Below are 451,637 nucleotides of genomic sequence, written 5' to 3'. Positions count from 1 at the left end.
CTGCTGCCATAAGACTGGAGAGCCTGGCAAAGTGTAGAGACATGTTTCTGGCTCAGCTGCCAGCAGCTACACTGTGGGAGTCTCATTAAGGAGCAGTATTTTAACACGGGCACTGGCCAAAGGTAGTTTTGACCATATTACACTTGTCCCCAGGGCTCCAGCAGTGTAAGCTCTGAGATTTGAGTCTGCTGGGTCCCATCCTGCCCTGACAAGGGTCCCCACAGTTGTGCTTGGGGCCTGGGGTGCCCCAGTGCGTGCAGGGACAGCATCCTGTCTCCTGTCTGCCCTGTGACACAGAATGGCTGAACTGCAGATGACAGCAGTGCTGCCTCATGGGCAGGTCAGGATCCCACCCGTAGGAGACGTGGCCATGGCACAGGTTCAATTTATTTGGCTGCTAAAGTTCAGATCCTATGTTGGAAACACAGTATGCGGCATCAGAGCTGTCTCCATCACTCAAGTTGCATGTGGCAGCACAAGGATGAGTTGTGATAGCTTTGTGCCCTGCCCTGCTTGGAGAAGGGCTGGTGTCCAGGCTGGACTGCGGACATCTCCGAGGCAGCATGGGGCCAGCCTGCAGTAAACACAAAATTTCTTCATCTGTTGTGAGACCTGACAGCCCCGGGCTGGTCCCATCTCATATTTCATGAGCTCAGTTTTGAGCATAATCCAAGAGCAAAGGGAAAAGGTGGCAGCACTTCGCCAGGACGAGGCAGCTGGAGCCAGGATACATGTTCCCCTTCACCATCTTTCATCTGAGTTTAGGGGAGCTCCATGGGCATGGCCACGGGCCAGCCAGATGTGGTCGATGCTGTGGGACTGTGACCCCTCTGAGATGGAGCCCTGTGTCCCAGAGACACCTCCAGGCCCGGGTCTGTGCTGCGTGCTGCTCATCCTCCCTTCTCACCACATCCCCCAAGCCTGCAGGGACCCAGCGGCACCAGCTGAACCCCTCCCTATTCCTCAGGTCACAGACAAACTACAGGAGATGCTCACCACCAGCTGCTCTCTGAAAACCACCATCGAGGCCTTCCAGGAAGAGCTGCAGCTCCTGAAGGACAATTTCCAGAAGGTGCTTGCATGGAGCTGGGCTGGTGCTGGAGGGCTCTCAGCAGAGGGGTTGTGACAGGGACGAGATGTGGGTCTCGGGCTCCTTCCCACCCCATGGTGGAACTGGGTGATGTGGGATCTGCCCAGGGGTTGTGGATAGACCCCTTGCCCACAGCCACAGAGCCCCACCGTGGCCTGGGCTGGGCGCTGCTGATCCCTGCCTATCACTGCTGATACTGATCCCCACCATTCCCAATCCCTGCGGATACCGGGCCCTCCGATGTCCTTGTTTATCAGGCTGGTCTGGAGGAGCTGCAAGAGCGGGCGGCACAGCAGGACAAGCACAGCAACCTCCTGCAGAACATCCTGGGCCAAATGGTGAGTGGGGAGAGCCCTGGCAGAGGGGCTAGGAGTGGGTGTCCACGGCACCGGTGCTCAGAGGCACTCAGCACCCAGCCCCTGCAACTGCCCTTCAGGCTTGGGGACAGAATGGCACTGGGGATTCTGGCAGGGTTTGGTGTCACTGTCCCCAACCCAGGGGCTCCCAGGGCTCTCCTCCTGCACCAGGGCTGATTTCTCTTCTGGTCACAGGCAGAGGTGCGGCGGGAGCTGGGCAACTTCCCTTGGCAGGCTGGTGTGCTGTGCTCGCTCTGCAGGGTGCCCACTGGCGAGGTTTGTGCGCGCTCCCGGCTGCCAGGCTCTTTTGCTGGGGGCCATCCCTTCGGCTCTGGCACAGCACAGGGCTCTTCTTCCCTAAAACCTCAGGGCTGTTCCATTTCAGCTTTCCAGCCAGGAGCTCAGCCCTGAGGCCCCCCAGGAGCCAGCCCAGGAGGCACCGTGCAGGCTGAGCTGGCTGCCGGAGCGGCACGTGGCCATGGAGACCTGCATCAGCTGCCACGAGAACCAGCTCCAGCAGCGTGGTGAGCACTGATGTCCCCATGACATGTCAGGTCACTGTGCTGGGTTGTTCCACTGCGTTCTTGCCAGGACCAGTGCATGGTGGTGCCACACTCAGCCATCCCGGCTGGGTCCCCAAGCTGCTGCAGCCTCCTTGTCCGTCTGCCTTGCTCCCAGACACACTGGCACGGATGCTGTGGACGTGGCTGCTGCCCACGGGTGCCCTGGTGCGGGCCATGCCTGGGGGCTGACAGCAGGGCTGGGGCATCTCCCCAGCCATAAAGCCACCCGGGCTAGGGACAGTGCTGCGCTGATGGCCTGCAGGAGCCAGTGCTGCCTGGAGCAAAGCTTTGGTGTCTGTTTTCAGCAGATTTGGGGACCCTGAAGGATGTGGCCATCCAACTGGAGAAGGTGCAAGGCGAAGTAAAGCACCTGCAGGACAAAGGAGAGAAGGTGCCAAGATGCCCAGACCTCAGGGTTGCCGCCCCGTGGCCTGGGGTCTGCAGCCCATCACCCTGCTCGCCAGGACTGCTCTGGCGTCATCTGCAAGACTACTTCACTGCCTCGTGTGGGTGCCTGCCATGTGCCTTACCTGGGGCCACATTTTGTCCTCCCTAGGGGCCAGATTTTGGCAGGGAGGTGCTGAGCCAGGTGGGGCAGCTGCAGGAGCAATGTACGAGACTCCAAGAGGCTGCAGAGCGGCTGTGGGCTGACGCCGAGGACACCCAGGTGAGCGTGGTCCCGGGCTCAGCTGAGGAGCCACTCATGCCGTGGTTTGTGTCCGATCCAGGCTGGAGGCGGCGTGCCAGGATTTTGCAGCCATGCCGTCCTGGCAGAGCTGGGGCCAAGCAGTGGCTCCGAGGGAGACGCAGGGGGAGGCGGATGGCCTCAGGCACGTGGTGGCAATCCCTGGCAGTGGGCTTCACCCGCAAGTGGGGGGCTGCATACGATGGTGGTGGAGCACCCGGCCATGAGCAAGGCAGCCCAGAGCACTAGGCAGGCACTAGGGCAAGGCAGACGAGGCGCTGCTAGAGCAGGGCATGAGCGTTGTGCGTAGGGGAACCCCAAGAGGCACAGCATGGGCAGGCAGGGCCGGGGGGCTGGCTGGCACTGTGCCCCTCAGAAAGCAGACGAGGCCGTGCTGGAGACCAAAGTGAGCCAGGACGAGTTGCAACGCGCCATGGCCCAGCTGAGCGAGATGATGCAGGACCTGCTGCAGAGGATGTCCCTGCACGGCCAGGCCAGGCGTAAAGCCCTGGAGCTCGTCAGTGAGATGGACTCCGAGGTAGCGGTGTCACCTGGGGAGGGTGGTGGTGACGGAGACATGCACCAGCCCAGGGGGCAGTTCCCCCTGGTACCCGCTGCACCAGGAGGGTGAGCCCTCAATCTGCCAATGCCCAGAGTCCCTGTGCCAGGGCTGGGCATGACCCAGGATGTCCCCAACATCCCTCAGGGGCAGCAGTGTCCCCTGAAATGGGCCTGGTGTCCCACTGGGCCCCTCTGCCCTCCCTGCACGGGTTCTGTGCAGTGCTGGCTCCCCTGCAGGCACAGTGGGAGCAGGCTTGGAGGCTCAGCAAGCAGTGCCACTGCCAGGGGCCCTGCTTCGATACCAGCAGTCCCGCCGGCCTCAAGAGGTGAGGGCTGCTGGGTCCCATCCTGTCCCGTCACATCCCGTTCTATCCTATTCCGCCCCGTCCCATCCCATCTCCCTCCACCCTGTCCTTTCTGCCCCCGGTCCGTGCTGTCCCTGCACCTCCAACCCCGTCCCATCCTGCCCTGCCCATCCCATCCAGATCCTCATTGTCCCACCCTGCCCGTGGGGTGCTGGCCACCCTGGGGACCTTGCGGGGTCGCTGCGTGGTGGCAGGGCACTCAGCAGCCACCTGTGTTGCAGGCACCACTTCCACCCAGTGAAGTGCATCTCCTGCGACAGACCCCTGGCCGTGGCCCCAAGGCCGTGAGTATTGTGCAGCCCCCCTGTCGGACCCCCCCCCCCCCACGCTGCACCCGCACTGGAGACCGCTGCCCGCCTCTGCCTTCCTGCCCTCATCCACAGGCACTTGGTGACAGTCCGGAAGGCCAGCCTGCACCTCCAGTCTCATCCAGCCAGCGCCGGTGGCACCAACCGCATGGCACAGCAGCTGCCGGGGAGGTGAGGCCTGCGAGGTGACACGCGTCCCCTCCCCTGCCGCTGGGGTCCCTCGCCCTGGGCAGGAGCGCTAACAGCAGTGCTCCCTTCCCAGGGAGAACAAAGGGAGCAACCAGGCCAGCCGGGGCCCCGTGAGTCCCACCAGGCCACTGTCCGCCTCCAGCTCCCTCACCACCGCCTGTCCCTTCGGAGCCCCTGCAGATTTCACCTGCCAGAACGTGAGCCCCCATCCCCGCGTGCCCCCCGCGCGCTGGAAACCGGCCGAGCCCAGCCGGGGTGGGCACAGCCTCGGGCACCTCTGATGGCATCGGCTGCTCCTCCCTCTAGGGTCAAGTGGATCTTTTGGGCATCGACGGGGTCATCTACAAGGGCAGGCTGAGCTCGCAGGCTGCCAACGGGAACATCGCCCTGGGCAGGGACTTCCCAGGTAGGGGAGCAGTCCTGGGGCACCACGTTAGCTCTGGCCCGAGCCAGCACATCCTGATGGGGTGCCTGGGGTGGCTCGGTTGCCAGCGCTGCCCACGTGGCCCAGCCTCACATCCCCCCTGCAACGGCATCTCTGCTTCTCACCCTGAAGGAACAAAGTCCCCCCAGCCCCCTGCCCAGCACGCTGCGGAGAAAACGTGTCGCACCCCCAAGTATGGCAGCCACTACGTGTCCCCGTACTCGTGTGAGTGCCTGTCCTGGGCGTCCTGCACACTGCCGGCCCCACCGCCTGGGCTCACCCTGCTCCGTGCGCTCCCCGGGTGCCACCGGGGGTGTTGTGCCCCGTGCAAGGCTGTTTGTCTCCCTGCATTGCAGGTGCTGCCATGCGGACGAGGACTGTCTCCTCGGGGGGCCGGTGGCAGGCCGCTGCAGGTGGCAGGACAGCCGGCGTCTGAGCTGCCCGGGGGGGCTGTGAAATGGCGTGGGGGTGCAGGAAGGGGCAGGAGCCTCGGGGGATCAGGGGGGTGGGAGCCATGCTGCCCCGGCTTCTCCCTCCCCCTCGCAGCTGCGTAACACCACAGGCCATAAAGATTTGCTCTGCTCTGCTGCCTGCCCCGCGTGGTCCCTGGGCTCGCTGGGGCACACGGGGTGTCCTGGGGGAGTCAGCGACCAGAGCCTGTCCCCCCCCAGATCCCTGTCGGGGTGTGCAGCCTGGCCATGGTACCAGGGACAGCAGGGCACAACCGCACCGGTGCCGGAGTCCCTCCTGTGGTGCCGAGGGGAGCACGCGTCCGTCCCTGTGCTGCAGGAGCTGGCAGGACGGCTGCACGGCTCCCGGAGGCCGCGAGAGCAGCGCCGGGGCTTGGGCAGTGCAGGTGGTTCCTGCCCCGCTGCAGCCCCAGCCGGGCTTTGTGCCCCTCGTGAGGTCAGCTCCCCAGGCTTCTGGGCTGGGCCGAGGCCTTGTAAGCTCCCGGACCAGTTCAGGTCTGGGGTCTGGCCCTGGATTTTCCAGTCCCGCGGCTCTCGGTGGGTCTGGGACAGTCACAGGCAGGCTCCCCGCCCCGCCACCCGCATCTCCGTGGGGCTCCACCCGAGGCTGGGGAGGGATCCCAGATCCCTTCTCCGTGCCTCCCTTCAGCGGGCTCTGCACCGCGCACCCCCGGCCTCGCAGACCGTCCCCTCCGCCAGCAGGACTCCACGCCGGCCCCAACGTGCCCCGGCCACAGAGCTCAGGGCCCCAGCTCACCCTGGGTGCCACCAGCTCGGCGGGGCAGGACCCAGTCCCGCAGCCCCAGCACAACCCCACACGGGGAGGCTCAGGAGGGCGAACATCCAGCTCCAGCCCTTGCTGCCCAGCCTCTGCTACCTCCCCGCCAGGAGGCAGGGGAGAGGCAGCCCAGGTGAAACCACCGCTTGTACAAGTTACTTCAGCAACGCAAATGAAAGATCAAAATTAATTATTGACTGGTGAGCACGGGGAGGCAGGGGCACGGCCGCACAGCGGGAAGGCTCAGCAGGGGTGGCACCCTCACGGGGACCTGTAAGAGGGGGTCGAGAGGCCAAGGAAATGATCAGAGCTGGAGCACCTCTCCTATGAAGGAAAGCTGAAAGAGCTGGGGGCATTCAGCCTGGAGAAGGCTCTGGGGAGACCTTACTGGGCCCTTTTAATAAATAAAGGGGGCTTGTAAGAAAGATGAAGACTTTTTTACCAGGGCCATGTAGTGGCAGGACAAGGGACGGTAGCTTTAAACTAAAATAGGGTAGATTTGGGTTAGATACTAGGAAGAAATTCTTCACTCAGACGGTGGTGAGGCCCAGGCTGCCCAGAGGAGCTGTGGGTGCCCCATCCCGGGCAGTGCGCAAGGCCAGGCTGGGTGGGATTTGGGCAACCTGGGCTGGGGGCCGTGTCCCTGCAACCCCCTGTGCCCCAGCCGGCCTTCCCCACGTCCCACCGCTGCTGCGAACGAAGCAAAGACACCGGGTTCAAAGCAGAAGAGCGTGTATTGCAAGCGGCTGCGGCGTGTCCGGAGAGACTTCCAGCCGCCAGGAGAAAAGAACAGAGGGGTTAAAAATGATCCCAGTCTCTAGGGTTACACATTGTCATGCAAACAGCCCCGGGGCAAACCCCATCCCAGGAGGGCGAGGGGACGGGCGCCCGGCTCACCAGCGCTCCGGCCTCCCCCCAGCCCCGCTCACCCGCTGGCGCTGGCGCAGCGCGTGCGGGAGCAGCCCTTGCTCTCCTCCTCCTCACGAAAAAACAAGCGGTGCGGGGCGTCCACCCCCCACCAGGACGAGTGGGGCCGAGGGAGGGGGGACACAGGCACGGTCCATCCTGCGCAGCGGGGCGGCACAGCTGGCGCGGGGACCGTGAAGGGGTCTCCTCCGTAAGTGTCACTCGCATGCAAACTCCAGTGTCCCGAGAGAGGAGGGGGTCGCACCCTCCCTGAGAGCCCGACCACGGCGTGGTCCCAGGCAGAGGCTGGCACCGGCCTCGCGTCCCACGCAGCCTCCCGCTGTCCCTGGGGAGCTCTGTTCAGCTCTAGGACAAGTAAAAACTACTTCAAACCAAACCCATGCAAGGCAGCTATTCGCTCGTGTGTCTCTGTGGCTGCCAGACGCTCTGGCAGCAGAGTTCCTCTCCTCTTCGGGGAGGGGGAAAAAAATATATATATATTTATACGCAGGGGTCCCCGCCATGTTCGCTCTCCGCTGCGGCCTCATCTCTCTGCCTCCATGGTCACGTTGGCCTTCTGTTCTGCCGTGGCCTGCTGCGAGACGGCGGCAGGCCAGCCCGCGGGCTGCACCGGCGGGGCCGGAGTCCACATGCTCTGCTGCTGGCCGGGCGGGGAGGCCGCGGGCCAGGCGGGGTTGAAGGCCCCGTGCTGGGGCAGCGGCGGGGCCGGGGGCGGCGGGGAGGTCGCCATGGAGGCCACGGGGCTGCTGCTGTTGAAGCTCTCGGAAGCCTTGAGGCGGGAGAACATGGTGAGGGCGTCGGGGAAGTTGGGCGGCGTGGCCGGCGTGTTGGCGGGAGTGCACATCTGCGGGAAGGAGACAGGGGGGTCAGCGGGGCCGGGGCCGCCCGCGGGCACAGCGCCAGCCCCGCGGGGGAGGCAGGCGGCTCGTCCCCGGCTTGGGGTCTCCATCGTTTGCCTCCCGCCGAGGCCCGGCGCAACGCCCCTCAACGCCGCAGCGCACGGAGCCCCCACACCCGCAGCCAAGCCCCGGCTCAGGGAAGGACACGGGGGGACCTGTGGGACCTCGCCGCACGGCCCAGCCCCTTGCCTGGGGTGCTGGGGATGCCGCGAGGCAGGCGGGGACCGGGCGGCCTTCCCAACGATGCCCCGCACCCCTGCCCTTCCGCGCACGGCCACGCAGCAGCTGCTGGTACGGGCTGCGCAGCGGCTCCCTTGCTTTGCCAGCTCCGCCTGGGTGCTTCCTGCAGGCAGCGGTTATTTAAGGCCCCGAAGATTAATCCTGTGGTGAGAGCTCCTGTCAGAGGGCCTGGGTAGGACCCCGCTGCACCTGCTCCTTCTGCCCCACGACCCACCGGTGCCACCAGGGGCCTGCAGCTTTCTGGCTCTTGGAGCCTGGGTGCACCCCGGCCACAGCAGGCGTTTGCTCTGCACGCTTACTGCACGCTCCAAATCCCCAATTGTCCTGGAGAGTCAAACAAGGCCACGGCAGCCAGCAAATCCCTAAGACACATCTGCCCGGGCAGATTACGGGCTGCTGAAGCACGGGAGTTAAAGGAGCAGAGCCTGGGGACCGCGGGGAGAGCTGAGGCGGGCAGCAGCCACGTGTCTGCACGCTCCTGTGCACGCACACCCCACGTGCGAAGCAGTGGCTGGAGAGGTGGGAGAGCACTTACCATCTGATGGTGGTGGCTGTAGGGGATATTTGTTTCTTGAAAAAAAGCACTGAGAGCAGTCTGAAAGAAACAAAACACAAAAAAAAAAAAGGAAGACGTTACCAGCAGCACGCAAGCGCAGCACCCTACCTTATCCCTGCATGCAACAGCAGGGCTTCGCGTGGCCGCGGCGGGGGCAGCCGCCTGCCTCCAGCTCGCTCCCCGCTGTGGAGGGCGTTCGCGTGGTGCCAGAGCCAAACTGCCCAGCGCAGGGCCTGGCCCAGCGCCTCGCATCCGTTACCCGTTTTGGCCACCTCCTAGCAGAGCTGGGACAACATCCAAAAGCGGCCCTGAGGGGCTGGGCCGTGCACGCCACGGAGCCAGCAGGAGGAACAGCCCCGGTGCCCGGGGTGTGCAGCGGAGGGCACGCCCCGCGCAGCTGCCCCCGCGGCCCCCAGCAGCGAGCCGCGCTTGCCGCCTGCTTTCACCGAGCCAGGCGGTGAGCGCGCGTACCCGGAGCGCTGCCGCGCCCACGGCTGGAGAAGCGGCCGCTTTGGGAGCGGACCCCAGCAGGCGTTTCACAACTCGGCGATGCTCTGCAACTGCCGTGGGCAGGGAGGGGAGGGAAGCCGAATCCAAACCCAGCAGGGGAAGCAGCGCGGCAGCTGGCGAGACGCGTGCCCTGAACGGGACGGGGCCACGGGCACAGCGCTGCAACGGGCAGCGAGCGAGACCGTGCCCGCCGCATACAGCGGGGCACGTCGAGTTCAGCTGCAGGCTGGGTATGGTTGTGACTGACATCGTTTTGGTTTGCTTCCAGTTCAGACCAGTAATAATCTGGTAAATGTCATACGCCCGTGGCATGTGACGGGCCAAGGAGGGCTGCACGGAGGGAGTGCCGGGCGCAGGCTGGCGAGGAGGGCGAGCCAGAGGCAGGTTTGAGGGCTGGGAGGGGACAGCGGCAGCTTTGGGGGCACACGGGACTGGGCTGATGTAGGAGCAGCGAAGACGAAGCTGCCCCACGTTCCGTGCTAGGTTTTAGTTGAATTGGGGCTAAAAAACGGTGCTTTGATTCGGCGGCAGATTAAACGCAACAGAAACGTTAGGGCAGCGGGCTGGGTTCGGCTCCGGGCTAAGACGAAGCCCCCATCATCGGCTCACCCCTCCCCAGCCCCCGAGGTCCCAGAGCTCGGGTGCGAGGCACGGGGCTGCAGCCAGGTGCTGCCGCAGCACCAAGCCCTTGCTCCCTCCTGCCAGCCGGCGGCGGGGTTACCCGAGCCGCTCGGCACCCGAGAGGCAGAGGCGCGTTGCGCCAAACCCGGTGCAGCGGCTGCGGCCCGAGCACCGCAGCCACGCGTGAACGCACTCCTCCTCCCGGCGCCCGCAGCCGCACGCTCGGGGACGAGCGCTCACAGGTCAGCTCAGCTCACCGACCTGACGGAGGCAAAGCTGCGGGCGAGCCAGCCAGCGCGGGGTTTGTGGTTTCCTCCTGGCTGAACTGGCGGCAGGAGCAGGCGGCAGCCAGCAGCGTTACCTGGTTGTTGCGTCCCGTGACCAAAACGCAACGCTTTGGACCTCGGTGGGGGAAGCAATTGCTGCTGGGGAGCGCGGTCGCTCCCAAAGCACGGAGGGCACGCGTAGCGGCCGGGCTGCTGAGGCGATTCCCCGCTACGGCTGCGTCCCTCACGGGGCAGGCTGCGACCTCAGCAAGCGTCCCAGCACCCGGGGCAGGACCTGCCGGGAGGGTCTGCGGCTCTGGAGATCAGCCCCAGCCCCGCACCACCTTTGTCCCGGGTGAGGTCCCACGTCTCTGCCCTCAGACGCTCTCTCTCAGCCAGGAGGGAACGTGACAAGAAAGGGGGAAAACAGCGAACGGGAAGCACGTGCAGAGGTGTGGGCACAGCCAAACGCCGTAAGCCCATTAGATCTGCTCCGTGCTCCTGCTCTCCCAGTGGCCTTGTATCTGGGACCGTGCCATCAGCGGGCGGGGGCACGGAAGGTCCCCGCTGGCCCCCCCGTGCCACCCCCCCCCATCCCCACCAACCCCAGGATGAAAGCTGCCGTCTGAGCAGAGGGCGCACGCCACGGCCACGGCCCCCCTGCCCCAAACACCGCGCTCTCCCCGCCTCAGCCTGCCTACTTCCAGGAGCAGCAGAAGCAGCTCCTCTGCCCACCCTGACGCCCGCCGCTCCGGGCCTTGTGTGCCCCCCAGCCGCAGGGGATGGCTGTCCCCGGGGTCCCAGCACCCGCACACCCACGGGGGCACCGGGTGCCACGGCCATCGCTGGCTGGGCCGTGAGGCCCCACGCTGATCGCAGCGTTTCTCTGCTCGCCGGAGTGCCAGGAGGCGGCGGCGGCGATGGGGGCCCCCTGCCCTTCAGCCACAAAGGAAGGGGAAGGAGCTTGCTAGAGCATAAAGACATCAGAAGAGAAAGTGGAAATCCCAACCAGAGCCACAGCGAGCAGAGCCAGGCACCTGCTCCTCCCCTTGCTCCCCTTGCACAACCTCACCACCCTGAGCAGAGGCACCACGCTCTGCAGCAGCAAAAAGGCACGAATCAAGCTTTTTTTTTTTTTTTTTTAAAGCAGCTGACGTCTTCTTATTCTTCCCAAGCAGCCCCAGGGGCAACCAGTGCGTCAGAAAGCCAATTAATACTCTTCCACCTGAGAAAGGAGCCTGGTGCACAGCTCAGCCCCGAGCTCAGGCTCCGCAAACACTTCGCTGCTGGGGTCTAGCCGCGGTGGATGCCTGCTGCCCTTCCCGGTGCCTCCCCCAGCAGGGGCACCTGTGTCCCCCCAGGGCCCTGGTGCCAGCCCTCGCCCGCAGACACCCCAAGTTGCCTCCTTGAGCTCCCCCCGACCGGCAGCACTCCCCCGGCCGCCCCTGCCGGTCCCTGGGAGCACGGTGGTGCTGGCAGAGCCGCGAGGTCCGCCAAGCGCAGCGCGAGGAGCCCCAGCTTCCCTGCGAGACGGGAGTGAAGTCACAGCAAGCGGAAGGGGCGACCCACGTGTTACCCACGAGCTGCTGCCCGTGCCCTGAGGACAGAGGAGCATTCCTGCAAAATAAACGGCTTCCTTGTCAGGGCCCTGGACGCGGTACGGGCTTGGACCAGCTCCCGCTGCAGCAAAGGCAGCTGTACGTACCCCCAGAGCAGCTCCTCGCCCGCCCCGCTCACACGCGCTGTCCTGGGCCGTGTTTCGTCCCCCCCAGACAAAGCGCAGGGCCAGCAGGACACCACGCAGCCAAATCTCTCCGCAGCACCCTCCCCCAGCAGTCACAGCAGCCCTCAGGGGATTGGGAACGGGGCAGCCTGAAGGTTCGCTGCCGACCCAGAGGCTCCACCAGCAGGTCGGGCTCACCGCAGAGCCAAACGTGTCTGACTGGGGGGCCGCAGGCCTCCGCCGGCTCCCCACGGAGGCCATCACCCCACGGCCTCCCTCTCCCTCCTGCACCCCTGCGCAAAAGCAGCGAGCGGGGCCGGAGCAGGCAGGTGCTGCTCCAAGCACTGGCAAAGGGAGCCGGGGCAGCAGCCCGCGGGCACCAGTGGGCTCACACCGTGCCCCTGGAGGAGCGCTTTGAAAGCGAGGAAACCCTGACTGAAGGCAGCGGAAATTAGCGCTGAACTTGCCTGAACTCCACCAATTTATTCTCGCCGCAGATCCGGGCCAGCCAGCAAAGGGGCACCACGCTGGAATAACAAAAGCCTCAGCACATCACATCCGAGAGGTGAGAGCACTCTGGAGCCGGGAGCCGGCACCTCCCCGGCGTGGCTCCCCGAGAAGAAGGCATGCCCAGCGGCCATTTTGCAAAGGGAATTATCTGACCGTTGCACCAAAAGCGAGTGGGAACACGGTAATGGCTCATCGCAGCGCGTTTGTTTACAGCCCAGCTTCCTCTGAGTCATGTGAGCGCCAAACCGGCAGGAGACGGCTGTTTGTACTTGTGCAACTCGCCCAACGGTGGCAAAGTTCCGCGGAGAGCCGTTGCGAGGAAAAGTAACTTCTGTCACCCGCCACCACCCCGCCTCCCGTCCGCGCAGGGCTGGCGGGAGCTGAGCCCACGGCCCCAGAGGGCCTCCGCCGCCGCCGCACCGTGTTGGTAAACAAAGCCCGGGGCACGGCACGCACGCAGCGGGCCCGCCGCCCTCGCCGGGGGACGCGTCGCCGAGCGGCGGGCACGGCGGGCGACGACGCCTGCTCGGGCGAGGAGCGCGCGGGCGGTGTGCGGGGCCACGCTCGGGCCGGCTTCGAGGGCTGGCGGCCGGCGGAGCGTGGGGAACGCCGCACCCGGGCACGCGGGCGGCGCGGCGATGCGGCGCCCGCTCCACCCGACGGCCGTCCCGTCGCCCGGCGGCCCCGGTACCGGCTGCGGGGCCCGCTGGCGGCGCGTGCGCTGGGGCCTGGGTGCGGGCGGGTGGGAGCCGCAGCCCCCGCTCCCCGCGCCGCACCACAGCGCGGAGCCCTCGCGCACAGAGGCGCCCCGGGCCTCGCGTCCGCGGGCTGGCGGCGCGAGGTGGGGGGGGGGGGGGGGGGGGGGGGGGGGAGCCCCGGGCACGGGGAGCAGCCGCGGCCGCGCTCCCGGCGCCTCGCTAAACCCCGGCTCGCCCCGGGGGCTGCCGGCGGCGGGGGGTGCCCGGCCCCGGCCCCGACCGGGAGCGCGGCGGGGGGGGGCCCCGGGACACGTCCCCCCCCCCCCCCCCTCCACGCGCGGGGCCCGTCCCGTCCCGTCCCGTCCCGCCCCGTCCCCCCCGTGCCCGGGGCGCGGCCGCCTCACCTCGAACTGCCAGTGCGCCGCCTGCAGCAGCTGCTTGGCCTGGTCGGCGGCGCAGCCGGCCGCCAGCACGAACTGGTTGATCATCACCTGGTGCTTGAGCTCGTCCATGGCCCCCCCCCCCCGCCTTCTTCTTCTTCTTCTTCTTCTTCTTCCCTTCCTCCTCCTCCGCCTCCTCCTCCCGCCGCCCTCACGGCGCCGCCACCATCGCGCAGCCGGCGCGGCTCACGCCAATGTTTACTGGGCACTGGACTCACGGCGCCCGGCCAGCCCCGCGGGGCGGGAGCGGAGGCCGCCGCCGGGGGCTGCTGGGACTTGTAGTTCTACCCCCCCTCTCCGCCGCCGCGCTGCCCCCCCGCGCCGCCGCCGCCCGGACTACAAGCTCCCGGCAGCCCCCGCTTTGTTTGCAGGAGCCGGCGGGCGCTTGAGTGACGCGGCGCGGCGGCCAACCGCCGCCCCGCGGTGCGGTAGTACCTGACCATATATGGTCAACAACTCCGCTGCCCCCAATGAGCGGGCGGCGGGGGCGGGCCCGGCTCGGGGGCGGGGGGTGATGGCGGGGGAGGGGGCGCGGTGGGGGGGGGGGGGGGGGCGCGGTGTTTACAGGCGGCCGCGTGCCGCTTCCTGCTGACGTGCGGCAACGGCCGCGCGCGCGCGCACGGCGGGCCCGCCCCCTGGGGGGGCTGGGGGGGGGCGGGGGGGAGCCGGTCCCTGACGGGCGAGGGCCGAGGCCTGGTCCTGGGTGGGCGCCTGAGGCCGTGGTCTGTGGTGGTGGCAGCGAGATAAAATGCCAAATAAAAGTCAAATATCCCTCGTGAAATGCCAAATAAAAGGAAAAAAAACCCTTCATGAAACGCCTCTAACCAAACGTCGCTGATACAAGACGCCTCACGCGCCTGTGGGTCTGCCCCGTAACGTGGCAGCGTGTGAGGGGAATGTTCTGGAAGGAGCCGGGGGCTCCAGGACGAGGGGCTGCTCCCTCCCGGCGCCCGTGTCCCTGCCCGCGTCGCAGCCCGGCTGTGTCTGTGCGGGGCCTGCGGAGGGGCGGCCGCTCGGTCTGAAAAGGCCGAGGAAAACCCCCAGAGGAAAGGGGCAGGAGGGGGTCTGCAGCCAGCGGGGTGTAAATGCAGATCTCCCGGGGGGTTACTTTAACCAGAGAACACCAGACGTTCTTGGAAATCTTGCAGTTCGATTCTCAAAGGGGGAAGGGTTGGCCCCGGCCTGGCAGCGCTTTCGGGGAGGGTTGCAAGGCCTTTGGAGCAGGGCAGTGTTTAAAGAGGCAAAGTTCATGGGCTTGCCACTCCTCCTGGTCAGGAGTAACCCAGGGTAGTCTCCAGGGCTCCCGAGCCGTGTTGTTTTACAAGCACCCGAAAAACAAAGTGACAGCACCAGGGAGGGGGCAACCGAGACAAAGCAGTTTGCTTTGCTGGGCAATAAACCCCTGCACAGCCGGACTTTGGATGAGCTGCTGGTGAGTGGCAGGTTTGCAGGCAGACGTACTTCCTCCTTTCTGCGGGCGTGCTTCTCGCTGCCGCCCTGGCAGGCGCTTCCGAGGAGACTTCCGAAGGGAGTTGGCTGGAGAAATGTGTGTGGCAGGGGAAGCCGAGTGCCCTCCTTCCTTCCTCGCAGGGCTGAAGCTCCCTGGAGTTGTGCTCCCCAGGTCATGCTCTGGTAACTGAAGTCCCGCTTCAGAACACCTTTCCACCCCCGTTTTTTGGGGAGAAGCGGTGCACTGGATGCCAGCCAGGTCTGGGACACGGCGACGTAACTTGGTGGCACCGAGCGTGTTGGCAGAGAGTCCCGAGAGCAGCTTCACCCTGCTCCTCCTCGGCTTGGCATCGCTGCACACACAATGGCACCTGGGGCCTCAGGCTGCCCTGTACCTTGTGGCGGTGCTTTGGGGATGTCAGGGAGGGCCTCCTGGCCTCTCTCCCTGCCTCTACATCCACAGCACAGCAGGGGGAATAGAGGCTCAGGGAGCCTGGAGGTGACAAGGTCAACCCCATGCCACAGCTGTGGCTGCAGCACAGCCCCGAGAGCCGTGGAGAGGGTGGCAAAAGTGGCACCCGGGAGGCTCCGAGCAGCCCAGGGCCTACGTTCCTCTGCTGCCCGATGAGCCCAATGTTCCTGGAGCTGGCCACTGCCCCGCTGCTGCTCCATCCCCAGCGCAGCCATGCGGGACGGGGCTGGGGGAGCAGCCAGGTCCCCACTGTGCTGCCGGCAGCCGCTGCGGCCCCGAGCCGCTCGCTTTCCCTCCCCCATGCCTCCGGCAGTGGGACGGAGGCCGGCGGTGGTGCAACATCCTGCCTTTGTGCGAGCCAGCACTGGGCCGTGGCCAGCTTCTTTGGGGCTGACGGTGTGGCCCGGGGCCCCGCTGCTCATGTTGGCCACCCCCTCCATGGCTGCTCCCGTCCCTAAAACCACTTAGGGGCCGTCCTGATGGCTTCAGGACACTGGGGAACACAGCAGGCAGCGCCAGTGCTGCGGCAGAACCAGGCTGAGCCCTGGTGCTGTATGTGCACGGGGATGAACTGCTGTGGGGACGGGGCAGCATTTGGTGCTGTCTCACGGTGTCCCCCTGGACAAACTGTCTGGCACGCAGGTAGATAAATACACGATGCGATGGGCAGACAGCTGGCCCACGGGTTGGGCTCGAAGGGCTGTGGTAAATGGGGTGATGGCAGGCTGGCGGCCAGTCACTGGGGGGTTCCACTGGGCTCCATCGTAGGGCCTGTTCTCTTCAGGTGTTTGTAAATGACTGCACACAGGACTTGAACACACTCTGAGGAGGGCTGAAGGTGACACTGAATTAGGAGGAGCTGTAGACTGCCTCAAGGGTGGAGAGGTCTTGCAGAGAGGCCTTGATGAATTAAGAGGGCTGGGCAGTCACCAACTGCATGAAGTTTGACAAGAACAAGTGCTGGATTCGGCATCTGGAACAGCACATCACCATGCACGCTCCCTGTGCATCCCCGGGCAGGGTGCGTCCTCGTGCAGGGTGTATCTCTGTGCACGCTCCCCGTGCACGCCTCCTGATCAGGCTGAATCCCTGTGCACACTCCCCATGCATCCCATGGCGGGGTGCGTCCCTTTGCACGCTCCGTGCACATCCTCATGCAGGATGCATCGCCGTGCACAGTGCATCCCTATACACACTCCCCATGCATCCCCGTGCAGAGTGCATCCCTGTGCAGGATGTATCTCTGTGCGTGCTCGCCACGCAGGTTACATCCCCGTGTAAGGGTGCATCCACACGCACAGTGCATTCCTGTCCGTGCTCCCATGCATCCCCAGGCAGGGTGCATGCGCCTGTGCAGGGTGTATCTCCATGCATGCTCCCCGTGCGTCCCTGTGCAGGGTGCATCCCCACACATCCCCGTGCAGGGTGCATCCCCGTGCAGGGTGCATCCCCACACATCCCCGTGCAGGGTGCATCCCCGTGCAGGGTGCATCCCCACACATCCCCGTGCAGGGTGCATCCCCACACGTCCCTGTGCAGGGTGCATCCCCGTGCAGGGTGCATCCCCGTGCAGGGTGCATCCCCACACATCCCCGTGCAGGGTGCATCCCCACGCATCCCCTTACAAGATGCATTCCGTGCAGAGTGCATCCCCACACATCCCCGTGCAGGGTGCATCCCCACGCATCCCCTTACAAGATGCATTCCGTGCAGGGTGCATCCCCACACATCCCCGTGCAGGGTGCATCCCCACGCATCCCCTTACAAGATGCATTCCGTGCAGAGTGCATCCCCACACATCCCCGTGCAGGGTGCATCCCGTGCAGGGTGCAGCCCCACGCAGGCAGAATCTCCGTGCATCCCCTTACGGGGTGCAACCCCTTGCAGGGCGCATCCCCTTACAAGGTGCATCCTGTGCAGGGTGCAGCCTCACGCATCCCCTTACAGGGCGCATCCCCGTGCGTCCCCTTACGGGATCCATCTCCTTGCAGGGCGCAGCCCCACGCAGGGAGAATTCCCGTGCATCCCCGTGCAGGGCGCAGCCCCTTACGAGACGCATCCCCGGGCACGGCGCCCCCCGCGCCCCCCGCGCCCCTCCCGCGCCCCGCGGAGCCCCGCCCCCTGCCCGCGCAGCGCCCGGCGCGGTGCCTGCCGGGAGCTGTAGGCGCGGCGGGGAGGACTCGCTCTCCCGGCGTGCCCCGCGCCGCCGCGGGTCGGGGTCGGGGTCGGGGTCGGGGTACGGGTGCGCGTGCGGGCCGCTCCCCGCCGCCGCGCCGCTCCGCGCCCCCGGCCGGCCCCGCCGCCGCCATGGGCTCCCTGCTCAGCCGGCGCATCGCGGGCGTGGAGGACATCGACATCCAGGCCAACTCGGCCTACCGCTACCCGCCCAAGTCCGGTGAGCGTCGCGGCCGCGGGGACGGGGCCTCCGCGGCGCCTGGGGGCGGCCCGGGCCCCTCGGAGCTCCCCCGGTAACCCCCCCCCCCCCCCCGGCACCCCCCCGGTACCCGCGGCCCCCTGGGGCTGTGGCGCCGTGGGGGGCGGCGGGGGACGCGGGGCGCCGACCCCTCCGCACCGCCTCAGCTCCGGCCAGGGGCAGCGGCCGGCGCCCGGCAGCCGCTCGCAGCCGTGGGCTTCCCGAGGGAGGAGTTCAGCGGGGCTGGGGTGGCAGCAGCAGGTTGGGGTGGCAGCACCTACACTGGGGTGCCAGCAGCAGGTTGGGGTGCCAGCAGGAGGTTGGGGTGCCAGCAGTGAGGTTGGGGTGCCAGCAGCGAGGTTGGGGTGCCAGCTGTGAGGTTGGGGTGCCAGCAGTGACTTTGGGGTGCCAGCAGGAGGTTGGGGTGCCAGCAGCAGGTTGGGGTGCCAGCAGGAGGTTGGGGTGCCAGCTGTGAGGTTGGGGTGCCAGCAGGAGGTTGGGGTGCCAGCAGCAGGTTGGGGTGCCAGCAGGAGGTTGGGGTGCCAGCTGTGAGGTTGGGGTGCCAGCAGCAGGTTGGGGTGCCAGCAGGAGGTTGGGGTGCCAGCTGTGAGGTTGGGGTGCCAGCAGGAGGTTGGGGTGCCAGCAGCAGGTTGGGGTGCCAGCAGGAGGTTGGGGTGCTAGCTGTGAGGTTGGGGTGCCAGCAGGAGGTTGGGGTGCCAGCAGTGACTTTGGGGTGCCAGCAGGAGGTTGGGGTGCCAGCTGTGAGGTTGGGGTGCCAGCAGGAGGTTGGGGTGCCAGCAGCAGGTTGGGGTGCCAGCAGGAGGTTGGGGTGCCAGCTGTGAGGTTGGGGTGCCAGCAGGAGGTTGGGGTGCCAGCAGCAGGTTGGGGTGCCAGCAGTGACTTTGGGGTGCCAGCAGGAGGTTGGGGTGCCAGCAGGAGGTTGGGGTGCCAGCAGCAGGTTGGGGTGCCAGCAGGAGGTTGGGGTGCCAGCTGTGAGGTTGGGGTGCCAGCAGCAGGTTGGGGTGCCAGCAGGAGGTTGGGGTGCCAGCTGTGAGGTTGGGGTGCCAGCAGCGAGGTTGGGGTGCCAGCTGTGAGGTTGGGGTGCCAGCAGTGACTTTGGGGTGCCAGCAGGAGGTTGGGGTGCCAGCAGGAGGTTGGGGTGCCAGCTGTGAGGTTGGGGTGCCATCAGCAGGTTGGGGTGCCAGCAGCAGGTTGGGGTGCCAGCTGTGAGGTTGGGGTGCCAGCAGCAGGTTGGGGTGCCAGCAGCAGGTTGGGGTGCCAGCTGTGAGGTTGGGGTGCCAGCTGTGAGATTGGGGTGCCAGCACTGACTTTGGGGTGCCAGCACCTACACTGGGGTGGCAGCACCTACACTGGGGTGCCAGCTGTGAGGTTGGGGTGCCAGCAGGAGGTTGGGGTGCCAGCAGGAGGTTGGGGTGCCAGCTGTGAGGTTGGGGTGCCAGCAGGAGGTTGGGGTGCCAGCAGGAGGTTGGGGTGCCAGCTGTGAGGTTGGGGTGCCAGCAGCAGGTTGGGGTGCCAGCTGTGAGGTTGGGGTGCCAGCTGTGAGGTTGGGGTGCCAGCAGCAGGTTGGGGTGCCAGCACCTACACTGGGGTGCCAGCTGTGAGATTGGGGTGCCAGCACTGACTTTGGGGTGCCAGCACCTACACTGGGGTGCCAGCAGCGAGGCTGGGGTGCCAGCTGTGACTTTGGGGTGGCAGCAGTGAGGTTGGGGTGCCAGCTGTGAGGTTGGGGTGCCAGCAGGAGATTGGGGTGCCAGCTGTGAGGTTGGGGTGCCAGCAGGAGGTTGGGGTGCCAGCAGTGACTTTGGGGTGCCAGCTGTGACACTGGGGTGCCAGCACTGACGTTGGGGTGCCAGCAGCAGCGCTCCGGGGAGGTGAGGGTGAGCCCGTGACTCACCTCGTCTCTGGCCCGGCTTGGCTTGTTTAAAGGGCTTTCCTTATCCTTCCCACGAAGGAAGCTCAGGTGCTCTTTTCTCCTACGACGGCCGCTCGCCCACCAGTGCCCGTGCTTCTGTTCTGCGGCAGGCTCTCCAGGCAGGCTCAGAGAGCCGCCGAGCGCCAGCCCGAGCTCCCTCCCTCCCTCTCGGGCAGGTGCGGCGTAGCCTCGCTCAGAGGCTCGCGTGCTGCCTGCGCTTTATGGCTGTGAAATCGCCGGGGCCGTGCGATGGAGGGAGCCGGGTTCCCCCTTTCCGTTGGGAGGAGGTGGAAGATCTTCTCGAGCAGAGTCCCGACATCCTCGTGCCTTGCCTTGTCGCAGGTTTGCACGCTGGGAAAGGCCCCGGAGCTGTCTGCTGGGCTCTCTTGTGTCGTGGGCCCTGCTAGCGAGTTCCTTACGCGTAGAGCTTGCACCTGACTTCTGTTGACACTTGGAAAGGATTTTAGATACAGACTGGATTAATTATTGCTACCACATACGATGAACATTAAACTGCTTCTTTGACATCCTCATCCTGTTGTTTCTTTACTGTTGTGATTACCCGGGCGAGGATTTAACGGCGTGTTGCGTTTTAGCAGTGTCTCTGTAGGTGCCAACCAGGGCAGTCGGGTCCGCTCTGCGTGTTCACGTGCACCCAGGAGGGGTCTGTTGTCCTCCGTGCTGTCAAAAAGCGTTCCATGCGCGGCACCTCCCTTGTAAAACCAAACAGCTATTGCTTTAGTTGATTGAAAAAAAATATATATTTCCTTTAAAGGCAATCAGGTGCTTGTTAGTCGTGGCTGAGCTTTCTATTGCACTTGCTTGTGCACGTCCTAAAAGCCTGCTGGCTTTAGGCTGGACCTTTCTCTTTGCTTTCTTCAGGTTTGTCTGACAAAGGTTCTGTTGACTTCAGGAAGGGAGAAGGGCTGTTGGAGCTCGAGGTCGCTCCCTGCAGAAGAACAGGTCCTGAACGCTGCTAGGCTGGAGGGTGAAAGAAGGTCCCTGGCAGAACGGGGAGGGTTGCGCTGGTGGCAGCTCCTTCCCTTGTTTTGCTCTGGAGCGTGCCGAGAAGGGCGCTGCCCCTCCGGTCCTGCGGTCCTCAGGGGGTTTGACTTGGGCCTGGAAGATCGGCCGTGACTGGCACGGGACGCGGCGGCCTGGCGTGAGCGGTGTGCTTAGATTTATTTCATGAAGCTCGCCGGAAGCCGCACAACAAGTTCTTGGGTGAAGGATTGCTAACGTGACCGTGTCGCTGCGAGCCCTGTGCTGCTGCTGCCTGCCGTACTGGAAGGAGCCCGTGTCTCCATCAGGTGGGTGACGCGTTTCGGTGTGCGCCGAGGTGTTCGCCTGACGGCCCGGCGCTCCCCGGGCTGCTCAGACCTTACCCGTGAGGATGCGGAGAGGGCAGGGAGCGCTGCCCGAGCTTACTCGTCTGCTGGCGGCGTGTGCGGCGCCGAGGCCTCTGTGCCGCCTCCTGCGTCCTTTCCCTCTGAATCCAAACTGCTCTGGGCCGTCAGCGGGCGCCCGGGCGAGCTGCTGCGGCTCTGCTCGGCTGCCGTCCGTGGTCGGGATTGCTTTGGAGGACGCCGGTTCGCATTCTGGAGCCATAAAGCCCCGTTGCGCAGGTGGAAAAGAACCCAAGCACAAAGCGTAGGTATCCCGGCCGTAATTTAAGCAGTCCGAGAAGGAAGGCGCTGCTTTGGCAGGCTGCACCCAGCGATGGCACCTTGTTGAGTCACAGCCAGTCGCAAACGCGGTGGCGGACGGTCGCTGCTCTGTTGACTCTTGGTGTGGTCACGACTGGGCCGGTCGTGCTCTGGGGTTGTGGAATCTGCCTCGGTCCTTAGGAGCCAAAGTCACTCAGGAGGCGCCGGCAGGTCGTCCAGCAGCCGTGCCGCAACCGGTACGCGGGGCGGTAGTTGGGAATCCGCCTCAGAAAATGCCCTGCCTGTTCCTCCGAGGTTCTGGGTGCGGATCGCCTGCACTGCCCCTCCTGCAGCACGGGGAGACGGGGCCACTGAAACGCCGCGAGGCGATACCCCTTCCCTTCTTTAATCACGGGAGCCTTTTAACCTTCCTGGCTCGCTTTATGGAGACGGTGAGCGTTGCAGATGCCTGCCCGGTCGGACGGGAGTTGGAGAAGGGCCCATTTGCAGAGAAGAATTCCTGCCTCCGTGAAGCGGGCTAAAAAAGGGTAATCACAAGGAACAGTTCCCAGTCCTCGCTCTGCTTCTGTGCTTGAAGCAGTAAAACGACCCGTGGTGTTGCGTGCAGCCTCGGTGCACGGTGCCCCCAGCGCTTTAGCAACCAGCGAGCGGTGCACCAGCGTTTCCTGCAGCTCCTTCGTCAGCTTGGCTCTCGTTCCAGCAAGCTCATCTGCAGCGCGGAGCGGGTGCACGTGCCCTGGAGCTGGCTTCCCTCCTCTGGAGTAGCCTCTCGCAAGAAAGCTGCAGAGCGTGGCCTTTGGGAGCAAAGAGGAGCCGGGTTGGAGCTCCCTGAAACCCAGCTGGTTTGTCGTTTGGGCGCTGCGCTTTGACGAGAGAAAGAGCCATCGTAAATAAGAGCACCCGAGCTGTACCCGGTCCACCGCCTTGCTCCCAGCTCACGAGCCGCGCGTGCTGTGACAAGGTGGGACAGAAATACCTTCCTCTCGTTCCTCGCCCGCTCTGCAGGACGCAGCACCGCGGCTGCCGCCCTTCCTCCCGCGGCCCTTCTGCCCAGACTTGATCCCACCCCGCTGGCTGCCCCCTCCTTCCTCGCGGCGCCTTCTCCCCAGCTCCTCGCGGGCACCCGACTGGAGGGCTTACGGCCCAAAAGCGGTGACTTCTGTGGCTTTTTTTATTTTTATTTTTTTCCCCTGGATTGCATTCAACCCAGCTCGGTGCCACGCTCCGGGGAGGTTGCCGTGCGCTGGCTGTCGGTGGCCCCGCGGGGCCGTGCCGGGAGGGCGAGGGGGTTCTTCCAGGCACCGCTTTGGACTGCGCCCAGCGCCTGCCTCGTGTGCGGTGCAGGTGTGCCTGGCTGGGAGCTCGGAAAGGAGCCCACCTCTTTCGCCTCCCCAATGACCCTAATAATGGTAGGGAGCCTAAGCTGTCATCGACTTGCTCTCTTTTCTTGACCGTGCTGCCATGCAGCCCTCGTGTCGATGGGGCTACAGATTTACCGTAGGCGGAAGCAGGGGTTTTGCTCTGGCTGCCATTCCCACGGCACGGAGGCCGCAGGGGTGCAGCAGCACCGGAGTGGGACTCGGGGTGAGAGGCTGGCTCCTTTACGAGAGTAAAAGCCCGCCTGCACGCTGGACTCGGTGGTAAGCAGCGTGTTCGGTGTGGTGCCTTGGAGGAGCCTTGGTTCCAGTTTTGTTTGCATGAGACAAATTATTGAGCCAGACGTGGCCATTCTGGATGTTCCAGTAGTTTTTTTTATTATTTTTTTCCCTTTTCCCCAGACACCGTCAAGTTTTCCCCTGCAGCAGCATCTCTTGCGTCTACCACTTGTACTTTACCTACCTTAGCAGTGTCCCCCGTTCTTGTTCTTTTACCTAACGTTCTCCTGTGTTTTGTGCCAATCTACTCTGGGGAAGTAAAGTTGAGGGCAGAGTTTAAGTTAAAGGAAGGGCACCGTTTTTTCTTTGCTCTGTCTTTCATTTCTCGTTCCAGCTGGTGGGATCCTTTCCTCGTATGCACGTCACTGTTTTTTCCTGGTGGATTTCTGGTTTTAGTGGTTCTGTGCAGGGTTAATCCAAAGATTTTTTTTCCTTTTTTTTTTTTTTCCTTTTTTTTCCTTTTTTTTTTTTTTTCTCCTGCCAAAGAGAGCGGTGCTGAGCTTCCCCCTTGGGTCTGTAGTTACGGAGCTCTGTGTAAAGCTGGTTTTGCATAAGGCAGGCCAGGGGTGTCGTGCAGACTGGGGGACGCGTGGGAACGGGGTTCTAGAGGCAGCGTGGTCTGGATAAAAGCCTGAAGCGGTGTTTGCAGTGGAGTTGGAAGCAGAACCCCGAGACGCAGCTGCAGCAGGATTTTAATGCGTTCTTACAGACGTTACGAATTCTGTCAGTCGTGTGCCAGGTGTGTGGAAGCAAGGCGTCCTGGTGACCAGATTTGCATGGAAGAAAGAAGAAACCTCATTTTTTCCTTCCCGAAGTTTTCTTGAGGTTTCTCTGTCCTTGCAGTCGTTGGTGTGATACTTACACAAGTGCTTTCCCAAAGCGTTTCGTCTCCAGCTTGGGCAAAGTCTCAGCTGCTGGTGACAGTAGGTGAGAGCGAAGGCCGCGGTGGCAGCGCGCTGGCTCTGGCCGCCGGCATTTCGGATGGAAAGACCAAGCGAGGGACATGAATTCACGTTCTGCTCGCGATGCCGTGCGTGCGTTAATGTCAGCGTCCTCCCTCACGCCTTGACCATGCTGGTTACGCATCGCGGCATTGGTCCGGCCCCAGGAGAGAGCCTGGCTCCCTTTTCACCCGAAGGTGCTGGAAAGACTGCTTGGGATGGTGTCTCAAAGCAGCCGTCTTCCCGAAGGCGCTGGGTCTGCGGCCGTGAGCAGCCCTCCGTCCTCCGGCTGCGGGACGCGGAAGTGCCCCGTGGAAAAGCCCTGCCCTGAGTTTGTGGTGTGGAGAGCGCAGCGAATGCCGTGACACGATGGTACGGCGTCCCTGGAGCCTGGGGACAGCCGTGTGCCAACACAAACATGGAAGGTATGGGAATAACCCCACAAAGTCTCGTTCGCCGAGTACCAAATGTGTCCACGCGTGAGGAGTGAGCTGACTCCGATCCCTGATTGTCAGCTGCTGCGATTCTGAGACATCCTGCACGAGCGTTGTCTTCACGGTTAATCAGATGAGATGCTCCAAAACACAATCCTACTTGACCCACGTAAAATGTGAAATTAATTCCTAACCCCCAGCATTCGTCACGCTTTTCTGAACCGTAGTCTAAGCATAAACCACCGCGGTGTATCTTGGGTCGAGCTAGCTGTGCTAGGAGACTGCCTGCAGGTTGGATTATTTTTAATTTGTTGCTTCTGGGAGGGTTGGGAAAAGGTTGTCTGTCACTTGGAGCGCCTACGTTTCCTTACATGGATTCTAGGTAGATTCTGGACCTATGCTGAGGTCGGTTGCTGTATCTGGAAAGAGCGATGTGCTTTTATAATGCAGACATCTGGCTGCTCGTCAGCTGAGCTCAGCAGCAGGGAGCACTCATCGTTAAAGCACTGCCATCTGTGCAGAGTAAGAAAAGACTTTCTCGAGGCATAAAGGAAAAAAGCCTTAATGGAAAAAACAGAACCATTCATGAAAGCCCTTCCATTTCGGAGTAAATTATGCTTGCTCCTAGCTAAAGGGATTGCAAATCCTTCTGTAATGCCTCCATAACCATTCAGAGGATCAGCTGCTGCTTCTGTGACTCGTTTTAAAACAAATTTTATGCTGTCTGTGCGTTGCACCTAGGGAAGTGAGTGCAAGTTTGGCTCAATCCTTAACGCTCCCCCCCAAAACAAACAAACAAACAAACAAAAAAACCCTTCGGGGAAAATGGCTTGGATGGAACCTCTTCGTGCTCTGCTGATACTGACCCCTCTGAAAATGTAACTCCAGAAAGTTGACACTTAAGTGTTTTCCCAAAGTCTGTCTGGAAGAAAGCTGTATCTGGAAGATGTGCTCCCGTGTATCCGAATGGCTTTGGTGTGACTTTGCAGGTAATCCTGTGCTCCAGAGTTAATTTGCAAAGCTAATTAGTTAATTCTGTGCTCCAGAATCCCAGTGGCCTTTGCACGCTCGTCTCCTGAAATTTGTACCGTAGTGCTTAAAGGTAAACGGCACGAACCTGTGGTGAAGCTTTCAGAGCTGAGGTTTGGTTTCGTCAGTCCCAGGGCTTCTCTCTTCCAGACGTCCGTGTTCTGCATTTAGAGCTACCTGTGTTTAGTCAAATTCAGCAGCTAGGCACGTTGCCTCTAGCAGGCACAGGAGAGGGTTTGTGCGGCTCTAGCCCTGGGAGATGCCCAGCAGGAGCTCCTCTGGCTGTGCAGGAGAGAGCCGGAGGGAGCCCCTTCCTTCCCTGAGCAGGCTGCTGCTCCTTGGGGGACTGGGAAAACGGGGAAGGATTCACCAGGACTGAGAAGTTTTGGGAAGAGCTGTCTGTGTTCTGGAGACAGGTTGAGCAGAATGCTCTCTGTGTAATCATTTATTCTAGGGTGATTTTTTTCTGCTTCTGCTGTTGGCAGTGGCCTTGAGTAGTACAGGGAAGGGGAGATCTAGCAAGTGTTCTCGTGTCGTGTGCTCTGTTATACTTGTGCATTGAAAACGGCACAGAGCAGCTGTTCTCCAGGAAGCATTCATTTAGATTTTTTTCATAGAATATCCCGAGTTGGAAGGGGCCCATGCGGATCATAAAGTCCAAGTCCTTCTGTTCCCTGGTGTTTATTATTATTTTATTTTTTTCTAGGAAACTACTTTGCAAGTCACTTCTTTATGGGAGGCGAGAAGTTTGACACCCCTCACCCCGAGGGCTACCTTTTTGGCGAGAACATGGATCTAAACTTCCTTGGGAACAGACCCGTTCAGGCAAGTTCCTATATTCTGTCTATGTTACACTTTTCTGCTCAGAAGTCTCTTCTTCAGATTTCCCAGTTGGAACATGGAGGTATTTTGGGGCTCGCAGATATCTTACGAGACTGGAGAAAGCTGCCTGCTCCAGCGCCTGGCTTGTTCTTTTGTGGGAGCAGGCAACAGCACTGTCGTGAGGGACAGGTAGAGATTTTATGCAAGGGTCATGCTTTAGGTTTCTCTTGCATCTCAGAACTGCTTAAAAACAGCCAAAAGGTGACAGAGTAGGAGCCATTTGGAGGTTTTCTGAGTACCGGAGAGGAAAGGGAAAAGAGCTGCTTGCTTTGCCAGCTGTTTTCCTAGATGTTTCTGCAGCTTCAAAACGTGAAAAAGAAAAAAATGATGTAATGGCTCTCATCTTCACAAAAGCTGTGAATATGAGTTAATTCATGCTCGTAGAGCTCAGAGGGAGTTTAGTATCATCCTGCTTTACAGCTGGGGGAAACTGAGGCAGGATGACTTGATGGTTTGAATTTGCACCGGGGAGGAGCACGTTCTCCTTTCTGAGTTATCCGAGGGCTGTGCCCTCGGTCTTCTCATCTTCTCAAGACCGTGGTTATTTCAGGGGGCTCCGCAGGGGAGGACAAGTGAGAATGCAGAGAGCCCCTGTTTAAGCAGGAAGTGCAGATGAGCAGCAGAATTAGGAAGGAGGGACTTTACATGGAAATTCTTCTGGGCGTAACAGTGCTATGCAGGCTTGGGGATGCTCGCCAAATATCCTGTGCTGTCTGCGTGCAGGACCCGTGCAGGACAGCGATTAAAAGCTGACCACTTTTCCTTTGCTCTGTGACTTCCAGTGAAGGCAGAAGACACAACTATTAATTAAATATCCCGTGTGCCTGTGGCTGTAGGGACTAACCTTGGCGTCTCAGAGCTAAATTATCTGCATGTCTCAGCCTGGGCTTCCTTGCAGACATCCTCGCACTGAATTTCGTCATTTCTTCAGAGGGGAGTGGGTGAGAATACTATTAACACAGTGGGACGTTTGCCAAATAGGCTTAAGAGAGGGAGGCTGTCGTGGTATATAGTTTGCCTGTGGAAAGTTAATGCCCTTTGGCAGCTCTGATTAATCTTCAAGAGAAAACACTCGAACATGCAGCAGCAAAACTACTTTGTGGAACTGGGCCAATTTCTCTTTTTTTGAATAACTGAGGTCTTGACTGCTCTGCTTACAGCAGTGCCACTGACCACAGTGTTGAGCAGTCAGGTCACGAAGAAAGTGAAAGCCAACCCTGTCAATTCTCTGCTGCTTGTGGCTGTGCCACAGGATCTTCTGTGGCATTCTCATGTTGGTCAGGAACCAGCACGTTTCCTTTCAGGCTCTGTTTCTCGTCCCACCGATACGTTTTTGAGACCTGAGCGGACAGTGCTGAAGGGATGTGTCCTGGAGCTGCCCCAAAGCTCAGCAGGAGCAGCATTTGTCTGCCTCTTCAGCAGATTCCTCATTTCTAAGGAGACAGGTGTATCGGCGGTCCCCGGTGCTTCTCCTCCACATCAGCCACACAGTTCTGCACTGCTGCGGGGCCCTGGGAGCTCTGTGGTCGAGAGACCACAACCCTCGTGCGGCTGCTGGTTACGTCCAGAGTAACCTCCAGCCTGAAAGCCCGTCCCGGAGCTCTGTCTTTGTGTCGTGCTGTTGCTCTGAGGTGGAGTGTGCCTGCATTTCCAGTCTGAGCACCTGCCAGACCTGGCAGCTGGGTGAGCGCGCGTTTCTGCCTCAGAGCGCCCCGAGCAGGCGGGAGGTGCAGCTGTGAGGGTGGTGGTCCCCTGCAGCACGCAGCTCTCCTCGCGCTCCTCCGTGGGGGTTCGGTGACCAGCGTGGAGAATTCCAGTCCGAAGCCGTGTCCTCCTGTATTTAAAGGACAATCTGTGAGAGAAGGTCTCTTGACTGTGAAAGAGACTGAGACCCCCCTATTCCTGTCTCTCTTTTTTTTTTTTTTTTCTTTTTTCCCCCCTGGAACATTTGCCTCATTGTTTCAGAATAAAAGAGTTCTCCCTGGTAATCCAGAGCTTCTGCATGCTGATTAGCAGCCACATCGCTGTTTGCGTGCTGTAACACACGTGAAAGCTGCATTTCTTCTGCTCGAGCTGGAGGTCATTTCTTTAGCGGAAATAAAAGCTAAATAAAAGCTTGTGAGAGCGAGGCTTTCTAGACTGCAAACTCAGAGTGCAGAAAAAGAGCTTGTGAAAGCGCCCCTACGTACTCCTGGTTTGAACTACTGCTGGGCCAGGGCACAATTTTCACTCTGAAACAGGCTTTATTTATCCGTAAATATAATTCTCTATTACAGTTCCTTGTGGCTGCTGCTGTACTGAGCACACTTAAAGGTGTTTCTTGATTGGGGTGAATTATTTGTCAGGTAGCATGCTGCTGCCTTCAATTGTACAATAATAAGACAATTATTTGCATTTTTATTTCAGTTTCCCTATGTAACTCCAGCTCCACATGAGCCTGTGAAGACACTGAGAAGTTTGGTGAATATCCGCAAAGACTCTCTCCGTCTTGTGAGGTACTGTTCTTGCCTGAACTCTTGGTTTCATTCAACCCAGCGATTGGTATCCGGGGCTAAACTGCATTTGATAAGGTTTTGAACAAATAGCTGAATCCCAAATCTTTGTTTCATCAGAGCTTTCATGTAGTTCACGTGCTCCTTATCCCTGGACTTCAGTAATCTGTATTTCTAGCGAGAGCCAGTGTCTGGTCTCTGTCTACAGGAGAAACTAGAGTGGTAAACAAAACCTTGGTTTTTGCCTGGAATCATTAGCACAAATGGAAGATATTAGTCAGGTCAAGAAACCTTGCAGACAGATTCCTTTCTGCATTGTTGTGCAAGCCAGAAAGTAGTTGTTTCTGGTGCAAGTCACTGGCTGGGAAGACTGATTGGTCTTGAGTGAAACTTCCTCAGGTTTCTTCTGCTGCCAAGCTAAAGTTTGGTCCTAGTGTTATGTACTTGTTTAAATGGCTTGTGTCCCATTAGCAGGGGAAGGAGGTCTGGGTAATCTTGGAGATCTGTTACCTTTCACTGCTTAACACTGAGATGTAAAGCAGCACTAGCAAAAATGTGAGTTCTGGGTTAAGTGCAATGGTTAACACAGCCCTTGGGCTGCCCGCTTCCAAACATATGGCTGCGGAACAGGGGCCCAGCACACAGTGCTTCGTTTTGGTCAGAGCGGCCGGGCAGGTGGCCAGCCAAAGCATTTCTCAAAGGTCCTCGAGTCGCTCTGAATTCTGTGTTACGGGCGCGGGGCTGGAGTACTGGCAGGGGGCCAGCTTCAGCTCTCAGCCAAGGTGATTCTGAGAGCATGGCATAACATGAGTAATTCGAGTTGTAACAACGCAAAACATGAGCTTGTTTTTATCTTTTTTTTTTTAAATACCAGTGGTTTCAAAACTGATTGAACAGGAAAAGAAGGGAGAGTGTCTGAAGAAGTAACCACTGATGAACTGCTCCGAATGCTGTCCAGCTTTTTCAGCTAAAGGGTGGGAAGTACTTCTCTAGACAAAAGTCTCCCTTTCCTCCCAGGACTTGCTGTGGAAAGGGCGTTTCGTTCTCCTTTCAAACGTCCGCATACACAGCACAACATCTGTTGGAAGCCGAGGGAAAAGTGGCTTTTTTTTCAAAGGGAGAGGGCTTGCTGTGAATGGAGGAGTTGGGCGGGTGTAGTACATGCAGTTCTGTCGCTTTGCTTTCTGTGATTTCACGTCCTGTCCTCCCAAGCAGAGCTGCAGCTCCTGGGCTGTTCGGAATGTAATGTCCAGGCACCTTGAGAGTGTCTTTGCACTGACAGGGTTTGCATCCCTGTAATTCCCAGTACTGTCGATTCTTTCTCAGCCTCATGGGCTCTCACAGGCTCTTGTGCTGCTGTGTTACTGCTGACGACAGCACCACCACCATTATTCTATTTCATTTTATAACAATGTAGACCCAGAATGGGATTTTAATTGCCAGTCCGCAAGGGCACATTCTGTCTTGTGCTTTTCCAGTAATGTGGACTGGAGACTTTTCCTTTCTCCCTCCGGACATGTAAAGACACTTTGTGCTCTCTCCATCTTGATTTATAGGCAAACAGTGGTTAAACCTTGGAGATTCTTTCCAGAAGCAGTTAAATTTTCACCTCCTTCCCCAAATAAAGTAATGTTGAGCTGAGGGTTTAGGTACCAGGTAGATTTTGATGGTTTATCAAGCCATTTGGTCCTTGCAAACCATTAGGTTCTGCTTGTGTTTAACCGAAAATCCGTTGATCACGTCTGAACAGGGTGTTGATCCTTAATTTGGAGTACAGAGCTTTGTGGAGGAACATGAGGAAATTTTCACCCTGGCTTTCTGCCCTGCTCTGACCAGACAAAATCCTGAGCCTTGCCAAATCCTGAATATTTAAAACAGCTTTGGAGAGAAGCAAAAATCCTGTGGATATTGGTGTTGAAGTTCTGAGTCTTTGATGCCTCGTGTGAGTGCTTAACTTCCAGCAGGATGAGGCTCTGGGAGCCTCAGAGGAGGGTAGCACGAGTTTTGCTGTTAACCACTGGCAGTAAAAGATAGTCTCGTGTCTGTCTTGTGCCCCTCTTGGTCCTGGCTTGAAGGCTGTCGTTCAGAGCCGAAGTACCTGATGGGCTGGTCCAGGCTCACCAAAGTGGAGGCACTTCCAGTTGCAGGAGGAAGGCCAGCTCACGAGGCAGTGTGTTTCCCGGAGCAGTTGCATCCCGACTTGCGCTCTTCTTCAGTGTGGTCTTTGGACTTGGAGTAGGTCATCATGGCACAACAATGTGAATGCTCGCAGAGACGTCAGCCAGTTCATTTGGTGATTGCCCTGATACTGATGTAATCCATTTATGCACATATCTCATGCTAAGTCGCACAGTACTTAACATTTATACTGCGTGTCTACCAAGTTGTTGGTCAAACTTTTTAATGTTGAAGTCCTTGTTAGGTGGCTGACATTCTCCTTGACCACCAGCACCAGGCACGAATGATGGGAAGATGTGTATGCAACCTTACCGTGGCTGTCGCTGTTCAGACGTGTGCTTTGCCCCTTGCTCCGGTGATGCTGCTCCAGGCAGACAGGGCTCTGGCTCTACTGCTTTGCAGCAGATGCAGCCTACAGCAGACTTCTCACCAGGTACTCGGTTACAGTCAGCACTCAGGGGTTATCCAGGGCACCAGATCTGTTCTAGTCTAGGTTTCACCCATTTTCTCCTTGAAAGTGTGGGAGAATGTTCTGAATGCTGGCAAGAAGGTGCAGAGGTGAAGCTGGGAGCAGGAGAGTGGTCTGAGGATCTGTATGCTCTTTATGATTTCCCTGAGAAGACAAAACAGCCAATGGTTTTACTATTGACATGTTGCTTTTGTGGGACCTGCCCTCCCCCAGGTCTCCTGCCTTGTTATTTGAGGCTGTCCTGGGTATTTAGACCTGTCGTTCATCTGTAACTTATGCCTTCCTACCGATGTGTGCGATGAGAAAAGGTCTATGAGCTAACTGTCATCAGTGGCTGCCTGCAACAGTTGCTGGTTCTCCCCTACCCTACTTCTGGAGATCTGCTCCTCTTGCCCTTTGCTGCCTGCCTTGGATCAGAGGAGGGCAGTGGAGAAAGAGGTAATTTGCAGCTTGTGCTGCTGCTTTCTCTGGACGCGCGCAACGCTCGTGGCTGGTTTGTTGCCTTCTGTCTTCTTGGGTTGATCCAGCTCAAAATGTTGAAGCTGCACTCTGTGTTTCCTATGAAAACCTGCACTGCTGGCTAGAGTGTTTCTTGTGTACATCCTTGAAGTGCCACGATTTTATTCTCTGAATGCTGCTTGCTTCCGTGAGAATAACCTTATTCTATAACTGGCTGTTTTATCTTGGCTGCTGCAGATGTTTAGACTACCAGTTCTTGGGTTTTGTCTTTTTTTTTATACTAGCATGTTGGCTATATTCCAGCTTGATTTACTGTTCTGACCTAGGTGAATGTCTGGCAAAAGTCTTATTTTGAGCTCTCCAGCCCCTTCAGAGAGGAATGCAAGTGTATGCCCTAGTGATACTGATTCATTGAGGTCACGTTGTTACAAGTGTTTACGTAAGGCATTTGATTATATGGCTCTTAAACTTTATTTTGCACCTTCTGTATTAATTTGCTGGAGCTGAACATTTCATTCTTGTTCAGCACATTAAGTAAAATTCATGCTGGAACCCTCTTAATTAGGCAGCGGTTATTACATCTCAGTGAACTTGGTAAATACGGATTCCCTTGACAATTTTTGGATTGAATTATGGAGGTATGCCTAGCCCATTTCTGGCTATTTTCATCAGTGCAGCATGTTTGTGGAGGCTCTTTAATGAAGGGAGAGGCTGACTGATACTGTGAAGTCAGGGATGGTGCCAAGCTTCTTCTGAGTAGTTCAGCTGCCTGGCTTTGACCCAGGCATCCTGGCAGTGAAGCTGCCACCGATGGACAGTGGGACTGGGCAACAAAGCAGTATTGTTGTACGCTCCTCAAAGCCAACCTGCTGCGTTCACCATTCCTGCACAGCACACGAACTAACTGTGGTACCTGAAGTTGTAGGGTTACGGTGGGATTTGAACTTACATTTAAGAATCTGCTTCTGCTCTGCCAGTGAATCACATCCTCCCCCTGTCACGCAGTGCTCAGGGGCGGGGAGCTCTCCACGTGGTACGTTGCGTTTGCTGCGTGTTCCAGGACCTGTTGGTCTCCCTGGCCGTTGGCATGCCATAGCTCACTGCTCATCCGGTGCCGTACCTCGCTGCCCTGGAGCCTGTGTGCTTCATACCACCTGTTTTACTGGGGCAGGGAGAAGGAGTAATCTGTGGTGGTGATCAGCCGTCGCACAGTAGGATCCAGCTGTCCAGTAGCCCAAATCCAAGTTATGACTCCTCTTATGTTTATCGAAATACCGTGTAAACTAATTTTTGAATTTGGTTATCATGCATCTGTTTTGCAGCCGGATGTTTAATTTTTATTTATATAATAAACGTATGTAAGCTTCAGTCATGAATGTTTCTTCTCCTAACGGCTGATGTTCAGTAGGCCACCTTGGCTCTTTCCATGGCTGTAAGACTGGGTAAGATCCCTCAACATCATCTCTGCATAATTCACTTTGGACAAATAACTTAATACCTGTCATAATAACTTTGGACAAATCTCGGAAGAAGTCTCCTCAGAGGAAAGAATGGAAATCTCTTGGGCACTGTAGAAGCCCATGATGTCTTGCCTGCCCAGGACACCTAGATTGGAGTACTTTTGTCCTGATTTTCAGAGTGAACTTCGTCACTAATGAATGCCTTATGTTTTAATCCTCTGGCGTTGTCTTTCAGGTATAAGGATGATGTTGACAGTCCTACTGAGGAGAATGGGAAGCAGAAAGTCCTGTACAGCCTGGAGTTCACGTTCGATGCGGATGCCCGTGTTGCCATCACAATCTACTGCCAGGCTACGGAGGAGTTTGTCGGTGGCATGGCAGTGTAAGTCCTGGGCTTGTGGGCATGTGGAGGGGCACAGGAGCTCTTGGGTGATAAGCATGTCTAACATCTCTTGTTAATCACCATTGAGACAAGGCTGCCACAGGTGAAATCTCAGTTTTGTTTTGTATATTCTGATAGCTATGAATATTGCTTTCACTTCCTTCCCCCACATAGCCAATTTTCTCTCTTGTTCCCTTTTTGGTTCGTCTTTTGGGTGTGGGGAAACCATTCTGTGTGCAACAAAGGTGAGGAACTCATGGCTGTATGCTTTGTAAGCAAGATGATTTATGAAATTAAACAAACAAACATCGTTTCCCCTCAAATGCTACCTGTTTTTTCCACATCACCCAGGTCACTGGATTTTTGTGTTCCCTGTGATGGGAGCATCTGGGCCACCAAAGAGAAGTTCTATCTGACATTTACATAGCAAGTCTGTGTGGAATTGAGGCCCACCTAAAGCCCCTTCTGGGGTGAATGACCACCTCAAAACAGGCTATTGAGAGATGGCTGTTAGGAGGATTTACTGCCCAGAAACCCTGTCTGTATGGTACAGACAGGTAGGTACAGACTGTTTTGGGTAGCTGTAAAAAGAACGGTCCAAATGTGGTCAATGGAGTCTTCCCCATATATTTCATTCTAGTAATGCATATGTACAAATTTTCCAGCCTTTTTATCTAAATCACCACATTTAAACCATTCCAATCAACACTGTATCCAGTAAGACTACAAAGTTTCCCCTCTGTATTAAGGGTTAAGGTGGCTGAAACTTACTCTTCCTTATGTGTGGTAGGTATCCTTGAGCTGCTGGTACATTATTGCAGGCTTCCAATAACCATAGGACAAAAGAATTCTTCTTGTTCTATGGGTAAAGGAAGATTCAGGCTGCAGAAGCTCTTGGCTTCTAGTAGAGGCTTTTGGCTGATCAGCAGCTCTGTGCACGCAGCGCTGACGGCTTCTGCAGTTGTGCTCTTGATTTGGGGGTAAGGTCAAGTTTTATTTAAGTGATTTTCAGAGGTTTCAGCAGGGAGATATGTATGAAAACCGTAAAATGGCTTGTGTGCTTTATGCAGAGTATAAACAGCCCACTAATGATCAATGAGAGAGGTAGTTTTAGAAGTGAGACAAGCCCAATGCTCCCATCCAGATGTGCATTCCTCCGAACTGGAGGATATCCTGATCGAAGATTTTTGTTTAGGCCCCTCTCTTTCGTTGAAGCCTGTGGCTGCCTTTATTTTGGGGAAGGTAGTGAATTAGCTCTTTCTAAGTGCTTGAAAAATATCTCTCACCAAACTCAGAAAACCTTTTCTGTTTAGATCCAGGTTTTCCTGAGCAGAGCTGAATGCAGCATCAGCATAATGCATGGGTGCCTTAGAAATCCTGATAAAGTTTCCATGTTCTGTCTCTTAGGTCCTTAGGTTTCCTGTGAATTTAGTGCTAGTGAAGTGTTGGAATGGCAGCCTTGGAGATTGAAGTCCTCTTTTCCTAATACAGGTACAACGTGGACAGGCGACCAGTTTCCCTTGTGCTGCCCTGCAGAGCATTCCTTGTGCTTTGAAATAAGAAGGAAACCATCTATGGGCTAGTGGGGAGAGCTGAGGGCCTCTGTGGCCAGGGTGGATGTATTTATGTTGTCAAACTTCAGGCATGGCTGAAGTGATCTAAAACAAGCCTTGCTGATTTATTTCAATCTTGTTTTGCATTCTCATTTGTTAGTTTATCCCAAATGAAAATTTGCTTGCCACTGATCAGTAACAATGAAACATTTGCATTTACAGCTCAGTGTAAGCTTCAGATCAAACTTTGTACTATATTTTATGAAGACTGTAAGTCTAGAAAGAATATGCATATAGTTTTGAATTTATTCTTTCAGACTCTTTGTTTTACATTTTCTTGTGTTATAATGCTATTCTAAAAGAAAAATGTGGTTTTTAGTTTTGTTTTTTAACCAAGCTGTGCTTGGGTGGGAAGTACAAGTTTATCACCCAAGACCAGCACTTCACCATTCTTGTTGGTTTAACTGCTCTGCATTGGACTTTCAAAAGGCTATTAAGACAAGTTTTGCCTTTAATAATAGCTGTAATAATTCCATTAAGCTATTATGGTATAGAACTAATTGTTTCTGGACTGTGTTTTCACTTCTGTAACTAGTAGCTCTCTCCTCTCAGAACTCGATCGGTTGATTGGAGGTGGAAAACACAGTTTCTGGTTCACTTAAGAATGTGTTTTACTGAAATTTCATACCATGCACTAAGCTAGTGGCTGCCCCCAGTTCTGTTGTCTGTTCTTTAAAGCTTATGCAGCTAACATACCTAATTGCTTTTTAAATTTAATTCCTGGATGGAGTTTCTGAAAGTTAACATAACTGTCAACTTCAGAGAAAAATATTTTTGAAAATACAAAGTTTCTAATCCACCCTGTCCATGGTTCACCAAAAGATGGATCTCAGATGATGGAGGAGAAGCCTTTGTTCATGAACCCTGCCTACCTCTGCACAAAACCAGGATCTGTGGTCGGACGTCGTTCCTTGCTAACTAAACGGGGCTGACGATACTGAGCTGCCCTGTTAGGGTGGGAGCAGTCCCCAGTGCACAAAACCTTTATGTTGAAAGTCAAAGCACTTGGATTCCGCTCTTGCTTCCACTGCCGGCCTTTTATTTAATAAGCTATACTTTAATTTCCCCATAGTATAGGAGTAATGAACTGGCTGTTTCTGCTCTGGAGTTCTTGGATGATAAATGTTACATAAGAATGGGGCGTGGGGGGCTGCACCAGAAGCCAGTGAACTTTTTGGAAGGCATGATCCTGATTTCATGCAGATGTGTAGGTAATAAGGGCTGGGGGAAGTGAGGTACAAAGACTTTATAAGCTGCTTTAATTCAGCCCAGGCAATTTTTCCATGTGGAGGTGGCTCATGAAGCATGTCTTGGGGCTAGTGCAGCTGCCCGAAGTAGGCATCTCTGCTTCTCTGGATTTGCTGGCTGCTAGTAAAAAAAAAAAAACAAAACCTTTTGAAGCTCTGATTTCAGCTTTGCAAAGCAATTCTGAAAGGGCAGTGCTATAATTACTTTGATTTATTATTTTCAAGTTCTAGTGGAAAAAAAAAATCAGGCTGCATTCTTAGAGCTCTAAGTGCATTTTTAGTGCATTAACGGGAATGCAGCTTCCCCCTGTGTGGGGTGGTAGTTTTCCCTTTTTCTCCTTTTCTTTTGGTGCTAACACCTACATTTAAGGAACAAGCATGTGCGAAAGCTGCACTGTGTATAAATTCTAAACTTTATTGCTGTGTCCAGTGCTTGTGAAGAAGACTCTCTTTAAAACAAAACACTTTTTTTTTTTCCACTTTCCTGAATTGATGCTAGTTCCTAAAATGGGAGAAACTTTCTGGACGGTTGTCTAAAGCAGAAATTTCCTCCTAGTCCCTGGCCTGCAGCATGGCTCCTTAGAAGTGCTAAACAAGTTATTCTTGCTTCTCTGCTGGAAGAACTGCTGAACCTGATAGCATCCCGGATCCTGATAGCATCAGCGCTCCTGCTCCTGTGAAACTCCTGCTGGGAACGTTGTTGTGTTCATGCAACTTGGCGTGGGAGGAGGGCTGGGAGGGGAGGTGGCTCTCGGTGAGCAGGGGCACTGCTTGTTGACGAGCCTCTGCTCATCTTGGAGCCGTGGCACCTGCATTGCCTGTGTTTTGTAGGCCTACCTTTATGATTAGCTAGCTGTGACCAGAGGGAAGTGTTTCCGCAGTCCAGGAAGCTTCCTCCTAGAATTGCTTGGGCTCCGTTTAAAAGCTGCTGGCTTTCTCAGGATGGGCCTGTGCTGCCTGTACTGACCTGTCTCAAAGAGCATTCAGCAGACTCTCCCAGAGATGCGTTCAGCTACGCTGTTTCCCAGCCAAGATCTTGGTAACATGTAGCTCCCAACCACTGTCCTCTTGTCCTGAACCGCTGAACTCTGAATTTCACAGGGAGCTGAATTGTCACCACTGCGGGGCCATAGTTGAACAGTAAAGTGTGGAGAAAGCATACACGTGGCTGTTCGTGGTTGTAAAGCTATCTACACCTCTGTGTAGACAATGTGTGGCCGTATTCCTGTGGAAAGATGTCCAGTACTTTCTGGTGCTAGGGGAGGTATCTGTAGAAGCCTCTTGGACAACATGGGAATTAGTTTAAATCTGGAAGGGACTGCTGCTTTGCCCATCTAAATGTCTTTGCCTAGTTAGGGTGAGCTCAAAGACTCTTTATATGAAAACACGTTAGTTCTCAGAGGACCAGTGGGTGCATGACCCAAAAGATAACAGAGACCAGATCTATCTGTGTCTGGAGCCTTTTTAATGGCAGGGAATTTGTGGTGATCTGCTTCTGAACAGCTCAAGACCCCTGTTATCCTTAGTTTTATTTATTTTTGTGGTTGTTTCCATTGTCTTTGGTTTGGGAAGTTGTCAGATTGGCCTGCTTTGCTTGTGTTTCCTATGGCAGTCCCGCCAACGTGCTTTAGCACAGAGTCTTCCCTGGGGATCCACCCTCATCTTTGGTTAGCGGTGGGTGTGCTCTTGGGGAGCTAGTCTGTAATCTGGCTGCCTCGGAGAGTGTGATGTTTCTCAGTTTGTCCTTTTCTTTGGCTTCAGCTTCCCTGCAGCTGGGTAGAAAGCAGAGAAGTGCTTGGCTGGGGACACCATGGTAACTGCTTGACTGCTCACCCATGAGGACAAGGCTCAGTGGCATTGAGGCAAAACAGTACCTGTCACCTTCAAAACCATCTTACAAACAAATTTCCTGTCAGAATCTGTGATGCTAACTGGGTTTTCTAGTCAAAGAGGCAGCTCTGCCCCTCTGGTGGAGGGGTTCAGCCATCTCACGCAAAAGACGTAATGGATTATTGCAGTGTTCCTGGACAAGAAGTTTGAGGAGACTTGAGGATGCTGCTGGCTCAGCTGGTGCCAGTAGCATGAAGGCCACTTGGCCAAGGTAGATCAAGGAGTGGGCTCTCACAAGGCGAGCCTTGAAATGGAGAAATAACTCCTGGGGGGAAGCAAATGGAGGAGACTAATGATGGCATTTGGGATGATGCAGTTCTGGAGACTTGTGGCCTGTGCTGCAGGGAGTGAGCTGGGCAGAGATGGGGTCCCTGGCAAGACGTTTGGCGGGAGAGAGGACCTGGGATGTCGAGTCAGAAGGATATTTTAGGGATGGGGGATTAGTGAATGATTGGGTTTGGTCTGCTTGGTGAACTCCGGGGCACAGGCTTTGGGCAGGCCAGAGGAGGTGTGCCTGCAGGAGCTAGGCAAAGGGTGACCAGGGTGGGCTAAAAGGTGTAAGAATCTCTGCCTTAGCGTATGGGAGGCATGAGCATGCAGGTGTGGAAGCTGTATATCAGCTACTTGCTAAGCCTGTAATTTCCCCCAGATAAATGAGAGGAGGCTCTATTGCATTGTCATTGCAGGGCTAACAGTACTTCTCAGCAGTTCCTAGGGAACAGTTGAAGGAATTCCAGATCTTAGCTTGCCTTTTCCTGCAGTGAATGATTCGTGTGTTCATACCCTCAGATTGGTTTTAGGAGACAGGTATGTTTTTTGGAGCAGGCTACAGAGGCATTCATATTCTTTTTGTATGTGCTTGCTGAACTCATCCTTTCCATTTCTGGCAGAAGCCCTGATGTGCACACTATTAGGCTGTTCCTGGGAGAGCCCCCAGGAATTTTCCAGCTGTAGGTATCCTGCTGACTAGCAGGAAGGATTGTGCAGTTGAAACATGACAGCAGTGGTTATTTCCCCAGGGGAAGAAGTCAAACCAGCCCTGTAGCTGGAAGCACTTAAAACAGCCAGCTCTGAAGACATGAACAATCCAGGCAGATCAGGAGCTGATGATAAATATGACGTGAGAGATCTGAGTTTTGCAGTCCATTCTTATGACAAAGAGTTTCCTCTTTGGGCAGAAAAGATACTCTTTTGTGTCCTAATAATGTTGCCAAACTCCGTTTCTTCATTATAAAGAGACAACGCAATGAAAACAGTCCAGTTTAGCTCTGTCAGTCCTTGCCCTTTTTTAGGACTGTGCTGTTTGTGTTGCTGATGCACAAATGGGTGTACTGGAATTTTTAAAATCCCATTTCCTTGTTTGTTTTACAATGCCTGCTACACATTACTAACATCCTACCACAGTCTTTAAAGCTGACAGTGGACATGACACTGCAATAGATTATGTATTTCGTTTGCGTGTAGAGATTTGAATAGTTGGTTCGCAAAATGAAATCCAAGTGAAATGTGTAGCTCAGCACATGGCTGTTTTCACTAAAGCTTGTGTAGGAGAGACAGCGGCACTCATATTCCTTTGGTTATTTAATAGCCTCTGTCTATTCAGGGCCTTTGAAAGGTGCTCTTGCTGTTTTTGGCTGGTGACTGTGGTGATTAATATGAATTCTTTGTGCAGAGAGATTTCTTCTGTGTGAAGAAATCAGAGGCAAGTGCTGTTTTCTGCTAGGCACAAGCTTTTACAGCCAAAGCCTGCTTTGATCCATGCAGACACCAGTCCCCAAGGGACTGTAGTGTACAAAGTTCACATGTTGGAAAGCTAAATTCTATAGATTTCATTGAACAGAGAAACCCTCTGTCTTTAATAAGAGTTCTGGCCTTTGTGCCTCTCTCTGTAGCTGTTGTGTAAGTACCAGCTTTGAAGCCTGGTTAGAGTCGTGAGTGCAGCTCTCCTTACAGTAAGCTCAGCAGCTGAAGCTGGATGTCTGCAGGTGCTGGAACAGGATGTGGATGGCGAGGTTTCAGTTGCACGGTAAGGTGTTTGTTTCCTCCCGGCCTGGAGTGGAAGTTTAATCCTGGGTGGAGCTGGGGAGGAGGAGAGAGCATGTGTGGCAGTGACTGTAGCACACCAGCTGAGCACCTGATTAACTTCCAAACTGCGTGGGAGCTCCTTTGGGCTGGATCTTGCCTAACTCTGACTGAGACCTGGGTCTATGTCCTTCTTACATTTTGTTAGTGTTTCTTTTATCAATAAAAAATCACTTTGCGTTATTCGGGACGCTTGTTCAACTTCCTTCTTCCCCAAAAGCTGACCTGTCAGATCCTGTCCCAAAACAGGAGATGTGCAGGTGGAAGAGAGAGGCGCCAATGTGCTTGTTCCACATCAGCTCCTGGCCCCTTTGAACATCAGCAGAACATGACTGGCTCCCTCCTCGTCACTTGTATGAGGACGTGGAGCCTGCCAGGCAGCCACAGCCTGCAGCAGTGGAAGAGCTGGTTCCTGAGTTCCTTCTAAAGCTCCTGTGCTGCTCCTCAGTAACTCCGGTTTGTCTTCACTTCTCTGCAAATTGCCAAGCAACATGCATAGCTGCGCTGAAGAAAGAGGACTGTTGTCTCGTTGAGAGGCTTGTCCAAGTGCAGGCTATCTCGCAGCTGTTAGTAATCAGAAATAGTACCTTGGGGCCATGGTGCTACTTGCATCCTGCTTTTCCTTGTATGCTTTCCTCTGAGGAAAGGGGACTGGACAGCGCTGTGCACGACTGAGGCAAGTTGGCCAGGGTCCTTGCTTGGTGCTTCTCGGTCCACAGTCCCAGCACGCTTGTAGCAGGAACCATCTTTTGACAGTCCAAGGCAGCCACAGCGCCAGGTGGAGCTGAGCGTGAAGAAGTGAAGAAGCCTGGGGGAGTTGGGGCTGGTGACCTGCTGAAAACTTCCCCGGGTGCCACTCTAGGGATGAGCGAGAGGGAGAAGCTCCCGGACGCGTTCTTTTTGCGCTTCCAGTGAGCCTGTGGCAACAGAGGCTTAGCTCAGCTCAGCAGGTTCCCAAGCACCAGCATGCCCCTGGTGGTTTGGGAGCTAATTAAGGTGCCCAGCAGCAAGCCTGGACTGAGTCTGGGGAGAAGCTGCTTGAGCCACAGGCTGAGCTTCTCCTTGCAGGCGGTGAGTGCTTCTCAGCTGATAGTGGAGGAGTGAGACTTAGGAAATAAATTAAAATTATTTCCCGTTCTTTCAAAATCCCTGTGCTGCAGCATCTCGTCTGCTGGTTCTGTTATATAGCTGGTTTGGGGGGCTGGAAGGGTTTGGAAGGGGGAGGAAGCAGTCAACATGAGGTGTAAGTTTTGCTCTGTGGGAGTAAAGATGTGTCAAAGAGTTTACAGAAGGAGGTGAGATGCATGAATCCTGAGGACAAAGCTGGGGGTTGCTGCTGCAGCCAGTCGTGTGGTACCTCGCATTGTTGGTGATTCTCACAGCTGTCAGCGGTATCCGAGCAAACAAACAGGTTTAAAAAAGTACGGACTGGGATTTCTGTTCGGAACTGATCTAATGGGACAAATCCCACTTCTTCATTGTTCTGAGCTGCCAGCGACCGCAAGGCGGTTTTGTTAGGTCTCCCTTCTGGACCGTGAGCTGTCCTGGTGCAGTCTGAAAAACTGCAGCCAGATGTTCTGATTTCAGCCCTTATGCAGGGAAAGGCAGTGCATTTCTTCTCTGGCATCCTTTATAATTAATACACGTTGCCTTTCTGTCACGTCTCCTTGGCTCTACAGAGCTTCTTCACTCTTGCTTGCTGTAAGCTCACAGCAGCAAAGGCAGGGGAGAGAAGACTTGTGAATACACCACTGGCTGCTGGTTGCAGGTCTCCAGGCATTCAGTCTGAGTGTTCAGATCCAAGGCTGACATGCTTTTTGGCAGTGTGGACCAGACAGTAAAAATTTCCAAGGCAGAAATCCCACTTGGTTCACTTGGGGAAGCTTCCTTGATATTTTTGTGATGCTCTTCAGCTCAGGAAATCTGTGTACCTGGGTTATGTCCTTTCTCAAGGACTTAGAGCAATGCGTGCCAGCAGAACATGAATTACAAATACTTTTTTTCAGCAGGCATGCTCTCTGTGGCAAGCAACATGAGTGATCTGGAGAGATGTCAGAGTTGGCATGTTCTTAGGTACTTTGAGAGCCTTTTAATCAGTATTTCTGAAGGGGCTGTGTCTTATCTCAGCAGCTCCTACATCTCTTGTGATCTGGTTTTCTGTTAAATATTTGGTGAGAACCTTATCTGACCCCATTTCTGCTAAGACTTCTGTGATTGTTCTCAGTAGGGACCCATTGCATGCTCTCAACTTGGAGGAGATTTCTGCCTGGTGCGGGAAACTGTCCAGATGAGAAGATACTAAAACATTCTTCATTGGCAGCCTAATGTGAGCTATGGGACTTTTTCCTAATACCTCCCTGAAGTGAAAAAGGCAGATGGGTGGATTTTCTCATTAGGTCGATCCTTTGTAGTTGTGGCGTGGACAAGCAGAGATCTCTGCTAGTATTGTTCTACCCCATTCTCCCTGGGCAGTGTTGCTTGTTTTCCTCAGATACACTGTTTTGGGCTTCTGGAGCTGTTAAGTGCAGGTCCTCCTGCCTTTGTGGCACTTGCCACGAGCATGTTTACGCCCTTTTCCCAGTGCTGCTGCAGAGCATGCCATCCAGGCCATTTCTGACCACTTGCTCCTCCTGTGCACTTCAGTTCCAGTACGTTCCTGACTTGCTGTCACCGTAGATAAGCCCTTTTTCCATCCCCTGCCTTCCCAGCTGCACAGGGAGAATTGTGCCTCTCTGCAGAGCTGGGAAGCTTTGAGAGAGCCACAAAAGGAGCCAGATACAGGCTTACTCTATTCATTGTGCTTGACAACTCAGTAAATAAAACTTCACTCAATCGCTCGCTCTGTAATTCACACATAAAAGATCTGTCGTTCTGATCTCTCCCACACTGTGCTTTAAATGCAAAGGATGGAGTGAGACCTCCTAGTAAAGCAGCACAATTTTAGTGCCGTTCAAAAGTCTTTGAGGGTAAGGTATTGTCATAAATAACAGCGCACCTACCTTGGCAGGAAGAACAGTGCACATGGTGATCCTGGTCTTCATCATGGCCTTTTAGAATTTAACATGGATCTTGTGACACTTGGTAAGCCTGGAAGACCATTGCCTCGTGGATCCTCAGAGGGTGCTGGAACTACACTAGCTTCCAGGGAAATGCAGCAGATCGTGACAGTGGGGAGCCTGGATTTTCCTCTTGGATATGAGAGGAATTAATAAGTATTCATCATCTACTGGTATTCAGGTTCTTATAACTTCAGCTGCCAAATGAATCTTAATCATTGTGCTTTAAATCTCTGGATTGGATGATGCTGGCCTGAGCCCTGGAGGGCAGCCAGCCACCCCTGGGGGCTCCTGCACTCTGACATCAGGTAGAGAGGCCCATAACTGGCAGGGGTATGGGTGCTGGGAGCCTGTCCCCCCAAGCCAAGCTGGGTGGATGTAGGAGTGGGGTTCCTTTGGCCTCTGCATCAGCTGGGTCCTGAGAATGTGCCTTGCCTTTCCATCCTGCTTGGGGAGGGGAGCGCAGTGGCTGGGGTGCTAAAAGTGCATTTAAAAAGCAACCAAGTATACCTTGCAGCCCCACAGCCATGTTACTGAGGAGGAGATTTAGGGAGGTTAAGTTCTGAAAGCAAGAGAGAAAACATGCATAAAATAGTTTTGGCAGGAAGCAGGGGCAGCTGCTGCTGCACCTTGTCCTCCAGCCACTGGTGACCATGGTTGTCTCCCCCATTACATTCTCTCTGCACATGCACTGATCCTGTTACATCATCCACGCTCTTGAGTGTAAACTTTCCGTAGCTTCTTTTGTAGTTTTGAGGCTCAGGTGTGTCTGCTGTGGTCATCTCTGCTGTCCTCCCGCTCGGTCTTTTCTTTAAGGCAGACGGTCTCAGGTGTGACGCTCAGCTCTGCAGCTCTTGGCTGACCGTGCACCTTGAGCTTCTCCTGTGGCTTTTGCTTCACCACCTCTGGTAGTGAGCTGCCCAGCTCTTGCTCCTTGCTTACAGAAACCAGGAGGTATTACCTCTGAGGCAGAAAAGCTTTGTATTGCTATCCTCTTCTGGTGTGCTGCACTCCTCTACAAAGTGTGGTTAGGCTGAAGCAACTCGGAGCTTGCCAACCTTTGCTTACATAGCTGGTGGTTAGTGAGCTGTGTCTGTATTTCAGAACAGCTGAACGTCCTCAAGAGTACAGAATCCTGTTTTACAAGCGAGGATTCTCTTTTCTTTGCCTTTGTGCATGCTCTGCTAACTGCTCTGCTCAACAGGGCTTCGTACTGAACAGGCCGCAGCAAAGCAATGCCTTGATTCCCCTCTGGTGTTGTCCTCTGTGATATCCCAGTCGAATTAAGGAAAAACTCAACATAGGATTCCTGGTTCTAATGCGACGCCCGTCCCTGTAGCCTGTCCGCGGGCTGACTGGTTGGTCCCAAACAGCGGCAGTCAGGTTTGAACAGTCAACAAGGCTTCAGGCTTGCAGCCGCCCAGCGATGTTTGCAGTGGCTGGAAGCCAGCACCCTCCCAGGCTCTCTTTATGAAGCTCTGTGTAGGAGGTAAGGGTTAGCGTGTAGAAGGGGGAACATCCTATCGTCCTGACCGGCTGGTAACGTCGTTCTTGTCGAGCTGGAGCTAGACCTGTCCGTCCGTGTGCTCGGGGAGGTCTGTTGTTTCTGCAGTGCAAGCCTGTTGGACGAGGGCTCTTCTGCTTTCTGTGCAGTTTGCCAACGTGCTCTGAACACACTGTTGGTAGGACAACAGCACAAAGGCTTTGGAGGTAAAACCAGCTTCAGATGTCCCCACCCCGCTTTGGAGTCCACTGCCTCCCCTCCTGTGCCAGAGCCAGCACTGTGAGAGGCTGTGCACCTCCAGCTCAGAAACCACCCGCCTGAAAGGGGCAAAAAATCCTGGTTTGCCACTGAAGCCCGTTGCGAGTCATGTGGCACGCAGTGACGGCCAGCGGGAAGTGAAATGTCTCCTGGGGCTGATGGTGCCGAGTGGGCTCTGTGTGCAGAAGGTGCTGGCTGGTAGCGGTGCTCCCCCTCTCAGAGGTGTTTGGCGTGTCAGTGCCGGGGCTTGAGACAGCGGGAGAGCTGTGACTCTTCCCTAGGTGGCACGGAGGACTGATGGGGGTCTCTCCAGTGGTGCTGGTCGCCGCGGGGCATCTCCGGGGAAGCACGTGAAGAATGTAAAGGGCTGGGGAGTCAGTCTGAGGGGACCTTGCCCACCAGGATGATCCCGTGCCAAGCAGTGTTTCTCACTGCAGACCTGTCCTGCAGAGGCATGGGAGAGCTTTTGGTGCCATGCTGTGTGTTGACGCTGTTTGATCACTCCTCGTTCTTCCTGGGTTTCCTGCAGAAAATAACTATGTGCTGGGTGGAAAGCCAGCATTGCCTCGGCTCTGGATTTAGTGAGCTAGCTTTTGCTAGGCTGCTGCACCCCACTACTCCTCTGACCCCCGGTGTTTCCAGGCAGGTCAGTATGGATCCAATCAGACCTTGCCTGTCCGCGCTGCTTTCCCTTCCCCATGCTCACCATCTTGCCTTTCCCTTCCCTTTTTGTATTCCCAATGAATGGCTGCCAGCCCCTGCCAGCTCTGCCTCTTAGAGCTGCCACTTTTGATTCCTGAAAGGCAGACAGGCGTGAATGAATGAGAGCCTAGCACAGAGCAATCACTTGTTACAGCAAGTTTTCTTTCCCCCATTTCTTCAGATACAGCACAAAGAATCCCTCTCTGCAGTCTGAGACGGTTCATTACAAGAGAGGGGTAAGCCAGCAATTCTCCCTGCCTTCCTTCAAGATTGATTTCTCGGACTGGAAGGATGATGAGGTAAGTCTTTTCTTAGTGCCCCCTTTTTTCCACAACTCTGTTGCCCCAAAAGCACTTGTCTCCATCTAGTATCTCTGAGATGTGGCTGAAATATTCACACTCGCAGCTGCTGTAGTGTGTTTTGTGGGTATGAGACAAACAGGGCCATGGGAAGAGCAGATACGAACACTGCCTGGGAACTTGGCAGGTAGGTGAGGCAAACAGGAAAGAAAAGAAACCAAAAGCAGCAATTTCTAATATCACTGATCAGCTGCCATCCCAACAGCTGGCGTAGGAGGGAGGCTGCAGAGATTGGCCCTGGAGCTGTTCCAAGAGGAACCTGCCGCTCTTCAGCCTTGTTCTCCCTGCCAGCCAAAGAGCTTATGGGAACAAATGTGCCCCTGTTCATTTGCTAAATATTTCCCAGTTACCTTGGGATAGAGTTGCTAGAAGCTCTGAAAAGGTCTGTCTTGATTTTTATTTATTTTTTGCTGCTCCTCTAGACCAGATTCTAGTCCCCAAGATGTGGTGCCTGCAAGACAATTCACTGGGGGGTGAGAAGAACTTCAGTAGTAAATTTATATAATTCATAAATCAGTACACATATATTAGGAGTGCATGACCAAAATTGTTTTACTGATGGGAGTGAAAAATCAAAATAGCTTGGAGACTGCTGTTCTAAGAGTCCTGTTCTGTTTAAGGGCTGTGTCCTGCATTATTAGCAAGCAGTACTGTGCTGCGGGGGGATATTCTCCCTTCCAGGGCAGATTCACCGGTGCATTAATACCGAATAATGGGATGCCTTCCTCCTTTTAGTTTAACCTATAACTGCAAACAGGCGAAGGCTTGTTTTTAATTAAGCTCTGTGGCTTTTGCTACATAGCAAGGTCTATGGAGTCCTGTTAATTTTGATATCTTTTCAAAATTCCAACCCAGACAGTAACTCTGCTTCTCGAGCCTCTAGGCTTTGGCCTAGGGGCTTCCCCTGCATGTTACACCGGGCAGGGAGGCCTTGGTTTTTGACCTGCTCTGTGCAGCATTGCCCTAAGACATTCCTGATGCAGAGGAGCTGGTCTGTAGCTACTGATAATGTATTTGTTCCTGCAGACCCCTCTCCTGGATCAAAACTGATACAATGCTCATTTCTGCTCCCAGGCCTGTATAAGGGCAATGAGTATGTGGACCCTGTTAGGAAACACTACCTATTAAAAAAAAAAAAAGTCATCTTCCATGTATTTTGAAAAGATTGAATAGCTATTGTCTTGAATTTACAGTTTTAACTAGAATCAGTCCCGTGCTTTAACAAATGCTGTGGTGGTTACCAAGAGCCTGCAGAGTCTGGTCTCCTGATGTCCTGGCTTCTCTGCCAATATATGATTTCACAAGTTCAGCCTACAAAAGCCTGGAAGAGCTGTTTTTCAACCCCTTCTGTCATCTGAGAGAGCTGAAAAGTAGGAGCTCAGATCCCTTTCTTCTTAAAGAAATTGAGAAACCTAATTTTCATTTTTGTTCCTGCCAGCAAGGTTTTAATTTGAGTACCAAAGTCGTGTCCCTTGGATAGCTTAGAGGGAGAGACGCTGTGGAAAAGTAAGCTTCTAGTCCCCTTTGCTTGATTCTACTGCATCCTCTGATCTTTGTCATTGGTTTTATGGGGGCTCTGGTTGTGGAGAAAATGTGGAACAAGCAGCGTGAATCAGAAGAGTTTCTTCTCCCATTTTGGCTGTGTTATTCTTTTTCCTCTTAAGTCCAGTAAAATGCTAAATCTTCCTAATTGTCCATTGAAATGCAGCACTTTTATCTGACAGCTGGCAGTGTTATCATTCAGCTGTGTATAATTACATGCTTCAGGTTGCTTTCCAACTTCATTGTTAGTGTTGTCAAAAATAATAAAGATTTCGTTCATATTTTTGCTCGATGTAGTGCTCACATATGATGTAGTTTTCGGCCGGCCAACAGAACGGAAAATAGTGTTACGTTGAGTTGTTATGTGGAAAAACTTTATAAAAACACAATTTACTTTGTTTTTGTAACGTATCGGTTTGCTTGCAAACTGTAGTCTAAGACTTGTGTTGACAGTTATTTTCAGGTCCCTAAAAATGATTGTGAGATGGACCCTTAAAGAGAGTGTCTGAGAATGGAAAAGTTTATATCATAAAGCAACCACAATTGGTTGCTTTACTCTGATGTGACTTTCCCTTCAAGCGGACAAAAAGTAGCTTTTGTCTTACAGTAATAAATCAGAGCACAAGGCAAAGCCATAAGCTTCTTGCAGCAGTGTTAATCAATTGTCCTTAGTGAATTTTATTTTTTCATTCTGGCATGCTATAATAGTTCCAAAATGCAAAATAGAAAATAGTGGCTCTATGAATCTCTTCTAACAAGTACTGAGAGGTTAAATGAGATCTTTATGTTCTCTGTGTTACTCTGCTTTTTTGGAAGGAGATTCTGGTAGTTTGAAGGAGGAAGAAAATTGTTATACAAAGAACAAAAATAAGTGTCCCTCAGGTTTGGAGACTAGCCGAGACAGCAAGGGTCAACCCATAAGGTCTTCCAGCACCCGCTCCGTTTGAAATTGGATATGCACGTTTGAACAGATATGTGCATGTACAAAGCTTCATAATGCAGCTAAGAGTTGTTTCTAGAACAGGCACGTGCAGGTTACATGTCTCTGGGCCACTCAGCTTCCGCAGCAGGTAGCTTACAGCTACTGACAGAAGAATGGTAACCTCGGGATTTCCTCTTCTCCCACACGTCCCATGGAAGGCTGGCAAGTTCTTGTAGTCCAAAGCCCGTGCGTGCAGCTCTTAGCAGAGGTGCAGCCACGCGGGTGATGAGCTACGGCACACTTGGTGGTGGATGCCAGGGTGTATCACGTCCCCGTGTACTGTCATCATTCACTTCAGGGTGAACGTTTAGATTGCAGTTCATTAGAGGAGGAACCATTTTCAGCAATACTAAGGCTTGCAGTGAGGGTTGCCTTGCATCACATCCAGTCTGGGTGCTCTGGGTTACCATTTGTGCCAGTGACCAAGATTATCCGAATAATTTATCTTTTTTGAGACTGGCTGGAGGAAATCGCACCACAATTAGTGCTAGGGCATGGGGAAGGAGCAGGAGGCTCTAAAGCACTACTTGAACGCTGCTGTGGTGCTTTGAACTGAGTCTCAGTTGTCACAGGGAAACTGAAAACAGACTACCCAGAGCACCATGGTGAAATGACATCTCTCTGGGCATGAGATAAGATGAGAAAACCAAGTCAGTAGTTAACAGAAAACACCAGAAATCCAGTTTCTGAGCCACTCCATTCCTGGCTTAGGACAGTGTTTGTAAGGTTGCATTTTTCTTGTGTTTATAAGATCACATGGAGCTTTTGAAGTGCTTAATGAAGTGCTTAATGAAGTGCAAGACAAAGGAAAAAATTGAGCCTCTTTTCCTTGCACTCAAGTGAGATCTTAAATTTTCACTCTCGTCCATCAGAAGGTCAAGGATCTGAATTTCATAACATGTCAAGAGATGGAGGTCAGTCTGATATTTCTTTAAAATTTGGTGTGAGCTTGACATTCTTTCTACATCTTCAAGAACTTCATGTAAGAGTGGTTTTTTTGTTTTTGTTTTTAGTGTAGAGAGCATAATGTGTACAGCTGTTCTATTTTGAGCAACTTGTCCAGCTACAAATCATACAGGAGATTTTAGGGTATATGAATTACTGAGAAAATTCAGACTGAGATCCTTTGCTTCGCTAGCCACTGTTGGCGTTTAGTTTCATCTCCCTAGTGGACTTCCTTCAAAAGCTGTTGTCTGAATTTTACATCTTCCTGCTCTGTCAGGAGTTCAGTGTGTTCCTTTGATACCAGGGATTGTAGGCCCATCAGAAAGGGTTACTTCATCAACAAATAATGGAGAAGTTTCTGAGCCGTAGTGTTTGCCGAAGTATTGCTTGCTGAAGTCTCGTCATCTCAGAGGCCCTGCTGGCACGGCCAGGACAGTAGTACAGCCTCACAGCCTTTGGTGGGAAAAGCCCCAGGCTTCTGCTGCACCAGGCTGCTGCTCTTGTAGGTCAGAGCCTGATATCCTGTAACTTCATTCCTTTGATGCTAACACTATTGCAAGTCTTCAGCCTGGTGTGAATTGTCTAAACTCATCTTGTTTCTTTTCCCTCAGCTGAACTTTGACTTGGACCGCGGTGTGTTTCCTGTGGTCATCCGAGCGGTGGTGGATGAAGGGGATGGTAAGCATGGCTTGTTCTCACTCAGTATTCTTCTGGCTCTCCTGCAGGTTACGTGACCCTTCAGGGAAGGCCTCAGTGAAAACATTTTACGAACAGCAAAGGTTTGGGTAGCTTTTCCAGAATAAAAATTCCTCTTAAATCTCACTTAATTAAAAGGGTCTGTCTAACCACAGACTCATACATAAAAACTTACTTTCAAAGAAAACTTCCATTTTTGACAGGAAAAATGGCCAGCTAGTTAGTGTTGGAGTAGTGTTTAGGAGACCTAGGGTTAGGTCCTAACTCTGCCACCATTGCCCAGCCCAAATTGGAACAAATGACTCCCTCTCTCTGAGTTTTACATTTGTAGAATTATAATGCAAGGATGGAGTTGGTCTCTTCTCCCCCTGTGAGGTTTAAGTTTTCTTTGTAAAAGCTCTAGCTAATTGTAGGGTTGGTGGGCCTTCTGGTAGGAAAGGTCAGAGAAAAAGAAAGGTCCTTAAAATCCTCAGGCCAGTGTTCAACCAAATACAGTTCAACAGTTTTAAATTCTCTCTTTTTTTTTTTTTTTTTCCAAAGGTAGCTGAACGGTTACAATAAAGGTGCATAACCTTTGATGGGAAATAATATTGCTGAAAACTTTTGAAGCACGCAGCCCTTTTAGAGAGGAGTGGCCAGTAAATGTTTAGATTGTTAATTACCTTGCACAATATTTTCCTTAGGGTATGCTTTTGGGCTCTGTGTGTTTGCACTCATTCTGAGCATTGGCAATGAAAGGAGCACAAGAAAGTCATATTTTCCCTAAAATTGGTGGCTGTTGTGGTCAGTAGGACCAACATTTCACTTCTGCTTTTGCAACTTTTTGTACAAAATTTAAGAAGAATGAGAAAGGGAAAAAAAACATTGTTGATGGTATTATTTATTGCAATTACTGTGCTCTGCTTCTTATGTGAAAGTGACCAGAAACGATCTGCATTATTTTACAGTCCTCTGAGAAAAGTGAGACAGAGCTGGATGAACCGATTTAAAGTGTGACTAACAAAGCATAGTGCAACATAAAAGAAATTACTTTTAAAATGCATCTATTTTTAGTGATTTCAGGCACTGCTAATAATGCTGACATACATAGGAATATATATACATATATATATATATATTTCTTGACCATAGATATAAAGCACCTTCCACTACTTATTGAGCTTTTGCCAACATATTTGTACTTTCTTATGGTGGGCAATTCTAGAAAGACCAAAAACAGAACAGGAGGCAGCATGGGAAGCATACATTTATGCACATACCATGTCTGCTCTAAGCCAGTAGTGTACTGTCATCTATTTTAATAACCTGGAAAGGCAAACTGCTTTTAAATCCTCTCCTGGAAAGAATATCAGCACAAAAATATGTGACGCTTGAGTGAGATAGGAGGAAATTGTTGTGTATTCTGGTTCTTTTTAAACTGGTGAGACTGGAACAAGCTGGCCTTATGTGTTTGGAGTACCTTGAAAATTACAGCCAGCCTGTAACTACTTGTGTTAAATAAATTTGAATGGCAAATTAAAACAGCAGTCAGCAAGATGTTGGTTTGGACTGAATTCTGACAGAAGATGTTTGCATTCCTTGAAGTTGAGCTTGTAATATTATCACTCGCCATTCCTGTCAGTGGAATTGCTCTCAATGAAAGGTACGGAAATCCTTGATGGAGGGAAGGTGCCGTGCAGCTCCAGCTGTATGCATTGCTTGAGTGAGCGGGATATGAAGGGAAGCATTATCTCTTATCTGTTCTTGGCTATTCAGACTGCAGTCAGGGTCCTGAATTTCATGTACTGAGTGAGCTAGAACAGACTAGCTCTTGGCTGGCAGGGAGGGAGCATGCAGCTGAATACCCAGCCTTAGCCCTCTTTTCTATGTGCCATTACGTTCCTGATTGCACCCTAATTGCTCTGACTGTTCCTGCAGTAAATTATCCAGCAAATCTGCAGGCTTGGACCCTTATCCCGTGTTCTGCTGTTTCCAAACACAGTCTCTGTGCCAGAATCCAGTGAATGGTTCCCCTTATTGCCTCTGCTGTTCTGGGGGCCCAAAAGAAGCTACGAAGCTCCCATCCCTTTTAGACATCACGAGTCATTTCCTTCAGCTGTTACCTTCCTGGCACAGAACTCATAGTAGCATGTGTACGCTCTTCTGCATGTGCTGAGCACAGATTCCCCTAGGCCTAGGTGGGGCAAGGTGGTGACATACCTTTCCCTCCTTCAGTGACTCCTCCAAGACCTTTGCCTCCCATTCCCATACAATGAGTCTGAATGTAGCTAGGCAAAATAGTCCGATCAGCTGGAGCTAAACAGAACTTCAGGGTTTTCAGCCAGAGAAGTTGGGATTGTGCCTTGGTTTCCCCTACTTGGCACCTGTGTTTCCTTGTGTTTTTGTCTGCAGAGGGTGCCACGATTGCAGTCCAGAAACCTCTGACAGCCTCTTCCGAATGCTGTTGTATTAAGAGGGAGGCCTCAAGGTTAGAAGAGGGAAGGCAGGATATATGTCACTGAGGAATAAATCAGATAACTGGACAGAGATGTTTTCCTGTCCAAAAATGATATGAGAAATAAAGGTTTTACAAGCATGTAGGATTAGATGGTAATAAAGTGGTATGTACCAGGGCTGGAAGGGCTGCCAGTTGCTGTTACACCAGATGGATTTATTCATCTCTGTGACATACTCAGGTAATTAAAAACAGGAATATGAGGGAGGAGCAGAACCCCACTGAGCTGTGTTTTACTTTCCCTTTCCACCCTCTGGAAACGAAGCGGTGTCGTTTGTAGCACCAGTATAACCAAGGCAGGTAGATGAAGGCCATGTCTTTGTAGGGCCCACCACAGTCCTGCTGGGTTTTGTTGTCACTCAGGACTGTGAGGTGAACCAAACTCAACTGGGTGAGGGGTGGGGGGGAGAGGCAGAACTGGACACGGCACTCCTGGTGTGGCCTCAGGAGTGCTGAGTAGAGGGGAAGGCCTCTCTTGGCCTTCTGGCGATACTTCACCTTGCAGCCAAGAACACCGTTAGTCGTCTCGGCAGCAAGGGCATGCGGCTGACGCATGTTCAGCTTGGTGTCCACCAGGACTCCCAGGGCCTTTTCTGTCAAGCTGCTTTCCAGCTGGTGTTCCTCCCCAGGTGCAGGACTCTGCACTTCTTGTGGAACTTGCTAAGATTTTTATCAGCCATTTCTCCAGCCTGCTGAAGTCCGCCTGGATGGCAGCGGGAGCCTTTGGTGACCCAGCCACTCTCAGTTTTGTGTTGTCTGCGAATTTACTGAGGGTGCACCCTACCCCATCATCGCAGTCATTAATGAAGATGTCAAAAGGACTGGATGCACTATTGACCCCTGGAGTACTCTGATAATTACTGGCCTCCAACTAGACTTTGTGCTACTGACCACTGCTCCCTGGGTCTGGCTGTTCAGCCGATTTTTGATCCACCTCACTGTCCGTCCAGCCCATACTTCAGCAGCTTCTCTCTGAGGGTCTTATGGGGAATAGTGTCAAAGGCCTTACTGACATCCAGGAAGATAATATCCACTGTTCTCCCCTCGTCCATCAGGCAGATCATTCGTTATAGAAGCTTATCAGGTTGCTTAGGCATGAATTCCCCTTGGTGAATCCGTGCTGACTGCTCCTGAGGCTTTTCTTCTCCTTCGTGTGCCTGGAAATAGTTTCCAGGATTAGTTGTTCCATCACCTTCCCAGGGATCATGGTGAGGCTGACCCATATGTAGTTCCCCAGGTCCTCCTCCTTTTAAACTGCTAGAGGAGATGAGGATGCAATAGGTGGCAGTTTAGTCCGTTTTAGTAAATAGACTAAAATTCAGCTCATGGTGGTGTCGTGCTTGTGTTGTTTTCAAGGCTTAACCAGGACTGTTTTCTCTTTGCAGTGGTGGTTGAGGTGACAGGTCACGCCCATGTTCTTCTGGCTGCATTTGAAAAGGTAAATGAGTTATTTTCCCTCTGTCCATGTAATTGTATACGTAAACCTTTCCATGGGTCATTAGTTTGTATTTATATACCACTTAGCACAATGGAGTCCTGGCCTGTGACTGGGGTTCCTGAGTGCTATTGCTTGCAGCAACTGCTGTGCAGCCTGTAATTACCATTTGTACCTGAGCTGGTCAGTCAGCTGATGGTAGCTGGTGTTTCCTGTGCGTGGGGAGAGGGTGTGCCTTGGTGTCTGTGATGTTTGAGAGTGGTGAGTGTTGACCAAGGCTGCTACCATGCAGTTTACCAGGGCCTTGTGATCAGTTTGCAAAACTGGATCTGCTGTGTCCAGAGCCTGTTGCACCATTGTTTGGCCTTAGTTTACAAGTAGGACCAAGCCCTTTTAAGGAGTTAGGTTACATCCTGCATAAAGACTTAGAACTTTACCACTTTTCAGTGGTGTGTTTATATGTAGCAGACGGCCACCTATACGGTGAGGCTAAGCACAGGCAGTGATAAATGTCTCTTCCCATGGTACCTGGACCATGCAAACAGTTAAAAGATCTATAACCACTCCATGTTGTCTCTGGGGTAATACTGCAGACATGTCCTGGGCAAGCGACACATATAATGACATCCTAAGATGAGGCAAGAGATGCTGGAGCAGAGTTGGGCATGTAGAGGGATGCAGCATCAATGCTGTGCTGGTAGGGACTCTACACTTCTAGGCTGGCATGTGGGCTGACTTCTCCTCGGTCTGCTTGGTTCCTGCCATGTCCAGGAGTAAGTTGCCAGGTCTTAATCCTGCTCCTCCTAGCTGGATAGTGTGGATGGTGACAAGCTGAGTCAGAAGGCCTGGGAAGCACAGTCAGTCCTCAGGAAGCCCTGTGGTTGGAAGATGCTCTGAGTGTTCCAGTCACTTTTTTTTGTTGGACTTAGTATGTGTTGAACTTACTCCAGACAATTAAGGATTTGTGAGAAATGAGATGGGCAGCTGCTGCACCCCTGGAACTAGGGCAGGGTTGTTGTTCTTTTAGTTGCCTCATCCAGCTGATACCGAATACTGAACACTCTGGAATCCCTCACTCATTGTTCAGCAGCACCTGGGAGAGGACGGCGTGGGCAGCAGGCACTGGCCAAGGCTGTAGAGTTTGGAGCCCTCTTGGTGGAACAGCACTGTAGACAGAGACCTCCTAGCCTTGCAAAAGGAATGGTCAGCCATTTCTGATGAAAGAAAAGCAGATGAGACTGCGAGCTTCCTGCATGTTGCAACCTGATTGTGAAGTATTCCATATGTGTTTACCTTCCCCATCTGTGAGACTCACCTGTGTTCCTATGGCTGCTTCCTTGAGAGATTTTTGGTTGTAGCTAGGTTCAGATTGTTCTGGATCTAGTAAAGCAAGTATAGTTTTTACTTACCAGGAGTGTGTCTAATTGTTGTTTTCCGCGTATCCAAACCTAGCGCTGTTGCAGTAAGCCAGCCCAGCCTCTGCGGTCAGGGAGCAGAGCTCTCCCTTGGACTTGGATTTTTCCCAGCTTCCCGTTCTAGCATCCCATGGCCAGCACTTGATAATCGTGCCTTACAGAAATATCCATCCCTGAGGCATCTTCCAGTGGAGCAAGTTTCGTCCCCACAGTCGTGAAAAATAGCACCTAGGCTGTGACTGGCATAAGTAGGTGCCACATTTACCTGTGCATGTTAAATATGCTGGAGATTGTTATAGCTGTTGTGATGTTTTCCAGTTCAGTAATGTTTTCAGTCCCAGAGAGCTGTAAACCCTGAGCAAGCAGTAATGCAGCTGGCTCTGGGGGAGGAAAATAGTGCCAATCCCTGCAGAGTGGTCTGGTGAGTATTGGGAATGTATTAATATGAGGGCAAAAGTGAAGCTTTGGAAACTTCTGACTGATGAGTTTGGAAAGTGGCTTGAACTGCTCCAGTTCTGCAAGAAGGATTTCAAGGATTATAGCTAATTTCCATGGATCATGCAGAGGCAAATGTCCCTTTGTGTTCAGAGAGCTGAACAAAGATACAACAAAATGGAACCAACTACAGCTGGTCAGGCCATTCCCTCAGTGCTGTCTTATGTTCAGTGTCCAGGTCTCAGCTCAAGGAATGAAACTGCTTCCATTCTTTTTCCAGTCTGTGTGCTGTGAGAGGGAGATGCTGTCCAGTGGGGCCAATTCTTGTGTCTGATCTTTCAGCTGAATGCTTAAAACAAGATCCAAATCTTTGTTTTTATTAAAGGTCAGAGGGCAAAGTGCTTGTTGAGTTCTTTCTCTTCGCTGCTTAATTAAAATGTATTCCCCATCCTTAGAATAATTGCAGCTTTTGAAGTATAGGTACATAAATCCAGAGGAGGTTCTTGCTAATAAGCACTGCTCCTGATTGCTAGAGCATTCTCAGAGAACTGATAGACCAGCAGACCTTGGTAACTTGCTATTCGTGTGCATCTTTAAGAGCAGAATAGTAACCCTGACACTGGCCTTGTAGGTCTCTCAAAGGCAGAAACTTGGCACTTGACACTTTGTGTTTGCCTGGAAAACGTGACTGTTTTGTCTTTTGGTGTAACGTTGTCGTCTCTTTCTTCTGAAACTAATTCAGCAAACAGATCCGTGTCTGCAACTGTTCACACCAGCAGGGCCTGCTGGAGTTTCCCCTGAACCTCCTTCCCTGCTCTCAGTATTCCGGGGGAAGAGTTAGTTTGACTGGGTTTATTTGGCCCATGTGGATGCTGGAGAAAATAGAAGTAGCACACCGCCTAACACCAGGTATATGCAGGATTGTTCCAGCTGTGCCTGCTGCCATCGAGCAAATGAAATGCCACAGGTGGTCACTGCATCTCTGAAGGTGGTGATGTGGAGCACTTGTTTTAGACTGCATCTAGTGGACAAGTCTTCTGCTCAGCCTCGTGCCACCCCCGGCTTTCTTGGGGCTCTGGCCTCAAGAATGGCTCTGATTCTGGATGTTATCTAGCGTGTTAACAAATATCTCCTGCCAAATGTCGCTGGACTTGTTGAAGAAGTGTTTGCACCCAGCTGAACTGCTTGCAACCTGAAAGCACCCGGTGTGCCAGTGGATTTTTGTGTATGCTCCAGCCCACTTCAGCCAGGTTTAACTTGAGCCAAGTCCATCTAGCTCCGCGCTGGACTGGACCAGGAGCACTCCGACATCCCATTCCACTGCCTGCTGGGAATGATTGCTAGTCAGGTTGTCCTGGTTAGACATATGTGCCACCCTTCCCTTAGCTAGCAGTCAATTTTGGTCGTGAGTCTGTCTTAATTTGTACACTTTGACTGTTTAATGCATTTCTTTTTTTTTTCCTCCTAGCATGTTGATGGCAGTTTCTCTGTGAAGCCATTAAAGCAGAAGCAGATCGTAAGTACCTGTTTCCTGTTCAGTAAAGACATTTACTGGTGTCCCACAGATACCCAGCTGTACCCAATGGGAAGCTTTGATGTTAGTTCACCAAGAGCCTGAGATCTCTGCTGGTTAGCTCTGATAACAGAAGCAAAGGCAGCGAGCTGCTGCTTAATGTTAGGTTAGATGTTGTGCAGCTGGGTGTGTTGGGGAACAAATACAGCAGCATGGGACTGGCTGAGCAATTGTGTGGGTCTCTTTGTCCTTCTCTGGGAGTCAGGCACTATGTGTAGATCCAGGCTTCCATATACGTTCCTGCCTTGCATGTGTTTGTTGCTTGAATACAGAACTGGCGGAGCCCCGCTAGATGTAGCACAGAACTGATATTTCCATCTCTGCATAGGTGCACATAAATTAGGTTTGCATAAGTGAGCTTAAGCGCTGTGTGCGTTAGTAATGTGAAGCACATCTGTTTTCCCACGCTGCCCGGTCACTTTAGGTTCTGTGTTTTGTGCTGTGGAAGGATATCTTTTACCCTGAGTCCTACCTGGAGGCAGAAAACTGCTAGATTTCCACATGCATGTATGTTAAGGTACTGGGGGATCTTGTGTACGTCTTCTCCCCGCACAAGCTTCCTTTTTGTGTCCATAGTATCTTTGGAGATGTCCCAAGGGACTGAGGCACACGTTATAAGGGGAAGGGCCGAAGGGAGACTGGCAAACAGGAGAATGTTAAGGGTTCCAGAGCCCTCTTTAGCCCAGCCCAGTATGGTGTGATGCACAGAAGCTGTGCAAAGCCTTATCAAGACTGTAATTGCATGCTGTCTTGCACAGAGGGAGATACATAAGCAACTGCAAACTGCTAAGATTGCTAAGAGTTTAAGCTTCTGAAAGGAAACTTAGCAGTGATTCTGCTGCAAGGATCAAATTGAAATGTCTTGGAGAAAGAAGAGAGAGAATGTAAAAGATAGGAGTGAGCTGGTCAAGTGTGTCTGGGAGACACCCTGATTCCTGAAAAACTCTTAAATAGCCTGACGGCTTCAGTATGCATCTTGTGTTTGTATGAAGGATAATGCTCTTCAGGTTAGGTCAGCTCAAGCTGATGTGAATCTGGTGCATGGCCTTAAGAGGCACGAATTAAGAGGCAGGAATTCAGCAGATCATGTTGTACTGAGAGCAGTGGGATCTCTGGTGGTCGCTCGTTCTCACAGAGCAGTGCTTTATTTAAAACTTGACTGAGGTGAGGGGACTTTCAGTACCTGACCAGCTTCCTCCCACCATTCCTGCGCCTGTTGGTAGTCATCCTTTTCATTGCTGGAGCTCTTGTCAGGCCTGAGAATTACTCACTAGATTTGTCTGGATTCTTCCCACGTCTTGTGATTACTTCCGTGTTGCTTGGAAACTTGGCTGTTGCCATCCTTGTGACCTCCGTCCTCACTGCAGTACACACACCATGCAGTGGCCTCCTTTTCATTGTTGTTCCTAAATATACAGTATGTGCGTTGTCATCCAGGAGGGATAATCACGGATAAGGTTAGATTCGTGCTTCATGCTGCAGAAATGCATTTTTGCATTGTCTGTTTCTCCTCCACTCCCCAAACTTTACACTCTGAAGCTCCTCATCTTCTCCAGCTTTACCTCCTCCAGGCGTACTTCGGTTCCTGGCTTTTTAGTGCTCCCTCCTCTTCCTCAGGCACTTCTACAGTACTTTGGACTACCCTGTTTTCAAGAACTAGCTCCCAGTATGGATGAACTGACAGACAGTCTTCCCTTTTGTTCTCTAAAAATCGTTTTGCTCTGACTTCTGGTCGCCTTTTTTGTTCCAGCATGTTATCTTGTCCGATGACTGTGTTAGGATGAACAGTCCCTTTCCTGATGCAGATGCAAACTGGCTGCCTCAAAGCAGCAGCTGCAAATGGCTTTCTGTCTGCAGGACCTGTCGTGCAAACTGCTTTCGGATAAAATTTCTAAGCTGTGTTGAAACTGGGTGCTTATGGAGTTGGTGTTTGGGGCAGAAGGTGCAAACTTCTTGCCCTTGACAGTTTATTATAGTTTGGAATAAACGTTGAGTACAGCAGGAAGTCGCATGGTTTGGTCTCCCTGGACTGGCCAGAACTGCACAAATCAGGGTCCCTGCAGCCAGTGCTGTGCTGCAGCCCCAGTGTGAGCTGCTCCGCTTGCTTGCTGTGGGGTGAGAGCCTCAAGGGTGTGGGGAGATGGGAGGGCAACGTGAAATGTATCAGAGGATGAGCTGTGGTTTTCAGTCAGCCACCGTCAGCAGTTACATGACTGTGGAAGACAAGCTGGAAGAACAGGGAGCTGGTTGGTTTTCCCTTGAGTCCACTCCAAAAAAAAAAAAAAAAAAAAAAGGATGGGGGGGGAAGCCTCAGGCTTCTATACAGAGAGGGTTTCTTTCTCTGAGAAGACAGATCTCCCTGTCGTGGGCCTTCAGGAGGGTGAATCGCTACTGCTTGCTAGAGGACACTTTTCATCCTTGACCTTTGGAGCTGGAAGTCAGCGATCCTTCAGGCCATCCACACGGGCTGCCCATGTGTTGCTGCTCTTTTACCCGGCTCTTGGGCTGTGCCCTGGAACTTGAGTCGCACTGAGGCATCTGTCCCAGGAAGGTGCCCGGTGAGGCCATCAGGACGGCACCCCCAGCCTTGCTGCAGGGTGCGTGCTGATGGGTGATCCCTTCACCCTTAGGTGTGTGCCGTGTTTCTGCTTTGTGTTCGACTTGAGCTGCTAATGAATGATGGCTAGGATTTCTCTTACCTGAATTAAATGGCCTTTCAGTACCAAGAAGGTTATTAAGTGTCTTGATGAGACACTTTCCGATGAACTCAGGGATGAGTCATTTGCTCGGAGATGTCCCAGGTCAGAAACGAGCCACCAAATGGTATCAGTTACTCGTGCATATACAAACTGTGTGCAGTAATTCACTGTCTGTCTCAGCAGTGCTGTGCAGTCACAGCCTGTCCTTCAGACTCGCTCGTGTCCAGTGAAAGCAATATTAGCCCTTGCTGTCCAAGCTTTATCCCAGCGCTGGTGGTGAGTTACTGGCTGCTCCAGCCCGATGTCTGTTCTGAGCCCTCTGCTCCTCAGCACTTAACTCGGCTTTGTTGCAGCGTAGTTCCTGGCTAGGTCCCACACGTGTTGTTGACAGTCAGAGATGGTTCCAGAAAGGAGCCCACAGAGCATGCAGAGGCAGGTTTGTAGTGGGAACATCCAGAAGAGCCATGCTTCTGAAGGGGGAGCTTGTGTGCTCTGCTGGAAAAGGCTGCCTAGCTCTGTGGAGCAGAGCAGCGTGATGCCAGCCGTACCTTTCTCACATTTTCTTCTGCTCAGAGACAAACACTGCATTCATGAGCTGACGAAAAGCAGCTTGTTTATCTTGCCTTTTTTTTTTTTAATGACAGTACTTACATGTCTGTGAGCTCTCTGAATCGGTGCTGCATTATCGTGCACACTAATGCCCCGTGTGCTCCATTCTCCATTTAGCACTCCGGACTTCCCAAATGGAGGACTGTCGTGCTGGAAGTGCTCTCTAGGGAAGTTCCCACCCTACCACAATATGGTTAGCTGACTCCTGCAGTGAAACAGTGTGTGCTTGTCTGTCTTTACTGGCAGAGCATGTATCCTTCCCACTCAGTGTTTGGTTGTGGGTACTTTTTTTTTTTCCTTGGCAGTTTGTAAAATTTAATGCTTATATGTTCTCTCTTATGGCTTTTAAAATAGAAGCAAGCTCTTGCTAGAAGAACACACAGTACCACTGAAACTAGTGTAGCATCTGCACCCATAAGAGCACAGAGCAGTGGTATGGAGTATATGTTGGGAGTAATCCATCTGTATAACGTTGTAAACGCTTCCCCATCACTGCTTTTCTTTTGCCTTCCCCTCCTTGCCATTGCCAGGATTCCCAGGTGCCTTGTGCATGCATTGATCTCTAAAGCTCTTTGGGAGCTGGAAGCAGCAGCTAATGAGCTTGACTGCTTTGATCTCTCAGCCAAGATCAGTTATAATGTATGTACCAACCTGTTTAAAAAAAAAAAGAAAAAAGAACAGGATTGAATACAAACAGATGGAATAGCAGAAAAACATGACCTGGATTTGGCCAGTGGCTCCCGTGTGCATCAGCTGAGGCTGTATATAGCAACAAGAAGCCTTTGGAAGGATGATGTGGTGCAGGATGCGTTGGAGAAGCGAGAAGGTGAAGGACTGCATTGTGCAATATCACCTACTCCTCCTTATTCACCCCTGTTTATTTTACTGCTTTAAAACCTATAGCTCTTACTACAAAGATCTCTGTTGCACTGCTCGTCCTTTTCTCACTGGGATGTGAGGTTCTCATGGGGTTTTTAGAGGCAAGCAGTAAAATGAATACAAAATCCTGCAGAGACTCTCGCCTCTCCCTTCCTGACATCTTTTGCTCTTTGAGCTGACCACTTCTGCACTCACTATCACTCATCATGGTCCTCTGAGGAGCCAGGATGCTGTAACAAGAATCTCTTTGAAATGTCGAGTTATAAAAGGACAGCTCCCACATAATTGTTCCCAAACTTCCTGGGTGAGTTGTGAGACACTGCAGAGGATTTTGCTCGGCAGTCCAACTGCTGACCTCATTGCCTTGCGATGCAGGCCTAGAACAGATTGTCTGTAAAAGCTGCACGCTGAGTTAAACAGGGAGACTCTGGAATTAGTTTGTTAAAGCTGCTGCATCCCAGCTCAGAGCATTTCGAAACCGGCAAGCAGGATGGATATAACTAGCTTCTGCCCCCATCTTGGCACGTGGTGTGTTCTGCGTCACTGGAAGCCCACTGCACAGCCATTGCTCTTCTGAGCACCTGGCTTGACAGAAAAGGGAGAGAGGGGCCGATTACACCCGGAAATGCCAAAAGCCCTGGGGGAATGGTGAGCCATTGAAACACGGCCATCAAAGCCATTGAAACCCAGTGGCTTGGCTTCACTGCGTGGTGTCAGCTGGACAGTTGCTGGAGCTGACAGGAAGGCATTTCCTTCCCTTATTCACTCCGTGTGTCAGCTGGGTACCTTGCAGCTGCTTCACCATGCTAACCGTTGCTGGGTTTTGTGAGGAGGAGCGCACCTTGCTCTGGGGAAGCTGTGCAGCAGCAAATCCTGTGAGACTTGGGGCTGTGAACAATTCCCACCTGTGCCTAGCATTGCTTTCTGCTGCCACGCTCCAATTTAGAGATGCCACCAAGGGCCTGGAGACAGCAATAAGTGACACTGCGCTAACTTAGTGCTGTCCCTCAGATGCTTCCCATGCTAAGGGAGACAGTTTGTCTGTCCTCAGGAGCTTGACCTTACGCTCGCAGGCAATGAAGAGGGCAGAGTAGTGCAACCATTGATGTGCCAGTAACGAACTGTTGGCACAGCACCAGAGTGGCGGTCATGCCTGGCCTCTCCTGAGCTTACAAAGCTGGGTGGAAATTCATCCTGGCTAAAGTTAAGCCGTGCTTCACAGAAAGAAGGGACTGTGGAAGACTGATTGCCTCTGGCTTATTTGAGCTTTGGGCATGTGTTCCCTCATGATCTCTGAGACAAGCAGAGTGTGTGTGTTTGAGATGATCTTGACGGTGTTTGAAGTGGCCAGTTGGGCTCTGAGCTCAGACCAGATGAGACAGGCACCACTTTGGAGCAGGGACAGACTCATTCTCCTAGCTATCCTTTGTGATGTTTGTTTCTATGAACGTTTTCCAGCAGCTCTAGGGGAGCTGGTTGCTGTGGGTGTGATGTGGACGTTTTGACTCAGGAAAGGAGGGAAGATGATCATGAAACAGCAGTGACAGAGTGGCTGGCACTCTAACTGGTGTCTTCTTCCCTAGGTTGACCGGGTGAGCTACCTGCTTCAGGAGATCTACGGCATCGAGAACAAAAACAACCAAGAGACCAAGGTAAAGGCACTCAGAAGGCTCCTGCTCCCTGAGGGGCCGGTTTCCAGCCTGCACCTCCTGCTTTCAAGCTTACGTACGAGTTTTGGCAGGGCAATATGAAGATGCTTCCCAAAATGCCCACCGAGTCTGTGGCATTACTGCAGGCGCTGGGAAGCCTAGGGATGGCAGGCTGTTATAAGGCACTGTTATAAGGCCTGAACTATCAATGGAGTCGTAGGCTCTTCAGGATATTCCCTGGGGTGGGCAATGCTGGGAAGAGGTGTTTCAGAGCCTGGAGGGGCAGTCCTGAGGCTGCTTTTGGTGCCCTGAGGCTGCTGGCCAGTCTAGGTGCTTCCCAGTTTCTGTTGCAGTGCAGGGAACTGAGCTGTGTAGGGCTTGCTTGCCCAGAGAGCAAGCTGGAGTCACCCACGGGAGGGAGCGCGGCATCACTAACGTCAAGGGATGCATACACAGATGCCTTAACCAAAAACACTGCCCATCTTGCTGCGTAGCCCCAGGCAGATTGTGTGACTGCTTTGTGCTTGCTTTAGCCTTATGTACAGCTGCCCTTCGCTGCCACCTGGGCTGCAGAACATACCACGCGCTGGCCTCAGACTGCTCTCATGTCTGTTAGTGTGTGATTTGCAAACAAAGGAGAAGCCAGACTTCCTCTCCAAGTAACGTGGTGTCCTGCCCAAAGCGTACTGTGATCTCTATTTGCCTGTGCCAACAGGTAGCACCTGCAGAGGCAGGAGGGAGAAGATTTATTTTGCAGCAGATCTTTTTAAGAGGATTGAAAGCTTCTGTTTAGGTCTTGTAGGGTCATGGGGTGAATCTCTTGATCCAGCCATCACACACGTGGCTTATCAGACAGGTGGCTTGGGACCGTTTCTATTCTTCCTGGTATACTTAGTGAACCATATGACCAGGAAAACAAAAAGCCTCCCCTCTCCACCTCCCACAGAGATGAGGAGTGCGTGTGATGGGACAGGCAGGCTTGCAGCCTTTTGCTGGCAGCCAGAAGGGCAGGTGTGGATGTGGCAGCGGCAGATGCTGTTTATGGCTGTTTACACCAAGGCTGCCCGTGGTGTGGCACGCATTAGCCATGGAGCACCAAAGGGGCCTCGTGAAGTGGTTCTGATGGGAACAGGTAAAAGTGGAGGGGGACCTGTGCTGGGTTACCAGTTTGTTGGGCCCTGGCGTAACTTTTGTGGCGTTGGTAGGGAGACTGGGGGATCTCAGGTGTCAGTGCTGAGCCCTAGTGGTAGGAGGGTGTGCTTCTCCTCCCAGAAGTAGCTCGCTGAGTGACTCCGATCCAAGTTATAGGGCTCTGAGTGATGGAAAAAGTAGCATGATGCAGGTTCACATTGAATGGGTTCACCGTGACCTTTTTGCCAGGTTAGCTGTGAGCAGATGAGCACCCCAGGCTGGTTCTCCTACAGCTACATCGAAGCTTGTGCCAGCACCAGGGACTGGGAAAGATGGCAGGAGGGCCATTCACTCGGTCAGAGGAGCTGTGGAACCTGCGCCAGGCACGGCTGGGGTGCGTCCTTCTGTCCAGACCTGGGACAGCCTGACCTGCTGCACTCAGCAGCCCCTCCTGGGAACCTGCTCTCCGTAGATGTGGGGCAGAAAGGCTCTGCTGCCAGGAGCCTGCTCCATGCAGACCCTTGGGTATTACCAGGCTGGCGGCAGGCAGGAGCTTGTTCTTGGTCCCCCTCAGCCGAGGGGGTCCCTACCCCAAAGGGGCTCCCCGCTGCTCTCAGCGTGGCTCTGGGAAGAGACAGCTATGCCGTGAATTGGCAGCACAGTGCCCTGCTCCCTGGCCGTTAGTGAGCTCAGAGCAGAGCCCTGAGAGGAAGGGGTGTCCGCAGCAGGGCTGCGTGGGCTGGCACTTGTTCTCCTGGAGAACCGCCTGCTGAGAGCTGAAGAAAGAGGATGCCAGCGCTCTCACGGAGTTTTGGGTGGGAAATGTCCCCAGGCTCCACAGTCCCTTGGCAGTTCAGCATGGCCCTTTCCATTCGCATGCCAAAGTCTTTCCTCTTATTGCAGCCTTCAGATGACGAGAACAGTGACAACAGCAACGAGTGCGTGGTTTGCCTGTCGGACCTCCGCGACACTCTCATTCTGCCCTGCAGACACCTCTGTCTGTGCAATTCCTGCGCTGACACCCTGCGCTACCAGGCCAACAACTGCCCCATCTGCAGGCTGCGTGAGTATGTGCCCAGGAAACAAGGGCGTCTTTCTGCCTTCCTCGCTTCCTGTTAGGTCAGTATGGGCTGCGAGGATGAGTATGTGTTTCATTTACCCTATCCCAAGGCTCAGCACGAAACGTGCTGCTGCTCAGACTGACATCTGGAGGTTCCTGGCACCTCCAGTTGAATAGGGAGGGAGGACATGGGAGAATAGCCCTTTGTCCAGTGCCTCCCTGGGCGTTTGCCCTCTCCTCTCCCTCTCTTCTGAAGGTGCAGGTGCTCTGAGCAGTGCCAGGTAGGTGGTGCTTGTGTTTTGGTGAGGAAGGTGGAAAATCTCCCAAAGGAGGGAACGTAGAATTTTATCCTGAGTGTATCTGGCCTAGACAGCATCCAGCCCCCCTGGAGGGCTCTCCAAGTAATTCGCATGATTTTTTTTTTTCCCTTTGACTACCTTATGTAATCTTCACCGCAGAGGCAGAGACGAGAGCACAGTCAGTTTGGAGTCGTTTGCTTTGTCCGCACCTGCTAAGCGAGGTGTCTGGCAGCACTGGCTCTGGTGCAGCTGAAACTGCAGCACTGGCTTGGTGCCATCCTGCTGCTGTTAACACGACTCCCTCAAGTTTTCTCTTAAAACAGACTGAAAACCCAGGTTGCTCTGCGTGGTGCTTCCCTGGCCCTGGGTTAGTCACCCACGGGGCTGGGGTCTCCAGTTCCCAAGGCGGATCTGAAAGTGGAGGTGGGCCAGCGTGTGGCTGCAGCGCTCCTCGCCATCTGGAGCGAGCTGGTGCGCTGCTGGTAGGTCTCGCTGACTGCAGGGAGTGAGGTGATCCTTCCTGCTGGGGCCAGCCACGGCAGGAGGGGAAGGTGGTACAGAGCAGTGGCTGAAAGCAAAAGCCAAGCAACGCCGCTGGAAATCTCAAAGTGCTTCTGGGCGTTAGACGCACCCGTCTCCAGACCTCTCCTCTTACTCTGCGTACTCCTGCTTTTCCCTTTTGCTTGGGGGTCAGCCTGATGGTTCCGCCTGCTTGCCGTGTGGGGGCCAGCAGGGTGGGTACTGAGTGCACAGCCCCGATTTTCTTCCCGCTCGAGGCTCTCAGGAGAGCTGGGAGGTTCTGCTTAAACCTGCATTGCTCAGCTCCCCAAAGATGGAAAAAGTGAAATATCCATTCTGACACTCAGGCAGCACTTGCTAAATTCCATGCCTTTTCACAAAGGCACAGAGACACAGGAGCCCTGAGAAAATGCCCGTGTCTTGGCTGGAATAGGTAGCTCATGCATTTTACCCTGTTCTTCATCTCTGAGGTATTTCATTGTTCCTTACTGAAACTTCTTAGGGAAAGAAAAAAGAGCCTAAGACAGATGTTTGGCCTGAGAAGTTAAGTCTAAACAGCGCAAACTTGGCAAAGATGCAGTAACTGAAAGCAAGATCTTATCAGAGGAAGTGCCAAACAGCCTTGACTATAAGTAGCACAACTTAAAACATGGAACAGCATTATCTCATCTGTATTCTGGGATGGATTAGGTTGTATTTGTTTGAAAAGTATCCCTGTGTCGGACTTCCTGGGAATCTGCATTTGGGGAGCGCAGATGCAGCAAGGATAGATTTGCACCTCTGTCCTCTGGCTTTAGGCCGATCTTGCGAGCGGCTGGGTGCAGCAAGAAATAGAGAAATGCCTGGGCTTTTCCTTATGCACAAGCAAGTCCTCACAGCTGCATCAGAACAGACGGCTGGCTCCTTCATACACCTTTGGCACAGAGGAACTAGCAATATTAAAGATCTGCAGATAGAAAATGGGCAGGGAGTGGAGATCAAAGCTGTTGTGGTGGGAGGGCCAAGGGATCACTGTGCTGGAGACAGGATTTTAGCCATCACCCTCTTGCTGTTGCGGAGTCTCTCACCAGCATAGCACTGGCCAGCGAGCAGCTGATAGCAGGCCTGATGCTGAGAGGACGTTCAGGGCCAGCTGGACCCCACGGCTGAGACTCGTGGGGTCTGAATGAGCCCAAAGTGCTTTTACATGAGGTCCCCCCCATTCTTTAGCTTGCGGCGTGTTGCCCGAGGCTGAGCACGGTCTTTCTTACCGTGCCGTACAGTATCGGGTGTGATTGTCCAGCAGCCAGACCACAGTGCTTGGCTTTCGCGTGGTCCCTGCTCCCCGCCAGCACCGGCAGCTCTCCCGCTGACGAGGAGCTGCAGCATGCGGCTGGTGTGGCCGTGCGTTCACCTGCCTGCTCTTCTCTCCCAGCCTTCCGCGCCCTGCTGCAGATCCGAGCTGTGAGGAAAAAGCCAGGGGCTCTGTCACCGGTGTCGTTCAGCCCTGTCCTGGCACAGAGCGTTGACCATGACGAGCACTCCGTAAGTAACTCCCTGCCCAGTACACAAAACCTGGGTGCTGGTCTCAGCCTGGGCAGGCAGCGTGCGCGTGCATAGGTTGCTTGGCCTGTTGGCCCTTCTGGTTCTGGAGAGCTGGGACCTTCCCTTCCTGGGTTAGTTATATGAAGGTACAGAAATTTGGCAGACTCAAGACACCTGGCTGGGCAAACGGGGGTGACAGTTTGACTCGCACGCACACCTGCGTGGCAGCACATTCTGATGAAGTCCCTTGGCACTGGGATTCCCGGCGCGGTAACAGAAAGGCTTCTCTGTGCCAGCCTCCCTCAGTGATCAGGGTCTGGCAAGCAGCTGAGTGAGCACGGGATGGAAAATGCAGTGCTGCTGGCCTCAGGGCCGAGTCACACGTCTCTGGGGTGCTGAGGGCAGAAGCTCATTGCCTGAGCAGTGCTATTGCACAGCTGGCTCTGTCGAGACACGAGGTTGGAGAGAGGAGAGGGAGATCTGCCACTAGATCATCTTACAGTCCTTAAGGGGAACAGAAGGGGATTGTCACAGAAGCAGCCTAGTTTTATCCATCTGTCCTCTTCAGCATTGGAGTCCTGCTGCCTAAAACCAGGGCTAAGAGATAGGGCAGGGGGAGAAACCACAAGGGTTGTTGTAAAGAAGAGCGTGGTGTTTAGCTAGAGGAAGGTGGGTGCTGTCACCTGGAGCGAGGTGAGGAAATACTGGGTGTCTCTGTGTTACTAACCTCAAGGAAAAAATACTTCAAAACATGATTTTCTCTTGGCAGTGTCTCTTTAAACCCCTTAAAGTGAACACTGTCTCCCTGCCCAGCAGGAAACCTAGAAGGGAAACAGTAAGTGGACTTGGTTGTACTTGTTTCCTATGGTGATTATTTGCCAGCAGTGTCACTAGCACGTGAAAGTGTTACACACACGAGGGCTTGCTAACACGCTGGGTTTGACTTGTGCCCCTGCACAGCCTGCAACACTCGAGTACTGTCTCCGTGTTAGCGATGAGATGCTCACACCCTGCACAGACGATCACTAACCTCCCTGGCTTGCGTGCAGAGGAATAAACAAGACAGAAGCAGCTCACCAGAGGGATCTGATGCTGACTCTCAGGGGCTGCCTCACACTCCGGAGCCTGGCTGCAGAAGGCATTTTCGTAGCTTTGTAGGGCTGTAGGCAAGCTGCTGTCCCCTTGCCTCATACAAGAGCTCCCTCTCACGTGTCTCATCCCTTGGCAGCTTGGTGTGGGCACTTCATTTTCTCACTGTGGTTTCTAGCCTGATGCTGGGATGTAGAGGTAGACAAATAGGCACAGCTGGACTTGGTTTCGCATCAGGAGCGCTGGCTGCTGTGGGCTGTTTGGCTTTTACAGAAACAAGAAGGATAAAGCTTGTTTTGTTGAGAACTCTCCAAGTTGGTGTGAGAGTTTGTATACAGAATGTCGTGCTGGGGACAGCGTAAATGGCCATTATGGGGGACTGGGAGCCCAGAAGTGGAAAGATGAGGGAGACCCCTACACCAGGCAGGGTCTGTTTGTCCCCTCTTTATGTACTCCCACTGAATGCAGCCAGTTGTCAACAGTATTAAGGAGGCTGCAGTCTTCCTCAGGTTGCTCAGACTGAGGAGGAATGTGGCTTGTTAGATCTGGGGAAAACCTAAGGCTTGGTCCAGATGATGGGGCTATGGCAAATTTGGAGCGGCCAGTACTGCTGCTGGAGCGATGGGGTCTAGGGTGGTGTGGTGGAAAGTGGCACAGGAGAGAGAACACAGCAGTGTCTCTCTGGACTGTTCGAAAGCTCAGTAATGTCAGCCAGGGTGTTGTAGTCAGTGGCTGAGATCGTCCTCCAGCCTCTGAGCTGTGCCACGTGGCCTGAGCTTTTGCTGATGTGAACCAAAGTGAGCAGCCTTTGAACCCTCAGACCTTGGTCTTCACAGGCAGAAGAAAGCATCCCAGACTTGAGCCAGGGGGTTTTGCCTCCCTGATCTCTCTGTGTACAAAATAGCACCTGTGAGCTGCTGTCTGGAAATGAAATGCCTCTGTGGGGATGGCTCTTGAACCTGTGTCCTGCAGGTGGCAGCAACTCTGAACGTACTCCTTGTTCAGCTGATTCGGTTTCTCACAATCCCCAGCTGTGGTCTTGGGCACAAGCTCATAAATATCACAGGGTTATTTTTGGGGGGATGTAGGTTGATGCATGGCCCCAGCTGCCACTCATTCTCTCCTTCCCCATCAGATCTGGCTCCTTCTGTGACCACAGGTGAGTCAGCTGAGCTCTCAACTCACCCCCAGACTAGTGGCTGTGTTGGAACAGGTTGCTGAGGAGGGCCATCCGCAGCCATGCGGTCAGGAGATCCAGCGCAGAAGCTACAGGAGCTCATGGCCAGGCAGTTCAGAGTTCAGCAGCATCACGTCAGCTTTGGTACAGCCCAGAACCACGTCCCTGAGGACGCAGGGACAGAACAGATTAAATTAATCTAAGCCTGGACTGCTGCAGTCTTGCCTCTTTGTTTGCGGTGGGCTGTGGGCTGCCCGCGGCCTGCTGGGTGGCGGCATGAACTCCATTTACCTGAGTCTGCAGGGCCTTAACGACGATAAGGATTTGGGGAGCTCCACTGACGGGCTGTGCAGTGCTGGGTTGCAGCTGGGCCTCCCCTTGGGGGGTCTCCAGCCTGGTGAGGGTTTCTTAACGTTCCCCTCTCTTTCTCACCCGCAGAGCTCTGACAACATCCCTCCGGGCTACGAGCCCATTTCCTTGCTGGAAGCTCTGAACGGCCTTCGCTCTGTTTCCCCCTCCATCCCGTCAGCTCCTCTGTATGAAGAAATCAACTACTCTGGCGTGGTGGATGGCATGCCCCCTGCAAGCCGGCCGCTTGTTGGGATGGACAGAGCCATGGAGAGCAGCCACCAAAAGGGCAAGCGGAGCAAGTCTCCAGATAGGTCAGCATGGGGACAGAGGGGTCCACTCTTCTTGCAAGCCCTGACAGCTTGTGGCCACGCGTACTGGGAGCTGAGAGAGGGCTCTGGCACTGGCTGGTCCTGTTGCTGGTGGCACTGCTACCTTGCAATGTCAGGAGGCCAGCAGGTGCTCACGGCAGTGAGAGAATTGGGGCGCCACCTCTGTGCTCAGCCTAAAGTCACCAGCTCGTGTCCCCTAAGGGTTGGCTTGGAGATGTCTTCCTTTCTAATGCAGTTGTTCCCTCAACTTGTGTTTGACATCGAAACCTTGCTGGATTTCAGCTTTCCATGGAGTTCCCCAGGACCAAAAGAATGGGGGGAGAAGTGCCCTGAATTTCAGAGGACAAAATTCTGAGCTGAGATCCTTCAGTCGTTGTCTGAGGCCTCCTCTGTTGGCTTTGTGGTGGAGGATGTAGGTGTGGATCCTGCGGAGTGCCCCTTGCAGGGCCGTACAGAAAGCTGAGTCAAATGGGGTCAGGCTGTGTTCGTTGTGGCGCTCGTCGCTACGCTCCAGCTGCTCGCTGCTTTTTGCCACCTCCTCATCACCAGCAGGTCACTGCCTGCTGAGAAGCCCGCCCCAGGGCTTGGCAGGACCCCAGGGGGCTGAAGTTTGCAGCCTCGTCCTGACTAGGGTGAAAGGGAGGTAAGGACGTGATCTTCACAGATTGTCATGAGGAGAAGGAAAAGAGGCTGGAAGAAAGGAACCACGACTGCCTCCGTGTCACTTTGGTAGGACCTGGAGTCAGAGCTGTTCTGGAAGTGCTGTCGTACGTCCCGTGGTGCATAAGGAGCCTGCTGGGCACTGTTTTGAAGTGAGGCCCGTGTCTGCTCTGGGATTTTCCATTCCAAACTTTCCCCTAGGAAGGGAGCCCTGTAGTGGAGCTGCAGCCCTGAAGGCGTGGAGCAGCAGTGGCCCTGGGCCCCTTGCCTTCCACGAGAAGGCAGGATCTGTGCTAGCTGCGCTGTTACCCTAGCGGAGCTCTGCACCGCGCGGGTCTGTCCCGGGAGCGCTGCTGTTCTTCTCTGCTGTTCGTAGCTGATTTTGAGAGCCGTGGTGAGCTGAGCTCAACAGCTTGAGCTCCTGCTCCTGCGTTGCCCTTACTGCTGGTGGGGGGTGTGCTGGGCAGGGGATGGGGCAGGGGTGGGGACAGCTTGAGCTGTCACCCCCGAACCTGCCAGGAGCACGGTGCTGGCAGCGCTGTGGCTCCTTGCAAGCGGCGTTTCTCTTGCTGCAGCACGCTGCGGTCTCCCTCGTCCCCGATCCACGAGGAGGATGAAGAGAAGCTCTCTGAGGACTCGGACTCACAGCCAGCGCTGGGCGGGGGCGAGCTGGTCCTGAGGGAGACCAGCTCCCCAGAAGTAAGTCTGAGCTCTTCTGGGCGCTGCTCTGAGCCAGAGCTGTCCCGTGGGGCTTCTGGGACACGAGGCGCCTCCTGAAGGGGCGTCACTTCCTCGGTGACAGGGTAAAGACAGGGGCATGAGCACAGGTAGCCCAGAGCCAACAGTCTGAGCCGCTTCCATTTACCTACAGGGCTCCCTGTCTAAGGACATAGCCTGTCCTAACGTGTCCTGGGAACCGGGAGGTGGGAGAGCCCCACTCAGCTGCAGACAGCGCGTGTTGGGGCTGACACTGGCCCAGCACCATCCTCGAGGAGCCCACCAGTGTTTAGGGCAGGGCTGGAAGCTGGGCTTTGTTCTTCCAGCATCCACGGGGCTCTTCCACTGCCATTGTAAAGCTGCCCATAGTGCTGCTGCGCCCCTTGCTCCTCCCTGACGTAAGTCCCTGGCCTCGAGTACAGCTCTGCAGAAAGCTAGAGGAGGAGACAAGTGCAGCGAAGGCCGAAGTAACTCGTGCTGTTCCTTCTTACAGAGCGTGGCAGGGGAGGAGATCGAGGAGGCCTTGTCCCTGCAGCAGGGTGAGTGTACACTCGGCCCTGGGGGCCATCAGGCCTTGTTTTGGTGTACAGCTTTGCCGTGTTGTGAAGGAGACGGCTAGGCGCTGGACATACAAGTTCAGAACCATCTGGCTCCTGAAATCCATCGCTCTGAGCTGCTGTGTTTCACCAGAGACAGCCAGCAGGGCTTCTCCTGGGAAGCGGGGGAGAAACGCCAACAGCTCTCCCCAGTTTATTTGCCAAGCATCTCTTCTTGCTCTAAGTTCTGCACAAGTAGCTGTGTTCAGTTCAGCAGAGCTGGGCTCCTCCGCTCCTCAGTGGCCCTGCTCCCGTGCTCAGGCCTTGCCCAGGGCTGGGGTGGGCGAGGCTTTGGGGCTGACAGGCAAAACCGCAGATCCTGGAGCCTGGCAGGGGTTCACCCCAGCTTGAAAGCCTGCAGCTGATGCCTCACGCACCTGCTGCCCACCCTATTCAGTGTCACGCTGCACGGCAGGGGAGCAGTGCCCGGCTACGGACCCAGCTTCTCCCAGCACAGTGCTGGCTACAGCTGCTCGTGCCACGGGCTCACGCTGCTGAAGGGGGAGGTGGCTGCACGCACCGCTGTGGTCCTGGTGAGGTCCTGGGTGCCTTTTGGGACATCAGCCTGCTTATGAAACACCGTGAGCTGGGCCAGTGTGACCAGCTGTGCCAAGCCCCCTTCCTCACACGGAGGGCAGCCTGTTCTGGAGCCCGTACTGATGGGCAGCGCTCTTGGCCGGTTCCAGGTAGCTGCCCTCCCTCTGTCGAAGACGTCCTGCAGGATGGCGGCTGTGGCGAGCACAGGAGCCTGACGCAGCCCGAGACCGACCCTCCGGTAGATGTCTACCTGCCAGGTAACGGCCGCGCTGCTGGGGGTGTGGGGGTGCTGCAGACCGGGGTGCGCTGCGCTTGCAGCTCCAGGCACTGAGGTGCCCGTGGGGGGGCTGTGGACTCGGTACCCGACCCCCTGGCACCTTCCCAGCTGGGCCGGCGTGCTGCAGGCTCGCGTCCTTTGGGGCCTGGATGTGACGCCCAGGGGACACAGGACCAGTGTGTGGGGTCCCGCTTCCTAGCAGCGTGCAGGGCCAGCTGCTGCCCTCGGGGAGCTGTGGTGCGGGGGGCTGACTAACACAGGGGTACCTCGCCCCCTTCTCTCTCTTCCTCCCTCACCCTTTTGTCTCTGTCCTGCCCCCTTTTCTCCTCTCCGGGCTGCAAGCTGCTCGCTGGCGCCGGGGGCCCGTTTTCACGACAGCGGCCTCCTGCGCCTCCGGGAGGGACGCTCCGCACCCAGCCAGGACAAGTGCGGCGTGGGGTGAGCCCCGGGCGCCCGGGCCCTGAGCTCCCCGCGCCTGCTTCCCGGCGCCCGGCGCGGCCCCGAAGCACGCCGCTGCCCTCAGCTCGACGGAGGGGAGCCGACCTGGCCAGAGCCTGAGCTGGGCCGGCGGCCGCAGGCCCGGCCCCGTGCCATGGGGCTACCGGGCGGGGGGGGGGGAGGGCCGCGGGGAGCCGGGCCGGGCCGGGGCGCCGCGCTGGGCCTCGCCCCCCGCCGTTGCAGCCCGCGTTCTCCCAGCACCGCGGGCCGCGCCGGGCACCTCTCTAACGCCTGCTTCCCTCTGTCTGCCTTCCTCCCTCCTGGCCTGGGCAGCACTGGGTCCCGACTCCTGCTCTATCGGTATAGAGGAGTAACCCGCCGGTACGTCTCCTCCCCCCTGCGCGGCGCCGCGGGGCGGGGCGGGGCCGCGGGACCCCCCCGGGCGGGCCGCCCCCTGCCCCGGACCCCCCCCCCCGGGGCTCCCCGCCGGGCTCCCGCTGCCTCCGGGGCGCCCCCCGGCCCCGGCCCCGGCACCGTCCCCGTCCCCTGCCTGCCCCGGGCCGGGTCCGGCCCTCGCCTTCCCCCCGCTGACCTCCCCCCTTCTCCCCCCTCAGGCTCGTCCGACTTCGCCCAGGCGCTCCCCGGCCGCGGCCCCGCGCAGCCCCTCCTGCAGGAGCCGACGCGGCTGCACCTGGAGGACGAGCGCAGCCGGCCCTGAGCGCCCCGCACCGGCACCGCCACCGGGACCCGAACGCCCCGGGCCGGGGGTGGGGGGGGGGGGGAGGGGGGGGGGCTCCGTGGCGGCGCGGGCGGGGCGGGAGCTGCCGGGCCCCGCGGCACGGAAATAAAAGGGCGGGCACCGGCCGCTGGCCTCGCTGCGGGCTGCGGGGGGCGGGGCTGCGGGAGAGGGGCGGGGCTGCGGGGGCGGGGCGACGGGGAGGGGCGGGGCTGCGGGAGGGGAGGGGCTACGGGGAGGGGCGGGGCTTGGGGAGGGGAGGGGCTACGGTGGGGCGGGGCCGAGGGGCGGGGCCCGGCTCAGACGGAGGCCCCGCCCTCCCGCGGGCGCCCCGCCCCCTTCTCTCCCGCCGTGCTCTTCGGCGGCCGCGCGCCCTCCTCCCCCCCCCCGCCGCGATCCCATTGGGGCCCGGGCGGCCGTTCCCTAATATGGCGCGCGCCGCGGGCCGCGCCGCGCCTCCCCATTGGCCGCCCGCCGGCGGGCGGCGGGGGGCGGGCGCGGCGATTGGCGGGCGCGCGGCGGCGCCCGGCGGCCGTTGGTCCGGCCGGCGGCGGGCCCCGCCCCTCGGCGCCGCGGCGGCCGCGCGTGCGCGGTGCGCGGCGGCGGGGCGGGCGGCGAGGCGATGGCGGCCATGGGCGCGATGGCGGCCCTGGGGGCGCTGCCGGCGGGCGCGGGGGCGCTGCCGCCGCTGCCGACGCTGGGGGTGCCGGGCGTGCCCGAGCTGAAGCCGCTGACGCGCTACGAGGCGATGCGGCTGGGCCCGGGCTGGAGCCACTCGTGCCACGCCATGCTGTACGCGCCCAACCCGGGCATGCTCTTCGGCCGCATCCCGCTGCGCTACGCCGTGCTGGTGAGCGGCGGGCGGGGGGCGCGGGGCCGGGGGCACCGGGATGGGGCCGGGGGCACCGGGATGGGGCCGGGGGCACCGGGATGGGGCGCGGGGGCACCGGGATGCGGGACGCGGCGGCGCGGGGCCGGGCCGGGCCCCCCGCCGGGCCCGCGGGCCCCGGGCTCGCCCCGGGGGCGCCGCTCGCGGTCCCGATGCGCCGGTGCCGGTAGGGCCGGGCCCCGAGGCCCCCCCCCAGCCCCGCCGGGCCCCCCCTAACCGCGCGGCTCTGTTGCAGATGCAGATGCGGTTTGACGGACTGCTGGGCTTCCCCGGGGGGTTCGTGGATCGCCGTTACTGGTCCCTGGAGGACGGTCTGAACCGGGTGCTGGGCTTGGGTTTGGGCTGCGTGCGCCTGACGGAGGCTGACTATCTGTGCTCGCACCTGACAGAGGGGCCACATCGCGTGGTGGCACACTTCTACGCCAGGCAGCTGACCCTGGAGGAGCTGCACACCATCGAGATCAGCGCCGTGCATTCCCGAGACCACGGGCTGGAGGTGGGGCGCGCAGGGAGGGGCGTGCGGGGCTCTGGGCGCCGGGGCCGGGGCACACAAAGCTCCCCGCAGGGCTACCCTCTGCGGCGGCCGAGCGGCGGAACGCACCGCACGTAGAGCTGCCGGCGGCGAGTGCCGTGCGCCGGGCACCGCCGCCTGGCGCCGCACGAGGAGGTCCGGCTGCTCGCCGGGCGGCGCGAGGGGCTCCGGCTCCTGCCGTCCCCGGCGGCCGCCCTCGTAGCAAGGAGCCCCGCTGAGCCGCTCGGCGCCAGGACCCCCCGGGCGAGGCCCGTCCCGCATCTGGCGGGCATCTCCCCCCGGGCTGAGTGACCCGGACCGGAATCGCTGCCCTCGGTGCGGTGATGGGTCGCTCTACCCTGAGTCCTCCCCGGGTGGCACGAGGGCGGCGCAGGAAGCCAGCCCCCTCCTGGGTGGCGCGGTCACCCCGGGGTAGAGCACAAGAGCGAGGGTCTCCCTGCGTGCCTGCCTGGCACGCGGCTGGCGTCAGCGGCCGTGGGAGCGGAGGCGGTTGGCCCCGGGTCGTGGCACGGTTGAGGAGGACGCGTGGGTGAGCGGTGGCATCCCCAGGCAGGGCAGAGCAGGGCGTGGACGGGAAAGAAGGGCCTCCCGGAGCAGCCTGGGCAGCAGGATCCCCCCGGGGGGCAAGAAGGGGAACGGGGCCAGGGCTGGGCAGCGTGGGCTGGGCTGGGAGAGCAGGGGGCTGGGGGTGCGGGGAATGGCAGCGCAGGGGCTCCAGCAGGGCTGGGCACAGGTGAAGGCAGGTGGTGGTGCTGGGGGATCTGCCACCGGGGCCGTGGGCTGGTGGGTCCTGGGGCGAGGGTGTGGGGCCGTGGGGGGGTCCCGCTCGCTCCCGCAGCGAGCAGAGGGCACCGCGGCCTCTGCTGAAACGCGCTCCGTGCTGTTGCAGGTGATGGGCATGGTTCGTGTCCCCCTCTACACCCAGAAGGACCGCATGGGTGGGCTGCCAAACTTCCTGGGCAACTCCTTTGTTGGAACTGCCAAATTCCAGCTGCTCTTTGCCCTGAAGATCTTGAACATGGTGCCGGAGGAGAAGCTGGCCGAGGCGGTGGCAGCCACGCAGAAGCCGAAGAAGCCGGCGATTGACCATGCAGCAGCGGCAACAGCTAAGGCAGCGAACGAGCTGGCGGGGCCTGCTAGAGCGGGCAACGAATTTCAAGATAGTGCCGAGAACCAGGCGGCTGCGCAGGCTGCGGCTGAGCTAGCGGAGCAGCCGGCGGCCGCGCCAGAGAGCCAGGCTGCGTTGGAGCAGCTGGCGGCTGCGCCCGTGGCCGAGGCCGTGGCGGCAGAGCAGCCGGTGCAGCCCAGGGCAGACGCTGCAGCAGAGCAGGCGGTGGCTGAGCCGATGGAGTGATGCTGCCGTGTTTGTGATTGATTAAAAGTGGGTGAGGAGACTAGAGACTTTCGTCTAACTTTCCAACCAGTCGCTGGCTGCAAATGCTGCCCACGTGATTCCACTGTCCAGCCAGGAGGGTTTGGATTTGTCTGAAGCAGGGGAAAGCTATGTATTTTTATGGCCATTAAACTCTAGCGAGCTTCCCAGATCAATCTGCACAGCCCCCTGCAGAGAGTTCATGTGCTTACGTGAAGGTGCTGAAGCCTTAGAATTATGCTTTGATTTCAGGGACACACTGCTGCATTCAGGTCCCAGTTTCATTTTTAAGGAACAAACCTTATTATTTCGAAATGCCCTTTGTTGACTTGGACATAGCTGTGTTTTGCAGTGGACACAGCTGAGGAACAAGGCTGCTGGCCGAGCACCTCTGCCAGTGGTGGAAGGGCTCCACTCGGCCAGCGGCAGCGACGCCGGGCTCCCGCTCGGAGTGCCAGTGTATGCAGCGACTTGCAGTGAATTCCCTCTGGGGCATGGGGACGTACTCGTGTGGGTTTCTATCTGGAGATCTGTGGGAGCAGGAAAGTGGAATAAATGGCTTTGCTGAACGCTTCGCAGTCGGGGACCGTTCTTGGCTGCCAGCGCAAAGCACCAGGGGGTTTCCGCACGGCCGCTGTGCTGCCGTCCCTGCAGGCGTCCTCGTGCCCGGAGAGCAGCCGGCAAAGCACCTAAGTCGGGTGCCCGGGGGGGCCTCGGCGCATGGGGCCAGGACAGCTCGTGGGGCAAAGGGGCTGCAGGACTTGGGGCAGCGCAGGGGGCTGCAGCTCCGTTCAGCTTTCGCTGTTAGGTTACTCCAAAATGGGCCGTGCACCAGGCTGAAGCCAGCTGCCCCACTTGGGGTGCCGAAGCGCCTCCGGGGCCCCGGCTGCGCACGTCACGAGCGTGGTGGGCGTTCGTCTGGGCTGCAGCCGGCCCTTGGGCAGCAGCAGGAACCCCGGGGGCACCGATGCTGCGGTGGCTGCGGGGCTGCAGCGCAAGGCCCCGCTGGCTGAGGCAGGGGCAGCCATTTCGGCCCAGCCCTGCTAACGCCCTCCACCCACCCCGCAGCCCCGTTGCAACACAGCAGGCGAGCAGGGCCGCGGCGCTGCGTGGTCCCGACCTGCGGAGCAGGATCTGCGCCGCAACCGCTGCTGAGTCAGCTCAGCCCTGGGTGAGAGCCGCGCTGCCCCAGGCAGGAGGGAGGCAGCTGCCTCCACCAGCAGCCGTTCCCCCGCCAGGCGGAGCAGGCAGAGGGGCTGCTGCGTCCTCCCAGGGCTGTGGTGGGAGCACCCGGCTTGCCCCAGGCCTGAGCTGTGCTCGAGCAGCCCTGGGGACGGTCCCAGCAGCACCCAGTAAGGCCCCGCTCGGGTGCTCACCAGCCCCGGGCCTGGCAGTGCCCCGCCGGAGGCGTCCCACAGCCCGGGTGAAGGGGGCGTGCGGTCACCTCGCCTCGGCAGAGCACAGGGTCAGGGGACGGGGCCTGAGCAGCCGAGGAGAGGCAGGCACCTGCATAAAGTGACAAACAACTCGCAAAAGAGGTTTGGTTTAATTGAAGACGTTTAGAGAGAGGCTGACAGTGGCAGCACGATGCTCTTCAATAAATAACGGGCTGTGAGGCGGGGATGTGACTGACACCTCAGGACAGGGTGACAGGGGAACAACAGACACAGACCAGTCACAGGTCCCCGGGGGATGTGCTCAAGGGCAGCAGAGGAGTGAGGGTGTGTGGGGGCAGGATACAATGGGGTGGGGGGGACGCCAGTCCCAGGCCCCCAGGAGCGATGCAGAGATTCGTTCTGGGACAGAGAAAGCGAGTGCCAAAGAGCCAGGAGCTTCAGTTGCTAAATAAACCCATACAAACCAATAGAAACGTTTAGGTAAATAAGAAAAAAAAAAAAAAAAAAAAAAAAAAAGAAAGTGGTGACCCAAATGAGGGTTCCAGGGTGCTTCGGGCCCCCCCCCCCCGCAGCGAGGGACTGTGGGGGCCCGTCCCCCCACTCCCCCGCCAACGGGAGGCGGACAGAGCAAGGAGCGGTGGCTGCGGTGGGGACAGTGGGGACGGCCAAAGCCCCCCCAGCCGGCGCCTCGGCAAAGCCAAGGCGGCGCCAGCTCCCCGCAGGCTCAGGGCTGGGGAACCCAGGCGAGGCACCCGCGGGGGCTGCGCCGTCTCGGAGCCCTGGCGCAAGGGGCTGGGGGCAGCAGCCTCCGCTGGGGCCCAGACCTAGGGCAAAGGGTGCTGGCGTGCGCTGGAGGGCTGCGTGCGGAGAGCCCGGCCCCCGGGACGTGGGGAGGGTGCCTGTGCTCCTGCCACCCACCCCCGTCAGCTGGGGACAGTGGGCACGGGGCCACAGGACCCTGCCAAGCGCACGGCCAGGGGCACACCGGGAGCCCCCTGCCCGCTGTGGTGCAGGAGCAGCTCAGGTGAGCTGGCGGCGGCGCAGCGGTGCCCCGTCCCGCGAAGCAGAGCCACCGCGCTGCGGGCTGTGCCGGGCTCGGTTCCTGCACCACTGCAGCACACACGGAACGGCCGCACGGCCCCCCAGGCCGTCACGTTGTGTGCCCCAGCTCTGGGGCAGCTCCCCTCCCTGCCGCAGCCAGAAGCCTCAGGAGAGGCACCACAGCTGAAGCCCCGAGCCCCAGCCCGGCTCGTCCTGCAGCTCCCTGCCCCAGTGCTCTTTCTACATTTTTTTTTTCCCTACGTATGCCACAAAATCAAGCCCCTCCAGCCCCGCACTGCCTGCTGCGTTTCACCCAGCGCAGCCTGACCTCACAGCGCTGCCTACATCGCTGAACTGAAGCGGAAGGAGGCGTACAGGTTGAGAGGGGCCTCAGGAGTGCATTGGCTCTACAGCCTCAGCGCAAGGCCACTGACAAGCTCAGAGCAGGGTCTCACTGCTGGAAGGGCCCCACAGACGGAGGTTCTCCACGCTGCACTGTCCTCACACCACCGTTCCTCTCCTACCGGCCTCTCATTGAGCCAAACCTAGTCTAGCCCCGGCAGAGCAACCAGCTCCTCCCCACAGCACAGCCTTCTACTTCCCCAAAATGCCGTAGTTGTGGGCCGTGGGGCCTGAAAAACGCTTCCTGCAGCCAGGGCTGGCAGGACAGCAGGCGAGCTGTGCCCAGCGGGGCTTTCTGTGTGGGGGCTTCGGGCTGAGGCAGAGCCCAGAGCAGCGCTGGCAGCAGCGCTCAGCGCTGAGCTGCTCCCGGCCTCCTCCAGGAACCACCTGCAGCAAGCTCCCCTCCTGCACCCTTTTACTATTTAACTCCTATCTTAGGGCGTTATGAACACCAAACTGCCTCTGTACACCATGTGGCCTGCAAGACCTTACCGCTTTCTCTCCTCCTAGGTCTAACACTGCCCCAGATCGCGGCTCAGCCCCACTCCCTGCCTGCACACTCGGACTGCTGCAGCTCACGCTGCCTTTGCTCAAGCCCCAGTTTCACAATTGGCATGCAAGAGGGGCGGGAGGAAGGCGGTGCTGAGCAGGGAAAGAGCCTCAGGCAGGGAAGGGGCGCAGGTACCCCTGCACCTCGGACACGGACACTGGCTCAGCTGCAGCGACTCCCCCCTTCAAAACCAAGCGCTCGCTCCCCATCCCTCCGAGGTGCAGGAAGGGGCCTGGCCCGGCTGCAGCACGCGGGAACCTCGGGGCTCTCCCCGCAGGCTGCAAGCTACGTGCTGGTGAGCCCAGAGCCTGCCTGGCCCGGCCACGGCGCGTCCGCAGCCAGGCCGCGAGGCCCCCACAGAGCCGCAGGGAGGGTGGCCGAGGGCACAGCCCCATGGCGATGCCCACAGAGCGCAGCCTCGAGCACGCCAGCAAGCAGCACTGGGGGCTTTTCTCCAGCAGAGAAGAGCTGTAGTGACCTGCGTGCAGCTCCCACACCCGCGGCCCTGCAGGAGCGCGCCCCAAGGCCAAGGGAGGATGCAGGCAGGGGAAGAGAGGGGCTCTGGCAGCAGCAGCGGCTCCCCAGCCCCAGGCCCCTCCTCTGCAAAGTTCCAACTCAGACAGAGGCAGAAAGATCTATACAGTATAATATATATTTCACTATGAAATAGCAATTTCAGTCCCTGCCTTCTACTTGATGCATCCTGAATTAGGTGCTTCTTTTTTACGTCACGCCAGAGGGCTGGGCTTGTTTCTCAAGCGAGGCACGTGCCCTCCCCGCAGTCCCTGCCAGGGGGCAGGAAGCAGGACCCAGAAGCTGCCGCCCAGCTCCTCACTTCCCCCTCCACCAGGGCAGAGTGCGGCTTCTGGCAGCAGGGGCCTGCCAGGGTGCTTACAGCTCATTTAGGTGGTTGCTCAGTGCAGATTCACTCCCCTCATTCACGCTGCCGTGTGTAGCCATGGCACGGAAGCAGCAACTGAACCCCTCCACGTCACGTATACGAGTACAAGCAAACCGTCCAGAGGAAGGGAAGTGGCAGGGGCAGTGCAACACGCACACGCACACCGGTGACGCAGAAGGCCCTCGGCACCGCCAGCTGCCTCGCACGAGAGCCAGGCCTGCCCAGGCAGCACTCGCAGACCCCAGCCCACGGGGGTAGGTCGGGGCTGCAGCCGGTTGAGTGCAAAGTCTGCCAAATCTTGGTCAATCTGTGGAATAAGGAGTCCTTTTCAGGGGGCTGGGTCACTGACCAAGAGCCATCATCTCTGGAATCAGTGCAGAGCCGGATGGTTCGGGAGGTGGAAGGAAGAACAATCCTACAGGGAGACAGAGAGGGCGTCTTAGGGAAACCAGTCGTTACAGGTCCCAAAGGGTACCAGAGAGCCACTGTTCTGCAGACATTTTGTCAGAAACGTGCAAATTGGCCACCAGTTATTGTGCTCAGACACTGTGTTGGGAAATAGTGAGGACTCGGTTGTTCTGCGTCTTTCAAGCTGGTCTAACAGAGCTGGGAAAAAGGCCAGAGACAGCAGGGACAAGTTGAATCTGCTGCAAGAGTCTGGGCTCAAGTAAACAAGATCAGAGTTCAAATTCCCTTCAAATGAAACCAGCACGAGTTCGGCTACCAGCTGGAGACCAGAGCGCAACGATGCCCGAGACACCTCACCCTGCAGCTCGCACAGCGGCTTCCTGCAGGGCTCTCGGCTGCCCCCCGACAGCGGCCGGGCACGTCGCTGCTGCGCTGGCAGAGAAGGGAGCTTCCCCTCGGGTACCTACCTTTGGTTTTTGTACATCTGCTGATCAAGTCACATCGTCCGGCTGTATTCAATGCCACTCTTGGCAGAAATGCCAGACCACGGCAGAAGGCTGCAGAGAAGGCTCTGGGCTTGTCGATATATCCTCTGGGGAATTGAGCACGGGCTCAGACTGGCTAGTGTTGATCCAATGTGCTGTAGGTAGTCAGTGGACATCAGTTAAGGACAGTGACTTTTATAATCTAACTTAAAAAATAACTTCCAACACTCTGTGGACTAGCACTTGCTCAAGAGACCCTACGACACAGCGAAGGCTGCTCTGCTCAGCTATTTAGACAGATCTGCTCCTCACGTTACTCGACTGCTCCTTTCTATCAAAAGCAGGCCTACCTCACACCATAAAAGAAGGCAATTTGGGAGTGCTGGCTCCAACTTGTGTGGAAATACTTCATCGAGGCAGCTGCCGTAGTTTCCTTTGCACTCCACAGCAAGTTACTGTGGGGGCTGCAATCCATCCACCTGCATTGAGAGATCTGGACTGTTTAGCTACACCTAGGAAAGGTCAAGTTTCTTTTCCATGATCCAGCAACCTGAAACAAATTCCCAAATTCAGTTTGAGAGCAGCCTGCTGAGACCCACAGGCCAGGCCAGAGACACAGGGGATCCTAAGCAACAGGAAGCAACACCACGGGCTTTTCTGCCACGCTGCTGGCCAAATCCTGCAGCGCACAAGCCAAAGCTTGCCTTGCACGTTGGCTTAACACGAGCATTTCTCCATCACGGGCAAACTTGCTCCAGCTTCAAATTCAATTTACCATGCTACACTGCCTCCTTGAACTGTTCCCAGAGGATCTGGGGAAGTCTAGGCACAAGTGGGTCACTGTCAAATCTGTCTAACGTTGCCTTCCTTCTGGCTTCAGGGAAATCAGTTCAATTAAGCTCACAACAGAGCAGGCACCAGTCCCCAGGTATAGCCAGGTCACGCTCTGCTAGATTGCCATTTTAACCCTAAAACATAGTTTGGTGTCTGCTTCGCATGCTTCACTGGTAATTAGGCTGAAGGTAAAGGATATAAGATTGTCCAGGGTGGATGTCCACCATTGATGTACAGAACGTAGGTGAAGCCATCTTTGAGGACCCCTCTTATGGAATAGTAATAGGGCAGATAGTGGTGCTGCTTAAAGTCTCTGTTTTCGTAGAAGTTTATTGCCGTGTTGTTAGTGGTAAGGACGTGCAGGTAGATGGCTTTGCAGTGATCTTGGGCAGTTGTTGATATATGGTCTTTTAAACTTTCAAGCAAGAGAGAACCTGTTGAGGGAAGGAACAGCAGAATTACACAGCGTAGCTGCTTGCTAAGGGTCAGCACAGGGCTTCAAAGCTCCCAGCTGAGACCCCGGGCACCCAGCAGCTGAGCAGCAATTGCTGCCCACACTTGAGGACCCCAGATCCCACTCATTCCCCAGAGCTTCACACGGGCATCGAACAGGACAGCACTCCATGGCTTTAACATGAACCTCACCTCAGCTATGAGCACGGTTTCGCAGAACAGGTTTATAAAGACAGAAACGCTTCTGATTCAATAACCACAAAGATAAGTCAGACGCAGAAACCTGCCGGTGATACTCATCCCCAGGCAAGCAGCTCTTGGCTTTGGGTAAGGCCAGTGAGTCATTTTCAGTGGTATCAGTCCCACCATGTTTATTTTAGAGCCATTTCAAACAGCAGAGTCAAAGCAGGACTTTACAAGCAGGTTACTGCGTTGTGTCTACTGAATTCAAATTAAAATAAAAGAATTGGTAGGATTTTAAGTCCCCTTCTTAGGAGAAGAGGTGAGGCACAGTCTCATTCAACCTGTCTTTGCCACAGCCACTAGCCAGCAGGGGAAAAGCAGAGGAGGGCGCAGAGGATATTCCAGCCACGGAAGACTAGCCCTGGAGGTTCATCCAGGCAGCCTCAGCATGGCCCAAAGGACCCACAGAACCTGCAGGGCTAACTTCCTCCATCAGGTGCAACAGAAATATCCTTTAGCTAATACAAGCGCACAGATGAGATTCACGGTGCTGTTTCACAACCCCCAGGGCACAGATGATTTTCGGCAGGGCCCACAGGATTTCGGAGCAGAAGTCAGCAGCACTGACCCTATGGTTACGTGAGACTTAGTAGGAATTTCTAACAGACAAGTACAAAAAGACACTTAGCGACCTCAACAGAACAGTTTGATTTTGTTATGAGATATGCCACTCATGACTCACAGTAACCCAACTGCCCTCTGGTTTAACAATAGCAGAGAACCAAAGTCTTCTAATGTCTGCCGGAGAAAATTCAGAGATTTAGTGCTTAAAAGTGTGCCTGGGCTGAAAAGCCTCCTGCATGAAAGACTGGAGCTTCAAACACAAGTAGAAAGACTCTTGCAAAGGGAAAGGTCTCACAAAAAGCAGCAGCAGGCAGCTTTTTTAGGTTGTTTTGCTACAGGTGCAAGTCCAAAGATCTTCAGAAAGCATAGCAACGTGCTATCTAGATTTAATGGATACGGGAAATGCTGATACTGAAAGGAGAAAATTCCAGCAATATGGAGCTGAAAAAAATAGGATTTGGAAACTGAAAGGGGACTCAAAACAGCCACAGTTTTACAGAACAGAAGACCCCCTTGCTAACTTTTGAACATTATTCTGTGTAAGCATTTTCTTCTTTGTACAGAAAATTTAGACAAAGTAGCATTTCAATTTAAGTTTTAAATGCAGCACTCCCACTGAAGTCTCTTCTAGTCACTTTTTAATGCATCATACCAGTTTGTACCTTTCTAAACATGAGTGGGGAACAAGGGAAGACTTGAGGAAAAGAAGCCGATACCTGTATCCACTGAAGAGACTGCAGATGTGCAACTGGGTCATCCTGCCAAACCTGGGCTACTTCCTTTTGCAGATCAAAGATGCAGATCACGCTTGAAATTGCACCAGAAGGGCACTTACTCGATGACAAAACACATCCTGCTCTAAACGGAGCTAGGCCCGCCCCTTCTGACTGCAGATTTCCAAATGGCTGCAGAATTGCTGTGTGTTGCAGCAGGCATTCAGAGCTGACCTTTATGTGCACTTGACAGACTAAATCAGGTCTGAGTTACACCCTTTTCCCAGTTCATCTTTCCCTAAACATCTATTTGTTTAAGTTGCAAGTTTAAAAGCAGCTACTTTTCTGCCTCAGGTGCCAGGCTTCTGATACCCATGGAAGAAAATCAGAAGCCAGGGAGTACACACCCCTTTTGTCCCTACCAGACAGGCTTCAAACCCTGCTCCTGGATGAATGACAAAGTGCGAGGACTGCTCAGCCCCAGCAGCTCTTCTCAAACTCTCGGTGCAGACAGCAGCAGGAGTGCAACTTTTTGGTGTGCTCAGCTGTCCCCTGGGAACGAGAGGGACTGCGCTCTTCAGAAGTATTTGTACATTGTGCTGCACTTACACCACTAAAAACTTCCCAGTGTACCTGCGCTACCAACACAAAGGGGATGTGAGAGCATCACCTTCTCGACTGCTGGGACGAGTCACAGACAAGCTTGTCTCAGGAGGTAATTGGAGTTAAACGGTGCAGCTCTTTAGTCATGCCCAGTAGTCACATGTGGCAAGTAGGACAGCAACAGAATCGTCACGTAGCAGCATCTTACCTATTCCATGTTTCCTGAACTCCTTCACCACACCAAGACTTAGGATGTAAGCAACTTGAGTGTCCACAGGAAAACTGGAAGCTAGGATGTCTCCATCCTGAGTAGAGATACGAAAAGTTATTTAGTAAGATACGTGGAGAGACAGAGGAGAAAGCAAGAGTCCTGCACTGGAACACCTGAAAACAAGGCTATAGCAGGCATTTCCCTTCACTGAAGAGTCCTAGCTGAAGCTTCTGGGAAAGGCGGTGGGGAGAAAAATGAAATGAGCATGGTCCTGTAGGTGGTATTCCTGCTTTCCTATCATCCTTCCAATTGCAGAGCACAAATCATCGTATTTCCTTACTACATGCGTTATGTCTCTAAGCCCATAAATACCTACACCCTTCACCAAAAGAAGGATTCAAATTGCCATTTTTGGAGTTACGCATCACTGTCTAGATCAATTCCCTGTCGTTTATCAGCAACAGTCTTTATTGCCTGCATTCTCACTCTGAGCTGTAGTGCCGTGAAGGACAAGAAACATGCTCCACAGTCCCAGTTGCGTGGAACAGCATCTGAACAAGCCCCTGGCTTTCAGTTTGGCTAGAACAAGAGCCTTTTGTCAGAGTTGCTGAAGACACAGTTTGACTTTGAGTAGCTCTGAGGTGAAGCCAGATAGCTAGAGTGAAGAGACCAGTGCCACTCAGCGCTCTTGGTTCCTACAAGTGTTACTGACTGTTCCGTTTAATCATGACACTGATGGCCTTTTAGAAGTTAGGCACTCTCTGCGTTGCCCCTGTTTTGTTTTTAAGCCACTCTCCCATGCTGTTCTCCCTACAATAACCTGGAGGGTCTTTGATCTCACTGTCTTCAGTGACCACCTCTTCTTCACCACTCTGACCATACTGTACCGTCTCTCCTGACCTCCAAACTGCCATCCCTGTAGCCTGAAATTCCTGCAGATTGGTCACCTCTGTTTTGTGTTCAAGACAGGGACAGCGAACAAAGGACACTCGCTGCTGCAGGAAGTCACAGCTCTCAGGAGTGACTCACTCAGTATGGCTAAGGAAGTTCATGCCTTGCATAAGAGAGGAGTAGGTTCGCTATCCCACGAGTGCACATACCTCAGCCACTAGCAATGACCAGGCACACTGAAAACAGGCTGGCAAAAGAATTATTAAAGTGGCTTTTAGTCTACGACTCCATTACCTGATCCCTCCTCACAGCACATCAGGCAGCAAGTTCCCCATCAGACCACAGCTGACCAGCCCCAGCAGGAACAGGCTTTCTGGTAACAGGCTGCTCAGCAGCCCATGTTCAAACACATCCCACCACCCATGCTTCATTAGCTGGAAATCAGCACGTTCTTGCTTTTTCACAATTAACTCACGACAGCTCCTGAGCAGAGGGGGGAAAAAATGCCCCAAACAGGCCCCATCCCAATTAACCACATCAAGAAGTGAGATATCTTGTACTGAAGCAGAGTCCCCCTACCTCTTTATGCACCTTTGTTCTGCTCTTGATCTCTGCTACTATCATTCCCACGATGGAGCCTCTGTATGTGGCTGCGAGGGAAAAAAACTTCTTGTTGGAAGTGATATCTCGGTACCATGAGTCAGGGTACCTGGGAAGGAAGAAAAAACGGGAACATTTGGAGAACAGATCCCACGAGAGCAGACAGTGCTACAGCCAGCATTGCACTTCACTTCAAACAGGCGGCAGCATCTTCAAGTGCCAGGCACTGGAACTGCAAGGCAATTTTACACAAGACTGAGGGAGGGAAGCTGAAAGGTCTGTCTTCTGCAGGGAAATATAGTCAAGTAGCTTTGGACTGACATATGGCTGAGCTCTTTCTATGCTACAAGCTTAACTTACTCCATAAAATCTGGGCCAGTACATTATCTACCTTTCCTGACTTAACTGTTGTATGGTACCATGAAACAAACTGCTGTTGTACCCCATTTGGTAGCATGCTTTTTTCCCCCCAGTTGCACCTAAGAAGCCATGGAGGTTGCTCGTGTAATGGTCTCCTGCCTTGCTAAGACAAACCTTCATTTTACATTCATTGCCCAGAGCCTTCGCTTCCATCATTAGAAAGTTATTTCTATATACAAGATTCACCCGCCCTCATCAAACAGTGTAAAGATCTTATTAATTCGATACACACAGAAAGAATATTGCATATTGGTACAAAAAAAAAGTCACACCACCAGCTCTGGTTACCCTTCTGTGCTACCAAAGGGAAGGTAGCATACGCTGATTTAGGTCCAAGAGAGAATTCAGCGTGCCTTGTGTTTAAAATAAATCCACAGATTCTAAACTCTAAAAATGCTTTTGGTGGTTTGCTGAATTGTACACAATCTTAATTATAACCTGCTAAAATCCTCTACAAACTTTCTTGAAGGTTAAAAAAAAATAAAATACTTTAGTTCTAAAGCTGTAGTTTCCCTGGACACTTTCAGCCAGAAAGCTATCACTGCCCTCCAGAAAAACTCCTCACTCGTGTGCTCGTGCAGAGATGAGTGCTTACCATTTAGGGGCCTGGGGAACTAACCTAGGACACCGAGATCAGCTTCAACCCCAATTAAGTCTTGGAAGCAGCTTGCATGCAGCTGCAGAAAGTGGCAGAGAGGAAAGGCAACAGTCAGAGGGGGAGAAGGCAGCAATGCTGCTTCCTTCAATGGCACTGTCAGCAGCTTCTCATCAGAAAGGTGCTTTGCAGAGCCTGTCTCTCACAAGGGCTTATGTTCACCTCAGCATCACCACTGCATCAGGTCTACTGTGGGCCAATCCAAACAATAAAAGATGAAAATGCAAGTGGGCTGGGTCCAGCGAAGCAGGAGACAACAGAGCGGGACAAAGCAGAGGACAACTCTCTTTTAGATCTACAGAAATGCCTAATATTAAATTGTTTATGCTCACAGAATATGTTTGATGAAAAATCTGTGAGGCCTTTGACACTTAGTTTTGCACAAGTTTCCTCTGTCCAGAGGTTTGGTCTCAACAAAAACCCGCTTCAGAGGGTGCAAATGGCCCAGTGAGCTGGGGACGGCTGAGCATGCCCTGCAGCACAGTGCTGCGGGAGAAAAGGGGACCCCAAGTACACAGGCAGGTACTGCCCGGTCTCCTCCCAGGACATGCAGAGACAGCCCCGTAGGAACAGGAGCTCCCTGTTGGTTTGGCTCACTCTGAGAACGCTCTGCTGGCACACACTCGAGAACACAACTTTATTCCACAAGCACGGGGACACTATTTCTTCCTGGAGGTATGATCCTTTCCCATGTCTTACACAGTCTTTCCCAAGAAGCTGATCCACCCCCTTAATTACAAAGCCCCCTTTTCTGCCAATGGCTGCATTTTGAACTTGCAGATGCTGTTAGGGCTCTAAATAGCTCCTTAACAAGGACACCACCACAGCACGGAGAAGAGTCAGGACGCGCTGCTCTCTTAGCAGCAGTCCAGATGGCTGCAGAGCCTTCAGCCTCAGCTCTGAGCTGGAGCGGTGCCGCTTCACACCACTTGTTTCCAGATCCCCGCCACCTCATACCCACAACCAGGAACGTACTCGATTGGGAACCAGTCACCACAGAGCTGTTTCACTGTGTCTATGTCATCGTGGCAGAGAAGACGCAGGTTTACGTCGGAAAGTGCAGTCGGAGGCACCTCCTCTGTCATTCACGCCTGCAAGAGAAGAAAGCACGTTAGGTTTGACAAAACAGCCTCTGACTCTCAGCTTCAGGCAAGCATCTGTGCAAAGGCAGCTCCCAGTACCAAGGGAGTTTTCTTCCGAGCAGAACAAGTTTAAAAGAGCTGAAGCGAACTGCGGCATCATCAGCTCGAGAAGCGACCGGGACCCCTGGTGCCGAGAGGCTGGGCGCAGCTCACAGCTCACTTCGTGTCCTGGCGCAGCCCGCCAGCACCGTGATGGTCACACGGGTGACAGCTGTGGTGACAAGCACTGATGCTGGTGCGAAGGAGCACGTAGCACAACAGAGACCAGAAGAGCAGAGACGGACGCTGCATTAAATGCAGCCAAGAGCATGCCAAGCGTGCCTTACAACGCATGGAGCTCTTCCAATCTCTGTGCGGGATCAACACTTTGTCAAAACAAAATTAAACAAAGAGCTTAAAAAGGAAGCACTACTAGAAGAATATCTGCAAAGTCCTCTTACACGACCCTCTGATCTCCACTTCATATGTAAGTAGGGCTTTTAGATTCTTTTTTACAAATGTCTTTTTTTTTTTTTTAAGCTTATGCTGGAGAAATGGGACGCAGTTTCCCCTCATTCCTATGCACTACAACTCCCCAGGTGCTGGCTTTGCGGCTCAGCAGAGCACATTTTAACACAGAAATCCCCAAAGCCCCCTCTCCTCCACCACAGTATAGCCACAGCCCTGCTAACCATGCACAGGACACTTCCAACGTCCTCAGACCTTTTTAAAAAGCTATCAGATGGGAAGAAGCAGGCTGTAAGTGGCTGTAAAAGCACGTACAGCATGAATGAAAATCAGAGCTTGAGAACACGCCTCAGGACAAAGCCCCCTGCCCGATTCCAAGCCAGCAGGGCCAGCAGAGGCAGGGCAGGGCACAACTCACTCCGCAGCCATCCACCTGCAGTTTTCTCACTCTCATTCCAGCCCTCCTAGTGCCAGGTCAAAGAACAGGCCAGGATGCAAAGAAAAATATACCCTGGGTTTAATCAGATTTCTTTTTCCTTTACTTTCTTCCTCAAATTTTAGGAGGTCCAAATCTTGGTTTTGAAACGCTGAGTTATAAGGAGAAAGCTGCGCACAGCAGCACGAGTGCATGCCCTGCTGCAGGAAGGGACGCTCAGCTCTCCGGTGCTCTTGCTTTGAAGCTCGGAGACTTGCGAAGGAACTGATTTCAGCACGCTCCTGCTGGGCTGGGTACGCCATTTGAGCAGCTTCATTTAAAAATCCCATCAGCTCCACAATACTGTAGGACAGGCCCCGGGCTGGGAAAAAGGAGGGAGGAGCGCGCAGGAGCACAGCAGCAGAGCAGCTCGGGCCATGGCGAGGCCCCCGGCCCCCTACGTCGCTCCGCTTGCGGGCACTCGGGTTTGCAACAGCAGCGCTCTTCTTGCTCGTAAATCTTCTAATCCCTGAGAAGTTTCAATGCTCCTATAAGTCAACGCCCTTTCTCAGTCAACCATTTAAAAATAGTCTCGGCATTGACAAACTGGAGATAAACAAACACCCGTGAGAGCGGCGTATTTTCGATACTGGGCAGAGAAGGCGGGCACCTAGGAGCACTGAGCAGCCGCTACAGGAGAGGCAGGGCCAGCACAGGACACGTTCTTGCAAGGATTAGTTCGTGTTTATCTAACGCTGTATTCTCCAAGAGCTAGGCGGGCATCGTGCATCATCCTGGAGCTGAAGCCAGCCTTTAAAATAAACGGACAAATCCAGGAGCACTCTGTTGAGCGGGGTAACTCCCCTCCCAGCACCAGGCGTGCGAGCACAGACTCGCTCCGTCCGCTTTGCATCACGCGACCAAATCTGGGTGCTCTTGCACATTTAAAGAAAACTTAAATGAAAGAAAATGTAGGGCCCCTGCCTGGCACCACGTGTTTCACAAATACCCAGGTGAACACTCAAGACCCAAGCCCTGTCCCTCCGCGCAGCCTCGTGGCTTGCTAGCGTCAGCAGAGCCCGGAGCAGCGCGGAGCAGCCCGGAGCCCAGAAGCAGAACCGACACAAACCCTTTTCCAGCCTCCCAAGTGTTCCAGCGTATTCTCAGGGTGGCGCCGATCTCTCAGCTTTACATCAAATGAGATTTGCTTTTCCCTGTCTACCCATTTAAAGCCAGATCTAAAAACGCCAAGCCGACCTGCTTCCAAAGGCTGCTTCACGAGGCGTGCACCACAGGCCCTGAGCCAAGCGGCCGCTCGGCACCCGCTCATTGCCCTGACGAACAGCTCGGCGCCCGCACTGTGCCGCTGCACCAAGCCAGCATCCCGCAGGTGCCGAGCCCCCACGAGCCTGCAGGAGGCACGGGGCATGCGCGAGGTCGGTAGGAAAGCAGCGGCCTCGGAGAACACAGCAGAAAGAGAAACTCCAATGTGCCACACACGCACAGGAGGGCACGGTGCCTTCCGGTTAAGTGCAGCGGAAAAGGCTTTGTAAGAGCCCACAGCCCCAGCCCCAGCCCCAGATCAGGCCTGTTTTGTTCAACTGTGCAAAAAAACAGCTTGTGAGACTCACACTTTAAGAATTGCCTTTCCAAGCTAGTTTTCTGGGTTAAGATACCTTCTCCTGTGGGCTGCACTGGCAGAGGCTAGGCGTTTAGAACAGCAGCCATACAGCACTGGAGCCAGCTCTGTTACGCTACGTGCTGTACCAGCACAGAGCTCTTCGGGGCAGAGAGGAGTAAATCCAGGGACTACTGTGGATTATTGCAGGGAGCACTGCGGAAACCTGCAGTTAACAGCTCACTAGAAACCTACTGCCAGGTCTTCTGCAGACACGGTGTCAGGAGGTGCTTTACGGGAGCACCGAGAGCCACCCACCTGTCTGTCTGCCTCGGGGAGGACGTAGGGCAGGAGCACAAAAAAAGCAGGTGTTTGAGATGGTGTTTTAGGCACGGCTTGATACCCACAGTGAGAATGAAAAGTTATCAAAAGGTTTAAGAAAATACAGGTACGAAGCACCGCCGAATAGGAAGCTTGAGGGGAAATGGGGAAGCAAGCTAGGGTGCCAATTTTGGGGCAGGCGAAGCGAGGCACAGCAGCAGTCATCATGGCCAAATACAACTGACAACTGATTTAAATGGCATGTTATCTTACAGGGAACGTTTGCTTGCAGAGACAAACAGTTCCTACAGGTTCACAGCACCACCTTACAGCAGTCCTACCGCTAAGACGTCCAGCGACCTACCGAAAGTTGCTGTAGGACTCCAAGGCCCTTCTGGCTATGGCACTCTGCAGCCGTGCAGCGCGTTAGCAGCGTTCAAGGATGACAGTTAACGGGAGCGACAAAGTGTGGGGAACAGGACACGCTGTCACCACTGAGATAATCAAAAACATTTATCCCATGAGGTTTTTCAGTCTTTTTCTAACCGCTACTATTTGGAAAGAAAAATTAATAAGTTCATTTAGAGATATAAAAAGTGTGAGCATCCAGGACTTCAAGGGGAGAGGAACCATTTGGACGGCACAAAGAGGCCACGAGCTAGCGGGCAGCTAATGTGGCCTGCAGCACAAGCAGGAAGGTCGGAAAGCTGAAGGTGGAAAGTGGAACATCATCACTGTCAGCACTCCACTGAAATAGGCTGAGCCACCCTGGGCAATGAGCCTGCCATCCACGAGGAAAAGCAAAGGCAATTTAGTGAAAACCACAGAATTTCACAGGACAAGGATTTTGTGGCAACCCGCTTTTGAATGTGAATTGGCCCACTTTTTGTGACCAGTCACTTTGGAATACACAGAGCCTTGTATCCTCACGCCAGCCATCTAAGAGGCAACTATTTGCCTCTAATTAAAGTGCCTAGTAAACTAAGATCCCACATGCATGAATGCAGAAAGAAACAACATATCCCATGAAGGTATCCACCATAAAAAGCACTTAACTACCACTGTATTTTCAAGAGCCCTTTGGTCACTCTGTCTTCAACAGTGATGGAACAGAACACACCCAGAAAAAACTACGCTGTTTTTAGCCAGAGAAAACAGTAGACCAGAAAAGGGGCCAAACTGCATATGCTCACTCAACATCCTTTCAAAAAGGCAAAATCAATCATATTTCAGGCACTTTCACATGTGCTTTACAACTAGTTTATAAGGTAATTACTGAAGCTGCCTACAGACCCGTAGCTCATTGGTACACGAGCTAGCAAGTTGGCACTTGGCAAAGATGAAACCAGCCACGACAGCACAGAGCAGCTAAGAGCAGTAGAGAGAAAGGTCACTCGCTCTCAGTGCTGGGAGAAAGGAGAGCAACCGGAATTAGAGACAGCAAATAATCAGAAATGCTTCTGCACTCCCCAGATTTGCAGCAAGTTGCGGAAGAAAACAAAGAGAAAGTTGTGAGATTAACCATGCACAAGCGGCCGTGACATGGGAGTGACACCACTTCGACTAACGACAGGGGAACTTCAAATCCTCGTGCATAAGGTGATTATCAGCTGTGACTGTTTCATAATCATTATTATTTTTTGGCCTTGTCTGAAGCACCTACTGTCTGTAATCACAAGCAGGCGACACGATCACTGCTCCTTCTGCAGCCGGCAGTCTCCGTGGGCTGCAGGCAGGATGCAGGCTAGGCGCCTTTGTCTCTTGGGAACACTTGAAGATAGGTTTGGTTTGCACGTAGCTCTCAAGAAACTGGAAAAGGTTGTAGTGGGTACCTGCAGGGAAGAAGAACACCTGCTTTAACAAATAAGAACTTAGATATTCACGAACTACTGCCCACATGGGAAAAACACTTAGACCAAGTCACACGAAGAGACAGCTGACGAGAAGGCTCTTTGTGGCTCTCGGGGCTACGAAGTTCAAGTTGTCCTTTGATGCAGTTTTGTAGCCACCTGTGGTTTAGCCCCTGCAAACCAAGTTCCACTGTAGTTTTCTGTAGCTGTCTAAAACTCTTTCCAAACGCCCAACCCCTCCGCGCCTGGGAGGGGGTGGTTGATTTCGGAAAACAGATGTGAGGATGGAACCGCACCCAACACTGCTGGGAAGAGTGCGAGAGCTGAATACGGAGCAGGTGAGACCAAAGATCCGAGCAATCTGCCAGCACACAAAATCTTTCAGCCCGCAGAGAAGTCTCAGGTTCTCTCGCCACACAGAAAAGCGAGGTTATAACGAAGCACCTGACAGCAAGGTAAGGCAGAAATTAACTCATGTAGCATGCCACTGTACATCTCCAGCACAACCATTATAGCTGCTACCAGAATTTATTTCCAAGTCTCTCCTTTCCTTTCTCCCATTAGGGAGAACTTGAGATCACAACGGCAGCACAATTAGAGCAGCAAAACACTTGAGTGAAAATAAAACCTCACCCACGTTTGCTGGCAACGTTCTGCCCTGAGAGCTGGCAGGATACGACTGTGCCAAGAGAAGCTCCACCTGTAAGTACCACTTCTAGAGTCAGCTTGGGTTTACAGGCCAGAGACATGCTGGAATTACGAAGAAAAAAAGCCAATATCAGCGTTAAAGATACCTCTAGGACTCGATGGACGTTAGAAGGGCCACGCAGAGGTTTAGAGGTAGCGTAAACCTGCTCACCACTGCTACACCAAGACTCTGAGTCCTGACCTCTGAGGCCATGCAGTGGCTGCTGCAAGGCAAAACGCACGCTTCGGCCGCACGCAGCTAATCGAAGGAGATCCGATCCATTTTTGGAAACCCGCAGCGAAATTACCTCGTTTCTTTTAATAGCTTTTTCTCGGGAGTCAGCCTGCTGTTCAGGTGACAGCCGCGGTCTGGGACTGCCACAGCTGGCACAATGCTCTGCCTCTCTGCCTCGCCCATCTGCCTCACCAGGACACCCTCTCCTGACGAGCTAAGGTTTTAGGGTTGTGAATGGATCGCGCTGTTAAACACTGGAGGCAGCTCCGGGGGCACCCCTTCCCAAAACAGGAAAGTTGGCAGCAAGCGGGATTCATAACTGAGCATCCAATTCCCTTTGCTACCTAAAAACTGCAGATATTGTTAATATACAAATGAATTTCAAGCAAACTACATTTAAAGTACAAAGGCTTTGGGCGCCTATAGCAGTCTTCTGCCTTACTTCATTGAATCAAACACAGCAAAACGTTACCTCTAAAGCCCAGATCTGAGAGAGCAATTTTGGCCTTATGTGCATTGGACAGCTGCAGAGGAAGCCGTCATATACTCAGTAATATTTGGCAGTAAGAGGAATAGGATGAACAGAAATTTTAAGTACGTTAAATAAATAAGCTGACTTAACATGCAATTTAGAATTACAGCAGAGCGTCACATCTAAACTTACTACTTAAAAACAATGTTGTACATACTCGGCATCGATAAGCCCTAGCTTTAATGAATTGAAGGTCAGCATTTCACACTTCTGCCCTAAAAGCAGCGGAGCCTTCAGCTTCCAGCAGCAGCCCCAGGGATGGGCAGGACCCTCGAGTTACCAGCGCTCACCCGGCGCACCGACGGGCGCGTGGGCACCGACCTATTTCTACCGCCAGTACTTCCACCTCCCACTGTGCAGGAGCAGGTCTCATTTCGAGTTTAGCTTAGAATCAGCGCTCCAAATTCAACAGGGTGTTCAAACGCAAGATAAAGCTTGATGCTTACTAGAATTTGGCAAAAAGCTGCTTAAATGCTTTTGAAAATCCCTCAAGCAGCTCCATGCCTTCAAAGCCTGGCCAAGCGATCCGACAAGTTAAGATTTCCCCTGTCCAGCACTACAGGACAAGTTTTAACACTGATTCTGCCTTGTGCATCCTGCAAACATAGGTTGGATTTGAGCAACGAACAACCTTAAGATGCCATTTTTGTGAATTTTTACTTGGACTTCCACTTCCATCCAGATAAGCTCATGAAAATCCCAAATAAAAAATCTACGCCGCAGACACGTGCGCAGTAGCGGACCAGAGCTGGGTTTCCCTGCCTGGAAAGGCAAGGGCTGGATTTCCTTGCCCTGGAGGTGCTGCCCCAGTAAGGGCAGCAAACCCTCGTTTGTGACCGCGTGGACAGTCCCCAGGTCCCAGCAATGAGACTTGGGAAACAGAACACAAAGTGTTTAATGACATCTGGCATCCTCCCTCGCTTGCAAACAAACAGGAGGTGGCAAAGCCTGGATGAAATTTTAAGAGCTACTCAAAACGCAGGGCAGGAGCACGTGAGCTGCACCAGACACGGGCTCGGCTCCTGGCAGTGGAGCATCACCGCGGGAGCTTGCGTGGCTCCGTCTCTCTGCCCCGCACCATCTGGCACGGGGGATTTGACTTCCATTAAACCATTCCATTTGAACCAGCCAAAGGTCTACTTCCCACAAAGAAGTAAAGATTTCCCTTCCGCATTTCATTTTAAGCTTGCTGCGTTTTTAGGTTACTGGTCTCGCAGGGAACGTTCCACACAGACACCCCTGTTATCGAGCTCCTTTTATTTAATGCAATGAAACTGCAACTGGATTGGAAGAGACGATGAGTTCATTACCAAGAACGTCAAAGAGGTGCTTCTAGGACTTAAGTCAACTTTAACAAAGCAAGAGGAACCGACATTTTAAAAACCTTCAAGTATTTGGTTTGATACCTAGCTCCTACTTCATCTGGTCATAGAATAAATAATAAAAAAAAAAAAAAGGTTGGAAGGCCCCTCTGGAGGGCAGCGGGCTCGATGCAGCCTGGGTCAGGTCGCCCAGCACCACGGGACGGCTCCTCTCGCCACGCGCAGAGGGCACCTGAGGACAGCCCTGCTCCCCTAGCACCTACAGGAGATGTGAGGTCCTGCAGAGACGCGAGGCTCTGTTAGGTCAGAGGTTGGACTCGGTGATCTTGGAGGTCTCTTCCAACCTAGATGATTCTGTGATTCTGAGGACGAGCAGGACACGCTGACGTGGCCGAAGCGCTACAGGAGGAGCCCCTGCAGATTTTTCAGGGGCTCTGCCTTCTAGCCGCAGTGAAGCGAGAGAATATAGGCGTGTGTGAATAAAAATGATTTTCAGCCTTGAAATTAATTCTCTGAGGCCTATGAACGCCTACCAATGCTACGTCTCTGATTAACCTACTAGACAAGGTGAGGAAAACGCTCCAGTGTGCCCACCACACGGATCTCTTCTGTTTCTGCTTTGGGAAGAGATCAAACGCGGCAGGAAGACGGTTCACTGCAGACATTCCTGCATCTGGCAGGAAAAAAAAAAAGCCCACAGCTGCGTGCCCCCTGAGCACACCCGTGCCTTCAAACTGAAAAGCCTGGGAATTAAACACGCTGCCTACCCTGCCACCGCCGCTTCTGCCGGGAACCCAGCGGGGGCATGCCCCCATCCAGTCGCCACTTGGTGCTCTCACCTCATTTACTTCACAGAGTGCTCCTGCTCCTTCCAGGAATCACCTTCAGGTCCGCTCAGGACGAGCAATGAGGGAGCCGCAGGAGATGTGGTTCTCCTTGCTTCCAGCACATTACGCAAACCGATGGAGCTCGGCGCTCACAGTCAAGTAGCACGGTGAAAACGTCACCTCTCTTGTATCCTTCACATCCTACGGGATTGCTCCCCAAAACTGCCAGCACTTCCCTAAATTAGCAGAAGCAAGCAAGGCTGTTTTAATGGGAAAACTAGGACAGAACCATGGATTTTATGCCTTGGTCTGAAAATAATATAATCAGCTGGCTGGAACAGGCTCTGATGCTGTGATAACGTCACGCCATGGAAGTCGGTGACTCCTTTCGATCCAGGTGTTACATTTTTCTTTAGTTTCTGCCAGAACCAAAAGCAGCGAGCCCGAAAGCTCTTCGCAGACACCTCGTGACTCAGCTGCACGCACCAGCTCAGGCCTTGGTGCTTCTCATTTATGCTCCTTCAGCGGCAACCTCCTCCTGTGCACAGAACTGATCTCAGCTAGCTTTCCCCGCAAAGTCCCCTAGGCTGTCATGCCTCAAACTCACGCCGTTAGCCCAGCACCCCGCACGCAGCCCCCGTCTGCCTCAGGAAACAACAAGCCGGCAAGAACGTCTTGTACAGAAAGCCGCAGTTATCTCAGCACCAGGGAGACCGGAGGGTAGCCTTGGTTTCAGAGAGGACAGCGTGGCAGCGAGCCCTCAGGCTCCCCGCAAAAACGAAGCGCTTCTGTCTCCCTGAGCTGGCCGGAGCAGCACGGGCAGGAGCGCCACCGGCGCCACCCAGCCAGCCCGGCCTCAGCACCGAAATCCTGCAGGCGTCATTTTAAGGAACGCATTTGCCCCCGGCTCTGCGCTTCACCTCCCGCTCTGCCCAGAGCGAGGCACACGCCACAGGACCCGGAGCCGAGCGCACAGGATCACCGTAACTACCAGCTGGCCTCCTGCCGAGAAGGACCCGAATTCGACACAGACTGCGGAAGGACATTAAGGGAGGAGAAGGCAACGTAGCGCTACCTGCGCAGCAAACAGCAGTTATTTGAAATGAGAGCACTTACTGTTAGCGAAATCCTTTTATACTCGTACCCCCGGTCCTCTGGGCTCCCGAGGGCTGCTCTGTCAGCCTTCCAGCAGAAGAAACACGAGGCTCCCGGTCGCGAGTCGCCTTCTGGACTGGCCCTTTACCCTACAGCTCTGGCTGTGTTACTGAAGCTGCAGATTTCACACGAGCCGGTGCCCACGTAACGCGTCTCTGAAGCACCCTGCAAAAGGCACAGCTTCCCGCTGCCCCAGATAGAGCCATTCCTCTGGGGACCAGCGAGCAAGAATCGCTAAGAGGGTTTTGCTGTTAAATCTCTCCTTGTTAAGACGCGGCAGAGAAAATCTGCTTTGTGACAGCGGCACTGCAGGGAGTTAAAACCGAAGGGTCACAACAGAAGCACGTTTGCAACAAGAAGCTCGCTAGAGGAGAGACCCAACACCTTGTCAATGCAGAGCACGGCACGGTTCCAACAGGCAGCTGCTCCTCCAGAAAACGAGGAACCCCAGGCAGCTCATCACACATGCAGGCCCGCTGCCATTTCCGGATTAGAATAAACAGCTCCACACAAAATGTACGTAGCGACTAAAAAAGCCAGAAAACCAGCCCAGCGTAGTGCAAACACTGGGAGAGGGAATTTCAAGCCTGCCTCCATTTCCCAGCCGCTGTCCTCGTTACCACGCTGCCGGTAGAACCCAGTCGCTCTGCCTACACCAGCACAGGAGACACTAGCAACTAACTTTGTAGGGGTTGAAAAAGATATTCCTTCCCTAGCTGGCAGACAAGCTCCCCCAGTTCGCTCTTCTCCACGATCTTGTACTCAAAAGCTGTGCCAGCGGGGCTGCTTTTCTCCTCCTTCCTCAGCGTTTTCCAGCGTGAGGTGTCCCCGTACGACTCCAAGCACCGCTGCTGCTGCTGGGAGCTGGCAGCACTCACAGGAGATGCTGGGGCAGCCGGCTGCTCTTACGCCCGCAGCAGTAAGTTTAAAACGCGAAATTCCAAACTGAATTAAAAGCTAAGGCTGGAAAACTGACCGGCTCCAGCTCTACCTCTCCGCTAGGAGGAAAGCGTGGGTGGGTGGGGGCAGGCGGCGCGAGACACGAAACTCTTTGCGACACCCGCGTGCAGCACCGACGCCGCAGGTCCGCAGCGAGCACAGGGCAGAGCGGAGCTGTGACGGCTTCAGGATGGGCTCCGCAAGCTGCTGCCAGGGAAGTTCCCCTGCCCCGCACCCGTACCCCGCCAGGTATCCGCACCCACGCTGTCAGCGAGGGCCAGCAGCCGCCCGCAGGGGTTTCGCCAGCTCCTGCCCGCTTCACGGTGCTGGCGGCAGCCGGGGCAGAGCGGCGAAAAGAGGAGGAGGAGGAGGAAGGCTCCTCGGCTCCCACACGGGCACCCCCCATAGCCCTATCGGACCGCGCTGGCCCAACACCACTAAAAGCTCCACGCAGAGAAAAGCCGCCCCCCGTGCACACAAAGATCATCCTTCCTGGGGAAGAAACAGCAGCAGACAGGGCCGAAGTACTCAAGGAAATAAATACACGTGGTGAGCTACAGGCTCGCTAAGCTCCCAGCTACAAAGGACCGGTTTCCTGATTTCCACCGGCAGCTCCCCCAGGGTTTCATGCCGTCCGAGGCCAGCCTCGGTACCAGGAGACGCGATGACACCCCTCCGGGCTAGGAAACCCCTCTGTTTTAAGAGGGCATTCACAGAACAGCAGTTTCCCTGCACCTTGCCCATTACCCAGACACGTTGGGGCGCCTGGCTGTAAACACACCCAGCAACCAGCTGAGAGGCAACAGCAGCAGCGGCTTCAAAGAGCGAAACGGTGCGGCAGGACAACGCTCCCTACGCTGCCGCACGTTCCTTTACTTGCTGCCAGGCACATAACGACTAATTAAAGCACCGAGACAAAACAGAGCTGCTCTTCTAACCTGCGCAGTTAAAACCACCTCCGTTAAAAGCCTGGTGCTGGGCATGACCCAGCGCTGCAGCGAGGAGCATGAGGCTGCCCCAGCGTCATCCTGCAAGCGAAGGCCTTCCATGCTCCAGTTACGGCACACCCTGAGAGTCACCAGCTCTTATTTATTATTATATTATTATTATTATTGGAATTGAAAATATCGTCGCTTCCTAGAAATCTCTTCGAGCTCATTCATACACCCAACTGGCTTATTCAAAAAAAAAGAAAAAAACCAACACTGAAATGAAACAACAACAACGAAGAAAACAAAACCCGTGCGCTGGCACGCCCAAAACGTTACCAGAAGCATTCCCCTTAAAAGCTTTTAAAGAAAAAAAGTCACGGGGGGGGGGTGAAAGGGAGAGTCTTCAGCACATTGAGAAAGGAAGTAAATCCAGCACGAATTCTTAACGAAAGGACGCTCCCAGCTATAAAACGTTCCCAGGTTCATAAAAACGAGACGGGGAGAACGGACGACCGGACACCCAGCACAGCCTGCCGGCGGTACTTTGGGACAGGGCACGGGTTCTCGGGGCAGGCAAACCCGAAGCTGCTCATAGCTGCGGGCAGCCCTCCCCGCGCCCCAAGCCCGACACGACGGCGGACCGGGTCTGTAGGCAGGCGGCCGAAGGGAATGCCGGCTGGAGACCGGCAACCGCTTCCAACACGCGCTGACGGCGGTGAGGGAAAAAGCCACGCTCAGGCAACCCCGAGTACCTCGGGTTGCTGCTCCGCAGCCAAACGCGATGCGGGCAGCGGTCGGGGGATAAGCGGAGGGCAAGACGCAGCGGGCGTCCGGCCCCAGCCGGCGCGGCCCTGCGCGGGGGTACGGACTTGAACGCCCCCGTGCAGCCGTCCGGAGGCAGCCAGGCCCTCGGCGCGTCGAGGCAGCTCTCGGGAGCTCAGCAGGCTCCCGGCGCCGGCTCCCCGGTCCCGGGCGCTGCCGCGGTGCGTCCAGGAGCCAGCTGCGGGGGCCGGGGGCGCGGGGCGGCGGGGGCCCGGCGGGAGGCCGCACCGCACGGCCCGGGGCCCGAACGTGCGGGCGGGCGGGCGGCTGCCGCCCTCCGGGCTGAGGCGCGCGGCGGCCCCCGGCTGGGCGCAGCGAGCCCCGGGCTGAGCCTGCGCCCGCACGAGGCGGCGGGGAGGGCCCTGCCCGGCCCCGGGAACCGAGCCCGGTGCCGCCCGGTGCCCCTGCGGGGGGAGGGAGAGGCCGGCCGGGTGCCAGCCGCGGGGCTGCGCGGCCCCGGGGGGGGTTTCGCCGGGCTCGGTGCCCCGGGGGGGGGGGAGGGGCTCGCTCGGGCCGAGCAGGGCGCGCCCGGGCCCGGGGAGCCGGGCGGGACAGAGCCCCGGGGCCCGCCGGCACCCGACCGGCCTCGGGCGCCGCGGGGCCGGCACCGAGCGGGTCCCGGCGGTTCCCCCTCCCCCGCCCCCCGGTCCCGTCGCGCTCACCTCGGGGGGGCGCGGGGCGCGCTGCGGGCGGGGCGGGGCGGGGCGGGGCGGGCGGCGCCGGGCGCTCAGCGCATGGCGGGCGGGCGGCGGCTGGGGCCGGGGCCGCGGCGGGCACCGACCGGCGGCCGCTTCTCTTCCGCGGGCACGGCGCAACAACGCGCGGCACCATTGGCTGCTGGCACCGCGTCACCGCGGCGGGCGCAGGCGCGGCACGGAGCGGGAGGCCCCGCGGGGACGGGACGGGACGGGGCCGCCCCGGGGCAGCGCCCCCCCCCCCCCCCCCCCGGCACCGAGGCACCCCCGGGAGCCCCTCGCCGCCCGGGCCGCTTCCTTCCCGTCCCCGCCCCGCCGCCCCCGAGCCCTCCGTTGTCGTCCCCGGGTGCCGGCTGCTCCCCGTCGAGCCCCACGCAGCGCGTCCCAGCCCTCGGCAGGCTGCGGGAGGCTTCCCGAGGCAGCACAGCCACCAGGGACCTGTATCCCCCCCCCCCAACCCCCCCCCAGCCGGTCGCACCCTCTGAGCACCATTGGAAAGAAAGCGACAGAATTACGGTACGCTCCTGCAGTCGTGTCCTTTAATAGGAAGCGCTGTTTGACCCTACCTCGCGCTTCCGAAGCAAACAAACGTCTGTGTTCCAAAAATATACGCTGGGCACGTACTCTGTGGCTATAGGTACAAACATTTACAAAGAAAGGGACGGGCTGGGAGTGGACTCGCTGGGAAATCGTATGGCTTTCCTTCCGGCCCTCTCGCACGCAGCGAGACCGGCTGGCCTCACCTGCGCCGGACGGCCAGGGGCTGCACTATCGGCAAGCGGAACAAGCGTGGTGATGACGTGAAACACTGCGGGTCAAAAAGGTTTCCACCCGCTCCAGTTTGTTGCCTTCTCCCACCCACTCTTTTCACCCAGGCCGTCTGCCTTTGTATCTGCATCCCGCGTTCAAAGCAACTGCAACCTACCCGTCTAGAGTCTGCTCTACTCCTGAGGGGCTGAGCCCGCACGCAGGCATCGCCCAGCTTTCGATCAAAGAGGAAAATGTGGTTCCCGAGACATCTGGTTTCCTCTGCGAGGCTTCCTCAAACTAAGGGAAACTGGTTACCTCCCGCAGCCGTGGCACCTAGCGAATAGGCCTGTACGGGAATGTCATTCCTGGTATGAACGTTTGCACGGGGTGAGCCGGGAGCGCCGGGTGAGCCGGGTGCGCAGGTAGCGCGGGGTGCGCGGCGTGCGCGGGATAGCCCAGAGGAGGAGTATGGATATGAGGGTAAAATCCTGGCGGCAGAGCACCGTGGGTTGGTTGCTGTACGGGACCTGAAATCACCAGCTGGAGCAGGCTGTGGAAGGAAATTCAGATAGTCGAGTTATTATCAGAAGGCTTTTGGAGAGGCTCTCCCCTGCCCACAAGGGCTCTGCAGACAATTCATCATCAACGTGCAGCACTGCTTGCAAGCAAGAGGACACTGGTTATACTCTTCACAGCTTCCAGCAGATGCTTTTCTCTTTTTTCTTCCCTTTTTAAATCTGGTTGCACTTTGCGGAGAGGTACTGCTCAGTGACTGACAGCTAGGAGGACTCCCTGGCAGGTCTGGCAGGACACAGGAAGCTCTGGGGCCATCTACCTCAAGGACCGATGCTCTGAGAGCTATCTGTCTGGGCACACAACAAACCTTCCAACCCCCCCGACTTCGACTTCCACCTTCCTTCCCAGGGCCAGGGCAGTATTTGCTGCTGGTCAGGATCCCGTGTGGAAAGCCCAGGTCTCCACGCACCTCGTGCCTCAGCAATGGCCCTGGCCGCTCACACTGGAGGAAGCGGAAGGAGTGGGAGTTCACCGTGCACACCATGTTTCTGATCATGCAGAAATTCAGGTTTTGAGACCTGGTGGTTTAAACCACTCTTCATTTGTGGCCATATCAACATTTCATACTTCTGCATTAGGAACTTGATCAAACCAGGTATTTAAAAACATAGAAACAAAAGCAGGAGCCACAGAGTGATGAAGATAAGTCTCCATTCTCAGGTAGGTGTCTGCTGAGTATTTTTCCCCTTTAAAGTCCCTTTATAAGCCACTACACATTCCTTTTTATGCTCATTTTTACTTTGTGACTATTCTTCATTCAAGTGGGCCTCACTTTCTGCTGAAGGTGTTTTATTAAAAAAAAAAAAACAAAAAACTGCTTCTATCAGAAATGAGATCTGTCGGTTTCTCTAAAGGCAACAAGGCTGCTTTTGAGTAACATTCCTTATTCTCTAACCCTCACGTGTTAACTGAACATGAAACATCAGGTTGGGAGCAGCTTCTCACAACACGGGCATCATCTGGCTTTCATGAGAGGAGATTCTACTTGTGAGCGTTTTCAGCTACTCCTAAGAAAAGATCCGAAACCAGCTAAGGGTTAAGAGGTGAGAAACAAAGTGCAGTTAAGCTTAGGCTCAGGTAAAATCAGTGCGGAGCTGGGGATGAGACAGGTTCCACACTGTAATTTCATTTTTCCTGTCTATTTGTTCTGACAGAGGCTGGGCAAGATCATCTGTACGGTTAGAATCACTGAAGTCTCGTCGAGGCGAGAGTCCAGCTTGCAAGGGAAAAATAAACCATGACCTTTATCCTCACTGAATAAAGTGTCTGAATAAAGGCCAACTTCCAGGAAGTAAACACAATTTTTTAGAGGAGATTTCGTCTCAACAGCCCTCAAGTATGCATCTTGGAATGTGTGTCAAAACAATCACAGCTAGAGAAAGATCTCTTACTTGTTATGCGGTAGCCTGGAGCACACAGTTCTCAAGTCATCTGAAAGAGAACACAAGACGTAACAATAAGGGTAAAGCAGCAATTAGAGCAATTTTCCCCTCCACTCTCCTTTCTAAGAAGGTCAGATTACTGAAAAGACTCCAGTGATCCACAGATCCAGAATCCCGTTCTCAAGCCAATAACCTTCCTAGAAGAGACGTTTCTCCATCTCACCAATCTTACCCCAATTTTTTGCTGGGATTACCTCAGCTTTTCGCACTTCACTATCCACCGTATGTTCTGCATTTAACCTACGCGACCACGTGGCAAACACAGCCTCGTTTCAAGGCAGACCAAGCATCAGTACAGGATGTGCAGCAGGCAAAGCGCAGCCCTGCCCAGCTCCGCACTCCCTAACTGCACCCGCTGCCGTTCCCAACACGGAGCTGCCGCCAAGGGAGAGGACAGGTCCCAGCTCCCTGCGCTTACAGCCACCGCTTCCTCTGCCCTGAGACACCCGAGATGCTGCAGGCCTCCCAACACAACGAAAGAGCTGACTATCAGCAAAACATCCAAGCGATCTAGCCACACAAACACAGGTCTATCAATAAGTAACTGAGTTAATGCGAGGTGTGACGCTGCTCAGTGAATATGGCATTTATGATGGCAAACGGATCGGGGCAAAGGCAAAACGCGTCAAAACGTACCCCCAAAACACTGAATTAACTGGTGTTTCGGCGGCAGCTTATACTGAATTACCTCACCTTCCACTTAGACAGTAAAAGCAAGCGCTCAGAAAGTGCCGAGTGGATCGCTAGGGAGCAGCAGAGCTGAAAATAGCCATTTACTCAGAAGACTCCACTTTTCTGCCTTTTCTTACTACACCCAACATTACTCTCCACAAGGCTAGGAAGAACAACACTGAGATGTGACACGACAGCACCGCTTCAGCCAGGGCCAAAGCCTCAGGCACCTGCTTTGGCAGGGCTGCTCTCCACGGCTGGGAGCCTGTGCTGAACGTCCGGGCTCTCAGGGATCTCTAGGCTCTCTCATTGCACCAAGGAGCCATCGCCTGTTTTCAACGCCGTTCCAAGAAAACGGTACGTCTGGGTGGCTCTGGGTTGTACTGAGGCACTTCCTTTTTTTTTTTTTTTTTCCAGTCTCCACAGGTCCTTCAGACAGAACTGTTGCTGGAAACAGGAAAGACAGATGAAAGCCACGCTAGGCTTCTTTAATAAGTTCAAGACAGACCATAATACAGTCTTATTACAGGACAACTGAAGGCCCAGAAGCTCCAGATAAAGTTTTTGGTTGCTTTTCTAATTTCTTGTCTAACGCATGTACCTCACGGTCTATCTATTTCATGGTCTCTCCTCCAGCAGGCAAACTCAGAGAAGACAAACTGAAAAGCAATTTAACGGTGCTTTTTAGATAGCGATAAGCAATTCCTGGCCCCAGACTGCTTAGGAGGAACACGGCTGTCCTGGAAAGCAACTTGAGGCAGACAGGAGCAAGCTCTGCTCACGCTCTCAGCTAGAGCAAGCAGCAGTCACAAACGCAGAGCCAACGCTCTGCCTCATCGCCCTGGTGCAGAAGCGACACTTGACAGACATTCGCGCAGCACTGCGGGGCTTGGCATCAGTCGAGGATTTCAGAGTGACCAGGCTTACACTGCTCTGCTGAACGCCTTTATCTAAACTAGACATTTCAGTCAGTCCCAGGCTTCCACCACAAGAAATGCTTTCAGTACTTTCTTCCTACCGTAAATAGTACGATATACACGTGACTCGACTCCCGGAGCCAGTGATGAGCTAGCCCGGACAGTTTTAACAAGCAGAAACGCAGACTGAGCACACCTAACAGTGCGCCTGGGCTTACGTATCATAACAGTTCTCTGCTGCCTCTGCTTTCAGGGCAGAACTCTGCCCCGGGCAGCCCAGCCCAGCGCTGCTGGAGGCCTGCACCACGCAAGGCAACTCGGAGCAGACTCCTCTGGCTCCTGGGCATCACCTTTCACGTTTCAAAGCCAGTTTGAAAAGCTGGCAGAAAAAGAAATTAAGCTTCTAGTGTGCACGCTGGGACAAGTGCCGTGGTCCCACATGACACATCTGCCCTCTGCTCCCCAGTGGCTGGTCCTGGAATTGTTTTCCAAGGCAGGGAGAGTTCAGGAGAGGATGCAAGGCCCTCGCAAACAGCCACGGCAGGCACCCGCAGATCAGGCCAGCTGGGAGCCACTGCAGCTCACAACCAGGTAACTGCTGTTACATCTGATGTACTGAGGATCAGAGCAGGCAACGCGACCTTTCTCTCTTTGTGTTCTGATACCAACTACACAGCTCACGCTCGTGTGGGGGCTCTGAACATGCTCAATTTGTCCTCAAGCCAGACACCCAGATTTAACCAGCATCCTGCACGCTAGGTAGAGGGTCAATTCTCCAGCTCTGCAAGGCAACAGACAGGTTAATTACATCAATTATTTTTTTTTTTACTTACTCCCCATCTTGTTATTCTTCTTAAACAATTTCCTGCACCGCGCTCGAACATTGTTTCCTGCAAGCAGCTAGCTGCTACTGCTGCTAAGAATGTGCTGATCTTGGCTCCCTCCACCCCAAAATTCCCTACCATGACCCCCACATGTTGAAAGAAAAGAATCCGACAGCAGGGTCTTTGGCAGCCCCCTCGACAACTTACCTCGAGTGCACAGGAGCGCTCCTGATGCCATGGCCACTTGCAAAGCCTGAGCCAGCCTGTCCAGGGCCAGTTCAATCTCTTTGGATGCATTGAGAGGATTGAGTTCATCAGACAGCCTGTTAATTTCCTCAACAAGCGGAACCACGTGATCAAAAGGTACCAGCCCCAGGCGCCCGTAGAGGTTCTTCTCTGTTAAGTGCCCCTGAAGCATCATAAGAACCTGCAGGACGGTCAGATGCAGTTTTGAATACAGCTGATGGCAATCTCCATCGTCCCCTTCAGTCGAGTCCTTGGCGATCTTGGTGGGGGGGTGTCCATTTGAGAGCGAGGCTTTCTGCTTCCTTTTATAAGCCAAGGGGGCCTTCACGCACCAACGGATCAGCCCAGTCAGCGGGGTGAGCTCTAAAAACCCTATTGGCAGGTTGGCTGCAATAGGAGTGTTTAGGAAGGTGATAAGGATCAAGCGGGGGTCTTCGAAGATCCAGGAAACAATCAGCTCGAGCAGTTCTGAGGGAGGGATGAGATCATCTGGAGACAGGAAAGATATTGCTTGGTAAGCACAGCCTTGCACTGAAGCACAGGACAGCACTCTTACTAATCTCTCCCACACACACTTCCTGCAGTGTCACAATTACAATTTCAGAACCTCCCCAAGTCTACTGTTTTGTGGGTTTTGGTTTTTTTTTTAAAGAACAAAAACAAAACACAAAGGAAGATGCTCTTTTGTCCCTGGGAGACACAACCACATTCCTGTCAACTTCAGCTTCTCCACCTATTTTGAAAACACCTCCAAATGCCAATGTTTAACCCCTTTCACAGCAAAGCTTTTTTTTTTTTTTTTTCCTTTTTCTCCCACCTGTCATCTGCTCACTCTCTTTCTAAACTTGGTCTCCATTCACCCCTCGCCACAGGAAGCACAATGGGAGAGAAGACAAGAAAAACTCCTTGGCACTTCCTTCTCACCCCAACCGTTCAACTAATTCCCTTTCTGACTTACCTAAACACGCTTGTCTCGTGGAAATACTTAAAACAACACTACCACACAATAGGTAAAGGATTTTAAGATTACATAGCTTCAACTGAGAAGCGAAAGGTGGTCACGAGTTGAAGCTCGATTACAGACAACAGAAACATTCACGGCGATTGCGCGTCACCCTGTCACAGCGGCAGGATGCTGGACCGAGTGATGTGCTCTCGGTGCAAGTTGACTCAGCACTGAACTATCTCATCAGGTCTCGGCTGAAAATGACTTATAGGACAAATCACTTGAACTACCCAATTACTAATAAGCCCCAGATACAGAATTGGTACTTCCTAGCTTCCGAGACTTCTGGATATCATACAGGCTGTTGTGCTGTTGGTGCAATCGAACCTTGTCACCATAACGTGGTGGAGACTGCCCAGTTACAGACTACTCTTTGAAAAATAAGCTTCCTTTTCTTTTATCACCTCAAATAAATAAAGGTAAAGAAAAAAAAAAAACATACTTCCTGTAACTATTTTCTTTCTGATAGGTCTTTTAAAGTTGGATGAGACTTCACGTGGCTGCATAAAATAAAATACTGAGGAATAACACACTGCAAGCTCTACCAAATACTCAAAAAAAAACAAGTCTAAGCCTGCACACCTCTCTTTCACTAATGCCAAGCTGTTTATCTGGAGAAGACTGAAAGATACCTCCTTTATCCACAACAAATAGTATTTGCTTTTTTTGGATGATACGTGATGTTGGCATTTAGCGTGTGGTTGTCCGTTAGCCTATCACAAGTTCTCTCTCTCACTGACTAAGCTAAATCAATCTTATTTTAGTCATATGAATGTTTCCAGTCTCTGAGCAACATCAACATGAGATGGGTGGTATCAATAGGTCAGGCACACACACGCTTGAAGAGCACTGGAAGCAGGCTGTCAATTCTGTTTCTTACCACTGCTCAACAGAAACCCTGCTCCAGCCTGCGAACGCCCAGAATCTGTGCCTTCCCCCTTTTTGGAAGGAACTAGGTTAACAGCCAGGCCCGAGCCTATCTGCTGGATAGCTGACGCAACGAGGAGGAAAAGCTGCCCGGGTGGGTCAGCCTTCGCTCCTAGCGCTGCTCAATCAGTGAGGTCCCCCTGTCCTCTGCCCTGTGCGGAGGAAGCTGCCCGTTGCGTCAGGCGTTACTTGGCTGCTTCCCTATCAGAGACTCTCCCTTCAGCCACCCAGTGGTCGCTTTGTTCTCACCCCAGTGACAGATGTCACATCCCCATCACACCCCTGAGCTGCTGCCGGCAGTAATTCTCTCCTAACAAGCGTCTTTAGAATTTAAGTCGTTAATTTGCTTGCAACAGTTAATCTGTGTTGCATTACACCACACCTCCTTGTAAGACAGCCTAGAAATATTTACCTGAAGAGAGGTCGTAGAGAGCTGTGACTGCCGTAATGAACTGGCAGCAGAAGCGAGGACTGGCACTGAAGATTTGTTTCAGCGTCTGGATGGACCCCGGCACCAAGTTGCAGTAGTCGTCCACCAAGGCTCGGGCTAGCCTCACGCAGTAGACGGCGGGGGTTCGCTGCGGGGATGAGAGCAGACCGTGAGGCACGGGAAGTCCCACAGAGCTGACTTTAAAGTCCACTTTGCCCAAACACTGTGCCCGCCCACGTCACCCAGCCACTTTGTTGTTTCCACGTTCGTGTTTCCACTTTCCCCAAAACGAAAGCGCTCTTGTGCTCTCGCTCTCTCTCTGCATATAAAAGAACCACTCACAGACAAGAATAATACTACTATTTCAAGATATTAAAATAGATGGTGATATTTCATGTTTACAATACCCATAATTTACAAATAAAACCTCTTATATCAACATTCTCACTCAGAAGAAGAACTTTTTACTAGCTCAGCAACAAAGTGCTGTAGTTCGACTACTTCAGCAGCAGAACAACTGGCTCAGTAACCTACCAGTTACGCCTGACATTTTTAACGTGGAAGATTCTGTGCAACCCTCATGTCACTTAAGAGCTGCATTCTTCAAAACAAACGAACAAACCCCTGTACCTGTCTCTGCTACCCAGGGCACATCCCCTCCTCCTTCACCAAGGCTCAACAGACGGGAAGAACAAAGACACCACAGAAGCAGTAACAGCCTCCCTTCCACCACCCTTCTCTCTCAGCACGGTCTTTCTGCTCTCCCCCTCTCTACAAACAGGCGACTTCTGCACCTCCCACGGGGGCAGCAGGAACAAAGAGGCGCTTCTGACGGTCTGCAGTGGGGAATTTCAGTAGGGAAGGAGGGGACATCCTTCACAGGGGCATAAGAGATCCCTGAGGTACTGCACCCACAGAAGACAGACACAGGCACTTCTGATACAAATCTCAAGAGCCAGATTCGCCTCTTTTGCCATGCCAGAACTTGCACGTTGGGCACAGCTTATCTCCCAAACTCCAGTCTGCTCCTTTATGCAATGTGACCGTGAGCTGCCATTGTCCTCTTCCCAGTGCTGGTCAAACCCTCCACTGACCCCTTCCGACTCGCTGGAGGGGAGGGGGATAAGTGCCAAAGAAAATCAACGCTTTCACTGACGGTAAAGAAAAAAAAAATTCTTTGGCCAGTGCAGCACATAAACAGGTCAGCAAAAGCTCTACCCTGTGCTGGAGCAAAGGAACGGACACGAGCACGGACGTGGTGTGAACGCAGCTGCAGCAGGCAGCTGTTACGTCAGCTAAAAGTGCCACGGATGAGCAGCTGACTGCAACCAGCTGCCACCAGCCATTAGGTGGCACGAAGCACACCCGCTACCCGTGGTGGCACACTCCCTCCTTCCTTCCCAGAGTCTGCCTTGCCCGCACAGGAACTGCACCTGCAGCCAGAAGGCAGCACATTCCAGAACAGGAACTCTGCACACGGCCACTGCCATGGACACCAGTTTCCCCAGTAAAGCCATCCTGTTGTCGTCCGCTTTGTTCCCTTGAGGGCTGAAGAGAGACGAGAAAATGAGCTGCCGAACCGAATCCTTGGTTTGCTCTTGGAAATAATTGCACATGATCTCGAGGAGCTGAAGTTCCTGGAGCGAGTTCAGTCTCTGAAAGAAAACAAAAGCAAAGACGCAAAATATACCGGGGCTCCTGGAGCACGGGGAGCTGCTTTGGTGGAAGGCAGGACGGCGGAGGCCGGGAGCTCCCCCCAGGCGCTACGCACTCACCGTCGCTGCCTCGCCTCGCACACCCCCGCGCTACCCGCACCGACCGGCCGCGGGCCGGCCCCAAGCACCCCCCCACGGGGCGGCCCGCCCTGAGCTGGGCCACCCCCGCCCGCACCCCCGGGGTGGAAACAACGTCCCGAGGGGCCTCGGCCGAGCCCCCCGCCCCCTCCCCGGCCCGGCCGGCTCCCCCGGCCCACCTTGGGCGGGACGCCGCGCTCCTTGGGGACCTGGAAGAGGAACTCCTCGAGGAGCTCGGCGGGGCCCTTGTCGACGAGGGGGGGCAGCGGCGCGCTCTGCAGCTGGCTGCTGAAGTAGATGTCGAGGTGGTACAGCACCTCCTTGGCGGCGCTCAGCGCGTCCCGCCGCAGCAGCGAGTGACGGATGTCGCTCATGGCGGCCGGTGCGGCCCGGCTCGGCCCGGCTCGGTGCGGCCTCCCTCGGCGCAGAGCGGGCGGGCGCTACGGCACCGCGCGGCGGCCAAAAGAGGCCGAACGCGGCCGCCCTCCGGTGGCTGGGGGTGGGGGGGCGGGAGGGGACTGCTGGCCCCGAGGAGGCCCCGGGTTGGGGGGGGGGTCGCGGAGGTCCCGGCTGCCGGCAGCGGGCACGGCCCCGTGGGAGGGCGGCCAGCTGCGGCTGGAGGCCGGGAGCGGGGCAAGGCCGCCGGGGAGGGCAGGGCCGAGGGGGCGGTGACAGCCCCGGAGCCGGCCGAGGGCCCCCCGCCTCCGCCAGGCGGGGCCGCCCCCGGGGACCTGTGCGGGACGGCGGCCGGGGGGGCGCGGTGCCTGCGGGCGGCCCGCGCCGTGCTGCCCCCCTCACGGTAACCCGGCACCTCCCGGCGCTGAGCGCGCACCCCGTGCCCTCAGGAGCGGAGCCGGTTCTGGCCCCTGGGGCCACCGCTGGGCCCCAGCACCCCGCCACCGGGACAGGGCCGGTGCTGCGGGGAGGGTTCGGGGACAGGGAGCCAGCAGCGGGCAGGTGCCGGAGGCGGGGAACGCTCTCGCCTCGCTCCCTCGCCTCGTTTATGGGGACTCCCAGCTCTGCTGTCCTCGCGTCCGATGGGCAAAGCTGCCCGCGGGGACGTGGGGCGGCCCAGAGCCGCTCCTGCTGCCCGCAGCCCCGCTGCGGGTAATGGATGGACTCGGCCATGGCCCGCATGCCCCAGGCCAGCTCATCGAAATGTCGGGCAAGGTGTGGTGTTAGTCAAATAAACGCATTTTCAGACAAACCCCGAAAGGCCGTGCCTGATGAGGTCTTTCTCCTCCAGCAGTAGCCGTGGCGAGAGCGGCCCCGTGCCCTCCACTTAAGAGTTGGCATTACCCATGCGGGGTTTATTTACACCTTCGAGATCTTTGTCAGCGTTTTTATTGATTCAGACCTATTCTTGGCCTTTCTCTGGACCTGTGGCTGGAGATAACGGTGCTGGCACCGACTGAAAGAGCTGTTTTTCTATTTTCCACTGAAGAGACCTTTGTTTCTGTGAAAAAATGCCATATAGAGCCTGAGGCCTTGCACACTTATTGGCTGGGCGACTCTTTGGCAAAGCGCATGTCCTCCCCATAAATGCAGGTGCAGCTCTTCCTTCCCTTTCCAGAGACCAAGGACTGCACCAAAGGTACGTCAGGCTCCCCCTTCCTCCCGGGCCCAAGGATCGCACCTCTGCGAAGTCACTTTCTGCAGCTCGGGTTATTTTTGCTGCGATGCTGATCCTCGGTGCAGTTCATGAGCACCACCCGAGCGTCTGCCTGTGCACGCGTACGGGCATCTGTGGGTGCCCGGGCATTGCCTGGGAGCCGATGGAGGCGGATGGGTCCCACGGGAGCTGGGAGGACTGGCAGGGGTTTGGGCTGTTGGTGGCACTGCCAAGTTGTAGCATCACCAGGAATTGTGGCATTACAAATTTTAGCATTTGCAGTTGTAGCAAGGATGGAAGTGGGCAAAGGGGAGCGCTTCTACTAGACCGGCTGCCCCAGCTGCGAAAACAAGCCTGGGGCGCCCTGAAGCTGGCTTTATTTCCTGGTCTTATCAGCAGACTCATTATCAGACACGGACACTGAGGGCCGCGCTGGTCCCAGCGGTGCTGGGTGCTTAGGGTGGGTGGGTTTGGCCAGGGTTCAGATCCCATCGTCTGGGCAGGATGTGGTAAAACATTACCCCGGGGGGCTCAGCGCCATGGGAAATGTTTCCCAAACGCCTTTCCCTGGGGATTGGAGCGGCCGTGGTGCCTCGGAGCGGGGTCCCATAGGGCTCAAGCCGGGGTGAAGATGGGGCAGTGGCAGTGCTTGGGGGCAGCAGCTGGCAGAGCAGTGTTGGGTGCGGGGGGACCCTTGCCCACCCCAGGGAAGAATGCTCCAGGTGTGGGAGGACATGTGCAGGGGTGCTGGGGGTGTCCAGCCCTTGCTCTGTCCCAGCACAGCTGCTGTGGGGTCTTTTGGGTCCCTGGCACAGACCTGGGAAGGGATGGGAGAGGCACAAGCCAAGGGACTTTGGTGTCCCCTCTCAGCGGGGTCACAGGGAGGCGGGGAAGCCCACGAACGCCTGTGTGATGGTGGCTGTGTCCATACACACCTCAGCGACCCAAAGAGGGAAGCAGCTCCCATGGGAGATGCCTCTGCCACAGAAAATAACCAGCAAAAGCCCTGCTCAGCACTGGTCCCTGGGCTCAGGTCTGCAGGGGGGCTCCAGTCGGGTCAGCAGCTCCTGTCCCCTCCCCGAATCCTTGTGTCCCCCCACTGCCACCTGCCCCGGGCCAGGAGAGGTGCCCAGGCTGAGCGCGGTGAGTGAGGAAGCCGCTGCTCTGAGTCACCTGGAGTGCCATTTGTTCCTTTGCCAGTGAATTACATGCTCAGGCTTCATGGGCAGGTGAGGGTCCCCCCAGGAGGCTGGGGAGCAGAGGGACAGGCAGGATGGGGCCCCGTGTGAGGCAGGGGCAAGGATTCAGCCGTCCGGTCGGCAGCTTGAGGCTGCAGCTGGATGGTTGGAAGGGGTCCTGGCGGTTCGCTGGAAAACGGATGCCTCCCAGTGAAACCAGTAGGGCCAGTGGGAATAGTCCAGCCACCCTCGTCTGTGCCAAATTCCCCTCCTGGTCAGGCAGGCTGAGCTCATCCCTGCCCCTCCGCACGCAGGATGGCGGCCTCGAAGCTGCTGCTGCCGCTGCTGGCTGCAGCTCTCCTGCTGCACGGGGCCACTGCGCTGAGGATCAGCGCGTTCAACATCAAGGCGTTTGGGGACAGCAAGATGTCCAACCAGACCATTGCAGATTTCATCGTCTCTGTGAGTGCCGGGGGGAGAGGAGCAGTCCTGGCCACGCTCCGGTCCCTGGGAAGCAGCTAGCCTGGGGCTGTCAGACACCGACTCTCCGTAGATATCTGTCCATGCAGGTGTCCATGCATGCATCTACCTGTGCCTCCACCTCCCTGTGCCTCCATCCACCCACCCATCTGTCCATGCACACACACCTCCACCCATTTTCCGTGCCTCCGTTCCCCAACACCCACCTGCTCTTCCCCCATCCCCGTCTCCAGCCCGGGCCGCCTCTGTTCTCGCTGGCCCAGCTGAGGACGAGCGCTGCCCGCTGCCGCCCAGGCTCCTCCGAGCAGCCCGTGTGGGTGCAGGGGGCAGCCAGGCGGGTGCTGGCGGACCCGGTGCCACCCCGCAGTCCCTCCAAGCCAGAGGGAGCTCCCTCCCCGCTCGCCTCCCCACTGGCGCCCCGGGAGCCATGGAAGCCCAGCCCAGGCACCCACGGGTGACCCCGTGAGGGGCTCCCAGCCACGGGCGAGCAGCTCTGAGCTTGTGCCCCCAGATCCTGTCGGAGTACGACATCACCGTGGTGCAGGAGGTGCGGGACGCCGACCTGAGTGCCGTCAGGAAGCTGATGACCCAGCTCAACAGGTGACCCCGAAGGTGCCGGGACAGAGCCTGGAGAGCCTCTCGCTGCGCTGGGGCCAGACAGAGCCCCGTGGGCACCGGCACACCGGGAGCCTCCTCACCCTCCCCATGTCTCGCTCCCAGTGCGTCGCCGTACCCCTACAGCTTTTTGGACAGCATCCCCCTGGGGCGGGGCAGCTACAAGGAGCAGTACGTCTATATCTACAGGTGAGGGCCAGCGGGAGGGGAGGAATGCCACCAGGGCCAGCTGCTGACCCCTCCAGCGGCTCCCAAGGGGAGGTGAGCACCTCTGGGTCCCCGCTGCGGCTGCCCGCTCTCTTCCCCCAGGTCAGACATCGTCTCCGTGCTGGGAAGCTACTACTACGATGACGGCTGCGAGCCCTGCGGGACCGATGTCTTCAGCAGGGAGCCCTTCATCGTGAAGTTCTCCTCGCCTACTACGCGTGAGCAGAGCTGGGCAGCCCCGGCACCGCTCCCCCCCGGCCCCTTTGGGGCTGCCTGCACCTGGCACAGGGGCTCCACTGGGCTCATTCATTGCTGTGGGGGCTTCTCCCACCCACGGGTGCCTCAGGGGCCTGGGTGCCTGCCCAGCACGGCAGGCACCGTGTGCTGCTTCCCACCATGTGCCACCTCCCACCGCATCCCATCTCCTGTCACCTCCTGTTGCCTGCCATCTCCCATCGCCTCTCATTTCCCACCTCGTGCCACTGCCTCCCCCGCAGCTCCGCGGGACACACTCCCACGCTCCCCTCTCTCTCCCACCCCCACCTCCTACCCGAAACCAAGGGAGCTTGGTAAAGGGACAGGAAAAAAGCTCAGGGGCTCTCCTGGCTCCGGGTGCTGACAGCTGCCTCTCCGGCAGAGCTGGAGGAGTTCGTGGCAGTGCCCCTGCACGCGGAGCCCAGCAGCGCGGCGGCCGAGATCGATGCGCTCGCCGACGTCTACACGGATGTCATCAACAAGTGGGCGACCAATGTAAGCCGCACCGGGGAGCCCGGCTCCCTCCCCAGGGCAACAAGGTGGGCTGGGACACGGCTCCGGGGCCTTGGCACGTCCCAGTGGCTGTCCTTGGATGGATGCATCCCGTGGGAGACCTCAGGCACCCATCAGAGCGGGTGCCACCCGGCGGTGTCTGGGCAGGGAGCTGGGATGCAGCTCCCGGGTGGCTCCGACGCCCTTCCTGGGGGCTTCCCCCCACACACTGCAGAGAGCCAGGTGGGTCTTGCTGCCCTGCGCAATTTTGGGCAGCCGTTGCTGCCCCATAATGGCCGTGCTGCAAGGACTTGGCTCCGGCCACACTGACCGCAGAGCCAAGGGACGTTTGTGACAACCTGGGGTGGGCAGGGCTCATCGCGGGCGCAGGATCTGTGCGCTGCGGGCACCGGGGCCACCAGTCCCTCCTGGGGCGGCCTCGGGTGGGCTCAGCGCGGCGCTGCCCCGCAGAACGTCCTCTTCCTGGGCGACTTCAACGCCGACTGCTCCTACGTGACCGAGGCACAGTGGCCCTCCATCCGCCTGCGCTCCCACGAATCCTGCGAGTGGCTCATCCCTGACAGCGCCGACACCACCGTCGGCAGCACCAACTGCGCCTACGACCGGTGGGTGCCGCGGCGGTGGGTGCGGGGGCTGCCGGGGGGGGTCCGACGGGTGCTGACCCCCACGGTGCCTCGGCAGCATCGTTGCCTGTGGCTCTGCGCTGCGCCAAGCTGTCGAACCCGGCTCCGCCACCGTCAACAACTTCCAGCAGACTTTCCACATCCAGAACAAGGATGTGAGTGAGGGGCTGGGGGAGGCCGGGGGGTGGCAGGGTCCTGCTGGGGGCCAGGGCACACAGCCTGCTCGCACCACAGATTTCACCCAGTGCCACGTTAATCCAGCCCACAAAGCCTCCGTGTCCCTCCTGTGAGCGTGTGCATGAAATTTGGGGATTGGAACAGAACATTTGGGCCCCGGCTGGCCATGACGATAATACCAGGTCTGGACAAGCAAAGCCACCTCTCTGCTTTCCCCCTGCACTCAGGCTTTGGCCGTCAGCGACCATTTCCCTGTGGAGGTGACACTGAAAGCCCGCTGAGATGTGCGTGGTGGTCACCAGGATGCCACGACACAGACGCGTGTCCCTCGCAGGAGTCCCTGCACTGCCAGGTTCCACGAAGCTTCCTGACTTCTCCATCTGCTGCACGCTGTCCCTGCAAGGAGCCAGCCTTCTGGGGTCTTGTGGCTGTGGGGTGCTTTCATTAAATATTTGCTGTTTTCAGCCTGTGCTGCTCTGGCTGGAGCTCGCTCAGACGGCAGCTGGGTACTGCGAGTGCCCTCTGTGCGCACCCCCATATCCACGCCGTCCTGTGTGTGTGTGTGTGTGTGTGCCGCCGTGCACACGCACTCCCACACGCCTGCTGCCTGATGCACACCCTCGTGTGCAAACCCTCTTGTGCACGCTCCTCCATGTGCAGTGCACACCACCCCGCGCACACGTGCACCCCGTGCACCCCCAGTCTCCTTCGCGCTGTCCCGTATGTGCGCACCTGTGTTCCCCCGGGCTGGAAGTGCCCGTGCCTGTGTCCCCACAAGTTCCTGTACACACATACATGTGTGCTCACGCAGCCTCCTGTGCAAACCTTCCCATCCTGGGTGCTGTGGGGCTGCCCCACACGTGTGCCTCCAGCCCCTCACATGGGTGAGTCCTTGCCCCTATCCCCTAGGGCTCATCTCCACGTTTCCACACCGAGTTTTGGGGGCACACCTCAGGGCATGAGGATGATTGGCAAAGCAACCCCAGCTGGAGCATGGCGATTGGGATGGTGGGTGCTTGGGGTGCTGAGCTGTTTCGCCCCCATCTCTCCAGCCCCCACCCCGAGCTTGGTGTCCCCCTGCAATGGGGCAGCCCCGGCATGGGGGGCTGCAGCCGGGAAGGTCCCCGGGACCTGGAGCCTCCCTGCTGCTGTCGAGAGCCGAGGAAATTTCCCTGCTGTGGGAAGAGCAGCTCCTGTCTGAGCAAGCAACAAAGCAGGGTGTCGGGAAGGGCCTGGGAGGATCCAGGCGGGATTCCTCCCCCTCGCTGAGTCGCGGGATGCCTCCAGCTCTTCTTCCAGCTCATGGGGCCGTATCCTGCTGGAGCCCGCAGGGCGTCTGATGGGCACCGGTGACGGTGGTGGGAGGTGGAGGATGTGAGTCAGCTCCCGGCGCAGTGGTGCGGTGCCTTCCTGGGGGTTTCGGTGCCTTCCCAGGGATTTTGGTGCTCCTGGCACAGAGCCACCTCGTCCCGTTCCACACAGGGAGGCACGGAGCTCTGCTCCTCGTGGTGGCGGCCGACCCGCGACGGAGCAACGAGCATTGGAACGGGCAGCGCGGTGCTGCAGCCCCTGCTCAACCCCGGGCGGGTGGATGCAGAGCTGTCCTGGGAGCACTGGCCCCATCCCCGCGGGACGCCCAGCCGAGGGGGATTGACCCAGCACCCGCGGGGGGAAGCCCTCTCGCCAGGCAGCAGTCACCGTGCGCGTGCTGCCGATGGGGAACAGGACGCAGGAAGCCCCTGGGCTGGGCACGAGGCCGCTCCCCTCCACCTGCGGGTGTGGGGGTCCCACCAGCTTGGTTTGCGCCTGGAGAGCCCCTGTGTGTCCCGGCAGCACCTGCGGTGGGGCGCCAGGCTCAGAGGAGGATGCTGGAAGAGAAGGAGGAAATGCTTCTCCCAAAGGAACTGGGCCACTCACTGCCCGCAGGGATGGTGGAAAGCCCGAGCTGAGCAATCCTACAGGAATTCGTGGATGCGTCTGAGGACACTGGACTCACCCATGACGGGTCGCGAGGATGCTGCCCCAGTGCTGTGTGCCGGAGCCCAACAAGCCCCGGCATGAGGAACTGTCACCTCCCTGGCCCCGGCTGCCGGCCACGCACCTGCCCCGCCACCAGCACCCCCCAAAGCCCGGCTTCCTCGGCTGGCCTGACGCAGCGTGCTGGTGGCGCAGGGGATACCAGCCCAGCACCAGCACCGGGGCTCGGTCCCAGCCATGTCGCAGCTTCCCCAGTGGGATGGGGTCAGCGCCACGTCTTGGGGCTGCTTGGGGTGGCTGATGGGGCAGGGGCTTGCAGCTGGCCCCTCGCACGGAGGCTCGCAGTGGCGCCGATGGCTTGACTGGCTTGACCCGAACAACCCCGCCATTTCCTCATGTCCCTTCTAATTACGTGTCTGAATCACCTGCATTAAAGCCATTACCCCCAGCCACCCGCCCTGCCGCTCGGCACGACGCTGGGGTGAGGAGCACTGCGAGCTGGGCACCCCCTGAGCACCCCCTGAGCTCCGCGTGCCCCCAGCCCCACTGCGCTGCCCCACCGCCGCCGCTCCCCCCGGGTGCCCTCCGCGGCGCTGAGCAGAGGTGCTGACGCCAGCCCCACCCTGCCGCTGTGCGGGTTTTGGTTTCCCAACGTGGGAAGGAGCCCAAACCTGTGCCAAAACACCCACGGGGGTGTCCGACTCATCCTGCTTTCCCAGCACCTCCGCTGGGAATAAAACAGCCCCCCTGCCGCCGGGAGGGCAGAGGTGCTGCGCGCTTGGCACGGTAAGGATGGAGCTGGGGCTTGGTGCCTCTTGCGGCCGTGGCGCGACGGGCTGGGAGCTGTGGCAGCCCGGAGGTGTGGGCAATCACTCATGGTTCAGCCATGGAACTGGAGGGACTGGGATGGCTGGAACTGGGATTTGATTCCTCGCTTTCCGAGACCGTCGAGTGGTGCAATTCCAGGGCAGAAAGCTCCCAGCTTTGGGGAGCACCAGGGAAAAGGGGATGAAGGGGGACCGTGGCCGCATTTGAGGATGCAGAACAGCAGAGCAGGGTCAAAAGGGGACTGTGAGCAAACTGAAGGATGCAAACCAGCCTGGGGTGCAGGTGGAGGGGGATGGAGCATGCAGTCAGAGCAGGACAGCCCCATGGGGAGCGGAGCCGGGAGCTGGCTGATCCAGGGCTCACGGGCGATGGGCAGAGGCGCTTCCCAGCTGATTCACCGCGGCAGGACAGGCTTCGTCTTCCTCTGGGACCGGCAACGCAGCAGACAGCCCGGGCTGGCTGCACGGGCTGCCCCAGGCAGCACAGCCAGATCCAGCTCTTCTGCCCCGGCCAAGCACAGCGAAGCGGTGGCAGTCCTCCGTGGGCTGTGGCATGGCACATAGGAAGGACCTAAATGGATTTCTTCACTTTATCCCCAAATATGACGCATATTTCCAAGCCCAGAGCAAACCCTGGCTCCCATTGCTACTTCCCTGCGGCTCAGCATCCCTCCCAGCAGGATGGGGACCATGGTGCTGACACTGTCCCTGCTGGCTGCGGCTCTCCTGTGCCCAGCCACCGCCACACTGCGCATCGGTGCCTTCAACATCCAGGCGTTTGGTGACAGCAAGATGTCTGATGAGGCCGTGGCGGACATCATCGTCAACGTGAGTACGGCTGGTGCTGCGTGGGGATGGGCTGTATGCATGGAGCCACAATACAGCTCCTGTGCCAGGGACATGGCCATGGCTGGACATCTTCCTGGTGCCAGGGATGTCCTGGCTTGGTGGAGGGTGATGTGGGTCATGTCAGGGACACCTTGTGTTCCCTCTGAGCCTCTATGGGGACATCTGCCTCGGCACCGAGGGACATGTGGGTCACCCCAGCGCTGCTGTGGGGGTCCCTGCTCATCATGCCAGTGCTGCCGTGGGGTCCCTGCTCACCACCCTAGCACCCCAAGCCATTGCCATCGCTCCTGTCCCCGCAGGTCCTGCACCGCTACGACATCGTGCTGGTGCAGGAGGTGCGCGACTCCGACCTCAGCGCCGTCACCGAGCTCATGGAGCAGCTCAACAGGTACGAGCAGGGCCGGGGCTGGAGCCACCCGGCAGCAAAATGCTGGCGTTAGGCAGGGAAAGCAAAGCTGCTTGAGCAATAAAAGGCAAACAAACAACAACAACAACAAAAAACATTGGAAGAGCGTTTGTTTTCAGAAAGGGGAATAAGAGAAAATGCTGGAGCTTTGTGAGATGAAACGGGGAGGAACAGCCTGGAGCTCGCTGGGCACTGTGCCGAAGCTTTGAGCAGCCGCTGTGAACGATCCAGCGGGAAAAGGGGTGCAAGTGGTGCAAAACCTTCGTGAAAGCTGAAATCACACCTGAATGCAGGAGATGGAAAGGAACTAAAACTCTGTCACATCGAGTCTGAAAAATGCAACAGGACAGGGCAAAGCCAAGGCTGGGGATGAAGACGCAGGGGCGAAGGGCACGTGGTGGGACCGTGGCTCTCCGGGGGCTCCGCGTGGCCAAACCTGACAAATCCATGGGGTGGCAGAGGGGGCTGTGCCATGGGCACAAAGCTGCAGGTAGCCCAGGCTGCCACGGGCATGCAGGGGACCCAGTTCTGGGCGACGGCCGGGCCGGGGTGGAGGCCCCTCCGCAGCTACGCCCGGCCCGCGCCCTCGCCCCTCAGTTCCCCCCTCCGGCATCACCACAAAGCCACCGTGGCAGCGAGGGTGACGCCGCGCCCTGCGGCAGCCAATTAACCTCGTTTAACTTGGATGCAAATGACTATGGGGAGCATCCCTGCAGAGCAATGGGGGACAGGGACCAGCCCCGTGTCCTGCCGGGGCGTGGGGAGGATGGCTGGGGTCACCACGCGGCGGTGGGGACAGCAGGTGGCTCGCGGTGCCGCCCGCGGCGAGGCTGCGGTGCCCCTGGGGCCAGCAGAGCCAGGGCCACCCCAGGGCTGTGCCAGCACCATGACAGCCACGTCACTGTCCGTCCTTTTCATCTCTGCAGCGTGTCCTCATCCCCGTATGACTACGAGATCAGTGGGCCCCTGGGACGGGAGAACTACAAGGAGATGTACCTCTTCATCTACAGGTAACGGGGTGGGCATGCTGCTGTCCCACCTCGGGTGCCGCGGAGGGGACGCAGGGGCCAGGATGGCCCCACGTCACCTGCTGGGGCTCAGGACACCAAAGCCACCATGGCAGGGCCAAGCCCCAGCGTCACCGTCCCCTCGGTCCCGCAGGACGGACGTCGTGTCGGTGGTGGACACCTACCAGTACGAGGACCCGCAGGACATCTTCAGCCGGGAGCCATTCATCCTGAGGGTCTCAGCGCCCCACACCAGTAAGTGGTGGGAAGGAGGGGGACGGTGCCAGCCCCTCTTGGGGGGGATGCACGGGGTGTCCATGGGGCTGTGGCCACGCGGGCTCATGTCCCTCTCCCCGCAGAGGCAGGGGAGTTTGTGATGGTGCCGCTGCACTCGGCCCCGCACGACGCTGCCGCCGAGATCGACGCGCTCTACGACGTCTACCTGGCTGTGGTCAACAAGTGGGGGACCGACGTGAGTACCCCTGGCAGCACTGGGCCCTGGGCACGGCGTGACCCACGCCGGGTCCCCGCTCCCAGATGAGCACGGTGGGCACGAGGGCGTTGGGGCCGGGGGCCCTGCCACAACGGGGCAAAGCCGGCTTCAGGGCTGGGACGGCCGGTTTTGGGGCAGAGGCAGCCCTGCCATCAGCCCCCGTGCCGCCCTTCCCGCAGAACATCGTGTTTCTGGGGGACTTCAACGCCGACTGCGCCTACGTCAAGCCGAGCGACTGGTCCTCCATCCGCCTGCGCACCAGCGACATCTTCAAGTGGCTGATCCCCGACAGCTCCGACACCACCGTGGGGAAGTCGGACTGTGCCTATGACAGGTCAGCACCACCACCGCGGTCCCCGGTGCCCCCCTGCCCATCTCCCCCCACCAGCAGGGGCAGGAGCGGCACCCACCGCGCGTTGCTCCCTTGCAGGATCGTGGTGTGCGGCGCCAAGCTGAAGAGGAGCATCGTGCCGAACTCGGCCACTGTTTACAATTTCCAGCGCGCTTTCCAGCTGGAGCAGGAGGAGGTGAGCAGGGATCACGAACTGGGGCTTAGGGTGTCTTTGCTGCACCCGGAGATGCCCGGGGCAGCAAAGCCAAGTTGCCCCAGGCAGCTCCGGGTGCAGCAAAGACATCCTGACACTGCGGGGCTGCCAGCATTTGTTCAGGATTAGGCAGCCCAGCTGCAGCAAGGTAGCTGCTGCATTTAAGTGTCAGCTCTAATGCGGGTTTAAAGCAGCCTCAGCAGCAGCCCAAGGTGGCTATGGCCATGGCACCTGTGTCCCTGCCCCGTGCCAGGCTGTGGGGACACCAGCAGACACACGCAGCCCCTCACATTAGGCACACTCCCCTCCTGGGGCACAGCAGCCACCCACACCCAGCTAACGTGGAGCCCTGGGTGCTGGGAGACCCACGGGTGGAAAAAAGAGGGGGAATTTGGGGTTATTGCCTGTCCCTGCGGTGAAGAGATGAGCGTTTTTGTGGCCTTTCACGGGCAGGAGCAGGCATGGCAGAGGCAGGACCTCGCGACTCCAGGGCTGGAGTTATCCTGTCCCCCGCCAGCAGGCAGAAGGGTCTCGCACAGCAGTGACAGCTGCCCCGCCGGCCCCACCAGCACCACGAGGGGTCAGGGCTCACCCAACCCTTGCATTACACCTCCCCGCCTCCCTCTCGCCCTCCTGCAGGCCCTGGCAGTCAGCGACCACTACCCGGTTGAGGTGAAGCTGATGGCTTGAGCTCCTCCTGCAGCCGCAGACCACGATCCAGCTCCAGCTCCCACGACCACCCCCACGAAGGCGCTCTGCAGCCCCATCCACGAGCCCTGCACGTGGGCTGCTCCCGAGTGCGGTCTGGAGAAGGGTGACAGCCAGCCCCTCGGGCTCCCGGCAGAGCCCCCCCAGTCCGCCAGGATCCAGGAAGCAAGCAGTGACTGCAGACAGGCTCAGGAATGAAGCACCCATCCCTACCTCATCAAAGACTTTATTGACAAATTCCATTTTCACAATTAGCTGTTGGACAGGAGGGAGGACATCCAAGGACCCGCAGGCTGAGGCTGCAGTGCTGTCAAGACTCTCCCTGTCTGTTCCTTGGGTGAGCTGAGCAAACAGCTCTCCTTGCTCTCAGGAAGGCAGCAGTGGTGTCAGGCACTCTATGGGGACTACCGGGAAGGGTTGGTTGGGGCAGCCACAGGAGCAGGCAGCACGTCACCAGGCGCTGACACTGCAGATGGCTTCAGCGTGCAAGTCTACACCTACTGCAGTGTTTTGGAGGGTCATGAAAGCTCCTGGGACCGAGCCCCAGCTGGCTGGCTCCTCAGCTCTTCTTCTTCTTCAGCATCTCCATGTACATGCGGAGGGACTTCTGGATGGACTCTTTTGAGATGAAGCTGATGAAGTTCTGAACGTCTTCTTCCCGGTGAGCTACCAGCCGGTCCAGCACTGCCTTCCTCATCATGGTCTTGGTGAGCTGACGGGCATGGTCTGTGGAGAGGAGAGTGAGGATGGGGGGCATGCACGGTCCCCACTGTTATCAACCACCTCTCGACCCCTGTCACCACGTGCTGGTACCTCCAAAGCAGAGGTCGCGCACACCGAAGGGCTGGTGGGCTCTTTAAACCAGCAGGGAAAGGTGTAAAAACCACCCACCATCTGGAAGCTGAACTGGATACATTCTCATACAATAAATTGTAAACTCTATCCCTTGGTGGGGAAATGACTGATCTACTGGGACAAATTACAGAACGAGTTGTGCACCCTCCTTCTCTTTGCGCCCTCTAGAGCCCAGCCCTCACCCAAATGCCCGTCGCTGGGCTCAGGATGGCAGTAACCGAACAAAATTCTGTTATCTGAAACTGCTCTGGCTCCAAGCTCTCCCAACCCAGACCCCTTTGACCTCTGGAAAGACATTCTGTTCATGCCAAACATGCCATACAAAAGCCAGCAGCATTGTCCCCACCAACTGCAGGCTCTGCGCTGTGATCCCTGCTCCAGCCTGCATAATTCAGCACGGATATGGGGATGCTGCTGGAGCAGCGCTGGTTGCTGGAACCAAGGCCTCAAGCACACATCTGCTCACGCCCTACATGCAACAATGCAGACACAAATCTATTGCACTGATGTTGCAAACATGCTCTCAGAGTGTGGCAACAGGAACTGTGAAACGCGGGTGAAACCCCACATACTGAGAACCCAAAATGGCTTTAGCACCTTCATGGGTATCTTCACCCAGACAAACTCGTTGGCTCTGACTTAAGGCTCTGAAGAAGGACCTGCACGGTGCCTCCTGGAAGCCACGAGAGAGCACAACAAAGACATGCTCCCCACTCTCAGGGGCTGAGGACCAGCTGGTTTCACTCTAACACCAAGACAGCAGGGCCAGAGAGATGTTTAGGGACCCTCCTCCAAAACCAGGACACTTAAGTGACAGTCCTGGGACCTGCCCATTTCTGCCCAGTTCCATTCAGATTTCTATAGAACGAACTGCCAAGGGTGATACGTAGCTGCACCTAACTGCAGCACTTCAGAGGTGGCATGCAATGGGATAAAACAAACCTAGCCGTGGCCTGTGGAGAGCCCTCTCCTGGCCCAGGAGCCATGGAGCAGCCCACACACGCACGTGATGTTTGCATTTGCTGTCTGTCCTAACGCCTCCAGCTCCACCTCAGCTAAGGGAGTACTAAGAGCTGATCCACACCGCTCCTCCAAAGGGCAGGCTGGCAGCCACCCAGGCACTCCCACCCACCCCAGCTCTGCAGGATTTTCCTCTCCCTCCAGCAGGGCAGGATTAGCTCATATGCTGGGTTAACACCTCCGCTGACAAACAAAGGGATCCAGTTTGAATCTGGAGCTCAGGCACCTCCGGATCAACTCAGCAGCGCTGGCAGAGTGAGCTGAGCTGGAGGCAAGTGCCTTGTGCACCCAGCACACCGTCCTGTGTGGCAAGCACATCCCTGATAGCCCAAGGCTGCTTGGACCACTTTGCTGAGCTTTCCTACCTCCCAGCCACTCACACCTCCAGTACCAACAGATACGTAGCTCCCAGGTACCAGCCTCAATGCCTCTCTCTCCTACACGGGTAAAATCCCTGCTTCTGCATTCGGTCATTGCCCAGGAGGCAGCAGCAGTCTGCAGGAGGTGCCTCCCTTACCGGGAAGAGCCAGCCACTGCTGCATAACAGCCATGGCCCTGTCCTTCAGCTTTTCCTCTGGCACCAGCTCGTCCACAAGGCCAATCCTGTGGGCCTCAGGTGCAGAGTGGAGGGAGCCCAGCTGGAGGGAACGTTCAGCAACTCGATGTCCCACAACGTTGACAAATGTGTCCTTAAACCTAGAAGAGATGGGAGGAAAAGCTTTTGCAGATACACACCCTGTACCCACAGAAAAGCATACTCCCAGACTGAGCGTGACCACGGAGATCTCCCAGCACTAGTTTTAGAGTTGACCGCGGAGTCAGGACTGAGATCCTTGCGGGTGGAGGCTGCAAACAGGACGTCAGAACGTTCCGCAGCCTGAAAACTTTTTGGATACATACAGGACAGGACAAAGAAATGAGGTACCGCAGCTGCGACTACCTTAACGCTCTGTTGGGAAGGACACACAGAACTACATCTCAGTGGCCAGTTACAGCTTATTAATAAACCCTGTGAACTCTTTTTGGAGACCTACTCATAACAATAGAAGTGAAAGACACTGGCCTACCAGAAGGGAGCCACAATGCCCAGCTGGGCTTCGTTCAGGCCAATGCTGAATTTGGGGTTCTCTGCCATGATTCTGTAGTCACACGTCAAGGCAATGAGACAGCCTCCGGCCGGACTGGATCCCTGACAAGGAGAAGGAAGGAGTGAGTCTAGGTCAGCCCTAGTGCTCTAGCTACAAATGTCCGCGTGTCCCCGTTTTCTCCAGAACAGGGAATACGTACAGTGACAGAGCTGCCGTGGCCAGAGCAGATGTTCCCCCCTCCCCAAGATTCCAACCACCTGATTTAAAGCAGCCACTAAAGAAGATTTCTGATATGCTTACAAGAGTTTTTTTTTTTTTTTTTTTTTTTTTTAAGTGCTCTCTGTTTCTTGCATTCCACAGCCTGGAAATCTAATTAACCGATCTGTTCCCATTGAGTTTCACTCTTTAGTTCACAGACTCCTGCAGAGAAAGCGCTACTTGCGCTTGCAAACCTTGCAGTGGAGATGTCTTATGGCATTTTCTTATGATTTTGTAACCCTCAATGCCACAGAAATGTTTCTGTGCAAGGGCTTTGTAACACCATCCATATATAAAACTTCCATTTCAGCCATGACTCAGTGATTGCTTAGCCCTGCACAGGATGCTTGTGGGATGCTGGTCAGAGACCCAGCCACCTTCAAAGACAGCCTACTGGCAGACACAGAACCACGAGCTGCCAAAGCAGCACTGCACTGAAAAATGGAAACAAGACAGCGTGTGGGTAACATGTCTGTGGAGCACTTCCCTGCTGGCCAAGAGCTGTGGCTGGAGAAGCACAAGCCAGTGAAAAAAGGACTAACGACGTATTCCACCACCCAGGGTCCAAAGCACCACTGCCCAGAGGGCCGAGGATAATTCTTTGCAGCGCTGCACAGCTCCCTCCCCATCTCCTCCCCTCCAGCTATCAAAGCGGCGCAACAGCCAAACAAACAACCCCGGGCAACTCCGACGAGTCTCATTTGTGAAAAAGCAGATGGTATGCACGTGACAGGCGTCCTTTGGACTCCTCCTGCCCTGACTGCTGGGCTTCTCTGGTACTCACCAGCCACGGATGCCCCCCTGGGCTTTAACACTGGCCTACAGCCCTCCTCCTGGCTCTCCAGCATGCAGGACAGGCTTCCAGATGAGTTCCTGGGGCCGGGAATGGCTCTTGCTGCAAAAAGCACTGCTGTGCCAAGGACATCTAGGTCCGAGCCCCCCAGACACGAGTGCTGTGCAAGCTCTCCAACGCCACCGACGCGCTGCTACACCTCCGCAGCACGCGCAGCTTACTCGGAGCCTGCGACATCGCCCGCTTCCATGCATTCCCACACCCCAGCGCACCAAACCTGCCGACACGTACTTTGCCCAGACATCCCAACGCTGCATTTGTTTCAGCACTGGCAAACCTGATTTTTTGGCTGTCCCTGCCCACACATCGCAAACAAGCCCAGCAAGCGACAGACCACGCGGGGCAGCTAGGAAGGCAGATCTAAAGGACTTGCATTGACTGCAGCGACTGTCACCATGTTGGAGCTGTACAGCCGGAGCCACATCTCCTGCACGGCCCTCCAGAACTCAGCATAGTGCTCTGTGCTCTTCCCACACATCTCGGTGATGTCCAGGCCAGACGAGAAGATTTTGGGGACAGCCTGAAATCAGGAAAATACGAACATTACCAAGATTAGCAGTGACCCTTTAACCTTCTAAAGCCTGGCAGTCTGTGGAAGGGGGATGCTCTGGCTAAACCTAGCAGGGCCTTTTGGGGTTCTGCAACAATCTCCCCAGTGCTCCTGTGGCCTGGATCATTACATCACCACGTCCTGCAGGGCTGGGATTCTTTGCTTGCACCAAGATTTTTCATCATCAAAGTCCCTGTGTGGGTCCAACAGCCACGCAGCACGAAACTTGCCCTGTCCCATTCCTGGGCATGACCTCGTACCAGCATCACATCTGAAAACACATTCTGGCTTCCCTAGCACCTTCTGGGCAGTTCAAGAGATCTCAAAGGATTCGTCACGTTTGCAGATAAGCAGGCTTGATTTTAATGCCAAACGACAATACTTTGTTGTTATTCTTGCAGTAGAAAAGGCCACAGAAGAAAGACCGTTGGCCTTTCAAGCATCCCTTGCCCCTGCTTCCAGAGCCAATTAAAGCTGCTTCCTGGTCCTCACACGCCAGACCAAACATGAGCAAGGGAAGGGCACCCATGCCTGCCAAGCTGCCCTGCAGCTTGCACTGCAATCGCAGGGCAACACGTACGGATGTGAGGATCACGCCCCGGCAGGCCCGGTCGTTCTCCAGCTTCTCCAAGCTTATGCAAAACTCGGTGAGGAAGTCCAGGCTGAGGCTGTTAACCGGAGGGCTCTTAAACTTCATCGTAGCTACACCTGTGCCATGGTAAACACAGAGACATCAGAAACCCCTTGCCACGGCAGCACGCACCACACATACACCTGTCTTGCCCAAGACAGGTGTTTCGTCTGCCTTCCTGTTTTCCCACTTTACCCAGATCGTACCTTTTCAAACTTCATTCTTCAAAAAGCCCCCAGAGCCCTGGGGCCAAGGGCAGGGCCTCTGCCTGTACCCGGATCTGCCCGCAAGCCCAGCTCAGCTGGCGTGAGCCCGCAGCCGTCCCCGCGGTGTTCGGTGGCCGTGCCACGCGTCCCAAGCCAGCCGCCTTCAGGGTGTCCCCACCGCGCCGCTCCCTCCTCCCCAGCTCAGCCAGATGAGGCCAGGCCACCGGCTTGTACCGTGCCCAGGGACTAGCAAGCCACCTTGGCCAGCGGCGTGGGGTGGACTCCGACCCCTCGTCCCTCCCGAGCAGCACGGCCCTGCCCCAAGGGCCCTTCACGAGCCCCCCGCCGAGTGCTCGCTGCCTGCTGCAGCTGCCTGCTGGGGACAGCACGAGGACAGGCCCAGCGGGCAGAGGCAGGCCCCGGGGCGCGCCAAGGAGGCGCGTTCCGTTCAGCGCGGGGGCACGGCCCTGTGACAGCTATTCCTGGCAGCCAGCACAAGAAACCCCCAGCAGCTGCTCGCTGCGGGAGCCCTGTGCTGCTCCATCGGGTCCCCAAAGCGGAGACGACACCGGGGGGACAACGCTCAGGCACGAGACCCCACGGCGGGCACCCCACGGCGTCACCCAGGGGCTGCGTGCTGCTCGCGGGGGGCTCCTGGCCACACCGAGCGCCCGCCACCCGTGACACCCCCATCCCCAACCCCACGGCCCGGTGCCGCCCGGTGCCACGAGCCGTACCTGCGCTCTCGTCCAGCTCCACCAGGACCCTGTTGTTGCTGAAGGCGCGGCGCTGGGCGGGCGGGGGGCCGGGGGGCCGCCGGGCGGCTCTGCCCCACGTCTGGCCGAAGGGCAGCATCCCTGGGGGCGGCGGGGGGGGGAGCTGAGGTGAGCGCGGCGGGGCTGCGCCCCACGGAGCTGCTGCGCGGGGGGGCGGCGGGCGGGGGGACGGGGACACCGAGAGGGGCGGCGGGGCGGCACCGCGGGGGGCACGGGGGGCACGGGGGTACGGGGGTACGGGGGGAGCGTGGGGGACACGGAGATAGGGGGGTGTGGGGGTACGGGGGGCGTGGGGGGCACGGGGAAACGGAGGACACGGGGGGCACGGAGACCCGGAGTGGGGACACCGCGACGCACAGAGGGGGGCGAAGGGGCCCCCCGGGGGGCTGTGGCGAAGCCCCCTCACCCCCGTCAGGGACCCGCCACCCGCGGGGCAGGCACCGCACCGCACCGCACCTGGCCTGGCCACGCAGCGGGCGAGGGCCGGCGCCGCCATTTCCTGCCGGAGGGTCAAGGAGACGCGGCGGGGCCTGGGGGCGGGCCCGCCCCCGCCGTTAAACCCCGCCCCCGCCGTTAAACCCCGCCCCCGCGTTAAACCACGCCCCCTGCCGTTAAGCCACGCCCCGTGCGTTAAGCCACGCCCATTGCTGTTGAGCCCCGCCCCCGCCGTTAATCCACGCCCCTGCCGTTAAGCCCCGCCCTCTGCCGTTAAGCCCCGCCCCCGCCGTTAAGCCACGCCCGCTGCCGTTAAGCCCCGCCCCCGCCGTTAAGCCTCGCCCACTGCCGTTAAGCCCCGCCCCCGCCGTTAAGCCCCGCCCCCGCCGTTAAGCCCCGCCCCACGCCGTACCGGCCGCCCCGCCCCGCCGGCAGCCCGTGGCCGGGCCAGGCGCAGCGCTGGGCTAACGGCGGGCTGGGCCCGGGGAGCGGTGGTGAGCGGCGTGACGGCCGGCCGGTGCCCGGGCCCCAGCGGTGTTCCCGGGGGTCGGTGCTGGGGCCCAGCCTCGTTAACGTCTTAACCGATGGTTTGGGTGAGGGGCTTGAGCGCGCCTCAGCAAGTTCGCAGACGACACCAAGCTGGGGGGAAGCGTCGATCTGCCAGAGGGTAGGGAGGCCCTGCAGAGGGACCTGGACAGGTTGGGTCGATGGGCAGAGGTCAGCGGGATGAGGCTCAACATGGCTCAGTGCTGGGTCCTGCGCTTTGGCCACAGCAACCCCATGCAGCGCTACAGGCTTGGGGCAGAGAGGCTCAAAAGCTGTGCAGAGGAAAAGGAGCTGGGGGTGTCGGTTGATGCTCGTGTGAACATGAGCCGGCAGTGTGCCCAGGTGGCCAAGAAGGCCAACGGCATCCTGGCTTGTATCAGGAATAGTGCAGCCTGCAGGACCAGGGAGGTGATCGTCCCCCTGTACTCAGCTCTGGTGAGGCCGCACCTCGAGTGCTGTGTTCAGCTTTGGGCCCCTCACTACAAGAAGGACATCGAGGCCCTGGAGTGTGTCCAGAGAAGGGCTACGAAGCTGGTGAAGGGCCTGGAACACAAGTCCTGTGAGGAGCGGCTCAGGGAGCTGGGGGTGTTTGGTCTGGAGAAGAGGAGGCTCAGGGGAGACCTTATTGCTCTCCGCAACTGCCTGAAAGGAAGGTGGGGGGAGCTGGGGGTCGGCCTCTTCTCACGGGCAACTAGTGAAAGGATTAGAGGGAACGGCCTCAAGTTGTGCCAGGGGAGGTTCAGGTTGGAAATGAGGAGACATTTCTGCTCAGAAAGAGCAGTCAGGCATTGGGACGGGTTGCCCAGGGAGGTGGGGGAGTCACCGTCCCTGGGGGCGTTTAAGGAAAGGTTGGACGTGGTGCTTAGGGACGTGGTTCAGTGGGTGACAGTGGTGGTAGGGGGGTGGTTGGACCAGATGATCTTGGAGGGCTTTCCCAACCTTAATGCCTCTGTGATTCTATGAGCATGATCTTGCGCCATCCTGCACCTTCCTGTCCTGTCCTGCACTGCCCCTCTCTGTCTTGCACCGCTCTGCTCTGTCCTGCACTGCCCTGCACCGTCCTGTTCTGTCCTCGACTGCCCCACTCTGTTCTGTCCTGCACTGCCCTGCCCTGCCGTGCCCTGCCCTGCTCACCCTGCGTGCCCTGCCGGCCCTGCACCGCTCTGATTCTCCCACCGGGACAGCCAGGCCGGGGCGGATGGCGGGGGCAGCTCCCGGGACTGGCCTCGGCGGCAGCTGGGCCACGCCAGCACCGCCTGTGAATCTCATCACGGCGGAGCCTGCCCCAGGGAGCAGTGCGGGGGCCAAGTCTGGGGCCGGCCGTGCCGTGTGGGCAGACGGCGTCCGGCAGCGGCATGGCGGGGACGGTGCTGCCCCTCTGCCTGCTCCTCGCTGCCGCCCTGCGGGGTGGCCTGCCCGAGGCACCGGGACCCGCAGCCCGCACTGGCCCCGTGCTCCAGCGGCTGCGGATGCTGGAGGAGCAGGTGGGTGCACGGGCTGGCCCGGGGGGGCTGCAGCATCGTGGGCCCCTGGGAGGGGTGCTCAGCAGGATGGACGTGGGTTCATCCAGCAGGGCGGCTGCTTCACCCTGCTCCGTTGCAGTTTCGCCGTTTCCAGGAGGTGACGCTGAGCCATCTCCAGAGCATCGCCAGGAACTACAACATCTCCTACAACATCGACAGACGGTTTCAGGTGCTGGCAGAGCAGGCGGAGGCGGCCGACGCAGCCCGGGCCGTCCTGGGTGCCGAGCTGGCCCGCCTGGCTGCTGCTGGCCGGCGGCTGCACCGCAGGGTGAAGTGGCTGGAGGGGACGGTGGGTGGCCTGACCCCCCGGCACCACCTGCTCACTCGCCCTGAGGCTGGTGCTGAGCCACACAGCCTGTGGGACACAGTCCGCAGCCAGCATGAGCCACGGGGCCCCGTGCCCCCCAGCACTGCCAGCCCTCGGCCCCTGAAGGTGAGGCAGCAGCTGTGGGAGGAAGGGCACCGGCTGCTGGTGGAGACTGGGACCATCGGGATGCCCATGGAGGACACGGAGCCCCTTCGTGACGCCCAGGCTGTCACAGCGGCGCTGTCTGCCACGGCCACGGGCCCCCAGGAGCAGCTGGGGACAGGTAGGTGCGGGCCCAGAGGGGTGGCTGCTTCCTGCTGCCGCCAGGCTTGGCTGGGGGAGTGTGTGGGCGGGGTGTTCAAGCCCCAGTGCTGGCAGGAGGCAGAGCTCTCTGCCCTTTAGTTCAATTTTAAAACGCAGGACTGCACTCAGATCCTGCAGTGGGAGTTAAAGAGGTTGCATGGCCCATGCCAGGGCACCAGGGACATTCATCCTTGCAGCCCTGGCTGAGCGCTGCTCTCCTTCCCCAGCCTGCGACGTGGGCCCAGTGCTGCTCTTCCCCAGCGCCTCTGCCAGCAACGCGGCTGTCCTGCGGCCAGGGCTGCGCGCGGGGCTGTGGGCGCTGTCGCTCTGCACCTGGGTGCTCACCCCGGCCCCCCGCCTCGGCACCGTCCTGTACTACGCCAGCGAGGACGGGGACAGCAAGCTGGCCGTGCACGGCCGGGACAGGGATCCTGGATCCGCGTGTTTTGTCATCGGGGACACAGCGTTTCGGGAGCTCCCAGTGACACCGCTCCTGGATGGCAAATGGCACCACCTCTGCCTCATCTGGTCCTCCGGCCGGGGCCAGTACCGCTTCTACGTGGACAGGAGGCTGCTGGCCGCCGGCTCTGGCTTCCAGCAGGGCTATGAAATTCCCGCTGGCAGCTCACTGGTGCTAGGCCAGCCGCAGGGCCACGTCAGAGTGGGATTTAGCCCCACGGGAGCCTTTGTGGGCCGGCTGGCCGGCTTGGCCCTCTGGAGCCGGGCTCTCATGCCCGGGGAGGTGGCCAGCATGGCAACTGGCCAGGGGCTGCCCCGCAGGCCCCTCCTGACTCTGGCCAATGCCTCCCTGCAGGGTGAGGTGCAGAGGGTGGCGTGCACCTGCCTCGAGCACTGCCCGTGACGAGCCCGGCAGCTCACTGGTGGCTCGTGGTGCCTGGCTGGTGCGAGCCACGTCCCCCTGGGTGCTGGGACACCAGGCAGCGGGCTGTCTCGTGGCCAGGCCGCCGCTGGTGGGCTGTTGTATCCCCTGGGAAGCTGCAGGCTGGTTTGAGGTGTTGGGGGCACCAGGCAGAGGTACCCCCGCACCCCTTCCCTCCCTGCTCGCTGCCTGCAGAGCTGCTGCCCCGGCCAGGGCATGCCACCAGCTCCAGGGCACGGTGCGTGCTGAGGCAGGGCACAGGAGCTGGGCAGCCAGGGTTCAGCGGGGAAGCGTAATCTGATTTTCCGGGCTGTGATGCGATTTTCACAGCAGTGATGCGGAGCCCCCGCGTCTGGTCACGGCGCTGTGCCTCCCCGTGGGGCTGAGCACCTGAAGGAGGCAGCTGAGCGCTCCCAGCACTGCTCTCACCCGGGGGGTGCCGAGGCTCTGAGGCGTGGGGCCGGGGGAGCAGGCGGCCACGCGGAGGCCTGCTCCTGCCTCCAGGAGCACGTAGAGCCCTCTCGTTTCTATTAAAACGCTGCAGGCAGAGAGGAAACCTCATTTATTTACGGTCTCGCCCTTGCCGGTACCGCTCGGTGACACTCGGAGCCCTGACGGGCACGGGGCCCGGAACAAGAGGGCGTGCGGCAGCGGGCAGGCAGCGGCACGGCGCGGCCCCAGGCGGTTTCACGCCCTGCGGCCTCCCCGCAGGCCGGCTGCCCCCACGGCCCCGCAGCCGCTCCCCGGCCGGCGGCTCGCGCTGGGCACGGCGCTGCGGGAGCGGGGAGCGGGGAGCGGGGCTCGGTCACCCGCTCGTGCTCGCCGCGTGCCCCCTGCCCAGCGGCTTTTGCCACTGAGTCAGGCGGCGGGGGCGGCACGGAAACACCCGTGACCGTGACCGGGAGCGAGCCGGGGGGGGTGGGCCCGGCAGCCGCCCGCTGCCCGCGAGGCCCCGGGGGTGGCGCCGGGCTCCGCGCTGCCCCCCCGGGCCCCCTCGTTGGGGGGGGGGGGGTAGGGGGGGGTGTCCCCCTGCTCCCACCGCCGCGGGGCCTCGGGCCCGACGGGACTACAACTCCCATGGTGCCGCGGGGCGCGGGGCCCGCAGCGCTCACGTGACGGCGGCGGCGGCGCGGGTCACATGACCGGCCGGTGAGGCAGGGGCCGGCGGAGCCGCGCCGCCGCCGCCGCGCATGGCCAACGTCGCCAAGAAGGTGTCGTGGTCCGGCCGCGACCCCCGCGACGAGGACGAGGAGGGGCCCGCGGGGGAGAGCACCCCGCTGCTCAACGGCACCGGGCCCGGGGCGCCGGGCGGCGCGCGGCAGGTGGGGCCGCGCTGCGCCGCTGGGGGCTCTGCGGGGCTCTGCGGGGGCCCGAAGCGGGCGGGGCCCGGGGCCGGCGCCGGGCGGGGGCCTCCAGCCCCGGGGAGAAGCCGGAGGGAGCCGAGGCCGGGCCCAAGGCGGCGGGGCTGCGGCTCCCGCGGGGCCGTTCCCCCCCCCCCCCCCCCCCCCCCCCCGGTTAGCTGGGCCCCCCCCACGTAACCGAGCCGTGGCTCGGAGCGCGCTGCGGGGCCGGGGTCGGGGCCGGCCGGGGTTGGGGCCGTCAGGGAGCGTCCCCCGCAGCGCCCCGCAGCAAGCGCTGGGGGGGGGCGGGCTGCCCGGGAGCCTCCAGCCCAGGTGGGAAGCCGGGCGCTGGCAGCCGTTAGCACGGGCGGCTCGTCTGGCGTGATCCTGCGCTGCCCTGCTCCTGGGCAAGTCAGAACAGCGGGCTAATTAGGCTAATTAGGCTAATTAGAGGGGAGCGCAGGGTTTGTCGGGCTGGAAGTTTCTGCTGCGGCTCTGCGGGCCGGGGGCCCGGCTGGCTGGGAGGAGCTGGGGCGCTTCTGCAGCTGTGCCGATCCGAAAGTAGAACCGGGGCCTGTGCAGCAGCTCCGGGTGTGTGCCCAGCACGTCTCGCCTTTAAAAATCGCGTGGTGAGCCGTGCGGGCCTAGAGCACGTTACAATAAGGCTTAACTACGTCCCTTGGCTGCAGGTCGGTTAGGACGGGGTTTTTGTGGGTGGCTCTGGAGAAATGTCCGAGCCCACGTTCAGCGGGGCCGGTCGGTGGTGCTGAGACACCTGGCCCCGCTGCTGTGCTTCGCTGTGGCTCTGGGCAGGACGGCAGGACAGACACCGCTGCTCCCTGGCAGTGGCTCTGGCACCGAGGCTGACCTGCAGCCCTGTATGCCCTGTGCCCTCAGTGCCCCGTACCCCGACGGAGTCCTCCGTGGCTCTGAACTGCTCCAAGCACAGCACGCCCCCGCCAGGAGCGGGACGCGGGAAGTGTCACCGTGTCCCTGTAGTTGTCCGTGGCCAACTAACGCCAGTAGGAGCGCAGCCACGTGCGATAACTCCGTGGCACCAGGCTGGGAGGCTGGAAACTGAAGACGGGACAGCTCCGGCAGAGGGTGGGAGCCATTCAGCCCCTGGGAGGTTTCACCTGGCGGCACGGTAGTGCAGCAGAGATGGCACCAGTGGAGTTTCTTCTCTTTCTCACGTGTTCGTTTAATGGAAATGAAAGTGATCTTAGTGACAAAAGGAAGCACAGGTCTTTAGTTCCGCAGCTGACTGCTGCGAGCAGTCGAGGGCGGGAGGTTAGGAAGGGCTGTTTGCCTGGACGAACGTGCCCGTGGTTACAGAGCGGGTGCCACAGGGAAGTGGCTGGAGTCCCTCTGTTTTGGGGCTTGCCAGCTGGCTGGGAAGGGGGCTGGGCATGGCTGTGGAGCCGCGTGAGCCTCCGTCCCCTCCTCGGGACCTCCCGGTGGCTTGGGTCTGTGACGGTGCGAGGGGCCGCCGGTACCTCTGGGCACCGCGTGTGCCGGGGCGCGTGGGGCGCCTTGCTCTCCCGTCCTCAAGTGGTGCGTAGCCTGTCGGCTCTCAGGCTGACAGGCGGGTGGACAATTTCAGTAACAGCAGCTCGTTTCCATTAGCTTAAGGTACTTTTTGAAAAAGATATTCCTTAGCCGCCCGTTGAGGATGCGCTCCGTATGTGCGGGGGGAGCCCGGGGGCGCCTTCTGCCCGCCGCGGGGCCTGCGGGTGGGCGGCCTCGTTCTCCCCTGGCGTCCTGTGGGCAGAGCCGCGCGGTTCGGGGCTGCTGCCTGCTCTGGGCTGGCTGCGTGGGTTCAAGCCCATCTCGACTGCGCTTACCCGGCAGAGGAGGGACCATGGGAAGGCCTGCAGCTCGTCTCGCAGCAGCCCCGAAAGGGCCCTGGGGGCTGGGAATCCTTTTCTTCCTTCCTGCTGCTTTTGCAGTTTGTTGTTGTGTGGGCTCCTGATGCGGTCCGCGCCCTGTGCTGCGCCTTATCTCACCGATAGCAGAAAGCCACGTGCGCCCGGCGTCGGTTAGCGAGGAGCAGGGGGGTGATAAGGAGCAGCCTGCGGGTGGGCGCCGGGCGCAGGCGATGCCCTGCAGGGAGCGACCTCGCCGGCTCCCCGCGGAGACGGGCAGCAGCCGAACGCTCCCTGTTTGCGGGTCTTCAGAGCAGAGTTTGTCAGGCCCTGAAAGGCTGCTGTGCGCACAGCCGGTGGTTGTCCTGCGGGGGTTTTAGATAGCCCCGGTGGGAGCTGGTCCGCTACACGCCAGCCGGGATTGCTGCGAGACGAAACGCCCTGGTGGCATGGCACGCAGCAGCGCCGCTTATCAGATCTGCAGAGCGCCGGCCGGTTTGCTTACGTGGGCTCCTGTGGCTTGTTGGGAGCCGCAGGGCCAAGCCCTGGCCGTGCTGCTGGGTCTCCTTGCACCCCGCGCCACTGCTGGGGTTCACCTTAAACTGCCGCTGCCTGGTCTCCGGGCTGGTCCTTCTGGGGCCTGAGCACAAGCTGGTGGCTGAGACCTTTCGTCATCTTTTTTTTCTCTTTTGGGACTGATGCCGAGTTTGCCCCCGCCCGTCGCAGAGCAGCGTAAGGGGGAAGGCAGCTCTGGAGGTCTCAGCCCCTGCCAGGAGCAGGTCCCTTAGGCTGGGCGGCTCAGCCCCGCATCCAGTCTCTAGACCCCAGTTTCGGTGTATCGCCACCCTTGGCGTGACAGGTTTTCCCTAAGCAGATATTCCCTTACTATAACTTGTTTGCTGCCTGATGACCTGTCGATGCAGAGCTTTGGGGAACGTCGGGCTCCATCTTCTCTGGAACCTCATTAGGTCGCTGGAGACAGCAACAAGATCTCCCTGAGCAGGCCAAGCCCTCGGCTTCTCCTCGTGTACCTTAGCGTGTGCCGCAGCCCCTGGCCATCTTGCTGGCTGCACTGGGCTCTCTCCTGCGTCTCGGTGCCTGCCTTGCCCCGTGCAGCCCGAGCTGGCCGCGGTGTCCCGGGACTCCCCCTCAGCCTGTCCCTTGGGCTCGCTGCAAAGCTGCCTTCTAGCCGCCGGGGTTGGTCCGTCCCAGGTGCAGGGTTCTGCATCCCCCTCTGTCGAACTTTGGGGGGGTTCCCGCAGCCTGTTGAGGTCCCTCTGAAGAGCAGCGCTGCCCTCCGGCATATCGACTGCTCTGTTACTAGAGACATTAAGCGGGTTTGGTCATGACCAGCAGTCCGTGTTGAGGCTCTGGTCACCTCCTTGCACAGCTCAAAACGAGTGAGGAATTACCTCTAGCGCCTAAACAGAACAGGTGCTGAGGGCTGGGTAACGCTGTCATTCGTCCCCTGCTGTCGGGGGCAGCTCTCGCAGGGGGCTTCCCCGGTGGGCTTGGGGCAGGAGAGCTGCCGGTCCGTCTGCAGCCGCTGGGCTTCAAGAACAGTGCGTGCCGATGTATGGAAATAGTTGCTCTGCAGTCACGCCAGCATCATACGTACCCGGGAGCCTGCGTGTGGAAAGCACTCAGGCTGGGGTCACGTTGTCCGTGCGCTGCGCGGTTCTTTGAACCGTGCACAAATAACTTGCTGTCTGTGCCCCTGGTCGTCTGAATCCCTCCCTGTCCCTTCTGTGGAAGGCGGGTGCTGATGGAGGGAGCCTTTTCCCATCCTCCTGGCATGTGATCCCCGTGCCGGCCGAGACGGAGCCAGCCCTCCGCTTCAGCAGCGACTCGGGCTGCACAAACGCCGGGTGGCTGCCAGGACTGGGGGGAGCGGGGCAGGGCTTCTCCGTGTCACGATGGAAAAATTGCTGCGGGATCTGCTGGAGGCCTGACCCCAGGCGTGAGCAGGGAACGTGACATGAGTGGTGGCTTCCAGCTCGGTTCCCTGTTCTCGTCCGGGGCGTGTGGCTTCTAACGGGAACCCTAAACCTGCGTGCCGCTTGAAGCCAGGTGGAGGGAGGCTCCTCTGAAAGGTCTCTGCTTTCACTCTGCTGGGACCTCTGTGCCACCAGAGCAGCTGGGCGCTGAAACAAGTAGCTTCTGCTTCTGGCTCTTGACTCCGTGGGTTCCCGTCTGCTCCTGTGCCTCCCCTGGAGAGGTGACAGCTTTGTGCGTGCCTGGCTCGTGGGACGAGTTTGAGAAGCAGGGGCAAAACCCAACTGCAGGTCAGGGAGTAAACAGGAGTTGGGAGCTGATGGAGAAGTGGGAAAATAGGTCAGGCAGCCGACACAAAGGGATATTCTTCATCTGCGGTGACGTGCACGGCTCCCGGCTGCTCTGGCCTGCGCGTTCCAGGCAGGATCGGGGGGGATTAAAGCAAGAGGGGCTTGGTCTGGGATCTGCCGGCTTGCTGGCCCCTGCAGAGAGGGACCGACGTGCTGGGAGCTCCCTGTTGCTTGCTATGGCTTGTCTGTTCCCCAGTCTGTCAGCAAGGCTGTTTGGGAGTAGGGCTGATGGAGGGATGAGGGCTTTGGGCTGTTCTTAGTGACCGTGCTGCTCGCACCCTTGTGCCCGTGCGTTTCCCGGCGGTGGGGGTGATGGTGGGGGTGATGGCAGCCTGCGTGCTTCTGGTGGGGCTCCTCGTGGCGCTGCCCAGCTGCGGGCTCAGCCACAGCCCTTGCCTGCGTTGGCCGGGAGATGAGAGTTGCCCAGAATAGTCCCCAGACTCCTGCGTTATGCAATTGTGCTGCTAGTGACAAGCCTGAGAAAGGAGAACCTGCCTTCCCGGAGGCGCTGGCAGCGGCCGCTCCTTCCTGGCATCGTCCTGGGCCCCGGCTGCAGAGCAACGCGCCGCTTCCTCCTGCGTGCGCGGCGCTGGGACCTGGGCACGCCGAGGGTTTGGGGGGAAACGAGCGCCTGGGAACTCCCCAGGGGAGCAGATGGCAGAGCAAAAACGTGCCATTAGCCACCTCCTAGTGCTGGCCTGGCTGAGGAGCAGCCGCAGCAGGCCCTTGTGCTTGTGACCGCAGAGCAGTATTTTTTTTTTTGGGGGGGGGGGGGGGGCAGTGCATGGGGACGGGGACGCTGCGCGTGGAGGCAGCAGCCCACCCAGCAGGCAGTTTTGGAGGGCAGGACCCAGCGGTCAGACTGCCTGCAGGCAGCCCCGCTCCTCCGGCGTGGGGGAGTCGTGTTCTGGGGATGCAGCTGGAAGGCGAGAAGTGACCGGCCTGCGTCTGTGCGTCTGGGCTGTGGGGCAGCCACCTCCCTGCCGCGTCCCCTGCGAGCAGCTCTTTGTGGGTGCTGCCCCTCGGGGGGCTCTGGCCGTGGGCAGCCAGGCGGAGGTCGGCGTGAGGTGGGAGAGCTGGGACTCGCTGAGCCGGTGGTCGTGGCGCGTTGGGGAACTGACGCGGTTTTCCCTTCTCTTTGCAGTTCACTCCTTCTTCCTTGCTGCGCACTGGCCAGCTGAGCAATGTGGATCTCAACGAGGACGTCCGTGAGCTGGTGAGTGGCACAGGAGGGGGATGTTGCTGAGCTCCCTGCTGCAAATAACCCGAGGGGATGCTCCCAGGTCAGCAGTGTCCGTAACGGGAGACCCCTGGCCGTCTTCCACTGGTGGCACCAAGTGCTGCTCCCTCCCTGAATCGTGCTTGCCACGTGAGGGCTCCTGCGTGGCCCTGCTGGAGAAGTGGGTGCTGCGGCAATGGAGGGGCATTTCCTGCGCTGGTACCCCTGGTGACGAGGTGGTCGTAGCATGACCCAGAGATCTGGCTGGGCTGAGCGATTTGGGGGAGGGGGGCAAGGGCACGGTACAAGTGCTGGCTGGAAGCACAAGTGCCCTTTTGTGTTGTTGTGGTTTAAAGGGCTCGTTGGAGCTCTGGAGCAAGCTCGGAAGCTGCTGAAGATGTATCAGTGTTCCAAGCTCAGGCTGGCTCGGTCTCCCTCCTTCCTTGTCCTTTCTCTGCTGGGCTCTGCCCTCCTGGTTTGTCTAGTTCTCTCCATTTCCATCCTACAGCCCTCAGTAGGCACCCAAAGGGGTGGTCGCTGGGGCTGGGCCGTGGCCAGCTCCCCGTGAGGCTTCCTCCTGGGCTGGGTGACCTGCGTGGCGCGAGGAAGCCCGCTGCTGCTCGGCCCCCGTGTCGCTGGTTGCCCTTGGCCAGAGAACGCCGTGGCTGCGCCGAGCGGCAGGTCCTGACTGCCAGCCAAGCCCAGAGCTCAGCACCAGCTCACAGCACCGGGCCAAGCAGCTCGGGCTGGGGGAGCAGCTGCCGGCGCCGGGCGCCCTGCGGGAGCCGTTGGTGACCCCCGTGCCAGCAGCCCCTGGCACGGCGTTGCCCTGCCCCGGGGTCTGTGGCCTTGCCTGGAACTGGACAAGAGCAAATGCAGAACCAAGTGGGGTGGGGAGGATTTCTTCCTTGTCATGTGAGCTCCTGCCCGGCTCAGGCCGCGGGCAAGAGAAGCAGCTTTGACTCAGCACACAGGCAAGGGAGGGGACCTGTGGTGTGACAGCAGCTGGGGAGAGATCTCAGCTGTGCTCCTTCCCAGGGACCGGGCTGGCAGCAGGTATCTTGTGGAAACTCAGGTTTCAACCACCCACCTGGAAAATCTCCTCCCCCCAGATTGTCCTGCCTCAGTTGTGGAGCTTCACAAAGTGCCAATGGGAAGAATTCTGTTAAAATATTTCTTACGGAATTCTTAGGTGGAAAGAAATGCGTCTTAATCCAGTGCTTTGGAGAAAAGGCTGGGCCAGCTTTGGCTGTAGCTGTAACTCAGGGCCAGGAAAAGGGCATGTGATGCTGGGGGGGCCTCCTGCAGCCTTGGTGAATGCTCTAAATCAGAGCCAGGAGAAGCTTGCGTGATTGAAGGCGTTTGTGAAACAGAACTTGATTTCTGCCCCAAACCGAAGGTCTGCTTGAAATAGCTCCTTGCTTTAGGCCAAAGGAATTTCCTGCCGAGGCGAAACGTTGCCTTCCGCTGGGAGCACGGGGACGCTGTGTTAAGACGTCAGGTCGGTGCCGGCTGTGCCAAACCTCCGTCTGCCTGCTCCTTGCTCCCCCTGCGTGGGGCTGCCCCTGGGCAGATGTCCTGCCTGGGACAGAGGAGGTGGCCAGGGGTTCAGACGCAAAACACTCTTTGAATCGGTTTAAATCTGCCGCATGCGCTGTCTGGTGGAAAGTCACCCCAGGTCCTGGCCTGCTGGGCAGCCTCACTCAGGCCTCTCCCGAGCAGTCGTGCAGTAAAAGCAGCCCCACAGCGGCGGGGTGGCGCGGGCGCTCGGTGTCAGCAGTTACCAGGCAGCCGGCGAAGAGAGCAGGTCCCTCCCCGGCGCTGCAGGAGCGCCCAGCCCAGCCCCACCGACCTGTGCGTTGTGTCCCGCAGGAGACGGAGCTCCCTCGGCCGTATCCCAATGAGATCCCCCACAATGAGAAGCTCCTGTCGCTCAAGTACGAGGTATGTGGGCCCCTGATCCTCCCTCATCTGCCCCGCGGGGAAGGAGCAGGGTCCAGGAAGGGAAGAGATGCAGCACTATGGGGCTGTGGAGGGCACGGGTGAGGGTCTGAGGCTGGCCCTCCCCTGGCATAGGCGTCTTCGCCTGCATTAGAATGATGGAATGGCTCAGGTTAGAAGGGACCTTACAGCTCATCCAGTTCCAACCCCCCTGCCGTGGGCAGGCACACCTCCCACCAGATCAGGTTGCTCAGGGCCCATCCAGCCTGGTCTTGAACACCTCCAGGGATGGGGCATCCACAGCTGCTCTGGGGAACCTGTGCCAGGGCCTCCCTGCCCTCTGAGTGAAGCGTTTCCTCCTAACCTCTAAATTGAATCTCCCCTCTTTCATTTTAAACCATCCCCCCTTGTCCTGTCATCGTCTGCCCGAGCAAAAAGTCGCACTCCATCTATTTTATAAGCCCCCTTTAAGCACTGAAAAGCTGCAATAAGGTCACCCCGCAGCCTTCTGTCCTTCAGGCTGAACAGCCCCGGCTCTCTCAGCCTTCCTTCATAGGAGAACTAAAGACACTAAACAGCATCTCCCTCTTCTGAACTAGAGCCTGGACTATGACAACAGTGAAAACCAGCTGTTCCTGGAGGAGGAAAGGAGGATTAACCACACGGTGAGTCTCGCCGCGACGTGGTTGCCCGCTGTTCCTGCAGGCTGGCACCACAGCTGAGCCAGCCCTGCTGAGAGGAGGCGCGGGGAAGCCATCGCCTGCTTCTGTGTGCTGGGGCTCAGAAGCAGCTTGAGCCACGGTGGGTTTACAGGCATCAACCAGCTTGTGGTGAGCAGTGAAAGCTTGGAGCAGGGCGGCCAGATCCACAGGAATCCAGCGTGGTGTAAGGGAGGGCTCAAGCAGGAGCTGGCCCGGGTACACGTGGTGGCATTGCTGGGATGGAAACGGAGCAGAGGGAGCATCTGTGTAGGGAAGGCCTTGTCCTGGGGGCTTTGGGAGTCAGTGCTGCAGCAGAAAACAACAGGAGAGTCTGCTGAGAGGCCTGATGGAGGCGGGCAAGCTGGAAAAACTCATTTTCTGTCCAGGGATCCCTTGGAGGGGCAAGGGCACTGAGGGATGGCTTGAAATAAGTCAGCTGTGGCTGGGCTTTGCAGTTCTGCGCCTGCCTGTGTCGATTCTCCCTGGCCAGCTCTCCGCAGCCTGCAGCTTAGGCCTGGATCAGGAAAGGTGGCCAGGTGGGCTGGAAGCCCCTCCTTGATGCTCTTGGGGGCTGACGGCTGTTTGTCTGTCCGTCAGGCCTTCCGGACGGTGGAGATCAAGCGCTGGGTCATCTGTGCCATGATCGGCATCCTTACCGGCCTCGTCGCCTGCTTCATCGACATCGTGGTGGAGAACCTGGCCGGGCTGAAGTACCGAGTGGTGAAGGACAGTATCCTCACACGGAGAGCCGTGGCCTCCTCCTGGTGGCCGTGAGAGGGGCAGAGGGCAGCGCTTCCTCCCAGGGCCTTGGTGGCATGGGTCCTGCTGCCCGTGGTGCTGAGCTGTGGTAATGGAGGAGGCTGTGCTATGTGCAGGACCTGCTGCGCCTGCCGCAGCTCAAGGAGCTCCCTGGCGACCCCTAATTGCGGTGGGAGGCATGTTACTGAGCTGGCACTGGCCTTTCCTTGATCCGCCGCCTCAGACATCGACAAGTTCACGGAGAAAGGGGGCCTGTCGTTCTCTCTGTTACTCTGGGCCACCCTGAACGCCAGCGTGGTGATGGTGGGCTCTGTTATCGTCGCTTTCATAGAGGTAAGGGTTTGGAGGCCACCTGCCTGGGGGTACTTCTGTAACATCAAATGCATTTCTGCTGAATTGGCTCTTGGAAGTGCAGTTCCGTGGTGCTGGCTGGGAATGGCTCCGTCTGTGTGGTAAGATTTCTCCTCAGGTGTCAGACCGTCAGGGCGCGCTGCCCTTCGTCTGCAGCCCCAGCAGCTTGGGGCAAAGGAGGTGGCAGAAAGGTGTGCTCCAGCCTCGGAAGCAGGCACAGCTCTTGCTCTCGTGTCAGTTCGTGCAAGCCTCGGGCCTGGCTCAGCCTCTTTGCTTTGTGTGTACGTGAGCGTCTGCAGTGAGCAGGCTGGTCGGGTGCCTCGGAGACACGAGAGGACAGGCCAGCAACTGGCTGCTGACCTCTGGGGGCAGGTTGTGGCTGAGAGGGGGGCGATGGCTCCCTGCGAGCCTCTCTGAATCATCAGCGTCTTCCTTGTTGCTTTGCCCTCGCTCCTGTAAAGCTCTCCCTGGCCACCAGGTGAGAGCCTCCTGCAGCACTGGGCCTCTTGCCATGGCGCCGTGTTGGGGAGGACCTCGTGTCCCACAAGAACCCGCCAGCGGCTCCTCCCTCAGGGGCTGCGTGTCTGTGGAGGTGCAGTGGGTGCAAGCCCACCTCCAGAGCCTGTCAGCAAGCTTTGGCCTTGTCTTTGAGCCTTCCCGAGGATATGTTGGTGTGCCCTGTGCTTTAGGGACAGGAATAAAGTGACCAATGTGGTCCCAGTCTCTGTCCTGTCCGTGGCAGCCACGAATACCTTCCCCATTCCCCACAGCCCGTGGCAGCCGGCAGTGGCATTCCCCAGATCAAATGCTATCTCAACGGCGTGAAGATCCCGCACGTCGTCCGCCTCAAGGTAAGCGGGAGCTTGTGGGATGAGCACCTTCCGCGCGTGCTGGGCTGGACCCAGCGAGTTGTGTCCTTGTGCCGTGGGGTGCTCCCTGCGTGTGCTGTGGCAGAGCCGCAGCCGGGCTCCCCGCGGCGCTGTGGAGCGCCCCCGCACCCTCGTGATGCGCTGTGCCTTTTGCTCTGTTTTGCAGACCCTGGTGATCAAAGTCTGCGGGGTCATCCTCTCGGTGGTCGGCGGCCTGGCCGTTGGGAAGGTGATGTGCACAGGGCTCTCTCGGACGCGCTGCAGGCGCGGTGTTACCCGCTGCGGTGCAGCCTGGCGCTGGGGACTGGCGCTGGTGGCCCCGCGGTGACTTCCCACTCTCACTCCCTGGTCTGCTGGCCAAGGTGACCGCGGCACGGCCGCTGGGGAGCAGCAGAGGGCATGCAGTGCCAGCCCCAGGATCTGTGGTGCCACCAAGAACGCATCTGTGTTCATCCCCAGGGGTGTGAGATGGGGGGACCTTGCTAGCCTGCCTGCTACGGCTGGGGGCAAGGAGGGCAGCCTCGGCAAGCCTCTGTCTCCTCTGCTGGAGCGGGAGCTGGTGGGAACCACTCAGTAGAATGAGAATCTGGGGGGAAACATAAAGGTCTGCATCTGCTAGAGGGAATTCTCCTGGGCTAGACTTGAAGAGGTGGAGCTGGTACAGGCAGAGCGTGTTGCTGGGTGCCGGTGTCCAGCTCCTTCAGGGCAGTGACCTGAGGAGAAGCAGGCAGCCTTCCCCAGCTTCCCTCAGCTCCAGGGGTTCTTCCTTCCCCTGCCTGACCCTGCTCTCCTGCCCGCAGGAAGGACCCATGATTCACTCCGGAGCGGTGATTGCTGCTGGCATCTCCCAGGGGAGATCCACGTCTTTGAAGCGAGACTTCAAGGTTGGTGCTCAGGGCTGCGGGGCTGTGCTGCAGGGGCTCTGGACATGTTCCCTGGCCATACCTATCAGACTTCCCCAGCCAGGAGATGTGTTGCGTAGCCCTGTGTGCGCTTCTGAGCTCCAGCAAAGGGCTTGTGCCTCCTTCCCTGCTGAGGCTTGGGGTCTGTCAAGCGATGGCCCCTGAAAAATGGCATTGTGAGCATTGAAAGGGAGGAGGGGGCAGAGCTCTGTGCCAGGAGCAGAGGAGCTTGGAGGGGCAGTGTTCCCTCTGTTCCCATCCCCATTGGGTGGAGGAGGAAAACTCTCCTTGCGCTGCCAGCATAAGGTGAGCAACATAAGTCTTACACAGCTTTCATATGAAAGTTGGCGTGATATGAATTTTGCTACGTGTTACCATGAAATGCAGAAAAAATCCTACATGCATGTTAATATTTTTCATTGTACCGTCACAGGAATAATTGTCCGTGAACGTGCTGGTCCTAAATTAATCTTCCGCAAGTTACTAGGATGCTAATGTTAGTTGCATGGCATCATCCATGCAGCTTGGAAATTAGGTTGGAAATTAGGAAAAATGCAGGCTGGAAATTAGGAGAAATTTCTGCTTAGAGTGGTCAGGCATTGGGACGGGTTGCCCAGGGGGGAGGTGGTGGAGTCACTGTCCCTGGGGGCGTTTAAGGAAAGGTTGGACGTGGTGCTTAGGGACATGGTTTAGTGGGTGATAGTGGTGGTAGAGGGGTGGTTGGACCAGATGATCTTGGAGGGCTTTCCCAACCTTAATGACTCTGTGATTCTGTGATCCACCAGCACCTCTCCCTGGTGAGCCAAGACCTGCCTGGTGCCAGAGCCCAGCCCCAGCCTGCCTCTGGGGTGCTGGAGCTCGGACTGCCTCAGGGAAGGTGTCTGGAGAGAGGGAGGGAGTTGTGGTCTCCAGCCCGCGCTGCTTGAATCCCATCCTGTGCCCCTGGGGGTGCCCGGAATGGGCTGTTCCTTGGGGTTGTGTTGGTGGCAAGAGGTCACATGCGGTGTTCCCCGTGTCTCCTCCTGAGCTCATGCCTTTGGCCAGCCCTGAACCTGCCTTCGCTTGGGTATTTCAGATCTTCGAGTACTTCCGCAGAGACACAGAAAAGAGGGACTTTGTCTCGGCTGGAGCTGCTGCTGGTGTCTCGGCTGCGTTTGGTGCCCCTGTGGGTACGTGTCTCGGTTCTGATGCTGAGCAGCGCCTGCATGCACGTCTTACCAGGAGGTTGCTCCTGCCTGCGCGGGGGCGGCTGCGGGGACCTAGGGCGCTGCAGGAGCCTGGGCCAGGAGAGCCCAGCCTTTACCTCCAGGCTCAAACACTTGCCTGGAAGCCCGGAGGGTAGGTGATGTGTGGTGGGAACGTGTGAGCAACTGAATCTGGTGTGCTGCCATCCTCTGCCAGCTCCAGGACTGAGAAGAAAAAAACAGCTGCACCGAAAGTGGTGCCCCAAACCTTCCCCAAAAGTGCCTGGCCTCCCTCCAAGCTGCCCTGCCCTGCCCTGCCCTGCAGGTCTTGGGAAGAGAGGAGGTGGTTATCTGTGTCTGATGCTAAATGTTGCCTCCCTGAGATGGGGAAGGATGGTGAAGGGGCTTTGCTGCAAGCAGTACGTCGTTGGTGGCTTGGTGGGCTTGGCTGGTCCCTTCCCCAGAGCCCGTCAGTTGTGGGCTGGGTGGGTTTGGCTGCCTCAGCTGGTGCTGCTGGGCAAGGGTCCCTGGTACGTGCCCGTTGTGAAGATGTTTGTCTGTCTTGCACTTGCAGGGGGCGTTCTCTTCAGCTTGGAGGAAGGGGCTTCCTTCTGGAACCAGTTCCTGACGTGGAGAATTGTAAGTGCTGGGAAGCAGAAGCAGTAACTCAAGAGCTGCCAGCTCCGGGTCTGTGTGCAGCCCCTGGCACTCTGGGATCCCTCCGTGCCCAGCAGCAGCTCCTGGGGTCCTGCCGCTGGGCCTCCAGGGGCCTGAGCCAATTGTGTCTGGAGCCTTCTCCACCGTCCTCTCCAGTGCTCTGGGAGCTGTGCCTCAGGGAGGCCTGTGACGCTGCTGTGGTGTTTGGGAAGGCCTGATCTGATTAACACAGGGTGTGCTGGCATTGTCTCCCCCCCCCCGCTGTGCCCTTGGGGCTGGGTGTCCCACAGCTGTGTGCTTCCTGCCATCCCTTGGCTGGGCGTCCAAGGGATCAGGGCATCTCAAATCCCTTTCTAGCCCCCAGGGGCTGAATTTGGGTCTGGCTGAGCAAGGTAGTGTTTTCTGAGGCTGCTGACCCCTTTTCCAAGGGAGCTGGCAGCAGAGAGGCAAGAGGAAGAGCAAGCTCGTGGTGTATGCTGCCCAGAGTGCTGCTGTGGGGAACGTGGCCGCTTGTCTCCAGCACACAGCGGGTGCCAAGTCCTAGCCAAGAGCTCGGGGTGTTTTGGGGTAGCACGGAGGGAGCAATGCTGGATGTGTCCAGCAGTGACTCTGGGCTGCATCTCCTTCTAGTTCTTTGCCTCCATGATCTCGACATTCACTCTGAACTCTGTCCTGAGCGTTTACCACGGCAATGCTTGGGATCTCTCCAGCCCCGGGCTCATCAATTTTGGCAGGTTTGATAACGAGGTATGGCACGGATACTCTTCTGCATAAGGCTCTGTTGGGGTGTTAGAAGCAGCATGGGGGGGTTGGGGACACCAGTATGTCTTCACACGTTGCCTGGGGACTGAGGCAGGCTCCGGGGTTTGGCTGGATCCCAGGCCCACCGATGCGAGCAGAAGGTGTTTCTGCAGCCACCGCTGGGTCCGGGTGCTGCGGGGTATGCAGGGGATGTCCTGGGGGAACTCCAAGAGCCACTCTGGCTCAGGCTTGTGCTGCCTGAGCAAATGGTGACTCACTGCAAAAGGGTCAGCAGATCTGAAACCCATCTCTTGTTTTTAGAAAATGGGATACACAATCCAGGAAATTCCTATCTTCATCTTTATGGGCGTGGTTGGTAAGAGAGTTCTGCTCTTTCAATTCGATTAGTCTGAATAATTCCCTCTGTTCTCTGTCTGGGCCTAAAAAGCTTCAGGATCCTGCTTCCTGGGGGAGTGGAAAATCCATTTGACTCTGGAGCAGAGGCTGCTCGTGGGGCTTATGGGGGTGAGAGCTGGACCCCGGGCCAGCCCTCACTCACTCCTGTAGCAAAGGCGAGCCCGTTTCATCTGCGTCCTGCAGTCACTCGTTGGGGTTGGTGTGTTGTGGCAGCCCAGTGCGCTCAAGCTGTGGTGCTTCAGCCACCCTTACCCCTCCGGAAAGGGGAAACAGAGCGCATCAGGCACTCCCCAGCGTGCTCACCCAGCTCTGCAGCTGCCCGGGTGTCTGTTTGCCTGTCCCTAGTGCCGGTGCTGTGACGCTGGTGCTGGGCTCCGCTTGGTTTCAGGGCCTGGCATCCTCCACGCTCTGTGGGGCTGCCCAAGCAGGGGCAGCATCTGTGTGTCCCGGGCAGCCGGTCACACTGGATGTGTTGTCGATGTCTCCCTGAGCTTCGCTGTTTCTCTCGCCTCTTGGGCGACCACCGGAGGGTGACATTTCCCTCTTCTGCGTTTGCAGGCGGGATCCTGGGGGCCCTGTTCAATGCCCTGAATTACTGGTTAACGATGTTCCGGATCAGGTAAGAGCTTGTAGGCGGTAAAGGTGACCGAAGTGGGTTGGCTGGCACCTTCTGTGCTCCCTGCAAGTGGTGTTCCTACCCAGAGCCAGGCTGTAACCTCATACCTAATGTGTAACGTGAGAAATGACAGCTGGAAGCCGGCGAACTAAGATGCCACGTGCCTCTTGCTGCCCACAGCCGAGGCTTTGACCCACAGCATCCTGCCTTTGCTCTGACCCTGCTGTGTTTCTCTTTAGTGACCTGAGGGCCCAGACGAGTGCAAATGCTGTACACACCTGACTGTTACGTGTTTCTGAGAGCAATCTGAGAGCTGCTTAACCCCGTGTGATGTGCCAAGTGGGTCGCAAGTGACCCTGCGCAGTCCAGGAGGGCAGAACAGGGGCTCGTGGGGGGGGCCTGCGGATGCCCTCGGGGCTGTCTTTTGAGAGCCAAATCCACGTGCTGCCCCGGGGCACAGCAGGACCCTCGCTTCACTGTGAGGAGGCAGCTCAAGAACCAGCTCTAGTTGGCTGGGGCCTGCAGCAGCTGCCCTCCTGTTCCTGGCGCAGCCCTCCGTTCCCTCCAGCCCGTGAGGCCTGCCTGCAGCCCACCGCCGGGCACCCCTGGGTGCTGCTGGGGCAGAGCTGGCCCCACCGCTCCGCTCCCCTCGCAGGTACATCCACCGGCCCTGCCTCCAGGTGATTGAGGCCATGCTGGTCGCAGCGGTGACGGCGGCTGTGGGGTTCGTCATGATTTACTGCTCTCGAGACTGCCAGCCCATCCAGGGGAGCACGGTGGCCTATCCCCTGCAGGTAGGAGGTGCTGGGGGGAGACCCTGAGCCTCGGCGGAGGCTGGGAGCTGAGCAGGGGAAAGAAATCCTGCTGGGCCTTGCTGGTTCCCCTGCAGTCAGTGCCTTCTGCTCCGGGTGGAGCTGGAGACCCTGGTGCAGCAAGCAGGGGATGGTTCTGCTGGCCGGCCTGACCCAAAGCTCTGGAAATAAAAGCAGCTGGCTGCTCTTTCATCCGAGTCCTGGCTTGGCAGGGACAGAGGCAAAGGCACCAGCCAGCAGGTTGTCACCAGCCAGATGGCAGTGGGGCCTGGCTGAAGCTGTGAAGTGGTGGTGTGGGCATGCGAGAAGCAGCGTGGTTGTTGGGGCCCTCTGCTCACATTTTGGGCGCTTTCCTTTGTGCTGCAAAGAAACGTGTAAAGCTGCCAGGCCAGAGATCCAGGGGAAGCATCTCTCTCGTTCTGACTTCGTTCCGTTCTCCTCCCGTATGGCAGCACCCCGCCCTCAGCTCAGCGGGGGTGCCCCACATCCCCAGCTCTGCCCTGGGCTCCTCCTCACCGTAATGCCCAGCTCGGAGATGTGAGCCCCGCTCATGCTGCAGCGTTACTTTGCGGGGGTCTCCGCAATCACCAACAGCAAACGAGCTGGGTAGAAGCGCTGCGGCGGCGGTGTCCTTGCAGCCTGCAGCTGTCTTCTCGCCAGCACGCAGCCGCTGCGCTCCGCAGCCAGCTGGAGCCCGGCAGCCTTTGCTGCCACAGGGCAGCCCACATCTGCCACTTCTAACTTGTTTTTTTTTTTCCCCTTTCCCTCCTTAGCTTTTCTGTGCTGATGGAGAGTACAACTCTATGGCCACTGCCTTCTTCAACACACCTGAGAAGAGTGTTGTCAACCTCTTCCATGACCCTCCAGGTCTGCCTGCCTAGCGAATGCTTCCTCAAATAAGAGCAGAGTGGGGCAGGGTTTGTGCTCGGTGGCTGATCCGTTCCCTCCTTGCTTGTGGGACGAGGCAGGGGGCGGTCAGCATGGCCCAGGAAGGCACGATGGGATCCTGCCGAGCCCTGTGCGGGGCAGCGGGGAGCGAGTGGCTGCGTTGTGGTGCGACAGCGAGGGGCTGTGCTGCTGGCGGCCAGCTGGATGCGCGGGAGGGGTGATGTGAGCCTGTGGGCATCCAAAAACCTGCTGCTGCTGCACCGCGGCTGAGGTTGGCCAAAAGCCTTTCGAGTGAGCTCGGGGAGAACAGGCCTGGCAGTGCCTGCTGTGTGCCGAGGCACCCAGCAGCTTGGCCAAAGGGCTGCGGTCTTGGGGCAGCTGGCGGACAAAGGCTTGGTTCTGTCTGTGTGTGTCTGCAAGCTGGCACCTCTGAGTGGCGTGGGAGCATGTCTGAGCCTTGCTTGTTCTCTGGAGACTGTCCTGGAAATACCCCGGGCTGTATCCTTACTTTTGCCCCTGAATGACTTTACCTTCTGGGCAGGTTGTGGAGGTGGATTTCTGGAGTTTGGATTTGCTCGAGAAGTTAAATTTGGCTTTCATATTCTAGTTCCCATTTCCCTCGGACCCCATGTGACGATAACGTGCTCTCTTCCCCCTGGGCCTGCTGCTCTGAGTTTTAGACCCTCGGTCTGGGGTGTGCAGCTCAGTACTTGGCACAGTGACGGGTGTCCCATGTCTCAGGGCTGCTTCCTGCAGCACTGGGCCCTTCCTGGTTCCGTGCTTCGGTCCATTGACCTCTCTGTAAAGGAGAGAGGTTGCAAAGTATGAATTCAAACTAGACCGAGCCTGCTCATCAGTCCTAAAAGTAGTACTAGGCTGAGTCCTGGGGACAACAGTGTCTCACTGTGCTGGGGGACAACATGAAGGCATGCCCTGCACCATGGGGGCTGCGTGACAGGGAGGGTGTTTGTAGAACCTGCTCTGCTGAGCTGATCCCAAAGCTGACTGTAGCACCTCCGTCCTGCTGACCTCGTCCTCCAATGTTGGCAGTTCCTTGGGACTTTGCAGAGTTCGTCATTTTTCCTTGCAGGAAGCTGAGAAATGCAGGGCTGAAAGGGGCTGGGTCATCGTGGGTCACGAGATGGAAGAGATGCGTGTGCTGGACTCAGTGGGATGGGAGGGCTTTGGATGGCACTGGCAGGGTGCTTGGCAGAGGTAGAAACAACCCAGAGAGCCAGATTGAAAGGCTTGTGCTGTCAGGGAGGATGCTGGGGGGGAAGTCTGGAGGAAGGTGCACCCGACAAGAGGGGTTTTGTCTGCTGGGAGCGAGTGTCAGGGGCTGCTGCTGTCTGTTCTCCCCTGGCTGCAGCCCCTTGCGGTGCCCTTTGGGCTGTGGAACCAGCACTGACTCTGTTTTCTCCCCACCCCAGGTTCCTACAACCCCATGACGCTGGGGATGTTCACCCTGATGTATTTCTTCCTGGCCTGCTGGACGTATGGCCTCACGGTGTCTGCGGGGGTCTTCATCCCTTCCCTGCTGATCGGCGCTGCCTGGGGGAGGCTGTTCGGCATCTCCCTGTCCTACTTGACCAAGGGCTCAGTGAGTGTTTGATGGGAAGGGGCACTGGGCGGGATGTGGCGCCCAGCTCTCCTCATCTTGCTGCTGGCCCAGCTGCATGCGCAGGCGGTGGGCGCAGAGCTGGCTGAGAGCCCGGCACGGCGGTCTGGAGAAGCGTGGAGCGCGTTGACTCCTCGCTTGATGTCTTCCTGGGCTGTGTCTCTGGGCTTTCTTCAGTCCCAACGGAACCCTGCCGACATCTGGGCTGTGCAGAAGTCCTCAGGCACTTCATGCTCCTTGGGAAGGGGGTTTTGGGGCCAGGGCACTGCTTGTTATCCGTGGATGACCTGGAGTCAGCAGCTGACTGAACCCTTTCTCTCTCAGATCTGGGCTGACCCTGGGAAGTACGCCCTGATGGGAGCTGCCGCACAGCTGGGTGAGTTGCCTCCCCCCTTTGGGACTTGGGGCCACCTCTGACTCGTGTCACAGTGAAGGTGGCAGGGCAAGAAATGGTCTTTGCTTCCCTGGTGCAGCTTTTTCCCCTAGCTGAAGCGAAGCCTGTGTGGTGTTGCTAAAATCCCAGCCTGGCTGTCAGCTCCCTAACAGCCCTGCCAAGTGCTGGGCTCGTCCAGGGCAGCGGCTGGCCCCGTGCGGCCCCGGGGCTGGAGGTGCTGCAGGGCTGAGGCCTGGCTTGGGTCTGGCAGCTCTGCGTTCCCCTGGCCCACCCCGGCCCCCCATGGATCGTGGCTCACTGGCACTTGGTGCCCTGTCTCCTGCCTGCAAAGCTGATGGAGGCGAGCAGCATCCCTGGGTGGGTCGGACATGCTGCCTGCCTCGTGGGGTGCCTGTGTGGGAATCCTGGGTTGCTGTTCAGAGACTGAGGGGCCTTGGATGCTCTCCCCTGCCCCCCTAAGTCCCTGCTCCTTTTGGGTGCTTCTTACAGGTGGGATAGTGCGGATGACACTGAGTCTCACGGTCATCATGATGGAGGCAACGGGCAATGTTACCTATGGCTTTCCCATCATGCTGGTGCTGATGACAGCGAAGATTGTGGGAGACTACTTCGTGGAGGTGAGGGCTGGCTGTGCTCACTGGGAGCCCAGGACTGGGCGAGAGGCTGTGGGTGAGGATTTGGGGTACTGCCAAGCCGGGGAAGCTGTAAGTGAGGACTGGGGGTGTTGCAGAGCCGGTGGACTCTCAGAGGGGAGCTGCTGCCTGGCTGCACCCCCTCAGCATCTCAGCAGGCCCCTCCTGACAGCTCGGCTCTCCTTGCAGGGGCTCTACGACATGCACATCCAGCTGCAGAGCGTGCCATTCTTGCACTGGGAGGCTCCGGTGACGTCCCACTCCCTCACGGCCAGGTAGGTGGGCTGGGGGACACCACCACGCAGCTGCAGCCCTCGGTCCGTGCTGTCGGCCCGAGTCGAGAAGGGTGGTGGTGACCTGCTTTGGTCACAGGTGCCTGATGGTCACCGGCACCATCAGTCCAGCCCCTTCCCCAGCAGGGTGAAGTGCCTCTCCATGGTTATGGGGAGCGAGGAGGTGTGTGCGTGGTGGGGTGAGTTCAGGGTGTGCTGCCACTGAATTGTTTCCCCCTGATTCTTCCCCGCAGGGAGGTCATGAGCACTCCCGTCACCTGTCTGCGGAGGATCGAGCGGGTGGGCACGGTTGTGGACATCCTCAGTGACACCTCCTCCAACCACAACGGCTTCCCCGTGGTGGAGAGCAACCCCAACACCACCCAGGTGGGCTGGGTGCCCCCCGGGGGGATGGGACAGCAGCAGCTCGCGAGGGGAGGTGTCCGGGCTCGGCTGTGCGAGGGCTGGCCGTGGCGTGGGACCCTCGTGCTCTCCTCCCCTCCCCAGCCTTGTTTTTACACACGATGCTCTGTTGCAGGTGGCAGGGCTGCGGGGTTTGATCCTGCGCTCCCAGCTCATCGTCCTGCTGAAGCACAAGGTGGGTGGTGCTGCACAGAGAGGCTGGCTGGGCTGCCCTGGGGCCCTGCTGCCCCGGCCCCACCGCTGCCTCGGGCCCTTTGGTACCTGCCCTGTAGGGAAGGGCTGGCAGAGCATCCCTGTCACCTCCCTTGGCTCTCCGTTTGATGGGGGCCGCCGTGCAGCCCGTGGGCACATTGGTGTGCCCAGCAGCCTGCTGTGCCTCACTGGGCTTGCAAACCACCCCTGTTATCAGAAGCAAGCTGCTTCTCCCTGGGTGCTCCCCCTACCTCATGCTCCTGTCCTCTTCCCTTCTTACCCTGCCTTGGTGCCCTGGTGTGGGCTGTGGGGCTGCAGTGCCCCAGTCAGCATCTTGGGACGGTCGCTGATGGTGTCTCTCTCCCCAAGGTTTTTGTGGAGAGGGCCAACCTGAGCCTGGTGCAGCGGCGGCTGAAGCTGAAGGATTTCCGGGACGCCTACCCCCGCTTCCCCCCCATCCAGTCAATCCACGTCTCCCAGGATGAGCGCGAGTGCATGATCGACCTGAGCGAGTTCATGAACCCCTCGCCCTACACCGTGCCTCAGGTAACATCCAGGGGCCCCTCTGCGCCCCAGTCTGTCAGGGAGCCAGCCGTGCTGGGGAACCAGAGCCAGCTGGGGCCTCTGTGACCCATGCGGCCCCGATCTGCCTTGCAGGAGGCGTCTCTGCCACGGGTGTTCAAGCTTTTCCGGGCCCTGGGCCTGCGGCACTTGGTGGTTGTGGACAATCGCAACGAGGTGAGTCCCCGGGGCTGCCAGGCACTCGCTGTGTGCGGGCAGACTGGGCTCTTTGGGATGCTGCTGTTGTCCCCAGGCTCAGCTCGCCAGCACGGGGCCTCATGCTGTCCCTTCCCGGCAGGTGGTGGGCATGGTCACCCGCAAGGATCTTGCCAGGTACCGGCTGGGGAAGGAAGGACTGGAGGAGCTCTCGCTGGCACAGACATGATGTGGGGCAGCGCTGCCCAGCGGGATCGCACGCTGGCCCCTCTGAGACTGGGACCCTCATTTGGTAGAGGCAGGGAGAGGACTGGGCTGGCTTGTGGAGGTATCGTGGTGCCTGGAGCACTGGCACAGCTGTTCTGCCCTGGCTCTCCCGTGTATCGCTGCCTCCCACCTCTGCCAGCTCCTCTCCTCCTCGCCCTTTCCTCTGCTTCCCTGAGGGATCAAAATATGCTGTTGGTTCTGTTAGCTCTTCGAGTAAGCTCACCGAGGGTTGTGTGAAGGCTGGAGCATGCCTGGGGAGCCAAAGTGCCCTGCTGAGCTGGGTACTGTCTCTCTGCCCTGGCCCCTGCCCTCTCTCTCTGCTACTGCCCTGGGCATTCCGGGACTGGGCACCTTGTCTGGGGCTGGGTCTGGCTCTGTGGGGAGGGGAGGTGGCAGGGCTCTCCCCTGCTCCCAGGGCCCTGTCCCCTCTCCCCATGCTGCTGCTGCCTGGGTCGGGCTGAGCCCTGTGTCTGTTACTTTGGCCAGAGGGGATCCCTGCCCTGCCCCACTGTGCAATAAAAGGGCTCCAACGGTTCAGCAGCTGCTGTCTCTTGCTCTTTCTTGGCTCCCTTGACTGCTGTGCCCCTAAGCCTATGAGGTGGGGGCACAGTGTGGCCCTTCCTTGTGGCTTGGAGGGGATAAGAAGGGGAGGGCGTCCCTCGGGTGGTGGTGGGCCTGGAACGTGACCCTAGTGTGTTCCCCTGTGCCTCCAGCCCTCCCCTCAGTCTCCTCAGTGCTGCTGCATCTCCCCTGCAGTGATACTGGGTCGAAAGTGACCCCAGCTGCCTTTCTGTACTTCCTGCACCTTGGTCCAGACCTTTGCAGCAGCCTGGGTCCTGCTAGCCTTGGGTGGTGTCCCCAAAACCAGCCACCAGATCCAGCCCCAGGGAGAGAGCCGAGCCTGCAGCTCCCTGGGTGGTGAGGAGTGCTCCAGCCCTCACAGTTCTTTGCCCTCTAAGCTCCAACTCCTTTATCTTCCTCTGCCCTCATTACCCTGGGTGCTGGCCTTGGCCCTGCTCTGTGCTGCACCCCGGGCCTGGTCCCTGCCCTGGGGTGTGAGTGCTCTGCACTGTGTTCTCCTGGAGGGGAGCCGGGCAGGGAGAACCTGGCATCTAGGGGCTTTCTACTGCGGGCTACTTCTGTGCTGAAATAAACCCTGTTTGTACTTTTACGTGGTGGCGCCTGGCTCTTGCTTCCCTCCTTCCCTGGCCCTGCTGCCTGGGCTCAGCGCAAGGCATTGGGCTCGGGGGAGCCCTCAGGAGCTGAGACCCTGGGGTTGGTGCTGGGGGGCACGAGCAGCGCTCCCCCTGCATGTGCCATGGGGTGGGGGGGGTGCTGTATGAGCGGGAGTGCTGGGAGCCAGAGGTCCCTGGCAGGCCTGGGCTGTTCAAGGTTGCCCCTTCCTGGGTGCTTTTCCCTTTCAAGCCTGACAAAGAGCCACCACAAAGACGGGGATGCCTCTGCCGGGCCCTGGTAACAGCGCCGGGCTCCGGCGGCAGCCAGGAGGCCACAGGGAAGGGCTGGCTGTGCCGGGGTGCGGCCCTGTCCTCCCGCCTGGGTCTGACACCCAGCAGTGCGGTGGTAGCAGGTCCCTGCTGCCTGGGCAGGCATCGGGTTCCCTGGATGGCAGCCGGGCACTTTATGAGGCCCTGTGCTGCCCTTTGCCCCAGCGCAGCTGAGATAAGGGGATGGGATCCACTGAGTTGGACCCGCAGAGCAAACATGGGCTGTTGGCTCCTCCAGCCACCGCGCTTCCCTCCTCCTGCTCCTGGAGGGCTGCAGAGCCCTTTGTCACCAGAGGCAGGGATGCCCCTGTTGCAGCGGCGGATGGCGAAGGACACCGTGCGCACTCGTGCCTAGCAGGAGTCGTTTATTCACTCGTCCCATCGCCAGCTCCAACCCAGTGGCTCCAGCTGCCCCAGCGCTGGCACCGGGGCTGCGGTTTGATCATTAACTGGGTGGCAAGCGGCAGGGCCAGGGCCCCCGGGCCGTGGTGGGGTCAGAGCCCGACAAAGGGCTCAGCATCCAGCCCCAGGCGGCCCGGCTCAGGAAGCAGCTCCCGCCCAGCGCCCGGCAGCTCCGGCCCCGGCTCCACCGTCCAGTTGGCCAGGAGGTCGCTGAAGTCGGGGGTGCCGGCGTGGAGGAGGCCGGCAGGGCCAGGGCCTGGCTCCCTCCAGAAGGAAGGTGGCAGCTTCCTCCTGTGCATGGGGGTGATGTGGCCGTATTTCCTCTCCAGCCGCTGCGTCTTGCCACCGGCCCCCCGGGGCGGCAGGCACCGGTGCACGCCGTACTCAAAGAGCTCGGCCAGCGGCCCCAGCCTGTGCGTGGCCCCGGGGCCGCCCCGTGCCATCACTGCTTCGGGCTGGGGCTGGCTGCCCTGTGCTGCACACGGCAGGCTGGCGGCGCCTGGCTCGCGGGCGGCGCACCGGGGCGAGCTGCAGTCCTCGGGTGTGCCGCGGCCGCCGGCAGGCTCCTCCTGGCCCCGCCGCCCAAAGTACCGCTGGATGTCACAGCTGATGAGCTCCGAAAACCGGAGGAGCCGCAGGGTGGTCTCAGCAGCGTTTGGGCCGGCCAGCTCCAGCCCGCTGCAGCTGGTGCTGTCCTCTGCTGCCTCCTCTTCATCTTCCTCTTCCTCCTCTTCGTCATCTTCCTCCTCCTCCTCCTCAGAGAGGTCGGGGAAGTCGGGTTCGGGGCGTGTGGGCAGCAGCAGGCCGTGTGGGAAGGGCGAGGGCAGCCGCAGCCCGGCCAGGGGCCGGATGACACCCGTGGCCATGTCAGCGCGCAGGGGCAGCCCGGGGCCTGGACTCACCCTGCGGGGCAGGGACGGCGGGGTGAGGGCGGCACGCACCCCGGGGTCTCCGCGTCCTGGTGCCCCACAGCAGCGCTCGGCCCTGAGGTGACAGCAGGGGGGTGCTGCGTGGTGCGGTGCCACGGCCAGCGTGGGGCAGCGGGGCCGCCGATCTATGGGATGGGGCAACTGAAAACATCCCCCTGAGCCCTGGGATGCATGGCAGCAGGGTTGTCACCGCTGATGCATAGGATGTGGGGAAGCACAGACATCCCCCTAAGCCACAGAGCAGGGTTTACGTCCGCCCCCCCCCCCCCAAAGGTGTGAGGCAGCAGGATGTTCCCTGTCGCCCCAGGGCACTGTGGAGGTGGATGAGGCCCTGGGAACAGCACCCTGCCGCCATGGGTTGCACACCTGGGATGCTGAGCCCCTTCCCTATGCAATGGTCCCACGGGATTCCCTGTGACAGGGCAAACCTCCCCGCACTGCCCTGGCTGCCTCTGACCACAGCTGGGTCTTGCTGAGCTGCACGAGGACCCCTCTGTATTCAGAGATCTGTTCCCCGGGGTCCCCAGCCCTGGCTCGCTGTGGGGCATTCTCAGCCACATGCGTGGGAGTGCCATCACCCAGCTCCAAAAGGCTCTCGGGGCAGCAGTGCCTCTGGGGACAAATCCCGATGCCGCCTGGCCAAGCCGGCCAAGCCTGGGACAGCATCACTGCTGTCCCCGTGCATCCCTCTGCACGCTGTCCCCTCCATGGGGCCTCCAGTCCCCTCCGTGGGGCCAGCGGGCAGGCAGCGTCGGGGCTCAGCTCCCGGGGCGCCGCACAGCGCAGCAGGGACGCTCGCCTCTGGGCTGTGGGGAGTGGGAGTGGGGCAGCCACACTGCCAGAGCCAGCCTGCCCCGGTGCCACCCGTGGCTGGAGAAATGCCCCGGTGCAGGAGGGCATCGCCCGGGGCTGTGGCTCCTCCGGTGCCTCAGCTCAGCTCGGCACTCACCTTGGTGCTGCTGCCTGGCCATGCATAGGCTCCCGCGCCGCTCCCCCTCGCTGTCCCTCCACCTGGGCCTGAAGTATTTATAGCGGAGCAGCGAGCTGACGGCTGGCAAATATTTGGTAGCTGTATTGTAATAGTAGACTCGGTAAACAGAGCTGGGGTTTGCTTTAGCACCCAGCAACGGGAGAGCGGCGCGGGGAGGGACGTGGGGACGGAAGGCAGGGCTCACCTTAATGGTTCACTAGCCAGGGGATTTTCAAGTGTTGTTCCTGTAGATTCACCTATTAAATCGGCAGCCCCAGCTGCCAAACTGCCTGCACACTTGTACCGAGGGCTCTTATCTCTCTGCTGATTGGAGGCGAAATCAAGCTTTGTCAAATAGGCGTAAAATTAAATTTCATGCTATTTTGACTCCTGGAGTAGGGATCTTCTGAAGAACACACTGCTTATCGAGCGATGCCTGTGCAAACAGGCACTGCGGCTGTGGCGGGCCAAACCTCCTGGCTGGAGCCTTTGCAGGGGTCCCGCGGTGCTGGGTGCTGCTCAGCCCCCCGCACAGCTCCGGGCCCCCTATCTCCAACCTTGTGCTCCCCTGCAGACCCCAAGGCGGTTGTGGGGCTCAGTTATGAGTCCCAGGGTGGGTTTTTGAATATTTTGAGGTGGCAGGACACGGCCCCAGCGGCATGGCTGGCGGGAGAGGCACTTGGGGGTGGAGTGGTGGGGCTGGGTGCCCCAAGGCGGGTGGCCCTTGTCAGTCAGTGCTGAGATGGGGACGTGCTTGTGGGAAGCAGCTGGGGCAGCCCCTGGGCAGGGACAGCACCCAGGATGGCAGCACTGTCACCGCAGACAGGGTGCTGGGATGCCCCATGCCTCCTGCGTGGCTGCGTTGGTCCGTGCAGGCTGTGAGCATGATAGAGGACCAGCTGGTGACAACAGAGCAGCTTGAGGTGGCTGTGGCCCAGCTGTGCCATTTCTGTTCTGGCACTGGGACGTGCTCTGGTGTGGCCATCTGGGGGGACACAGAGCACAGTCAGGGGACAGGGGACAGCTCTGGGACAAAGGATGGCCAGGGGACAAAGGACAGAGGGGGAACCTGGGTGGCTGGGGGTGCAGGTTGGGTGGGGACACAGGACGGTCAGGGGACACAGAACAACCCACGTGTGACAGCTGGAGGATACACAGGGGATGGCTGGCAGCCTGACACAGAGCCCAGCCCCCCAGCACCCTGCTGCAGCCCTTGCTGGGGGATCTCAGCGGGGTTGCAGATGCACTTTGGCTTTGGGGACAGCCAGCCCCTCCTCCAGAACTGTCCTGCCCTCTGTTCGTGGGGCTGATGGTGGCTCCCAGTCTGCTCCCACAGAGCTGTCCCTGTCCCCTGGGGCTGAGCTGTCCCCCAGCACTGAGACGGGCCCCCCAGCCCCTTGCACGGCACAGCACCGCTGCTGGGGACAGTGCCACCCTGGGCACGGCTGTCACCCACCGGTCCCCCACTGTCTGCAGCCCCAGGTGCCCCTTCCCTGGGGCCGACAGCCCTGGGGCACCTTGCAGGGACTGAGCTGTGGCACTGCCACCGTCACCAGCCGGGCCCCGCAGCGCTCCTGTCCCCTCTCCAAACGCTCACGCTGGCAGCCCCGGGGGGACCAGCAGCCATTCCACCCGGGCACCGCTGGGCAAACAGGGCCAGCGGGAGCTGATAAGCCCCGGGCACCTTCGATCTGCTGCCTGACGTCACCCGCTGCCACCGCTGCCTGCCTGGTGCGGCCTGGCACAGCTTGGCACAGCCCAGGACGGTTTGGTATGGGATAGCCTGGAACAGCGTGGTACGGAATAGCCTGGAACGGTGTGGTACGGGATAGCCTGGAGCAGTTTGGTACGGGATAGCCTGGAACAGTGTGGTATGGGCTAGCCTGTAACAGCTCTGTACGGCATGGCCTGGAACAGTTTGGTAGGGGATGGCCTGGAACAGTTTGGTAGGGGATGGCCTGGAACAGTTTGGCATGGCACATCCCAGAACGGTTTGTCATGGCCTGGCCTGGCAGGGCTTGGCACGGCTGAGCATGGCGCGGCCCGGCCTGCTACAGAGCCTGACGCGGCTCGGTACGGCTCGGCAGGGCCTGGCGCGGCCCGTACGGCCCAGCAGGGCTTGGCCCGGCCCAGCCCGGCCCGGCCGCGGGTGCCGTCCCCGCCCCGCCGTCCCCGCCCCTGCGGACTACAAGTCCCGTCCTGACTACAGGTCCCCGTGACTACAAGTCCCGTCAGGCCGCGCGGCGCCGGGAGGGGCCGCTTCCGCCCAGCGCCCGCCGCCGCCGCCGTCCGCCTCCGAGGCCGGAGCCCAGGCCGGAGCCGCCGCCGCCGCCCAGGCCGGAGCCGCCCGCCCGCCGCGCCCCGCGGCCCGGCCCGGCCCCGCCGCCATGTCGGCCCAGGCGCAGATGCGGGCCCTGCTGGACCAGCTGATGGGCACGGCCCGGGACGGTGAGTGGGGGCGGGCGGGGCCTGCAGGAGACGCCGCGGCCCGGCCCGGCGCTGCCCCCGCTGCGGGCCCGCGGCGCCATCCGCGCCCGGCCGAGCCCGGGCCCGAGCCCGGAGCGGGGCGGAGCGGGCCCGGGCCGCGCCCCGGGGCCTGCCCCTAGGGAGAGGGCCCGGCGGGGGCCGGCCCCGCGCCCCGCTGCCGCCCGCCGGGGGCTTCGCGCTCGCGGCCTCGCGCGGGGAGCGCCGTGGCGGGGCGCGGCGGTGCGCCCGGAGGCGGTAGGTAGGTGCGCCCGGAGGAGCCGGCCCCGTGGCGCTGCTCCAAGAACGTTGCGGCCCGTTGGAAACGCGGCCCTGCTGCAGCCGGTGTCTCCTCGCCTGGCGAACGCGTAAATTCGTTGGGCACGTTAGCAGGGCTGTGAGGTACTTTGCACTTGGCTTCCTAAGTGAATAAGTGCGCCTTCTCTCTCTGTGTGTTGAGTTGCTGTTGAATTGCTTCCCATACTTTTATTTCATACAAACTGAACAATTGTGGCCCCTCTATTTTATTTATAAAGGTTCAGTGTATCTTTGCCTGCCTACATCAATCTGCAAGGGAGTTGCAGAAAAGCCTCATGTTCATCGAGCCGTGAGTCACAACCAATTTTTAAAGCTGTTATAACAAAGAAAAAGTGTTTGCTTTTTTTCACGAGTAACTTTAAAAGTGTAGCTTAGAAAGAAAAAAAAAAAAAAAACAAAACCATTTTGAGTAGACACAACATTATTCCTGGATGCTTGCAAATCCTAAACTATATTCATACGGTAGTGTTACACATACCTGTGTCATATACACAGCCTAGCTTTAAAATTGTCACATACCATTACCACTTTGCCTTTACTTTTATGTATCGTTCCCCTGACTTCCTTACTGCAGGTGTGGGCAAGAAAGCTTTTCCTTTAAAACTTTTCAACAGTGGGCATAAAATTCTGCAGCTGAGGTCTTGAAGAATGCAGATGGGTATAGTATATGTTGGAGCTCGCAGTGTGTATTGACTAACTTTGTTTCCTTTTTCTTTTTTCTTTTTTGCTTTTCTGATATTGTCTTGTTTAAGTGGCTCCTGAGTGTAAAATGTCTTCTGAGGGCGGGAGGCGGGTGGGAAGAAGGTTTCACGTTCCAGGCCAAGACCCACAAGATTCATCTTTGCACGGCCTTGGAAAACACACTGCATACTTGGTTTTCAGACCAAATGGACTGCTGTCTTAATTATCAGATTAGCAAATAGCAGTTGCCTGTACAAACTGTCCAGCACAGCCCTGCTTCATGATTCGCGACCCTCCGATAGCATGGGTTTCAGTATCTCCTGCCCCTTCATCACAGTGTTAAAAAAAAAAAAAAAAAAAAAAAAAAAAAAAGGCGGGGGGTGGTGAAAAAAAGGAAAGCGTTGGCTATGAGCCAGACTGTCTGTCTCCTTTTTTCTCTTCTGGCTGTGCTGTCTCTTTATACGGATGACAGGCTTTGGACGTTACTTGGCTCGCCAACACTGTGTTTAACACGGTGTACTGGATGAATAAATGCTAAAATACTATTTTTTGCCAATTATAAGTTTTCCAGAATATCCTGCTACCCTATAAGCATTTCCAAGTAATTTGGGGGAGCAGGAACACCAACTGTTTTAATCTGCATATTGAGCTGAAATGATCATACCAACGACTTTGTTACCTTATCAGTATTCTAATGTCTCCTTATTTAAAACCACAAATGAATTTCAGGAGATGAAACCAGACAAAGGGTGAAGTTTACAGACGATCGCGTCTGCAAGAGCCACCTTCTGGATTGCTGTCCTCACGACATCCTGGCAGGAACAGTAAGTATCTTCTCTGTAATAAGGAATTCCGGTAAGGCAGAGGTTGGTACAATTCTTCTGGGCTCCTCTGTGCCATCATAGGTAACTTGTAGGAGATGCAGCCCAGGAAACATCAGGCTTCCCTTGCCCTAGGAACAGTCGCGATTTTATCTTCGGTTTCTGTGACCTGTGTTCGGAACCACTGAAGTCAGGAGTTCTCACAGTTTGCTTGAAACGCTTTTTCTCTTGCAATCTCACGTGAAGTTGCAAGGTTACTTCTATTTTAACAGCTTGTGATGGTTAGGGCATAAAACTCCTGGGGAGGGCACAGGATCGTAGCCTGGTTGCGCCAGCACGTTGTCCTGGGTGCTGTAGTTCACCACTGCCGCTTCAGGTTAGCTGCATTTTTCTCACGAGCTGCAATAGTCCTCAATCCTTGAGCTTTTCAGTCTCCTCTTTTAAACCACGTGATGTTTCCTGGATGGAACTTCGGCTTTTTTCGTCATTACGAGTTGCCATGCTAATGGCAGGTTACAGCTCAGGCCAGCTTAGTCTTTAGACTTGGTTGGTGTGAGCGGTGTGTCACTCCGCCTGACTGGTTTAAAACAGTTGAGACAGCTTGCTTAGCTGTTGCCCTCTGGGGATGCAGCTGACGAATTTTCAAAGATTTAGCTCAAATGCTCTCTGTGTGAGCAAAAAGTGATGTGGTAACAGAGAGATCTTGTGGAGTAAGTGTCCAGTTAGGTGCCAGACGGAAGATGCAGTCTGACTTTCAGAAGAAAACAGTGCGTGTCTTCTGTAATTGCTGTATTACGTGATTGCAGGATGGAGATGGATATGGATATTGGAAATCCATCTTTATCCTCGCTGTTTGGCGCTAACTACTCTGGCATTTCATGTTGTCCATCCACTTACACGTTTTTTTTTAAATGCAGTCAATATTTATAGCCCTTTCTTCTGTTACTTGGAGAGCTGGGTTGGACACAGTGGGTTACCAACAAAGGGAAGGGCAGGCAGGTAGTTCTGCCTCGGATTGTAACACTCTGATGGCAAAACTACGGTAGCGCTAGCAGAAAGAGCTTTAGCAACGGCTGCCCTGGCTCTGAGCACGCAAACTTCAGCTTTTAAGTGGCTGTTGCTGCAAAGTAAGCCTGGAATGGAAGAGCTGAGTACAAATTTTTGTGTTTTTGAACCATTGTAAGGGACGCAGGGCAGAAATTTGAAGCTCAGATGTGTTTTCCAGCTCCATCAGCCTCCATATCGCCTCACTTTGCTTCAGAATTGTAGAGCTGCTTAAATCACCTTCTGCCCATTTCCATCCTTTGTGCAAGTCACGGTGGGTTAGGATGTATTTTTTCAACAGCTTTTTGAAGATGCTGCCTTGCACCTCTTGTGACGTGTTTCCAGGAAGAAGGTAGGTGGTGAGCCGAAGGGGTCAGATGAAGTGATGATGTTCACGGCTGTTGGAGGCAGTTTCAAAGCACAGAGGAAGTGTAAGGTGTTCAGGTGCGTCGTGAATCTCCTGGGTACAGCAGCACATCAAAAAGTCTTTTGCTTCTGTTGTTACATGTGTGCAGTGAGTTGTCTCTTTACTCTTGCTGTGGAACAATCAGAAATCTCACCCAGGAGCAAGAAGGAAGACTGCTTCTGTGTAAGTGATCTTGTGGATCACTCAGATGGTCTTGTGGTGGCCTTGAACTGGCTGTGGAGCTCTCTGCACTGCTGACAGCAGGTTCTTGGGGGCAAGAAAACGTATTGGTGCCACAGGTCACCGTTGAAAGAACATGTGATGTCTGGAATGGGATCGACATTTCAGCTGTCAGCACTGCCAGCACAGAATGAAACCTAACACAGCTGTGCAGGCTTTCCTCATGAACCCGGTCAGGTTTACGAGCGTCTTACGGTGCTCCGTTAGTGGAAGAGATGTGTGGGTGGATCAGCATTAACTGCATGGAGTAGCATCTCTCTCTGGGTGTGTGTTCATGCAAATGTCAGGACCTCGTATCTTCTTGGAAACTTCCAACAGATGCTCCGAGCCTTCTGGTAACGGTTGTGATGCATCTTTTCCCCGAAGGCATTGTTCCTGCTGCATCGTTCAGGTACAGATATTTCCAAGGATGGGAAGCTGGTTGGAGTTGAGCAGGGAACTGAATCTGGTCAGTAGCAATGCTCAGTGAAATGTGATGAAGGACCTCTCGCTGACCTTCAGGTGCAGAGTAGGAGAAGGAGTCCAGGCTTTAAGTAAGGCTCTGGGCTGTTCCGAAAGCTGCAGGAGGCACGTTGGTGTTTGCTTAGTTCAGGTGGGCAGGTGTGCCTGGCCATAAGAGCCCCCACAGCACATATGGGGATGGTATCATCTGGTAATCCTGAGTTTCTTATTCCACTGATGAGTGGACAGATGAGTGTGAAAGCTGTCCAGGGAGAACACTACTTGGAAATTGCATTCAGGGAAGTTCCGTGTCCCTCAGTGGGAGATAAGAGAGATGAAACCTGTAGGTTGCAGAGTTGTTTCATGGGGTCTGTGCTTTCCTTCTTACAATTGGGCAAAACTCCAGACCTGTGACTAGTTTTGAAGAACATTCCTTATGGAAACAGACCCTGGTGAGTTACCAGTTCACTGGTGATGCTCATAAGAGATACCTCAGGATGTACTTGGGTTGTGCAGCGAACGTGAGCAGGACTGATGGTCAGTGACACCTAAATTCATTAGGTCAGTGTGTGTTTGGGGAGTTAGGTCTTCACTCAGGCTTTACTGTCTCAAGAACCTGTATCACCAACCAGCCACGGGTGTTGGTTGGAGCAAGTCGTGAACGCTGCTGGGAAGGATGAGTGTTTGATGACAGGCCTCCCCGATGAGGCAAGGGGATTCTTTGAAACAGAAGGTCAGGTGATTTTACCTGAAGTGAGCAATACGCGTGAGAATCTCCGTGCACCTAGATATCTAAAGGATCTGGAGGAAGACCTGGAGTTTGTATGCCGATGAAGCCAGTGAATTCTCCCCTAGAGGGTGAGTTTGAGAGATTTGTTGCCTTTTAACAGAGTGAGAGGAATAAAGGACACGTTGGCTCTTCTGAAGCTTTGGGTTGGAGCTCTTTCTCTGAAATGGGCCTGTGGCTCAGCTTGCAAGAATTTAGGTAAGAATACTTGTGATCTGTGACAATCTCGAGGAGGATTGCTCTTTCTCCCTGTATTGGAAAGGGATTTCAGTAGAATGACCATACAACTAAAAGATTTAAGTCATGTCATGCTCTAATGTTGTGGGAAGATTTTGTGGCAAAATTACAGTAGCTCTTCAGCATTCCTTGAAAAGGCTTGCCTGAAGATGAAAATCGTTAAGCTCTGAAAGTACCAGAACAATTGTTTTTTTGTAAGCATTACGTTTCCACTGTTAGAAAGCTCAACAAGGCTCTTCCTGGGTAAAGTGTCTGTAGCCTGCTATCTGTAGTCTCCTGTTTCTGGTAAATCTGAGCAAAGCGAGGAAGACTAAATAGTGGCAAGTCATTTTGAATTGTTTTCTGTGTTTTAAAAAAGTTATTAGCACAGGTGACTGCTGAAACCCCAACCATTGCCTGGAGGAGCTTGCTTTGGTTACCTTGTTTAATTCTCAACGCTTCCACTGCTGCTGGTTGAATGCATTGCTCCACGTACATATCCCTGGTGCCCCCTGCTTTAGTTTGTGGTGTTTTGCTGGGATTCTGCATTGGTCCCAGTTCAGCTGTATTTAGCTTTTTCTGCAATTCTGACTTCAGCGTTGCCGTGTTTAGGTTTGGGCTCCTTGGGACTGGTGGTGACTGGGAGAGAAAAGGATGTGACTGGTCAGGGTGTTCCTTCATGAGGCGACCTGTACCCTGCCATTTGTACAGCGCGCTGTGGCTCACACTTAGGCCTTTTATTATTTTGGCTTTCAGAAATGTCATATTTTTTTTCTATTTTAAGAATAAGATGAATGTTCTCTGTTACATATTGATAACATAGAAATGCGATTTCCATGTTCTGAATGCATAATTAGATTCAGTTATTTGGCTGTTAGCTACCAGATTGGGGAAACCCAACAAATTTAAGTAGCATTAACTGCAGTAGAGGTGAAGAGCAGCATTCAAGTCAGGGCTTTCTGGAAAAGGAGGTGCTCCTTAATTCCCATGCCTTATGCGTAGGAATTAGCTTTGTTGAGCTGGTGGGTTTTAAATTTGCAGCTGCATGTGGGAAGGGTTAGCTGTAGAATTACGAGTCTGCTGTAGCTGAGCACGGAGTTCTGCTTTTCTAGTGGCCGTTCCACTTTTTACCTTACGTCCCTTTGTTCTTAGAATCATAGAATCACGGGATGGCTCGGGTTGGAAGGGACCTTAAAGCTCATCCAGTTCCAACCCCCTGCCATAGGCAGGGATTCGAGCCACTAAATCAGGTTGCCCAGGGCCTCGTCCAACCTGGTCTTGAACACCTCCAGGGATGAGGCATCCACAACCTCGCTGGGCAACCTGTGCCAGCGCCCCACCGTCCTCTGAGTGAAGAATTTCCTCCTAGAGCGTTTGTTCTTGACAGAGCATTCCGTCTGTGTTCTGTGCCTTGGTACGTTTCATTACGTTACTGATGTTCTTTCTGGTGCAGATGTGAGCTTTGAACTTAGGGTCCAAAGCTTTGTGTTTTGCTGTTCTGTAGCTGCAAAGCACGAGATGTTTGGAGTTGGTGGCTGTTGAAGAAGTTCCTGCTGCAGCATGCTGTGCCCTCCCAGCTCCCTCCCAGCAATTTGTAAGACTGCTGTGACCTACAGCGGGAGTAGGACTGGACTTAAAATATTTGGGGTGCTTTAACGTTGTCCTGGGAACTCCTAGAAGAGTGGTTCTAGCAAGCATGTGGTTTTTCTGGCTGCTTCTGTTATGACAGTTTAAGAGGAAGCTCTTCTTCCTAAAGGGACTTTATTTTGATATTGTGCACCTGTCAAGAGTTAAGCATTTGCTGCTTGTTGCCGTAATGGGGGGGTTCTCACATTGCTTTTCCTTTTTCTTTTCAACAGCGAATGGACCTGGGAGAGTGTACAAAGATCCATGACTTGGCATTGAGGGCAGACTATGAGATTGCAAGTAAAGAGAGAGACCTGTTTTTTGAGCTGGATGTAAGTATGGAGGATGGTTTTTGAAGTTATTTGGTTGAACAATAGAACTCAGTGGGTATTTCAGCTAACCCTGTTATTTGACATAGTGTCTGGCAAGAACGTGCAGCCCCTTCCCAAATGTCAGCTTGGTGCCGACTTTGAATTGTAAACGTAATTATGAGCCTTGCAACCCCATTAGTCCAGCTAGCTGGGAGGCTCTTACGGTATTCCTTGCATCGCACACCTGCTGCTCTGTACCAGGTCACTGTAACCTAATGGCCTGTCCCAGAAGAAGAATTAATGGTAAAAGCCTTCTGCTCTGTGATTTCACTTCTGGCTGGATTTAGCTTTCTCTGACGGTACGAGTCAAGTGGAAGAACAGTCATCTTCCGATTGCATGCAGTGCTTTTTATCTTTGCACCTGTTGTTCATGTAATGGAAGGTGCAGTACAAAGCAGCAGTTATTTGTGAATTCTGTTACATGTCAGAGTAAAGGAACCGTGTCAGGTTCCAGACAGATGACAGACATTAGGGCAGGGTTTTTTTTCCTTTGACTTTCTGCAAAGCTTTATGTACTTTTTTTTTTTCTCTCAAGGCATCTGTTCTTGAAGTTGTTTGTGCACTGTATGGAGATTGCACCAGCTAGCTGTTGGCTGTCAAATCTAGGTCTGACAAATGGAGAGCATCTTGGTTCACAATTCTCTTTCTGAACGTGCAGGCTATGGATCACCTGGAATCCTTCATTGCAGAGTGCGATAGGAGAACAGAACTGGCTAAGAAACGCCTGGCTGAGACACAGGAAGAGATCAGTGCTGAAGTGTCTGCAAAGGTATCATCCTCCCATTAAACCTTTGTTCTGAAAGGCTGTGCAAGAGCACTGGTGCTCTGCTGTCTCCTGACACCATTGATGCTGGGAAGCTGTGCTCCACAAAGACTTGGTGGATTCCAGCCATCATCCTCAAATGCTGCTCTGGCTGTTCTTGTGTCTGGGTCAGAGGGCTGTAGTATGGTAAAATGTGAACTCTAAAAGATGTTGCTTTAGCACGCCTATAAAGTATATAGGTTTCCTGTCCCCTATTCAGTGTTTGTGTAACAGCTTAGGATAGTAAATCTATTCCGTGATTTGTTGTCTTTTCATGTAGCAAATGCTCGTGTAATTTCCTCATTGGGAACTTCTTTCACCGGGCCAGTACAAAACACATTTCCAAAGCTGGTTTTGTGGATTCTCTCCTGTCCAATAAGTCAGGATGTGCCACTGTTTGCAGCAGAACTGATCATGTCCTGTCCACCTATGGTTACTTCCTTTACTACCTGTCTAGAACTGTGTTGCCTGTACTTAGCCTACCAACATCTTTTTGTTGGGGTTCCTTTGACTTTGGGAGATTGATGATGATCTTCCAGCAATGGCTTATTTATGTTAAACAGGTGTTCTGTTTTAAAGAAAAAGGAAAAGTTGTCCTGCAATCTTTGGCAAGGTTTTTGTCTTATCAAAAAAAAAAACACCTTATTTTCTTTAGGCAGAGAAAGTACACGAGCTGAATGAAGACATAGGAAAACTCCTAGCTAAAGCTGAACAGCTGGGAGCTGAAGGAAATGTTGATGAGTCTCAAAAGATCCTGATGGAAGTGGAAAAAGTCCGAGCAAAAAAGAAAGAGGCAGAGGTATGGTGGTGTTCTGGGAATTGTAATAGCTGGTTGAGCTAGGCTGCGTGACAAACAGCTGGGCACTTCCTGCCTCTTTTCCTATTTTGCCAGCACCTCCTCTTTCAATCTGAGCAATGTGCTGGCAAGTAGTTGGCGGTGTAGTGTGATAGACAAACAAAAGTTCTTTAGAAACTTTTATCTGGTGAAGAGAGATGACTTGGGGGGGGGTAGTTCTTCCTCTGAAAGATTTGGTCCGTAGTTACTTGCAGGGATAGACCAGCAGGTTAGCTGCGCTCGCGAAGTGTTTTGTATGGCACCTCCTTTATATTGAGGGTGCTTTTATGATCCTTGAAAGCAGCAGTGCTGTTTTTTGCAGGGGTTACCCTGGAGGGTTGAGGTTGTGTAAGGGCTCCTTGACGTTTGCCTGTTTTTTTTTGCCTTCCTTCAGGAAGAATACCGAAATTCAATGCCTGCATCCAGCTTCCAACAGCAGAAACTGCGTGTGTGTGAAGTCTGTTCAGCGTATCTTGGTCTCCATGACAATGACCGGCGTCTTGCTGACCACTTTGGAGGCAAATTACACTTGGGTTTCATTCAGATTCGTGAGAAGTTGGATCAGCTGCGGGTAATCCTGTCTGTTTTAAACCTTCTTGCAGTTCTGAGGATATTAAACATCTACATTAAGTTCATGTAGAATTCTTTTCAGAGTGCTTGTATAAGCCCAGAAATTTCTCATTTCTGAATCCTGGAAATTCCAAATGGAGGTTTGCCTAGCCTCATCGTGCATTCTGTTCTGTGTAACTAATGTTGTACCCTTAGAATTAGTCAAACTAGACCACTGCTGTAATTTCTTCCTTAACTACACGTGGCTGTACTAATGGTCTTTCTCATTAGTTTGGCTGAAATTCGTCACTGAGTATTCTGACTATCGAAGAGCACTTTGAGACCTCTTAATGAAATGCGTTAACTGGAGTTCCATATAGTGCTGTTAAGGAAGGAGGTCTGCGGTAGCTGAAGTGCCGATTAGAAGCTTTCTGGAATGGTTTGTAATGGCCACGTGGTACTAGCCTTGCTTGCAAGCAGGAACCTTTAGCCTGCTGGAGTAAGAGCTGTGATTCCTGTGCCATACTCATTCGGCAGAACAGTGAGGTCCGTGCCTTGATTGATCATGGCACGAGAACAGGGCACTCTTCTGTTATGTATAATTGTGGTGAGACAGACCCTTGCCTCAAAGCCTATGGGCTCGTCACTTAGAGCACAAGCACAGCAGATTTGAGTGGCATTTCTTGCGCTGATGCGGGTTAGTGCAGTTGTAAGGAAAATGAGAACCTTTATGGAGATCTGGACTAGCACATAAAATAGAGTGAAACAGTTCCCTGTCTCACTACATGAGTAGTCTCCCTGCAGATCCCTATTGTGTTACCGTATGGCTGAAATATGATGTAAACTTTTTTTCTAGAAAACAGTGGCAGAAAAGCAAGAGAAGAGAAACCAGGATCGTTTGAGACGGAGAGAAGAGAGAGAACGAGAGGAGAGAATGGGCAGACGGTAGGTGAAAGTCAAAGCCAGTTTCATAAAACAGTTATTGAAATAAGCTTATTTCTTGTATCTGAGTATTGCAGGAGAGCAGCATGTGCTGCTTGATCAACTGTTGTACATGCTCTGGATGCTGTGTGAGCACCTTGGCATTCAGTTTGAAATGAAAACAAATGCGCAGAATCCCCACATTAATGTGATTGTGTATTATTTTAACCTCCACTGTGTATCTGAAAGATCAAAGCTCAGATCAAAGCCCCAGGCTTATATTGGTCTAGTCCCTGTCGCTGGGAGGCTGGATGAAATGACCTCGTCTAGTGCATCCGAGTGGGAAAATTTAGAATGAGTGCTAGGTCTGCTCAAATGGGTCTCATCATACAGAAGTTCTCTGGATAGTCCTTCTCGCTTCTAGGCTAGGAGATGGCAGCAGAGTGGAGCTAGTGTCCATGAGCCAGATGGCAGGCTGCCTGACTTACTCAGAAACTTTTCTACAGTAACAGTGAGGAACTTTTGGCACAGCTTTGGAGAATGCTTTCCAGGACATCCCTGGGCTGTCCTGCTCAGAGGATCCCAAGGAGTGGCTGTTTGTGGCGGTTGTGGCCGTATGTGTCACCTTCTGCTCATACACGAGTAATCCTGGAGCCTGGGAGTGGCTACCACGTCGGTATTCTCATGACAAGTTCTTCTGCCTCTTGCCAGCTGAACTGGAAGAACTAATTCTTCCGTGTGTGTAAACAGCTCGATTAAACAGCCTGGCATGAAGAGAGCGGTTATTTATTGGTGATGGTCGTGCGGAGGAAGTGGCTGAGTAGGAGCGCTGTTCTTGTCACAGCTTTTTGCCAGTTACCTCATGTTTCTCCTCGCAGTCTTGTACGTCTTGCATCTGAAAAAAAAAAAACCCACCTTGCTGCATGTGGAGAGTTCTTTTTGACCCTCAGTGTCGACTGAGGAGTGTGTTTCAGGTGTCCGTCTCTGAGGCACGTGAGATACATAACCGCAGTGTGCTCTCAGGTGGCGCTGGCCTCTGGATATACATTTCTGGAAATGCTAGCAAACAAGTACCAGAACTGAAGGACCTTGGTTTTCTGTGGTCTGGGGCTTGGCAATTGTGGTGCATCGTGAAGATGTAAGCTCCAGATTGTCATGTGTTCCCTGATTAGAGCATTTTATATGGGTTCTCTCACTGCGGATTGCCTGGTGTCATAGGAAGTGCCAGTTCATGTTGCAGCTTTCTGCTGAACTGCAGCACTTTGTGATGAGCCTCTCAGCTTTCTGGCCTCTGTGCAAGGTTGTCAGTAGTGCAGTTATGCTTGGGAGCTACAGAATGTGGAACTGGCTGCTGAACCCAAGAGTTAGATGAATGGGACTGATGTACGTTGGTATTCTGGAGACAAAGATGGACGTGAGACAAGAAGCATCTTCCCATGCAGCTGCTTCGTGGTAGGCTTGTTCTGGCTCACAGTAGGACCACTCTAACCTGGACTTAGTGTGTCTGTCTCCATAGTCTCTTGCGTTCCTGGAGTTTGTTTCTGCATGAAATTTGTTCAACCCAACAGTTGCCTTCAGGAAGAGCACTCTGGATCTCTGACTTGGTCTGCATTTCCCCAAACCCCCATCTCTGCTTTCTTCATTCTGTGGTATGTGTGTGTTTTAGGTATATTCCCAAAATCTCAGTTCCTGGGAGTTAAGGAGCCTCTTGTGTTCACAGCACAGGTAGCTCTCGTATGGATGCACCTGATAAGGGGTTTTTGAATGTTTCATGCTATAAATATAACAGTTTTAAGAATTGTGATGAGTTGGCCTGGTGTCCGATTTCTTGCTTGCTTCATATTTTGCACCAGTTAGTCTGTGGCCAGCCTTTCCCCTTGCTCTGTGTGGAGGCACCTCTATGCTCCTCTGTTCAGAGGCCTAAAAGCATGTTTTGATGGAGCCAGGAGTGACGTATAGGGGAGGTCAAATTGTTTTCCGCTCTAAAATGGGAGCTTGACACAAAGAAGGAAAATAGCTTTCCCAGGGGACGCTTAATGTCAACTGGGACTAGAGCCCAGATTTCTTGATTTCTAAGTGCCTGCTCTTCTGGGTGCTGTGCAATGCCATGCTTACAGGGCTGTTTTTCTGACAAAAACGGATCAGTGACTTCTAGCAACTTAAGAGACTACCTGTCTTAAGCAGAACTTCATACGTAAGGAACCACAGAAAGCATGTTTCCTGCATGACTTTTATTGTCACATCTTCATGTGCAGCATCTTCAGGGGGTTTATTCAGCAAGAGGAAGAATGCCACTTGACTTTGAGAAGTCTTTTGGTGGCTTATAGGCACTGTGACACATTATGGAAGGTTGTGGATGGGTTTGAAGAACTCTTAACTCTTAAAGACTTTATTAATTTGTCAAATAAACTGTTTTCCACGTAGGAATGAGTGAACGGTTTTGTTGCCCCTAGTGGTGAATGCAGAGAAGTCCTCTGTCCTGTGTTTGGTGTTGCTGGTGACTGCTGGCTACCCAGTGATCCCTTAAGACTGAAATTCTCTGGAGAGCTGGCATGTTTGGAAGTGCAGACATCACTGTTTGCTTGCCGAGTACACCAGCAAACAAGACTGGAGTTGCTGAATGGATTTCCTTTTTAGTAAGTTAGGCAAAACACAGATTATGAAACTCAGTGCATAGCTTCTGATGCAGGACAGAAAAAGTAATAAAGCACAGCTTTTGACTTTGCTGGGCAGCGTTCATCTGCTGTGTCCTGATGTATACTGATTCAGGCTAGTAAGGAAAGTGCACGTTTTTTGGATGCTTCCTGAATTTCCAAAGCTTAGCATTATGGAGTGATTATCAGGAGTTGGTGTGTGCTCTTGCTCAGATCATAGCCACAGAAGGGCAACCAGGCTTTGCAGGGGATGTGGAATAGCTTTGTGTGGATGTGTGCCCCAGTGATTCAGAATAAAGTGATCAGGAGGAAAAGAACATTATGAACTTGGAGTAACGACAACAATCAAAAAATACAATTGCCTGCCAGGCCTCTCCAGTAGGTCCGGCGGCTCTGTCAGGTTCTGTTACATGAGAAAGTAGGTGTGTGGCTATTGCCTTGCTCTCCTGGTTTATCAGCTTTGCCTTCATCTGGTCTTGTCATGCGTGGCCTCAGTGCAAGGTTTATTCACCTGACTCCCAAGCTCAGCTCTACCTGGTTTACACTCCTTTTACCTGAAGTCCTTTCTAAACTTTCGTTTTTTCTTTCTACCATGATTGAACAATCCTATTCATTGTGAAGGAAAGTCAGGGCACATTGATTCTCTTAATATTGTCTTATCCAGATATGGTTTTAAAATGTATTAATAAAGTAGATGCTTCTCCCTCTTTCTCTTTTTTTTAATTGTATCTGTGTGTAACTCAGCTGCATCTCCTGTACGCTGCCAAACAGCTCTGTGGCTGTGTAGCTGGAGCATCCCCTGTGAGTCTGTATGCAGCGGGAGCAGTTAAGAGCTCAAGTCACTAAACAGAGGCTGGCTGCTTTTCAAGTAAAGCAGAAAGAGGCTGTTCAGTCTGTGTGAAGTTTGGAGGTAGGCTGGCTTCGAATGTGGCCGTGGAGAAAAAGGAAAGGCATTGTCCTTCAGGCGTAGTGGCTCTTTGAGTGGTGCTGAGCAAGGGTGCTTCAGGAGTTGAAAGAACTGTAATGTTATTTACAGACTGTCAGAAGCTAATGCTTACAGTTAAGCTGAGAGCTCCGTGAAGGAACTCTGAAGCAGACAGAATGAGACCTGCGTGACTCTTCTGAAGATGCTTTATAATATGGGATGAAGCATTTTCAGTATCTGTTACTTTTCAGTAATAATTCTTCCCGTGTTTTTCCTCTTTTTGTTTCCAGCTCATCTTTCCGAAACAGAAAAAAATTGCAGTTTTCCATCTAATGTTTGTTAAATATTCACGATGAGTAAGAAAACGCTGTGCTTTTCCTTTACTCAAACCTCAACTGCCTCAAAGGAACCAAAATCAGAATATTAAGTGTCTGGCCCGCCTTTGACTGGCAAGTGGCACTTTTACATGAAAATGTTCATCTCATTGATGTTAGACTGCAGAGGGTAGAAAGTGTGTGCTGAATACACCCAGCAAATTAGACGTTGGAAAGGTGCATCGTAGTGGTGTATTAAGAGAGACTGGGATTGGATCGTAGATCTTCTCTGTTCTGACAGAAAGCTCTGCACGGAGTTGGGAAACTACAAACAAACCCTGTAGAAACTAGTGTTTCTGCAATGTTCTTCAGTTTTAGACAATACCGTGACACCCCTTCTCCCCCAGTTGAAGCTAATAAAATGTTTTCTGGCTTGTATGGCAAGCTTTTTTAAATGACATATTAATCGTCATATTATTGTTGCTCCTGTGGAAAGCTACCAGGGTGGATGGGTTTTATGGGGAACAAACCCACTGACTACACCGTACCTTCTCTCACTTAACTCTCCTCTCCTTTCTAGGTCTGGATCAAGAAATAGAGATCGTCGAAGGTGAGTGCAGTTCTCCCAAAAGCCTATTTGTGTTTTATCTATTTACTGTGTTTTTCATGGGTCTTATAAATGGAGTTCATTCTGTGCCACAGTCATTTTGTTATGCTCCCTGAAAGAAATAGGAGCTACTGCTTGGGCACTTCTGCAGTGTCGTGCAACCCAATGTCACCCGTTGGACTAGAAAGCATCTGCTGGCTAGCGCAGTCGGGACAGACGGTGCTGTGTGCTCCAGAATACCAGTCTGAGAACATACTTAATACCTTTTTCAAAAAATGTCTAATACCCTTTGATAGCTTTTGTATCTGAAATGTATCTATTATATGTAACACTTCAGATGTAAAAAAAAAAAAAAAATCAAGATGAAAGCCCCAACGTCTCTGTGAAGAGCTTGCCTTAATGGTATGACAGCATTCCATAAGTGATCATGTACCTGGAGGTCATCATCTCTCCTGTTCCCATATACATTGGCATCCTTTATTTTGATTTTAGAGCAGATTGAAACAAATCTGTTTTGAAAGGGCAGTACTTTCACAAGGGGGACTCCTTCTGGCAGGCTGCCGTACAGGTTACAGTAATTTCATGTGAGGTTTATTTTGCCTTCCCTTCTCCTTCTTCAGTCAAAGTGAGGCAAAATATTACAGTTGGTAGGCCGTGCTCTAGGCATCACCGCATGCTTATGTTAGTGGTGCAAGTGATTTTCATAAGCTCCGCATCAACTCGAATTTACCCTTCGGCGTTTTGTTGGTCGCCTGAGCCCAGGAAGGAAGGAGTATGTTCACCCTGGGGGTGATCTGCCTTCTGCGTTGGTAGGGTGTGGCTGAGGGGGTGAGGGCTGATGCTCGGGGTAGGTGTCGCTCTGGAATGTCTGATGGGCGCAGGTGTACGGATGGGATGTAGTGGCCCATCTCCGGAGTCTGAGGCAGTCTGTGTCCTCTTCAGATCACGGTCTCGGGATAGGAGGCGGAGGCGCTCGAGGTCAGCTTCCCGTGAACGGCGGAAGTCTCGCTCCAGGTCCCGAGACCGGCACAGGCGCCACCGGAGCCGTTCCCGCAGCCACAGCCGAGGTCACCGGCGGGGGTCCAGAGACAGGAGTTCAAAACACAAGTATGTATTCCTCACACAAGTGCTTCTCTGCAAAGGGGAGTTCCTGGCATCACAGAGAGCCTCCTCTGATCCTCAGAGTGAGCTGAGTATGACTGGTTTCTCAAGTTAGAAGCTGCAAGTGCCCTGTACCAGCTCCTGGGCCAAAGCGGTATTTCCCAGTGGCAGTCTGTAGATGGCCTCACGCGGGCACAGTGCCTGTGCAGCAAGGTCCCAGCTTGAGAGTGGAGTCTAAGAGATAAAACTGTCATTCCCCGAACTGCGGTGCTGAGCCTTGAGAAATTGCTGGGTTTCTTGCATAAGCAGCAGCAGCAGCTCATAGTCATGCTGGTGCTCACTCAGCCTCCCCAGGCATGTAAAACCCAAGTAGCAGAGGCAGTTTTGACATCACATTTCTGTGTTTACCTTCTGCTTCCCAGCTTCTTGCTCTCAGTGCTGGCATGGGGAAGGGAAGAGTATGATTTGTGAACTGGGGGAGGCCTTGTATTAGGGTAACAAAAAGGCTAGTTGAGAGATTTTTGAAAATCTCCATCGGGTGAGGGATAAAAACAGCTGGAAGGAGGAGTATACCATCCTGTGACTGAGGAGAAACCCTATAGGCCGAGAAAGGGCTTTAAGTCTCTTCTGAAACTCAGCAGCACACCCGCTGTGCTGGAGGAAGGCTGAAGCAGGCGTGTGTACGTAGGAGTACTAGCAAAACTGGAATGAAACCATGTGTTTCCTTACAGCCCTTCCAAACCCAGGAGCAAGTATACCCCCAGGTGCTTGCTGAAGTTAGAATCTAGCCTTTATTTTAATGCTCTTAGTTAATAGGGGAGTGCTTAAGGAGTGTCTCACCTGATTAGGCACCGCCATTTAAGTACACTTCGAGAAACAAACCTACTGTTGTGTGTCTTGTGTCACTGTAGCTAAGGGGTAAAAGAACACATTTTAAAAATACCCGACGAAGGGGAGGGGAATAATGGTATGAAAAAAAAGTCTGTTAATACGTGGGGGGTGTGTGTGTGTGTGTGTAAATACTGTTGATTCTCCAATGGCTGAGATACTAAAGTCCTTTTTTAAATCTGTCTTGAACATGAAAAATAAAGAAAAGAAGTTTGGACAATTAGGAAGTGAGGAAGACCCTGTAATAACTATTACTAAAGAGCAGGTAAGGGATTACTTCGAAAACCTTGAACACATTCAATCAGCCCATTGAGATTGTAGGAGGATTGGCTAGCTGACATACTTCCACAGAATTGCTGAGCTGGGGAGAGACCAGTGTCAGTTTAAGAAAACAAAGCAAAGTGAACAAACAGGAAAGTGCTATTCCCTGAAAAGAGTGTAGCTTCTGTTTTCACTCGGAGAGTTAACAAAACCTACATTCTGCTTCTGTTGGTCTGAAGTCTTGCTTCTAGAAAGAAGTAGCCTGTCACAGGATCTGGAGGTCTGAGGGTAAGAGAACTATGCACAACATGTCCTGTTGTGGGGACAGGAGAAGAGTTAATTTAATCAAACAGACTCATGTTGTCTCTTGTTTTCCAGTTAAATGACACAATTTAAAGTAATGAAAATGAAGTGGCTCAAGATACAGAGGGCTGTAAGGTTTTAATGTAATTGTGCAAGAGTTCCAGACCTTAAAATCAACATGAAGGAAAGCTGGAACCTATAAGATACCTGCCAGGTCCTCTTCTTGTGACTGCAAAGAAGGACCTGTGTACTGAGTCCTAGAGTACAATCTGCTGGCTGCCTCTGCCTGGTTCCACAGGCGTATAGGCTGCTAGAGAGAATTAAGGGCCAGCACCTAATTGTTGATAAGCAGATTTCTAACAGTTGGCATGAATCATACAGGATAAGAGCCTTTTAAGATTGTTGCTTGTATGAAAGCCTCTGCTTAATTCTGTGTGGGCTGACACAATGAAGCACTGCTGAAAATCTGTAGCTATCATTTGAGCAGGCTGTGAAAAGATTTGCCTGTTGTGTGTTCCAAATTAAAAATCAGTATCATCCTGACTTGGAACTCAGGATGCTTGGGATGACTGCTTGTCAGATGCAGTGACAAAAGCCTAGGCCTGAGCAAGCCTTTGAATCCAAAGAATACAGCTGGTATTTAAAGCAGTTGAGCAGAAGGCTGCTAGCTTAAAGCATAACCAAAAGAAAACTCTATAAAGGACACAAACAGTGCTGAATGACAGATGAGGAAGAAATTGCTGGTGCTTTAGTACAGCCTAGTAAACTAGCAAGGCACACAGGGAACACCTCAGAGTGACCCTGTGGCAACAGCTGTGAAAGGCTTACTGTAAGGAGAGACTAACAGAGGCTGTGCTACGCACTTGGCACTGCAAGCTATATGTGAAATACTCAGGTGTGCAGAGGGACTGGGGTTTCTATTTTGGGCAACACTACTCCTGACATTACAGTACCTGGGCACATCTTTATAAGAAACTTGCGTTATGTCATAGCCCTGTTAGGAAAGATTTTGTTGTTTTATGCATATTTTATTCAAATTCTTTCAGCTGTGGAGCTTATAGCAATGGTTTACTTTGTACTTCAGATCTTCTAGAGATCGATCTTCAAGAGAGAAGTCCCGAGACAGAGAGAGAAAAGAGAAGAGCTCTTCTGAGAGACGGCACGAGAGCACAAATGGCAAATCTCGTTCCAAGAGATCAGAAGAGAGAGAAGCTGGCGAGATCTGAACTCAAATGATCTGTGTTGCACTGTAAATAGTCTGATAAACATTCTACACAAAGCCTAAATTTCCCATTTATATTTACTGAATACAACTCATCTTTTGTAGTTTTGAATTTTTATTGTTTGGCAGATAGCTGTGAGTTTGTAGAGACACAGAGTTACGTACTGTTTAACAGGTTTTGTTTTAGTAGGAATAAATAAATCTGACCGATCGTTTTCAATTCAGGCCAGCGGTTCACACCCTGTGTTTGTTGTGATGCAATGAGCGCGGCAGGTAGATAGTGCTGTGGTTGGAAAGCCGAGCTGCTGTCATGTTTGTAATACTTAAGCCCTTTTCAAAAGATCTTACCTGACCCTTTGCACAGTTGGAGTTTGAGCTCATCAGTAGCACTGGTCCTAATTTGATTAATTTTTTCTTGTACGTGTTAAATTGAGAGGGTTGTTTTTTTTTTTTCCTTTCAGTGTTCAGCCACCTCATTTTTGTGTCTCCAGCACTTGGGAGCTGCCTCGCTCCTCCAGTTAAGGCAGACGGTCCTTGGCCCCGCTGTCCCTCTGTCAGCAGCTGTTGATTTTGTGAGGGTGACCAAAACTTTTACAGACAGGGGGTGCAGATGTGCTCAGAGGGAAAGCCCGGACTGATCTGTGCGCAGAGGAGGCCAGCGCCGCCTCCTCGGCTCTGCGCTGTGCGTTCCCCTCAGAAAATGGCCGCCCCGGGGGGAAGCCGTGTGGCGCGCGGAGAGAAGGGCCGGGCAGGCACGGAGGGGCCAGGCGGCCGGGGGGGGAGCTGCTGAGGGCCCGGGGCTGGCGGGGGGGGGGGGGGCGGCTGTAAATAGCGCGGGGGGGCCGCGTCCTCGGGGGCTGCGCTAAAACCGCTTCGCCTCGCGTCCCGCTGCGCGGCGGCGAGCCCCGGGCTGTACGGGCCGGGCCCTGCGCGTGCGGTGCGGGCCCCGCATTAAAGCTCCGCGCCTCGCTCCCCGCCTCCGCCTCCTTCTTCCGGCCGCGCGTCCCGGGGCGGGGCGGGGCGGGGCTGGTGCCGGGGTTCCGCCGGGAAGCGGCGGAGGGGGAGGAAGGCGGAAGGCGGAAGGGGCGGCGGGTGAGTGCGGGGAGCGAGCGTGTGTGTGTCCGTGCGTCTGTCCCGGGCGGGGCTGGGGGGGCTCTGGGGGGCCCCGGGGGGTGCTGCCGGAGGGGAGGCGGCGCCGCGGAGAGCTCGCAGCGGCCTGCCAGGGCCTGGGGTGAAGTGGAAGGTGGGTATCGCACGTAGGTAGCGATGGGGCGGGGGAGGAAGGGTCTTAGAGCGAAGGAGGGGAGGCTCAGTGCAGAGGTCAGGAGGAAAACGCTTCGCCCGGGGGGCGGTGAGGCACTGGCACGGGTCCCCCAGGAGCTGGGGGTGCTCGAGGCCAGGCTGGATGGGCCCTGAGCACCCCGACCTGCTGGGAGGTGTGCCTGCCCGCCGCAGGGGGTGGGAGTTGGGTGAGCTTTGAGGCCCCTTCCAACCCAAACCGTTCCGTGGTGCAATCCCGTAAAGGTAGCACAAAGCCCCGCACCTCCCCGCAGCTCAGCACACGCCTCCCGGCGTTATTCCAGTCCCCAGTGGATGTTTTTCTCCTCTGCGGACCACAAGCTCGGTGTGCAGGCATGAATTAGCACGTTCCTGGCAGAGATAAAAACATTTCCGTGTCTCCAGCGGGGCTCTTCTCCCTTTTTTTCCCCCCATATTTTGGAAAGTGAATACTCCTCGTAACTGCTGAGAGCCCTGGGCCCGGAGCAGAGGGGCGGCCCTGTGGGCCTGGAGCCAGCCGCCCCGACTGCCTGGCCCTGCTCGGGGCTGGCTGCCAGGCGTGCGGCTCTAACAGCCTGGCAGCGGGCTCGTCTCCCGCGAGAGTGGAAAAGGAAAAAAAAAAAAAAAAAACAAAAGGCAATTTCTGGGGGAGAAATGAGGGGTCTCTCCCGGAGATGGCCAGCAGTGGCAGCAGCGGGTGGCAAAAGGCCATCGCTCGGTGCTGCCCTGAGCCGTGCTCGGCTGTGGCAGCAGGAAGGACCCCGTGGGTCCCAGTCTGTGACCTGTGCAGTAAGTGGAGATCTGTGGAACAAGCTCTTGACTTAAAAAATGTAATTCCGCTTTTTCTTTTTAATAAATATACATCAAACTACTGCAGCATCTTCTAAAGAGCTTTGATGCCCGGCGATCTCCCCAGAGGACCTCCTTTGTTCAGTCTCTGGCAGCAGGGAAGCCGCTGAGCTTCTGACGCGAGCTGGGAAGCCCTGTGGACGCGGTGGGGATGTGTCTGACGCCACAGGCTTGCACAGCTCGCTAATTAGTGCGCTTAGGGCTGACGCAAGGGGTCTGCAGCAATCAGTGAGGGTGAGTGGCTTTGATCCAGAGGCGCTTGTAGGTTCTGGGATGATAAATTGCCCATGTTTTTGTTGCTTGGTTATTATTACTGGCCTAACCTATAATCAGTTCCACGTAGCTTTGCAGCTTTAGTGCTGTTCTTTAGGTCTGTGTCTCAGGATTATGCTTTCCCCGTTGCCATCTTGGGAAAATACTGGCCTGTGCTTTGCTCTTGACTAACCTGATCAAGTTTCTCCACTTGAATGTGTGGCTGCAGTGAAAACTGCCCTGAAAAATGTGACTTTTCTCCTACAAATGACTGGGGTATCGCTTCCCGAGACTACGTTTGGTTGTGCTCCAGAGAAGTTTCCAATTCTCTTACCGTGACTGTTCTCTGGAGTTTGTTGTGGCTGTCATGGAGAGTGAAGCATGATTTAAGAAGCACCTGGTGTTAACAGAAGAAAACCAGCAGGAATGTGGGAAGGGAGGGAGGACAACTCTAGCAGCAGTGCAGCTGTTCCTGAGCCCTGAGGTCCCAGTTACAAACCACGGCCTTACAAAGGCTGCCGGGGTGGCAGAAGGAGCCGGAGGCGCCCCGCGGTGTCGGAAGGGGATGATCTGCCTGCAGCAGTTCTCCCTGCGAGCCGGTGGCTGGGACTTCATGTCGAGAGAGAGTTATGAGCTGCAGGTGACCCAGCAGAATGATAAGCTTATGAATGGAGTGCAGTCTGAGTGCATTTGGAGAGGAAAATCTCAGTCTGGGGAAATCTTAATTGTTTTTTTCTCTTGACTGGATCCCGGTGTAAGTAGGACTGCAGAAAAGGGAAAAAATTGGCACGTTTTGTCCTTAATTTCTTGATGTTGCAGTAGGTGACTGCCCAGCGAGCTCACTGCAGTGCTGCGCGGTGCCTCCCATCACGACCGCAGCCAGCTTTGGAAGACAACCCCGAGGAGAATGTTGCATCTTATGCAGAGCAACATTTGGAAGCTGTTTGGTCGTCGTGGGTTACAGTGCGGGGTTTCAACAATTCCTGCTGGCACAAAAGAAACCTGTAAGGTGTTTTAAAGAACAGCACCACAGAAAGACAGAAAAACAAACGCTGTATTTGGGTTACTAAAACGGCCAGTCCTAATCTGACTTAATCACCCTGTGAAAAACGTAAATGTGTTGAACAGCAGATCTAGGTGTGATATATTGCTAGAAAATTTCCAGGAAGAACTGGCAGCTTGTGAGATTACTGTAATTAGGAATGTGTTTCGGTATTTTATGGGTGGAAAATGAGTTAAACCTTCCATCGCACTCATACTTAAATGATTTGTGTCACCAGTTATCGTACATCTGACGTGATGTGGTTCTCTGCACTTCTCGAGCAGCGCTAGCTCTCTGGTAATGATAGTTTGTCCTTAGATTTAGGTGTAGCTTGGCATTGACCTCTTGCTGCACAAGTTTCACTGGTTTGGTTCATATCAAATCTTCCAAGCTGTAGCTGTAGCTTCAGGAGAAGAGGAAAGTCAGTGCGCCACGAAGGTGAGTTACGCTGGGGGGCTGTGCTTGTCCTGAGAGCGGCGTCGTTGCCGTGGGACAAGAACGGGGACAGCAGGGACTGTCCTGAGCAGGGCCAGCCGGTGCTCGCTGTGCTGGTGTGGGGGAATGGCCTTCAGAGCTTGGGGACGGAAGTGGGCACCAGCGAAGGAGGTCGTGTGAGGTACGGAGCCCTCTGGGTACGTTGGTCGTGTGCAGTCCCTAATTGTTTCCTTTTCTAGGGAGTTTTTCCGATGGTTTCTCGCAGTGAGGCGTCCCGTGCCCCAGCAGAGAGCCGGTACTAGCCACGAGATGTAGCACAGGCAGCATGTGTAAATAATGCAGTAGCGCGAGGTCGTGTCGCAGCATATTTCATTGCAAGGTGCTCGGGTGCGTTAAAAGTCCCAGTGAGTTATGCTGTGTCCTCTACCAGAGGGAGACAAAATGTCGGCTGCTGGAGGACGGTAAATCTTCTGAAAGGCCCAGTATCATTTTCTGCTTGTCTCCAATTAAACTGATTACCGGAGTTCTTTGTTGTTCAAAGATCAGTCTGTTTCATGTGCTGCCAGCATGTACTTTGGCAACTGTGGGCAATGGGATTTCCTGCATTGTCTGAGTCTTTGCCATTGACCTTTGTGGTCCTTGTTCCAGCACTCCGTATCCTCTGGCAGGGGTGCGAAGGGCAGCGTTCAAATCCTGAAAGAAAAGAGAAAGGAGCCGCCTTAAAGGGACGGAGGGCTGTTAGTAATCGGTGGCTCCTAGGGTTGTTGCTGCAAAAGAAGGGGAATTGCTGGGGCTGTCAGTATAATTATCACTTTTTTTTAATTGTTCTCATCCCAGCCTAATGACAGTGGTGTCATTTATAGTGACTCAGAGAAATCCGCCGTCAGCGCGGCGTTAAGATGGTGCCCATTTGGGACTAGGGAGAGGAGCCCGGTTTCCGTCGTGCGCTGTTTTCAGGAAGAGTTGCAGGTGCTGGAAGCACTCGACTGTGTCCTAGAAGTTTCCTGGCTTCCCGCCCCGTGGCTGCTGTGTTTGGAGAGGCTGCTCGGGCTGCGCTCGAGCCCCAGCACAGCCGTCACCGTGGCGTTAGAGAGGGGCCGCCTCTCCCTGCCGGTGAGAGCAGGTATGTTGGTGCGGCACAAGCCATCTGGCTCACCACGGGAGAGGTCACGTCACCAATTCCTGCCTTCTTCCCCCATTACCGGGCCGGCAGAGGCTGTCGTTGCTCCGCTCCAGTAAATCATTTGCTCAGCATGTGACTGCGGCCTCGTACCTTGACCCTGCTCTCGAGGGCTGGCCTCTCCTCCTGAGGCAGAGCTGGCTCCCCGCTGTGCCAGCGAAGCAGTGCTCAGCTCGCTGCCACCGTGGCCAGGCCTGGGGGAATCTGAATAAACAGCTCTTTCTTTTCTTCTTTCCGTTTGCAGTCTTCCCACCGCTGTCGAGTGCCTGCCAAGTGCTGCAGTTGGTTCTGAAGCAGCCAGCCTCGTGGAGCTGTCTCAGGTGTTGCTGGTCGACTGACGGGAAGGGCAGATGGGGTCTTTAGAGTAAGGTCTCTGGAAGATGCAGCTTCTGCACTATTGATTTAATTGAATTTGCCTGGTATTGCGCAGCCTGAGTTAAATTGTCTGGAGCGAGATCTTGTACTCGATGTGCTGTCTCAGAATAAATGCCAGAGGGCTTAGGTTGAAGTGCTTCAGAGCTGCAGCCTTGTCCAGTAGGTGGCTGCCAGCCGCGTGCCAGGCTGTCCTGGTCACCAGTTGTGCTCGACCTTCTGCCTTGCTGTAGTTCTGTTCCCCTTACAGTTTGTCCCCCCTGCAGTGGGACTGGAACGCTCAGCCTGAAGCAATTGCTCCTTCGCTCCTTTGCTGTGCTGTCTCGCCGGACTTGCCGTCTTTACCTCTGAACGTGCCCGGCTGGGCAGACAGCTCTCGTGTGGGAGCCACCCCTGCGAGGGGCTTCTTGGGGCTGCTCTTTGCTGCCCGGCTCTCCTCTGGGCTCCTCGCTGCGGCTCCTGGCCGCGGGGAGGCGAGATGTCAGCTGTGTGCGTGGCACCTGCATCGAGGAGCCTGCCCGCTCGGGCTCCTGTCGCTTTGAACCTAGCAATGAACTCGTGCATCAAACGTGAGGCGTGACGAGCCTCCTCGTTACGCGAGGTAAAGGCTCAAACGCTCTGCGTCGTGTGGTGGTGCTGAGTTTAAGTTACTTTTTGCTGGGGAAGTAAATCGCTCAGGCAGACAAGCCGGGCACGTGACTAGTGGGGCAGTGGAAAATTGGCTTGGTTGTCGTGTTTATTTGCTCTGATAAAACTTCTTATGACACCGTCATACAGCTTTTTCCAAGGCTACTGGAATGCGTCGTTGTTTATTTCTTTCCTCCTGCTATTTTTTTTAAAGAAGCACTAGAGAGAGGCCTGAAAACTACGTTTAGTTAGTTTTTATTATTATTATTATTGTGGGTAATGTTACAGACCTCTGTAACTGACTAGGTTTTCTTTTATTCCTGTTCAGAAGATAATTAGCAAAAAACCCTCTGGTACTGTAGCTGTAGCTCAAAGTATTCTGGCAGAGGCTGACAATTTGCTGCTTTGAAATTACCTCTGGAATGTAGGAGCTCCTTTGAGTGCCAGAAGTTGATTGAAGTTGTTCATCTTGCCTGTCCTCCTCAGTCTTGTATTTGCCATTTTTCATTTACTACGACCTCTTTTTTTTGAGCATTTGGGCTGACTGCAGATGGTCCGGGGCTGTGAATTCAGAACTCCTGACTCCTGCAGTAGAAAGTTGATGGGAAGGGTCCTGCTGGTTGCAGTTTCTGCACTTTGCTGTACTCGCTCCACCTCTGGAGTGGGAGGGAGGAGCCTGGCCCTATCCTGCAGAAAGAGCTTTTCAGTCAAGCTGAGGAAAAAGTGGTTTGATTATTTGTGGGAAGGGGAACCTGTCTTCCCCTAGTGCAGTTTCATTAATTATAGATTATGATTTATAGCAGGAGAAAAGAAAATAGCAGCTGTTAGCTCCTCTTCCATTCTGATGAAATCAAATTTGCCCAATTTTAGTCTGAATTTGTGCTTTTGTTATCCTCCAGAGAGGAAAGTAATTGTTCTCTTGCCTACTGTAGGGCTGGGTTGCAACACTTATCAAGTGGTTTCTCATCAGGGCTGGTGTTGAATAGCTTTGTTTTGCTCCTACGCAAAATACGTTGGTGTTTGTTTCTCTCCCCGGGAAGCTCATGTGCTCATTACACCAGGGAACATCTTTATGTTAGGAAATAAAGGTCACGAGTGTTTCCTTTCACCTCTCCAGCCAGGAGTCAGACTGAAATATGCAGGAGGTGGTGAGAAGTCTTTTCAGCAAAAGGAGCTTTTGGCGTGTTTTTCACGAGGCAGCCTGTCCGTTCAGCACAGAAGCCATCACCGCTTTTGTCCTTGCTCCGGGTCTCGCGGTGCTGATTTCCTGCTCTGGAGACCGAGCACTGCTATTTCGGGGTCCTGCTGCCTCTCCCCGTTGCCCTGGGTAGGAGACCTCCGGTAACCAGAGGTGCTTTATGTCTAGCTGTGTGACAGTGCACTGACTTGCCACCTCCTGTTAAATGTTTCCAGTGTGAACATCAGGTAGTAACAAAATATTTTGTCATTTTTTTTCTATATTCCAAAATGTGTTTTAACTGCTCTTTCCATTGTTGCAGGTGAAGGGGGAGGAGGGTGTCTGAATACTTATGAGTGAGCTGCGATGGATAACAAAGACTCAGAAGCTGAGATCCACCCTCTGAAGACAGAGGATGTAAAAGCTCAAGAGAACCATGAAAACTTTGTTGAGAGAAGAATTATCAGCAAGCAGTCATCGCAACTGTCTCGGCTGTCCCGGTGGCGCACTGCTGCCTTCTTCATCTCGTTATTTCTGTGTCTGATAATTGTGTTTGCTTTCTCGTTTATCATTCCTTGCCCAGAGAGGCCTGTTTCAGAAAGAACATGGTTCCGAAACTATGAAAATGCAGGTGAGCTTACTGTAGCAGAGTAAGTACTTACCAACCGTTCTGTTCCCTTACATGCTGCAGATTTGAACTGTAGCTCTCTACCTAAGCACAATCTGGAGCTGGGCCTGCAGGGGTGCTCCCCGTGGGAGCGAGAACTGTGAATACCTGACCTGGATAAGCAAAGGCCCGTCATAATTGGAGTGGCCTTCCAGGAGGTGCTTACAGGATCTAATGGAAAAATTAAATGCTGCTCTGAAGCACTAACAAGGTAGCAGACTGCTCTCCTTTGGAATAAAAGAAATAGGGAAGGGTATCTAGGAATAAATCTCTGTTGCAGTTGGGTTTATGAAGTGTTCCCTTGAAGTTGTGCTTAGGTTTGGGGACCATTAGGCATCTTTTCCCTGTCAGTATGACTTTCTAATTTTTCTCCGTGGCTAACAGGAAGGGGAGTAGAATAATTGCATCTTGCTTTTTTATTAACTGCACAAATTTATAGTTGTTTCAATTAGCTCTTTAACCTTCGTACTGCTCCTTGGTGACTGGGCGTTTGCTTCTGTCAGTGCTTTTCTTTAACCTTGTGTGTGGTGGTTGTATGCTGTTTATGCTATAAACACAGTAGTGTTCACCAACAGGGACTGAACTTTGTGCTTTAATGCCTAAATCTAAAGTTCTGCTACTTTGAGCTAAAGAAGGGTGCTTTTAGCTGAGAGTGAGAAAGATGAAATAGCTGGGGCTGGGTTTCATGATTTGTTTGTTTGTCTTTTTTATTTTGGGAATAGCAACCCCACACCAAGACCAGAGTTGTTCTTTGTTAAACATAGTTCAAATTCTGGATGCCTGGCTATAAAAAGAGACAAATCCTCTGAGGGATGGAAAAAAAATCCTTTGGCACTAACTTCCAGTCCTTAGTACTCACGTAGATGCCTTTTTTTAATACAAAAGCCAATTTGTCCTAATGTTGTGCTGTCAGAGATGGAGGCAGTGAGTAGGACTCTAGGAATTTGTGTTTTCCTCCAGCTAGCTGTGTTGTTGGTTGAGGCAATCCTCACTAGTGCCTGGCTTGTGATCTCTTTTACAGTGGCTTACCAGTTTCTTGCTATAGAAGATGTGAACAAGGACAAAGTGCAAGATGTCATCTTTGCTTTCAGAGCTAGCAACGGCAGTGGCAGCTCCAACCGTACCTGTTTGGACGAAGGTAGCCGATTCTGAAACAAAAGGCCTTGTAGTAAGGGCTGCTCCTTCTCTTTTAGTTGTAATTAGTGAGGCTGCTGTGGCAGGTGTCCTGAGGTGGGTGCTAGTGTTGGAGTAGTGCCCATCGTGTTGATTCTCCTCTGTGTCATGAAGTTTGAAGCAGTGTGTGCTTCTGTTAGAAGAGAAATGAAGATAAGGGCCTGGGAGAGAAAATGGGGTTAGCTGGGTGGGGAGAGGGAACGGGGCAAGGCACAGCACCCAGGTGGTGCAGGGCAGTGGAAGTAGGCACAGGCAGGAGTCCCTCTGATGCCTCTTCTCTTCAGGTCTCCCTTCTCCATGTGCCTTCGTTGCTGCCGTGTCTGGCACAAACGGCACGGTGCTGTGGGAGAAGCCTGCTGCTGAGGAGGTCGAGTGGATGGAGTGCGGCATCAGGCAGCTCGGGGAGGATTCGGTCCCGGGTTGCCTCGTCGTGGGGAAGCCGGCGTCGCTGACCGCGCTCGGCCAGCAGAAAGGTGAGTGGCAAGTGGGATAGTGCTGGGCACAGGGGACAGTGCTGCTGGCGTTCCTCACCTGGTGGCTGTCAGACCGTGGGAACGGGGGACATCAGCATGACATGACAAGACAGTACGTGGATGATGCGCAGAGCATTTATCATCTTGAAAACCTTGCCAGAGCCATTGGCTGGGCCTTTGAGAACTGCCTGTTCTCTCAGCCTGTCTGTTCCAAAGACTGGACTCTGTTGTGGTGTTTTGTGCCAGCTGCTGTATTATAAGAACAACTTTTCAACAACTTTTGAAACAGGAGAAGCGGTCACTAGCTGTGAATGTTACCTTTTGCTCTTGTGAGCTGGGCACAAACCCGTGATATTTCTCAGTCATTCGTGTGAGTGCTAGGAGTTCCTGCAGTGGCAAGAACTGTGGGAGTTTTAGGGATTTTAGATCTAAAGTCATCAAGGGGAGTATGTAGAAGTCTCAGTGGTCTGTTTCAGTAGTCTAGGGGTTTGCCTGATTTCCCTGGAAAGCCTTCTTCATTTCTGCACCTATAGATGGGGGTTTCTTCATTGTCTTGCCTAAAGGGGGAAGGGTGAGGGTAAAGAGTGCCCGAAGTTCTCTAGGAACAGGGCAGTGATCATCTGTTACGCCTTGAACCTTCCTCTCTGAGGAAGACTGAAATACATTTCCATTTTGGGGGTCACTGTTTCAAAGGTTATAAACAATGCATGTTCTCTCTTGGAAACATGCCTGGGATCCTCCCCTCCGTATCCAATAGTGCATCCCTTACACCCTGTTTTCCAAAAGCAGAGAGAGAGAAATAGCAAGAGAAAAAGCTGGAAAAAGGGATCTGAGGAAAAGCTGTTACAGCTTTTAATTTCCATTGTAGCTGGAATGAACAACACACGCACAACTGGAAAGCTTCTGTACCAGCTGAGATATCTTAGCACCATTTCCTTCATCAACAGGCTTTAGCACGGGCTATTTATAGACATTAATGAAGTAGTTGCTTTTAGGTCAAAATGTAGATAGGTGACTGCTGAGCCAAAGCCACGTAACTGAAGGCAACCACAAAGAAATAGCACAAGCACGTAGAGAAACAACCAGGCTAAGCCACAAGTCACAGGAACAATGTGGTAGGGAAACATTCCACAGATAAATTAAAAGCAACGGATGAAAAATTGATCCCGATAGAAAGATGAATAACCCAGCGGTTGACATATTTGGTACCTTTTTGCTGTGGCTTTAAGTAGGTTAAAAGGGGTTTCCTAGTGCAGTTGACTTTTGCTATGGGTTAGGAGGGCAGATCGGAATAAAATATCGGGTTAAACCTATTTAAAGTGGCAAAGTCTGACTTTCATCATGTTGTACGAATAACAGTAGCCAGATTAATCTTTAGCTGTTAATGATTCATCATCATGGAGGATTGGTGAGATTCCAGGGATCTCTACCTTTAGTCTCTGCCTGTAGGATTTTTGATCTGAAGATGCAGATAGAGTTAGTGCTTTTCTGTCAATCCAAGCTGTATCAAATTTTGCTTTCTTCATTGCCAGAATAAGTGACCTGAGCAAACAAGAAGGAAAGCATAGGTATGGCATGCTTCTGTTTGTGTGGGACATTTAACATTCCTTCATGTGAAGATAAACAAGCCAGCTGGGACACAGGAGTTTAAGATTAGCTTTTTCAGGTCAAACCAGAGGTCTGTGTAGCTGGGTATTCTGCCTCTGCCATGGCCAGAAGCAGCGTTCAAAGGAGGAGCATGGGAGTGTGTGGTGACCACTTCTGTCTTTACCTTGTCCTCTGGTAGCTTGCGCTGTGAACCCTGTGAGCAGTTCTGGTCCTCACTGATCTCCAAAGGGATGTGGCAGAAAGGGGACCGCTATGATCAGATGTCTGAAATTTCTTCCATGCAAGAAAGCACTAAATAAACCAGAAGTCTTCAGCCAATGTGTGACAGGCAGAAAGCTGTCTATAAAATTATGAGTGATATGTAAAAGAACAGGGAATGGTTCTTTCACGTCACAGTTCTTTGCGCAGTGGTTCTTTTATCCAGCAATAGGTTCAGAAAACAACAACAACAAAAGGGACTAGTTCTGCACATGCGCTATATGTTGAGGGCCAGGAACTTACAGGTGTTTAGTAAACATGTGGGCAGTGACATAGAAGAGTTTTAGCACTGCTCAGTACAAGACACCTGCCTTTGGCTCCGGTAGCCTGTGAGCTGCGGACTGTTACACTCGGGGGCAGCAGGGAGTTTGGTTCCTTGCAGTGAGAGCTGAACTCAGTCACTGACATTTTGAAGTCCTAATTTTATTATTCCTTCCAGACCAAAAACAGAACAAAACCCTTCACCCATATTGGATTTCTTGTCTAATTTCTCTCTTGGTTTATGTTGCCATGCTTTTGCAATGATCTTGGACTCTGAGGAAGTATCGTAGCATTCCAGATGGCTGCCAGAATAGTCAGATCTCCTGTTAATAGAGCAAGGTGGGATTGGATTCACAGTTCATGCTCTTTGGGAATTGTGTTAGAGCATGAAAGGTTCTTAAGTTCTTTGTGTTAAAGCTGTCTCAGTTACCTGTATGTGTTTGTTAAATCAGACTTCTTTTTTTTCCAGAGAGTAAGAGACCTTCCTCCCAAATCATTTTCCCTGTCTAGCCAGCAAATAATAAAGAATTACGCATTGCAATATGGATTTCAGCAGCCTGATTTTACTGTTGCAGCTTTGGACTACGCTGAAGCCAGGATATATTTTTTTAAAACTTAAGTTATCTTCATAATTTGTCTGCTTGTTTTTTTCAGGGGTAAAATTCTTTGCCTTCACATGATTTCCTAGGGGCATTCTTCTGTTTCGTATCTGTTGTCATAGTAACAAATCCAAGTATCTTTTTTTCAGTGTTTCAGTAAAAGCTTTGATGGAATCACACCGGCAATACAGCCTGCCTTAAATTATTGCAGACAGCGTAGGGTAGTAATTCCTTGTCTTTCAGTACAACTGCCTTCATGACAAAGAACATGATTACTTTGCATTCCTGAACTGCTGATGGCTGTGTAGGATACTGTTTAAAGGGGAGGGTAAGCATTTCCCCTCTGAGCACCTAGATAGACACTTAAGTCTTCCTTAAAAAGAAAAGAAAAAAAACACCACCAATCTCCTCTCTCAGCAAACTGTGCTGCAAATTCTCCTGGTGGTGTCTGGAAAGTCACCAGCAGCCCTGGGCAGAGTGTATCTGAGTAAAGCCAAAGCTCTGACACCTACATTTGCAAGCAAATGAAAAACAAAATTGTCTGAAGTGCTGTGGGCCTTCTTCAAACACGGGAGAGAGGAGGGATGTAAACTGAGCTGTGAGGGGTCGTGTTGGCCTGGAAGTTCTGCAGGAGTTAAGTCGCAGGAAAACGCGTTGTCGGGAGTAGCTGTAACACTGTGATCAGAATTCAGCTTCTTTATGATTTTAAAATGCCTGCACAAATTTAAATACAGAACAACAAGATTTTGGCTTGCTAAAAGGAAAGGGTTCTCCACGGCATGAACATACCGGAAAGCTTGTTAAGGTAACACACAAAAAAGCCAGCTGTTCTTTGTGCCTTGCTGATTGACTTGTGCCTAGCACATTAGCCTGCCTTTGTGCAGGCAGCTGGAGTTACTTTCCACTATGAGCTGAAATTGTGGATACAGGGACTCATTGGAAATGCAGAAATGCAAAAATACCCCATGATGAGCATAAATGTGGTTGCCTTGCGGTGCTGATGGGCTGTAAATGGTTGCTTGCTGCAAGGAGGAGCAAGGGTGTTTTAATGCCTTTCAACCTAAAGTGCATTTTAGTGAACATTTCCCAATGACTCTGTCTTCTAGGGGAAGTTCAGTGGAGACAGTCAAATGACTTTGGAGCTAATTATACTGTGCTGACTCCCTTGTCAGTGATTCCAGATGTGGATAGTGATGGAGTTCAGGACCTGATAATCTTTATTGCTACAGGAGATAAGGTATGTCACTCTAAAGCTATGATAAACCCTGTGACCAGACCACAGGGCATGGCAGGAACGCTATTTATTTCAGTCTTGTAGCCTAAGAGGAAGTGCCCAGAGGCCTCTGATATCTGTGAGTTTGGGGAAGGTTCTTTCCCACCCTGCAGAGATGTACTCTCAAATCCATGCAAGTGTTTTATGGCTTTAAAAAAAATAAACAAAACAAAAGAACAGCCAGGAACCCCTCTCCCTTTTCAGTCTGTGCTCTTCACTGCATGTTCTTAGGCTGTATGTGGAGGAGCGTGCCTAGGCAAGATAAGGTTGCAGTTTTCTGGGACAATGCTCAGAGAAGTGGAAGTGAACAAACCCTGACAGGTTTGGCTCTTAGATCAAAGTACATCTGACAGCCAGTGCTTCTGTACTGCCAGTGGTCTTTCTGATACTTTATGAGTCTGTGCTTATGGTGTTGCTTTGCACGGTTCTCTTCCAGGTGTCACTGCGCTGGTTAATTCTGACAGGTTCATTCAGTGAAATAGTTCTAATTGCCTTAAGTCTGTTCCAATATTGCATTTTCCCATTTCTTAGAGGGGAAAAGTCATGTAGCTTAAAAATATTTTTATCATAATCCGTCTGTATTCATGACTGAGTGATGCTCATCATCTGTATGCGCAATCAGTCCTGTTTAAACCATGCAGAAGTTATGCCTCCAAGTCTGAGGGGAGGAGCGGGAGCCCTGTCTCCTCATACCAGAGCACTCTATAAGCAGATTGGGTTTTGCTGTCTGAGGCATTGTTGCTGCCAGAGTCATCAGAAATTCTATCCTCTCTGACTCCTACATTTCTCTTCTGTTTTCTTTCCTTGCTGCTTTTGCTATTCCAGTTATCTCAAGTCTTTTTAGTTTTTGTTGTTTTTTTTTAATCTTAGCCAGTCAAGGAATGGTTGAATGTAGTCTCTGTTCTGCTAAACTGCCATATGATTTATTTTCCATTTAACCTCTCTAGCTATCTTGGTATGAAACCCCTCCCTCCCTCTGGACTTGGCAAGTATTCTGTCAACTTAAGTAAAAGTACATTGTGTTTTGAGAAATCGCAGAAATGGTGGGAAGCTTGAGTGGAGCTCTGGAGCTGGAAAAAGGCAGTCCCTTTGGAAGGGAGATTCAGAACTTCAGTAAATTAGCTTTGTTGCTAACCAGGGCTGAAGCTGAACATGACGTTATGCTGCAGTTTCCTGAAATGGCAGGGCTTTGAGCAGTCTGTGGGGAGGGTTCTGTGTGCTTGGATAGTAGGGGGTTTAGATGGCATTTTTTTCTGACTCTTCGTGACCCCTACCTGCTGCAAGCTTCAGCACAGATACATCCTGGAAAACAAGACATTTTTCGGGATGCATCGCCTGTAGCACCTCACGGGAGGCGTTAGGCAATGCAGTGAGTAAGGTGCTGTGTGTTCTTACTGGCTATATGGCTGCCACTGGCTGTTTCTGTCCCTGGGGCAGCTGCTGCACCAGTGCTTGCGAGTAAAGGTGAAGCAGTTCATCAGGCGCTGGTGTGCGTCTCCTCCCAGTGCGGGAGGCTGGGATCAGCTGGTGGATGTGTTGCACTCTCCCCTCAGCTGCCTGCTTCATTCTCCCCAGCAAGCTCTATCCCTTATTTGCCTACCAGGCTCTCCAGATTGACTTCAAGAGCAGCAGACTTTCTTTTTCTTCCCTGTTTGTCCCGCCCAAGGAGGAGGAAGGAAGGTCTCTGTTCTTGTCTGACTTGGCATCTCTGCTGGATGCTGCTTCTCAGTCCTAGCGTGCGCTGCTCCCCCCAGACCATGCCTCTTGCCCAGTCATTTGAATTCGATCCTGTCTTTATCCTTTATTCTCTTGGGTGAAATATTTTGAGTGGATTCTGTTGCTCTGGTACCTGCACTAAGAGCGTAAAGAATCCTGGCATCTTTTTTATCCCTATGGACTCAATGTCAGCTGTAGGAGGAGTAGATTAGGGCACTGAAAGTATTTATATTTAGCAGAGCTGTGTTCCCTGGGCCCTGTCAAGCCTGCAAGGAGAGAAAAAGCTGTGCTAGCTGTTCTGCCAGCACAGTGCTTCCTGCAGGTGATGTCAGGTACTACGGGAAGCCACTACATGAGAACACTTGAGTTGGAGTGAAGCAACTGTAACTTTTCTTTTTTAATCCCGTTGCTGTGTAGATTAAGACCTTCATCCATTCAGGAAGAAATGGCAAAGAGATCGGCTCCACTGAAAGTCTGAACATGGGTGGGAAGGCTCGTTATATCAATCTGAACCTGGGCTCCTCCTCCTACTTCCTTTTCTATACAGGTACAGCCCTGTTCAGGACTTGAGTTGGAAAGAATGATTGTAACTGTGAAATAAGTGTTACTAAAGAGTTGTTGGAAAGAGTGTTTTACATTCTCAAAAGCTGTGTCATGGTTCCACCTGGTGAAAGAGCTATTTGAGGCCAAAAGAAGGTGGGACCTTGCTGAAACTGAGGATTGGTACATACTGTAGTAATCTTATTCGAAAAAACGTTGAGAATGTAAGTTTTAAGCAGCCATTTAAATAGCAAGTGATTATTGTGGAATGCTTGGACTATGAACAGATAAGTTGCTAAAGCATTCAAAAAGGCAGGCTTGAGTCTCAAAATATTGCCAAAAATACAGTTCATCATTCATCTGCCAGATTCGTTTCAGACATTATCTGGAAATTTGTGGAGTTCAGAGCAAGTGCAGGATAACTTACCTCCCTCATTTTTTGCTTTTTTTGCACAGCCAACTCTGTCTATGCATATTCCCTGAAAGATCTCTACAGTGCAGCAACTGGGATGGACAATAAGCTTCCCAGCCTTGAGCAAGATCCTCAGTGGGAGAAGAACATTGACCCAACCACACACCGCTTCTCCCTTCCCAGGCATGGTGTCACGTCTTGGTTGCTGGTGGTTTGGAGGGCACTGATGTTCCTGACAGGACGGATTGTTCTGCCGTTGTTCTCTCCTGGCTATGCGATTTGGCCTAAGAGCACATCTAGACCTTGGGGAGAGAGCTGGTGTTGATAGTCTTGTCAGGGTTTCACAGTAAAGGAGGGAAAGCACATTGTGATTTTGTATTTGCATGCAAGTGGAGCATAACTTGTACCTCAGACAACTAATTCAGTGTGTGGCAACTGCAGAGCCTGGTGCTTCACCTCCCAGCCCTGCTTGTCTTCCCTGCCTGTTAGGATGAAACTCTGACTTTTTATTATGCAGGGAAAAAAAAAGAAAAAAAAAAACACAAAATGAAACAACAACAGCAACAACAAAACCATCCCCAATCTAGAAAGCGTAATCAATTCTCTGTTCTTGTTTAGCTCTGGAGACATTCGTTACCTTGCAAAAATTCCCGGGGCATCACGGGAGAACATCCTGGTTGTAAACTCGGAGACGGCTATGCTGATCAATCCACAGAATCTTCAGACTTTGTGGACCCTCAATGTGTCCCATGTTATGAGGTAATGTTGCCTACACGGATCGTGTGTAGCATTTTCAGGTTCCCAGCAGCAGTGGTCCTGGCAGATGCTATTTTTTTCATTTGAAACATAAAAGCCTGCAGTGTTGTAGCAGTTGAGTCTCGTACAGGGGAGTTGCTGGGAGGCTGCTCCGAAAGACGAGGGTATATACAAGCCGTCAGGTTGTATTATGATCTGTCCATTCTTTTCCTTTCTCAGTGAGCCACTGCTTGGTTACTACAAACCTGATGTTCTTGGTGTTGTCCTTGAGAGTGAGATCGGGCCCAACAGGAAGAAGGTTTGAAAGCTCTTCCTTTTAACTTCCCTTTTCTCTGCATGTCTCAGCTCAAGCAGGCATTGAGCTGAGGGCAGCTGGTACAATGTGCTGCCTCCAGCTGATTTTAGAAGGCTTATAGCTGGAAAAAGATCTCTTTTAAGAAGCTACTGAAGCCAGCCCAGGCACTTTCTCTTCTCAGCAAGTGACTTTGATGACAGAGCTTTGAACTCCTTGAAATAGCTTGAAAAAGTTGAGACTTTACTCTAACATGGTCCACCCAAGGTCTCACAGCTCTGTGATCAAGTGGAATCTCAGCTTCAAGTATTTCCTCGTCTTCCTGTGTGTCAGATGCTTGCTCCCATAGACAGTATGAGATAGAGACAGCTGACTTGGCCTCTTCTTCATGGCTCATAGAGCTCTTTGATCCGAGTTCCTTTTCTTTCTTTCCTGCTAGGTTATGATTGTTGAGGGTGGATCTGGAGCAGTCCAGTGGGACCTGAAGCTGAACTCTAAAGCAGAGAGCCCGGGGCCAGCCACACTTTCTACTGCTGATCACAGGTCCACCTTCCTCATCTGGGGTGAATACAAGGTAGCAGGAAATGAAACGGTGGGTAGTGCTGCTGGATGGCTGATGTTTTCTAAACTTTGGGTCAGAATTGTCTGGAGCCACCCCCTTTACCCAGTGCTGACATTCAGATCTGTAGGTTCTACTAACACTGCAGCATTCTGCACAGGGTGTGGAGTACCCACATGTCTCTGACCAGTCCGGTCTGCTTGCAGACCTCTGCCTGTGGTCTGGTCTGTAGTAGGTCCTTACCATGTCCGTAGCAGTGTCCCTGCTCACAGCTGGTGGTGGCGCCAGCGGCTTTTGTCATCCTCAGCCTGGCTACGTAGAGAGAAGGAACGTAGTGGCTATATGAACAAAGTAACTGGATTGCCCAGAGCCTTGCCTTGGTGTGGTACTGCAGGTGAGTTGAGGCTGCTGGCTTGGTACCCCTGAGACTGCTGCTGTTTGGTCTGGACCTTCTGCAGCAGTACTGCAGACTGAGATCTCCCATGGCCACGTGAGCATCCCCTCTGTGCTCCGAGGCAGTCTGCAGCAGCCCTGATACGCAGCTCAGCTATGGAGCAGCGGCTGGCAGTGTCAGTGACAGTTTGTGTTGGAGGGTGCCTGAACACCAGCTGAGTTTTCTGTGCTTTCCTTGCTAAGTCTACTAGCCCGAGGGCAAAATCTGTCTCCTGCACATAGCAAACAGGCCTGCTATTTGCAGGAAGGTTGGGCTGGGGAGGAGGCCACCAAGCGGTAAGTAAAATCCCATCCCTTGTGCTGGTGGCATCAAACAGGATGAATTGGCTAGACGTAGACAAGTATTTGGCTGGATGTACTCCGTCGAGCATGAAGTAATAGCTGAGCCTGGTCTCTGGGATAACGTGTGTGACTGTGTTCTGATAGCGTCCTGTTGGTTACAGGGATCCACAGCTCCTCAGCAGAAGCTGTATCTTTTCCATCCTTCCTACACTAACGTCCTGTTGGAGCTCCGCAATAACACAGACCAGATAATTGCGTTCAATGGTAAGTCCTGGCCTTGCAGCCCTCCAGCAAGGAGGTGCAGGAGGACACCGACTTCTGGTACCTCCTGGGCTGCCTGAGTGCGTGGTGGTGGGCTTGTGGACGGCCTGAATGGAGACCTGAGGCCGGGCTGTTCCCTCTGCTCTGTGTCACAGCCACACTGTTTGAGCGGAGCCGTCATGCCTGCTATGTGCTGTTGACGGGGCCTCAACCCAGCGAGGAGCCAGGGTTGGTATCTCTGATGAAGCGCAAGCTGAAGGAGGATGTCTCTGAGAGCAAGGTGATCTGGCTGAGCCAGGTGGCTGTGGACAGTGAGCAGTACATCCGGGACCGCCTCTACAGGATGCGATTCCACAGCCGAGTGTGAGTTTGCCGAGAGAGCAGGAGAGGCTGCTCTGGTCCCTCTCCTCTGCAGCAGTGCACTTAACAAACCCAGATCACGGATTCAAATGGGAAGCTGCCTTCTCGATCTGCAAACCAAAGTGCGGCTGGCAGGGAAGCTCCCCCAGTGCCTGGGTATGCCCAGGCTGTGGGAGCAGCTGCCGGTGCATCCATTGTCAGAGCTGATGGGACTTCAGTGCTTGGCCACCACTGAAGTGTCGTGAGCTCAGGGATGAGGGCTTTCCCCTTGGTCCTTCTGTGCCCGCAGAACTGTGCTGACTCGGCCTGTATCTAGAGGAAAACATGCTCGCTGGGGATGCCTGAGCTGATTATTTCTTGGGTGCTTGCATGAGAAGTGGAGCTTTGGTGTGTGGTGTTAGATTTCCTTTCTGAGTCAGCTCTCCTGGCTGCACGAGAGGCGCTTGACTGCAGATTCATTTGCAATCGCCCTCTCCTGAATATGGGCCCCCCCTTCAGTAATGGGTACGTGTAGTGCTAGACCCCAGCCATGGCTGATGACTTGGCTAGGTCTTACCTGTGCCAGCAGAGCACAGATTAAAGTTTCATTCTGTTTAGAAAATGACCTTTTCACCTAAGAATAGCCCCATGTACCCCACCGTGCAGTCACAAGCCTATCCATGTCTTCTGTGCTGCTTCCTTTCCTGCCGGGCTGTACAGCACTGGTGACACCGACAGGGAGCTGGTCTCCCACCTGATCCATACATCAGCATTCCCCCAGACCCCCTTGTGATTGTAGGCAATACAAAAACATGAGGCTTGCTGGTCCCTTCAGGTGTGGACACCACCTCTCCTCTTGGTTTTGAGGTGCCAGGGGATCTAGGACACTTATTAGAGTAGAATTGCACTTTAACCTTTCCTGGGAGCTTGGCCTGCTGCTCCTGGGAGCTCTCTGTACTCCAGGGGCAGTGCCAGCTGTCCTAAAAATACTAATTTGGTCTTGCAGCTACTGAGGAGTCTTTTCCAAGTTCTGTCCCCTCTGCCAGGAGGCGGGCAAGCTGCAAGACAGATGTAAGCCACTCAGCGACAACGCAAGCTGTATTCACAGCACAGCTCCAAGGAGAGCTCTGTACTGCCTCCCTGCCCCTCAGATTGAAGTGGTGCTGGGGGAGGATCTCCAGGTGTTGTTTTCTCTGAAGGTGCAGCCTGGCGGCCCGAGAGAGTGGGTCTTGCTGGCTGGGACGGGTTGCTGTGTGAAGGTGATGTCTCCCTTGGAGACGTCTTGAGTGTGATGTTGTTTGCTCTGCCCCGTTCCTGGTGGGCACCGGTGCAGGCTGTAGGAACGATGTGCAAAAAGCCTGGAAAACAGTTTGCGTAGGCTGCTCAGTCCTGAAAGCTGCTGTCCCCACACCAGCTGCGCTGAGACACAGCCGCTGTTCGCACACTGCTGGGCATCCCTTTGGCTGGTGAGAGGAAGGTGGAGAGAAAACACAGCTGAACATGGTGGAGCGTGCATCCTAAAAAACCTCTCAGGTTTTGTGGTGCTGGAGGGGGGTTAGCCGGGGCCTTCCTCCCTCATGTAGTCTCAGCTTGGGGCACCTGTAGGCGTACTGTAGGGTGAGCAACTTGAGACAGAACTTGAGAGCTTGTGTAGGTCCAGGAATCAGTTCTCTCGGGGCAGCCACTGAGATTTCCCGTGCTGCAGGGCGGCTCCGGGCGCAGGCAGCTGGGGTCACGCAGAACTGTGCGTGCAGCTGCGGCTCTCCCAGCCTTGCAGGAAAATGAGCCGCAGCGTCTGCTGCTGCGGCACTTGTGGTCTGGCCACACACCTACCCGCTGCTGCCCCGCGGCCCGTAGCTGCAGAACGGGTGCGCTTGCACCCTCTGCCCGCGGCCCGTCGCTCAGGCAGTCAGAGCTGTGCGGGATGGGTGCCCGGTGGCCTGGATCTGTGTGGTCGGCGCAGATTGCATCCCGCTGAGGTTCCCGGGGCAGCGAGCATGCCCAGGCTTTATTCTCGCCGTAACCACGCTGGCTCTCTTCCTCCTCAGATCCCTGCGCAGGCCTGACCTTCTTGGTAGGCACACTGAATGTTCTCCTTCAATAGTGCCGGGTTTTCAGCTCTGGGGGGGCTTTTCTGGCTTTAAGTTGTCCGTTCATGTTTCCAAATACTTTGGAGATCCAGAATTCCCTGTGGCAGCTCAACTAAAAGCATCAGTGCCAAACCAGCACCTTCTTAACAAAACAAGTCCTTTTTGCAGCTTCTTTCCCTGTGTAATTGTTTTTTGCAGTATTTAATGAATGACTTTGTGCCTTGATTCAATAACTCAGATGGGTGATGATGGCATTATATCACTGTGTTATGCGTTAGTGTGTTTTTTAACACTACGACCGTTTGGATTGGTTCTTTAACTTATTGCAAATTGTGCTGTATAGGACTTGGTCTAACTGTAATGGTTTCAATAAATCCTCTTTTGCATTGTTTGTAAATGGTGCCATGCTTTTTTTGTGGCTGCTACCAAACAGCTGAAGTTATACAAGAATTCAGAATTTTGGCAGCCCTTTGTGTGGCTTCCCAAGGGCAGAAAAAACCCTTTTGGGGAGGGATCCAAGTGTCCTGGTGATGCTTGCAGCTTGTCTTTGGCTCTTTGGCAGTAGGTGCCCACCTCTCCCCTTTGTTATGGTGGTCATGCTCGCCCTGGACAAGGCTTAAACCTTGGGAGGCAACTGGAATGTGACAGACCTGCCAGCTGAGCTGGTGCTGGGCCAGGGGTGTTCAGTGATAGTGAAGCGTAACGGGAAGCAGCTCGTTTTCCCTTCTGGAAGAGGCTGGGCACCGTGCTGCTAGAAAAAAGGGGTGCTTGGCCCCTGTGGCTGCTCTGTGGAGGGGTTTGTGCAAACTTGTCTCTGGCTGCCTCTGCAGTGAGCACCTCTGGGGTGGCATTGCTGTGTGGGCAGGGGTCTGCACAGCCCCTCGGGTGCCTGGCCCTGCGAGAGGCTGGAGTTAGATAACAGGACTGGGCCAGCCCATCCCTTCCCCCTGCCTGGGGCTCAGTGACCTGGTTTTACACCCGAGATTCCTGCTGCAGTCCATCAGCATGAAAATCTCACTCCAGGGCTTGGATTTGGATCAAGCCAAAGGGAGCCGTGTGGCACGCGCTGTCTCCTGGAGCGTGGGACCATCTGTCACTGCCCCGTGGCTGCCCGCGCCAAGGTCCCAAGCTCAATCCTGGCACCGAAGCTCCTGCAGCTTCCCCAGCACCTCGCCCCAGGGCTGCTCTCATATGCCCCAGCACTGAGCCGAGCTATGGCCAGCCCCTCCGTTCTGGGGCTCCTGAGATCTGTGGCAGGAAGGGATGCCGTGATCCCAAGCATCCGCAGGGTTTCTTGTTGGCTGCAGCGCAGCGGGCTGGCACTGCTTGGCCCTTGGTGGGCTGGGGACATCCCCAGCCAGCCCTGCTGTGCGGGCCCCGAGTGCGTGCGGGCTGGACTTGGCACCGAGGCTGAGCGCCAGGGGCCGTGAGCCCCCCCTCCTGTTTATATAATGGCCAGTATTAATCCCCCGCAGCTGCGGCTCGGATCTGGGAAAGAGAATAATCCTGCGTGAGATCCTCGGCCTCTGCTTGGATTAACGGGCGGAGAGCAGCTCAGCTGCCAGCCGTGGGGCCTTTACAGCCCCTGTTTGCTGCCCGGCGGCATCTTGCTGCGCCCCTGGCTCGGCTCCAAGGCTGTTGGTTTGGTCCTCCCTGCGCTGCCCATGGGTACACGCGGAGCTGCAGGGGGGCCCAGTGCCCCATGTGCCAGCTCAGCCATGCCTCGGGGGGGTGGGGGGCGCTGCATGCGGGATCCACTGGGGTGGGATATGAGCATATGTGTGTGCCTGGGGGGCTGCTCCCCACCCCTGCCCCCTTGCTGCAGGCAGGGCAGCGGGCTGCTGCCAGCCCAGCGGGGGCAGATCTAGCTGGGCAGGGGGCAGCCACCCCTTCGTAGACCCCCCCCCCCCCCCCCAACCCCACTGCAGCCTCCCTGGTCACCCCTCCCCGCACGTGACGCTAACCGCAGCGCTTTCCCCACGGGGTCCTTTATTTTCTGCACGTGTTGTGTTGAGTCCGGGGGGGGAGGGGGGGGGGGGGCTCCTTTGGGAGGAGGATGGGGCTGGGGGTGGTGAGCAGGGGGCACAGTGGGGCCAGGCTGGCCGTGGGGCGTATGGCTTCTCTCCTTCAGTGCTATTGCAGGCAGGGTCCTGTGATGGGGCAGAGGCTGGGGTCCCCTCCACTCCCGCCGTGGGCTGGGACCATGCGTGGGCACGGCCGCAGGGCTGGGGTCCCTAGCTCTCCTCCTCGGGCACAGCCGTGGGGCCTCTGCTCTTGTCCTCGCCCTTGGCCTCGGCGTCGCCGGCGGGCAGGAGCAGGGCCGGGCTGGGGCTGGAGTGCCGCTGCTTGCGCATGAAGGGGAACACCCTGGGGGCAGAGACAGGGTGAGCGCTATGGGGCTGCCCCAGCGCCCTACGGGCCTGGTCCCCACCTCACCGCTTCTTGGTCTCCGGGGGGATGACGGCCTCGGCCAGGAGGTTCCTGTAGAGCTCCGACTTGAGGAAGCGCGGGTAGGAGTCCTGCAGGGAGCAGAGCCGTCGGGCCCAGCCCCCCAGCACTGTCCCAGCCCTGCCCAGCCCTTGCCCACCTTCTTCATCAGCATGTAGATGTGCATCTGGGCATCGTCCATCACGTAGCGGTGGGGCATCTTGATGCCCTCCAGCGTCCGCTCCATGGTCTTGCTGTCGATGTTCACCCAGCGCGTGGCTCCAGGAGCCAGGAACTGCCTGGGGGTTGCACCCAGTGACGAACACCCACCCCAGGGCTGGCCCCCATGCTAGGACGTGGCACTGCCATGGTCTGGTCCCCAAACCTGTCCCCTGCTGCCCCTCTAGTACTCACTGGTAGATGGAGTCCACGATCTCGGCGATGCGGGACTGCTCCCCGTAGCGCAGCTCCTCGCATGCCTCCCAGAAGCTCAGGTTCTCAGCTGGGGAGGGGGACACAGCGTTGGGGAGGGGGACGCGGCACCGGACACCGCCTACAAGCAAACCCTCCCCAGGCCATCACAGCTGGTCCCACAGCAGGACTAAAGCCCCCCTGGGCTGGGGGCAGCTGGTGTGAGGTGGGGCGGCAGGTCCTGGGGGGGGGTCCAGGATGGGACCACTCACCGCTGAACTCCTTCTTGAGGAACTCGAGGAGCTGTGCACGGCCCAGCGGGTCGGTGAGGAGCTCACTGAAGTCGAAGCCCCAGCGCTCCACCCGCAGCTTCGTGGGGGTCATCACCCTGCCGGTGACACCAGGGCAGGGGGTGTGGGGTGGGGGGGCTGCATGCGCAGCCCCCGGCACCGTGTGGTCGCCCTGGGTCTGCCCGGCCCGCCACGTCCCCTCCCTGTGCCCCGTCCTGGGGTTGGTGTCAGGGTGAGGAGGGTGGGGAGGGGACCCATGGGTGCTTACGTGGGGGCGTTCATGGCCCAGTACGTGGTGTCGTCTGTGATCCAGGGGTTGCTGGGCAGGCAGCCGGACATGATGGGGTCGTGGGGCACGTACTGCTCGTTGAACTTGATGTACCTGCCGGGAGCGGGGGCTGGAGGTGGCCAGGGCCGCCGTCCCCAGCCCTACTACCTGCCTGCCATGGTCCCGGCCGCCTCGGGGGATGCTGCAGGGCCAGCTCGGGGCCAGGACACGTGCTTGGGCTCTGCAATGTCCTCAGCTCTGCCCACCGCCACGGCCGGTGCCGCTCACCCCTCGAGGCAGATGGACGACTTCACCCGGGTCCTGGCCATGGCCTTCCTGCAGTACTCGATCTGGGGCCGGCCGCAGGCACATGGGGCACATCAAGGCCCTGCGCCCTGCAGGAGCGCCCCCTCTCCCTCCCCCTTACCCCGCTCACCTCTCGCTTGTAGTAGTCCATGTTCTTGGCCTGCAAGAGATGCACGGAGCCGGGTGAGGGCCTGGGGGAGGGCAGGACCTCGTGCCCACCAGCCCTGCCCGGCACCACCCAGGGAAAGCACTCATATGTGCATCCCCAGCCCCACGCAGCCTCCAGCCCCCCCACTGATACCCCCCCCCCCCAAATTGCCCAGCACAGCCCTGGGATGACCTAGGAATCCTGCCCCCCCCCCCACCCCGGCGGGACGCGTGGGTTAGTGACACTTACGTGGGCAGACGACACGGCACATGGAGAAGAGAAGAGAAAACCTGGAAGTTAGTAAGGACCAGCCGGGCGGACCGGGGGGTGCTGGGGCAGTGTTAGTGGGGCCACCACACAAGGGAAGAGCCTGGCCGGCCCCAGCCAGATTGGGGTCGGGACTGGCGGCTGCAGGGCCCTGGGGGTGCCAGGGGTGCAGGCAGCAAGGCAGCCCTGGGGGGATTAGCAGCACAGGCACAGATGGCAGAGGGTGCACGGGCAAACACAGCCCCCCCGCCCCAGCTTAGCAAGGGCAGTGGGGACAGCTGGACACACAGATGTTAGCAGAGCTGGGGTTCACCCCCCCCCCCCCCCCCCCAAAAAAAAAAAAACCACTGTGCACAGCCTGGGCTGGGACAGCCAGGACAGCCCCGGGGCAGCTCCAGCCCGCACTTACCAGCTGCACGCGGCTGGTGTGGCAGTTCCTGCGCTCAGGGCCCTGCTCCAGCACACTGGGGGCTCCTGGCTGCAACAAGAGCAACGTGCCAGGGTTGGAGGGATGCCCCCCCCCCACCGTGAGGGACCCCCCCCCACCACCACCCCCGAGCCCCTGCACCCAGGACTGTGCGTGGTGCCAGTGCCCTGGGCCTCACCGGGGGCCGGTTGACGAGCCAGTACGCCTGCTCCTGGCAGTCGATGACGATGCGGTCGCCCTTCCGCCGCTGCTTGGCCGCCCTGTCCGTGGCAAAGGCAGTGCCTGTGCCCCGTCCCTGCCGCTTCCCCAGGGCAGCAGCGGCACCAGCTTTTGCCCATCCCCATCCCTGTCCCCGTCCCAGTGCTGTGAGCGCCCTGCACTCACCGGAGCTGCTCCCGCGCCTGCATGACCACGAAGTCCCACGTGTGGTTGATCCTCTTGTGCAGGAGGTTGTAGTTGTCCTGGGGAGCAGCGGCCAGGTGGCCACGGCATGACACCCGTGCCCTGCCCTCGCCTGGCCCTGGGGCCCGCGGCGTGGGGACCACTGCGCTGGGTGCAGCGGCGAGCACCAGACCCTCCTGGGTGAGCTGAGCTCCACCCCCCCCCCCCCCCCGGCCAGCTCATCACACGTGTGAGCCCTGCCGCGGGCCGGGCAGGAGGGCACCCCTCACCTTCTCGTGCTCGATCAGGTCGCCCTGCTTGCGGATGTTCTTCTTTGCCAGGTAAATGGCTGCAAAGGGAGTGCAGCCACCTCAGCGGGGCTGGGAAGGGGCCGCAGCCCGTGGTGGCAGTGGCTGCAGCAGGTTGGCACCTACCATAGTCCAGCTCCGTGGCCGGCCACTTGGTGCTGGTCCAGAAATACGGGGTCTGGGGCGGTGGAGAGGGGCCAGGCTGAGCTGCGGCACTGAGGCTGCTGTGGCGCCCACTCTGCCCACGGACAGGGCACGTACCTGGAAGCGGTAGGGCGACTCGTCCGCCCGTAGCGTGAGGCTGCGGGGGTCTTTGAGGGGGTAGATGTAGCCGTGCTTCACGATGAGGTTGCCGAGGTGCAGCGACTCTGGGGGAGCGGGAGTGGGGGGCTGCTGAGTGGCTCAGCAGCCCCGGCTGCCCTGTGGCACTGACACTCACCCTCCTCCGAGATGCCATACTTCTGGATGAGCCACTCCACGATGTCGTTCCCTGGGGACCGTTAGCAGGGTGTGACAGGCCCCCCCCCTACACGGCAGGTGTGAAGGGGGCGAGCGGGGTGACGGGTGCCCTGCCAAGGACGTGCTAAGCTGCCCGCCCCGAGTGAGCGCCTGCCCTGCTCTGCCAATGCATAATTGATCCCAGCTGCATTTCTGAGCGCACACGAACGTGGGGAGGCGAGTGGCTTGGGGCTGGGGTGCCAGAGAGCTGGGTGCTGGGCGCAGCCCACCGCAGAGCCGGGCACCCCAGGGGCAGAGGCAGGGCCAGGCGGGCAGCATCGCTCAACTCCCCACCATGCGCGGCCTCGCAGGTAGCCCCAGCGGCGGGGCCCCGACCTCACCTGTCATGGCATGGGGGATGACGGTGATGAGCAAGCGCTGGTTCCTCATCTTGATGCCCATGTCCGGGTCCTGCATGCTGACGATCATCCGCTCCATCTGCCCGGCAAGCATCGGCCACGCTCAGCCCTGCGGCTGGTGGCAGGGGCTCTGGGGACAGCCTGACACCCCAGTGCAGGGCAGCCAGCCGGGAGGCAGCCTGGTACCCCTCCACACGTGGGACACCCTGCAGCTGGCCGAGGTGCGGGGAACGCTGCCGCCGGGTGTCACCAGGTCACTGGGGAGCCCCGTTTTTGGAGAGCGAGCCCTGCCGGGGCTGCGGCAGCCCCGGGGCCGGGGGCATGGCACGGAGCTCCGGTGCCCACCCGTGGGTGTCCCCGCGTGGGGCGCTGCCCGGTGCCTCCGGCGCTGCCGGCAGCGTGGCCGGGGCAGCTCCCGCTGTCCCGCGGGGCCGGTGCCGGTGCCCGGTCCCCGCGGAGCCCGACGCCCGTTCCCCGCGGTGCCGGTGCGCGGGGAGCCGGTGCCGGGCGGTGCCGGCTCACCTTGCTCAGGCACGGCATCTGCAGGCGGGGATGCCCGCCGCGGGGGCCACCGACGGTCATCGCGGGTGCGCTCCGCTCCGCTCGGGGCCGCGGCTTCCCCGCTCCCGGTCCCTGTCCCTGCCCCGGCACCGCCCCGGTCCCGGCCCCGGCACCGCCCCCGCCCGGCCCCCGCCCGCCCCCGCCGCGCTCCCCCTGGCGGCTGCCGCGGTCCGCGCCCGGTGCCCGACCGGGGCATCCCGGGGCGCGGCGGCGACCCCAGCCCCGACCCCGACCCCGTTTCCCCGCCGCCCCCGGAGCGATGCCGAGGGTGTTCGGGGAGCGCCCCCCGTGGCCGCGCGGGGCAGGGGGCGGCCGCCGGGGCCGGGAGCCTCCCGAGGAGCCGGCCGCGTCCCCCGGCTGCTGGCGGGCAGCGGCGGGGCCGTACCGGCACCGGGCGGGGCGGCTGCGGGAGGGCTGCGGGGGGGCTGCAGGCGGCGGGCGGGCTGCGCGCAGCGCGCTCGGGGCGCGCTCCCGGGTGCGGGCAGGGGACGGAGCCGCGGGCAGGGTGCGGGCAGGGTGCGGGCAGGGCGCGGGGGATGCGGGCAGGCTGCGGGCAGGGCGCCCCGGGGGCGGGCAGGCGCGGTGCCGGCGCGCACGGCGGATGAGCTCACTGCAGTCTCGCCGCCCATGAGCGGCGGGGCTGGAGCCGCCCGGCGCCGAGGGGCGGGGGCGGGCGGGGGCGGGCAGCGGAGCCGCCGCGTCTGCGGGAGCCGCCGCCGCCGCCCCGCCGGGCCGCGCCGGGCACCGCCGAGCGCAGCGGGGGGAGCGCAGCGCCGGGCACCGCCGGGCTGCACCGGGACGAGCGCGGCCCCGTCCCCGGGCCCCGGGGAGAGCAGCGGACGGCGGCAGAGCCGCGCCCCGGGAGCCGAGCAGCGGGCCCCCCCCCCCCCCGGGCGCTCCCCCCCGGCCCTTCGCGGCGCCCCCGGGAGCGCTGGGCCCGGCCCGGCCCCGGCCATGCTCGGCCTGGATGTGTGCGAGGCCGGCGGGCAGCTCCTGGAGCTGCTGTGGCTGGCGCTGTGCTACCGAGGTGAGCGGCGGCGGGGCCGGGGAGCGCGGCCCCCGCAGCGGGGGGCCCGGGGGTGGGCAGCGCCCGGGTGTCGCGGGGGTGGGCAGCGCCCCGGGCCCGGGCTGAGCGTCGCCCCCGGTAGCCAACAGGTGAGCATCGGCCCGGTACCGGGAGCGGGGGACGGCACCGGGGGTCTCCTCGGGCCCCCCCCGCCCCTTGCAGCCCGGCCTGCGGCACCCGGCGCTGGGCGAGCCCCCGGGCGGGTGCCTCTCTGCGCGGCCGGGCCTGGGGATGCGGCCGGGGCCCCCGCGCTGTGCCCGGCCCCCGCTGCTGCCCCAGGGACCCGCTCGGCCCGCCCCGGGGGCTGGGGGCTGAGCGCGGCGGCCCCTTCTCCCCCCAGGCTGGGGCTTCCAGGGAAGGGCAGGGGGGGTGATGCGGCAGGCGGGGCAGGGCAGGGGCCCCGAAACCCCTGGCTGCAGGAACATCACCCGCCTTTGTGTGGGTGCCACCCCCCCCCCCCAGCTGGCTGGCACCCACCAGAGCCGCTTGTTGACTCAGACCTGTGTTTTTTTTTTTTTAATTATTATTATTTTTATTTTTTCCTTTGAACCCTGTACCTGCAGCTGCTGGTGGTTTGGGGCAGGAGACGGGGCTGGCGGCTGCTCAGCACGGTTGGAGCAGGGGCTGTGGTGTGGTGCCGAGGACCTCCCTGGGTGCCCAGGCACACGGGGTGCCTGCAGGCCACGGCAGGTTGCAAACGTGCCCCGAGCTGTGCACCACATAGGCACGAGCTCGTCTTGCTTCATGACCGTGCGGAAACGCAGCTGGCGGCAACGCCTCTGGTCTCAGCTGTGCCACCGAGCCCTGGGGACACGGAGCCTGGCAGTGTCCCCACAGTCCTGAGGCAAGGGAGACAATGTGGCTGCAGAAGGTGGGGAGATGGTTGCCCACATTCGTTTGGGGTGTACCTGAGCTCAGTCCCCCCCCCAGCCCAGCAGCCCCTGTGTGTCCCCGGGGCTTGGGGGGGGGGGGGGTGTCCCCTGGGGTGTCCCCAGGGCGGGACTGCCACTGCCTGTCCCCCGCAGACATCATGGCTGACAAGGAGGGGGTGACGCTGTCGCTGGAGGAGGAGGATGATGCCGACGTGGCCCTGGCGTACAAGACGCCAGAGAAGAAGAGCCTGCAAGAAATCCAGCAGCTGGACCCGGGGGATGAGAGCCTGCGGAAGTACAAGCAGGCACTACTGGGCACCATCCCTGCGGCCGTGGGTAAGGCCGGGGGCCGCGGGCTGGGGCTGGGTGCCCCAAGCACCCCCAGCACCTTGTGCCAGGCGATGCAGCCTCCGCGGGTGCAGGGAGCTGGGGCATCCCTGTGGGTGCCGTCTGTCTGTGCCCACCCCGCTGCACGGAGACACCGGCATTCCCCTGCTGCAACGGGAACGGCTGCCCGGGGACCCCGGTTGCCTTGGTTACAGGATCACCGCCGCAGTTTCCATAGGAACGGGTACAAGGGACCAGGGAATTCATTGGGATGACAGAGATGGAGCGAGCGGCTGCGGGGGCTGACAGCTCGTGGCTGTCGGCACTGGGCCCCCCAGCCAGCCAGTGCCCCCCACTCCCCACGGCACCCACCCGGCCTCACGCTGCTGCCCGTGTCTGCCTGGCCTGGGGCGCAGCACTGTCCCAGCACCCTGATGTGCTGGCCAAGGGGGTGCACGGGAGCTGGGGAGGTGCGTGCAGACCAGTGGGGTGCACATTGGTGGGTTTGATGCCGAGGTTTGGGCAGGCCTGAGATGTCCCTGAGCCCTGCCTGGGCTGCCTGCTGTTCACTGGCTCCTAACTGTGGGCACCACAGCCCTTTGGGATGCTGCAGGGGTGCGTGGGCAGGAAAGTCCCTGGGAGCACAAAGCACAGCTGCTCTGGGACTGGAGGTGCCAGCCCTGGGTGGGCTGGGTAAGGCCTGCACCCTGCCATTTGTCCCTAGATGCCAGCGTGCCCAACGTGCAGGTGACGAAGCTCACCCTGATGTGCGAGCAGGCGCCGGGGCCCATCACCATGGACCTTACAGGTGAGCGCTGGCGGGGGATCTCCTGTGGTGGGAGGGAGGAGGAGGAAGGGTTCCAGGCTGATGGTGCTGCCTCCCACCGCAGGAGACCTGGAGGTGCTGCAGAGCCGACCCTTTGTGCTGAAGGAGGGGGTGGACTACAGGGTGAAGGTGTCCTTCAAGGTAAGGCGGATGCGGGGTGCCCTGTGCCCGCCGGCTGAGCTGGGCACAGCCCTGCTGCTGCCCCACAGGGTGCATTCTGCCACCCACGGGTCTCTGCTGCCATGGAGCCTCTGCCCCTTGCCCGCCTCTGGCTCTGTGCCCCTCCAGGGGTCCCTGCCCACCCCAGCAATCCTTCCTCCCCAGCATCACTGCCAGCTGGGGTCCCTGCCACCTTTGCACCTGCTCAGTGCCCAGTCCTGACCAAGAGGCCAGATCCTGGTGTAGTGCATGACAGGGCTTTGGGGGTGGGGGAGAGGGGGGCACCCCAAAGCCCAGGGGACCTCAGAATGTGTGTGGGGGGGGGGGCGCACCACGCTGTTCCATGCCACAGCACCCCTGCCCTCTGCCTTGCAGGTGAACAGGGAGATCGTCTGTGGGCTGAAGTGCCTGCACCTCACGTACCGCCGCGGCCGGCCGGGTGAGTGGGGGCCGGGGCCAGGGATGGGGGCTTCGCCGCCCCGGCCCTGCTCACTCGTCCCCCTCTTGCCTTCTCACCCAGTGGACCGCGATGTCTTCATGGTGGGCAGCTACGCGCCGCGGGCCGAGGAGTATGAGGTGGTGACACCAGCTGAGGAGGTGCCCCGGGGCCGGCTGGTGCGCGGCTCCTACCGCGTCCGCTCCCTGGTCACCGACGATGACAAGACGGAGCACCTCTCCTGGGAGTGGGGCCTGTGCATAAAGAAGGCCTGGGAGGACTGACCCCCCCCAGCCCCGCAGCCCCGCCTTCTGCCAGCTTGGGGACGCGGTTCCCGCGGCCCCGGGGACCCCTTGCTGCCCGCCGGCACTGCCGCGCTCGCCCCATTCATGTTAAGGTGTGGGGGGGTCCCTTAGCAAGCGGGCACCCACGGTCGTGGTCTTCGCAACCAAAGTTATTTTTAATTGCTGTTTTTTTTTAATACTGACGCCCGACTCGTCCTTGCGGCATCTCCATCGCTGGGTCTGTGGCTGTGAACCTGCTGTAGCGCTGAGCGGGGCCTGCCCGGCCGCGTGGGACGGGACTGCCGCGCAGTGCCGAGCTGCCGGCCCTGTCCGACTGCCCGGTGGCAGGCTGTGCTCTTCCATCGCCATTAAACCGTACAGACTTGTCTCTTACTGCTGTGTCCACGCGCCCCTTGCCTTTGCCCGCCCATGGCTGTTCCTTGTCCCTGGGCCAGGTCCTGCTGCAGAGACGGGTGGCTGGAAAACAGCCACCTGGTCCCGCTGCCTTATCTGTGGTGCTGGGCAGCCAGTAGCGGAGGGCCACGAGCTCCTGGGGACCGGCACCACCCGCCCCGGGGCCCTTATCTGTCCCCTCTCCCCAGTGCGCCGGCTTTGGCAGTGGCGGCTGGCAGTGGTGGCACCATGCGGGGCTCCGGGGCCCGGCTGCTTTGGCTCTTGGTGCTCTCGCTGGCCTGGCTGGGCCCGGCCTGGGGGGACAGCGAGGGGCTTGAAGGCAAGGAGGAGGATGGGGAGGTGGTGGCAGAGGAGGAGGAGGATGAAGAGGATGATGTGGTCTCGGATGAGCTCGAGGAGGAGGACAGCGTCCTGGTGCTTCACGAGCACAACTTCGCCCGTGCCTTGAGCGAGTTCAGCCTGCTGCTGGTGGAGTTCTGTAAGTGTCCCCGGCGCGGGCGGGGGCTGGGGACAGGCAGGGGTACAGGGCAGAGCCATGAGTGCAGGGCAGGGGGCAGAGGTGTGGGGCAGGGGCACGGGGACAACAGGGCTATGGATATGGGTAAGAGGGGCAGGGGCACAGGATGTAGCATGACAACACAGGGGCATAGGGTTTGGTGCAAGGGCACAGTGTGAGAGGGTGTGAGGCACGGCCACAGGGCAGGGGCATGGGATATGGGGCAGGGACACAAGGTGGGGTGTGGGACATGGAAGAGTGTGGGCACGTGCTGGAGCGTGCCAGGCTCATGTGTAACATGTCCTTGGCCACCCACTGAGCCCCACCCCTGGGGACCAGGGACATCCCCACATGCTGGGCTCTCTGTGGGTGACACTGGGCCCCCACGCAGATGCACCGTGGTGTGGGCACTGCCGGAGGCTGGCCCCTGAGTTTGCCCAGGCAGCCGCCACGCTGAGGAACGGGTCGGAGGCGGTGCGTCTGGGCAAGGTGGATGCCACGGCGCAGGTGGGCCTGAGCACCGAGTTTGGCATCAACGCCTACCCCACGCTCAAGCTCTTCCGTGATGGCAACCGCACTCATCCCATCGCCTACACCGGTAGGGCCACGGTACCGCATGAAGGTGGTGGCGTCCACAGTGGGCGGCACCGGGAGGGGTGCTTGGTGGTGAAGGGGTGGCAGCGTGGTGACGGCGAGCGGGTGGCAGTGATGCGATGGTGAATGAGGTGACAGCAGGCAGCCTTGTGGTGGTGGTGGCAGCGTGGGCATCTGGGGGCGGTGGCCTGGGCTGGGGGGTTGGCAGTCTGGTGACAGCGGGTGGGTGTCTGGGGTGACGGTGGCAGCCCCACTCCACATGCCAGGCCGCATGGACGCCAAGGGCATCGTGCTCTGGATGCAGCGTCGGGCCGGCCCCAGCGCCACGCTGCTGCAGGACACCGACACCGCGGCCGCCTTCATCAGCGCCCAGGATATGGTGGTCGTGGGCTTCTTCAAGGTGGGCCAGGGACCAGCCCGGGGCTGGGCCAGGGCCAGGGCAGGTCTCATGGTAGGGCCATGCAGGACCTGAAGGGCGAGGCGGCCCAGGCGTTCTACGAGGCTGCTGGTGAGGTGGTGGATGTGGCGTTTGGTGTGACCGAGGCGGACGAGCTCTTTGAGGTATATGGGCTGTCAGTCGACACTGTCTGCCTTTTCAAGAAGGTGAGCAGGGCTGGGGAGGGTGGGGGTCCATGGTGGGGACCCCTGGCACTCACTGGCCTGCATCCTGGCAGTTCGACGAGGGACGGACAGACTTCCCTGTGGACCCAGCACAGGGACTGGACGCAGCCGAGCTTACTCGGCTGCTCCGCGTGCATAGCCTGGAGCTGGTGATGGAGTTCTCCAATGAGGTATGGCTCCCGTCCCACCCTGTCCCCAGCACCAGCCACAGGATACCCCAGCCCTCACCGTCCTCCCACTCTCCGCAGACCTCCAGCCACATCTTTGGTGCCAAGATCCCCCACCACATGCTGCTCTTTCTCAACAAGTCCGTGGAGGAGCAGCTGGCGCTGCGGGATGACTTCCGGAAGGCTGCCAGCAATTTTCGGGGAGAGGTGAGGTGGCCTGGTGGTGGGCATGGCGAGGACCCACGAGGCGCCCTGGCCTCAGTGCTGCCTGTCCCCCCGCCCAGGTGCTCTTTGTAGTGGTGGATGTGGATGGGTACGGTGCCTCTGTCCTGCCCTTCTTTGGCCTGACACCTGCTGATGCCCCCACCTTGCGCTTCATCAAGATGGCGAACAACCGCAAATACCAGATGGATGAGGAGGCCTTCTCGGCCACAGCCGTGCGTGACTTTGTCCAGGCGGTGCTGGATGGCAAGGTTAAGGTGAGAGAAACATGGCTGTGTCAGCTAGTGCCAACGCTGCTTTCTGGTAGAGTGTTGGGCTGTTAATTCTGAAGCCTAATGATGTCTCTTGCATGGTGACCACCAGCCAACTGCTCACTGATACTTGTGCAGCCAGACCTGAGGATTTGGGGGTTATATAATCATATAACAGTTTGGCTTGGAAGGGACCTTACAGACCATCTAATTCCAACCCCCCTGCCCCTCCTACAAGACCAGGTTGCCCAAAGCCCCATCCAGGCTGGCTTCAAACACTTCCAGGGATGGGGCATCCACAGCTTCTCTGTGCAACCTGTTCCAGTGCCTCACTGCCCTCATAGTAAAGAATTTCTTCTGAATAGCTAATCTAAACCTACCCTCTTTTAGTTTAAAGCCATCCCCCCCACCTTGTCCTATCACTACACCCCCTGACAAAGAGTCCCTCCCCACCTTTCCTGCAGCCCCCTTTAGGTACTGGAAAGGCACTGTAAGGTGTCCCTGGAGCCTTCTCATCTCCAGGCTGAACAACCTCAGCTCCCTCAGCCTGTCTTTGTAGGGGAGGTGCTCCAGCCACTTAATCATCTTTGCAGTCTCCTCTGGGCTTGTTCTAATGCATCAATGTTGTTCTTGTGTTGGGGGGCCCAGAGCTGAGCGCAGGGCTCTAGGTGGGGTCTCATGAGAGCGAAGCAGAGGGGGACAATCCCTTCCCGTGCCCCGCTGGCCATGCTGCTTTTGGTGCAGCCCAGGATACATTTCGCTTTCTGGGCTGCCATGCTGGAAGCTCATGTTCAGCTTCTCATCCACCAGCATCCCCAGGTCCTTCTCAGGGCTGCTCTCAATCCATTCTCCTCCCAGCCTGGATTTGTGCTTGGGATTGCCCCGGCCCAGGTGCAGGACCTTGCACTTGGCCTTGTTGAACTTCTGGAGGATTGCACAGGCCCGTCTCTCAGGCCTGTCCAGGTCCCTCTGGATGGCATCCTGTCCCTCTGGTGTGCCGACCGCACCACACAGCTCAGTGTCTTCCGGCATCGATCCCACTGCCCACGTCACCAATAAAGATGTTAAACAGCACCGGTCCCAGTACTAACCCCTGAGGAACGCTGCTCATTACTGATTTCCACCGTGACATTGAGCTGTTGACCGCAAGTCTTTGAGTGCGACCATCCAACTGATTCCTTACCCACCGAGAGGTCCAGCCACCAAATCTGTGTCTCTCCAATTTAGAGACAAGGATATCATGGGGGAGAGTGTCAAGTGCTCTGCACAACTCCAGGTAGATGACATCACTTGCTCGTCCTGCAACTGACTGTGCAAGGAAAAAAAAGAAACCCACAACTTTATGGGAAATGAGGCAGGAGATCATCAATATTGAGCTACAAATGATGGGATGAAAGTAGAGGGGGAGGAGGGAAGAGATGGTCCAGAAGTCAGCACAGGAATGCTGAACAGGGCTGGGTACCATGCTGGGGTGGTGGGGATGGTGTCTGGCAACTGGTCCTGGTTTGCCTGCATCTGATGGGTCTGCAGGTGGTGGTGGTGGGATATTCCTGGCAAACCCTGGCCCCTGACGCCTGTGTCCTGTCACTGCTCACCATGGGCTGTGGCCATCCTGGTTGTCCCCACAGCCCCATCTGCTGAGCGAGGAGCCCCCTGAGGACTGGGACACGCGACCTGTTAAAGTCCTCGTGGGAAAGACCTTTGAGCAGGTGGCATTTGATGAGACCAAGAACGTCTTTGTGAAATTCTGTAAGTGCTGTGGCTCCCTGTGACCCTTCCTGAGCTCCATCATGGGGCTGAGGGCTGAGCCCCCTTCCCACACCAGTCCCTCACCTGAGGAACTGGCCCCAGCAGCCCCAAATCCTGGTCCCCTAGCTTAGCCAGGATGTCCTCCCAGCACTGTGCCTGTCACGCAGATGCGCCGTGGTGCTCCCACTGCAAGGAGATGGCGGCTGCTTGGGAGGAGCTGGGTGAGCGCTATAAGGACCACAAGGACATTGTCATTGCTGAGATGGATGCCACGGCCAATGAGCTGGAGAACATCACCATCAGTGGTTACCCCACACTGCACTATTTCCCTGCTGGACCGGGCAGGAAGGTAGGGTACAAGGCATGCGTGGGGCACCTGGGGAAGGGGGTTGGGCCCGGGCATCACTCCTTATCTTCCTCCTGTTCCGTGACTCCAGATGATCGAGTATAGGAGCACCCGAGATGTGGAGACCTTCTCCAAATTCCTGGAAAATGGGGGGACACTGCCTGAGGAGCCACCTGTGGTCAGTAAGGTCCCCCTTCCCTGGGCCAGGGGTTTCTATCCACCGCAGGATGGCTCCAAGCCCCTGCTGGGCAGGGGAGCCCCTGCTGCTCTGCCCCACAGCAGGATGGGGACGGGGTGTGTGGCCATCCTTTTCTTACCATCACCTTCTGCAGGTGACCAAGACCCCCGAGAACAGCACAGGCACAGAGGAGCCGAGTCCGTCAGGCACGGCTGAAGCCCGGGATGAGCTGTGAGCCCTGTCCCACTTGGGTGGGTGCTATAAATGCCCTGGAAACAACGTGGGCTCTGGTCTTTGTCTGCAGCTCTGCAGCACTGTGGGGGTGCAGCTGCTAGCAGCCCCGGCTCACCCAATGGGCGCCACATTTGCACTGGCCAGGGGCACGCAGTGCTCAGTGGCATCTAAGGGGACATGGTGAACACAGTGGGTTCACATCTGGGGTCGTGGGGCAGAGCTCCCTGACTACAAGCTGAACCCAGGGAGTCTCTCCCATGGGGCAGCTCAGCCACAGGCCTGGTTCCCACCCTGCAGCCACAGGTGACAGACCCTGGTTCTAAGACCTGGTGCTAAGGGCCTGGTGGTGGTCTCATCCTACTGCTGTCAGGACTCCAGACACCATGCCCTCGCCTTGGCCTGGTACTGCATGGCCTTGGCACTGGGCATGCCCCATGGGTTGGGTGCTACAAGGCTCCTTTCACCTCCCCAGGGCCCTGGACCCATCACGGCTCTGGGCACGCTGTGGCGCTTGTCTTTGCAGTGACACAGCAATGTGTGGGCCTGGGGTTCTGCGGTCGGGGTGCAGGCGATGGAGGAATGAACCAGGGCTTTCTGCGTCATGGCACCCAGGCACCCCTCCTGCCCCAGGTCTGGGTTGCATGACCACGCAGCAACCCCAGGGAGCAGGGGAGCCCCAGGAGTTGTCACAGCTAGGGAATGCAGGAGAAGTAAAAAAAAAAATGGGGCTCCAAACACTCTCTGAGCTTCTCCAGACCCCGGCTCACAGCCTCTGGGACCCCCCGGTGTCCCCACAACCCCCAGCACTGTCCCCTTTCCCCATGCCTGCTGCTCTCAGGCTGTGGGCAATGGCTCTGGGGACAGGGCCCTGAGGGCTGTGGCCTCCACGTCCACCCTGTGGGGGACCCATGTGCCCTGGCCACCCGACCGGTCCCACCCACCAGTCACCCCAACTGGCTCCCCTGGGCCTGGATCTCTGCTCCGCAGGGAAGGAAGAAACCAGCAGGCATTGGGATGTGGGGTTTTATTTCATTTTATCCAAGTACCTTTGAAAAGATCATTGTACAAGTCAGCACATGAGGATGCACAGGAGACATCGCCAGGGCTGCACAGCCAGCAGAGGATGCTGCGCTTAGCAAATGTACATATTTACAGGGAACCCCCTGAGGAAAAAAAGGGGGAGACGGAAATCCCAGGCATGGTAACAACCGCACCAGACACAACATGATCAGAACTTAAAAAAAGAGGGAGGAAAAAAAAAAAACGTTCATAATGCTGTTCCCTGGCTGAAAACGATTGCAGATTTTGCTGGACTTCACATAGTGATAGGCAAGTCACAGGACCGTGTTTAAAAGGCACTCGGTGACATATACAATAGGCTGAGTCAAATCCCCATGCGGTGCCACGCACACAGGGCCCCCAGCCCCACAGGCAGCTGCACCATGCTCCAAAATGCTGCAGCAGCAGCACGCGGCCAGGCAGGGCAAGAGCTCATGTGGAAGCCCCCGACGAGCTGGCTTTGGGGGACGTGGGGGGGGCCGGTCTCGCCGAAGGAGCCAGCGCAGAGTTGCGGCTGCTTGGGCATGGAGTACAGCCCGGGCTGGTGGGCAGGGCAGGGCCAAAGGCAGGGGCAGTGGGAGTGGGCAGCCCAGCTGGGAGCAAGTAATCCCAGGAGGCTGCCTAGAGTCCCATCTGCACCCTGGTGGCTGCCCCTTAGAGTGAGTGCAGTGTTTGGGTGACCTGGCCCTAAAAGAGCCCCACAAAATGGCATCAACAACTCCCTTCGCTACTAGCACTGGACTGCAGTGCCCTCACATGACCTCCCCAGAGACACAGAACCTGAAAAAAAGACTCAAGACTCATAAAAAGATGGGTTTTGTCCTCATACTTAAAGTGTCTCATTGGCTTCCTCCCCATACTACATGTCTCCTAGAAAGACTCTTTGACCAAAGCCTGACTTTGACACTGGAGGCCTGAGCAGGTCTGCAGGGGGCACACGGGTGCCAGCCCTCTGCGGAGCTGCTGCTCCCTCCTGGGAAGAAAGGTCTTCTCCAGGAACAGGGCAGACGTGGAGGACAAGTGCAGGATGTGGGATGCCAGTGCCCAGCCTGCCGCCCCAGCTCCACAGCATGGGGTGGGAGCTGGTCCTCACGGATGTCCCACGGCCCTGCCAGCTCGCCCCATCCCGCGTCTCTGGTACAAGGCACCACAGGAAGCCCCCAGCACTGAGAACTGCCACTGACCCTTCTTTCCATCGGGGAGTCACTCAATCTCAGAAAGCTCAGGAGAAAAACCACCCTACCAGGTCCAGTAGCTGCAAGTGCCAGGGAGGCAAGAGGCCGACTTGTTCAAAACGTCTCAGCAATCTTCGGAGGTGTGCAGGAACCACAGAGGAGGGCCCCACCGGAGCACAGCAACACCTTCCACACGACTGGGGGGGACAGCAGCTTGTTGGGCCAGGCGCGCTCTGCCCCGCTGCAGCAGCGTCACTCAGGAGCCATCCACACGGAGGGGGCAGGGAAGGGTGCTGTGAAAGCGAGGACCACACTGAGTTTGATGGATGGCTGTACACTTTGGGTGAATTCTGCAGTACCTGTACGTTTTACATTTACATAAGAGCACTGTGACATTGGAAATATTTTCCTTTTATTACAATATATCAAAAATATGCAGCTTTAGTAAACAAGGTCATATTACACTTTCTAATGCACTGTACAATGCTACATTACACTTATATTCGGTATGGAGAGGGAGCCCAGGCTCCCACTGGCAGGTTCGTGGGGTGAAACAACTTCCACTGGCAAAACAGCTTGCACAGAGCAGGCTGCCGCCCTCCGCCCCGGGCTCGCCCAGCGCCTGCTGGAGTAGCACCGCCAGCGTCAGCCCCAGACCTTCTCCTCCGGTCCCAGAGTCTTTCACAGTCCTTTCCTTAAAGCCTTTGCAGCCTCACAGCCTAGTCGCCTAGTCGATCTTTTCCACCTTCCCGATGATCTTCTCTTCGAAGATGGGCAGGATGGTGTCATCTTCCCGCACCTCCTCGAAGACCACACCACAGTCGAATTCATCACTCACTTTCTTAAAGTAATACCTGAAAACCCAGAAACATGGCGACAGAGAGAGGTGAGTGGCCATGTGGGACACCAGTCATACCCAGAGACAGGGTACAGCACTCCCTGAGCTAATGGTGAACGGGGAGCAGCTCCAGCAGATGTGGAGGCGACTGAGGCCAGCATCCACCCGTCTTCACTCTGACCAAGAGAGTGGTCAGGATCCGTGCCAGCATATTGAGGCTCAGGCCCTGAATCCAGACCCATTCACAGCTCTCGCAAAAGCTGGCTGGAGGTCCCCGTGTTGGTGAGACCCCAGAACATTTCTAGGCAGACTTTCCCAAGGCAGTTCCTACTTGGAAGGGGTGACTGGCAGAGCTACACACCCCATGCCTGGCTGCCACACAGAGGACAGGCACTCTGGGACTCCAGTAGGGCCCAACCTCTTCGTCCTCACTGGAGGAAACCCTGGGAGTTGAAATGGCTCTGGAAGCTGAAGGGTTCCCCAGAGCATCATCAAGCACTGGTTGCTGCTGCTCCTTACCAGCCCAGGACACCATGCAGCCCTGAAATGTCTGTTCAAGGTACGAACTGTGATGCAGGACATTTCTGGTAGAGAACCCAATCTCCCATGTTCCCGTAACCTGCCTCTTCAACAACCAAGCCTTTCCAGCCAAACACAAATATAACCCTGCTTCCATGAGGCAGGATTGCTGCTGCAAGTACTGGTTCTGCCCCTATTTAAAAAGTACATTCCTGGCTCACGTTGGGACTTATTTTTCTTAAGTGCAGGAACCTCCAGTGGCAACCAGGCATCTTTACTGTGCTGCTGTATTCCCACTGCAGCACAGCCTGAGAGCCCTCCTGGAAGGCTCTTGAGAACTCCAGGATGCCCCCGACCTACCTCCACCACGGCTCCTTCACCTTGGCAGGAGCAGCACCACTGCATCCCGGTGGTGGCATCTGCCAGGGGTTGTTGACAGTCTGCAGGCACCACACTGCACGCAGCAAACAGCCCTTACCTGTAGTTCCCTTTCTTGGTCAGCAGCTCCTTGAACTGTCCCAGTGTCACCACACGCCCTTTGACGAGGGTGCGGTAAGGGATCGGCTCTCCGCAGAAGTAGTAAGCAACCACGATGTTCTCACACGGCTGGGACGCACCGCTGCCCGGTCTCTTCTGGGGCTTCAACCTGTTGTACAACAATACAAGCAACCTGCTGAGTATCAGCCTATGGTGCTCAGCACAGCTTCAGAGCCATCACCACCGCTGGGTGCCAGTCTGGGTATGGAGCTGCCCAGGCAAGGGGTTCAGGTCATGTTCCACCACAGGTGACAAGAGATGGGCAGCAGGAGATGTGACACGGCCTCTGAGTGAGCCTGGGACTGGCAGGCAGCCTGCTGTGGTGGTCCTGCAGCTCCTCAGGCTCTGTGGGGAAAACAGAGGCTCTGATGTCAAAAAAAGGAGCTGTCTCAGGGCCACTGGGCTAGCAGCCAACTTGTTGAGATTGCTGCACAGGGAGAACATCTCCAATCAGCCCAAGAGGAGAGTCCATCCAAGCAATTACATGGCTTTTTTAAGAAGCCATGTGGCTTCCCGGCTCATCCTTTCCAGCACCGGTGCTGGCAGGGAAGGGAACCTGTTGGTGAGAGGAGAACAGCCCAAGGACAGGCTTCACTGCCTGTCCCATCCACGCAGGGTGGCCAGGCCCAGTTAGGCTGCTGGCTAACAACACACGTCCTGTCTGCACCACGTGATAGATTTTGGAAGGCAGACACTGCCCTCAAAACCCTGGTGAACTGACTTTAAATCTCCTGTTTTCCTGACTCTTGAGATGTCAGACTGGTCTCTGCTTCCAGCCCACATACTGGCGTTTGCTATGTGGTGCCATCACTACACTGGAAGTGTCAGCCCAGTCCTAGCCCCATTTTCAGAGGCAGACAAAAGTAGCAACAATAAAAATAATGGTACTTTGCACTTCTGTAGAGCTTTTCACCTGGGCACTGTAAATGCTGCACAAGCATTTGAGCAGCCTACACAAATACGTAACTTGGTATGTGTGGTCTCGGCAGAGGCAGCGTTCTCTTTCAAAATCACATAAAACAAACTTGGCAGCTTTAAAATTATTTTAAAAGCACACCGGGTAAAAAAGATGATTTTGTATTTATATGACTGGAAAGTTGCTATAAAAACAGAATTTGCCAAGCACATGAGCTAATCACAATTTTGGAAATGACTGTGACCCTAACCTTTAAACACTGGCTCACAGGCACAGCACCTTTTTAATGGCATGCCCACATAAACATTGGCTTTGCAAACCAAGACCAGAGAAATTTTTTTCACCTCTTTCTAAAGCCATGAGAGGTCTAAAGTTCAACTGAACAATGTTTCTGGTGCTTGCTCTGCCTGGGAGACCTCTGGGGAAAATGCTGCATCCTGAGAGGTGCGGGTCTGCTCGTGGTGCCAGCAGAGCTCTTAGAACCTATCCTCATATCAAAGTACAGGATGCCCTTTAGCTAGAAAAACATTAAGAAACTGAATCATCCTTGGAAAAAAATATCTTGCATTTAAAGGAAAAATGGGTCATAAATTCAGGCAAATACTGTGCATCCTGTGAGCCAGAAGTTAATTGAAGGGGTTTGGAAAACCTCAAAGTCCCTAAGCTTCTCTTAATGCCGCTAGAAACAAGTCATGACTAAGAGACAGCTGCTCTGTGCCCAGGGGACCTGGCACGCAGGCTCCTGGGGACGCAACGGCGTGCACAGCACAGGCAGCACAACACTGGCGCTGCCATCCCACAGGGGTGCTGGGTGAGCAAGCCTTCATCTGCTCAGCACCTCCTGGCCTTGCAAATGCCCATCCACTACGACAAACGCCCTGAGCCCCCCGAGGTCTGCCCTGGTAGAAGCAAGAGGGGGACCGTGCCAATGGCCGGGAGCCTTCCTCCTGCTGGTGCGTAATTCATTCCTGAAAGGCCGTTTCTGAACGTGCTCAGACTGGCTCCTCTATCCCCTCTTCCCCAGCCTCGGAAAGGGGCCATGGGGATCGTGTGGCTTGTAGAAAGCATGCAAGGAAGAAAGAGCATCCAAAGTTTCTCCTACATCCACTAGAAAGCGAATGCCTCTTGCACATACGCTGTTTCAAGGGCTTGTCAAAACAGACAGCCCTCCTGCTGCAGACAGCAGAGAGAAAAAAGGGGATGGTGGAAAACAGGCAGGGGTTAAAGCACCAGCGTCACAGCACGCACTCCTTCCCAGAGCACAGAGAGGCTGCCAATGCCTGAAAACAGAAGCTCTGTACTGCTTCACAGCACTAGAGTTAAAACCAAACCCCGCAGTTTTGGATCTCCCTGTTTTTGACATAAATCAAGGTAGGGATGGCTTCTGGGCATCCGAGCAGAGGCTGAGGGCAGCTTCGGTCCCCCTGGAGCAGGAGGGGGATGGAATCACAGCTGGCACTGCTCAGCGGGTTACAGGGACCCTGTAAGAGCAGGAGGCCGCAGGCAGCAACAGGGAGAGTGGCTGGACACAAAGACAGGGCTCTTCCCCACGGGACAGGACCTGCAGAGGTAGCAGGAACAGCTCCTGAAGGATGCTGCCAGTGACGGGACAAGAGCTAAAGGGTTAATGCCTTCTTGCAGGAAGAAAAATCATGTTTCGGAGCATCTCACAGTCACAGAACACACACGCATCCTAAAACTGCAGCAACAGATCTCTAGCAGCCTGAAGCAGGGCTGATCACTGAAAACACAATTTTCCAAGCTTTCCTCTCAGGAGAACAAGGCAACACAACTGTCTCCACTTTCGTCATCGCCAAGAAATCTAGAAATCTTCTGAGACCGCTTCTTACCCAGATGGGCCACCACTGAGTACGGTGCTCCACCAGACCATGTCTAAGCCCTGCTGCATTAAAGCCTCCACCTGCGCGCATCTTCTGGGTCTGCAGTGTGACCCTCCCCAGGAATACAGACAAGTAACGCTACCTTTCCTCTGCTGGGATCAGCTCCCTTTGCAACATTTGTCATAAAATGACATAAAATGTTATCCAATAAGGGAACAGCAGCACTGATCCAACTTACTGCATCTACACTTCACTAACCTGTCAAGAATTTCTAGCCATATAATCCAAATGGCTGATGTGAAAGGGAACCTGGGTCTGTGTTAGAGCACAAGTACAAGCTAGCTGTGATGCAGCTGTGCCCACCACAGGGAGGTAGGGGGCTTGCTCCAACTCAGCCAGAGGCTGAAGAGCTTTGGAAAGCCTGAAATGCAACCGGTGGATGTTACCTTGGGAGTGTCCAGCTCTGATCCTCTTCCAGGCTCGGCCCAACCAAATTAATTCCAAACCGAGCTCACGCTAACATTTTTGCTGGAGAATTTCTAAAATTCTTTTGCTGCTTGCAAAACCCTTTTCTCTGCAGAGCTGGTACTAATTACTTCTTCCAGCTGTTAACATAACTGAACTGTGACACTGAGCTACGGAAAATGGCTCCAAACTGGCTGCACAGACAAGCAATGATGGTCACTGGGACAGGGCTCTCCACAAATGCAATGGGCACACTGGATCTGCAGGTCATTCGGTGCTGGACATTTAATCTGGAATTGCTTCCTAGCAGCTGTCATGCAGGTATCTTAAAGATCAATGCTCCCTGCCCCAAACCCTGTAGAACAGGGAGAGAAAGGCCTGTTCTGCAACAGCAGCGTGACTCCTTCCAGAGTATTTATGATGCTCAGTGCAGCCTGTGTGGACGCCTGTGGGACAGTGGTGGGGTGGGAGCATGCTGCTGACACCCCCAGGCAGAACTGGGGAGCGAGTGGGGAAAGGACACGGCTACAGAGGGCTGTGCCGGCGGGAGAGCAGCTCGTGAGCCAGGTAACCATGCTGCAGGGGCAGCTGAGCTGTACAAAGCTGGCACTGTACGCTCCCCTGCAGCCAGCTCAAGCCCGTGCCTCAAGTACACCTCCAGGCTCACCACCTCCTCCTGTGCTGTGGGGACTCTGCCTCCCCAAGGCTGCCGATGAACCTGGAGGCTGGCTCCAATTTCCAAGAGCCCTCCAAAGCTCCTGACTGAAATAAAAGGTGTTTCCAGGTGAAATCCCCTCTCTGTTTCTCCTTTGCTCCCCAGCCAGCCTTGGCAGCCCCTCTCAGAAGAGACGTGGGGTCTGTTTTCAGGCACGCTCCTGTGCTAACCATAACAGGAGCCCTCTGAAAAGGTGCTAGCTCAGGCATGCTTCAGCTGGAGCACCTCGTCCTGCCAAAATACAGCAGACAGATTTAAACACCAAGAAATCCTTCACTCCCTGGGGCAGCATCCATTCTTGTGTGCTACTGGACATGGGCACATTTGCTTTTCATTAGCAGTTCCTCCCCAGCAAACACTGCTCCCTGTTTTTCCACACATCAGGCGGGTCAGCGGGATCACTGTGTCTTCAGAACGGCCAGGTCTTGTGAGGAGGCAGCACAAGTGTGAAAGTGGAGCAGCCCAGCACGGCTCAGCCTGTTCTCTGCTGGTCTGGAGGGCATATACCACAATGCCACGGGGTTTCTACAAAAGCTATGTTTACAATGCATGCCAAGTTGTTATTAGCATATTCATGACGTATGCATATAGCCCAGGCTGGCATTTCCAAAGGGTGTATCTGCATCTCTGCATCTAGACATTTCTGGGAAAGGTGCGTGAATCTAATATGACTATAAATGACTCTACTAATAAACTCTATCCAATTACACCAGCTGAAAGGCAGATCAAATAAACTTGGCTCAACCTGACTTGGGAGAGCCCTCTAATTACCTGTCTTTCAATCTGTCTGACATAAATATGCAGAAGTCTGCTACAAGGCCACTGCAAGCAAAAATAATTGGAGTTCAGCAATTAGAGGAGCTTGTTTTTTAAATTACACTCATGTTTCTAAGCGTCAGACTTGAAAGTTTAAAGTTCTCAGAATGTAGCTATAAAGCACTGGAGAGACTACAAGCAATTCCCATTGTGAAAGGTTTTTAACGGACAAAGTGCTTTTAGCTCTTAACAGTAATTATCCAGCACTTCCAAAATGTTTTTCATCTGATAGCTCCATGTGCCTTGCAAATAATCTTCCCTGAAAGATAATACAGGAGCAGGAGAATTAGCTCTGCAACAGGCATTAAGCTGAGTCACAAAAAACAGCAGTGACTTGGGCACAGACATGCAGTGAGGCAGTCCTGCTGTAGCGGGACTAGAGTGCGGTGTTCCCATCTAGATGCCACAAGCAGCCTTTGCTGGAAGACTGGAGGAGATGTAAATAAAGAGCAAATACATACTCTTCTTCTGTGCTTAACTTTGCTGCATCCTGCTGAATTCTGCTACCGCACCAGCCAAGACCTTTGAAATCTCTGTGTGAGTGTGAACAAGCCAAGAGTCAGCGCCAGCAAAGAACAAGCGAGCCCACGAGCTGGAGTGCGGTTAGTACTGCAGAAGAGAGCTCTTCCCCAACCTGCTCCTTCTAGACAGGCTCCACTTGCTTGAGCGCTCAGCAGCTCCTTCCCCACCCTTTCAGAGCTCTTCCAGACGCTCCATCCAAAAAACGCAAGCCCAGGCCTCAAGGTAGTTTGTGACATATGCACCACCATGAGAGGGCACGTCGGAGGGACTGGGGCAGGTTTCTCTGACCTCTGCACATACCTCCACCCCGTTAGTGCTGGAAACTGAAACAGGGGGACTGGACATCTCCCTCAGCTCTCCACCTTCAGAGCAGTTTCCCCCTTCCCTCCCATGCACAGTCAGACCCTACTGCCATACCTTTGTTTAAGGGGGAGTTTTCCAGCCCTTTTTTCCTCCTCCTCCAACCTTCTGCGAGCTTCTTCCAGCTGGGTGAGAGGGTTGGGTGCTGGATTGGGCGGCATGGTAGGATCTTGGATGAAAGGGTGAGAAGGCTGGACAACGTTTCGGAGCTGCGCACTGACCCACGGATGCACTGCAACAGGTCGCTCAATGGAGAGGGGTCGGACCATATCATGGGACAGCTGTTTCTTAGCACCTGAAGAGCTACACATAAATACAAAGGTTTTACACAGATTGCCAAGCCGCTTTGCACATGCTCACAGTCACTCCTAGATGGACTACCGCTTCCGCAGCTGGGCTCAGGCACCACTGGGAACCTCCTTACAGCATGGCTGTGCTGTGGTTTCTGAGGGAGAGGGGAGCACCATCCAGCCACTGCAGCCCTGGATATTTCAGGGCAGCGTGCTGCCATCTACTCTAGTGTTTTGGTGAGACATCGGCGTGAGCGACCCAACCCGGACACAAAGACAACAGATCTGCTTAACGGCTCTCATGAAATGCACAATGCATAGAAATAAAACCAGCAAAAGGCAGCTCAACGATACGCAAAATTCACTCAGCAGGATCCGCCAGAAGATGTCCCCGTGTGTGGCGCCAACGCTCCCAGGCTGCGAGCCTCTCGCTCTGAGCCACCGACGGGCAATGGATGTGGCACCAACATGCTTGTCCTTCCCCAGCTCCAGCAACACAACGACGTGCTGCCTGGCTTCACGGTGGCCCAGCACTGCCCATGGCTCTGTCCCTCACCCCAGCTGCCTGCAGAGCAACCTGCCCCGGCCACTACTTTGAAGCAAGAGGAAAAAACAACAGCACTTTTGCCACTCAGCTACTCGCTAACGCAGCCGTGGCAATGGGGACGAGCCCCCAGATCCCTCTTGTCAGTGACGCCCTGAAAGCACTGCTTTTTGCCAGAGAATGGCCAGACTGTGATTACGAATCTGTGCCCACAGGAGATCTGCTTGACTACAGAGAGATTCCCAAGACAGCCACCATCTTTGGCTCTACTCTGCGCAGGCGAGGCCATCCCAGAGGATGCTCCCAACAAGCTGAAGTCTTGCCTGAGCCGTGTCAGGCTGCTTACTCGGGACCAATGGCTCCAGCACAGCAGGTCCTACATTCCTATCAACACCTTGCAAGAGCAACAAGCATTTATGTAGAGCAAATGCCTAAAGCAAAAATACTGCCTACTGTGTGCCACATTATCCACCTCGTAACCACAGCAGCAGTTTGTGAGATTCCTCTGAGGCTTCAACCTCCCCCCAAGGCCACGATTCGTCCTTTGGAAAAAAACTGAACTTTATCCTTATAGCCCCCCAGCAATCCTCAGTCTCCAGAGGATCTAAACCTTTGTCCCTGGTGGATGCTTGCCTTCTCAAGATCTCCAGGAACAAGGCAGACTGCTGTACATCCTAGAGAGACATGCCTTATGCAGGGGATGCAATACAACAGTATGAAGACTCCTCGCTCTACCAGCCCTTACCCATGGTTTGTTTTCTTATGCCTGCTGATCTCCTTCTCTCCTTCTATGATCCACTGAAGGATCTTCTGGTTTCTCTCCACGTCTTCAGGAGATCCTGGCATCTCATAGTTGGCACCATCACTTTTCCCTGAATCGGTCTTCTTAACATTTCTTTTTGAGAGCAGACTTGCTTTCCCACTGCAAGAATAAAGCTTGAGACATTAGCGCTTTGCCTAAGCCAAACCACCACAGACAGTGGCAGAGGACGGACATGTCTATCTCTAGACATATTCAGCCCTGACAGGGTCTGCTGGGCTCTACCACAGCTCAAACCAACCATGCTACAGCTGTGGCTAAGAGCAAGACCGGCTACCCTGAGGCACATCAGCTGTCTCTGGGAGGGAAGGGAGCTTCTCTGGCAAATGAGCCGTGGCAACGCGGCAAAAAGCCCAAGAGATCTCCTGGCAAATGAAGGACTGTGTTACACCCCCAGCTCTTTGCTCCAACGTGGTAACAGGCTCAGAGCACGAGGTTCATCCTGGTGCTGCAATCTATAGGCTGCCTCTCCAAGTCAGACCACTGCTCTTCATCTGAGCCCTTCTGATCCCCTCCCCAGAGCTGCTTACCAGTTTGCTAGCACCCCAAACTGCTGTTTTACCATGCCAAGCATTTGCTTCTCACCATGATCTGAACCGAGGCTTCAAATCATGGTAAAAGATTACATCCCATGGAGGGGACTGCCTTCTGCAGGCTCCCACCTAACTTCCAGGGCACACCGGGAAACGCAGCCGCTGCAGACAATGCAGCTAGGCAGAAAGGAGGCAATGGTTGACAGGCTCTTGCTATGTTTATGGCTGCAGCAAAGGCTCTTAGAGTTATCCCACCTCTCCTTGCCACTGCGCATGCGGATGTGCCCCAAGGCACAGCTGGACAGCCACACGCTCGCGAGGCCACACAGAACAAGCCTGTGCTGGCCTGCCATTGCCATGGGCTGTAAATTTAATGGACCCCCATCATCCTAATCACCCACCTACTTTACTCCACAGGCCCTCCCTACTTCTGTATGCTCATTAGCACAGACAGGTAAAAGAACACCACAACGGAGTAACAGATCCCCAGTCAGCTTTGCTGGGAAGAAGTGAGATGGGATTCCCAGCAGGGGTTCTTTGGAAACAGTAACCCGATGTTGCAGGGTGGCGAGAATTAGTGGGAAATCACTTGAGAACCGACGAGGAGATGTTGCTATGTTTGGGTCTGGCCAGCATGCCCCACACGGCCACTGTGGAACTCAGAGCACTGACACCATGCAGGCAATCAGAGATGTGGATTGTCTTCTGCAGGTGGAGACTACGCAGATAAAAACTCTTTAGCTCAGGAAACAACATGGACAGGGGGATGCTGAAGATCAATGAAGTCAGAGCAAACTGAGAATTTGTTCTCAGCTTCTCACCACACAAGGACTAGCAGGTATCAAATAAAATTCGCCAGCAGCAGGTTCAGTGCAAACAAAAAAAAGCCTTTTTCAATAGCTCGTAATCACACTGCAGACTGGGGAGGCCAGCAGTCCAGCTGGGTTCAGGAAGGACAAAACGAGCCACTGCAAGAGAGCACTGGCTGCTGAACAAGACTGTTCAGATGCAAACTCTCATCTTATAAAACTCCTAACCTGGGGACAGGAACTGTGAGTTTGTGCCAGAAGGACAGCTCTAAATGTGCCCACTTACATTTCCCTTGAGTGTATACTGTAGTCAGTGCTAGAGAGAAGACCTGTATCTAGATGTGGCTTTGGGTTGACCCAGCATGGCCACGTGTATGCTTTGTCGAAGCAGCCCAGACACATTTCAACCCTACAGAAAGACATAAGGGCTCTCTCCCTCCCTGTCAGCCTACAGAGCAGTTTGCTTCAGCTGCCTCTACGCTCTGCCTCCCTCATCCCTCCTCCAGAAAGTTGTTCCTACACATTGCAGACCCACCTGGCTGCCTGCCTTCACTAAAATCCCACCCCTAGTACACTGCAAAGCCTTGCCCCAAAATAACACACCTTAAGGAGCTAGCCAAGCTCTCCGCTACAGCTGCTCCACATTTATCATCACCACTCATTATTCAAGGTAGCCCTGAGCCTCGCCTTTACAGTAATTCAATAACAGGACTAGCTGCTGCAGAGAATAAACTGCAGAGAATAAACTTTGCCCTCTCCTCTCAGCACACAGACAGAAGATGGAGGAATTGGGTGGTGGATGAAAAACTGAATATGAGCTGAAAATGTGTGCTGGCAGCCCAGAAAGCCACTCGTGCCCCAGCCTGCAACAACAGCAGCACAGTCAGCAGGGCGAGGGAGGGGACTGTTCCCCTCTGCTCCGCTCTCGTGAGACCCCACCTGGAGCCCTGCATTCAGCTCTGGGACCCCAGCACCAGAGGAACAGGGACCTGCTGGAGCAGGTCCAGAGGAGGCCATGAGGATGGTCAGGGGGCTGGGGCTCCTCTGCTGTGAAGAGAGGCTGAGGGAGCTGGGAGTGTTCAGCCTGGAGGAGAGAAGGCTCCGGGGAGACCCTACTGTGGCCTTTCAGTATATAAAGGGGACCTACAGGAAAGATGGGGAGGCATTCTTTATGAGGGATTGAAATGACAGGGCAAGGGGTAACAGTTTTAAACTTAAAAGAGGATAGATTTAGATTATATGTTCAGAAGAAATTCCATTAGGAAGAAATCCTATTTACTATGAGGACAGTGAGGCTCTGGCCCAGGCTGCCCAGAGGAGCTGTGGCTGCCCTATCCCAGGCAGTGCCCAAGGCCAGGCTGGGTGGGATTTGGGCAGCCTGAGCTGGGGGGAAGTGTCCCATAGCAGGGGGTTGGAACCAGGTGATCTTTAAGGTCCCTTCCAACCCAAACCATTCTCTCATGCCATGTTTCTAATTCAAACAGACAAAGGAAAAACTGACAAGAGCACACATGGCACCATCTCTCCTGGGCAGAGATGGACACAGCCCTGCCTGGGAGAACGTCCCCCTGGGACAGCAGGCCACAGCAGCACCTGAGCGTCCACCGCTTATATATGAAGATAAATGAACCCTTCTGGTGAATAAATTATGCCTTGCAGAAAGGAGTACTTTTGTGTCCTCTCATAAACAACTTAAGAGTCTGGTTTCTGTTGCCCAGGCCCTAAGACACAGCCCTACACTTATCAACTCCCAGTGCACGGTTAAGTCGACCAGCACCTCTGCTGCTTTAAGGAACAGAAGAGCTACTTTATAACCAAGGCCATTCAAAATCCTGGTTAGAGGATGTCTTTTAGCACCAGACCCAGAGGTGAAAAGGGGCTTATAGGGGTTATCAGGAAGCATATTCATTTCTGAAGGGGAAGAGCAGTGAGGAGCCCTCAAACCATGTCCCATAAGAAAACATGGCTCAGCCACCCTGTTTCACTGGCATGCTAGAGCCCATTTATGAAAGAGCTTCCTAGAGAAGCTCCAGCTCTGGGACTCCCACTGGGTGTTGCCCTGACTCACCTGTAGCCTAAAGAGTCCATGGGGACAGAGGCCATGCCCAAGTTTTCAGTGTAGTTTCGTGACTTTGTTGCATAGTTATGTGAATCTACATTCCAAGCAAAGCTGTTCTGCACCCTCTGCGTGGCCTCGGCCTCAATTTGCTCTTTTGGTTTCATCACGCTGTGGTGATGGATGTGGTGGTAGACATGTTTATGGTGGTATAAGTTAGCTGCATCCAGTTTCATTCCTGATTTTGTTGTGTGTTTGCCATGCCCTGGAGGAATTGTTCCTAGTGTCCCTGACAGCTTTCCTAAGTGGCCGCTTTCTGGAGACCGTGGCTTAGGAGAGTGGCGGCCAGGTCCTGGAGATTGACAGCCTGGTGTTTTCATCACACGCTGTACGTGTTCATCAAGGATGCTTTCTGGGTTTTCTTCATGTGCATCTCTCATCTGCATCCCAGCACAGCCCATCTCAGAGTAACGAGGAGCAAAGTGATGAAAGGTTTGGGCAGAAGGCATCTTGTGGCTAATGACTGAAGGACCAGAAGAGATGTCTGCTTCCTCACCTTCTTCCTCCTGCAAGAAACCAGAGGACAATCAGAGAATGACAGCAGGCTGGCACAAGGGGTTTCTGGAGGTCTCTAGTCCCACCTCCCACTCACGGCACGATTGCCACCAACACTCGGACAGGTGAGCCCCGGCTTTGTCCAGCCAGGTCTTGAAAGCCTTCAAGGTGGAGATGCCTCCCCTCTTTGGAGACCTGTCCCTGGCTGCGCCGCCCTCCTGTGGAAAACTTCCTAATGCGCAGCCTGAGCCTGCCCTGTCCCAGCTCATGGCGATGCCCCGCTGCCGCACCGCTTCTCTGCCTGCCTCGTGAGGCACCATTCGCAAGGCTCTCAGCGCATCGCCCAAAGAGACCAGGGCAACCACTGACACAAAGCCAGGATTTACAGGTGCGCCTTTCTTATAAGTGTAACGACTTGATCGGATTTATAAGCGGGCAGAGTTTTGCTAAAAAGCTCCCCATGTCCCTTGAAGATGGTTCTGTAACAACCAGCAGCGGAAACACAGCTTACCGCACCGTACGTGCAACTTCCTACAAGCCTTCGTGCAACTTCCTACAAGCCTTCGGCGAGGCACTGCTTCAAAGATCATCAGACAAAGCACAAAGTCACAGGACATGCAGCAAAACCATTCTCGAGTCAGCAGATACCAGGGGGTTTTCTCACCTGAATGACTGTTCCACAAAGCAAGGCAAACAGCGCGCTTGTAATAGGAGCGTGCAACTGAAGGTCAACAGCAGCTTGAATGGTTTTGAAAATGAAACACCGTTTTCTCCCAGGCATGCTAATGCTATGGCAAAACACTTCATGCAGATAAAGACATGGGTTGTAACTAACTGCTTGCTCTTGTAGTTCACAACTGTCTAGGACACACTGTTGTTAGCGCCTCTTTAGTCTGTGCCAGGAGGAATAAAACTCCTCCATGCTAACAGCCACAATTTTGATTCTGACAAACTATTTTATGCTCCAGCATAAACTCAGATATTTATGAAGTTTCTTTATTGGAAAACAGAATTCCTATTTTTTTTAATTACATACGTAGGATTTCAGCAAGTCCTTTAATCCCGCTCTCTCTTCCTCCTTTGGCACAGAAAAGAAATCATTTGCAGCACGGGGAATATCTGCCCTGCCAGATGAATGCATCTGCTAGAAAACACTGCCTCCCATCAGCTTTGCCTGTCAGTTGTTATCATCCATCACTTGCTAACTAGCTTCAAAGTCTCAGCTGCCAACCACAGAGCAAGAAAGCAAATAACAGACTTCCTCCCAGTGTCACACCTGGGGGTTCCAAACCGAACCAGGGCCAATGCCAGGCTTTGAAAGTGCAGAAGACGTGGACACTTGCAGTGCCCTCTGCCAGCCTGGGCTTCTCCCCCCAGCTCCTGTCCTGCCCCACTGAGGTCCGTTTCCCTTCACTCCCTTTTGTGGCCACGGCCCCTCTGATTTCCCTGTCTCGCTGCAATGCAAACCTACTTCAAGGGATCCAAAAGATCTATTCATAACACCCTCATCCTTTTGCAAGAACCAGAAACAGGCTGTTGTGCAAACTCATTGGAACAAGGCTGATCCAGCATGACAGTGATCCCAGCTGTCACAGTGACTCCTAACACCAAGCCACTCTGCAGAGATGGGACTCGGTGTGTGACACGATGCCCACTCATGAAGGGGACACACCAGTCGCTCGCAAACTGCTCTTAATTTCAGAAACACCTTTCATCTCCAGTGGCAACGCTACAGCCTGCCAAATGCCATCCCTGGGCAGCTAGGTCAGATACAAGAAAAGATGGAGCACATACTGCCTAAATCCTTAACACTGGGTTAAATATTTATTAACAGATTGTGATGACCCAGTGACATACTCAACGCTTTGGAGGCTTTTAGGGCTGGTACCTACATTCTGGAGAATTCTTAGGTTTAAACAGCAGCTGGTATCTGCAGGGCAAGATCTGACCCTAGGGCAGATCCCTGATGAATGGCAGCACGTGCTTTCTGCTCTGGCAGTGCTGTCACACCGCAGCAGGGAGACACAAGCGTGCCCAGGGTGAACCTGGGATTGCCTAGCCAAATGGGTGCTCAGGATTTAGGAAATCTTCTGGCCACCTGAAACTCAATTGCGCAAATAACTGGGATCTGGTACTTTGTTTTGCTCCAAGACTGAGATCAGGGTGGGCTAAGGGAAGGAGAGGCATGCAGTGTCTCTCTCTGTTTGCCCTGTCTCAGCTCATCTGTCACGGAGTTGGGGGGAAGCGTCGATCTGCCAGAGGGTAGGGAGGTCCTGCAGAGGGACCTGGACAGGTTGGGTCGATGGGCAGAGGTCAGCGGGATGAGGCTCAACATGGCTCAGTGCTGGGTCCTGCGCTTTGGCCACAGCAACCCCATGCAGCGCTACAGGCTTGGGGCAGAGAGGCTCAAAAGCTGTGCAGAGGAAAAGGAGCTGGGGGTGTCGGTTGATGCTCGTGTGAACATGAGCCAGCAGTGTGCCCAGGTGGCCAAGAAGGCCAACGGCATCCTGGCTTGTATCAGGAATAGTGCAGCCTGCAGGACCAGGGAGGTGATCGTCCCCCTGTACTCTGCTCTGGTGAGGCCACACCTCGAGTGCTGTGTTCAGCTTTGGGCCCCTCACTACAAGAAGGACATCGAGGCCCTGGAGTGTGTCCAGAGCAGGGCTACGAAGCTGGTGAAGCGCCTGGAACACAAGTCCTGTGAGGAGCGGCTCAGGGAGCTGGGGGTGTTTGGTCTGGAGAAGAGGAGGCTCAGGGGAGACCTTATTCTCTCCGCAACTGCCTGAAAGGAAGGTGGGGGGAGCTGGGGGTCGGCCTCTTCTCATGGGCAACTAGTGAAAGGATTAGAGGGAACGGCCTCAAATTGTGCCAGGGGAGGTTCAGCCTAGAAATGAGGAGACATTTCTGCTCAGAAAGAGCAGTCAGGCATTGGGACGGGTTGCCCAGGGAGGTGGGGGAGTCACTGTCCCTGGGGGTGCTCAAGGAAAGGTTGGACGTGGTGCTTAGGGACGTGGTTTAGTGGGTGACAGTGGTGGTAGGGGGATGGTTGGACCAGATGATCTTGGAGGTCCTTCCCAACCTTAATGACTCTGTGATTCTATGAGCAGGAGATCTGGACCCAAAGCAGGTCCTCTGCCAAGAGCAAGTGCTGCTTGGGTTGGTGGTGTGCTAGCGAGCTCTGGTGGGCAACTGGCTTCCTGACCCCAGCACTGGTCTCAGCCTCACGTGAAGCAGGAAAGCCCCACGTTGAGAAAATGGCAGGTAACGAGGGAAGGAGGCTCTGCTTGCAAGCCAACCTATGTGAGATATCTCTACTTGCCTAAGATATCCAGAAGTAAAAAGCTTGCAAATTAACTCATGCACTAAACCAGGACAGATTTTCTTCTTCTTAATCTCTTTGCCTGAGTTATCTGATCTTAGTCTGTGCCTGGCAGTGCAGCACTAGCCCTCCCCTCCTCCCCAAACCTGCCTGCACCCAGATGAGCCACTCTTGCCTGCGGACACCTGCCCGCGGCTGGCATGGGCGGAAGAAAGGGGAAATGAGACACGGAGCTGCTGACCGAAGGAGCCACAGGCAAGGGTTTGGTGTGGCTGCCCTGGGGAAAAGTCCATCCCCCAACCTGGCATTCTGGGTTTGCCAGCACAGAAAGCCTGGGGAACGAGCCTCCCCACCCTGACCCAGAGGTGGGGAATTACATGTTTTAATTTGCACAGTGGGGAATGACAGCTAAACAAATCCTCATAAGATACTGTTGGATGCCTGCAGTCAGGTATCCCCATATGTTTTGCCTATAACTTTCTATGTTTGCTTTTACAAAATTACCTCTGAATTTTGTCTCAGTTTTTACATTAAGTGCATTTCTATTTAACTGTTATCAGATAAAAGTATTCAAGCAGGTTTTCTCAGCTGATTAGGTACAAACCCTGGTTTCCAGGAAACTATCTGAAGAACTGCTCTGGTAGGAGCAAGGTGATAACTACCGCATTATGCACCGAAGAAACCTGGGGGTTTGGGGAGCAGCCTCCTCCATGGGCTCAGCTTTCCTGGATATGAAGGTGCGTGGGAGGGCAGCGCTCCCCCAGTGCGGGCTCCAGGGCTGTGTTTCAGCATCTTGCTGCAGCGAGCAAAGCTTTGCAGCTGGGCAGCCCGAGCAGCCTCAGCTGGGCTGTGAAGCCCTGGGTGTCCTAACCACTAGATGGTGCTTTGTTGACATACTATTGTCAGAAACATCTTCCATCAGCTCGCAAAGGCAGCGACAGCTAGATGTATGCTTAAACTCTGCTGACTGTCTGCTGAGCTGTTTTTACTCTCCAGCCTAGCCTGTGTCCTTCCCTTTGAATCAGGAGCCTGAAATATGCACTGATGAGCTATGGGTAAGCAACACCTTGCTTTACACCTCCCCCCCGACTTCTCCCAATCCCAACCATCAGATTATTACTGGTCGGTAGGCCAAAACAGCTCACCTAATCACAAGGAGTGCATTTTCCACCTTCAGGCAAACAACTTCCCTCTCTAGTCAATGTTTTATACTCAAACGTTGAGAATTTCAGCAGCGGCTTTGCTTCTCCTGCACATGGCTCATTTCAAATTCACTTGGTTCAGACAAAGAATGAGTGGCCTGCACGATATGATACTGCAGCTACATACACAGACATAAGGATGAAGTGGCTGAAAAAGTAACACGGCAACATGCATATCACCCCCTAGGTCTCTCCTATGCTGCTCAAAATAATTAATGAATTCAGATTTTTTTTTCCTGAAAACCAGAAATCTTACTGTCTTTTCAGTAAAAGTCACTTGGCTCTAAACCAGATGTCTCTTCCAGTTTTTATTGTACGATGAGGCTTTAGAAAGGAACTTGTAGGCAGCTCAGTAGGGGGAAAAATCTTTTTTTTCTAGCTTTTGCAAAATATTTCTTCTCTGCTTCTCTGTTAAGCTGAAAACTGCTTACTGTGACTAATGCCTTATGGTTTTCCCTGTGCTACTGTTCAGTGAGCCATGCAGACCCAGTAAGAGGTCACCCTGTAGTCCTAGTGTTTAGGTCACAGAAAAAAAGCTGTGATCTATCAGGACTCAAGCTCTCCTCTTGCTGATACCAGCAGCTCTCACACCTTAAGTGCTGACCTAAAAAAGCTACAATTGCTTACTCTGAGTTTTTCCCAAATGGCTAATGCCAAATGCCAGCCAGTCAATGAAATATATTCTGTAGACAGCAAAGAGGTTCAATATATAGCTTTAGTGGGAGTCCTGGGCTTAAAAATAGATTAAGTCACACAAAAATATGTTTAGACAGACTTAGTTTTATCCTCTGGCACATATGTATTTGCTGATTTTATGGTATTGCTACTGGCAGCTTCTTCAAGGGGGTAGAGGGCAGGGATAATGTAGTTGGGTACAGGTGGGGGGCAGCAGTGTACCAATGGGAGCACGAGAAGGGGTCTGTGTTAGCGGGAAATGTTGCTGGTTACATTGGCTTTGTCTACAAAGCACTAGTTATAGGAGAGGAAAATAGACCAATTCCAGAAGAGCAGGAATCTAATCACAGAATAGGACCTCGCTGGTCTTTTTCTGGCTGGATGCTGGACACAGAAATGCAGCAAGTTTGCTGGATAATGCTTGGCACTGGAGTGAAGCTTAGAGATTACTCTGCCTTCCTAATTTCTCTGCATTTGAATACATATGTGATTTAAAGTGAATACTACAACCTACAGATCTTTTTCTGTTTAAAGAGCTGCTAAATGAACTTTTAAAAACATTGATGAATATTTAAAAATACTCTAAAGGGCTTGAAGGGTCTGCCCTGGAGCCACAGAGACGCAGCTTCTCTAAAAGCACAGAGCAAGCTGAGATAGGCACGGACACCTCTTTAAGGGAGAGCTGCAGGGTATACTAAGCACAGAGCCTTTGCCTCACAGCTCCAGCAGCTATTATACTGCAGGGACCCAGAACTTCTTCACATGGGGCTGTAGTTACACTGACATTTGTGATGTTCAGTAACACTGTCACGTCCTCTGTAAAGACTCCTGTATCTCCAGCACAAGATAAACATGTGAGATGCAGTACCTCAGAAGAAACGATAAAGCATCAATACTGCAGAACAGTGTGTCTCACACAAGTAATGAGACAACCAATACTCCCTTATGGAGCTTGTTGTGGAGTTGAAGGCTTTGCAAGCTTCCCTTAGAAACCTTCACCTACCTTCCCTTGGTAGCCTTCGCCTACCAAGTACTCAAAAGCTCTGAATGGCCCCAGAGGCACAAGGGCTCACAGCACGCAGTGCAACGGGCTGGGTTTCCCCAGCCACCCAGGTGAAGTCATTGTATTGCTCTGGCCAAGAGAGGATTTCTGGATGCTACACCTGATCTAGGAATATGCTAGGCACTAATGGGCAGAACCCTTTCCTTTTTTGGTAGAAATGGGCTGCTGGCACACACAAATGCCTCCACAGATAACATCATCTGCCATCTGTTTGCCACATGAAAGGGAAATAAGGATCATGCAAAATGCCATAGGGGAGAGTGAACCCCCATTACATCGTCCCCATCCTTGCATAGAAGGGGTGGCTTACAAAGTCTGTGATGGACAGGAGAGCAAGGGCACCAAAGAAGATGGAGAGCACCCACAACCTCTAACTGGAGACAGAAAGCCTTCAGGAACCCACATGCAAGCGACGAACGTGGTCACCCAGTTTGCTTCCACAGCAGCTGAAAACTTCCTGCTGCATACAAAGCAAACAAATTCCAGGCTAGTACAAGAGGTGAGATTACTAACCGCTCGAACACGTTTAAGGCGCTCCTCTAACTTCTCCTCTGCTTCACGTTCCTTTTGTACTTCTTCCAAACGATTGATCAATTCTGCAGCAAACTTCTCTGGTTCAACATGGATATCCTTTGGCATTCGATACGTACGCTGGAGGAAAAACATACCAGGGGTTAGCAAAAGGTGCATGAAAATCACACATTTATTTTGGAGGCTTAAATAACTGGAAATGCCAGTCGTTCCAGTGGGAGTTCAGGGAGGACAAGCTGGCAGACACAGAGGTGCAGCCTAGGTCTGACAGGCTGGAAGCTGAGCCACTACCACAAGCTCCTTCTCCAGCACCAGCTCTGCACCCCCTCATATAAGGGAAAGGTTTTCTATAGCCACAATCAGCAAGCTCTTCTGGCATCAGACTCCATTTTGGGATGTATGTGCATGATAACTCTCAAAATTATACAAGGCCAATAAGAATATAAAATTATACATGGCCAATAAGAATAGAATATGCTTACAGTAATGATGTTTTCACTTTGACAGAACTCTACTGCACACATGTTCAGCTTACCACAGGTGGATCAGCGTGTATGCCTGTCAGTCTCTGCAAATCTAGCTCACGAGCAGAAAGGAGTAGAAATCCAGCCATATCCAAGAAATCTTGCTTTCCTCTATCTTCCAGCACAGCTTCTGCTAAAATCTACGCAGCCACAAAAGGCCACTGTTCCCATAAAGCATCCTCTCTTATCAGAGCCTAGCCGTGGCACGATTGCATCTCATCTTTTCAGAACTGTGCAAAGATTCCCTGCTTGCTTTACCATTACAGCAATCACTGGCAACCTCACAAGCACAGAGATACCATTTTTCTGCCTGCTCCGTGTGAACAAATGAATAAAGTTCAAGGGCACTCTCAGTTCCTTATGCTGAGTTACCTTGTTCCTAAATTCCTGAGCTCTGAGATAAGAAGTTTGTGCAGTGAAGTATCAGCTGACAGCCACTGTAATTTTTCCCTCATTTTCATCCCTTCTGAATTATTTTGTTACTCTGCTAGTAGAAGAAATAAAAGGACACAGCAGAGAGAAAATAATAATTTGGAGGAAAAATATATGGAAAACTCAACAGTATAAAAACCTGCATTCAAATATTTCAACACCAACATGAGAGAAATAAACACTTCATAGGGCTAGAGATAAAATTAAACATGAAGACACAAGATAATTCATAGTGAGGAACAAATGAAGCACCAGAAGCAGAAATCGAGCCCGGAATCTTTAAAGGAGGATTAGAGACCAATCGAATTTACCCTGAACCAGCTTAAAGACCAATGCAGAAGACTAAAATAATGCTTTGCCTCCAAACTAACAAGAGTATGCAAATCATATTGTTTTTCTCTTTCTGCCAACTGCTGAATGGAAGGCAGGGGGAAGAAAAATAAAGGCAGTAAGTATCCCACTTACAGCACCAAGAAGCTGGAGCCATCTTTTATGACACCCAAGTTAAGTTCCATGTCTCAGTTTAAACGTACCGCTTGTTTTGTCCATCAAGATCAAAACTCAGCTAACCCTGCCAACAAACCTCAATTTCCATGCTTACTACTATCATCTCCTGCTTCACACCGGGTGGTGCTGGGCCGTGGGGTACCCGGGAGATGCCTGCGGACACAAGGCAGCTCTGCAGGTGAAAGGACTGCCCGCACGGTGCGCTCACTGTGCGTGGAAAGCAGGGGGACTGACAAGGTGATCTGAAGCTGTCCCAGGCAGGACTGGACCCGACAGAGCTGGGAACGCCGCCAAAGGCGACAGCCCCAAGCAAACCATCCCCTTCATCCAGGGAAAAGTGCTGTCCCTCACTCCGTAGCTAACGAGAAGGGAAATAACCCAGATAACAAGCGTGAGGGCAAGACACTGTTTCCCTTTGGAGGGACAGAAAACTTGTGTCCTAGTATCCAGAGCTCGTGTAGTTCAGAAATGTGCCTCAGTCGTGCATGGTCACAGGGTTAAGACCCAACAGAGATGGTCCCTGCTGTTATTCAGTGGGGAGCCTCTAAGATCCATGTGATGTTTCCCCATTCCTCAAATATCTGGGGAAGCACTTCTGGCTACGGGAGTCTGCTTTCATCAGCAAGCGAGCCCCAAACCATGAACACTGTCTATGTCATGAGGTAATGCCAGCAATTCCAGAAATGGTCAGCAATGCCACAAATCTCTCTTTCACCTGACAAGTCACAACCAGTCCAGTGATGTGTTCATTCCCTTCTGCCACCTCACACACGTCAACTTTCCCTGCGGTTGTTTATAGGACGGCAGCACCAAGCCCTGCTCAGGAGCAGGCACCATGCCGTTAGAAGCTTTCTGAGTGCAAGGAAAGAATTCAGGGCTCAGCAGCTACAGGCTCAGATCTCCCTGTTGCAGCTATTGCAGCAGCTTCCCCAGAAAAGCAGAATCAGGACAGAATTTCCCATTATTTTCACAGCCCTTGATGCAATGCAACGTCCTCAAATAAAATCTCTCCCAAGCACCCAGTCTGCTGCAGCAGCAGGTGCAAACATGGAAGTTTGTTAACCTGCATGTTTCAGTCCTGGTAAAATAAGGTAGCTCCTTCAGGCCCAGCAATGCTTAAGGACTGCAGCTCCAACTCTAATGAGTACCTGAAGAAGTTCAGGGTCACTAAAGCTTGAGATAGGACGATTTTGGCCTTTTATATCGTACTTCAGCACATTTATCCACAGTTTCTCAAAGCCTGGAAGTGACTGAAGCTAAACTACATAAATGAAAATAATTGAGCCTAAGAACCTTTACAGTGAACTCGTTTTCCTCTCTCTTTGATAAACTGCTGTGTGCGCAAAACCACACTACCTTGTCCTTCTGGCTTTCCACTCAGCACAACAGCTGGCACAGGTCCTACAGCAGCCCGCCTGACAGTGGAAGATGCAGCCCCCACTGGGAAGCAGTCCCTTGAGAGTCTCTCTGTCCATCTCCCTGCCCATCACTTGGGCTGAAATAAATCTCACTTCACCGTGGATGAAGAGCACAGCACGCGCCCAGTATTTTCCTGGTGAGTACCCTGAATGGTGACTTGCAGAAAGCTAGCAAGCAAAACGATGTTCTGAATTGCCACAGCTCTGATTTTATTCCTAGCTCAAAGGATGAGCTACACAGACTTCCCCAAATACTAACAGTATTGGAGAATAATGAATGCAAATTCCCTGCGCTGAAACAATACAGCCCACTGCTACCTCCTTTGGACAGTAATCACATACTGCATTGACCTGGTTCAAAAAGCTTAAGACAACAAAGGGTTTGAAACTTTTATCAAATGACAGGCCTAACTTAGGAAAGGAGACATGTTTCGCCAAAATCCAGCCAGGCTGAGCCTGTGCCCAGAGGAGGATCCATCAGAGCTTCAGGACTTTGAACCTGTCCCTGTCTCCTCGTGGGCATACAGAACCCTGCAAGGAAGTCATAAATAAGCTGTTTATTGTTCTAAAATCAGAAGGGCTCCAAATGCTTTTGTTCCAAGTAAAGGGTGCAGCATTCTCCAAGAGCTGGCTGGTCCAACACGCACTGTTTTTGGAGGGTACAGCCCTTCAGTCTGGACCAGAATGAGATCTCTGGCCATTTTGTGTCATCAGGCTAGAAAGGAAGCACTCTGTCTTAAAGAATTGCTGTTTAATCTGATGTTTTATCTAAAGTTGTTTTATCTAATGTTTTATTTAATTATTTATCTACTTTTATTTAATGCCACTAGTTCAGACAGGGTCTGTCCAGAACCAAACCATGCTGGGCTGGGGAGGTTACAGAGAACAATGGATGGGAGCCTGAATGCCAGATGGGCTGGCAAGGAAGAAATAGTTTGAACTGTTCTGGATGAAGTAATCTTTCTTAGTGACAGCTGTTAGGAAGGATTTCTTGGTGTACCTATCACTAGAACGCTGTCCTCTCTCCTTGACATATGAAGTGTCTGAAGCTCTGGTAGCTTTGGGAAGAATCAGAATGCTAAGAACATGCTAGATACACAAGCCTCCTAGTTGTTCCATTTAGCACCTGCTAACATGTTTCTTCCATCTTTTCTTGGAGCTGATGGAGTGGGAGTTGCATGGATTTTCTCCATGAGGCAGACGCAGGTCTTGGGTTTTGATGGATTTCACCTTCTCTGAGAAACTGTGGTTTGAAGACCAGGTTCCGCATCTGAACACGTTGACTTCCTAAATTAGCGCCTCGTCTGGAACACCACTTATGCTGAGCTGTGTTTCTTCAAGGGTTGAATGGGCTTCTCACCTCCACAGTGAGGTGAAGAAACATGATAAAGTTGCAAGCTCAGCATTCAAAGCTGAATGAAATCTCAAGCAAGGATCTGCACATTTGTCTACAGGGTTGATAGCTGGGACCGCTGAAGTTTTGTGTTTGTACTCTGTCCTTCCTCACTCTTTCTTCCCAACTGAGTTATTGCCACCTTTTCAGCCTTGTCACAGTGACAGTGGTTTTACTACGATCTATAAAGAAAAGATAAGGCTGAAAGAGAAGAATCTCACTGTGGCTTGCAGGTTCCCCTTGGGAAGAAGAAACCTCAATTGCTCTAAGATGAAATAGCTTTTCCAGTATTACCACTGGGCAGAGGTCTCAATCAGCCCCAGGGATCCATGCTGAACCATTTCTGACAGACCTGTCTGGGCCAAAGAATTTTATGTTGATAAATCTCAAATGTCTTCTACAGGTTTGATGCCTCCATGATGCTCAAGTGGCCAACGTTAGATCAAAAGTCAGTCTTGGAGACGAAGTGGAGATGGCAGGTTAGATAACACAAGAGAAAAGAAATTCTGAACTTCTACGTTTCCCAGATAAATGTATTCCACTGTGAGATATGTTTTTAAAAGGCAAATGGTGTTTCTGTGCCAGAAACATCTGTGGCAGAGCTCATGGGTAGCTGGACTTCAGCATCCACCCTAGCAGCATTCAGGGACTAGCAGAGTCCCACTACTGCGAGGCATTTGAGGAAAAGGACATACATCGGATTATGGGAATTCTGAGCACGTTCCCAACTTGCAGGACCAGAAGCTACCCAGGCAGAATGAGACCAGGGCTCCCCATCCTGTCCACTCCTCACTTCTACAGCATTGCGGAGTAGTCGCTCAAATCCTTCTGTTCCACTAAAGGACACCATGGATGTCACCTCTGCGCACTGGACCCCCTCCTGGGAAAGCTGAGCTTCCCTTCTCACAGGACAACTGTGCAACATGCTCGCAGCTTCCTTGACTGAGGGCAGGACAGGAGAGCTCCACTTGATGGGAGCTCTACAGCTACAAAATGGCTTCTTCATGCAAGCAAACAAACAAAAAATGAAACAAAAAAGGAATCCCAAGCCATAATGCTTGAGGTTGGATTTTTCTGAATTTGCCGGGGAGAAAAGGGTATTTACCCTGTCCTGGGAACTGATGAATGCCAGAGCCAGGGTAAATACAGTACAACAGCCCATGTAAGGCCCTGCATTCTCATGGCTTTTGCCCCTCCTCCTTTGGGAATTTAATTTGCCTGCTCTTTCCTTTCTTACTGCCCCAAGACTTTGCTCAAATCCAAGAGGAAGATGGAAAAATCACATAAAAAGCAACATGCACCCACTATGTAATAGGTTCCTGGGAGAGGCACAAAATAAAGGTCTCGTTGCTTGCTAGAAACCTTCACCTGCTGCATTCTTTGGCAGAGCGCCATTTCAGAAAGCACAACTTTTCCAAACTTAGAGTGTTTTTAAGTTTGTAAGTATGGAATATGCAGAACACAGCTGTCCATGCACTAAGATCTCCTGCTGCATAGTGGGGAATCCTACATGACTAAAACTTGTTTAAAACTTGTCTGGAGGCAGCACGGCTGATGAAACTAGCAGGCAATCTCCTATGAACTACAGTTTATAGCTTCTAGACCTGAATAAAATAAAGACCTAAATAGTGCTTCTATTAAAAGCAATATAAGTTCTTTCAGAATTTTGCATAATAGCCCCACACCTCATTTGTAAGGGAACAGTAAGGTCTCTAAAGGACTTCTAAAATGACTTTTTGGAGGTAGAAGGTCCTCTGCTATCAGTAGGAAAACATGCCATGCACTCTGCAACAATTATCGGTATAGATTCTGGCTATCCTGGTTAGATATGAGTCCATAAAGACTTTCACTCACAGGCTGCAATTTAGTGATTGCTCCATGTTTAAAAGCACACTAACCGCCAGGTCCAGGCAGCTCATGGAGACTGCTCTAGCTACGGGCTGCATGATATCCTAACCACTGGCTTTAGAAAGCAACACTTGAAGAAACATTTGCATGGCTCTTTGCTAATTGGGTAAGTTTAATTCAATAAACTTGCAGTTAGAGGTGATTTTAAAAGACTAACTTCATAACATTTCACACTGGTGTTGTCAAAACACATTGTCTAATTACCTTCTCCTTTCTTGGCTGATTGATAAGTGAGGGCAGAGCAGTGCCTCTCTGAAGTTGATGCCAATTCTGTGTCAGTAATTGGCTGGCAGGAGGTGCCAGAGTGTCTGAACTAAACTTATATTCCCTGGAGAAAGACTAGAACTAACTTGACTTCTTAGTCTTCCACTCCCATAAAAATATGCGTCAAGATGCCTTTTTCCCTGGGACTTAAAATTACAGCACAGAATCTAATGGGAACACTGAGCGTTTCATAGAAAAATCCTTGTGAAGCGTCTGTATGTAGTTTAGAAGGAATATGTAATTCTAAAAGACCGTGTAGATAAGTAGGATATTATATAAATTTATAAGCAGCAGGTGGCCAATTTAAACCTTGTTTTTTACCCTCCCACCCCCTTTTAACTGGTTTCCAAAAAGGTCGATAAAATTTAATGCTAAATAAAACTAATTAGTCTGCAAGGAACAGCTGCTGGAATGACACTTATTCATTTTAACAAAAGAAATGTTTGGCAGATGGAAGTTTGTTAAAAAACAGCTCACTATACATATTTAATGCTCCATACTCTGAGTTTATAACCTGCAGTTCACTGAGGCATTGCCAGTGCACACGATCAACAGAAACTCACTATTATTTTTATCCAAAAGGTAAAACCACTGACAAGCTTTGAAGTTGGAGAATATTCACTCAGTAGTTCCCACTGTTCACTAACAGCAACAACAACAACAACAAAAATAAAGGCCAAGCTTTCAAACTTCAACTCTAACAAAGCAGTCCTTACAGTAAAAACTGCATCAAGTGAAATAAAAAGGCACCCAGCCAGCCTTTTCAACAGCGACCACACTGCAAAAGCAACTGTATGAAAAGAGAGGTGACTAAGCAAGGATGGCTAGTGAGTGTCCACAGCCAGGGTTTTTATTGTCAACCCAGTGATCAAAGCATAGGAGACCCTCTTAAATCTAAGGCAAATAATCTAATTTAAAAACGAAAACAAAGAGTGATTTTTTTTAAAATCAGATTAAAACGAGGGTGTATTTCTGCATGCATTGTGCTGCTTTGAGCAGGCAGGATGGGAACAGCTGTGTCAAGTTTGAAGGCACTTCTGGAAAAAGCAGATGGAGGCTTTTTTTTTCTTTCCCAATTTGTTTTGTGCTGGAGTCCAGCTGTCCAAAGGGAAAAAAAGCACCTTTATTCCCTGCTATTTATTAAATGTCACCTGTAACTTCTCACAGAAAGAAAATAATAAGCAGAGCTGCAGATGGTGCTGCAGAGCCCCAAAGCCTCATCTTCCAAAAGCTGTTTGCTTACCTGAAGCAACTGGGGAGACAATACCAGACAATTCAAAATACTTATGTCTGCACCTTCTTTGCTTTCCTACCTTGTATTCCCAGGCAGGCTTTGCAGAGTCCTTGAGAATAGGTTAGAGCTCCCTTTTGCTACCCACTGCAGGAATACTGCTCAGGACAGCTGCATTTTTCCCCAGCTGACTTTGGCTGAGAGCTACATCAGCCTTCGTGTCCAGTGGCCTCCTACAACTCCCACAAACATCTCTATCCCCCCAAAGGCTCATAACCTACTTGCAGGCAGACACCAGCCACCTAAGCCAGCCTGCGCTTCCATTCTTGTCCTGAAGAAACAACTGGCTACTGACCAAACACTTAAGAAAACTGTGTTTTGGGTACCCCCGGATGATGAGGCTGGCAGAGGACTACCAAGCTTTCCTCCCTCTTACATGCCCTTTCTCAGCACAGCAGATTCCCATCCCCAGATGAATACAGTGCTAAGGGAGGTTAAACTGACACTTGAGCAAGCAGAGCAAACGCATGCTAGAGATCTCACGCACTTAGCATATTTACCTTTGCAGAAGGAGATACTGCTACTTACAGGAATGTGAGGTAGTGGCACACGTCCATTTGCTTTGGCACTTTCCTGCATCTCTCTGCGATGCTGCTTCCGGAGTCTGTATGGTGGGATCCCATCTCTGCCAGAATAAAGCAACAACACGCCCTGCTTTAGTGCCTTTCATTAGATGGTCTCCATCACACAACATTCATTGAAGCCCTGTTGCCACAGAACGGCAGGTAGAAAACCTCTTAGAATCTGAGAAAGGCTTCACATGCCCAGGGCAAGTGCAACAGAGCAAGAGGAACAACATGGAGAACAGTGCTCCTCCAGGCCCCTGGAGCTCCCTACCAGGGGCACTTACACAGCATCCACTGGGAGCTGAGCGAGGCAGGACTCCTGCAACTGTTGCCCAAGGTAGAGGGCAGGGAGAAGGACTTGGACTGCATCCTGGTACCTTTTATAGTTGGTTGCTTCCTACAAAAGAGACTGCAATGCACACAGTAAACCACAGGGCAGGCTAGGAATGGGGGGAGGAGGAGGAGTGGGAGCTCAGTGAGCATTTATACCAAGGGGAACTTGGTCAGGGAACAATGTATATGTTTTGAAAAGAGCGTGGTAACTTCTCAAATGGCTTATCAAGGCAAAGGGTTGACTTCATGGCTCTTAAGATGATCTTTAGCTCAGTTAGAAATTACGGATTTGATAGTGAAGTTATTGGGTGAAAAAATCTAGTGCTTGCCATAGAGGAGGCTGGTATAGGTTGGGCAGGAAAGCCATGGGCAGCAGCATGCAGGCTAACCAGCTCTGTTGAGTTTGTTTGTGCCCTTGATGAAGAAGCTGGTGACGGAGGTGTCTGCAGAGGAAGGTGGGGGGAAGGAGACCGGTAGCAATGAGCCTGTCCCCAGAAAGCCCAGCAGCAGGCTTCATGGCTCTGCCACGAGCTGCAGGGTGGTGCAGACCTGCTCTGCTGAGGCCCTTCCACAAACACGGGGCCTGGGTGCACGCTGGGTCCCAACAATGGGATGTTCAGAGGGGTCACAACTACCAGACTTTGTGTTGAGCACTGCTGGCGGCAGAGCATCACTGACCGGGTATAGCTTCAGGAAAAGGAAGGAACCACGTTTTGTTTTCATCATTGAAACCATCACAGGATGAGAAGAATGCAATTGAAGTGGAGCTCAGTTATGAGATAAGGAAATGGGCTCATGTCCTAGTGAAACTAGGTTATTTTGAGAAAAATCAACCAGTGCAAAAACAAATGTCCTCCCAGAGCTTGGCAATTTGGAATTTTCCTCTTTTAATTTACAGATTTTGCTTATTCAGTAATGGCAATGCCATGGAAGTGTGTGGAAATGAATGGAGTGGTTTAGTTTGTCACAAATATGAAGTTCCATGCACATACGTTGCCTTCTTCCAATCGTTACCCTACACATCTTGGTGAACTGACAACCTTGCACCACTCTGAAGAGTGCGACCAATTCAGTCAAACTGCATCTTATAGGACAAGATGTTTGCACAAGCCAACTGTAAGTACATTTAGCTTTTAGGTAAGCTCCTAACCCCCTCAACTGCTATGCACACCTCTTTCTTGAGAACGTAAGCAAAACAGTTTAATGAGCTCACACGAGCAGATTTTCAAAGTCTACATGATGTTTGGCAAGGAAAACACAATTTACTGTATTTTTTTGCCTGAAAACCTCCAGAGTTACAAGCACGAGCCTGGACAAGGACTGTCACCATCAGCTCTCTTTCCCAAACAGAAGCCCCGTCCGTGTCTGTGGTGCCTGCTGCCCCAGTTACTCTTTGGAAACGTAGCTCCATACAGAATTGCCATGAATTTGCTCCTGCAACCAAACTGCACTATACAAATGCAATTTCATTCAGTAACCCTGGCATTCAAAATTAAACACATTAAAATAAAATAAAAACCATGATTAATGACAAGTGGTTTTTTGTAGGAAGACAAATGACAAAACAGAGAATTAGTCTGGCTAATTACAGCTCTGGCTACTGGCTACAGGTAATGCAGGAGGAGGCAGAGCATGGCTCGGAGCATCACCTCCGCTGCACCCAGTCAACGACACTTTACAAGAGCAGAGCAATTTTGCAGTGTTGCTATAACAACAGGCGATCACGATAGCATTCATTAGAAAGCTTCATTTTCTTTAATGATGAACCTCCATTTGAAAAATAACGTAGAGTCACAGTGGTTAAACAGTTTCATCATATCAGGACAGTTTTTTTCCAGAATGGATGGGAACAAAAGCACTGACGATTTTTACTGACTCTGCCTTTGCTGTGGAACGATTTTAGCTATTGCTGGGCAGAATCAATAAACAAGATATCAGCTTAACTGCCACACAAAACCCGGGCACTGGAACACAACTTCAGCGTTGCGGCCGCATGGACGTTCGCGGGAAAAGCAGCATTATACTAGAAGGTGCAATTTTTCTTTCCTTCTTTCTTCCTTTCTTTTTATTTTTTTCCTTTTTTATTTTTTTTTTATTCTCCACAGCAGCAGTCCCAGCGGAAAGAGCGACTTTTGTTCAGAGCACAGTAGCGAAAGGCTGATAATGGCCTCTAATCTATCCGGCTTCAAACACATGTTCAGCCCTGCTGTGCTGCCTTTGATGTCATTTTAACTAGATTCCCCAATGCCACCTCTGAACTTGGAACATTCCTTCGTTCAATGTACTGTGCCAACTCAACCAGAGGAAGCAAATTCAAAGATAAGCACTTTAATTTTATCCCAACAAAACCTTATTCAATAGATGGGGGAAAAGCAAGGAAAACCAATACCACACTTTTGTTTTCCTTTTGTCAGGTAGCTTGCTTTGAGATATTTTCAATAGATAGAGAAATAATATATATATATATAAACTTTTTTTAGAGCACATCTCCTTTTAAAATAAAACTTTCCAAACTGTTTTTACTTGTTTCATCACGTGATTTTCTTTAGCGCCAGAAAGTTCCGTGCTAAAATGCGGTGGGGGAAACATGGGTATTTCTATCATTTATTTAGTGAGAGTGCAATTGGTTTGCTATTCTGGCACTGTGGTGGCTTCCTCTCCTCTGCTCCCCAAACCCACCTGCAGGAGCCCCTGATGAGCACAGAGGGTCTGCTGCTGCCTGGCAGTCAGATGCTACTAATGAGCGCCTTCTTTGCTCCTCCGGAGAAAGCCTCCAAATCTGACCATTAAGCCTAACAAGTTGGAAAATAATCATTTGGGATCTTTTAAATTAAAAAGCTGTTAAACTTGTTTAAATAGAGCAGAACTCAAAGTCATTCAGGATCACTGACCATAAGAAAGACAGGAAACAGATCGGCAGAGAAGCCAATATTTTCTACCGATTACTCTTATCAAAGCACCACTGTCACTAAGAGATCCTTCTCACATCAAAAAGCACGAAGGGAAATGGCCAGGCATTTTGGCCAAAGGCCAGTCATCTGAGGAATAATATTTCCTCTGCAAGATTTTAGGGAGCAGTAGCCACTATTCTAAACCGTTTCACTCTGGGACACGGCCACCTGTGTTCTGGGTGCTCTGACTTGATTTGGGGCGGAAGGGACCCCGGGGCACCATGCTGAGCCCGGCTGAGCCATGCCACCAGTGGCGGGGGCTTACCTAGTGCCCGGGAAGGCAGAGCTCATATCCAGGCGAGGGGAGTCAGGACACGTGATGAGACCCAGCAAAAAGAGTATGAGGTGATGAGACCCAGTGAGAGGAGTATGGTTATTATTCATTTAGCTGGAGCACAACGCTGGGCTAAGAGACACGACCTCTCGTTCACTGTCGTAAGCTCTTGCAGAAATAAAGAGAAGAACCATGCTGACCGAAGGCATTTCTGGATTGGAACTGGAACATCACGAGGCGATTTAATGCGTTTCAGCCTCTGCCTGGTGCCTTCGTACCTAGATCTGCCTTCATTTCCCTCGAGTATCTCTGCCGTGACAAGCCCTCCTGCCCAGCGGCTGTCTTGTCCCCTTAGGAAAGGCACTGCTGACACCAAGGGTTATCCAAGAAAGGGATCACGGACCGCGTAGTGGCACCTGTGATTGCTGCCATGTGCCTGAGGCCGGGCCGGCAGCCCCGGGGAGCGCAGCACCAGCCACCAGCAGGCAAGTGACTCTGCTGCCCTGGTGGCCATGCACGCCAGCCGGGATAGCGCTTGCTAGGAGCATGGCACCGGGTCCTCTCCAGACTGTGCCTCCACAAGAAACAGCTAAAACAACACAGCTGCTGTTCCCGTTATAAAAACAGTTTTCGGCAGAGGACCAAAGCTGGTTTGCCTACACAGGCAGAGGAATTTGTATGGCACAGGAAGACTGAAAAACAATCAGCAGAGCCTAGGTATTTAAGAGCAATGTTTTTTAAGGTACTTAAAATGAAAACCCCTCCAACAACAGAGACTGATAATATATTCATTACATAAATTCAACGCATTACAATATTTACTTGTGCTAGGAATGACATCCTGTTGAAAATTTGTCTTTAAGGCAAGCGTGCTTGCATTGGGTACCACGGAAATGACTTTTAAAAGCACATACGTGTGCTGGGCACTTTTGAAAATCCTTTCTCTGTTTGACCTAGCTCAGAGGGCCAGATGGCAAGAATATCATACAGGCTTCTGCTAGCGGTTTTCCGTAGTTGGGCTGTGCATGAAGCCTGTGGGGAAATTTCACTTCCAAAACCTGTTTTGCCACGATCGGTAGAATATCAAAGCTTGGAAGGGAGCTGGTGACAAATGCCGTACATCAAATAACAAGCGACTGCACAGTGTGCGGCGCTTATTTGCCTTCTCCCCCAGCTTGAGCTGGCTACCAGTGGCAGAGCATGCCTGACATCAAGCCGTGCTCTTTGTGCACCCGCACGCTTTCTTCAGTTTACTGTTAGAGGGTTGGGGCTCTCCTTAATCAGCCTGTGTCTGCATCCTCATTGCCCAGACACAGTCTCCTCTGACGTAGGGTCACAGAGGTTTCCACCTTGGGATCACAAACCAGTCATGCACTGTCTTTGAGCAGAAGCTAGATTTCTTCATTATTGAGCTTGACTTGTGTACGTAAACATCATACATAGACAAAAACCTTGCCCATCACCGAATGAGCCTTTTGTTGCCATTTTCCTTAGAGGAGGCCTAAATTCAAAGCACAAGCACCAAGATATGCAAGTCTTGTCAAGCAGCAGGAGTCCCTTCTCTGACGTCGTCTAGTTGTTCTTCATTTCTGCTGCCTTAAGCAATTCTGCAAAAATTCCTTTGAAAGTCAGGAGGCAGATAGGTTCAGCAATACCATGTAAAACTGTAACAAAATTTGGTAATGAAGAGCTAGTATTGAATGCAGACAGAGTTTTTGTAAGCCAAAGGTCAAGGCTGTATGTCCAGAATCCTAATTTGGGGATGAATCTGCATGCAGTTTGAGATGCACAAAAAGAAAGATCACAGGTATACTCCCATGATTTTGAGACTTACTTAAAAGGAACTACTGAGATTGGGCTAGTTATGAGCAGAAGGCAGTACATGTATTGGCAATAATTAAAGTCCTAGAAGCAGCCTATGGTAGGCACAGAAGGGATAAAATGCCTAAAGGAAAAAGGAGCCAAGAATAAAGAAGACACAGGATGGTCAAACAAAAATAATTCTGCCTGAGAAAGAAAGACATTATGGCTACTGAAATAAAAATTAGGGGCTTGAAGAACTTGGGTGTAAATGATCACAACTTCTAACAGGTATACCTATTAGTGCAACCCCATGAGCCCAATGGACCAGTGGAAAAGGAATTGCTAAAAGCTTATTAATTTTGAAGAATTCTTACATCTGTTTCTTCTGATAACACAGTTATATGACCCCTGCTAGCTTCAGAATACTCCTCCATATCACCTGATGAGTCTGAAGAATTACAAAAGTATGTGACAAGGCAGCTGGATTTGTATTACACTGACTCCTTAAATTAGCAGTCCTCTACAGTTTTCTGTAGTTCCTCCCGTGGTACTTTGACCAAGATCTGCATCCTCCATTTTGCAACATGGGTATGGTGCGAGGAGCTAGTGCTGGTGAGCAGAGTGGACTCGAGAACTGCTCCTAAACATCTCCACGCCTCCACAGAGCCAGCAGCAAGTCTGCTTCTGGCTTGCTTAGAGCCACCACAGCAGATACAGAAGTCTCCTTACCCACCAGGGCTTTCAGTTCCAGTGATGTGAGTTCCACCTCACATCTGCTGGATCCCTCATGCTGCTGTTTGAGGGATCTCAAGCACACAAGCACGAGTCATGACCTTCAAGGTCTGGGCACAGAGCGCAAGCGAAGGCCTGGTGGCAGATCTGCTGCATGAGCACTGCAAGGGGAAGAGGTCCCTGAGGTCTCTTGCCTGGTTATCCAGCAGCATGCACGCTGGCACTGCCTGGAGGAGCAGCAGTGCCCAGGCTGGGCAGGCAGGTGGCCTGCTCTCCTGACAGTCAGCAGCCACGTCGCGGATTCACTGGCTCACTGGATGAACCGAAGGCAGGTGGGGAACTGTTGTGTTTTGGTGGGCACCCACTGTCGACATCTATGACACAGGCTGGAAAGTTTCTTGTACAAGGTATGACAGCTCCCGACGTTCACAGTGAGACTAAACGAGCCTCCTGGAGGACTTTGTGTTTACAGCACTGCTGTTAATAAAATGGTCTCCTAATTCTGTAAAACTGTCATGTAAAGAATCAAAGGGTTTCTGCTCTACAGAAAGACACTTCACATTTGAACTACTAAAAAACAGACCAAACACTGAATGCTTTCCCCAAAATCCTTTTTTTCATCACAGAGAAGCAGCAACAACAAAGTCTCAGCCCATTTTTAATTCCTTTGCAGATCATCTTTAAGGAAGGTACCTCACAGGTGAGATGCACTGCTCTGTCATGAGGGCAGTAACTAGACAAAGCAGAAAGAGATTTGGAGGGAGCTTATCAGTATAAGTTGCATAAAAGTGCAGTGGTCACCAGACCTAACCTAGAACTGGTGGTTATTATGTGGTGGTAGCTTCCACTTCAGCATAAGAATATTCTGAATTTACAGAGGCAATTCTTTCACTGACAATTGTCCAGTCAGGAGATAGGCTAGTATCCACCCCACATTCTGTGATGTTTATTAAGAGAAATCTATTGAAGGGATGGAATGCTAAATAGTGACTCTAGAGAAGTTGTCAGCCAAAATCTCTGCGTCATCCTGAGAATCAGCAGAAAGGCCTGGTGCAAAACTGATCCCCTTTTAGGGAATCAAAAGTCTGGCTATAGAGTACCGTCATTAGCAGTGCACAGATGAATGGCCTCACACTTTGAACTCCAGTTTTGTGATGAATCTCTTAGGCTAACTTATAGTTTTTGGCTCCCCAGAGCCAACTATCAGGATTTCCATGTATTTGTGTTACAGATGTCAAAATTTTGGCAATTTCTTCACAAAGGGGAATGGCAGATGCTGCTTTATTCCTGAAGCATATGGCAAGTGCATTGTCCTCACTCTCTGCATCACTAGTCTTTTGCAGGTGGATAATGTAATACAGATGGCCTGCATTCCTAGGTACCTTTATGAAGTTTTGTGTTATGTGTCTGGCAGTGAGATGACAACACTGTAGCTCCCTAGAAGGCCTAGTTCTGCAAATAAGAAATGGCCCCAATCCTGGACAAAGAGTAATTTTGTTGGGAAGGACCTCTGCAGGTCTTTGGTCAGCCCCGCACACAAAGCAGGGCCAACCTTAAAGTCCAAACCATGCGGAGTTGTGCTGGCAACACCCTTCCAACGACCCCACAACGCCAATGCAAGTAGACACAGATACACCTCTGAGACATCATCACTGATCTTTTTGAAGCTCAGTGCTGTGCCAAGTACGCGCTATTGTCCTGTGACAGCAGTTTGAATCCAAAGTACTTCAAGGCATGGTGGACAGTTGCAATGTGAAAGCTGTGGGTTTCTTCTTTATTTTTATTTTAATCACTGAGCAATCTAATAATTAGCTATAAAGTTGGACGCTATAGAGAGAACAGGCCCTTAGGGCTCCATAAGTTAGTGTAATTCAGCTTGTCCTCACCAGCATGTCTGTCAAGAATGAATGAACCAAATGAATGGGCAAGTCAGATGTTGTCACTGTAGCACAACCAGGGTGAGTTGAAAGATCAACTCATTTGCACATTCTGAGCTTCTACTGTTGCACATGGTTTTGCATATGTAGAAAACCCAAAAGTTGGATGATCTATTTAAATGATCACTCGAGAAAATTCCTAAGGGTGCATGCATTTCCACACATAGAGCTGACACAGGACGCAGACTTTGCCCAGTAAGACGTCTCCACTGGGGAAAGCATACCCTGAATTCTCATTTGGTTAGTTTCTCAAAGTTTCTCTTAGTTTCTTCAGTGCTAAAAGGACTGATGCATTGGCTTGGCTTACATTAAGACATGGCAGCAGGTATCTGCTAAACCTGCAGAAACTCTTTTCTCCTGGAAAGAGTCCAGCGGAGGGCCACAAAGATGATACGGGGCCTGGAGCATCTTCCCTATGAAGAAAGGCTGAGAGACCTGGGTCTGTTCAGCCTGGAGAAAAGGAGACTGAGAGGGGATCTCATCAATGTTTACAAATACCTTAAGTGTGGGAGACAGAGGGATTTGGCCAACCTCTTTTCAGTGGTTTGTGGGGACAGGACAAGATGTAATGGACACAAAATGGAGCACAGGAAGTTCCGCACCAACATGCGAAAGAACTTCTTCACAGTGAGGGTGATGGAGCACTGGGACAGGCTGCCCAGGGAGGTTGTGGGGTCTCCTTCTCTGGAGATACTCAAGGCCCATCTGGATGCCTACCTGGGCAGCCTGCTGTAAGGAACCTGCTTTGGCAGGGGGGTTGGACCCGATGATCTTTCAAGGTCCCTTCCAACCGCTATAATTCTGTGATTCTGCAGCAGAGGGAGGAGGCTTCCATAGGTATACAGGGCCTAACCATGATGTGGAGACTCCTCAGTTCCAGTTTTTAAACAGTTCTGAACCACTAAAGCCACACAGGGATCATTTCAGTTGTGAAGTACTCTCACAAGAACATCTGATTAGATGAACTAGCCGAGAACAAATGTACCAGTCTTTACTGTCTTGCTGTGATATGCACAGGCAGAGAGCTTCCAAACCTGTGGTAACAAACCAACGGGTAGCAAAGTACAGCCTGGCTGGAATGATGATGTAAAAGATCCTACCTGACCTTCAAGACCCATTCTGCCGCCTCAGCACATGCATGCAGCACACCCAGCTCATCCAGCACAGTCCACGCTGGCACGTGCTTGCCAAAGGATGGCAGCTCTGCAGGACCCTCTGCCAGCTCTGGCTGAATGGTTTCCCAGATGCTGGGGTTCTTGAGTACACCTTCAGTGGCACCTTATAGCCCAGCTACAGAGACTTAGTCAAATTATATTTTGCCTTCAAAAGGTTCTCAATCTACTTACTCTTTCTACTACATATACTCAAAGAAAGAATTTGGTATTTCCTTGCAGTTGCTATTACAATGTGCTTTGATGGAAAAGCTGTTTCCAGACAGGCCCAAGGCACAGAGCAACTAAGGCAGCACAGGAATTCTGCAGTGAGGAACATGGATGTAAGCCCAAGTCCCCCCAGTTGTAGGTACTGTCCTAATCCAACTTTTCCTTGTGATTCATTATACAAAAAGAGGATAATTGAACACAGAGATACAACTACAGTTGAGTTCTGCCTTAGCTTTGGATAAGAAGTCTTAGGAGCTTCCTGAGCTGTATTCCAGCAAAACAATTACTAGAACTCGTCACGCAGCCTTTTTTTTCAGTAATCAGCCACCCAAATACTGTGGTTTGCAGGAACAAGTGGGAACTTTGAAGAGATAAAAGACATGAAAAAGAGCAGTGGTACAAGTCTTGATGGGGTTGTCATCTGATTCATCCTGACAAGGAGGAACCCAAAGATGAAGAAGAATCCAAAGAGAGCTCATGTCTATTTGCACTTGGCAAGCAACGCTGCCGGAACTCCTACACCATTTATTTTAGTTCACTCAAATCATTTGATGTCGCAAATATTCCCAAGAACAGCGAGGCTGTGCTGCCTGCACTGTGACAAAACAACTCAGCTTGACAAGAAAACCAGAATGATCATGACCTTGTTGAAGTCAGATATTCTGCCCAATACCACCTGTTGCAGTGTCACCCTCAGTCTAACACAAAATCAGCACCCCCACTAAAGAAACGAATACTATTCTCCCATTTATTGCCACAACAGATTACGGTTACTTACACACTGCTGTCTGTCAGCGACATTGTGTCTGCATCACTGGACATGCTCTGCTGCTCGCTGTCGTTGGCACTGGTGGCTGGGGCCAGAGCATATCCCGTGTTGACATAGTAAGGGTTAACAGGCTCTCTCCATGACCCATGCCTGGAAGAAAAATGAAAATGTCAAATCAAAAGGACACAATCTTGACCCTACTCCACCGGCTTCTCTGCATCACTGGGCAGAAGGACTCTGTCTTTGAGCCCCAGCATTGGTGACACACTACAGAATAAGCTGTGTTCACGTTAAGTCATATTGATAAAACCATGAATGATTTGACTGGAAGCAAAAGGGAATTCATAAAGATGATACTGTCAGAGTTGAAGAAAGACAGGGAACAAGACTATTATGGCAGAAGTCCAGTTCACATTAGGATTTATTGTGTCCACTGGTTAACTGCTTAGCATCGACACTTTATGAGCACTGCAGGACATGTAAAAGCAGTATCTAGATTATTAGACAGTATCTTTCTTAGTAAAGGCAGGCTTCTTTCTGGTCTTCCAACAGTGAACACAGCACACCAATTCTATGCTTGCTTCTACATCCCACCTTACTTCCCTCCAACATGTTTGCCACGGTAGGGAGGTAAGTAAGAAATGGCAGTTGCTTACAATGCTGAACCTGAAGCTGACTTCAAATGTCACACTCGGGTACATTAAACACTTGCAAATTCCCCCAGCAAGGACCATCTCATTGCACCTGCTTTTCCAACGGACAACCTGTCCATGAATCTACAGAGGCTACTTCGTACACAATCCCATATGCCTTGTCCTCCAGACAGTTATTGAAGATGCAATCTCTAGTATACATCCAACTCTAGTGCACCTCAGATCAGTCATGCCACACAGGCATCTTGTCACTGCAAGTCGTTTGAAATAGCCACCAGAAAGAGGAACAAGCTGAGATGTTCACACCGGCACAGCAACAAGCATCATTTAGTACCTCACTCTCCCTGCCTACCCCTCTGCATGAAGAGCAGACAGACTTCAGTTTAGGAATTCCTGGGTTTTCCAAGCTCTGTTACCAGCTCTGAAATTCACAGTAATGTTTTATTTCAGACTACCAAGTTCATCCGCGTGATCTTTTGTTTAATGACTCAGCAACAGGCACCTAGTTGATGTGGCTCAGAATGGACCTTGAGCAAACCCTGCCAAGCAGCACATATCACTCAACTTTCGTTTCCCAGTTCTGCCGTGAAAAGCCTTTATGCAGTGGTCAAAGTCCTACAGGCAACAAGAAACAGTCCCTGCCCTGATGAGCTTTCCTTTAGATAAGACAAAACAAACAAACAAAAAAACCACCACCACAACACCATAAGAAAAACAGATGGATGGAGTGAAGGTGAGGAAGACACCAGCAAGGGAAAAAGTAGGGAGTTTTGGTGTATTTTTAGAGAGTATCAACACAGGACAACCATCACCTTGATATCACCTACTGGTCTTATTACACTGGCCACAACATGACATGAGCTGGGAATAGCAGACAACTCATTCAAAGTAGAGGTTTTCAGAATGACTTATTAATGCTATGGAATTTGGGATACAAGGATGGAAGCACTACCAAAGTGTTTTAAAAGTGAGTTAGACAGGGCTACAGCCTTTGGCTAGCACACTGCTCACACAGTTCCTGTTCACCCTGCCCTTCTGCTCCTAGAAACAGAACCAAACAATTTTCCTTGTAATACAAGGGGTCATGGACACCACCACGTTCACAGGTCACTAAGAAAAAACGTATTGTTTTAGGCCCATTATGTGGTCAGTTAGAGGCTATTACCCTCCTATTCTCACAGAGAGAAAACTATTATTTTGCTTGCCACAGAACAACAAAAACCCCAAGCTATTTCTCTGTGGATGATGGAGCTTAGTGTAGTTGCAGAGGAGTGTAAAGAACATCTAAAACGGAGTCACCTGAGGTTTTCCACTGCTGTTTGAGGCACAGGGAGTCTTGTGCGGTTTTGCCACTCTGATGAAGAACAGCGTCAGTTGGGTATGAATGCTAACATGAACCTTGGGATGGCCAGTCATCGTGGATGTGTCTGAGCACACAAACTTTCTGCCCCTTTAAATGTGCACTGAAGCAGCCTTATTTCTAACTTCCATCAGATTTCCAAACAGATTTCCAGGGCAGATATTTAAGACAGGAAATAATTTGAACAGGTTCACCCCAAAAAGCAAAGTATAATATGTGAAAACCTTACCACCACCCATTCACCAGTTCTCCCCTTACACAATGGGCAGTTCTGAAAATTAAATGAACACTGTGCTGTGTAACCCTCCTGTCAAATCTGATATGACAGTTGCATGATGGAGGCAGATAAAACCTCTTAAATTGAGCTGAGAATGATGGATAGGTCAGGCCTTCCCTGCGGGCAAAGAGAAGGAAGCTTTTTGGATAACCCAATTAAAATACAACACCAACTTCTAGTGGACATTTTGCCAGGCCTCTCTGGAAGTGGCCTGGATTATTCTAGCACTGTGTTAAGAAAGCACTATGATATACAAAACAAAATGCACAGATCAATCAATTTCTCCTTTGTATCCACTGATCACTTCGAAGGGAAGGAAAACACCTCCAATCTCCCCAGATTAGCCCTGCTGATATAGAAATGCTTTCTGCTGGGATATCAGTGGTACACAAACCCCATGTTTTTTTTTTTTTTTAATTGTTATAACCTATACCTTCCCTTTTGGGAAGCGGCAAAATTGGAATCCGCAGCATTCAGCACACTCTGCGTGGGAACAGACTTCTGTTCCTGCTTTCTGGAGCTTTTCTAGTGCGTCTACACAGTGGAAGCTGCAATGCATCCTAGCCCTCCTATGTCAGCCCTGGCCCTGTGCGCGGCAGCTGCTTTCTTCAAAGCCGCACGCGCTCAAGTGCTTCCCTCTCCCAGAGGCCAGTGCAGGTGTTGGGCTGCAGGGAGGGCAGAGGAGGCCCTCCGCCGAGCCCTGCAGCAGCAGTGCTTTGTACCGCGGTGGGAGGCACACCGGGTCCCTGCTGAGCTCCTGCAGCGGAAAGCCAGCGCCCTGCCTGTGCGTGGCCGCGCCAGCCCAGCGCTGGGCCCTGCAGACAGTGGGAGCTTTGTAGAAGCCAAGGCATCAGGACCGTGAACTGTCCTTCGCTTGCAGCCATGCATTTCCCCGCCTCGCCCTCGCCTTGGGTCAGAGCTCTCTGGGGTGGCAGAGCAGGTGGGCGCGCACAAGAGCTGCAAAAACAACCAGAAGTAGAGTTGAGGGCCAGCTGGGTCTGGTGGAGGGGGAAAGGAAGGCAACCCCCATCCGGTGGCACAAAGTGTTTTAAGAGTTCATTGGGCCCGAATCTGAGGTGGCCGAAGGAATTCCCGCGGTAGCGGGGACAAGAGGGGTGCCTGGTGGTCCCTCACCCCTGGGAGCAGCCGGGACGCACAGGCTCTCCTGCAGCACCCAACAGGGTCGTGGGCTTTCCACTGAGAACACAGGAAAGAGTTTGGTCACAACTGTTGTATTTAGCTAAAATTACACACTTAAGCGTGTATACAACAGGGATTACTTCCATGTTAGCTCTGCCTCTAATACATCAATGCAAATGTAAACTTTCAGTAAGCATAAGTACATGGAAAGGGTATAGGATTTCAAAGCAATCATAACAGGTTACATTACTTTTGAGGAATCCATCTGTATTCAATCCTTCTCTTAATGTTCCCTCTCCCTGACAACTCTCTTCAGCTGGCTCGTATCACCATTTGAATGTTTTGTGCTGTGCCTCTGAAGATGGCTTTCAACGTCTATTAGCAGGAAAACATTAAAGGAACATGCAGTCTAACAAAAAACCGGTCACTTCTGATCTGGGAGGGGAGGCTGCTTTAAAAGGGATACAGACACACTCAGAGCGATTTGAAATGTCAGCTAAAAACTTCACATACCGAGCTCTGTGTGCTGATAATGGCAATAAAAGGAAAGGTGAGCATTTAGTTAGACTTCAAAAAGATTCCTGCAGACTTCCGGAATTCACTTTAGACCAAAAATTCAATTATTTTTTTAGAAATTAACATGTAATGTTTCATACACTGCAAAAATAAAGCACTTCTCTTCTGCAGCTCTCAGTTGTTCAGCCCTCAGAGAAACCACATACAGAACAATTCTAATAAAGACCACAGTGACCCACGTAAGTCAGCTCGACCAGCTGCCTCTTCTTTTCCATACAGCTCTCCACTGATCTTTGTTAATTCCATTAATGCTGACAGGGGCCAAAACAGTTTGAGAAAACCAGTAAGCATCTCCTTAGGGTTTCCTTCTACATGTTCAGACTTTATTTTGCATATTCTCTTGGCTGTATCCCTTTACCTAATAGAATCACAGAGTGGCTTGGGTGAGAAGGGACCTTTAAAGATCACCCAGTCCACCCCCCCTGCCATGGGCAGGGACATCCTGCACTAGACCAGGTTGCTCAAAGCCCCGTCCAGCCTGACTGTGAACACTTCCAAGCACTCAAACCAAGACCAGCACACAGAATTTTGAACGTGAGCACCATCAGATCTTGGAGCTTCGATGTAAGTGAGAAGAGAGGTGAGTGCAGGAAGACTGAAGAGGCAGATTACATGGAGTTCTCAATGCATCATGAGTCTCTGTGGGCATCGTTTCCCTCCCAGCTTTGGTCTCCCAGTCTCCTTTACGCAATTCCAAGCTCACAGCTATTTCAATTTAAATCAAAGATACAAAGTGCCCATTTTTTGCCAAACATGCTGCTCTTTGCTCTGTTTGAAAAATGTAGGTCCGGCATGCTCTGGAAAAGAACTACATCACCTTTAGCATCCACAGTGGGAGAAAGATTCAAACACCCTGTTTGTAAAGCCAAATACCCACGACACAGTTCTCAACAATGATATTCTTAATCCCATGTCATATTCTGAACCTTTGGTCCTCAAAGGTTGGGTGAGCTCTTTTTTCAACATGGGAGAAATTCCATTTTCTAGATGGCTTGAGGAATAAGGCAGCTGATGATCATCCAAACTTCACGAGTTGCCTTGGAAAGCTCTGAGCTGCAGGAGAAGTGTGGATGGGGCTATGTCCCAGGGAAAGACATCCCAAAAGCCATGCTCTGCAGAAACTCAGGATCTCTCTTTCTGTCAACATTTCCCATGTCCATTAAAAAAGCCACATACTTCCCTCCAAGAAAAAAAAAAAAAAGCTTTCAAATTTTTCAAATTGACCACTTGTTGAGTCTGTGACTGGCAAGAAATATTCAAACAGAGTTCTCCTACCTCCTTTATTTACACCTACCAGCAAGTGGGCAACTGTCACATCCTTCATGCAATACCACATTTTGTTATCACAGCCAGTCAATCAAATTAAAAGGTGCACTCGTTAGCTTATGATGTATGAGCTGAAGCATATTTAAATAGCAGGTGCTGACAACAATGACCGAGTGGCAGGGTCACCTTTAAAACAAGAGATTTGAATGGTATCTACAGAGAAGTGTGACTTAATTACATTACTCTACCAACTCAAGAGAAAAGTTTCAGTTTCCAATCCATGGTACCATCTACCACAACCAAGGATTGCACTGTACTGGGTATACAACTATTAGGAATGCCCCAAAGCATCCACAGCGTTCTCCAGTAGACCATCAGTAGTGTGTTTTGGAGCTAAGAATGAAATGTCTACGAAGATGCAACACTAAAACCTTTACTCTTGACTGGATTTAACCTGCACTAAAGACACCAAGTCTAGTCAGGAGGTTAAAACTGGGGATTTAGCTGATAATTTGATTGCAAATCCTCAGGGTTCCTCCACTCAAAACTCTTCCCAATTACCATAGGCAGTCAGATACTGCTGTGCATCTGAACTTCATCATTGCCAATGTCAAGCTAATCACATGTGTTCTAACCAAGGGCAGCTTCTTCAAAGATGGCATCAATTCTGGACATGTTAATCTGTTCTTTGAGGTATCCAGATGGCTCTCACCAAGAAAGTTCACTTCTAGCTCTGCAGCCTGCGAGCACAGCAGTCCGAGCACTCTGTAGAGCATTACAAAGAAACCAGATCAAAGTTCTGTCTTATACAAAAAAAAAGAAATCTGAAGTTTGAAAAGCAACAGCAGCCTGTCACTTGTAGGCTTAAAGATGACTTCTGCATGCTCCACCTATCAGGGAATTTATGATTACAGTCTGGCTTTTAAAAGCTGATGAAAAAAAAAAGACGCTCTTTAGGATCCTTGCCTTTGCAAATCTGTATCTTCTTCCATGGTTACTCATCCTCCCACGCTGGAGGAAAAAGGGAAATAAATAAAAACTTAACTAAAAGTACAGATAAGGGCTCTTCTCCTCTTTATTTCTAAGGCATTCGATTCCATTTTAGGAGTGCACTGAGATTATTTTATGGGTAGCTTCAGTAATTATTGCTAAGCATTAAAGCACAACCACAAAACCTAAACCCAAGATCTAACAATCTCAGTTTCCAGTTTCTAACTCCTTTGCTTCTACCAAGGACATAATGCTTCTCCAGACTAAGGTACAGAAGATGCATTCATTGAAATCAGTAATTTAGATCACAGGATACAGCAGGGTGGGTGTGAAAAACGATTTAGATTTTGTGAGAATCTAGGAAGGAGGCTGAAATAAAGGAAAGAATTTGTTTGCTTAGTAGGCAAATAAAGAATAAATGGGCTAAATATTTTGGCTGTACTGCCCCATCACCAACCTAACCTTCTTAAGAAAGGATTTCAGACAACATTGTGCAACTACAGTGTTCCACGGAAACCGAAGAACAGGTCCCTTGAGATTTCATCTGACTTCTATAATGTCAGCCCTCCCAGCTCCTTCCCAACAGAGGCAAGCTTAGGTACATCCTCAGTTACCCCGATGTAATTATGTATTTCATCCACTAGTTATCCACTGTAACACTGTTTTTGCCACACAATAAAGTCAAATCCTTCCTAAAAAAAACCACAAATCTTCCCTAGAATAAAACTGAAAAGCTCATTTACTTAATAGCGCAATGCACAAGAAATTAATTAAAACAAAAGAAAAAATATGGACAACACCATGTCTCACATCAATTAACAGGCTGCTTGGATCGTATTCCTGGAATAAAGTAAAAGTAGCAGAACATTTTGTTCTGTATCTAGCAATAACAGGTATCTGCTCACACTCATTGCAACATATTAGTCTGAATTTACATCATAATGCAGCTTTTTAAAGAAAATTATGAGATCATTCGTATCAATTCTTTTCCATTATGAAGGGTTGACATTAAATAGGGAAATTTTCTATAAAGTACACAGGATTTTTGCCTGCATTAGTTGTGATTTGACAAGGGCCTTACTTATTTGGAGCAGCCTGACTCCATCAGTCATTCAAAAGGCTCTATAGTGACCTGAGAAGCTACTAAAACCAGGGCACAACCAGGTTTCCCCGTGTGCATTCTGGACACCCAGGGCATATTGCTCCCACTCATAAGTCACACTTGCCTCTATCCATTGCGTGTTGGACAACATGCCATAAGAGAATTTGTATTTTTAATATTTTATTGGAAAGGAAAGAATCCAGCTCACGCAAGGATGTGGTGAACATCAACACATGTTGCCAGAAAAAGTTGTCTTAATAACTAAGTTTGCGACTGATATTAAACTGCATCCTGAAGACAGTGAGCAGAACCTGAAGCTGAGGAACAAACCCTCCCGACACCCCCAGAACACAGAGGGCCTGCCCAGGATGACAGGTGCGAGGGGAAACATCGGGACAGAAGCACCAGTGCACTCTGAGGTCACATTTTGCATTAAAATAAATACAAACGTTTTCAAATCCCAGGGCCTTGCAGTGTGCACAGGAGCTTGGGATCCCATCACGGGAGGGATGCTGGGCAGGAATCTGTGCTCCCAATGTGCTCCAGCTGCCCAAGAGCCTGGGTGGGCACCAGCCCAAAGGAAAAAAACAACAAAATGAGTGGGGGTGAGGGCATGCTCTGACCATGCAAATGTGCTCCCCAGGGGCCACGGGGCTTGCTAACTTGGACACATGCACTCAGGATGATAAGGCAGCCTCCTTTCCACCTGTTTAAACTGAGAACTGGGGAAAAATTCGGCCCCAGGTTGATAGGCGAGCCAGTTAGCAAAGCAGAATTGACTTCTCAGAGTGAAATTGCATCTATGGGTAGTATGGCCAGTGATATGTATGTGCTTAAGTGGGTGAACAAACACAGCGGCCCTTTCAGACCGCGTGCAGCAGCACCAGCTCCCAGCTCTCTGCTTCCCCAGGTGGTTTTCCCAGGTATTTGGGTAAATCGGGGCAGGCATGGAGGAGAAACCATCTGCACTGAGTTACGGGGCGCCCTGTGTGGGATCCTGTGCCTTCGCCCCACGGTTCCTTTTCCCTGAGCACGCAGGCAGCTGGGGGATGTACAGGGGTGATATAGGAAACTTCTCTTCCCAGAAGGGGCAATACAGTGATCGAGTTGGAGATGTAAAAATACCAGTGAACCCACCAACCATTCAAAGCCCTCCGCACCACGCCAAGCAAGCAACCATCCGTCCCTTCTTCCCAGCCTGGCTGCAGCTGAGGATGCTTCCTTGGCAGATGAAACACACAGCTGAAAGCGTCTCCCGGATTTCCAGACACCCACACAGTGCAGCTCCACCCCAGAGCATCCCCCTTGCCTGCTCTGCGAGCTCAGCAAGGGCCTTCGTGAAGCAAATTACTTCCAAATGCCTGCCTCTGAGGCGCGGGGAAACGAAGAAACACAGGTTTATACCTGGCTCTGCTCGTAACCTAAAGAAGGCAGCAACTCCACTTTAAAACACCACTGCCTGCAAACTATCAAATTAATCCTGGGATTTCAACAGCTTTTCTTCATTATTTTTCATCTCAACCAAACCACAAATTTACTTAATGACTAAACCAGGCAAGCGAGTACTTTGTTTTCCAGACAGCGGGAACCTTTCTAACGGGATCCAGGTTTTCGGAGAACGCATCCACCCAGTGTCACGCGAGGCAGAGGGTACATCGCTGAGATGTGCTGGCTGCGATTTCACCGCCAGAGCCACCAGCACGGCAGCTGGGGTTGGTCCTGACAGGCGGCAGCAGCGCGCAGCACGCGCTGGGCTGGGTGAGTCAGTGCCTCAAGTCGGACTCAGGGCCCAGGCAGGAGGAATACAATAAGAACACTGTGTTCCAGGAATTACTGAATAAAGAAGAGAGCATGCTTTTGGCTAGCGGGATTCAGCGCTATAATTCTGTCTGCCGCTTTTCTTCCCTGTCTGAAGCAACATTGTTTGTCCACGCTTCTCTGAAATGGAAAGTATTTCCTCTTCCCTGCTCGTTCCAAAGAAAGATCTGAGGAGGCCTGGTATAACCAGGCATAACCGGGGGTTCTCCAGTGCGTCGGCTACTCCTTGCCAAAATTTCTGCTCAACAAGAAAGGGCTTACAAGATAAATTATGAGCAGATTTCTCTGCAAGCTCATTAACTGAAAACCAGGGCCTGTAGGATGAGTAAGTTTTTGGACGGGAACAGAACATCGAGCTTTGGCCAATGACTGCAGTGTGTCTCCTTCCCTCCTAGGCACCTACAGAGCCTCTCGAGCATTCAACGTGGGATGGGGCAGGTATGCACCTACAGATCTGGGGACCACACGGGAATTACAGAGCCTTTGGAATCAAAAGACAAGTCAGACAGTCCCAGCTCAGCACTTCCTTATGTTGCTGAAGCTTTTCATGAGGGCATAAAATCCAGAAATGCAATCTGTTCTCCATATTGCTTTCAGGGATACATTTCCTGACACTGAAATCAAAACAGCAATGTTGCTGATGGCTGAAATGAAAGGGCAAGATATGCAAATCAAGCAGGCTCCATTTGATAAGGACTAGTTAAACTTTGACATTAAACTGCTGGTTTGTATCGCCGGGCCACTTAACATGGGCTGAGCTGGACAACCACAGACTTACTGGCCACATTTAAATCTTCATTGAAACTATCAAATGAAACTCAATAATCATTACCAATGTTGCCCACAAGCTTGGTATTTTAATGAAAGTGCAAATTTCGGTGGCAAAAGAAACAGGTTGATGTCATACTTTGAACATCTATGAGGCCTGTGACTTAGCTCCTCAAAACAGTCTAGGTTTGAGCCCCAAGAGCTTTGATGGAGGCCTACTGATGATGAGGTGCACAGGACTACTGAGGATCTCCTAGTAATAACCCTGCACAAAACCCAACTTTTTTTCACTGAATAAGGTCTGCCACACCAATGCCCATGAAGCACAGAGGCCTGCCTCCAAGCACAGTCACTCACTTGCGTCTTAACTCCTGAAGAAAGGAACCATGAAATGAAATGAAAGAATTCCACCGGCTGAACAAGAACCTTTGAGGTGACCAAACTCCATCCCCAGCTGGTAACAAAACCAGAAACATGGAGGGCTGGCAAGACCTGGCAGAGATATAGCTGAGTGTCAGAATTTTTTAAGTTTCCCAGAGGGAAGATTCAACTGATTAGAAACATCCTAATTTTACCTCTCTGTGTATATTGAAGGTCAAGAAGTGGGGCCAGATATTGGCAGCACAAATAAAAAAACAACTCAGTAGAGCACAAGACCCTTCACAAAGACATTTCATACCTTCACACGAACGATTCCTGCAAAGGCTTATTTAACTTCACTTCAGATTAGGGAGCGCATGTAAGTTTAAAGCCAAGAGACCATTAAATCAGGGCAGGAAAGAAGACTTTCCATAGGAGACTTCTGCCTCCACTCAGTACTTTATAACTAGCGGGAGTTCGTATGCATCAGCTGACCGCCCCCATGACAGATAAGCAGGTCTCAGAAGTACAGCACCACGAAACAGCTGCTCCAGTAGTTCTCTGGAGGTTCACAATTCCCCAAATGGGGTCGTTAAAGGATACTTGTTGGATCGCATTAACAAATAGCAAGCTGTAGCAACAGCAGAATACTGGCAAGCTGCAAAAAGCTTTTAAACTTCCTCTGTCATTTACTGCCCAGCTCTGAAGAGATGTCAGCATCAGAGTAAACATATAAATCATAACTCAGTCTCCTGGTCTCTACTGGGAGCCAGTAATCTGACGTTCCCTTCTCCACTTGCGCTGACCTGGCAGACGTAATGCAGCGGCTGGGGCAAGGTTGGGGCGGGCTGAGCGATATGTTCTTTTGGCCAGGTCCGTCACAGAGCGACAGCATTGACAGGTCCCCGGGGGAGCTGCAATAGTGACAACCAGAAGGCATGAAAGACACAGAAACTGGTCTAAGGGAGACAGAGACGGTTAAAAAGGATCTTGCCTTTTTGATACATACTTTTCTTTTTTAAGAGTTTAGCAGATTAACAGCAAATAACTTGCTACTGTGCCCCAGAAAATACAGAGGGAAGTTAGTCTTGTGAGAGCGTTACTGAATCTTCCTTTTAAACTAATGTAACTGTTTTAGATGCAGAGTGAAGTCTTCATTCACAGTCCTACTTTGGGACAGTCACCTAACCTTGCATCCCCAGCAAGACCTGGAACCCAAATAATCCGTTGTTGCATCAGGATCACAGGAGGTCACATTTTAAAACGATTTATGAAGTCAGAAGACTCAGTTTTTACTTTCTTGTAGCTGTACTTTCACAAAGAGATCACAATTCAGCGGCTGACTGGCAAACCAGAGAATTCAGCAGTAAGATCGAGATCGGCAGCATCTGAAGCCAGCCAGCACATGTCAATTAGCAATGCTGATTAACTGCATATACCTTGAACGTAACTAGAAGGACCCTGTTAGGCACGCTCAGCTCCCAAACATGACAATATTTCCAGAGGTATTCTTAAATAGCTCAGGGTGCAAGAATCTTCTGCTAAAGAAGGCAGAGGAGGGGAAGGGAGGGGAGGGGAGGGGAGGGGAGGGAAGGGAAACAACAAAAAAGAACTGCTTGAAAACTAACTGCACAGGAGCTAAGAAGGTGGCTCCTGAGACAATACCACAAGCTCCAGCTAAACCAGAGGAGAGATGAAATACCTTCAACTTTAGCATGAGAGCATTAGGGAAGCTGTTGGAGGCTTCTATGTGCTCATGCCCATTACTGTGTGTAGTGGGTTTACGTGGCAAGGTTTTGGTATCAGGGGGCCATAGGGGTGGCTTCTGTGAGAAGAACCCAGAAGCTGCCCCATATTAGATAAGGGCCCTGCGACTGGCCAGAGCCGAGCCAATAAGCAATGTTGTTTGCACCTCTCTGAGAGCACATTTAAGAAAGGGAAAAAAACCTGCTGCTACACAGCAGCTGGGAGAGAGAGAGGAGTGAGAAACAGCCTTGCAGGTGCCAAGGTCAGTGAAGAAGGAGGAGGAGAGGTGCTCCAGGTGCTGAAGCAGAAGTCCCCTGCGGCCTGTGGTGAGGCCCATGGTGAAGCAGGCTGTCCCCCTGCAGCCCATGGAGTACCACGGTGGAGCAGGGTTCCACGCTGCAGCCCGTGGAGGAGACCACGGTGGAGCAGGTGGACCTGCACCGACAGAGGCTGCAGCCTGTGGAGGACCCCCGCAGGAGCAGGCCCCGGGCCGGAGCTGCAGCCCGTGGAGAGGAGCCCACGCAGGAGCAGCGGGTCTGGGGGGAGCTGCCGCCCGTGGGGGACCCAGGTTGGAGCAGTTTGCTGATGGATAGAGCCCGTGGTACGGACCCATATCTGGAGCGGTTCTTGAAGAGCTGCTGCCTGTGGGCAGCCCCCGGAGGCTCAGTTCGGGAAGGACGGCATCCCGTGGGAGAGACCCCACAGGGAGCAGGGGCAGAGAGTGACCGAGAAGGAGCGGCGGAGACGAAGCACTATAGACTGACTGCAGCCCCAATTCTCCCGTTCCCCTGCACTGCTCAGGGGGAGGAGGTGGAAGAGGTTGGATGGGGGGAAGGTGTTTTTGGTTTCTTTCCTTTGTTTCTCACTTCTCTAGCTTGTTAGTAATAGGCAATAAATCTTACTATCTCCCTACTCTGAGTCTGTTTTGCCCATCATGATAATTGTTGAGCAATCTCACCATTCTTATCTCCACCTTTGAGCCCTTTGCATCGTATTTTCTCCCCTTTCCCTTTGAGGAGGGGGAGTGAGAGAGTGGCCATGGTGGAACTCGGCTGCCCACCCGAGTAAAACCACCACACTGTGTTAAAACACTGGGCAGAGAAGTCCCGTGTTTGTTTTTTCTTGGTGCACTTTACAGCAAGTGAAACTTCACTTTAAGAACTATGCTGGGGTTTGTTGTTATTTTTGCCTTATAGAATTCTTCTGTTTTGGTTCTCGTCCATTAGAATAGGCAGATATATGAGCTTTTACCTTTATTACACAAATTCCACAGTATCTTTTCATCTGGTATGCATTATTGTGGGGATATATATGAAGTACCATGCCCATTTAAAGTGCTGTAAAAGAGCTGTTTGAACTCTCATTCCATTCCTACGTATCTTTATACAATTAAAACCAGTTGACAGTTCCATTTAGGAGAAATAAGCGACAATGCAAGCGATGTGCTTTTGTTCTAAATAAACTAGCCACTGTCCAGATAAAAGCCAGCTGTTTTGTTTTTTTTTAAACCTCGATTTCTTAAAGACACAAGGCTAGGTGATCAAACTCTATGAACTTCTGATCTCTTTTGACCTCCTCCAGAATTCTTGAGTACAATCTATTTGCTGACACTCAGCCAAATTAAAGAGAGGAAGGAGGCTCCAAAGACACTGCGATAATTAGTGAGAATGGGAAGGTTCGGAAAGACTAAGTGCAGTGAATAATGACATGATTGTGGCTGGATCTCAGCCGTGACAGGCAGCAGAAAATCTGCATGGAGGAGAGATGTTACAATTGCCACAAATGCAAAAAAAAAATAAAAAAATTCAATTTTAGCTCATACCTTCACAGACACTGCAGTCAACAAACATGCATTGCAAAAGCCAGGTTTTGGGGGCCCCAGTGCCGAGACCTGGTATCATTCTGCATTTTGGATGGCCTCCCCGAACCACCTGCAGTTGACAGGATGTGTTGCTGCTACCATTCATTGCTCTTTTATGGAATTGGAGCCCAGAGCAACATGGCACAAGTAACACCGCTAGTCTGAACCACTGATACAGGCTGAAGTCACCTCAGCTGCCCTAGCTGGAAATGAAGTCCTGTGGATGAAGGAAAAGAAAAGGCTGTTTTCTGTGTAGGACCCAGAATGTGAGAGCTGTGAAACACCGCTCATCTGCGTGACAAATACTCCATCTGTTACAAAATGCGTATGTGTGATACTACTCACGCAGGATTTCATTGCCCAAGCAGGTATTACAAAAATGCCTCATTAGTTTAAAGGCTTCCTTCCCCTGAAGATAACAGGGCAAAACAACCTACAGTTTTGAAAAAAAAAGTTTTCTGCTCTCGTACCCGTGTATCATGCTACCGATTACTGATCCTGCACTACCTCTGCAGAACTTAACCTGCCCATGGCCCAGGGTAAATGAATTGATATCCTTCTTTTCCCCTCTCTTTGTACTTTATCTAGCTTACATCACCCAAATCTTATACTGAGTGCAGCATAATTCACTCTGCTGGAGATTACTCTACGGTACTTTTCACAAGTGAATCTTGTATTTAATATTTGTGATGTTATTCTGGAGAAAGGAAAAGCTATTATCCTCAAGTATTAAAAGCTAACTGCAATGCTGAAATAGTCAAAATTTTCTCAAAATTTGGATGCTTAATTTGAAATGCTCTGGGCCTAATAATCAGCATTTTTGTAAGACTTCAGCCCTACATGTGCATGCTCAGCACGTCAGTAAATCTGAGCTGGGGTCTTAAGTTGAGCATAGAAAAACTACAGCATGTGCTAGAGGGATGATCCTGGGGAGATTTGTCTTACAGGATGTCTCTGGCAGAAACCAGCAGGGAAACACCTGGCTTTTTCTGCTTCTATCTTCTGCCTTTTTCACTGAGAGGCTTTTTAGTGATGGCAAGAGGTAATGCAGATGCCTGGTACACCTTCCTTCCTACCTGCTCTCTGTTTCTGCCCCCAGCACTACCCATCCCATGCACTGAACTAAGCAAGAAACCAAAAGAAAAAGAGTCTGTGATCACACGCATCAACAAGTAGCTACAAAAGTAGAAACAGCTATGAAATTCCCTGTGACAGCACCATCAGTCTTACAGCATCTGTGTCTTCAAGGAGCATTCCCAGCATGTCTCTCCTGGTTAGTTTTATGGGTTCAGTAATACAGTTAAGATCACAGCCCTCAGAGGCATACAAGGTTTCTCTCCTCTAACCTGCAACTCATTTGCACACAAGATATTTCTACCGTTATCAAAATTGGCGGAGATTAGTAGGTTAAAACTCCTTATGATACAGACAAAGTGAGAGGCATGCAGACAAAGCATACCAGGTAAGCAGTGTTTCCCTCCTACATGATAGGGTTGAGCTAAGGCTGAACCCTTAGCTACAGCACCTGAAAGCTCCTGGGAGCATCAGAAAACTCCCTCTTGGTTTCAACACCCCCTACAGCCTCCTCCCTTGTGAGCTCCCAGGATCACCTGCTCGCTGCTGGAGGATCTCACTCTCCTTACCTCCTCCCCTTTCTTTGCCCCAAATGCCTTTTTTTTTCTTCTTCTTTTTTTTTTTTTCCCTGAGTGCATTTTCTAGAGGATTAGAGAAGAGAGCTGGCTCACCTAAAGATGAGCACCTGAGACTCCAAAATCAGGAGCAGCAGCAACAGGAATTGCAGTTTTCAGCCTCCAAAGTCTTAGCCACTATCATCTTTGAATGAATACGCTTCTCAGAGAATCTGGCTGCCAAACTGTAACCATCTACGGCAGAACTTGTGCAATTTTCAGAAGCTTATAGTTTAGCCAAATTTGGGTGGATTCTCACATGGATAGCAAAAGGTATGTTCAAACTGCCACCACCAATCCCATCCCCAGCAATCCACTTGCCAAATGATACACCCCTGCTTCAAAGCATGAAAGTCGGAAGGTTATCAGTGGAAAGTAAATTGTCAGACTCTGACATGAGCAAAACAATGTAATTTCCTCCCCCTCTGTTTTTGCTAAAATTTGCCAAAATAATTCGGCCTTAGGCAGAATCTCAGTGTGGAAGAATACCAAACAACCCAGTCTGATAAAGATATGAGCAACTACAACAAAGCTTTATATAATGGGAAATGTTAGGCAACCATGCCTGCAGCCATCGCCGCCAGCTCCGCCTCTATAGTAAGGGAGCAATATTTTAACATCGCTATTAACCCCCCCACAAAACTGCAAGCAAGTCTGCAACATGATTCATAATATCCTTGGCATAAATTTTGATCGCAAACTTGATGAAAGCACCCGGCCCCAAACCTGTGTGCGAAAAACGCAGATGAATTAAACAAAACGTGCAGGAGCTTGTGACATCAATGTCTGAGCCTGTGCCCTTGCATTTACAGTTGTGAGACTCTCTTGCATGACATGATGCGACAGCAGAGGCTTGGCTTGAACTTCTGCTGACAGTACCTTGTCACATCCAGGGCAAGAGAACAATACTTGCCAGTGGTTCTTATTATAGGACTGATCTTTCTGAACTATGTATATATCCACGATGCACAATTCACGCCTTGAATAAGTGAGCAAATAGATAGTCATCTGTTTTGCGTGTGAGCGCTTGCTAACACAGCAACTGCTCAATGCCATCATCTTCTCTGCTCAAGACAATAACAGATGTCTGGCATGCTGAAGACGTGCATTTGTTGCACAGCTTTAAGCAAATAATAAATGAATTTATCAGTTTCACTGCTGGTGACTTACAGGCCCTCCACATGCAGGATCACAGCCGCTTACCTGCCTGGGGGGATCACCTGCCGGAGGGGCAGGCTCTCTTACCGCAGCTTTTGACCTCTGGATCTTCAACTTCACAACTCCTCTCAGTTGCACCACTGGAAGCCTACCTTAGCCCAGGTGAGGGATCAGAATAATTAATCAGGCTGCTTCTCCAGCAGTGAGAAAGCGGCGTTCCCAAGCAACTATTTCTTGACAAAACCTGCCTAATACCCCCCTGGGTTTTTTCTCCGGGAAAAGTTAAGGAATTGGTTGGGACAAAGAAATACCTGCACATGTCCTTGACTGCAGCCAACCCTGGAAGATCAGGAGGCTGTGCCTGTCTGTGAGCAGCTGCCCCTGAGATCAAGGAAAAGAATCTTCATTTACTGATGGAAAAGCAGTTGTATGCAAAAGCCTTTTAGGAATTTTATTATTTACTGCAAACAGAGGAGATACAGGGCCATGACAGCTCCCAGGACCCTGGTCAGGAAGACTTAGGTCTCATTTTTGGGAAGAATGCCAGTGCTGAGGAAGACTTCTGCAGAGGGACAAACCTCTTGACATTGAACTTCACTGAAAACATGGTAAGAAACCAGACAGGGAATATAGCCCCTGAATGGTGTCTGAGAGAGGAGATATCTCTGTCAGTAATGAGGAGGACCAGGACATCAGGTTTGTGATCCAAACAGCAGGGGAGAAGTGAAGTGACTTCTTTTCAGGGAGAAGTTGATACTAGCTGGGAAATCCAAAGAATCCCTTGTCCCTCAATCTCTTGACTATTTAAGAATTAATTTGATGCAAAAGGATGGGTTGGTGATAATCAAATCCTCCAAATCTTTTCTGATCCCAATCAATGCCGCTTTCTGAAGGGAGGAGCACCAATAGTCCAAGGCCACCCACCCGGCAGAAAGTCAGCCATGGAGAGCTGGTGGAACAGGGGTAAGAGAGCAGTCTGTTCAAACAGAAGTCTAAAACATGTGGAACTTTTAGTTCTAGAGCACGAAAAGATTTTGACCCAGTTTCAGATTTTAGGTCCATCTCCTAAACAAAAGCAGCTGAAGATTAAATGAGCCAATTCTGCAGATCATTACGCTGCTGTTACACAATTCCTTCTAATCCCTGAAGTGGGGAAGATGTGCCAATGCCAACCCAGGCACATCTTTGTCATTTCAGCTGGACTTCCAGCCCTTCCACTGAAAATTTCCTTCTGTTAAACCATTCCTGATGAATGCCAAACACTAAAATCTCCCAAATATTTATTGTAATTTCTCTGGTTACACTATCACAAGTGTCTAAATTCCCCTTCTTGGTCAGAGAGCTATCTAGACCAGAGGTCCCCAAATCTTCCAGCCTAATAAACATTACAAAGGCTCATGAGCCCCTGCAAGCAGTAAGGGAGAGATTGTTCGCGCCACAAAAGGAACAAAAATGACCAGCCATCCCCTGCTGGCTATTCTCCTCCCCTGAGAACTTGGTCTAATCCCCTCCACCCTACAGCCCCTAAAAGACAATGTGCCAAGGAAGGGGAGCAACTGCTACGCATACTGATTCCCCCATCCCGGCATCGGTTCCTGGGGGATCACTGCCAGCCAGCTGCAGGAGCAGCTCCCTCTGTGCGGCAGTGCCAAAGCAGAAGGCTACTTTTCATCCCTTCCTCTCGTGGACTGCCCAAAGAAACCACCAGGCTGGTTGTACCTCTCCCAGGTTCAAGTGTCAGCAGAGCTCTTCCCACCACCTCTCTGTGTCTCCAAAAGCCCAGCAGACAAAAGGGACGTGGAGCAGACGCAGCTCCTGCAGCCGAGCCAGCCACAGAAGCAACTCGCGCTCATCCAAACATCTGGGGGAGAAGGCAGAGGATGCAGTGCAAGGAGCACATTTATGCTTCTCTCCCAACGCTGAATTTGCCAACACAGCACCCTTTGGGTGATGAGGTACAGATGCTCGCTGACAAGACATGTGGGGAGCAAGAGCTCATAGCACCAAAAGAAAGGAGGGAGGCAAGCCAGAAACACCGGGTTACGGCAGCTCTCAAAGCCACTCCTGTGCACTCAGGCCTGCAGTGCCAGGGTCAGCCCTGGAAGCGCTGCTGTCTCTAAAAGAAGCCACAATTGAGAAGGTAACATTATAAACCTATAAAATATGGTTTTACTGCTGCTGACTAGCTGGGACACACAGAACATGTGTTGCAGGGAACATTGCATGATTTTATTAGCAAGCACAAAGCCATTCATGCGGAGTGGCCCAAATGGGGTGGGCTGAATTAAGAGAACAATAGCAGTTCATCAGATGGCCCTTCCTTTCACATGTGTCTTCAACTTACCATGCTAACAAATACTTAAAGCAGCTTGGAAATATATTTTCATCTGAAGAGCCTCACGTTATTAACACATTAGATTAAAATCAAAATAATTGACGATGTAACATACTCCTGATGCTGTTCATTAAACGACTAAATCGAAAACATCAGCACCCAGCCAGCCTCCTCCTCTTTTTGGAAACTCACTTGTAATCAAGTGACTATTTGCCTGGTTTAGCCCAAGCTAGCACTCTGCAGCTCTGCTGAAACTAAGCTGGATGGTCCTGCAGCACTACACGCGCTGCCTCGCTGCCCAGGCACATGAGTCTTAGGAGAGCTGTGGACCCCTTAAGCTGGTCAGGGGAAGATGTGCTCAGATCCAGACCGATCCGAAAGGAAAAAAAACACGTTGCGTCAGAGTTTAATGCTAACCATGCTTCACATTTGATCACGGATTCCAGTTCCCCAAATAACAAAACAATAGACACCAAAGAGGAAAAGTGGAAACTGCTGCTTGGGGAAACTTGCCACAACATGCTGGCTGGAAGTGTGCTGGGACATAAATCCTGCTCCAGCAGGGCTGAGGCTTGGTGCTCCAAGGGCTCAGCAAGGCAGCCTGCATTAAAGGGAAGGCTGCCTGCTGGTCTGCCTGCTTCCGTCCCTGTTTCATTTCCAGCACTCCTTGCAGTGTCCAGCTGATGCACAGGATTTACGCTGCTCAGTTACCACGGGCAGGAGAGATGGGAACAGATGAGCAGAAGAGACGGGACAGCACAGAGACGGGCGCGGTGAACCCAGGGCTTGGGAAGGACAAACTTGGAAAGCCACACAGTGGACTCTGGTTTGGAATGTCCTTCTTGCAATGGGTTCCTGCAGCATCTTTAGGATTTAGAGTTGCCCCTGTCTTATTTTATGACATTTTTCAAGAATTTGCTTTCAGAACAGTTGGGTAGGTGAGCAGAGATGACACTGCTTTAGATGTCACACAGGGAACAGCCTGCATACTGGCAATGGCTGAAATTATGGATTTGCCACAGGACACCGGTACAAACAATAAAGCAGCAGAGCCCTGATTTAACCTTTGTCAAAGAATTCCTTTTTGTTCTTTTTAACTGCCAGCCAGACAAACGCCACCTAGACTGCGGGGCTGGGGGGGGTGGTGGTGGGAGGGGGCAGGCAGACCCACAAACACAAATTAATTACATCAGCTGTAATTCACACCTCTGGCTGCTTTTGAAGCAACCTGCTAAGTGCTTTTGCATAAGAGAGTTGGCGAAAAAAATAGCAGTGTATCAAACTGAAACACAGATTTCTATAATATCCCTGTGGGTGATTTCAAGCGGATGCAGTTGTTTCAGTGCTGCTCTGCGTGTTTATCAACTCATCGAGTCCAAGAGGACTCCTCCAGGATCTGCCATGCCAGGAACACAATGGCCATAAAGCGAGCTCAGCTGATCACTTCACCAATCCGCAGTCCAGTCCCCTTTTCACACAGAGGATCGGGCAGAGGAACTTCGCAGCAGCTGCAGACGGACAGGGCAAGCCATGCCAAATGGATGCTGAAACTTCACTAAGGAAGACACCATTCCTCAAGGGCTGGAAAATCCCACATCCCAGTGTAAGGCTCAACATACCTCCCCTGCAACCCCATGCAGCTGAGAGAGGGGGGGCTTCCAAACAGCACCGCTGTGCAAACAATAAACGAGAAGTGTTTTGGCTCAGGCAACCTTTGCAATATGACCTTGAGGCAAGCAATGTGACGCTGCCTGCAAATCTCTGGAGAGAGAACTCGGCATCGCCGCCTTGACCAGCAGCGGCAGGCTTGTGGGTAGGACAACACCAGGGACCTGCGCTGTTGTTCCCACTGGTTAGCACCCCAGAGAGAAACTTTTAAAGATTCAGTCAGTCCCATGCTGATGCTGCACAGCTTTCAAGGGAGAAAGACGAACCCATTTTCCTATAAACGAAAAGAAATCGCAGAGTGGCTCGGTTTGCTCTGATAGGAGAACCCCATCATGTTTACAGCAACTGCTGTGTCGAGGAGCAGACTCGGATGTGCCGTATCTGATCTGGACCCCGAATCACGCAGCCAACTGCAGCAGCGGCACCCAAAGGGATGCTCCAGTCCTCTCCCCACCTCCTTCCTGCTCCTTCCCCTCCGCTGCTACAACCCGGACAACTAAAGATAAGAGAAAAACACGGGCAGCTTAATGACGGATGGGTGAAACCTTTAAATGTATCAGATTATCACTACCCGGAGGCTGATGAGGAAGATAGCGGCCCAAAGCTCATCCTGCTGGAATGGCATGTCAGCAATGCCAGCGGCTTTCTGCTTCCCCATGAGCGAGCGGGATGGCAGGGGACAGGATGGGCGCACGACTCGGCCCTCCCAACTTCCCTACCTACCCCAGCGCTTGCAAAAACTTCCAGCCATTTTTGCAAGTTGAGTATTCCTGACAGCTTCCTGACACGCGCTGTACAAGAACTTCCAAACCAACCAGAAAATGAAAAAAGAAAAACTCTATGGACTAATTGCTTAAGATAAAACCACCACTTATCTCCCAAATGATTACACCTGACCCTTTGGTGCACGGCAGTTCTCCTGTGAATAAAAACATAAGCTATTTACCCAGGGTGGGATATTCATGCGGGCCTGTAGGTGTGTCAAGACAAGGTCAGTAAGGAGAGGTGGTTTTTTTTTTTTTTTTTTGGCCAACAGATACAGCTTGGAAAAACAAGCAAGAAGCAAGCCTTCAGGCCCTCAGATTACACGCCTGGTCTGCAAGAGAAGCAACAAACTGCAAGTCAAACACAGGCTGAGAACAAATGCTCCAAGTCAAATATATTAATCAATTAGATAATTGGAGTGAAAAAAGCTGATCGGTGCCCCCAAAGAGGATGTTAGAGGTTATCAGGAAAAGATGTGGTACAGCTGCCAAAGAGTTGTCCTCCACGAAATACGGAGGTTACGGGGTGGTGAAGTATTAGGACATGTCAGCCAGTACCCGTCCTTCCCTGAATGCAGGATTTTTAGGATTGGAAGCACACAGCTCCCAGGCCCATCTTCAGAGGCACGTTCTAGACCTCCACCAGGAATGAGAGCTGAAAGGCCCTAGACAGAGCTGGTGGTTTGTGCAAAACCAAACAAATTCACCCGCCAATAACTGGTTATTTCTGTCCTCTGACCAAAAAGCTCCCTGCATCGGGGCGCACGTGTTGCATTTCACACATGGATCCTACAGCAGCAAGCCCGTGTAATGACAGCAATCACTTCTGTGCATAACCTGCCCCTCAAACCGTGAGACCATCGCAGTTATAACAACACTATGGCTACTACTGAAGGCCAAAATCTTTCTCTGCATAGACTGGAAAGAATCCCAGCAATTTCAATGACAGGAATCTCCCTGCCTGCCTGCAATCTCCTGCAGATTTTCGAAGCAGTTCCTCGACGCTGCCTAATTCCAGCTCAATATTCCGCACAAGCGAGTTATTTCAAACATTTTCAGCCCATGTTGCTGTGTGCCAAGGTAGAGTTGGGTGTGAAGAAAGGATTCATTTAGTTAACTCTGTTTTACTCAGCAAGTGGAACAAATTTCATCACCCCCTACAAGTCCATTATGTATTCTATTTATACCACAAACATTTGGTGCACAATTCAGGAACAGCAGGAACAGGTGATGTAATACACTGTACAAACAACATTCTATTCATACAGTGGGAAAATAAAGTGCATTCTCTTGGTTTCTTTGATCACACTTAAAACAATCAGATTAGAAGTCACAGATAACCCAATACATACTGGAGATGAAAGGGCTCTGGAGAAATAAATCACCCAAAGTTAGATATTAAGCAAGATTTCTCTCTCAACAATCAACTTATCTGTGGATAGAGGAGGAATGACCATGTGGTTTCAAAATCCTGCCAGGCATTTTATTTATTTTTATAATACCATAAAGCTACTCCACCCACTTTTTCAGAATGAACGTTGCATTACACAACACATCAAAGAGACTTTATGGCCTAAATTAAGCAATAAAATAGTTGAGATTGTGCGTTATGCTGAAAATTGGCTGGCTTCTTGTGCCTGGTGAGACAGGAGGTGAACACCACATGTTTCCAGAGCACCTGAAGAAAGCTTGGGGCGGAATGGCCTGAGGTATCTAAGTGTGTGGCACTGGCATTTAACAAACCAACATCACGTCTGAGGCCTTCAGTGCCCGCTGGGACCCCCTCCCGCCCAGGGTACGGCACTAATGCACAGAAATCCGTCACTAAGCACGGGGCATGGGCGCCAGCACGAAACACTGCTGCACCAATAGGATACGGCATCCTTCACGCTCACGGTCTTTAAGGACTGACTTGCAGAGAAATCTCTGTGTTGGAGGCTGGGGGCTGTAAGGATGTGGTTCACCTCACCTTCAGCAGCAAGCCGTGCCTTGGGAAAAGGATAATCTGTGGGAGACAGCAGTTGGTAGGGCTGCTGCTCCTGCACGCCGCACTGTCGGCTCCTCGCCCAGCCCTGCCTGCCCGCTGGCTCCTCCGCCTCCCTGGCTGACATGGACAGGGGAGAAACGAGGGCTTCAGGCATCGTGACAGGAGAAAGCTGGTGGCCACATCGCTTTGCAGCATGGCAGAGGCTGGGCCGAGTTTCCAGGAGCAGCACTGGAGGTGCGAGGAACGACACCGTCCAACGACACAGGCAGGTTCTGCGTGCCGGCATGTGCCAGTCCTGCCCCCACTGCTCTCTAACTAAAAACAAGGTTAAAAAAAAAAATTTGGGCCCTATCATGCTTTTCTGCGGCCTGACTCATAAGTGTTTGATCTCCCAAGGCTGGCACGAGGTGTTGGAGCCTGCCCCACGGAGCCCCCAGCGCTGCAGCCAAGCACCAGCACTGACGAGCCAGACTTGAGCCGCTCCTCGCGTCGGTCAATGCAGCCACTGTTGGGCGTGCTGACTCACTGCCTTCCCCGAGAGCCGTTCGACACCCGTTCTCTGTCAAACCAGCAAAAATAAAACTAAATAATTCTATGTTTGTGGAGAGTTAGCATAGCAAAAAGAGGGTTTTTGTTTTAAGGTTTTGTTTTGAGGTGGTTCCTCAAGGTAAACTTTTTCAGGCGGCAGAATTCAGCCACATGCTTCTGTGGGAGACTCTCAAAGCGGCTCCTGCTTTTAATTCATGCTCTAAAGACACAACGAGGATGATATTTAAACCTACAGACTGCATTTAAGGAAAACACACACACACGAAAAAATGTTCTGGAAACCCTCAGGTATGGGAGCAGAGCCATTCATAAGGCAGCCTGGCTTGGCACAGTGTCTCCCAGGGGTTCAGACGGGAATGAGAGGGCTTTTAATTTCCAATTTTCGCCTCTCTTACACGGGACTTGGAATCCCAGACCGGCTGTGTCAATCCACACTACATCTCACCCCACAGGTCCCCAGAGCTGCACTTGGGCTCAGCACAGCCAAGCTCAGGTGTGGATGAGGAGGTGACAGTACCCAGCCTGACACTTCTGTTACTGCTGCTGTAAAAAACAAAACCCACCCGGAACTACAGCAAGGAAGTCCACAATAACGTTTAAGTTCAAGTAAGTAATAATGTTTAATGTCCCACGAAGGACCGACAGCACCCTCCTTCAGCTGGAGAAGGACGAGGACAGCATCAGAGTGGGCACAGGACGAGGCCAGGGAGAGGTGAGCCTCCAGGCAGGCCCCAGAGGAACACCAACCCGGTTTGGCACAGGGCAGCAGCAAACTGGGCGTAAGAGCCCGCTTCCTGTGTAGAGACCAGGCTAAGACACACTTTTGGGCCTCAAAATCTCCCAGTTTGGCCTGCTCAAGCCTGATTACCCACTCTACATCCAGGTACCACCCCACATCAATAAGAATGGGGATTCTCTCTATCTATCAACTTCCTCCAAGGTGCCAAGTTTTAATTAAATGATTTTTCTACAGTATTTAGGAATGTCAGGCGGCTCCAGCATATCTTCTGATTAACTGCATTTAAGCAGTTAATTTCCATTCAGCCCTATTCTTCCCCAAACTTCATGTGCTATGTCAGAATAAAGAGCTACCACTACCCTGCCACAAAGACGGCAGCTGTTTGATGCGTAAGCGTTTTAGGGCAGAACAAGTCTGTCTTCTGCACAAGACATAAATAAGGTATTTGAGGTTTCTAGATTCTTTGAAGGCCTCCAGAACTTTATAGGAGACAGGGCTCATTACGAACAAGTCACCTGATGCAATTAGAAGTTATGGTGGAGTCCCCAAACTTATCTCAATCAGACACTCTTGATTTCCTGTTTGCGGCATTGACAAATAAAAAGCTCCACATTACAGGTAATTACACTTCACAGAGGACAACAATTAAGAAATAGCCAATTACATTTTATAAGCCCAGGATAATCAAAAGCGTCCTCAAATATCTAGAGTTGCAATAAGCATTTAGAAATGGTAACTCCCAACAAATTGCAGGTAATTTAGAGTAATTTACACAAATGACATATCCCCTATCTACGCTTAAAACCTTCAAACTCAGTTCTGAAAAATACTGCATGAGTTCCTGGAATGTATCACTGCTGATTTCTAAAAATAGCGCGCTGCCCATTCCCACCTCCGCTGGCTTTGGAGGCGAGATTCCTAACCTTTGGTTGCCATACTGCAAGGAAAAATTCACTACCAGAAGCAGAGATTTTACATCAGCTATTAAAAAAGACACGGACGGATCCTCATGCAAATTACAAATCTAAACAACAACAACAAAAAATCCACTCCTATTTCTGTTATTTGAAAATAGGCTCTATTCCATTACTACATAATTTGAAATAAGCCTTGAAGTTTTTAAAGGAACAGTCACCTGCTTTATTTGTAACCCAATACAGCAGCTCCCACGCAGTCAACGCACATGAACCAAGATCAAACGACAAATTAAAAATCATTATATGAAGGAAAGAAAACATGCCTTTTACATTTTTAAAGCTTAACCTTTTGGACAGAAGATTTAAAAGGACCCCTAGAGGAGCAGAGGCTGACATGGCCATGATCTAGCAAAGATGATTGTTGCAGTATGGCAGTTTCATTTCTCGCTTTCAATGCAAGTTTTTGTCGGGGGAAAAAGAACTCCTTTTCCTTGTTCACGTGGCGTGGGTTGCTGGAATTACCTCAGAGCAGAGCTCTGACAGTATTTCACGACTCTTTCCAATGATGGCTCCCTGTCTCCAGGCCACCACTCCAGCTGTTAGTGCGATTACTGCAGCTGCGTAAGAAGATGCAGTTCTGCAGGGCTCAGGGTTGCATAGCAGCTGATGAAGTCCATAAGACATGCATGTGACAGGTAAGGATCTGCTTGACAGTTATTTAAGAACTAAAATCACAGAAGTATTGGTTGGAAGGGACCTCCGGATGACTCGAGTAGTCCAACCTCCTGCACGGACCAGGAGTGCTGTCAACACCAGGTAAGGTGGCCACGGCCAATGTACTTACTGAGAGCCTGCCTATTTTAAGAGATCTGGTGAAAAGTAAAATTATCATCAACTATGGTGAGATACTGGAACTGCCTTTTCTGATCTTGCATCGTAAGGACCGATGGAAGGGCAAGGAGGGAGGATTAACGCAAGGAAAGCCAACAATACGCTTGAAAGAGAATGGGAAGAGCTTCACCACACTTCTCTCCAAGAAATGACACATACCCGGTTCGTTCACGTGGGAAGCTGGAGGCAGGAAGAACAGCAAAGAGCTAGTAAGGCACTCCTCTGGGACTCAGAGGGCACTCGGACCTGAAACAGCTTCTGACAGCTCATGTGGCCAACAGGACCCCACCAAATCCGTGTGGCAACGTCCCCCCTTTTCTACCATGTACCCCACTCCTCACGCCGGTGCTGTGCTCCCATCTCTGCATGCCAGCACCAGTGCCCCAGCTCCCCGCTGCAGGGCATGAGGGCAGCCCCCCGTTACCCCCTGCCCCTGCCTGGGGTTGCTCCCACCCCCCCGGGTGCTCAGCACAAAACCATGTCGGGGTCCCCGTATGAAAGGGAGGGCTTGTGAAGACCTTTTGAAGACCTGAAGAGGATGACTGCTTATCTAACAGAGTTTAGATATGCAAAGCTTAAAGCTGACCCTAAAACAGGTGGAAAATTTATTTTCAGACTATTTCTACCACAATTGTGCTGGCAACAATGTGATTAGAAAGAGATCTCTCTACCATCCTCACAGACTGCTCTGCTTGTTCTCCATGCCCAAGGCTGAGTAAGCTGATGGTGCAAATGCTGTTCACACTCAGCTATTGCTCAGGACTGAATACAATCCCATTTGAGAAACTTGCTGGTTTTATTAACTTGCTAACTATACAAGTTATTATATGATTTCAGATGTTTGCTCTTACAATCCTGATTTTACCTAATTGGTATATCAATGTTTGATATTTAATTTTAAAGTGAAAACTACTTATAAAATTCAAGTTTTAAAGGAAGCACATTTTTCTTCCCTATTAATTGCTTTCTGTGGCTTGGCAACACCTTTGTGGACAATAGGTGTTCCTGCCACTACTGTCCCATCTGGAACAAGAAGTTTGGCTTCAGTCCCACCCTCTTTCTTCAGCTCAGGCTTCCAGGATGATTTCCAAAGCTGGGAAATGAGAGGATTATCCTACTCCATACCACCTGAGGCAATGCACTACACCCAAGTCCACAGCCCAAGATGGGCTACCTGGGAGGGTTTCTGGCAGCACCGGTGCCAAGCCACAGACAGCAATTAACAAGGAAAAAGGGTTGCTTGTAGCTTGACTGCTGGCGATGTGGTTGATGGCTCGACACAGAAGAACCAACATGGGGTGAGAAAGAGAGCAGTCCTTTCAGAGCTGACTCAGGGCATCACCATCAGGGACCAAAACTCAGATGACCTTGCTGAGTCCAAGCAACTGCTGACTCTCAAATGCATCTTACTTTTGGGGAGGCAAATTCAGCTGTAGGAGGCATCTACCCTTCCGAGCATGTGGAAGACCTGTGGGAAAGCAAGGCCAGCATCTCCCCTGTACAATTGATGGAATATCAGCTCACCCACTGCAGCTCCAACAAGCCACGTCACCCAGCCTGGGAGTGCCAAACACAAGGCAACGATATTTGCAAGGGATAGCAGGCTCCCCTGGACAGGAGCTCAAGCGCCGCATCAAGAAAGGAAAATATATCAAGATGGGGCCAGATGACTTTTCTGCCAAGACTGCTGCAGGATCGGAAAAGCCTCCTTGAGCTCCTGACTAAAACTGCAGATGTGGGCAGCAAGACTTAGCAGGAACGGGGCTGGAACAAGCACCGCTGCTCCCGGAGTTCCTGCCTTCCTCAGATCTGCTCACAAGAAGCGTGATGGAGCAGTGGAGCTTGACCGGTGAACTGCCCCAGCGCTGTCCAGACCAGAGATGCAGCTCGAGACGGTGGTCCCACGAGACCCTGCCGCTCCTACCCCTGCCCCACCGGCCCGGAGCACGGCGAAAGGCTGCACTGTGCCTCTCGCTGGAGGAGAAATGCACCCCAGGCCTGACGAAACCACCAGGCGTTGCTCTGCGGTGACACCCAGTGCAGTTTAGGGTGATCTCAGGCACGCTGCCCTCCCCGGCCACGTGAGCAGGAGCCCTGCCCTGTGCGGCTGCTTATCTGGGCCAGTGAGCTGGGCAGAGTGCTTTGTTAGCATAAAAACAACAGCCACCCTGAACCATTTTCAGCCAGTTCGGCGCAGCACGTTTCCAGCTTCCTGGCAATCAGAGGAAGAGAAGCATTTGAAAAAGGCCTCTCGGTGCAGGCTAGCTTCTCTTGAATACCAGGGGGCTGAAAATAAGACCAACTTTTGCCCAGCTGAGCAGGTAGCACCAGCACCTGCAACGACGTGCCACGAAGAAAAGCACCATGCCCTCCAACACTCCTCACATTGGTTCAAAAGGAAGCTGCCAGTCTGCTGCATCCTAGAGAGAGCACACAAGGCAACCCACAGACAGCAAATCTGCATGAAACAGTTATTAAAATGGTGTGAACCACGGCACCCTGCCTGTCCTAGTGTCAGCCACTGCTATGACTGGTTTGACCTCACGAGCTTCAGCTTTAAAGGCAGAAACCCCGGCAGAGACAAAGGTGTGCTGGGTTTACCTTTGAAGGGATTTAGATCTGGAGCGCGCAACACCAACAAACTGCTGAGACAGGCATTTACTCAGGTGTATAAACATCACAGACGGCAAACGCCAGGCTTGCAGGAACTCTTCTCCAATGCTTAAGAATAAATTTAACTTGTTTTTAAATAATTATGGATGAATCATTCTAAAAAACTTCCTACATTTTATCTTCAGTTGCTGACACTGCTCATGCAGCTGTTTTTTTTTTCTTTGTTTGTTTTTTGTTTGGTTTTGCTTTTGCAATTACACATCTCTCTTTACTTGCACTCTCAATGCTCAGCTGAGTACTTCAGGCAGCAGAAAGCCCAGGTCCTAAACCACAGGCTCACATTTCCTTTTGCTGTTTGGAAATGACAGAACAGTTAACACAAAACCTAATTTATTTGAGGTGGGAGGGGGAAAGAGAGGCCACGAGTTAATTTCCCTTAGAAGCCGATGGTCCCCACCCAGAAACCTGCACACAAAAGAAACCTACCTGCCTTTTAAACTGGTAGGTTAGGTCTGAGACCAGAGCTAAGGTTTGTCAACCATGACAAGCTAAGGCTTGTTTAACAGTCGACTGGAGGGTTGAAAAGTCTAATAAAACTAAAGGGCCTTCCATAACAAAGCTTCTGCCACTTAGGGAGAGCATTCACACCCTTTCAGTAGTTTTTTTCAAACATGCAAAGGTATCCGGAGTCTCTAAGTGAACAGAGCCATCCTAAAACCCAGAAAATACCTAAAACCCTAAAACTTCAGCCTGAAACTAAAGCTGCAAAAAATTGAAACGAGTGTTAAGGAACAAACTGCTAGCAGTGAGAGTAACTAACCACAGGAAGAGATAACAAAAATGCTGCATGACCTCCCATCACTTGGATGCCTTTCTAAAATAGACACTTCAGCCTGACCACAAGTTATTGTGCAAGAATCGCACTGGGTGAAGTTGTATGACCTGTTATCTCGGGGATTACAAAAAGGAAAGTTTTTCCCATGCCCATTTGGGAAGTTTCCTCTCTGCGGAAGGAGGCGAGTTTACGGATCAGCTTCAGCAGGCTCCTCCGGCCCCACCAGCCAGGACAGCAGGATGCTCTGCCAGGGGCTGGTTCCCCCAGCGGCCAGCATTCATACCGCCCCCAGGTCACATACTTCGCTGCATACGTCTCGAGGGGAAAACCACAATGCTATTTTACAACGTGACAAATCCTGCACTCCAGCGACACATGCACACACGTCTTTTGCTGCCTGTTTCCATCTCGTTTCAAGCTCATCTATTTTTTCCAGCACTGGCGCGCCTCGAAGAGGAGAGCGAGCCTTTTCAAAGTAGTTTCTCCCAAGAGAGGAAAACAAAGTCTCCCTGAACGTGCAGATGTTCAAAAGCACATTAAATGTAAATACTTCCACAACAAAGAAGGCAGCTTTTGCTTTTTCTTCTGCTGGCAGAGACCAAGATCAAGCAACCAAGGAATGAAGGGTGGTGGTCTTAGTCCGGTGCTTGCAGATCAGCGCAAGACACACTGCGCACACCTGAGCTTGCCAGCGCACCCAACGGCTTTGTTTAGTGGCTTTGCTCAAGAAGAAACATTTTTCATTTCCTAAGGAATAAATGTTATGACAGTCACATGGACTGAATTAAAAGTACAAAGACAAGCCTTCTTAGCAAAAGACCTTAAGTTTTTATTAAAAAAATAAAATTAAAAAAAAAACAACACAAAAAAAACCCCATGCCCTGTGGAAATTCAATGCGGGTATGACCATAAGGAGAGCAAGAAGGTTCCAAGGTCACGTTTTACAACCTTTTGAAGCAGGAATGAAGCTAATGTCCGAAGGAGGCATTTCATGATGCAGCCTGTACAGAGCTTCCTTTTCTTCTCGCTGCCGCAAATGTTGCAGCGCAAGATCTTGATGTCTTTGCTCGGGCACTCTTATTTATACACAATAAAGCCCTTGTGCAGGAGATCAAGGCTGTATTTCATTGATTTGACACGACAGTTAACCTGTGAACTTTGCTCCTGCTAATAGAATAATTTCTATTTGTTGATTCCTCTTTTGGGATCCTCAAGGGCAGCAATCACTTCGGCCCCGCATTCATTTGCATGTCTGGTGCCAAACAGTTCCAAGGCTTTTACCTCGGTGCAGCACGTCCAAGATAAAGGTAATCAAAGCCAGCAGCTACAGCAGGGGACTGGGTCGCTGCGCCTCTCGTCTCGGATCCTACCTGCCAGTTCCCAGGAGCCCTTCTGAGACCCTGCTGCTCCTGGCTCTGAGTTGTGCTTCTCCTATGAAAGCCTGGAGAGGTCCTCAACTATCAAATGACCAATGCCACATGAATGCACGCGCAGGCCCGAGCTCCCAAAGCAACGCCTGGACCAGGCTAGGAGCAGCGGCAGAACAAGGAAGCCACTCTTCCAGATAAACATCGCCCAGTCTGAAAAGCTGATTGCCAGCCAAGAAAAAGACCAAAATTAATTATTCAAAGGGGCAGATCTGTTGAATCGCAAAGGCATGGTTTTCCAGTAGAGCTAAGACACTAAATGTGGCCTGCTGAAAAAAAAACGCAATTCCATCTCCTCACACCTACTGCTCTCCTTCGTCCAGCACTAGCAGTCATCTGAACACACCATGGAGACAGAATGACAGAGTACTATACCCACAGAAACAAACAAACAAACAAATGACAACAACAAAACAGAAAATGGAGAGAGGGAGAGGTCTGAGACTCCCTCGGTCCATGATGGGAGAGGGAAGATGTGGGGATAGGGGGTAGAAGGAAGAATAAAACCCAGCAGCTCCTGGTCCTTAGCTCTGGAGTTAAGCCCAGGGACTAATAAGAGGTCCCAGTGCTGACCATTTCAGCAGGGTATTTCAAGGAGGTTTTTTCCTGCCTCTACCTGTTTTTGATTAAAAGAAGTCGAACATAACATATTCTAACAGCTGGTACTTTAAGGATGGGCTGTATTTTGGGGGCCTTGGCACCAAACAATTCCAGATCTTACCAGAAAATTGTACTCCGGAGTCTTCAGAGGTAAAATCCAATCTCCATGTGGGTTTTATAGAATTTGGATACTCTGATTTAAAACCACAGCGGTTCTACTTAGATTCATCACTGCCTTACAACAGAGAAGAACCTGGACCGGGACAGTGAGTGACCACAGCTTTGCTTTTCCACACGAGCGTGACCTGCTACAATTTAATTTCCAAGTACAACTCCCGGAAAAGCAGCTCGCTGTGTTGCACGGCAAAGGGGAACAAGAAGATCTTTGCCTCCAGCAGGGTCGGTCCCTACCAAGGTGCCCAGAGGACGAGCAGGGAATTCAGAAGGGGCCGCTCTGCCTTCCAACCAGCGCAGCGGTCCCCCAGCTTAGAGAAGCACTTTGCCCTGCACAGTCCTGAGTAACAAAGTCCAGGGACCAGATCACAGAAAGCGTACGGTGCTTTTGGCAGCTATGTTTTCTCCAGAACTTAAAGCGTTTTAAAATGCCCATGAAACTGGCTGCACATGACTCCATCCTCAAATTTCACTTGAGACACACAGCAAAAAGAAACCTCCATGTGCCGACTAAGACGCCGTGGAACTTCCTGCTGTTCGGGAGCGCTCCGGCAGCAATGGGAACGTCTCCCGGAGTGGCCGGAGCCTGAGCCCCACGCACACTGCAGAAAACAGCGAGCCCCGTGACAAACCCATCGCCCCGGAGCAGCTCCCCACCATGGGACGGGGCGTCTGCAGGACGTTGGTCCCGTTTGGAGATGCCAATGCTATGAAGCTGCTCTTCCAAGTGGAGCAGGCAGCACTTAGCTAATTACTGGCACTGAGATTGATGGTGTCAGACTTGTTTTATATCTGATACGCTCAAAACCGTAGCACTCCTCCAGTATTGTCCGACTTCTAAATTGCCGCCACTAAATAAACAGCAAAGTTATGACAGGCCTTTGTCACGGAAGAGATTGATAACGAGCCACTGCCGACAAACGGCCTCACCCACGCGGAAACGGCCCCAAAACGCTCGCAAGCGAAACGCGCGCGCTGCTGCGGCCTGGCTGGGCCCGGCACAGCAAACGCCTCCCAGCCCGCAGCAGAGCCGCTGCTGGGGCTCTCACCAAGTGTCACATCTTTTCAGGAAGATGTTCGGAATTACATTCACAAGCAATTTGACTTTTTAATCATTTCAATTACTGTGACTAAAACCCTTCAATCGGAACAAAACAAGGAAAAATAACCCCTCGCCTTCTGAAACAGTCTGTCTAGCTTAACGGACCATGCCAAATTGTGAAGGTTTTTGCTTTTGTGGTCTTCACGTATTTCATTTAATGCAGATAATTAACCTCAGTTTCTAATTTCAAATCCTCCACATGAGGAAGTGAAGCGACTGAATACATTCACTGACAGACGGAAAATTAAAATATTGCTACAGCTTCTCCAGGAGGCTCAGAAGGCAGGGCCTTGCAAAAGATCTTTCTTCTTTTACTTGGCCGATTAACTCTAATTTGCTTAATGGATTTGAGGATGAGCCTAATAATGCAATGATATTTCCAGGAACTGATTTAGGATATGAGCACCCCTGTTCTGAGACATTAAACAGCAATTTTCCACACTACACATACAGTCACATCCGAAACCAGATTTCTCTGCTGATTCTAATAAAATGAGGCTGATGTTTTATTTTAAACGCACAGGAACTGCACGACTAGCCTTGTGCTGGGCAGCCGCCGGGCCATAACCCCTGGGAGCACTTTCTGAAGTGCCAAATGCAGGGGTGGACGCGCCAGCAGCATGCTCCAGCAGGCAGCCGCTGAACGCAGCACGCACGGAGCGGAGTGCTTCTTGCTTGGTTCTTGGAAAGGTGCGCTCAAGCTGGACAGGAACCGAAGCAAAACTGGGGAAACAAAAGGTTAAATGCCAGCAAGGATATTCCTACTACAAGTAGCTCCTAGGGCAGAGAGGTGGGCTGGTGCTGCACACACAGGGAAAGGCAGTGGATGGAGTATCAGAAGGAACGCAGGTATTTCCATCTTCCAGCTCCGCAGCACAAAGAGGAAAAGCCGCAGCTCGAGCGGCCCCACACACTTGACTTTCCATCCTGCACACAGTGAGCCGGCCCTGGCTCACGTATTCCAGAATTTTGGACATCTGTGGGGATGCCCACAGCCCTACCCTAACACAAGGCCGGCGTGTGCCCCTCAGCACTCCCACATCTTTTGCAGTCCTTTTCCCACCAAGCAAGCCTGGCCTAACAGGATTTCACAGTCTGTTCTGATTGTTAATAAATCCAGGATTATTAAAGAACGGACTATAAATCCAGGACTATTAAAGAGAACAGATCCAAGAGGCAGTCACTTTTAAAATGTCCAATAGTAACTAATTATTCAAGGGATTAGTCCATTATAGAGACAACAAAGGAACTCTTAAAACATAAAGCCAAGTTAAAGTTGAACTGCAGATCAAAACCAAGGTGTACCACGTGGCCCACCTCCTGGGCACACTTCTCAGTTTCTGGGATTGATTCATTTCTCATTCAGCTTTTTCGTACCCAATTCCTTCTGAACGGAGCAGAACTTGAACCAGCCTGACTTCCAACCTCATCCTCAAACTACAGTACTTCATGATTTGTGTCCTCATTGTAAGTACACATGAAAAGAGGAAAAAAAAAATCTTTAAAAGAATTAGATTAAACTGCTTATAGAAGTTTGCTGCCTACAGTCTCTTGTGATTTCTGACCTCAGAGTTGGGTAGAAGGGGCTCTGGAGGCCTTTGGCTCAGCGGACAACCATCATCAACGCTAGACCAGGTGGGCCTTGCTTTGTCTAACCGAGCCGTGAAGCCCTCAAGGGTTGGAGATCCCCCCCCTCTCTGGCAGCCTCTTTCTGGGCTTTGCCGTGCTCCTCGGGAAGGTTTTTGTTCCTGATGTCCAACCTGAACCCCCCCGGCTGCAATCCATGCCTGCTGCTGCTTCCATCATTTGCGACTACCAAGGAGAATTTGGCTCTGTGATATTTATAACTGCTGTAAACTGCTAGTAAATTATCCCAGACTACTCATGCCTAGGCAGCTCTCTTCAGCCCTCCTTGCTGGCTCTACACCCCTGGTACCTCAGGAGCTCTCTGCTGGTTCCTCTCTTGTTTCTCAAAACCCATCTTGATCTGTGGGATCCAACACTGGACCCAGTATACCCTGTATGGCCTCACCAGCACCAGAAAGAGGGGGGTGTAGCTCCCCTTGATCCTCCACTGATGTAGCCCTGAACTCCTTGGTGGTGGCCATCTGTGAACACCGGGATAACCAGACCAGTCTGAAAGTGGTTCGGTACGATCACAGTAATTTCACCCTTTTAAAAGAAAAGATTTCTAACCCAAATAAAACTCAAGCACAAAATAAGGTAGCTGGAGGAGGGGTGAAAGTGCTATTAATTTAATAAAAGAGTGCTAAAAGCTAAACTGTCCTTACAAAGAAGCCAACCTACTGATCCATAACCAAACAACAAATGCACCACTTCTTCATCTTGATTTGTGTAGAGGCAAAGCTGTGGGCACAAAAGGTATTCTTCTTCAAATAAAATCCATTTTAAAACTTGGCAAACGCCAGTATAAATACTTTACACTGTTAATGTAAGCATTTCCATGCAGAAATTTCATCAGCTTAACAATGTCTTTAAAAAAGCTGGCGTAACTTCTGTGCAAAAACACAATCCATCTTTGTCTTGTGTATCTTACAGCTCTCTCAGTCACAAAATCACCACTTTCTGCCATCAGCATCAGACCCTACCAACCCTAATAGAACCGGTAACTTCTCTCAAGAATGATGCAGAACCAAAACTATTCTTTCTACGACTTATTTTCTTTTTTATTTGGAAATAGCCACTGCTCTGCACATTGTTGTGGGCTGTAACAATTACAAGTTGTGTTACGGGCCCAGCAGTTTTAATCCAAGCCAAGACATTAGCTAGGATTTCAGGTTGCACAAAATTATTGCCAGAAAGGCAGGGTCAAAACTGGAAAAAAAAAAAGTTCAGGAAATGTTAAATTGTAAACATTGAATTTAATGTTAAAATTATTTGAAATGGCATGCAAATACTGCTCCTGGCATCAGCCCCTCGACTCCCACAGACCCAGCACAACCGAACGAGCACCAGCACCCCAAGGACGGTGCCACGCACCCGCAGCTTTGAGTCCCGGCCTCCTGCACCTGGTGTAACACACCGGCCCTTCTGCCCATTATACAGAAGAATTGCTACAGACAGGTCCTCTTGTAGAAGGAAAGAGGTGGCTTCCCCGGTAGGCTTGTCCCAAGCCACTGAAACTTTAAATATGTTAAAAAACAGACAGACACTCCTATAAACGTTTCCCTGGCCAGCCACAGCATCAGCTATCAAGAAAATACCATGCGGGCATCAGCAGCGTTTCCTAAGCAGCATGATATGTCACACAGCACTAAAAGAGATTAAGGAGGCAAAGAAACAGATGACAGAACAAGCGATGAGATAGAAAGATGCCATTCGAGTCAGGCGGAGATGGTGGACAGCACTTCTGGCTGCTTCGGCTACTTCATCTCCAAATACCTCCATCGGTCTGCCCAGAGCCCTGGCCTTTGCCCTGTGGTTATCGACAGCGCTTGAGCACCTTGCTGCTCCTCTCGGATGCAGCCTCCATCACTGCCCTCTGCTCGCGACCGACCACGCTTGTCTTGCGCCCTGGCACAGAAAGGAAAGGCTCGGGCCCAGGCCCTGTGCTGTCAGACCCACAGCTTTATTCAGCCAAGCCCCGAACTCTTCTTTCTGCCATCCCATACAGGCGTAATATTTGTCTGCAGCTTTTTCCAAGCAAATGACCTCTCCTGGCGCTCCAGTAGCCTCGCTCAGAGGCGCACGTGCTGCTTCTGCCATTAAAAGCAGCGCCAGCAGGGCGCTAACGCGCACCTTAACTCGTCTGGACACAGACTTTTGCACCTCCAGTCTTCCGCTCGCTCGGCACAATTAGCACCAATTCCTTTTGAGTCAGAAGCGTGCAATTTAATATTTAATTATGAATGAAGCAGCGAACCTCAAAGTCAGGTCTGCCAGCTAAATTTCAGCTTCTTCCCGAGGCAGGCCAAACTCATGACCGTCGGCCTGTTTTGCACCCTAAGCAGCAGGGATCCCACACCTTCCCTGAATCAGGCTCCGTTGCTGCTCTCGCACAGCCCCGCATTACTCCCAAGGTTAAGGCAAGTCTCAGGCTAGAGGCTGTCGCATCCCGCTAGAGCCTCCCTCAGCTGTTTCTCCACTTGCTCTCTGCGTGCCCCGTTACGAAGTACAGGCTGTCAAAGAGACAGTTCTGTCGGAAGAACCAAAACAAGGGGCAGAACCAACCCAAATCTCTAGCCTGGCCGTCCGAAGAAGGCAGAGCTGCTCACACGTAACACCGTGTGGGCTTCTCTATTTCCACCACGGAAAGAAAGCAAAGGCAACCTTTGCGAGCGCTGCTCCCCGCAGAGCTTTGGGAGTGCAGGTTTCGGAAGCAGGAGTGGAAACCCTTCTGATGTAAAGCTAAAGAGAGGACAGAAAAAACCTATGCAGACAAAAAGATGCAGCTGTGATGTTTGGCCACCACGTCCCAAATTCACAAATTTTTAGGACATGTATATTTTACTGGAGTGCTTGAAAACCAGCCTGCAGGGCACTTTTGGGGCACGGGTTTAATTTTTGCTCTTCGTATCTGAAAAACCCAGTCCCAGTGTGTCAAAAGAAGGTTAATGAAAGATTTAGCCGTGCTCACAACCATGTTAGTGTTGGTTTCGGAAGCTGTGAGTTAATGCCCAAGATCTTCGGGGGTTGCCCTCTTTGAAGTTCACTGATCCATAACCAATGTCCAATTAATTTGCAGGAGCCTAACTATAATGACTATTGGCCTCTTCCTACGCATACAAAAACACAGTGGGTAACAGTGATGCTTTTCGCTTCGGGATATTCTCACATACATGCACACTCGCACACCTTCAAAACACCCAACACTGGTAACGCATCGTCATCTGCACTTTGAGCAGTTTTCACTCTCACGAGCACACAAGTACTGCATTAAGATTTATGAACTTTCTGCTGCAAAAGTTTGGAGCTGTTTCAAGATGCTCATTTGCTAACAGAGAAACACTTCTATTACATTTGGTCAGACTTCTCTTTATTTAGAGTTTCCATGGAAGCCGAGGAATAGAAGTTAAATCTTGGGAAGATTAAATAGGCCTTCAGATATAATGCGAAACAGCTTATTTCAACATTCCCTCAAGAACAGAAATGAGAAATTCTTCCACACACATGCACAAAAACTGTGGAAATTTTCAAAATAAATTGGGACCCTTCCTTACAAATGGTCTGTGCAGCTATTGCTTCTTGCTGCAAGCAGCTCCACCAGCTTCCAACACACTTACTCACACAATAAAGTAAATAAAAATGCTTGCAGGATAAAGACGCTACCGGTTAAAAAACAGTCTGTTTGAGGCAGCTATTTCTATACAGCATTCAGGAAGCAAGTTGTTTCAACCACAAGGTCTAGCACAAAGATGAACAATCAACTCCTAAATTAGTATCTTAGCAGAATTTTAGAAAAAAATGCATCGACTACACCGTTCTGCAGCATCTCGCACAGTGACGCTCTGGACACTTCTGCAGCTGACTTACCAACATTTAAAGAAACCAATCACTTATTTTCAGTTACTGACTCCAGGCTCAGAAATGACTCCTGCTCTGGTGAGAACAGTAAACACCTCCATGACTCCTTACCCAACAGGTCAATGGAGTGTCTGTAGCCACAATGACAGGCTGTTGGACACAACAAATTAATAGTAATATATTTTTTCTGACCTCCATCCCCTAGGTAAAGGTTTATTTCACACTGTTCAATCTGGTATGAAAATGCCCAAGACTGAGGAACTTCACTCCAAAATACTTCTATTCCATAACACATTTCTTAACCATTTTAAAATTTGGTATAGATATATTCAGGTAACAGGCAAACTGCGTTTTTTTCCTGAAGCTTGACCTGAGGAGTACAGTATTCCACGTAGGTTTTTGCTACCCGCTCTAGAACGGAAACTAAACACAACTCAAGTCAGTTATTTTCAATCTTAAAGCCATTATCACCTAAATAAAAAGATACTTAAATCGTGGGCTTTTCTAATCCTTCACTTATGGTAAGTACCCAATCGCTCGTTCAAAACCCACTTTAAGAAACATTCAAGGTTTTTATTAACTCCACAGGAAAGTCCCAGGACCCCGGGATTTTGTTTTTCAGACTCCTGATTAAAACAGCAGGAGTTCACATGAATTCCCATTTTTTTCCGGAGTTTCACATGCAACATCCCCTCCTCAAAATCTGTAAGAAAACAGGAATCAAAATGAAAACATTTCACCATCTGAAATGCGCTGAGACCTTGCACAGGGTGGGATGCATTTCCAGCTGCCAGCCTAAAGGGACGGCTGAGGGAGATTAAACACAGAAATGCTTTTCATGAGACAGGCGGCTTTGAAGAGGACACTTCAGCTCCTTCATTTCGTAATCTTCACAAAGTGACAGATTTTAGCCTAAGCAGGTCTTAGAATAAGGAGATTTTATTTAAAAAAAAAAGTAGGAATGTGTTCTAGCTGCGTTCTGTTGATTCAGCAAGGGTTAGACACACACACACACACTTATTGATCCCAGAGAACTCCCCGCTAAGTTAATTGTCTGGAATTTTAACTGAGCTCTCAGCAAGTTTCAAAATCCATGTTGGCTAGAAATGGGTGGGGGACCCAGCAAAAAAAACACAGACTGCAAAACCGTGCAACTCCTCTAGAAAAACAAAACAAAACAAAAAAGCAATTATTTAGAGGGGAAAAAGCAATTTTAAGAGGGAAAAAGCTGCAACATGGAACGATTTTAACTGGATTTGGTGATTCCTACTTTGACACTGCTAGAATTTGCTATCAGAGACCTCTTGTGTGCAAAGTTATACCATTTTCAGGGAGCATTGTGAACCCCATTTGACCCACATAGATGTTACAGGCACTAGGGTATTTCCTGCAAGCTTCCTGCAGCCTCTTGTTGTGGCTCATCACAATTTCCTTGTATATTTACAAGGAGAAGTTTTACCACCAGCTTCGCTCGTCTGCGCTCCTACAACTGAACGCTGACCTTGTGCCGCTGCAGGCTAAAAGCCAACCTGAAACTGCAGCTCCCTCTACTCGCTCAGCGTGCACAGGGACTGCCCACAGCTCTGCACTGCCCACCAAATCCCACCTACACCCAGACCACATTCAGGAGCATTTTCTTGCAGCGAGGAACGTGCTGCAGAGGTGATTCAGAAGGATTGGACAGGAACGACCAAAGACACCCTTAAAATAACTTGCATTGCATTCAGATACAGCTGCATTCCAGCCTAACATCCATGTGATGCCATCCCATACCCATGCTGATGCTCAGCCAGCCCCAAGCACTCCCGAACAAATGTCCTCCCTTTCTCAAGCGCCTCGAACTCACAGCAGCTCCCTCAGGGCAGCCTGGAGGCAGCACAGAGCAGGGGCGCTGCCATTGCACTCACGTACCTGAACTCCCTCCCCTCGCTGTACCGCCGCGTCGAGCTGGCGCGCTGGGTTGCCGTCTCCAAAAGCAGCTTCTGGGTGAGCCTGCTCGAGGGTGCAGAGTCCCTGCTGGCCTCAGGCTCGGTGTCTTGGTCACATTTCCACTCCTCATCCTCATTCAGAGTGGGCAGATAACCAGGTAGCCCCTTACCTGTCCCAGACCCTGAGCTCGGATCGCTGTAAATTTTTGGACTTTCCCCACCTGTCCTTGTGTATTCCAAATAAATATCCGACTTAAGGAACAAAGGGTAGGTATTGTCTTCTATCATGCACTGAATCTCAGTTTGGGCCTGGTCAAACATGTCAGGGTCAATCTGTAGTTTCACGACACAGTCTTTTATGAAACTTTTTGTGGCTGGTTTGATCTGCCGGGACACAATGCCATTGTTGTCGAGAATGTATTTTTTGTAAATGGCTTTTGCCAGTTTGAGTCTTTTTTCCTCATTGGACACGCATGGCTCCAGCTTCCTGAAGCCACTGCAGGCAAACCAGAAGTCCAGCAGATCCGCACAGTCCTCCTGTTTCAGGAAAGTCCTGAAGAGATTGATACCATCTTGATCGTCGAGCAAGGAGTGCAGCGACTCAGCCCACTTCAGGTAGGGTGGAGTTGGCGAAGCACTCCCCTCGGGCTCATATCCCAAATCCAAATCAGAGCGCCTCGGTGTTGCGGTGGACGTCTCATTTCTAACAACATCACTTTTGCTAGAGTAAAAACCGTGGCTAACTGGCCTTGGATCTGTGGACACGAGTTCACCCTCCTCACCAGGAACCGGCGGCCTTGGAGCATCTTCAGTGAAGCTTCCTCCAAGGTCCAGAGGGAATCCTTTCCCCTGGATATTCATTTTTCTGGCGTTTGCTCACACAGGAACAAAGGGGGAAGAGCTGAGACCTCAGATCACCGATATCTGTAGTTCCACGGTGAACAAGTTCGTTCTGCTGAAACAGATGAGAAAGAAATATGTTAAGCACTGTAAACAAACACTCTAAGATTACAAGCTGCTGATACTGCTCTGCATGATTACTGTACCGAATCCCCCTTCTCATCAGAATCAATGACAAAGCTCTCAGCAATTTCAGAGATCAGGATGAAACAGGTACCCTCTTCCTTCCTCTAAAAATGACAGAGAATATCCCAAAACTGTATCTAGCATCTGCCACAACTGATAGCACTGGTGGTACAGTAACAGCCGCCAGTTTCACATTACAGGTGTTTCTTCAGGATCTGGGATCTGGCATTCACTGTGTCCAAGAGATTTACACTTAGGTGCCAAGCGGTGAACAGCCCACAGGACAGACACGTGCCAGCTTCTGCACTGGGATCAACTTCTCTGCAAAGTCTACCTGGACAGCACGTGTACCAAGGCACATCAAGGCAGTATGTTTTTATCTGGATACCAGCCTAGGAAATTCTCATCCCTAACCAGGATTTTACATTAAGGCTCGTGAAAAATATTCCGAAAGAATATCCAGTATGTACCAAAACTGAGATTACACCTTAACCAAACACAGGTGGCTTTTGTACACTCAAGTGACATACCACCGCAACATTCCTCTTTGCGTTTTAGAAATGCACTGCATCGCCTCATCTTGCTCCAGGGGAATCCAAATGCATCATTGACCCCAATATTTTGGGCATGCGAACAACATTCTTGCTTCAAATGGGCATGTTAGTACAGGATTTCAGGTCTGGCACCGTTTTTCATAGACAGAGGCCATTTAGCAAAGGTTCATTTAAGCTAACAACAGTGCATGCTGTGAGCCTGGGAAAATTTCAGGTCATCAAAGGATGAGAGAATCACCCGAAGAAGGAAATCTGATCATATACAACATGTCAAGAAAAGGGCTGTGAGGCAACATGGAGGATGGGAGGTGTGGGGAGAGAAGGGCAGTCCCTGGGCTGCTGCTTTCACTGCTAGACAAGGTAACAGTCGTTTCAGAACAGCTGGACTAGATGATCTTTGAAGCTCCATTCCAACTGAGCCATTCTATTCCTGAAAGTAGCGAAAGTCTTGTTCTACCAAGCACCACCGGCCTGAAGGCCCTGAAAACTGCGAAGCACCAGCTGCCTGCCAAATTACTCCTTGCACTGGATTAACTCCACTGCACATGAAAACATAGCAGGGAACACGCACTCGAGCTCAGCCCGCCTCTCAGAGCTCGCCGCACCCAGATGAACACATCTTTTGGATGCTCTGCCTTTTTTTCCCTCCCGTTCCTCTTCTCGGCCGAACCGAAAGCCGCCACCAACCGCCTCGGAAGCACGAGGTCCGCCCTTACAGCCGACCTGCGTGTCACGAGAAAAGCGGCAGCCTCGGGAAGGGGCGAGGGGAGCCGCGAGGCCCGGAGGCCTCGTGCCCTACCTGCGCCGTGCCCCCGCCGCAGCGGGAGCCGCTGCCGGTCCCCGCGGGGGCTCTGCCCCGGGTTCCCCTCGGCACCTCCCCGACCACGACCCCAGGCCGGGCTGGGCCGGGCACGCCGCGGCCCCCCGGCGGCAGCGGGCACCCGGAGCCCCCCGGGGATGCCCGTGGGAAGCGGCCCCGCGGGGAGCGGCGTGGCCCCGAGCCGCCGGCACCGGGCACCTCCCCGGGCCGGGGCCCCCAGCTCGTCGCAGCCCTCGGCGACCGCACGGAGCCGCCCCCGCCGCCGCCTCCCGCCCCGCTCAAACTTGCCCCGCACGCCGCCGAGGGCTCCCCGGGAAGCCGCTCGCAGCCCCGGCGCTGTCAGGGCTCTGCCCCGCCGAGCCCGGGCTCCCCCGCGCCGCAGCCCGGCCGCCGCTCGCTGCCCCCCGCCGCCCCCGAGCAATTCCGGGGGGCGAGCGCTGGGGGGGGGGGGGGGCGGGAGAAGAAGCGCCCCCGCTGGACCCGCCGCCCCCGGCCACCCCCCTGCGGCCCGGCCCGGCCCGGGGCCGCCCCGGGCGCCCGCCCCCCGCTCCCAGGGCGGCCTAGCGCCGGCTCGGCGGCGCCCGGCGCGGCCCCGCTCCGCCCGCACGGCGGCGGCCTCCGGCGCGGCCTCGGCGCAGGGCCTGGGCTCGGGGCCGCCTCCCCGCCCGCTCACTCACCCGCACGGTGCGGCGGCGGCAGCGGCGGCGGCGGCGGCGCGGGGCCCGGCCCATGCGGCTCAGCAGCGGCGGCGGCGGCGGCCCGGAGCGGCGGGGGGAGGCGGCGGCGGCGACGGGGACGAGGAGGCGGCGGCGGCGGCGGCACAAAGCGGGCGGCCCGGGACGCCCATGGCCGCGGCCGCTGGCTCTGGCGGCGACACGGCGAGCAGCGAGCCCCGCACCGCTCCGCCTGCGCCGCTGCCTCGCAGCGCCGGGGAGAGCGGCTCAGCCGCGCCCCCCGCGCCCCCGCCCGGTACTGCGGGCCCGGCCGCGCCGCCGGCCGCGGGGGAGGAGCGGAGCGGGCCCGGCCCGGCCCCGGCCCCGGCCCCGGCCCCTGCAGCCTTCCCGGGCACCCGGCGCCTGCCGCAGGCCCTGCCCGGAGCCCCCGCGCCGGGGGAGCGGGGCCGTCAGCCCGCCGCCTCTCGGTGCCCCGAGGCATGTGGGGGCCCGGCAGCACGCTGCCCCTGGGGCCCTGGTGGCTGGGCGGCGTGCTCGCAGCCGGGCCGATGGCCCGAAGCAGGGCTGGGGCCCTGCAGAGCTCAAGGCACGCAGCCGGAGCGCTGCAGGCAGGGGTCGAGCGCTGGCAGGGCTCGCCCGGCGCGGGGTGGCGTCCCTCACGCAGCAGCACCGCCGGGCCCGCGGGCTGCCCCGGGCCTGGCCGGGCACGGTGCTGTGCCGTGGCTCCCAGGCAGCGTGGGGGCCCTGTGGAGACCCCGGCAGAGCCCCATCTGAGCCACTGCTTTGTTCAACGCCTGCGCAGCCCCAGAGGTGGGAGCGGAGCGTGGAATTGCCTCCCTCTCTCTTTTTTTTCCTCCTGCTTGCTCTGGACAAAAGAAGCCCGGAGGAGCTCAGCTGAACGTCCTGGGCATGACGCAGCCCAGGGGAGGCTCGTGCTTTGGAGACCTCCAGTTCTGTGGCACAGCAACGGCTGGTGAAAGAGCTGAGGCTGGGAAAAGGCAGTGACCCTCAAAGCTAGCTCAATGGTGCCACCGGCCTCCTGCGCTTGGACAGGGATTGATTGGCATGTATTTATTTGAGCACCTCCTCGAAGAGACTGCACGTCTGTGGGGCAAGGGATGGAGGAGTATGGATAGCTGCTCCACGAGTGGCTCTTGCCTTGACAAACAGCTAGAGCAGTTTTCGAAACTGCAGCTGTCTCTCCTGCCTCTCTCTGTAGCTGAGCAATTCTGCAGCAAAGAGGAAAAAGGCAACTCGCCAAGAGGTGGCACTGTGCGGACTGAAATGGGTAAAACAACATGGAGCCTCTTGAGAAAGGCCTGAGGGGATCATGAGGGGTGGCTGGTTATGGGAAGCTTCTGGCCAGAAATGACCCATCATGTAGAACGTAATGCGGTCTGGGAGTGCTGGGTGACATTGCAAAAAGAAGAAGGGGTTACCATATGCAGAGACTGAACACGAATAGTCCTACAGGCAAATGCAAAGCCTGTTTCTTCCCTGGAAAGTGAGGATAGCCAGAGCCCTGGACCCAAGCAAGGCAGATCCCTAGGTATGATCCCAGAAGATAAACAAGCAAAATAAGCCACGAGTCAGTCCTCTCAAAATCAAAAATGACAAAGATTTCTGGTAGGGATTGGTTTCTGATTTTTCACTCAATTAGCATTCTTCTGTCACTAGTACCTGTGTTCAACTTTTTTTTTTTTTTGCATTTGTGTTTTGTTGTTGTGCATTTCAGGGAGCACTCTCAGAAACTATGTTTTTCAGCTTTCTAAAATGCACAAAAGTTCACCCCCAGTGCAGTAGCACTCCCCTTCCCTGGCGGAGAGCCTGGCAGAATGGTGCAGGTCCTTGTGCTCTTTCATGTGAACGATGCTCAGAGCATGTAACAGTGCAACACTGATCTCAGGCATAATAATAGAAAAGCTGATGTGGGATTCAGCTGGTAAAGAATTAAAGGATGTGAATATAATTAATGCAATCAGCCTGGTTTCTGGAAAATAGCTCTTGTCAAACTCTGATGTCATCCTTTGAAGAGATTACAAGTTTGGCTGATAAAGGTTATGGCATAGAAATAATAGACCTGGACCCTGTTCAGGCATGTGACTTAATCCATATAGTATTCTGATTAAAAATTAGCACAATACAACATCAAGAGGGACACCTTAAAGGGACTGGGAGCTGGCAAACCGACAGCCATCAATGGGGAATCCTCGCAGAATGGGAGCACTCTCAGTGGGTGTCCACAGGGTTTGATGTGAAGCCCAATGCTATTCAGCATTTTCATCAATGGTCTAGAAATAGATTAAAAAGCCCTGCTGAGAAAAATGCAGGGGCCAGGGAAATGAGGGGGGCAGGAGACACGGACGAGGTCAAGACAGCTGTAGAAAGCTTCATAAGCTGAGTCTGGGCAAATAAAATGTGGTTGAATGTAAGCAGCTGCAGAACGGTACCTCTGAGGAGCACAGCGTGCAGGGCACCGCTTCTCATGGAAACCTGTGCTCTGCAGAGGGCTGCCTCAGAAAAGAGCTTAGGAGGAAGGAAGAGCAATATAGGAGCAGCAGGGCCCTGGGAAGTCCTGGCTGGGACAGGTGTGGAAGCTACAGCAGGCCTCCAGCCTTGGCCGGAGGACGGGGGAATGGCAAGTAGCTGCATGGGTTTCGGTGCGTAGGGACAACAAGCGAGAGCAGACGTGTAGGGCACCTGGGTCACGCATCTGCATTTGAAAAGGATGCTGAAAAATTAGAAGGTGGAGAGTTATAACTGACCCCAGCTCTAGAGAAATCACTTCGCAGGGGGATGCCTGAGATACGCAGCCTCTTTAGCTATTTCAAAGGAGCCCCAAAGATGCCTTGATTATAGCACTTAAGAAACTTCACGGGTGAGAGACTATCAGGTTTTAGAGAGCTTTTAGTCTCTCGGGGAAAGGCCCAGCAAGAATTCATGGCCTGAACGGAGTTCACATGAGAACCTGAAGCCAGATTTCTCTGAGAACTGTCAGAAGGGACTCCCAGAGGCAAGGGAGGGGAGCAAGGGGGTGCGATGAGGAGTTTGGGTGCAGCGAGGTGCACGCAGCTGAAGCACCGTGCCCTCATATGGCACGGAGCTGCTGCTACCCTTCCCTGTAGCTGCTGCTGCTTACGGCTTCTCAGGGCCCGGGGCACCAGGAGGAGTGCCGGGAGGCTTCTCCTGCACCAGCTGGCTCCCAGCAGCGTTGCCTCCAGCTCAGGGGACTCGGGCTGGGGTGAGGAGCCAGCAGCAATCTCACCCCGTGGCTCCTGCAGCGAGACCGTGCAGGGAAGGCGTGGAGGGCACTGTCCCAGCTACAGGTGGCTCCCTGACTCCTGCTGTGGCTCTCCGAGGCCCTGGCAGCAGCCACAGGGGAGGCAGGAGGTTTGACTTGCAGCTCAGAGAAGCAGGGCCGGCCAGGGCCTCGGAGGCTGTGGCCACATGGAAATTCGACCAGCTTTTTGCTGGCTAAGAGTGACTTTCCCTCTTGCTACCAAATGTTTTGCCACAGGGTTCCTCCCAGAAGGGCAGGATTGCTATGCAAACCTGGTCTTAGTGGGCCTAGAAACAGCAGCCAGTTCAGCCCTGCTCCAGCAGAGGCGCACAGTCTCAGGTACTGTCAGCAAACACTGTGTTTTCCTCTCCGTTGTGTGCATTCAATGCTGCATGCTCAAATGCTCTCTTCTGCTGCACCTCAACTCTTGCTATAGCCTTTGCAGCTGCTGCTTGGAGAAGAAAGTCTGTGTCCTGCTTTCTATGTGTGCTACAGTGTGATGATGAGGACTTGATGGCACTCAACGGGCAGCAATTTCCCATGGCTGCAGGGGACCCTGTAAGCAGGGGCTGACTTGTCTGGGGGTGTGAAGACTGCCCAGCACAGCTGCAGTGTCTCAACGCCTCTGGTCACCACACTGTCATTGTGCTCTGGTGCAATCACTGTTAAGTCCTAATTTAGCAGTTCCTTTCCCTAGGTCCTTCCCTCCCCAGCGATCTCCAGCTCGATGCCTTGTGCTGGTGCAGCGCAGAGGTGGGCTCATCCTGGGGAGACACTGCTGAATGAATGGCTCTGCAACTTATCAAAATGTTGCTTTTCTGAGTAATTCAGGGGAGAAATCTCTGCCCCCAGCTGTTCAGTGCTCCTTGTCCACGTCAGGATCAGGCTCTCTGCATCAGCCCACAGAGCAGGTAAGATTTAGCCAGGAAGCCACCTCTTTGCAAACTGCAGAGGTGAATACCCTCCAGGCTCATGCCAAGCTCCCCCTGTGCCTCTCTTTCATCTTCTGTTTCTCTGACAGGGTTCAGTGAAAATGGTGAGAGCCATGGGCTCCCTCTGGAGTCACCTTGCTGCTTTTCACACATCAATTCACCCACACCAAGGAGCCCAGTCCCTACGTTTCCCAGCTCCAGGTGTACACAATTTCTGCCTTAAAGAACCACCAAATACTAGACAAGATCACAAGCTTAGCTAAAATTCAAAATGACCACATCTACTGGCTTCCCTTGGCCAACTAGACAGGTAACCTTACCATAAAAAGAAATTGAGTTAGTTAAGCAGGACTTTCCCCTTTGAACCCATGTTGGCTATGACAAATGACTTGACATTGTCTTTCAAATGTATTTCAATAACTTTCAGAATAATCTTCTCCATAATTTTACCAGGCACTGAAGTGAGGCTTACAGGCCTGGAATTACCAGGGTCTTCTTTCTTATCCCTCTTGAAAGGTAGAACAACATTTGCCAACTCCCACTTGACTGGGACCTCTGTAGATACCCAAGACCATTGAAAAGTAATTGAGCGAGGTCTCACAATAACATCATCCGGCTGTTTCAGTACCCTGGGTGAATCCCATCAGGTCCCATAGACTTACATGCATTCAGCTGGAGCAACAAATCCCAAACAAGTTCAGTCAGCTGGGAGTTTATTGTTCCTGCAGACAAGGTTCTCCAACTCAGGGCTCCAGGGGTTGCAGAACCCATCACTGGTGTTAAAGACAGAGGCAAAGAAGGCATTAAATGTCTCTGTTTTATCTATGTCCCTGTTTTGAGGTGACCAACCTCATCAAGGAATGGACCAATGGTCCATTCTGGTCCTCTTTTTGCTGTTAACAAACTTAAAACAGCCCTTCTTGTTGTCCCCCATAGTACCAGCCAGCTTCAACTCTAATTGAGCTTTGGCCACACACATTCTCCCTACAGTTGTGAACAGCATCTCTGTAGCCCTCCTGACCTTGCTTCCAACATCTGTACACTTTCCTTTTCTGCCTACGCGCTACAAGAAGATCCCTGCTCAGCTGTGCTTGCCTTCTGCCCCCCTTGCTTAACTTATCACACTTCGGAATCATCTGCTCCTGCACTTTTAAGAGATAGCTCTTGAAAAGTGACCAGCACTGACAGACCCCAACACCACCAACAGCAGATTTCCAGGGAACCTTACCAGCTAGTCCCCGAGCAGCCTGAATTCTGCTCTCCCCACATCCAGGGTTGAAGATTTGCTGACAGCTTTTCTCCTGTCACCAAAGATCTTAAACTTGACTGCTTCATGGTCACCATGGCCAAGGCAGCCACTGATCACCACTTCACCCACGAGACCCTCTCTGGTTGCAGGCAACAGATCTAGGAGGGCACATTTCCTCATCAGCTCCCTTAGTACCTGTACCAAGAAGTTCACTTCAACGTGCCTGAGGAATTTCCTGGACCAGTTTGTGCTGGCTGCATGGTATTCCCAGCTAGTATCTGGGGAGTTAAAGTCACCCATAAGGACAAGAGCAGCTGATCTAGAGATATCCCTTAATTCATATATAGAAATAATTCATCAAAGTTGTCATCCTGGCTGGCTGGTCTGTAGTAGACTCCCACAACTGTTTGAGTGTCTGTCAAGATCCAGGGCCTTAAACCCATTGTATAAAGGTGCCTAGGAAGGAGAGATTGCAGGGAAGGGATTCACTGGCCATGTCAAGCAGAAACTTGCTTCCATTCCCACCACCTTCTGCCTGGTGGAAAGAGAGCAGGGGCTTCCGTGTTAGCTATGAGTGACAGAGTATGAGGGATGGCAGAGTATGAATCCACCACTCAGTCTCCTTCTCAGACTCCCTGATGCTCCTCACCTACCCACCACCTCCCAAAACTCTGCTGCTGGGCTGAGCACTTCTTATACCTGGGTGCACCTCCCACAGGTGTACTCACTGCTGCCATCAGATACTGATAGAAAACTTGGGCGCACCCTGCAGCCTGAGACCTTGCTTTAGTCTAAAGGATTTGGGGCTGTATCCAAGCATCCTGACACTGTGCACGCAAAGTTTGCATGGTGTGATTCATAGAGCCTCGCTGCTAACCATTTACTCCGATCTGTCAGAGCTGCAAAGTGACATTTTCTGGTAGCATCATTATTTCCCCTCCAGATTGGCTTTGGAGCCTCAAGGCTTCCAGTGTCACTTCTGCAAAGGTTGAGAGCATTCAATTCACCTCCAGTAGTTACAATATTCATCTCAAATTAATTCTGCTCTTCACAGTGACTCTAACACAGTGTTTCCCACTGTACAGGGGCAGCTGCACATATCCTCCCGTCAGAAGCAGCATGGATCAGGTTGGATACAAGGACCAAACCCCATGCCATTAGACCCATGTCTGTGGAGCCTGGTTTTAATCCTGCCTGCTGCCTGGCTCCCCCAAAGCATGGTGGGGCTGACATGGCAGTTTGGCAGCTGATGGCGGGATAACATCCAGCATATGCGGCCAATGGCAGGGATGTGCCATGGGTGATGCATGCATGAGAGCCCATTTTCCTCCGGCACGGGCATTTTTGGGATGAAGCGCACTAGATGGTGCTGTTCAACCTTTGGCTGCAATTTAAAAGGACCCTACAAGGTTGTAACTGGTGCCAAATTTAGGTTTTATAAAAACAAAACAAAACAAAAACAACCCCTTTTTAAAACCAGGGCCAAACAGAAATACCCTGAAGCTGCTTGACAGCCATCTAAGCGTAACAGCTCTCTTCAAACAGCCATCCCCCATGCTGTCTGCAGCCCTATCTGGGTCTGCCTCCCACTGACAGGCGAGCTGTGCAAATCGCAGTGAGAAGCTGCCCAGAAATGTGCTGAAACTGGGAAACAAACTCAGCCATTGCTGCTGTGCAAAGAGCCAGCAACATTTTGGAGATTTTCAGCCCCATTTTTGTCTCTACTGATCTGAAGCGGTGTGGTGGGGACAGAAGTGCCAGGCTGTGTTGGTGACTGGTGCCTGCAGTGTGCAGTGGCTCGTGTTAGGATCTCCTGATGGACAAGGGCTGGGGGAAGGCTCTAGCAAAGAACGTTATGAAGAGGGCTGAAAACCCTGTGAGCGTAAATCAGGCCACTTGGTGGCTGGAAAGCTAGAGAGACAGGGACACAGAGATCTTACGCTGATCCCTGGTGAAGGTAGACAGCAGCTCGCCCTCAGAGGTACCCTCTGCTTACCACATTCCCTCATGCCTGAAGTATGCTCATTTGTGAGGCAGTCAGGGGTCGGCTACACAAACAGTGATGGGAAAGAACGCTGCCAACAAACTATGTCGTGGGACACGACAGCTCACAGCTCGCTCTTGGAGCACTAGCAAAATGACCCATGCAGAGCAAGAGGAAGAAAATGAAGTAGCAGTCAAGAAAAAGTATCAACATCATGGCACAGGGCCTGGGATGTGCTTGGCTGGGATGAAGCTGCCATGCATTGCGGTGTGGCCAGGTCATCTCAGAGCTGGGGCTGGGCATCTCAAAGACCTCAGCTGGGAGAGAGGCATCTGCAACCTGGTGGCATTGCCGTGGCAGTGAAGAGCAACAGGAGCCAAGGACGTGGCTGGCATGAGAACAAAGGGTGAGAAGTGGCCATGGATATGTCTGGGAGCTTGGAAGGCAACTCCTGTCCCGCAGGGCAGGGAGGGACAGAGCAGCCTCCTGACATAGGCAGTGAGGACATGGCAGGCAGCTGTGCCCAGGTCTGGATGTGAGCTGTGCCGGGGCTCTGCAGACAGAACCCTTGGCTGCTGAGCTGGGAGAGAGCTGCAAACCCAAACACCTGGGCCTGGCTGTCACCTCTCAGTGTCCCAGCAACAGAGAGGGGCAGGGGGACCTAAGCAAGACAAAGGTAATTTTGCAGAGCGGAGTGAGGCATTTGGAGCAGGTGATGCTGCTTTAAGCCCTCACAGCATCCCTTCTTGCAGGAGGCAGTGGTCTAAAGAAATCTCCCTGACCCTGGCAACATCAGTCCCTCCAAAGCATCCACCATGCAGCAGGAGCTGCTTTCCAAGTCCCCACACTATGGTTTGCAGCACAGGTCCTGCAGGGAGCCTAAGCAAACCACCTCGTTTGGATTCACTGCCTTGGAAGAGACAAACGCACCCAAATTTCTCAGCTTGCCTTGAATTTGCCTCCAGCACTGGGCAAAAAGAATGAAGTAGAAAAAGGGTTGTTCCAGCTGAGTACAGAGTCTGGCTCTCGGTTACAAAACTTGAGACACAGTAAAAAGTAAATCAAACCATTGATCAAATGCAATTCAAAGCTATATGGAGCAGCCATGCCCTTCTCAGACAGGGCTGGCATCACTCCTGGCACCAAACTTCTCGTGAGCTCTGCCTCCTCGTGCTCTGCCTCCTCGTGCTGTGCTGGCTGAATGTTAGGGCCACCTCTGAGCAGTCCTTAGATAATGGCCTCCTCTCCACCTGCCTGTCCAGTTGGCTCCAAACAGCTTTCGCCTTTTTGGTCAGATGCTTTTTTTTTTTTTTTTTTTTAAATAAAGACCACATGCGAGTCTGCAATTCCAGGCACATGGGAAGGCTGGGGAACTTGTTTTCCCCAGGCAGTTGGGTCCTTCTCCAGCAAACCGACCCCAGTTTCCCAGTTCCCTGTCACCCCCAGGCAGCTGACAGGCGAAGCGTGCCCTGCTGCTGGCTCTGCCCACCAGCAGTCGCTCGGGGGTCTGCTGACTTGCACAGCACTTCTATGAACACTGTTCTCTCTGCAATCTCTAGCTTTGGCTAAGTAGGTTGCACAGAGAACTGGGGATTCAAAGCTTTCATAGGCAGACAGTCTATGTAATTCGTCTTATTTTCTCCTTGCCTGCCTTGGTTTTAGACCGGAGCGCATGGAGTTGTTAGGACTGCCCTGAGCTGGCCAGGCTTCCTATGCTGGCAGGAATCTGGACTCAGTGCTCAGGGGATCCGACCATGCAAGTTCCCTGCAGGTGCAGTCCCAGGTTAAATCATTCCCATTCCCACGTGGGTGATCGCTAGCAAATCCTTGGGGTATCCAGGGATCCCTGGAGCTTCCTTCTCCTAGTCACAGGGATGGACCAGGCGGATGGGGCAAAGGTTTTGCTGCTTGCAGCAAAAACAGGAAAAAACTCCAGCTGTCTGTCCAGGGTGAACTCCTTCCAGGAACTTAAAGGCAGGAGGGGCTGTGCCACCTCACACAGCAGCCTGAATTTTTTTTTGCAGCTTCTAGAGTTTGCCCACGGTGATGCAGATGCCCATATCATAGGGGGAAGCCCCTGCATGTTATCCAGAGCCCCATACCATCCTGGCACACTCACCTGCTCTCCATGGGGGACTCATTCTGCCTTCTGCCTTGAGAGCCATCACAAACTTGATATTTCTACTTGCGCCTGCCCTGCCCTACTTCTTTCCTGTAACTCTGCTTTGCCTTCCCATGCTGGATTAAGGAGCCCCCGGACCTGGTGTTTCCCCCAGAAAGATTACAAAGATTTCCCCCACAAGAAGATCACTTTGGAGGCTGCTTCAGATGAGCTGATCAACCACTCTTGTCACCAGACTCTGCCACTCGCCTTCAAACCAACCCCAGGCTCCTCTCTCTGGCTGTCAGTCTCCTCTAAAAATGCCAAGATATGTTGGGGCTCAGGACTGTAGTTTTGGTCAAAGCTTTCCCAGTTCTCCCGTCTGACCAGCCAAGGAGAGCCACAGCAGTTCACTGGCAGCTCTGGTCTGCTTGCTTCTGCACCTTTGTAGTAACAGTAATAGCTACTAACAGTAATGACTAATTCACTATTTATGACTAACAACAATGACTATATTCACCCATTTAGTGTGCCCTATCCGCCTCTTGTTCCTTTGCCCTTGGCTGCATTAAAACCCCATTTGTTTGAACATCTCCTCACCTCTTTTGGATCAGCTGCTTCAGGTAACTCCTGGGCTCCCTTCCCATCTTTCTGCCTAAAGAATTTCCTCTCCCAGTTTTTGCTTAGGTTTGGAAATCTCGTCCATGTAAAGCGGATATAGTATGTATTATCAGGTGTTTGTGTAATGACCAGTAATATATACCCTCGGCCTCCACTGAAAGGAGGTTGAGGGTAGCCATTGACAGATAACCTGTCAGCTATTTCTTTCTTGCAATATTGAATCCGTGGGGTAGGTGCAATCACCTCCTTATAGAAAATCGTCTGTGATTGATGAACTGCCCGGTGGTGCTTCAGGGGCTGCATAAAACCTGAACCAAAAGCTATGGAACCGAAGCTACAAGTGAGATTTAGGGCTGAAATTCAAGTCCTTAAATGCCAAACCTGGAAATTCAACTGGGAACAGGCCTGGCTTCTTCTGTGACTTGTTCAGTGTGGGAGCTGGAGGTGGGCAGGGCCTTGCTGGCTGGCGAGGATGCGGCAAGCACGCAGCTCTGCCCGGGGAAGGAGCCTGTGCGGAGGCTGTGGGCCATCGTGCCGGGGAGGACTGCATGGCAGAGGCAGTGCCAGGGCCCTGCACACTCTCATGCCATTCCCAGCACTGCACCTGGCCCTCTGTACTGCTTTTTGGGAAGAGTTTTCCAATATGACAAAGAAAATAGAGCCTGCCTGCAAGACACCTGGCAGATAGGAATTTCCCCAGTTTTGATCTACCTGCTCTGCCTCCTCACCTCTGAATATTTTGGTTGCAGCCGCCCTGCAGAGCCACTCTGCTGGCTGGGTGCCGAGCCGTGCATGCTCAAAGACACTGGTGATGCCTGCATGGTGGGGCTGGCAGGCGCAGGGGGAACCTAGCACCTCCAGATCTGCCGGGGACACTGCCACAGAGCCCCACTGGGGGCTGGGACTGGGCGCTGGGGCCCCCAGGGAACCAGACATTTTGGTGCCAAGACAAGAAGCCCCCCGCCTGTGTGGGGTCCTGCCAAGCCAGATTGAGCCCTGAGGCCTGAGCACACCAAGGGGCACCGTCTGGGCAATACAGTCAGGACAAAGAAGAAAATAACCACCAGGCCCTTCCCTGGATCTCACAGCAGTGGGGCTGCTCCTGAGGGCCCGTGGTTTATGGGGTGTGGGTGAGCCCCTTCCCCAGGAGCCTGCCATGCCGCTGGGAAGACCATCACAGGCACACTCAGCCAGTGTCCCCAGTGTCCCCTGCTTTTCATCATCGGTTAGTAAAGGCAGGCAACCCTGGGTGACGGCCCGGCCCGATGCGCCTTCCTGCACCCACCTTTGGGGTCCCACCGCCTGTGCCCCCCACGCCTGCCTCTCTGCGCTCTGTGCTGCCAGGCTCGTTGCTCCTCTCGGTTGGCCGAGGGTGGGACGCCATCCACATGTGCCCCTGCAGCACCACTCTGCAAAGAGAAGAGATGTCAGCTCGTCCCCAGCAGGCCCTGGGGGCTACATACGGCGATGGTCAATGGGAGAGGACGTGCTCTGGTCTCTCCGTGAGCACAGCTGCCTGGATGCGGCCCCCGGACACACAGGGAGATGCCTCTGGGACCACCCTGCCCAGGAGATGCTGCGAGGCAGCCGGTGACACCCTCCGGTCCCTGCTGGCAGGAGGGTGCCAGAATCCCATGGCCCTGTAGGACAGACTTCATCTCTCGGCCCTCCATGAGATGGAGGTGACTGGAGTGGGTTCCGCTCTTCCTCCCACCTCAAAATGGGAGCCAGGTGATTTGGGTACCCTGCTGCCCCAAGAGGTGCTGCCCCCCAAAAAGTGTCCTACAAAGATGTTAGCCAAGGCATAGAGCCTGCTTGCAGTAAATTTTGAGGCCAAGGATACCGGGGAGCCAAATAAGCCTACCTTCTCCAAACCCTGCCCCAGGGCTGGCCGGGGGGGCTGGGCATCCCAGGAATGATGGGTCCAGGTGCCTTGGCATCTCATGGCATCTGCCCCATCTCTGAGCACGGGGACTCTGAAGTGGATATTGGTACAGCAGTTATTGGTCCCACGTTACAGAGACCAGGCAAGAGGGAGCACCGGTGGTGGTGGGGCTGTTCCTGTCCCTGGTCCCCATGCCCCACCGTGCACCTGGGGCTCACCCACCTGCTCCAGGGCATCGCTTGTTTTCCCTCTGTTTCTGCTGCTCCAGGTCTGCGGCTGCTGTCTGCCTCCACAAGGGGGTGGGTCGAGGTGGGTGCACAGTGGTCACCATCCACAGGGGGGAACGCGGGGACCGTCTGACAGCTGGGTTGTGGCACTCACATCGTTGATGGCTACATTGAGAGATGAAGCCTGCTGCCAGGGTTGCCCCAGAGCAACCTGTGTTAAGCCAACATGTTTGATCCTGGCAGGAGAGGCATATCTCCTTCATCCATCCATTAATGATCCCAACCAGCTGGCCTACTTGGAGGTAAGGAAAGGCTGATGTCAAAAGCACTGCTGGAAATGTTGGTTGCTCCACTGTTGCAGATCTGTTTTGCAATACTGGGCAAGATCTTCTGGCTTAGATGTGGTCACTAACCTCACTGAAAAAGCAAGCTCAGCACGCAGTGATGCCTTGATGTCTGTCATACAGCCTTTACAGATGTTCAACCTGAATATTTTGATATGATCCCTATCAGCAGTCCATCCTGGAGAGCAAGTGCTTGTCCCCATACTCCTGGCTCACCCATCCTGGAGGGTCAGCGCTTCCACTCTTCCCAGCAAGCTAGCAAAAAGTTTTTCAATAAGTAACATCTGCTGACCATGTTTTAACCCACATCTGGCCTGTAGTTGTTGACCAAGCTATTGCAAGTTGGATGCACGCTGCAGGTTTCCCAGTTCTCGCCTCTCTCTGAGATGAGGCTCACTGATAGTGCATCTGCTTTGATGAGGTTCTTCTCAGAGATGTGGAAGACAGTCAATGAACTTATCATGCAGTTTTGATTTACTGTGAGTCCAGCTAGCGGCCCATGGGTTTATGGTCAGCTTTGATGGATTTGGGAGGCTTGTGAGGAAATCTGAGAAACACTTGTGCACCCAGAACAAGCTCTGGGAATCATTTCGCCTGTGCACACTGTCAGTGTTCACGACATGTACAGTTCAGGTCTCAATTTGGCATTGTCTTCTTCCAGGAGAGCTTCCAGCCCATGAAATTACCATGACAGCTGAGATTGTAGCTGGTTTGCTCAGGGCTAACACAGCCAGACCTGGGCTGAGGCAAAGGATCCTTGTGGTCACATTGGGTGCTACTGATGGAAACCCCATGGCATTTTCTCCAGAAGTGAGCGGTCAAAGTTGAGCCCAAGCCCTGCTCAGGGCTCAACTCCCAGCGGGGCCAGTAGGCTCAGCCCATTCTGTGGTTGCCCTCTGTTATCCTCTTCTCAAATGTTTAATGATGTTGGCAATGGTGCATTCGAGGAGCACCTGCTCACATCCAAGTAAGTGCATCTTCTGGGAGTGCCACAGTGCTCCACGTCAGCAGCCAGTTTGAGGCCCAGGGTGCACTGAGCTAAATCATCTCTCACAAAGTGCTCTCTGGTGGAGAGGAAACCCAGAGAGCATTGACCTGGGACCCCTGAACAGAGGAACTGCATGGTGGAAGAGGATGGCTCCCGCTGGGGGGGTGTCTGCCAAAAGCCACAGCTGACTGTGTGTTTCCATGCTGGGTGGCATGGGGCCACTGGTTCCCTGCAGAACTGCTGAAGTCCCTTAGAAATCCTTTGACTGGATGCCAAAATAACAGTCAACTATTTTGCATGTCTCTGTTTCTCTACTCCTCAGCCTGTTGGCAATGACTATCCAGAGCCGAGCAGTGTCTCTTGCGCCCCAGCTGATGCCATCAGTCAACCAGGCGATGGTGGTGAGATCGCTGCAGGGCATCAGGGTGCAAGGGCAGTGGCAAGACGCCAGCGAACTCGTCCTGTTCTTGAAAGAAGGAAGGAAAACTTAAACCTCTCATCCTCACCATTCATGAGGGGAACACTCAGAAGTTTGTCACAAACATGTTTTGGCTTCTTCAGCCCCCGAGCAGCACCCCAGGTGGTGTCTCCAGCACAGCAGTTGGCAGGGGTTAATCTGTGCTGTTTCTTGCAGGTCTGACACTTCCCTGTGCTCCTTGGCTCAGCTGCGCAGCCACAGTGCGTGTCACCTGCCTCAAGAGATGCTCTGGCAGAGCTAAAGCACTGCAGCCCCCACATGACTGCTGAGATGAATGCCTGTGGAGAGGTCCATCACCATGCTCCTGGAGCACAATCTCCAAATCTAGCTCCCTGAAGCAACCACTGGTGGCTCTGGTGCACCAGAGCTCAGGTCCTGGCTCCCTTTCAAGCAGCTCCTGTATGCCGGAGCTCCATGTCCCCACAGTCACATCCATGCTGCCCCTTCCTGCAGGTAGTGCTGAGTTTTCAGCTGAGCTCCCAGGTGGTTGATCTGTCCTCTAATGAGCTCTGCGTATTAGGCTGCTCTGCCCCAGGGAGGGCCAGCTGGGGAGGCCCCAAGCCTGGGCAGCATTAAGACCTCCCAGTCCCCAGCCCCACAGCCTGGAAAGTCTATGCCAAGGGGCTGCCCCCTGCGGGAGCAGGATGAGGCTGCAAACAAGGGCAGCCACCCCTTGTTTCTCCTGTGGAGTGGTTTTCCTTGCTGTTTCACACCTCTCAGACCAGGCAGAGCGAGTTCTGATTTGCATGGGACATTGCTGCAGCTCTGGCCAGGTGGCAGGGGCTGATGGAGAAGGTGCCGTTTGCTCTGGCCCCTATGGAGGCCAGGCAGGGTTGTGCAGCAGGAGCAGGGAGCACAGTGAACCTCAGGACCTTCATTAGATGACACAGATGCTCCTGAGAGCCGCTGTGCCCTGGAGAAGCTATGAGTGCTCGGGCAAGCCAGCAGCCAGGCTGGGGAGCCATTTGCAGCTAATTGCTGGTAATGGGCACCCCAGGGGCTGCCTGCTGGCAGGCAGGACATGCCACACCGAGGGGAGCGGGTTTGCTCTGGGCCACGGGGGACAAGCTGGCCTGGATGGTGGATCTCTAGTCCTGGCAGGGCACTTCTGTGAGCTCCCTGCTCTTATAGCCCCCCAATACCACAGCCCTGCAGACCCTCCTGGGGTCTCTCCTTATCCCTGATGGGACCCTGGCCTCCACCACCCCTTTCCAACTCTCTCTTCCTTCCCAGTAGCACTTCCAAAACTTCATTTTGCAGCTGGTTGCTCCAGCCTTAGGTGGGGATTTGCTGTCTCCTCCGAGCCATTTCCTCTGAGGTGGCCTTTCCTCAGAGCAGCCCACCCTGCATCCGCCTCCCCAGCTCCTGGCTGGGCCAGTGGGAGGGCACTCAGTGCTGCGGGGGGCTGGCACCAGCAGCCAGGGGGCTTGGCACAGCCAGTGCTTGGAGCCCTCCGAAGATGGAGCTCTTCTATCTCTGGTCACCTCCTGAGGGCTGTATCGTTTTTGGGAAAGAAGATTTCTCTGCAGAGTTCCTCTGGTGGTCAGATTGAGGTTCTAGCAGGTCCCAGCACATCAGGACTGTATGATCAGGAGCCTTTCCACCCTGCCCACCTTTTGTTAGGTACTGCTTAGCTCCACCTACTCATGCCAGAGGCTGGTATGGTGATAAAGCACTTCATCCCTCCTCCCACTCCGTTTCGGCTGATTTTAAGACTTCACATCAGCATGGGGCCTCTGAGCCTCAAAAACCTCACTAGATGGCCTGTGGAGATTCCCTGCCACTGAGCTGCGACAGGTGTTACGTGCCACCATCCCTGGGCTGCTCATAAGTCTCTAGGACCAGTACCAGGAAAGGCTTTGTGCTGACGGACACTGCCTGAGATCCTAATCAGACGAGCTGAGAGGCTGGACACAGCCCAGCCATGACACTGGGTTCATTTGCCTCTTTCTGCAGAGAAATCCAAGGAGCAAAAGTGTGAAAAGACGTGCCGAGGAGGCCCCTCCGCTGTGCTGGTTGTGCACTGGCTGGAGACCCAGGGGACACCCGGTGTGCCACAGCCACCAGGGCACGGCAGCCGGAGGATGCTGCGTGGTGGGGCTGCAGCAGGCGATGCCGGAGGGCACCCACCGTGGCCCAGCAGGCACCCAGCCGCGTCCCCCCGCACCGGTGGGGTTGGTGCAGGCTCTTCTGCCCCTCATCAGCAAACCAACGCTGTGCTGAGCTCCAGCTGATGAGCTGGGTTGCTTAACAAGTGTCGCCTCTTCATTTGTGGAAGCAGGCAAAGGTCTGCAGTCGGCTGCTTGATGGCTTGAGGCATGGTGCGTGGCCGGGTGTTTCTGGCATCGAGCAAGCAAATGTGGAGGGTATCAGAGTCGTTGTGACACAGAACGGGTAAAAACACTCAGAGAATAGTTCACTATATGGTTCACTGAGAGGAAACACAGAGAAGCGTGGGGTTTCTGTCTTAGGAGGGGTCGAAGACTTGCTCCAAGGCAGAGGCAAAACTGCCCTAGCACTGGATATCGGATATGAGGTTCCCCTGGCCTGCTTCTGCCAGCATTTCCGTGGCCCCTTTCCACTTGTGCTCACCATTTAGTGTCCTTTATCCTGCGTGAAATACCACACTGCTCCACTCCTAATATCCCCTCCCCTTCCCATGACATGGCAGGCAGGCGAACCACAGCAGTCTGAACGCTTCTGGGAAACTGCCACCCAACAAATCATGCCAGCTTCATTACAAAGCAGACCTGGAGAAGGGGAACCTGGGGCTCAGGTGCAGCCGAGGAAGCAGCAGCCTGAGTCCCAAGGCCTCCCTAGGACGTGAGGGCTGGGAGCAGGGAGAGACATGCGTTAGTGGCCGTGAGCATCCTGCAGCCTGCTCTGTCCTTGGTGAGGAGAAAGCAAGAACCGCTTGGCAGAGTGCTGGGCTGGGCAGGTGTCTCGTGGCTTTCTGTGTCCACTCTCCTGCAGGCACCAGGCCTTGGACTGTTCTCTGTAAAGCAGTGCTGCTTCCCAGCCTTTGGCTTCTGTCCCCATCGGGACACAGAGGCTATTCCAGTCCCTCCTGCTCTTCAGGGCCAGAGCTACATTCTAGTTTCCAGCCTGCCTATCTGCAGACATTTCACACCCTTTGTGCTCGAGCCAGCCATGTCCTTCATCTTATCCAGCTCTTCTCCCATGGTGGGAGCAGACACCAGTCTGACGCCCCACATCTTCACTTTTTTGACTAGATGGACTGGTGACAGTGACCAGCCTCAGGTGCTGCAGAAGACAGGAGAACCCAGGGCAGGCAAACATGAGTGAATCAGGCCTCATATTATATTTCAGCCTGATCCTTTGTAGTCACAATTGGCAGAAGCATGAGAAAATGTGATGGTGGATATACGGTACCAAATCTTGCAGACTTTGGGCTTAGCATCTTCCTGTGGCAGCGTGCCAAGGATGACAATGTCTGTCCATGCACCTCACATCCTCAGAGGCTCTGCACAACCTCTGCAGTGCTGGGCATTTCTTTTCCCACATCATTTATATCCCATGCCCTTGCAGAAAGGTGATTCCTCCCACCCCAGAGCAATGACGTCTTCCAAGCGAAACCTGTATAAATCCTAGGGGACCGGAATGGCTGTTTTGTGCGGGAGCCACCCTGTGCACAGCCAACACCTCCTGGTGGCCGCTCTGCTCCCGGAGCCTGCCCCCATGGGAGCAGTCGCTCCAACACCAGGCCCGGGGCAAACCGACCCTTGCAGCCCTCTCTGCCACCAACACAAGGCAGTCAGCAGCCAAGAAAGGCTGGGTGGGAGCCTGAAAACCTGCCCATGCCTTCTGGAGTGCTCCTCCTCCCGGCGGGCACGGTGCTCACTCTCCCACATGCCTCTGCCCCAGCCCCGAGTGCTGACAGCACTGGGAGCTCTCAGCCCCACACTCCCTGTCCAGTGCCTGGTGGATTTCCCAGTGCCCAGGCCCTCCCATGTCCTCACGCTGCCTCAGACCTGGAGGGAGGCAAGGGGCGTGGGTCCCAGCAGGGTCCCAGCTGCATCCCAGCGAGTCCGGGGACTGTGGGGCCAGCCGAAGCTGGGAACATCCCTGCCCTCTTTGTGCTTCGCCTGGTAAACTGCGCAGTGCAAATATCAGTCGGGTTCTTTGAAATGAAAATAAAACTGATAGAAGTCAGGCAAATCCTCTGCTCCAGCCCCTGCTGCTGGCCCAAGAAGTGTCTCTTTCTGGGAGCTGCCGAGCCAGCTCCCAGAGTTATAAATACATTATGTATGCCGGTGTCCGTCGGCCAGAGCCTTTTGTTGATGCTGAATATGTCCTGGCCAACAAAAGTGGACTGGATTAGCCACAGTGGATTAAAAGATTTTCTTCTTAGAGTTTACCTAATAATATAACAATTGACATAGAAAGTCTCTTTGAAACCTACACGACTCTGTTATTTTACCATCTGTGAGTTTGCTTTCCATGAATATGATGGGGCGCCTGTTTGCTGGTGGTGGGAATACTGCCTAGGGCTGAATTTGTTACCAACAACAGAAATAAGCCCGTATTTGAAGGGAGGCAGCAGGAAGGGAAAGTAGTGCAACTTCTGTCCACCTCCCTTTGTTCTCGGCCCTTCTGCTCATGGCCAGCAAGGCTTTGAGATGCCGCAACTTCGGGAGGAAAAAGAGACCCAACCAAGTGGACTCAACCGCTAGGAAAGCCTTGCTCAGCCCGCTGACCAGTGCCGTGAGCTGATCTGCAATTCAAGGTGTCCTGAGAGGTCCCGCCTGGAATAAGCTCATTTTTTAATAATGAATTTTGGAAGGGAGCTGCTTGAGTTTCTGAACTCTCTCTCTGTGTCCCCAGCTTGGTGCCGTGAGCCGGCAGAGTTCGCTCGTCTCCGTTTCAGTCGTTTGGAGCCGGGGCGGTGTTCGGCTCTCCCCGCCGTCCCTGCCTGACATCACGTTTGCAGTATCCATTGCAAGATGGGTCACGCAGCAGCAGCAGCGACACTGGAAACATGGAGGGCAGCAGCAGCAGGGGAGGAACACTCCCCCCACCATCCTGCGGCTCTCCACCACTCGCCCCCTCCTCTAGCCACCACAGTAGCAACCGCACACCCCTGTGTCCCGGCCCTTGGGCTTTGATCTCATAAAGGGGCTCCATTTACAAGTCTTTAATAGCAGCCTTTGGAAATATCCGTCCTCAGAAGTCTCGAGTAATGAGATTTGGAGACTATGATCAATTTAGGCACCGCTCCTTCTCGCTTGCTTTTTTCTTTTTTTTTTCCCCCCTTTTTTTTTTGCAAACACACTTCTCAAGCCGCGCTGACTTTGTGTGCGATTGTCGCACCATCCAAGACCTGGGGGGGCCGTGTGGGCGGCAGGAATATGGGGCTTGCATCTCCCAGCTGGGGGCCTTTGATGAAGCTGCTTTGCGAAATTTGATTTGAAAGGCCTACGATAACAATTTGGGGAGAATGGTGGAGCGTTTTTCCGCACGGATCTCTTTGTCTCTTGCCCGAAGGGGGTTTCATTGTGGGTTTTGGGGCTGGGGCGAGGGGGTCGGTGGTGGCCGCGGGTGGGGTGGGGTGGCGGAGGGGGCCGTGGCGAAGGAGAACAATAACCGGGGAGATGGGGAGAGTTGGGATTTCTCACCTGCCTGCCCCGCTGCGTCGCGCGCCGGCTGGGTTTTCGCAGTCCGCCATGACGGGAGCAGCCGCCCTGCTTGCTGTCCGGAGCACTTTCCAAGACTCTTGAACCTATTTCCCTTTCTTGGCAACTGTGTGGCTGGAAGATGGGAATCTTTACTTTATATTGCAGCTTTGGCTTCTCAGCCTGATTGGCTGCGGCCAGGACCAAATGATGGTCCTTCCAATCCTATTGTAACTATGGCAACCAGCCCCTTTAGGCACCACCGATTTACTTATAATTGCTGGGTAAATAGTCAAGACAGGCCGCTTTCATCCTGCATAGAAAGATTTATCTTCCTTTTCTCCTTTTTTTTTTTTTTTTTTTTTTTGGGTGGGGGGAGGAAGCCCTAAAGAGCAGCAACACTTAAGCAAAACTCTTTGAACGCTGTTGTAGAAAGCGGCTGCCTCCCCCCCGGCCAGCCTTTCCCCGCTGGCTGCTCCCACCACAGCTGCTTGGTTGCACGATGACTCGATGGCAGGGCTTTCCAGCACCATCGCCCAGCCCTGGCCACCAAGGAGCTGCTCCGGGGGGGACGCATGGCACCCTACAGCCACGAGGGGCCGGGAGGAGGGTCTGACCACCACAGGGTCTCGTCTTGAGGCTGCCAGTGACTGCTTTTGCCTTTCACGTGGATTTCACATTGGTTCATCCGGAGAGAGAAGATGGGGCCAAATGCTTCCCCCGCAGCCCCCGCCTCCTTCCCCATGGCTGCTGCCGGTGTATTAGCAATTCATATCCACGCCGTGCTGGGTTTCTGCCCAGACACCAGCCAACCCTTCGCACGGCTCCCAGCTGGGCGGGGAAGCTGCAGGGAGCCCTGGGGAGCAGGGACGCGGCTGGATTTGGGGCTGCAGGAGTGGCTGGGGTGCCGCCACCATTCCCTGGCCCAGTGGCGGTGCTGCCAGCTCTGCAGGAGCCGAGGGCAGCACTGGCCAAAGTGGAGCAGCTCCTACCTCTGCTCCTGCCATCTCAATGCCAGGGTGCCTGCCTCGGCCCCGCTGTCTTCACACCAAGCACCATTCGGGCATTGTGTAGGGCACAGAGGTCCTCATTACTCCTGGAGGGTGGTTAATGGTGATGGACAGAGCAATTCATGAGGCAATTAGCTGCAGAGGAGCCTTTTTGCCAGACCGGTGAATGGCCCGTGGGGCAAGGGAGCAGGATTTTATGCTTGTGGCTGGGCAAGTCCCACAGGTGATGTCCTAAGAGGTACCTGTGGATGGGATGCAAGCAAGAGCATGGCTCTGGGCCCATCTCTGTGGTCAGGGACAGATGCTTCAGCCAAAGAACAGCAAACCAGCATCAGGTTCAGCCTCATCAGCTGGGACACCTGCGTGAGACTCGCAGCGCCCTTCTGTCTGCACCAGTGATTGCTGGAGGCTGAACGGCAGCTCCAGGAAAACAGAATTAAAGGGTCTTAGGGAGGATCTAAGAGAGGATGACACCTTGTGAACAAGGGGACCTCCAGTAAGAGCCCACCCAGCCCTGTGGCACCCTCCATGGTGAGGACCCTCGCAGCAGGACTGCAGCCGGGGTGGCCGTGCTGGCCTACAGAGATCGTCATGCATTGCAGAGCAGGGATGGTAAAAAAGCAAAGAAGCATAACTGCCTGTGCTGTCCAAACTGCAACCAAAAGCATAACCAGAGCATGGCTGCTGTGTAAGGACAAGGAATTGTCCTGCTCGGCCTCCCGCACATCGCTGGGATTTCCCTGTTTCTGGCTGTATGCAGGCACAACACACTTAAAGCTGGCTTCTCTGCATGCGGAGATGAGATCTGGGCAGGAAGGGGCTCCCAGCCTTTCCCTGCAAGCGAGTGGCCCCTGCCCATGGGGTGGGTTCGGCTTGGGTGCCAGGCTGGCCCCGGTGGGCAGAGCCGGGTCGTACCGTGCTGCCCCGCAGTCGGCCCCACTCCCTCCCCAGTGCCCGTGCCCATCGCGTGCTGGGACGCAGCCTGCAGGCTGCTCTGCCCGTGGTGGTGGTGAGCATAGCCAGAGACCTGGCAGTGGCCCCAAAAAGCAAGACCTTGCAGCTCCCAGCGTGTGCTAGAGAGCTTCATCTGGGTTCCTCTGGTGCGTGTTTATTAAATAAGGATCCAGGAGATATTAAATTTGAACACATGAAACAGCAAGGGGAAAAAAAAAGAACTCAGAAAAGTATCTTGAGAGAAAGGGAAAAGAACCAAGCTCATCTGGCAATTCCCTCTTTGAAGGAGTCCATCAGGGAGGTTGCGGGAGGAGGACTGGGGTTTTGCTGCCTCACGTCGTCACTTCGGTGCTTGCAGCAGGAGGAGCCGGGGGGTTCCCAACTTCATGGTGGGAAGCGCAGCAGAGACAGAAAGCACACCACGATGTGCAGAGCCAGCTGAGAGGAGAGCAGCAAGGAGTCATGGTGCCAGGCGGCATCTCCCCTGCTTCTGCAGGAAGCGGAGGATGAAACAGATGATCCTCAGACAGCCCGATGTACCTGCTCCCTGGAACCACCTGGTGGACGTGACACCAGTTTTCCTTTTAACCTGTTGCAAGGAGATCCAGGAAACTGCAGGCCGCTAAGTCAGACATCTGTACCTGCAGGTTAGCAGAAGTGCTACTGGAAATAGAATTGGTGGTCACCTGAGTAAATGTTATCTAAATACTATCTACCTGGGGAAAAAAAGCAGATTACTCGTAAAGGGAAGTCCTGTCTCTCAAGAGCAGCCGACTTTGAAGGAGCCAGCAGCAACATAGGAAAGGGTGGTGCATATGGTACAGCTGTGCTGGGTTTGCAAAAGGCTGGTGACAGCGTTGTCGCCAAAGGCCTCCAGGGAAATTGAGCAGCTTAGGGGTGGAAGGGCAATGGCAAGTGGCAGGGCTCGGTGCAGGAGGAGAGTGGGCATTTCCCGTGGTGGGGAGGTGGCTGGGGAGCGCTCAGCACCTGCGGTGGGACTTGGGTCTTCCACAGCCTCGTGGGTACCCTGGAGCTCACTGTAAATGCAAGCGACTCAGGGCTGGGGCTGGGTCCAGCTGCAAGGAGCCGCAGAGAGACCATTCAAGGCCCTAGGCAATAAGATGGCTGATGAAATTCCTTCCTGAGTGGAGTGTTTCCATCCAGCCATGAGCCACTGCTGGTGTTACAACAAGCAGCCCTATGAAAATGTCTGCCTTGTGCTCAGGAGTGGTCAAAAAAGCAAACAGGAGGGAAGGCCAGAAGACCACAACAGATATGAGGGAAGGGTGTAAGCGTGGTTGAAGCCGCCAAACATGATCTCATCTAGGGGTAATCCATGCCAGAGCATGGAGCAGGGCAGCTGCCCAGTGTGGGAACGCAGGATTGCGGCTGTACCTGCAAACATGAATGTGCCAGACCCATCGGCAACCTCAGGACAGAGACACTGCCGTGTCTCCAGCTGCCCAAGCAGCATCTCCTGGGCTCAGACAGAGGGGCCATGGCTGGCAGCTGAGGCTGGCACACAGTGAGTGCCGCTGGGACATCCCCAGCTCCCAGACCTGTCCCCGTGCCACCTCTCACCCCCCAGCATTGCCATGCTGCCACCACAACTAGCTGAGAGGAGTGGGTTCAGGACAGCACGTGCAGAGCAGACCATGGCCCCAAGCCAAGGAGCTCGCTGGTGCCCGGGTATTGTGGGATAGCCAACAAGAGGGGCAAGGAGTCCTCAGAAAAGTGGGCTCAAGCGGTAGTGCCAACCTGGAGATGGCCTTTCCTGGCCTCCTCCTCAGCCAAACTCAGAGAGCTTTTCCAGTTTTGCTACAGAAATGCAGAAGTGAGCAAGAGGTGCTTCCCAGGAGCATGTCAAAAAGGATGAACAATGCTAATGAGCAATGTATATTATTTCTAAACAGCCCCCAAGCTGTTGGCAGCCCCCCTGAGAACAAAATTCTGGAGAAGCACCCCAAAAGAGACCAATTGGGTCAAGCAGACCTGCTGCGGTGGCACAGGAGCAGGGCAAAGATCAGTGAGGAGGGCAGGGTGGGGAGCGCTGCCCTGCAGAGCAAGCACCGTGTGCAGCCATGTCACCGCTGCTCCCAGCGCAGATGCTGCCGCAGCAGCTCATCCCAGTGCCTGGCGAGCCAGGCAAACGGTCCTCCTCCTCCTCCCGGGGAGCTCAGCTGGCTGTGGGGGAGATAAAAGGGAGGCATTGACGTCAGGGCTCTCGCCACCCACGTGCGGATAAACAGGCGGCTGTTGGTACAGCCGGGAAGGCTTGGCTTAAACAAACACGCCAGCCAGCTGCCCACAGAATGGGTCTGGCCCTGGTTCAGCCAACACTTAAGCACGCGGCTCAGCCCCAGCAAAGCCAAGGGGAAGCAAGCAGCGAGCCAAGCGGTGCGCAGCCACCCCAGAGCCAGTGTTACAGCCCTCGCTGGACACCCACTCACTGCATGGCCGTGGGCGATGAGCTGGCCTCCTCTGGCTCCGGGCGGTTTCGGGAGCCCTGCAGGGCCCCTCTGCCCAGCCCCTGCACACACTGAAGGGAAACCTCCACCTGTGCTTGATGCCAGGGCGCACGCGCCGAGGCCAGCAAGTGAGGCTGGTGGAGCTGCTGCTGCCCTCTGAGCATCCTCTGTCAGTTCCCATGGAAACTCTCCGGATCCCAGTCACGGGAGCTGCTCGGGTTTTATCTGCACTCACCCATCCGCCGACCCCACTCGCTGCCCTCCACCCATCGCGTGCCCAGGTCTGCCCCTGCGGGAGGGACCTCCCAGCCCCTCTGCCAGCCCCCTGGAGACCCCCGTCCTTCTTCCCTCATACACCACTGCAGAGAGCTGCCCCTCAAAACATGCAAGCCTACCCCAGGATAGGAAGATGCCTTCCCCATAGCCCTCACTAGGCCCTAATTCTGTTTTCTGCAGCATATCATGTAGAAAACAATATCTCGTGGTGGGTGCCAGGACCACATCTTCATAGGGATGATTTCCCACCTCTGCACCTCAGTAGGGCCTAGCTCTGAGCATCCAGGTACTGCTTGGCCACGTGGCCCACCCTGGGAAGCCAGCTAGCCTGGTGCCTGCAGCCACACAGATTTTCCCATTTTTTTGGTGCCAGGGTTGTACACATCACCCACGTGAGCTGGGTTGTTCTCGCTCTTCCTCTGAGTTGCCCCAAGGCAGCAGGGCTGGCTGCTCTGAGCACATCCTCAGCTGCTTGCGGATGGTACCCCTTTACCACTCCCCAAGGAGCAGTGACCAGCAAGCCAGGAGCTGCTGGCAACACCACGCCAGGTCCCATCCTGGTGCTGAGCCCAGGTAGCCGGAGGCAGTAGGGGTCTAGGCACAGCTGGGGGGGGGGGGCAGGACTTACAGGGAGACCCTAGGCCATGTGCCGAGGGGGGTGTGTCTGGGCACCTTGGCCCTGGTGGCTGCTGCAAAGGTGCTGCTGCGCTAGCTAGCTTCCTTTGCTGCTCTTAAAACCAGGCAGACTTGAAAGACAACCTTTGAAAATCTGTTTTAAAATTGCTTATGCATCAAAATGTGACTAATTAAAGACAGGAGGCAGAGGCTCCACCTGCCAGTCCTTCCTGCATTTATCTGCTCTCAGGGGTTGTATCCAGTGGCTCAGGCTGTGGCCCAGCGACGAGACCTGGCTTTGGAAGCTCCCATAGAGCCCGGAGAGCCATAAAATACTGACTTCATTCAAGAGCTGAGACTGGGGAGCCTGGCTTTCCCCATGCACAACAGCAGGCCTGCCTCACCCCAGCAGGAAGACCTCCCGGCTCTGCAGAGCTCTGCATGGCCGCGCTCCACTGCAAGCCTCCCTTCACTGCTCGACAGCCGGCAAGTTCTTGTGCAGGAAAACACGAGGTAAGCTCTCTTTCTGTAGCGCAGCTCAGCAGAGGAAGGGGCAAGCAGGGCCAGAGCTGTGGGGAGAGCCTGTACCAGGAGCTGGATAAGGTCGTCAGTGTCCATCCTGGCAGGGTTTGTGCCTGGGTGCATGGCTCTGGGTGCAGGCTGATGGCATGGCCAGCACCGTGGTCACTCCATGAGGAGAATCAGGCCAGTGGTGGGAAGAATTTGAAGGGCTGCAAGCAGACATGGGGAAAATAAAGACACCATGGAAAATCCAGCCAAGATAAAGAGAAGTTCTTCACCGTAAAAATAAAAGAAATGCATGTTGTAGCTTTGTTCCATTCCTGGATAAAGATGGATAAAAGACATTAATAAAGCCACAAAAAAAAAGGAGAGAGAGAGAGAGAGACAGACAGATAATCAGTATGTCTTTTCTAAATCTTCAGGATGGAGTGCTTAAATCACAGGGGGCTGAAGAAGTGCACTTCCATTCACTGGCAACAGAGAAAAATCTACCAAGGAGGAAAACCTATAAATCTGCTGATGGTCCGGATAACTCATGCACACAAGCGCCAAGGAAGCAGGGTCAGAGAGCCCAGACACCCAGGTAGTGATGGAGACACATGCTCGTGGGGCAGGGCTGAATGGTTTGTACAGGAAGGACGCGTGGTTCCACTCCCCTCTGCTCCCTGCCAGACAGGGGAGTCCCAGATGGGAAGGGCTGCCCGGGGCCCAGCACGCATTTAGGAGGGAGGGCCCCCCAACAAAGGTCCTCAAAGAAATCCAGCTGCCTTGGAAAGAGGGGGCAAGTCCCCACGTGCTGAGGTATCTGGGTAAAACGCAAAACGGCGTGAAGAGCAGGGCAGTCCCACGGGGCTCTCTGCACAGCCACGTGCCACGCCAGCGAGGTGGCAATGTTTGCCGACGGCACCAAGTTGCTCAGTGCAAGAAGATGAGGGTTGTCTAGAAGGTCAGAAGGATCCGACAGCACTGTCTGGAGGGAAAGTTAGGTCTTCCTAAAGGCAGAATAAAGCACGTGAGGAAAAATCCAGCCTAACTGTACAACAGAGCGCTGTCCTCACACCAAGGAACGAATCATCCAGCGACGGCCGTGAACCAGCGCGGTGCTGGGCGGCCTCGAGGTGGGCGGCGAGGAGTGGGGTGAGGGTGCAGTGCCACAAAATGGACTCCCATTTCCTGCCCTTGTCAGAGCGTTCTAGCTGGACCAAAACAGCACCATTTTAAGCGTTACCATGGCGACAGCCACACAGTAAATGGATGCAAGGAGGATGCACGCGGAATGGCACTCCCAGGCAAAAGAACCCACGGTCAGTCCCCAGCAGGCACGGGCTGCTCCTCACGCCCCTCCAGCCCCTCAACGCAGGCCCACTGCGTGCAGGGGGAGATGTGGATGGAGGCACCCCACGTACCCACCCTGCACCCCCCATCCAGCTCAGCCCACGGCGGTAGGAGAGGCTGTGGTGGGGAACGTGGTGAGGAGTGGATGCTTTCAGCAGTTAATGTGTTTTGCATATGTAGATGTTACAGCTTTTTGTTTCTTGTGGCTCCTTACCGTAAAAACTAAGCTCACCCAGGGGATCTGCCTGCACCCCTCTACACCCAGGATCCCGAGTCTGGCCCCAGGCTGCTCCCGGCTGGCTGCCCCTCAAGACACGTGTCCTGGCTGCGGAGCACGGCCCTGTCAGAGCCACCAGGTCTGCTGTGAGGTGACAAGCCATGCTGCCTCCTGCCTCATCTCCTCCTGGGCTTGGACCCCTGGCCAGGACAAGCAGCGAGTCAGAAACCATCAGGACGGGGAAAACAGTGACAGGGGGAGAGTTGCCAGGGCCTTCTGCCAGGCACGGGCTCCAGGCTGGCAGCCCAAGGGCATCCCCAGGGCTTGGCCCCTGCTCACACAGAGCCAGCCTATCCACCAGCCACCGTCCAGGGCATCCGGCAAACCCGTGTGTGGCCAACAGCTCCATCCCACCAAGCATGCCTGCAGCCACTCCTGGAGGTGTTGGTTCTGCCCATGAGCTTCTTCCTTGCATAGATGGGAGGGAGAGGGAGCACAGCATGTGACTGACTGCGGGAGTTTCAGGCAGTCTGGTGGCTGCTCATACGCCAGAGGAGAACGAGCCAGGCTATTTGACTTGCTCTCCTCCTGCCCAAACCAGGCTCTTCTTCTCCAGCCAGGAGGTGCTAGCTGGTTTTCTTCAGTTTGTTACTGATCCCCCCTCTTCAAGCTGGTAGTTGTTTTACAGGGAGCTTTACCAGGTGGATCAGCTCCTAGGAACTGAATCACAGAAAAAATTAGGTTGGAAGGACCTCTGGAGGTCTCCAGCCCAACCTCCTGCCCTGAGCACGGCTGTCTGCAAAGCCAGAGCACGTTGCTCAGGGCCTTGCACTGTTCTGAAAATCTCCAGCGATGGAGATGCCGCCAGCTCTCCAGACTCTGTCGCAGGGCTGCACCACTCCTCTCTCAGGGAAGAACTTTTTCCTTGTGCCCCACCGGAGTTTCCCTTGCTGCTGCCCATGGCATCCTTTTCCTATGTCCTGCGGGCACCAGCCCAGCTCCAGGGTCCCTGCAACCCTTGTGGGCAGCACAAAGTGTGAGCTGATCCCCTGCTGCCTCCAGGCCATCTTGACCCCTACGTTCAGCTTTTTGGTGGAAAGTCAGTTCTGTTGACTTCAAAGCAAACAACAGCAATATTTGAAAGGTGCTTGCTGGAATTGCCTAGGGAGTTTCTAAATCTCTCATCTTTTCTTGATAAATGCCATAGGATGGGGGATAACTTTTGGGAAAAATTCTCACTTTTGCTGATGCCAGGTTTATGATGATTCACAGCACCGCTAAAAGTCATACCCTCTGCAGTACCACCGTACGGCTTTAAGGCTCTCATTTTGGAGTAAATGAAAATGCAGGCTCACCTTTGAGACCTGTGTGAAAAGCAGGGATATGGTGTTTTTGTTAATGCTCCCAAAATATTACTTATTGTTTGAGTTCAGATGGGTCCGTTAAGAATTTACAAGTAAAATACTGTTTAATTCATGAATTTAAGTGGCTAAGAAAATAAGTTTGTTGAGGAACGCAACCTTAACCTCCAGCAAGTTTTTGGACCTGTGGCCAGGCCCTGAGCTACTCCTCCACCTCCTCAAGGTGACCTGACTGGGAGTATCGCTGCTCAGACTACCCCAAAAGATGGACATGGGCTTCCTCCCTTGCCTAGCAGAAGGGCGAGCCAGCCCTGCACGACTGCAGCTGTGCAAGCGCTCACTTTGTTTTCTCTGAAACTGCAGCACCATCCCTGGTCCACAAGCAATGAGTTTCCAGCCTCCCTCACGTCAGGAGCGTTATCTCCAAAGCAAAGCTGATTTGCAGTAACCCTCTAACCTTGGGCTGTCAATCACAGGAGCCAGCTTAGTCCTGGCTGAACACATGGGCATGGTGGCCCCAGCCTCGCCCACCAGGATGAGCTTTGCTGATGCTGGTGCAGCTCTGCTGTTCCCTCAAGAAGGCAAACCTCTGCACCCTATCGTGGGGCAAACCAGAGTAAGCAGACATTGAAGATGTTCCCATAATGGGCCCAGCCACAGGAGAAGAAGAGGGACACACGAGTTCTTTGGGAGAAGCTCCAGGCAACATCAAGCATGGGTATAGGGAAAGGAGCAAGGAGAGGGTTTCACAGCAAAGAAAGAGAGAATGGAGGGATCCAAATCAGAAGTCAGGGAGAGAAGGCAGGATTAGCCACGTGCCCTGTCCCTTACCTGCAGAGGAGCTCCTACCGCGCTTTTGCAGAGCCTCTGTTAGCCCTGCCCTAATGGGACAGGAACTCTCCCCCACATTTGGCCAAAAGCTCCCACTACCCCTGTGCTTCCTCATCGCCTACCAAACCTTCCTAAAACTGCAAATCCTGCATAACGGGCACACATGATAAGCACTGAGGAGCAAAGTAAGCTCAAGGACAGGCAATACCAGCACTGCAGCTGGGGAGGACATATGGCCAAAGCTCTCCCCTGAGGGGTATGGGCACCACAGATCTGGAAGATAATTTTACATAACTAAAATCTAGCCCCAAAAAAGAAGGAGCTGATCATTGTCTCTCCAGCCATCCCAAGCAGCCTCCTCACCAACAAGGGGCTTTGAGGCACTGAGGGGTTCAGCAAGGCACCAGGACCCAGGCACGGGCCAGCTGCACCACTGCAGGAAGCAGAACTGTCACGTTCCAGCACAGCTATGGAGGGGGAGCTGGGACAGAGCCACTGTCTGGAGCTTTGCTCGGAGCTGCATTAAAATGCATGAGCTCTGCTAGCCCTAATGATGAGCAGAGCTGTCAATGAAGAACTCGGCCCAGCTAATTATCTCTAATGAGGGCAGAGTGTCAGGGTCCCTGAGGAGCTGGGCAGCAGCTTCCCACTCAGCTCAGTTGCAGAACAGCAAGAAGATAAGTAAATGTCATTGTGGTGGCCTAGCGAAGAAATCATTAATTAGGCAAATGTGACCTTCTGTGCAAGTTTCCTCTTGGGAACCTTGACTCGCCAGAGCTGGGACATGCAAGGCTGGAAACACCCGTTTTTACCACCCAACTTGTCTCCTGCTCCCATTTAGAGACAGCACAGCCCCAGCCTGGCAGCACCTGACCAGCTGCACAGCTGTGCCACTCACCTGCTGGCTCAAATACCCCTTGTGAGGGCTCCAACCCATTCCCAGTCTCCAAAAGCAGCAAAGAAGTCTTCACAAAACACTACCATTTCAGTTAAATTCACCCAAACCATCTCCCTCACTCCCAGCCCTACGAAGGCTTTATGCCTACCCAATGATGCCCTCTGCAGCACTCTCTACCAATCTTCAAGGCAGAACAAACACTGGGAACTTCTGCTCCCCTGTAGTTTTACATTTTAGTGGAAAATAAGCCAGACAAGCACTGCTCATTTCTCTCATTGTGGTTTGGGGTCACGCTTTTGGGGCACGATCATCTCTCCTCCGCACGAGAGCTGCGGACTGATCCAAGAAACACCACCACTACGTCTTGTGGTCTCTGCAACGCACTAATGACCAGTGAGGATCAGAGTAAAGTCTACTGATATTCCCTAAAATGCATATTTAATTTTAGGTCAGGATCACACAGCAGTCAAGTACTTGCACAGGCAGAACCACCACATCGGGTCAGTCTTATAAGAATGCTTTCAGAGGCCACAGGACAGAAATAATTTCCTCAGCCAACAGGCACAATTCCTCACTGAGGTTAGGCTGCTGTGCTTAGATGTTGATAACTGCAACACACTCCTGGGTGTGCTCACTGTGGGGCCTCTTCTACACAAGCGTGGTTCAGGCAGAAGGCTCACTGAACCCCACAGCTCGATCTGTAGCTGGGAGTTTGCGCTAAAGATTTCGTCATTGCTTCTGAAGTGCCTTTTCTTTCAGTTGGTTGACAAGTTCTTCAGCATACACCTTGAAGAGTGGGACAGGGTCCTGAAACAAAATGGAGGTTAAACTACTTAGACTGAACCTGAGCGGCAGCAAGTCTCGTGCTAAGCGACAGAAATGCCCTATTGCAACAACCCTATCCATGCACCTGTGCCAGCAAACCAAGCATCATTCAACCACTCTGCAGCCTGTCAACGGCAACAGAAAGAAGCTTGTGAAGCACTACTTAGAGGTGCAGGAAGAAAGAGCACCCGTGGTACCTCATCTGTGGTCTCCGATGTTAGCGAGACTCGTGAACGTCTCCACACGTTTTAAGACAAGGGCCTTTCTCCCCTGCAAGCAGTTTGCCCGGTGTTGCAGGACTGCTAGCAGTTAAAACCAGAAGATGGGCCCGTTTTTTTTCCAGTGGATGAACAAAGCATCCTGCTATGCCACTGCTCTAGATATATCTGCTGCTCAGTTCTGTGATCTTGCCTCAGATGATAGGCACCTGCACGGGACATTCATCAGCTTTCCCCAGTTTTGCCTGCAAATGGGAATCAACAGGAGCTCCCAGGAGCCCTGTTCTTTCTAAAAGTGCTTCCCTCCTTTCTCACGGTGCCCTAAATCAGGGCTACACTGAAGCACTCTGGGAGAGCATACCCCTTGAAGGAGCTGGAGCCCTGCATGGTTCAGGGCCTGGCACCACCTCATGCACTCACCGCCCCTGACCTTTTTATTTCTTCTGCAGCCACAACAGGAGCAAACAGGTCTGGGGGAAAGGTCACCAACAGACACTGTGCCCTGCGCCACCCAGGGAGCCCTTTTGGCTCAGCAGCTCTGTGACGCCCCATCCTCTCCATATTGTTTCTAACAAGCGAGCTGCCACAAAACTGAGTGAGCCCTGAACCTGCATCCAGTGATGTAACAGAAGGCAGCCAAAGGGAAAGATGTTTGTGCATCAGGAAGGAGTTAGGAGCCATCCCCTACTAAAAATCTCTCCCCTGACAAGCGGGGATCTGGTATTACAAAGCACTTAAGCCCAGCACCATGTTTTGGGCACCTAAATTTAATCGGGCTCAAGTGGCTTCTCAGGAGTTTTGGAGCGCTACTTCTATCGATGATGAGTGCTCAGGACACTTAGATCAACTGGACGCACAGCATGATGCAGCTAAGACACCTCTGTGCTCGCAGGACAGCACCGCCTCAGAAACTCACCTTTTTTTCTAGGAGCCTCTGTTTTTCTATTGCTTCTTCTAAACTCAAGCCAACCCATTCAGCCTCCTCTTCTGGAATCACAAATTCCTGTGACAAAAGGAGGAACAGGTGGTGTAGTCTCTCCAGGTGAGGAACATGCAAATCCCTTCTACACCCCACTCACACAAACACCTTTCCTCCAGCAAGAGCATTACTGCAAACAAGCCTCAAGCACTGTTCCCTTGCACATCTCATTTCTGGCAAAGCTTGCTTCACCTTTCTCCTTTTCCCTTTTTCAAAGCATCCAGCACTGTGTACGCTGCTCTGCCTCTCCTTCCAACGCTTCTGTGGCTGATCACAGACGATGGATGGCAACCACCATCAGCTGCACAAAATTAAACAATTGCACTCAGGCAATAAGGGCTCCTCACTGCAGCGTCAATAAAAATTCTCCCTGCTGTTAGTAGTGCCAGTTCCTATGGTGCTTGTTGTAGATTCACAACAGAAACGCAGATCTTTGTCTGCCTCAGTGGTGAATAGAGAAAGCAGCAGCCACAGAGAGATGAGAAAAGCCTAGCAAACGATGTTTAGATCTTCTTTACCCACACCCTGAACACAGGAGAATGAATTGTAGCTCGTACTGCAAGGGAGTGAACAAGATGTTATCAGTCAAGACCACCAGCGAACACCGCTGCAGACACCAGAGCGGAAGCAGCAGGTCGGGTACCCACCTGGTACTTATTATAAATTGCCTCTCTTCTGGCTGGATCATCGGGATGCAGTTTGGGATCTCTCCGTGCAAGCCGCAGCAACATCGTTCGCTTCAAATCCATCCCCAGCTTCGAGCACAGATCTGCTTTTGGGGTCTGGCGAGAGAGAACTAACAACATGAACACGCACCGACGGACAACGCAGAGAAGACGCGAGCCTACCAGCATGCGGACAACCCCGGCAATGTACCCAGACGCCGCACAGGACACGCGCAAAAGGGGAAGACGCTCCCCAGGCGTTCCCTGACGCCGACCTGCTGGCGGCTCCGATTTTAACGCCCGCGGCTGCGGCCGGGAGGGTGCCGGAGGCGCGGGGCCGAGGCCTTGCCTTGAGGATGTAGAAGTCGAAGCCGTAGGCCTGGTCGATGAGGTCCAGCGTGCGCATGGTGACGGTGACGGTGAGCGTGGCGTCCAGGATCTCGCTGTAGAGGCGCCGCTCGAACAGCTGCGGCTTCCACACCTTCGGCAGCCGGGTGGAGAGCTGCCCGCGGGCGGGGCCGGTCAGGGCCGGGGGACGCGGCCGAGGCGGGCCCCGGGGAGGCGGAGGGGGGGGACGGGAGGCCCGGGGGAGGCCGGCCTCACCTTGTCGTCGCGCGCGTAGCGGAAGCCGCGGACCCAGCCCTCGCCGCCCCACAGCCCCCGGTGCGCGGCGGGCGGCAGGAAGGGGACCACCGGCACGTCCTGCGCGCGCTCCCGCTCGCCGGTGCGCGGGTTGCGGCGGTAGCGAGCCCCCTGCGGCCGCCAGTGCACGGGGGCGGCGGGCGGCTCGTCCTCCTGCAGCGCCCGCAGGCAGTGCGCGGGCAGCCGCGAGCACAGCCCCTGCCGCAGCCGCAGGGCCGGCCACAGCCGCGGCGGGAAGCGGTGCAGCGGCATGGCCGCCCCGGCCCCGGCCCCTGCCCCTGCCGGAAGCGGGAGGTGCCGCCCCTGGGCTGCCGGAGCCGGGCTCCAGACGGCGGCCGGCAAGGGACACGCGGCGGCCGCCTCCGCGCTCCCCCCCCCCGCCTCCGTCTCCCGTAGTTCCCCCCCCCCCCCCCCGCACAAACCGCAGAAATCCGCTTATTATCCGTTTATTAAACACCTCTCCGTTTATTAAGTTATAAAATCGGAAGCTTTAAAATCGGCCGTATAAAATAATCACGGGTATGAACAGCAAAGGAAAACAAACAACCGTTTCATTCAGACGCAGGGATTTCCTCGGATTTTACCCGAAATAATTAACAAAAATTAATAATTATAATAATAAAAATTAATAATTAATAACTAACAAAACGCCCTTCCCCCAGGCCCACAGCACGGTTCTGCGTCATGACCCAAAGCGACACAGGGGAGCGAGGGCAGAACTTCAGCAATCGGACAACAACAATGGAGTTTCAGGCGCTTCTTCACCTGAAGCTTCACAGCATTGAAAGCCATAAAGGAAAAGGCCTGATGAGGAATTATTGCTTTAACAAGTTGAGGCAGCACCCTGGCTAGCACGGCAGCAAGGCGTGGAGGCCACGGCTGTGAAGGTGCGGCTGCTGCCCACCCATGTGCTCAGCCCACAACACGCTGAGAGGGCAAAAAGTGCCTAGAAGCAGTAAAATTGGGAGGAAGCGTGGAGCGCACTAAACCCTCCACCCCCAAGGGATAAAACCGAGGGTGAGAGCCATGCTGCTGGCATCCCGGCCCCTGGCCGAAAGCTGTGAAACAAAATGCAGGGACAGGGCGAGTGGCTGCAACCTCCTCAACACAGAGAGCTCATCTTTGTGCCCTGAGGGAGAGCAGGGATGGGTCTGGGCCATCCGACGGCCCCAGGTGATGGGCAGGAACACATAGGAGAATGAGCCTGCAGTTAAGTGTGGGCCACTGCTGCCTGCTCGCCTTTTTTCCTGTATGAGTGGCAGAAGGTGAAGGAGATGTGTGAGATGTGTCCTTGAGCCCCTGCAGGCTGGCACTAAGGAAAAACTTCAATTTCACAGCATGGCTGAGGCCAGAGGCCCCCCTGGGCCCATCTGCTCCCCCACAGGGCCACCCTGAGTAGGGGGCCCAGGCCTGTGTCCAGGTGGTTTTGGGAGATCTCTAAGGAGGAGACTCCACAGCCTCTGTGGGCAACCCGGGCCAGGGCTCCGACACCTGCACAGCACAGAAATGCCTCCTGGTGCTCAGAGGGAGCCTCCTCCAGTTTGTGCCCACTGCCTCTGGGCCTGGCCCTGGGCACTGCTGAGCAGGGCCTGGCTCCATCCTCTGTGCACCCTGCCTTCAGGGATTTGTAGGCATCGGTGAGATCCCCCTGAGCCTCTTCTTCTCCAGGCTGAGCAGTCCCAGTTCTTTCCTCACAGGAGAGGTGCTCCAGTCCCTTCATCATCCCTGTGGCCCTACATTTGACTTTTCCCAGTATGTCCAGGTCTCTCTTGTACTGGTGGGCCCAGAACTGGACACAGCACTCCAGGTGTGGCTTCACCAAAGCTAGGCAGAGGGGAAGGATCACCTCCCTTGACCTGCTGGCAGTACTTTCCCTGATGCAGCCAAGGGTAGCATTAGTCCTCCTTGCAGCAAGGGCACAGTGCTGACTCTTGTTCTACTTGGTGTCTACCAGGACTCTTAGTACCTTTTCTGCCAAGCTGCTTTCCAGCTGGGTGGCCTCTAGTACGTCATGCCGCCTGGGGTTATCCCTCCTCCAGTGCAAAGGTAGACGTTGGATTAACAGGCAGATTAATTAGGCAGAGACTAGGTTAGCAATGAGAAGAGGTTAAAGTACAGAGCTGAGGAGAACGCTGGACATTTTTCAAGGCAAAGAAATAACCCTGATTCCTATAAACTAGGAAGCATCGTCCTTCATTAATAGCTCTTTCCTTCCAAAAGGAAGAGGTCTGACTCTGCAGACCAGCTCTGAGCAGCGTGCACACTAGAAAGGAGCACCAAAATGCTTGTGTCAGCTGTCACCTTAATGCCACACACATAGTGTTTGCCATCATTTTGATCCCAGAGGAGGAGGATGTGCACCAATTACTGGGATCACAATTTTGTGGAAATTAGCCAGCTTGCACATAGAATTGAACCAAAGGCTGTACCAAAAGCACATGGCTGGATGTGGAACATTAGTGTCTCTAGCACAGGACGGAGAGCTCTATGGTGGCCAAAGCTGTTCTTCCTTAGCCATCCGCCACAATTGGAATAAACAGGCAGGGAACCATTTATTTGAGCCCTTATCTACATAATAAGGATGGGCAAAGACTACTTTCCTGGTTGCCAATTCTGTTTCTGTCCTTGCTTTCCGATGTCCAAGTGCCCTCCAGTAAGGCTAAAGCAAGACAGATGCTCCCAAGGAGACCACAACCATCTTGGGAGCCCAGGGAGATGCTCTTGGCTGGACTGGGACAGTCCCAACAGCCTCAGACCATCCGTGACTCCACAGCACATCCAGCCTCAGAGCCACAGCAGGTTGAGCACAGGCCTCGCACAGCTCCGATGTGGTGCTGTACACAAAGCACAGGAAAGGTGCTGAGTGCGGAGTAGGTTTGAAGCACACGTTAACAAGCTTGCCATAAGGCCATACTGTGCTCAGATTATTGCAAGACTGGGGCATGCCTTGAGGCTGGAGTTGCGCTAGGGCCCTGGATTCCAGCTCTGCTCACGTTGATCCCAACCAAACACAGACACAGAGCAAACTGTTGCTGCCCAAAGGTGCGGGAGGTGGGGGTAGTGTTACTAACTTAACTTGCAAGTGAAATGCCATAGCACATCACCAACCTTGATGGAGTCCTGAGAGATTCTGCCACCTATGTTGGCTGGGCAGAGCAGCTGAACCCACAAAAGGAAGTCAGACAGTAAATACCTGAACACAAAGAGAGGAAGGGGAACATTACAGCAGCCTAGTTCCTTCTGGATGAACCAAGAGGGACAAAGAAAAATTTAGACTAAACCCTGCACAGCTGTGAGTTTCAGAGTTATCAGGCAGACGCTACTGATGCCTCTTGGGCACATTTTTTTCCACGTTCCTGACAAGTCTGATCCTGAATCCAGGGCCCAAATTCAGGTCTCATTCATCGTCTCCAGAAACCAGCCTACATAAGAGCAGCACCACCTGTTTCACAAAGAGAGGGCTCCAGACCCACATGGGAGACAGCAACCAAGGCCCCAGCATGTGCTGAAATCAGCTACCTCCCTCCCCACCCTCAGCACCAAGGGCACTCAAACGCATTTGCCTCCAGGTCAAGCGCAGAAGAAATCTGTTCTTCTCTTGACAAAGCAAATGTTGATTGCAAGATGGCATGGGAAATCCCTGTCCCACAGCCCTCTGCTAAGAGAGTGAGTCCAGGGAAAAGCACAGCAGCCTGTGGCTTCAGTGCAGCGTGGGCTGAGCCCAATCCTCATGGATCGGGTAGGAGGGGAATAAGAGTTGACAATCTCCCCCAAGGCCATGGAGGTGGTGGTGGGGAGACTATTCCTCATTTTAGAGCCAAAACAGCCTGCCCCATCCCAGCAGAAAAGTGTAGGGGATCTCAAACTTGCCTTCAAAAGACAAGCCCACTGTCTTCATGGTTAAACCCAGTCCAGCTACTGTGCTGTCCCAGCCAGTGAATGAGCACATAACAAGATTGCCAACGTGCTACAGAGGGGCAGCCCAGGCTGGCCTGGCAAAGAGCAACTTTCCCAACCCTTCACCTCTGTGACCTGGCGACAAGCAGTTCAGGTGACAGCATAGAGCTCCTCACGGTCATTCTGGCAGATCTGATAGCGACAAGTGAGCTTCTGTGACCAAGCCCAGGGCTTCTTATGCTTGTCCCGAGGCGGAAGCAGGAAAGCAACACTGCCAGCCACCAGCACATGCCAGATGCTGTGGGTATAGTAATAGTTCTCATTGGTTTCCATGAATGCATATACTGAGATGGCGATGAAAGCCAAGGTGATCCCTGGTAGGAGGTAGAAAACCCAGCGCTTCCATGAGGAGGGGTAGCAGTGTCTGCGCTTTACTCCGTGGTAAACCTAGAGGTGTGAGAGCACGGAAGGGTTAAGCCAACTAGAAGCTTATGCAGCGGAAACACACAGCACTGCTTGACCCAGGAACATCTATTAAACAGTCCTCACAGCAAAAGGGTATGCCTGCTGCCTCTGTAAAACTTCAGCCTCCCCTTGTCTTGGGCCCATCTCTTGTGTGCAAGACCCCCCATACCCAGCTATGGCATCAAAGCCCTGCATGCAGAGGGCAATGTTGATGCCACAGTACCAGGACACAGGCAACAGCCAGCCATTCTGGCAGGACTCTCCAGCTGCTGGTGTGCACTGAAATGAGGGGAGACCTCATTAACGTATACAAATATCTGAGGGAGGGTGTTGAGAGAATGGAGCCAGTCTCTTTTCAGTTGTGCCCAGTGACAGGACGAGAGGCAATGGGCACAAACTGAAGCACAGGAGGTTCCGGCTCAATATGAGGGTCACTTCTTTACTGTCAGGGTGACAGAGCACTGGGACAGGTTGCCAAGAGAGGATGTGCAGTCTCCTTCTCTGGAGATATTCATAACCCGCCTGGGTGCCATCCTGCGGGAGGTGCTCTAGGTGATCCTGCTCTGCAGTGGGGTCAGACTAGATGATCTTCAGAGGTCCCTTCCAACCCCGCCCATTCTGTGAATTGGAGCTGCAGCAGCCAGACTGTGCTGAGACCCATAAGCAGGGGATTTCTCAGCTATTGGAGGGACAGAAGGCGCCTTGCTCTGTGCTCTGTCCACCAGGGTGCTTCAAGGAGATCAGCTCCCATGTGTCGATGTTCTGGTAAGTGGGGCCTGCTCTGTCACCATCATTCCCTGGAAAGGAGCAAAGGGCAGCAAGTTCTGTCTGGCTGCCTGTACTTACCCATGCTGCAATCATGATGACGAGGGCAAAGAGGCAGGGACCCATCATGTTCCACACCCCTCTGCGGTCCAGCTGCAGGGACATGGCAATTAACAGGGTCCCCAAGACGAAAAGGACCTGGGAATGAGACACCACATCAGCAGGTCATCTGCTGCTAGGGCACAGATGGCTATGCCAAAGGCCTAAGGCAAGGAGAACTTCATCTCCTGGCTGCCCAGCCCTGCGCACATGCATGACTCAGGAGCAGCATCTTTAGAAGGAGAAACCGGAGGACCCACAAATACTTCCCCTCAGTCCTTTCTGGCACAGTCCCTACAAGCATGCAGGTTCATGATCCAAGATCCTAGGATAAAACCACCCTCTGATTTAAAAATTAGGGTGGATGACAAACAGCCTTTGTTACCAAGATGGGCAATCCAGAGAGCAAGGCTATCTTGCAGGCTGCAGAGGAGGAGCTGCTGTATGCACTGTCTTATTAAAGTGCTGCCACAAGAGGGTGCAGCACGGCCACCTGTATCTCGGCTGGCTCACGCCTGGCCCTGCAGCGGAGGAGCGATAAAGGTCTGACACTCACGTATTTCAGAATCTTCTTTACCCGAGACATGCACAGGATTGTCACCCAGATGGATACCACAGAGCCCAAGAAGTCACAGTACTGTAGTGTGTCATAGTCCATAATGCACATCACAGCAACGCCTGGCTGGTCACATGCGTGGTAGAACTAGAACCAGGAACAAAAACAAAGGCTAATATGAACTCAGCAGCCCCACTCAGCTTTCTGGAAAGGAGAAGCAGGAGAAAGCTCAGCCCATGGTAGCCAAGATCCCTCCTGACAGTGTCTCCAGGAAGCTTCACCAAACCAGCACAGTGTTACAGAAAAAAGTTGGAGAGCTGCTATCAGTCTGCACCCTCCCAGCAGCAGCTGAGATCTCTTGGGACAGTAACCTTCAGCAGAATGCCCCAACCCCATCTCAGCTCCCAGGGGTCCCACCCCCAAATACGAGCACCTGCAGCGTGAGTGGAAGAACTCAATGAAAATAACACTCCTGCCAAACTCTGAAGGGGCAGGACATGTCCATGGAGGTGCTTGTCCGATGATCCTAGAAGCTCCTTGTGGAGCTTGAGCATGGACAGCTCCACCAATGACTTTAGTCCAACGCAGCAGGCATGATCCCCTTCCTGATGCTAACGGGGAGCTGGCAGGGGACCTGACAAAAGACAATCCCTACCGTGGAGAAGAACATGGTGTAGGTGTAGACAGAGGCCTCCACCAGGTAGTAGCGATAGACAGCAACTGCTATTGCTGGCAGGAACATGAGGTTACTCAGCGTGAGCAGAAGGGTGGCCAGGTTCTGCGCACCAACAGACTGGGCCTTGGTGTCATCCGTGCAGCTCCACCCGCTCCAACCTGCGGAGCAGAGAGGCCTGTGTGGATCTCATGTGCCCTGCCTGCAGCATCCAGCAGCAGCCTGGGACCCCTCAGAAGCAGCAGTAGCTCCCCAGGACTATCCCCACACCTCCTCTCCATTGCTCTAGAAGGCAGCATGTTAGGAGGAGGAAGGACAAACCCACCCACCCCCATTGGGAGCCCATCAGAAGCCCAGCATCTCTGGCAGCTTACCCATTGACCTCCACTTCACCCAGGACCCAAGCAGTATTTATACTGAGCAGCTGGCTTTAATAGCTTTGCTGTTTGCAGTTGCTGGCTAATGAGCTCTGCTGCCACAGCCCTTCTTGCTAATATGCTCTATCAGCCACGCACACTCCTGTTCTCAGGATGCTCGCTACTCATTGCATGCTCTGCTTTGGAAAGTGGCTAGCCCATGCTACTAAGTCTTGGGGAAACCCCAGCAGAGCCCAGCAGCTGTTCCAAGGACGTTCCCCAGGTTATTCCCATGTGGCAGGGGCCGTTCTACATAAAGCACAGGTCTGTCCAGACTGATACTTTTCTTCTATAGTAACTCAACGCACATGCTACTTTCTGGTGATAAACCAAGCATTTGAGCCTCAAATGCTTAGGATGCTCTCTGCTGCAAGCTGAGTACAAGATACTGCAGTGGAAGAACCCTACAGATCCCAGGAACCAGGGTGGAAAGTGTTCCACAACATTAAGGAAGCCATCCTGTCCTACCTCCTGCTCACAGCAGGGCAGACTGCAAAGCCAGATCAGGTTGCTCTGGGCCCTGTCCAACTGAGTTTTGAAAATTCCCAAAGACAGAGACATGGATATTGTGCAAAGGTGAACAACTCTGATGGGAGAAAATTTGTTTTCTTACCTTTAGCTGGAAGTTTCCTGGCTGCAAGCTGTGTGGCCTAGAGAATTTCCTAGAGAACAACGCAAAGCTCTGGGCTTGATACTGGGGTCAATTCTTAGCCTGCTGACCAAGGACTGAGCTGACAGTCTTCTATAAACTAAGCTTTACTTTTTTATATAATTATTTTTATTCAAAGTTAGGATGCCCATGCCCTCCTTTTGGGGAAATGAGGCAGCCTGGGTACATGCAGGCACTCCGCAGTCAGAGCGGAGTTAAGAGTTGCATCCATCCCATTACGGTGCCACAAGAAACAAGCCCAGCAGCTCTGTCCCTTTCTCCCTGCTCTCACTGCAGAGCCCACAGGAGGCTGCTCTCTTCAGTTTATTTCTGGGTCATGAATATGCAGCTGGGGCATTTTGCTCCAAGTGATTCAGCAGAAAGCTGTCCTCAGCCTGATTCCTCATCTCCCCTGGGGTGCTGTGTGCTTCCCAGGACCTGGCACCCCTTGAGGAAATTAGGATGCTGCTCTCCATTGCAGTCCTAGCCTAGTAGCAGAACTGCAGCAGACAGCAAGGACATGCTGGATCACGTCCAAAGCAGCAGTGAACCATATTTTGCCTTGTCCTTCTGCTAAAAACAGATGCAAGTATCCATCCAAGCACAGCACAGCTATCATCTTCCCTACACTAGTGTCTCCTGCCCAGTCTTCTTATCTCATTATTATATTAGCATCTGACACCAATGTTCCTCCTCCGGTGGCACCTCCAAGTCTAAGGGTTGTCTTGCATGCTTGCTCTTGAGATAGCATGAGACAGAGCACCACAGCAAAGCACAGACGGGGACTGCCAGCCCAGCCTCATCACGTCCCGTATCAGGGCATTACATAATAAGCTGTCCTGAAAGGCACATGCTCTGATGCAGGTGCTTTCAGGCAGCCCTGCTGGTATCCAGATCTCACTGGGGATGCTCAGAAGCACCTCCCCAAGCCCTGGGGGACTCAAAGCTGGAAGTGACCTTTCAGCAGGAAGCTGTCCTCAGCCTGATTCACCATTTCCCCTGGGGTGCTCTGTGCTTCCCAGAATTCCTCAGGGGAATCAGGATGCTGCCCAAAGAGGGCACCGTGGGTATAGACTGCACTTTAGGCAAGCGCTGTGACTCCAGGATGTTCATAACAGCTGTGGCAGACCCTCTTCCCTCCTGTCTAAACAGCAGCATGGAAAAACGTGGTCTCCCCTTGGGAAGGATAGCAAGGCCTCCTAGGAAAATGCACTCACCAGCTTTACAGCTGCAGCCCGCATAGAGGTAGCCATGTCTTCTCAGTAGACTGCACTGTCCATATGGCCCACAGTCATTGAAGCAGGGGGTGAGGTATGCTATGATGGTCACTTTGGCTTCTGCGGTGTTACATTCACTGCAATGAAAGCAGACTGTCTTGGTACCCTGGTCCTTCTGGGCAGCCGTGTGCCAAGGGAGCACTCTGCTCCTGGGGGTCTGAAAGAGCCTGGCCTCACAGTGCCCTACCCCCAGCCACTCTCACATACACAAATTCTCTGCTATTTCGGCACAGGGATCCCTCACACCACAGCCAACAGCGGATCTGCTTCATTGCTCCCAAGAGATAAGAGCATGGTCGACTCCCTCTCCACTCAGACTGCCAAACCGAAGTGCAGACATCCCTCAACTCTTCCCCAGACTCCCGTAAGAGGCTCAGATACCCCTGACTAGGAGTCAGGCCCAGCAGTTGCCAGCACCACTTCTTAGAGCATGCTCGGCCCCTTACAGAGATGAATCACCAGGAAGGCAAACCGCTGGACTATGAGTAGAACTGAACACATTTCAAAGACTCCTTGAGGAAGTAACAGCAGCATTTTCATTTATAGCACAGCTCTTTCCAATTTATCACCTCAAAATACATCTGGGGAAGCTCACCCAGGCAGATTCCACCACCCACATGCAGTCAGCATGAGACATGCCAGCTCAGCACCAGACAAGCTGCTTGAGGGCCCACAAGAGAGCAAGTCAGCACTGCCACCCACCTCCTCCCCCTCTGTAGCCATGGCTTCATTGCTACCACATGAGATGAGACCACGACAGAAGGCAAGACAGTGACGACAGGCATTTGCTTTTGCTTATGTTAGTCAAAGGCAGCAAGGTAGAGTGCTCCAAAGCAGCCTCGAAGCCACGCAACACAGCAGACTCACCCCTGGCCCTCTGGGCAGATGAGCTGCAAGGAAAGGAACCAGTCATCTGTCTGGGGATACAGGACAATCACCATCGCTTCTGCAGAGGACGTACTCACACTCAGAGGGTAGCCCTGGAAAAAAGCTTAAAGACAAGAAGGTGCTGTGATACACCAGGACCTGGGGAGAAGGGCCTGCAGCAATTCCAAGCTGAGATCAGCTGCACAGGAATCACATGCTACTATAGCTCCTTAGTCCCATCCTCGAGGGATACTGCAGGATGGAGAGCATCCTTGCTCTCAGAGGCCCTTGTTGTTTCTGTCAGCTCAACTCTCAGCACCTGTCTAGAAACACAAGGCAGCTGGGACAGCCTGTTTGCTTATTTAGTCCTCCAATGCAGAGTTTGGCTTCTCTGCACACCAGCAAAACCTTGACCATCCCCAAACCTGCCAACAAGGCTGGAAGAGAGCTAGGTGCTAACCAGGTCTTCCTTTGATGGAGGCTAACTCCTGGTTCCAGACTAGCACCTGCACCACAGCAACTCAGGGCATGTGCTGGAACTGAGTGATGAAGGCCTCAGGAGGGCTTGCACCAAAATCAGCTTCCCCAAGACAGTCTACAAAGGACCCAAGTCAATCTGAGGTCATGAGGTCTAAAAGCAAAGTCCTGAGGCAGCGTAGCTGAGCTGGTGGCAGGTGTCAGTGGCTCTCATACCTGTACTGCACTTCCGCGTGGTATTGAGGGACAGCACCGGCGAAGCAGCACTCAGACATGCTACCACAGTGGCATTGGCCTGGCTCAGAGACGTCTGTGCAAAAAAAAACATTCCATGTGAGGGCACCTCGGTGCCTTCCCCCTGCACAATTTATCTCCCACACTGCCCATGTCCTATGGGAGCAGCAGGTGATATTAACTGCTGCAGATCAAGGTCATCCACCAATTCACCAACTCTTTCTGGGCAAACCTGCATTCACCTCGCTCTGCACCGTCACTGCATTCTGCCTTTGCTGAAAGGCACAGGAAGAGAGTCTCTCAGGGAGACTGCACGGGTGGAAATGCCGCCCAGGCAGGACATTTACACTAGGGCATCGCTTCAGCATGAACGCGTGGTGGCAGCAAACAGAGGCAGCAGGACATCAGCCCTTGTAACGGCACTAACTAGCCCTTGTGACAAACATCACAGTCACACTTTCAGGTAAAATGATTCCTTGGTGCCACCAAAGGAGTATGGGAATCAGTGACTCAGACATGAACATGCCTGGGTTTCCCTGAAGAGCTTCCTCTCTTGGTGGCAAGGCTCTAGGTTCCCACAGAAGAGATGGAGACGCAGTTACCTTCCATTTCCTCTCCTTTTCAGTGCTGCCAGCACATGCCAGTAAGCTGTGGCATTTCAATTGGAACTGACAAGCAGGACATCATGGAAGTGGCTAGAACAGGTTCAGAGTGCTTTGTGACAACAACAACAAAAAAAAACGGAAATAGTACTGCTGGTACCTACAACCCCTGGAATTTGTTGACAAACCAGCCCAGACACAGGGGCAGAGACAAGCACTGCAAAGAGAAGATCATCACACAAATAAAGCTACTGCACCTTGTTAAGCAGGAGATTCACCACAAGGGAACCCCCGCTGTCCATGCCAGTGTTCAAGCTGAGGAGAAGGAGGGTTGGGGAGATGGAGTACACGGGCACAGTTGGACCATTCAGGAGCCTGTACCGCACAGACACCACGTCCAGGTCCTCCCGAACAACAGGCTGATTCTGGAGACAGAAGCTCCTCTGGTCAGATGCATTGCGTAACGCCGTTCCTGTAGACTGAGTGGGGCTCCCTCCTGTTCCTGTGCTACCTGGTCCAGAACCAGCTTGGCTCTGGTTTAGGCTGAAGTTAAGAAATGAACTGGTACTTCCCGGCCTACAGTCTGTAAAGGAAAAAAAGGAGAGGAGTCAGAAGAACCAGGATCAGAACCTCAACCAGACAGGGCCCCAGGAACTTCAGACCTTCAAGCAACAGCATAAACTGTGGGGGTATTTCAGCTGCTTCAGACACTTCAGTATTTGTTCTCATCTTCACAGGGGAAACTCTAACATCAGCGTCCACAATGTGGGGCACTGACAAAAGCCAGACAAATGGTACAGTGGGTGGCAACACCCTGGAGCTGCAGAGAAGCAGCTGGCAAGCAGAGGAACAGAAGAAGGGATTACGCACAGCATCATAACAACGTACCCAGCAGCCACGGAATATTCACTAACCGATAACTGAGCACAGCACTTAACTGTCCCATAACCACTGGCTGCATGAAAGGCTGTAGTAGTTTCCCAGACCTGGGCATACAAGGCTAGGCAAAAGAGATAAATTAACCCAATAACAGCTAAAGGCACAAACCATAAAGTCATAGTAACTGGAGCCAAATGTGACATTTGAAGACTTGCTGGAGCCTGTCTGTAGCTCCCAGAGACTCTAATGCCTCTGGTGTTGCTGTGTGTCCCCTCTCACACTTCAGATGCCAGTGCCACGTCCTCGAGCATAACAGATCAGGCTCTGCTTTGAGGAAATGATAGCAGAAACCCTAGCAGAAGAATACTTCCAAAAACTATGCCTAGTTGGCGAGCTTGCAAGACTCCCAACAGTCAAACAGGGATGACTGTCACGTTACAAGTGCCTGTCACAGCCACAAGGACTCCGTGACCTCCTCAGGCACGCAAAATTGAGACATCTCATTACAACCCAAGATGTTGCCCCAAGGAAACCTCTGAGATGATTTCCTGTCTGTAGCCTGCTTATGGCCGATAGTCAATATATCAATACAGTCTAGTGCATCTACCCAAAACTATTCTCCTCACCAGATTTTAAGCTAGTCACAGCCTTTGGAAAATACCACTGCTTCAGAGATCCTGGCACAGGCATTTCCAGAATAGGAAGGTCCAGGGAGTATTCCTCTCGGATGAATACTAGAGCCTACACTTTTGATACCAAAGCAACAGCTAGATCTCAGCCCCCAAGGTTATGCCCAGGCAACCAGCATGCTTGGGAAACACAGGACATCACAGCCAGCCAGCCAAAGGCCTGAGAGAGACATAGCAGACACAAAGTTCTTGCTGATCCCTCCCATAGGGGTAGAGAAAATGGAAGCCCACCTGCGAAAGAAGTCAGCATCTCCATGGACACACTGGCATTGGCAGTGCCAAGACTCTCCACCGTGATCTGCAACCACTTCTCCCAGGGGAGTGAATCCAGGCCCAGGCTGCAGTTTACATTCCCTGTACAGGTGACGATCCTCTGAAAGGACTGTGGCAGAGTGATTGAGCCCAGCACTATCCGCACAGTGCATGCTTTCTGCTCACTTGTCATGCAGCTTCGCAGCTCGAACCACATCCTCGCGGTGTACTTGGGAACAAAGACCCTGCAGGAGAAGCAACCAGCAACTCGCACAGCTTGTACTCTGAACACAGACCAGCCACAACCCACCACAGAGTCCCATGGGCATTGTGGCAAGAACTAGATTGCCCTGATTTGTGTTGTGAAAATCTTTCCCAGGGGAAGAGTCTCTAAGAACTACCAAATTTCTGCCTTAGACCTCTAGGTCTACCTGCAAAGAGTCAGAGAAGGGCCCTCTTGTGTGCTGCCCATACAAACCTATCACCCTGATGCCGGGAGCTTGTTAAACACACTCAGAGACCCCCAAGCTCCAGAGCACAGTCCAGCCCAGCATGGAAACAACAGTGGCTTACCCTAAACAGCACCAGCGGGAAATCTGACCCCATACCTACGGCCCCAAGCGTTTCCAGCCGCTGCTCTCACTCACTTGACATGCAGAGGCTTAGCAGGTGAGATGATAGTTTGTGGCATGGCAACACCAGGCTCCAGAACAGGCATATCAGTGAGTCTAAGCACAAACATATCTGCCTGAAACATATAGGTGCAGGGAGTGGAGAAACCCTGCAGGAGGGGAGAGCAGACTGGTCAGCTGTGGCAAGACACACTGGACAGAGTATGCTGGCTGTTCGAGATGCTCACCAGAGCTCTTACCTTCACTTCAATTCTGCCAGCAGCCTCAGGGAGATGTGCAGCAATGAACCAGTCTCCTGCAGCAGGGCTTGTAACGTTCACAAAAGTGGTGTTTTGCACAGCACTGCTCAGAGTGATGCTTATGTTATAGGAAGGATGGACAGTCGCATTTGCAGGAAAACGAGTGCCCAGAGGATTAATTACAGGAGGGGCTCCATAGCGAAAGTGCCTGCAAGAGAAACCAGAATGCAAGTAAATCAGGGGAGGTATATACACTTGCAAGATAAACTGGGATACAAATTCATCAGCAGACACCCAGGTTGGCCTGAGATCAGAGAGGCTACAGGCTGGAAAGAAGCCACATATTGAAGTGGAGCACAGAGCTATCATTTTAATCTGGTGAGGACTGGCTGGTATTACCTTATCTTGGGTTTATTTAGAGATTAGTTTAACTTGACTGCTTATTAAGACAAGGATTTACATCATTCCATCAAGCCTGAAAGAAAATTTCCATAACACACACTTAGGTTAAGCCCCAGTCACAAGACTACTTTTTTTTTTTTTTTTTCCTTTTATAACCATCAGCAAATTCCCCCTATAGCCAGCTAGGCTAAACCGTCAATTAAGAGCTTTCTTTTTATAGAAAAGATCTGCATCTTTCCTATTCCCTCCATTAAGGAGGGCAGACAGTCTAAAAAGACACCAAGCAAGGCCTGTGTGACTGACTTTAGAACACAAGCACCTCTGCTTTAAGATAAGCAGCTCAAAGTTTGAAATATGAGAAAAGCAGGCAGCTAAGTAATGCATGGGATATTTGGACAACCAATTTGGCATTCAATTTGCTCCATTTTGGGACTACTAGAGCACTGCAACAGAACAATGAACAATAACAGGTCCAGCAAGCAAGCATTACAGATTATGTGTCATTAATCTGTTTGAGCTTAGCTAAACTGATCTTCACAGTCATTTCTTAGGCTATTGTTTAGCTGTTGTCTTGTCCCTCACATCCCTAAAACTGCTGGAAAGCTTTCTGGGATGCAGAAAATACAAAGATCATCTGTTTCAGGCTGCTCGGAGCAACAGAGCACTTATCTGTGCCCAGAACAGACTAGGTAATGTGCAAGCCAGCTGGTGCACCAAACTTCAGTCGCTTTTGGAGTGGCTGAAACTTCAGCAAGCTGCAGCCACCCCTGTGGTGTAGGTCCTAGCCATGTAAGGTCTCTGAGAGTCCAAAGCGCCTCTCAGGGAACCACCTGCCTAGGAAGCTTAGTACCCTCATGAAATACAGCTCAAAGTCTCAACCTATTTCATCTCAAATCCTCCAACAACTCAAGAACTGTTTTAAGCAATATTTATTTTGATGTCATTGAATGTTCCATCTTCACATCTTCAAATCTTGTTTTGTCGTGTCAGCAGGATTAGGCATTCCTCTCTTATCTGTGCTCCATACACAGGCTGCTTCCTTCAATATAGTGTTTCTAGTCTCTTCAGCTCCTTTGTACTGGGGAATTTGTCCCCCTTCAAACGTTTTGCATCCTCTCAGGCCCTCTGCAGTTCTGCCACATCTGTGCACAGTACCATGCACAGGATCAAGAGACACAGAAAGGTCCACGAACACCTTTGCTAATGAACAGCAACAACAGCCTCATTGTGAAGCTCTCTCCAGCATTTCTAAGACATAAGACATGTTTCTTAGACATAATATTTGATCCACTGGTAACATGAAATGCTCCTACAGATTTAAAAAACAGAGATTTAGTGTCAGTGCAAGACCAAGGAATTGTCTGCTGCAACTGGCAAACAAATACACAGCCTCCTACAGACAAACAACTGCATGAGCAACAAGGACAAGGGAAAGATAAGAAAGCCCACGTGTGCAAGCAATGGCACAGGGACATACATACACTGTGACCTCCATGCTGGTACACTCCGGTTCTTTCCCCCTGGACGCTTGCAGAAGCCAGCGAAGCAGCACAGTATCTTCTGGCACGTGGAAGTGGAAGACCTTGGCATTCCCATACCAGCTGTAGAAGGACAACTTCTGTGCACTCTGAGAGAAGTACTCGGAGACATACAGGGAGTCTGAAAGGGAGAGAGCAAAGCAGCTGCTGGGGTGGCTGCTGGGAGCAGGTTGCAGGGCTACAGCCACCAACAGACGCACACAGCAGTTTTAAGGCAACTGGAGAGAAGCCCTTTGTGTCCTTAATTTCTCAGTCCAATTCCTCTAGATACTTGGTGATCCACTGCACTCCTCCCAAAGAATGAGATGAGATCGAGCGGCCAGAACTGCGCAGATCCCTACTAAACTGTCCCCTACAGCCAGACAGCACTGGAGGAACCTTAACCATGCTCCACAGAACATGCTGTCAAGATGACAGAACACCTGAGACACTGAGGAGGAGGAAAAGGTCAGGAGGAAAAGCTGGTGGCAAGGAAAGCATGGCAGAGTAGGCAGCAGCCCAGTCCCAGCACCTTAGGCAAACCATGCACAGCAGATTGACAGGGTAGGACGAGGCGGGTGCAGGTAGCACAGGGTGCTCTGTGCTCCACACAGGGAATTCGGCTGCCATTTATGGTGCTAACAGGCAAGAGCTGTCTTCATCGGTTTCTGTTGAGCATGTGGGCTGATGTTATCAGTCCTCACAGGCTCAGGACACACGCACTGTGCCACATGCTGTCCTCCTGCAACACGCAATGTGACAAAAACCTACATGCTGCAAACTGCACTTTGCTTTCAGAGATGTACCTTACAAAGCCTAAAGATTTTCCTACCTGGAAGAAAGGCTGCCTGAATAGCGTTAACAGCCCTAGAGTAGGCTTGATCATGCAAGAGGACAACAGGTTTTTAGTGAATGCGTCAGAGGACTACCTAGGTCTTCCATCATCCCTCTGCCCAGCTGTGCCTACAGATCACCCCTAGCCTGCAGATAATTTCACCTGCAAAATTGTATTGGAGTCACTGTCAGCAAGAAAACAACCAGACTACAACTCGGGGACAGAAGAAAAACATCACACGAGGGTTGGGAAGAGGGCAAAACTGCGGTGAGAGAGCGGAGCCAAGGCTATTCTGCCCACCAGAAAACAAGGTTCCTCACACTCAGCAAGGGGAGTAGAAGAATGTGTCCGCACATCTCTACCAAGACCTCCCAGATGCTACTTTTCTATGCTAGAATTCTCTGGAGTGGGGAGAAACTTGTAGCTTTCAGATTCACATGCACTGCTTTGATCAGAAGATAAAGCAGCAAGAATTTTTTAACTTGTCTTCATCTAATGCTGCTCGGGGTCATGTGGAAACACACAGGACCCAACTGAGCTTAAGTAAGGTGCCAGAAAAAGAGGAAGAACACTCCTCAGGCAGGAGCAGAGCCTTGGGACATGCTTTGTGCCAAGAGGAAACTAATCCCAGCAGGAAATACGATTCATGCCCCAAAGCAGGACGCATGCTAGCCTGAACACACGACACCGCAAAGAGACAGGAATAGTAATAATGGGTTTAGTTTCCTGGCAAATTACCAAGCTAAAGCCTCCAGGCAGATTGCAAACCCAACAGAAAGGAGGAAACAGGAAAGCAAGAAATACCAGCCACACAGCTTTCACTGCTGTCAAAGCACAAGCCAATGGGAGAATTTACTCCGCAAGGAAAAGGGCACGCTGGCGGAACACCGCAGGCACCTTCCCGCACCGGCTGCCCCAGCCTCACGCCACGGGATCCTGCAGGCAGAGCCCGCACAGGGCTCCAGGCACAGAGGGAAAGGTGAGCCAGGATGGGACAGCACCAAGCCCACTTGCAGATGACAAGACAGGAATTGGCTGAGACCTGCTGTAAACCCAGCTATATTTAAGGAACTACAGAAGAGAGAGATCTTTAATCAGCAGCTTCTCTGCACCTAGTTGCTCTCTGCATGCACACAGCGCGTTCATTTCAGTGACGTTTGGGGACAGGCACAGGACAAGGGGAGACGCAGACAGAAGGAGCAATAAGGCTGGGATTGCCGTGGCCCTGCTCAAAGGAACCGGTGGAGTAGGACAACCTGAGCAGGGATACACCGTCCTGCTGGTGCCTGACCTTGACGGAAGCTGTTCCACCCCTACTGGTGGCCAGGCTCTGCATGGCCAACAGCTGCAGCCAGCACCCACCAGCAGGTCCTCGTCCTCAAAGGGCCACAGCAGCTGAAGAATTATGTGTGAGGTTTTGGGAGAGGAGAGGGCTGGCAGGCTGTACAATTAAGAAGTCAAGCAATCAGCAGTGCTTTTTATTAAAGACCAGTCAATTACAATGAGCGAGGTCAACCACAGCACCCAGGGAAGGTCTGCAGACCTGCTCTGCCTCAGCACAGCCTGTGACAGCTACCAGGTTAGCACAAGAGCCATGGCTGAGCCAATGTGACAGCAGCATGCACAAAGTCCAATCACACGTGGTTTCTCTTGGAGACAATCCACCCAAGCTCCTGTTCTTAGGCTTTGCTATGCTGGGCACCCAAGAGCTGCATCCAGGAAATTAGATGAATTGATTCCCACTTCACCCTCAGCCTTGGGTTGACAAGGAAATGCTACACGTGGATAAAACCAAATATTAGTACAGAAGAGACAGAAAGACAGGTCTCCACAAGACAAGGCCTCCTTCAAAAAGCAAGTTTCAAATGTATTAAGCAAAAAAAAACGAAAAAGTGTTTTTAAGAAAACAAACAAAACATAGCAGAACCACAGCAGCAGAGAGGAGATGCGTTCTTTGAATTTCAAAATAAAGAACCACATGCAATAGCTTGGATTTGCTCATCCAAAGATTATCTCATTCTACTTTTAGACATAATATGTTGACCGTTGGTTTCAGAGCTTCCCACAAACATGAAGAGGTCCCAGTTTCAAAGCAGATGCAAGTGTCTCTGGGGTTTCAGAAGGGCCAGTACTTCCAAAGGCAGCAGGCTCAACCTTTTCAGAGCTTAGGCCAAGGAGCAGCTCTAAAGGTTCATAAAGGGTCTATGAAAATGCCTGTGTAAAGCTACACCAACAGTGGTCAGTCTGACTCAAGACAAGAAATGACTATGTGGCAGTTTTTTTTGTTTTTTTTTTTTTTTTTTTGCCATTTATAATGTAACAGAAACCCTATTCCTTTGGTCCGTGTCAAAATTCCATCTTTACATGTTCCAGAAGAAGGTCACCTCACTCCTCTGGGGCAGACCTCATCTTTACCAGCTCTCAGATCTAATCCTAACGTGGCATTTCTCCCAGCCGACAGGATGACGCCAAGAAAAACCTAACAACACACCTCAAATACAGGGTAGCTTTCCTCTGGGCTGGGAACCCAGCTAGCAGGATGCCAGAGGAGGGTGGGCCTGGGGCAAAAGGACATCTCACCTTGGTCTCATAGGCTTTCTGGAGCAGCCTACATGCTTTGCAGACTATGAGGAAGTACAGCATGATAACCACCATCAGCAGCTGATAACCGCAGTCAGCGCATTACCCCCACAGCACGCCGAAGCATCTGAACAACCTCCCATGCCCACACTTTCCCAACACTGCAACGCCTGGTTGCACCTCCAGAGGATGGGGCATGGCCCCCAGCCAGCACAGCCTCTGCCATATGCACGGTGGGAGCCCTGGGCATGCCACCGCAAAGAGCTGCCCACTGCTCCGCTCACGCTGCCAAACCCTCTTCCAGCCCACTCGGGCGCCAGCTCCTGCCCATCTGCCTCAACCTAGTGGAAGTAAACTCACCTGAGAAGCAAAACCACAGCTACCACCACAGGCCCTGATCTCCCCAGGAAAGAGATCGATCTCTTGCTGCTCTGCAGCACCTGGTACAACCGGAACGAAGCACTGCTCTGCTAGAGCACAGAGGACAATTTATAGAGCTCCCGAGCAACAAATTACTCCACAGATCACAACGCTGACCAGCTCAAAGCAACCTCTGGCACCGAGCTGAGGGACTTTCCTCAGGTCTGCGCTGTGGACAGAAGCTTCTGCCCACTGCAAAACAACATTTGGCTGATTTTCCTCAGGGCCCTCGACCTCCTGGCACCCTCCCCATGTCCCGGAAAGGCAGCCCTAGGGCTTCCATGGGCCAGGCACCACCTCTGTCAGTTGTGCCCCTGTCCCCATCCCTGTCCCCGTCCCCATCCCTGTCCCCACACCACACACCCCAAGCCTCCTCCTGGCCAAAGGGCCAACGCAGAGACCAGGGCCACCTCGGTGAGCACCAGCATGGCGGGGACACCGCAGCATTTCTCGCTTTGGTGCCTCCGGACAAACTTTGCTTTCTCCCCACGGCCGGGCTGGCGTGGAGACACCCGACGGCCGCGGTGACATCTGCGGGGCTGGGGACGCCCCCGGCCACCGCCGGTGGTCCCTGGGGAGCAGAGCAGAAGGGAGCACGATAACCGCAGGGTCCCCCGGGAGGGGAGGCCTCTCCCCACTCCTCCTCCTTCTTCCCAGCCCAGCCCGGCTCGACTCGTCCCGGGGACACCCGAGCGGACAGCTCACGGCCGAGCCTTCCCCCAGCCACCCGGACTCACCGGAGCCGGTGCTGTTGCCGTGACCGGCGGGGAGCACCAGGAGCTGCAGGAGCACCAGGAGCTGCAGCAGCGCCAGGAGCAGCCGCAGCGCCGGGCCGGCTCCCTGCGCCATGGCCGCCCGCCTTATCCCGGCATCGCCGCCCGCCGCCGCCCGGGGCTCCGCAGCGCCATCGCCGCCGCCGCCGCCCGCTTCCGCCGCCGCCACCCCGCCCCGCTCCGCCCCCGGGACAACCGGGGCCGCCGGGGGCCGGGCCGGCGCTGCGGGTCTCTGGGAGGGGCCTGGGGGGAACGTTTGGGGACCCCGGCCCAAGAGAGAGTCTGGGGGGAGCCCGGGACGGGCGTGGGGTTGGTGGGGTCCCCCCAAGGCCTGGCACGGCCCTGAGGGATCCCCGGGATGAAAGCCGGGACCTGGGGACACCACTCATCCTGGGGACGTCGCAGAGCCCTGTCAGCACCCTGAGACCGTGGGATAACCCCAGGGAGCCCTGAGACTTCACAAGGCCCTGAGGTCCCCCTGGCATGCCAACAGCCCAAGAAGTCCCCGAGAGCCCCAAGAGAGTGACCTGGGGTGGGCTCAGAGCCCTATGGCCATGTGCCCTGGGCCCCTCCCAAAATCCCAGAGGCGTCCCAGCACATCGAGGCTTGCCAGGGGTATGCCCTGTGACCACCAGGAGGTCTCTGGGACAGCCCCAGTGAGCGGTCCATGTGTGGGCTGGGGTCTGGTTCATCCTCATGCTGTGGCCTTCCTTCTTGTGCCCCTGTGAGGGCAGCAGGAGCTCACCACCTTACGGCCTGCTACCCAGCCAGGCTCCACACACACTGCCGGAGTGGTGCAGCCACCTGCCACAGGAACAACAGTGCTGGGAAAACAAAGGGCTTAAGCTCGCCGTCATCCTTGTCTGCGGATGCCATTGCGGCATGGCAAGCCCTATGGTGACTCTGCCTGGGTTGGTGCAGTTGGTCTTTGGTTCCCCTTCCTTCTCCTCCTTGTGCTGCAGCGTGGTGGCCTTGCAGTGGGAAGCAGCATGCTTCCTTCTCTGTCACCCTGGGCAAGCCGCATCTGATCCGTCGCGGCTTGGTGCGAGAGACCGGCTCCTTGCCACGGCTGGCCCTCCCCAGCCTGCTGGCACCAGTGGGCTCTGCGCTGCCCCACCCCAGGGGCTGAGCCCCTGGAGTAGCACGGGGCACTGCCGGATGCATCATTTCATGTTAATTCTTGCTTCAGCTGCTATGTACACAGGGAACAGGTTATTCGTCTCTTGTCAGTAACTTTCCATGTGTACCATGGCTGAAATACTCCCCTTTCCCTGCTGACCCACCCCAGCGCAATCATACCTCAGAAGCTGTGTTCTCTGTGCCTGAGATCAGTGACCACAGCTTTTTTTAGCACGGAAGTACTGCTGTTCTGTTGTCACAAGTGGGGTTGGCCTCGAAAGCGAGGATATGACCTCACACTCACTCTTCCCGAGAGAGAATGTCAAGAATTTCCTAGAAAATTCCTTGTTTAATGAACTAGCAGAGATTCTTTATCTTCCTTGTGTACCATTAAAACTCCTGGAAATCCCATGTGTGGGCTACATCTGAAATTTGCTTGTTTGTGTGGTTAAGGGTTTGTTTGAGGGTTCTCTGGAATTCGTGATGATTTTTGCCACATTTTTCCCAGGCAGAAAATCCAGCTGTAGTGGTTTGGAAACCCCCAGGTGAGCTTCTGTCTTCACTGAAATCTAAGGGAGCATGGTCCTATCAGGACCAGAGGTTCTGTCTAACTTCGACATTTGACTCTGAATAAAGTGCAGGTGCCTGTGCCAACAGGCCAGCCTGTGTAATGGCTAGGGCTAACAGCAACTGCTTACTGCTCTTTGGTCCATGAGTCCTCGAGCTGAGCCCGTCCTCAGGAAGTCACAGGAGGAACAACCGACTCTTGATCATGTCTTTCTTACAAGGTTTCAAACAGGCCTTGGGAGAAATGGTGAGTATGTACTGAAACATCCCCATCTGAAGCTATGATCTGGAAAAATAACTCATGGTGACTTGGCCAAATTCTATGGAGCATGAATTTTGATAAATACACTTCTACTGTTAAAAAAGGCACTCAGCTGCTCAACCATTGAAGAAGGTATAAAAGCTTCCTGACCAAGCAGCTGCACATTTTGTTGTATTGCTTTCCATAAATCCATAGCTGGGATCCTCCTGGCCATACACAAAGGTCTCTAGAGAGCACAGAGCTGGCACAGTCTGCTCCCATATCTGTTTGTCTGATTCTGGTACAAGGAAATTTAAAAAAAATAAATAAAGTAGATCAGGGTGGAAAACGCTATGTTCTAACCGGGTCCTGCACCTGGGACAGGGCAACCCTGGCTATACGTACAGACTGGGCAATGAGACGCTGGAGCGCAGCCCCGCAGAGAGGGATCTGGGGGTTTTGCTTGATAGCAAGCTGAATATGAGTCAGCAGTGTGCCCTGGCAGCCAGGAGGGCCAACAGTATCCTGGGGTGCATCAAGCACAGCATTGCTAGTCGGTCAAGGGAAGTGATTGTCCTGCTCTACTCTGCACTGGTGCGGCCTCACCTCGAGTACTGTGTGCAGTTCTGGGCACCACAGCACAAAAAGGACATGAAACTGTTGGAGAGTGTCCAGAGGAGGGACTAGAGAGGAAGACATATGAGGAGCGGCTGAGGTCATTTGGCCTGTTCAGCCTGGAAAAGAGGAGGCTGAGGGGAGACCTCATTGCAGTCTACAGCTTCCTCATGAGGGGGAATGGAGGGACAGGTGCCGATCTATTCTCTTTTATGACCAGCGATAGGACCCGAGGGAATCGTCTCAAGCTGCGCCAGGAGTGGTCACTGCACCAAGCCTGTTGGAGTTTAAGAAGCGTTTGGACTGTGCACTTAGTCACATGGCCTGAATTTTTGGGTAGACCTGTGCGGTGCCAGGAGTTGGACTCGATGATCCTTATGGGTCCCTTCCAACTTGGGATATTCTATGATTCTATGATTCTAACCATCTCCAGTTAAAGCCTGGAATTGTGTCTACCTTGCAGCTGATTGCCTAATTGAATTCACTGTGGCAGGGGATCTGGAAAGGAAGAGTACTGAGTCCCATGAGCATGGATCAAAACTCTGCTGTGAGTTGTATGCTCTAACTTCAGGTGGAATATTAGACATTTCTCCATCATTGCAGGAGACGGGTGAGAGGCTTTCTGTTGTAGTCCATGGAGTAACATGATCCAGCAACGCTTTGAGTGGCTCAGGTCTTTTCCCATCCATCAACTTCATCACAGGATCTCCTTTCTTGCCGTGCCTCAGGAGCCCCATATGTGGCAGGCCAGGCACCAGCTGGCTCCTTGGCATGGCTGTGCTCTTCTGTACAGTCCCTCAAGGCAGCCCAGCAAAGGGAAGGGTAAGAAGCAGAGAATCAGCAGCAGAATAAATACAACTCTCTAATTCTCAGTCCCAACTTTGCTATGTGCAGCTTCCAATGGTATTCCAGAATGAAAAAATAAGAAGTCAATTGTTTCAGTGTAAGGTGACACAGATACAGAACTATGATCTAAACCAGCAGACACTGAACTTGAACTGACTATTACAGCTCAGGAAAAATATCCTGGAGTCTTCACTGATGGTTCAACAAAATTGTAGTCTTGGTGTGCAGAAGCAGTCCAAGAAGCCAGCAAAATATGGTGATGTCATCAGGAAGGGCTCCGAAGACAATAGAGAGGACATCATTTGCCTGCTAAAAGCTTGGTGCACTCACATCTATGCAGTTCTGGCCTCTGGACGCAGTGGACATAGAGTCCTGAAGAGGTCAGCTGAGATGGTCATGGGCATAGGGTAGCTGCAATGTGAGTAGGGCTGGGGAAGGCTGGGATTTTTCAGCCTGGAGGAGAGGGCACAGAAACTTTACAAGATCACAAGGTGAATGTGGACCTGGTGCTCATTGGGTTCTGCAATACTAGAACTAGAGACCATCGATGAGTCTAGTAGATTGGTTTAAAATGGATGAAAGGGACTTCATATGAGGCAGGGAGGGAGAATAAACTTCTGGAAGCTGCTGCCACAGGAGGTTGTAGAAACAAATGGGATCAGCAGGTTTATAAAGGGATTAGCAAATTCATGAACAACAGGTCAATAAACAGATGCCGAAGGCAACATGCAGGAATGTATGCTCTGAAATCATAATTACTGCTGCTGCGGATGTTGGAAGAGCAAAACCAAAAAAGGCTAGGCTCGTGTGATGTCCCTAAATGCCATGTCCTGTTGCTGAAAACAACACTGGGTGAGATGAACCAATGATCTGATCCAGCAGAGCATTTCTTATATTCTCAGTTTCATAATCCTTAGGCACATTCAGATCTTCTCAGGTGGTTGGTGCATGGTAGGAAGACAGGCAATTAGCAGGAAAGAAATGTTTGCATTTCCATTCCAAGCTGAAAATCTGATCAATGTCAAGTGGAAAACATCCAGCAGGCCCAACATGAAAATGCTGTAATTTCATTGAAAAAGGTTGCTAGAGGTACAGTCTAGTCACAGTGGAAATCTGGATAGATCTAGTTGTCAAAAAAGACATGGTTAGCCACAAGAAGAAAGTGGGAAAACAGTGCAAAGGAGTTGTGGTAAGTTTCTGCTGTTTAGTTGATGAATGACTCCAATACTGCAGTGACAGCGCCGAGAAGGAATCTGTGGTCAACATCAAGTTACCACAGGCCTGCTCCTTCTCCTCTCAGATGTAAAATCCAAGACCTGGAATCTGCCACAAATATCTCCAACGGCAAGGGATTCATCATGTTTAATGCCTTTTTGGTCATGGGGAACTCACAGAGTGAGACCTCACAGGTGAACTTGGAGGGGGATCAGCAAACAGTTTTTCTAAGATATTGCTTGTAGTGTTAAACTTTTTGTGATGTCAAAGAAGAGCAGACAATGTTTTAAGTTCTGATAATGCTTGTTTTTATCAGCCCCTTTCTCTCTGGAGGGACCTATATAGCTGTGCAGTTGCTGGTGCTTTGTATGGCTGATCCACTGGGAGCAGTCTCTGCTTTTAGGAAAGGAAGGAGAGAAAGTATTTTAAGTCCTTCATCAAAACCGATGTTATAGAGAAGGTTGACTCTGTCTTCTTTGACTACTTTATTTTTCCCACTGAATCAACACCTTCCTTATGAGGCTTTAAAGAAGAAAACTCCAGCAAGCTCAGTAGCCTGATGTCTGAGATCCGACAAGGAAACCTCTCATGAAAGGGGTCTTGAGAGCTGGAAACAATTACAGAAAACAGAGATGTAAGGGCATAAATCGAACCTGTACCAGTGCAGAGGAAGGGCAGGAGGAAAACAGCCTGGATAAACCAGCGCTCTCAGTTGCCAGAAGGAACCACTGACTGGAGATGAGGCAAACCCATTAACAACACGTATTAGGAAAGAGCTGCTAGCCTGTAGGGACATGATCAAAGGACCAAGACACAAAAGAATATATAGCTCACAAGAGTCTTAAAGGCCAAAAATAAAACATCCCATGAGGAAGGTGTTGATTCAGGAGAGACAGGAAAAGTAGTCATAGAAGAGAGAAAATAGAATCAGTCTTCACAAAAATGTCATTTTTGATGAAGGACTTACAACTGGCAAAAGAGCAGTCGGAGAAGGTGGGCAGATGCTGAAAAGAGTGCATTAAAGTATATTTCAGTGATTCCAGTGTTTTTAGACTGTTTGCCTTAAAAAAAAAAAAAAATCCCTTTTACCTCAGTAGCTGATTGAAGCCATCACACACCACCAGAATCTTTGAGAAACCATGGAGAGTAATGGGGTTGCTGAAGCAAGACAATAAGCTCTATTATCATTAACAGGGCAAAGGAGGAAACTGGGCAACTATAAACCAGACAACTTCAATTCACAAAACAAACAAACAAACAACAACGACAAAAAACAGTGGGACATTTAATCGAAGAAAGGGATGAGTAATAACCATTGCTATTGCCAAGAATGAATCATTTCAGATGAGTCTGTTTTCCTTCTGTGACAGATTCCAGTCCTTGGTTCAACATCATTAGTCACTGTTCCTTCATCAATAACGTATGTGTTGTAATGGAGAATACACTTATTAAAATCTCAGATGTGCCTGAGCTGGAAGGGTTGTGAGCACCCCAAAGCACTGGGTTAAAATTCAAAATTATCTAGACTTATCAGAGAGACCAATTCAGTATGGGAAGTCTGACATTTAGGAAAGAAAAGTTGTCCAAACACAAAGCAAACAAACTGCCTAAGCAGCAATTTTTTGGCAAAGGACCTACAGTTTGCACTAATTGCAAGTTATGCTGTTGGCATATTGAATGCCAATATCAGATGTAAACACAGAAGAACCAGTTGTAAACATGTTTTCCCTTATCTCTCCAGCAAGAGGATCTCTCAGCTGGTATCCTAAGATCAGCTTTCAAAAAGAAAAGAATTCTGAATCTTCCCTTGCTCCTCTGCTAAATGGGGAAGTACGTTTTGAATGGGAAATTCTTGGTAAACTCCTCTAGGAAGCTTGCCTTCTTCCAGAAGTGTGTAGTTCCGTGTCCTTTTCCAGGAAGCACTCTCCAGGGCCATGACTTTTTATCAGATGCTAATAAGAGAAATATCCAAGCTACCTGGATAAAGCTATTTGCAATCCCTTGAGAGGCTGGCAAAACTGTCGCGATCAGGTAAGCCATAGCTGTCAAGCTCATTTCCTGGTGTTGTTTTAATAAAAATGAGCTCTCAGATGCCACTTGCCTTGGTGACAACCACATAACAAAACACTTTGTTGTTCCTACAATCAAGTTGAAAAACGTGATGCCCAACGCAGTTGCTCCCAACCAGTTGACCGATGCTCTGAGCAGCGGCAGCCCCCGCCCAGCTGCCCCAGTGCCATGGCCGAGCATGGCACCACAAGGTCTGGCATGTCCCTGACGCCAGCAGGGCTCAGCTGTCCTGGCTGTGTCCCCCTATCTCCTCAGGCACCCCCGGCCTCCTCACTGGCTGGGCAGCATCAGGAGCAGAGAAGGCCTTGGCTCTGTGCGAGCCCTGCTCAGCAACAGCTGGAACACCGGGGTGTGACCCATGTTTTTACCTGCCTGCATCCAAAACACAGCACCATATGAGCTACCATGAAGAAAATTAACTCTATCCCAACTAATCCAGCATCCTTACTAATTTTCTGATGCTATTAACTACCTTCTCCTGATAAATGTTCTTTGTGGAACATTCTGAACATGAGCCAGCAGTGTACCCAGGTGGCCAAGAAGGCCAATGGCCTCCTGGCTTGTATCAGGAATAGTGCAGCCTGCAGGACCAGGGAGGTGATCGTCCCCCATACTCTGCTCTGGTGAGGCCACACCTCGAGTGCTGTGTTCAGCTTTGGGCCCCTCACTACAAGAAGGACATCGAGGCTCTGGAGCATGTCCAGAGAAGGGCTACAAAGCTGGTGAAGCACCTGGAACACAAGTCCTGTGAGGAGCGGCTCAGGGAGCTGGGATTGTTTAGTCTGGAGAAGAGAAGGCTCAGGGGAGACCTTATTGCTCTCCGCAACTGCCTGAAAGGATGATGTGGGGAGCTGGGGGGGTCGGCCTCTTTTCACAGGTAACTAGTGAAAGGACTAGATGGAACGGCCTCAAGTTGTGCCAGGGGAGGTTCAGCCTAGAAATGAGGAGACATTTCTGCTCAGAAAGAGCAGTCAGGCATTGGGACGGGTTGCCCAGGGAGGTGGTGGAGTCACCGTCCCTGGGGATGTTCAAGGAAAGGTTGGATGTGGTGCTTAGGGACGTGGTTTAGTGGGTGACATTGGTGGTAGGGGGGTGGTTGGACCAGATGATCTTGGAGGTCTTTTCCAACCTTAATGATTCTGTGATTCAATGTTTCTGGTGCAAAACAGTATTTCAGGATAATTCCTAAGGAAGGCAGTCTTCTGGAAACCCCCTGAGAACATGGACAAACTTACGTAAGGAGGCCTACACACTTTTGGACAGCCTAGCAACTGCTGGAGGCTCCAGCTCAGGCTGCAGCCAGGAGCAAGGCTGCACTGGCTGGCTAGCTCTGATAAAGGGACCACGGCTTCAGGCCCCCATCTTGTGGCAGTGGGGGTGAGTGACGGCGACAAAACATCTGGCTGTTTGGAGCACAGCGCTTCTGTGGCCAGGCAGAGACAGGGCACTGCCTGCTGGGACAGGCTGCCTCCTCTGAAACTTGCCCTGCTGTGTCCTACCTAAGGACACAACAAGGTGTGAGAGTGATTGGAAGTGAAAGCCTGGCAGAGGCAGTGGGGACAGCAGCCAAATCCTGACCCACACACGTACTATTCCCCTGCATTGCTCCTTACGCTTCACTCTTCATGCACACACAGGCCCTTATGCATGGGCATACATATGCTTTTTTTGCTCTGTATATGCTGCCCCTTGCTTGCTTCCTAAGCATGTGTGCACATACAGTGCCTGCTAAGCCTGAAGGACATCCATTTCCTTTCTCGCAGCCTCACCCATGTGCTGCCTCTTGCACACACATTGGCTTTGCCACGCTCAGGACTGCAAGGAGCAGCCCAGCAGCTTTGTCTTCTCAGCACGGGGTGGTGATGCCTGAGGCTGCTGCTTTGCAAGAGCAACTGACAGTCACTGGAGGCTGCAGGGGGCTGGGGCAAGTGCCCATCCTTCCACCCAGACCCACCGGTGTGGCACATAGGCCAGGGAGCAAGGGGGCCTGTGACAACTTCAAGTTGGCTCCGTGCCATGGCTTTGCTGTGCCGGCCGCCCCAGGGCTTTCTTGAACCTTCATCCCTGCATCAAGCACTTCTGAGCCCTGGCAGGGATGGGACACAGTTACTCAGCACCTGGCATGTTTTAGGTCCGTTTCCCTTACCTTCCCCTCCCCCCCACCCCCCCGACTATCTGCTGTCCTGGTCTCTTACCACACCCACAGGCTGGAAGAGAGCCCATGAGACTCTGTTATCAGCCACTTGCAGCCCCCCACCTGCCATGGCCACCCCACAGCCTCACTGCTGGCCACGATAAGGGCTGGGGACTACACAGAGTCCCCAGTGCTGCTTCACAGCCTGCTCTCCTTTTCCTGCCCCGACATTATACTGCTGAGGTTCCATCCCAAAGAGCAGGATCTGGGGCTGAGCCCCAGGTCTTTGAGGGCTCCCCTGGGAGTCCCTCACGCCTGCTGTCCCCTCAGTGTGCCCCCAGCACCCCAACCAAGCAGCACACTAGCACCGCATTATTAGATGAGAACAGAGAAGTCCTACAAGCATTATACAGCCAGTTGTGGGGCTGCATGGAAAGCTGTCCCTGTACAGGGCATCCTCACTATGCCATCACACAGCTGGTGGCAGGTGCCAGGAACTGCCTGTCCTCCAGTCTCCTGCAAGCGCTTCCAGGATGAGGTAATCTCTTCCCATGCAACTTTGTCCTCAGTGTGGTAAGGGGTGCACAGGACTCTCCACCCCAACTCAAAGGATTCCGGCGTGACTATGGTGCTCTGGTGGGAAGGTCAGGACAGGCTGGGGCTGCAGGGAGATCCCAAGGACCAGATTCTGGCCACTTGCTGGCCTTTCCTCTCCGCTAGTGCCTAGAAATGTTCTGCTCTTGCCTGCAGCTTGTCTGCCTCCTGGGCACCACCACCCAACCACCTTCTCCTCTCCAAGCAGTGAAGAAGACAGAACCCCTTTCCTGTGCATGCCCACCTGGTTCAGGGGATCTCCAGTTCGGGTGCACAGAGCCGCTCCCTCCCTCTCCCTCCCCATGGAGGAACAACCAGAGCAGGACACCAGGGCTGGAGCACAAATGCAACAGATTTTATTTCAGATCATTTGGCTGCTCGCTGTTGGAAGGCTGGCAAGAGGGTGAGTCCAGCTCTAGCCACGGTGCCGTCTAACGGTACTTGGCAGTCAGCACGGAACCCACGGCGCACAGGAACTTGTCCAGGGAAGCGTGGACCTCTGGGGTCAGGGCAGAGGGGTGGTGGATGGCAACCACCACCAGGAAGCAGTGGCCCAGGAACTGAAAGGCAAAAGGAGATGGTGAGCGAGTGGGGGAGGTAAAGGGGTGGCCGAATGGCCCAGGAGGGGTGCTGAAGAGGAGCTGGGGAGGAGTCACTAGAGTCTCACTTTGAAGTTGACAGGGTCCACACGGAGCTTTTGGGCGTGGAGGTCACTGAGCTTGGAGAGAGCACCCGCGATGTCATCGATGTGGTTGACAGCCTCGACTAGGGCAGCCGCCACCTTCTTGCCATGCGACTTGATCTGAGCAGAGCCGTGCTGCAGGTCAAAGTGGGGGAAGTAGGTCTTGGTCTGGGGGTAGGCGATGAACATCCTGTGGAGCAGAGCGAGTCAGGGCCAGCGGGATCAACGGATAGGGGGACAAACCGGGTGGGGTAGGACACGGACAGTCATGGTGGGGGAGAGCAGGGGGCTGGAGAGGAGAGGATCAGAGACAGACGGAGGACGGGGACAGACACCTACCTCTCCAGGGTCTCGGCGCCATAATCGTCAGCATGGCCACCGATTTTGGAGAAGACACCCTTGACGTTGGTCTTGTCAGCCGCGGACAGCACCATGGTTGCAGCTCCGCGTTGGCAGCCCCCAGCACGGGTGCCCCCACTGGCGCCGCCGGCCTTATATCTCCGTGCCGGGCCGGGCGCCGCCCGCCCCCGCCCGCCCCGCCGCGGCTGGACCTCGGCCAGGCGGGGCCGCCGCCCTGCCCCGCCTGCGGCACCAGCACCATCGGGGGGGGGGCCGACCCCGGCATGAACTGGGGTTGGGGTGAGGGTTAGGGTTAGGGGGGTCTGACCCCGGCACGAGATGGGTTTAGGCTTAGGGTTTGGGGGGGCTGACCCTGGCATGAACTGGGATTGGGGTTAGGGTTAGGGTTAGGGTTAGGGTTAGGGTTAGGGTTAGGGTTAGGGTTAGGGGAGTCTGATGGGGTTAGGGTTAGGGGTGTCTGACCCCGGCACAAGATGGGATTAAGGTTAGGGTTTGGGGGGGGCTGACCCCGGCATGAACTGGGATTCGGGTTGGGGTTAGGGTTAGGGTTGGAGGAGTCTGATGGGGTTAGGGTTAAGGGGGTCTGACCGCAGCACAAGATGGGATTGTGGTTAGGGTTCAGGGGGACTGACCCCGGCACAATCTGGAGTTATTGTTGGGGTTGGTGGGTTTCAACCCTGGCAGGAGCTGAGTTTGGGGTTAGGGTTAGGGTTAGGGTCTGTGCTGGCACAGGTTGAGTTTAGGGTATGTGCTGACACAATTGGAGGATTCCCTGGCTCTGGGGAACGGGGTACACACAGCAGAGCCAGGGGGTCAGCACCAGGCACAGATGCAAGCACCAGCCTGCAGCAGCAGGAGCTGACAGCTGGGGAAGGAAAGAAGGCACGCAGGGCCACAGCGGCCCATGGTGAGTCCTGTGCACCCTGAATGATGAAGGCGAGCAGGGCAAGGAAGATGAGGAGGGTGAGGAAGATGAGGACAGCTGGCAAGGTGAGGGCAGCAGTGCTTCCAGTAGGTTCGAGAGCAGGCGGGTGGAGGACAGTTCACACCCGTGTTTCCTCCGTGGCCAGCGGTTCTTATCATTTGTGTTTGGGGGAGATTAGCTTGACCTGGCACCATGTCAGAGCATGGGAGGAGGGGGGAGCAGAGCCCAGGGAAAGAGTGGCAGGGCAGAGTGTTTTCATCCTGTGCACACATCAGTGGGGCAAACTGCAAAAGCGGATGAGCCCTTCAAACTGAAGGCACAGGAATATTTGGGAGTAAATGAACATGGAGACAGATACATGTAGATAATGCTTCAGAGCATGGAGGAAAAGCACTGTGTGTTCATGAGTGCACTCACAAAAGCAGGAGCCAGCATGGCACAAGGACTCCTCAGAGCTGTTTCTGTGCATGCAGGGTCCCAGTATGCCCAGCTGCCTGCACTCAGCCACTGCTTTCCTGATGCACCTTCTCTCATCCCTCACAAACTCTTGTTACCTCCCTCTGGTGCCACAATGCAGAATAAACCCTGGGCTAGTTTAATATCTTATAAACCATCACCTCCCTCAGATCTAAAGCCAATGATTTTGTTTTGTTTTGTTTTGTTTTTGATTCAGGCTCCAAGAATGTGAAACCAGTGGCATTGGAGTATGGCTCCGCAGAGACCAGCTCGCACCCTCCCCAGATGCCATGGGAGGAGCAGACACCCAGGGCAGGGGAGGGGGGCACTTCCCAGGCACTTGCTAGAGATTTGTGGCTCAGGGGCTTGAGACCAAGAGCAGTGTTTGTACTTCATGGTTCACAGTGGATTTTTTGTCACTCCGTGAACTTGTCTGATTGCCTGTGGAGCTCATGCAGGCACTTAGCTCCCACAGCATCCCAAATCAAATCCTAAACCGTCATGGTGACAGAGCCAGGAAGGGTTAATCCTTCCCCATGGAAAATCCTTCAAGGAGATCCAGGAACCATGGTTGGCTTCACATACCCTTACCCCCCACCCAAGGTTTGCGGGCATGGGCAGGTGACAGGCTGAGCTCTGTCCCCGAGGTCCTGCTACCAGCTTCAGGATTGTGTTTAACTGAGCAGGCCCCAAGCTGGAATGGGAGAGTGAGCAGGGCCCTGGAGAGTAGCCATGGACCCCAGGGCCAGTGCCTCCTCCCCACTACCACAGCCAGCCCCGCCAGCAGATCTCTCCATTCTGAGGGATGTGGGGAAGCAAACCAGCCCACCCTGGGGCCCCCGATGCTCAGTCCCAGCACACACGGACACAGTGCTTTGGCAATGGTGTCTTTATTGAAGATGCAAGGGTACAGGCAGTGGCTCATCTGTACTTTTCAGCCAGCACGGCAGCCACGGCCGACAAGAACTTGTCAAAGGCAGCATGCATCTCGGGGCTGTAGTCTTTGCCCAGGTGCACGGCCAGCACCACCTGGAAGCACTGTGCCAGCAGCTGCAAGGCAAACCAGGGCTTAGTACCCCTGCTCTGGACGGATGGCCCTGAGTCCAACCCACCCTGGCCCCAGCCCCTGCCCAGCTCCCATTCCAGACACAATCCCAGCTTCTGGCCCACATCCCAGATGCAATCCCAGTCCCTGCTCTCTGGCTGCTGGCCCCCAGGACTGTGGCACCCAGGACCGCAGGACCCTGGCCCTCAGCCCCCAGGACTGCCAGATGCCAGGAACCTCAGACCCCAGGACCCCCAGACCCTATACCCCCAGACCCTCAGACCCAAGGACCCTAGTCCCCGCTTGCCTTGAAGTTGGCGGGGTCAACACGCAGGTTGTAGGCATGCAGATTGCTGAGCTCAGACAGGGCCTGGCTGATGTTGTCCAGGCTCTTCACAGCATTGCCCAGGGCAGCCGCCACTTTCTTGCCGTGGCCACGGACCTGTTCAGAGCCGGGATGCAGATCGAAGTGGGGGAAGTAGGTCTTGGTCTGGGGGTAGGTGATGAACATCCTGCCGGAGCGAGGCCAGTCAGTTTTGCTGCCCTGCTGCTCTGCCCGGCTCAGCCCGCACCCCATGGCGCTCTGGGTCCCAGCCCACACCCACTGCAGGGCTCCTGCTCCCTGCTGCCCACCCCATGAGGGCCCCCTGGGCCCAGCCCACACCTCTGCAGAGCTTCATTTCCGAATTCCTCCTGGTGGCTAGCCACCTTCTCCCACAACTGCGCGATGATCTTCTTGTCGTCGGCGGTCAGCATGGCGGCAGCTGGTGAGGCAGGCTGGCAACTGACGGGTTTCTGTGGTGGAGACACCCACGGGGCCGACCTCTTATAGCACCCTGCGCTCCCGCCCTGGCCTTATCTTATCAGCGTGGAGGGGTGGAGGGGCTGAGGCCACACAGTGCCGGGACCAGGGAGAGGCTGCAGCAGTTCCTTGGGGGGCCCCAGCTTCCCTGGAGGGGGCCCTGGGCGCCCGTCCCCTAGGGGGGCCCAGATGGGGCACCACTGCTCTGCTCTGCCCTGCTCTGCCCTTCCAGCTGGGCTGGCCCCCGCAGGTAGCCTTGCTGCAGCAGGCAGAAGGGATCTGAGGCAGCCCCTCACCAGGCCTGGGGCTGGGGAGAGCACCCAGCAGGGCTGTGCCTTGCAGTCAACAGCAGCCATCAGCACATCCCATGGGTGCCATAGGCCAGCCACAGCCTTGGTCTTCCTTGCCAGTGCTCCTGTCCAGATATGCCATTCTCCCCTCGACAAGCCCTGCTTGGCTCTTTGTCACTTGAGTCAGGGTGTGTCCCACACCTGCCCCTGGCCCTCCTGTCCTCCAGCCTCTGGCACGTGCAGCCCACTCTGAGCAAAGATTGCTCGGGCCACCTCCCCTCCCCGTGCTGCCTTCGCTTTCTGCACGCTTCCAATGCCTCTGAGCTAGAGCCATGGACAACCTTTGGGGCGAGTCCTTGCAGGTAATGTCATGGACCTGCTGTGGGAAAGGCATCTCTCCATCAGCACAGAGAAATCTGGGTGGGGGAAGAACCTCTTTCATTGGCACATTGTCTTTCCAAAGTCATGGAACCATAGAATCATAGAATCACAAAGGTTGGAAAAGATCTCCAAGATCACCTGGTCCAACCATCACCCTACCACCACTATCACCTACTAAACCATGTCCCTAAGCACCACGTCCAACCTTTCCTTAAACACCCCCAGGGACGGTGACTCCACCACCTCCCTGGGCGACCCGTTCCAATGCCTGACTACACTTTCTGAGAAGAAATTCTCCAAAATTCTCCAACCTGAATCTCCCCTGGTGCAACTTGAGGCCATTCCCTCTAGTCCTATCACTATAGGTCCATACCTGCATGATTGTCAGGCCTGCACTTGTTGCCTCATTCCCATCCCAGTATGTGCTCCTGCCTCTCCATAAATGCTAGGACACTCCATAGGGCCTATGGTGGTTGAGGACTGTCTTACCTTTCATTTATCTCTGTATGAAGTCATTGATACAAGTTTGGGTTTAGGGATATACCAGGTGCTGAGCTACCAGATCCCCCTGACTTGAGGACGTTCAGGCTGGATATCAAGAAGAGGTTCTTCACTGAGAGGGTTGTCGTGAACTGGAACAGGCTCCCCAGGGACATAGTCACGGCACCGAGTCTGTCGGAGTTTAAGAAGCATTTGGACTGTGCTCTTAGTTACATGGTCTGATTTTTTGGGTAGACTCGTGTGGTGCCAGGAGTTGGACTCGATGATCCTTATGGGTCCCTTCCAACCTGGGATATTCTATGATTCTATGATTCTACCGTGTAAGTTGTTGATTTAAACCTCCGAGCTACCCAAAACCCCACCAGTATAGTATGCTTTAAAAACTTACTGGTCACAGAAAATGCTGTGGTAGACTTTAACAGGTTTAGAGCAATTTGATGGTTTCAGACCTTCTGCATCTTCTCTCTCACAGGTACCCAAATACAGAGCCTAAATTTTGTAAATTAGATGAACACTACAGCTCACTGCACCAATTCAGGCTTGTTGATCAGAGTTTGCTTAAGACTTTGCACCCATCTTTTCATGTCAAAAGTCCTCTGAGACACACATGGACAGTGAATGTAACTTGATAAATATCTCACTGAAAGAGCAGGGATATAGCTCAGCAAAAGAAACAGGGGTCACTCAGTCCTTAGACACAGATCCTTTCTAAGATGCACTATACATTCAGTTTGTTCCACATGTGTGGGAAGCTTATTTAGTCTTTGGCATGCCCATAGCATGTGGCTTACTTAGGTAGAGAATACACCAACAAATGAAGGGGCTTTTGATTTTCAAACCGCTCTAAAAATTTCTGTGTTTTCATGAAGAAGTGATGCATCACTGTAAGTCTTGGGAAGACTTTGGAAGAAGAAGCAAGGATGTAAACAAAACAGCTCACACATCTTTTAACATCTGGGAGCTGGGAAGGAGTCAGTGGGAGTCAGGAGGGCCTTGGCTAGTGAGGCGTGAGTAGGTATGTATGGAAGATTCATGCCTCCCCCCCAGGCTGACTGTTGATGCAGGTCAGCAATACAGGTGACCCGTATTCTTCCATCACCTTTTTCCAGACAAACACTCATAATTTCTGGTCCCGCAGATGTCATCAACACTCCAGTGTTGATGTGTTCACTCCAGTGGCCACTAGTTTTCCCAAATTTCAAATGCATGCAAAATTCCCAGTATAAAAACAGGAAACGTCAAGCTGAGGGGATGGTCCCTTTACCAAACAGATGTGGATAGCAGGTGTGATAGCCCAAGGTGTTCAAGAATACACCAGATACCTTGACCAGACCCTGTGAAGAACAGCATGCAAATACAATGCCCAGCATCACCTTGTGTACATCCCACCATATGAAATGCAGCTATTGTTCAGAACAAGCTGTGCTGGATTTTGGAGAGGCCAAATGAAAAGCCTGGGTCCATTCAATATCCTAGAAGGGTAAAAGAATGTTTCCTAATCAGCTTTATCCTGGATGGACCTACCTTCTGAACTCTGAGCAGTAGCAGTCACAGGGCTCTAGCCTCTTCTGGGATTCTGCTCAATGGTATGTTATTTTTGCTATGTACGTGAACTTAAACAGCTTACCATTTTCCTTTCCATATTATGTAGAGATTTCAGGACACCCCTACCTGAATGCTACGGTGTAAGTGGAACACGTGAAGATGAAAGCACAGAGACCATAGTTCACAGTTGAATTATTTATTGTGGTTTGCAGATGACCAAGCCCCTGCATAGGGGATTTGAGAGGACTGCATAGGAAGGAGTGAATACCCCAAAGCTTGGCAGCTGTGATGTGCCATGGATGCGCGTCCCTCATCCTCTGCGGAGGCCATTTATCTGTACTTCTCAGTCAGAACAGAAGAAACACTGGACAGGAACTTGTCCCACGCAGCATGAACTTCTGGGGTGAAATCACTAGGATAGTGGGCAGCCACAGAGCACAGGATACAGTGGGAAAGCAGCTGTAAGGGAAAACAAGATGAATTCCATTGTAATCAGTAACAGATGCCAGTCTGAGCGTCTGCAATTGACCTTGGTTTGTCCCAGCATGCTTTGGAATGACAAATACATGTCCCAAACAGGTGACGTTAGTGCCTGAAGAAGGAGAGTGTGTGAAGAAGCAGACTGGCCTCTTGTATTGTGCAGAAGGCACTGCTTGATATAAATCCCTCTTTCCAAATGTCTCTTTCTTCTTCACCAAAGGGGATTCAGATTTTATTAAGACTATTCAGGGAAGGTGATACCACCTGACATGTAAGGAAGATTGATAAATTACAACAAAGGCAGCAAGGACTCAGGTCTGTCTAACACAAACCACAGGAGCACCTTGAATAGTTCTTTGCTTGACCCGAACCAGATGTTTTATTAGAAGATCCAGTCTCAGGTTAAAAATCAGATTGGGAACCAGCAGCAACATGAGTTGACAAGGCTGTACCATACAGTCAGGGATCAAACAACCATTAGCAAAATGATCTGTGGTCTCTAGTTCTGTGACTGTCTGTTTTCATTCTTGAAAATGTCTGTGTTCACTTACCTTGAAGTTCACTGGGTCCACCCTAAGGATGTAAGCATGCAGCTCACTGAGTTTGGCCAAAGCGCCTCTAATGTCATCAATGTTCTTCACAGCTTCCCCAATGGCATTCATGACCTTGGAGCCATGGCCACGAAGCTGAGTTGAGCCTTGGCTGAGATCAAAATGAGGGAAGTAGGTTTTCGTCTGGGGATAGCTGGAGAAAAGCCTGGAGGAGAACATGATAGTGAAGTTTGGCAGTGGAAAAGGCATGCATGATCTGACAAAACCTCCGGGCAAGTACACTGTAAACCCACCAGCTTCAGAAGTACACTCCTTCAGCAGTTAACAGAGTTTTGGAAGCTTGAACCTGGCATCAGAAGGTCTTTCTGCTCTTAAACCTCTTCTGTAGTATGTACAGATTAAACAGTGGGCTAATCTACACATACTAGAGAAGAACGAAATGCTAAAAAAACATTTTAAACATAATGTATTTTTCTAAATAAATAATAGCCCCAAATTGTCACTACATTTTCTGTATTACACTGTAAGCCAGTTTCCAGGACTGGCTTACAGTCTTAAAACTACTATGAGCTGAACAAACCAGAATCAATATGAGTGGTACTCAGAGTCCCAGGAGTATCACAGTCCTTTAGATTGATTTTAAATAACATTTAAATAACATTGAATAGCAATCACTTCTGAAAAATTTCCAGAATATTAACCTTTTTGTGACAGCTTGCTTGATTTGAATGACTGGTTTGCCGTGCTGTACTTCATGCAGGGTCCAGTTGTGTTGTTTCCTAACAGCTTTTTATGTATCAATTGGAGCAATGAAACACGAGAACCCAGTGAATCTCATGGACAGCTATTCCCTTGATGCCCATTATATGACAACTTACATGATAAACCACTGAAAGTTCATTTCCTAATAGTAATAACTCTGTTTTAGGTCATCAGGTATGAATGACCTTGAATTTCTCTTAGGGCTCCTACCTATCAGTTCTTCTGAATTGCCACAATCAAAGTAAACCCATAAGATTATTTAGGAAAGTATCTTTGCTGTAAGATTTTGAAACCATCTATTAGCATTTAGTAGCACAGATGTAGTTCCAGGAAAAAAAAAAAGTCATATTAAACAACATGGAGATAATCAAGCAATTCTCATCAGTCCCAGTGTGACTGTATGAATCTCACTCATACAACATTTACACAAGAAGCATCCTAATAGCAAATTCAGAGGAGGCACCCTCTGGAGAGGGTGTTCTGGGTGACTTACCTCTCCAGTGATTCTGCCCCAATGGCATCAGCTTGGGTAGCCACCTTTGTCCAGATGGTGATCACGGCAGCCTTCTCAGCTTGAGTGAGCGTCATTGTGTGGGGGAATGCAGGCTCAGGCTCCTTGCAGTGAACACTCAGAGCAGGTTTGTACTAATTGCCCTCGCAGCCCTGGTTATAAAGAGGCAGAGGAGAGTGGACCTTGGGGTCTGTCCACATTCATTGGTCACTCCAGAGGCCCACCCATGGAGGTGGGAGACTCTTATCTCCCCGTGAAACAAAGCCTTTTTCGGAAAGGGTCAGTACACTGGCCTTCTGTTTTGCTGGTGTTATCAGCTTCTTGCTTCTTAACATAATGGCTATGTGGCCCGAAAAAAATGTCTGGACACATATTGATACATGAACAGAGAGAGAGTGCTGGAAAATTCCAGTGATGGCAGATTAAGACACATCTTTAAGCTGAGGAGCATGTGGATTTCAAGCATACTAAGAAGCTTGGAGAAAAACCTTTATGTTACCTTGCTTCACAGATGTGAACACCAGACCATGTCTTTCTGTGGCATATCATACACTTCCAATTCATGTGGCCACCACATGTCCTAATATTATGTTAAATACTTCCTGGGTAGTGCTGGGAACAGGCTGGGAGATGCACAGCATAGTTCAGAGTGGGAGTGAGACCCTGCTTTTGTGGAAAACTGCAGATTTTGCCACATGTTTCAGCACTTCCAGGCATTTGCCAGCCTCTTGCAAAGAATTAGGGACCCACTCCACTATTGATATTGCTTATTACAGCAACAGTAGTAATGATTCGTATGGATACAGGGAGAGAGAGCTTATGAATTTGAGACATTATGAAATTGAGAATATTTCTTCTAAAAAGAGGCATGTATATGTGAGAAAACCCGGTTGGATGCACGTTTCCTTACTGTCCGTGGATCTCAAAGTGCTGAGACCAGAGGGCTTCCTGAGACAGTTAACATACATGTTTCCCAGCAGTTTATTTCCTCAACCTACAATTCCCTCCTACAGAGATCTGAGTTACATCACTAAGTGCCTCATACTGCATCTCTTTGATTTCTAGCTGTATGGTTCCTACTGTTAGTTATCTCTGGTGTTGTAAAGTAGCCCTCAGCACCTCAGACAGTGCTGGTATAAACTGTGCTACATGCTGGACATGCACAGGAAAGCCTGGTCCCATGCTAGAAAGCTTGTAGCTTCAGGGCTTGGAAAGACCAGCACAGGTCTGTAATCACAGATATGTGGGCAAAATGTCAAAGAAATACCCTTCTGGAGATGGTCGCTTCTGATCCTCAGAGAGTATCCTGCCAGCACATGAAGCAGAGGTAAATCTCTCTGCCACCCTGATAAACCACAAAAGCAGTACACACCACTGTGCATTGGCAGCAATGCACAGCAAGCTGGCTGGTACAGGCAGAGGCATCAGTGCTCTCTGCCCAAATAGCCTTGCACATTTGTGCTGAGGAGGTTGATATGTATAAGCTAGATTCCTTGCCAAGACGTGTCTGTGTTTCACAACGCTACCAACAGCTACAGACGATGCTCCCCAGACATGGTTGTCCTGCTAAGAGGAAAGCCCTTCTAAGGATCTAATGATACTTGGGTCATGTATGCATTGGAGTACGTCCAGCCAACAGTTATCTGAATGAAAGTAGCAGTGCCAGTGCAATCATACCACCCAGCTCCCCTAAATGTCACACAGGAGCATGCACCAAACGTGGAGCCTCTCTTGAGAGCTATGGTGTGGCTGTGCTGTGCTGCCGGGCACCGGAACCCGACTGCCAGCATGTATTGGGTTTGGGGTGTGATGTTCTTATAGTGGTTTTTTTTTTCTTTTTTTTCTTTTCGTGTCTTCACATGAAGTTAGGTCTCTTCTATAACAGGAAAATATTATATTCAGTTTATATAGCATAAATGGAGGGAGGTATCAAGGGAGGCTGTATTCATCACCTCTTACTATATGAATTAAAAAAAGTGCAGATTTCCCACAGGAAAATTACTTTGATAATAATGCTGCTGTTGTTTGTCTCCTCCCAAAAGTGCTGCCTCTTATATTGCCCACTGCATGGCAATGCTCCAAGTTCTGCTCAGTGAGAGTGCTTGAGAGAAGTCACTGTGACTCAGATATAGCCAGGCAGAGGCCAACAATACTCCTTTCTATTTTGTTGCCAGCTGTTTAACCTGAATATCAGTCCTCCATGACTGGAGGATTAAGGTTTGTGTAGGTACGAGGATCAGAGTGATGCCTGCACTGGAGGCTTGTTGGTTTATGTGTATAAATCTTCACGGAATTTGAATTCATTTTCCGAGTTGCTCTTGCACTATCACAAAAGCCAGAGCAGCCAAAAGGTGACAGTGGTTTGCTAGAAGGAGCTCACCACTTGCCTAGGATCAGGGCTGTGCTGGGGACAGCTTGAGGAACTCTTTAGAAACATGCTTGGTGGGAGAAGTATGATTTACAGCCATATGTGGCAGTGTGACAGGAAGAGTGATGGGCTCTGCCCTTGCATGGACTTCTCAGCCAAGTTCTTCCATTCCACTGTTTCAGCTGCCCACAGGATACAGAGACATAGAGGTCCTGGCCTACGCGATGCAATGAATAGGACAACACAGCTGCTGTTATTCCTCTGGTCACAGGGTTCATCATGAAGCTATGTCCTCTGGCAAAGTGCATCAGACATGCCTTCCTCTCTTTCTGCTGCTTCTCATAATTATGTTTCTTAAATCTGTAGCAGAATGTGCGCTCTGGTGCAGATGATGAATCTTTGTCGTGAATCTGTGAAATGTCACCAAAGCCCTGGAAAAGAGCAGCAAGGCTGGGCTGGCACACACTGTCATCCTGCACAGCAGCTTGGCCTCAGGGCTGTCTGCCCTCCCACATCCTGCTCCTGCAAGAACAAACAGAACAAACAGCAAGTGAAAAAAGTGTTTTTTAATATTAACATAAGTCTTTTTTAATCCTTGAAAAGCAGGCTGTCAGATTTTCTCATTGTAAAAGCCATAAGTCAGCAATAGACCTGTTTGCTCGTTATAAAAGTGGGATTATAATTTCCATGAGCCCTGACTGTAAATCCTGACTAATTGAATGGCTGCACCTCTGTGAGATCAAGGATAACTGTCCCCATGAACCCATATTCTGCACAGGGCCTGCTTCCCTCTCAGGGGGAATTTCAGTGTATAACAAATGGTGGCATATATATCTGCTCTAACTCTGACAAATGTGGAGTGTATTAAGTTTTGGAAATCTTAAAAGTAGAATCTAAATCTTGCCTTTATTCTCTTATTTCCCTCTAGCGCTCAAAGAGCATGCAATATTCTAAAGCTTTGCTTTAACTAAACTCATCTACAAGAGCTGGAAATGGCAAATATGTCCGTAATTTATAATTTAAGAAAGTAAAAATATGCTTTGAAGCAGACACACTGGGAAATTTTAACATAGCTGCCCAGCACCGGTGCATGAGGAATGCTCTGCTGTGATAATGTGACTGCTCTTTAATCACTCTTAAACAACTCTCTCGCCTCAATGACACCTTCTCTTGCTTCAGTTGTTATCACCTGCCTTGCAGAGAATGACAGCGCAGATTAAGCCCTTTGCTGCATGTGCTCATCTCCCTTCCATTCTTTCAACCACCCATCTTTCTGCCTGATGTCCCAGGGAAGAATCTTGCAGAGAAAACTCCAGAGTGGGTATACCTCAGATTATTCAAATATCTAAATATTGCAATCAAATACAGAAGAACTTACATGCAAAACCCAGGACATCCTCTATCATAATTGTTGATAGTTTTCTGATCTTATTAGAACACAAAATAAGACAAATGCACCAAAACAGCTGCCGGGCAAATAATGATACAATTAGTAAGCTAGAGGCATTAAATCTATTAATTTACAGGAATCTCAAGACAAATTGTATCAGCAGTGCACACTGTGCTGCAAAGTGCCCTGAAATCATACAATGAACATAAAAAACAAAACCAAATGTGCATTTCCATGAACACAGAGAAGACTGATTTCCAATGTGTGCCTCCTGTGGAGATCCTTCAGTGTCTGAGCTGTGAGGAGTGACAAGTTCTTCAGTTACGAACACTTGCTGATGACAGTACCATTGAACCAGCTTTTAGTAAAGTTCTAGAGTTGTAATAACTGAATGACTAAAAATGACCGAAAGAGATCATGGGACATGAAAGTAGTGAACGGGTGTGTGGGCATATGGGAAGGCGTGGGAATAAACCTTCCCACAGAAAGCCAGATGTAGTGTGGGGTTTTGCAAATAATGGCAATCACTGGCCCAAGACTCCCATAGCTGGTGCAAGGCTGCCAGGGCAGGTGCCCCAGCCAGGAGCCAGGTGTCACGGTGGGATGGGTGCTGTCACTGCCCTGGGGCACCGCAGGCACTGGCTGAGGTCCAAAGCGCTGGGGGAAGCGTGCTGAGCTGGAATAAATTCGTGGTGTCGGGCTGAACTAGGGGCACCGTCCATAGGCATGCGAAGGACTGAAACGGAATGGGTACACCAGGCTCGAGCGTGAGGCGCTAGCTGTACTGAGGGCATTGGCTCAAGTATGAGGTGCTGGGCTGTCCGTTGGGCACAGGTGTGACCTGGTGGCTGCCGGTGGCGGGTGCACGCCATGCCGCGCCGTGCCGCGCCCTGCCGGGCTCCCGAGTGCCGCCGGCCCCGCACCGGGGCAGCTCCGCCCCACCGGGCTCCACGGGCCGCGGATACCGGCGGCTGCGGCGGCGCGTCCTCGGAAGCGGAAATCAGCCGAGCCGTGCCGCCTTCCTGCGGGCTAGGCCGTGCCGAGCCGTGCCGAGCCGTGCCGCGCCGTGCCGTGCCGTGCCGGCATGGGCGAGAGCACCAGTCCCATCAGCGTCATCCTGGTGAGCTCGGGCAGCCGCGGCAACAAGCTGCTCTTCCGCTTCCCCTTCCAGCGCGGCGCCGAGCACCCCGCTGCACAGGCCAGTAAGTGCGCGCTGCCGCTGGGGTCCGCCCCGTGCCGTGCCGAGCCGTGCCGTGCCGCTGGGCCCGGCTGCTGGCCGTTGTTCCTGCACCTGAGCCCCTCGCCCACCTCACAATCCTCTGAGTGGCCTGGTGTGTCCCCCCCCCGCACGCTCACCTGACGCCCCCGTGGCATCACCATTCCCTCATCCCCGCAGTTGTTGGTGTCTTGGCACCCCAAAGGCATCCTCCCCCTTCTGAGGCTCGTCTCTTGGTGGTTGGTGTCCCCTTCACATGCATGCAGACACACAGCTCCCGGTGCCTTGGCCTGCCTGGCAAGGCGCACGCATCTTCGTGGCACAGAGCAGGGCTACGAAGCTGGTGAAGGGCCTGGAACACAAGTCCTGTGAGGAGCGGCTCAGGGAGCTGGGGGTGTTTGGTCTGGAGAAGAGGAGGCTCAGGGGACACCTTATTGCTCTCTACAACTGGCTGAAAGGAAGTTCAGTGATTCTATTCTGGATTCTATTCTGTTCTTTGCTGGGCAGCCATATGTGCACCCCTCCTTGGCATGGGGTGCTCACACCTCACCAGCCGGGCTGTCCCCAGGCTGCTGCCACAGGGCATGGTGGAGGCACAGCACTCCGGGTTGTCCTGTGTGAGGTGTCTGTCTGGCCGAGCATGCCGAGCAGGGGCTGAGTGCAGGTACCCTGACTGCAGGTGCCCATGCTGACATCTTTGAGGAAGGTGAATTTGAACCGTGGTAGGGACTGGCGTTACTTGCGATGCGGTATTGTGTTGCTTTTTTGATTTGTTGATGTTGGATCAGCTGGAGCACTGGGGTTTCAGAACTGTGGAGGATGGAGGAAGCAGAGTAAGGAAGTGGAAGGGGGAAAGATACTGACCTAGGAGAAGGAATTCAGAAGAGACAAAGTGAGCTTTAACAAATAATGGGTAGAAACTAAGGAGCTTCATAGAATCATTAAGGTTGGAAAAGACCGCCAAGGTCATCTGGTCCAACTGTTCTCCTGCCACCACTATCACCCACTAAACCACAACACTAAGCACCACATCCAACCTTTCCTTGAACACCCCCAGGGATGGTGACTCCGCCACCTCCCTGGGCAATCCGTCCCAATGCCTGACTGCTCTTTCTGAGCAGAAATGTCTCCTCATTTCTAGGCTGAACCTCCCCTGGCACAACTTGAGGCTGTTCCCTCTTGTCCCTTCAGTCCATTGTGTTGAATAATCAGGTGAAGGAGGTTTCATTTATACAGGAAAACAGGACCTTTCAGGTCTCAGCCAGTTGCTGCGGAGGCAGTTTAGCTTGTACCTCTTTCTCCATTGTTTCCAGCCCCAGAAGGTATCTGGGATGGACTCAGACCTGCCTTCAGCAGGAGTCAGCCTGGAGCCAGGAGTAGGATAACTGCGCCTGTGCCTCTAAATGAGAATCAGTATGGCCACCGGTACTTGCCAGCAGGAAGAAGAGGTGGAGGCTCTGCAGGGTGGCTCTGTACACCAAGCATTGGCACAGCCTCCCCAGGGCAGTGGTCATGGCACCGAGCCTGTTGGAGTTCGGGAAGCATTTGGACAATGGTCAGACACATGGTTTGTTTTTTGGGTTGTCCTGTGAGAAGCCATGAGTTGGATTTGATCTTTGTGGGTCCCTTCCAACTTGGTATATTCTGTAAATTCTATAAATTCTGTGTAGTCTTCTCTTGGGTCTGCAATGGCTGACATGAAGCCATGCTTGTGCTGACCCTGTGCAGCCGGCGAGGCTGTTTCTGTCCTGCACTTTGAGGTGCACTACTACTAAAAAGTCAGAGCGGCTTTGAAAGGGCTTAGCATGGTTGGTGCCTCAGGATCACAGCGTCATTGCTTGCAGATCTAAGCCATTTCCAGGCAATGTAATTGCAGGTAAGTTAGAAATGATTTTTGATTTCAGTGTGAGTTTGGTGCCTAAGAACATTTGATGATTTGGGCCTCATTAAGAACGTACTAAACTGAACATGAGAGTCACCTGGTAGGTGAGTATGTGGTACATGGCCTAAAGTTGTTCTGCATGAATCTTTGCCAGCTGCCATATATCACGGGAGATTTGACACCCTTTTTTAGGTTGTGAGTAATTTTTTACCGAGCAAAAGTCATTGTTGAATCCCTCTCTGTTTTTTATAAGAAAAATCTGAATATATATACATGTATATATATATATTTGCTGTCAGTTTCCCTCCTGTCTCTCTCCTGCTTTTTGTTTGCAAAAGATTTTGATATCTGTCACCACAGCGGGGGCTTCTGGAGCATTATCATTCTGCTAAAACCTGAGTAATAATAAGGGAAATTAATTGGTCAGATTTTTATTTTCCACTCTCTTGAATTGCAAACTGTTACCCAGTACTTAAGAGAAAAGTTATTTCTTTGTATGTTTTGCTTTATTCTCTGTATTCCCTGAAAATGTAAGCTTCTTTCTCCTATTTTTTAATGTGTTTATGAGTAAAAATAGAAAAAAAAGGAAAAAAAAATCTGGTATTTTCACTTAAAAAGGAAAGGATTCTTACTTTTAATGTTACTTTTTTTTTGGAGCTTGATTATAGATGATTTTTAAAAGGGCACAGACAAGTATTCTTTAATGTACACTTTAAGGAGGTTGTTCCTTGAAAAAGATGTCTTTATTTTTTGCTTCAGATAAACCAAGGAGTCGATATGCTGTGAATAGCTCTGGTGACACCTCAGAGGATCAAGATGGGGACTCCAGGTAGGGAGAAAACATTTCACTTTGCCTGAGTTTGAAACAGGAGGAGATGGCCTCTCTTTCTGTTGCCTGCTAGTTCAGCAGGCAAATTCTCGTACAGTGTGTAGAAGACCTGCAAAGAGATGCTCTAATGCCAGGTTATGAGCAAATTAGTGCTTGGTAAAGAGGAATGTATCACGAGAGAATGCTAGTGAGTCTGTTGTTTTCTGGGCACGGTATTGGTCAGATGTTTTGTGCTTGTTAGAAAGGCAGTATTACTCTTTCAAAGCTAGGAGTATTAATCCTTTGGCAAAATTCCACTTTTCTCTACCTGCATACCTCTAACTGGATATACTATATAGTTGCCTCAGATTCTTCCTTAGCTCATATAATTGTCATACAGAATTGCTCTACACTAATGAGTAACTAATTTTGTTTTTCCAGATATAGCTGCCTGTGTATCCATGGAGTGAAATAGTAGCTCAAAAGGATACTGAGACTTAGAGACTTTTTCAGGAAATCAGCGGGTAACAAATGCACTGAAAATAGACAGTATGTTGCTCAGCATGCATATACATAGAAATGGACCCTCTAATTAATTTTTGGAGAAAATCTGAAATTTGCCGCATTGTTCTAAATTTATCACTATCGGATATGAGACGAACCTGGGCCATAGTTCAGTTCCAGATCTTTTTTGAGATGTGTCTTTTAATTTCAGATATTAACAATAGTGTAGTTGCTGCTGTTCTTTATTATAAGAATGAAAAAGAAGTTGTCATCACTTATCCTCAAAAAAATAAATATCCCAAACTTGCAAAGTTTAATCTTGTTCTTACATTTGACTGAGAATAGTTTCACTGAAATGAAAACCACCCATGACAGTAAACTTCATCAAGTTTGCGTGTTTTTCCAGGACTGGGACTTTATGAAAACAGTACAACAGATGTAACACATCTTGTTTGAGGTCATTTGTATGTATTGCATCTTCTGATATCTTTGAAACCTTCAAATGCAGCATTCTACCATGTCTCCATGGGACGCAGTGTGGTACGGGGCACAACTCCAGTGGGACCACACCATGTCTTTAAGTCTGATATTTGTTGAATGACATTTCAGACTGTCCTGTGGAGAGCAGCTAGTATGCATGTTAGGAGGGCTCTGTGCATGTTTGTTGGTTATCTCAGGGATTTTGTTGGTTGCTGTTCAAAAACGCTGTCTCCAGTATTTCCCTAGATAGGTTTAAGGCAGTATTGGAAGTGAGCCAGCTTCTTTCTGATACCTATTCTTGTTGCCTCCTCCACTTTGGCAGGTTGGAAAAAACACATAACGCAGAGCTGTGCTGGCTGGATGTTGTCTGTGGTGCTGAATTAGTATGATGCAATATTGGCTACTACTGTGGTGGAGGAAGAGCTTTTATCACTTCAAATTACAGTCAGATGAGAAAACTGCTCTTAATTTAGTATTTTCCTGAAACTGGTTGTAAGTAGATTGAATGTGCTGGCATGTAACCTAAATTAAACAAAGAGTTAAATGATTTTATTGTAGTGGTGTCCAGAAATTGGTGGTTGAAGGCTAGTGCTGAAGTCTCTTGGGTCAAGTATTTGTTATTAAGCTTTTAGTGTTTAAAAGAATTTAGGGAACTGACTTTCCTAAGCTCAAAGTATCAGCTTATTGCCATCAAGTGGGTCTGGACAGTTCTGAAGTGCTGAGTGAGAGAGTATTAAGACAGAAATCCTGCTCTGTAGTGATGGTCTTCAGAGAAAAATTGCTATTTGTACAGCCTTACATAGCAGTACATACAGATCCATGCTGTACTGTCTGTAGCTGATGGTTGTCACGTTTACTGGAGTTCATAAGCCTTATAGTTACATCCATGAAGTTGAGGTGCCAGCCAACACAGGTCTGTTAGCAGGAAGGCCCTTATTACTATCCCCTATGGATCTGCCAATAGCTGCTATTCAGGTGAAAGGGGAGTGGGAGGAGCGGAGCATCTATATTGCTCTGCCAGATCTTGAGGTCCAGCACACTGCTGTGCTGCTTACACAGGTATACATCTACATTCAGAAATGCAGTGTTTTTCAAAATTGAGTTTCTGTCAGTTTTGTTTACTGAAAAGCCTTTTCTGAATACCAGTGTAATTAGTGTCGTAAATCCATTGAAAAAGCTGTCTCTCGCACTAATACAGAAGAGAAGCTTTCAGATTCATTTAATGCAGCCATACAACTGATGCAGCAGCTAAATATCCTTCTCTTCAGCGATAGCAACTAGTAGAAGAAATCACTGAAGCTCTCATATGTAGGTAGAAACCATATGCCAGTCTTGGGTACACAAGCCCTTCTTCCAGCACAAAGCAAAAACCGGTTTTCAAAGCTGTGTACAACAGGTGGCTCAGAGTTTTGATCTGTGTCTGTATTAGGAGTAACAGGAGTTGGTGCCTGTGGAGCAGAAGAGATCCTCAGGGGAGAGTGGAGGCTGGGAAGTGCAAAAGGTCTTGGAGAGAGCGAGATGCATGTGATTTACAGCCTATGTGAGTAGACGAGGGAAGGAAAGAGCTTAAATATCATGTACTGTAAAACCAGTACTGTCGCTGAACCTGTGGGATTATTCCTCAGCAGTGTTCTGATTGTCGCTTCTGAGCTCCAGTGTGGAATGTTTTTTTATGTTTCTACTGAAGGCTGGAGAGGCCAGGAGTGGAGCGACTGGATTTGTGAGAGCCATCCCTGTTTCTCGAGTGGCAGTTTTGTCCCTGTAGGTTTGTTCTTGTGCAGCGCGGTGGTGTGGCAATTCTCTTCCCGAAATGCTCGGTTTAGTAGTCCACAGAGAGTGAGAGGGTTTATCAGCATGAAGTCCTATCTGTGTTCTGGTGGTGTTGATTTTCTTATTGGAGTTGTCCCGGATGAAAGTAATTTACGAAGTGGTTTTGTGTTATTTTTGGAAGGCCTCCTCAAGGAAGTGTTGGCAAAAAGATTCCTTTAAATCACCACGTATCAGTAATCTCTACAGATGTTTTTGGCAGCACGAGTTGGGGCTTTGGAGAGGGCAGTCTGCTACGTTGAGTGGTTTGATAATGTTTTATGTTCATTAACAAAGGTTATTTCAGATCTCTCTTGCTGCTACAATAGTTCTCATGAGGGTTGAATGCATCTTCTTTTATAGTGGATGACTGTCCATGATTTACTGATAATCTAGGATCAAATGTATCCTAGATAAGGTTCAGTATTGCTTTTTTTCTAAGCTGTTGGAACCCAGATTGATTTACTTTTGAGCTTACCTCTCATGGAGCAGTTAAGGTATATGTATTTCTTTATGGCTTCAGAAAATGAGATGAGTTCAGGTGCCTTAACTCTCCATTTCCATATTTGTATGCATAATTGGATTTCTTGTGACCTTCAGACATGAGTTTCCTGGTCTTCATTATACTTTGTTTTTTAAAGAAAAATGCAGCCTATTCATGACAGTCCTGCCTCTAGGTTACTGGTGTGTATCTGCCGTATTGATTTCTCTTCAGTGGAGCTGTGTATTTGGGTCTTTAGAATACAGATCTTTTCTTCATTCTAAAAGCAAGTCAAGCAACAAAAGTGTTCAAGGTGTGTTGATGATGGCCAGGCAACAGAGAGGTGTTGTTAAGATTCTGTTACTGTCAAAGCAAATCACCTGTCAAGTGTCTCTCTTTGCTGGCTTCTTAGTCTTTCATCATTTGCTCTCACCAAAAACATCCTTCATTTTTTGAGTGCTATATCAATAATATATACCCTTCAGAACTTATGGAGATGCCCACCATCCTGGAAAAAAGTAAGGCAGTAAAGACATGTAGCAACTCTTGAAGTCAGAAGATAATGCTTTGTTAAGTTTGTTTGAAGTGCATTTTGTAGTTTTCTTTGGAGGGCAGATACTCAGCAAAAATTCTAATGAAGATGCACATAGAGGAACATATGTTACACCAGACTTTGTATTTTTTAGTAGCGTAACGGACTAACTGAGGGAGATTTGGTAAGCTTGACAGCATTGATGTCATTAATTGGCTACATGCTTTTTGCTAAAAACAAAAAACAAAAAAACATCAAGTTAATGACAAAGAAGGACTCAAATGACCCTTTCTATCAAACAGTAGTTCTCCTGTGGTAATGTTTCTGTATCCTCTGTCCCTCTTTCACTGGACCTCAGTATTCTCCCTTGTTATTTGTTCTGAAAGGCTTCCTTTCTGTAAGCCTGTGCTTTTCTTTTCAGCCATCCACCCCTTTAAACATCCTTTCTGTAATATCACCCCCGTTGTATATAGTTTGTCATTTGGGATTGTTCTACCTTGTCAACGTGACTTGTGGAAATCTACAGTGGACAGTATGAAGCTTTTATCAGATTCGTTTTTCATTATGGATTCATTTTTCTAAAGTCCTTTTTCCCTTGTTATTTGGAAAACAAAAACAAAACAAAACAAAACAAAAAAACAACTACCAAGCGGTTGATAGAATTAAAATAGGTATTTGTTTCCCTGATACAAAAGTGAGTGCAGCTGCTAACAGAGCCTTGCTCTGTACACCTTTCAGGTTCTTTGCCTTGAAAACTTTTTCTGCCTGCTCTTCCTAAGTTACCTTCATGCTTGTGCTGTGGTTCTGGACAGACTTGTACTTATTGTTTAGATCCCTGTGGGAGAGCAGCAGCAGCTGTTTCTGCAAAGCCCTTTAAAAATAACCCTGGCTGTGTGTGGAACAGTAAGTGTTTGCCATCCTCTTTTTCTAAGTCTTGTGGGTATGGAAGCACTAGCACCAGTGGTGAAGAGCTCTGACACAGCTGGGGCTGCGTGGGATGTTCCTTTGGCGAAACCTCTACTGACAGTCTAGAAAACAAACTGACGTTTATAATCTGCTCTAAATCAGACTGCAACACCTTCTGTGTTTTTGTTTTTTTGTTGTTTGTTTGTTTGTTTGTTTCTTGTGAGGTAAGCGTCAATTTAAAAGTGCAGTGTAAATGCAATTCCATAAATGCAGCATATTGTGGGAGCACATTACAGCAGCCAGTGTTAGTGAGAGGACTAAAATGCCTTCAATTTCAGTCTGCAATATATCGCAGGAATTCACCTACCATTAATTTTGAGGCTTCTCAATACTTACCTTTCCGTTACAGAAGTTAAACTCTTAATAGATCATCGTAGTATTTAATGTTATCTTTTCTCTTTTTTTTTTTGGTGTGTACTTGCCTCGTTTATTTTCTTTTGTTATGTTTTTGTCTTGTGTTTATGGCCATGTTCCCATTTCAGAGACCAATGTCCTCTAACTGATGAGCAATTGGTTTCAGGGTAAGACCAAATGTTCTTAATAATCACCTCTGTCTAGAATGGCTTTCTTTTCTCACTATCCTTTTAATTGTGCTTTGTTCCTGGTTTCTACTTCACACCGAATGATGACATAATTATATGCTAAATCACAATGTCTGTAGGAAATGTATTGCTGAGGTTTTATGCTAGGATAATTACAAAGGTCCTACTAACATTTCTGTGCTTTCTGTAGGGTATCCAGAATGGGTGTCATACTGTCCCTCTGTGAATTGAGGAAAGTTGTGACCCTCCAAGAATGCAACAAAGTATAGTCTTAACGTTGTAGTTATTCTGACAAGGAGCCCTAAAACAAATTGCTTTCTGACAAGCAATGAATTAAAAGTACAGATCAGTAAGTAAGCTATTCAATCTCACAGTAATTACGGAGAGCTCTTCAGAGACCAGGTTTTGAGCGGATGCTCCGGTTGCTTGTTCTTGTTGCCCCACTAAGCTAAACTGGGTGACTGCATTATACCCCTTCTTGAATGTGTGGAGGGAAAAGTGCTTATCTCTGCCAGGTGCCTCAGAAGTATTAAACCCCATCTCTAGTCCCCGCCTAACAAAGATGATCACCCAGATAGTCAGCTCCCTTTCTAAACTGCTTCAAAGACGAATTCTTTAGAAATAACTTACTTTGACTTCCTGTAGACCTTAAAATTATTTTCCATTCTTCGGAAAAAAATACATTTTTGTTTGATATTCTTGATATCCCTCCTCTTCTGTATGCTAAAGCAAAAGCAATTGTTGTTTCAGCTACGTCAGTTCCAGAGGAGGTGCTGGTGACAGCAGTCAGTCTGCACTAGTGTGGTTTATATCGTACTGCAGGATTGTCTGCTGTTGCCACAATGTCAAGCTCACAATAGGATATTTTGGGCAAATCAAAGCTTTTGTTTTTTTGTATTTAGTTTCCAGCTGCTGAATTCTTTAGTAAAGGAAAAGTGTGCTTCCCTCTGGAAATCACAGGGCTCAGGCTAATTCCTTGAAATAAAGAGGAACTGTCCAATTGTGAAACCTAATCTGCTTCTAACAAACTCTTGGGCTCTGATAAGTCAGTGTTTTTAGGTCGTCTTAGTACGCTACAGAGATTAGAAAACCAGTTTTAAAATATCTAAACTAAAATGTTGTTGTTTAAGATGAAATGATGAACTGAAATGGAGGGAATGACATATCTGTTGTCCCTCGATTTCCCTCTTGTCCAGAGGCCTAAGAAACGTATAAATTATGTGGAATGTTTTCGGGGGATTTGGAACAAACAACCAAACCAATGATGCTAGGCTGTCAGACCAGGAGAATGAGTCTGGAGTGCGGGTCACTCTGGAGAGCCTGTGGTGATACCAGGTGCCTGTACCTGTCAGGTAGACCCCCTGCAACGCACCAGAGGGTTATATATCCTAAGCATGTCACCTGGCTGCAGTTGCAGTTCTCTCCCAGAAAGAGAGGTCTCGGCTAGCAAGAAGATGGGGAAGATGTTACAAAATTAACCTGTTAATCTTCTGCTCCCCACAGAGCCAAATACGAGGTAATACAGAGGTGGGTGTCAGTGTCGTGAGCTATCCTGGGGAACTGCTGAACTGTTACATTCAGCACCACAGTTGTGCGTGAAAAGATCTCTTGGTGGAATTCCGTGTAAAAGTGAAATCTTAACAGTGGTGTAAGTCATCATTAATGAAGTTTGGTTTTCCAGCTCTCAAGGCATCCTTTGCCAAGGCTGGGGGAGGGGAGAAGAATTCATTTTTTACAAGCAAGCAGGCACTTCCCAGTTTACCCTCTTTCTACCTCTGCTTACCAGAGCATATGCTCATTTTTTATCCATTGTTCTTACAGTCTTTCTGGCTCTGTGATCAGGCTATTATCTAACACAGCTGGGCATGGCAAGAAGAGGAGGGAAAGCTCACTGCTGCCATGGTGACTTTTTCCTATTTTGGATGTGATCTCCAGGAGCTGTTATGTGAAGTCCAGTTGGAGGAAGCTTTACCTTCTCCTCATGAAATCCATGTGTTGTGCAGCCCAGTCCAGTGCAGTGGCTGGGGAGCACGGGTTCAGTGGCCCCAGGAGTCTCCAGCTAGTCTTCCCATCTCTCTGCTAGCCCTCAGCTGTGTTCAGCATCCTGTGTGAGCAGAGCAGCCAGGGATTTGGAAGTTTGTACAGAGCTGCTCCTTCCATTAGCCAAACATAAGCAGGATGGTGAGGATGACCTTTTTGTAAAAGCATCAGAGGCTTTGACAGTTTGGAAAGCCTCTGTATTATCCTGCATCTTCAGTATATGTAGGTCTAATAACAGAAATAGCCCCTGGGTCATATGCAGATAGATACACACGAAAGACCTGGCTGTGTGTTTGTCTTAGTTTCTGTAGTACTCCATAATTCTCTCAGAGTGAACCAGGAGTGTGGTACATTAAGTCCTTCCCTGGGCACTGAGGGCTTGCTTGTGGCCAAGAGATAAGGTGAGTGCAGAACACGCCCATGTCTGCCCTTTTCTCTGAGTGATACTGTGTTATCCAAGAAACCTGTGTGGTGGAGGGGGATGGTCTGACAGGGACACACATCCATGAATGTAAATAAAGAAACTGGAATAAACATTGCCATTATTAAAAAAAACGGTCTCATCGGAAGCTCGCTTGAAATCCATCGGGTTAAATGAGGGTCTCAGAAATCAGGTGAGGAAAGAACATTGCTAATATCAAACCTTGCACTACTTCTGTTGTGAAACAACAAGAAGTTCCCTCCAGCAGCTAATTGAGGTCCCCTTTGCTATGGATTTGAGCTTCACTGTCTCGGGACGCCCTGAGGAACATGAGTATTTTTAAAGAGAAGGCCAATGTTGTAAGGTCATCAGAAGTGGTTGCAGAATTCTTCCCATGTCACGCTGGAATTCTTACCCATTTTTGGAGCTGTGGCTGTATTTTACTTGGCAGACTCCTTGTAGATACTTGCTGTCCTGTCTCATGGTTGCAGTCTTCCCACCACAAATCCAGAGCAGTCCCCAGTACCACTAAAACATGGTCAGCATTGAGGAGAGCCCATTGTCATGAATTTGTCTTGGTTTAGTTTATCAGATGAGGCCAGGTGATGCCGTGCAATTTTCAGAAGGGTGCTGCTGGTCCTTTGACCGCAGGTTGAGAACCGTTAAGTGAGTAACTTTGAATCTCACTGACTAGATTTGGAAAAATAGGGACAAATGTAGAATATATTTTCCTTTTAATTGAATCAGCTCTGTCTTGCCTTCCCCTTTGCCGCAATGGGTGGCTTAAAGATCCTTGTGCTTGAGTGACAGGCTGTCTTGATATGTAGTTGCTTAGTAAGTTCATTAATCTGCAGCTAAATCCAGGCAATGGCTAACTCAGGCTGTTTTTGTATTTAAACAAACTGCATCTAATATTACCAATTTATTTTGCTGTGCATGTACTTGAATAAGCATGACACCACAGTCTTTGTCTTGAACGCTTCCTGTTTTATAATTGTGATGATCTGATAGATGTAATTAAGGGATTCTTAATTTTCTATAATTGGGGGTATTCCAGGTACAGCAATTTATACACCATTTACAATACTTAAAAAAAACTCACAAGTTAAATATATCTGTATTTGGAGGAACATTCTGGGGGTATGCTTTTTGAAAATTGTAATAACTTTTGTTTCTGCTCTTCAAGGTTTTCAGATGTCATCCTGGCAACAATTTTGGCTACAAAGTCAGATATGTGTGGCAAAAAATTTGAACTGAAGATTGATAATGTTCGCTTTGTTGGCCACCCTACATTGCTTCAGCATGCCCTTGGGCAGGTATGGTAAAAGGTCTGCTTGGGGGGCATGCTTTCTTTTCAAACTCCATGGCTTAGTTAGGAACCTTAGAATATAGAATGGATAGGTTTGCTTTTGATCCTGTTTCTTCCTGATTTCTGATTCTTCTTGATGCTCAAAGCTGCCTTTCTGTATTTCCAGATAACTACAGTTAGTGGCAAACTAAGGGAGCTGTGTCAGTGACTCACAGAAACGCCTGTCTGGTTACATTAGAAAATGAGCTTAGGTAAACAGAAGTAGTACTAAGTGGTCCTGCTCAAAAAGCTGTTTCTCACCATGTTAGTTGATGGAAGTTAGCTTTTCATCACCTCCAATTAGTATGGCAGTAAAAACCAAAAAATAAAAAAAACAATCAACCCCAAACACTAACAAATGTTAAAAAGAGGTCTAAAATTTTCTTGTGGAGAAATTCAGGCTGCTGTTTGTATTCAGACCTTGGTTTATGGTCTGTGTTTTAGCTGATTGGAGTGAAAGCAGTTGTCACCCAGGTATGGAAAAGTCCCTGTTTAAATCTAGGAAAGAATTTGCATGGTTCTGCATGCAAAATATTCCCTTTCCCATTCCTTATCCTGACAGACTATAAAAATGAACAAGGCTTTGGTAATTTCTAAATCCAACACTAATCTGTATCACTGAACTGCTTTCATCTCCTTTTTTGTCAAATTTGCTAAGTCGTTCATTTTTCCAGGCAAAAATCTGCTTGCCAATTCTGTCATTCTTTGTATCTATAATTAGAGGTGCAAACAGATTGTTGGCAACTGCTGCTTGATATTTAGAGGACCAGACTGCTTTAGGACTGCTTTGATCCAAGTAAGAAGCTGGCTTCAAGCATCAAAAAGTGCCAGTGTTCCACTTCTGAAACTCGCGTATGAGTACAAGAAATGTGACTGAGCATCACCAAGACTCAGTTCTCAAATGTTTGAGCTGTTTTGGAAAACAGGATACAAGTTCCCCCAGGCTGTGCAAGTACTTCAGCAAATGTAACCTGCTGTGTTCAGAACAGCTGGTGCCCACTACTCTAGGACACTAAAAGTTGCTGGTGCTGGTGGGAGTGAGGTCAGGTGCTGGGAAGCTCAAGCAGTGTTTTCAAGGTAGTTCTTGCTTTGTCGTTCATGTTTCTGGCTCTGACACTTAGAGCCAATAGAATGGTAGCAAAGAAGAGACAAGGAGGTGTTGCCTTGTTTTGTTTTTATAGAGACTGTTACAGTCCACCTCAGTAATGTGTGGCAGTTGACTCTATGAAATGATGGAGGAAAGGACTAAGGAAGGGAGAGAAGGCGGGGATGCTCTGGGCTGCTCCTGATGGATGGGCAAGCTGGGATGCTGCTAGCAGGGTCTGTCACCAGTCTCACAGAAGGCAAGCAATGAACTGGGCCCAAGGTCCATCCGGAGAACTCAGCCAGGAGCAAAAGGAGATGGAGCCACAGGTAGGGCTAGAGGACAAGGCTGCTGTGTACATAGTGTAGTCCATCCAGGAGACACACTACCTACAGCGTAGGTCTGAGGCCCGTCCACGAGACAGGGCTAGAGACGCCCAGCTTCAGGGACCAAAGGCCCCATACTGAGCTTAAATGGGGCACCTGGGTCATGCATGGGCGCGTGTGGGGACCAAGTGGTGCCAGTCAAGGCCATTAAGACTGTTTGGTGCCCTCAGGCACTGGCAACAGTACCAGGTTCGTTTATTTTGCCAATCTTGTCCAAAAGGCACAACTTCATAATTGTGGTGTAGTGAGTCTAAACTAAGTTGAAAAGTTGTATTTGCATTTGTTTACCACACTTTATACATTTTCTCTGCTTGTAGTCACTTTTATCCTAATTGCATGAAAAACCTCTTCATTTTCAATTTGTCTAAATAAAATTACATCTATGCAAATAACATTATAGAGTGCTGTAAATGCCTTTTTGTTACTTCTAGTAGAATCTTTTTCTTGGCTGTGGCTTATCACCCCAGCAGGCACCCAGAACTTTCTAGTTTCCAGAATCTTTTGGTTATGGCAGCCCTCTCTACTAGTTCATTTGAGTCTAAATCTGGGACCCTTAGGCAGTTAGGAAGAAGCTAGATTATTTCACCCTGTCCCATGGAGCAAAAGCAATGACTGAAGTAACCTGACAGTCTCTGGTTTGGATTTCTTTGGAGTTCATGCTGCAATAAGTTACTTCACAGGACAGCTCAGCAAATTCTTCTTCAAATGAGATTCAGGAATTACAAGAGCACCGCCATTTAATCGTGTGCCATACTATCTTTTATGTAATGATATTCTGAATTCTTAAATTCTTTCATCATTTTCTTTTCCAACTTAGGTCTTCTTTTTTCCACTCAAGAGGGGATATGAAAACTAGCTGTATTCCAGCTGATGTTAATGGCTGATTTTAAGGGAAGAATAGGATCAGTCCCTGCACTTAATGCTTTTAAGTCTTTATTGAAGTTCACAAGACATCTTGGAACCTGTATCTCCAAAAGAACAAATAAGCACAGTAAATTGTTTTTGCCATACCCCTTGACACTGCCTTTTTGGTAGAACTTCACTTAACAATTTAGAAAAACAAAGATATGTGTTACTACTTCTAGTTTTTCCGATTTTTAAGTGAAAGCATTCAAGAGTTCACCAGTGAGCAGTTTGCTGCTGATGCTCAGTACTAGTCAGAAAGGCTGGATGCAGCTTTGCTGTTGCTAGCTTCACTGTGTTTGCCCTGCTTCGGACACTGCATTAACTATATGGCCATTCATTGGGTAGGGGCAGAATATTAGGCTAGATGATTGTTCAGGTGGTTTATACTTCAGGTTGGACTGGGTGTTCAGCAGGGAGCTTCGGGGAAGGCAGGGGTGTCCTCTGGATTTTGTGCTCCATCTTGTGGTGACGCACGGTTGATTCAGAGATGTTAGTGCTGGATTTGCAAATTCAACTTGCTTGTCTTCACTTCCTCTGTGCCTCCCCACAAGGAAGCCTTTACATGTGCTAAAGATTATGACACTAGGAAGCCTTCTGTTGCAGAAAGAACATTTCGGGGGCGGGGGGGGAGGGAAGGCGTGGGGGATGGAGAATATATTTGAAGTCCTGCAGGAATGTAAACCAAACCTTTTATCTTAGTATTGTGTAAGTGCATGAGATTGAATATGGGCAGTTCTAGAGCACAGTTTTTCTGATAAAAACAACAGCTTGCAACATGATGCAGTCCAAATGGGGATTTTAGGAAAAAGGAGAATATGTGTGGCATGGGGTGAGAAATCTGTAGTATTTTCTGTGGTTAACAATATATAACAATTGTGCTGAGAAAAATTTATATCTAGGGTCCTTAATGGTGCTAGAATGCATTAGTAAAGACATCTACTAAGACTGCTGTCTTACACATTTCTATGATCCTTACCAAAATGTTTTGGTTTAGGTTTTATCAGCTTCTCAGAAAGTGTAGAATAACTGTAACACTTTAATAAGAAAATAATTATACAGTTTTATTTTTTACAAGTCAAATTTTGATGGTAGAATTTGATTTGTCTGCTCTCGTCTCCCAGCAAACTGTTATTTGACTGAGGTTTTTCTTGAGTTTTTCTTTTTTTTTTTTCTCCCTTCATTACTTGTTCCAGAGGACACTAGCATATGGGATTTCTTTTAAATATTTTTCAGGTATCCAAAACTGATCCCTCGCCAAAGAGAGAGATGCCCACTATGATTCTCTTCAATGTGGTGTTTGCCCTAAGGGTAAGTAAGGACTGCCTTCTTGTCATCTGGTAATGGAATGTCCTTAAGATGTGTAACAGAATGCAGTAGGTTCATGTTGCCGTAATCTCTTGTAAAACATTTAGTGCCCGATTTCACTGGGAGATTTTAATTTGAAACAACAAAACTAAACAAAGTAGAACATGACACTGTGAAGTTAGTAAGATTTCCAGCCCAGCGCTATGTAGCCTCAAGCACAGTTGTTCTCTTCAGGATACATCTTAGATGTTTTTTTGTTCTGTTTTTTTTAAAACCCAGACTATAAAGGCATGCAAGAAATCGCTTTGAAAAATAGATATGAACCCTGTTACAAATCTTGCATGTGTCTTGTATGTTGTTATTGACAAGCTGCTAACCTGCTGTGATGTTTCTAATCATGCAATTGAAGCTTGTCCAAGTTAGCTATGTGGTAAAGCAGCCTGTGTCTTACTGACCTGTATGCCAGATGCCATTCTCTGCTCTACTTCTGCCTGGGGTAGGTCCAAATCCATACAGCTGCCCTAGCACATTGCTGAGCCCTTGTGGCTCCATGCAGCTCTGGCCTTGGTGGTCAGTTCTGTGCCAGAAGCAGAGGGAGCAGCAAGCATGGACAGTGACATGCATTTGGACAGACTTACAGGTTAGGGCCCTGCCATGGCTTTGGTTAACCCAAGCTCATTCAGTGCGGAGCCATTCAGAAATCTGCTCTGTGCTCTCTAGAGCAATTACATTTTCCAGTAAGGTTTGCCAGCTTGGATCCAGACCTGGATGGGTGCTGGGTCTATGTGTTAGCACTGTGCTGTAGTTTCTCGGAAGACATATCAGCTTGGGGTATCTAGGCTGGCTGGATCTGAAGGAATGTGCACTTAAAAGTTCACATCTTTACAAAATTATTAAGGGAGTGAACTTAAGAACTTGCTGATCATGCCACAAGCTGACCTTTAAGCTGGAGCTTTTCTTTCTCTCCTAGAGTGGAGAGTTTGCCTTTGCAGGGCATGGCTTCCATTTCTATATAAGGCCGTGCTTTGTGTTCAGTTCAATCAATCATTTTCAAATCAGAAAAAGGATAGAGTTTAGGCTCGTGTTTAGAAGGGAATGGCATTTGTGTGTTTTTTCCTCTCTCGTCTCATAGCATTTTTCTGAGTGGGGACCGTGTTCCTGGGCTCACGGGCTTGCAGTTTCATCTAAAATTGGTCTATGGATGAAGGTGCTCTTGATTTAATGTTTGAAGAGTTTTCTTGGCTGTCCTTCTGTATTTGGACAAAACCTATCACTTTTTTTTTTTTTTAAGCCTGATGCTCTTTTTGAAATGATATGTCAGAATAGCACTGTTTAGAGCCCTTAATCATGCTGTATGATACAGAGCCATGTGCCTCTGCTCATTACCTCCAGGCCTCTTTATGATTAGTTGGATAGTGTTTGCAAGCTGCCTCTTTTCAGCCATGAGATTGTTTTAAAAGAAGGAGCATGCCAGGGAGCAGCTGGCTGTATGTAGCATTCTGAATGAGAAGCAGGTACATGTGAGGAATAAATAGACTTCGATGCCACAAAAATCTGGAGCAAATATATATGTTTTCCTTGGAGTTTCTTTTTAAGTCTACTCTATTGATGAGATGTTGGTATCTGTGTTAAGGGATCCTGGTTTGGCTAATTTGATAGTATAAAACCCTAGAAATTTCATTATGTTCAAGCATTATTTGATTTCTGAGCTCTGGCTTTCTCTTCACAGCCCACAGGTTACATCTGTGGAGCTATCATATTATTTTTGTGGCACATATGCATGTGAAGCAACATGCTGAAAATGAAGGATGGCATTGGGATAGCTGTCTTGCTGGAGATGGCTGGTTTTTGTTTGACTAGGACTTTGGATACCATGTCATGATTTTAAAGCCTCCAGCTCCTTGACTGTGAAGTGACTTTTTTTTTCCCTTTTAGCACCGGTACTTTATACATGGCCATAGTCCAAGTGGCTTGTCCTCAGTGGAAATGCAAGGTTTCACAAGAAACAATTATCCCGGTCTGAATCAAGCAAGATATCGTTCACTGAGTTCTGCTGGGAATCCAGCGTTGCTGTGATATGGGACATTCTTAGGTTAGGAAGTGCCAAATTTGCAATACAGAAGTTGATTTTAAATTTCACACATTAAGAGACGTTCGCTTCAAAAGTTTTGGTCTTTTAGTAAAACACTAAGCTTTGGTTATAGGCAAGTGTTTGCCTGTTCACCTGCACACACATACATTCCTCTTGTCTGCATTTCTTTAAAATCTGTTTTCTAGTGGTTCTCCTAGGAAAACTCACTTTTTTGCATTTTGGCACTGTGAGGATACTGATGTAATATGTGCTTAATACAGCATTTAATTGTATTTGCCAAATGAGACACTTGTACTTCATAGAGAGCTGTCAAGTTTTTGGAAAGTACTATGTGTAAAGCAAGTGAATTTTTTTTTCCTAGCAGAGTCTAGTGCACTGCAAAGTGTGGGTGGAGGTATTCTGTGATAAAGATGAGCCCATCTGCAGAGGGCAGACAGAGCAGGCAAAGTCCCAAACACTGTAATCAGCACTGATCCTGCTGTGTTTAAGCTCAGGGTTACTAACGTGTCATGACTCAGCAAGAAGAGTGGAATTTGAAAATGTTGACTCATGGTTTGCTAGTTTACATGCCAAGTTATCACTTGCTAGAACTGTAAATTCCTTTAAAAGTCTTAACAAACACGAAGCAGCTGCTTGCTGTGCACTTTCTGACTAGAGCTGCTGAGTCCCCCCTTATCAGCTGTACTTACGTGATAGATTTTTCTAGCACTTTCATTCTGGGACTTGCACAAATGCAAGTGTTTATAATAAGCCATATTTGTGAAATGCTTTGAAATGTATGTCCAGATTCATTTTGGTTTTGTATCAAAGTGTCGATCGTTTGTTCGTACTGCTTATATACTGACAAGACAAACGCTAGTTGTGTAAGACAAACTTCAGTACAGCCAACACGGTGAGAGTGGGCTATGTTAAAGGCACTGCAGTCCTTATACTCACAGTGAATTTAACGTGAACATTGTGATGCTCTTCCTTTTCAAATAACTTGACATTTTCTTTTCTTGCTATGTGAAATTGAATTCTTTGGTCTCTTTGCTAGCAGAAGGCCTAGTAACAGCTGGAAGAAAAACAGATATGAGTATCATACTCCAGGTGCTGTGTTAATTTGATGTACATGAACAAGTCTATAAGTCCCTCACTTTCCTCTTCCTTAACTTTGGACATCTCTGAGAGCTTTGTTACTGTCAGAGAAAACTCCATTCTCCATCCAGTTGCCAAAGAGACTGACTTCTTGTATCTGCTGAAGATAATTGCTTTGATTACTTATCCATCACTCTAGTTCCATAAATGTGACTGTGGCTGAATGACCAGACAGTTTTCCTTCTGTGTTGCCTATAGGCCAATGCAGATCCATCAGTGATAAACTGCTTACACAACCTTTCCCGTCGAATCGCCATCGTCTTGCAGCATGAGGAGCGCCGCTGCCAGTACCTAACCAGGGAGGCCAAGCTGATCTTAGCTATTCAGGATGAAGTGTCTGCCATGTCAGAAAGTAAGTGTTGAGCTTAGCTTTGTGTACAAATGTATTTGTGCAGGAGCACTTTTTCAGAGAAGTGCTGATTGTGGCTTTTTCTTTTGTGGCTGGGATCAGTATGAACAAGTTTTGGTGTTCTTCAGCATTCTTACAGCTTTTGAGTGCATTTTGCCTCATCCAAGAAAACTATCCCTTTGCAGAGATGTCAGCTTTAGAAGTGAAGTAATTTGGTTGCTTTCCTTGCTAGCTTGGTTCAGAGCAATCATTGGAGAGGGTGTACTGGACCATCATGTTTGGATCTGCCTGTCAGGATGATATGGAGGAACTCATATGTAGCTACTTCACCCAACCTAGAGCAAGTTTCCTATGCTCTAACAATATGTGTTTAGTTAACTAGACTTCTTGTGTGGAAATTTTACTTTTACATGTAGTTTCCATGGCCAACAGATTTTTATACACAGCGTTTTTATAGACCATGCTTTATAGCAATTTACTATAATAATATGCACCATCTAAGGTGAACTCTTACAGACACATCATCTTGCTTCAAGTATTGAAAATAAAACCTAGTATGTATAAAAACAAAACCACTTAAAATGATCACATGTCAAGTTCACAGGTAATGTGTTCAACTAAGTTGAGGATCAGAAGATGGCATTAATTCACTGTTATTATCTTAATGGTTAACTTGGATTATCATAAAAGCTTTGAAATAGAAATGTAGATTAAAAAGATATGGATTCTGTGCCTAAGGTACTGGTTTTGCCTAGAGGGGCAAAAGGAAATTCTCTCTGCTTTGAAATTATTTGTTTGCTTTCTTGTTTTGAAATTTTCCATAGCCACAGAAGGGCCACAGTCACCTTTTCATCATATCCTGCCCAAGTGCAAATTGGCCAGAGATCTCAAAGAGACTTATGACAGGTAAGTAGGATTTCTTTCATAGCTCATAGTATGTTGCTTGTCACTGAAACCTCTTGGCCCTATTCCTTAGGAGGTTATCTATCTCTTTATGCTGCTGACTCACTGGGATTTGTGTTTAGACGAGGTGGAGCAAAGTGGAGGCTAGGTGTCAGGTGAAATGTTCGCAGAATTGCTGTCCTAATCATCACCTTGGTCTCCCTTTGGATATATTATGTTTCTTAAAAGTTGGTGATCTGTTGCAGCTTCACGATTTATAATTTTCCTCGTTGGCACAGAGGAACATAAAAATAAAGGAATTGTAAAACTGAAAAATCTGAATATGAAAATATGAATATTTTATCTCTGTAGTAGTGCTCTAAACCTGCAGGTAAGAGAAAAATGCTGCATATAGCACTGATGGCAATGTTAGATACTGCCTTGGCTTCATTTGGTTACACTGTGCATGTCTGGACAGTGAATTTGGATTAGGTGGTGAGACTTTCAGCTGAATGTAAAGTGTAACATGCTGTTTCTTGATTGGATTGAAGGTTCTGGTGAGGATTTCAAAGAAGCATTGAGCTAGTGTTGAATTTCAGCAGGAGTTGGCACCCAGCTCCTCCAGCATACTGCTTCAACAGTATGTCAGTGCTGACTCGTCATGCAGAGCAGACACCTTCATTCAGGATATGCACTTGGCAGGAGAAGGACAGAAGATAGAAGGGTTTGGTGGGGTGAAGGATGAGCCCCTTGATTAGTGTGTTTGTCTGGACTTAGGAAAACTACTGTTGAGTTCCTTTGTTGACTGTCAGGCACAGTGTATGATCTTAGACCAACTCTTTAGCTTCCCTAGGTCACAGTTCCTCTTGTTCAAAGGGAATGATCACAAAGACCTGGAAGGCAAGGCACTGAAAACCTAGATAATTTAACGATTGCAAAGCACATTATAAAACTTCTAATAAGCTTTTTTAACTATGTTCACGAGCTGTGAATTTCAGCCTGTTTGGAATGAGTGTAGTATATTGTTCAATAAGATTCTCACAAAATGTATACTAGATTTTAAAATAAGGCTTTTTTTTTTTGTGTAGCCTGTAATTCTTATATCAAACTTTTCACTAGCTTTTTACGTTTCTCTGTACCTCTCAGGGTATGAATTCATGACTGGGCAAATATTGATCTTGTTTCCAAACATTTTAGTGACACAGTGACATCTTGTGGCATTTAACTGTGACTGGAGGAACATACAGCCCAAGCTCACGGAGTAATACTACTGTCCTTGCATGAAATAAGGAGTAGACTGGCCATGGAGAAACACACATTGGTGCCGGCTCCCAGATATAAAATAAAGCAGTCTCCCTTATTTAGGCATTGTGGGTGGGGGAGAGGGCGTGCATGTCATATTTTGACACTATTTTGCATGGCGTTGTCACAAGCAAATTAAGAATTAAACTGTCGGTAAAAGGATAAATGACTTTGCATTTGATTAGAAAGCTCTCTTTGAAGAGTCATTAACAGTGTTAGCTGGATGGGTAATAAGGTGGTGTTCTGCATTTTCCATTAATGCTTTATATGAGAAAATAGGAAATATGCTTATTACACTTGCAGGCAGATAGGGTGAGAGGTGCTGCAGCACCTTGCAGGGCAAGCATATAACTAAAATAATTTTTTGGTCAAGTAGAAGAAACTGTCCAGCACTGGAGGGACAGGGACCTGCTGGAGCAGGTCCAGAGGAGGCCACGAGGATGGTCAGGGGGCTGGAGCACCTCTGCTGTGAAGAGAGGCCGAGGGAGCTGGGAGTGTTCAGCCTGGAGAAGAGAAGGCTCCAGGGAGACCTTACTGTGGCCTTTTAATACCTAAAGGGGGCTTGTAAGAAAGATGGAGTGAGACTTATAACAAGGGCATGTAGTGATAGGACAAGGGCTAATGATTTTAAACTAAAAGAGGGTGGACTTAGATTATGTATCAGGAAGAAATTCTTTATTGTAAGGGTTGTGAGGCCCTGGCCCAGGCTGCCCAGAGGAGCTGTGGGTGCCCCATCCCTGGCAGTGCTCAAGGCCAGGCTGGGTGGGGATTTGGGCAGCCTGATCTAGTAGGAGATGTGCCTGCCCATGGGACTAGGTGATCTGTAAAGGTCCCTTCCAACCCAAACTATTCTATGATTCTGTGATAAGTGCATGCAGTGGCAATGTACTGGTTTAAATATATGGGCATTGCTGGCATAGCCTTTGGCATAAGGAAACATCATAGTTAGGTGGAGAGGGCACTTTGAATTGCAGATGGGAACCCATCTCTCCATCTGAGATTTGCTCAAGCCAGCATTTCCTAGTGCCTGCTTGTTTTGGAATTCCGGTCAAGTGCTTCTTGAATTACTGCAGTTGATTCAGAATTGCTGTCTAGCCTTTGGTTTCCTGTAGATGGTGCTGAGGTATTTCAGGCAAGACCCAACATGTCCCTTAGTAAGTTGGTTTGTAGTAAACCATGAGTGTATGAATCTTTTTATAGCTCAATGTCCTTTGCATTTTGAATGAAATGTCCTTATTTTATAAGGCAGTAATCAGTAGCCAGGTCATTTTGACTGCAGTGCTACTGCTGCTGTTATAACTGAGTGTTATTAAACTGACAGTTTGGAGGTAAACAACAGCTAGTTCCTGGGACCTTTTTGACTAGTAGCTAAAACCAGATGTTTCTCTTCCATTAGTTGAGAAAACAAGTTTGAAAATCTTTTTTACCTTCCCCTCAGAGGAAGGGGAACCTTTACTGGTTTTACAATGGGGGCCTCCTATAAGCCAGCGTTCAATTTAAGGAATTAAGACTACTTTCACCAATTGTTATCTACAGAGCAGATAATTTGTTAGCCTGATGGTAGCTAAGTGCCCATCTGTTTTTTAGTAAATTTCTATTAGCTTTATATTAGAAGAAAAGTCAAAATATGATTTTTTGGGGGGAGGAGAGGATTGGTTTTTGTTTATTTGTTTTTAATATACAAAGAGCCTTTATACATTTTAGCCTAGTGGGATTTGAACTGACTGGTGGATCTAGCCTATCTCATCACCTTAAGGAGAAGAGGAATAATTATGTGAAAATTAATGAATTATTATGTTATTTATATGACTGTACTATGACACATAAGCCAACTACAGTTAGTTGACCAAAGGACAGTGTGTCTTTTACAGGGAAGCGTAAAACTATTTGAAAGCTCCAAATAGTCACAACCTCTAGCAAAAATAAACTCAAAAGCTACAAGCTCACCCCTACAAAACTAGCAAACATATTATTAATATATGGTGTAAATAGGATAAACATAAGATGTGGTGTGTGTGTAGGAATTCATAACCAGTTTATAAAAAGTGAGGTGGGATTGTCTGCGTTTTGCTGATAGTTGTGAAAAAGAAGGCTAGAATTCTGTAGGGTACTGGCCAACTTTAAGATTCCCATTTTGGGGGGAGTAGATCACAGTTGCTATTCAGGGCAAAGCGTAAGAACAGAGCAAAAGAGCATTGATATTCCCTAAAATATTCCACAGCTTCCTGCAGCTTGCAGCTCTGGAGGTGCTTTCTGTATATTCAACAGCCTTAAGCTGATCTCATTTCCCGAAATTAGTTCACTCTCCTGCAAGCCAAAGTAAATATTTAACAACCACAGCATCCTCTGATAAGGAGCTCCATGGCTTAACTGGTTGCTCTGTTTCTTTCTGTTTCTTTTTGAACTTTGCTCCTCCTCCCAGTCTCAGATGTATCTTAGGTCTTACACTGGAGAGACAGTGAACAGCTTTTTACTGGTTACTTCTCCCTGATTCATTTTCAGATTACTACAAAATCCCCTGTCAGTATCCTAATCCCTTGCTGTGCATCTCTCAGCATCGCTCATCGTGTATCATCTAAGCAGAGATTTCCAACAAAAAATGTTGAAATTAAGTTTTCATGAGAGAAATGGAACATCAGTGAGGATTTAATGGACGATTAGAATATGGAGAATGAAGCTGTTTTTACCCAGTTACTTGTGATGTCTGTGGGAATCTGCATTCATACCTGTGCTGTTCAATGTGTTCATATTGATAACTGGCCTGGAAAAAGGGGCAGTGTGTGAAGTGACAAAGTTTACAGATAATAACGAAGGGAATAAAAGTGCAAATAGATGAGGAAGATTTGAAGAAAGGTTACTGGAGACCAATTGATCAGCAGATGAAATTCACTATAGTTAGATGTAAAGTAATGCACGTGAGACAAAACAAACCTTATATAATATATAACTGCTCTGAAAAGGGCTTTTGGAATTATAGCAGATAGTTCAGTGAAAAATCTCGGGGTGCAGTAACACTGAAAAAATCCCCATAAAACGTGAAGAGAAGTCGGGAAAAGAGCAAAGAAGAAAAGAGGTAATCGTGTACATTTCTTGTATATCTACCATGCCTTTGAAATCTTTGTGCAATTCTATGTTTCCTGTCAGGGACTATTTAAATGTGTCCCTGAGCCAGAGGTTCATGGTACAGTGCTGGCCAACGCAGCGTTCTCACCTTCTGTGGTCCCGCGTCTTCCTGGTGCTGGACTCGGGGTGGGATAGTGAGGTCTGTGCTCTAAGTTTGCCTTCGGATTTGATCTGTTCACTGCTGCTAGATAAAGATGATTCTACTTCGGTTTCTAACTGTGTTTCAGTCTCTTTAGGATAGGATCAGCATAGCGGAACTGGCGCCACATCTTTTGAATAAGGACATCGTGTTATAGAGTTACATGTGCTCAGTGAGCATGGATATCACCACTTACACAGGACTGTTTGCTCCACAATTTTAGTTGTTTGAGAAGAACAAAGTCGAAGTGTAGCTAGGTGACTCTGTAATGCAACTTTGATAACTTACAACTTGTTTTCTTGGTACTTTCTTCTGTTGCCAGTTTTTGGTGTTGTGCTTCTGTCCCTAAAGAAGTAAGCTTCTGGGTGTGCATGGTCCCCAGCCAAACAGCTGGCAGCCAGCTCATGGGGATTCATGAGGCTTACAGTAAAAAGCTTGCTAAATAGATGACTTTGTGGGGCACAAATAAAAATGAAAGCAAATGCAGATCCAAACTTCAATTTCACACAGTAACAGCGTGGCTGAGGCCTGGGCCCATCTGCTCCCCCCAGTGCAGGGGGCCCAGGCCCGTGTCCAGGTGGCTTTGGGAGATCTCTAAGGAGGAGACTCCACAGCCTCTGTGGGCAACCCGGGCCAGGGCTCCGACACCTGCACAGCACAGAAATGCCTCCTGGTGCTCAGAGGGAGCCTCCTCCAGTTTGTGCCCACTGCCTCTGGGCCTGGCCCTGGGCACTGCTGAGCAGGGCCTGGCTCCATCCTCTGTGCACCCTGCCTTCAGGGATTTGTAGGCATCGGTGAGATCCCCCTGAGCCTCTTCTTCTCCAGGCTGAGCAGTCCCAGTTCTTTCCTCACAGGAGAGGTGCTCCAGTCCCTTCATCATCCCTGTGGCCCTACATTTGACTTTTCCCAGTATGTCCAGGTCTCTCTTGTACTGGTGGGCCCAGAACTGGACACAGCACTCCAGGTGTGGCCTCACCAAAGCTAGGCAGAGGGGAAGGATCACCTCCCTTGACCTGCTGGCAGTACTTTCCCTGATGCAGCCAAGGGTAGCATTAGTCTTCCTTGCAGCAAGGGCACAGTGCTGACTCTTGTTCTACTTGGTGTCTACCAGGACTCTTAGTACCTTTTCTGCCAAGCTGCTTTCCAGCTGGGTGCCCCCAGCATGTGCTGATGCTTGGGGTTGTTACTCCCCAGGTGCAGGACTTTGCACTTCTCTTTGCTGAACGTCATGAGGTTCTTGACAGTGCATTGCTCCAGCTTGACAGGGTTCCTCTGGATAGCTGCATGGCCCTCTGGTGAATCACACTTCTCAGTTTTGTGCCATTTGCGAATTCAGTGAGGGTGCACTCCATCCCATTGTCCAGTCCACTTTCTGTGACTTTACTGTATTTCATGAATGCTTGCATATGTCTCTGTGAAACTAATTGATTTTGACTGGCTAAGTGCAGTCACATACATTGTTGCTGGTGGATGTAGTTTGTTTCTAGCCAGATTATTAGAGACTTAAATTATTTTCCATCCACAAGGGGAGGAGTGAAGGAGAAATCATTACATAAAGCTAGCTATAGTGAAGGTTTGAAATTGAATGCAAATGTAGAAAAATTAAATTAAAATTGAAATCAGAACTCAAAATCTGTTTTTTCTTGTTGTCTTTAATTTTAGGCTATTGTCATATAATGCAATGTAGACAAAATTATGCTGTGGAGAATGTAATTATATAATTAAATCTTTTGCCTTAATGCACTTGGACCAAAGAATGAAAGGAACCAAACATGTATTTTTCCTGAGTGTTAGAGTACACAGGGAGAATATCCCTGCAAATGTTTCATATTTCCATGTTTCTTTGCTTCTTTTTGGTAACCCATTTTGACAACCACACTAGCTTTCACACAGTCTCTTAACTCATTTGTGCAATTGATTTTTTTGTCATGTTTTCTCTTGTGAGTGTTTGCCCCCCTACATAGTGTGGATAACTACTGCTTCAAAGTGCCCTTTACCTTGATGTATTTTAAGATAATGCAGCTTTCTCTGTCAGTTAGTGTATGTCTGGTGGGTTAAGCAGTGTTACTGGAGTTGCAGCAAGACAAATTGAGGTGTTTGCCATGCTTTGCATGTTCCCTCAGGACTTGAAGCCTCTGATCAGATGTGAGATGCTAGCACCAGAGAGTGGATTTAGCTTTTCAGGGATTTTTTTTTTAAAGGAAAACATGTATAGTGTTTGTTCCATTAACATTTTGGAAAATAAATACTTCTCAGTGTTCAGTGCAGGATTTGAGAACAAAACCATGGCCTCTGCTTTACAAAAGCTTTGTCTACGGTGAGATTTCACGTAATGAGTCTGATCATGCAAAAGGCAGGACAGGATCTTGTTCGTGTTCTCACCACTCTGTTGTGGTTTGGTGAACAGTTACACTGGCAGCCAAAGCTACCAATGCTTTTGTTTTAAAGCTGAATTTTCTGATCTCTCTAAACTCCTTATACAACCAGATGAACTTGAAAAAGAGCATGTTAGTTTGTGGCCTAAAATTAAGCGCTAGGTGTAAATGTTTAAATCACCACATAGAGTGTTCAAGACGTGTGTTCACTCTCTCTCTGTTCCTGGCATGTTTTTAAATGTGTTTTGAGCAGAGGGGAAATTCTTGGGTTTTATCTACACAAAAGCCATATTACAGGTCTCAACACACTCAAATTTAAAATTTAGACTGGAATTTTTGCAAACTTCAGTTTGCAAAAAAAAGTTGCAAACTTCAAAATATTGTTTTGTTCAGAAAAAAATATTTTAGAACAAACTCTAAAAGTAGAGGGCGTCTTAAGGGAGCTAGAGGTTTTATTGTCTGAAACCTAGCCTGTAAAGGTCTATCTGTGATTCTGTGATCTATAGTTACAGACCTGCGTGCGTACTCCTTCTGATGGATCCCAGCCAGCTCATCTTTAGGAGTTGGTGCCATGGGGTGATTAACATTTTGAGGACTGGGTTTTGTTCTCAGGATGAAACATTCTGGGGACTGGGTTTTGTTCTGAGGATGAGGTTTGAATTCAGGCAATATTCATTTAGCCTCTGATGCACTTTGTTCATCTTGGAGGGCAGCAGCCTGTAGGCATCTTGAGAAGTTCAGCTCTCCAGTGTAGACAAAGTTGGCTTTGGCTTAAGAATGATTAAGGAGTTTGTTTTTGTTTCTAACTCCCTATACATGGAAAGATGTTCTCGGCCTTGCCTCTTCCTCCTTGCTCCGTCCCACGGTCTCCAGCAAAGCTGTTTCCAGGCCAGTGTTTCATGTTGTCAGACTGGGCAGTGTTGTAAAAATTTGCATGGGGGCACTGACTTAATTCCTTACAGTATCTTGCCCACCTGTACCCATTTTTCAGCAGATACAGTTAACTACCTAGCTATGTTTCATCTTTTGCTTAGATTTACAGATTCCTGTTTCCATTTCTCTGTATCGTTTCTGACTTGATTCTGTTCATTGCTGAAATACCTGTAAGTGTCACTACCCAAAGCAAGCCCTATAAGGTATCTCAGTTGTTTATCATACGACTTATGAATCAAAAGATGTCAGTTATGTTTGTGATATAGGTGCTCTGTCTGCTTTGTGGAACTGAGATTTTGGCAGAAACTACTTTTTGTGGTTCAACATGCTTTTGAAATGCAGGAGTGAGGGCAAATAAGGCAAATACTTATCCCAAATGGAAACTTTGCAATTCTGCTTTTCAGCTTGAGACACTTTTCTTGGACGTATATATTTAAATCTCAAGTCTCTGAACTGTTTTATGGATTCTGAACAAATGGAGCTTTTTCCAGAAAGATGGAAAATGGTGGTGAAAACATTGTGCCTTATTTATCTTCGCCCTTTCCATCTCTGGTCTAGGGAATTTTCTAGTGTAGTGACCTTGCAGGAGACCTTCAAGTAACTGTGCTCTCTTGAGATACTGCTGCAATGTTAAGAGCAGAGGGAACTGACAGTGAGTGGGACATAGTCTTGCAAATTTCCCCAAAGCCTCATAATACATAATGTTCTGTAAGTACACGTTAAGGAATCCCTTGCAGCCAGGAATCATCCATCTTGTCCTCAGCCAGTCTGGCGGTAGACATGGTACACTCACCCTTTTCTTGCCCTGCTGTGATTCCTGTGCAGAAATGAATCTGGACCACTGTTTTCACTTGGTATACTCTATAAATGCTGTATGTATTTATTTTCTTCCCATTATAGTCTCTGTACAACAGGAGTGGTCCGATTACATATCAACAACTGGCTGGAAGTGAGTTTCTGCCTGCCTCATAAAATCCATTATGTTGCAACAAACTTTATTCCTCCAGAAGCAATTGAGAGAAGCCTGAAATCTATCAGGTAAGAGCAAGTCCTTCAGGCTGCGGTCTGTCCTTTTGCCAGGTCCAAGTATTATGCTGCAAATGATTGTACTGGCACAGCTGGGGGGATGAAAGGACACTTAGTGGTGGGTGGCTGGGGCGTGAGCTGAAACAGGACTCCCTGAATCTTACGCTGAGGTATCATGCTGCTGCTGTATACATGGTGGTGCAAAGCCACAGCTTTCATGTTAACATAAGGTGGTTGCACTGAATTTGGTAGGCAGTGCTGCAGGAGAGGTCTGCACTATTTGCATTCAGAGAAATCATGTGTTCATTTTAATCTGTTCACATGGGACTGATTTTTCTTAAAGAGGAAAGAGAGCCTAGGCCCTTTGATGTCTTATTTCTTGCTCTCCATGTTTACAGCTTTTTACCTGCAAAACTAACTTACTCCTGCCTTCTTCCTCTCTTCTACTTCATTCTATATTTCAGTGATGCACATGTGCAATTTTCAGTCACATTCTCTAGGGTTAATTGTATGCCAGCAAGTGTCATCATTTTTTCTGTAGTCATTAGGGCATCCAGTTATCATATAACCCTCTATCCCCATTTTGTGGGGAACATCTTATCTTGTAACATAAAAGTAATCTTACTCTGAATCCACTTACAGCAGAAGGATGATATTAGAGCCTCATTTTTACCAGATGAGGTATCATGGTCTGGGAATAACTAAACCTTCAGGAAAGGTTGCAGTTTACTGTGCATATATATTCCTTTTTTTTCTGCAGGCCTTACCATGCCTTATTACTTCTAAATGATGAGAAGTCGTTGCTTAATGAGCTCCCATTGGACTGCTCTCCTGCCCTGGTGAGAGTAATTAAAACTACCTCTGCTGTGAAGAATTTGCAGCAACTGGCTCAAGATGCTGACTTGGCATTGCTGCAGGTACGGGGAACTGTAAGCAGTAGCTGAAATTCTTTTAATTCACAAGACATTTTCGTTCTTCGTGCCTGTGGGTTTCTGTGGTATATGAGCATGTTAGTTTTTTTTCAGTGTGAGCAGAGTGCACAGAGAAACCTTGAGCCTTAGAGTATGGGGGAAAGATGGGCGAAATGAAGATCAGTGGTGCAGTGATGATGCTCAACAGTCCTGCATCCAAAGCTGAATCATAGGTTGCTGTGGAAATTCTTAACGTTGTCAAATGCTGTTTGATGTGTCACATGTTATTTAAACCCTGAACTTATTCTGAAGGCAGAGTTAAAAGATGGAATATTTTTCTTTCATTTCAGCTCAAACAAGACTTTTTGGTCGTCTGACATGACTTTTCTGTCATTGTATGGAAGTACTGCTGAGATTTTGAATTTTGCTTTTTTGCTGTCCTAACTTTTCCCTGTTTCCTTAATGCAGGTTTTTCAGCTTGCTGCACATCTTGTTTACTGGGGAAAAGCAATTATTATTTATCCGCTGTGTGAAAACAATGTCTACATGCTTTCTCCAAATGCCAGTGTCTGTCTGTAAGTAGAAGGAAGATCAATGATTGTATTAAGAAATTGGTGAGAAGTGCAGATATTCTTTCCTTCCCTGTCTGACTGGGTACAGGGTGGATCTTTCTTTGTGTATGAATTTGTTGCAATTGTGCAGAACACTAATCATTATGTGTGCTGGAAATTGCGAAGCCACATACATTACATGTGCTGGAAATTGCAAAGCCACATACGAGTTTGTCTGGGGTAGGGAGCGGTATCAAAGCAGTTCAATATGCTTCTGCAGTGACGCGGGACTTGGAAACAGTATTTACATTGTGACGCTACTCTTAGTATGTCCCATACTTTAGTACATCACTGTGTCCGTATCAGAAAAGGTTGTATGATTGTGAAGCAATGTGGAAAGACTTAGAAAGCTTGATTAAGTTAAATCGATGAATATTTCACGGGACTGTCTGGGTATCTGGCACACAGCATCACCTGAAGAGAATCAAATTAGCAAGTCAGGGTAGAGTTGCCGTCAATATTGTATTGTTTCATATGATGGCATTTCCACTTACATGCCTTTCAGTAGACTGAAGGTAATGCAGATAGTCTGAGGGAAGGTAGCGGCAATCAAGGAAGATATGGAGGCAGCAGTGGATATTTTTGCTCTGCTGAAGATTGGCAACTTTTTCTGGGTTGGATTTTGAGATGTTTTTAGAAACCATGTTGGAACTCAGTTATAGGAAAATACTTTTAGGTCAAAACTAATGGGATGGAAGTATAAAAATAGTCCTGAAAGGGACCTTGAGGTCATGCACAAAGAGCTGTGCCTGTGTCATATATGGCAGTGCTGTTCTTGAAGACAAACAGTTTTCGTAATATTTAACTTGACTCTCCCTTACTTCTAATCAGTCGTATTGCTTTCCTTGTTCAGCACAGGCAGGGAGAGCAGTCACATCTGCAGCTGCATTTAGCTTGTTTGAAGATTGTCCTTATATACTGCCCATCCCCAGTCTTGTCTTCTCGTGACTGCCCAATCCCTGTTCCTTTGATCAGGGACTGCACAGGTCTAGACTTTTTATCATTTTTATTTTTCTTCTCTGGATTCCCTCCGCACTCTGAGTAATACAGTGAAGCTGAATGTAATGCCAAGATGAAAATACATATTCTACTTGGTTACTTAAAGCAAGATGCAACATGCCGTTAAGTACCTTTACTGTGTTTCTAGATGATAGAGAATATTTCATTTGGAATTGACACTTAATATAATGCTTAAGTGGATAAATATTACACTGACCAGCAATATAAAACTGATTTCTGCCTTTACCTCTTTTCTGTAGTTACTCTCCATTAGCAGATGCGTTTTCTTGTCAGTTCCGGGGCCACAATCTGCCATCGATGCTTTCCAAGTTCTCCCTCCCAGTGTCACTCTCAGAGTTCAAGAATCCACTTGCACCGCCTGTTCAGGAGGTGAGATGGGGGAGCATGCAAGAGCTGTTTGGACAGTGTATGGTTGCCCTGCTAAGGAGAAAAAGGACTGGTGATGCTTCTGGAGTGCCTGGTTAGGAACTTGCTACTGTAGGCTTAGAAGTTGCCACTTACTACATTTCCAAATGTGATTTGTTGTTTCATATCCATGTGCCAAAAAGCTGAGGGGATTTTGAAGATGAAGTTGTGTGCATGCTCTGTGGTAGCAAAGCACATTCCTAAAAGAAAAATCAGAATGCTTCTTTTCCTTGAGTGATGTAGTATGGAAGAAGAGTGAAGGCCTGTCATAAACTGTAGAGCTTAATGCAAGTTTGTGGATTCCTCACAATCACATTTACTTTTATTATATCCCATCTGGTTTTAAAAGCAAATTGTCTATTCACTTAGCTTTTGGTACAAAACTGAAATTGTTTAAAGGCTATTGCAGGAAGTAGATTCAGCAGGTAGTCAACAGAAGCCCGTGTGTTACAACATCAGCATTTTGATGTTCAGATTTGGAATAATAGCATATTGATTTTCGATTTGTGTGCTGTTATTTTGCTTGATCATGGTTTGCAGCATTTCTGGGAACTGGTGAAATGCAAGAAAGATCTCAGTAATGTAAGACCTCCAGGCTGACACTGTTACATTCCCAAATGAAAAAACCTCTGAACAATCATTGTGGCAAAGTGAGCACAGGCAAATTTTTTAACTGGTATCTTGTAGTGCTGTTTGCTAGTCTTTGTACTTTGATGACTTTCTGTTTATATGAAATTAGTCACTGTTCAAATACCTAGAAGATTAACATCAATTGAGCACACAGACACAATTGCGAGAGAAGAATTTGGCGTAATTACAGGTTGGCAGAGATAATGATCAGAGATAAAGGTAACTACTTATGTAGCTTCTAATCCCCATAGTATATACTGGTCAGCTGCCATCTTTAGAGGCAGGGGAAGAGCAGTGACTACTGTTTTGTCAGTACTTTGCTGTAGTTGCAGACAAATCTCTGTCCTAAAAATTGAAGCTGAATCAATAGAGTTAATTTTATTTTAGCTGCAGTAGCTTTAGGAGGCATTTTTACTCTCAGTACTCCTTTTAAAATTAATTACCTGCTTTAAGACTTTTCCTTCAATACTTCTGGTTGTTCTCAGACATCTTACTTTTGTTTAAAATGCATAAGTAAAATCTGCCACTCACTACTGCAGTTATGAGGAAAGCCTTGAAACAACAGTGCATGTCAATGTTTGCCAGAGCTGTTGGAATGCTAAAAGGGCTCTTTTAGGTTGTGCATCTTCGCTCTGATGCTCACCTCTCCGTGATGGGGCTCTGAAGGTCAACAGCATGGGTGGTTTTCCTCATCCTTTTGGCATATGTTCATGCACTGAGGATGAGGATGATGCTGTGAAAAGCTATGGAAGTGCCTCCTGCAGTCTGAAAAGGGGAGGTGAGTTTCTGTGGTTGTGGAAGACTTGGGACTGCTTTGGCAAGATGTGCATGAGGATGAGCAAGAAAAACCATAAACCAGTGGGCTGCTGTGAGAGATAGCTAGTTTTTTTTTTGCATAAAGTTAAGCATGCCAGTTCTTGGAGAAGTTTGAAATGGAGAGATGTTTTTGTATAATTATGTTCCTGTAGAAAAGGTACATTCTTCTGCTTTAATGTACCTTTATAGAATTCCTGGTAGTATTGTTTTGTTAGGAACTAGCCTTTTAAGAGAGGTGAATCCCATCCCTATCCTGGGGTGGCCAGTCTCCAATTGTAATTAACAGAGATCTAATCGATAGAGCAAGTAATCTGATGAAACGTGGGTGTTCTTTTTTTCTGCTGTGCAGCAGTAAAAGATGCTGTACTCTGAACTGTAAATATTGTCTAATTGTGTTTTCTTTGCCGTTGAAAAAAGATTAACAAAGTTTGGACTTTTCACTGTAATTTTGTCCTTTTTGTACATTGGAGTGGATGTTTTTTAATTTGTTGTGTTGTGTTTAAAAAAAACTTTGAAGAAATTCACTCATGGTCATATCTTGTGCTTTTCATCATGCTGACTGTACTGTCTCTGTATTTCTGAAGGTAGTCTGTACTGAAAGGTCAGTACTGTGGGAAGTCCAATCACTAGTTACCTGTGAGACGAGGCTGACCCCCAGCTCCCCATACCTTCCTTTGAGGTAGTTGTAGAGAGCAATAAGGTCTCCCCTCAGCCTTCTCTTCTCCAGACTAAACAATCCCAGCTCCCTGAGCCGCTCCTCACAGGACTTGTGTTCCAGGCCCTTCACCAGCTTCGTAGACCTTCTCTGGACACACTCCAGGGCCTTGATGTCCTTCCTGTAGTGAGGGGCCCAAAACTGAACACAGTACTTGAGGTGCGGCCTCACCAGAGCAGCATACATGGGGACGATCACCTCCCTGGTCCTGGTGGCTACACTATTCCTGATACAAGCCAGGATGTCTTTGGCCTTCTTGGCCACCTGGGCACGCTGCTGGCTCATGTTCAGGCGAGCATTGACCTGTCCAAGCCATGGGCTGCCAGCTTCTCCAGGAGAATACTTTGGGAGATCGTGTCAAAGGCCTAGCTGAAGTGTAGATAGACGACGTCAACAGCCTTTCCCTCATCCACCAGGTGGGTCACCCGGTCATAGAAGGAGATGAGGTTGGTCAGGCAGGACTTGCCTTTCATGAACACATGCTGACTGGGCCTGATCCCCCATGTGTCTTGCATATGCAGTGTGATTGCACTCAAGATGACCTGTTCCATCACCTTTCCTGGCACCAAGGTCAGGCTGACAGGCCTGTAGTTCCTCCTCACGACCCTTATAGATGGGTATCACATTAGCAAGTCTCCAGTCATCCGGGACCTCTCTGGATGACCATGACTGCTGATAGATGATGGAAAGTGACCCTGCAATCCCATCCACCAACTCCCTCAACACACTCAGGTGGATCCCATCTGGCCCCATGGACTTGTGACATTCTAGATGGGGCAGCAGTTCTCTAACTATTTCCACCTGAGCACTGTTGTTTTTTTCTGCTCCCCATCCCAGACTTCTAGGTTGGGAGGCTGAGTACTCTGAGGATAAGTGGTCTGTCTCATAAAGACAGATGTTAAGAAGGCATTAAGAACCTCAGCCTTTTCCTTATCCTCAGTAGTCATGTTTTAATGCGGCTCCTTCCTTCTGTGTTGATGCAGTCGTGATGCCTGATTTAAAAGAGAACATTTATTTTTTGTTTGCTCAGTTACATGGGTGGATGTGCTCCATTCCTCTGGGTAGATGAAAAAATGGGACACTGGCATTTTTGTACTTGGGGTACTGTGGTATTTTTCGATTGGCAGGAGGTACAAACAACCTGCAATACCCTCAGTAAGGACAAGACTGCCTTGAGAGCTTCGTTGCATGTCTACGTTCTGCTTTGGAGTCTGTCTGTCAAGTAGGTAGGAGGTGGCCAGGCAGTGGCATCTATCAAGACTGCCTGTGCAGTATGTTGCAGTTGAACTCTTCAGCAGTTGAATATCTGTCCTCTGTCAGTGGTCTTGTGCTTATATTTGCCGAGTTGTTGGTCTTTGGGTAGGGATCTCTACGCTAGCTTCCCTTTTTCTCTGATTAATCTGCCTTGCTTGGATAAGCAGTGTTGCAGTAGCGTGAGGATGAGCCTATGCCTACAGCTCAGCTGATATAATGATATCTCGGTGCTGCCAAGAGGAAGTGGCCCCGGTTTTCCTTTCCACTCTCAAGTATGCACACATGCCTTCCTCCTTTCCCCCTTTCCTTTGTGCTGGTGCTCTGGCTCCTGTCCAGCTTGACTCTATTCACTTAACTTGTTTCAGCCACGCTGGTTTTCTGCCAGGTTAGCAGGTGGAATTTGCTCAGGGGATCAGCAAGATCCAGGACTGGCACGGAGCAAGGGAGGCACTTTTGCAGCAGGGGATGTGTGTAGGGAAAACAGAAGCAACTTCCCTTTTTTCACAGTGGTGATCTGTCTGTTAGCAACACTGTGCTGTGTAGTGTCACCTGGACTTCCAGCAGTCCACTCCAACCTGGGATTGTGACCCAGGCAGCAGCCAGTTTAGCTCATGCTGCTGGTACTGGATCCCACTAGGGTGTAGCCATGGGATGAGGAGATCCTGTGAGCTGATATGGTAGCGTAACTCATATTACTTTTTAGCATTTTTACTGGAAGAGAAGCAGTTTGCATCTCCCCCACCCCAACCCCAAGAAAGCTATCCTTCTTTTTGCTTCCAGTGACTCTGGGCTCTTGTCCCAGTGCTCTCCTCTTGCTTGTGTGGCACAGCACTGGTGTGACTGCGCGGTGGTAGACCAGAATGGAGCACTGTGGTTGAAAATTAATCTGGTGTTTTGCTGGAATGGTATACTGGCTGGGATGGAGTTAGCCTTCCCCACAGCAGTCCACACAGTGCTGTGCTTCGTGCTTGTAGCTAGAACAGCATTGATATTGCATGTTCTTGTTACTGGGAAGAACTTAGGTGCATGTGTATGTAGCTTGTGGGCAATATTAGCTGCTTGGACCTGCAACTATCTGTCTTGATCAAGAAGGTTTGAGGTTACATACAGAAGCCAAGGATCTCAGTAAGCAGATTAAAATTTAATCTCAAAGCCACTTCTGACACTCACCTTCCTGTTTAGTGTCGTTCTGTTTTCTCTTGCCTTAGAACAATGTGATTTCTAAAGAATATAGCAAGCTTTTCTGCTGATAAGAGACTCTGCCCCTCTGATTTGCACAGGATTGTTTGTAGAATTACCAGCTTTTTGCTCCCATTCTTGTTGATAAGCTAAGATGCCTTTTATCATTGTGGTGGCATTAGCTAAACAAAGTGAAGAGCTGTTTTGAGTCTAGGTCCATGTTCTGTTTATCTAAGATTACAGTCTTAAGGTGTAATTCAAATTCCTTTTTTTAAAAAATGATCTGAATATAATCTAAATCAGGTTGTACATTTGTAGATAGATGCTCTTTCTCAAAAGTTGTAGGAGATAAGGAGACACAGCCTAGATTCATTGCATACAAAGCAACTGGTTCAGTTTTGACAAAGAATACAAATGTCTGTGTGCAGAGAACACCCATTTATGGCAGCCTGGCTCTAGGGTGGCCTCATGGCCTTTTGGAAGAATATTCTTGTAGAATGTTGCAGAGCAGCAACGCCAGTCCTCTGGTCGTGTCCCTCTATGCTGATGCAGGAGTATCAGGAGCAGATTAAAACTTATGTAAGTATACCAGGCATGTGCCGGACAACTGCAATTGCTGCATAGGAATGTTTTAATTCTGCTTCTCAGTGTAAGGTTTTCTTTGTACAATATCAAAGTTTCTTCACCCAGATACTCTGTGCTAAGTTTCTTGGCAAACCAAGGAAAAATCAAAATGCTTGTGGCTTCCCTCCTCCATGCCTTGTAGCCTCAGCTAGTTCAGCTGTTTGAGACGAAGATTTAACATATCTCTGTGCTGCCCTGAGGAACGAAGATGGACTAGCAGAGGGGATCTTTCCACCCATGAGGTAGAAGGGATGCACCTATGTGAATTAGACATCGCATTTTGTCCCTGCATCCCCTTCCCTACAATAGTTCCTTATTATAATACACAGTTATTATTGTAGTTAACTACTTTATCCTTGATGGGGCTAGGATAACTGTGGAAAAAAACAGATAGGGAAGTATGACAACTGCCAGTGAACAGAACACGCATGATTAGTTTTTCAACTTTATTTGAATAAAGTCAATCCATACTGTTGGGACAAAGGCACCAGCAGATGAGGCCTCTGCCTTACACACCCGGAAAACGTGCCATGCTTTGTGTAACGGCACAGTGGAAAATGAGCGTGTGTGTCAGAGGATGGGAGTGGGAGGAGAACTGCATGCTGAAAAGGCAGTTGTCTTCTGAGAAATGGACTGCAAATGGCACTGTTCTGCTGGGCATCTGGAAGGCATTAAGAGTCACAAGAGCTTTTGTTGGCAGAGGTGTGGAGACAGTACGGTTTTTCAGTGTAGCAGGTTAAAAAATATGGCTTTCTAGGCCTAAAGGGAGGGAATGGTTAAGCTCTCTTGGTAAAGTGAGAATTCAGAGCTGTCACATAATGATCAAAATGGCAATATTAGACAATAATGTTTTATCCTTCATTAATAGGGGTCTTCTGAGTTTTTTTAATGCAAAACAGGAAAAAATGTAATAGATTTGTTATTTGTAAAGCAGGATGGTTTGAATGATAAAAGAGCTTAATGCATTTCAGCAAACATCCATTTAGTGCAGTGACTATGCAGGTGCTACCTTACTGACACAGAGTGACGCTTAGTTCTCCAGTCAGACCATGAAGAGTGTGTGTCAAATTAACTAGATAATCCAGACTGGAAAAAGAGGGCTTACATATTTCAGCAGGCAAAATGTGCTGGTTCTTAACTAAGAGGATATCCTCGGGTAGCGAGAAACACTGAGCTGGGATTTGGGTGCTTCTGTGGTACTGTTTTCTCTTCCCTTTCCTGAACATGTTGCTAATCCCTGTTTTCTTTAGCTTTTTAGGCCTGGGAAAGAAACAACCTTAAAGAATCTGTGCAGGAAATGCATTTTCTTTAACGTATTACTGAACAGTTTTACGAATGCTCCCTTTGATTCACAGAGGGAAGAGAATAATGAATGCTAAATCCTGTTCCTCCAGGACCTGGGCCTGAGCTTTCCTGAGTGTCTCAAACTGCCCAGATGGGCTGCCGTACAGTGCCCGTCTTCTCTGATTTTTATCAGTAAACACAAAGCAATGTATTGTTACCAATGCCTTCCATGCTGTGGTGCGTACTCTAATTTGCCCATGTCTGCTGCGCCATGACGGGGGCGAGGAAGGGGATGGCCACGGGCTGATCTGAGCCAGTGGGAACGATGCAGATGCTGCAGCTGACAGAACGCCTCAGACTGGGGAGAGGGGAAGTATGAAAGAAATATAAGATGAAATTTAGAGTTGATTGTTAAATTAAACAATGAAGAATATTTCCTTTTATATTTCTGTCATGGTACTGGTGTTTCAGCCAAAAAAAGGCTGGCTATGGTTTCCTACAGTCATTCAGTGACTGAGTGGAGTCAGTCCTCGGACTGAAGCATACCCTTTCCTGGGAAGTTTCTCTCAGCCTTTTTGGCTTCGGGAAGAACCCAGCTAATCCAGCAGACTGAGACCAAGCATGGAGATAAGCCTGTGTCCCTGAGGGATGAAGAGCATTTCCAACAGACAGAGCAGCACGGATGGTGCGGGGAAGCCCTCTCTCCTACAGACCTGTCTGTAAACTCCATCATAGCTCAGGAGGAACAGATGGAGAATGGATATAAATTTTGTGTTCATGTCTAGAAGAGCAGGCAGCAGAGTATTAGCAAAGCCTCTGCCTTATCTTATCTGTGAAAATACTTGCTGCTTTTGGTAAGAAATAAGTTTAAACCTGGAAGAAGTATTTTTATGTACATAAGACAAAGTGGAAAAGGTGTTGGGGCTGTATTAGCAGTGATGGCACAATACACACAACTTAGGGCATGGTGCCTGCTGTAGGTGCTTCACTGCCTGGTCTTTTTTCTAGGACTGGATTTAAAAGACACCAAATTCCCACTGAAGTCAAGCTTATTAGAGATAACCTTCAATGATCATTTTCTTTTACCTAGAGGTGGTTGTTCAGGCTCACTTCAATACAGAACAGTTTCCTCTAGTTGTATCTCCAAGTCTCCCACTCATGGCACGAAGACATTAGGCAGTCATTGTTTCAGGAAAGTGCATTATAGTTGTAAATCTTTACCACCACTTTTGACTGGCTTCTTGTTCCACTGAGCCATGGCTACTGTCTCAGGGATGGCTTTCTCTAGATATTTGCATAAGAGGATTGGAGTGAAGGTGTGTATGCAGAATGGGAGAGTTCCCAAGCGTACAAGGCTGCAGCAAAAACAACTGGCTATTTTTGTAATTTACAAAATCACCAAAGTGGCCAGTGGAGGTTGGTCTAGGTCAGGCCCTACACAGCAGATTCTGCAGGTCTGGCAGAGCCTTAGTGTCTTCTTGAATTTCCTTGGATTTTTCTGAGGTTATTTTGGTCTATGAAATCTGCAGATCTCTTTAATTTCACATGAAACTAGGTAATCAGATGCCACTGCATGCCAGCAGGTAGGAAATTTAAGTAAAACATAAGAGAGATCTTTCCATCCAGGCCTGCATCTGGAGGGAAGGTTTTTGGCAATGTAGTCACTGGAGTAAGTCTCTTCTTTTTACAGGCTGATCTCAGGTGTTAGCAAAATAATATGCAAATGTACTTGCTATCTTCCGCTAATTTTCCCTTCTCTAGATTTTCTTTTAAACATATAAAATTAATTACACCTTTTATGGAAAAGATGTGTGGAAGGCAATTCCAGATAAGATGTTTTAAGATTAAAATCCATTCAGCCTCAAAAAGTGGTAATCCCTGAAAAGACAGGGTGTGGGTTTATCTGCAAGCAGAAGATGTTTCTTTTGTGATTTGATAGCAGAGAAGGAACTGAAAATTAAATGAAATATGGAAAAGCAAGATTATGGAGGCTGATGAACTTCATTTTGGGGGCTTGTATTTGAGATTTGGCCTGTTATCCTGATGATTAATACAGCAGAGCTAGCTTCCTTCTTAGAGTCTGAGCTCATTCTGTATGTGTTTCTCTCACCAAAACAATGTTGGTTGCTATGAAATCCCCAAACAGCTTTTGTCAGTGAATCAGTGTTTTCAGAGCTGTTAGCTATGGGAAGGGTTGTCTATAGTGAAATGAAAAGGCTTTTTGTGTAGAAATTCAGACACGATGATGGGTTTTGAATGCTCCTCTAAAACTCCTGAAAGTAGGCCATGCCAGAAACCTACCAATGTTCCTCCCTCATTCTGCCTGCTGCTTTCAGCATCGCTTTTGGGACTGTGCTGCTTCAGCTGCTGCAACACAGAGGTGTTCTGCTTGTTTGTTTAAGTTGAGCGTCATCTCTTGGTGGTTTTTAAACTCTTGCCTGTCTGTACTATAGAAAGCTAGGTGCCTTTACAAGCGTGGCCTGTCCTCATATTGTGGAGAGATGGTGAGTAAATGGGCAATATTAACCCTGTGTATTGAGAGGGGACTCCCTGGCAGCAGTAGGCTGCTGTTGCTTGTCCAGTTTTCTGCTGCCATTAGCATTACTTCTGCAGCAGCAAGTCCTGGCATGGCTGTGATATCCAGAGTCTCTCTCATGGTTTTGCAACAATTTCTCATCTGACGACAAAAGTCTCCTACCTGTGGGCGCCTCTCTTGGTTGCTTCAGCAGTGTCCTGTCACCCTGCCCTCTCCCTGGCTTTCCAGGAGAAGATGAACTTTCATCTGACCATTCAGGGATTAACCCTTTGGTGATTACTGGTTTTAGTGGGTGTTGTGTAGAAACCAGCATGCTGATTTCGGGGCTCACACTGCTGGGCCTAGGCCATCAGGGCCTGCATCTGCCTCATTTGTTTCCCATGCCCTGTGTCTCAGAAGGATGATCATTCCTATTTTTAGCACCTACTAACATTTTTGTTAAAAGAGGACTGAACAGCTCTATGTGGGGTTGTATGGCTAAAGTATTAGGTATGGCTATATTTGTATGGCTAAATCTTCGTGTGGTGAGGGCATTCAGCTGCTCTGCTAGAACATAGCAGCTGCTGAAACTCTGGCAGGGGGGCAAGGTTGGTTTGTTTGAGTACACTGGCTGTGCTGGCCAGTGTTGCATAAAGACGTGTTGGTCATTAACAGTTTGATATCAGCCTAAGCATACACAAATGCTTTGGGTGTAATGAGCGCGCGCGTGCCTGGTCATCTTTTTGTGATGGGAAGTGTAGGCGGATGTTTCAGAGAAAATATAAAACTGTTCTCTGGCATGGAAAGCATTTCTGGCTGTGATTTCCTAGGCTTTGTGCATTGTTTTTTCTCCTGTGTTTTACTTCACAGGTGTATAATGTCTCATTTTCACTCTGCAGACTCAGCTCATTCAAATGGTGATATGGATGCTCCAACACCGGCTTCTTATTCAGCTTCACACTTATGTCTGTCTGATGGTGCCACCAAATGAGGAGGATTTCCGGGCCCAGGATGAAGACATGCCCTTTACTGCCAGAGTTGGAGGCCGAAGTTTAAGCACCCCCAATGCTCTCAGCTTTGGCTCTCCAAGTACGCGCAAACTTTTCTCTGTTGTTAGATTACAGCCAACTTCTAGACCTTCTGTTTGTGATGCCTTAGTATCAAGATAACTTGTCTTTGCTGGCGTGCTTGCAAATTATGACTAACCCTTCTTAAATTTAGAGCTGGGCATTAGTGAAAGTCTTAAGGGCTTAAATCCTTGTTTTTATAAACAAGTAGTTCTTTGTAATTTGCCAAGTTCTCATTTGGTTATGTCAAATATTTTAATATTTATCAGAGGTACTTCAATGCATTTTTCCCAAGTAAATTTCTGCTTCCTTGCTGTGCTAAAGGGTAACCATGAAGGAGCTTTGGTTGCACTGCTGTTACTGCATGAGCTCTGGTTATCAGGAGAGGAAGAAAACTGTGAAAATTTGTTTTAAACAGCACTGATTTCTGTGGGCTGTAGAGCTGCATGCAGAAAATACAGAGATGGCTGTCAGTCTCACAAATGGTTGATTTCTCTTTCCTGGCATATTTAATTTCCTCATTCTTCAGGGTGATTCTAGGAAAGCATTTTTTCAAAGGGTAAATCAGATACAATGCAATAATCCCTAAATGTGCCTGCCTGTGCCGTCATGAGCAGCATTCTCAGAACGCTGAACAGCACTGCAGCTGGAAATCAGGATTGATACTCTGTGCAACCTTCAGCTTTACAGAACTCATGAATTAAGGCAGAAATCTTGGAACGTGATTTTGATAAGTTTGCGCTCTGCTTATTTTGTCTCACTCACAAGAGGATATTGCTTCTTGGCCTTTCTGCTTGCTCCCACCTTCTGTGTTGTTAGGCTTTTCATGTTACCACTTCATGGTATTCCAGCAGAGCTGGCTAGGAATTTTCTTTTCAAATGTTTTTATGGACTGTTTATGGTCTCCAGAAGTAGTTTCCCACGTAAATTGATGACGCTGTTGAAATATTTGACTTTCCAACTGAGAAAATTCCTGCACTGCCATATCACTAGTTGCAGATACACGTAGCATTTCCAGAGCCACTTTCTACAGATCTGAGGGGATTGTTTGGAAAGACTGCATAGAATTGACCTGAATTGATAATCCTTATGTTGTTATGCTGAGGAATGTAAATGTTCTGTCTCTTTTCTCTCATCCCCTGATAGCTAGTAGTGATGACATGACTCTGACAAGTCCTAGCATGGACAATTCCAGTGCTGAGTTGATACCTGGTGGGGACTCACCCCTAAATAAAAGGATGACAGAGAATCTCCTAGCAAGCTTGTTGGAACACGAGCGGGAAGCTATCCTCAATGTCCCTGCTGCCCAAAATCCAGAAGATCTTCGCATGTTTGCAAGGTAGGAAATGAGTGCAGAGTATAATTTTTTTTTCTTATCCTTGTTGTTTTATTGAAGGGTAGGCATGGACTCGAAGCAAATACCATTAGCTTGGCATTTTGGAAGATAAATTATTTTGGTTTTGTTTTCCTTATAACTATTTCATACATTTTTTGACAAAAACTAATATATATGTCACAAGAACACCTGTTAACAAAATTCTCGATGTGTGAAGGAGCACCAGGACATAATACCCTGTTGTCCAACCATCACTGCTTACCTACCAGTTTTCCTGTGTCCACACATGGTAGATATAATAGCATAGCCTGAAAAAAAAAAATCTGAGTATGCAAAGCAAAGACTCATTCATACTGATGCTGTCGTTTTGTGTTGGTATTTTCAAGCCAGCTAGTCTTTATTTTAAGGTTTTTAAACTATATGTAAATATGAGACAAAGAAAAAAGCATCAGAGACAAAGTCAGCCTGAATACTTCTACAGCACAGCTTACAAAGGTTTCAAGGCCCGTTTTGCTAAGCTGCTTATTTGAGTAGGTTAGTTAGCTCTACAAGTTCAAGTCATTATGTTATGTGATTAGTAGCACCCAGTTTTGTTGTTACAAATTTCAACACAACAAAAATAGGCAAGATGCGGTTCTGCATATGGTCAAAAGCAGAATGACTTTCTAACCAGCTATCTGTGAAAATGGTAAGGGGGAAATTTTTTCTTTCCTGAGCATTTCAAAACACGGTGGCATCACTGGAATGCAACTTTCACTGTTTTTCATACTTGTAGAGCAGAAAACCTCCTGGGGCAAGTTCTGTAACTTTTCCCATACTTTACAAATTCGGGTGGTCATCCCTGAAAACCTGGTTTTCACCCTAGGATGGATATAGTCAAGTAGCCTACAGAAACTGTATTGGCAAGAAGTTACTTTTCTTATCTTTGATGAAGTTTGCAGCTATGTTGTGCTCAGGCATTTTTACAGAGCTCTCCCATGCTTGTGGGTAGTTGCTGTTCTTTCCTGAAATATTCAACTCCTTCTCCACTTTCTTAACTGTTCAGAGGACATTCTCTGAGAGGCAACACTTTGAACATTTGAGATTTTTGAAATGTTTGCTCTTCGTTACCAGATAAGTGGTTACAAAACCTGTGAGAAAGAAAAGTAAAAATCATAATTGGTGGTATCTTAAGACAGAATTTGTGGGGGATGCTTTGGATGAGTTTAGTGGCAATGCAGATTCATAATTATCCTGGAGAGAGGAAAGGATCTCATTATTGCTTCCCTGTCACCTCTTTCATCTGGATAAAGCAACAATTTGAAAGCTTTTGAATTGCAGATGCCAAAAATGACTTCAGTTTCTTCAGAAAATCAGCTGCCGTAATCAGGCAGCTGTCTTAATGATGTGTATTTTGCAGTTTGTTCGTGCACTAGGTTCTTTAGCAAAGCCATCCTGAGCATCTGCAAAATGTTAATTTCCATTCCACTGTAGATTGAATTGACAACCATAACTCACTCTTAAGTCAGCAGTGAGAAAGAGAGAAGGTAGAGTAAACAGATTGGTTCTATGGGTAGGATGCTAGAGTGTAAAAATAGAAATGTTTATACAAGATACTCTTGGTTACTTGTGACTTTATGAGACACCGCAACTTGGAGGTCGTGCATGTATTTTCTCTCATTTTGTCCTGTAAACCATTAGAGATGAGTGTCTGGGTGAGCCTGTGGCTCTTAGTGAAAGTATAAATAATTGTGGAGAAGCCACTGCAGTGAATGAGCTGATCCTCCTCATTACCCCAGCAGAGGTTACTGCGTCAGGTCTACTTTTTGCTTCATCTTGAAGAATAACAGCCTAATGAGGGCTGTGCTACAGCAAATAGCTGTGCTGTATCAGCTGCCTACCAGAACAAATTCCTACTATAAATGCATAGTTAGTGCACTAAATATACTGTAACTGACCTTCTAAGTATAGTTTTGTGTGTGCACGAAGGGATGGTCTATTTTCAGTATAGCAGTAAAGTTCAGCCTGATATATTTTCATGTGTCTATGCCTCTGAACTCCTGTTATTCATTAAACAGATGCCAGAAAGAACTTGTGCCTGTCCATTACGATGCAAAGCCAGTATTTGCAAGGCAGAAACCTTAAGGGAGAAATGAGGGATATGGGAGCTTGGCTTCAGCGTTGGCTGCATTAATCCTCATAGCATTGAATCGGAATTCAAATCCAAGTTGTTTCCATAGGTGCTGCTGGAGAGGAGGGATGGCACTGTCCTTCCAGAACTAAACTTGAGAAGGAAAAAAGCTCTTTTTGTGCTAGATCTTCAGTGATGTACATAAAGTGTTCCTCAACGCACATCCAGCAGTGCTTTTAAAGACAGTTTGAGGCTTCACTCGTCGCTTCTCTCTCAAGCAACAGGTGTAGAGTCACTTCTGGGAATTTTCTTACTCTTAGATTGAGAAATAGAGGTCCTTTACTCCATAGAGGAATATTCGTAGGTGTTGTTAAGCTGTGGACAGTTCTGCTCCATCTTCAAGCAGTGTTGGAAAGGATATCTCCTTGGCCAGATTTAAGCTAATTTTATTTGAATGACTAACCTGAGATATCTTTTTTTTTTTTTTTTTTGTCTGAAGCAGTTTAGAGAACTGCTCTACCACCACAGTGCTGATAGCAGGGCAGCTCTTGTAACTTGAACGGGGAGGCGGGGAGCATGGTGATGAGCAGTGGAAAGAAAGAATCTTCCATCACTGCATCTGGACCTGGAAGCACACATCTGTCAACAGACGTATTTGTGCAGCTTCGGAGTGACCCAAATGCAGTGTTATTGCCCTGAGAACTGCCATCTTATGTCCTGTTTGGGTCCCATAAATGTTCACTGCCTGACAACGTGAAGATAGTGCCTGTCTTCACTGGAGCTGTAAATGAGGGTGCTTGGTGTAACCCTTCTGTGGGGCAGTGTTTACTGTCTTACGTCATCGTACTGGGCACTTCCCTCCGCCCTGCCTATGCTAGTGGTTTATTCCTGTGTAACATCAAAATGAGCTTTCTGTTCACTCCTCCTTTCTTAATTGCTGTATTTTCCAGGTAGGAGTTGCCTGGGACAGATGAAGTGAGGCATTTCCCAGAGCTCTGGCTTGCAGGCATGCACACGGACACAGGCGCATGCATGCGTGAAGGAGCCCAACGCAGAGTTACTTGGCTCGGGTCAGTCAGGACAGGTGGGAACCAGGAGTAAAGCGTGGGGCTCATCAAGCCTGACCACTGACTTCTGTGGTGCACACGCCTGAGCATGTTGTCCATGTATATGTCCTGTTAGAGGCAAATGATACATTAGTGGGGGAGAGCGGCCATCAGACTGAAAGAAATTATTCCCTTCTACCTGGTGCTGCACCTGGAAAACTGTCTCGTTCCCCTCTCTCTCCTCCCCCCTGGTCATGAAGAGCATGGTGAAGGTGGGGATGGGCCCATGCTGGCTGCTGGGTTGGGGTCTGGGGCATGGGACAGGTGGGGAGGCTCATTCAGATGGGGCTTATTCAGGCCAGCAGAGCGGAGGCTGAGGGGGATCCAACGCCTGCCTGCAGCACTTTGGAGGGCAGTTACAGCATATGATGGAGCCAAACTCTTCTCATTACTGGCAGACGGTTAAACGAGGGGCAGCAGCATCAAGTTGCGGCTTGGTAGATTCTACTTCGACATTAGGGAAAACTTCTCCAGGAGGGTGATGCTGCCCAGGACAGATTACCCAGGTATGAGGGAGGATCACTACCCTTGGAGAGTTACAGAGCTTGGGCAGAAAAATCTACAGCGTTGGCAATAGTCCAGCTGGGACAGGAGGCTGGACTAGGCCTTGGAGGTGACTTCCAGCCAGCGTTTTTGTGATATTCTTTAATATCCTCTCTAGCTTTTATTGGAATGGAAACTATTTCATCTTGACCAGTTACAAATCCAGACTCTTTTTGAATATAGGATGGATGTATTTATTGGAAAACTCCTACTTAGTTTGCATTGCTGTTGAAAGCCAGGTCGCAATCATTCGCACATAAGTCAGTTGTGCCAGGGGATGAGAGTTTGGACAGTCACTGTGAGCAGCTTTGTAGGAGGGAGAGAATACGGAGCTTTTAAAATCTTTAAAGTGACTTTCTGAACAGTGACACAGGTTAGGGGAGGAGGAGCTTTGGCCAGGGACAGATAGCAACACAGTGCCCGGACAAGGCCAGACAGCATTTGATTCATCTTGGAAAATCACAGCAAATAAATCTGGGCCAAAATGAAATGGAGAATTCTAGAAAGCAGTCCTTCTGGGGGAAGAATCTGGTAGAAGAGATAGGTAGTCATTTTTAGAAAGAAAAGGATGTTAACCCCCCAGCTAGCTAAAATGTGAGCATGAAAAGAAAAAAATCCAAGATCAGTAAGTGTTTTCAAAAATCACCATTAATACTTCAGGCAATGGTGCGTTTTTGATGCACACAACCCCCGCTTTGCCTGCTAATGGCCACTTTTCAGTGTGCTGGTTACCATCGACTGGGGGAAGGAAGCTGATTAGCCTAATTTAAATGCCCCATGGGAGATACTGCAGGAGGCCAATGCACTCCACAGATAGGGGAAATGTAAATATGACTGGAGCCCGTTGTTTGTTTGCACTGCAGACTTAGCAATTATGTTCTACATAACGGTGCCAACTTGAGAGCTGGCAGATGTACATCAAAGCAGAAGGGAGTGTGCAGTGTGTTGTGCTTGCACTGCATGCTCATTTTGCTGGGGAACTCCAGGTTGCCTGCAGGGATGAGGCAGCTGAGGTTCCCTGCAATGAGCTTACCCATGGCCGGGGAGCGCGAGGAGGGTGATAGGAGCAACAGGGCAAGATGGGGACCAAAGAGAAATGACAGGAGACTGGAGGTGACCGGTAACTTAAAACCGTGTGTGTGGTGTACAGGGAGGGTGTGATGAAGGGAGACTCGTTGCATACAGACTCCTTTCCAGGTGAAGGGTGGTAGGGTGACAGGAGTGCCCAGCCTGAAGAGCAGAAGGCAACCAGGCAAGCTTCAGTCCTTCAGTGAAAGCAGGAGAGGCCCCATCCTACCATCACCTGAATATAGGCAGGAATGCTTTAAGGGATATTTGGCGTCTTTCAGGGGCCGTTCTGCATGAGGACTGTATGAATGAATTGGAAAACAGATCTTGTCATCTCCACTCATTTTTACTGTCAGTTGGCATAAAGCAGCCGGCCAGTATATTCCTAAACTGCAGATGGGCATGGAAACATGAGCAAAAGCTGATGAATTCCAGAGCAGAGCATGTGATGTATAACACATGGAGATGCACATCTTTATGTTTAACTGGAGAAATGATTCTGGCGTACGTGTTTGGGCCTTGGCTAGTGGGAGTAGTTTGAGTGATGTGCAGCATGGTTCCTTCATTTGGGAGGTTGTTAAGACAATTAAGAGGCTGTGCAGCAAACCTGAGCTTTATCTGAAGGGCTGGCTTGGTGGTTCTGCTCTGACGGGTCTCGTGGGAGCAGCAGCTCCTCCGCCATCAGGGACTTGCTGCAGTGAAGAGCCTGCAGTTAGTCTTTGACCCTGCCGTGACTGACTGCGCAGGGCCAAGGTGAGCTGATGTCTGTGCAGCATGTCCGTGCCCAGCAAAGGGATTTCTGTACTGACTAACGAGAACTGCGCGTATAAATAGTCGCTGTGGCTTTAGCTTAGAGTCAGGCTTTAGGGGCTCTTTCAGGACTTTGTAATTCCCAGAGCTTCTCTGCGGTGATTCTGGCCCAAATAGCCATCTCCCTATTGCAACCACTCCACCCACCCCAAGCTAACCAAACCTCAAGAGTGCATGACCTGTAGTTACCAAGCCACTTGGACTGCTCTGGGAGAAAATAGCCTCTGAAGTCTAAAAGCAAGACTAGACTGCTGCTGCAGAGCTGTGACAAACGCATTGTAGATCCAGCTAAGAGACTGCAGAAGTAAATCTGTCACTTCTTGCTTTCTGAGGGCTTGTTGGCACTTGTGGTTCTGTGCTTTCTGGAGTTAAAACTACTGACAGTCTCAGGAAATGCCCTAGGCTAGGAACCCTTTTGATACAAGGAGGGCCTTTGCAAAACCCCAAGGCTGCGTTTCCTTATTACAGACTAGCTGCCATGTGATGTAGGTATCGGGGCAGCACGGGAGCAGGGCACCCTTAGAACAGCTGGGCACTGCTGAAGCAAAGTAAGTGTGATGGAAATTGCACACGTAAGTAAATGGGAATTTAGTGGGTGATGTCCCCTGTACTGCTTTTCCAGGGGACTTCTGCGCTAGGCATGCCTAAGATAGGAACAGATTTCACTCAATTCACTTTTCATGTAAATGAGGGACACAACCCAAACGTCTTCTGATTTGCATCCCATTGGAGGGGACACCTTGAGGGTGGCAGTATCAAGTCTTGCTGCATCCACTTGCTTTTGGCCTACATGCCTCCCTTGTTCTCTTTCCTTGCAGGCTGCTGCACTATTTCCGAGGACGACACCATTTGGAGGAGATCATGTACAACGAGAACATGCGTCGCTCCCAGCTGCTGATGCTGTTTGACAAATTCCGCAGTGTCCTGGTAGTGACCAGCCATGAGGACCCTGTGATTTCAGTCTTCCAGTCCCTCTTAAAATGACTCTACTGGCAAAAACCTGCCACACGCTTGATATTCTAGGAGATGCTTAAAACATAAGAGATGAATTCAATTCCTTCTTGCCACATGACACAGAGCAGGTTCTCTCCCTCCATGCCTCCATTTCCCATCTTCATCCTGCGGTTACAGCTGAGGCCAGTCTATGTGAGGGGCTCTAGGGCCTGCTGCAGGACAGCGTGTGCTTGCTCAGCTTGGATTCCTGCAGTGCCACGTGCACAGCAGGGGAGCTGCTGTTTCACTGCTTTCCTACTCCTTTACCAGGGCTTGTAAGTGTGGTCCAAGAAGATTTTTAACTGCATTGTTACTGACAGTACATTTGGGTGGACGTTTTGCAGCAGAAATGCTTTTTCTGCTCTCCAGCAGCATGACCGCTGGGTCATTTAGCCGTGGGCACCGTTCGTGGGCAGCCTCTCCCCACGGCAGACCGTGCTTGGCCTCTGCTCAAGGGCAGAGCAAAGTTGGCCTGGCTTTTAGGGAAATGTCCCTGGGTGCCGAGGAGTTCTGTTTGATCATCGTTATCTGGCAGCAGTGGGGACATAACTAAGAATGCAAAGTATCACAAGTAAACAGTTTCATGAATGAAAATGACTTGCTTTGTTATGGCTTGCTGTTTCCTCTCCCCAGTATCCTTATTACTAAGTGTCTGTGGGGACACTGTTGTCACAAGGCAGCCTGGTTGCAGATTTGCAGGTCTGTTTTTGACCGGGGCAGGAGGAGCTTGGTTACAGAGCAGGACTGAAATTGTCTGGCCATGCTGCAGGTGCATCGATGTATTAGTTCCACAAAGCTGCAGGCTGCTGCTTGCCCCTCTGGGGCCTATTTTGTGGCTCTGTTCCCCTCCCTGCAAGCACTGCTGCAGCTGCAGGGCAGCAAACGAGGGAGCTGGCCTGAGTTAAAGCCATCCAGCTGAAAAACAACACACAGGTATGTATGTGGCTCTGTTTCCTCACCCAGTTCAGCAACGCTTGAACAGCTCCCCACAGCTGTTCACTATGGCGGGGTCCAAAGCGGCAGCAAGGCAGGGACTTTATGCCGTCAGCTGCAGCAAAGTGCCTGTTTTACCTCTTCCCTTAAGAGTAACGCTGAGCTCCAGCTGCTGCATGGGTGAGGGCAGCGAAGGCCCAGGGCCCTGGGCTAGGGGATGCTGAGATCCTAGGCACCCCTACAGCTCTGTGCTGTGCATCCAGGAAAGGGGGCAGGAGGAACTTTTGCTTCCGTGGTGGTGGCTTCCAGGGACATGTGGTGTGTGAAGATCATCAGGCTCCTCTTGAAGACCTTCCCGTATACCACACAGACCACACACACAAGCTTGAACTTTTCCCCAGAGCTGCAGGACTGTGAGAGCAGCTTCACTTGCCCACACAGCAGGGGTGAAAAATGCCTTGCCCAACATATCCACCACCAGCAAGGCGCAGCTGCACCGAGGGAGCACAGGGCCCACAGCGTGCTGGATACCTGACGGCAGCTACTTCGTTCCAGTCCCTTTTGTGCGTCTTCCCCTGCAGCTGCAAGCAAGGATGTTACAGAAGGACAAAAGCGATGCCTGAGCTAAAATCAGCACAACGTTGCTGCAGGGCCCCGTGGCTCATCCAGTCCCCAGCAAATGCATCTCAGAGCGTTAATGAGCTGGACATAACTAAGCCCCTTTGGAGGAGCAGGACAAGAGTCTTCTCGTGTGACTGGGGGGGGGTTTGGAAAATTGAACTTTTTCTTGCACATGAATCCTAAAGGTGGAGAGGAATCCCTGTCATCTCCATCTGTGGCCATAGGGATGATGCTGACACAGACTGCTAGATGAAGCCAAGTGCCACATGTCACTGACGGGATGTGGTCACCTTGGCCCAAGCCCAGGGACACAGGTGAACAACGGACCTAAAGGGGAAGGGGCTAGCCCGCAAGCTGCCGGCCATCACTCAGCTGTGCCTGGCTGGCAGGTGAAAAGACAAATCCTGCCCAAGGTCAGCAGGGCACATTGGCTCTAGTACTGCCAGCCTGGCAGTAGCATTTGTGCAAGCTGTGGCTGAGTGCAGCACAGCGCTCCCTCGCCCTCCCACGCCGCGGTCATGTCACGGTAAGGCAGGGTGCAGCGCTCTGTGGGGGAAGTTGCAGCAAAGCTGTGGCACAGAGGTTCCTAACACTGGCTGGTGGCCACTAAATCCTGAGACCCAAGCAAACGTTTGGCCTGGCTGCGTGGCTTGGTGCCATATCTCCAAGGCAAACTGCCAGCAGGGCTGCAGTTCCGTGGGTTTTGCCCTGAATCCTAAGTGCCCCCTCCACACCCCCCCCCCCCCCCCCCCCCCCCCCCCCATCATACCTCATGGCAGGTTGCAGTGCTGCGAAGCAGAAACCTCAGCATTGGTGCTTTCTCTGTGTTCAGGCTCACATACTCATAAGTTTTGAAATGGTCTCAAAAGCAGCAGGAAAACATAAACAAAAAAAGATGAACTTTATAGACTGGAGTAGATTGAACAGGGGCTCTTGTCCAAATCTCTGCTCAAAGAAAATGCGTCAGGTCGGGTCACGCAGGAGCTTGTCTAGAGGAGGTTTGAATGCCTCCCAGGACAGATTGCGCACAGCTTCTCTGGGCTCCTGTTCCAGTGTTTGACCACCCTCATGGCAAAAAAAGTTTTCCATGTAGCTAATGAGAATTTCCTGTTTTCTAGCTTGTGCTCATTACCTCTCATCCTGCCCCTGTGTACCTCTGACCGAACTCTGGCTCTGCCTTCTCTACACCCTCCCACTAGGTAGTTGTAGGCGACAGTAAGATTCCTCTTTTGCCTCCGCTCCTCCAGGCTGATCAAACACAGCTCTCTCATCCCTTCTGTCAGCCCTGCCATCCAGTCTGTTGGCTATTCCCTGGAGGAAGCCAAGTGGGAAGCCTCTACTGGGCAGCAGCACAGCAGGCCAGCATCGCGAGCCTTCACCAGTCAGCCACCTTACCAGAGCCTGGATCTGTTCACAATGCCTTCAGTGCTCAAAACCAACCTCCGTTTTGGCTGGGAGAGCCATGCCCATCTGCAACCCCCAAATAAAATTCCACCTTGCTGTCTTCATTGTGATAAAGTACGTTTATTGTTAAAAACCTACAAGCTGTCCTTGCTGCTGCGACAACGTAGCTTGAGGCTCTCATACAGAGCACAGATCAAGTCCTGGTTGGTGGCACACTTGCAAGACTCATCAGCTGCAAGAGGAGGGTCCCATTACTGCCATCTCTCTCTCTATTTTCTTGTCTACAACACTTACAAATTTGTTTCCTCGTAAATAAAACCTGAGAGGTTTGTGTGACCATTCTCCCCTGTTGCCAACACCAATCCTGGTTGTGGCTACCACATCCTGCTCCCCTGGTAGTTCATGTCCAGGTACCATCCAGATGGCTGCATCTTGAGTCAGGTCCCTTTGGTCAAAAGCCTTATCAATCCCAAATGCTTGGCAGAGCTTGGAGGGCCCGTTACACAGCTGCCAGTCCTTCAGTGGCTTTGCAGGTCCTTTCCTTGAAGCACTGCGCAGCTCTCGCATCACATCTAAACCCCGAAGAGGCTCCAAAGAACGAAGTAAGACTGCAGCCCCTTCCCCTGTGCAGAATAAGAACCACATGTTAGTACAGGGTTGTTTGTCAAGAGCATCTCCGCACTGAGCCCCAAGGCCAGTGGAAGCACCTCAGTTCTAAGCCTGAGGGAGCAGGGAATTGCCTGAGGCACGAGCCACAGGGCCTGCACTTCTCCCAGGCTGTCACAGCCCCAAGTCAGCTGCTAACCCATGGTCAGCACATTCCCTTCCCTATTCTGAATATCTGGAGTCCCATAACTCTGTGTCCTTGATTCATCAGAGCTGATTTGCTCTTCCTTAACCCCACTTCTTGATGTTCCCAGGTCTCGCTGCTGCTCCAAGGCTTGCCAGAGGACAAGAGGTTTTTCTTATGTCAGCACAATGTTCGGGAATAAATACACATATGGTTCAGTTTTAGCATAACTATCTGAAGCTGCTCCCAAACCCAGTGGGGATTTATAATAAACTCTGATTATAAGATCTCTAGCTAACAAAGGAGAGGAGGAATGAGTGTGGATGCCGCCAACAGAAAGAGACAGCTTGTGGAGTTAGGCTGGACAAGGCCTCCTGGCAAGCAGCGGCAGGCACTGGGAGCAGCCGCTGTCTGGGCTACCGCTGAGGGAGCTTGGGATGGAGGCATTACCAGTGCCAGTACCCTGTCTGAGGTATGGGTGGGACGACCGTGGCTTTGGGTAACTGCAGGGCTACAGAGGAGTCTGATCTGAATCCTTGAGCCAGGGAAGCTCTCACAGGATGGGGTCCTGGGGCAGGCAGGGGCTGCACCATCTCTGGCTGCAGGATGCATGGCCCTGGGAGCATCCCTTCTGCAGAGATGGCCCATCTGCGACGAGAAGGGAAGAAAGCTGCCATTCTCTTCTCAAATGTGATTTATCACCCTGTTAGGAGCCTTTGGAAACTCCAGCTCCCCATAGCCATTGTGACCAGCTGCTCCCCCTCATTTTGGTGACAGTGAAGCAAAGATACAGCTCTGAGCAGAGAAATTCCCCTGCAAGGAGGATATCCAGCCTAAGTGGGTCATAAATACTTCCTTGATATTTTCCACTGGGGAGCAGGGAAGGTCTTCTTATGACCTTGAGTGGGCGAGCTGAGAGCCTGGCAATGCGATTTCTGTGCTGCCCCACACAGCACCCGTTGTGCTGGGGCCGCCCACGACATTCCTCCTCTCCAGCATCTGCGCTCTGGTGATGCTGCTCCACAAGAATCTCCTCTCCCTCTCCAGCCTCAAACATCTGGAGCCATGCTCAAGCCTGGCAAAGGCTCTTCTGTAGCCCACCAGATCCCTAGGGACCTGCACTTTCCAAAAATAGAATCCCTCTCATATTTTGTACAAGTCCCACAATAAACTACTCTCCTGGGTTCCCAATGAACCTATAAACTGAAGGCCTGATTTCTTGCTTTTGCAAGGTGTGCCTCTTGCCTTGAACCTGCACAGAACCCCCACCGCCCTCAGTGCAGCTCAGTGAAATAAACAGACTTAATTCCAACAGCTGTCCGCAATCTGTTTCCAAACACTCCCTTCTCTAAGGAAGGGGATTGATGCTAATCTAGCAGCCAAAAGCTGCTTCCCTGTATGACAGTGATTTAGAGCTCAAAGCTCATTTTAGATTTTTAAGAACATGCTCCATGTCCTAATTCTGCTTTTCATCCATGCAAACAGAAACATCCTTCATGTTGGGATGCTGTCTCACTCACCAGGAACAACTGTGGGATTCCGAGGAGCTGCTAATTACACTACTTGCCTTCATCCATCACAAATGCAAGTGGAAACTGTGGTTATGTGTGAATTAAAGCAAGTCCTTGGGAGCTCATGTGAAGAAAGACAAGCCCTCAGAGAAACACCAGGTGCTCCAGAGCATCTGCACAGCAGTGGCAGGGTGTACCTGGCACTTGTCTCTGGCTGCTCTTTGTGCATTTCCACTAGGAAGTTTTCCAACTCTTTCTAGCTGTGTGCAACACAGACCCCTCTCTGCTCTGAGCCAGCAGCCCGAGTGTGAGAGCAACACCACGAGAGCTTTAGGAAGAGTGACCAGGCAGGATATGAGTGCAGGGATGCCTTGATGAGCTACTGCTTTCTCTGCCCTCCCAGCCCATGGGCTGACGTTCAGGACCGCCTGAGTGTATTTGCATATCAGAAGTTTTACTTTAACTACTAAATAGTTCCTGACTCCTTCTGGCTCACCTCCTGCCTGCCAGAGTGCTTGAGCCTTCCTTCTTCCCTTCCTGCAGCCTGCCACTGTGAGCTCTTGGGGTCACCTGGCTTCAGCAGCAGCCTGACACAGACACTGCCACCACCACGCCATCAGCAGCAGCACAGCTTGGGTTCTCTGCTCCAGTCCAGAGACAGTGTATTTACCTCCCATGCCTCACAGAGTCGCTCCATGTACCGAGTAGAGTTTAGAGCCAAAAGCTGGGATCTAGCAGCAATGCAGAGGCCAATTCTCTCCCTGGGCAGCTAGAAATCATGAAATGATAATGAAGTCCCACGCCCGCGCTGTGCAGCTTGCTTCTCCCTCCCTGGATCAACTCCAGCTCTCATTCTTGGAAACAGCTCCTGGCTGCTGTAGAGACGTTTTCTCCTCTCTCCACCCATCTGACTCACTGCTCTCAAAGCACTTCCTTCAAAGTCCTGGTCTAGGATCCAAAAGTTAGGGAGAAGTCCACACTGTGTGACCCTGGGCCTGGGTAGAAAATCATCAGGATCCTGATTTTACAGGAGATTATTTCAGATCTGGCAGCAAAATGCTCACATTGGCAAATGCCTGAGAATAAAATCACAGCAAAGTCAAAGAGAAGCTTGACTGGCATTTATTGTCTTCCTGAAGCGAGGGAAGCCCAGCGTCCCTCTTAGCCCTTGGGAAGGCTCTTTGTACTAAGATTATTCTGCTGTTGCCAAGATTCACGGTAGGATTCATGCACGTTGAAGGACATTGGTTATATTTTTCTATAAACTTTTCTTCCTCTATCTTTTATGATCTCTCCAAAAACGCCATGTAGTGACACACTCCATTGCTTCAGGCAGTATCAGTCCTGACACAGTAATGGGAAAGGCCGCTTCCAGTATAGTCCCACGATTCAGCTTTATCTCAGTGATGTACACAAAGATTTCCCCTTCCTCCGTGACAGAAAACACGAGACCACCCTTCAGCTCGTTATGGCTTTATGAACACAAAAACACAGCCAAGTGGACTTGGCTGAATACACAAAGAGCCTCAACTTCTCGCCTCAACGTGGCGAGGCAACATGCTACAGCTGAAGTGTTTTTGCCATCTGTCGGCAGCATCACGCTGGGCTGAGGACATACTGTTGAGGACACTACAGTGGTGGTGGGTCTTACAGTAAAACTTGCTTTTGTAGCTGCTCTACCACACATCTCCGGCAGCACAGCTCTACCGGTGACACACCTCTTCCTATCCCTGAGTGGCACCGCTGAGCTTAAAGTCTAGCATAAACCAAATACAAAAACCAGAAGATGTTTATCCCAACTGGTATGAAAACAGACAATGCTACAAGACTACATATGAAAAAAAGGGAGCTTTAAAGAGCGAGAGGCTCAAGAGCCAAATACCTCATTCTTGAGAAGGTATGCAGAGGGCAGCACGGAAGAGAGGCATATAAAGCCTTGCACATATGGTACTGTCTTAGACCCTGAGCTGATTAAGAAACAAAAAGCTGCCTGCACAATTCAAGTCAGAGTTTAGCTGTTGTCTGCTGCAACAGTCCAACCTGTGCTGCTTGCCTGGTCCCAACAGCGCATGTGTCCGGGACAGCCCTGTGTAGCAGCTATGCCAAGAAGGTAGCAAAACACTGGCAGCACAGAGAGCAGGGCGCTTTGATCTTCCTCCAGTGAAAGTACAGCTGCTTTCATTAAGCTAACAGCTCCAAATCAGTGCTCTGGTCGCTCAGTTCAAGAAGCTGAGCCGCGGCAGGACAGCAGCCAGTGGCTCTCTTGAAACGCGCCCCTTCCTCATCAGGACCCTGCTGTGGAAGCAGCACAAGGGCTTGCGAGCAGTGCAAAACTGGTCAGTTTGACCCGAGCCGGCACAGTTACAGCAATACAAGGTCTCAGCAGGGGCACAGAAATGCTGGGGAAAAGCAGTGGTTGAGACAACAGAATTCTGGATACAGAACAGGCGTTTCCAGCATGAGGGCCAGATCACACTACTACAGCTGGTAAACGTGGCCACCCGATCTGAAAGACCAAAGCAGGGCACTGCTGGGGCAGCAAACCTAAGGCTGCAAAGCAAAATCTGCTGGGCATTTCCTCCTGCACCCCAACCCTGCAGAGTACAGAAAACTCACGTAAAGGCCTCGGTCACCATCAAAAGCTTCCCTTCTGACCTCACAGTCAACTTCCCATAGCAAAACAGGCCTAAACGAATAATTGATTACGCAAAAGTCATCGTGCAGTAACAGCTGACATTCAAAGAGAGAAAAATCATTTCTAGAGCAAGGGCTCTGATAGCTGTGGTGCCCGAGAACAGACAGGGAACACAAATACTTCCAGGGCCTGTTCTTACACTTCATCATCTCAGACTCTGTGTCCCCACAGCACCACATCAGGGCTGCAGAGCAGACAGAGGCTGAGTTCATTTCTTTTTACAGCACAGGAAGATCCTGGCAAAGACAGGTAATAACTTACTAACAGATCTTTTTGTTTCATACAAGTTTTCTCTCTGCTTTAGTGCAGAGACCCACTGTCTTGGGCATTGCTTAGGGAACAAAATGTCTGATCACGCACATGGGAGAATGTCCTAATGCAACACCAATAACATAAGAAACTAAAAATAAAGCTAAGTGCTCTCCTAAATCTTCAAATTTCCAAACAGCCTAACTTTTAAAGGTGTGGCTTGGAGCTATTTAGGAAGAGGGATATAAACTCTTTGTTAGCCATAATCACAGAAAAAGCAAAGAGACCCCAGAGGGACTGCCTGAAGTTTCACTCACTGTGAAAGAAGTCACCTGGTATTCCCCCAACCACGCTCTAAGCAGACCTGGAGCATTCCCTGTACTGAAAAGTTAGCTCCATTTCGGGGGGGGGGGGGAAGGAGTGGAAGTCAGGGGAAAGATATTTATTTGGAAACAGGCAGGAACAGTACCCTGACACTGTTCTGTGCTTTACTGTGGTGTTAAGATGGCAGCCAGGGAAAGAACTGATTTCTCCCAAAACCAGCCTCAGGCTTTCTGCTAATTCTCACGTCATTCAGTATGAACTTTGCTAACATGCATCCAGGTCAAAATTGAAATGGCTTAAGGTGGGGTCAATTTGTGCGTGTTTGAAGATACCAGGGAATCCAAAAAACACCTTTCCACTTCTCCATTGTTCCAATTTGCTGCCCCCAGCAATACCATATAGTATTGCCACATGTAAACCCCTTTATATGTTACTCATACAAAGCAAGTTGATCCACCATCCTGAATTTGTGGTGGGTTTTTTTGTTTGTTTGTTTGTTTTGTTTTTTTTGCCTTCTGCCCAGGTGCATAAATGCCACTACAGAAGCCTTCCTTCAGGCTAAAATACAGGACAAGCATCTTCTCTATCTATGGTAAGATGGGAAAAGCATCTCAGGTACAAATCTTCCCCCAAATTCTTTCTTTCAACACATCTGCATGTGGGTAGATAAACTGAAGGAGTAACCGCGGATGCATCCTGTGACATAAGAAATGTACAGCCATGCTGTTTACTTCAGCGTCTTCCTGACAAAGTTGGTAGTGAAAGCTGTGCTTTGCGTCAGCATAGCTGCAGCTATGACAGCCTAATGAAGAATAAACAAGTGTGTAACAAAAATCTCCAAACTAATTCCATCAAAACAGCGAGCTCATTGACTGTTTTGCTACAAAACTAAACATAGGTATATAAGGGAAAATTTCCGAAAGCACAGATTTCAAAGAAATCTTTTAGAATTCAAAGGCTAAGCATCTTTTTTTTTAAATAAAAATTATTATTCCTAATATTTCATACACTAAGAACCCCATCCTGAACAAAAAAACATTCTTCTTTCATTATCGGAACAGATTTGGCAGAGACATCGTAATGAAATTCACGTGTTCATCCATCAGACTCCAGACTTCCATTTAGGAAGTCAGGCTCTTTCCCCACAGTATTACCTGGCACTGTTTTTCTGCTTGGCTCCTGTCCAAAGGCCAAAACCTGAGGATTAACGGTCACTGTGACAGCATTTGCTTTCCAGTTAGGAATATACAAGCACGGTTTTTGTTTGTTTGTTTTTGTTTTTAAGATCTATCTTTGCAGTGGTGAAAAAAAAGTTTTTGAGATTTTTCAAACAAAGTGTTTAAGAAATACATGCTGCCATTTCAAGGTGTCTAATTAACCAATAACTTTATTCCAAGGCAAACATTGTCATTTGTAAGTAAAGCAAAAAAAAGGTCTACAAGCAACACCTGCTTGTTAAAAGGAGAATCATTTGATTAGGGCTTTTATTATCTTGAGAATAATAGAAGATTAAAGATCCTGTAACAGCCTGTTTTTTTTCCAGTGTTTTTTGTTTGTTTGTTTGTTTGTTTGTTTCTCCTTAAGATACAGCAAAGCAGCTAAAATGGTCCTACAGTGACTACTTGCTTACACGTAGACATCACCACCTTCAAGGAACAAAGCTCACGGACTCACATGAATAAGGCAGCAGCTCTGGTCATCAAAACTGAAAGCTCCATCCTGACAAGATTCCCTTCCAGCCCTTGATCTTTATTTCTGCATCTGAACAGCCATAGAGCTTGCAGCTGGGACAAAAACCCCATCTGGCTGGTCACTGCATAGCCAGAGATGGGCCCTGCTTGTAGCATCTGAAGCTAACACACTGGCCACAGCTACAAACCGTTTACAATGGCAAAACTAAGGTCCCAAGGAAAGATTATGACAACAAGTCATTGACTTCACAGAGTCCATAGGGAACTCATGAGTGACTGCAACACAGCAAATGTAGATTGAAATATCAGACCCATGCTGTAGGCATTAAATCTCTTTCAGCCTCAGCTTACCTTGGCTGGAAACATTCACGCAGAAGTAAATCCCATAGATCTGATACACGTACAGGGTTCCTGGTTTCATGAACATCGCTGCGTTTCGCTGAGTTTGCTTCCCACCTTTCGAGTGGGAAGCTTCATCTTCCCCACCCAGATAGGCTTCTGTTTCAACGATCCTCCCCCAGAGCTCCCTGCCATCAGGAAGTCGGCGAACTAAAATCTGAAACAGAGGTCAGAGGGCATCAGTTAGCAATCCCCTGTACAAAACAACCACAGCACAACGGTTGTGGAAGCAAGTCGGAAAAAAGGGCACGATGGTACAACCTACTCTCCTCTACCTCCATGAGTTCAGTCTGTAAGCTAATAAGAACTCTTTCAGTTTCTACTGTCTGGGCCACATCCCAATACAAGAAATTTCTACCTGTCATTCACTCAGCAAAATGCTTGGAGGGTCTAGATGTTACAGTATCATACACAACAAATTTATGACCATATATACAATAAAGCAGCAATCTCCACAGCCCACAGAGCTTCTTTTGTGGTTATTTTCTATATTCTCCACCTGAACCCAGCAGGAGAGCTAGAGGTTTAAGGCAAAAAAGCACCACTAATATCAACTCTGAAGCACCACAAATATGTATTCCTTCAATCAGAAGAAATATGACAGTAGCATAATTAAATAACTACTGTGATTGGATAGTCTCTCTCTCCTAGAGGTGTTTCAAAAAAGCCCTAATGACTATAGAGACAGAAGTACTATTGATACTTTGGTTATTTTCTACACCATGGAGAGGGCAGTTGCAGGAGAGCTGGAAAGTGGCTTCAGGCAGACAACAAAGGATCTTTGTTACTGCAGTGTGCTCCTCACTGCTGCTACCTCCTTAAATAAAACAAAGTAGATGGGGAAAAACACAACCACAACAGTGAAAAGATTCTCTAGAAAAATAAACACTAAACTCTGTACAATAGTTTTTTTGTTGTTTGACCTGATTTCTAAACTTTTTTTTTTTTTTTTTTACTTAATGTGTGTTTATAATATACTGCACTATGGTCTCATCAGTCTAATTATAACATGTTCTGTGCTTCCATACTTAAAAACCGGCAATTCAAAAATGACTTACAAGAAACAGAGCATACTTCCTAATAGATTTTTTTTCCTGGATTGTTAATGCAGTTGTTGACCTGATCCAGTACAGATGCTCCAGAAGTCTGTCTTAAATGTTGCAACTCCTATATATCACGTTTTCCCTACAGCAGTTCCCAAATCATTGAAAACATTTTATTGTTTTTGTGAACAACAGTGACTTCAGAAAAGCACCCATGTCTGTGAACACCCCAAAAGCACACCCACGTGGCCAAATTTCTCTTTCAATACGATGAAATGCAATGGCAAAGTTACAATTTTAAGAGTATGCAGGCATTTCCCTCACTCTTCAGACAAACTATTTACAGTTATAACAGTTTAAAACAATAAGTAATACTAACAAACCAGGCACCTCCAAAATCTGGTAGAGCAAAGATAATGAAAGTAAACACTAAACTACCAATGCAGTTACAACTATATCAAAATGAAACCATAGATTACATCATGGGAGACTGAGAGTTATACTTTAAAGAAAATCTAAAATTAACACAGAATTTGCCTGGTTTGTAATTCTAGGCTTAAATAGGATAAGTATGGAATTGGGACTAAAATATCATCTGCCTGGGGCAACAGAATGCATGAGGATGTTGGAATCATTAAGACAAAAAAAATGCACTAGTACAAGAAAACTTCAGGTATCTTCATATAGACTAAGAAAATACCACAGTAGGGTTGGCCACAGACTATATTTTTTAGATACCAACAAATGTTGGTACATAAACTCTCAAAGTGATCCAGAGCAAAATGCAAAGTGTCCTCCAAAGGCTCATCTCTGAAAAAAAACTTTCATGAAGTTGTTCAATTTGTTGAACTTTCAGCCATGAAGTATAAAGATCAGTGTCCTTCCACAAGCTTTCAGGTCTAAAAATAATCTATTACAGTATTGCTTACCAGCAAAAAGGGGAAACTACATAAAATGAGGAAGCTTGTTAGGAAGAACTTAAAAGAGGCAGCCAAAGGCCAAAGCAGGAAAGGCAAGCCTCTAGCAGGAAGTCTATAAAGAGCAAATACACATCATGACGTCTGAGAGAAAAGCTGAGAAAGAACAAAAAAACCAGCAGGGTTAAAAAACCAGCAGAGCAAAGGCATCAATTACAAGCAAGACAGTATCCTTCAAAAATAAAACCAAAGCTAGACACAGCAATACACGCCAAAAACAACAGTTAGTGGAACAAATTCCTGAAGTTATCTAAACCAATGAGAACCCAGAGAGTTCACCCTACAGATAATAAAGGTATATTAAAAAAAAGTCTCAGATAAGATTGTAGCAGTAAAACTAAAAATACATTTTGCAGTTGTGTTTAGGAGGTCCCAGACTGGAACTTTTTATAGGAAGGAACTCCCTCCCATAAAGAGAGCCGGAGGGTTTTCTGAAGGACTTGCTGAGCAGAAGAGACACACTTAATCTCCCATACTCTGATTTCCAAAGGCTTTCAGCAAGGTCCACAAATTCCTCAAAATTTCTGCAGTGGGATAAAGTAGAAGGTACTTTCATGAACAATTACTTGAAAACTCAGAAACAAAAGGTAGGAATAACAGGTCAGAGTTTAACTGTGGGACTGTGGAATCCCAGAGGCCTCCATGCTAGGGCTTATGTTGCCTCACATATTTGTGTTAATAATCTGGGTAAGGTGATTGTTAGCAAGCTCCCCATCTCTACTGGCAATACTGAGTTAAGCAGAACAGCAAAAATAAAAGCAGATAGTGCGAGACACAACTTTCATAGTGTACTTCCAGGTGAGAATGGAATATTCCAGTACCCTATGACAGTGGATATTGGTCAAGAAAGGCCAAGGAGCTGGCATGCTATTAGCATCTTAAGATATAAAGTGGAGGTAGAGGAGAAAATGATGTTGACTGCGCAGCATTACTTTCCAGTGGGCAAAGCAGGAGCCAAAAACAAATAAAGGAATACCTTTATGTCTTCATCCAAAACAGATTTAGCTACTAGTCTTTAATTTCCTAAACTTTACAAGAGAAAAAATGAGGAGAACAGTATTCCTAAAATAGAAAAGCCCTAGGGTCAAATTGCAGAAAAAGAATTTCATCCTTTTACACTAAATTATTAGCTAGCACATGCTCCAGCACAGTAATCTCAGTGTTCATGTCTTACCTGTCCTAGAAAGGATTTGGCCAGACTAATACAGGGCTGGCTGAAAAAATCTGCTTCTAGCTGGAAAGACTTTTTTTTCTGTGTTGCAAAATATTTGCTGCTTTTTGGAGAAGAGTCCCCATCAGGAGTGGTGTTCAGGTTCTCCAAAGCATCAGAGGGAGGGATGCTGGAGTTGCTTTGGAGAGCACTTAATTCAGCCAACAGCTTTCTTTTTCTTGGCATAGTTCTAGAAAATAGATATAAACATAATTAGAGATGTACAGCTTATTTAAAAGTAACTCATGTCCACAAACTCTTATTTTTACACATCTCTCCACAACAATGAATCTGAAAGGTTAGACAACTTAGGCAAACTACAGAAGCAGGTGACATATTTAGCCGGGTCTACATCAGGTTAAGCAAATACTGGGCTCTGCTGATACACAAATAGAAAATGGCAGTTTGAGTTTTCATCTTGTAAAAACTCCAGATAGAAAATAACTCAGTTCCACGTAGCAGTAAAAATATGTTTGCTTTTAGGTTAGGAAATTCAGAACTTGAAAATAAATATGAGGCAGTACTATGTTAGTTCTCCAAAAAAGGAGATAATCTGTTAAGCAGACAAAAAAGAATACAAAACAAACACCCTGAAAATTGTGCCAAGTTAGAAAGTTCAGAGAAGTGATGTATCAATCATTTTATACAGTAATGTAACGGGATAACAATCTAAGTCTCCACAGGGCACAGAACGTTTGACAAGGGAGATGCCCTATTTACAGTCATAGCGTCAAACTTGTTTATCATGCTGTAAAAATGTTTCTATTAAGACCTTCACAAAATAAGCTTTAAACTCACCTACCAAAGAGATGAAGAGCAGTCTGTTCCAGCCTACAGTATGTATTTGTGACAACTACATAAGACAAAATTGTTCTTTTAGATTTGTCACCAATTTACTACGCGAGATTCAAAAGTTAGTTTCTTTTTCTGTGCTGCAGTCCTTATACCTGTCAAAGAAGAACAAAGTTATTTATTCACTCTGTAAAGCTCTTTGAAATCTATGTTGGCTAACAGCATGATGTGGGAGCTGGGGGCGATGGATTAGCGCCGTGACTCCAGCTAGCTTTGGTTGGAGCTATTTTACTGCAGGAACATCTGCAGAGCACAACACAGAAGTGAGCTGTTTTTGGAGAGTTGTGTATGCTGCTCTTGGTTCTTACTGGACTCTCAGAACCTCCCAGGTAGGCTAAGAGATTTTGGAGCTGTAGGTCATAATACCAACAAAGCATCATTTACTCAGGGACAACTTACAGTTTTCTATTTCTTCTCAGGGTCTAGCAAAAGCCAATCTCCCAGCTGGGACATTGTCACTTTTGGAAATGCTCTTTATTTAGCCTTTTTTATATAAAAAGGCTAAGAAAACAGTGGGAAAAAAATGCACTTTTCCTGTACTCCAACAATACCGGATACACAAAAAGCTGAAACCAAACTTTAAAAAAAATTCCCCCCCTCGCGTTAAATTTGGAAAGTGTCAGGCTCAAAAAGGGAGTCGTATAAGAGACTGCAATGACATCAGGTTTTAAAAGATGCCTCACCAATGCTAAAATTCAACCACATCTAGAAACAAGGGAAAAAAGCAAGAGTTCAACATCCTATGTAAGTGGAAATCACAAGAGACCTACACACAGATGAATCTGCAAGGGAAGCATGTACATAGTTAAACTGCTGCCACTCATTCTTCACTAGACCAGGAGCTTTGAAAAATGCCTACAAAACCTTTTGCCATCAAAAATGATCTGTAGCTTGCTCTGATATTTTTCACAAAGACATCAGCAACAGTTTCCTTTATTTGCACTGAAACAATAATGAATCACAAGTGCCGTTCCCGGTACTGTTACGTTCTACTGCAGAAGTAGAGACACATGCATATAAAGGTACGCAGCAAGAAAATCACAATGCCACGACTTGCAAGAAGATGGTATGTTTGTTTCTTCCTGAACATCTAATTCTTTATGGCAATAATTCAGTGATGTTAGAGACTTGGCATAGAATGGCCAACTCCATGCCAAGCATTCAGCTCTGGACCATAGCTTTCACTTTGTATCAATTCTTGAAAATTGTGTTAGAAGTCACCGACCTCCCTCAGACAAAATTGCCTGTTGGCCTTTGCAAACAGGAGTCCTGCCTAGAAAGGAGGATGTGGATGGGAAAAGGGGTTGCGTGAAGGAAGGGACAGAAGAGGAATACTTCCCCATATCAGGCTAACTTCTAAAGAGTCAATCAAAGGAATGCTTCACACTGGAGACTACCCCCAGACTCTTCTGACAGCGTTAACTGGAACTTCCAGATCACCAGCAGTACACGAAGACACGCTGAAAACATGGCCAATTTGTGTGGAGCACAGTTGGTAAGTTGTGCTTTTATGGAATGCAACATCAGAAACAGGATCTGGGTTGCCTGGCACCTATTGCCTTTCCAGTTAAGTAATTCTTAAAAGCTGGAAGTGCTCTCACGGACATGTTACACCGGCAGCCCAAGGGCACTTGTAATTTCATTGCTATAGGCTGATCTCACACAGACCTCAGCATCTTCAGCTCTCATTAGAAACAGCCTCATAGTCATGAGAAATGCAGAGCCTACAAAACGTGATTTCTTTAAGAGCAAAAACCCAGACTGAAGGGAATGCAATACCATTCCAGAAACCCAGGAAACCCCCAGTGTACCCGTTGTCTCCCTGCTCGTTCATACCAAGATATGAAACAAAAAACTCTACGCCTCAAAGCCTATCTACATTTTCTACAAAGAATGTTGCCTGAAACAAGTCCCTTCTTGCCAAATGAAAAAGCACACTGCAGAAGACAGTGCATATCAAGTACCCAAGCCCTATTCACTCGGGAAGTAAGAGACACCATCTCTTCTTATGCGAGTCTACAGACAAATCCTACAACTCTTTATTTCCATCTAGATTTTCTTGCTGGTATAGTAAACAAGTTATACTTCTATATCGTGTGCCTCAAGTAAGAATCAGCTGTGGGTTCAACACTTTTTGCTAATCCCATTGTAACCAAACTAGCTACAAGTCGTTAAGCACATGTGTATACATACACAGAAACGTAGGCAAGGTGGGAAGAAGATCAAGATGTTCATCCCAGGAAAGGTAAAAAGGACAACATGATAAAGCGACACAGAAGTCTTAACCCACCTCCTCAGTTCTGTTACCCAGTTCAATCCATGGCTACAAGCAACCTCACCACTGCTTTCTGACTACGCCCAGTTCCATCATGCTCCTTCTGAGATAAGGGTACCAGTGCACACAGTTTTCAAGGGGCTGGCACACCGCATACACAAAGAGACCTTTAGTGTATTTTCTCTTTTGCTGAGATGTAAAATACGACTTGTCTTCCTTACTGATGAAGGAAGCTTCACAGAATTAGTCATTAAGGCTCCAAAAACTCACTCATTTTGTGTGTGAAATTAGGACTGCACCCGCACCCACGTGAATCAGTTTACATTCGCAATTGAGCTGCCATTAATGTTAAGCCATCTGGAAACACTTACAGTCAGAGCCCTGCACCACTTACAGGTCCTTTAGGAAAGGTTGCACAGCACATCCCTGCGGCACTCCAGTGGTGACATCCCCTCATCACCAGGGCTGCCCATTTACTCACACCCTCTTCCCTATCTGCACGAAGTGTTTATGACAGGCTGACTTTCTTCAGACATTTGTTTCACTCTGATTTCCGCCCCCCCCAACGTTCTGTTTTTAACTGAGTGCCAAACTTGAAGTTTAAACGAAAGCAAAAAAGTTAAATACAATATTGACAATGGATGTTAGCTAGCTCAGCCTCCTGAGATCTAAGTTAACCAAGGCATTAACAAGCAGCATTTAGAGAGGCCACAAAACACTGATCTGCAGTTCTTTTTTTTTCTTTATATCTACATTATTTGTAGCAAACCTACTTCGAGTATATTTGGCTAATCATCCAAGAACTGTGAGTTATTTTTGTCTGCCTATATGATAACAGTGAGAACAATCTTGATTTGTAAAGCATACTCAAAGAGCTCGAAAATGATACAGCACTTAACTCTTAGGTACCTATTGTATAAAACTATCCTAGAAAACACATTCCTTCCCCAAACCTTAACGTTGCATGAGAAACAATTTAGTTTAGGCATGGGGGTTTGACTTGATGACCAAAGACACTTCTCCACAGCCTTCATTAATGCACTGACAAAAAGGAAAATGTGTGACTAAAATGCTTAAACTTCCAAATAATATCCACAAGGAGTCCCACTTAAGAGTTCCTGCTGAAGTACAGTAACTTAAAGACCAGGAAAAAAAACATAAGACACAAAGATTTACCCATAGAAGGATCCAGGAGTTATTCCCTGCATAAACATGGAAGCAAAGGGTTCTTGCAGTTCCTCCTAAGAAGTCAGCCCTAGGCTCAGACTCAGAGAAAGGACCCACTCCATATCCAATTTTACAGAGGAGCAATGTGTGAAGTCCTATGAGAAGTTTTTGACAGGCAGGGGGGCAAGGGACAGATTATTTCCTTCAAATTTCAGGTCGGCTACTCAAAGAAAGGCCTTAGTATTCAAGCTTTGTTCAACCTGAACTCTCCAACAAGACCATATGGAGGGAATCACAGCCACACTTCGTAATCAGTCATGACACAGACTCAGTAACAGCTAAGATGCTGCTCTAGGAGATTAAATTGGGACTGATTCAATGCACATGTTATGAGCCTGTCTCCTTAGTGAGAAAGTCCCTTTCTTCAATTTTCAACCAAAGGAAAGACTTTTCCTGCATTTAGTGATTCAGGGTTAATCTTTACAGTTAGAGAGAGAATATTTGCCTGTACTTTGCATTCCGTTACCAGGCATTGTTAAATAATTCAAGTAAGAAAACAGAACACTTGATCAAAGCCTTAATGGATGATGATCTGTTGAGATACAATTGTAAATGCAGGTTAAAATAAATAGCTGATGTAATGTCCACCACAATAACGAGCATTTTCAAAACCCCCAAAGTCTTCAGGCTCTACGTAAACAATGAAGGATCTGAGGAGAGAGGCCAATTTCCCGCACAGCTTTGGATCATATGCTGTATGGGACAAAACTAGCTTGCTAGTGGCAATGAGACAAAAAACATCTGATGATGTAATACAGGAACAAAAGCTAAAGTTTCTCCTATAAAAAGACACTTCCAGTAATCTAGCAAATCCCCGCTTATTGTAGAGGCCATGAAAATATGAGTCAGACATAGATATGAACTAGTAAAGCATGAACACGGTCCCTTTCGTGCCACAGTAGCCTTGATTTTAACACGGCATTCTTATTTAGAAAAGCCTCCATTTTCCAAAACAGATTAGCAGCACATTTCCTGTAGACTGGGTATTTCCCCTCCTTATAGGGTCTAATTCATACCATTTTTTATTTTTATTTTTAGCATGCACACATCTGTACAACAGTTGGCCTTCCAGCATTTAGCTGTGAAATCACCCATCTTCCAAGATCTCTGGAGCATCTCTGACCAATTCCATTATCTGTGCATTTCGTTATGTACAAAAATGCCAAAGGAAGCTCTGCAGAACAGAAGTGGCAGGACAGGAAATCGCTGTGCGCCCAAAGGCAGCCGTCCATTTCATTACGCTTTATTTAATCAGCAGATCACGCCTCTTTCGCCCCAGCCCCAACTGCATTCACAGAACGGGGATGCTGTTTTCCCCTCAATGTTCATTACATGGTCTTTGCAACATCTTAAAGCCAGAAAGTGTAGTAAAAAATAGGTTTTTATAGTATTAGAAAGGGATGTTTCGATACACAAGACTGAAATAAACAGCACTGGTGACCGTGAAGACAGCTGCAAGAGCGTCTTTTTCTAGGAGATAGGTGGGAAGAAACACCGGGAAGCGTTTGTCACTTGTGCTGGTGGAATCCTGCAGAGCAGGAGCCGTTCCAGCAGCAGCACCGGGGCCCTGCCAGCACACCGCTCCCAAGCCGCAGGACACCCCAATCACCACGGTCACGTCTCACAGGGCAGCCCCGTCCTACCGACGCCTCTAGGCCGCGCACGCTGGCGCCGGGCCCCGGCTGCGGCGGAGGCGGCCCCGGGGGGAACACCCGGCCCCGCAGCCCGCCCGGGGTGGGCCCGGCAGCGGCCTCCAGCCCGCCCGGCCCCGCAGCACACGCACCTGGCTGGGGCCGCGCCGTGCCGGCCGCTGTCCCGCGGTGCCACCTGGCCGGGCCGGGCTGGGCCGAGCCGGGCTGGGCCGGGCCGCTGGCGGGCACCGCCTCCCGGTGAGGCCGCCGCCCGCCCGACGCGGCCGTGAGGGGCCGGGCTGCTGAGGGGCGCCCCGAGAAGGGCTGGGGGAAGGCGGTGGGCTTTGTAGCCCGTGTGTGTTCCCGCAGGCGTCCCTCCGTCCTTGTCAGCTGCGAGGAGGAAGCGTTCAGGCTTTCAGAACAGGCCCAGAGAGCGCTTGCGTTTTGTCACCCTCCAGTCAGCGAGGCAGGGCTCTTGCTGTGCTCGCAGAGAAAGCGTTTCTTGCTTCTTAATCTTGATTTAAGGATTGAAATGATTGAGCTGCTGCTGCGCTGAATGCTGCTACGCTCATTCACTTCTTCACTAGTAAAATGTCCCATGGATTTTTGGCCTTACCGTCTCCTGTGTCCAGGCACCAGGCTCTTACTGCTTTGTCGGACTAAAAAGGCCCCTATTTTTTTTCCTGCCCTCTTCTCACGGTGAAGATGGTGATGGTCCACAATCAAATCAATTTACAACTCTTTCTCTGAGCTTGCTTGATCTTTCATTGTAATTCTTTTATGGACCACAGATTGCTCTGAACTCTTCCTGGTTTTCAACATCGACTTTCTGACATGT

The 451,637-nt window shown here is 52.1% G+C and overlaps 24 protein-coding genes across 62 annotated transcripts; 11 read left to right on the top strand and 13 right to left on the bottom strand.

The window, feature by feature from the left end:
• Nucleotides 1-6,504: 6,504 nt before the first annotated feature.
• On the bottom strand, nt 6,505-13,440 carry UBALD1 (UBA like domain containing 1). The gene is made up of 3 exons (XM_035549059.1): nt 13,144-13,440; nt 8,391-8,450; nt 6,505-7,560 (listed from the first exon to the last, which is right to left on the bottom strand). The coding sequence occupies exons 1-3, from the start codon at nt 13,249-13,251 to the stop codon at nt 7,240-7,242; spliced, it is 489 nt and encodes a 162-aa protein (XP_035404952.1). The 5' UTR covers nt 13,252-13,440; the 3' UTR covers nt 6,505-7,239.
• A 3,887-nt stretch (nt 13,441-17,327) lies between these two features.
• MGRN1 (mahogunin ring finger 1) lies at nt 17,328-75,126 on the top strand. Of its 3 annotated transcripts, XM_035548746.2 has the most exons (17): nt 17,334-17,495; nt 25,879-25,997; nt 28,461-28,549; nt 33,348-33,494; nt 46,028-46,145; nt 50,286-50,352; nt 54,250-54,302; nt 57,618-57,665; nt 63,493-63,561; nt 65,593-65,752; nt 67,982-68,091; nt 68,861-68,926; nt 70,796-71,019; nt 72,273-72,396; nt 72,908-72,953; nt 73,697-73,804; nt 74,596-74,644. In XM_035548746.2, the coding sequence occupies exons 1-17, from the start codon at nt 17,408-17,410 to the stop codon at nt 74,634-74,636; spliced, it is 1,677 nt and encodes a 558-aa protein (XP_035404639.1). In that variant the 5' UTR covers nt 17,334-17,407; the 3' UTR covers nt 74,637-74,644. The 3 variants fall into 3 exon arrangements, with proteins under 3 accessions (XP_035404636.1, XP_035404639.1, XP_035404637.1); XM_035548743.1 differs by lacking the exons at nt 68,861-68,926; nt 74,596-74,644 and adding an exon at nt 74,877-75,126 and having other exon boundaries at nt 17,328-17,495; XM_035548744.2 differs by lacking the exon at nt 68,861-68,926.
• Nucleotides 75,127-75,577: 451 nt separating this feature from the next.
• NUDT16L1 (nudix hydrolase 16 like 1) lies at nt 75,578-78,360 on the top strand. 2 transcript variants are annotated; one of them, XM_035548736.2, is made up of 4 exons: nt 75,578-75,848; nt 76,123-76,198; nt 76,277-76,383; nt 77,309-78,360. In XM_035548736.2, the coding sequence occupies exons 1-4, from the start codon at nt 75,621-75,623 to the stop codon at nt 77,771-77,773; spliced, it is 876 nt and encodes a 291-aa protein (XP_035404629.1). In that variant the 5' UTR covers nt 75,578-75,620; the 3' UTR covers nt 77,774-78,360. The 2 variants fall into 2 exon arrangements, with proteins under 2 accessions (XP_035404629.1, XP_035404628.1); XM_035548735.2 differs by having other exon boundaries at nt 75,580-75,848; nt 76,123-76,383.
• Nucleotides 78,361-78,491: 131 nt separating this feature from the next.
• Nucleotides 78,492-92,568, bottom strand: NAA60 (N-alpha-acetyltransferase 60, NatF catalytic subunit). The gene is made up of 7 exons (XM_050713770.1): nt 92,424-92,568; nt 90,138-90,253; nt 88,067-88,196; nt 86,594-86,690; nt 84,009-84,243; nt 82,958-83,143; nt 78,492-82,497 (listed from the first exon to the last, which is right to left on the bottom strand). Exons 2-6 carry the CDS (start codon nt 90,245-90,247, stop codon nt 82,987-82,989), a joined length of 729 nt encoding a protein of 242 aa, XP_050569727.1. The 5' UTR covers nt 90,248-90,253; nt 92,424-92,568; the 3' UTR covers nt 78,492-82,497; nt 82,958-82,986.
• An 11,044-nt stretch (nt 92,569-103,612) lies between these two features.
• Nucleotides 103,613-113,308, bottom strand: INTS15 (integrator complex subunit 15). Its single transcript, XM_035548734.2, has 6 exons — nt 112,864-113,308; nt 112,325-112,546; nt 110,874-111,039; nt 108,490-109,017; nt 105,819-105,858; nt 103,613-104,401 (listed from the first exon to the last, which is right to left on the bottom strand). Exons 1-6 carry the CDS (start codon nt 113,056-113,058, stop codon nt 104,185-104,187), a joined length of 1,368 nt encoding a protein of 455 aa, XP_035404627.1. The 5' UTR covers nt 113,059-113,308; the 3' UTR covers nt 103,613-104,184.
• A 2,481-nt stretch (nt 113,309-115,789) lies between these two features.
• LOC118249249 (deoxyribonuclease-1-like) lies at nt 115,790-118,625 on the top strand. The gene is made up of 8 exons (XM_035548992.2): nt 115,790-115,936; nt 116,466-116,554; nt 116,675-116,758; nt 116,879-116,994; nt 117,414-117,526; nt 117,995-118,149; nt 118,226-118,322; nt 118,572-118,625. The coding sequence occupies exons 1-8, from the start codon at nt 115,790-115,792 to the stop codon at nt 118,623-118,625; spliced, it is 855 nt and encodes a 284-aa protein (XP_035404885.2).
• Nucleotides 118,626-121,829: 3,204 nt separating this feature from the next.
• On the top strand, nt 121,830-125,138 carry LOC126913488 (deoxyribonuclease-1-like 2). Its single transcript, XM_050713859.1, has 8 exons — nt 121,830-121,976; nt 122,297-122,385; nt 123,330-123,413; nt 123,565-123,665; nt 123,770-123,882; nt 124,083-124,237; nt 124,334-124,430; nt 125,088-125,138. Exons 1-8 carry the CDS (start codon nt 121,830-121,832, stop codon nt 125,136-125,138), a joined length of 837 nt encoding a protein of 278 aa, XP_050569816.1.
• A 228-nt stretch (nt 125,139-125,366) lies between these two features.
• Nucleotides 125,367-131,980, bottom strand: ECI1 (enoyl-CoA delta isomerase 1). Of its 2 annotated transcripts, XM_035549010.2 has the most exons (7): nt 131,850-131,980; nt 131,355-131,474; nt 130,361-130,488; nt 129,604-129,750; nt 128,099-128,220; nt 127,549-127,727; nt 125,367-125,882 (listed from the first exon to the last, which is right to left on the bottom strand). In XM_035549010.2, the coding sequence occupies exons 1-7, from the start codon at nt 131,887-131,889 to the stop codon at nt 125,716-125,718; spliced, it is 903 nt and encodes a 300-aa protein (XP_035404903.1). In that variant the 5' UTR covers nt 131,890-131,980; the 3' UTR covers nt 125,367-125,715. The 2 variants fall into 2 exon arrangements, with proteins under 2 accessions (XP_035404903.1, XP_035404904.1); XM_035549011.2 differs by lacking the exons at nt 131,355-131,474; nt 131,850-131,980 and adding an exon at nt 130,618-130,778.
• Nucleotides 131,981-133,729: 1,749 nt separating this feature from the next.
• Nucleotides 133,730-135,369, top strand: PTX4 (pentraxin 4). Its single transcript, XM_035548991.1, has 3 exons — nt 133,730-133,858; nt 133,977-134,487; nt 134,735-135,369. The coding sequence occupies exons 1-3, from the start codon at nt 133,730-133,732 to the stop codon at nt 135,367-135,369; spliced, it is 1,275 nt and encodes a 424-aa protein (XP_035404884.1).
• A 1,115-nt stretch (nt 135,370-136,484) lies between these two features.
• CLCN7 (chloride voltage-gated channel 7) lies at nt 136,485-158,680 on the top strand. The gene is made up of 25 exons (XM_035548776.2): nt 136,485-136,709; nt 142,082-142,153; nt 144,029-144,100; nt 144,697-144,762; nt 145,396-145,528; nt 145,781-145,890; nt 146,679-146,759; nt 146,944-147,006; nt 147,578-147,661; nt 148,755-148,848; nt 149,438-149,502; nt 150,151-150,267; nt 150,583-150,637; nt 151,237-151,297; nt 151,950-152,088; nt 152,880-152,973; nt 154,425-154,594; nt 154,937-154,988; nt 155,496-155,623; nt 155,828-155,913; nt 156,165-156,297; nt 156,449-156,508; nt 156,895-157,071; nt 157,183-157,263; nt 157,385-158,680. The coding sequence occupies exons 1-25, from the start codon at nt 136,578-136,580 to the stop codon at nt 157,469-157,471; spliced, it is 2,412 nt and encodes an 803-aa protein (XP_035404669.1). The 5' UTR covers nt 136,485-136,577; the 3' UTR covers nt 157,472-158,680.
• Nucleotides 158,681-159,508: 828 nt separating this feature from the next.
• Nucleotides 159,509-161,320, bottom strand: PERCC1 (proline and glutamate rich with coiled coil 1). Its single transcript, XM_035548990.2, has 2 exons — nt 161,295-161,320; nt 159,509-160,319 (listed from the first exon to the last, which is right to left on the bottom strand). The coding sequence occupies exons 1-2, from the start codon at nt 161,318-161,320 to the stop codon at nt 159,509-159,511; spliced, it is 837 nt and encodes a 278-aa protein (XP_035404883.2).
• A 2,311-nt stretch (nt 161,321-163,631) lies between these two features.
• On the top strand, nt 163,632-182,336 carry LUC7L (LUC7 like). Of its 7 annotated transcripts, XM_035549191.2 has the most exons (12): nt 163,972-164,180; nt 164,315-164,385; nt 164,671-164,754; nt 165,507-165,601; nt 170,592-170,690; nt 171,388-171,498; nt 172,187-172,330; nt 172,761-172,937; nt 173,772-173,860; nt 178,310-178,339; nt 179,279-179,443; nt 181,974-182,336. In XM_035549191.2, exons 3-12 carry the CDS (start codon nt 164,745-164,747, stop codon nt 182,113-182,115), a joined length of 1,062 nt encoding a protein of 353 aa, XP_035405084.1. In that variant the 5' UTR covers nt 163,972-164,180; nt 164,315-164,385; nt 164,671-164,744; the 3' UTR covers nt 182,116-182,336. The 7 variants fall into 7 exon arrangements, with proteins under 7 accessions (XP_035405089.1, XP_050569877.1, XP_035405086.1 ...); XM_035549196.1 differs by lacking the exons at nt 163,972-164,180; nt 164,671-164,754 and adding an exon at nt 163,632-163,763; XM_035549193.2 differs by lacking the exons at nt 163,972-164,180; nt 164,315-164,385; nt 164,671-164,754 and adding exons at nt 163,634-163,763; nt 180,529-180,590 and having other exon boundaries at nt 181,974-182,061.
• Nucleotides 182,337-183,128: 792 nt separating this feature from the next.
• On the top strand, nt 183,129-203,732 carry FAM234A (family with sequence similarity 234 member A). 17 transcript variants are annotated; one of them, XM_035549174.2, is made up of 13 exons: nt 183,145-183,203; nt 187,392-187,516; nt 189,646-189,954; nt 191,012-191,128; nt 191,448-191,636; nt 195,469-195,599; nt 197,769-197,898; nt 198,348-198,486; nt 198,922-199,062; nt 199,279-199,357; nt 199,791-199,943; nt 200,807-200,909; nt 201,062-203,732. In XM_035549174.2, exons 3-13 carry the CDS (start codon nt 189,690-189,692, stop codon nt 201,271-201,273), a joined length of 1,659 nt encoding a protein of 552 aa, XP_035405067.1. In that variant the 5' UTR covers nt 183,145-183,203; nt 187,392-187,516; nt 189,646-189,689; the 3' UTR covers nt 201,274-203,732. The 17 variants fall into 17 exon arrangements, with proteins under 17 accessions (XP_035405078.1, XP_035405066.1, XP_035405067.1 ...); XM_035549176.2 differs by having other exon boundaries at nt 183,154-183,203; nt 187,392-187,467; XM_035549175.2 differs by having other exon boundaries at nt 183,154-183,203; nt 187,392-187,511.
• A 1,575-nt stretch (nt 203,733-205,307) lies between these two features.
• On the bottom strand, nt 205,308-210,066 carry RGS11 (regulator of G protein signaling 11). The gene is made up of 17 exons (XM_035549172.2): nt 209,948-210,066; nt 209,408-209,504; nt 209,008-209,058; nt 208,830-208,936; nt 208,695-208,746; nt 208,551-208,609; nt 208,264-208,340; nt 208,058-208,139; nt 207,862-207,930; nt 207,168-207,197; nt 207,020-207,081; nt 206,732-206,845; nt 206,446-206,561; nt 206,177-206,264; nt 205,923-206,061; nt 205,772-205,854; nt 205,308-205,702 (listed from the first exon to the last, which is right to left on the bottom strand). Exons 1-17 carry the CDS (start codon nt 210,005-210,007, stop codon nt 205,570-205,572), a joined length of 1,419 nt encoding a protein of 472 aa, XP_035405065.1. The 5' UTR covers nt 210,008-210,066; the 3' UTR covers nt 205,308-205,569.
• Nucleotides 210,067-210,874: 808 nt separating this feature from the next.
• Nucleotides 210,875-214,349, top strand: ARHGDIG (Rho GDP dissociation inhibitor gamma). The gene is made up of 6 exons (XM_035549171.2): nt 210,875-211,013; nt 212,078-212,260; nt 212,976-213,059; nt 213,142-213,218; nt 213,612-213,675; nt 213,757-214,349. The coding sequence occupies exons 1-6, from the start codon at nt 210,941-210,943 to the stop codon at nt 213,954-213,956; spliced, it is 681 nt and encodes a 226-aa protein (XP_035405064.1). The 5' UTR covers nt 210,875-210,940; the 3' UTR covers nt 213,957-214,349.
• Nucleotides 214,350-214,598: 249 nt separating this feature from the next.
• Nucleotides 214,599-219,229, top strand: PDIA2 (protein disulfide isomerase family A member 2). Its single transcript, XM_035548881.1, has 11 exons — nt 214,599-214,848; nt 215,258-215,464; nt 215,727-215,860; nt 215,926-216,063; nt 216,135-216,251; nt 216,330-216,455; nt 216,533-216,727; nt 218,350-218,470; nt 218,638-218,819; nt 218,908-219,003; nt 219,158-219,229. Exons 1-11 carry the CDS (start codon nt 214,599-214,601, stop codon nt 219,227-219,229), a joined length of 1,638 nt encoding a protein of 545 aa, XP_035404774.1.
• A 1,006-nt stretch (nt 219,230-220,235) lies between these two features.
• Nucleotides 220,236-303,991, bottom strand: AXIN1 (axin 1). 4 transcript variants are annotated; one of them, XM_035548941.2, is made up of 10 exons: nt 303,726-303,991; nt 300,632-301,600; nt 259,882-260,022; nt 249,654-249,750; nt 241,371-241,508; nt 234,056-234,609; nt 230,571-230,747; nt 229,049-229,294; nt 223,298-223,465; nt 220,236-222,316 (listed from the first exon to the last, which is right to left on the bottom strand). In XM_035548941.2, the coding sequence occupies exons 2-10, from the start codon at nt 301,507-301,509 to the stop codon at nt 222,190-222,192; spliced, it is 2,526 nt and encodes an 841-aa protein (XP_035404834.1). In that variant the 5' UTR covers nt 301,510-301,600; nt 303,726-303,991; the 3' UTR covers nt 220,236-222,189. The 4 variants fall into 4 exon arrangements, with proteins under 4 accessions (XP_035404834.1, XP_035404833.1, XP_035404836.1 ...); XM_035548940.2 differs by having other exon boundaries at nt 220,240-222,316; nt 300,632-301,603; nt 303,726-303,980; XM_035548943.2 differs by lacking the exon at nt 230,571-230,747 and having other exon boundaries at nt 220,303-222,316; nt 303,726-303,971.
• A 30,361-nt stretch (nt 303,992-334,352) lies between these two features.
• Nucleotides 334,353-337,554, bottom strand: MRPL28 (mitochondrial ribosomal protein L28). The gene is made up of 5 exons (XM_035549037.2): nt 337,222-337,554; nt 336,968-337,120; nt 336,601-336,735; nt 335,891-335,977; nt 334,353-334,738 (listed from the first exon to the last, which is right to left on the bottom strand). Exons 1-5 carry the CDS (start codon nt 337,510-337,512, stop codon nt 334,661-334,663), a joined length of 744 nt encoding a protein of 247 aa, XP_035404930.1. The 5' UTR covers nt 337,513-337,554; the 3' UTR covers nt 334,353-334,660.
• Nucleotides 337,555-337,690: 136 nt separating this feature from the next.
• On the bottom strand, nt 337,691-358,582 carry PGAP6 (post-GPI attachment to proteins 6). Of its 4 annotated transcripts, XM_035548887.2 has the most exons (13): nt 357,420-357,631; nt 352,812-352,989; nt 350,929-351,136; nt 350,705-350,838; nt 350,037-350,302; nt 348,495-348,820; nt 347,618-347,711; nt 346,925-347,048; nt 345,998-346,134; nt 343,698-343,876; nt 343,043-343,189; nt 342,469-342,585; nt 337,691-341,604 (listed from the first exon to the last, which is right to left on the bottom strand). In XM_035548887.2, exons 1-13 carry the CDS (start codon nt 357,529-357,531, stop codon nt 341,308-341,310), a joined length of 2,319 nt encoding a protein of 772 aa, XP_035404780.1. In that variant the 5' UTR covers nt 357,532-357,631; the 3' UTR covers nt 337,691-341,307. The 4 variants fall into 4 exon arrangements, with proteins under 4 accessions (XP_035404780.1, XP_050569830.1, XP_050569829.1 ...); XM_050713873.1 differs by lacking the exon at nt 352,812-352,989 and having other exon boundaries at nt 337,691-338,507; nt 357,420-358,576; XM_050713872.1 differs by lacking the exon at nt 352,812-352,989 and having other exon boundaries at nt 338,364-341,604; nt 357,420-358,582.
• An 8,608-nt stretch (nt 358,583-367,190) lies between these two features.
• On the bottom strand, nt 367,191-368,065 carry LOC118249159 (hemoglobin subunit alpha-A). Its single transcript, XM_035548872.2, has 3 exons — nt 367,878-368,065; nt 367,524-367,728; nt 367,191-367,416 (listed from the first exon to the last, which is right to left on the bottom strand). Exons 1-3 carry the CDS (start codon nt 367,970-367,972, stop codon nt 367,288-367,290), a joined length of 429 nt encoding a protein of 142 aa, XP_035404765.1. The 5' UTR covers nt 367,973-368,065; the 3' UTR covers nt 367,191-367,287.
• A 2,135-nt stretch (nt 368,066-370,200) lies between these two features.
• LOC118249202 (hemoglobin subunit alpha-D) lies at nt 370,201-371,080 on the bottom strand. The gene is made up of 3 exons (XM_035548932.2): nt 370,989-371,080; nt 370,632-370,836; nt 370,201-370,329 (listed from the first exon to the last, which is right to left on the bottom strand). The coding sequence occupies exons 1-3, from the start codon at nt 371,078-371,080 to the stop codon at nt 370,201-370,203; spliced, it is 426 nt and encodes a 141-aa protein (XP_035404825.1).
• A 3,093-nt stretch (nt 371,081-374,173) lies between these two features.
• On the bottom strand, nt 374,174-376,224 carry LOC118249203 (hemoglobin subunit pi). Its single transcript, XM_035548933.1, has 3 exons — nt 376,130-376,224; nt 374,875-375,079; nt 374,174-374,302 (listed from the first exon to the last, which is right to left on the bottom strand). The coding sequence occupies exons 1-3, from the start codon at nt 376,222-376,224 to the stop codon at nt 374,174-374,176; spliced, it is 429 nt and encodes a 142-aa protein (XP_035404826.1).
• A 4,662-nt stretch (nt 376,225-380,886) lies between these two features.
• On the top strand, nt 380,887-431,561 carry NPRL3 (NPR3 like, GATOR1 complex subunit). Of its 6 annotated transcripts, none has more exons than XM_035548818.2 (14): nt 380,895-381,107; nt 383,763-383,832; nt 389,063-389,101; nt 392,770-392,899; nt 396,541-396,615; nt 400,040-400,193; nt 401,015-401,096; nt 409,845-409,982; nt 410,731-410,887; nt 411,350-411,456; nt 412,752-412,881; nt 422,834-423,023; nt 424,148-424,340; nt 430,793-431,561. In XM_035548818.2, exons 1-14 carry the CDS (start codon nt 380,990-380,992, stop codon nt 430,956-430,958), a joined length of 1,749 nt encoding a protein of 582 aa, XP_035404711.1. In that variant the 5' UTR covers nt 380,895-380,989; the 3' UTR covers nt 430,959-431,561. The 6 variants fall into 6 exon arrangements, with proteins under 6 accessions (XP_035404712.1, XP_035404711.1, XP_035404713.1 ...); XM_035548826.2 differs by having other exon boundaries at nt 380,918-381,025; XM_035548822.2 differs by lacking the exon at nt 389,063-389,101 and adding an exon at nt 384,253-384,335 and having other exon boundaries at nt 381,054-381,107.
• Nucleotides 431,562-434,029: 2,468 nt separating this feature from the next.
• MPG (N-methylpurine DNA glycosylase) lies at nt 434,030-451,089 on the bottom strand. 2 transcript variants are annotated; one of them, XM_035548828.2, is made up of 5 exons: nt 450,952-451,089; nt 445,613-445,761; nt 444,779-445,004; nt 441,537-441,741; nt 434,030-434,548 (listed from the first exon to the last, which is right to left on the bottom strand). In XM_035548828.2, exons 3-5 carry the CDS (start codon nt 444,998-445,000, stop codon nt 434,154-434,156), a joined length of 822 nt encoding a protein of 273 aa, XP_035404721.1. In that variant the 5' UTR covers nt 445,001-445,004; nt 445,613-445,761; nt 450,952-451,089; the 3' UTR covers nt 434,030-434,153. The 2 variants fall into 2 exon arrangements, with proteins under 2 accessions (XP_035404721.1, XP_035404722.1); XM_035548829.2 differs by having other exon boundaries at nt 445,617-445,761.
• Between the last annotated feature and the right edge of the window lie 548 nt (nt 451,090-451,637).

Source organism: Cygnus atratus, chromosome 15 (genome assembly GCF_013377495.2).
Source record: "Cygnus atratus isolate AKBS03 ecotype Queensland, Australia chromosome 15, CAtr_DNAZoo_HiC_assembly, whole genome shotgun sequence".
Lineage (NCBI taxonomy): Eukaryota > Metazoa > Chordata > Aves > Anseriformes > Anatidae > Cygnus > Cygnus atratus.
Note: the sequence above shows the minus strand (reverse complement) of the source record. Positions and strands in the feature narration are given on the sequence as shown.

Coding starts and splice junctions, on each gene's coding strand:
- MGRN1 (XM_035548746.2), top strand. CDS start 17,408: ATGGGCTCCCTGCTCAGCCGGCGCATCGCGGGCGTGGAGGACATCGAC. Junction 17,496..25,878: donor CCGCTACCCGCCCAAGTCCG/GTGAGCGTCGCG, acceptor ATTTTTTTCTAG/GAAACTACTTTGCAAGTCAC. Junction 57,666..63,492: donor CATTAAAGCAGAAGCAGATC/GTAAGTACCTGT, acceptor CTTCTTCCCTAG/GTTGACCGGGTGAGCTACCT.
- LOC118249159 (XM_035548872.2), bottom strand. CDS start 367,972: ATGGTGCTGTCCGCGGCTGACAAGACCAACGTCAAGGGTGTCTTCTCC. Junction 367,729..367,877: donor GGCGCCGAGACCCTGGAGAG/GTAGGTGTCTGT, acceptor TCTGCTCCACAG/GATGTTCATCGCCTACCCCC. Junction 367,417..367,523: donor TGGACCCTGTCAACTTCAAA/GTGAGACTCTAG, acceptor TTTGCCTTTCAG/TTCCTGGGCCACTGCTTCCT.
- ECI1 (XM_035549010.2), bottom strand. CDS start 131,889: ATGGCGGCGCCGGCCCTCGCCCGCTGCGTGGCCAGGCCAG. Junction 130,489..131,354: donor GGAGCTGGACGAGAGCGCAG/GTACGGCTCGTG, acceptor ACCATGGCACAG/GTGTAGCTACGATGAAGTTT. Junction 125,883..127,548: donor GCAGTGGCTGGCTCTTCCCG/GTAAGGGAGGCA, acceptor TCCTCTCCACAG/ACCATGCCCGTCAGCTCACC.
- LOC118249249 (XM_035548992.2), top strand. CDS start 115,790: ATGGCGGCCTCGAAGCTGCTGCTGCCGCTGCTGGCTGCAGCTCTCCTG. Junction 116,555..116,674: donor CTGATGACCCAGCTCAACAG/GTGACCCCGAAG, acceptor TCTCGCTCCCAG/TGCGTCGCCGTACCCCTACA. Junction 116,995..117,413: donor GTTCTCCTCGCCTACTACGC/GTGAGCAGAGCT, acceptor CCTCTCCGGCAG/AGCTGGAGGAGTTCGTGGCA.
- LOC126913488 (XM_050713859.1), top strand. CDS start 121,830: ATGGGGACCATGGTGCTGACACTGTCCCTGCTGGCTGCGGCTCTCCTG. Junction 123,883..124,082: donor TCAACAAGTGGGGGACCGAC/GTGAGTACCCCT, acceptor CCCTTCCCGCAG/AACATCGTGTTTCTGGGGGA. Junction 124,431..125,087: donor TCCAGCTGGAGCAGGAGGAG/GTGAGCAGGGAT, acceptor GCCCTCCTGCAG/GCCCTGGCAGTCAGCGACCA.
- PGAP6 (XM_050713872.1), bottom strand. CDS start 358,153: ATGAGGATGAACCAGACCCCAGCCCACACATGGACCGCTCACTGGGGC. Junction 348,821..350,036: donor GATGCTGACTTCTTTCGCAG/GTGGGCTTCCAT, acceptor TTTCCTTTACAG/ACTGTAGGCCGGGAAGTACC. Junction 346,135..346,924: donor ATCTGCCCAGAGGGCCAGGG/GTGAGTCTGCTG, acceptor CTTTCATTGCAG/TGAATGTAACACCGCAGAAG.
- UBALD1 (XM_035549059.1), bottom strand. CDS start 13,251: ATGGACGAGCTCAAGCACCAGGTGATGATCAACCAGTTCGTGCTGGCG. Junction 8,451..13,143: donor CGGCGCACTGGCAGTTCGAG/GTGAGGCGGCCG, acceptor TGTTTCTTTCAG/ACTGCTCTCAGTGCTTTTTT. Junction 7,561..8,390: donor ACAGCCACCACCATCAGATG/GTAAGTGCTCTC, acceptor TCCTTCCCGCAG/ATGTGCACTCCCGCCAACAC.
- FAM234A (XM_035549173.1), top strand. CDS start 189,690: ATGGATAACAAAGACTCAGAAGCTGAGATCCACCCTCTGAAGACAGAG. Junction 191,637..195,468: donor CGCGCTCGGCCAGCAGAAAG/GTGAGTGGCAAG, acceptor TCTGTCTTCTAG/GGGAAGTTCAGTGGAGACAG. Junction 199,063..199,278: donor AATGTGTCCCATGTTATGAG/GTAATGTTGCCT, acceptor TTCCTTTCTCAG/TGAGCCACTGCTTGGTTACT.
- LUC7L (XM_035549190.2), top strand. CDS start 163,703: ATGTCGGCCCAGGCGCAGATGCGGGCCCTGCTGGACCAGCTGATGGGC. Junction 163,764..165,506: donor GATGGGCACGGCCCGGGACG/GTGAGTGGGGGC, acceptor AATGAATTTCAG/GAGATGAAACCAGACAAAGG. Junction 173,861..178,309: donor GAGGAGAGAATGGGCAGACG/GTAGGTGAAAGT, acceptor TCTCCTTTCTAG/GTCTGGATCAAGAAATAGAG.
- NAA60 (XM_050713770.1), bottom strand. CDS start 90,247: ATGACAGAGGAGGTGCCTCCGACTGCACTTTCCGACGTAAACCTGCGT. Junction 88,197..90,137: donor GGTGACTGGTTCCCAATCGA/GTACGTTCCTGG, acceptor CTTCCTTCCCAG/GTACCCTGACTCATGGTACC. Junction 84,244..86,593: donor GTTCAGGAAACATGGAATAG/GTAAGATGCTGC, acceptor TTCCCTCAACAG/GTTCTCTCTTGCTTGAAAGT.
- LOC118249203 (XM_035548933.1), bottom strand. CDS start 376,224: ATGACGCTCACTCAAGCTGAGAAGGCTGCCGTGATCACCATCTGGACA. Junction 375,080..376,129: donor GGGGCAGAATCACTGGAGAG/GTAAGTCACCCA, acceptor GTTCTCCTCCAG/GCTTTTCTCCAGCTATCCCC. Junction 374,303..374,874: donor TGGACCCAGTGAACTTCAAG/GTAAGTGAACAC, acceptor TTTCCCTTACAG/CTGCTTTCCCACTGTATCCT.
- RGS11 (XM_035549172.2), bottom strand. CDS start 210,007: ATGACCGTCGGTGGCCCCCGCGGCGGGCATCCCCGCCTGCAGATGCCG. Junction 208,341..208,550: donor ACCTGATCGAGCACGAGAAG/GTGAGGGGTGCC, acceptor GCTGCTCCCCAG/GACAACTACAACCTCCTGCA. Junction 206,562..206,731: donor TGGGCCATGAACGCCCCCAC/GTAAGCACCCAT, acceptor TGTCACCGGCAG/GGTGATGACCCCCACGAAGC.
- PERCC1 (XM_035548990.2), bottom strand. CDS start 161,320: ATGCATGGCCAGGCAGCAGCACCAAG. Junction 160,320..161,294: donor GGCCAGGCAGCAGCACCAAG/GTGAGTGCCGAG, acceptor CCTGCCCCGCAG/GGTGAGTCCAGGCCCCGGGC.
- AXIN1 (XM_035548941.2), bottom strand. CDS start 301,509: ATGAATATCCAGGGGAAAGGATTCCCTCTGGACCTTGGAGGAAGCTTC. Junction 241,509..249,653: donor TGCCACTACCTCACATTCCT/GTAAGTAGCAGT, acceptor TTTTTCCTCCAG/CGTACGTATCGAATGCCAAA. Junction 230,748..234,055: donor ATGGACTCTTTAGGCTACAG/GTGAGTCAGGGC, acceptor TTATTCTTGCAG/TGGGAAAGCAAGTCTGCTCT.
- NUDT16L1 (XM_035548735.2), top strand. CDS start 75,621: ATGGCGGCCATGGGCGCGATGGCGGCCCTGGGGGCGCTGCCGGCGGGC. Junction 75,849..76,122: donor CGCTGCGCTACGCCGTGCTG/GTGAGCGGCGGG, acceptor GCTCTGTTGCAG/ATGCAGATGCGGTTTGACGG. Junction 76,384..77,308: donor CCCGAGACCACGGGCTGGAG/GTGGGGCGCGCA, acceptor GTGCTGTTGCAG/GTGATGGGCATGGTTCGTGT.
- NPRL3 (XM_035548818.2), top strand. CDS start 380,990: ATGGGCGAGAGCACCAGTCCCATCAGCGTCATCCTGGTGAGCTCGGGC. Junction 410,888..411,349: donor CTGACTTGGCATTGCTGCAG/GTACGGGGAACT, acceptor TCCTTAATGCAG/GTTTTTCAGCTTGCTGCACA. Junction 424,341..430,792: donor GATCTTCGCATGTTTGCAAG/GTAGGAAATGAG, acceptor CTTTCCTTGCAG/GCTGCTGCACTATTTCCGAG.
- MPG (XM_035548828.2), bottom strand. CDS start 445,000: ATGCCAAGAAAAAGAAAGCTGTTGGCTGAATTAAGTGCTCTCCAAAGC. Junction 441,742..444,778: donor CCAAATCCTTTCTAGGACAG/GTAAGACATGAA, acceptor CCTCTGTTTCAG/ATTTTAGTTCGCCGACTTCC. Junction 434,549..441,536: donor CGTGAATGTTTCCAGCCAAG/GTAAGCTGAGGC, acceptor TATTCTGCACAG/GGGAAGGGGCTGCAGTCTTA.
- CLCN7 (XM_035548776.2), top strand. CDS start 136,578: ATGGCCAACGTCGCCAAGAAGGTGTCGTGGTCCGGCCGCGACCCCCGC. Junction 151,298..151,949: donor TTAACGATGTTCCGGATCAG/GTAAGAGCTTGT, acceptor CTCCCCTCGCAG/GTACATCCACCGGCCCTGCC. Junction 152,974..154,424: donor CCTCTTCCATGACCCTCCAG/GTCTGCCTGCCT, acceptor TCCCCACCCCAG/GTTCCTACAACCCCATGACG.
- PTX4 (XM_035548991.1), top strand. CDS start 133,730: ATGGCGGGGACGGTGCTGCCCCTCTGCCTGCTCCTCGCTGCCGCCCTG. Junction 133,859..133,976: donor TGCGGATGCTGGAGGAGCAG/GTGGGTGCACGG, acceptor GCTCCGTTGCAG/TTTCGCCGTTTCCAGGAGGT. Junction 134,488..134,734: donor CCAGGAGCAGCTGGGGACAG/GTAGGTGCGGGC, acceptor CTCCTTCCCCAG/CCTGCGACGTGGGCCCAGTG.
- ARHGDIG (XM_035549171.2), top strand. CDS start 210,941: ATGCTCGGCCTGGATGTGTGCGAGGCCGGCGGGCAGCTCCTGGAGCTG. Junction 211,014..212,077: donor GCTGGCGCTGTGCTACCGAG/GTGAGCGGCGGC, acceptor TGTCCCCCGCAG/ACATCATGGCTGACAAGGAG. Junction 213,219..213,611: donor GGGTGAAGGTGTCCTTCAAG/GTAAGGCGGATG, acceptor TCTGCCTTGCAG/GTGAACAGGGAGATCGTCTG.
- LOC118249202 (XM_035548932.2), bottom strand. CDS start 371,080: ATGCTGACCGCCGACGACAAGAAGATCATCGCGCAGTTGTGGGAGAAG. Junction 370,837..370,988: donor GGAAATGAAGCTCTGCAGAG/GTGTGGGCTGGG, acceptor TCGCTCCGGCAG/GATGTTCATCACCTACCCCC. Junction 370,330..370,631: donor TTGACCCCGCCAACTTCAAG/GCAAGCGGGGAC, acceptor TTTGCCTTGCAG/CTGCTGGCACAGTGCTTCCA.
- MRPL28 (XM_035549037.2), bottom strand. CDS start 337,512: ATGCCGCTGCACCGCTTCCCGCCGCGGCTGTGGCCGGCCCTGCGGCTG. Junction 336,736..336,967: donor TCGACTTCTACATCCTCAAG/GCAAGGCCTCGG, acceptor CTCTCTCGCCAG/ACCCCAAAAGCAGATCTGTG. Junction 334,739..335,890: donor AGAGGCTCCTAGAAAAAAAG/GTGAGTTTCTGA, acceptor ATTTTGTTTCAG/GACCCTGTCCCACTCTTCAA.
- INTS15 (XM_035548734.2), bottom strand. CDS start 113,058: ATGAGCGACATCCGTCACTCGCTGCTGCGGCGGGACGCGCTGAGCGCC. Junction 109,018..110,873: donor TCTCTACGACCTCTCTTCAG/GTAAATATTTCT, acceptor TCCTGTCTCCAG/ATGATCTCATCCCTCCCTCA. Junction 104,402..105,818: donor TCCAGGCTACCGCATAACAA/GTAAGAGATCTT, acceptor TTCCTTCCACAG/CCTGCTCCAGCTGGTGATTT.
- PDIA2 (XM_035548881.1), top strand. CDS start 214,599: ATGCGGGGCTCCGGGGCCCGGCTGCTTTGGCTCTTGGTGCTCTCGCTG. Junction 216,064..216,134: donor CTGTCTGCCTTTTCAAGAAG/GTGAGCAGGGCT, acceptor GCATCCTGGCAG/TTCGACGAGGGACGGACAGA. Junction 216,252..216,329: donor TGATGGAGTTCTCCAATGAG/GTATGGCTCCCG, acceptor CACTCTCCGCAG/ACCTCCAGCCACATCTTTGG.